The sequence below is a fragment of the Falco cherrug genome, chromosome 1, assembly GCF_023634085.1.
Source record: "Falco cherrug isolate bFalChe1 chromosome 1, bFalChe1.pri, whole genome shotgun sequence".
Taxonomy (NCBI): domain Eukaryota; kingdom Metazoa; phylum Chordata; class Aves; order Falconiformes; family Falconidae; genus Falco; species Falco cherrug.
This window is the reverse complement of record NC_073697.1, coordinates 13,222,332-13,783,017: the sequence shown is the minus strand read 5'-3', so window position 1 is coordinate 13,783,017 and position 560,686 is coordinate 13,222,332. Positions and strand designations below refer to the sequence as shown.

General features: G+C 39.2%; 2 protein-coding genes and 1 long non-coding RNA gene across 5 annotated transcripts; 2 read left to right on the top strand and 1 right to left on the bottom strand.

Moving 5' to 3' along the window:
* Positions 1-48,559: 48,559 nt before the first annotated feature.
* Positions 48,560-79,182, bottom strand: USP38 (ubiquitin specific peptidase 38). The gene is made up of 10 exons (XM_055701041.1): positions 78,257-79,182; positions 77,107-77,242; positions 71,171-71,300; positions 70,815-70,916; positions 67,865-68,023; positions 66,578-66,771; positions 65,931-66,024; positions 65,006-65,112; positions 62,502-63,852; positions 48,560-55,007 (listed from the first exon to the last, which is right to left on the bottom strand). The coding sequence occupies exons 1-10, from the start codon at positions 78,939-78,941 to the stop codon at positions 54,846-54,848; spliced, it is 3,120 nt and encodes a 1,039-aa protein (XP_055557016.1). The 5' UTR covers positions 78,942-79,182; the 3' UTR covers positions 48,560-54,845.
* A 67,368-nt stretch (positions 79,183-146,550) lies between these two features.
* LOC129734456 (uncharacterized) lies at positions 146,551-266,676 on the top strand. Of its 2 annotated transcripts, XR_008730051.1 has the most exons (4): positions 147,255-147,778; positions 166,691-166,754; positions 191,981-192,039; positions 266,598-266,676. It is a non-coding gene; the product is annotated as an uncharacterized LOC129734456 (long non-coding RNA). The 2 variants fall into 2 exon arrangements; XR_008730053.1 differs by lacking the exons at positions 147,255-147,778; positions 166,691-166,754 and adding an exon at positions 146,551-147,030.
* Positions 266,677-278,811: 12,135 nt separating this feature from the next.
* Positions 278,812-491,857, top strand: INPP4B (inositol polyphosphate-4-phosphatase type II B). 2 transcript variants are annotated; one of them, XM_014281287.3, is made up of 23 exons: positions 278,812-279,003; positions 280,695-280,739; positions 304,369-304,487; positions 306,358-306,474; positions 353,650-353,700; positions 356,715-356,794; positions 366,378-366,489; positions 370,077-370,149; positions 376,456-376,603; positions 389,134-389,264; positions 396,275-396,379; positions 402,599-402,707; positions 411,655-411,832; positions 417,249-417,461; positions 423,509-423,650; positions 434,721-434,893; positions 435,895-436,018; positions 437,075-437,192; positions 442,520-442,660; positions 445,764-445,861; positions 449,386-449,498; positions 456,382-456,536; positions 486,536-491,857. In XM_014281287.3, exons 1-23 carry the CDS (start codon positions 278,913-278,915, stop codon positions 486,666-486,668), a joined length of 2,769 nt encoding a protein of 922 aa, XP_014136762.3. In that variant the 5' UTR covers positions 278,812-278,912; the 3' UTR covers positions 486,669-491,857. The 2 variants fall into 2 exon arrangements, with proteins under 2 accessions (XP_014136762.3, XP_055584069.1); XM_055728094.1 differs by lacking the exon at positions 486,536-491,857 and adding an exon at positions 485,127-486,526.
* The last annotated feature ends 68,829 nt before the right edge of the window (positions 491,858-560,686 follow it).

Here is a 560,686-nt window from a genome sequence, read left to right as displayed (position 1 = left end):
CCGGGGCCCCCCCGCCGCCGTTCCCCGGGGCTGGACGCGGGGCCGGTGCCTTTGCTCCCCCCCCCCTTTCCCCATGTTCCCTCCTGGCTGAGGGCCGGGCGCTGAGCTCCGCGGCTGGGCTTGCTGCTCCGTCCGCGTACAGATAGATAAATACCCCCAAAAATAAACAAAACAAGAACGGCGACAGGGCCACCCTAAACACTATTCAATTAAAAGGGAAAGACCAAAGTCATGCAGCATCTCTGCTGCTGGTGCTTTCTGTCTCTTCCACTCTGCCAGAAAAGATCCCCATATATATATATAAATATATATATATATATATATACACACACACACATATACATATATACAGATTATTTAACTGCAGCCTTTTGGCATGGGACCGCTGTGGTGGTTGTTAGCCCTCTTGCTCTTCCACCGCAGCGAAATAGTCCCCCTAGTGTGCCGTTGAAGGGAGCACTGCGATGCTGCCGTTCCTCAAGGTGTGTGGCATTTAAAGAGTTACCAAGCAGCAGCCGTAGCGGTTGAACAGGGGCACTTGCAGAAAAAACAGGAAAAATAAAGGGGAAAGCCTAGACACATGGAAGTCAGGGCATCAATTTCACCATAAATCACAATAATGATGACAGGTGAAGCACTAAAGGATCATCAAAGAAGAACATATTTTGCCAAAAACACTTGAGAAAAGATAAATGGTGAATGTTGGCCTTTGTCAATATTAAAAGTGCACAAATCCAAGCCTCCAAACCATCCCCATGTACGTTTCTGCATGATATCCTCAAAGGTCCCTCAGTGGGGCTACTGGAAAGAGTGAAAACGCGATTTGATGCGTGCAGTTGCTGAGCATGAGCTCAAATAGTACTGCTAGGTTTAGAGTTCAAGCTGGGTTTCAGTAGAGCTTTTCTGTTTAAACCACTAATGCTGTTGTTTAAGAATCTCAACATTTGAGATTATCCATCTGTCAGATAAGACCACAGTATTTTCCATTTTCCTTTAGAAACCTGGAGACAACTCACTATCGTCAGAGCAAGAACATGTAGAATCAGTGTGAACTTACTGAAAATGCCATTGGCACTGTAGCATGATCCAATGGTTCATTTAAAACCCATTAATTAACCCCTGTCTTGAGCGCTAACCTAAGAAAGCCAGCGTCTTCTAGCTGAAGCAGACTTTTTGGAGGCAATGACCAAACAAGCTATCTGGTCCAAAGACACAGAACTGTCCCTGAGGTCAAATTTCAAAACATTACATTTGTATTTTAAAACATGCTGAAACCGGTGTTAGCCTGGAGTCCAGCATTAATTTTCATATACTTGTCATATATTCATTTCTCAATTCATTTTCTAGGAAATAGCTATCCAGAGACAAATTGTGTGTGTGGGTTTCATCGCTGCCACATAACAATAAATCATAGGTTAGGGGAAAGGAGTTAACGTCAAGGATAGTGCTAAATATAAAGAAATAAAAACTGCCTGTTAGACCATACGATGTTGTTGAGCCTAATCACAAGCCCCAATACTGGACATAAAAATGATTTATTGGATTGCTGAATTAAAGAAAATATAATACAGCCAAGAAACATTTCCAGATGACTGGTTAAGATTTGATGTCTGGTGGGCTGCTCCCTTTCTGGTCATGGCGGTGGATCTCCCCTGCTGTTCTCCACCATCTGAGCTACCCATTCACAGTTCCACTGGTCATGAAATGCATAAACAGCGCGATATTTAGGTCTGACCCTTAATGACTGCATATTTACAGCTGTGAAACTATCTGTGAAGAGAGGTTAGTGGGCACAAACAAAATCTCCATGTAGAAAAATCCTTACACTCAGCTAAACGAGGCTAGGGCATCATTTCCTGAAATGAGGAGGAGAGTCACTAAGACCCCTGTCAAGAACAAATGTTTCAACCAGCTCGCCTGCTAATGTTTGGTTCTGAAAGTTTTTAAACATCATTAAGCGTGCTCCATTTTGAAATTCTGCAATGTGGCTTGTGCTTGGAAGTGCCAAACACCCCCCAGGGGGTAGTCACTGCTTGCGGGATTGCTGTAACCCCGCATCAGGACATGGCCACCCTCTCCCCTCACTTTGTCCCGACAGGTTATTTCTGTACAAGCATGCTGTTACTCAGGAAGCCCGGAGGATAAAGGTCCTTTGAGCTCGATTAATTGCACTATGGAGGTCTTTTGTGTTTGTGTACAAGGCCAGTCCTGGAGGAAAGAGGATTTCCTTTGCCTTGCCAGTGTATCAGTGGTGGCCTGAAAAGCTGCAGAGGTCTCTTTGTGCCCGCTGGGATCAACCTTGCGCATTCGCTTTGCAAACAGTCCCTGTCCGTGAGGAATTGACACCTTATTTTTCAAACCAGGTTCTCTTGATTCAGACCCTCTTTGTTTCTTTACTAGCAGCAAGAAAACAATCAAAGACTCTCAGCTCTTTTGCAGTGGGTTGAGTTACTGAGGGGGTCGTGTGCCCCCCCTCATTTTTGAAAAGGAGCTTGCCATTGACAGCTGCCGGGGGCCAAGACGAGGATGTGCCCAGCGGAGCGGCTAGAGCAGGGAGCTCAGAAGGGATCCCCCCTCGTTGCCCGCAGCACCAAAACCCTGCAGACCCAGCTACCGCACCACTGCACGTGTTGCTATTTCCAAATCCCGCACAGCCATTGCCATTCAGAGCAGTACCAGTTTTGTGATCGGATACCGTGACCGGCTATGCAGTACACAAAACACTGCCTAAAATGCACTTTGACCAGCGAGGTGACGCCATGCCCTGATATGTGACGACTACAGGCACGGTCACGGTCCTTGTGCCACCTTCCAGCTTTCTGCGCCGGAGTTCAGGCTCCTGTGACGGTTGGTTGGTCTCAGCTACTACCTCCCTTCCACCAGCACGTGCAAGACACCTTAATTCCTCCATTGACTTTCTGTTCTTTTGCAGGTGTGTTCCAGAGTGTTCTAAATGGGTTCTCCAAAATTTTGGAGGAGACTGTTTATGTATCTCACCAGATAAAGTAGGTCATGTGGAAATCCATTTGCCTCTGGTTTGTTTGCCAAGCCACCTCGACAAAGGGAACAGGAGCTGATAGAAGAGGAGATTAGATTCATATGGGTTTGTTTTTAAAAATACAAATGATGCTAATTTCTCATGCAAATAGCTTAGAAATCCTGGACTCACATAATAAGACGGTGCTCGCTACAGCTCCCAACTTTGTTTTATACTTCCAGTATGAAAACGTGTGCATTCCTCTGTAGTTTAACGTTGCAGACACAGCCAGTTGTAGTTCCTGATAGTGATCCCTAAACTATTCTATGCTCTTTGCTTACACTTGAAAACAAAATTTGTCCTTCATTATGGGACAAGAGACTTAGCACTCCAATAAAAAATTAATTTCATAATTTTGCATATCAAACTATATCCCAAAACATCTTTGGGTATTTATGCCACAAGGAATCAGTGCAAAAGGACAGATACTTTAAAGCTTGAAAAACCCTCCATTTAGACATTTGTTTTCATCTCAGATATTTCCCTCTTGATTTCAAAATTATTCCCAGGTAAATTTAATCTCCAGAGTTAATTTGGTCAGTTCATGGATGATGTTATCTACTGTTTCTTTCAGACTGTAGTTATTTAGATTATTTGGCAAAGAGACTGAGGAAGGTAATACAAACCAGACATAATTAAATGGGATGACTGTAGGTCCACACGCCTTAGGGTTGTTTACTGGTTGTTAAGCTACCTCTTGTCACTTCTCTATTATTCCTTTTAATATCGATGTAGACAAATAAAGGCAAGCATATACTACAGAACCCTTACAAAAAAAAGGACCAGTTTTCAGTTCTGCATTGGTGTAATACATTGAGCTTTTCTTTGTGATTTTTGTAGAAAACTCTCTGTCCCACCTCTGGAATGGAAATTCACTGGTAAATGTTTGTCCTCTGTGGTTTTTTGCCAGGGGATCAGTTGACTACCTGACTTCATGCAAGGGAATTTCCCTTCTCTTTCTAGACTCAGCAAGGAAGAAGGAGCAGGCTGGCTGGCTGGCCAGCCATGCAGAAACCTCGTCAGGTCTGTGCTGTTCAAAAATTAATCAGCAAGATTTTTCCCTCCGTAAGGACAATACCTTTGTACCTACCCTTGTGTACTGAAAATGTGTGGACTTTTTCTATCATAGGAAGCATTTTACAAGTTCAGCACAGTGGAAACTTAATAGCTCAGGCACGATCGGTTTGGTCTTGTAATAGAAATAAGAATTACTCTAGAGAAAATCATGTTTTCAGGAAAAAAAATTAATGCATGGTCATATAAGAGACCAATACTACAAGACTATGCATAGTCAAGAAAGCACCACTCAAGCTGTTTGGGTGAGCATGGTTTGTCCTCCAAAAAAGCAAAGTGGAAGGTGTATTAAAGATGTCCCAAAAGATAAATTTATTGCAGTGTAGAATACCAAGGAGCAAGGAAAGGCTAAGAGGCAGCAAATACGAGGACATTGCAGGCTGGTGGTTTCTGTTACAGTATAGAATAGCAAGCTCATGCCAGGGAATATTTTGGTTAGAGAACTTTTTCATACAATACAGCAATTTCAATAATTTACCTTACAATGTGAGTATAATAATAAGTTATGTTAACTAGATTTTCTGCTTTTTTCTTACTCTTCTGTGTTTGAATCTGCATTGCTTAAGCAATCCATTGCAACTGGCATTTGAAAATAAAGTAGGGAAATCAAAAGTTTACCTACAAATATCTGAAGAAAAAAGGAAAAAAGTCTGGATGCCAGGCAGGATTAAGATGTGTTTAGCTGAAGCTCCTGTCCCCCTAACAGATTAATCCAAGAACTATGCTGCAGTGCTCCCAAATTTAAATTATTAAAATAATTTATACAAAAAATTAAAGTCACCACATGTCTTGGAATATTTTTGATACCCAGTGGGAACATACAGTTAGAAGCAGGGAAATTAGGCAGTACAAAAAAAAAAAAAAAGTTGCTTTTGAGGAGAGGTCCGTCTAATGAATGCAGAAACATTGCAAAAAAAGAACCCACCATCACAAGACAGAGATGACAGCAAGACGGTGCCTTTCTAACATGCTTTCGGACTACAGGATGACACATTAGGGCCCAAACCCACATTGTTTAGGACATGGCACTTTGCAGAGAAATTGGCACCACTACAAATTGTCTTCTCTTCAGGACGCCTCCGTCAGAAACGCCTAGCCCTCATGCTTTTCTGACAGCTACATTTACTTATCTTTTATCTTACTGGAAGAATAAGGAATGCAAGCCTTTCACAACACCAATACTTTCTGCTGGAGTAAGGGCAGTTCCAGAGATAGTCCTGACACTTGCCTTCAGCCTCAGCCAAGGGGGGCTCCTACTTTGTTAAGCCAGCTAGCACTGCACATCATCCAGGCTGGGATCCATCTCACTGCGGTCACCTACGGTGGTGTGGTTTGCACATGCACTACTCATCCGCACCTTCTTAATAGTCAGTGGCGAGAGATACAGGCAACTAAGACACATTTAATTTCTCCCAAAGGCAGATGTCTGAACTGATTGGGTGAACTGTCTTCTTGAAGTGCTTGTTTATCTTCATTGACTTTAAAAAAAAGTCTAGACAACTAGCTCAGTAGTAGACAGCTGTGCGTGTGGCATGTGAAGTTAGGTAAGATGGAACCTTAGCATGTCAGGAAAGCAACCATGTTCTTGGATGTGAATGCCGTTCCTGAGTGGGGATCTCATTTATTTATTTCAGTTGAGTGTTTTTGAGAATTTTGAAAATCCTCAGCCTATATTGCTAGCAGGGATAGGAGCTCTAATGAATTTACAAATTGGATTAAAAGATCTGAGAGCCAAACACTTTGCACTCATCCAGGCCGAGCACACAAGAGGGACGTAGTCTTTCTGTAGTTATTTCTAAAACCTGTAGTGCGTTGGCTTGAGACTTCCAGAGCCTGAAGCTAAGGAGACATAAATGTGTTTCTACTATTATTTTATCAATCTCTACCATAATATCTGAGATCACTATAGCATTTTAAATCCCCCAAATACGAAAGAAGGTGTACTTTTCTGCCCTTCCAAACAGGGAAAAAGGGATTTTTTTTTTTTCTTTGCAAGATTTTAATTATTTTATTTTGTTTTATTTTAAGAGTTTTCACACTCAGCTCTGGCTCCACCAGAACAATCTTTTTCATAGATCTGAATTCTTTCATGCTCAACCTCATCTTTTCTGGCAAGAATTATTATCTTGTCAGGAGTGCACCGTAGTGGAGCAAAGCAGACTGTCTCACCTAAGCTAGTGGAACATACCATATTGCCTGAGCTTCAGTTACATCTTCCAAATGTTTCTGTACTCCCCAAATCAGAAATAAAAAATCACATTGGAGCCAGCAGGTTAGAGAATGCATGGTGTTACTGTCAGGGGAAGCAAAATGCCTGGCCCTGAGGTCACACGGCACCCATGACAACGCAGACACAGGTTAAGAGAAACAGGACAGTGGGAGGACAGAGGAGTCATGGCTGCTTTTTCAGGGTGTCTCAGGCCAAGTCCATAAAAAAGGGGAGGAAGGGACAATTACATGTAATTTTGCAAGTAGCATCAGTGATCAGGTTCACAATTTAGGAGGACTGTTGCTTTTCTCTCGCATTACTTGCAGTACTTCTGGAGGACAGTCAGAGCTGTCGGTAATACACAAGGAGTCGAATCTGAGGGATAACAGAGAGACAAGTTTTGAGACAGGTGTGGACTCATTCTTGCCAACACTGCAAAATTCAGATGAAATCTGAATAGCTCAATAAAAGTCACTAAGGCAAAAACTCCTTCCTTTTTCTCCTTGCCACAAAATGATGCCTCTTTGGCATTTTTCAGTGGAGCTGGAGTGTCAAGAGGCTTTGTCCCTTCTGCAGCTCCTCAGCCATGCTACAGAAATGCCACACTCCCTTTGCTTCTTCCAGGCACAAACAAATATTTTAATTTAAAAAAGATAAATCAAAGGATGGGAAAAATTATTTCTAAATTAGAGGTGAAGAGAATAGAATGTTCTACTTGTATCTAAAAGCAAACTTTTAAGTTTCCTAAAAATCACCATATATTCTCTCCAATCTCTATCCTTCCACTGCTACTGTCTCCTTGATGGTAACGATATCCCAGTTCACCGATTAGGCCATCACCTTGTCGGCCAGGTCATCCACGGTGGTAAGAAATAAAACTGTTACTTGATCAGACACACAACACCAATACTGATATGTGAATAGTCACCATGAACAGTTCACTAGCAAGCCACAGTCTGCAAGAAACACAAATTAAACTGTTCACAGGAAACTTACAATCAGGCAAAAGAGCTACATTTGACCCCCAAATAAATATTTTCTGCTAATTGATCTGTCTACCTCTACTGGAGACTTTTACATCATGTTTTAAAGGATTTAATGTCACCATTTTTTCCAGAGTGTAAGTCTTGTGCTCATCTGTAAGCTGTCCGTATTTCCTGTGGGCTGTCACAGACAGATAGCTCTTTGTGCGTTTTGAGATGTAAGCCTTTAGTAAAGGATTTGGTGTTTCAGGAACGAAAAAATTACATTAATATATTTTTACGACATCGCTATTATGGCATAATCTTGAATCGGTCACTTCATTTGCTGCGTGCTGAAATCTGTTCCAGAACGGTAGCTGTTGCAGGCAGGCACGAGGCACAGGCGTTCCTGCCGTTCAGCTTCCATCACACAAACACTGTAGGAAAAAGGCGCTCGGCTGGGGTTCATCCCAGGGACCTCGCTGTAGGCCTCAGGTGTCACTGAGGTCTTTCATCACATGCACCGAATATTTCACAAAGTGTTCCTCCAGTGGTTTTTTTCCTGAGGAAAAAAAGAAAACTTCTGGAGTTTGGGTGTTAAAAAAGCAATTGAAATCATGATTGTGTGAAGTAGCGATTAAAAGTGTTTTTTTAAAGGATAGCACCTACCAGAATTCTCTTTAAAAATGTTAATGGTAATTTTTTTAATGCTGCTACTTCTTCTTCTTCTTCCCAGTGTTTTTGGATTGCTGGAAAGCTTCCTCTGGGTATCCCTGTTCCTCTGGAAGCTGGATGTGTCGGCAGCGTTTCCTTTATATGTGGAAGAAGTCAGTGATCCAAACAAAATCCTCATGGAAAGCAACAAGAAGGATGCAAACAGGTCAACATGGGGTAAACTGTGGTTAACTCAGAATGTGGGAAGACGGAGGAAGACCTGGTCGAAACGGTGCAAACCAGCAGCTCAGGACTGGTCTGTCGCTAGCCAGTGTTTCAGCCAGACCCTCAGCAAGTCAACCCTTCCCGTGCCAGGTTCTGCACCGCTAGCAGAGACTGCCAGGAAATAAACAGCTAAGGTGGCCAGACATCACTGAGTTACTTCTTCAGTTTCCTCCAATGTGCCACTGCTCGACGCTTTAGGCAGGAGGAGGGAAGGAGGAAATAACTCTTTTCAACTCCTCAGAAAGGGAGAATCTTACCCATAAAGGACGATGGCTCACCCACAACCCCATATGCAGTATGTTGTGCTGAACTTTTTTTTTCTTAAAAAAAAGATTTCTTATATCTTTTTTAAAGATTTAAGACCAGCGTCACACTCTGCCCAGTGGGTAGCTTCACAGACAGTGCTGGCTTGGCGAAGCGCTGACTTTTTTTTCTTCAGAAAGTGCATTACTGAAGAAAACTCACTGTTATGTTTGCTGCTTATTATTCCTGACGTGTTAATTTTCTAATTTCCTTCTTAATATTTCTAATGTGTAGATTTTCTATATGGAGGCAGCACAAGACTTTGCAGTAATGTGGACAAACTGCAGTTTTGCCTTTCCACGGATAAGGACAAAAATGACTTAGGCTGCCTCCATCCTCGGCAGCGGCAGCAGCCTCCAGTTCAGCAGGAGAGGCAGACTGCGTGCCCAGAACAGGGATGGGTGGCTGGGAAGGCTCAGCGGGACGCTTCAGGAGGCTGGGAAACATTGCTGTGGGTGCGAAGGGGGCTCTGTCCCTCTCCCCTGGCAAAGACCTTTTCCCATCTCATTGACGGGACTGAAACCCAAAGCAGAGGCCAAGGGAAAGGAAACCCCAGTTCGCTGGTCAGGCTGTCACCTCGTCCACAAAGTCCAGGTCACCCAGCACGGTAAGAAGTGAAACTGTTGCTCACGTACTTGACCAGCCACACGATTCCAGCAGCAAGTGGAGAGGGCGTGTGACAGGGTGCTCACGACCCCGTCAAGAGCCCGTGCCTTGCCCGGGGTGCGAAATGAGTGCGGCACCTCAGCTCGCTCCCCTCCGGAGAGGAGGAGAGAGGTTTCCCTCCTTTGCTGTGAGAGAGGGGTGTTGTGAGCTGTGGGAGGACAGCGGGAGGGCGGAGGGGCTGGGCACATCGCAGGGTTGGCGTCAGGCGTGCAAAAGATGGAGGGCGATGACCCCTCTAGCACCATCCTCTTGTCCCAGTGAGCCTTCCCGTGAGAAGAACGGGGCTGTTGCTCCGTGTATGTAATGCCGCAGTCGTCAAGTACGTCATACCGCAGTCACATAGCAGGAAGATCTGAGTTTGCAACACTAAATTCTGTGCTAATCCTTGGCCTCCCACAGACAGCAAATTAGAAATAATCAAGTGTTGTGATCAAAGAGGTGAAAAGTCAGAGGCTGCTTTCTGCAGACAGCTTGGGTAGAGGGAGGGAACCGGTAACACAAAATAATCCCCCAAGTTTTCCAACTTTTGGACAGCTACAGACTTCAAGAGAACACAAAAATTCTCCTTGTTTTTTTTTCCTTCGTTTTTGGCAGCGAGCCCACAACTTTTGCTGCACAGTACCAAGACCCTTCCAGGAAACGAGCAGCTTTGGTGTGCCTTCCTCAACACTCGCAGCGTCCCTTCCTGGTGTCCTGCGGGGTGAAGGCATCTTGTCACATGCAGTGGTACCTTTTTTCTCTTCCTGGCCCAGCTGTTCGTGAGTTTATGGCAGTAAAAAATGAGGTGCTTAATCCCATTTGAGAAGTACTCAACACACCTAATTGAGCAAAGCCAGATAGAGCAATAGTGATAATAAAGTCTAATTGGTTACATGCATGTGCAGGCTTGATAAAGACCTATCTATGACCTAACTAAAGGTTAAAAGTTACTTGAAATCACTTCACCTGATAAGGTGAGGAGAAGTAGCACAACCCAGCTGTATGTAATGACCTTGATCACTTCTGGGTCTGTCAGGGATTACACATCTCCATCTGTGTGGAGGAATTGGGCTTTGTCCTGCAAAAGGGCAAAATTTGCACCACCACATTTTGTTCGGTTTTGTTCGCTTGCAAGAGGAGGTTATTCTGTTCTGGGTATACAGTTAATGTCTTTCAGTGTAACACAGTGTCTTGGTTCAAAATAGCACATTCTTCCCTTTGAAAATGATCTAGATTCTATGCTAAAATTTTCTGGCTGAAAATTGAAAAATGTACAAACTATGTATAGTTCGTATTTTCTTATGAATGTAGAATTACAGGCTCCCATAAAACAGGTTTCTGAAATGTGAGCTGTTCCTGCTAGTAATGTCAAAGTTGTTGCAATGGCTTATTTCCATTAGTTGCAACATCCTGTAATCTTAATAAGAACACAGTGACTTCAAAATCTAATAAAAACAGAGCATGAAAGCATGAAAGCAACTGCTTTAAGAGTCTATCGATATTAATGGGCAACAGCAATTTTGCTTTAATTTTATACTGTAGCAGTCTAGATACACCATTTGCAAAACCATATTGCATGCAAATAAGGAGGAGGACAAGTGGATGATGTTATTAGTCAAACAAAGGTAAAAGCCAAAAATGAAAAGTAAGGATGGGGAAAAATAAATAGAGCTGTAAGCTGAAGGTGAGTGCAGTGCCTGTATTGCCCTGGCATTTTTTTGTCCTAGATCATACTTTTTTTGAGGCAGGGAGTGTCTTCCTCTGTTGAGATCTAACTCCAAGATTTCCCAGGCGTTAAAGCCAGTTTCATTCCTCCCAGGGGGACGTCAGGGGCATAAGGATAAAGAGCCATGGGGCAGAAACCTGGGGGCTCACACTCACTACGCCTCCTGGCAGATGCAGGACTGCGGACCACGTCAGAGGCTCTTCTGCTTCAGCCCCTTTCTAGCTCCACCGCAGGAACTGAATACGACAGCAGTGCTCATTATGGTGTTACAGGGATGTGGTAGAAAGAAAATACGCTGTAAAACCATGTCTGTTCTGCATCCAGACCAGCCTCTTGCCATAAGCAACTGCCAAGTTTTCCCGTGCCTGCCTCACACTGCCTGTGTTTGTCCAGCTCAGCAGAGAGTCGGTCCTGGTTGCTACAGGCATGCAAACAATAATCAATAACGTGGCCACTGATTTTGAAATGCTTAGAATAGCAGTGTTTGGGGAAAAACCTCAGCCAACATGTAAAAATAAGACCTAGTGCTATAGGCTGGCTTTGCTGACTTTAAAGATGTTGAATCTCGTATTTGACCTTTCCAAACCTAACAAAACTTTTCCTCTAGCACATAGATACACACTGCTCCATCACTCTTCTCACGTAGGCAGACTTCAGTGAGCATAAGGTGAGCTGCTTTGGGGAAGCACGCTGTGCCTTGCAGGACCGGGGCACTGAACATGTGCAACAAGCAGCGTGCACATGGGCCTGGTTCTACCAGCGGCAGATGCCATCTTCTGCCAGCTTCATATTTGCAAAACCAACCAAAAGAGGTGTGCTTTCATACACATATTTATTCCACTGAACACACTGTGGAAGTAAAAACAGGAAAAAGTTCGTGTGCAACTATAAATCTGCTCTTACATGACCATGCAGCTGCACTGCTGTTTCTGCAAAGCCCCTGCCAAAATCTCAGCATAAAAAAAGAAATGCCCTGCAAGTTGCTGAAGCTAGTGGGAACTAAAGTAATTTTGCACTGTACTAAACTGAGGGAGGAAAGTGCATGACATTCTTCACAGCTGCATAAAAAGAACATGTAAATGTAAATAAGAGACCCTATCATGGTGCACAGTTCATATTTGGTCTCAAGAAGCTGTAACTCAGCATTTAAAAAGTGCACTTTCCTGAGCTTCTCTGAGGGAAAAGAGCAAAACGAGAAACATGCTGTGTTTGCTGTTTCCTAGTCAAAGTGCCTAGACAGCACCAGAGATGGGGAAGTGAAATTGCTTGGGGTAGATGGATCATACATTAAAAAAAATTACAGAACACGGTTAAAACGCCTTGGCTCGCAGTCATCCACTTGGACTCCTAGCTGTTGCGTGGTGTACCTGAGTCTATTTTGAGGATTTAGACAGACTGTGTGGTGGCACAGGCCTCATCCTAGTGCTTTTTATGGGGATGCATTTCATCCCAGTTGCATAACTGTCAACAGCTGCAGTCTGTAATAAATGTCGTATATGACAGTTGTTAAATGGACCTTTCTCGCTTGCTGCGACGTAACCGGCACGGAAAAGGTGGAAAGTGCAGTAACTGGGAAGCAGTGAGTTACCATTTAATGCTTCGGTCACTGCGTATATCTTTTCTATGTGAAGTGAGAATGTTTTTCACTTCAAGGCAGTATACATATGCTGACAGGAATTCAGTTTAAACAGGAGATGCCATTGGTAACAGGCCACAGACACAAACACAGGCTCGCACCACGTCGTGATCTAGCTTTTTGGAATTTGTGACCTTCAGCTCCAGAAACATGGGCTTGGTAAGATAAGAAGCGCAGCTCTCCTAGCTCACCCATAGACAGGGAACTGATAAACACCAAGTAGTCTGGCATGCCTTTCTGCAGAGTGCAGGGCTATGCACACATATGATACAATTACAGCGCGACTTCTTACGCTGGTAGTTTTCATAAACCATCACCAGCCAAGGCAGACGTCCCACAGCAGGAAAGCCTGAATGGCATGGGAATCAGCAACATAACTTTGGCAAAAGGACACAATTTAGAACGTCAGCAGCTTTCTAAGAGATCCACTAAAGTGAATATCACTTTGATTTACAAGTCATCGCAATGGTATGGAACACCAGCAAGGTACATGTGTGAGTATATCCATAACTGTATTCCTGTAATCTTCCAGAGCATTACAGAAGGAGCTTTGCCCTGCATGATCTCTTGGGTTTAAAAGCATTTTCAGTATCCGCAGATATAATGAGCTTAGAAGGCTGAAATAATCAATACTCTTTATTTATGTTTTTCTCATACGCTGAAACAATTAATAAAGGTTTGCAAAGCTTTTGTGGGCAGATTGTTACAGGCATCAAGACCTGCCACTGCTGATGCAACTTGTGGGGGTGGAGGTATATACCCCTGTATGACATTTCCTCGATGATGGGGAAGATACCATAGGGTAATCGAAATTTTAAGTGTGCATGGTACCAAACGCTCCTGAAACACTTAAATGCTAGTACTGTTGCAGCACGGCAGTACTGACAGTAGCAGCTTTATGCATTGCTCTGCATTGCTTTTTATCATTTATAGATCCTTCAGTACAGAAGTAAGGCAGTGGTAAAAACATAGCTTCCTTGCTCGGGCAGGGGGAATTGAGGTCATTCTGCTTTTGCACCCAAATGTCAGGACCCCTTCCTCTGTCCCACTGAACACCCTGCACCCTGGGGTCTACTGTGGCATACAGGACCTAGGGAGGACGTTGATGAAAGCAGAGGCTGGCCTGCAACACAGAGGCTGTGGGGAGCTGGAGGTGCTCTAGGGCGGGTTTGTGCCACTGCTTTCACCGTAAGGTGAAGATTCCCAGGATGGATCCATCAAACCCAGTGAGAACAAGAAGCAAAGGCAGACAGACCCTCACATGGCCTTTGAATCCCACCGATCCCATGCATCCTAGCTGTACCATGAGCCGTAACGATACCATAACAGCTTTTGATTTAGTATCATGACAGACTGTCATCACCAATCTTCCCAAAGAGTAAGCCAAGTCTGAAGTGCTGCTCCAGATGATATCATTAGCTATAATCTTTCTCTAAAGCTAGCAGTAAGCTGTGTCACATGCCATGTAAGAAGCCGTTCTACCACAGTATGTTATAGAGTGCTTACGGACTGAGGCTTGTACCAACTTCAAGTTGCACCAACTCTTCTTTTTCTTTCCAAGAAAGAATATCTTTGCTTTTGGAGGAATGAATTACATATTGGCAGAGTGGATGATAACACTCTCTAGCTCTCACCATATAAAAAATTAACACTGTATCAGACACAGTTTCACCAGCAGAAGGCTTAGAAATTAATACCCGTATAACCACTGATTGCAGAGCCTTCGGTGCGCACACTGGCAATGCATTTACACACAGTGCAAACCCTGGCTGGTGGAGAGCCTCACAAGCGAAGGCGCAAATTTGGGGAAAATGCCAGAGGAGAAACCTTTTTTTTTGAGGAATTAGACAGCTCTGGAGTGAACAAAACATGCTGGAAACCTGGGAACATCCAGTGGCCGAGATTTCTAGGGCAAAAGGAGGATTCGGTTGCACCTTCCGTCAGCTCTAGCTACTCTTTCCGCTTGCAATGCAGAAGGAGCAGGGCTAGGAACAGCCACCTGACCAAGCTTCCACTGAAGGAGCTAACTCCACTTGCAGGCAGAATTTTACCTTGTGTTACACTGATGCAGTGGCGCTGAGTCAATTTGGACTCGCTATCCAGACTCACTATTTAGACCACTGCGATTATCGTCATTTGAACTGCAGGCAGCTCAGTGATGCCCTAGTTAGGGATGTGACAAGGCTTCTAGGCACAGGAATAAAGTGAACTGCAATAACACCCGCTGGACTAAAGTAGCATTTGGTTCTTGCTGTGCAAATTACATGTATTTCATCTTTTAGCCCCACCACGTTTAGCAATACACAGTACATCAAGATCCAAGCTATGCTGGCCAGATGTGTCCTCTCTTGATATTTGTACCAGTCTTAACACTGGAACCGATGAAGCCTCAATAACAGACAGCAATATTATATACTATTATAGAATTGTGTATATGTGCATGTATATATTGTGTATATATAATGTAATAAAAAATACTATGTAATTGCATTTGCCTTGCTAACAGGTCGCCTGTGCATGCAGCAGTTTCCACCATTTGGCTCCTGTTGCGCAGCTTGATCTCATCCCAAATCTGTGTGAGGACCAGGCTGTGTTGTGCACTCAGGGCTGCACAGGAGCCTCGTCCCACGCTCCGACCAGTCCCCTGGCAGGGAGACCAGAGCGATGGGACATACCTGTCAGCGCACCTGCCCCGAACACAGATAAAGCACCAAGTGCTGTATCCATGAAATGGATGCATTGCTCTGTGCTAAGATGAATTGGCTCTTTTTTTCTCAGTCAAGTCGCTGGTTCTTTTATGTGAAAGAAATCAGGATTGGGCTTTTTGGAATTGACTTAAAATAGCAATAATCCAACCTAATACAAATTTTCCAATGATAATCACTTCACATCATTAATGAATAAGCACTTCTATACCATTTTGGAGAATTGCCACCATTAGGAAGTCTGCTTTCTTCAGAAGGCTATTCACTAGGAAAGGAAAGGTCAAAGGCAATTATTTTGTCTAAACGATCATGACTATTTCTTTTGACAAGCACTATAACAATTTCTGGCATGGTCCTTGAGCTGAATGAAAACCTAGCTTGAATAGCCTTATCATTGAGTGTTTGGAGTGCAATTTTCTATCCTGAGTTTTTATTTTAGGCCAGTATTGGAGATGAAGAAATAACGTAGTCTTGTTTCTTCCCAAAATGGACTAGCCAGTATCTCTGGGCTTCCCAGTTTCTTTCTTCTCCTACTGCTGCCTGGAGAAGCTTTGGAAGAGCTTATTTACTGGTAGGGGAGTCTTTCAGGCCCTTCTAACAAAGAAATTCCTGCTTAGTACAACAATGCAAAGTAATTAGCAAGTGTTCCTGATGGAAGATCATTTGGGACTATCTCAGACCATCTGTACTAGAGACCTTGCTAGCAGCAATACATTTGGGAATTTCATTAACTACATAAATTGAAGAAGCAGCAATCCCTTCTAAAGCCCTGCCTGACATTTCTGTTACTAACATCACCTGCTTCTCACTTCAAAAATTGCATAGTGGTAAGCTTTGCATAAGCTTTTTAGGTATATTCTCCCCATGAGAATTTACCAAATGGACTGTCTCCCCATGTAAGCCAGGGAAGAGGAGCAGATCAGCCTGCCTCCTACCCCAAGATCACCTGAAGCCCAGCTGCATTTATGCGGAGCAGCCCCAGGCCAGCCCCGTGCATTGCCACACTCTTGCATGTCCCAATGAGCAAAAAAGGGTGTTAGGAGATCCCAGAGGAACGCACTGTGTCAGGCTCTTGACTCTTTTGTGCACAAGAGTGATGGCAGCGACAAGTAGTATTGTTGCAAAGAAAATCTCAGCAGAAAATGCAATAATAATAATGATGATGATGATTATAATGATAATAATAGTTTTTTACAGTCAAACAACCTGAGATTCTGCAGAGTGATTGTAAAACTGTCAGCTGCAGTTTTCTTTTCCCAAAGTTTTTCCATTTCTCATGTCAGCTGTTCACACATGAATGCTTTGCTATAAGAAGCCATGGGAGGAAGGTAATGCTCAGTGACTTGTATATTAGAGGAAACTCAGAGCAGTAGCTCGCAACGGTGTGTCTCGTGAGACATCTCCTGTGGGGCACGATAAACTTTTTGACTCCTTTTTCTTGGGAAGAGGTGGGAAGAGGCAGTACAGATTCTGCTGTAGGAAGAGTTTGCAAAGCAGCCAACTGCTTTGCCATTTGCCTCCCACCCCCCTCCTTCTGCTCAGCATCCCCGATCCCTGTGAAGGTGTAGCTAACAACAATGTTAATAATAAAAACAACAATAAATAGAAACTCCTTCACACACAGCCCTGTGAAATTATATAAAGCAAGCCAAAGCTTTAGAGGACAGGAAAAAAACCAAGGATGGAATAAAAAGCAGATGGGAATGTGGTTAATGGAGAGGAATATGTTTTTGATATGGGAAGGCAGTCGTGCTAAATTTTTTATCAAACGTATCTGCACTTTCAAGAGAAACCCAAGTTAGGGTGTGAACACTAAGGCAGTGTGTTCATATGAAAACTTCCTTTGCTTAGGTAATTCCCAAAGGCTAAATATGCTGACCACTGATAATCCTTTGAAGTTGCTTCTGCACCACTAATGTTGTTGCCTGTAAGAAATGTTTGTAATAATGTATTTGATAGTTTTAATTTCCATTAAGGAAACAATAAATCATGTCATAGGTTTCTGAATTCACAGGCACAGAGAAGGAATGGCTTTTCCGGTACAGGATATTTGCTGTTTCTTTCCCTGCACATGCAAGTCTGGCCGGTTCCAGTAATGAGCGTGGAGCTGAAAAACAGCGTTTGTTGCCTAATCTCATACTTGTGCATTCTTACAGAGCCCGTGCTTACAGAGACACGTCAGCATGGGGACATCTGAGAGCCCCAGCTTCCACTCTTCTCTAAAAAGGCCTGAGATTTCCTGACTGCAGACAAAAGTTTGCAAAGATGAATGCTAAGTCCCATATGGATTTACAAGTTATCGTTCCATCAGTCTTGTGATTTGGGAATACTTCAGGTCAGCAAAACTGTTTTCCCACCTGTTTCTTTGCCTCCTTTTTCATAATAGGGAGGAAAGGAGGAAAGGGAGGAAGGCACAGGTTGAAATTTTATTTTACTTCTCTGCGAGCTGTGTGAGGGGAAAGGCTGGCAGCTTAGACTCCTTCCTCATTGCCCTCACATACATAAGGGCCAGGCTCAGCCTGGCTCCTAAGGCAGCACCAATCATGGTAAAAATTTGCTGAAAAACACGATGAAATAAGATCCTTAAAGCTGACAGTCCCTGGTGTTCGGAATTAATTAAAATATATTTTAGTTCATGCAATAGCATGAACTAGACCACTCTCCCTACCTCAAAAATACAAAAATAATAGGAGGCAGCTTCCCGTCAGCCGGAGCACAAGACACTTTATGCCTTTGGACCTCAGTTCCAGGCACCAGCATATTCCAGATTCTGCTGGGTTTTGGCCCACGTTACATGGACTCTTTATTGCTTGAGTTAATCTACTGGCTGGATCAAATTCTTGTTTTTAAATCTGAGAGCAAAATGGACAAGGAGAAATCCAAGAAGAAATTGAGCAAAACATGACAGGGAGGTGATATCTTGTTTTCCACATATAGGGCCAAATGTGAAGTCAGTGGAGTAACTTTGAATGTACAGTGGTGGAGCTGAAGGCAGGATTTGGCCCTTGAAGCCATGGATTACTAGGTTTGGAAGAGAACGCCGGTCGCTCCATTGCAGCTTGGCTCTGACAAAATATGACTCCTGGACATAGTCCCAACAAGACGGGAATTATTTCAAATAATAATTGTTTTGTTTGCATAGCATAGGATTTCACTCAGTTATAAATACATCTTTTAAATTAAATTTCCCTTGAAAAACAATGATCTAAGGAACACAGTTAAACTCAGGGTGTTCTCAGTGAAACCTGGAACCTGGGGTAGGGTCTATTGGAAGCCCAAACTGCCGCTTAGTTTTTGCCATGACCACAAGAATAGGATGTTCAATCTCAAGCAGAGAGTAAACTGGCCTCGTGGTTTCCTTCGCCTTTCCTGTAACAAGACAAAAAGTTCACAGGCAGCAATGGCACAGGTTCGTGTTTGTTTTTTTTCTCTCTCTCTCCCCGCGCAGTGAGGACAGGCAAACCATGGCTTTCAAAACACTTCATCTGTGGACCACACACAGCCTGAGGTTAACACTATTATTGCTCCTTTGTCAGGCCTTTTTAATCTGCTCTGCCAAACGAATTGCTTGTTTCTTTATTAAATAGGATTTGTTTCTAGTAGCTGTCTCCCTTAACCTCAAAATAATCCCCTTCCCTAGAAAAGCAAGATCAGCTGTGTCCTCTTGTCCTTTTGGTGGAATGGCAGAGGCGACATTTCACCAAGGGAAGTTATGGAGTGTTCCCTGAACCTTTTACAGAAAAGGCAAAGCAAACAAAAACTAAACACATTTTTGCCTCTCACTTTGGGGCCAAACAGTAAGTATATGGCACTCAGGTTGAACGCGGGTCACCCCAACTTCTTTAACTCATTTCAAAGACAACTGACGCTTCAGAAAGTAAAACACAACTTAAAAGGCTTTTTTTTTTTTTTAACAGAACATTAATTTCCTCTTAAATTAATAACTATCTATAAGATATAAGAAACTCTATCTGGAAAGCCTTTCTGCTTTCCGGGATTTTTCAAGGAATGAGCAAGATGGTTTTTGCCTATGTGTTCGTAGTAGCTATCGCTTCATGTATCTTTGGTCATTGTCACCATTTCAAAGGCTTCGGAAGGTTCCCTGAAATATCTACAGGACTATTATTATCTTCCCTTGTTCGCTTTTCAGTTCACTGCTCTTGTATTCATGTTGACTCTTCTCATTTTCCTAGGGCTATAAAAAGAAGTTCTGGATCCAGGGGTCCAACTTTCTCTTTTTATTCTCTTTACAGAAAATTTCCTTCTGGGGCAGTCTTTTTTTACCTTCCGCTTTGCCTTCCGCTTTTTTTCTCACCAGTTTTGCTTTCCTAATTGCGTATTAACCCCTCGCTTGTTCATCGCTTCGGGAGTGCTGTTTGCTCTCACGCCAGGCATGCTCCTGAACACTTGGAACAGTGCAGTGTGGCTCGGTGGGAGCCACGGGGCTAATGGACCCCAGGTATCACCCCCTCTTTGTCCCTATGCTTAGTAGCCCTGTCCAGAAGGACGGGGGCTAATAAATGCACAGTCGTGATCCAGTCAGATCAAGGTCTGATTTCTTCTCTTGTTGACTGGCAGGTGACAGTTAAATCTTTCCTTTCAGACTGAGACTGACTCAAGGATGTGGGAAATATTTTGCTTACATTCATCTGGGATTTGTACTATATGAAAAAGATAACTTCCTATTTTTCAGAGGGCATGCCAGCTGGAAGTGTGGTATATTTCCAAGAACGGCTATCTTTGCAGGGGTTTTTCCCCGGAAGGGACAACCAACATGCCAATTTTGGTTGGAAAGACTCCGATCTAGTCCAAACCAAGTCAATTTATTTACTTATTCTGGTTAATTATGCTGTGCTTTGAAGCCCGCTCTGTTCAGGGAAGAGAGGAAGCAAGGGCAGCTGTGAAGTGAACCTACTGGTTCTGCAGCCACAAGAAGGGCCACCCTCTTCTTACTCCTCTACCACTTGTGCTGTCTGTGTCCCTTGTGGAACGGGATTGTTTCTTGGCGGCACTGGCTTGGGGGGCAGAGAGAGACACTCAGCTCCTCGCTCCACGGGATGGAGATGGGCAATTTAGCACCTCTGCCCTTGCATCGGGGCGAAGACGGCTTCCTAGGCTGACCAGCGAGGGAATGGCAGGGGAATTTCACATCTCTGCTTCTCCTCTGGAGCAAGTAGACACACACGGGGCCTACAGAGACAGAGAAATGTTTCTTGGCACACCTTAAACTGAGGTCACTCAGCACCTTCTGCTAGAAACCCCATGAAACTAGCCAGAGAGACAGATCGCTGATACCTTTGAGTGACAGTCAGTATTTCAAACACAGACCATTTAAAGTATACATCGTTCCAGAAGAGATCTGAGTTTAAATAGTAAACCTCAGTACCGTGCATATGCAATAAAACTGTTAGAAACTGGCATCTGTGTTTTGTACTCTCTTCTTAAGTCAATTTTTCAGAGAAAAAATGAACAGGAAAATGTGGGTTTGTACTGTTAAAGTTTCCCAAGAGTGTGGTCAAATCAGCTGGCTATCACTTGGAGAGGATGAGAGTAGCCCAAGGAGCATCCAGCAGAAGAATGCCTAAAAGAATCGTCCCTTCTCTCCGTTGATGGAGTACACGCTGCTGAAGCAAAAGTGACTTACACAGTGGCATCCACAAAGTGAATTTTTCCCCCTTGAGACAAAAGAAACCAAAGCAAACTCCCAACAACAAAATGACCCGTGTGTGTCACTGGGTGCTACAGCTTCCACCCCCAGCCCCCACCCCCCACCCCACCCCCGCCCCCAGAAAGACAAATGCAGGGCAAATTATACGGTGGAAGGCTGTGCTGAGATGGTGGCTGAACCGAACGTGGGGAAGGAAAACGTAGTGACATCTGCACCGAAATATGGACTGTTCTGAACTTGTGCAAACAAATTATTATGCAATACGAAGTTTCTGTGTGAGGTAAGCTTATATTTATAGACGTTTTATGTATAGATGTAGAACAGAAGAGTTGTGTGGAATAGTGGGAGTTTCTTCTTTTCAATGATTAGATATGCAGAGGACCACCACAAGAACAACAGGAAGAAGAAGAAAAAAAGTTTGGTTTTATCACACCCAATTGAAAATCACGGCATATTTCTGATAAGAACCCAGAGGGTGTTAATATCCTATTGGTGATCTGGCAATACTGCAGGGATGTCATTTTGAGCACCCCAGCAGAACTGCTGGTCGGACAGGAGGTCAGAAGGGAAAGCACGTGTCCGGAGGCCAGGCACCTGTTCCTTGCAGGGGGAAGGCAGCCCAGGGACTGCGAGCCTGCCACGAGCGCTGCCTGATGCAAACCCCACGCTGCGGCTCACGTGGGTGGCACGTAGCTGCTCGGTCTCCATCAGAAGCACAGCTGGACCCAGCCCTGGGAGCCACCAAAGGGACAGGGGGAAGCGGTGTCTTCTGAAGAGGGAGCCTGGGAAAGCACCAGGCAGAGGGAGTATGCCAAAGCTTGTTGTGAAAAGCAATTGGCAAACAAAATATTGATGTCTCCTGGTCCTGCGTAGCTGGCTGTGTAGGTGTCTGGGAACTGGCTAACCGGCTGGATGAAAGGAGTCGCTCTCCCTGAGGAGACAGAAGCAGAGGTGTTGTAATAACTGTATGATTTCCCTGATACTGCACGCAAATAAATCCTGTTCAGCAGAGCCAGCTGCACCCAGCATATAGCGGAGTGAACAACAGAACCCAAACCAGCATGCCCAGGTACAACCGGGTGCCTGCTACCGAACCACAGACGTGTCACCCAACAGGGCAGGGAGCCCCTCCGAGGGGAGGCTGCCCTGACAGGTCCGAGGTAAGCTGTGCTCTGTACTGTCCATGGAAAACACGGGCAGGCACGACCCCCGCGTGTCTCGCTGAGCTCACCACAAGCCTCCACTCTCCGCAGCTGTCGAGGGGGCAAGTTCCAATGGCATGCTATCCTCTCTGCCAGTCACCGGCACAATGCAGCAAACACTTGAGTCAATAAAATCAGCAAGAAGCCATTAAGAACAAAATTCAAATGAGTTATTTTAAATAAAAGTGGAAGGCAAGCAAAAAGTCACTATGAATAGCAGATTCAGCTAGCTTGGAATCGTGTATGGCCAGCCAAGGAGGATGTTCCAAAAAAACTGGGGGAAAACTGAGAACAGCATGTTCAGCTAGCTTCCCTTAGAAAAATTAAAGTTAAAAAACCCCCATGACATCTCAACATCTCTGACAAAAGGCTCGCTTCTCCCACAGGGCCTCGTGAATGTGAATAACAAGAAGTTAATGTTGTTGAAAGGAAGAAAATGGGATAATCTGAAATGTGGTGCTAGCACATACCCTTGTGTGCCTTCTGGTTAGAAGAAAAGTACTAATGTTAGCAACACTGCCAGAAAAAGGCAGGGGCTCTTTCCAGACCTGAGCAGCCACAGACATATGCTTCAATTGCATCAGACATAGCAATGGAAATAACTATAAAAAGCTTATCATAGCAAGGTGGGAGGGGACAGCCAGTAGAGAATTTAAAGCAATTAATTTGATAAAGTTTATCAGAAATCTTTGTGCAGCTTGCATAGCAAAGTACTACAGAAAAAGCATAAAGAAGTTCTGAGGGATAGAAAAGGAAAATCAATCCCTTATGAAAAATATATTTGAATGGGGACGTAGAGAATACAATGAATTTCCAGTTATTAGAAAGGAAGACATTATATTATCACTATATTTTATCACCAAACTCATCTCAGGTTGACAAGTAAGCAAGGGTCATGCCGTAAAGAGAAGTACATCAGAGTAAGGGCTGTCAAATGTACATCAAGTGTGTTAAATTAATTTTTATAATTTTAGAAAGATTTATAAAAAAAATCCCCCCCCTCCCTCCTTCAGTAGCCAGTTAATCTAACAAAGTTTGCTTAAAGATATGTTAGCTTCCATTTATATGGATGGTCTTGGAAGATCTGAGGGATCAGCTTAGTAGTGTTTTGTATAGCAGTCGTTCTGCAGTCCATCTCTGCTGGCAATCTCAGAACGCATAGATCTGTGCAGGTGAACTGAATATAGGTAAGTGTATATTCTGAGTGGATAAAAGCTCGTGGCAACCATCAAGTACAGGAAAACTTACTGGGTCTAAAAATGGATGAGGCTAGCATTTTTCAATTTCCCACTTCTTAGAAAACTTTTCCAAAGGACTAAGTACATCTTTTCCAGGCAATGGAGTGCAGCTTAAAACGCACTGTTGCAATAAGTGTCTATCTAATCCAGGAAAACAGGTTATGTTTTTAGACATATTAGCAAAAACTGTATCAATTAATCCATTTTTAAATATCATTTAGCCTCCTGCAAGAATAACGGGAGGAACAAATTTAAAATATTAGGCCTATGAATAGCTAGCGTATTTTCTAAAGCCCTGACTGTAAGGGGAGCTGAATTTTGCCTTAATACACATTAAAGCAGGTGCTGATGCATTGAAAAATATTTTTCTTTCTGTCTCCGGATAAAGTCATCATAGCTGGCATTGTTCCATCAGTGCTGAATTACAATTCTTGTGACAGTACTGCGACACAAATCCTAAAATGTGGACATTTCTGTATCCTATGGATTTTTTAATCTGGAAGGCAAAACAGATAAGCCAGGATACAACGAAGGATTAGTTTGGAGAATTCCAAGTTTACTTGTGCTTCTCCCTCCTCCTTTTCTTTGGCTTGATGGTGGTCTGCAATCCTCTCAAGCACTACCTCCTACTGATGCTCATGCAGTGCTGATTGACTCCTCCTCTACTGGCAGGGAATTGACCTCAAAGGTCTTCCGGTTGCCACCTTGTCGAACTGGCTTTGTCACTGTGAAAAGATGAGTTTATTGGAAGGCGAAATCCCAAGTTAAATAAAAACTAATGCTTGTGATTAATAATTCTTGATACAGCTTTTGCAGTGCAGAAGTATAAGCAGTGTATCAACCACATCTGGAGTGTGCTTGGGTTTATTCAGGAGGAGACACTGGAATGTGAATGTGGATTAGGTTGGGCCGTTATGAACTTGAAGAATTTAGGTCAGGCACATTGCAAATCTGTTATCGCATATTTTTTTCCAGGATCGAGATGAGAACATTTAAAAAATAAAAGCCAAACAAATCCTTAGGGTCAATTATTGATCTTACACCATGGTTGAATTTGATTCAAAGATCGAAGTCCATCATTTACAGTAAACAATCTTTTATTTATGTAGTTAGGTGTTGATCTGTATTTCAGTTCTCATGTCTTTATCAGCAGTTTCTTATTTTCCTTAATCCTCTCCCTTCTGCGCTGCATATCACCAGAAGAAATTATCTTCTAAAAAACTCTGTTTTCTCTGAATGTAACAAAGGTTGGAAGATGGAGAAGTGGTGGGCAATCCTGACTGCTGATGCTGTGGCAGTGTCTAGAAATGGAGGCTCTTAGGTAGAAACTCATAATGGTATTTCTATAGATAACTGATGTTTTTCATGAGCGGCCTCGGTGATCCCTTGAGCAGGACCCTTCTCTCCGGCCCTTCCCGCAGGCAGGCACACTTTCAGCAGACGGGGAATAGAAGCTCTTTCTTTCCCAGGGCACAGATGGTGATTCTCCTCCCAGACCTCATCTCTGAAATTGTTAGGCAGGTGGGTAATGGACCATTTAGATAACTTTTGATAACTCTATCATTCTGTTTTCTGCTTTCAGTGGATATGCCAAGGAGTTAGGAAGCCAAAGTCCCCAACAGACTCGTGAGGCAGAGGGGTATCTCTCTGACCCTTCCACTCACAGTTCACGGTGCTGCTTCTCGGCTCTCTCATCCCAGCCCTGTCAGTGTTACCCCTTTCAGAGCAGAAGTCCTAAGGATGACAGGACTGTTCTTGTTCAGCATCTGAGTGGTGTGAGTGACAACAGCCACTGAGAGATGTCAGTTCTCCAGAACAATTATTTGCAGATTTGTGAGGCTGAAATCACCAGGGCATTGTGCAGATTCAAAGAACCGGTTTCTCCTAAAGCCCCAGCCACTAACACCGAGCCTTCTGAACTAAGATATTATGTACCCCCAAATTTCTGCAGGTTCCAGAATCACAGGAATTACAGGTGTGCAAGCCCGATTCCTCTGGTTCCCTGTCACAAGCTTGACTTTCTTGTGCAGAAATGGATAATGAGGTGTAGTTTTAGTTTAGGGAAAATCGTGTGTGCTGATAGCTTTTGTGCTGTATTTTTCCTTTTCCCCAGATGGTAAACATTGCAGTAATAATTACAGCAGTAGAGTGGATATTACTCTCGTCTGCAAAGTCTTTAAGTACTGAAAAATGTACCTGAGACATTAGGAAGTAAAAGAGGGTGTAGTCTATTTTAAAAGGCAGTTATCCAGTTCCAGGTGGTTGGAGGGCAAGATCAGAGCCTTCATTCATGATGTGGGTGGTCTGGACGGAAAGCTGAACTCTGTGCAAGGGAGTGGACTGCACAGTGGGAGAAAGAAAGGCTGAATTTATTACTTTTTTACTTTATTCTGTTAAGTAGAAGTTATCCATGGAATATCTGTAAAGGCAAAGTTGTTGGTAGAACTGGCAATACTTAGTTTTAATTTACTAAAGATATTTAAGAAGATTTTAGCAGAAAAAAAAAAAAGAAGAGGAAATTCATTTTCAAATTAAAAGTGGCTGTGGGGTAAGTGCTCAGCTCTAAAACATTCTGAATTTTGGAAAATCTGGATCCAAATCTATTGGGCCATGGCAAGCTCTATTTCTTGTTAAAAATCTTTATTTTATATCCCCAGGGGTCTCCCTGTGCTTGTGTCATTTATAGACCTTAAGGGCTTTTTTAGGAGGGGCAGGGTAGGTTTCTTCCCCTGGTGATGGCATAACAGGACCCACACCATAAAGGGAGGTTTGGAAGTGCTACAGTGGTATAAATTATCAAGATCAACTTTCTGGCCAACACATATGGATTCCAATCCATTACTCATAGGCAAAATACTCCATAATCATATTGCCAGTTTTACAAGCAAAGCTTTTTCAACCACATTTTAATCTGCTAAGTATTTTTCTGTCAAAGAAAGGAAATGCCAAAGAGAGGAAATGCCTTTTTTGTTTTAATTTAAAAAAAAAATAATTGTACTTCTGCACTCCATGGGACATTTACACCTGAGTTTGTGATACAATGAAGATGGGAGCAGGTGCATGACTTCTGCAGCACTGCTGGGAAACACTGGACCAAAGCCTCTGTCAAGATCACTGAAAAAAGACCTGTTACTAGTGGCACAAATCCCATGTATGACAGCACAGACTCTGGCCCAACATACTTTAAAGATCACTAAAGCAAGGTCACTAAAGACAGCAAATAGAGAAAATGGAGAAAAAATTATTCTAGAGCAGCTCAACTGGAGCAAGTGAATAAGGAAGCAGCTTTACCACTCATTCTGCATGTTATTTACCTTTTCAAAGTCAGCTATAACTGGTCTAAAAAGTTTAACATATTTGAAGCAAGTTTAAGGTTGGAATTTTGTTTAGAAAAATAGAAATTATTGTTTCCTAGATTTCTGGGAAAACACTATGTTCAACTGTGTTCGATTAGTTCTTGTTATGAGCTATTCCCAAACAAATTTGTGGTAGGACCAGAGAGGATATGGAATACCTGGAAACATCAAAACCCATGGGCATGGACCTGGGAAACCTGCCCTGATCCAGCTTGCTTTGAGCAGGGGGCTGGAGAAGACCAACTCCCGAGGTGACTGCCAGCCTTAGCGGTTCTGTGATCTTGGGACTGTATCCCACCCTGTTTTAAACATTATCTGGAGAACATTGCTTCCTGGGACTCGAGTTGTTTAGAATAGCACGCAGCCAGGACTTGAATTCTGTTATCCTTTTGTTGGGGTTAACCTCAGCAGGCAGCTGAGCCCCATGGCCCTCCTCCGGCGGGACAAGGTGGGGAGAATCGGAAGGGCGAAAGTGAGAAAACTCGTGGGTTGAGAGAAAGACAGTTTCATGGTAAAGCAAAAGCCGCACATGCAAGTGAAACAAAATAAGGAATTAGTTCACCACTTCCCATGGGCAGGCAGGTGCTCAGCCATCTCCAGGAAAGCAGGGCTTTCCTGTAACAGTGACCTGGGGAGACAAACACCTCATCCCCAGAGTCCACCCTCCCTCCTCCTTTCCCTCAGGTTTTATTGCTGGGCACAACATCATATGGCCCAGCTATGCCCCCTCCCAACTCCCAGTGTTCCCCCAGTCTACTATGCTGCTACTGGTGGGGCAGCATGAGAACTAAAAGCCCCAATGCTGTGCAAGCACTGCTCAGCAATAGCTAAAGCACAGGCATGTTATCGACACTGTTCTGGTCGCAAATGCAAAACACAGCATCACACAAGCTACCACAAAGAAAATTAACTCTATCCCAGCCAAAACCAGTATACCAGTTCTTTTTATTATCATTGTGCTTATTTTCCTCAACTGTCTCCTTTGGTCACTTTACATTCAGTAAGCAAACCCACTATTTTATAGTTGTTCCAGCATTTTCAGTTCATTTAAACAGCAGTTCCAACAAGCTAGCTCTGTAATTTGTTTTAAAAATAATGTATTTCAGTGCATTGGATGTATTCAGCAACTTTGCAGTTGTAAAAGTCTTTGCCAAAAGAAACCCCGTAGCGGACTGGCGTCAAATGTAACAGCTCAAGCAAGAGGAGCTCTTAGCTACTGGCTCATTTCCATTCTCCTTTGCAACCCTACAAATCCGGAATCAGTTATTTCAGATTCAAAGGGTGTAAGCAGGAACTGAAACTGGAATTAGATGTCCCTACTCTGCACTGGTATCACGCTTTTGTGCTGCAGACAGCCATGAGCTACCAGATGTCCTAAAGCCACGCTGCCTGCAGCTTTCTAAAGCTGTCATAGCTTACAAACTCACAGTGGTCACCTGGAGGGAAGAGAGCTGCATCGCACACATTTTTTACTCATTATGCTGACTAGAAGAGGATTTGATTACCAAAAAAAAAAAAAAAAAAAAAAAAAAGACACCTAGAAGACACTCAATGGAGAACAGAGAAAAGGCAATTGGGACAGACTCAACAGTGAACTGAAAGTGAAAAACAAACTAACACAAGGGACTATCCGCTATTGCATGTCACAGTGAAAGGCTCTTGGATGGCTGAAGGCAACCAGAATGCCCCAAAGCGAGCAATCTGGCGATTACCAGCCTCCTCCTGTGGTTTATTGCCTGGTGTATCATGTCCTGAATACATTAGATACTACAGCCTCATTCATCACAAATGCACTGTGCTGGAATCAAAGGTCAGGGGCAAAATTAATGCTGGGGAGAAGGAATGGCCTAAGTGTGTGTGGGAGGGGGGAGATGGTTATTTCTATTTTAGCTTAAGTTGAAAGATTGCTGTGTATTTTTGTATGCAAAGCTTTTCACTAACAGCCACTGAAAGGCCACAAAAACAAGCAAAGAGTACAGAATTGCTGGGCTTACGAGCATATGGATGATGGTTATTATAAAGGTCAATTAAAAAATCCTAGATATACCAGGTAAACATTAAAAGTTGGTTTCAAACTAACAAAAGCAAAACCTAAGGATGCTAAAAGGCACAGCCTATCCCTGTTGTGAGAATGCCGTAATCCTTAGTCACAAAAAAGGGTTCTTAAGCACACAATAGGAGCTTTATCGCAAGCTGTTTCATTTTGCTTTGCCAATTTAATTCAGGTTTCTAATGTACCTTTCTGAGAATCTTGAGAAAATTGTACGTAGAAGAGATAGCAAGAGACTCTCTTGCAATTGGGACTTTATGAGATGTCAGAGAAATAAATGTGGCAAAGACTTCAGAGTTCGCTAGGGTCTCCAGCTGAGTCACTGGAGAAACCATAAGCAAATACTATGGGAACCAGTGAGTCCCATTAGAGGCTGTATGCGCATTTCTAACTTGCTCTGCATGCAAAAGCAGCTCAGAAAAAAATTCCATATTTATGAAATCTGAATTCACTTCAGAATATTTTAATAACAATAATAGCTTGATTAAGATCTAAGTGAAACTATGAAGCTCTAAAATGAGTTATTTTAATAGTACATAATTTTCCCTTTTGAAGCTTTGCCTAGAAAGGAGTTAATCCTCATGGACTGGAGAACACAATACACATAGGAAAGACCTTTTGAATGGTTATTCATTTCTGTAATGTTAATGCCACACAAGCAATTGTGCAGGCCCCACCCACACAATTAAGATGGCAAAATTAAGCTCTCTTAAGCCCAGGTATTGCCAAAACTTAGATTGCCTATACAATTGCTGTTCAGCCCCCTTCCATGCGAGCTTTGCGATAACATCGCTAGTTTTATGGGTAAAAACTATTTTTTTACACCGCTGGAGTCTGCCTTTAAGTACAGAATTGACTGTTCAAAGAGCTCGATAGCTGTAAGCTATTTAGACTTCACAATTCAGCTACTGACCTCCTTATTACCCACCATCTGAAGCCTACACAGAATCTTTAATTCCTGCATGTGAAGCGAAGCTGCAGGAAAGATGATGATGAGAACATGCCACAGAAGAAGGTACCATAATGCACACAACACAAGAGGACTAAATTAGGGATGCTCATGACAACGTCAAGAGTTGTGTTTTCAAGTGCTTCAGCACTTGCTAAATACATTTTATCTAATGATCTGATTTCTTAATGTTATTTCCTGGAATTTATTTATGTCTGAAGATCCAGTAATAAACCACCATCAAGAACAGGGCTGAATTCTGATATGTACAGCTGTCATATAATTGAACAAGTATAATTAATAACAGAAGAGTTATGATAGGGGTTATTCATTCCCCAACATACATCCTGTGTCAAAGGGATGTAATAGAAGAAATTGCCAATGATACCCAGCCCAAATCACTCTACCCACGTCCCTCAGGAAGATGGGTATTGTTTAGGTCTGGCCTGGGAGCACAACTTCCCGAAAGGCTAAGCCGAAACAAAGACTCACAGCCACTGAACAGGAGAATTTGCTCTCCCCCCATCCACCATCCCTTCTCCTCCATCCTCCTGCCTGCATAATGCTACTTCTTTCCTTGCACTGGTTGTCCCACTTGCTGGATCTTCCCTGGAACCGAATCGGCTCGCTCACCGTTGGGCATGCTTGTAGCTGCAGTTTTCTGCCAAATCAGCAAACGCAGGCAAAGTGTGCACCAAAGTGCGATGGTGCGGTGTTGGCACAAACTGAACTGACAGAGGAGTACAGCTGGGAGCAGAAAGAAGGGGACAGGCAGCGGGAGACCTTCCTCTTTCTCAGCTGTGAGCCGTTTGGTCAGGTCATCCTCACTGTTTAACTGGGAGCCTCTGATTCTGCTACTTTGCCAAGGGCACGAGCGGCAAAATTTTGACTTCAAACCAGCACGTGCCTCAGCCGCAGCCCAGCAGAATGGTGTGAGGGGCCGACGAGACGCTCCTCTGGCTCCACAGTGCTCTCTCTGCCCCAGTGTCAGCAGCTTCCTGCACACAAAGGAAGAACTACAGCTTTCCCAGACACGTCAAAAGGCCTTTTCACGGTGGGAAGCATCTGGCAATCCAAATGCAGGGTTGCTCCCTGCTAGTCCTACAGTGACTTGCCCAAAGGGCCGTGTTTTGTTCAGCCCCCTACGGCACAAAGCTGAGCTTCGTGAAGCCTTAAGTGTTCCATTTCCACAAGTCTATGGCACCTAACTCAAGGGATGTGACACTGCGTTGACATCACAAACTCAGTCAACACTGCCTGGGACATCAGTGTACCATGTCACCTCAGGAAGTACTCTCTTCTAAAATAAAAAGTTGCAGCTCATTGTTTCCAGATTTCTACGTCCTCAACTCCGAGTGTGACAAGGATCAATAGGCTTTTCATTTCTATCACACAGGTGTCTCAACACCCAGCCTCTGATGGGCACCTCACAGTCAGAACAGGGCCTGGCGTAAAGCTGCGCTGGGTTCTGTTTTGGTTGTCCCCCCGACAGACACCGGCGGAAAATTATTTCACCTCCCTCTGCCTCATGTGCCAGTCTGCTGCTGAAGGTGGGGTCGCAAAGCGCTGTTCATTCCTATCTGTGATGGGACTTTGTATTTCTGTGCATCTACCTCTTTGGATTTCAGGCAATGACTTGTGCAAGACATGATATTATCTCATCGCTGGTGTCACATGAGCTCGTACTTATAGGGATTTATTTCTTGGCCATCTGAAAAGGAAATGATCTAATTACAGACTAACATCGTAGGATCATTATTATGTTAGCTGCCCAAGCCTTCAGACTGAGACCCCTTTTTGCATTGTCTGTAGTTTTGCAGTTTTAGCTCTTTGACCTGATTTCTTTCATCTCATGAGGCTTCCTCAGCCTCTTTTTTAAATAAAATTTTCTGCCATAAACCACACTAACTTCTAAGAACGCAGCTGAAAAGAGAGATGCTGTTTTCCTGATGCCAAATCTTCCATATGAAAACTCTAGCCTACATGTAGCTTTGAGCAGGGACTAGTAATTCAGGGTACAGGGGGTGTTTAGGGATTGTTGTTCGAAAAACCAATGAAATTTAGTGATGTAGCAAACGTCTGGAAAAACTGCAGTTTGCATATGTTCAGCAGAGATGTGCCAGAACTTCCTAATGTAACTCTTCAGAGATGCTGTCTGCAACGAGTACACTAGACTTCATGGGCTCTTCTGCAGCAGGAAGGTTTATAACCTAATACCACTGATAATTGCTCCTTCAGATAAAGTTGCAGGTCTGTGCAGCAGATTCAAGGTTTCTCGCCTGCTGATAAATCCTGTTATTGTCAGTACAATTAGACAGTTGATTTTTTCTTGTTTGCATCCTTCACAAGCTTAAGAAATCTGGCATAAACCCTCTCCTTTAAAAAAAACACAACACCAACAGTACAAAAACCATGCAAAGTGAGTATTATTATCCCCATTAAACAGATTTCCATCTGAGAAATGTGAAGTTTACAGCCAAATGTATCCATCGCTTTTTGGGTATCCAGCCAAGAAGTAAAATTTGCCGTTTTATTAGTATTATTATTATTTTGCTGAGTACATGGCTTGACACCTCTGTAGCTGTGTGTTCTTGGCCTCCTGCAGATCAGATTCAGGTCTCAGAGTTAGGCAGTGGAAAAATAGGGAATGCACAAGATAAAGACTACGTGCAAAAAACATGGGGGGGGAAGTGACCTCCCCTCCCCCCATATCTGAACTTGCATTACATGGTGGAGTACAGCTAAGATGGGAAAGGGACTTCCTGACTGAGGACTGACTGACAGTAATACCCCTTCAACACATTTCTGTGAAGTTACGCACCAATATTAAAGTTCGTTATTAAAGTTCGTATCATGTAAATAGGCATATACACTTCCCCAAAAGTATTTGGTCAGACCTATTTCACTGTCAGGTTAGTCTTTCTGTGGGTTTTCTCTCATTTGTTTATATGAACAAAAATAGCATGAATTTATTAGTACATTTTATTTAGAATAAGTATAACCACTGTTTGCACAATAATTATGGCAAATATTTGTATAGCAAAGATGTTACATAGATACAAAGATAATAATTATAATTATAAGATTAAACTTTTCATTGTGATGTATTATACAATTAATAACTTTTATTTCAGGAAAACTCAAGTCTAGCTATAGTAATCACTATTACACTGTGAACTCGGGCACGGGAAAAAGTTGATGACAACTAGATGTAATGTTAGTCACACAGTATTAAAAAACAAGTGGAGGAAATAAAATACATAATATTTTCTTTGAAACTGTTGAGCCATTCTAACAAACACACAGAACCACTTGTAATTAAGATAAACACAACATCCTCTTTGCACTGCTGTGCTTACAGCTCTTTCAAATAGCACATATGGTTTGTACTTTTATCGAGTGTGCTTAGACCCTTTTCTCCTAACGAACGATTGTATGTGTTGTAGTTGGGAAGCAAAACAAGAGTAAGTTAAATACACTCTGGCTGCCTTAACTCAGAATTTCCTTGCATTTATGGATTTATATTAAATCCCTGAGGTTATTTTAAAATTGTTTTCAGTGTTATTTTATCATTAATCTTATTACCATCCAAAAAAACTGGCTGAAAATGATTGCTTTGAGGATTGGCAAACACATTTGTACAGCTTGAAACAATTTATTGAAAACATGTTGCTTACATAAGAGAACATGCTGTCTTTAAATGCTGTTGGTAAGAAATGTTCATTTCTTGAATTTCCTTTCTATTTATGGGCTCTGAAGACAGGAGAAATACTATTTAAAGTGCATCTACAGGTTGCATACCTTTTACAATCACCTTATTTTAACTTCAAGAAAAGTGATCCCCATCGTCTAGCTGTGACTTTGCAGTGGGCTCCTTCAGCGGTGGCATACAGCAGCACACAAGCCCACGTAATATGCCTTTGAAAAATATTTGATCTTTTCTCCAAAGGAGAAACCTGTAACCAGTCATGCTGTAAACCAGTGAACATTGGTTTAATAATGATAAGGGTTTTAGTTTCAGTTCAACAAAACAATCATTTTTAGCCAAATATACTTCTGTGGGCACAGTAGGTACAAGAAAGTGATTTATGGTAATGCATTTCCTTAATTTTTTCCCCATGTATTTGCCATCTCTATAATACTTCAGCCATTTACACATTTACATAACTCCCTAAGATGAAATACAAATATCTTCACTATTTATACCTAGTGAAAATAAGGTACAGCCAGAGTTACACAGAGCATACCTAGAAGGGCAACAGTATGAACCTCCCCAATAGTGAGTCCCAGTTCAAACAAGACAAAATTTCCTCCGTCACGAGTGTGATGTTAGCTCTAGGGGCCAGGTCTAGTCACTGACAATATTAGCATGCAAGCCCCACACTTTCCCCCCACCCCAGCAAGCTGGTCACCCATCTCCCTTCTCTGGGGCACACGGTGGGTGCCCTGCCAGGGGAACGGTCTAGGACATTCCCCAATCGCCAGATAAGGCAGCAAAACAAACCACTCCATCCATTCCAGATTTTTAAAAAAATAAATATTCACCTTCCAGAAAACATATTATTTCAGATGCCACTTTTAACTGATACCTGATTCTTAAATATTTATATTGCCCTTTATTAAGATTTTGAGACAGTTATGTGATTTTCTTCTGCAGTTTTAAGTCCTGCTACTTCTGCTGTCTGTGTAAGCAGCAAGTACAGAGGATTTTTCCCTCTCTGCTTTCCTGGTCTTCCACTGATCAAGTACCTAGTCATCTGTTTTGCCTTAGAACACAGAAGCCCAGAGCTTTTCACCACAAATGGCTTCTTATGCTTTCATTAACTTGGGAAGGGGCTGAAAAAAATAAAAGGAAACTCTGAAGTCTGCAATATGTGCAAGTACCGTAAATCCCAAAGCTTTTAACAAAAGTTCAGCCCTCAGAGCATCTCCCAGGGGGACAAAAGAAGTCTATTAACTTTCAATGGCAAAATTTTGCTACCACACTTCTAGGTCAAGGTTTTAAAAAAATGTAATCTCAGTTTCTGAATTTCTGTAAATCCATCTATCTGGTTAGATACGAAGTTCTGCCTGTGTATCTGTCTGCACTTAAATTTCATACAGGAACAAATGCAAATCCTTTCTCTAGTCTGAAGAGAAGGAGAAAGAGCTGGCTCACTGAGGAACTCAGCTAGAATCTCGCATTTTTAGCTTTCTTCCCCATGCAATCACTTGTTTCAAGTTCACAAAGGCTGGACCGCAGTCCAGCAGTCCAACTTCACCCTCCTATATTAATTTACTCATTTTTTTTAATATCCAATTTTGAATGAGGAGATGACATATGTACTTAGGCATTCAGCACAGCTTCCTTTTAAAATTAAATATAGCTGTCTTTTAAAAAATTGAACTTTGGAAACATGCTAGATAGAAAGATTCCGCCAACCACAAGTATGCATAACTTATAATCACAGCTAGACTTCAAAGATCCTGCCTTTACACCCACACCAGTGTCTTTTTTACTGCAATTCTTTTCTAAATAACTAATTGCCTGCTAAGTGTTAAATAAGCAATTTACACTTTCCCCTTTATTGTTCATGGGGCAGTTGACATGACATTGAGAGCACAGCTACCAGCTTAACTGACAGCAACACAATTTTGGTTGAGCCACTCCATCCCAGTTTCCCAGGGGTATCAGGTGTGTGTAAGGACTGTTCTCCTTCATTGTGCTGGGAAAGTTAGTTAAGTAAGTTTTACCATGTTCTACTCGAGGTCTAATTCAGCATCTCCTGCCAAGTAACACTATTCCTTGCTTAGACCGATCACAGAGGGTTTAGTTTAGCTCTATTTTTTGGCTGTTCTCCGACTCCAGAAAGCTGAGATTTTGCATAGAAAGTGCACAGCCACCAGCAAACATTCTGCAGCTCGCCTTGCACATAGGCTGATGCGTCACTTCTGGTTCCCCAGTAAGACACAAGTTCCTGTATGTTTGTTTGCCCGAGTGCCTTAAAATGAAAGTCAGCTTTTTGGAGTTGTATTTGTACTCCGCTGGCGTCCCCTTGCCTCCCACCCCAAGCAGCACGTCTCTTTCCAGAGCTGCTGCCAAGAGAGGGGGCTGCGCCGTCCCAGCCACCTCCTGTCACCATGCTCTGAAACCATGCCAAGTTAAATGCTATGGGTGCCACAGCTCAGCGTACGGATTGATCCAGGCAGGTAAGAGATTTCTGAAAGACAACACTAGGTTTGTGTTTCTGGTGCTTCCCCCACCACACCTAGTCTCTTCTGTTGAGCTTCTCACTAAAAAAGAATCCAAAAAACTATAATGGAAACCTAAGAAAACCTTCAGCTATTTGCTAGTAAGTTCCTCGACTCCAAACAGTTAAGAGACAGATTATGATAATAAGATCCTAAAAAAGTGTCCTAAAAAAGTGAATGTTTACTGTCGCTGTCAGTAGATCACGCTTGTCTTGAGATAAGCCAAGAGATTTTCTCATATATTGAGAAACTTCTAAAGATCAGTAGTCAGGTTTTCACAAACTATAAGATACTATCAATGGGGATCAATGGGGATCAATGGCCTGCTTTTTATTTAGACACAATTTATTTTGCAGTTTATTTCTGTCTGGCAATGCACGGACTAGTCACACAAAACCAACTAATCTGAATTACTACCAAGTAAGTAGAATTTACTTTCTAATCACCTAGTTAGGTCAGCACTATTCACTGACATACAATTACATAAAAATAGTTCACCTATTTTCTTCTTTAAAGGTCAAGCCTGGACACTTACGGTAGCTGTTTCCGTTTCTATGAGCTTTAGATCTTCCCAGAAAGCCACCAACCTCTCCCTCCTTCCACAACCAGCTGTGTAGGAAGCCTGGGGAATCTGACCTTCTCTGTCCGTGGTCAGAATTAGGCTAACCGAGTACTTTTACTCTGTTCACATTCCCAATTTCTGTTTCATGGTTACGGTAACTTAAAGCTCCTGTACGAAGCCTACCTGTCCATATAAATGCTCAAAATAAGAAGGAGCAGAGCCAGTTATGTCCGGTTGACCAAAGGTTATTTTAATCTGCATTAAGCACTCGAAGTTATTTTAGAATGTGTTTTAAAACAAGCATATTTTGCAAGTTGTATAAATTTAGCTTGTTTTTGTAAGACATTACCATTTTGTTGTTTATTTTTAATTCTTCTTGACTTCCATTTGTATATCCAGGGGCACACAATTACCACAGGCAACTTTCCCAAAGTGTTATGCAAGGTGGTTTGGGATTCTGCTCCAAGAGCTTCATCCATGTATTTATCTTCCTTCTCAACAGTTAATTCCTTCCTTCCCTTATCTGATCCATGCCAAGTTCTTTCTCCTTTCCCTGGGAGCCTGTGTTAACTCACGCCCCACACCAACTTTGCAATATAAGGATCCACTGCTGTTAGCTACATTCCTCTCATGGTTATAGTTGCCTTGCTTTGATTTTATACTTTGTATACATTTTATGCATATAAATCTTATACATCATACTGAGAAGCTTATTCTCACCTTCTCCCACAGCAGTCCAACAAAAGGAAATGACAAATCCAGGTGAGATATCACACTCAGCACACTGTTTCTAGGAATGCTGTTAGGAGCTCGGATGAGGGCAAGGGTGCACGCCTAGAGTAAAAGCCCACCAGGCTGAAGGGTGCACCAGTCCTCCTAGTAGATCCTAGGGAGGGACTGAGCACCAAAACAAAATGGCTAGGCCTTCCTCGTCTGAACATAGTAAAGCATTTCAATCCAACCTCGAGCAAGCAGTCCAAGCATTTCCACCACCTAGACAGCTGACAGGCAGGCAGACTGAAGCATCCAAGGAAAAGAAACACCTTAAATAGACTGAAATGCTCAAGTATTTTTGCTGAATAACAAGTACTGCCTGGAGGACACTGTCCTTACCAGCAGCTCTCGCTTGGTTTTGGTTACCACATAAAGAATCCCCCAGGGCTCAGTATGGTTTCAGGAACTCGCATGTTATACAAATGTGCAGTCTTCTTCCCTGAAGCCACGTCACCAGGCACTAGAGATTAGCAGCCCAAAAATAATATTTTGAAAGAGCACTGCCAATCCACCCTTCATGTGAACCATTTTCTCACTGGCTCGCCTTGAGGTATTAAAAGTTATGATATGAAAGCCCTCCAGGCAATCTTTCCCTCCTGGTATTGTTAACTTGTAGTTTTACTAATTTTAGTCTGCTGTGACAACCTCTTATCACTTATCAGACAGAGTTTTGGTTTCAATTAGTGCATTTAGCCATCTTATTCCCAGGCTATGGCTTTTTCCTCCATCTGCGGTTTTCTTCTTGCACCCATTCAGAACAGGCTATTCTCTTTCTTCTACTCTCTTTTCTCTCCCCAAAATATATTGGGCAAATACATTTTGGCCAAAAAACTTTTCTTTTCCCCATGTCAATCATTTCTAACTGGGTGCTTTCTCTTCTTTTTGTTGTTTCCATACGGCATGGTCCAGAGAAGAAATGCTGCTTCCTGTTCGCAGAAAAAAAACAACCAAAAACCAGCAAGACCCAAAGCCACTGTCCCTCCTAGCCACCAGACCATGAGGCCATTTTCCATCTGTCTGCCAACAACCATGAAAAATGCCTCCGTGTGCATTTGGTAGTAGGCAGCACCCATGGCTCCTACTCCTGACGCAAACAAATCCTGCACCAGCTGTGGGGACCCTCCTGTAGCAGCTACTGCACACTCTTGGAGGAAAGCTGGGAGGCTGAGGGCACTAGTTGAGGTTGTATAGTAATTTGCAATGGAGAAGTAAAGCCATCATAATCTCTATGCTTTTAACAGAGCATGGCCTGAGAAACACATTACACGTTAGACCTGGCTAGGTAGGTAAGAGTACTTCAGATCAGAGTCGAAGATCAAGGCTGTGGCTCCAGGCAGGTGTACTGGAACAGGTATGTGGAGGAAATGTGTGTGTTATCTGTGAGTAGGTGAGCTAAAATAACCCTCAGCTCCACTGGTGGCGAGTGGGAAGAGGACTGCTGAACTCTGTACTGGGAAAAACATAACTGCTGGGACACCAAGTACAAAGCAAGACAACAGAGTAACTAATTAGACAGAAGTTTTCAAAATGGCAGAATTCCCTTATTCTGGTATCACCCAGAAAAACCTTAATCCACCACCATTTGGAACAGTAAGACCCAAGTGACCCAGGATGCCAACCTTTCCCAGAGCACCTCAGCCTGCCCACGTGCAGCCTATTAATAATGCTGTATGAGTATCACAAACTCATTCCCTTTCAAACTAATACTGCTGGCGGTACAAGTCTGGTATATCCTTCATCTTAAACAAAAATAATAACCAAAATACTGTAAGAGGAGGAGGGAGAAAGAGCCTTATTACACATGAACACAGATCAAACCAATTTTCTATGCCTATAGGGGTTTGAGAAAAAATACAACAAAACATAACTTTCAATGAGATGTAAATGATGGATGATTTATGGGCTATTTGTATAGAAGTACTAAGCATCATAAAGTCTCATCTTGATAAATCAGCTCAAATTCCACTAGTGCCATTAATAAATCAAGAGCAGGTCAGCTCCATTCTTAGTGTTATTATTATGGTGCCTTCTGTCTGCTAATGCAAGTTTTAACATCTCCACAGATGAGTATGAGACAAAGATATAATATCTCCTTAGTGAATGAATTAGATAGCAGGATTTTGCATCCTTCATTTAACAGGCAGGACATCTTTCCTCTTTCTTCCTTGCGCTCCTTTAGCTTTCTGAAGGGGACGTCTATAATACATGGAAGGACAAATATGTAACACTATGATAAAAACTGAGCCAAATTAACAAGCCGGCCCTTCTAGAAATAAGGCTGCTTGCCTCTTCCCTTCTGCAATACCCTCTTCCCAAACCATTCCCTTCACTCCCCAGCTGCGCAGGTCACCCCCCTCCCTTGTGCTGACACCAGCACTTGTCCTATTGCAAAGTAGGTTGATGCAATTTACTATCCCAGCAGAACTTAAGAAACCCCAACAACAACAAAACAACACCCCACGCCACACTGTTTTGAAAGCAAGCTAGAATATCTGTGGGAACACTCAGCAGGACAGAAAGGCATTTTAGTGCTTTAAAATGGATTTCAATGCAGTCACAAACACCAAAGCCAGTTCAAGGTAAGAGGAGAGGACAGAATGATCTCTCTCGCTTCTGGTAGCTGCCAGTTGCTTATTTGGCTCACCCACCCATGAAACTTTATCTTAGGACTGTAGGACACATTTGTGGGCTTAAGAGTCATTAAAACTATCAGTTAGTCTGACTTCTAATTAGAGTTAGTCTAATTAGTTCCTACACACAAGTAATTTTCCACATGTCTTCACTGCGCTGGTCAATGCCTATATACAGAAAGAGTAGGGCATTGTGTTGGTTACTGAAAGATTTAGTAACTAAAAGATTTAGTATCTCTTACGCATCCTAAAAACATTAGACTTCTACTTGTAATAGGAAGTATCTTTAAGATAACACAAGAATTTAATTTTCATAATGTGTGGACGAGCTTATGTCTTCTGAAACAGAAGTGGGTTCTGGTCGGCATGCAAACCCCACTCCTTACGGCTTACTCCTAAGGATATGTGACAGGAAGAGACTGAGTACAGATAAAGACTGAAGAGAAATAGCTTCTAAAGACTCAGAGATCATTTGGAAAAGAAGGGGGACTGACAAACATACCAGAAGACGCACTGTGGAATTTAAAAATCTTAACGCAAGTACTGGCATGCTAGTCTGAGTGGCTTTTTCTGCTTAAAAAAAAAAGCCAGCACAGTAGCTTCAACAAAAAAACCCCAACAATTTCTACAAAGCTATGAACTACTATTTAGTACTAATTTTGCCCATAACATGATTTTATGCACAGAAAATCAAGATCTAAAAAACTATGCATAAAGCTGTATTACCCAGACACTGCCATACACATGGGCCCTGCTCTGCCGAGTCTACAAAGAGCTCACTAGGCACTCCCCGCCCCCCCCAACCAAACAACTTTCCATGTAAGCTGCATATTTCGGCCTCAAATTTAAAAGTGCTTATTAAACTGCACGTTCACCAACTTCCTATCTCTGCATTAATCAAATATTAAGTAGACTCAGGAATGAGATGATGTAGTACGAAGCTTTATTCCTGTGTGTTTAATCTTCCCAGAGAATTCACAAATGGTTGAGGCATGACCAAGATCTGCAGGTGTTTATAGGCTTAGGTTCTCACTTGGCAGTCACCGCCACAGCCTCCGAGCACCTTGCAAAAGCTAAAAACAACACCATCAATCACCTCTCCTTCCTTCCTTCCAGTAGGTAGGCGTAAATTACCTGACTTGGATGACTGGGCTGGAGGGGAGGGAAACAGAAGCAGGGCAACCGAGGAAAGCTCACTGGAGGAGTTGGAACACTTCTTGCCAAACGTTCAGAGCCCGTGGTCATTCTTGTACCTCTTTTGACACAAAGCTCCAAGGCCAAGGTCCAACTCACAGAAATTCTGGCTCCCATATGCAAATTTTCTATACTTACTGTGGCCACAGTGAAACACAACTGCTGCAGAAAGCCGTAACGCAGAAGGACAACCATCTCGGACTGCTGGGGCTAACCCCGCAGAGGGCTCGGAACAGCAGGACAGTCAACGTATGGGAAGAGAGAACCTCGTCAGCATATGGGACATCAGTGTGCTGATCTTACACTGACCTGCATTGCTCAGCAGGCAATCTACAGCAGGTTTGGACCAGATGGGGCCTTTCTGGGTGTGATCTTGGTTCTTGCTAATGGAAATAATCACGCCTGGCTGTCTCAAGTGCATGGATCACTGTGGAGGATAGGATGAGACGCAAACTCCTAAGCAGAAGCAGATGGAAACTTTTATTATTGTGGCTCTTCTGCACTCATGGAGCAGTGGGGGTCTAAAGGGTCTGAATGCCAGAGGCTGACAAAATCCCTCTGCGGTGGGGAATGTCACAGAGCAGGCAACTTATCTCAAGCACACTCTTCTGCAAGAAATTGAGCTCAGCTTTTGTACACTGCTGTTGTATCACAAGATCCCAGTTAAACTGCAATAATTTTAAACAGTTTTTGTCAGATACTAGTCTTCCTTGGGAAGACACAAGAAAAAAGGGATATGATCTTACTCTTACTGCTTTATTTTCTTACTATCATCGCTCATAAAAGTTTGCTCTCTGTTTTGCAACACAACCCTGTACAGCTTAGTCTTTTGACTATATATTTATATATGAGCTGGGCATTTCAGTAATTATCTCTGGCAGCCTCCCTCCCTCATTTACTGCTCCTCCCCAAAAGCGATTCAAAACAGGAAAGATCTTATTTTATATCTGAACATGGGATAAAATGCTCACCAACTGTTTTCAGGACAGAACAAAGACAAAAATCACGAGATTACTTTATCATATAGGCTACACATTCTTCAGTGGCTGTGGAAATCACTTAACACTTCTTTAATCAATTATAAAGAGTGTTAATCTCTTTCACCCTTGCAAAGATTTCTGTTATTATTGAATGGAAGCTATCAGTAAAAACAATGCAATGGGAAAATACCAGGCTCAGTAGGAGTTGGCGAGCACCAGACATAACTGTGGGAGTGACTCCCACAGTGGGTTCTGGCAAAGATATGCCAGTTATGTGTTCTTATTTTATCTTCATTGTAAACTGGGTTTTTGACAAACACCCTCCCCCCCATACAAGGTTATTGAACTAATGAAGTGCACAAGGTGTTTTGCAACTAAAAAAAAAGACTGGCAAGGGAGGTTTTTCTTACTGTTCTTTCAAGTGAATCAGCAAGGGCTGATCTTATTTCATATCTTTAGACCAGTGCTTATCCTGGCAAATGGGATCTCAAGTGCTTTATACATATAAAGACACCCTCCCCCGCCACAGGTGCCTAGGTGGTGACCCCACTTCAGGGAGAGGTGATGAATTGGAGAAGAAAGAGCACCACATCAGTGGCTGAACTGGAAGCCCAGCACCGCCGCCTGGCCCCCACTCTCTTTTAGCTGTGCCTCCACTCACCCCCTCCTCAGCCACTAGCATAGCAGCCATGTTGGCCTGGTCAGCTTGCTGGCAACAGCAGAAGTCATAAATCCTTGTTTAGTTTATAGCTGCTTTTTAAAAATCCAGCACTATGTTTCTGACTCATCAGAAACTGTAATTGCTATAAAAAGCCCAAGTGAATAAAATCACACCTGAGACCGATCTGGCCTCACTTTTCACTTGCTATAGGAGAGATGGATTAAAACGAACAAGTTTAGCTCCCTAACATCTGCTCAACAAATGCTCACATAAATCAGGATGCAAAATATAGTATATTTGCCACACCCTGAATAGCAATAGTCATGCAAGATGAAGAGCAGAGTGAAATCCTGGACTTGCTGAAGTCCATGGCAAGACTCCCATTAATTTCAGGCAGACCAGTATTTTAATGCAGATTGTTACCAGATGGTAGATTTTAGGACCAATTGACAAATGCAATTAAAAGCAAAGAATTAACTGATGTGATAGCTGCATTAACTAACTGCATTCATATTATCAAAAGCCAATATGTAAAATTCATATATCTCCTAGTAACAACTACGACTGTCCTCTTTACTTTCAGAATACTCTGAAAGTATTCATTTTCACTTTGAAAAACCTGAAATTCTTCTAATAAACATTCTCCCCCAAGCAGATTTTCCATACCAATTAGACTGTTAAACTTAGAACAATGCTACTTCTTTTAAATCAGTCACATAGTGTATTTATATAAAATACACTATCTTACCCATGCTTAGATTTTTTCCCCATGTGTTGAATTGTATCTTTCCTATTAAAAGTCAAGTTGCAAGGATAAAAACTGGGAGTTGTTTCCAAGATAATACTGGGGTCTCCCAAACTGAATTATAATCAAACATCAGCTAATACAATAAGCCTAAAGGTAATTCTACAAGTTCATGCTCAGCTTCATAGTGTGGCTGTTGCTTTTTTTCTTTAAGTCCTTACAAATAATGTAATAAAGATATTGCCTCCAGACAGCTATTCTTAAATTCATCTGAGACTGAGATGAATTACTATAACTCATGCTTCTCTCACTGTGATTGTTTTAGATTGCCTGTATATTTAAGAAGATTAATTTACACTGTTCGCATTATTAAAATTCTTCTATAACCCTAAGGGAGAATTAAAACACCTTTTCTCCTACAGGCAGCACCTTCATGCTCCAGAAGTAAGGTTAACAGTTCACTGAGCTATTATGAGCAACCGCTGGGCAGCATGGCGAGAGGCGTTTTACCCAGTACACAAATTTGAAATACTCTCCCAAAGTTATTTTGAAACATTTTTATGGGTCTGTTTATATTTTCTCACAAAGTGAGTAAAGGGATTGTTATTTTTAAACTGCTGGCCACAAACTCCATTTGACGTCTCAAAGACAAGTTAGTCTTTCTCACTCAAGCTACATCATCCATGAGGACTCTAGAATTTCAGCTTCAGTAAACTCCCATATCCAGCTTAGCTGTCTTGGCTCTTAAGCAGAGGCAGACACTAGAAGACCATTAATGAAAATGCCTTTTTAGCCACTGCTGGTAAGATTTTGCCTACATGCAAAGAGGCAGGAACCACCGTGACTACACCATTGACTTCCCTGAGACCTTTAAGATACCTGTAGCACCGGCAGTCAGCCACTTATGCTGACAGTCATGGCACCAGCTGCTCAGAGATGATGATCAGCTTCCACATTAAAGGCCTTCATTTCGCTATTCAATGCAAAGGAGAGACTGGAGCATCGCTGCAGCTCCAAACTGTGGGTAAATGTTAGTTTAGCACTTCCTGTGGACTCCTGCTTCCCCCCTCAAGCTATTTATAGTAGTGCTTCAGCCATGCACCGATTTAGAGAGAAATCCCAGTCCCAATCCCAGCCCAGTGCTCCATAGCACAAAATTATAAAGCAACACTTAAACTAATAGGAATATCAATTTTAAGATAGCAGTGTCATTAGTGCTCTCTACTGGATAAACACATAATTACTCCCAAATTAATATAGGGACCTCAGTAACAAAGTGGTGTAAACCCACCTGTATTTAATTTATAGTACTTGGACTATATTTACAAAAACTTATGCTACTCAAAGCAAGTTAAAACTTTACATCAAGATGCAACAAGGATGTATTAGAAGTCCTTGAGAACAAAACACAGCTGAAGTTGCAACTCATCATGATATGTGAAGCTCATTTAAAAAAACAGGCAAGACTGTACAAGAATACTTGAGTCAGGGTCATTTTAATCAGAAATATGCCTCCACATTCTTCACACACTATATCTTACATGCACAGATTAACTTATAGCTAACAACCGCGAAATTCAATTTCAGAAATTCCTCTGCCCTCAAAAGTAATAATGCATTTGCAAGTCACACAATTTTCTTCACCGTTCTTCATACCTTGCAAGTACAGGGCAAGCTTCTACTCAGCGGTCAGACTTAAATGGTGTCACTTAGTTCACTGTGATTTCTAGGTGAAGAAAACGGAAATAACATTTCCCTAACACCCTCCCCCTGCCATCACCACCAATGCCTATAGCTCCACCTGAATGGGAAGAGCCGTAATTTACCATTTCCTCCAGCCAACACTGAATCACCAAGCCCTACCACCAGCAGAATGGTTGTACTGCCCTGTAGTTGAGCATTATCTTAAAGGTCTTTTCCAACCTACATGATTCTATGAGTATTCAAAGCCGAACAGAAAAAATGATTTGGCATTGAAGTGTTGATGGTTCAAGCACCTGCAGCCACAAGCCCTTGCACAAAAATGTGTAGTGATTGGCCTTTGTGAGAACCTCTTAATAACGCAATTCCCTACAAATACCTGAAGCACACCTACCACCACACTACTTCCTTCTGCCAGTTCTTAAAGTGTTGAAGAAACACAGAACTGTAACCGCAACTTGCCTAAATTTTTACATGCAAAACAGAGGCTTTACATAAAGTCACGTTAGGTTATGTAGATACAACAGTTCACTTAAACTTAATTCCTAAATGTATCAAACATGGGATAAAAAATTTATCACAGTAGCATTTAAAAGCTAACCAAGAAAGAAACGCTATGATGCACAGCCCTGTACCAACATGCATGCAGTGTAGAAGACACAGTCTGTGACCTGGAGAAGCAAGCAGGGTCCACAAGGCAGCTTGCAAGGGACATGAGGAGGGAAAACACCACAACACTGATGAAGCCACAGCAGGAAACTTTTCTTAAGTATCATGGTAATTTATTCCACCGACGTTGTTTAGGGGAGAATAAGATAAAAGAAAGAGTTGCCGGATGGACAAGGCAGAACTGGTAAACCCCACAACTAAACACAGAGCTGTTGGAAAAGCTGTCCAAATGACAATTTCCCCTGCTCAGCAATACCGTGGTTTCTCTTACCCAGGGAGTCTCTGGCTGTGTCCCCCTCAGTTCTTCAAGAAGGCACTTAAAGTAGGTGGGGAGTAAAGTGAATAATCTTGCTGGGTCCCAGTGAACTGAAGAACATCTATCCTAAAAAATCCTGGGTTGAGGAAGTCTTAGGGATGAGGCCATCTATAACCTAAAATAAGATACCTATCACATCAGATTGGACTAATTTTTATCATACGCACCCACCCAACCCTTTTCATATAATTGTTATATATCCTTTAAAGAAGTGGGGAGAGTATTCAAGTATAAGACTTACTTGGAAAAAATAACTATTTCCACAGGAGATTAAGTTAAAAAGACAAAAACGAAAATATTTACTTTTGTCCAAAAAAATTTTGCTTGAATACAATGCAGACAGATAGGAGGCTGGACATTAGTTTAGTTCAAATAATGAAAACACAAATAGGTCACAATACCTTGACCTAATGATTGCTATACTTTTTCCCTTTTTTTTTTTTTTAATGTATATATAACATGTGAAGTTAGTAAGGTTTTGCTTAAACATCTTCTCTTTGGTCTCAAAAGTGTAGGAAATCCACAGCTTTGCATACCCACACTCTGAAGCTCTTGCGCAAGTTTCTTTCCAGCTTCTCCCTCCCCTTTTTTAAAACCCTCTGATTGTTTTCCTTTTATCAAATCCTCTTCAAAGCTGAGCATTCGCACCTGTTCCCAAAAAATGAGCTAGGGAATGTCAAAGAGTTGCTGCTCTATAGTTCATCCTGTTTTCTCGCACTCATCACACCCTTAGCACAAAAGGGGACCAAGTAAGATGGAGATGCTTTGAGTTTAAAAGCAGCCTTGTCAAATAAGCAGTTGAAAACTTACTCATCACTTGAAGTTTCTCCCAACTTGTGGCACACACTACGCATTCACAATTGGAGAAGAAATACTGACCACAACGTACAAACTCCGTATTAGATTTGCTCCTGGAAAATGGGAAGTTTCAGAAAGAAACTCTGCTCCTCCACACCTGCGATGAAAAGAAATGTTCTTCATCTATGACTCCACTGAAGTCTGTGGTCTATGAACAGAGGGTGCATTTCAGGCCTAGTGTATTAACATGGCAGTCTTTCCATACGTGCCTTCCTATCTTAACACACCCCGTGAAAGCATTGCCGCAGAGGTACTCTTGTAGGCTACCATGCAAGATCACACTGACACTACCTAGAATCCCATTCCAGGCACTGATCCTTCTTCTGCAGAATGGTTAGTAACAGCTTTTAAGAAATCAGCTACTTGAGGCCTGTTTGCTTTCTATTCCAGATTCATACTGTGCATTATCCTCACACATGCCTTCATTCACATCAATCCCCAAATGCAAAATACAGCAGACAAATCCAAATGATGAAGTCATTCACCTAGATGCTTGTTTATACTGCAGCCAATTCTGTTCCCCAATGAATTCTGCATAGCTGCTGTTTTCATGGCCTCATCAGTAGGAAACACCCCTTGCAGTCCTGGGATTTTAAAGCACAGCAGAGAACTAGCAGCTCCTACTGGAACCAAAGCTTTTTTTTTTTTTAAAAAATTATTATTAGGTCCTTTATTATGTTAAAGCTTGATCTGTCCTGTATGTTGGCAGTTAGCAAGTTCAAGTTACTGAAAGCAAAATTCAAACAGCGCAGGTCAAGAAAGCAAAATTCAAACAGCTCAGGTCAAGAATAATTCTTCAATTAGCCTGAATAAGTCTTGGATGAAGGGGAGATACCCACGATTTTATCCTCACAGGCAGTGCCCAGCTTAATCCTGACACCACATAAAGGCAGCTGTTTCTAATGCCAGAGGGAGGTGTGGGCAGCCAGCTAGAGGAGACTCAACTTCAAACTACACATTCTAAGGGCAACCTAAACCTTTCCCTTCCCTCTCACACAATTCACCATCCAGGAATAATTTACAGATTATTAACTGGGCTGTTAATTGTTTGAGTTTCCTAGGTATGCTTGTAGTCCAGAAAACAACCAAACCTAAAAACCTCCCTCCTTTCAACTTGTAGTTTGGGGAAACTTAAGGAGAAATACACAGAAGTTGAAAACAACCTTCAAGAACCTTGTCTTTATTTACAGGAGGCCTGAATGTGTGTGTGCCATAGCTTCCAGGTTCATTGAGAACTGCTGCATTTTAACCAAAGATGATGTTCTTTATTAATTCAACAAGTGCAAGGTCATTTCATCTTCTTTGAAGATTTAAGTAGCACCAGTTGAGAAGACAACTCAAATGAAACACCACTGCAACTGAAATAACACAAGAAATCCAGCTACTGCCTATACTTGATTCTCCAGATCTAGTTGGCCCATTAAGTCAGAGCAGAGAAGTCCTATTTTCCATGGTTTTGTGTGAGATCCTTTTTCAAGCTCACTTCTACAACTCAAAAAAAAAAAACCAAACCCAAAAAACCAAAACAAGAAACAAACCTCCACCACTGTTATATTTTACTAGAACATCTGTCTTTCAACTTAAATCAAACACACAAAAGCTTCAGTACTTTCAAACACATTGTGAGGCATTTAAAAATAAAATTTTGACTTTATGCAGCCCAACACATGTACAGTAAAACATGCATTTGACCCATCCATTTTTAAAAACAGATATGAAATAATATTAAATACTTATGCCAGTTTACAAGATTTGAAGAACAGGCATACTGTCAAAAATATTTCATCTGTATTTCAGTAGAACAAACACCCTGAAAGTACAGCAAGAAAATGAAGTAAGTTTCTTTTCAGGAACTGAGCACTAAATACTGTAATTTTTTAGAGAAAACTTGAGAAAGGGCGAGTCAGCTGAAAAACGGTACTAACCTTTAAAGCCAAGTACTAACACATTCCTGTGTTTGGCAAGGGATATGCCCTCCCCTCAGAACTAGAATGGCTTTGCATCTCTGCAAACCACTTAAGGCTGACTTTTTTTTTTTTTGTTGTCATTTAATGAATTCTGTAGGAAAACAAATGGTGAAACAGTTCCCAGCCCTTGCATCACATTTTGTAAGATGTCAGAATAAACACAGATCCAAAACATGGTCATGCAGGATGAAGTAATGACAGTCTATTCACTGAGTAAAATAATTATTATGAACATGTCAGTTCTGATACCTGTTCCCATCAAGTTAAAACTCTTTTCAAGACTACAGCCCAGAGAAGTAGTCTCCGAAGTGAGACACATGCACCCCAAGGGGTGCGTAAAACAATCCATTTGGGTGCAAGAAGAAAGTATTTTTCATACCATTAATAATCAAAGTTTCAAATAATTTTAAAATACTGTTTATATCATGTTTCTTTCATACGTTTTCAATATCTACACTTGCATATGTACATAATATATTAGGACAGTAGTGCATATATAATTTAAGTGAATAAATATATATAGATTGGATGCACACAGTTTTTACTGATAGGGGGTGTGCAATCAACAAAGTTTGGAGACCACTGGCCTAGAGGATGCTGTATGATACTACAGCTGCTAGCCCAGTCACACATCCTGTTGCTGAATTGATTTTTTTAATGTCAATCTGAAATACTCTCCTCAGCAGCATATTTTCAATATACCTACTGAGGTCCCCGTGTCCCCCCCTCAAATTTCCCACACTAATATAATGGAAATTTTAGAAGCATTAGGCTTGGATAACAGGGCATTGTTGACAGTACCCTCTGAAGGAATACAGCAGATAACAGGTGAAATTATTGAAACACACGCAACTTCTAAATCAGATCAGCGCCATCCTTTCTTTTTTGCAGTCTGGTAGTCTCATTTTAGTCCTGCGCCAGCACTTCACCTCCCCCCTGCCCCTCCTTCCCACGCACTAACTCCAAGTGCAACCACCTGACCTCTTTGTGCTGCTTGCCACAGGGGCCAGTCTATCAGTGCTGCCAGGGGTCCCCGAGTTACCCACTGGGCTTGGAGATGTGGCTGAGTTAAGGACTGTGCCGCACTTGAGCTAGCACCTGCCCAGTGGGGCTGGCTGCTACACCTCAGACTCCTCTTGCGGCCCCCACTGCAGAGACACACACTGAGGCAGCACCCCAGGCTGGTTGCCTCTGGCCACCCACAGATGCAGAAGACAGTCAAGGTCCCAAATGGCCACCCAGGCAAGGCACAGTTCACAGGTGGCAGCTGTTGTTCCCAGTTAGTGTCTGGGGAAGCCAGCCAGCAAGTGTCCCAGCATTTCAGTGCATGTGGTAGCATGCTGTTTACCAAGGCAGCAGTGGCAGGTTGTGCATTTTGACATGCCTATTCCAGCACTTTTTCTTCCAGAATGGGTAATATTTTTAGGAATCAGTTGTAAAAGGAAGACGACTTGTATCCTGAATCCATGTACCTGCCTGGAATCCAGCAGACTTAAAAAAAAAAAATCCTTCTGTTTTAAATAAGAAAGCAGCATATTATTTAAAAACATTCATCTCTGCTTCACTGGCTAGTTTGTTTGTTTTCCCTTTGATCTGGATGCTTTCATTCAAGCAAAAGCAAGACTCACACTGAATGAGGGGATGCATGTGCATTTAAAAGAACCAGAAAGCATACGTGGTAAGCCAGTGCTGCACTACACATCACAGCTAGCATGCTGATCACAGCCAGAGCTCAACTCACAGGCCTAGTCTCTTTAACCGACTTGCTGAAACAGAGATACTCACTAGTTCTTAAGTCCATGCAGAACATAGTGCTGTACACAAGCCAGTGTCACGCAACTTTCAGTTCTCAACTGTTGTACTGGACGCAACACTTGGGTGATTTAAGAGCTTATTATTCATAGCGATGAATTCCGATTAAGGTAGATCTATGATGAGTGGCTGTAGGGAATATGGAAGTTTTTAAGATAGTCTGCTCTATCTCATTTAGACTATAGATCATTTGCTCACCCATTGAAGAAGTCCAATAATTTACATTTGATTACAGCCTACTGAGGATATCAGGTGCTACAACCCATTACACCCCATAGGCTATTAACAAGGGAATCGCCCTTCCGACAGAAAACAAGCACATTTCTTTGGATCACAAGTCTTCCTAGCTTCCACTTCACGTCACTTCGTAATTTTTATGCCTTACCCTCCTAAATCAGAAACCAACACCACCCAAAACTGAGCAGTCAACCTTTGTTGTTATGTCATAGTTTAGTATTCCCTTCATTTACACTTCAATCTTTGAGGCTTAAAAACAAAACTGGCAATGCACCAAGATGGGAAGCCCAACAGAACAGCAAAACTCTAGGGAGGGACTGGAAAGGACCTCTGGTTTATCAAGTCTAGTTGCCTACTATTCAGACATCACTTTGCATTTCATTTCTTTCATAGATATACTTGGCTCTTCCTTCAAAGCTGGTCTCTGCCTGGGAGGCTATTCTAGAATTAGTTCTAGTTAATTGGGAACCTTGTTTGTAATCTAAATCTTATTTACGGAAAGTTTATGCCCAGTTGCTTTTGTTCTAACATTCCTCTAGCTCACAGAGCTTCTGCCCTTTGCCTGTCATTTATACAAAAAAATAGTAGTATTCTGATTCCATAAACAACCTTACTGCTACAGATATTTTTTTTTAAAAAAAAAAAAGCTTACCCAGGAAATTAAACTTCCAGAGCATGCAGAAGATAAAACATTTAACTTTCCAGAGTACGGGACAAGGGGCGAGGGTGGGGAAGGAAGGAAAAAGACCCTAGCCAGAAGGTGTGATGGGTTTAGTTATCCAAAGAAGCCTTTTCTCTCCTTGTCCTAGATAAATGGGCTTGTAGACATTGGAATCACTTGTTACAGGGGTGACATTCACAGCAAGCCACGGTCATGCTCCACATGAGAAAAACATACAAAATAAGCTGTATGGAAGAAAGTTAATAGACCTCCACTAACTATTAAAACAAAGACCAAAACACAATCTGTCATGATAAAAAGAAATACAATTGTAGAAGATATATCATCCTTGAGTTTGGTACAATAGTGTATCCTCCATGAAAAGAAACAACAAAACCCCTAAGCTTCAGAAACAGTATTAACATATTTTGTATCTTTCCACTGATCCAAGTTAAAAAATCAAGAATGGAGCCAAAAAGGTCAATAAACAAACCATCCAACATTCATTCACAGGCTACAGAAATTGAAGTACCCTATGTACATTATTCGCTCATATTATGTCCAGAAGATAGAAGCATGCAACAACATTAGTGTAAACAATGATAAAATGTATACCATTTAGGGTATGAACTACTTCTCCACTTTCACTAGTTCTATTGAAACCTTCCAAGTTAGGTATCAATAGGCCTACGATGGTTGTCGGGTCAGCAGACTTGCAAATAGGTATTCTGAATGTTAAAGTCTATTTGTAAAACCCAAAATAACCGCATCAACAGAAGTCAACAAGGGGAAAGCAAGAAGGTTATTTTCAGTTTGAGGCGCACCATCATTTTATACTTAAGGAGATCCAATCCTACTGGCATTACTCTCATACAAAACTTCCATATTTAGCACAGGCAAAAAGCAGAAAGCCATCTAAGAGCTCATGAAATAAAGTACAATAGGTATACAAAACTCATACTGCACATTATTTTTAGGTAGGCTACATGATTTGGTTTTTTACTGTGAGAATGTAAAACCAAAACTGATCTTTACAAAATTATTATTTAATAGAGTAAAAACACTTGCCCCTGCTTCTACTTACTAGTGTTTTAAAATGAACAACAGATTGATAGAAAGACAAAATACTCCCATTGTAATGGAAACAGCAGACAGCTTTTTAGTGTGTCCTCATGATTTGGGAGACAAAAGCCAAATTTACCTGTCATACAAACCATTTTAAAACCAGAGCTAACTGGCAGAGAAGCCTGAAAGGAAATAAAAACCCCATTAGACTGAAAGTTACAGCATTTCAAGATGAAGCGAGCTTCCAGGAAAGCCTTGTCCAAGCACAACGAAATGAGAACTTTCCTCACACTAGTCTCATAACATTCCATATTTCCACAGCTGAACTCCTGGTTCAGAGACCTACAACTGAGATCGCAACGAAAAGCGTAGGTCAAAGCCAAGGTACTACAGTCAAAACAAAGCTTGGAAACTACTGGAAAATGAAAGTCTAGCTTTCTGGAGCAGTAGCGTACTAACCTATAGCAGAGCAAATAGCACAGTTTTAGTGATAATATAAAAATAGCTTGCAAGCTAAGTTACCTTTCAGACTAAACTCCATATATATGATATCATATGAACAAGGTTTAATTTTCTCAACTTACTTAAAAGTTTTGTAAAGGCATTTTTAACGAAATTTGTTTATTTTGTACAGTTAAGCTAACACCTGCCAGGTCTGCATGCTTTTTAAAGATGCACTTTGTCACCTAGTAGAATATAAAAACACACTAAAAGAGTGCAGAATTTTGTAAAAATACTTTAAATAGACTTACACTTCACTATAAGATTATTCAAGTTAAAAATCAATCATCAGATTCAACAGTGTAGCTCCTTTACTTCTGTTATCCTCATTGCACATCAAAAAAAAGTTGCTCTTTCTGCCAAGACTTAAAGAGTGGATCCCCAACCTCTGCTGGCCTAACAAGCAAGAAAACACCACTCCATAGACAGGATCATTTTGGTCTTCTGCAGACAGTTAAAACCTGAACTCACCAGAAATTTCTCTGTACAAATAAAATCAGAAGGCAAAATTTCAAGGGACTCTTAGAAGCATAGAACCTCAGCAAGAATCAACACAAGTAACCTCTCTGTGATTTCACACACATAGCTCAGTATTTATGACCAGATCTTCTTAGCAATGCAGGCCACAAGAGTCAGAGGACTAGGCATATTTTTTTTTTTAATCAAAAAATAACGGGCAACGCACTTACTGCGTTTCAAACCACCAGATTTTTACTTCTGGAAATCTAATAGCTGTCTATAAGTGTACTGATTTCTATTACTCACCAAAAAAAATAATTGACTGACACATTTTTCTCCTTTTCTGCAGCCTCGGAAAGTTTGTTTTAGGTTACAGTACTGCAAGGCACATACAGAATCTCTTCCTTTCCCATACACAGCAGATATATTCCCTGAAATAATTTTAAAATTCTCAAAACAATTAGAAATGCTACAAAGTTAACAATTCCTATTTAAAAACATTGTTCCTACAGAACATGCACTTTTTTGGAAAACAACTTAGCAAATATTTATAAATTATTTTTTCTTCTTTACATTTAGACTGGAAACATATTGAATATTTAACCTGGAAAGTACTGTATCATGTCACATTTAAGTTATTGCCTTCATTATAAATTGCATCATCTCTGGAAATACATAAAGGTACTGGATTTGAAAATAAGGTGAGTGAGAGACTATGTATGCAGTTTAGCCCATCTGAAAGGATTTCCACATAAAGGAATACTGCCAGAGTAAAAAAAGAACTTTCTTCGTTCAGTGGATGAGGACAATAGAAACTGATGTAAGTGCATTTGTTCAGTTGAATGCAGTGTCATTTGCATCTACTTAAAAAACTACTTCATTTTCTGTCTTTTGGGCAAGCACATCTTACTATAAAAGCAACTGAATTTTTAAGAGGTAGTTTTTTTTCCATTATGCGCTTATTTATTTCAAATAAAACATAGCCAAAAAAACCCCAACATTTGCTTTTGAACAAGGATCAAGTCTCAAAACTTGGTACAATATCTGACAAAGTTCAATATTTAGTTGTCCTCAGCAGTACCGGGCTGCTTTGGAACCAGTGTATTCCAGGTTGTCTTCATAGTCAAAAGACTAATCTACCAACAGTACTGAACCCACCCCCTCCTCCTCCACCTGTCGGTCCACAACTTCCCGGGGGGTCGTTGTCATCAAATCCATTGGGTCGGAAAGAGCAGGAGGCTGAGGCGGCTTGAAGTGCTTGTGTTCGAGCACTAAGCTCTTGCTCCTGAAATGGAAGAATAAAGACTATTAGAAAACCCAATGAAAAACTAAAACTAACCTAAAGTCCTTGAAGCAGCTTATTTCTAGTAAATTTTGAAACATCTTTTAAAGCAACATCACTAACTTCTGGGCTCGTAAGTCTGAATGGCTCTGCGGAACTTCAAAATGAACATCCACAGCCAATCCGAGATGTACAATTTCACTGTATGTCAGCAAGTATATGTGAATCATAATTAAAACCATTTAAGTTTATGCTAAAATCTTATTTTTTGGCAACATGGGATGTTACTAAAGAATTAGGCTGCTGACCAAAAGCTATCAAAACATTAGGTTTCGATAGATGTTTCACAAGACTTTTCATGCTAGTAATTTTAATATGCCCTTTGTTTTGGTTGCCAAATAGAAAGACCATTAAATCAATGTTAATTATTTAAAAGACACTTTTATTCCACTCAGTCAACTGCATAGAGTCACAACGTATTCAGATAAAAGGCAAAAAAAAAAGGACAACCTATTTAGTTTCCATTTAGCACAGCTTTTTAACTTCCAAGTGTTAACTGATGTTAAAACAGTTAGCATAGCAATAAGTCCCATGAACTCTCAAGCACTCCATAAAAATCAGAGTCAGCTGCTGGAAAAAGTACCTGCACAAGTAGCAGGAACAAGAAAGCATAGCCTCCTGCCAGCTGCTTTTTCAACTGAATGCCCCTGTGGCTTCAGACATCTAACAGGAAGAGCACTGGCTTTTCCCCCTCATTAGAGATATCATATGCTATTTTGTCTCTGGCCAACTAGTTTCATAAACCTCGCAGCGATTTCTTGTCTTTAGTATCCCTTCCTTCACATCTGTCAAGAGCTTCAGAAATTGAGGGTGGGAAGAACAGGTGTTGGGCTCTGGAAGAGCAGCAAGAAAAAAAGACAACAGAACTGCACAAGCTTTATTTCTCTAGGAAACAAAATGAAAGTATTCAGGTGTTAAGGCTCATACTGATAGCCTCCTTCACATGACACTTCATCACTACATACCTCCCTAAAGGCAACGGGAGGAAATTTTACCAGGGTTTTAGCAATTACATGGTTCACCTTGAATTGTTCCTTTTTTTCTGTCTCCTGGTGAAAGCAAGGAACAGAGCCGAGAACCTGGAAGACTGTTCGTATTATACTACCATGAAAGCACTAAACTTGGTCTTGTCCATGTACTTTCACAGGTGCTAATAATAGTACTTGTGGGTTTAAATTACTCTGCCCTCTTAGAAAAACAGAGCCTAAGTTTAAAACTATTTTATAGTACTAAGGACTGAAATGCATACTTGTTTTCAAAATGATATCAAAGATATTTGAAGAACACTGTCTACACAGATATGCTGCCCATATTCCTGAAAGACAGTGTTATCTCCAGCAGTATGTGGTCTCTTCTGTATCTGCTAACTATAAGACACATAAAACTAAGTAAATTTACTAAGAACAACAGGGGAATATGAAGAACTCACTTCTAGTACCAGAAATCAACATGGAAGTTTGATTAAAATAGCAGGCCTCGTATAAATAGTCTGTTTAGTTGAAAAACTACACTGCAGAACTGTTTAGCTTAGAACAGAATTTATTCTCAAAACTAAACTGTACCTCGGCTGGTTTTTTTTGTTTGGTTGGGTTTTTTTAAATTGCACTAAATGAAAATATGGAAGTTGTAGACAAAAAGTACACTAGAGTCTTGCAGCTAAGAATTTTGTCAGATTTAGCTAGAAACATGATTTATTTCAATTTCCCTTACTAAGTTACTGGATAGTATGGGGCCTCGGCATAGCTCTGCAGCTAAATTAAGTGTCTTCTATTAGGTACCTTTCACAACACCATTAGCAACTGGGCAATTGTTCTGCTGTCACTAGGCTTCCTTGCAGGGAGGGGACAAAGAGAAGCACTACTATGAACAGCAACAACATAGTATCTTGCACATGACTTGTGTGCAAGGGATGACTCCCAGGTCTGGAGCAATGCACCACATTCAGTACAGAGTGTAAATGAACTGCAAGCACAGCTTTTGTCAACCACTTGGAAATACTGTTCACAAGCAGCCACAGCGCAGTGAGAACAGGATAAACCTCAGCTATGATCTTAGCTTCACTGCTATTATGTACTTGTCTATAGTGAATGGAAGGTATCTATACATACACATGCATGAGAGATATGAAGCAGTGATCAAATTATCAGTTCTTAATGTTTCTTGACAGAGCACAAGTATTGAAAACACACATTGTCTTCAATGCTAAAAGTGAAATTATGTAGCACTTTAACATCATTCATGCTTTATGCCTGTTGAGTAGTTTCAGTAGTTTGTGCTAACTAAGCACATTTCTTTCTTCTCTCAAGGCATATATTGACTTGATTAATATGAACTTACATTAAGTTGTTCTAGTATAGCATACAGAGCTGGCATTTTTGAAATAAGTACTCCTGTTTCTAAAAAGATGTTCAATGGTTTCAGGCTGATTATGTTTACCCCAACAAATACTAAATCAGGTAAGTAAAACTTGATAGTCAATACAGTTCTCTGAACTAAGAATTATGCAGAGCTACCCCCTCTGCTTTCCACGTTCCCAAAACAGGATTTTTAATTTGTTTTAACTGGAGTGGAAACTACCCACATTGCTTTTGTTATTTAAAGCAAAAATATTTTAGTTGACCATGTGGTAAACCGGTATGCAATAGTAAAACAAAAGCAATAAGCAATAAGAGTGTTTCTTCTAAAAAGTAAAGGCTTTCTCAAGACAGAAAAGTATATCCTTAATTTAGCAGAAAAATAACTACTTTAGAACTCTGAACAATAATGAAATGAGACTTCTCAAAAATATGACTTAATTCAGTGAATTGCAATATTAGTGTTAATTTGAGAAAAACAGTAACTGAGTATTTCTACATTTAAACTGAGAAAAGGACATGATCTCAACAACTCTCAGATTAGCTGAGCACTACAAAGAAAGCCAATACTGAAGAATCCAAAACTGAAAGGTGGGTAAAAGATCCTGTATTTTAAAAAAACCCAAACAACTAAATCCCAAACAAAACCCATATACCTGGAAAAATCTTCTCAATTTTGAGAAGACCATTTTTATTTAATTATAAAGGAAAAAGTTTTCAAGGAACTACTAACTTTGCTTTCACTTGTAAAGCTAGAAAAGAAAAGGATTACTTTATGTAACTTCAGGTACAGGTTTTATAGAGAAAGCTTTAGTATGGAAGATTACCAAAAAGCAATTTTTGCATATATGCACTAAATGACTAACTTTTATAAAATCACATTGACTTTTCACTTGTTCTAGACATACAGAAGTATTCAAAAAGCTTAAAGTAATTAACTTCTCTGCATACTCCTGAAATTGCATCAAAATGATCTTGAAAATGTTAATTCACAGAAACATATTTAAGAATAACTTCATTATTTAACTTTTTTTTCCCCCAATATCCTAATACTGTTGCTTGTTCCATATGGCTAAAGCATCTCTTCAAATCTGAAAAAAGCCTCTGTTATACATACTCAGGTAATCACGTATCCACATGAAACGCGACTGCAAGCATTGGATTCAACAGGAAAATATGCAAATAATAACTACTAGGGTTTATATTCTATGTGGATGACACTGTTCCTCCTCTAAATGTTGGACTCTATAAAAAAAGGTTACATTACCACCGTAGTAGAAATAGTACTTTTCTTCAGGCTGTGTTCTTAAAATGGATTCTCCCTACCCCGATCCCCCTTACTCTGTCACCTAGATGCTGCTATAATTATAATCCTAAAATAAAAAATAATCTGTCTTAGAGTTTGAAATTTCACAACTAAAAGATCCACATATCAACGGAAGTCACAGCAATTCTGACTGAAAACGTGACATTATCTTAGAGGCAAGTCTATACTCAGGGTGGCAGAAAACACCCTCCTTGCCCACCACACCTTCCCAGTTGCTTGTGTATGGCCAGCACTGGGTTCTGGATGTGGGATTTCAGTCACTGGATGACGTACATGACCATCTGTCTACACCAGAGGTGCTGTCAAGGTCAGGAAGGCCTTGTCATGTCGTGACCAACTCCACATGGAAGAAAAGAGAGGCTATAGCTGTAGGTGACTCCTTTCTGAGGGAAGAGGGTCCCGTATGCTGGACAGACCCTCCCCTCAGAGAAGCCTGCTGCCTCCCGGGGGCCTGGGTTAAGGACCACCAGGAAGCTTCCAGCCTGGAACAGTCCTCAGACTATTTACCCATTGCTGCTCTTCCACGTGGGTGGCCATGAAGCTGCAGCGCATAGTCCAAGGGCAATCAGAAGAGACTTCAGGGCCCTGGGACGGTTGGTAAAGGAATCTGGAGCACAGATTATTTTCCCCTCTCTACTTCCAGTTGTGGGTGGTGACACTGGGAGTCGGATGGACCCAGTCTACTAATACATGGCTCCATAGCTCGTGTCACTGCCACTTTTGGATCCTTTAGTAACAGGATGGCCTACATGGCACCAGGCCTGCTGGTGTCAGGTGGGCCTCACCTTTCTCCAAGGGGGAAAGGGTCTTTGCTCACAAGCTAGCAGGGCTCACTGACAGAGCTTTAAACCAGACCTGAAGGGGGAGGGGGATAATATCAGGCTCACCCATGGACAAGCTGTGGGATGAGACACCAAGGTTAGAGGGGCAGGGTGCCAGTGAGGGCCCTCAGCCCGTTTCTGTGAGACATGCTGGCTACCCTGCAGCACACTTCAGGTCTTACCAAGATGAGCCAGGGGGTCCTGAGGTAACAGGAGACAAGGAGGCAACACCAATGAAATTCCTCAAAGGAGCTAAGAAGGTGACATGGCCAACAGCACAGGTGAAGTGCCCCTACACCAATGCACACAGTGTAGGCAACAGACAGGAGGAGCTGGAAGCCACTGTGCTGCTAGAAAGCTACCACCCAGCTGCCATTACAGAAACTCGGTGAGGTGAATCCCATGACTGGAGTGCAGCTATTGATGGCTACAGGCTGTTCCGAAGGGACAGGCGAGGAAGGTGGGGCAGAGGGGTATGTAAAGAAATGAAGGCTGTCTGAGGAACAGCCACGAGCAGGTTGAAAGCCTATGGTTAAGAATTAGAGACAGCGGCAACGAAGGGAACTTTGTGGTTGGTGTCTATTACAGGCCGCCCGATCAAGGGGAGCCTATTGATGAAGCCTCCTTACTCCAGCTACAGGAGGCATCGCGCTCGCAGGCTCGTCCTGCTGGGGACTTCAACCACGCCAACATCTGCTGGAAAAGTGGCATGGCGAGCTGTAGGCAATCCAGGAGACTCCTGGAATGCACTCAGGATAACTTCTTAAGCCGGGTAACAGAGACCCTACCAGAGGGAACATGATACCTGTTGTTCACCAACACAAGTGACCTAATCTGAGACACTAAGACTGGAGGCAGCCTGGGCTGCCGTGATCATGCACAGGTAGAAGAATTCACAGTCCTGAGAGACATGGGTCAGGCAAACAGTGAAGTCAGGACCTTGAATTTATGAAAGCAAAATTCCAGCTCTTCAAGGAGTTAATCAATAGGACCCCTATTTTTAGAACTTTGAGGGAAAATGCCCTCAGGGACAAGGGAGCAGAACAGAGCTGGTGGATCTGCTCTGAGGGAACTGGCTGATGTACTTGCCAAGCCACTCTCCATGACATTTGAAAAGTCACAGCAGTCAGGTGAAGTGCATGGTGACTGGAAAAAGGGAAACACTGTACCCATTTTTAAGCTCTAGAAGTAGGCCCATGTGAATCATATGAGGTTCAACAAGGCCAAGTGCAAGGTCCTACACATGGGTTAGGGCAAACCCCAGGTATCAATACAGGCTGGGGGATGAAGAGGTGGAGAGCAACCCTGCAGAAAAGGATTTGAGGGTATTGGTGGATGAAAAGCTGCACATGAGCCTGCAGTGTGCTCACAGCCCAGAAAGCCAACCGTATCCTGGGCTGCGCCAAAAGAAGCATGGCCAGCAGGTCAATGGCCCTGACTCTGCCCTCCACTCTGGTCAGACCTCACCTAGAGTCCTGTGTCCAGTTCTGGAAAGACAAGGACCTGTTAGAGCAGGTGCAGAGGAGAGCCACAAAAATAATCAGAGGAATGGAAAACCTCTCCTCTAAGGAAAAGCTGAGCGTTGGGGTTGTTCAGCCTGGAGAAGAGAAGGCTCTGGGGAGACTTCATTGCGGCCTTCTAGTACTTGAAGAGTACTTTTATAAGGAAGATGGGGACAAACTTTTTAGCAGCGCCTGTTGCGATAGGGCAAGGGGTAGCCGTTTTAAACTAAAAGAGAGTAGATTTAGACTACATGTAAGGAAAAAATTTTTTACAATGAGGGTGGAGAAACAGCAGAACAGGTTGCCCAGAGAGGTGGTAGATACTCCATCCCTGGAAATTTTCAAGGTCAGGCTGCGCAGGCCTTTGAGCAGTCTGATCTAGTTGAAGATGTCGCTCCTTACTGTAGGGGTTTTGGACTGGATAACTTTTACACATCCCTTCCAACCCAAATTATGATTCTATCATATGAGACTGTTGCTAAAGAACCTATGTTTTGTGCTACTCTGTCAAATCAAGAGGAGAGATGGCGTATGAACAGAGATGGTTAGGACACATGCTTTAACCTCACAGTCAGAAAATAGCTGCAGAGTTGCAATTTAAACTCTCAGTTCTCTTGTTTATGTTTGTAAAACACCTGCACCTATAACAACAGATTTTCCACAGTGAGATTTAGCTGACCTTTTCTAACTGAATTTACCTAGTTTTTCTAATTTAAGTCTGCCTAGAACTCTTTCAGGAACAGTTTAACACATCAAAGAGCACAGAGTAAAACACAGTTTTACTGTTACACCATTCAAACATCGCAGCAATGCTCAAAGCTAAACATACTGAAACATGGAGAACAGTGGCTTTTTTGTAACAGCAATTGAAGATGCTACTACAGCTAGGTGAGGTTGTTGGAGCACAGAGAAAGTGCAACTGGCAGTGCTGGTCCCACAGAAGGTGGCAGAAAAGGCAAGAAAAGGAAAGTGGAATCTAGTCACTAACATCTGGTCTCCATTTCAGTGGTACTAGCATTTGGGTAAGCACAGTTGTATAAATAAAACTGCACTCCAAATGAAAATGTGCTAGTAAGAACACTGCTAACAAGTTTTTAAGTATGCTTTAGCTACTCTTGTGATTTATTAAAGGCAATGAAAATTACAACTGTTGAAAAGACTCTCCTGCAAAGAATTACTAGTGGTTAAACAACTTATGCAAGCATGTCTTCTAAAAAAAAATTAAACTGCAATGAGTTTAAGCCATTTTCCTTGATGCTTTCCATCTAATGGTGACAACTTTACTATGAAACCTGTCCAGCAGTATCAATACGGAAGCAAGATTGGTGATTTATAAGGATAATAGAATATTTAAAAGCTAACTTTTTCTTTCTTTTAGACTGCCTCTTGTGAGTTTTAAGAAGATCACTCTTCATATACAATTTCCATCTTACCTGCAAGTACAGTTTGTTATCTTTCGTAATTGCATCCATGAGGTCTTTTTGTAGGGGAGGGTCTCCATTTACCCAGAGTCCATTTGCTGAATTGGTGTTGAAGCCACAGGTGCTATTTTGTTTTTTGTAAAACAGAACATAAGCAGTGTCCTTTGGAAATCTACTGGTAATTTTCTGGACTGACTGAAATGAGGTAAATGTCACTCTGCTGTCATTGAACAGAAACCATTCTTTTGGCATCTCAGCATCCAGCTCATTTTCTACAACAGTACAAGGACTCTCCTCTGTCAACAACTTATCCTGAGGAGAGACTAAAGAAAGAGCTGTAGACTGGTGGCAGAGTCCTGAAGGCCCTGACCCAGTAACATTTCTAGCATATGAGTAATAATGTCCACTTTCAGAGGATACACCAGAATGCACCACCACAGAGCTTAACGTGTAGGGCACCAGTTGTGGGCAGGTCACTTCATCAGCACCTGAGGGCTTCAGTTTTTTAGCAAGATTTTCTCCAATATCAGAAATCTCAACACCAACAGACCAACCTCCAGAAACTACAGCTAAAGCGGATGTTGCTCTTTTGACTGGCAGTTCTAAAACAAGTGGCAGAGACACATTGTCCAAGATTTTGCGCCTTATATGACACTTTGGATCATATGAAAATCTCAAAAGAGTGAGAATGAGGTATTCAGGTTCCTCAATGATTTGCATAGTTTTCTCAGCATTCTGTAGAGAGGCACACTTTTCACAATAATACTTATTGTCTCCACTGAGGATCTCAGGTGCCAGAAAATAATTCAGTAAGTCTGTAACTGACAAGGTGTTTTTACCTACTAGTGTCTGAGACATATCCCTATTATCTTGAACTTTGTTGAGTTCAGAATTTGTCGTATTCTCAGAGTTTGGCTCAGTAGAAAAATCTTTCATGGTTCCTTCATTTATTATTGTGTCACATCCACCATTTACTTCCAAATTATTGAGGGGTGTTTCTCCAGCAGGACTAGTTGCTAAAGTATTAGTTTGCACCATATAGTCGTCTTCCACTTCAGAATGTTCCATACATTTTGGGCCAACATTATCCAATGATGTTGGAGGACAGAAAGCCAGAGAGAGATCTGTGAAAGCTTCTTCCTTTTGAGACATACTTTTGCAGTTCAAACAGCATATAGTAGTCTTCAATTTTCCTCCAAACATTTTCTCTATCAGAGTTCTTTCCTCACTTCCCATACAAAGTGCTTCAGCAAATACCTGTGCTTTATGGACAGCTTCTTGTGTCTGGGACTCTTCATTCATTATACTTTCAGAAGTCTTTGCTGAAGACAATGCTTTCAAGGTTCTCTCTTCTTCATGCAGCCTGAAGACAAAGAAAAATAAATCCAAGTAGCTGTGCTATTTTCCAAATATCGCTGCACTATTACAGACTTTTTTCTCCAGTTATGCCAAAAAAATATAGTTAATACGGTTAAATATTATGTTTAATATATAGTACACATATAGTAAAATATGGTTAAGCGGCTAGAAGTGTCTTACATTTAAAAAGCTATTTGTTATTTTTTATATAAGCAAGCTGAACCATCCAACAGATCAGTACTATCCAAAACAGAGTATGAGAAAAACACAAATGCATTTAATGTGGGTTTCATTATATGTAACAGAACACAATGGATATACTGAGAGAACTGGAAAGTATTTAAAGAAAACAAACAACATTTTTGTTATTTACCATTACATTATCTTAATAAATCAGTTTACCAGTTGACTGGTTCTGTATGTCAGACTTTCTTAAGAGAACAAGTAGCTATTTATCTAGTGCCAGACTATTTCCAAAGAAAAGGTCAGGATTTTGTAGCCAAGAAAGTTAAGAAACTACAAGAAAAAACAAACCAAAAAAGAAACCCAAGATAGGGGAGGTAAAAAACACCACAACAACAGAAAAACCCCAACAGTACTTCACTATTGAGCTAATCTTCTCCCGAAATGAAATGTGTCATAAAGCAATACTGCTTAAGCCACATCTCATCAAGCCAAAATAAGAGGGCTACTAATAAACCTAGGTATTTTTATCCTGTTCCACAGTTAATTTGCTCGTTTATTAAACTGGTTATAAGTGCATGTACACCTCTCCATGACTTCTGACCTGTATGAAATATAGCTGTCTCCACCAACATGAAATTCCAGATGCACGACTAAACTGCTTTCAGCAACCACGTGGATTTTACAATGGGACCACGACTAACACCCAAGTTTAGATTTGTAAAAATGGAACACTACTATCACTATAACCTGCTTTAAATAACATGCATACAAGATGGTACCCAGATTTACCACAGATTAAATCCATGATGCAGAGTGTTTCATAGACGATATAGAAAACCAGAGACAGCCAGGAATGAGGCCCAAAATTCCTGGCCCTCACACATGCAGTGGAACTGTTAGATGGCCACTCCTAATAGTTCAATATTGTGATAAGGGTAGATTCATTCCCATTAACGGCACAATAACTGTACCTGTCTAGTAGGAATCTGAGATATTCTGAGCAATCCTGCTGGGATCGAGGAGTGAACCACGGTGGTCTGGAAGCCTCAAAGAAAATTCTAGGAGCATACGCCTCCCTCTGTGTAGGAGAGGGACAGACAAGAATTACTTAAAAAACTCTTTATATTACTGTGATATTGACCACTGAACTTTGGACTACATTATCCTAGAGGAACTCTATGAAACACATGGTGCACAAACTTTTAGAACAATTAATCATAGGACAAAAAATAATTTTGTAGTAATCACCTCTAGTACAAAGATAAAAGTAGCAGATCCTGCAAGCAAATACAAAAAGTGTAGTGAGTGTCAACCAGCTGTGTAATACCAGTTACTGATCTTGCTGGCAAGCTTAAAAAAAGCTTTCTTTCTTCAGAAAAACACCAGTATTTCCTAAGTACCAGTTTATTGTTGAAGGTGATTCAGCCTCATCCCCTTCACAAGTTTATTTTTATTTATCAAAGAGAACAGAAGTGTCTTATGGCTTTCTACCACTAACAAAATATTGTTAACAATAATGATCAGAATTTGACTTACAATAAAATTTAGTGTAAAAATCACTGCAGAAAACCACAGTTTATCACAGAAAGTTATGTTAAGTCAGCTTGTATAACAAGTAAATTCTTAGATTTTTTCATTTTGGCTTCTCAAAGAAAACATGTTACTATCCATTTATAGAAACAACACAATGCCAAGATGTTCCACTTATGAAATATACATTTCTTTAAGTCCATTCACACCATGTGAACATTTGGAGGCAGACTCATTCCCCTACAAATCTATCACACTTACATTTTTAATATACTCAAGAGGACTCCCATGACATCATGTTTGTTCCTAAATTTTGTTATATAGATCCAGGCTTAAAAAAAGAACAGATGAAATGAACTGACATACCTGGGTATGGGCCAAAAATGCAAAAAGATGCTGTAATTTTCTCATTAGTGAATTACACCCATTTAGATTCAGAGACAAAACATGTCTTCTGAAACTGAAAAAAAATAGATTACATTAGTTTCCTTGCTAGATGTCTAACAACAATACAGTTACCATTTCAGCTCAGAAAATTCTTCAATTTGAAAGAAAGCAAAGCATGTAACACTTCCCTTCAATACCTGGATTCTGCTCGAGCGGAGATGCCAAATTATTGTACAGTAGGAACGAACACTGCAAAAAGCCCATTTGTTTAAACATTTAAATGTTTAAGAATGGGCTAGAGACAGTAAAAAAAAATTTTAATAGCTTCCAGATTATAACAAAAGTACTACCGTAAACTCTTACAATACCAAAGGGATCAAGGACTGAGGAAAAAGGGACTTATCTTTTGAGATTAGACAGAAGGATCAGAATCTTTAACAACTAAAATTGCAGTTTCACAGAGCTGGACTTTCAACAAAGCAACCAGTAACCAAGTGCAAAGAAACCCACCCAGCTCTAGTAAACTGAGACACCCCAGGACACATCAATAATCTGCGAAAAGCAAGAATGCAACAATAGTTGCATTTGTTTATTTGCAATGAAAAGAGCTGTTGAAATGGACTTACTCCGTAGCCATAAAAAGTGCCTGAATAACACTGTTCATGTAGCAAGTGTTTCCTAGATTAATTAGGCCTGTCTTCCCAGTTTCAGATTTTCCAGAAAGTCTAGATAAACAAGATGGCAAAGAACTGGATTGAGAAGTCCAAGCACTCTGGCTGAGAATTAACTTAATCTTCTCTTCAGTGGGTTTGGGCATATCCTAAGAGAGAAACATTTAACACACTTAATAGGTTTTTGTAGTAGGTCCTTCCATTCAACATTCTTACATCTTTGCTCGTTCCCATATTCTCCTTCAGGGTCTTGCTAGCCTTGATAGCCTAGAAGATACACACCACACACACCACCCCATCCCCCTTCTTCAAAGCTTTCTTTATTCAGTTCTTAAATAGCAAGAATAAGGGGCTAGTGGTCACTTTTGACCTGTACATTCACAGAATCCTTTCTGCCACAAAAAACTACCTTTCATATTTCAAGCTTTAATAGAACCCTAACGCATCCTCTATTCTGCTAGAAATACATAACTGCTCTGTCAAATCAAAATGTAAGAATGGAAGAATAAACTCCAGAATACTTGGAATTAAGCTGACAAGGGCTTTTAAAGCATCAAAACATTTAACACTGCTATAAAATTAGGCAGTAATACCCAGTGACTTTTTGTGGTTTTTCTTTGGTTTTGTTTTATGTTTTCAACGTTTTTTTGGTTTAGGGTGTTGGCTGTTTTAAAATTTATTTTTAAGTGCATTATGCACTTAAGTATTTATCTACAGAAAGCTAAATTTTGCTTTGAAACAGCACTGGCCAGCACCCTTTACCCACACAGGCATGCAATACTGACCGCAGTATTAAGATGTTATGCTTAACAATGGTCTCCTGGAGCTAGCCAAAGATTAACACCATGCCAAGTACTCCTCAGAACCTACTGCTCTTCAATACTATTAGTGCTCTGAACTTTTATTTGAAGAGTTAGTTTCTAGCTTGGGCTGAAATGAAATGCCTTGAATAAACCTCACAAAAGTATATTAATAGGTATGTGAGGCTTAAGAAATCACATTTTACTTTTAACAAAGGATCTAACTTCAAGCTTTTCTTAAAGCCTGCTGTAATTTTATCATGGACAGCGAGGACAATTTCTCTAGCGTATTCCAAATGCAGTTAAGAGTTGACATTAAATTATGTGGCTACCTCCTTTCTCCTAGCAGAAGTTCTAAAGATTTTAGATCTATGGGGTTATAGCTTTCATATTGAAAGGAACGAAACAAAAACTTTCCACCCGCTTAATATTCCTAATATACCTTAACAGCTTCCAGAATGGGTTCATAGAGCTCTGGAAATCCTGAATAATGATACATCATGCAATGTATCAACTCAGTCAACTGCATCAGAAAGGCAGTACTGGAAGGTAAGCCATCTCTTTTGAAGGAATGAACCAAACCAACCACATGTGGGACAATCTGAATGGGAAAAAAACAAAAAAGGGTGTTAACTGCATTTTTCCAGTTGTTTTTGTTGTTCTACAAACAACTTTATTGTTTCAGACATGCCAAGTGACAGGGGACCTTTTGTTCTTAAACAACAAGTGGCTGAGAAACAAACATGCATTATCCTTTACCCATGACAATTTTGAAACAGACCAATTAATTATCCAATGCTCTTTAGCTCACATATCAAGTTTTGGAACTTCATGGATATAGAAAATGCACATTAAGATTTTAACCAGTCAAGCTACCAAAGTACTCACCTTATTAAGGATATTAACAGCAAACATTTTACTTTTTGCCACCACTAACAGTGCAGTATCCTGTTTAATTTTATAGATACAGTTTTTAAAACAAATCTCTCCATTTTCCTTAAGCAGAGTAAGATGCTTGCGATCTGAACGCAATGAATACAGCCGTGGTATTTCAGTTGACAAGATGGAAACTGGCTCACAGCTCCACCTAGCGAGGGAGCTAGGCTCAAGAAGCCAAGACAGTAATTTACTAATAAGCTAAAAAAAGCTTACCACAGATATGGTAATTTATGTGAGGATTAGTTCAGGTTCATTACCATTTGAAATTGGGTACAAATCTGAAGTGTTAACTCCACCTCCTTCCCCTTCTTCAGCGCAGCTCTGTGTGTATTTTTAAATTGATGAGACTTCTTTTAGTATTAGTCTTAAAACCTCAAGTAGAAAGTTACTTCAATGCAGTCCCGAAGAGTAGGGACTTCTCACTGTGAACGGAAGTATTTTAGATACTTCTGTCTGTTTCCAAGTTATCAAAATGGCTTAACTGTGAAAAAAGTGGATGGACTCATCATAAATTAGCTTACATATTGTTTGATAGTAAAGACAGGAAATGCAGAACAAAAATAATATAGCTATCATAATTTTAGTGAAGTATACCAATTACAGGAATTAATATACTTTAAAACACCAAAGTAAAAGGGGCCAGGTGCAAAATACTCATTTGCCAGCTCTTCAGATATCTGTTGTTCTCTAAGTATAAGGAATATTTTTACATCTCAGAGGAACAAACCCTACTCTTTCTGTAAGCAAGGTATCCACAGTTTAAAAATGAAAACACAGAGATTAAGTGTTCAATGTACTACCAAGTGAACAGCGAAAGTTGCAATGAAAAATTTCTTTCTTTCACTTTATAAATGTGGGTACACTGCAGTAAGAAACTATTGAGCTCCAAGAACTGAATTTATATAAAGTAGATCTAAGATACAATAATTTTGCACAGGCAAAGCACATGGGAAGAACAGAAAAAGTACAATTTCTCAACCTGCAAGCCAAGTTCTTACTTACTGCTGCATAATACTGAAAGTTACACTTTGAATACATACAGAAGTATTGCTTCTGGCTTGAGGCCAAATTAAAATTTTATGTATCAGCAGATTTTAAAATTCTGTAGTACACATCATGATAAACTCTGCACCTATACTATATAAGTGCAAGACAGTGTTCTATATATATATAAAAAGTAATTTATGCTAACTATGTTCAAGCATAGGGAAGGGGAACATAAGCTCAGGTGCATTGCAAAATAATGTGTATTTATCAAATGTGCATTTAAGCCTTCAGAACATTTATTATAAAAAAGTAAACAAGTAGTTTAAGTCCGGGAAAATATTATCGGATACTAAATGACAGCAGCAGCTGAAAAAATGATAGTGAAGAATGTTTAAAATGGAGGGAAAATGGACACGAAGTACTGCATGCAACCCATGGCAGGAATTTTCCATCCGAAAGCAAACAACTATTTCTAGAGTAAGACATCTCATACTTTACATTTTTTTCATGACAGTTTTGTCTCAGGAACAAAGGAGAACAGCAAGACAGTAAATATACAAAATATTTGTGTTTAAGCCTATTCAAAGCTACTTTGCTCTTTCAAACTAATTTCTACCCTAGGCCAATATTAAGGCAGCAAAGCGAGGAGAAACTTCAGACTTCTATCACTAAAAAACAGCGTAACAGCCATAAGGCAATTACTCTTGACACTAATCAAAGGGTTTGTGACCCTTTCAGGCCCAAGAACCCTGGGGAGAGCTTAGAGAAACAGTGTGCCAGGCTGTTACTTACTATGGTTCAGTCTGAAAGATGTGTATTTCACTTAAACTTGAAGCTGAACACAAAGTATGAGAACAGGGAGGGCGCAAGACTTCTTTCTGTACTAACATGGACTGTTTGTTTCTTTCTGTAGTAACATTGTCATACCCTAGCATCTACTGCTTTAACTGGAAAACTGCATTTTGAAGAGTGGCCATTAAAAATAGTGTCCTTCAGTTTGCCCACATGAACACTAAAATACAGATAGCATAGCTTTCTTGAACTGAAGTACTTCTTGGGCCTCATGCACCTATCCAGGGTGACTAGGTTATATATAGCAGATAACTGGTTATCTGTTTACCCCAAACAGTTGTTCTTGGAAGTCTACTTGCAGCCCAACTTTATCAGTGACTTCACATAACATAAAAATATTTCCAGAAGTACATGGTCAAAGACAGAATGCTGTGTCCAGATGCTACTGCCAGAAATATGTACATACTAGGGAGAACAATATTTGTTTCCAGTTAAAGTTGAACCTCGAAGTTAGAATGCCTAGTGCTCTGTGAACCACAGAAATCTGATGCTGGAAACCTGAAACAAATATGAAATCCAAGTGCCTCAATTCCGTTACTCTCTACACCCACTTTAGAAATCAGATGTGAATGACATTTCAAAGAACTCAAAAAAACATTTATTTAGTTACTTACCAAATGAAAAGCTTCTGGAGAATGCTGAAAACTGAGTAACATGTGGGAAAGGACAGCGAGGGCACCAGGCCTCACTAGAGGAAACCAAAGTCGATTAAAGACCTAAAAAACCCCAAACATTTATTTTAGTATATCTAAATAGTGAAGTTTCAGTAGAAATGTAAACAAATCTCTAAATTCACAACCATTTGAAAGAGACATAATCATTACATGCAATTGAAAGCGATAGATACATTTACATCATCTTTGCGGAATAGTAAGATACCTGTCGCAATACAAAAGATGTTATGCAATTACACGGCTGTTACAAATTCCTTTACTTCTCCTTCAATTTTGAATGTTCTTTTCACACATACCAATTCAATCTTAAGCAGAGTAACATCGATGAGGATTGTAAATTTCTGTACTGCAGCCAGTCCTTTCAGCAGTGCAATCACCCATGTTTCCACATGCTGAGCCAGAGGCCAGGACAACCAGTCAATCATTCTGAAAGATTAATGAAAAATAAAAAATAAAACAAAACAAAAAATCCAATGTAGCACTAATTTTAATCTCAACAAAAAGATTATATATAACCCAGATAAGTTACACACACAAACCAGAAGTAACGCAAGAAAGTTAGGCAAGTAATAAAATAATTTTGATTATATCTCAAGTCATTTGACTCTAACAATAATCTGTTTAACACATGACATAAAAATACGACCCCCTCCAATACATAAGCACAAAAAATCAAGTATTATGTACATTATTGTTGCTTGTTATTTAAGAGTATGAACTCTGGTTTTATAGACATTAAGCTAATATTTTCATTTTGTGGTAGAAACTTACTACTGAAGGTGAAAATGTGCCTGTATATGGGAACCTCCACTTCTACAGCTATTAAACCAAACCAGAACAAAACTGACTAATAAGCCTAAATTTGAAAAGGAAGAACTACCTTCCTGGAAGCCAACTCAAATATTCTCAATTAATAAGGTAAAATCTAGTAATTTTAAATACATGGCAGCAGGCACTACCAGGATCTTATAATAGCTATCACCAGCCTGGGATCTATACACACCCCAATAGGAAGAATTTCACTACAGCTAAAAAAATGATATAACAAAGAGACTTTATCTGCACCTAGAAAATATAGTGAAATATCAGCAATGGAAAATAGGGGTATTCTATCCTTCTAAATTAATAGACAATTTCCACCAACACTTAAAGCAGAAAGGCAGATTAGCTAAAGCAATTCTAAGACACAGATGATATTGTAAGGCAGTACCAGCTAAACCATGAGATTTAGGCTTCATTCTTCTGAGATTTTACTTAGCAATATATTGGATTTTCTTTAATTGTCCCCAAGATTCCCTTCTTCAAACCAGATGAGGCACCACTAATTAAGTAGAAGGAAAAACCTTTTACCATGAGAGTGGTCAGACATTGAAACAAGTTATACAGTAAGGCCAAAGCACCTCCATCCTTGCAGAAAGCTTTTAACTCAACTGGACAAGGCCCTGCACAGCACTGCCTGACTCTGAAGCTGCGCTGCTTCAAGCAGGGCTGAACCAGATGACTTCCAAAGTCTCCACTCAATCTGTGCAATGCTGTGATTCCATTCAATGATTCTATGAAAACAGGAAGCTAGAAGTGGATTTCTTTCCTTCTTTTCTGATAAAATCATTAATCTTTATGAGGAGATTTAAGACATTAAATTCTAGCACAGAACTGAACAGGTTACAAGTAACCAGTCTAATAAAGAGTCTACAAGTCAGCATAGTTTATGATCATCAATCTGAAGCAAGACTGTAAGGTCTTATATTCCCCCAGGAGATTAAGAGAGCTTCAAACAGACTGAAATCAGGGTTTCGGTCCTCAGATTCCAAACTCAAAATCACACCCTCTAGCAACACCAGACATGCAACTGGACACGCTGTATTGATAGAAGAATTATTTACTTAAAAAAAGAAAGAGAAAGAAAAGAAAAAAGAAATATGTCAGTATCTATACAGAAAAACAAGAAAGGATTTGAAAACAGAGGATGTTAGTTAAATCCTCACAAGCAGTTAACAAAACATGGCCTTGGGAGAAGGAACAGGCACCATAAATATGTAGTAACAAGATAAGCTCAAGGAGAAACAAATGGTTAATGAGACTAAACACAACATGACTTGAAATATCGCTGAACTATCCTAACTGGCATACTAAAAGATCCACCCTCGAGCAAAGAAACCCCCTACTAACAAAGACCCCTCCCCACAGAACATGTTGGTAAAAAAGAATGTACCTTTAAATGGAGACAAGGCTCATAAGAACCAAGGAAAATTAAGTGTGACTAAACATAATTGCAAACAATTGTTCAACATGAATACAATGTTTTACTCTGTGTTAAGAGGTGTGTTAGCTGTGTGGATTTACCACCCAGCTCTGCCCAGACATGCAATAAACATCTCCGCTGTGTGTGGATGGGCTCTTGCTCGCTGGGGCCAGAACCCAGATTTGGGATAACAGTATTACCATAAACAACCTAAATCTACGTAGTGTTTACAATTTGAATCTCAAAAATGTACAATAACACATTCTGAAATGTATATCTTAGGATCACATACTATCTGCAAATATAACGTTCAAAGGTTTGTCTAAAATAAGGAATCATTAGGACTGATCAAGCACAGATCTTACTTGGTTTGTTCCATGTTATTACAAAAAAAAAAAAAAAACCCATGACATCATAATCGATGCTCTGAACTTACACAAAGGTCTCATTTCCTCAAGATACTCGATTCAAACATGTTTATTCTGAGCACCCTTGCCACATACTTTCTAGAACACAGAATCAAACAAGTGGGCCAAAACTGCTTTTGCCTGCAAAGAATTAACCTCAACCTCAAGGCTCCGAACCTCATACTCCTATCACCTTCAAACCAATCCCCTCCCCAATTTGTAGGCTTCATATTTTTCAGCAGTGGCGCAAACACCTGCACAGTTAATTTAAGCCCAATAACAAAAATATTTGAGTTTCTTAATTAACTTTTTAGACAAGTAAAGAGTATTCTGTAGAGTCTGACATTAGAACCACTGTTGACTACTGTTTTGTAGACTATGCGCACTTTCACCAACGCTGAACTCCAAATGAAAAACTGCTTTTGGGTGGGAGCTGGACCCCCTCTGTTCCATCCCATTGCTCTGGTTATGTGATGGGCCATCCTGTGTCATCTTTAGTTAGCATAATTAAATGCTGAACTATTCAACATCGTTACTAATGGGACAACAGCTATCATTTCAGTATGATTAACCTTGTGAAGAGAAGCCTCATTCTCTGCATAACTGATACAGATAGAATTCCCGTTCTTCAAAGCTGTTCCTGCTCTTAAAAGCAGAGTCAATGCTCTTCAGAGCAGAAACAAAAGCCAGAAAAGGAAACAGAAGTAAACCTGCTGACATGCCTGAGACTGTCCCAAGAAGCATTAAATCTGAGATCTGGTAGGTGAAGATTAGATGTTTTGGTTACTAAATCCTCTCTGAACTGCATTTACTTGGCTCCTGCTCTGTTGCAAGCAATGACTGCACTTTTATAACAAAAGCTGATATTAATATGGGACATAATCATCATGAATAAAAATACAGAGGATTTTTTTTCCTGTTTGACGAGATTGAGAGAAACTTAAAGGCCTCAAGAGGACCTCCTGCCTCATATCACACTAACACAAGCATGCCTAATATCCATATGTACCTAACCAAGACAGTATTTCTGGTATCTCTGAATAGAAAAAAAAAAGTTATCTGTGCAACCTCAGACAGTAACTTCTATCACAAAAGTATCTTCTTAGCCACATCAAAGAATCTGGCAGCTCAGGTGCAAATCCCTCAGCTTAGAAAAACAACAAAACAACAACAACTGAAGATGCTCAGACTACCAGGCACCCCACAAAGAAACCGATTTTTTACAATATTTTACTTTTTAACCAACAGGGCAAAGGGCCCAGTCATGTCTGGAGTTTTCCTTGGCAACATTTTAATTTTCTCTAAACAAAGATACTTGGGTTAAAGCACAAACAAGCAATATACTTGTCAGGATACTGACTATAAGCAATGAATTTCCTCTAAGAACTCTGAAGTAGACCCTTGAAGTAGTCATACATCCCAGAAGAGACACAACAAATTTCTGCTTTCCCTCGCTGATGCTTCAGGTAAGGCTTCATGAGCCGGCTGAACCAACTAGCACCAGCTCAATGATGCCAAAAAGCAAGCACCCTTTCTCATATGAGCCTATGACTAATCTAACCCCACACACACACTGAAGAGATTCAGTTTATTAGTCTTCTAATTACAGATTATTTACTAATCTGTGTTCAACTTCAGACAGACTCCGCAGTATCATGGAAGTTATCCTTAGGAAGTACGCAACAAGGCCTCTATTTCGCAGTCACCAAAGCTCTGCTGACTCTCATCAGGAGACCTTCTTGTTCCTGGAATTCTGCTTCTCCTAGGAATGATGCAAGCCTAATGACAACATTGCCATTCGGTGCTCCAGACATTCCAGATGCATTATGCCCTTTGCAATTACTCCTCTAAGCCAGATGAGAGCAATTACTAGTTGCCAAAACTAGAAAAAGAAACTGGAACAGTATTGACATGAGAGTATCTACAAACAGAAATAACAAGAGGTACCAAAAAGTAAATCCCATGGAACAGAACCAAAGGTTCGACTCAGGTATTGCTTCAAAGAATGAACAAGGCAAATAAGATTGCACTGCCCTTTCAAAAACAAGAGGAAAAAACCCACCATGTGGCTAATATTAAGAAAGAGCACTTATTTGATAATAACTCCTATTATATTCAAAGCTCAGCTCTGCATTACTTCTCTAAACAGAGGGCACACAAAGAAGCCATTCTAAAGCTACAATTATACGATCACATCATGTTGAAGCAGGTAATACAACATTAATGTAAAAGTTACACTAACATGAAAATTAATCACCAGTACTGGCAAATTATTAGCATGCACAAATCCTTCTGAATTCCTCACCTTTGAATTTTAGACTGGGCACACAGCTTGCTTAAAATCTGCTCAGTCAAGAAGATTCTTTTAAAGTCCCTAAACAGTATGTCTTATCCCAAATGACAATATTAATGCTGCTTCTTCTTCTCATTAATTTTATGTTTTCAAATGAAATACAAATTCTCAATTTAATGTAAATATGAGGAACATTTTCAGTGTGATCAGGATTTTACTAAGATATGCAAGTGCTATACTACATGAACATTCAAGTATTACACTACACACGCATGGATATAGTTAAATAATATAGAAGACAAATTCTTTTAGTTGAAAAGACTTTTAGAAAGGTTTTTTTTATATAAAAAACTAGAACAAATTTCTAATGGCCTCCTGCTTAACTACTTTAGATATTATTCTGTTCTTCAGTGTACAATAGCAGCTTTTTCCTTGCGCCTTAAAAATTAATTGAAAGAACTCCAAGAAGGTCTTCATCTTTCTCCTACTGTCATCTTTCTGCATCACTATTATTCACATATCTGAAGACACTAACCAAGATTGCCATCTAAATCAGTTTAGAGTTCAGTGTTTACTCATGTTTAGATCAGTGATGAGTATAATATGCAACTGTTTTTACATCATTGCTACATTGCTAATATTCTGTTACTTAAAGAACTTTCCAAAACACCTCTGGAGGCCCGAGTGAAGATAGCAACAGAGGCTGTCCCCTGCAAATCCTACTAAAAAAATCATGAACGTATCTAAGCAGAAAACCCGCCTCAAAACTAAGCAGTAAAACTCGTTTATAACTGCCTCCTCCCTTCAGAAGAGGAGACTACAGGTAAGATAATGACATGAGAGCACCACACAGCCTGTTGGAAAAGCAGAAAGGTTGATCTTCTGAAAATAAGGCCTTGTTTGTCAGCTTGAGTAAACTCACAGAAGTTTCCCGTTTATGCTACCTCCCATACAGTGGAAGATCTAAACATAAGATGTCATCTAAAATGAACAGAGCTGGCTTCCTCTTAGTTTCTAATTAACCTTCTTCATGACCCTAGCAAAGCATAAGAAAGAAGCCACATTAGCAATGAAAGCAGCAGCCTTAACCTGAAACTATGGCAGGAACATCCACAGTATAATAAACATACATTACCTTAACATACTAAACAGCCTAACTTACAAAACCATTTTGAAACGTTGGTCTTTTAACGTTTTTTGTTTGTTTATATGGAACCCAAGTGACACCTTCAAAAAAAGACAAGACTAAGGTAAAGAGACTTTTCCCCCCTTTACAGTGGAATACAGTACCTGCACAGAGCTTGAGTCATACTTGCATCTTTCACATTTGGATCTGTAGTAAGGCTCCTGATGAGTACTGTAATCATCTGTAATGGTATGTGCTGCACAAGACTTGCCAGGGCAACAGAAGGTTCAAATGAAGAATCTGTAATAGTTGAACATGCCATAATATAAGTAACTAGAAAATCCCATAGGAAAAAATAGGCTTTATCTTCTATCCTACAACTTTCACTGTAGTTGTACAGTTTTGAGACAGTGAGTCTTTCCTACATCTAACATTCTATCATCACAAAACAAAACAAAGTTCAAATGAATTAAAGACAATTAATAGCCCTGAATTACAAACTCCTTTTGTCCACCTAAATATCCATGCAAGAAAGTGGCTGACAACTTCTTCCTCCACCCTCAGAGCTGAGAAGTGGGTTGGGGTTTTTTGGTGGTCTGTTTTTCTCCTAAAAAGTAGCAACATACAATTGTTTATCATAACTGACATTAAGCCTAAGGATCCAATGCAGCTGGTATTTCCCACATCCTATCTCAACAACAGCCTGCTAACCATGCCAGTTATGGCAAAATTGAACCTTAAGTCTCCTGAGTGTCTCAACAGCAAAGACACTTTCTAATGTCAGCTAATACAGCACTTCATAGATCTCTGAGGTCAAGAAGGACCTATTTACAGCAGCATCAACTCGGGCAGTGAATGCTTCCTACGATACCCAAGTATTACATGTTCCTTACATACAAGCCAGTTCTTGTAGGCTAAACAGTTCCAAGACCCAAGGTGTCTCTTTGGAGGGAACAAGAAGGATGAGGTGCTTTTGATACCAACCAATTTAGCTTTTCCCTAACGGGACACCCAAAACTCTGTTCCAGCATATCATCTAAAGCATTGCAACAGTAGTTTTTCCAAAACCAGCCACCATTTCCCCGCTAGCTTCATTCTGACGCGGGGATGGGGGAAGGCTTTGCTGTCTCGACGGCCACCACGATGATGCATTTCAGCATCTGGGCGAGGAAGCAACGGCTGCAAGGCAGCGCCTGCAGAGGGACCGATGCTGGCGGCGGGGAGAAGCCCCGCTTTGCCGGCAAAGGGCCCCCTCCCCCCCGCACGGCTCCCTCCCGCCTCCCCCGACCCCGCTCCCCGGCGGGCGGCGCTCACCGGCGGCGGAGATGACGGCGAAGAGCTCCTGCAGGGAGGGCAGCAGCGTGTCGGGCTCGGCCTTCCAGACGCTGCGCAGCAACCCGCTGACCTGCGTTACCTGCGAGACGTAGAGGCGCAGCTCGGCCTCCCGGCTGCCCTGGCTCTGGAAGTGGGCGATGCTGCGGACCAGCTGCTGGCAGAAAGCGAGCGAGAGCTTCCTGCCGCGGGGCAGGCACTGCGGGAAGTCGCCCAGCAGCTGGCAGAGGCGGGCGCAGAGCGGCGGCGCCGGCCGCTCGCACACCAGCCGCAGCGCCTCCACCTGCAGCAGCTCGAAGAGCTCCAGCACCGAGGGGCAGCTCATGATCAGGCGCAGCCCCGCCTGGATGTAGTCGAGGATGGCGGGGTCGCGGTTGCTCAGCTCGCCGTAGCCGCGCTGCAGGAGGCCGAGGACGAGCCCGCGGTTGAAGAAGGCCTCGAACTCGTCGCGGTGGTAGCGGCCGTAGGCCTCCAGCACCTGCCGCCCCACCTGCCGCTGGAAGGGGTCGGGGCCCTGCAGCACCAGCCGGGTGCTGAGAGCGAACATGGCACGGCACTGCGCCTGGCTCAGCGGCGTCTCCGCCGACTCCACCACCCGCCGCACGATCACACGCTTCAGCGGCAGCGGGTGCGACGAGCTCACCAGCCCCTCCAGGATCTTGTCCATGGCGGGCGCGCCGGGCGCATCGGCCGAGCGGCGGCGGCGGCGGGCCGGCCCAGGCCTCGGCAGAGGCCGCCGCCGCCGCCTCCCCGCGGCCCTCCCCCCGCCCCGCCGCGCTATGCCGGCCCAGCAGTAGCGGCGGCGGCCGCCGCTCCCGCGCCCCGCCCGCCCCTCGCACGGGCGGCGGCGGCCCCGCTCTCCCGCCCCCGGCTAAGGCAGCGCCGCGGCCCCAGCGGCCACCGCCGAGCGCTTCCCCCGCCGACCCGGAAGCGAAGCGGCGCAAACAGGAAGCCGGCACGCCGGGTCGGGCGGTCACCGCGCGCGCGCTAGCTGGTCGCCGCACGCCCGCCCCCTCGCTGCGGCGCCGGCCAATGAGGAGCGAGGGCGGGACGGGGTGGCCGCTCGACCCCTCCCCCCCTGCTCCGCGGCGGGTCGTGGTGGTGAGGGGCTGGGGCGTCGTAGTCGCCTGGTCAGCGTGAGGGGCTGCGAGGGGCCGAACGGTGTAAAGCTGGCGTGTGCCGCGCACCTTTTACAGTTTTTACAGCGTGTGCCGTGCAGCTTTTATAATCTCTTCTCCCGCGCACGTACGGCCCCGCCGGCCCCCCGGCCGCTCAGCCCGCAGGCGCGGGGATACCCCGGTGTGCTGAGGCTATTGAAGCTTGCTTATCCCTCGTTTTGACCCAGTTTAGCTCCAGTTCCCAACGTGCGAATTTTGTTAGTATACCTTGCATTTTCATACCAGAATACATTTCCAGCATAAGAAAATTGAGAGTTCTGCAGTTTCCAAGGACTGAGTGTTATCTCTGGAGGACTAGGTGACAAGAAAGGTCACAAAATGGAATTAAAAGCACCAGCAGCAGTAAGCAAACCAGGAACCAAACTCCACTTCCGTAATCAAATAAAATCCTTTAGGCCAGCTCACCGTCACATAAGCTGGGTGTGCTGGTAAAGCCCTCTCCTTGGTTCTCTGTTTCTCAATATAAATAATTTCATGCTATGTGGTTGACTAACGCCTGTAATTCGGCATCAGGAAAGTATGGAAGGTAAGCCTAATTAATCCCTGGTAATATTTCATGTGTAACAGATGCAGAATCTGAGCTGGAGTTTAGGTTGTCAACAGATAGTGGTAACTTAAGGGTAACAAAAAAGGTCCGCAGACCCTACAGGGACAGTTGTAAAACACTACAGCTGTCAAAAAGCAAAACACGAAGTCAAGTTCAGAGTTAACTTGAAAATCAAGTCCACTGTTTACAATTTCAGATGTTCAGTTAAACTGCTCAGATAACTAACTTTGCTCCTCCACGCTCCAGTTTTCTGTCGTCCTCGCAGATGTAAAGTCTAGTTCTAGAAATCACTGTACACTAAACCAATTGCAATTGCTGAGTCATCGCATTCCAGTATAAATTGTGTTGATCAAGGGCTTTTTCCTGAGAACTTTACAAAGGTCAGACAATGTTGCCACCAATATCTTCATTATCTAAATTATCTTTGTAAAGTGTACAGTATTGGAATGATGTCTAAATTGACTTTTTGTTTGTTTTAATCAAAAGAACTCTGTAGTTAATACCCATAAAAAAATTAACCTTAAAGAAAGTACTGGATTATATAGCTTGTATATCTATGGAGCTTAATGCTTTGCCTTTAGTAATCTGTACCACAAATTTTTTAACTTTCTTAGGTTCACTAGTACAAACTTTTTTTTTTCTTTTTTTTTTTTTTCCCTAGCACTATTCTTTTTTCTTCTGAAGGCAGAAGGGGAGAGGAATCCATTCAGGAGGCCAACCAGAACTCTGAAAGTAAGGGGAAGGACTGAAATCAAGATAACAGACACTCATACACTCATATATAGAAAGGGGTAAAGTGAGACCTTATCTGGAGACAGGATCATGTGGAGAATGGAAAGAGAAAGAAAGTTTAGAGGTGTCAGAAGCTGCTCAGATACATCAGGGTGTATGAGAAAGAGAATGAAGGAGGAGAAATGGAGGAAGACAGGTAGTATGGCAGCCTTATGGGGCATATGATGGAGTAGGAAAAACAAGGATGACAAGAGGGGCAGTTGCCATGAGTAGCAGGGAAGCGAATGTGAAAGAGCTGGAATAGTCGTCTGAAAAGTTGGAGACATACAGGTGGCTGGCAGGTACATGAAGATACAGGGAATGCAGAAAGCACAAGCATATGCATATTAGCAGGGTCAGGAGCTCCTGTGAGCTAGGGGATCAAAGGTCTGAGCAGGTTTTTAGAGCTTTGTCCTTTGTTTACATAGCCTTGTGGATGAGAGGGGAGGCAGTGTCTGCTGCTTGGGATGAGGGAACCGTCTTCCTGACAGCCCAGGAGCATTCTTCCTAGCAGCCCAGTCATAGCAGTTGCTGTGTAGATGAGGCAATTTCTCCAAAAAAGGCCACAGAAAGGTCTGAAAATCTACAGCCCCAAAAAAACCCTAAAATTGATAGTTGGAGCTGTGTAGTTGGAGAGAAGGTAAGGTACCTCTAGGTACCTAGGAGCTAGGAAATAGTATTCTTATTTGCATTCATATGAGCAAGTATGCATAACCCCCTATATTTAATGAACTTATTTCAAGTGCTAGAACTAGCAATGAAAACCAAGTGGTTAAGAGTTATGATGGTTGGTTGAGTCACTGAGTATGCTTATGACCTCAGAGCTAAGAATAACCTGAGCTGTGGGGATGATCCATGATAATTACAACTTGCTATTAGGTATGCAATTAGGAGTATATACTTATGAGCTAAATTTTGGAACACAGCCTGTTTCTCTGTTTTCAATGAAATCCAGCTCCTATGTAAAAAGGTATTACTGAGTTGTGACAAAATGAAAAATAAGGGAATTCTTCAGGGAATAAAACATATCTTAATTTTGTCTGAAAAAGTAAGAAAAAAAACCAGTCATGTTTCGTCAAAACCAAAGATTATTGACAAATCTGAATAATAATGACTCATTGTGAAAGAGCACAAATAGCAGTAGAACGTTAACCATGGTGGCATCTTCTAAATGACTCAAAAATCTTAAAGACAGTAAGGCAGAAAGGAAACTTTCTACTGAGAGCCTTGAATTAAAGATATCCTGTCAGCCTACAGACATTTTATACTTTACGCATGAGATGACTGCTTTCTCAACAAACATTTTGTAGGTAAGGGGACCATCCATCGTGGACATCCTAAGGGCTGCTGAGGTTCTAGATGTGACATCTGCCCATTCCTTATGCCACCCACATGAACAAGTCTAACACGCTGGACTTCCTGCTGATGTACAGATATTCACAGTGCATGTACAGTGAATTCAATCTCACTGAGAGGTAAGATCCCCCAAAATTTGCAGTAAGTTCAAGGCATCTGACATTGAACACCATGTGGCTTGGCTGTGTGGTCACGTGACTGCTAAATCTAGTGCAAGATGAGCAATGGGAGCCTGGGGAAGATGGTGAGCAGGCCTCCTTTTTCAGTCACAGCTTGCTGTTAAATCAGTTTCACTGTAACATGAAGCTGCACCATGTGTAAAGAGCCTCTGAGCGCTAATCATGGCTCTGATATCAGCTCCATTGGTGGCTGCAAGCACCTTATTTAACTGCAGGGTCGGTGTCTGTTAAGTATAAATAGGAGTAGCTTGGTACTTCAGAGCACTGTAAGGGTCAATTAGATAATGTTTACCAAGTATTAATTAATTATTTTAATTTTCTAAGTGTTGATTAAAAATGCCTGAATGTTGAGTCATCGTGTTCTAGTTGTACACTGTCACATCCCAAACATTTATTTGTCCAGTAAACAACAGGGCACAGGTTTATTTATCCAAAAATCAAGACAGCACAGCATGTAGCCTCAGTGTCTTACTGAAACCTGCTATCATGATGCAATTATTTATTTTGGAGGAGAAAAGCTTTGATTTGGAAGAGCTGTTTTGTCTCCTGTGGATACAATCTGTATGATTCTGTTTTGCATATATTATATATATATATATTTTTTTTTTTTTGCCATGTCAAGGAGCAACATGTGACTGAATGTGACTTTATTACCCATTCTGTATTGGTTTTCATCTGTTGTAACAGGATAGATGTTGCAGAAATTGTGTTTGCTATTCAGAAGACCTGTGTAGTAATGGACTTGAAAATGAGGGGCATCCATAGCTTCAGCCAAGTAACTGACTGTTAACAACTGTGATTAAAGGCTGCAGTCCAGCAGTGGTGGGAGATCTGGGTAGCTGCTCAGCATTCATGTGGTGATAATCTGGCTGGGTATTAGGCTGAGACACTAAAAAGTTTAAGGAGACTCAGGCCTCTGTTGGGATTAAAAGACATACAGTGCAGACTGCAGGGCCAGGAAGTTCATGTCTTAAAAGGCAGGCATATCCATATGAGATAAACTGATAGACTGTATCTGCCACTGGAAATTTCCAGGAATAAGAAGCATCTCTGTGCTTCAGCATGGCTCAGATTTAGTTTGGCTGAAATGCTGTGTTTAGACTCAGGCTTCTTTGCTAGATACATCTGCCTTCTTTACTAAGTACTCTGTCTCAGTAAGGGGTTCAGCTGGTCCACTGTGATGAGTGTATTTTGTCCTTTTACTCAAAAGCATAAATGGCAAACCTTCGTACGATATCTTTCTCTCAAATGTCCATTACATGAATAAACAAAATTGCTTGTTACCAAATATACTGTTTTCACTGATGTCTACCTCATTGCACATTGCACACTAAAGAAAATGAATCTACTATCCGTAGTGAAACAATGGTAGTTAGATTGATATTTGGACAATTGTAAACTTAGCTGTGCATTAGACTCTCCTTGGTTGTTCTTCACTTACGTCTCTGTGAAATTTAGAATGACATCAGTGAAGTCCTGCAGAGGTCAGGAAGGGTTAAGGTACCTAGACATTCACAACAACTACCCAGAGGCAATGTATATGCCAACAGCTTATGTTGCACAGGTAGCATGTGCATAAGTTTTCAAAGCCCTGACAGTCTAAAAAGTGAACTTTTGGGGGCTCCATCTCTCTTCCTTCTCTTGCACTGCACAAAATGTTCACAGTGAATGTCCCAGATTTTAAAGTTGACATAAACTGCATTATGTTTAGGATATGTAAGGCTAGATGTTTAAATATGGAGAATCAGGGTAAGTTATGCCAAAACCCCTTGAATTTGTGTAGTCCTTTATCTATTTTGCTTGTGCAAATGCCTGTTTTGCATGCATACATTTGCAATACAAATGCAACTCGAGTGTGTTCATATGAAAATGTGGCATTATGTAGGAATTTATATGCCATGATTTCAATGATTTCAGGAAAAAAAATTGTAATGGTGATCATCTCTTTCAAGTACAGACTGCTCTTAAAACAAGAAAAGCCATGCCTATATGAAGAGTTTCCTTTGATGAAATGATACATTTGATAAAATTCAGATACCTGCTGTGGAAATAGCCTGTTTATAGAAATAGAGTTATACATCAGCCCAGCTATCTGACAGAAAGTAATAAAAGTAGATTGCCTGCAAGGTCATCTGTGACTCAAATTAGACAGAATATGGACTGTGGAAGTCAGCTGCAAGGCTATGGCAGAGAACAATGGATACTTCATTGAATCTGCCCTAAAAGATGTATCAAATATCACACCTTTCTCTAGAAAGAAAAGATTCAGTAGGTGAAGAAAATAATAAGCATTGTACTTCACTGCATATTATGCACAAATGACTTGAAAGGTTTTTCACTATGTGATATTTCTACAATTTTAGTGAAAAGTTTGGTAGTTGCACATGCCTCCAAATAGATATATATTCTAATTTGTAAAAAATGTGATAGCATACTTCATTTGGAAAAGTAGCAGGTGTAGCTTAAGTTAGAATGCTGGTTTTTTATCAGTTTTTAATGAGATACTAGGCAGAACCTGTACTAAAATGCTTACAGCCATTGGCTGATACTTACAATGTCTGCTGCTTAATGAAGGAGTAAATTGTATCATAAATCTCTTATTTTTATTGCCATTTCTTCATATGAGGAGTGCAAATGACCTTTCAAACTTACAAATTTCTGCTGTCTCGTTCTTCAAATATTATGTGTATGTATTGTAAAGGAATATTGTAAAAAAATGTAGGTTGTCCAAGACCAAATATCAAAGATGTTGATGCTATCAGATCTGGATATATATTTTATGGATGACATTTGAAGGAATAACTGAGGACCAAATGCACATTATCATTAAAAAGTAATAAAAAATATGTGGTGAATCCGGGGGGGGGGGGGGGGGGGCGGGCGGGGAGGAGGGGGGGGAGAAAAAAAAGAAGAAAGTAGGCAGTTAAGTTTCACAGAACAGAAAGTTTACCCCCGAGAGATATGACCATGGCTTGATTGGTGTGTACCTTAAAATAAGTGCTTCACATTATTAGAGCCTGGGGATTTGCCAGTATTAAAAGAGGTATATATCCTGTGAGGAATCAAGCATCTCTGTGTACCTTTTCTTATTGTTACGTTATAACACTTTTTTCACTAACCCAGCATTTTGGCTTGTATGAAATCCTTTGCCCTGAGCTAACAAAACAAAATGTTTCGGTATATGCCTGATAATGTGGCACAAAAGAAGTTTCATTGTTTTCAGTGGTGCTACTGTAATGTTCAATTGGTCATCCTTGCCTGGGACTTTTCTGCTCTGCTGAGGTGTAGACTCCTCCTAAGTGAAGTAATCCAATGTGTCTTGCGCCTTGGTTTGTGCCTTGTTTTGCCTTGTGCTTGTTACAGCATGTAAGATCTATGCACCGTTTTTAAACTCTGAGGTCTTAGTGCTTTTCTTCTCCTAGTTTTTTCGAGGGTTTTGTTTGGTTTTTTTATAGCATACATGGAGTCTAAATTTTCTCTTACTTCCATAGTGCTGTCATTACCACTGGTCAGGCTTTATAGATTTCATGAACTGTATGACTTCCTTTTTTCTAATTATTTTGCCAAAGATTAAGCATTGGCTTTCCCAGGGTCTGAAAGTATTGCCCCAGGTCATAACCAGGATTTTTCTTTCTCCACTTAAGCCATCAAAAATCCAATATGGGTTTATGAGTTGTAAGTCAGTCACAGCCTTCTCTTAGCATCTATTTTTTTTGGGGGGGGGGGGGGTCTCTGTTTAAAAATACCTGGCTTGGACCTTAAGGCAGACTTCATATGTCTATAGTTTCACCATTAGCTCCCTTCTGATTCTTGACTCTTTCCTGGCAGCTACTTGCTTACAGTTGTGAAGCAAGTCATTGTTTGTTATTCATGTTTTATTTTTAAAAGAGTGTCAGTGCTGGTAAGTCCCAATTCAGTATTTCTTTGGTTATGCACACAATATTCTGAATTATTCAGTAAACACTGTGTCAGAAATATCTGACAGAGGTCCCTTTCATCCTCAGTCATCATTCTGACTGCATCTAACCTACATTGCATGGTGGAGATACCCAACTTAGTTCCAGCCTGAGCAGGTATGTCTGTGCCCTGCCTCAAGTAATAACTAATGCAATTTTTTCATTCACAGGGGCACAGCTGGGCTGCTCCTGCTTCTGACTTCTGACACTGGAGTTTGGTTGCCACTGGTTTAAGTATCTCTTTGTTGTGGGTTAGATAGGTCCTTCATTACCTGAAGAAAGTCTGTTTGATCAGGTCAAATTGGCTTTTAGAGCCCACCTGCAGTGTTGAAGCATTACATCGCTGAAATCTGTAACTCCTGTCAAATATAAGTGAAATTGAACCTTTTATTCTAATGCTTACCATGAGCAAGAGGAGGGCAGACACGCAGACGTGACCACATATGCCTTGTTTCCTTCTAACACTTAGCAAAGGTATCTGACTCCTGGCTCAAGGAACCCTGAAAACACTACAGAGATTGTACACATTGTGTACACTGAGTAAGTTCACCCAGCAATGAAGTACTGCGGAGCAGGAAACACAGTAGCTCTGGACAATAACAAGGGACAGAAGATGAAGAGTATTTTATGCAAACATGCAATCATGTTTAATGAAACAGAAGTCAGATGCAGACCCACTAGCATAGATCCTCCAAAATCAGGGACAACGTAAGAAGTACATTATGCTGGTCTTGTAAAGACATCCTTCAAGATTTCACACTTAAGTGAGCAGATTGCAAGGAGTAATTTAGCCCTAAGACACAGTGTCGTCACACTGGTAATCAGAATGTACAATTAGTTTCTATCTTCTGCCAGAAATATCAGTGCAGTTTAGTGATTTTTTGGAAGAGTTTGCACAGTTGCTCTTTCATTGACCTGTGAAGATTGTGGGGTTTTTTGCTTTTGTGAATTTAGTTCCAATATTCAAATCCCCCAAAGAAATCTTAGCAACAAAGTAATATATCTAATTCAGATTATCCTGGTTTGGAATCTGTGATAATCTTCCAAAGTCAGCCTGTCCATATTTTGTGCAGTGTTGCATGCACTAATTCAAATGGTTAACAACAAAAGGAATTGTAGCAGTTTTTTGGTTTGAATAGCTGAATTGCTTAGTAAAAATGTGGATTACTAAGACAATTTGCTGTACCTCTAGATTACTTAAGATCCATGGAAAAAAAAAAATCATGGAGTATGGAATAACAATGCAGGGTCAGATGTGTACTCAAATGTGAAACTGTGTAAATACATTTTTATTTGGATTCCATTTTAAATTTCAGCACAGATGGAGCCAGTGATAATTCAATAGTGGTGGTATTTTGTCTTCATCTTAAACCAGGATCTGACATGTTCTTTGCTTACAGTAGCTGCTGAGGGGAGCTTAGGTTAATGTGTAAAATAATTGGTTCTCTGAACAGTTGGGCACAGTCTTAATCAGTTCCAGTTTCAGTATCAGATTTCTTTTAATCAGGGGGAAGTACAGTCTTTTTCTGATGCTCTGTGTGCACTGAAATTGGTTGGAAAGAAAATGCTTTCAACAGTGCAGCGTAGAAGCAAATGTTCAATGTTATAAATAACATATGGATAAACAAATATACTAATCTTTTTAGAGCTTATTTATGTTGAATCATGTGTCAGGGTGTACTATGGACTTTTCTGCCCTGATTTCAGTGATCTCATTCTCCTGGGAGAAGACCTATTTAAAGTAAAAGTTCATTTCATGTAAAGCAGAAATATGTGTAGAAAAAGAATATTTTTTCTTTATCGAAGACAAAATTCTCCACTACCTATTATCTAGAATATAAGTAAATGAAAATTCATTATGGGTGGCCCAAAACATTTAAAAAAATGAGGCAGATCTAGCCTCATCTTTTAAAAAATTACATCGTGTATACTGACAGCTTGATCTAGAACTTATCCAAATAAAAAGATGACTGATACTTTTTATTTTATGTGGTTGTTACATGGGTTTGAGTATCTTCATTTTCCTAGAATGATTTAAAGGCAGTGAGAGAATCACAGAAGGTTTACAGTGTTATAAACTAATGTAGGAAAATTTGGATGACAGAGAGGAAAATTAGTATTTATTTAAGTGGCTATAAATTGCTTTTGGTTTGTTAATGCTCTTTTAGCTTAATGTAATTCAGACACCTGATAAATACATGGAGCATTCTTTCTGATAAAAAGAATTGCTGTTTCAGTTCTTCAACAAAGATCTGGCTTAGGTTGGTCCCCTGGGGAGGGCTTGAAGGTACTTGCTACCCTCATCATCCCCTTAGGCCAGTCACCTTACAGTCTGGCCGTTCACCATTCAGAACTTCATTCTGTTGTAAGGATTCTTGTTTTGTGTTGTTTCTTGCACTGCTTATTATCACTGTAAGGGTAACAGCTTCCTAGCTCATGCTCGCTTCCTGTGTTTGCTGCTAGTATTGACCTGCTGTGTAGCTGTATTTCTGCTAGTGCTGGAGAAGGATCTTCCTCTCAGAGTAGATGAAGGCAGGTTGGAAGGCATTGCCATAAAACCTCTGCCTCTGAGGGCACTGTCTGACTGCACAGAACATGCAAATTCTTGTTTCTTATTGGTATTAGGCAGGTTCCCATCAAAGCTAAACCGTGACCAATGAACATCCTCTTGCTCTGCAACCCACCATGGTAAGGGGATGGTTACAGCAGCTGACATACCTCGGTTCAAGCAGTGCTGCCAAACCAGACATCCCTGCCTGAATGTGCTCTGTTGGGTATTTGTGACTCCTGCTTTCTACCAATGCTGCACAAACACCAGTGCTTTTGAAGGTAAGAGGCCTTTAATGCTTGGTCATTTAAAGTTTGTCTTCCCTACTGTCTCATAGAACCCTTGCAAAAGATTAATTGTGGCCCACGATTTGCTTGTGAAATAGACATTGTTGTAGACAGTTTAAATGATTCACCAAAGGCCATGAAATTATTTTACCGCACCTGGGACTCTAAGAGAATTATGCTTGACAGTATCTTGTAAAGCAATTTGATTTTGTTTATATTGTAATTTATCTGTATTTTAAAAGTGGATCAGGAGGACAAGAAATTGCACCCCTCACTTTCAAAGTGCTTTATGAGTATTAAAACCCAATAGGGTACATGTTCTAAAATGACTTATGTGCTTTTGAAAATTCCTCTGTAAACACCTTAACATTTTTCCTGATGAAGATCCACCTCATGTACTTTCATAAATATCAGCAAAACTACTTCATTTTCTTTTTGTGACTCTCTGTCAAACTACCTTTTGATGCGATACCTACGGAAGAGCTCCAGTTTGCTTTCTGTGATCATTCCTTGTTTTACTGGCCTTGATTGTCTTGTTATTATCTCCATGCTCCATCTATTTGTTCTCTCTTCTCTCTTTGCCCATATTTACATTGGTAGTGTTCAAGAACTGGACTGCTCTTTCCATTTTGTGCTTCTACAGTGTCTACTAGGATGTAGCTTGCTTCACAGTGAACATTTCCAGCAATGAAAAAATAATAATGCACAAACTTTGCACGGCAGGGAATAAGTGAGTGAATATTACATGAACGTAGGCACGTCTGGCAACATCCCCACCCACAAAGGGACTGTTTGCCACTGCAGTGGTAGGAAGAGTTTCAGAATGGGGTAAAGATTACCAAATTCTTGTTCATAGTTTTGCCTTAGTATGCAGGCTTATGTCCTGACAGTAAGATTGCAGAGAGTACCCCATGAACAGATGTTTCATTAGGGTGGAATAGTGTAGCATTGGAAATAAGTAAAAATAGGGATGTTTAGATGAAAGGAGTTGGGATTCATCTGTAAAGAATGAAATTGAACTGATTTTTGCTTCATTTGGATAGTTAAAATAGGAAAAAGATAACCATTATAGTGCCAGTGACACACTTATTAGCACAATAGAAATAATCAGGATTCCAGTTTAATGAGATATTGTAGAATGTGAGAATATTTTGAAGTGCTAATGAAAAAGAAAGAAGTGTTATGAGAGGTTGAAAATGGTAATTGGTAGATAGTAATGCATTTAAGGAATAGTGACAGTTTCATATGAAGAAGCATTGTAAGAATGTTGATTAGCTTAATTGGGACAGGAAAGATTTACAGAAAGAAGGGATTCAAAAGAAGAGCAGCCTTACCCCTCCCCTTGCAAAGCATGGATTAGTATTATTTAAAACTGAGACAGGACAAAGCTTAGGGCACGCATAATAGCACAACTCCTTTTTTCTGCAACATAATTCCTTTCATGTCCATGCAGCCAAGAAATTATCCTCTGAATGGCATTGACCAACGCAGGTGAGTGGTAGGTGAGTGTAATATTGCAGAACATTTAGAAGAATTACTAATTGCAGAATGCTTTGCATTGTACCTAAGAGGTTGGAAACGTTCATATCCCAGCTGTTGGTTTGCATTGTCTTCTCTGTGTGGTAGGTGATGTGGGGCAGGAGCTCATTGCCCACAGGAAATGTGCATTCAGTTCTCATTTTGTGTAATCACTAGCATAATATTTAAGCCCTCTATACCTTAGTTTTTCACATGAAACAGAACTATATAATATGATGCTTCTGGCATGGTTTTTTGCATCTTATTTATCTAGACAATGAGACAGTCCTACTGGCAGGAGCTTTCAGTAACTAACACAACTGGATCCTAGTCTGGGCTGACTGAGTGTGACCCAGGTCTCAAACTGCCTGTTACAACCTGCCCTCTGCTCTGAGCAGCTGCTGTGCCTTTGCCCATTTCAGATGGATTAAATTAACGTGTTTCTTAAGTGAGCTCTACAATCCCACTTCTGGATCTGGAGCAATAGTGATAATCTGTTTTCTCAACAGGCCCTGAACAGGAATACCAATAACCATGAAACCATCTTTACCTTTTGGGGAAGACAGTAAGAATCCAGCCATCCTGGCTTTAGATGCAAACCAGGGAAACAGCAAGTGAGAACCTGAACTTCTTTCTGGGTGTATTTAGTGGGATCTTTCTTGTTCACAGGAATCACTGGCAAAATTCATACCATCTTCAGGAAGCAGAGTTAAATCCACTTTTTCCTTTAATGTCCACAGGCTTCTCTGTTAATGTGACAAATTTGTAATTCTGCAGATTCTGGGAATGCACCTTTACTATGAATTTTGTGCCCCTAATTGCTTTCCGCTAAGTAGGAATTCTATTTAATCTCACAATACTCTACAACCAATTCTGCCAACTTCACACAATGAAAACTTGTCCTTTTATTTGGCTTTTATTTTACCTTACTTACTTATGATACTGCAAACACTTTTAGAAATACCTTTAACATAAAAGGAAGATTTTCTTTTTAATTCAAAGCCATCTAATACCAGTGTCCAAATACCTTATGTTGCTTGTCATTAACATAATTAATTTCTTAAAATAGAAATAATTTACCAGATTCATCCTAATCATTATTCTCTGATTTGTCAGCTGGAGTTAGACCACATTTAATGGTAATGCTATGTAAAATCTGAAATACTGGGAATACATAACATATTTCTGAAGGGCATGATGATAATCAGATTTGTCTAGACATGTAAAACACATTTTTGATGCTGTAAATTCCTCCAATTAATTTCATGAGTTTTTGAGACTCATAATTTAACTCAGGTGTAGTGTGGGAATTAGAAATTTTAATAGTCACAAAGTTTTTAACAGAAAAGCCACTGCCCTCTTAAAATAATAAGGCCACATCACCACGTGTTGTAAATAATATTAGTGTATTCTTTCCAGTATTTAATGCATTCACTAAGCCTTTTACTTAATGCAGGTACTTGTCTGTCTGAGGAGGAATAAATTTAGACATTAGCCAATATAGTGTATCAACTTGTAACTTAATGGCATACTGTCTTCTCCTGATAGCCATGCAGCTGTGAGCTTTTTCAGTTCATTATGCTTCTCTCATTCTGATGCAGCACATGCTGGCTGCAGCAGGAACTGGTGCTTACATATAGTCCCTCTCCAATGTGGCTGTGGAGTAGCAGATGATTTTCCATCACAGGTCTGTTCGGTATGAAAATAATGTTGTCCAAACCAGCACTGATAAGCTGGTCATATGTTTTAAAGTTGCAAAGTCAGAGGTACCGCAATGCTAGTTTTTAAGCTGGGCAGTGGTGTGGCCAGTCCTGCGGTCAGATGTCTGCATGTTGCTGCCACTTCAGAGCCATGGAAAACCCGCTATTTTTCATAGCTGTCTCTTCAGTTCCCCTTGCTTTCCCCCAAAGTCTGGTGTACAAGCAGTTTGCAGAAGCACAGCTCTGCTGGTAAATATATTCGTCTGAAATGATGACATATCATCTGCCAGGTTGAGCCTTTTCCCATCCCAGTTTGAGTCTGGAGTGAGGATTCTCCATTCCTCGTTTCCCCAAGTGGAAAGAGAGGTTTGTCTTTCTCCCTCCAGCCCCTGCCCCCCGTGACTGTCCAAAGGCAATATAACGAAATGTGAGCTGGTGCAGGAGACCTGGGCGTGTTGAGCATAGCCATGGAGGGCTGAGAGCAGTCTATCTCCATTGTCTGCCTGTCTGTCTCCCTCAGTCAGCTTGTGTCTCCACTGTCAGCCTCCACAGAAGCAGAGGCCAACTGAGGAAGATGGGCTGTTTTGTGGAAAGGACAACCCCTGCCCCAGCAACACCCAAGCTAGGCTGGTCTCCAGTCCCACTCAGCTGCCCTGCTCTTGGCTGGGACAGTGGGATGGGGTCCTGGCTGCTAGACCCCCTGCAGGTAGCCCCCACAGCTCTCATTCCTAAGGGAGCAGCCAGCTCTTGCTGCACTTGAAAAGAGCCACCTAGAAAATAAAGGCTTGGAAATCACACTGACGTTTAAAAAACCAAATATCCATCACTGAAAAATATACTTATGTCTTTTTTTTTCCTCCCAGGAGAAACTTATAACAACCTGCTTATACAGCTTGACTGTATTAATGTAACTGCTCTTTACTGCTAATAGTAATTACAGGGAAAGATTACACAGAGAAAATAAATTTTATCTTCCTTTGAAAGGTGTGGTGTGAAGTTTTGGTGTGTGAAATCCAATTCAAGCTGGGAGCTGTCTGACTTCCCTGAGTAAAATAAGCCCATTGTGGAAGGGTGGTTAAAAATCAGAGCAAAAATTGTGACCTAGAAGCCATAGGGGAGACAACACAGAAATTAACTGGAAAAAGCTCCAAATGTTTTAATCTGCTGGAGGTGACCATAGGAAGGGTTTTCCAGGAGGCTTGTCTGCTTGGCAGGGTTATCACAAGGAGACCGCTGCAGGCATCTAAATGCCAGCCTGTCAAACCAGAGTGCGTGAGCAGGAAAGACAAGACAGGAGGTGAAGAAGTTCCCGCTGTCTTTTCCCAGTTAAAAAGTAAAGTGTACAAAGCAGGTAATTAATTTCTCACAGAAAGGTAAAATATCTCCATAGGATAAAGGAGAGAGTCTTTTAGGAAAGACTGGAATGATTGTTTCTCAAAGAATAGATGAAAATCCTAAAGAATGATAATCCAAAAAATCGATAAATCCAGAAAACATAATCCAAGGCTTTGACAGTCTGGGCTTGAGCACTTACGGTGCACTGTGGGATAAATGAGTCAACGAGGCTGTGTGGCTATCTGCAAGACAGTTTTTTCTCTGCAGGGATGGAGAAGGGAAGGAGTGTTCCCACTGCATCTGGTGCTTCTCAGCACAGGGTCTAGCTGTACCTCTGTTCAGGGAAGATGGTAGAAGAGCTAGCACACCCAAAGCTAAGGCACACAACATGTCTGCCTCTTCCACCCCTGTGTCCACGCATAGGTGTCAGTGTCACTGCACCTAGAGGAAAAAAAGCCTGACTGGAAACTTTCACTTGTCAGCGGCCTTCCTTCAGCAATACTTTGGTTTGTTCACCTATCTGGCGGCTTGCTAAAAATGGTAGTCCCATCTCCTCTGATGAATGTTTCAGCACAGAAGGTTTGAAGATACAGGCATTTTTATGGTGAAGTTAGCATCTGCCAGCTTGAACGTATGGTGCCAAAATAGCAGTTCCACACATCAGACACCATATGTGAGCGTTATTCTGAGAGAGAGGGTTAGAGGAAGGTGCAAATAGTTTTCCCTCAGCTGACAGGAAAACTTGAGGGTTTAAGGTAACTCCTCAGGGGAGCTGAATATCATTCCCTGGGAAATACTGGTGGACCTTAGCTTCGTCATCAAAATCATTAAAAGTTGTACCTCTTCTCTCGAGATTAGTCTAAAATGTAGGACTTAGTGGACAACTGAAAAAGTTTTCCTTGTTTCTGAGCTATGATATTTGTCATACTTGCTGGAAGCAGAATCAACTGCAGTACAAAAAGAAATTAAGTTCCTTTTCCTTCAATTGTATTGTTGTAACACCTTACTCTGGTCTTCATATTAGTAAGGGAAAGTACAATTATAAAATCTGTTGAGTTGGTGCACAAATAAAGACATCAAATAATAAGACAAACTGCTAATAAAATTTTACACAACTTAGGGAATATTACTGTAATAACACTGAATGAAGAGTAAGTTATACATAACCAAAATACAGTAATACAGTAAAAATAATATAATTACAGTTGAATGTTACTTAATTAATTTCCTTTCCCTTAATGTCATTTGATTATGCTCCCATTCCACTAGGGGTCAAATTCATCCCTAATGTGACTTTGAGAGGGTGCTAACAGGTGAATTTTTGCCTTTGATTAGGGCTACTCAGAAGTTTATGTCACACTACTTCTGAAGTCCCGAGCACTTTCTTTAGTCATCTGTGTATACCTAAGCTACAGTTTTTCAGGCTTCTTAACATCATGTCCCTGCATGTCCATACTCCTTGTGTCCTTGAATGCCTTCTGATGGTACCAGCATTCCAACAGAAATGGAAACAGAAATGTTCCCCTAAACCCAGGCAGCAAAGTCATCCTGTTACCTAGGGATAATTTGCATCAGTAAATGAACCTGTACCACACAGCAGGAGCTCATTTAGATACACTGGGTACATACACATTCGTACAAGCATTAGTATAGATCAGGGAAACGTATTTCAAGAAGATCTGCCCGTTGCCCCTGCACACTGTACTTTGGCCCACACCACAGAGCTGAGGGAAGAGCAGTCCTGTGGGATCCTGAAGGGACAGGACCTTTCTATTGGCAAAGCAGAGCACTACTTTAAGGAGCCACTAGCAAGAAAGACTGCTTGCTGAGTGTGCTAGAGACAGGAGTGATGAGAGGCTGATCAGAAATCAATAAACCATTCTTTGTTTAAATACCACCTTAGTCTCCCACTAAGCAGCTTGCTGACTATTTCATAACTATGAAATTGAGCATTTTCAGTGCTGCCCCAAGATGTATTAGTTACAGCCAGAGGTCTGTATGTGCAGATTACTTTTTTTCTTAGGTGTGTTTTCTGCTTTCTCACCAAAATCAACAAGCCATCACTTGTACTCATTGAATTAATTTTATTTTTGTTTTGGTTACTTGGTAATTTATTCTGTATGACTTCTGGTTTGAATGGAATAGCCTACAATGAGTAGGCTACCAGCTATCTGCCCTAGCTTGTAAATGTCTTGCTACCATTAAAACTTTATTTCTATCAGTTTTACTAGCCTCTTTCACAATTTTCAGTTTTGTTAGGCCATGCTGAAGTTTTCTTTTTTCATACAAGTGTATATCCAGCTCCACAGAAATTGCCTTATGGTGTTGAGACCTGATACTATTTTTATTGCTTTAGTAGCTCTCAAAAGGCATGGTGCCCCATACAGCAAGCAGTAGGACTTCCACATCCTGTACATCCTGTAAGCTCTCTTTTTTTATTCTGATCACACAGCAGAACATGCAGAAACATAGTATTTCATTTGCCTCCTTCTTTACTGCATGTATGTACTGGACAGATGGATGTTTCAATGATTCTTCCACTCTAACTGCAAAATCCTTTCCGTGTTCACTTTGCTGGATGATTGCTCCATTTAGCACATTCTTCAGCTTGATTCTTCACTTCTAGACTAATTATTTTACAAGGTGCAATGGCTAATATAAACTGTTATGTCAAACTGCCAATACCTAGAATGCATTTTTCCCTTACAGAAATAGCAAACAAAACATCCAATGGGAAAAAAAAAAAAAAAAGAATGTAGAGGACAACTCTTATTCACTTGTCATTCATATTGCTGTGTAAACCAGGTAGCAAAGATCAGAGGTAACACACTGCTTGTCACAAGTCTTTTTGAGTTTTCTTCGACCCTTTCGCTTAATTATCTAAGTGCTTCTTTGCCAAAGTAACATCTGAGAAGGTCTGTACTTAGCCATTTTAGCTATAATCTCAGTTATATGAAATACTGCTTCAGTGATGTTTTCTTTTAAAAACAGCCATTCCCTTTTGCTGCGATTCCATATTCTCCCTTGGGCTATACGAGCTCTATGCAGAAAATAACCTAGCATCTCCCGAACAGTGTTTTTTCTCTTTGTTTTCTGAGAGAGGCATTAAATTCTTTCAAGAACTTCTTTCCAGGGACGACAGACTGATTAAGATATCTTAATCTTCTCTTTGCTAAGACTAAATGATGTAGATCTCAGTATTAACGACGAAAACTCGTTTCTCTGCCAACCAGGTATGTGTCTTGCAGTAGGCTGATCAAAGATGCTAGTATGCAGTCATGAAGTCTATGTGTCAGCAAAGCCTCAGGTGACTTAAAGCCCTTAAGATTACACACTTGAAAAATATATTTTGGAAGAAATTCTGGGTGAAAATAGCAAGGACTATTGCAATGCTATGGTTGTCTAAAGCAACAAAAGTAGTCTGGTGTAGTACCCAGGTTTTGCCTCTATCACTGTTAAAGTGAGCCAAAAGAGTGTGTGGATTTAAGGAAGGCACAGCTTACAGCAAGGGATATTCCAGGTAGACTCTAGGAACAAAAATGTTGAGCAATCATTGAATAAGGCTTGCACAGGAAGGATGTGGAATCTCCACCCTCAGAGATATTCAGCACTGGACTGGACATGACCCTCAGTAACTTGGTCTAGTTTTGAAACTGGATCTGACTTTGAAGTTGGTGATGCTCAGTGCAGTGGACCAAATGACCTCCAGAGGTCCCTTCTAACCTACGTCATTCTGATCCTGTGGTTATAAAACATCTGATGAGTTGGGATGAGAAAGTAGAAATTGCGAGGGTGAAGGGCAAAAGACAGTGCTAGTTTTGCTGCCTACTGTAAACATTTTTCTTGTGTTATATTTTGTCTGGCGATTACAGAAAGTTTAAGAAAATGGTGCTAGATCCAGGTGACTTAGCTACGCGATGTTTACAGTACTACAATGGTAGCACATTTCAAAAAAGAATTTTTTGTTTAAGTATTTGTTCTTCTTAGCATGCGTTTTCTTGAATCTTGTTGAATCTAGCATCATTAAGAGCTAGATCTGTAGCAGTACAATCTTGAAATGTAGCAGGAATATGCATAAATACAAACCGTTTAGAATCTCTCTTCCAAAAAGAATTATCTGTAAAACAACATCAAATGTACTAATTACAATACCTGCTTTTGGCATGGTTGAATCTTTTTTGTGGAAACAAAACTAGATGGGATTTTCAGTATCTTTGATAGCTGGCTTATCCCTGATGACTTATATACATTCCTATTGATTTTTATATCCATGCATCTATCAGCTGTTTTGTAACTGAATCTGCAAATAGTTTCTGGCTTAAAAGTCTAAATTTTGAGGTGGACTAGTGCTTTAAACGGAAAGTTGCAGCTCAGAGCAGAAGAAGAAGTCAGAAAGCACTGCGGTGATTTTGCTGATTTCTCATGTTTGATTGTCTCGTTTGTTTATGAGTCTTTGAAAACAGTACTTAAAATCCTTGGGCAAGGATGGTAGGATGGTGGTCAGTGATCTAAAAATAGCAATGAGAACATGCGCACATTTAACGGTGACACTGGTGATTCATGATTTAGCTGATTCTTCCATTTCAAAAAATATTTTCTTGCATCTCTGCATGGCAACATCTTACATCTTCTCTCCAAGATCTGCTGCATTAAAAAATCAGTAGAGCATAAAGTAACAACTTTGTTGTTCCATTTGCAACATAATAGAAATTCAGGTTTTTCTGCGTTTCATGTTTCTAGGGACTCTGAATGAGATCTCTGGCTTATATTGCATATCTGCAACATTTCATTTTCCTTTCTAGGATGCTTTTCTGCTGAATTAAGAGAGGCTATGTGAAAAGACCTGTAGTAATAAAAATTGAAATTACATTCCAATTAGTACTTTTTCTCAGAAATGCTGTGCAAACATAGCAGTGCGTTACAGCTTTTCACATACACACAGACAGAGAATATATTGTCATTCAGTGATCAGTGTAAGGGAGAGTTGCTAAAGTGACATTTCAGTGTAAATTATGATTTATTAAAACATTTGAACTGCTCTGCTAAATCACTTTCTCCTTTCCTTTCCATTGCGCCTTCGCAATCTCATTCATGTATAATTCCTTTCCTCCTTATATGAAAACTCTCCGTGCTGTACAAACTGTGAAAGCATTACCATCAGTGCAGGTACTACTTCTCTGATCCTGAATGAGGGATGAAGGCACTGAAAGCAATGGGAAATGACTACTGAGAAGTAATCTTAATCTATTTAATTGAGCACAGCCAAACAACAGTTAGTAAAATGAAGCTCTGGTGTAGTATTTCCAGCAGATATTTATGTTTATGATTCTGTGTTTATAGTTTAGTGGTTAAACCAGTAAATACCACCATCTCTGTAGAGGCAGTGAAATTGAGCTACCTTTTTCACTCCTCAGGGTGATGCCCTATTTCCGTTACCAGCAGAAGAGTTTCTGAACAGAAGGTGTATGCTCATCGAGATTGTTGACCTTCCTGTGGGATGTAAAGGATCCTCCAGGACAATCCTCCCCAGCCAGTACTTCTAGTTGGGCTGGGCTGGGCTGGACACACGCTGAAGGAGAGGCTCTGAGTGTCGTGCAGAAACATTTATCTCCATGACTTTGTGCAGGAACTGAGGCTCTATTTTTGTTTGAGTAAGAGTATTGGTGGCCAACCCTTGGTGACTCAAAAGCAAGTCAAGACCAGTCCCGATTATTATGTTTTAACATTAAATGGTTGGCTTTCAGTCATCCTAGGACCGGATACTGAGATTTGCTGGAAAAACTTAACCCTGGTCCCATCAAAGACAGCGAGAGTTCTGCCAAGTATAGGAGGACTCAGATTTTACATGTAATGGCAAATATTTTCTCTCACCTGACTAATCAACTGACAGGAGAATAAAGAGGTTAGAACCTAGGAGCGGGAAGGTTGGCTGTAGCTCTGCAACTTCTTTCATCCTCCCCAAATTTGTTAATTAGTGGAATTCTGGAGGCTGTGAAGCTGTTAAATGAAGAGCTGCTACAGCTGCTGTCCCTCTGGAGTTCCATCGTGCTGAAGAGGGCTCCCTCCTCCCTCGTTGCTGAAGACAGTTTTAGGAAGGCCCTGCCATCCTCTACTGTATTTGTTAGCTTATTCAGTGAAGTTCTTGCATAGTTTTTTTAGAAGCTACTAAAATGCACACTTATATAGCCCTGGAGCCCTACGTCCCGTCTTTGCATTTACAGAGGTGGCTGTGTTGAATTAACAGCTATGACTGGCACAGAGAAAAATAATGCATAAAATCAGATGTAAATAAGAATACTTTCATCCTGAGTCTCTGTGGAGAAGTAGCCTTCATACCTCTCTAACAAAGTCTCTACTGCATACATCTTTGCTTGATAACAAATGACAGCCAGAGATGTAAAGGTGTCTGATGAGTGACACTCCTGCACTGCTGAGCAGCCTGCACTGCCACTGCCATGAACCGGGATTGCAGGGCTCTCAGCACCCTACAGGTACTACTCTTCAGTATTTTGTTTAACAATGTATCAGACCTTGGATTCCAGGGCATGTGCTCTTAGCTGTTACAGCTCTGGAGTCTCACATGAAGAAAATTTGCTTTTATCACTAAAATTCAGCAGATGTGACTCTGATCATGCTTCAGGAGTAGATTTGTTGCCAAAGTAGGAACTATTTTTGTAATAACATTTTCAGAGAACCAAGCTATAAATTATTTAACATTGGCAAAGTAGACATATTTTTATGGTGGGAAAGAGCTCATGTTTCTATGGTTCTTGGTGACAACAACCCAAAGATACTGTTTTTGTGTAGCTGATATACAAAATGGATTCTCTTTAGCATATCCATCCAAGTGAGTGCTGAATAAAATCACAAGGGAATATGTGCCTCTCTATAAATATGTGGATCAGTTAGTATTGTATCTTCCACTAAAAGGAAATAAGATCAAACGCTGCTTATGCCATCATATTTTTCTAAAAGTGCAAATGACATGTTATTTGAATCTCAATAGGAAAAGGTGCAATGCACCTGTTTCTCCCAGTTCAGTCAGCTTTCCATGAAATGCAGCTTGGCCTTCAAAGCCCGTATACTGGTCACGTGCAGAAGAAGAAGATAACCTAGCTAAAGTTTCATAATCCTGTCCAAAGGGTTGTAATTCGGGTGGCAGGAGAAAAAGGGAGGGTAGAGGAGGAGAAATATTTTTAATTTATAAACTGACACATCTGATACAAATCTTTTTAAGACAATAAGCGGAGTTCCTATTGAAATCAGCTGGATCTGCACATTTCAGAGGCTCTTGTGGATAATTGCAGTGTTGCACCTGTCTGGAGGGCCTCCTTTACGCTACATAGTAGCTAGGTGCTGATGTATTTAGCTTTCAGTGTGTCATTTCAAATGCTTCCTACTAACTTGGGCCCTGAGGTGGTGCTTTATGATAGCAGAATTCTAAGGTAACAGAACAGAAGATAAGAGTGGAAAGTTGTACAGAAACAAAATCCTTTTTTTTTTCTTTCTTATTTTTTTTTTTTTTTTTTAAACATAGGGTTCCGGGTTGTTTTTTTCTTTTCTTTAAAAAATAGTAAGTGAAGCCTGGTTATTTATCAAATCCAGATACAATGTACCTAATTTCAACTGGAAAATACTTAGCCCACAGTAATCTCTCCTTCAACAAGAAAATCCTGACCTATATCAGAAGCCTCCAAGGCACTACTTCCTGGCCCAGTGGCAAGGTTGTGGGCTAGAGGTGGGGACTACTTTTTGTTCTGTTGTAAACATCTAGCAGAGTTAAGTCATAATCCTGCAGCAGTTTGGTATAACCACATGATGTTGATAGAGTGCTTAGTGGCAAATAACATACAGATGGAACAAATAATTTGTGTGATGTGGTTAGGTTTTTGTATATGAAGGCTCATTTTTATGACCTTTTGTGTTTTTTTAATTTTGTGCCAACTTATTTTTTCCTTATCTTTCATGTGCAAACATTGTTTTAGCATTATATAAACATTTTAAATGATAGTAATTTGGATTATTTTATTACAAATTTTATGTGTAGCTTCCCTTGTTCTTTCTATTTATATGTCTGATGAACGTCTATAGTAGAAGAGTGATTTACTAAATGTGTCTGAGGATTATACGATGCTTATTAATCGATGTCTTGTGTTGCTGTTTTGCCAGCAAAATGTGAAGTACAGAAATTCAATATAAGGAAATATATTGAAATTTCCTTAAATCATATGGAACATAGCTATACTAATCATAATAGCTGATAGACGGATGAAATAAGCTAAGTTGATCTGCCAGCAGGTGCAAGTCAATTAATCAAGAGAATACATTTACCATATTTCTATTTCTGCTATCCAAAAGTGAAAACCCCAGAAGGAAAAAAGAACTTACATAATAAGTAAATTATTCTTTTTATAGGCATTTCATTTCCCCTTTTACAAATCTCTGTAATCCTCTTCAGTGGTGTGTGTAGGTGTTTACAAATACTCAGAAGGAGTATCTCCTGGAATAGCTTCTGGCAGCTGGGAATTGGCTGCAGTGCATGCAGCAATGTTATCGGTGCTGTAGGTTTAACTGCTGTACTTCATGCTTTCAGAGAGCAATATTCAAAGAACTTGTCAGGATAAACTTTGTATTATGCATTAGCTGTTAGAAAAGCTGGTACTGGAGTGAGAATGCAGTCTCCATACAAATATCCCTTTCTTCCTTTCCCAGCCTTTTCAGAAGGGTGGAGACAGAAATATTTGCACTTTCCCCTACAGATTCAAGCGGTGAGAGACTGCAGTGAAAACTCCGTTTTCTTCTTGTCCTTCTTACGTTTTTGAGCGTAGTGAAGACAGTGAGTCTAAAAATTAAAGTTTTATGAGATAGTTTGTAAACCTTTGAGTATTACTGGATCAAATTTATTTTTGGACTCTACCAGTAATTCTTTGTCCATGACCCATACAGTCCAGGTTATCTGCAGTTGCCTACAGTCACATATTCCTACTTCCAATTCAGACAACCAAAACCCTACTGAGTGCTTCCCTAGCAACCATCCTTCACATAACCAGCTGCTGCTGCTGTGACCACCTTTCTGTGACAACTGTAGGAGTACAGCACAGGCAGTGCAGACATGTGCCAACAGCTCCATCTTTTGGAGTTGTAGAGTGAGATAGATTTGTCAGTGTTCACTTGGGAAACATTAATGGATATACATAATCCTTGAATACAAAGAGTATCTCTGAAGACACAAGTCAAGTATGACTCATGAATACAGTGACCTTCTGAGGATGTGGAAAGGTGCCTTCAGGTGGTACCAGTTGTCCCTTTCATCGTAACTGGCTCCCTCTACTGTGTGAGAGGAAGGGCAGGAACAGATATGTGTAATATATTCCATCACGTGGGAGTGTGCAGGGAGAAGCACTTTGGAGATTCCATACAAGGCCCAGAATGACACAATTTTTGCTCTGGAAACACTTTAAGTACAACACAAAGATGTTCTCAGGCTTTGCTTGCAAGCTGCTGAGGCAGAATAGGTGGACTGAGGGCTGGTAATGGAAGAAATAGCTAGAATAATATGAAACCCTAAAGTATAGTAACAGGATGTATTTTCTAATGTAAAATTTTTATGGTGGCTGTTTTTTGGAGTAGGATGAAATCCCAACTGAATTGCAATTGGCAGTTTGTTATAGCAGCTCATCCTGAATTTCTCGTAAACTGAGACAGGGTTGTTTTGGTTGAGGGTAAATAGTTCCCCAAAGAGAAGAAGGTACTAATGTGCTCCTAGCTCTAAATCAGAAAGAATTGCCTGTTGTCCTTCTTTAACTGGGATTTTATTCTAATATCATTCGGTCCTTCTGACTTCCATCTTTTTTCTCCAGATAATTTTAAAGAAGCACGTGTACTCAAAGCTAATCAAAAAAGTTTTATTGAAACAGTTTATATAAAGAAACACATTTCTGTCTGGTAGTTCTTCTCCCCTCCCCATTATATCTTTTACTTTGAAGAAACTTTATTTTAAAGTGAGGAGAATTGTTTTGGAAAATATTTAAATATTTTGTTGAACAGCTGCAGAATGAAGTATCTTGGGTTTTGTTCTTATTTAAAATGTCTTTGCATAAACTAACAGAATGGAAATATTTATAATTTATTGACATGTTTTGGCTGTGAATTTGTGTTACAAAAATTTTGATTAATTGAAAAAAATCACAATGATTAGTCTTTTTCTCCCAGCTTGGAATTAAACAAGTTTCCAGTCACCACTATGTACTCTTACTTTAGAAAGAAGAAATATGGAAATGATAGGCATAACAGCTACTGAAATTCTCTGGGATGCCTCTTTAAATTTATTTCCTTTTCTATAGTTTCCATCAATTGTGGTTACATTTCTTTTTGTTGTGCTGTGCTTTGGGACCAAGGACATACTTGATCATAGCCATTTGCTATTTTACAACAGCAGCAAAATGTTGATTGTCACAAAATTAGACCAAAGCCCACAACATTAAGTGATAATAATCCCTGTATTTTTTGTCTGTCTGCTGCTCTGTGCTCTCTCACCAGCCTGGCCCTGGAAGATTATTATAATTTTGCCATCTTTCCAAATTCAGACTGCATGGGTTGCAGCTTACCACAGCAGGTTTACTACCAGGAGTTTTTTGGGGGGCTCCACACTCTTTCATGCTTGGCACTGCACAAACACACGGCGAGAGTTTGTGCCTGACCTAAAAATCTACCTCAAAGCTGTGCAGGCAAATACGTGAAGCTGGAGCTGAGACTAATTAATCTAGTGCAATGACTCCAAACATCAATTAGCTGGGAATAAATTTTAATTACTGCCTGAGCCAGGCAGGATTTCATTTGGTATCAAGAGGTGACAGGCTGTATCCTTCATTTGCCACACTTTGTGTTCTGGGAAGAAGCTTATTATATTAAGACCTAATCTTTTTGGATTTTGCACAGACCCAGTCACCTTGTTTCTGGGAATACAAGCAAAGCTGCCTGGGACAAAGGGTGCTCAATATTATTTCTTTGGTTTTGTTGGGTGCCACCCTTGTCAGTAGCACCAATCTGCATTCCAGTTTGTGTACTGGTTTGGGTGGTTGGTTTTCCATCGCTGGAGTGCACACTGCAGCCTCAGAAGCACAGTCAGAGAAAAGCATGGAGGCTGCCACAGCTCATCCTTAAAGGGCTGAATGCTGTTAGTCAAGGTAACAAATGTACAGCAATAAAATATATATTTACACAAATTTTGAAGTCATATGTTAATTCAATATGTAGGAAGCAAATTATTCTAGAAGCATCCCATTTGACTTCACCTCAGTCTGTGCAAGAGCCCTTACTGGCCCATCAGTCCTTGTTTCAATGCTGTCCAAATCACTTTTAGACTTCCTTTTCCTGCAGAACTGGTGAATAATAGTTACTGTGCAATTGAATGTAATGTCTTGGGTTGTGAAGGGCAGAAAAACATTAACCACAGTTGGCAGAACAGCTGGGACTTGAACAATTAGCCTCTAGACACATAGATAAAGCGCTCTTCTTCAGAGCTCTAAGACATTTTGAGGGGGATTAGTTCCTCATTCTCATTTTACTTTGCAAAAATTGTGTGAAAGTTGCAAGATTATATATAGTGACAAAACAGCCTATAGCAGTGACCAGAATTATGTTACCTGTGATTAATAAAAAATGACAACACTGCCTGTATGTGGCCTATTTCAATGTGAGGAATCCAAAAGTTGCAAACGCAGAGTCTAATCTCCATCCCACTGATCTCTATGGTGAAGGAGTCATCACTTTAGCTAGTGTAAGAACAGGCTGCTTGCAGAACTAGTGTACAAGCTATATGCTTGGCCCAATTACTCTTCCACTGTACTGTAACCACTACCTGTTTGAAACACTGTAAAATCCAACAGTTCACAGCCTTACTGCCTAACGGTGCAGAAGAGAGGGGAGGAGCATCTCAGCCACTTCAGTCTGCAGAGGCAACAGGACCACCAGCTACAGCCCCATCAGGTTACCTGTGCTAGGCTGCTTACACTTAAGAAAATCTCTGTAAAATAATGAGTAGTAGTTAGTTTGAGACTTTGGGACAGATGTTTTCTCTTCCTTTGGTTACTGTCTGACCCATCAAGGCCACAGGAGCCAGCTGGGAATACAATTTGTGGGGCATGGGCCCAAGCTAAGTGACCTGGAAGAGCTTCCGCCTTAGCACCTGCATGCCAAGGGAGTCACCAGGAGGTGGACTAGGGTAAAAGTAAAGCCCTTGCTCATGGCTCTGCAGGGTTTCTGAGGTGTACAGCAGTCTGCAGGGCATATGGGATGATCCTCTGGAAACTGGAGTACTTGATAATTTGCCCTCGTTTATGCTAAGTTTAATTTTTAACCTCCAAAATGGCCTAGAATCTGTAGGGCAAAAAATAAATGCAACAATTAGCTATACAAATTCCTGTATCTTTTGTTTTTCTGGGTCCTTTCCAGCAAGTACAGCATGGCATCATGCCTCTTTAGTTGCTTTCTTTTGAAATCAGGCACCTTCAGCAGCTCAATGCCCCTTTCTCACAGCACTGAGGAAGAGATTCACTACTGACTGGGAGAGCGGACACTGTGCGATTGGTATCTGTTTTGATTTCTCTGTGCTGTTTTATTTGCTTTTTTTCTAAATAACAAAAATGCCTGTGAAGTAGGGGTGGCGTCAGTTTTGTGATCAGAAGTAGCCTGCAGCAAAATAAACATGGAAATGGTAAGGAAGACCTTGTGTTTACTCTCTGAAGCTTTTTGTTCAGTATAAGATAAAGGTCATTCTGGAGAAACACGTCAAGAATTCTAGTGAGGCTTGTAGACATCTAACATAGCCAGAGTTTTAAAAAGGATTTAAAACAGTAAGGGGAAAAAATATTCTAAAAATATTTTTTGAAATCTGAGTTTCCTGTTTGAATGTAAGGACAATCCTCTGAGTCATGTCTTCTGAACTGGGCAGTACACACACTGTAGAAAGCTTCAAGTGTAGAATGATATTTCCGGTTGCTGTTTAGAGGTGCAGCGCCACGAACACACCCCTCTCCCCTCCCTTGTGTTTTCCAATTATGTTGGTAAAGTGAGATGATACTTAGCAGACACTTATATGCTAGACTGCAAAAACAAACAGCTGAAAGAACAAGCCTTAACAGATACAAGTGATAATACCAATTTCTGAATCACTTCCTGAAACCTCCTTTTCCTTTAAGGTGTCTCATTCCTGCTGAAATTGGAAGAACTGGAATGTAAGTTATTGCAGAGATCACTGTAATGAGGAAGTGTAAATTTAAAGAGAGCCCTTTAAACATTGACAGGAATGTGTAAAAAAGTGCTTTTCATTCCACCCCCCCACCACCCCGCCCCGAATCAGTATGACATTGATTTTCTTCTTCATTAATCAAGGTTTCAGAGTTTGTGTACTAACCAGTACACAAAGTGTGAGGGCTAGGGAAGCTCTGATTTTGAAGCTGTTGGCTTCTTACCTGGTAGGCAGATAGGCAGGATAAAAAGTCCTCTGGGTTTGGAAAGCTAAATGGATGGGGATTGGGGGTACAGCTTGTTTTTAATCTGATTGACAGAGAATCTAGTGAAAAGTTGGTCTTGGCAATCTGCCTAAATCAAATTACTAGCTTAAGAGTCTCTTTCCTGTTCCAGTTATACACAATAAGCACCACCATGACTGTTCCTAGTTGCTACTCTTTCTCACGGTGCATGGGTGAAGGGTAAAATGACAAAGTAGGGTGCCCTTTTGGGGGGCAGTGGCCTGGCTGGGAGCATTGGCTGAGTTGTTGCCGGCATTTACTTCTTTTTTAAATGCATAAGTAAGCGTGATCAGCCTCACCAGCTAGTGTAAAGGCCTTCCACAACCAAAGTGGATAAAGAACATGTAAGAATTTGGCTTCGCACTTCCAGAGGATGCCTCTGACATTTGGAACTGGATAATGCAGTTCAGAAAGAGTGTTTACAAGCTGGTCATAATACAGCTCATATCAGCTCGGGTCAGGCTTGCATTGCCCACCTTGTAGCAGTTTACCTATTTATAATCTGACAATTTTGAAAAACCTATAATGGTATGGAAGTATTGTGAGTAAGCAGATAATGACAAATTTAACTATTTCCTTTACTTCATTAATTTTTGACATGAGCTCCTAAAATCAAAGTTGCTTTTAGGGTCTGCTGGAAAAACAGAGGCTTATGTCAGACACTCATTTCCCAATGCAAAGGGTACTCTGCACCCTGACCACTGGGGTATGCTCTCCTTCCCCAAAGGCAGACTAAAATATTTCAAGTGTTAGTAATTTCTTACAGAAGAGCCAAAGCAACAGAGCCTCCCCAGCTAGGTGCTAGGTCAGCTTTGGGCCCTCTCTCCTCTGGTCACCGGGGCTGGGGTGCAGCACAGCAGCCCCCTGCTGCAGCAGTGCCACACATCTGCCACATGGGCACTTGTACCCGTGCCCTCACTTCGCGGCTCATCTGTGCTGGCTGATCCTGCCAATACTGTGAGGGTGGTGCTGCTTAACTTTTAAATTAGGGCAGGGGAGACAGGTGAGAGGGGTGACAAGGCCATCAGTGTAGGGTTCCTTTATTGAAATTAAGCTGTGAAATTATTATATTTGCATGCTGGATCCCACATCATGGGCAAAAGTGGTTGCAAGAGCTTTTTGTCTATATAGGAGATAACTTCTCCATGATGTAGCTTCACTGCTGCTTCTAGGACTCTAGAAGTGCAGCTGGGTGCAGGATGACACAGCTAAGATTATCAGGGCATGCCTGTCCTTGGACCTGGTGATGCTCTCAGTTGCAACTTGATGCTAGGATGGTCTTAAAACTGCTCTAAAAGATAGCTCCAAATGTGTGACATGGCTGGCCTAAGAAGAAAGAATAAACCAGTAGGAACCTACACATGCAGGCACTGAAAATTGGGACTGTAAGTGCCTGAATGTCTCAGTAGGCAATAGTACCAGCATGTATATATTTCCATGCTTTTTTTCTGTTTCAGATTGATGAACACTGTATTCAGTTATACACCAAAGTTAATAAAAGATGCTGGTAACAGGCTTTGAGACTGAATGCCTTTATTCACAGAAGATATTCAGCAGAGGCGGTGACAGTGTTCACTTTCCCTAGACAGTTCTTTCAAAGTGCCTTTATGCTCACCATCTCTGAGATGTTAAAGGGCAGTTCAGTCACAATGTTTATTGAATCCTTGCCCTTTCTACTTAAACTGCCTACAGGGAAGGCAACTAATTCTGGCTTCTTATGAAGTAAACAGTAAGGACTGTTTTCTGAGGACCCTTCTTCTTCCCTCCAAAAATTCTAGTTGTGATTTATAATAAAGTTTTTCATTTTACTTAAAACTTTCTCTACTAAAGTAATTTCCATATTATGCTGAAGTCTAGATTGTCATGACCAAACACTCTTCGCTATTTTACAGAGGTGTTTTTATTAGGAATAGCTCCTAAAAGGGCCATGGGACTGCCTCCTTTGCACAGAGGCAAGAAATGAGGAGCTTCTGCTTACTTGCAGCCTTGCACCCAGCATCCTCAAGCACAGAATGATGAAAAGTAAAGCTCCATCCCTCCAACGTGCTGACTCATTTACCTCTGCTCAGTTGGTACATAAGTCAATAGCATTTACCTCCTCTGGGAAGCATAAAAATCCTTCTTTTTAAATAGCTAACAGGCAATAATATTTCTCCTCCTGCAACTGGTCACATACCTAGAACATAATCACATTCTTAGCAGTTAATTTTAGGAAGGCGAATAAATAGTGGGCTGTCAAGATTATCTGTATATTTAGCATCTTGGTATACTTCAGGTTTGTTCTCAAGTGTTCATTATTTGGCAATGGTAGATAAATGTTTTTTTTTCCCTAGTAAGTAATAAGACTTTCATTTGAAGAGCTTATTGCTCTTAAGAAAGTGACTGTAGAGAAAAATTGCTTAGAAATGAGGGAGGGCTAGCCTGTTTCTGGCTAGATTTCACTTTCTGTGGTGGCCTTATATGTCTTATGCAGTTAATCTGGGCCCAAGCAGTCATTAAGCAGAAGGGATCTTCTCTTCTCTATATTAATTACTGAAATAGACTTGTGCAGAGCACATTGTAGGAGGAGATACGAGCGAAGTAGCAGGTTCCTATCCCACAAATTGTAGGATTTTACAGAACATGCAAAAATGAATACAAACACAGAATGTTGAGGGCTTGTATTAGCTGAAATATTATGTGGGATCTTAGGTAAATGGAGTCTGTTTCATTCAGAGTATTCTGTGTGGAGATAAAGTCAGGAAAGATACAGGTCACCATTGCTCAACAATTTTTATTAGTAGTGCAAAGTTCAGATTTAATAGCTTTTTGTATTTGCTCTGCGTCAGTTTAGCATTGCTGCAAACGTATGTAGTCCTTGTTTTCTGAAAGTGGCAGAGGCTGTGGCTTCTCTTTTGTCTGCTTCCTCTTTGGTGCTGCTTTCCTTTTATTTTTACAGCCGTAGTTCAATACAGGTTTGACTCCCCCTCAATGCTGAACCTAAGCCAGGCTAACCAAAAGGAAACACATTACTGCAATTAATATGAGGCAGAAATCATTGAGGGAAATTGACTGCTTCAGGAAACCCAGCAAACTAAAGAGAACACAGAGGCAGCAGTTCTGGCGGGATGGTGACCAGCACCTGCCATCACAAGGAACTCCGTTTTGTCCCATAGACCAGCCACCTAACCTGGGTCTGCCACGTTGGTGTGGATCTGTGGCTTCCAGGATGGAGCTAGCTGCACCCCATCAGCTGGAAATACATGTCGGCATGCAGGGACTGGCCCAAATGTGCATGGGGAGACTTACCCCAAATCATCCTTATTCTGTTATGGAGAGCTCCTCTAGGGCTCTGCATAAGAAAATGGCCTTCATTCCACACCAAACACCACACAGGACATCTGAAACCTCAGACTGTCCCGTTTTATGGCTGATCTGAGTCTTCATGTTGCTCCCTCTGATCATCAGGCAAGGATCCTACCCAGCTACTCTCCCTGAAGTCCCTCCAGTACTCCTGCAAGACTTCCCTTGAGGACCAGGCTTACCACCTACAGGAAGAGGGATGTAAGGCAGACTGCTCTTCACCTAAAGCTGTCCTGAAACATCCAGTGCTGGTCTGTTATGCCAGATAAACCTTTTCCATCTTTTTATTTACCTTGTAATATCACATGGATTTAAAAACAGGGGGGGAAAAGCTTTCTCTTGGTGCTTTGTGGCAATTTAATCTCCTCTTACATTTTCTGACACCAGTAGTTCCTGACCAAGGAGTTGAAACATCGTGTTTTGTTTTCAGTATTCTGTGAGCAAAGGAGCAAGTCTGACTGGTATTGAAATAGAGAGGAGTCTACTTTACAAGATCAAAATAGTATATCATCCTCTGCCCTTCGCAGTACGTTCCCAGCTTTTAGCTGTTCCCTTATTAGGGGCTGCTGTTTATATAACTGGTTCATTGTTTACAGGCAGAGATGTGACTGTCACAGTGGTTAAGGGGTTCTGGTCCTGTATCCATTTTTGACCTATTTTTACTACTGCTTTAAATTTCTTTTCTTAGATATTCAATTGCCAGTCCCATGTCTGCCCATAATGCACTGTCATTAGTTTCCCGTGTCTTTTACTTGATGCTGCTGTGAACTCACTCCAACAGTGATTTAGGAGCTTTTCTACCTACCCGAAGTTGTGTGGATGAAATTGAAGATACGTCCCCATCTGTAAGGCATTGGGATTGCCATGCCCTCTGTTGCATGAGAGAGAAGCAGGTTTTCACAAGCATCCAAAATACAAATTCCCCAGAAACTGCTAGAAGAGACCACAGTTAGACTATCAAATACTAAGAGAATAATATTTTTGGTGCCAGACAGGAGACCTGATAAGAGAGCTCAATGAGTTTTGACCTCTGACTTTCAGTCAAGACCTCCACAGAAGGGCATTTTTCCAGAACAAACTCATGGATAGGGAGAAAAGAGAGATTGTAGTGAAAAGAAAGAAGAAAGGATTAAGAGGTAAATAAATAGAGAGAATCTTTTCCCTTTGAACCTCCCACCAAATCCTTTGATCTGTTTCTGGAGTTGTGGTCTCTCTGCTAAGGAAGGTGAAGCAATGTCCCTTACAAATCTTTCCAGAGGTATCAGTTGTTTGGTTTGTTTATATCAGACAGCCAAATTATCTTTTTGCTCCATCAGTATACTAGACCTGGGGGAAAGGGGAAAGACTAGCAGTTGTTATGCTAATACAGCTTGATTATTGTGTGAAACCAAAACTTAAAATCGAGTGCATCCTATCATTTTGACAGTTGTCCCAGCTAGTATAATGAAATCCCTTTCCTGCTCTATGGTGCAATGCTAAAAAAATTTGTCAGTTGCTTAGATTTCAGCTCAGGATCACATTTTCATTCCTATGTATGTGATAGTTTATTACTATCTTATAGTTAAACAATATTACAAGATTTTACAGGGACCAAATTGTCCATACCAGTAGCCCCACTGAGCTGGATTTCAGCTCAGTAATACAGGGGTAAACACAGATTAGCTCCTTCAAAAGCAATGGAGTAAGTCCAGATCTATGGCAGTGTAAACAGGTCACTAACCTTGTTATGCCTGTTTCGGGGTGGGTGGTGGGTGGTGGGGAGAGTGGGGGGTTGAGGAGGGGTGGGGAAGACAAGCAGACATTTGCATAAACTCTCCTGAGAGAGTCTGGAAGAAATTGCATTGAAGTTATCAGCCATGGTGGTTCAGGAGGAAGACTAAACTGACTGTGAAGGTTTTGAAACAAAGTCATTACAAAGCAAAATTTCCAGAGACCCCAACAGGGAGTTTGGTGAAGAGTGAAGGATCTCAGTACTATACATAGGTCCGTTGTCAGAACAGTAACGGAGTAATTGCACAGGGGAACAGGGTGACTGCTGTGAGCAAATTCACAAATTGTTTAGGAGAAACAGTACACTTAATAGGTAGGAAATGCTGACTTTAAAGTACTGTTTTTTACTTTGCATTTTAGGTTAGCTTACAACCCAGCCTAGCATTTAGATCACAACACACTAGCCTGAGAAACTACTGCCTGGGAAGACAGCCAAAATCTAAGAAAATTAGTGAAGGGAGAAAACACATTCTGTAAATGTTGAGCTTCAAATCAGGTATGCTCTAGCCTGATATTTTTACAATTTTCTTGGGACTGATATTCATATCCTTAAAGCAGTATGCTTTTATGTGAACAACAGTTACTTGTTTTTGATGAGAAGTGAAAGGTTTTGCACCTCTGGGTCCCTTGGCTTTATTTCCTCCTGTGCTCACTTCTCCTCTCCCCATCCCAGGAACAGGTTATACCAACTGTTTTACAGTAGTCTAAGACAACTGAATTTGAGTTAAACGTGATGAGTCCTTCCTTCTCTCTTGTCACTGACAGTAACTTTAAAAAGGAAATGTCATCTGCAGTACTGTTTGTTACTAAGCTATTCCCTAATTGTAGAGAATACTGTACAATTCGCTTTATAGTCCACTAAATACTGTAAAATTTAAAAATTCTAGAGGGTTTTAGTTCTGCACCTTATTAGCCTGCCAAGATGAATTTATTAATGCATTTTTTAAATAACAACACGTGCCGCTATAAGAGTAGGGCTTGGACAGAAAAAATTCCCTTCAACTATATTGCATAAAAATGACTCAGAAAGGTGTAGTGTCCTCTGAATATGCAACGCTGAATTTCATGGAGCTTATGGGCATGGCTATAGAAGAATTCCACTTCGGATAGCAAAGACATTTTTAGGAACAGGGTTATAGAATAACTTGGGCTGCTAAGTGAGAATGTTTGTGTTGTTTAGTATCCTGTAATAAAATAGGGGAAGTAAACTGGAATAACATGGAGGATCTAATTTGAACTTACTTCTCAGAGCTGTTCGTAGATATTTACTGTAATGTAAATCAAATAATGTTATAAATCAAGCACTATAAAAGATGAATAGAAGGAGCCTAGGTCACACATCAGTGTTTTGTGAAGCGTGTGAGCTCCAAGTTGCTTCTTAACGAGAAACATCTGAAATATTACCTCAGATTAATTAACTGAAAGTCTCTCTAAAGCCGTGTAGCATTATATTTACTTTTACTTTCCTCAGGTGTGGCAGTTATGCATTAAGTTTAAGCACATCCCAAAAGTCTGGCCAACGATGCGGTCCCAGGGTATTAGGAAATTGGGATATTTTACAGCTAAAGGAAGGTGTATGCAAAATGCCTGAAACTTAAGAATGTAAAAAGAAAGGGATAGCTCCTGCAAACTTACCAGAACTGGCAAATTACCACTGGCACCGAAAGACTGTGCTAGCATGACTAGTGATGAGTAAAGCTTTTTTGAAATTGAAAATAATAAAACCTATTCCCATTCCTGCATGGGTCACAAGGAGCTGAATACATTAGATGCTTAAACACAGCAGAAAGTTGTCTTTTCTTAAATGATAAATTGCTTCACAGCAGAGAAACCTCAGACAAAATGATTTTATACTCCTATTTTCTATAAAATATGTGATTGGGTTTATGATCATTTTATTTTATTGCTTTCATATGGATTCTTGTAATAAATTTTCAGCATTATTTTTACCAGTAGAGTAGTAAAAAATAGCAAGTTATATTAGCTGCTAAAATGATTTATGTTTGCATATGTATATTTATATTATATTTTGCCATTTAAAATCATTATTAATGTATTATCTTAGATGGAAAGTGGCTGAAACAATAAATAGAAACCCTATTTAAATGGCTTTATCACTTTTTAAAAAGCCCTGAACACAACAATGACCAATCAAGGTCAAGAACCAATTTACACAAGAAACAAACCTTTTCTCCAGTAATATCAATTATTAAAATATAATAAAATAATACAATTTTAATAAAATAGTATTATTGTAAAAAATAACTGGAATAATTACATTTTTATACAATTACCAACAAGGACATCAGAAAATGAATCTAGAAAACTAGGCAGCACTGTTTTTTCTGACTGACCATCATTCTTTCTGTCCACAGGAGGCAGGACTAGTTTCAGGTGTAAAACAGAAACAGTTCTGCTTGTACTTAATGCCAGTGAGGTTCTCCTGGTGTGCAGCACAGCCCCATCCCATTTTTCCTTGCCTTTGATAGAGATATTGTGCTCTGGGTAAACTACAGTACCTTTATGCCTACTGAAGGCTGCCTGTGGTGAGATTCTTCTCTAGCAAGTTGGTCCATTTTTCAGTGTCTTTTCTTTGCAGGAGCCCAAAGGGGATGGAGCAGGCCAGAGTCTGGATTACAATTTTAGACACTTCAATAAGAAAGAGATGCATAAAACTCCTGCTATGTTACACAGCAGGGATCCCAGATTTAATTGGCCAGATGTTTTGACAGCTGTGATAGATTACAATTAAAGCCTGGTTCTTTTACGTGTGCAGAACTTCAGGAGTAGAGGCAAGGAATGCGCTTTCCCCATGTGTGAAACCTTACTGTGCAGGTAGGCAGACGCCTTCCCCAGGGCTTCTCTGCCGCCTGTGGCGGGGTCTGACCCTTCTGAGGAGCCGCCTGGTTTTGCAAGTGCTATTAGAAACAAAGTCCTGTACTGACCTCCCACCTAAGGTTTTCCTCTGTTCAGTTGTTGTAGGCAGGACATTGGTGGGAAAAAACCCAAGGCTGGAGTATGTAGGCTGGCTAGGTATGCCCAGTGGTGTCATTTTAGTGGACTAGTGGACACCGCTGTGGAGAAAGAGCCTCTGTACTCAGTTTCTCCCCCTTTCCTAGAAATCTCTGTGGCCAGCAGCCTTTGATCTACCCTTGATGCAAATGCTTTTAGGCTGTAGCACAATGTCTGCAAGAAAAAAGTGTTCCTATGAAAGGGATTTTCCATTACCTTATACAAGCTATCATTTTTCTTCTTTTTTATATTCCACAGTGGAAACCATCTACTATGAATTTATCAGAGAACTCAAAAACTTCTTGCTAACCAGAATCTTGGCTTACTGTGTAGGAATAAGAGCAGAGAGGGGGCTGTTGCAAACCACTGTCAGGAAAGGGGGTTCTATTTTCACTTTTTTTGGCCAACTTGCCATGCATATTTGACCTGTTATCAGTCACATTTGACATAACAATCTTCTTCAGATAATTCTTTCTTTCCTACAAAGGAGGGGTTTTGGTACCTTCAGACATTCAGGGATTTTTTCCTTTGCAGAAGACATTTAAGAATTCACAACTTCAAGTAATGGTGTGAGAGTTCTACAGTAAGGTTCTAGTAGATATTAAGTGCCCTTTGCCTTCAGCCACTTTTTTTACATTAAAATGAAAACTGGATTACTATTGTGTGGTCTTGTAATTTAATTTTTTTCTATATGCTGTGCATTTTCCAGTCTGTAATATTCATTGTGCCTTGCAGATCCCAGAAAATTAGCTGTTTTGTGCTCAGGTAATCACTTTTGTGGTAGAGGTGGATCTTAATAAAGACATATCTGAATCACAGAAACTTATACTCCCTTCTTCTTGCATACTGGTCAAATTTGATCACATTTAAACTTAGTTGCTGATGACTATTGTCAGAACAGGCAAAACAAACCCTGTGGCTCCTGACTTGCTAGAAAACAGCATTCAGCACTGCTGTGCTTCTGGAGGAGCTTCTGCTCCTTTACAGTAACTGAACTCCAGCGAGGGGAAAGCAACTCACCGTAGAGCAGTGTAGGGACGCTGCTGCAAGGTGGTCATCATCATTCGTTGGTCCTTTGCACCTCAAAAGCTCAAGCCTGAAAGTATCACATTTTTCTTTTCTCATAAACTGAGCCCAGTACAAGGAAAGCATCTGACTGTGTGGCAAGTATGCCAGCTGTGCAAGTATCTGGCACTAACATACATGCCAAAACTTGTTAAACAGTTTGCCTGCTTAATACATAAAGAAAATCCCCTAAGGAAAACATCTTAGTTTTTACCTGTGATTTGAACTACTATTGAGCTCAGTCCTATCATCTTTTCCTTCTTTGCTGAGGAGAAACTTATGTTTGATTCCCACTTAATTTGATGGGCATTTGATCTGTTCAATCAATCTGAATAACGAAGGCAGGGTTTGGTCCAGTGACTTTAAAAGATAAAATACTCCAATTGTCCTGGTTTCAGCTGGGATAGAGTTAATTTTCTTCTTAGTACTGGGTATGGTCCTGTGTTTTGGATTTGGTGTGAGAATAATGTTGGTAACTTACTGATGTTTTTAGTCCTTGCTATGTAATGTTTATACTAAGTCAGGGACTTTTCAGTTTCTCCAGCCCTGCCAGTGAGAAGGCTCGAGGGGACACAGCCAGGATAGCTGACCCAAACTAGCCAGAGGGATATTTTGTACCATAGAACATCGTGCTTGGTATATAAACTGGGGGGAGTTGGCTGGGAGTCACTGATCACTGTTGGGGACTGGCTGGGCATTGGTCAGTGGGTGGTGAGCAGTTGTATTGTGCATCACTTAGGGTTTTTTTCCCTCCCTCCCTTTGGATTTTATTCCTCTCTCCTTCTCCCTCCTTTTCATTACAGTTGTTATTATTATTTTAATTATTTTATTTCTTATTACTATTTATTCTATTTTATTTCAATTATTAAATTGTTCTTATCTCAACCCTTAAGTGTTAACTTTTTCCCAATTCTCCTCCCCACCCCTCTGTGGGGAGGGAGTGAGCGAGTAGCTGTGTGGTACTTAGTTGCCAGCTAGGGTTAAACCATGACACTGATTTTGGAAATCAGTTCTGTGTAGCGCTCAAGGTATACCAACAAGTATTACATTTTGTTTCATCTTTTGGATTCCAGTGGGTTTTCTTGCTTTGTGAAAGTAAGAGTTAGAGCCTCTGAAGTAAAATGGTGCAAAGAAGCAGTGCTGTTCTTCACAGCCCCAGTACAACTATTGCATTAGCAAACTTTCCAATTAACCTATGATCCACAGTTTGATGATGCAGTGATCACTCAAAGATGTTGCAGCGGTCCCAGAGGAATCTAAAGTGTCTAAAGTGCTAGATGCATTCATCACAGAGTCTACTTTCTACCATGCCAGATAGCGTTGGAAGTTCATTCCCCATCTGTATTAATGGCTGGTTTAACTAAAATGTATACTCAGGCTGAGTGGTCTCTAGAAATTCTGACAATAAGTGTAGACAGCCTCTATGATGTGGGGTGCAAAAGCACACATTGGAGCTGTTTTAGTTTAGAAATAGCTCAGGCAGAAATCAATATACAAGTGAGGCGAGGGTAGGTGTCAGACAAGATGAATAATTTTGTTCACCTGCCAGTACCCCAACCCAAAGCCGCTAACACACTTGTCTGGCAATCTTGCATCTGTTTTTAAAAGATTTTGATGCATCATTAAGCAATCCTCGTGTGTGAGCTACCAGCTTGTCAGCCTTTGTTTGAAGAAAAACAGGCTGTTCAGCTCCACTTAGGCATTTTTGTACTCCAGAAATTGCAGCAAACATGGGTAAAACGCTATATTTACATCTTTAATCCTAGGTTCCTCTTAAAGCAGGTACATAATGAATGATGTACAGTACAAGAAAATGGCATGTTCCTGTTTGGCACTTCTGGGACGGGTAGGGACAGAGACAGCCCTCAGTAGCCCTCTTCTATCTGGCACTGCTGTTGACAGCCAGCCAGCGTGATGGTAAGGTCCCCACCAGTGCCTCAGACAGCCGTGGAGCAGCGCAGTGTGCCCAGGGAGGAGTGCATGCACTGCTGCCTGTGCCCCACATCATTTCACATACACCACATGATGGCAGGGACAGGGTTACATCCAAAAGCAAGCAGTCCAGATTCTCAGTTTTAGCTGAGAAGCCACCTAGTGCCCTCAAGTGAAACAAATGAAACACTTCTAGATCCGGTAGCCTTTGACTTTGGATAACAGACAAGCAGTAAAATACATCTTAAAGAAATAAGATGATTTTTTTTCCCCCTAAAATCCTTACCAGTGTAATAGTATACCAGATCTGGGATGTTCTGTTCTCCTTAAATTTTTGTTTAATACTTACTTGCTGTCTAAAAAAAGAGAGAAAAATTTGAAATATTCAGGATTTCTTTTTTTTTTTGGTGGTGAAGCAGACACAAACAGCCATTACCATGTTAAAACCTGCAATCTTTGAATATCTGATCTGCCCAGGAAAATTCTTCCAGTATTTAAAATCTAACATTGCAAATGTATCAGGTCACAAAGATAACAGCCATCCTAACTGGAAATCACATTTTGTATTAATTTTTTTAGTAGGGATCAAATTATATCAGCTTCTTAATAAGAAATTTAAGGACTGTTAGTCTCAAACTCGTAAGTTACTTCTTGAGTAACATTCATAAGTAATTTTACATTGTTCCCATTTTGAAATGAAATTCGACTGTTCAGAAGTACCAGGCACATATTTTTTTAATAAGTCTAGCCTTTTGCAGTGTTTTTGGCTTTAAGAACCTAGAAGCTGTAGAATACTATGAGCCCAGTTATCCCTGATGCAATTCAACTGAAATAGTCAGAACTGCATTGGAGGTTAACTTGGAGCTAGTTTTCATATCATGTATTTCTGCAGCAAAAGGTAACCCATCCAGATATTTTTAAATTATTTAAGTTACTGCTGAGCTTCTGCTAAAGATTTTCTCTTTTTTTTTTGTCATTTTATTATTTTTACAAATTATTCAAATACTTCACATTTTCTATTATTTCTTATTATTACATGTTTTCTTAAGATCTTTAAGACAGAGCTTTAAAAAACGAATTTAGTTGAGGGCTTCTATGATACTAAAGACATGAGCTTTGAAGAATTAAAGCTGAAATAGCAACATGGTGATGCATTCTTAATTCTCACCTAAAAGACCAGCAAATTTAAATCACTTTTTGCTTGCTAAAAAATTAGCATCTTTTTGTCAAAGAAGCTGCCAGGAGAAACTAAGCAAGTGTCTTGGTATGTATTGAATAGTTTAAAGTCCATCGGGTTTTCTCCAGACATAATTATTTCCTTACTTCACTGGAATTTACAAGCAGCTAAGAGGTAAATCTTTTTAAGTTCAGTGTCAAAGCTCATAAGATACTACAAAGAATGGAGAGTCTTCTGTTAAAGAGTGAAAAAAATTAGTTTGCCTTTTCTGTTTTGAATATGACTACATAGTAGAAACGGCTATAAACCAAAAGTTGTGAGATTAACATGGGCATCATACGTGCATGGACTAGGTACTGAGACCATTGTAGTTCTGATCAGTGTCAGTTCCATTAATTCCCATCTATATTTTATAGTTTAGTTTTAAAGTAACTCTTTTGGCTAAACACCTAGATCTAACAACAGGACAAAGCTCATGAGCGAGCTAGTAGATTACATAAATGCAGAGCATACTTGTAGAGTATAACTGTCCTCCATTAAATAATGTCACTGTTCTTGACTGATAAGCTGTGTGCTGCTCTCTGGAAAACCTGTCAGCATGGAGGGAAGAGATGAAGTAGGAACCAAGGTGAGACCATGGCTTCTCTTAAGCACTGAAACTAATGAAGTCTGTTTTTCAATCATAATTGGTTGATTTTAGCATAGATTTTAGAAGGTGTAAATTTGATGGAATGTTTTCCCCATTGCACTATTATTCAAAAGTGTCTCTGTTTGTCTCCCTGTTCCCCATGTAGATTCTCCAGTGTCTAATAATGTGTGAGTGCCTGTTGTGGCCTTTCCCTCCATCCAGGCTCTGAGTAGGATTTCCTTTCTACTTAACTGTCTATATTAAGAAAACTTGTAGAACCCAAATTATGTTTAGAGATTCCTTATTCATATTAAATTAAATGTGGCCAGGTTATGAAAACAATATTGAAGGAATGCAATGGAAAAACACACACAAGTACATATACACAGCTTGATCTTGAAGGCCAGTTTCCACATAAGCCAATCTAACATACAAAAACCCTAAAGATAAGTTTCAGCCTACGGGTTGGGTACAAGGGAGGGTACAAGGAAGTGAGAAAGAGTCATGTCCCATAGTTCATGCACCATGGTGCGTCTGTGCAGACTGCAGCCAAAACCTGGTACCTGTGGCAGGACGTCGTGATACAAACCTCAGCTTTATCAAGACTGCGAGAAATAATGCACATTGAGAAATCCCAGTTGCTCAGGTGCTTAAACTAGGGATGTAGCTAAAGTATAACAGTTATAACAGTTCCTCCATTTGGCTCAGGTGCCTAAATTTCATTCCCCAAAACCCTGGACATGGCAAGGGATGTAGGGCTTAATGGAGCCAGGGCCCAGCAAAGAGGAATCAGGATGTGGTTGGGGCATGGGCAACTGTGGGAGGCACATCCAAGTCCTCACGTTAGACGTAGTGTAGCAGCATATTTTCCCTGCAAAAATGGAACAATCACAAAAGTAACAACTTACATTACAGTAGATTACAAAACCTGTTGCAGGTTTTTTTCATATTATGTAAAATGAAAGTGAAAGTTGAACTTTAGCTACTGTTGTTTTATTGAACATTCTCTTTGGTCTGACTTTGGAAGACACGTCCAACTTGCTTTTTTGTATTTTAAAGCAATACTTTTTTTTTTTTTTTTAGCTAGTTATTTTGGAGTCTGAGTTAGTGATGATTCATTCAGTTTGCATTTCTAGAGCATTTCATGCTGAAATTAACACCAAAGCAATTAAATGTTTGTTATCAGGCAATAATAAAACATAATAACCTCTAGCAATTATGAAGGCCTTAGAACCTGAGGCTGAGATCAGCTAGGAAAAGAAAAGGTTGAATTTAAAGAGTAACACATTTTCTTGAAACACATTCTTGCCTATATGCCCTATTTTAGTAATTACATTTTGGCTAAAACTTCTTTTTCATTATAGCAATATTGTCAGTATTTTTAGGTTGAGCTCCTTTACCGTAAATTTAATCTCTCATTTAATATTCCAGCTTCACTACATTTTGATTGTTTTATTGTATATTGTATTGCATGCTTTAGAGAAATTTCTGAGTCTGTTATAATAGATCTGCTTTGAAAGATCAACGATTCTTTTATGATTCTGCAGAAAACACATGTTCATGCTTTGCCAAATAATTCTATCAATTTAAATAATGAATTATCTTAACAAACAGTAAATACAAATAATTTCAAAGTATTATATTTACATAAAATTTAATTTTAAATAATTGTGTTATATATATAAGTAGTTATACATGTTATGTGTAGTATATACTATATTAAGTATATATAGTATACTATAGTATACTATAACATACCAGATCTATGTCATAGATACTCTGAACTATATATGGCATGTGTATATATGTATACTATATAACTATCTAAATAGTTAACAGAAGTATCTACAATTACAAGGCAGTATATATTTTAGTATGTATATTAATCTGAATTGCAATAGAATTTTTCTTGTTGAAGGGCACATAGGCAGGCAAACATGTTTTGTTAAGATGCTCCCAATTAGCAAATTTAATAAAATGGAATAAATTGAGAGTGTGTTGGGTGACCAGGTAATGTACTTCCTTCAGAGCAACCAAGTGCATTTCAGCAAAAGACTGGATACAATAAGGGATGATGCAATTATTTTGCTGGTCCCACCTGAAGACCAGCAAGTGCTGACAGTCTTGCTTCTGGTCTCCAGTGAAAAGGGGCATCTGCCCATGCGCTCAACCTGATTTAGTCCACTGCTGACTCATTTAGACTGTGCTGAAAGCTAAAAGGTCCATCTGTTGAACTGGGTCTCATCTGATGGGAATTTTTGGTATGTGCTGGATGCATATTTGACAAGGATGAGATCATGAACATCTTCCTGAACAACAGGATGGTTCTTCTGATGCTGGCAGTGGGAGGTGGTGGTGTATCTTGGCACCAGAGATACCTGTGGTGCCTCCGAGGAAAGTCCCTGAGCTTTATGTCCCTGTAGACTGCCCTGGCACCCTCCCGATGCAGGCTGCCACAGCAATCTGTTACGTGCTGTCTCGGTAGCTACCCAGCCCCACTGGTACAAACCTCCTCAATGGACTTTGTGTCACGGGCAGGGAGTTGAACCAGCTAATGTTGCAGTTCCTCATGGTAAAGGTACAGCTGTGACTGAAGTTGTTCTGGTTCATATCTGGTTGCAGTTTGACTCAGAAACTGATTCAGACTACTCCCATTTTGAGGCAAAAATAAAAGGCGGTCCAGAGCATTTTGAAGTTTGGGCTTCATTCAACTCCCTTATCAAAGACTGTCCAACAGTTTCTACTGTCTCAAATAGGGAATAAATCTGGTCCTGTTTCTCTGGCATTGTTATATCAACATCTGATCCTCTGCTGGGAAAATTTGAAGCCCGTGGAGCTATGACACTTTGCATTAGCAGGGATCTTCATTTTTCTCCTTCAACTACCAGGAAAGAGGTGGCAAACCCCTTGGGGAAAAAGGGAGAGTGAAGCAATTCATTTGCGGGACTTGGCAAATGCTTGGGAGAAAGGCTACTGGGGAGGCTAGGAAGGTGCTTATTTCAGGTGCCTTGCTCATCTCTCTATGGATGCCAGCAGCAAATGAAGGGGTACTTTGGACTAATCTGGACTACTGGTTTGTTGGTTTTTTTCCCTAGAAATGCATATTTTCTTTTGGTCAGGCGTCCTACCTTCCACAAGGGCCCTAGCTGCAGGAGACCTGCCTCTCAAACCGCCCTGCCTGCAGTGTACTCCAGCAGCAAGCCTCTGCCCCTGCCGCTGCCTGTGCAGATCGGCTGCTCCTTCCTGGCAGACCCAGCTCCTGGGGCCTGCGGCACAGCAATGCGAATGCTGGTGGATCCAGGAGAAGCCCCCCACGACAGCCCTTCTCAAGCATGAACTGCAACAACTTTTACTCTTGAAAGTCAGCGTGACTCCCATAATTTATTCATCCCAAGATGTATTCACCCATACATTATTTATTTGCATTTGTTTTACTACTATCATTACAATTTCATAAACAGTGACACAGAGAAAGAGATGGGAAGTTAAAGACAGAGGTAGCTGTTGGACAAATGCCCTGGGCTGACTTCTCCCTGGCTCTGACTGCCTCCAGGTTTTGTGTAAAAGCATAGCACAGAACAAGCAAAACTCTCTCCATTCCCTTCGCTAGGTTGGTGGAAATCCTTTTGTTCCACTTAAATTCCTCTCTGTAGTCATTTGTATTCTGTCAATGTGATGAGGACACTGGAGCATACCGAAGTGGTGGGGAGTGCTGCTGTGTGCAGAAGCTGAGAGGAAGGTCGGGGTGGATGGGGAAGCTGTGCCGGTGCTGCGTGTCAATGTCTCCCCTCCTCAGTGTGTTCTGGGGGTGCAGGTTTCTGTGAGCAGGAGGAATGAACTGGTTTAAGGTCTACTTGTACAACAAATAGATTTAGATTTACTGTTTCTGGCTGTGATCTGGTGTAGGGGTTACAAGGGAAACATGAGATTGTGTTAAAAGGAGTGGGAGGCAAATCCTGTGCAGAATGTCACCTCTCCAGCCACTTTCCTCCACAGGCTTGTCTGCCTGGGCTGTGGAGAGGTGATTCGCAGTGATGGGTTTCCCATGGCTTGGCCATGGCAGCTGACTGTCCCTATGTGCCCCTCACTAATCAACTGCAAGGTATTAAGTGTTGGCTTAAACCGCCTTCATGATTACAGTGTGGAGAGAGAAGTTCAAATATCAGGTACATTAAGGCATAAGATTGAAGGCCACAGGGTTTCCCATTAGGGAACTTGAGCCATTCCGTAGCACAGGGCTTTTTGCAATGTGTTATTGACTTTATAAAAGCCATAGTAGCTTTGTTTCTGAGTACTGCCCTCTAGACCTCCTTCTTTCAAACAATATACAGCTCTATTGTAAATCAATGTCCAAAACCACTGCAGCAATACTACTTTAATCTGGAGGGACCATTTTGTAGAAAGGGGATGTTTCTTTAAAAAAAAAGGTATACAGAATTACCTAAGGAATCATTTTGATCCTTTTCAGTTAGCCTGATTATTCACATCATAGTACAGAAACACAGTTTGTTATTTAAATTAAAAAAAAAAAAAAGAAAAAAGAAAAAAGAAAAAAAGAAAAGATTGCTACTTTATTCCTGTATAGAAGGAAAAATAAATTGCCTTGGAATTAGATGATGGCATATAAACCTTTTATGTAAATCAGGAGAATAGGTTAAGTAGTTGTAAAAGGTTTCAGATTATGTGTTCTGGATTTTAAAAGGACAAGTTATCTGTAGCTTTGTTTAAAACAGCTGGGAGTTTTGAAATACAGGAATCCAGCAAAATGAAATCAGGGTCTTAGAGATGAAAATTTAATCAGGAAAAAAAGCACCCTAAATAATACATGGAAATCTCACAGATATTTGAACATTTTGCACATATGAACATTTGCACAATGTATAGTGCATAGGGTTGTTGTTTATATTCTGGTTTTTTTTTCTGAGCATAACAGGTGAGAAAAACAGCTGTGAGATGGAGGAGTAGAAGTCAGCATCTCCTGTTCTCAATAACTGTAGAAAGTTTGTTTTGCTGGTTGTTCTTGCTAGGCATGAATGAGCACATAGGCTCTACATCCAGCAGATCTGTGCTGTGGTCTGTGTATTTAAGTGCGTAAGCAACCAAGAAAAGGAGTTTTGAGACACTGTTGTCTTGGGCATTCTTACCAATACCTTTTCTACTAGATTTTAAGTGGTCCTTGGCTAGCTCTGGCTGCAATAATCAGCTTATTTCCCCATTATGTAAAAAAAAAAAATAATACTAATAGTATTTCTTAAGTTGAGGTAAGAGCTATGGCCAAGGATGTACCATTGTATAGCAAGACTAGTAAGTGGCAACAGCTTCCTTAATTCTGTACTTGGAGGATGCAGAAGAAATGTACACTTTTGCCATTTGGTCTAGAAATGCTATCCCGAAATTATGTTCTCTCTCTTGGTATTATGCATGTATTGGAGCTATTCACTCAGATGTGCATCACGACACAGAATGTAGAGTCACTTAAAATATTTACAGTATTGTGCTGTATGATATCTTAATGCAATCCCTGCATTTGCATTTCATTTAGCTGTTATTCTGCCCTTAGGGAAATCTCTTTTGCCCAAGAATGCACGCTCTCTAAAACAAATAGGATCACACAGTCTAAAAAAAAATTGGACAGTACTAATGTTTATAGAAGGAGGAAGTATCTGTCAGTTCACCATCATCAAGAATATTGACCTAGAGAAACATTTTTTCACATGATTAAACCAGTTATTAAGCACTTGGGCTCTGCATACAGTAGCAAAACTTCTAAGGAAAAATGAACAGAGCATTTATTACATAGTGTGATCCATTGTTGAAACTTTCCATAAATTGAAGGTGTATGATGTGTCTGTAACAGTATCTCAAGGCACCTGATCCCCTGTGGCTTAGATCCATCCCCATTAAAAGTTCTCTGATCATCTCCTGTGTGGAAAGACTCAAGCAGTTAAAGGAATCTGGACCATTTTGTAATTCTTCACTAACCTCAGAAGGTGAGTGGCAGTTTCCAGTGGTCTAGGAAAAGTAAGCCAAAATAAACTCTAGGGAAATAAGTGTTTCTGATAGACTCACAGTTAAAAATGAGAGGAGCTTTGTCTAAAATTGAAGTTCAGCAGAAACTCTGAGAAACATGACTTGAAAACAAATCAAAGGTGGAAGAATAATCCTCTCATCAAGGCACTGGCCTGAGAGCAAGCACAGGCTCATGTCTTTGCTGCAGACTCCCTGCCGTTACCTGTGCTGTGCTTTGTTTTTTATGTACTTAGACTGACAGCATCTAAACTGCATGCTGCTTGGGATGGGGTTAACTTTGTCTTCTGCTAAATGTCTAGTTCAGTGAAGGCTTGACCCTGTCGTATCGTGGCACAATGGTAATGCTGCCCAGGTTGGCAGAAGCACATCTCAAGCAAAATATTTCTGAATTCAGCATGTCTGTGCAACAGTGAGCTATAGTTTCACTGCCCAATACAACTGCTCAAAAGTTTTTCAGACAAAGATTTTTCCATTGGAAAGAGCTGACTGAAGTAAATTAAAAAAAATCAGGAGAATATATCAACCTCATCACATTCTTTGAGGTGCTTTATCAAAACATTTTGCTGTGGAAAGGACAAAAGGATTTCCTTCAAATTTACATTTACTGTTTTGCACCCTTAAAAAGAAGTTGAGCCTTATCAGCTCTAAGTATTTTATAATATGTTGGTTCATAAAACGTTGAAGTGTTTTGACATTTTGCCTTGTGATTAAACTTGTGATTAAAACAAATGTAAAAAATCTTTGATTTTCCTCTCTAACATATGTTCTACTTTTCAGCCAGCGCTACTGCATGGTGTCCACTGAGATCACCATTTTAATAAAAATGCCTTCAAAGCATTAATTCCACTGTTATTAATTCAAAAAGCCTATCAGAAGTTCACTATTCATAAAAGAAAAATCTTCTTTGGCTCACCAATATATAAATGTAATCCTTCTAATACGGCAGCACTGCATAATAAGGAGCCAAAAGCTACAGATCTAATTACTGGGCATCACTGGCTCCGGAGTCATAAAAACCTTGACTCTGAACAAACAACCCAGACTTCTGTTATTAAAGTATAACAATTACTTCTTGTAGCAAACAAACCCTGTGTCTTCTTATGATAAAGAAATGCATCTTTATGAAAAGATTAAATCATCTGATTATGTAACAGCATATTTGTGGCCTAAAAATGTCCAACCAGAACCAGTCCTGCTATCACTAATCTTTACACTGAATTCTAATCAGGGTATGGTAATGAGAAAAGCAGGAGAGAGCTGTCCTTCAATGTGATTTGAGAGACAGGGCTTGCTGACTTTCCTCCAGGGAAAGGAAATTTCAGAAATGTTATGCCCATCTCCACCACTGTCTGTCTGAGAAAAAGATGTGCAGGGTGGCACTTTCAAAAGTGCCCATCAGCTGCCTGATTTCAGCAGACTCAGCTCTTTCAGTAGGAACTGGGCCAGGCCACTGACAAGAGCTTTCTGAAGTCCTTCCCTCTTCTGCTGTCTGTGGACCAAATCACTCCTTCTCATGGCAGAATGAGAAGTAACTATTACAGGAAGGAAATCTCTAGATCACTCCTTTGCATTGTTTTTTATTGTTTTCCATACATGTTACATGCAACAGGGCAACATGTTGAAGGCTCTGCATCACCTTGGGGATCCTTCTTCAAGTGCCTGGCTCCACAGCTGGCCTTGAGGCCCTCTAAAACAGGGGGTTTCTAGCCTCCAAGGAGCACCACAGGAAAGGTATTTGATCTTAGCAGCTTTCCTGGTCTTTTCTGCTTCTAGGCAGCTTCCTTTTTCCAAATGCAGTCCTGGACTTTCACAAGCCTACCAATGATTAATGAGAAGATGGCAAGATAATTGTGGGAATAGCTTGCCTTGAGGTGGTGCATTGAGCAACAGCCTTCCCTGTCTGCCCACTGTTACTCACATGTGTTTGAGGGGCATGAACAGATTCTATGTAAGTCCCCAGATTTCTGTCATGTGAATTCAAATGAATACCATTTACTTATTGCTCGAAGAGAAAGCTTGTGGATAACTGGCTAGCTGAAAAGGGTCACATAGACATAGTCCAGCTGGCTGGACAAAAATGCACATCGCTCTCAGCTTATCTGAAGTAAAGCAAAAATACACTGTCTTTGGCTGTCCTTGTTACACAATATCAGGAAGATTGCGGTGGGAAAAGAATGTTGCAGGTGGGAACAGATAACTACAGAAGAGAAACTAGGGGCGGACTTGATATTTAGGCAACTAACCAATAATGAGCTTAACTTTTGTAATATGTATGAGCTAATTATAACAAGGCATAAAAGGTGACTGTAAGGTACAATAAACAAAGTCTGCTGATCACTCATACTGAGTGACTGTGTCTTCCCTCCGTCGCAACAAAAGCTGATTTCCCAATTATGGAGATACCTGTCACAGAGAAATTAAAAACAAAAGAAATAAACCTGCTAAAGTTGAGAGTAGTCATTTCCAGGCTCTGTTTCGTTTGGGACTTCACAAACATGGGGTCTATGCAGGCACAGGAGAAATGCCAGTTGTATTACAAATAGAGGCACCCTGGAATCAGAAGACTGCAGATATCAGAAGAACAGAGAGTGGGGCTTGCAGCACATGCTGATTTAAGTGGTGGAGCAGAGAACAGTGGAATAGGCATAGATGTGGCAGGACTGGATTTCAAATGAATGAGGCTATGCATCAGGAGTACAGGAGATAAAACATCAGGAGCGAATAAATTAAGTACCTCTTAAATTAAGTCTGTTTTCCTTTCAGATCAAATGAATCCACCACTAGTTCCACAAAGCAGTAAAAATTATAATCTTGGAAAACCCATATAAAGAGCACTCAGCCTTTGTGATAATACAAAGCAAGAATTAATTTGGCCCTTATTATATCACATCAAGTGGCTAAGATCACCCTTACTTCAATGGTGCTGAATTCAGCCCAATGTGAACAACAGACAGCTGCTGTGATGGGATATCCAAAGTGCCCTAATCCTGTAGGCATGTCTGAATAACCTACCATTAAGCAGAGGAGACTTACAAAAGAAATAGGCAGTAAAAGACTAGTAATTTGAATAGAGCCATTACAATTTCATTGTATTTGTAATGGGAAAAATTAAAACCTTCCAGATTAGATTTGAGGAATGAGTGACTAGTGAGGAGCTAGAAGAGAAATGGTGGAGAAATATGCATCCTCCCTGATGAGGAGCTGAATCCTTCTTGTAAGGAGAAGCCACGTCTCACAAGCCTCTTGAAGTTATTGAAACATTTAGTTTAGGGTGATTGAGTTGATGTAGTCCACCTGGATTTCCAGAAGATTTTGGGTTGGGTATAAAGTCTCTTAATGAAACCTTGCAACAATGGCATAAAGGGAAAGATATTGCTTGGATAAATAATCATTAAATGACCGTTATCAGAGGGTAGGAGTAAGTGAATAATATGGCAGTGGAGAGAGTCAGTGGAGAGTTCTGCAGGATCAGTGCCAGGATCTATGCTGTGTCATAAACGATCTGAGAAAGGCGATGAGCGGTGAGATGAAAAACTGCTGATAACACTAACTGATGTGGAAGAATAAAAAAGTCCAGTTAAGAAGTACTGGGTAAAGACCCTATGATCTTAATAATAGCACAATGGCAATTGAAATTCAGTGTAACTCAAGTGTGAAAGGGAAAAAATTGTCTAAGTTTACAGGAAGTCTGCATTTATTAGTGACACTAGAGAATGAGATCTTGAGTTTGTAATAGACAATTTTATGAAATTTTCTGCTCAGTGCCCAATTGCAGTCAAAAAGGTTAACCTAGCATTAGAAATTGTGAGGAAAACAACAGAGAACACAACAGAGAACAATTTTCCATCTTTGAATACTGCACACTGTTCTGGTCCCTGTGTTTCAAAAGGTGTAGGAGAACTGGAAAGGTTCAGAAAATGGCAACAGGCTCATCAAAGTTCTTGGAACAAGTCCACTTGAAGGCAGGATTAAATAGACAGGAATCCTTCAGACTGAAGAAAGAGATGCTGAGGGATGTAAACCAATGAGTGACACGACAGAGTGGATAGTGATTGATTGTTCACAGCTTCTTCCACTACAAGAACAAAAAGACATCAGAGCTAACAGAAGCCAAATTAAAAATAAAAGACATGGTTTTCATGCAGTCAGTAACAGACCTGAGGAACACCTTGCCACAGATGTTTTCAACACTGATGATTTACAGGCATTTGGGTGAAGATGACATGAACTTATATATGGGAAATCTGTGGAGGGATGCTCAGTGCCCAGAAACCAAGCCTGGTTCAGAATCCCCTGAGCTGCAAAATGCTGAAGGGTGGGAGAGACTCAGGGGAGGACCACGTATATTCATCCTGTTCCTCAGGCATCTGCATTGACCATTGAAGGAAACAGAATACCAGATTAACTGGATCTTTCATCCAATCCTGTACAGTTTGCTTATGTTCTGTAATGTTATCAGTAACAGGGCAAAGCAATTTCTAGTTGCAGGCAGTGCTATGTTTGGAGGTTCAAGGCAAACCTATTCTAAGAACAATATCAATCTCAAAGTCTTTGTGAATCTCCTCTAGCTAAAATATATATCCGGAGCACTTCACTGGGAAATCTTTGTCTAGCAAACAAAGCAAATAAGCCCTGGCATCTCATCTTGTGCCCTGGAGAGTTGTCTGACAGACAGATACTGAATTAAAATGCTTAGACGCAATTTGCTAAACATACAAAGTTTCTGCATACTTTGATCCCACATAAGTATAATAGATACAGATAATACTGTAGAGACTGTGCTGTAATTTGTAAATCTTCCGATGTCTTGGCAACAGGTCCAAACATCCCAAGTTATAGATTTGTAACAGTACCGTGCCTGCCATAAAACTGTAACAGTTAACATTTAGGTCTGGATTGTTGGTTACTCTGAAGCTGCTTTATACATCACTGGCAGTATGACAGAGGAATTAAAGTGGGTGTAAGTTACCCTTTTACATCCATTTAAGTCTCTTTTATGCTACCAAAGCAATGTAAAATGGTCTTAGAGTAGTTAGCAGCAGGCTGTTCCAGTTCAAATCTGCCATTGTTCAAGAGAGGTGGTTGCTGCCCATTTTATTTCAGACAGGAAAAGAAGTATGAAGGAGATGGCAGGAGAATAAACTTGTCATTGATGTGGCCCATAAATGCATGCTGCAGAGCTACTTCCCTGATTTTAGGTGACAAAGAAGAACAAGTTGAAATAAATGACACAGAAAAATGTTCTTTAGATTTGAGCTGTTTCAACAATAATTTGTTGTCCATCAGACTCATGAGGCTTAACTAATGCTTTGTGAACTATATCAACTAGGATATCCTTTTTCTTCAAATATCTTTTCCAGTTCATTAGCCTGTAACTAAAATGTCTCTTGGGTAAGCTACAGATTCTAGAAGCCCTAATAAACTGACTAACCAGTAATCTGTTGCCATTGCCATGCTGCTTTCACTTTTGTAATTCGGGAGGGTTATTCCTGTCAGTATAATTTTTCTATAAAAAGAGTTGATTATTCCCCACCAGCTCTGTATTTGATCTCACCCTTCCTGATGTACATTTTAAAATTAGTGTGGTGCTACATTTATCAGCTGAATTCTGCATTTAAAGCCAGATCTCCCCTTTTAATGACTCCACTGGGCCAGCAACATAGAGGTAACTGGTAGGGCTGCTTTTTACAGATTTTTGGCTGGTTTTAATTTTTAAATATATGTTGTTAGATGATATCCATTAACCGAGAAATATAAAACATCTTTTTTACTATGACATAGCTGTGCGGTACCATTTTTTGTGGGCTTATGGGAAAGCAAATAACAAGAACTCACCTCTAACTGCAGTAGACTATCAACATAAAAATCAAGCCTTGCATTAGCAGCTCTTCATGCTAGCATGGTGTGCAACAATAGGCAAAGCTTTTAGCCTGCAGAGAATAAGGGGGAAGTAATTCTAATATATAAGACATGGGCACTTTCGTTATCATTAGCAAGCATGCTGGATTATTCATGAAAGCCCCATTTACAGATACAAGCAGGCATTTGCCATTTATTCCTTAGTGTAATTTAACTCAACACATCACTTTTTATGTTAACCTTGTGGAAGATATTTTGATCTTAATTGGGTTTTTTATTACACATTACTAAAGCTGTATCCATTTGCACCTACCCATATAGCACTGGGTTGCAGAGCCATCCATCAGGGACAATATATATGCCTATGTTATGGAAAATCTTGCAAGGATTACCTAAATGAGGAGTCTGGATTTAGCTGGAAGTGTGTCAGGAGGACAGGCTCTAATGGGGCCACCCCTCTTCAGCAGAGAGCAGTGAGACTGACACCCAGCTTGCAAACATTGCTCCAGACAAAAGAGCTGAACTGGCTGAAAAAGTATTTCATAGGAAAGGAAGTGTTACTGTCAGAAACTGTCCCTTCCCAGGCTCCTTCTTCCGCAGTGCTCCTCTTCCGATGGCAAAATTTGCTTGCCTGTGCTATGATCTCGTTCGTTTCCAAAGAAAAGGTTGAACAAACTGGTCTTTAGGCAGTCATGTATGGGGTTTGATTAAGCATGGTCAAGTTGCAACATATGGGTATGTGTTTAGCTGAAAAGCAAATAAAAGGAGTACTTCATAGCATACTTACCTTGTTTATTTGGATGGGACCAGGAAGAAACAGAGATGTTGTAGGAAAATGATTTGCCAGTTTTTATGCTAAAGAGGCAGAAACATATTTGCATATGGCTACCTCCTCAAATTACAATCAGTGAGGTAGTGGTAAAATGAAGTGTTGTTTATACTTGAAATTTGGTGTTTTGTGGTAAGGCAGGCAGATGTGGGTAATTTCTATTTTGCCAAATTAGAGGAATGCTCACTCCACTGACTTGCATTTTTCCTTGACTACACAACTGCATGTAGTTATGTGTCTGGTTTTTTCATATTCATAATATGTAACAGTAACTCAAATCAAATGAAATGCACTGAAAAGTTTGCACTGTTGAAGTGAAAATAATCAGCTAAGAATGATCTGCTTCACACTGGTCTGCTTAGCATCTTTAATGGGTATATAATTAAAGATGGTTGGCTGTATATTTTTTCAGGTTTATTTCTTTACTGAAAAATAACTTCATTTCTAAAGAAATTAAATAGAATACCTTCGAAGCCGCTCTAACAAAACATTTATTCCCACTAAAAAGTCATGTTATTTCTATGTGATTTTTGACTTGTATTATACATGACAATTCTCTATTAAACTGTACAATATGTATAAAAATAATACCCCAGGGAAGTTTTTAATAATTTATTATTCCATGGACCTTTTCCATAAAATGTTTTATTTTTTACACTTTCCTTTCACTTCTCCTCTTCTTGATTGTTCTGCCTACTCCCATATCTCTTTGCTATTCTAATAAATGACAGTCATATCAAAAAAGCCAGATAAATCAATGAAATCATTGTTCAGAGCAGAACGAAAAATGGTGCAGTAGAAATACCCCTCAACAAGAAGCAGTAAAGGTTTGACTAGATTGTTGAAAAGGGAGAAGCAGCTTCTTGGAGGCGCATTTTTGTTAACTACAATGATATCTATGTAACAGCCTTATTTCCTTCAATTCCTATTCTTCCTTGTCTTGGCTCCTACGCTGAAACTGTTATTGTGGCAATAACAGACTTTATGCTGTTTATGTTATCATCCAAATGTGTGACATGATTAGTGTGCTTGCAACATGACAATATTACAGTGCTGTTTATGGCAACTACTGGCTAGGAAAGCGTATAGAAGGGACACCCCACACTGAAGCTGAACAAGGTGCTGTGTTCCTCCTTCATGGGGAATAGATCAGTTCCTTTCTTTCTCAGCTTGTTTCTCTCTGAGCTTCTTTTTGGATTTTGTTTGAAAATCCAGTGAGAAGAAAATAAGAACAGTTGAAGTAGCATATATAATCATTGCATGTAATCTTAAAATGGTAAACTCTGCACGCTTGAAAGTGAAGCGATAAATATGCCCAGGCTGAACATTTTGATAGACCCACATTACACAGCAATGCAGGGAAACCAAGACAGGTTTCATGTTATTTCAGATTTTTGAAAGGAATTACAGATATTTCCTAGAGCCATTATGGTCTCATTTTACACAGGCCAAAATTGGGCCATCATCAAAGGTAGCATTTCTGCTCAGTTATGGGTATTTTAAATCCCTGCCAATATTTCTGAACATCCACTAATGTAATTAAAATACATACTTCAGTCCAGCCACCAGATGCAGGAGGTGACAATAATTTTTTTCCTAAATCACTGTCCACATTAATAATAATAATAAAATAAACCTTTCTTCAGAAGCTGGTCTTGCTTTTTAACACTGCATATCAGAGATTTCAGACTAATTTTTCTGGAGATGGTTTGTTTTTCTTTCATTTTTAGGAGTTTTGCTTGATCAGTAAATAACAGAACTTCAGGAATGTACTTCTTATTTTATTGAAATGTACACATAGAGATTTGATTGCCTGTATGTAGTGCACCACAGAATGCAATAAATATTTTTCATATACATACTACCTGAGTTCACTTACTGGCATAAACAAAATGTCAGGTGAGAAAAATGCTAGATTCTGTGTACCCAATCATCAACTACAGGTTTAATTTTAAAGAAACATTTTGACATATTTCCTGACATTTTAACCTTTTTATTATTACACTATTACCTTTGTAAACAGCACTATAGTGGCATGTGGATTTATCTGAGTACTGTTTCCAAACAGCAGACACATTTACCACTCTTCTATACACCATTTCTTCTGGAAATCCCAAAGTAAGGTGAATAAATGCCTCAGTGCTGATCAGAGTAGATTACATCTGTGCTGAAACGCATAAACTTGGTATCTAAATCAACACTACCCTGTTCTGATAATATTTCATGTTACGATAGCTTTTTGTGTTCTCTTTTCCAACAAACTTATTTGCAGAGATAGTACACAGATTTAAAGCATCCTATTACATTTTATACAAAGCACAACATCAGAGTAACTATCAGCCTGCAGTCAGAGGGGCGAATTCCTTGGTAAGACTATGGTCATTGTTTTAATCTTCCATCTCCTTTGTTTATAACAAGTTTTGTCACAAGGAAAGCATCATGCACCAGAATCTATCTGGCAAGAAAGTGAAGAAGCTATCCCTAATAGCTGTTGAGGTAATAAATGTCAACACTAAATGAAGGACTGCAACACAAGAGCATCAAATCGTATTGTGCTTCTCAGTTCTTGCTCAGATTTTGGCTGGATTATCTCTGCAGTCATAATTTCCCCAAATTTTTATATGATTGTCTTAATATCAGTTGTACAAATAGAAGTTTCAATGCTCAAGAAAAATAAACATCTGAACAGCAAATGGCAAGAAGCCCTGACATATTTGTACCTTCCTTCGTGAAACTTGTTGTCTTATACTTCAGTTCCCCTTGCTTTCTAAGATTTAATATGAAAATTAGTATGAAAAGAAATCTGTTTCTACAGGTGTAATCAAGAGAGATGGTATTCAGCAGTTTCTTCAGAAAGTAAAGAGCTAGTGAAAGCACTTGATAGGCTCACGTTCTTGGAGACTCATGAATAGTAGCAATTTCACAGAATTTTTTTCCTTGTACACTGCTGTCCTACCCTCACCTCTAATTGTGAAATGCTTGTTCATTCTCCATGTTTTAACTCCTGCCCTCATTAAAGAGAGGAAAATGAATGGCTGCCTTAGAAGTTATAGGTTTCCTCTGTAGCCAGTTTCATGTGCAAGTTAATTCTACACCTCAAGCCACAAGGGACTTATGTTCACCCTGTCTTTTGCAGGCCAGTTGGAGAGCTCACCTCTGAGCATGGCAGAGGTGAACCAGCTCTGACTCAAGGACTATTTAATCTCTACCCATTGTATCTTACATCTAATAAACGTTTGGAAAAACCTTCTCCTTCAGGGGGGATTATTTCCACCTAAAGGAGAATTTGTCTCCAAAACCACAATATACAAACCCAGGATTTCATACTTCCCACATAGCATTTTCTTTGTCATTGTTTCTTCCCTGTTTTTTTTTTTTTTTCTTTCCTCATTTAAGGTGAATTGCAAGCAACCTCCTCAAGCAGACCACTATTAGGACACAAAACACAGGGAAAGTAAAACACATGTACATCCTGGAATGAGATTTTCACAAAATCCTAAAAAATCCCCAGTATTTGCTACAATATACATTGCAGTAGGAATATAACATTTCCATAAGCATCTGAATTTCTTTCCACAGCGGAAGATAATAGTCCCCAGATTCCCTTGGCAAAGGTTGTTGGACAATAAACCTGTGGAACTCAGCATTTGCTTTACCTCTTCTACTCTCACCTTTCCTTGCCCACAAAATATTTTGAAGTTGATTTGAAGGATTATTGTCTCTCCACAAAACAGCCCCTGTGCCGTGTACAGCATAGGCTTTTCTCCTCCCTTGTCCCCAACATCCTAGCAACATCAAACCCCCTAACAGTGGCTGCTTACACAAACTCTGAGTAATGCTAGAGGAAAGACAAGGTAGCCACAACGCATGTTGTCACACTGGCCCGAGGGTGGAGAAGTGATGGAGTGCATCCGCAGTATTTGCCTCTGACTTGCTGTCCACCCCCATCCTTCCTTCTCAGCTCATCTCTCACTCCCTTCCCAGCCCACACCACAGTTAGGCTACTTGGTTCACGTTTCCTGAGGTTCTGCTGTATAATTTTAACAAGAAATGTTAAAGGTGCAAGGTAAAGCCTAGTTGTGATTGGTTGGCAGGCAGTTACAGATACATCTCTTATAGAGTGGGTGAATCCTGTGCTTAGTCAGATGCTGTAGTTTCAGAACAGTTCAGCTAGATCTAACAAAATTTCTCTGAATTTGTGGCAGGAAAAAAAAAAAGTAAACAGACTCTAACCCAATGTATGAAATGCAGATAATTTAATACTTCTATAAGAAGCTGTACTTTGTATTTCTTATCTAGTTTAACTTACAAGCAATATATGTGTACACCGTTTGATCTCACCTCCTTATGCCTAAAAATAACAGGGAGGAAGCGGTTAGAATTATTTTACCTAAACACCATCTACACTTGCTAAAATATTTTTCCAGGAGCACATGGTTTTTATACTCTAAAGTTAACATCTACTTAGCCACTAGTGTTAGTTAACTAGTTAAAGAGACAAAAAAATAAAGCGTGAATGCAAACACTATATTGTAATGGATTTATACTTTGAATGTGGAAGTAAGTGACCTTTTATTAAGTAATCTTTACAACAATAGTGGCAGTCACATAGGTTAATTAACCCTTGAATACCTGAAATATTATTTACTCCGAAGAAATTTATCTATAGGCAGTCAACCAAGCAAATTAACACACTCTGGAGTTACTGTTACACACCTACCAAATATTATTTTTTTGAGAATGAAGAAGAAAAAAATGTTTATCTCTAACTATATGTGCTATATCTATATAGCTATCTGCTCTGTGTGGTTCTGCTCCAGGACACAAAATCCTTTATTTTTCATGATAGCAGCAAGGTATTAGAACGTTTGCAGCACAGAGCTAAATATCCTTACTGTTGAGCTGCAGAAAGAGGTCCTAAAGCTTCATGAGAGTAAGTCTGTTAAATTCAGTGGAATATTGGCCTGTATCAAGTCGACCTAGATAAAAGTCAGGAAGGAGCAGGGACAGTTCTTGAAACCAATCTACTGCTAACCAGAGAAGCTGAGAGAGATTAATTCTTGATAAAAATGGGCTTGTCTTCTCATATGACATGACACATGACTTAAATTATTTTAAATATGTTCCTCTTAAAATGAATAATAATACCTCGCTCTTGTGTAGAGTCTGTTGGTTGAGTACCTTAGCTTGTGCTAAACGCTTCAGTTAATTAAAGGCCAGTCTGTCCTAGCCATGGAGAGGGAAGCAGCAATAGCCTGGGAAAGACTCAAACAAAATTTGGTTCTTAAGCTCTGTGACCCTTTATAGGCCAACAATTTCATATGATTCCACTTTCTCCCGAGCTCTTTGAGGCAATCTACTGCCCTATGGCACACAAAGGAAAGACTTTCCTCTGACACTTCTCCCAGATTAAGTAATTTTTCTTGGTCAAAATAGGGCACATAAGGCAAAATTCTTCTTTATACTCTGAATGGCACACAACTGCTGAAAGGCCAGTTATAGCCAGGGGCCAAATCTAACAGCACCTTACAAAGTCTGTGAGGGAGTTTATAGCTGTTTTACAAGTGGGTCAGAACCATACAAATTAAGTGAAACTCAAAATTATGCAACAGGTCAGTGACAAAGCTGGAACTAAACCCCACTGTCCTCACCATCAATCACCGCATACTATTTCCATTTACTTCATTTACTTAACAATGCAGAGCCGATACTCTTTCCAAACACAGTGGAAGAAACAGACCTTGCCCAGCAGAACGTACAGCTCACTTTAAGCAGTGAGCATCATTAGCTTTTAGCTAGTTGATTCATGTTACATACAAGTTTTGACAGGACAGACAGGGTCAAAACTGAAAATATATCAAAGATCAGGAGATTAGAAGTGAGGGACATAATCAGCAAGGCACATATCAAGCTCTCCAAAATATTCTTTGTATTACCGTTTTAAATTGCAGTACAGGGAAAAGAATACACCATTAAGTGGTGATTATTTTAGCTTAAGCATTTACCCTAAGACAGGCTGCAACAATATCATACACAGACAAGAGACTGCTATTTTTGAATGGCATCAAATTGTGAATTGAAGCACGGTGGGTAGGAAAATGCTTCAAAGGATTTCGAAAGTGATTGCTCATCTGTGTAGTAAAATATATCCTTTTTAAAGTCCTGCTGTGACCAATATAAAATGATCAGGGGTGAGAATCTGCATGTGGTATGCCGACATGTAGGAAACAGAAGGAAAATCATTGTCCAAGATAGGCCTGGGTACATTACAGGTACATGAAGAAGCCAATACAAAATGGTGATAGAAAGTTATCCTACATGTAAAACTTCTCTGAAATGAAGGTGGCTGCGATTTAAAGCGTTAGCTGATTATAACAGGAGCTAGCAAATTTTCAAACAAGGGGTGTCAGAACTGTATTTTTCTTTCTCAAATTAGAGGAAAAGCGTGATAGCAGGAGCTCAGCAGAACTCAGCAAGAGCAAGAAGAGGTTTCCCCTTCAAGAGACAAGATGTTGCCAATTAGCTGACTGGTGGTATCTTACCTCTGTGGCAAGCAGACAGGAGTTCCCTCCTTCTGCTATTTATAGGGAGCTGTGAGCCAGTCCCTTCTTCAGATGTCTCCCCTGAGGTGCTATACCTGCAACAGCCTGTTACCTGCTATTCAAACTGGTTCACTTGCTGACTTGAGCACTGGCTGTATCTTATGAGTCCTTGGTTTTGCCAGTCAGTATTTGATGTGGTTAATCTACTTTTATTGTCAATGACATTCCCTTTGATGCACGAAGAAAAATGTTGAGAGAAAAATGCATGCTGAAAACTTTACATTAGTTTATCTGAGCTCTCCAATGGTTACTCTGCAGGGATGTGGGAGTGTTGGAGTGTCATGGCACAAGGCACCAGGTTTGCTCCCAGCTCTAAGCTTTTGTTAGCATACATGTCAGAAATGCACCTAGGAGCTGTGAAATTTACCATCCCAGGCTTTACATGCATCATGCCCTTGGAAAAGTGTTTAGGTTTAAATTAAAGACAAAAATGGCTTCAGAAATCTGCTGCTCAACACAGTAATGGACTTGCACAAAGCACTCCCTCAGTTGTCAGCTCCACCAGTCACACAGGCCTGGAACCCTTTCCAATGCAAGAGGGAATGGCCAGTAAATGGAAGAAAATGCAACTTCTAAAGAGTATTTTTCTATTTGCATTCACACCTTATTTTTGAATATTCTTTTCAAGCTATAAAAACCTGCTTTCATAAGGAAAAGAATATAAGCTAAAGCTTCAGCTTAAATTATTTGCTTTAGTTTTCAAGTGTTTCGTTTTCTTCAGACAACTGGGGTATCTTGTTGGACTCTTTTTGCTATGAATTTGAAGGGTATGCATTAGAGGATATATGTATGCAGCTGTAAAAGGAAATACATATTAAATGAGAATGGAGTTCACATACTCATTTTATCAAGCTACCAATGATAAGGTATCCTATCATCTTGCTACTTCGATCTGGCAAGCATTTGTGAATTTTCAGTTTTTTAGATGTTGATCGTCTTCAACCAGCTGCCACAAATGGAGCCAAAATGTATTTCAAAGGAGGGTGTGAACTACTGTGCGAACTGCTCCACCAAAAGCACTGGAAAGCTCTAAGTTCTATTGCATCAAACCTTTCAATTTTCACCATACAAAGTTAAAAAAAAAAATGTTTGAGAGAAAGTTTTCTTCAATATAATTTGATACAAATAATTACACCAGTGGAAAGCAATACAAATGTGAACTCAGCTGCTTTCTGCCAGTCATCCCTTTGGAAAATGAGAAAATTGGGAACAGCTGGCCATTGGCAGGGACACTCTTTTTGTAGGCATTGCTATCCCAGCAGACTGTTTTGTCTCTGAATGGTGAAGTGAAAGGAACATGGGATTAAATGTAGGATAAAACCAGATTCTCTTGAGCTTTTGGCAGAGTTTTAAAGGAAGAAGATTGATAATACTCTTTTTGTAAGTAGGGAATGGTTACAGTTCTAACTTCTGAGAATGAAACTGCAAGTCTGCACTCTAATTTGTGGGGCAATAACGGGCAATAACAACTGCCATGAAGCTGCACTTAAAGCCATAGGAATGGGGTTGGGTTTTTGTTTTTGAGGGTGTTTTTTTCTGAGAAATTTTCTAGACAGCTAATATTTTTTTTTCTGATGGATATCAACATAATGCTTTTAAACAGGTCTGTTGTAGCATCGTACAAACTTTCCTTGAAATTCAGCCTATGTAGAGAATATGAAAAAAGCAATGGCAAAATCTTGTCAGCAAGGAGAGAGTCATGTATTGCTTCCATTTCAGCTTGTCCCATGACTTTATTGTTTTAGACAGTAAACTAACTGAAAGGCTTGGCCTTTCACCTTCTGTCCCAAGCAAATATTGCTGAAAGATGCTGAAGTATTCCTGCCTTCTGAGATAAAACAGAGTAGTGTGATTTTTTGGCAGAGGTTAAGCGTTCAACATCCTGTAACAGGGCGTTTGGCCTCAAAGACAATACCGGTAGACCTAATAAAAACTATGGCTTCTGCCCCGTGTGCAGGTCAGTTAAAAAGACCCCTAAAGTCTCCAGTCTGTACCAATGGAACTGGACCAATAATGTAATCGCTGACCTTGATTATTTAAAGCTTTGCATGCTGTATAGTTGTTTATGTTGGTGCAAAGTGAGCAGAAAATGAAATTAAAGTGCTCACGCTCTCTCTGGCTGCAGCCCCCACATCCGTGTTATTGTGCAAGTGGCCAGAGCACAGGATACAGTGGTTATACAAGCTTTAAGAGAAGCTACCTGACATAGAGGCTATTACAATAAAGTCACTCCGTTATCATGTTTTTGAACAGTAGAATAAGCTTATGCTGGTCAACATTTTGTGTCATAGGAATATGGTATTTCCAAGGTCACAGTAATGACAGAATCACATTGGCTGTCCTTTGGAATTCTGCTTGTTGTTCCTTGGTTTTATACAAAACTTTGCACAGCAATAGATGAGGAAACTTGGAGAAACTGCTATTGAAAAAGGGAAAAATAATCGTGCAATAGTGCTTTGTCTGGGATTTCAAAGACTGAGTTTTTCCCAACAGTAGGAGAAGAAGTGAAATTACTGTTCAGATGGGTGTTGATGATGAATATTTGCATGATATATCCAATGTACAGAAAGATGTTTGAGTTGGGTCAATTTGTTACAATCGTATAACAAGCACAATAAATATTGCCAAAGTGTAAAGGAAGCAAATCTGTTTTTCAGCAGGAGGTCAATCCACTTAGCACAAGACTTCATTATGGTTTGTGGTTGTTTATTATTTGCATTTCCACCCATCTCTCATTTGATACACAGGATGATACTATCTCTGCAGTCATTTTTTTCCAGCGGTTCTGTATTGTTTTTCCTCATTGTCTTTTGACAAAAAGTCTGCGATTATTTCAGATAACTGAGGAAGCATTTTCCTTTAACATTGCTTTTTTCAGTATTTGATAGTATGATATTTGTCTCAATTTCAGTTTTACCTCCATTATATTAGTTATGTAGCTCTTCTTCTGGTGGGTATCGATCCTGCAAGTTGTTTTATGTTGGCAGTGGCCTGCACAGGCCTCTCTGGAGTCACTAGCACAATCCATGGCCCATGCAAAACAACCTGTAAAGTCAAGACCTTGATTTGTTCAGGAACACATGGTTTTCAGTTCCCTTGCAGAACATAGTTCACCATCGTCTTGCTGCTTTTGCAATTGTTCTGCAGCTGCATGGCAATATGTATATTGGGTATAAATCACAATTAAATTAGCAGGGTAACTTTTTTAACACATTCATCATCAGCATAAGTAACTAGGTGTGAGGCACTGAGAGCCGAACTGTAGTTCACGGTCACCAATTCTGTTTGTTAAGAGCCTGACATAGTTCAGAGATTTCCATTTTGTGCAGTAATCTACAGTGACACTGTTACGCAGGGAGCTGTACCCGTCAAGTTCAGTCCTGCTTAGGATGTGTTTTTGCTGATTTTCCTTCGGTGTCTTAGGTTTTGGTTCAGTGCCGGAAGCATCCTTTGGTTTCAGGCAGGGTCATTAGCTCCACCATAAGGAGGACAGTAGTTTTAAAGGGGTGGGAGTGATCAGCTACTGGTACAGGAACAGTTTGTGCTTTCATTGGGATTTAATTTTTGATTCCTTAGTTCTTTGCAGTTGAAGAACAGGTATAAATTCAATATTATTTGCTGTGTTGTGGTTAATATGAAGATGCAATGCAATTATGCTATCCAGTTGTTCATACTAACTGTCTGGAGGAGGAGCAGCCTCGGATTTTTCCCCTAGCTGTATCTTCAAAGATGTTTCAGTGCTCAGGAATACAGAATGCTTCAGAACCTCTTCAGTCCGCCCTTTGATACTGAGCCCAAATTTAACTACTCTGGCTGACACAGCCCTGCTTCCTAACACGGTTAGCATGACAGACCCGATTTCCCTTGGTAAACTGTTACACTGAATGCTGATTGAAGGTAACGCAAAAAGAGCTGCTGTAAAACAAACTATTTCTACCCACCAAAATGTACTCCAAGCAAAGGCCGATAACAACAAAGATTTGCATTCCTCTTGCTCAGACCTTTGCCTTTCCTTGAAAGTTTGGTAGATTCCTATCAATCCTGTTATTTCCCCTTGTGCACTGGGAGACTCGGATTGCTCCTCCAGCAGAGAGGCCCTATGCCAGCTGTTACCAGGCCACTAAATCCTACTTCCTTTTCTCATCCTGAAGTTCTTTAATGATTTAGTGTTCTCTTTGAGCCCAGGCCTTGGCCTGAATATAGTAAACCTTGCTAGCCACATTGGATCTGGCTAGCAGAGCAGGTGTATATCCTGCGATAGCTCCACATGTTGTTCTCCTGTGAAGTCTTAAGTCTGTCACAGTTTCATTTCTTGTTTGCTCCCTCCCTTACCTCCTTATCCTCACCTTTTCCACTAAGAAAGAGACTCTTGATTTGACTTGACAGTCAGACAGAACAGTATCAGACCAGGAAGCTTAGATATAGTTAGTATTTATAAGGTTGAAAATAGGAGGTCATGCATAAGAGCTGGGGGAGTAGCAGACAGGGAAATTTTAAAGAAGCAAGCGTGTTGATTTGGAAAACGCTGGGAAACACCAGTAAGTAAGTAATAGAAAAAAACCTGCCCCGGTGTTTCATTTTAATTTTTCTCCTGCTACTGCAGTTGTCTGTTAAAGGCTGGGCTTCAGATGCTGCTTTCCATATACCAGAATGAGTTGAATTGTGCAGCCAAGTACTTTGTCAGGTTGGTGTCTCGTCTTCTAATGGCTCAAGTCTGCATTGCTTTTTTGAGAATGCTTTTATAGCTTGTCTGAAGCTTTCTGATACATTTATTATGTAGCACAGGTATATGTAGGCTAAAATTTTCAAGCCTGAGTGGATGCAGTTAGACACCCTAAATCCATATCTAGGCACTTAAGGAAATGTGATTTTCAGAGGTAGGGAGCATTGAAACACATTTGAAATCATTTTGAGCTCAGTACTTTTGAACATCAGATGACATTTTTTATGCTTAAGTGTAATCTCAAGCTCTGAAAATTTTGACTGTATGATGAAAGGGAGTTTTAGACTATATATCCATTTTAAAACATTTCAGAAGGGGGATACAACTCTGATTATCTTATCTTTTATTTTTATTTTTTTTTCCTGTATTGACATATGGCAGGTTTCTGAACAGGCATCTTCAAGTAACATCTTGCATCTTCATGTAAGAGCAATCTAAAAATCAGCCTTTTTCCTTCCTGTGGTCTGCAGCAAGACTGGCTGTACAACGAAGTGTTGCTCATGAAAAAGGATACTTCAAGACTACACTTTTGGTAACTAGTCCTTGTATGCTCAGTGCTATATGCATTTAAGGTTTCATTACTGAAATAAGTAACCAGCTGCTTTCATAGCAATTCCTTCCAAATCTATCAGGACATCAATTTTACAGACTTTTCCCTCAGTTCTGAATACATCTAAGAGCTTGTGATTGCTTTCTGTAGTAACTGCAGTAACTGAAAAGTAACTGCAGACTAAACATGAGTAGGATTCAGTTCTTAAGAGAGCACAGAGAATGAAACAGCCTAAGGTACTGAATTACATGTAGCTAAGTTTTAAAAGTTACCTGTTGACAAGCCAGATTTTCATTGGTGGCACTCTGAGTCTGCTGGTACCAATTCCTGTGCCAGCAGGATCTTTTCTATTTGTTATACTATGCAACATTAAAAACTGCACAAGAAGGAAGATTATGAAGACATTCCTGTTGTGAGAAACAAAAATACTGCTCATGAGAGATACTTGAAAGTCTTATCTCTGAATTTAAGAGGCAGTTTCGCTTTGTTACAATGGTTTGTTCAATATGAGCCTGATTCTGCAAACATTTATGCATGAGTATTTTTGTGTATTACTTCTTGTGCCAAAGTGTTTGCAAAGGGCCAGATCTCTCTCTTTTGTGCTTTCTTAGGGTCTTTCAATTTTTACATAACTTACAATGCAAGTGTTTGGTTAGGTCCCCTTCACTCCCAACATTGTCTCCCTGTTTAGCTTGGTTTTGACCTCAGGCTCTTGAAGCTAAATCAGTCTTGCTTTGCACAGATTGTTATCAGGCTTTCTCCTGGTATCTTGTAAGATGAATGCAGCTATGGAACATAGGAAACCCTAAAATCCAACCCTGTAACAAATGCTGTTGAGTGGGCTAAGGTAGCTATCTAATCTGTGTTAACTTCAGTTGTTTTGTGCATGACTGTAGGAGCTACGCAGCTCAAATCCCCGATGGTGTCCTGCCATAACACACAAGCAGCCTCAATAGGATTAACTGATGTTTAAAATACCAGAATTTATCTAACTACATGAGAAATGAAAAACTGGATTATGTGAAGATGATTATCAAGTGAGCAAGATGCTTTAGAAATTACTTTTCTTAATTCCTCCGTTGCCTTACACACAAAAGCGATTTTCAGCTGACATCCCAGAGATGGGCACATAATAGCAAGGTCTGTGTGGGCCGGAGGGTCAGCTCCGCCATCACGGCCGCTGGAGGTGGCTTTCGAGAGGAAGTCTACGCCAAGCCCAGCACAGCCTCCATACAAAGGCATTAATGTGCAAGGAGCAAAGCACAACAAGTCCTGTCCCCCATCTCCGCACCTCGCCCCCAGGCAGCCCGCCCCGGGCTGGAAGGAGGGGGCCGCGGCTCCCTGCGGATCACAGGCCGGGTTTATGGGGCCTTTCTCGCTTTCTGGGGCACCAGCCGGAGGCGAGGAGAAGCCTTCCCACCTCCCTCGCTGGCAGAAAGGGGCTTCCATCCTCGCGCACCCCCCACAAACTTCTGACGCTCAAAGGGAGCCAGCCCGGCGGCTCCGCGAAGCCGCTCGCCTGCCTCCTGGGGAGCCCCTATCGCAGCTGTGGGAGGGGGAGGCGGCTAGCGCGCCCCCCCGCTCCGGCTGCGCTCCCCGGAGGGGCCGTGCCCTAGGCTCCCCGGCCCGGGGGAGGCGCCACCGGGCAGCAGCTCGTCAGCCCGGGCCCAGCGCTGGCGCCAGCCTCCCGGGAGGGACCCCAGCCTCGGCCGACCGTCCCCTCGGGCCGGCCGGGCTCCTGCCGCCGGCCCTCAGCCCCGGCAGTCGGCAGAAGCGGCCGCGGAGGCCGGGCTCCCTCTGGGCGGCAGGAGGTGAATGGCAAGCGGCGGCTTCTCCCTCCCACACCCCAGAGTCGGTCTCGCCTCCTCCAGCAGCAGCAGTAGCGGGTCACCTCTGCGCGGCTGAACCGAGCCGCGCCGCGCTGCCTGCCGGCCGCAGGGCTGCCGGGGAGGCGGAGGCAGCTGGCGGCTCCCCTCGGCGCGGCGGGCTCGGGGGCGCTACCTGCGGGGCCGCCGCCGGGCTGCGGTGACATTGGGAGGAGACTCATCCGAGGGCGGCGCCGGCGGGCGGGAGCGCCTGTGCCCGCGGCGAGCGCCAGCCGCCACTCGCCCTCCCGGTGGCGGCGGGGAGCGGGGCGGCGGGCGGGCAGGCTCGGCTCCGGCTGCCCGGCGCGGCTGCCGGGGTGCTCAGCCCTTCGTTTCCTCTCGGCGTGGCGCTGCTGAAGGCTCCGGACTATAAATAGCAGGCTCGCCGGCCGCGCGCGCACGCACGCACCGGGGGAAAGTGCCGCGCCGGTCGCCCCGCCGGGCGGCCGCCCCGCTGCCGGGCAGGTAACCGCCGCTCGGGGGGCGCCGGGGCGGGCGGGGCGCGTTCCGCTGCCGGGGTTTTGTTTCCTCGTTTCCCCGCTGGCTCCGGCGCGTCGGGAGAGATTAAAAGCCGGGAATCCGTTCCGCCAAAGTCCCTCCCTTTTATTCCCTTATCAAGTTTCGTAAGGTTACAGCCCGCGAGGCGTGCGCAGCCCCGGCAGAAGGCGAAGGCGCGCTCGTCGGGGCCCGCCGCAGCCCGGCGATCCGACCGGGGGTGCGCTGAGGCCGGCCGCCGCTCTCCTGTCGCCGGGGCGGGCGTCGCGCCCCCTCAGCGCCGGGGCTGAGGGAAGGGAGGCGGCCCGGCCGCCCCAGGGCCCGCCGCCCGGCCCGCCGCCGCCCTCCGGGGGCGCGGGGGAAACCGAGGAGCCGGGGCAACTTCCAGCCGAGACCCGCCGGGGATTTCTGCTACTTTCTCCCGGCGGCGGCGGCGGCGCTGCCCGCCGAGGAGCCTCGGTGCTGCCGTGGCTGTGGCGCCGTGGCCGGCCGCGGCTGCTCCGAAGGGGCGTTGGGGGGGCTTGAGGGACCTGATCTGCAACGGTTCCCCGCCACGTTTCAAAGTTGGGGGTCCTCGGCTGGTGAGGCGGGTGGCAGGGCTCGGTGGGTGCCGCGAAGGGGTTAATTGGTGGAGTAATTGAGCTGTAGGTTCCCCATCTTGCACATAACAGCGCCCGCTGAAATGCGATGGAAACCACGGGAAAGGTATGGCGCGTAGGTAAGTTGGGCAGAGTTGTAACTTGAAATGGTATCAGGCAGAAAAGGCGGGGATGGGGGATGACGTTTAATTGCCGAACTGTGAGCAAGTGGAGCTCGATTTTCTTTTCCCCCAAATGACAAACGGATTTTGAAGCATGGGTGGCAGCTCTGGTGCTACCTGTTTGCCCGGTCCCCACAGCTAACCCGGTGCCTTATCTGAAATAACAGGAGTAGGATGAAGTCTCTGTAGAGCTATGTTTTCATCTGTTGGGCAATTATGTTTCCATTTCTCTTCCTTGCCAGAAGAAATTTCCTTGTTTATTTACCCATTAATGATGTGTTAAAATAGGTATACTAAAATCTGGCTATATATATGCCATTTAAATCTGGCTTTGGATCTCAAAAAATGAGATTAATTTTCAGTCTTCACTGGTTGGCAGACACCCTCTGTCTATGTTTAAAGGATGTCTGCGTAGCAAGAATGATGGGGGAAAATGTCTGTTTCTCGGTCTGTATCAAAGGGAGAGTTTACGTAAATAATTGGTTACTAACAAAACTTCTTACATTCAGATACATATTTACAAGTGTGCTAGCAATCCTTGAAAAGCCAATGTTGTGGTCAATTGATTTTTTTTCTTTTTTAAATGTTATTTTTATTTTACTGGATTAAATTGGTACTAGCTTTAAAGCCCCGTGGTATCTTAATTTTTTTGTCCTGTGAACCTGTGTATTTGGATGGGGTTTGTGTATGTAAGCCCTCACTACTGTAACTATCCGTGCAGGACTGAATGCTCTTTGCTTCACACGTTCTGATAATTCCACTAAAATTAAGGTGCAAGTCACAAGATTAATATGACCAGAAATTAGTCCTGTGAGATTTTTACAGCTCTGATGACGTTAGTGGAGCATGTGGCAGTGTTACTACTTCAGAGCCCTGGTTTTGCTTTTTTACCTCTGCTTTCTGATGGAGTTTCTACAGTGCTCAAGATAAGATGAAACCTTCCTTTAAAATACAGCTTTTCTTTTACTGGCTCTCTTGGACTACCTAAAGCTTCAAGTTCCAGTTCTCCATGGGTTCCTGAAACCTTGCAAGTGTTGCTGATAGCTCTTTCGCTCTGGTTTCTCTGGAGAGACTTACCTGTGAGGCTATGTTAGTTCTTTTTTATCGAAGGATTCTGTCTTCCTCAGGCTAAGGTGTATCAGTCTGAGCAGGTGTATCCAGGTGCCTCCTACAGATCCTCCTTTATGACCATCTCCTTATCTTCTGATCTGACTTGGAAGATTTCATAAAATTAGCGGAAGGTTTTGTGAGTCAAAATGCATGAGTAATACTGTGCTTAGTACCTGAAAGTCTACTGTGCTGCAAGAATAAATAACCCCCCCCAAACCACAACACCCCCTCCCAAAAAGCCCAGGAATAGCATCCAAGTCAGGTCTGTAGAGGACAGCACTGCTAGTTGACAGTAAGGAGTGGAGGTTGCAAGATAGTCTGCAGGTGAAGTAATTGTTTGAACAGGCCTAGGCCTAAATTCACTATGACTTTTGAGGAAAAGTAGCAGGATGGATATGTCTGCTGAATTATTTAGTTTGTTATGAATACGTATTTTTAGCATATGACTTCTGCAGAGAAGTATGAAAACAATACTTTTTGGATTTATGTAACAGATTTACAGGAGAGAGGTAGCTTGCTAAGAGAGACAAACTGAAAGGCAGTTACTCCCAACACTTAACGTTTCTTCAAATTTTATCACAATTTGAACTAGCATTCTGAAACACTTAGTTACAGTTAGAAACTGTAGTTAGCTATGTTTCTCTCCCTAATTTATGTTTTCGTAACCTTGCCTGTGTGCCAGATGCTCTGACTGATGGAAATTTTTGGAAAGGGCTAGTTTTGTTTGGCTTATTACATCTTTTGCATTATATTAATATTTTATTGTTACCATTGATGAATGGCAAATGTTATTTATGAGACTTTTGAAAAAGGATTCCTTCTTCCAAAGGAATCTGGAGTGATAGGAATCAAATTCTGTGAAGGACTTTTCCTTGGCTTCTTAAAACAACTTGGAAATCTAACTTCACATGTCAAAACGCAAGGTGGATGGAAGGATGAAACGTTATTTGGGGAGAGGTGGCAGTCCTGGCCTCACCAAGCCTTTGGTCTTGCCTACTACTTACCATGGGTTTAGGAAGCCTCTCCACACTTTCTGATTTTACCTACAAACCTGGCAGTCTTGCTACAATTTTGTCCCAGATTCTGCATCTCATTCTTTAGGAGCAGTCACAGTTGATACTGCTTTTGCAGCCCTTAAGTTTTTTTGTGTGGTGGTTGTTTGGGTTTTTCTTTTTTGTTTGTTTCCTAAAAGAAATGCCTAATTTTTCCTTAACTTGACAAGATAAGAATCTGGTCAGTTAGCTTATCAGGCTCTCCTGTGGTGGATAACTGATCTGTTACAGAAAACCAGAGACAAACCTTGAAAGGGTGGCTGCACTGTGCGAGATTTGAGTGCTGTGCTGGACTTCATCTCATAGATGTCTTCATGGTGATAGAGGATTTTAATTAGAGACTTGCTTGTCTTGATACAAAATCCAAGCTAGCAACTCTAAAAAGGAGTTGAGGTTTGTGAATTTCAGTTTCCTGGTGTTGGAAAACTATGTTAACTGCTTGCCAGCTGAATATTAATAAGAGAAAAAAAAATTGATAAATTAATGATTGAGGATTCTTTAGTTTATTTTCCCCATAATGTTCAAAGGTGAATTCAGTTAATTTGGCCAGGTCAGTAGCAGGTCATCTCAGGGAAGAGATTTGCTCCCATTTCTTCTGTCATCATAAGTTAACTAAACATGGGCAGGTTCCCAAACAGCAAATTTGATTCATACAATGTGTTATACTATAAAAATTGCTGTTAGACAGGATATGTTCTCTATCTTCGAAGTCCTGTGTACCTTTTTGGCAAGTTATACTGAGATAACATACTGAAAAGTGAAGTGGGCATCTTATGCTGTACATGCCATGTTTATTAATTTATCTTTTAGGAGTGAATAAAACAAATTGCATTTGCTTATTCTGCAGGGTTTTTTTCAGGTTTACAATGTTAAAGTGTGCTTACATGTTTCAGCAATGGGTTTTAAATTGCTTGATGTCAGGATCTGTAGTGGGACTATTTTAAAAATGTGGATTTACTTATGCTTCTAAGGGTTTTAGATCCAAGTTCTATAGAACATACCACCCTTCTGAATCCAGAAGAGACTGGGCAGGGCAGTTGTGTTTACAGTAGTTTCAGCTCTGTAGCTGTGACAGAGGTTTAATGTTGCTTTCCATAGGTTAGAGTGCTAATAGGCTCTTTGCCTCAGCCTGACAAACTAAGCTATCTTCTTCCTGTTTGTCAGTGATTAGATTGTTTGCAGTGTTGAAGAAGGCTCTGTTTAATGAAAATGCGGAAGACAACACAAGCTGAAGGTGCTGGCTTGACGTTGTATGGTGTCAAACGTTGCTGCTGTTCTTTTCTTTGGCAGGCTGACTTTGTTCTCTGTTACTATGTGCCATGGCGTTAAAAATCAAATCCATCTGTGTGGTTTTGGTGGATGTTTTTCATTTTGTTGTATATCCTGTTTCTATGAAATTTTACCCTATGCTGTGACCTCATTGAAAATTTATCCTGAGTACAGTAGTAAAGTCAGTCTGGGCTAAGTCTGTCAGGGGGGAGCATTTTCTCTTAAACTTACCATATATGTATGACTAAACCACTTTCACTTGTATTAATTTCTTTAATTTTGTTAGCTGTACACTTGTCAGTAAGAGTTTCTTGCTTGCTGCAAACCCACTGATTTGGCAAATAGAGTGAAATTTCTTAATACGAGGCACTAAAAAGACTCTGGTTTTTATTGTAAGAGGTGGATGTGTAATGGACAATTAGGAAGGAGAAAGTCTTGTGGGAAATAAGCTTTTATTGTATTTTAACAGTTTTTCATATACCATCAGGTTTTTGTATTGTTTGTTTATTTATAAACTATGATTTTAGCTTGTTATAGCAATGGTAGTAAGATGCACTGAACCAAGGGTGCATATTTCTGTTACAAAAATGACTCAAACATGAAAATGGTTATAAAATTCTAGGCGCTAAGTGTGACTTGGTATCTTGTGTATTTACTGCTGTGCATTTAAGCATTAAGTGGAGTGCATTAACACTGTGCTATTGTATGGTGTTTCTATTGCAACAGTAACATCACTGCTCTGCCTGGATTTTGTTTGCTTTGTGTATGCGTAAATGTATAAAGAAAACAGGTATCAGTAGAACTGAGTTTTGTGGGATGAAATTCCTTTCTCTGCTCTAGTGATGTAATTTTGGAATAAATTTCTTTAATGGGTTATTCCAGTTTATACTGTGAATGAGAACAGAATTTGGTATGTAGAGTAGGAGATACTGCATTTGACATTCAGAATAATGTCAGTCTGCTATTTTTATAGTTATAAAAATATACTTTCAATTGATGAGAAGATGTTTAGTTTTTCAAATCGGTTAGCTGGAAGTTGGAGTGTGTATGTAAAGTGCCTTTTTGCTTTAGCCAAGTAAGTGTGTGGGCTGGGTACGTTTCCCTGCATGCCCCCGCCTCCCAAAGGCAGCTATAAAGCTACACTATATCTGGAATTTCTGCGTTTCTGTCTGTCATGACACAGAATTCGTGTGGCTTTTGTAGAATGGCCACGTGGCATAGCCTCTCTGTGTTAGCTGGAAATGATAAAGATGGCAATGTTGCCCCTGTGGGGTAAGTTGATCATAAAGCAAACTTCCCTGCAGTCCTGCGTAACAGCTCTTTCCGAAGGCGCAGTGTGATCAGGCCCATCAGGTGGTGATCCAGTGATTAAGGCTTGGAATAAAGACAGATGATGTAAATGATGAAGAAGCACCTAGTTTAAAAAAAAAATAACCAACAAACATTGAAATAAGTGTTCTCAGTTTAGACCTGCTGTTTGAGAAATACTGTTTAATTTGATCTGTAGTTTCTATACAAGCACAGATGCTTAACCTTCACTAATTAAGTTTTCACTTGGTTAATCTACATTAAACGCTTTTCCAAATGAATCATATTTGATGACTGTTTAGCCACTGAGTTAAAAAATATATGTATATCATTCTTAATTTTATTTCTAGGATTATTAATTATTTTTTTTTTTTTGCTTTCCTAGTGTCGGTGTCAGATAGCTTTAAGTTCTAGTATTTTGTTTCAGCTGGCTGGCATAGTCATTTCCTTCTAGGAATTGATAGTTTCCAGGTAATATAAACAAAACCAGTGGTTGCTGTTTTTAGGGAAGCAGTCTTGGGTCTCGGTACCTCAGGTGCTGATAGTCGGAAGCTTGGCATGTGTGAATACAGCCTACACTAGATGGCAGTGTGAAATATGAAGAAGCCTTTAAGACATTTGGAATTCTTAACAAACCCAGTAGAAGCTGCCACACTTACGGCTCGGTTCAAAGAGAGGCATATTTTTACTGCATGTACTCCTGTTATATATGAGGTCACTTATTTTTCTATTGGTTTAAATTTGTCTTGAATTTATCTTGTTTGAGTAAGAGAATTTATGTTTGGGCAGCTACTATAAGGTAGCTGGCATACTGTAAATTCAGTCTACAGTTGAATCTTGGTTAGCTGGCTTATGTTTGTAGTTACTTATTGGTTAGGAAAACCATATGTATTTTTAAAAATGTTACTCAAGATGTGTATTTTAAAACTGTGGGACAAAAGCTATCAGCTGATAATGAGTGAGACTTAATATTTTATAGCTGTATTATGGCCATTTATAATTTACCTAGATGATCTGGTATGTGTATGTTGTTGGGTTTTGATTTTTTTTTTTTAATAAAAGAAATTAAATTGTACGTAATCTCCAGGGAAAATTGTGTGAAGTGATATATATAAAACCAGTTTGTGTGATGTTAGTCTTTTTAAAAATGGTACGATGTATAAGTCTCAAAAAGCCTAAATGCATTTCAACAGTATTCAAGTATTGCAAAGGGGCTTTACTGACAATAGGAGTTGTTTGTGAGCAAGTACATCCTTTGTTGGTATACCTTGGAGTGCTTTCAGAGATTTCCCTCAGTAGTGTCTGATTATACAAAAATTCTGATCAAGGTGGAGAAAATAACATCTACAAGAAACCTTTAAATCAGTTTCTGTACTATCAAGATGTGATAGCCTCAAGATAGATTTCCCTGCTAAAGCATAAAAAGTGAGTGGGATTAGAGGACCCAGCCTATAAAGGTTGTGTGCATTGTTGTTGAACTGCTTCATTATATATTTGCAAGTGAAATTAGAAAGCAGTTTGATGTAACACTGTGAAAGCTTTACGTTTTTATAAAATTGGATTTTCTTCCTCTGACAAAAATTAAAAGCCTGGTCACAATAGCTTCTTTGGAACTGCGTATTGGAAAAAGTAAAGCTATCTACATGCTGGGATTATGAAATGTACTCAGGCTGTCAAAAATGTACATGTAAATGTAGTACTTTGCACTAACATTGATCAGTAATCAATCTGGTGGTAAATTAAGAAGACTATACATGCTTGAGATACAAGTCATGACATGCTGAGTGTGTTTGAGAAAAAAACACCAGTTTCTGATAATGACTCCTTTTAAGTAGAAGATAGAAAAGTACTATAAAACAGGAGTGTTTAATGAGGAAAAAGCAGTTCTCTTTTCTTAGCTTTTCTGCCACTATAGTGCTTTTAACAGAAAAAAACCTGTTAGGTACCATTGATACTGTAACGTCAGTATTTTGAAAATCATCTGAAAGACTTAGCAGCAGAAAACATAGATGTTCCAGTAAATCTATGGTTTGAGACTTATTGCACAGTGTGTATGTGAGTCTGAGGGACGCAGTAAGTAGTGTTCCTCTACATTTATGTAGTCTTTTGAAAACTCAGCTTTAACTTTTTTCATTCATAGATTGCAGCATGGGAAACCTTGTGTAAATTCTCCTTGGCAGCTTGGAATCTTAGTTGTTTCTTGAACTCCAAGTGTAAATTGAGATACCACGCCTCAGTTAAGATCGTTTTTGTTTGGCATTCACAGATAAGTTTTTGTTTCTTTTGTTTTGATGGGTTGTCTTAATTGAATGGCAGACTGTGGTAACCTTGCACAAAAGAAAAAGCATGTTAAACATCAGTTTATTTCAAAAAAAGGTTGTGGATGCCCATATTGATGTGAATAGGAGTTGTCCTACAATTTGTAGCTGAAGACCGATCTAAAGATGCATAGGAACCTGAACAGTGACAAAAGCATACTGTGACAGTCACTGACTGACTCGGGGTGAAAGGAATACAGACACTGAAGTGAGATTAAATGGCAGTTTATTTTAGGCCTGTATGGAAAGTATTCCAGAAATAAACTCTGTGATTTGGTGTCCAGCGCTCTCACTTCCAACCACGATCAGGGGGAAACGGAAAAGTTCCTTCAGAACATGAGGGAGTATTTCTTCACTTTGAGGGTGGCAGAGCACTGGGGCAGGCTGCCCAGAGGGGCCGGGGGGTCTCCTTCTCTGGAGACACTCAGAACCTGCCTGGACGTGATCCCGTGCAGCCCGCTCTGGGTGACCCTGCTTTGGCAGGGGTTGGGCTGGGAGGTCTCCAGAGGTGCCACCCAACCCCAAACATTCTGTGGTTCTGTGAAATCCCTTTGTCTGGTTTGGTATTGCATTTCATAAAGGCTGAGGAGGCTTGATCTGTGCAGGTGTGATGGTGTCAGTCCTATTCTCCCCTCCCTCCTCAGCCTGGAGGTTTTTCACCCAGTTTACTGATATTTTTGTTCTGGGCTAGCACTTGGTTATTGTTTGAGGTTCTCTGACTTGTTCTTTAAAATATTACTCCTGAAAATAGGTCTTGTGGCTGTCTTAAGTGTTTGGGGTGCTACTGAGTGTATCATGCCCAAGGCATGCTGTGTGATGAAAGGTGCATTGGACTACCAAAGTAACCCTGTAAACTTACTGTTCTTGGTAGTATGGTATCGCATGAAAGGTAAAAAACTTTTTATTTATTCTAATTTTTTTTGCGTGTGTAGGAGAAAATTCCTGTTTCTGTAACCACTGATGGTTCAGCTGCCAGTTGCAGATACAGCTTTCTTGTCTGTTACGTGGGCATGGGTGCAAGTTGGAGGAATTATTGATGCTGATCTTGGCAACAAGGTGATGAGTCCCAGATTAAGGAACGCAAGCAGACCCTCTGAAGCTCCTGGAAACAAATCGCTTCTTACATAAGCAGTGGGGTCAAAGGGAAGGTGACCCATCTGGAGTCATCTGCTTATTCTTCTAGTACAGCCAAACCTTGCAGTCTTCTTCCAGGTGGTCACATTTGTTGGCTATCATTTTCAAATAAATCTGATGTTCCACTAAGAAACATGCTACAGTTGTTTCCATGTTACTGTGAGAAGATACATTTATAACAATTATTTAAAATACCTAATTCAGCACTTGCTCAACTTGTTGAACAGCTTGCTAATGAGGTGTCCTAGAGTTATCTATAAATATTTATTAAGATTTCTATCAACAAGAGAATATGGAAAAAATGTAATCTTTTTTCAAAAGAAAAATTGTGGTTATTCATTTTTTCTGTGCTGAAACTACCTTAACAGTCAATTTTGGTATGTTACTATAGAATGACAGGCTTGGGCATTTTGCCTGAAGCAGCAATCAGAGGTGTGTGGCTAGTCTTCTTGCAAATACAAAAACAATTAATAGCTTTGTTTTCATGAACTGTTCCAGTTCAGGGAAGAAACAAAAGCAGAACACCCCAAAACATAAGTGCCTCCTGCCTATCTTAGACAAAATACTGATGAAGATCTAGCCCACGTCTGTAGTCATTTGTATTCTTGTCAGATACTTCCTAAGTTCTGAAAAACATCAGCTTTGAGAATCTATTTTTGTGTTCTGAAAGAGCAGTGTCTCCCACTGTAGTTTGAAGGTTAAGGTAGAAATATTTTCATGAAAATTGAATTATGAAGTGCAAGAATACTGAAAACATAGCAAAAGATGTATTTTTAAGCAATTTTAAAAGATAGTACTGGCCCATCAGTTATAACCCTAGCTTTTCATTTCTGTATTTGGAGCAGTGTTGCAGCTTTACATCCACATGATTTGTTAGTTCTGCTGTAGTAAATAATTCAAAAGAGCCTTTGTTATATAGTCAGCAATGTCGCACATCTCTCGTCTCCCCAAAGTGATGGGAGCAGGTTCTGACCCCATTTGAACTGCTGTAGGTTTACTGAAGCTCAAGGAAGCACTCTGGAAGATCTTGGCTTTTGGTTTCTGTGTTCTAAAAAAAATTCCTTAGCTTAAATTACAAAGTAAATTTTAAAAAAATATTAGTAGTCTAGCCCTTCTTGTGTTGATTCTGGAAATGCACAGAAGGGACAGGATTGTCAGAGAGATGCAAAAGTGCTGGTTATCTTGAAAGTCAGTATAGGTCCCATCTTGAAAATGCTCATTGGGCTGAGGCTCAGACTCTCATTTCAGACAAATGTACTCATACCTTGAACAGGCAAGGTAAGATGTGCCTCTGTTAGAGTGGTGGTGAGAAACTGAAGGAGAACTAGTGTCTGCGGAGCAGGAACTTCTGGGGAGTCATATAAAAACATCAGGAATAGTAGAAATTACCTTATCAGATGAGATATGGAAGAATATGTCATGAACAGTCTCAGTGTTGCAGCTTTCCTGAATCTTTAACAATGATGTTAAGTCATTGTGTGCTTGGCTACTTTCCATCTTACTTTAGAGGTTGTGTTGTCCCTCTTTACGTTTCGAGAACATCTGTGTATATGAGGAGATGATGAGCCGGCTGCCTCCTTAATGTTCACATGTGAGACTGATTCCCTTTATGAGGCAGGAACGTGACGAGGTGCATTTGGGTCACAGAGAGCATCAGAATCTTTGGTGCCTTTAATTTGGATTTGTGAGCATCTTGGTGAAACATTTTTGGTTCTTTTTACTATTTGTATTAGCCATGATAGTGTGCTCTGTTCTTTGTCTTTTGTGTTGTTCATATAACGCAAAGCACAGAAATCAGACTTTTCTATTTCTTGGTTTCCTTTTTCTTTTGGCTGCCTGGTGTGATGTCCTGGCCTTGTGAGGTCACTAATACTTCCTTTCTAGGCATCTTGTGGTAAGTTTCAGATCTAGACGTCCTATAGTAAGCTTTTACCATCCAGAGGTACCTTGTCAAGCTTGAGAAAAGTGGGCCAATGTGAACCTCATGGACTTCAAAAGGACCAAGTGCGAGGTCCTGCACCCGAGTCAGGGCAGTCACCAACGTCAGTACGGACTGAGTGATGAACGGATTGAGAGCAGACCTGCTGAGAAGGACTTGGGGATACTGGTGGGTGAAAAATCAGAAATGAGCTGGGAATGTGTGCTTGCAGCCCAGACAGCAGATTGTATTCTGATCCGCATAAAAAGAAGCATGGCCAGCAGGGCAAGGGAGGTGATTCTCTCCCTCTACTCTACTCTACTCTTGTGAGACCCTACCTGGAGTACTGCATCCAGCTCTGGAGTCCTCAACACAGGAAAGATATGGGCCTGTTTGAGTAGGTCCAGAGAAGGGCCACAGAAATTATCAAGGGGCTGGAACATCTCTCCTCTAAAGAAAGGCTGAGATAGTTCAGCATAGAAGGCTCCAGGGAGACCTTACTGCAACCTTTCACCACGTGGAAGAAGGGGGCTTGTAACAAAGATGGAGAACAACTTTTTACTAGGGCCTGTAGTGACAGGACAAGGGGTAATGGTTTTAACCTGAAAGAGGGTGGATTTAGATTGGACATAAGGAAGACATTGTTTACAATGAGGGTGGTGAGACACTAGAACAGGTTGTCCAGGGAAGTTGTGTGCATGCCCTATCATTGGAAGTGTTTGAGGTCAGGTTGGACAGGACTTTGAGCAACCTGATCTAGTGAAAGATGTCCCTGCTCATGACAGGGGGTTTGGAACTAAATGATCTTTAAAGATCCCTTTCAACCCAAACCATTTGGTAATTCGATGATCAGGGTTTGCCTTTCAAACTGTCCCATAGCTTTAGTCTTAATAGTTATTCGGGAGGTAAAAAGATTTGCATTTGTTTTAATCTGTTCATAATATCAAGTTTAGTTTGTTTCAATCCTTAACAAATTTATATGCAGAACTACTGTTGGCCGTACTGACCTTGAGCTGAAGTAAATTCTATCCTCATATAATGTTAAGCACTCATTTTTTTGTTCTTTAATGAAAGATGCATATATTTTTTGGCACCTAATGAGAAGTGTTCAGTATGCCTGTGTTGATTAGTAAAGAAAACTTGTAAAGTCTCTCACATAGTACAGTTAATTTATCCTCTTAGTACAGTCAGCGATACTGGTTTTTGCTCTTTTCATATGTGGTTATCTTTGAGGTTGTTCTGTTTATGTCCAAATAGTGGTGTTCCCTTTCTAGTCCAGTGAAGGATATTCATAGCTTTCAGACCTAGTTCTTATCATACCCAGACTACTAACAGAATCAGACCGTGTAAGCCAGGACCCAGCACTAAGGTGAGGTGCATGTAACTTGCCATGCTCTTCTCAGTAGAATTTTCTGCATCTGACAGATGATGCAATCAAATGAGTAAACAAAATTTGGATCTTGTCATATCTGTAGGTAGCAGGTGTCTGTATAAGTCATGGACTGCAGTGGCTCAGGTAACTGAAAATAAATGAAATAATTTATACTCTAAATAAACACCGCCTTAGTCCATCACTTAAAAGTCATCCTATGTGAAAAAGGGTACACAAAGTGTATGTAAGTTTATGAGATTAAGCAGAGAAAGCCAGAAGGATAACTCTCGTTTGATATGCCACACACACAAAAAAGAAATGCTTTAAAAGAATTACCAGGCAAGGAGGAGATAATTAAACCATCAAACACAAGGAATTTCGCGGCCATTGCGGGTAAACAACTCTGGCTGCTCCAGGCAAGGGACCAACTTAATTAAAAAAAAAAATCATCTAATTTAGTTAACCCATTTATTAAAGAAATATGTTGGAAAACCATTAGTCTTTCTGCAGACATTAACACTTTGTAAGTGCAACATTTTAGAAAGGGAACTTTCTAAAATTTCTTTGGCATTACTTTAAAAACATACAGATGGTGTGGTGTGCAAAAGCTGTTTGGTTTTGTGTTTGAAGTATCAGGTAGTCAGGATTAAAACATTTCTTTCTTCTCATCATAAAATACATGCTTTTCCTTTTCTAAATAAGAGGAAAGCTGAGATCTGTAGAAGGAGTTGCATTTTATTCTGTTTATTGGAAGATCCTTAGGGCAGTGAGGAGGGTGCACAGCAAGCTTACTACCCTGGAGTTCAGGAGAACACACTTTGGCCTCTTCGGGGATATGCTTGGTAGAGCACCATGGGGTAGAGCCCTGGAGGGATGAAGGGCCCAAGAAAGTTGGTTAATATTCAAGGATGACCTCCTCCAAGAGAGGGAAGTCAGGCAAAAGTGCCAGGAGGCCTGCTGGATGAACTAGGAACTCCTGGACAAAGTCAAACACAAAAAAGAAGCCTACAGAGGGGGGAAGCAAGGATGGATAGCCTGTGAGAAATGCAAAGAAATTGTCCGAGTAGCCAGGGATCAGTTAGGAAAGCTAAAGCCCTGATAGAATTAAATCTGGCCAGGGACATCAAGGGCAACAAGAAAAGCCGCTATAGGTATTTCGGTGATAAAAGGAAGACCAGGGAAAACATGGGCCTTCTCTGGGAGGAAATGGAAGACTGGTTACCTGGGATATGGAGAAGGCTGAGGTACTTAATGACTCTGTCACCTCGGTCATCACCAGCAAGGGGTCAAGCCACACTGCCCAAGTTGTAGAAGGCAAAGGGAGGAACTGGGAGAACAAAGAACTGTCTGCTGAAGGAGAAGATCAGGTTTGAGATCCTATAAGGTGCACAAGCCTAGGGGACCTTCTGAGATGCATCCGCAAGTCCTGAGGGAACTGGCAGATGCAGTTGCTAAGCCACTTTCCATCATATTTGAGAAGTCACGGCAGTCACATGAAGTTCCCACTGACTGGAAAAGGGGAAACGTAACCCCCATTTTGAAATACCGAAATAAGGAAGACCTGGGGAGCTACAGGCCAGTCCGTCTCACCTCTGTGCCCAGCAAGATCAGGGAGCAGATTCTCCTGGAAACTATGCTAAGGCGCATGGAAAATGAGGTGGTGATTGGTGACAGCCAACATGGCTTCACTAAGGGCAAATTGTGCCTGACAAATTTGATGGCCTTCTATGAAAGGGTTACAGCAAGGGTGGATGAGGGAAGAGCAACTGAAGTCATGTACCTGGACTTGTGCCGAGTATTTGACACTGACCTGCACAACATCGTTGTCTCTAAACTGGAGAGACATGGATTTGATGGATGGACCACTTGGTGGATAAGGAATTGGCTGCATGGTTGCAGTCAAAGAGTTGTAGTCAATGGCTCGATGTCTAAGTGGATACCAGTGACAAGTGGTATTCCTCAGGGGTTTGTACTGGGACTGGTTCTCTTTAGCATCTTTGTTGGTGACATAGACATTGGGATTGAGTGCACGCTTAGCGAGTTTGCTGATGACACCAAGCTGTGCGGTGTGGTCAAGATGCTGGAGGAAAGGGTTGCCATCCAGGAGGGACCTTGAATGGCACAAATACAGGTGGGGCAGAGAATAGATTGAGAGCCACCCTGAGGAGAAGGACTTGCAGGTGTTGGTTGATGAGAAGCTCAACACAACCCAGCAATGTGTGTTTGCAGCCCAGAAAGCCAACTGTACCCAGGGCTGCATCAAAAGAAGTGTGGCCAGCGGGTCCAGGGAGGTGATTCTCGCCCTCTACTCTGCTTTCTTAAGACCCCACCTGGAGTCCCGTGTTCAGCTTTGCGGCCCCCAGCGTAAGAAGGACATGGTCATGTTGGAGTGAGTCCAGAGGAGGGCCATGGAGATGGGTCAGAGGGTTGGAGCACCTCTCCTGTGAAGACAGGCTGAGAAAGTTAGGGTCGTTCAGCCTGGAGAAGGGAAGGCTACAGGGACACCATATAGCAGCCTTCCAGTACCTAAAGGGGCCTACAGGAAAGCTGGGAAAGGGCTTTCTACAAGGGCATATATTGGTAGGACAAGGGGCAATGCCTTAAAACTGAAAGAGGGTAGATCTAGATTAGATATTAGGAAGAAATTCTTCACTATGAGGGTGGTGAGACACTGTCCCAGGCTGCCCAGAGCAGCTGTGGGTGCCCCATCCCTGGCAGTGCTCAAGGCCAGGCTGGATGGGGCTGGGAGCAGCCTGGGCTGGTGGGGGGTGGCCCTGCCCAAACCATTCTTTGATTCTATAAATACCTTATGACCTTTCTATTAGTGTTTACTGTGTACTCCACTGGTATAAAGCTACCTCATAATTGTCCTTGATGATACATTAGCTAATTAAAGTTTGTTTTTTCTCACTTCTACCAATGAGTCTGATAAGGCTTTTTCTTTGAGAAATAAGTATTTTCTCTCATTTATGGGTAATGGTAATTTTAATGCGATATTGACTATTAGAAAATATGCTCAGGTATTTAAAAATTAAAGGAAAAAACCAAACCCAACACAAACTCTTTAGTATTAATTTCTTTATCTAGTTATGACAGCCAGTGGAGATTTTTTGATTGTTTTTTAATGGGGCTAAGAAGGAATGAATAGTAAACCAGCCAACATACAGTCTGGAAAAGTATTTTTAAAAAAGCGTTGGTCCATAGTAAAGATACGAAGACCTTTACAATTGACAGAGTAAAGGCAAATAGACATTTGAGACTCACTAGGTTAACTTATACTAGCATGCTGGAGAAAAAATCCCAAATCACATGGACAATGTGCTGTTGTTCAAGAAGCATTATGTAAGCTACAGCACTGTGATGGAGTAAGGGATGAATTTATACAACTGTGAAGCTGAGAATTTTGTAGCTTGAAGAAGCCCTGGTTTGTATTGCATGTGATCTGGAATGAATAGCTAGGCAATATTGAACAATGTGAGAAGGAAAAGACCAATGTTTTTTTTGAAGGGGGGGAACGTAGAGAGTTTTTTTAATCTACAATACAAAAATCTGAGAATATCTTTTGCCACGTTTCCTCTTGGTTATTGTGTTTCACCAAAGGTGAAAGTATTACAAAATTAGTGGGAATCTGTTTTTTTCCTGCTAACTCCTGTAGTATCCAATCTTCTCACAACTCCACTGGGAATAGCTTTAATCAGCAGACAAATGAACCTGGAGAACATTACTATGATTTTTATTCTACCATTTATCCAGGGATTTGCCTAGAGGATTCAGTATGGCCAGTTAATTGTCTGTCATCCCTGTCCCTACCAGTCTGCATGTCATCACCGGATAAAATAATACTATATGTGGTTGGGGTATTAGTATCAAACCAGACATCCTCCTCCTGTAATTTACTATTCAAAATAAATAAGGCTGAGGAATAAGAAGTGAGTGGATAAGAGCATCAGTTGGGAAATTTGCTGCTCATATGTTTTTTTTAAGGGCAAGAAAGATGATCAGGGAGAAGAGGCAGATGAGATCTTGAAGCTCTGTATACAGAGGATAGTATCGGTAGGTATGATCCTAGGTCCAGGACTTCAGTGTTTTCAAAATACTCAAAGAAATTAATAGAAAAAATATTAATTTTTTTTTTTGTCTGCCCAATCATCACTCTTCTCCGAGTGAGCTGGAGCAGTACATCATTTGTACAATCAAGTGAGCACTATTTGCAGGTTATGCAGTTGACAGTGGTGTGGATGCTGTCTTGGCCTGCAAGCCTTGTCTTGTCTGTTATTGCACCGTTGTGGCTGCAACAACCATTACCAGCTGAACATACTCATTAGCACATGGGAAGTGTATGGAAACGGTAATGGCTGGGTTGCCCAGGGAAGCACTCAATTGCTGAAGTGTTTGTGTGAGCTTGAGGCTGGACTGTAACTAGAGCTGCCAAATCTAAAACTTTAAAATCACCGTTAACCTGAAAATTCAGAATGAATCAATGTAATGCTTTTAGCCTTCAGTTTGAAAGAACGTTTTTACTTGTACTTGGTTTCCTAAATCGTTACAGAATATGTGATGTGGTATTTGCAAATAGCAGCAATACTTCATAAATTACTGGCATTTTTACTGGTCTGTGTAGATTTATTGGTCACTGACTGTTTTACTGTAGTTGGGGAAGAAGCTAGAACTGAGTGCTTACGTTTGAATGAACATATGTAAAGGCCAGTGCCAGAAGAGCAGCAAGGGAGAAAACAGGTGTACCAGAGGTGCCTGTGAAACCAAAAGGAAGAAATCTGCATTCTCATAAGAAGCTTCTGCTCTTGTGCTTACAGTAATTTAACAGTATACAACAAGTTTTCTGTTGTATCTAGTTGTACTACTACCCTGTGCCTCTCTGACATAACATTGGAAGTGTTTTGGGTCGGAGCATGTGCATGTGTCTCTCTTCTAGCTCAGTGGGGCAGTGATTCTTGACAATGTCAACTAGATTCAACTTCAAATTCATATTATTCCAGGGCATAGTTATCTAACACATTTTTTTTTTCAAGTAATTTTCTGATCTTACTTTTAGTTGTAGATTTAATATTTAAAACGTGAGGATTCTTAATGTTAAGAGTAATATTAAGGAAAATTAATGTTTAATTCAGTGTCATAAGAAATAGCTTACAGTCATTTTTGCAGATGAGATGATAAGATCTCTCTCATAGTTCCTTTGGAATTTTGGTGCTTATTAATCACCCTTTGCTTAAGGGATAAGGCATAAAATCTTCCTTTGTATGTGTCTGCCAGAAGTTAGATTACATTGGATCTAAATAAACATCATGTTGGAATGAATAGAGAGGAAGATCCATATTTGTAGATTTATAAATTACCTTAATCCTGAAAACCAAAGCTGAAATTTCTCATCTGTGTCAGCACTACAGTAGACTCTGTGGATTGACATAGTTCATACTTCTGTGCTGGTCTGTCCCTGGCACTTGATATTTTACAGCTCTATTCTTCATTCACAGAAGTGTGTAAGTAGAAGTAGGACATAGTGGAAAAGTTGTCTCTTTAGATGTATGCTTGTAAGAAATTAACTCTGCAGGGCAGTTTGCTGGTCATAGTTGATGACTTAACTGGAACAGAAGGTTCAGATCAGACCAAGGAATTAACCTCAATTAGTCTTCTGTTTTAAATCTGCATCTGTATTCAAAACAGAATACATTGGTGGATTTATTAGAAGCCTTGCTGTGAGTTATGGTTTGAATATCTTTTTTTTTAAGATTTTTTTGCGAGATTTCTTCTGGTTCTCCTGTGCCTCCACCCCTGACACGCAGGGGCACTTTTGTTTGTGTGCCTAGCTGCTTACCAGCCCAGTTTCCTATTCTTTGGCTTAGTTGTAGTACACTATCATTAAGAATTATTTAATGATCTGATTAGAACTATATATTGCCATATGCTGAGATGATATGTTCAACATTTCTTCTCTTTGTGTCTTAAAAGTGATAGTGTTCTGTCTTAATCTAGAATGTAATGCTGTTCTTCACACTGAATGCAAGGAGGTGTAATTCTTTTCAATACAAAAGTATAGAGTGGCTGGCTAGAGGATGGTTTAGGATTTTTTTTTTTTTTTGTGGAATACATAAACTTATTTAAGAGTATTTTAGACTTGTAGAGAGTTTATACCTCTGGAAAAAAATACCATGTTTATCTGGGAAAGATTTGGAGAGAGAATTTTTTCTGGAGAAAGGTTCTGTTGGAAATGGTGGAAATCTAGCTTTGTGAGAAGAAAGATTAGGTAGTTCCTTTAATGAGAGCCAGGGATGATTGAGGCAGGGGGTAGTTATGAAGGATCAGGATGAGAATATTTTAGTAAGGATGAAAAGGACGGGCACTGGTAGTCTGAAGAGCTGGAGGTGAAGTGACAGTTCTTTTGTTCATTTTGCTGTCTCTGTTGGTTTCTTCCTCTTTTTTTGAGGCTGTTTTCCTGAAATCCTATTAATTCAGCGATGAGAGAAAGATGATGAGAATTTGAAGTGTGGTTGTGTGTTTTAGACTAAGGAAATCAAATCAAAAGTAACAAAGTTGATCTAAACTATCTCTTTATGTGTCTTGTCTCCTGGTTTTGGTGGTGAAAGCAGGCCAGCTGCTAATAAGTTGATTGCACAAGCTTTTTGACAGTTTGAGAAACTCTTAGACCAGAAAAATGACAGAAAAGCTGTGAGAACAAGGGAAAAAAAGACATTTCTATATTTACCCTACTTTTTGCCTTTGTTTTTCTTTGTAGAACTTAAGTGCTACTTCTTTGAGGCCATGACAAATAGCTGTTGTCTGTTTTTTAAAAGAAAAGCCCAAACAAAACCCTTTCTCAATTGCATGTCAAAAGTAGTCCTATGTAGACAGGGCGTTCAAATATTAAATGCTTTAAAATTTTTATATAGGTTATCAATAAGATGCAGTTTATTTTGGATAGTTACAAGTAAATTGCCTTGTTATTAACAAAAATCTTCTGCAAGCCATAATAAAAATTGTAATTAAAATAAATCGGGCACCCTTTTCAATTGAAGAGAATGGGGTAATTTTTTGATCCAACACAGGATTGAAATTAAGTAATATTTATTAAGCAACCTGAATCCGTAAAACTAAGACTTATTTCTTGTCCTACTGGGACAGGATGAGTGGTTGCAAGGCATTTGGATATTAGTAACGTTTAGTAGTATATAATTTGTTAGATGTAGAGAAAGCGTTAATCTAAGAACTGATGAAAATTTGATTGTTAGAGAATATCAGAAGACTTGGAAGTGTATGTTGTAGATAGTGACTACCATTAGATTATCTTTTATTTCATGCTTAACTTGTGCTTTTTTTGCTAAAGCTGGTATTTTCTTAAATGAAGGTGTGTTGCTTTCTTTTCCCCCAATCTAGGTGGACTGTACTAGAAGGCAGACCATACTGGATCCACCTAGTCTGGGGCCAGTGCCATGAGAAGGTGATAACAAGTTCTTGTTTGTAATAGTTGATCTTCTTTTGTCACTTCTTGCCACTGACAGAAAAAGAAAGGCAGAAGAGCATGCAAAGCCTTTCCAGGAAGTATTGAGTTCCACCATATGAAATAAAAGAGCAATAAGTGTGTTCTGTGATCAGTGGATTCAGGACAGCGGTGTATTTGTTCTCGAATGCTGTAACTAAAATGCATGATTTACTAACAAAAAAAAAATTGTATCAGGTGCAGTGCTGAGTTGGAATCTGTATGTATCTTCCAGCAACAGCTGATGAACTGGTGCTCTTCACTCCTTAAAGCACAGTTAGCAGATCCGATAAAGGAAGGGGGCAGAATTGGTACCATGGCATTGTGTGCTGTAATGACATAAAATGAGGCAAACTATACTTTTCTGGGCCAACGATCTAGGGGTCAAAACTTCCTGTTGTATTTTTTCTAACTGCTTCTTACTGTGGTTGTCTTCCTTTAATTCTAATATGCAAAGTACCAGTCAAATCTATTAATTGTTTTATCAGCATCCATGGAAATGAAAAATGAGAGACAATGCAGCTGTCAGTGGGAGCTGTGCTCATTTAATGACTGTAAAATTTGACCTCAAGCTAGGCTTCCTTTTATTTCCTTTCCTATGGATAAGGGATTTGAATGAAGCATTTTGGTATGATAGCATTTCAAAATTTTGACATATATTTAAATAGATATGGACTGTGTGTTTGAATCAGTACTTAGCCTTTCACTTAACCTGAAGACTTAGAAATGCAAACAAAATAAATGAACAAAGCATTCAGTAAAATCATCTTGAGTGATGCCTGCCATGTAATAAAAACAGCAAACTGACTGCCAGACAGTATTAGACCTAAAGGAGACAACCTCAGCTCTGGCCAGGTATGGCAAAAATTGTAGTAGAGCATGCTTGCTGCAAAGTAGGTATTAGAAGGTAAGGTATCCTTTCTGAATTTTAAATGCTCTGGTTTAGAGTAAATAGACTTCATAAATGCTGGTAATGTGTCTTAAGACAAATGAAGTGTCCTAGAACAGTGTCCCCCCCCTCTGATAAATGCTAGCTGGTGACACAGCTGTCTTCTGTGACAAGTCGGTTTGGCACTGCTGCAGGCAGAGCAGCGTTACTGAGAAACCTGGTGTGTTTTGTCTTCAGCGCTCTTTTTCTGTTAACTAAATAGATGTCCTAGCACTGATCATCATCTCCAGAGTGCAAGATCTGAAGTACGGTACTGGATTTTGGGACAGTAGAAGATTAAATTATTACATTTCTCTCTTCAGGCTTAATTGGGATTGTTCTAATTTATGTCAGTTTCGAGCTGATGCCTCACAGTCTCAGTGCTGTCAGATTAGTCCAGGCATAAGGTGCTTTGGGTAAATTGCTTCTCTCAGGCTCAGATTGGCTTCCAGCACCTCTCTCCCTGGGGTGAAGGGGGATATAGGACCATTTTGTTGCTGAGAAGATAAGGGTTTAGTTTACTACCAGCCACATTATGGCTTCTTTTAAGGATTAGCTCAGAACAGAGAAGTGAAATATTTAATTTAGCTACTATTCCTCTCCTTTCCCCTTCTCTTCAAAATGCTTCCAAGCACTGTGCAACCAGATATTTGAACTATACATTGGTAGATGTCAGTTTTTCTGTTGCTAGATTTTTATTACTTTATTTATCTTTACTATGTTGGGGTGAAAAGCAGCAGCCATTTAACAGAACTAAGTAGCCACCATTAAGGACAAAGGGAGGAAGAACAGTATCTGTCTGAAGCCACATGGGAAATTCTAGGCATTTGTCTTGGAGTTAGATTTTTTGCCCAGGATGCCATAATTAATGCCCTTAAAGAGAGGCAAGTCTTCATTTCTTAGCCTCTTAACACCAGCGGTCATGCATATGTTCATCCCAGCCTCAGAGGGTGCTGTGCCACTGTGAAACTAACAGTTTTTCACCTTTTCTTTTGAACTGTAGGTACCCAGAACCCTTTCTTTCTTGCCACAGTGATGAGTCCATGAAAGCTCTTAGACAGCTTACATTGTCTGTATGTATTTTTGATGTCCTTACTGCTAAGAATACATACTGCACAATTCAATACACTCACCAGATTCCGCTGCAGCAGTGGAAGGATACTTAACTCACAATTTTAGTTTTAATTATTTTTTCAATATAAGTGAAATTGTAGCTCACCTCAGTATGAATGTTCTATTGAGAACGTTAAATTAACTAAGAAATGTTCTAAAAATTAAACTTCCATTTTTTCTTTAGGTGGAATCTTTTAATAAAACTTGATTGAGTCTCCGGTGTGTTTTTGTGTTCTCTATCAATAATACTTAGATATAAGCTTTTTGTTTTCTGAAGAAAATTTGAGCAAGTTGATCAGTTGTTGCTTTCTGCTCCATTATCCATTCAGCTCAGTTTGATTTGTGTTGGTAGCAGCAATGAAATGTAAGGAGCAGGAAAATAAATTGCTGGTTCTGCATGTCTCCTGACCAGAAGCGTTTGTTAGTTAGCTATTCCGTTCTTATCCTTCCAGTCAGGGCAGTCTGTACAGAAATGAATTTCTTCATCAAAGTGAGAGAACATGGCACTTATAGTGCCATTTTCATTCTGGAAATGGAAAATTACTTTTCCTCTGGAAGGCACGAGCATTCAGACACATCTAATGTCTTTGCAGCTCTTTAGGAAAATGAATAAATCAGGCTGTCAGGCCTCTAATCTCTGTCCAAGACTTCTGTGGTTCTTCCAAGGCTCGACGTGTAGAACCAGAATTTTGTCCCTTTGAAATCAAAGTCCTGTGAGTAAGCAGAGGTCACCGTTTCACAATTCATGCAGTATGTCATCAACCTTTCTAATAAGTCTGAAACATTTGCTCCACAAATATACCATGTATTGGCTGATTAGGTTTTTTTCTTTCTTTTCCTAGTTAACTAAAATGTGTGTGGTGAACTGTGGTGTAAGAGAAGGAAAAGTGAACTGAAGTTGTACAGCCATTGATTAAGTGATCAGTCATTGAAAGGCAAAGCATTTGCAGGATCACAGCACTAACGTCCATCTAGCTGTGATTTCCAGTGTCTGTTTTATCTACCAAGGTCTTGAGGAGCTTGATATAGAGCTACCTTGTAAACACCTCTGCTGAGGAATCATTTGTTTTATTGCCAACAGGATGACACCAGTCTATAGTTAGTCATGTCTAGTCTGTAATCAGACTCAATGGGGCAGATTAGGTACTCTTGTGAAAGAGAACATGACTGGAGAAGATTGGCAGGAGAAAACACAGATGCTGAAGCAGCTGGACTTAAATAATCAGTACTCCAGGTGGTCAGAGAGATTTGTTTGTTTCTGAATGCTTTGCTTAAACTTTAGGCTAAGAAATAAAACTGTGCCATCCTCTAGACATAGCACTGAGTACTTTTATGTTTTAGGAAATTATTTATTTGCATACATTTATCTGCTTGATTATGTGATTTTTTTTTTTTTTATTTGCTTAATGGTGGTTGTCAGCTTTGCTATTACAAAGAATTAATCCCATCAGGTGTGGTCTTGCAAGTATGGAAAACCATAAACTTCAAGGATTATGATTCATCCATGTTTAAAAGGAACATTCAGGCATTAAAACCAAGTTTTATTATTGAACATCCTGAGATCCTGCCCTCTGGCTTAGCACAGGGGAATGGGAAATAAGAGTAGAAAGCAGATGATGAGCCCTGCTGTGTCTTGATGAAGGGGCTGAGGAAGTGACTGTCCTGGCTGATTTGTTGTGGTGTTAGTGCAAATGATGTTCTGGCTTTTCAGCTGTTGCTGGTCTCAGCCAGATGTTTGTGTTGATACCAGTGCTCATTTGTGTTAAATAGCAAATGCTGAGGATCAGCAAATCTTTATTTTTGTCCTCCTTGCTGTGGGGGTGGTACCTTCTGCAAGTATGGACGAGTGGTAACTAGGAGTACTACCATTTAACAATTACTGCTGAATTCAACAAAGCCTGTTTGAGAAGGAGAGAGTAAGCTTTGCAGAAAATAAAAGTTCAGGGAAGAGGGGGGCAAAAAGCAGAAACAATCAACACTAGTTTCTTGAAGTCAGTGTCTTGACACACTATGCTCAGGTAAGGTAGTTGAGTGTCATTGTTTTTTATTTAAAAGTAATTCTTGATTGCTATGTATAGTCACACTGCTCTCTTTCTTTCTATGCTCAGGCTGCTCCTGGCTTGTAAAGGGGAACCTTTGAGAGGTATCTAAAAGCTGTCTCACCTTACGGAACAATCATCACTGGAGTATAAACTTTGTTATGTACCAGCCCAAAGAGAACTGTGACAAATATGTGCTGTCTGTGATAACAGTGTGGTCTCCTATTGCATGAAAAAACTGCTGGTTTAGTTGAAGCTAGCTCTAAAAAGACTGCTAATAGTGTTAGTGTTAATTCTTCATCAATACAAATCCTTTGAAAGTAACTGTAGGTGTCCATTGCAGCGTCATACTAAATTTATTTGTTAGATGTTTCTGGTCACACAGTGCACAGTGCCTGGCAGCTTTGTGTTTCCTCTGTGCCTTTTTCTTTTCTTTTCTTTTTTTTACTCCACACAAAAAGCCCAACAACAATAAAACCCATGATATGATTTTGGTCCTATCTGCATCTACAGGGATCTGCTGTAAAGGAAATCTTGAGCTATCTATACCTTACTTGTTGATAAGTCTCATAGGAATGTACGGGTTTGTACTTAGTATATTTGTAAATAACTCCTCCATTATCTCCATTCTTTTATTTTTCCTAGGAGCTCTTTGGTTTTGTGTCCCTATGAGAGCACTGAATTAATATCTTTCCATATCTATTTTATTTTGGCGCTAGCTTGTCTTTTTCTTCTTCAACTGCAGAACTTGATGCTTTAGTGTTTCTTCTCCTCTGAGGATATACTATTTTCTTATTCTCTATAGGCTGTGGTAAAAATTGCTGTAATACATACAAAAACTGCTAAAGTGATTAGGAAGTCTTGAGGTTTTACCAGTAATCCTCATTAGTTTCCATTTAAGGATACACATCTAGACTTCACACTTTCTTCCTTTGGCACAAGGGCCATTTGCAGTTGAATAGGTTGTTCAGTGTTGGTTTGGGGTTTTTTGGGGGGTTTTTTTTGGTGTTTTTTTTTTTTTTTAATTTATAAAAGTCATAATAAACAAGTTTTACAATGGTACAAGTTCATTCCTATTGTGTCTGAAAAAAATGCAGATGCAATCAGGCTGAGAGTTACCTGCTGTCTAATCTCAGGCTTAATCCAGAATGATTTTTCAGTCATTCATCTAATATTACCCTATCAGTGAGTTGGTCTCTTAATCCCAGATGGATTAATTTAGGTATCACATGTCTTTATATATCCCCCTAATCCTTTATATGATCAATCCTACTTTAGGTTTTCAGTAAATCATTTTTCCTTTAACTCCATCAATTCATACTTGCAGCTTCTTTACTGGCTGTCATTTGACTGTGTTGTACCTGCCCCAGTGAACTAGATCTGAGTATGTAACGGTTCTGGTTAGAGAACTAGTAGCAGTTTAAGCAGAATGTCTGGGTGGAACTTCATTATTTTTATTGGTTTTGTGAAATACATACTGCCAAGTTTGTATTCTAATCTAGTTGCAACTTTGGGAAGACTTTGGGAAGAAAAAAAAGGTGATTGAATATTGAGGGGAAAAAAAATATGGAATTAATAGTAAAGAAAAGGTAGTCAAAGACAGACCAGAAGTTGGCTGAGCTGTACATTATGAACATAGCCAGTGTGTGGGACACTAAGCTGCATTTAAAATGATGCTTAAAATTACAAGAAGCAAGGTTGCTAGTACAAAGTTAAGTGTGTGTGTGTGTGATGTGGTAAGCCTAACCAAGCTCTGCCATGTGCTGAAAAATAATTTGGAAGCCAAATGTGAATTACTTACAGGAGAATTATTATTTTAGCTTCTAAAGAAGTCGAGTGTGTGTCAAAGCAGCATTTCTTGTTTTACTAGACTTGTCTGATTATATGTTACTGGCCAGTTATTCAGACTTCGGCAGGGTGAAGTACCTGTGGCTTATGTTGGGCCTGAAATTAAATACCGGCTAGAAAAGTGACGCTGAGTAGACAAGAAAAGGGGTTAGGTTAGTGTTTGCAGTAGGGCCAAACTTCCTTCAAGGAGGGAGTTGATGCCCAGGGAGAATTTCTGTTCTGCCCTTTCAGAAGCTGTGTTCCCTCTGGTGTTTGTAGCAGTTAATTCGTTTCTGTATTGCTGAGGAGTGAAGTGGTGACAGAGTTGCATTGCAAATTAATGAAGATGACTGGCTTTTGTTTTTCTTTTTGTAAAATAGGTGAGATTCTTTCTGTGAAGAAACTGATAGCTCTTAGATGCTATGGAGGTAATGGAAACTGTCATTTTTAGTACTTGAAAAGATGCAATTGTAACTTTGGTTTTAAGGTTTTAAGCTTCAGGGATACAGTCTGGATCCAGAGAGCAGGCTCAGTGTTTTAAATAACCTGGCTCAAAGCTTTTTGATAAAGGTATCTGCATACATTTGGCTTTCCAGCAGGAATATGGGGCTTTACCTGGGGGAATGCTCAAGTAACTGAGTGTCCCTAAACTTTGGATTCAGTACCCAAATAGATTTGGTATTGAATCCATACAGTGTTTTGGTAGTGTTCCTGTCTGTATCTTCTGTGTATATAAAGCCAAGTGCTGGCAAAACCAAACTTGTACTGTTATGGTTATATGCAACCTCTTCTTTACTGGCCCTCCCCCATTTTTTTTAAAAATCATATGGTAGTAGAAAGCAGTATACCAGCTACTCCACTGTCTGTTCTTCTATGGTGCTAATACATTAAGGAGTTTAAGGGAAAAGATTCCAAGGAATGATAGACTTTTTCTTTAAAAGTCATATAATGTTATTACAAACTGTGTTAACTGAGATTGAAGGCCATGTGAAATGAACAAAAATGTTAATATTTACTTCAGGTATGTTTGAATTATACTTGTTCTTGCTAATGAAAATATGAAGACCAAATATCTTCAGAAAATACCTGATTGAAAGGTTTCTGTTCTTTTGAAAGACGAAAGTAATATTTCATATATTACTTTCATAATTTCATATCTTTCAAAATTCAAAATTAGTTTTCCATCATAATTTTCTGGATTTTAAGCAAAGCAGCTTGTAAATAGTATAATAACAAAGAATTTTTAGTATTACATGGGCTGGTTAGAAATCTATTTTAAGGTTCCAGAACAGAGTTGTTGTATTAACTTTTTATTTCTATGCCATAAGAAACTGCAACTTCTTGTCTTTGCTGCTTATATTCTGTGCATTCTTTCATTTCACATTCTCTCTTAGCAACTAGAGCTTGTTTTTCTATCAATATCTTCTAGTGACAGAGATAGTTCTGTCTATTGTTTCTTATTCTAAATTGCGTCTGACTTTGTTTTTCATGTGGGGAGCATGGACGTACAGATTTGTGGCTGCTGTTTTCACGCTTTGTCATGATTTTCTTTATTGTTGCTTAAGAAAAGTGACAACCCACCATTTGAGATTCAGCACTTTCTTACTATGTACCTCTGTCCTTTGTAGATCTGTAAGTTAAAACTGCATTGTTTTGCTGTGAATATAAAACTAAACTCTCATATTTTTCAGTGACTGAAGCACATTTCCAGTTCGAAAGTTTTCTAGCTTCAGTTTCTAGTAGGATACTTAGTTTTTTGGTATCTAAAGGAGTATGTTTAGTGGCTTTTAAAAAGAAAGAGTATTCAGAAACAAACCTGCTCTGTATTTTCCTGTGAGACTTCCCCGCCCCCTTATTAATGGTTAGAAAATGAGTCACTGGAAGCTCCAGGTAACCCATGTGGATTACCATGTGGTAAAGGTAATAATCTGTTTTACTTTGAGGGGTGGGGGGTGGGAAGGGAAAGGAAGGTGAAAGAACTGTTAAGTTGCAATAAGCCTCTTTTCCAAGCCTGATAACCTGTTTTGTTTAATGTGCTGCTTCGTCATGAGTAGACCAAAAGCATACTGGCTGGAGGTCATGCAAGACTTTGACATATTGGAGGAATGGAAAGATGTTTACAGATGTGCTGGACAAAATGGTAAATCCAGTTCAATATAACATATCTATTCGGTATACCAGTGGAAGCTTGTGGCTCTAAAAATCAAGATAGAAGATAAATCTGACTAATGAAGGGTAATTAGAGATATATGTTTGTGACTATGCAGACAGTAGAAATATTGAAGGTCTCTTTTTGGAAGACTCCAGTGGGCTGGAGAAACCCCATGGCCACATGGAGGCTCACTTGGCACTGAACAGAATTCTGCCAGGCATTGGAAGAAAGAGATGCAGCAGGATAATAAAGTCATGGATTACTGAAGACCTGGTCCTACAGAAAGGATTTAGAAAATTTGGCCATTTAAAATTCATCTGCTGGAAGAGAGGTCTTTTTTAAAACACGAGCTCAAACTGTAATCCCCAGAGAAACAGCTTGCTGGCATCGAGAACTTGCCACTGCTGAAGAAGAACTTCAAACTGAGAAATGTGATAGATTTGCATAATGCCTATGATTTGTTTTTTCTTTAAAGTATACATGAAAAGAGGTAGGAAGCCCAGGATAGCACAGCAGATTAAGCAGAATAACTATACGGAACAGTGGAAAATTATTAGAATAGAAGTTAAGTGCAATCAACACTTCTGAGAACTGTAGTCAGATACTAGTGGTTATGACTATACCAGCTTTGAATGCAGTTAAGGTGGTATTACCTGAAGTGCAAACAAGGTTGAAACACTTCTGTGCAAATACCAGGAACCTGGGGTATAAAACAGAGTTATTTGAGTTGCAGAATATTAAACTGGGTATCACAGCCATATGATAGTAGCATAGCGGTCATGACAGAACATGAATATTGAAGGACCTTTTTGGGAAAGCTAGAAATAGGAGTCATTGAATAGGAGTATAATGCATGAGGTGTTGCTCTAATAGTTTAGAGACAATATAAGTGAAACAGAAGCCACTTAGATTGGTGTCATCTTAGAGAAAGGTGGTGAGAGACTCTACAGGGGTGTTGGTAGATTTCTGAAGTAGATGCAGGGCTGGATCTGGAAACAAGTAATTGCAATGGTATAAAGATTTAAATTACTGGACACATTGTGAGAGGCTACCTTCATGCATGGTAACTGGAGGACCAGTGTTTCTGATCATGGTAGGTGGGGCCAAGATGTCATGGTTGAGAGGTCTAACAATTATCAAATTTGAAAATAAATCATGGGGCCAGGAACAGGTGAAGTTGGTTTTGAGTACTGCACTTTTAATTCGGACTTTGTGTATCTTGAGTATTTCTATATTTCTGGTCCTGTATGTATTCCTGAGAGATGGATTCAAGGGAAGCATTACGAGGACTGGAAAGCGTTCCCTACGGGGGAAGTATTTAAAAATCCCGACGCAACAACAATGAAAACTTGGCTTGCTTTTAAGTTGACACTTCCAGTAAGGGAAAGACGAGAACATAAATGTAAGGTAAAGGTCAGTGATGGCATAATAATGTGGATAATTTGGACATGAAGACATGTAGTCTGGAAATTACGGAAGATTCTTGCCATTAGACCAGGCAGGTGCTGGAAAAACATTCCTTTGGGGATATGGAGACAAAGCTATCTAGCTGCATTTAGGTTTGAGCTCAATAATTTATGTTGTGAAAAAGATTTAGTAGTAGGCTCGGTAGCTCAGAGATCTCTTTCTGTTTGGTTTTTAATGTGGTTGGACTAATCCTGTGTGCCCAGTGTATGCTCTCTGGATTCCATTGACTCCTGTCTGTTAGAAACAGTAACTGGTTCTAGTGGGTTAGTTTGTCTCTTCGGATTATCTCTACAAGCTTTACAAGGAGTACCTTTTTGTTACAGTTTCTTTTGAGGATTAAATCCAATGAAGTTGAAATGGCACTGCAAAATTTAGGAGAAGAGTTGCTTTAGACCTTTCATTTCTGAGTCAAGAGAAATGTTTTATAGGACTTCAGGTCTTTAAAACAGATGATATTATAACTGACATGTTTCTGACCCTTGGTAATTTTTTTGGCTTGAAAGGCAATCATAGGAACAGTCATTCTCACACATTTCAAAAGCAGCAGTGCCCCCCCCACCCTCCGAACAAAACCCCAACCCCCAAACAAACACCACCCCACCCCCCAAGCCAAAAAACACACAAAACCCCCCAATAATAACAATAATATCCCTCCTTCAGCTACTTCCCCTCTAGACTTCACACCTTTTGTGTCCACCTGCAGAAAGAGTCTGGTGGTTTTGATGCTTGGGCTACTAGCAAGGGAGATGCCCAAGCATCTCCCTATATAGTTATTTTGTTATACTGTTTTGCTAGAGCAAATGTAGGTTGAATCTTTGTGTTTTGGTAGAGCAAGAGAAATTGGTTGATGTATCCATAGACTAATATCATTTGTTGAAGTGCTTTTTGGGGAAGCCAATAAACAGTAAATGGCTTAAGTCTTGTGGGTCTGTGTGGACTGCTTGGGCAGGGGACAAATAGTATTTTAAAACTGAAGATAAATGTTGGGCAGAAGTTGAAGCTTTGGTCATATTTACCTACAATGTACAAAGTGCTGACTTAGTGGCATTCCAAACAAAATACAAAATTTCAGTCTTCCTTTTTATTTATTTATTTAAAAAATCTATATGCTGGGAAGGGAAGCAGACAGTTAAGTCTAAGAAACAACCAGAGAAACTTCGCATACCACATATCCTCCAACTAACATACTCCTAATTGCCTGGCTGCCTTGAGGAAATTAAGGAAGAAATCAGCTTTTGTTTCCCTTGTAAGGAACTGATGCACCATAGTGAAGTGGTGTATGTGTGTGGCAGGGGGGAACCGCAACAACCCACGCTGGGTAAATTGAGTGGAACACTTCTGTAAAATACTGTTCCTGTGCGTGCACTTGCAATCTACAAATCTGAAGTTGTTCTCAGGCAAAGGCAATAGCTATTTACGAGCAGAATTTAAGTTTCTTAAACTTCTTTATCTGAACTCCCACACAAGTTGCTTTTCTGCCTTTGGAGCAAGGTGGATGAAAGACTTCAGACTAATGTCTGAGAATTCAAGAACAGGGGGGAAAAAAATCCTGAAGCCATTGATGTTCTACTTGAAATAACAGTTTTAAGGCTCTTATGCATCAGTTGCAGAAAGTACTCCCCTCCACCAGCTGCAGCATAGCTGTCAGTCCACGGAGCACCTGCCTTACCTGGGTTTGTTTAGAGTTGGAAGGAGCTGTGGATAGACCATAAAATTGACTCTCTTCTGGCCTTGACCCTGAGGCTTGAGTGTGTTGCTTTCTTTCTTCTCTGTTACCCTTTTAGGTGTGCCCGCAGCTCTCTTGCCTGTGTTCTTTCCTTCCTGTTCCTACCAAATCTAATTACTCTTCCCAGACCAGACCCAGTCACTATTTCAGCTCTAAACGTCGACCCTGACACTTCTCCTGCTTGTCACCTTTGAAGTGTGTTGGCATATTTGGTCCTTTTTTTCTTTCTCCAAACAGTCCTTCTCTTAGTGGTGTCATAGTCCATTTGTACTGTCAGGTGGCACTTTCCACAAAGTCTGCAGACAAGCAGACTCTGAGGAGTATGTTCTTGAACTATGTTTCTTAGAAAATGCTTTTGCCTTGCTTTCCTGAGAAACATTTTTGTTTCTTAAGTTACCTAATATTCCTGATTATTTAATACAAAAGAAAGCATTAATTCTGAAAAATCTGAATCTGAAGAGGTTCACATCTGTTAATGTATGCAAATGTAATTAAGATCAAAATAACTGCAAGTCTTCAGTGATGCAATGAAATTGTATTGGAATGATACAGTGAGGAGGAGGAAGGTAGTTCAGTATGGTATTATTCAAATTTATTTTTATGCTGAATTAATTGTACTGTTATATAGTCACTCTATCTATATAGGTATATTCTTCTTCACTATCTGGTTGTATGTCACTAGTAAGCATTAATTGTGAGTAAGTAGAGCATTAACTGCTCCAGCACTGACAGGGATTGAGTTTAGTCCAGCCACTATTTTTACTTGAACGGCATCTTCCTCAGGCTGTGCTTATGGTGTGAAGGCCCTCCCCATAGGCTGTGAGACCTAACCGCTGCATCACCGCTTGCTGCAAACACATCTCAACAGCTTACTATTACCGGGATTGGTGAGAGGAGCTTACTCAGAGCTCTGGCCAGGCTGTAGGTGTTCTGCTTTGCCTGTGTGTCAGGGTGACAGGAAAGGAAAGAACGCAGGTACAGCCTGTTTGTAACCACCACTGCAGAGCTTTGCAGGCTGAAGCTCTGAGGGACAGTCCTTTTTTTGATTTTTTTTTTTCTTTTTCTTCTTGGCCTTTTTAGAATCAGATTATTTTGGTGCTTTGGGTTTGCTGGTCCCCTTCTAAGGTCTGTTTCTCTGCTTCAGGCTGTTTTCCCCATTTATTCTTGCCCAGAGAGTCTTTCAGAAGCTGACAGTCCTTCAAAGTATGTAGGTCTGATTAAAATACAGGTGATAATCCTTCAGTTCAGTGTTGAGCAGCTTTTCCAGGCTTGGCAATCAGTTGAGATTTTACAAGGGGTGGAAAAGAGGTTGTTACCAACCATTCGTATCCAGAGGCAAGCTCTGTTTCTGTGTCAAGGGGCTTGGTGTGTACTGCTGTGCACCTTCGGTTTTTAGCACAGAAACATTCAGCCCTGGCCCACCTCTAGTGAAAACCATAGTTATTTTTCATGTTTAATACAAAGCCATTCGATTAATTTATGCATACCTGTTTTGTAATAATTGTATTGTACCATGGAAGTCATGGGTGCTTTACCCCAGTAATCCTGTACTTAGGAAGCATGAATATTTTATGAAACCACCTCTCGAAATTTGTATTTTGTGTTTAACTGTGACAGCCTTATTTTTCTTTAAGTTATCACTGTGAACTTTTTATCTTTGCTTGAGGTTTTTAATCTGAAAAACATGTATTTTTGGTAGGTTTTATGTAGCTGAGCTGTTTGCAAGTTCCAACTTGTTAGAGTAAGGTTGCTTGAAAAAATAGTTGCAAAGCATTTTCTTATGACCCCTTACAGCTGAAAAGAGTAGCGTGTCGTATGTTACAGAGTAGGTAACTGTATGCAGAAGTCCAGTTAAATATGTGGCTCTATTGCCCGATGAATAACGTATAAAATCACAAAAAAAAAATAATTCTGGGAAATAAATCTTACTTCCTCAATGTTTCCAGCTAGTGAAAAGTTGCATAGTAGCAAAAAGAGATAGCGTAATGATGGATATTCAAGAAAAGGAAATTTAAGTATACTTGAGTGAAGTTATGTTTCCTGAATTGCCTGTCTGTGAGGGAAGGTGTTAGTAGATTTTGACTTTCCACACGTGGTCTTTGTGTTTCTTACAGTTTGTAATAGCGACGAATTCTGCAGCCACAAAACCAGCAGTCACACAGGTCATTGTGGAGTAAGCCAAGGACGAGACGTTTTATACTTTGAAACGCGCAGGTTGAGCAGCGCTATTCTGGTAATACCTATAACTGATATAGGTATGTGGGGAGAGCTTGATCATCTTCTGTATCGCCCTTTGGCCTTGAATTCAAGTTGTGGTTCTAAAGTATCACCTCTTACTTTTTCCAAAGTGAGAAGAGACTGAAATTCAGGGAGATTTCAGCAGCAGCTTGCTTTAAAAAAAAATCATGAATCCTGTAAGTCTTCTTGAGATGTCTTATTTGTTCATTAAAATACATAAACTTTTTTCCTATCTGCTAATTGAGGATATGTCATTGATCTTAAGGCAAAAGGTCAATAAATGACCTGTTATAGCTGTAGCTGCCAGATCAGTTTAAAGCAGGAATGTCCTTAGTGATTTTCACGTTTTGTGAGTTTTGTTGCATTTCTTCCCCCTGTAAATTTTGCATCTATCCCTGAATAGCTTTTCCCCAGATGACATAATAGTTTCTGCTCAGCTGAGACTTTCACTGCATATAGAAATTAAGTCATTATTATTGAGACACAGTTAAAATGATTTATTGCTCTTCCTTAATGTAACAGCACTAAGTCACCATGTCCTAGATTTATTTTTTCAGCAATTACATTCTTAACAGTGGTACTACCTTTTTAATTAGAAAAGTTAACCAGATATTTGTGAACTTTCAGGAGCTGTATAGTAGGGAATGTACTTTATATAAAAAGATTTTTATTTTTTCTGGTACCTTGGTTGACCTTTAATTATTCAAGTGAAAAATCATCATCAAATACTAACACCCTTACTACTTTCATGCTTTCCTTCTGTCAGTTTAGAGGTAACTGAGGGAAACGCAGTAAGCTTTTTCCCTTGGAAGGTGTAGGAGCAAGGAGAGCTCATGGTCTCTCCCTAACTGTGGGACAGGTGTGCTAAAAGGGTTTCTGTAAGGAAAACCACTTGTTTTCTTGCAAGGCTGTGTGAGGAAAACACAGCCAAAGCAGAATTGACAGTGTTAAGAAAAGGAGGAGGTGTTCCTTCCTGTTAATACCAAAAGAAAAATGGTGTTGAATTCCAGAGCTGTCTGAAACTTCATGAAGGGATTTTGTTCCAAGTACTTTATATCTCTAATCTTAAAATATGTTATGTTTTGTTTTACTATGTGGGTGACTTGACTCCATTGTCTTCTAGCTAAAATCTTTTTGGAGCTCAAATGAACCTCAAATCTTTCAAATCTGCTGCTAGAATCTTTTTAGTATTTATAGCTTAGATAAACCCCAGATGTCACAAATCTGGGGGATGGGGAGTAGAAAGAAACTCTCATCGCTGTTTTCTCAGCAATGTGGTATTTTTTTTCCCCCGTCAGTATAGATGCTGAGACTGTTGAAGTTGTTTGGTTCTGAGATACTATGCAAAGCAAAACATGTTAAGAAATTCGTAGTTGGTTGGGGACTGCAATTTTTTAAGATTAAAAAGAATATTAATAAATACTGTGTCTTAAAAAGTACAAGCTGCAGTCTTAGTACAGTAATTTGTCTGTTACACTAAAAATGACTGATAGAATTGATGTCATAGCGATGTTGGGTTTAAAGTTTGCCTCTACCTTTTGCATCTTTATAGATATTGGAAGGGAGAGGAAATAAATCTTCTAGAGGCAAAGGTTCCAGTTATTGCCACTAAAATACTGTATTTTGCAGAATGGAGCATGCTGCCATTTTTAACATACTGCAATGTTTTTTTGGAAGTGGTTACTGTGTCCTCCCCTTGTCCTTTATTTATGGGATCAGTGGTCCCAGCACACTACCTCCTCCAGACTGGTTTGCCACCGTTATGCGTATGGGAGCTCCTAGTGAGTTGAGCTATACTATACCCAAGTAAATTGCTTCGGGGTTTTGTTTGAAATGGCAGGTTACAAAAGGGTTGTGTATTTACACTCCTGGAGACTAGAGAAGGGAATCTGCTGTGCAAATATATTTGTCACTCAGTAGTGAATGAAATGCTAATATTTAGCTGGAGACCACCTGCTCTGAAACCGCAGTGTCATAACAGTGGCTGAACTCATATTAACAGAGTCATTTGTGTGCAGCTGATGCCTTTGAAATGTTAATTGGTGTAGTCACCTTTGAATAGGGTTTTGGAAGACTGACATAATCTGCTGGTATTTGTTTTCAAGTGTTGGTTTTAAAGTGGATAACTTCCATATTCCAGCTTTCTTGATGGCTCCAGAGAAAGCTCTAGCTAGTGCGTTTGTGCTCTTCAGCAGTGGAAGGCAGGCAGTGTGGCTGGGCAGGCGTCACCTGAGCCGACGTGGCAGAAAGGAATTTAAGGCGGTGTTGCTCAAAAGTGTAGTTGGAGATTTGAGAAAAGCTCATGCATTAATTTGGATTTGCCAGAAATCTTATTGAGTAAGGACTATGTTTGAAGTCCCTTATACATTAACTTTTTCCTAAGGCTGCAGTTGTACCATCATATGAGGCTGACACACCTGTCATCACCCGCAGAAAGATTACCCGCGAGTACACGCTTTTGTCCTCTGTCTTGGGCCGGCACTGGCACTTCTGCAGTCAGGTAGCCAGTCTGCCCCGGGAACAGCTTGATTAGGTTGGTTTTCATCAAGATCTGTACCTTAAGCTGGCTGTGTGGCTACATCAGCACTAGTGCTGCCGTGGAAAAGGGGTCCCTTTCGCCAGGAGCCTGCACCTGTGTTGTCAGTGGCTGCTCAAGCACAGCCTGTGAGAAGGTGCAACGAGTCAGAGTAAGCAGCAGTCTCATTCTTGTTCAGTCCCCTGCCTTGCGTAGTACAGTTTGGTAGGCCACGAACCACATGGAGCAACTCCCACAACTGATAAATGCCTTCTTTTTCACAGAGATGGTTTTCACGTAGCTAGATGGACATTGTTTAGTGGGTGTGCCAGTTTATACCTGTTTGCAGTAACAGTTTACTTGTATTACCCTTTTTAGGGGAAGCAAAAGGCAAGAATATATTTTTTTAATTTTTTTCTTAATTATTTTTTTTCCCTGAAAGTTCACATCTGAACTCCGGGTAACTGCATGAATCATTTAGGAATTTGCTTGACTGGGGAGTCTTGTCAGCTGCAGGGAAGACAAAGCTGTACTGTGGCCTTGCTTTCTTTTTTTTTTTTTTTTTTTTCTTATTCAGCTGAAGGGAATACCTTCAAGCCAAGCCAGCATTTTATTTTTCATTATCTGCCTCCAAATAGAATAGCTCACCTCTTGCAGCTTTTTTTCAATGGATACTTTGCTTTTAAAGTCTTGTTAGTTTTAAGACTTTAAAAGGGATTTGCAGACAGTAGTGATACCGAGACAAGGGTGCTGGTTGCTTTATGTGATGCTGTATTATGCCACTGCAAGATCTGCAAGGTCATTGCCTCCCTTGGAAGAAGGCTGGCTCTGGTTAGGGACAGTCTTGCTGCCTGGAGCTCCCGGTTTTGGTTTTTTTGGTTTTTTTTTTTTTTAGGACACTGTAGGGTAAGGTTGATAGATCCAAGAAATCTGGAAGGGTAAAGGCGTAAGAGTTACTGCAATATAGTATGTGTGTGTTTCAGCATAAAATAAAACTGTACTGACCACTGATACTATTGGGGGAAAAAAAGACAACAGTTTAATGTTTGTTACCTTCCCTCTATATACACACACACACGAATAATTCAAAATTGTTTTTCTAGGTTGCTGTTTTGTGTGAACTAGGAGAGCTCAATAAAGAGTGTCCGTGCTGAGATCAGTAATAGAATCAGGGGGCATAATGTGTCTTATTTATATTTCATGGCCTAATAATTACTTTGTGGGTGAAATAGAGTCAGTATGTGGATTTAGCAATAACTCGTTGCTTAAGAAGAATACAATTCTTGAAGACAAAATTGTGGACTAATTTTGCACCTTTCCTTTTGAAGGCTGTTTCCCGCACTGTGTGTGTTCCAAAGATTAAAGAAGTTCTTAATACAAAATGATGTGCCCTAAAAATACTGTACTTTTTCAAAGGAAGAGAAGGGAAATTTAGAATGTATTTGGCAGAGTCTCTGAGGACATGCAGACATGAGTTCTGGTGTTTTTCTTTTGAAAATTGCTAAACTAGTGAATTTAGGCAGTCAATTTTATTGACTTTGTTTTAGAGATTTAGGAGACTGTGTCATTAGAAAGCCTGTGTTTTAGCACTTTACCAAAATATCTAGAATTAAATACAGTGCTACTGAAAGCTGCAAGGTGTTATGCGCTAATTTCTTTAATGTTGAGCCTGCACTTAAGATACATAAGAAAAACTGAAACCTGGAAGATAGTGCTGAAAGTGTTGTTTCAGGGTAGTGTACGCAGCCAGGAAGATGGTTACTCTTTCGTGTTGGCACGAGCGACCTCCTGCACTTACTGCTTTGAACAGCTACAGCTTGGTGGTTATCTGAAACTAGTAGAATACATCTTACTAGCTGTCCTGCAGGGTGCAAGAGTTGGAGGTCGATTGCAAATTGTTTCAATGTGTAGCTTTTTTCATGCTAGTGTTATGTGCTGAAGTCAATTTTGTGTAGGTTTTGCATAATAAAACTTCCTTGTAATTTAAGATTACTCAGACATGCAACTAATTTTGATTGACTCCTAACGTTTACGTATAGGCTAAAAGGTGAGTTTGCATCTCTGCAAGGGATCAAAAGTGTACGTTTCTCTTATTGTGATAATAAAATGTGCAACTCTATGGCTGCTACTTAACAGTTACAACACATCTCAGCTCTTTTTCTGTCTGTAAATCAAGTAGTTCTAATTGTTACATCTGTAGTTTCTGTGTTCATGAAAACTGTAATTGCAAATGCTGTGGGGACAGGGGACATCCAACAGAGACTTAAAAAATTTTGTGGTCCATGAACTGTCAAAACTGTCACCTGTTCTAAAATTACTGCTTCCAAGGATGCAGACTCCTCCACCTTTTTCTCTCTTGGCCACTCGCAGAAGTAATTGACCGGTCTGGTTTCCTTATGAATTATGGTTGTGCTGATCGTGTAGGGAAAAATGTTGAGAGGGATTTTAGATTCAGCAAGTCTCTCTCTCTCTCACCACAAGTATTAAATAATGCCTGTCTCTTGAACCACCAGTATTAAATAACTGAAGATAATATCTTTCCTATCTGAGTTTATGCTAGGAAAGAGATTAGCTAGGAGAAACATTTAAAGGCACTGTATGACTAAGTCGTTTCCTGGACTGACAGCTTTATTCTGAAATGGAGACAGAAGTGGATTATTGAGCTAAAAAGTCTTTCTGCTCCTTCAAGGAGACCCAGTGCTGCAGCTGAAGATAGATAAATTCTATCGTGGTTTTTTTTACCTTTAATTTTGTTGTTGTGTCAACACTAACTGGGAGTGCTTTTGGATGGTCGTCAAATTTCTAAAGTTAAACCCAAGTATGAATCCTGCAATCTCATATGCCTTTTAGGTCTGAATAATATTCAGACACTGTCAGATGAGTCGAGCTTCTCTGGCAAACTTCCAGAGAACAGGCACCTTGATTATCATCACTGTGGAACTCTGCTGGTCCAGCTGCCTTGCATTTCAAGGCTGATACAGAAGCATGCTGTCTCAAGGGTTTTAACTGCAGTGTGCCACTTGTACTGTCCCACATGATTTCCATGCTGTGGCTTATATGCAGAGCAAGTGATGCACAGATGTGATAAAAGGTATTTCTAGACCATTATCACTTTACTGGTAGATGAGTGCAAGAGATACACCATCTCCCTGGGGGAGAAAAATAACGAAATCAATATGCACACCTCCTCCTGCAGTTTTGTTATTCCTTTTAATAGCCTTTCCAGAAATCCAAAACATTCCATTTACCTGGCCCTGTTTTTCCCCTTTGCTGGAAAGGAAAATCTTTCTTAAATAGCAGTTGACAACTTCTGTGTTTTGCATTTCTTTGTGGAGTACAGGTGTCCATGCATTACAGTAATTGCTGCATTTAAGCATAACTAGAGTTTAGCCAGTAACCTTGGTTGCTTTGATAGCATAGGTATTATTCAGTTATTGGTGGTTTTCAATGACTCTTCTGTCTGGAACAGACTCATAGGGTCTGACTTCCTCCATCCTACTTAAAAGCATCAAAGCAATCTAAAGTCACTGTACGTAGCTGAGGATGCTGTTTAGAGTAGATTTAGAAGGTGTTTATAAAATGGACTGGAACTCATTTGTTCACAAACTAATAACCAAGTAGGTTGTAGTTGAATTTCTAGAATGTTGTTCTCTAAAACAAGAAGGCTACCAACAAGCTTTGTGAACAGTATGCAAGATATCTGCCTGAGAGGACCAGCTGATAACAAAACAGTGCACAGTCGGAGATAACAAAAATTATTTTCCTTGCCAAGTTTATTTTTCTTTAGCAAATAGGCTTATTGCACGCATTGCACAATGCAATGCGCACACACTGTGTTGTTAAAAATGCAGTCTGTGGCTGTAAAACAAACCTAACAATTATCCCACCCAGCATACAGAGCATATAGTAGGAATATACTTGTTGACAGTCCCAAAGTCCCTGTATGCCCCAGTAAGACTTTTGTAAGGGTCATCGTGGCTGGGTTTCATGTTTTGTGGACAGGCCAGTATCTTCCCCTTCCCTGGCCCTGACAGATTTGGTCTTCAGTGCTGAATATGCTGGTAGTATTAATTACAGTGTATAAGTGTCTGTTTTGTTAGTGCTGTATGACTTGTCTTTCCACAGCTGTAGTCTATCAATTTACAAAACATTGGTGGCCAGCTGCACCTGCATGGAGATTCCATCAGAGTCAGTAGCTCATTTTGGTCACAGCAGCATCCTTATTGCAGGTCAGGTTCTGTGATGACCATAAGATTATAATTTCAACAAGATTATGGAGTCAAAAGGCATGAAGATGGTCTTAAAAAATTGAAGTATAGCTGCTGATGCTAAAGGGAAAAAAACCAAGAAGGTGTGTATATGTGGGAATGAATGGACAAATTGAAACTGCAACCTTCTGCTTCATATGGGTTGGGACTACTCTCTTTCTTGCTTGCAAGGGTATTTGATAACAAAAGGGAAACTTAAAAGGCCTTTCAGCTTTATTTCAGTTCTCCACAGAGTTGTAGAACCTTCCTAGGAGGAAACAAATACTTGGAGATTTGTCTTATAAATTTATTTCATGGCACATATTCATGGCTTGGTCATGTTTCATATGTACAAAGTAAACAGTTAAGCTTGGTCTGCCATCACTGTTGTAGTACTATTGGAATTAGCTGTGGTCTGGTGACTGGAAATTAAAGGACACAGCAGCAGTCATTGACTGAGGGGTAAAGTTGAGCAAAGAAAGTGACTATAAAGGGAAAAGTAGGAATGAAAGGGCCCGCAGAAAGATTCAGTGCAGAAGGTGTAACTTGTCCTTCAGCTCAACAGCTGAGAGGAACTTGTTCAGGAATTGCTAAGAGTTGTAGCTCTCCACCAGGTCAAGGTGTCAGTGCTGTCCTCTGAGGAACAAAGGTCTGTAATTTAGAGACAGAAGCTGGCTTCTGAAGCCCATGTGCTGAAGACTGGGCTTTTTTTTTTTTTTTTTTAAATGCTTTATTTTAAATTGCTTTATTTTTAAAATGTATAGGAGTATTAAAAGCCATCTGACAAACTTATGTTACTTGATTGTATAAGGGTGATACCAAGAATTCTTTTTTGAGAGAGAGGCCTTTACAGAAGGGTGAATATTAAGACCACACAACTTATTTCCTGAAAACACAGAAGAAAATCTTCCAGAAGAACTGAAAACTTTTGGAGAATATACCATGAACAGAGCGGGAGCACTTAGTGTCCTAATCAGCGTCAGTGTAGCAAAACAGGAATACTTGAGTGTGTGGTGAACTTTTACAGCTAACACTTTGTATTTTATTATTGTTCCTGTGAAGGAGGTGGAGGTACAAGGCAATCTTTCCCCCCCTCTCCCTCTGCCCCATGCTTTCTGGTGGTTTATATGCCTGTAGCCAAAATACATTTTTAGCAGTACTGATGAACTGTGGAAATACTTCATAAAATTACAGCTTCTACATGGGGTTATAGAGATACTGGAAAGTAAAACTAAACTTTTCTTTCCTAAAAAGTGTGTGTGGAAAAGATGTCACCTGTGTAACTTTGGGTTTTTTCCCTATTCCTTATACTGCTCCCATAATATGGAAAGAAAGTGCAGTGTTCGGAGTATCGCAATACAGTGGAAATTGCAATAAACAGCAGCATCTTTTGTTTTCTTTTTGTTTTTAATATTTCAGTTGCTGCCTAGATTTTGCTCAGCTTCAACAAACTCACTAGTATCATCATTGCCCTCCATCTCTTACTCATCTTCATCCTCTTCCCTGGCAACCCCATGAGATTCAATGCTAAAGATCTGGCTTTGCTGGCCAGGCGACCATCAGGTTGTTTTGACAAAGAAGGAAAACTGAAGATTTCCAGAGTGGTCGGGGATGAAAAATTAATAGGTAAAAATGACTTGCACTGAAAACTGCCAGTAGTTGATACGCTTGTTCTCTGCAGCTGTCAGCTTACAGTTTCACTAGTCACACACACTTCAGACTTTTTGTTTTCCCTCATTACTGATGCTTGAGTGGTGCTAAATACCTTTCTAAAGAAAAAATTATAAAGCCAGCTCTTCAGTGTGCTCAGGTTTTCAAATTTCCTTTGTCGTGTACCTGAGAAACAGTATTCAGTCCTTAGTGTTATGTGGTGGGTTGACATTGGCTGGATGCCAGGTGCCCACCAAGCCGCTCTGTCACTCCCCTCCTCAGCAGAATGGGGGGGCAGGGGGAGAAAATAGGATGAAAAAACCATTGAGGCTCAAGATAAAGACAATTTAATGAAAGCAGTAGCAAAAGGTGTGTGTGAAAGCAAAGGACAACAAATGATGTTATTTTCTACTTCCCATCAGCAGGTGATGTTTGGCCACTTCCCAGGAAGCAGGGCTTCAATATGTGTAGCAGTTGCTCAGGAAGACATTGGAATTAAGGAATGCCCCCGCTACCTCCTTTCTCTTAGTTCTTTTTATCTAAGCACACTTCATACAGTATGGAACGCCCTGTTGGTTAGTTTGGATCAGCTGTCCTTGCTGTGTCCCCTCCCAAGATCTTGCCTGCCCCCAGCCTACTGGTGGTGGTGGTGGAAATGTTGGAGAGACAGTTCTGAAGCTGTGTGAGCACTACTCAGCAGTAGCTAACACACTGGTGTGTTACCGACACCTTTCTACTACCAATACAAAGCACAGCACTATGAGGGCTGCTATGGGGCTCAGCCAGACCCAGTACATAGCGTTATTATTATTGTTTTTTCCTGTAAAGAAAGATTTTTTATTTTTTTTTACTACTAGGGGTTGCTAGTCACCAGTCATTAGTTGCCATGGTTTAAAGTTTATATATCTAGTTCCTCAGGACTTGCCCCTCCCAAACCCCAAAACTGTGTTTTTATCGTAGTTTTTCCATGGCTCACTTGCCACTTCCTTTGCAGGTTTCTTCAGGCTTTTATGATCATATTTTAAATGTCTTTCAATTTCCAGTAAGCTTGCATAAATGTCTCTTCCCTCAGTAGCTGCTAGGAATTGGCTCCTGTTTGGCTGTAAAATCAGTCCTAATAAAATAATTTCAGTAACAGCGACTGTTTCATTTTCACTTGTACCAGTTGATTTTCATTTTGATGATATTTACTTTTGTTCTGTTAGAAAAAAATACAAACCACAAAACCATCACAGACTCAGTTATGATAAGGGGCTGAGAAAATTCAGTGCCACGCTTTCAGAATATTTTATACACTTTCTTAGAGGAAATAGCCAGTGTTTCCTGTGGAGGATGCAGCAAAATTCCTGGACAGAGTACCAGTGAGCGTCCACTTCTGGCTGCTTTGGGGTTTCTCAACAGGATTCTCTCCCTGTTCTCGTCATAGGCAGCCTACCAAGCCCTGTCCAGTAAATATCTGTTGTTTATGAGGATGTTTTAGATCTTTCTTGGCTTACAAATATGCTGAGTGCTAATAGTGCTGCTAGAAGGCTTAGGTTGACCACAGACAGGCCAAACGTTCATTTAACCCAGTATCGTGGGCCGTCTGTGCTATGGTCAGTGGTGGTAGATTCTAGGGAAGCATTTAAGAAACTATGCAATTATAGGATGTTTGTGTTGCTCAGTAAATCCTTCTAGCTCCCAGTAGTCAGATTATGACTCCTTGAGGCTTCAGGGTCATTTCTCTTTGAGGGATTTTGGTCACTGTATATGCTATCCACTGATAGATTTTCCATCATTAGTCTGACTGATCTTTGGACCTGCTTATTTTTCTCACTTATAAGGTAGTGACTTTCCCAATCCTACATAAAAATATCTTTTATTAGCAAAAGATGCAGTGCGAATGCAACATGATTCCTTACTTCTGATGCCTGCAGGGTTCTGGAGGATGGAATTTAGTTTTAGCAGAGTCCTGTACTTGTACTGTGAAATAACGTGCTCGGATCTGATAACTATGTTTACGTTCTTAGTTGGTAGATATGCATAAAATTATATTACCTTCTTTTCTGTATTGTTCTTGCACTTCAGTAGGTCTGGAAAGATCCAGGAACTTCAATTCATTTTCTAAAAAAAAAAAAATAATCCCAGGTTGTAGTTATTGTAAGTCCCAGTGCCTGTGGGTCTAAACCTTCCACTTTCTTCTGGGGGGGAGAAAGCTATTCTGATTTTCAAACATGGCCTATTGAAACATCTTAATTAAAATTATCAAGAAGAAAAGATAATTTTATTTATTTACTGTAACAAGACATCCCTCTGGTCTATATTATGTCTCTAGTCACAGCCAGCTTTGAGAGAAGTAAGAGCTGCACAGAGGCAGCTGTGGAACATGACCTCAGGATACAGCTGTTCTTCCAGTTTCTTAGCAATTTGAGGCTGGCTGCTGTCTGGTGACATGGGGTTTCATATGCCCTATCAAAAATAAAAAAAAAAGAGGAAGTCTTGCGTAAAAAACGTTCCTTCTATCTGAAGTGTTGTAGGGTTTGTCTGAAGAGTTCATGTTTGACTGTAAGATCTGGATGTGTAATGCCCATAATAGGTATATGTATCTGTACCTACAGATATATATACACAAGTGTTCTTCATAAAAGAAAAAAGATGCAATTTAAAAAATGGCTAGTTTGGGAAGGATAACTTTAAAGCTTTCTGACTCACTCACTGACCCTCAAGTTCTGAAATGTTCCCTGTTCTTAGAAGTTTGATTACATGTGTGTATAAACATAAATGTTGTTATTCTCATTGGTTAAGCACTTTTTAAATGTGTAGTAAAATAGTAATAGAAAAGTTACTGTAAATATTTAGGACTGATTTGCCTTTTTTTTTTTTTTTTCCCTGAAAATTGTAAATTTAGATTAGTGTGTTCTAATCTAAGGGGAATAATAAATGTTTTTGTGTCTTAGCAAGGGTTATATTTCATCTCTTGAAATAATGGAAGCAAAAGCTGTTCCATGCTAAAATGGCTGTTTCTGCTCCTATATGAGGAAAAGGGAGAAAAGCAGAGACAACACTGTTGAGTGTATGCCGCAGTCACCAATTCTCTCAGCTGCAGAGTAGAAGAAACCTTCTGGGAAGTTATGTGGCATTTAACAGCATGTTGTACATAGGCAGCTGCTGAGTGAAGCTGGCTTTTTTTTGGTTGTTAATGATTTTCTTTTCTGACCTTTATAACTAATGCATCTTCTTTAAGAAGCATTTAATGTGTGAAGACAAAAGGTTGTTTTTATTAATCTCTTACTTCTTTGCATACAGAACCGAGAGAGAGATGGTGCCGACTGAAAGGAAATCTGCTTTTTCTAATGAAAAATAAGGTAATTCATTTTCCTAGTGCTTTTCTTGATGTGTTAGTCTGATCTCTGAGAACTTGAGTAATCCTTTTTCTTGATAGCTATTGGCATTGTGCTTTTAGGTACAAAAAAATATATCACTATTATTAGAATAGTGGAGATGAAAAAAATATCCATTGTTTGCCTTCTATAACACTAGGTATTCTTCATGATATCAATATTCTTTAGCTGAATCGTAAATAGTCTATGGCCACATTCTGCTCATAACATACACAGGTCTAAATCCAGAATTACTCCACCAAATCCATTGGAATAACGAAAGCAAAATCTCACACCTAAATGAGGGATTGTGGGTAATGTTCAAGATGCAATTTCAAACCCCTACTATGAATTTTTAGAGTGGTACGTTTGTTTTTTTGGGGGGTTTTTTGTTTCTTTGTTTGTTTTTAAACCAAACTAGTTATGAAGACTGGTGGTATCTTCCCTTCCTTTGCTGTAAAAAGCAATTATATACCTAAAATGAAGGATATATTAATATGCATGTCTGACCCTGACATGCAATGGAAGTCTTGCAGGAGCTGCTGAGTGCCCTCATTTGCTGTTGGCTTTATTAGGAGTTGAGGCCACTCATCCTCTGGGAAGAGCAAGCACTAAGTGTGGAATTGCTCTTTTTCTTACCCTTTCTGTCTGGTACTATGAGCACTGCTTCTGTACTTGCCTGAAAATAGCACTGGATTGTAAAGAATTAAGGAGTAGTATGAAACTTGAGACGCTTACCTGTTAACAGTAAGTATTTTATAATTGGCTTCTAGGATATTTTTATACTGTATAGACCAGCATTTGGACAGAAACTATAGTACTGCTTGACAGATTCTATATTCCATTTGAAAGATTTTTTCAGTGTTTTATAGTGGTTTATTTTAATATAGTGAGGAATGAACACATATGGTATACTTTTAAAGCAGTATTTGCTTTTAAAGCACCGTTCGAGCGTATATGATAGATTTCTGTATGTATGCAAACAAAATGAGACGGTATGATGTAAAGGCTTTTCTGGCTCAAGTTTCATAAGGCCGCATTCCCCTGTGTGGTAAAAGGACCAAAAAGTTTTATGTAGGTGAAGACAAGCTCATGGCCACCCCTTTGTTGCACCCTCATACATTATCGTTCTGCTGTATGACTTGCAGAAAGTATTTTTAGTAAAGGGCTTTAAGTTTCAAATTACTTTCTTCTACTCCATGTTCTTCCAAGTGTCCTATTTTCATGGGAGCTTCTAGCATTTTGTAAAACAGGCTCAGGAAATATTTTGATCAACTTTGCAGCTGTGAAGAGGGGAGTAGGAGAGTTTTGCTAAAATCAAATGTAGCTATCAGTTTGGCTCTGAAAATTTACAGAATTAATGTTACTATAGGGGCGATGGTCTAGTGTGGATTGGTACTTAGGTTCATATGGTGTGTGATGGGCCACTTTTTTTTTGTTTTTTTCAAATGTGTAACTGTGGTGCAAATGGATGGAATGAGGCAATCTCAGTTGGAACAGTAAATCAATGAACCCACTAGGTCCAATCAGGCTGTTCTAATGCAGAGCTGTGTGTTTTGATGAACTTGGAGGATGAGGTGCAAATTAATGGCTTGTTACTGAAATGATTTAGGCTTGCAATAAATAAATAGGAATTCCTCTTGAAATGCTCTGGTTTGCCTGAATCAATTAAATAGTTGGGGGATTTTTATTTCTATTTCTAGGCCAGTGCTTGAAAACTGCATCTCATTCTGATTTCCTTGTTTAAAGAAGTTTTCAAAATTTGCAGAAGTTATGGAAGGAACCAGGAGATTTGACAAATTTAGCTTATTAAAAAGACTGATGACTTGGTTAATGGCTAGAGTATTTTCAAAAGGTGATTTTATTAGGTACTTCCTTTAATTAGGGAGGTCACAATAAGAGAAAAACTTTGAAATTGAAGTTAGACAAATGCAAATGAGAGCAGGATGATTGGCCACTGAAACCCTAGTGTGGTGAGATAGAGCGGGTGCTGAGTTTTAAAATGTCACAACTTACTAGGCTGAGTACCAAGACCACTGAGTGATTAAAGGGCAGCGTCTTACAATAGATCAAACTAAATGATGTAGCGCTTGCTAGTCAGCTTATATCCTAGGAATTTGTAAAACAGTCATTTTCAGAGGCTTCATCTGTTGGGTACTGTAAAGGATAGCTTCTTTGACAAAGACAGATCTCTTGAATCTCAAATCCCCGTTTCAAAGGATGCAATTTATAGGCATACTAAGTAAAACCAAAGCAATTTGTGTGCTGTGAGGACAGAAGGGAGTGTACCCTGTATTTCTTTTTTTCCTTTTCTCATTCTAGAAATGAACAGGCATCCCATCTGAAGCAGATTCTTGACACAGGAAATCATAGTTTGAATTTTGGGAGTGTAGTTTGCCAGTATAACCGAAAATCGTCTTGTCGTAAAAGTTGTTAAGCATCTTAATAAGCATAGTTGCCAATTTTCTGCTTTTTAATATCTTACTGAAACCTTTGCTAATTCAAGTCATGTAGTATATGAAAGATGTGCCCAGAACAGTGCTGATGAAGCCATGTTCCTATTTTTGTTGCTGGAACCTGGCATGGCTTATGGCTTGACACAGAAGGAAAGTAAGTCTCCTGTTTTAGAAACTCATCTGAATGCTGAACAGTTAACTCCAGAAGTCACTGTCATGAATTGAAGACTGATTTGCTGCTATTCATTAACTGCTGTCAGAGGCATGTGCATGTCTGCCTATACAAATTCTTATAGTTTAATGACAGACTCTCATTCTCGTTCAAATGTACATAAATTATGCTACTTGTGTAAGAAGAATCTTCTCTATCAAATTGCAAAGGATGCCTCCCCACTTATCTGTGCTGTAAATCTTAAGTAGTGTAGTAGTACATTTTCATTGTAGGGAAAAAATGTGGTTTATTCTTCTGCTTTGTCATGTTTTGGATGCAGCAGAATAACCTAGTGGGCATCTTAAGGACATTTATTTTCCCTGGTCTAGCAGTGGAGTTGATTATTTTGGACTTTAAGTGGCCTAAGAAGTAGACCTACTTGTAGGCCTGAGGCATGATCCAGCATCTGCTGGCGTTAGTGAAAATTTTACTTGGTAGACTTCAGTGTGGCATGGGTAGGTGGGTGGTTTTGATTGGGTAGGTGGGTGGCTTTGATTTTTTTTTTTTTTTTTTTTTTTTTTGTCAGTGGTGGGCATTTGCTTCCCCCAGATGGATTTCCTACCTTATTATATTCGTTGCAAGTGGCAGAGTTATGGTGGCAAGGGGTCTGCAGGAGTGATCTCTGTGAGAAAAGGTCACGGGCTCTGCAACAGACCTACCACGGGACACAGCTGTGACCAAGCAAGTGGTGCCGCTGGGAAAATGTATTTAAGAAAGGGCAAAATGCTGTACAGCAGTGAGGAACTGTGAAAAATAGCCCTGCAAACAGCAAGCTCAGAGAAGGAAAGGAAGGATCTGCTCCAGCTGCAGGAGCAGATATTCCCCTGCAGCCTGTGGAGGGGACCATACTGGAGCATGTGGATATGCCCTGAATCATCTGCAGCCCATGCTGGAGTGGATTCTACTGGAAGGAGCTGTAGCCCATGCAGAGAACTCGTGCTGCAGCAGGTCTTCAGTGCCTGCAGCCCATAGGAGGGACCCTATGTTGGAGCAGAGGACAAGAGTGAGGAGGAAAGAGTGGCAGAGAGGAACTGTTATGGACTGACTATAATCCCGTGGCCTCTGTGCTACTTGGAGGGTGGGGAGGAGGAGGTAGAGGAGTTGAGAACGAATGACTGAAGTTGAGCCTGGGGAAAAAGAGGTTGGGAGGAAGCTGCTGTAGTTCTTGTCTCTGTTTCTCCCTATCCAGGTCAGTTTTAATGGGCAATAAATTGATTTTTCCTGTGTTGAGTCTGTTTTGCCAGTGATGCTAATTGATAAGTGATCTCTTGGTCTACATCTTGACCCGCAAGCTTTTGAATTTTTTCTCCACCAGTCCTGTTAAGAAGGGAGAATAAGAGAGCAGCTGGGTAGGTGGCTGGCAGCCTGCCAAAGTCAACCAACCAGGTATGATCTCCTGTGGGAACTGTATGTTGTTCATGTGGGTAGGCTTTCTGTCCACTTCTCAGGAAGTGGCATGTGTGCCTTTCCATCCAATGAAATGCAGTCGGTATACAATGCTTTTAAGGCAGTAGTTCTGAAACTGTTCCCTAAAGCTGTGGTTAGCAGTGTGACTAGGCTGGGGAGCCTCGTGTGTGACAGGGCCTCCAAAGAAAAGTTTGGCATCATGCTAATCTTGGTGCAATTCTTATGGTTCCTAGTCCAAAATCTGTAAAAACAGTATTAATATATAGTGTTTTCAAAACAGTTAAGATCTGGAACTAGAAAGCATTATGTGCCTCACCTAAAGTATGTGGTATACGGGTTATTTACTTAGATTCTACCCAGTTCCAGCTAGGAGGTACTTTTTTTCCAGAACTCATGAGAGTGGGACATGGGGAAGAAGATTGCTGGGCAACAGTTGCTAATTTGTCTAATAAATATTGTAAACTTACGTGCCTTTTTTCATGGGCATAGGAGGGAGCTTTTGATTAGAAGTAGTTTTTTTTAAAGACCAGTGCGTATTTTTGTATCAAATGTCATGCTGTGTCATTTCCTTGCTATTTTCTCTTCATAGGTCCTTCAGAATAATTTTCTGGTGTCTGTCCCCACCCCATCCCCAAAGAAAGAAGTAAACAGATTAATCTTTCTCAATCTCTTTCAATCTTCATGCCAATTTGGGGCTGGATTTCTCCTCCTCCCTCTGCCACTTCACACCTGTGGTTGAAAATCCTAAACTGTTGTTTGCTCTATATGTGTGAATTTGGAGTGATTGCTACTGAAGTAAAGAAAGAACGTACCTAACCCATCTATGGTTCATTTTCCCATATACCAGTATTCCCAAATGGTAATGCTGATACTTAGCCCGTTTTGTAAACTACTTTGCAATCTACACATAAAAAGATACACTAAAAAGTACAATTATATTTTTGCATCTCAGTAATAGCTCCAGAGGGCCCTTTATGTTTTATTGAGTAAACATTTTGACATCCCTACTTATTTTTGAATATGTATTTAGGAATTTATTTTAAAATGGATTTTTGATCAATAGTCTGTAGTGGATTCTGTAGGAGAGTCATTAGCATCTGTTGTGTAAATCTTTATTGGTTTGTGGTTTAATGATCCTGTGGAGGTAACCATTCCAATTAGTTTGCCTATGGACTGGCTCAATAGACTCATGCTACTTCTGTGTGTGAAATGTTGCCTTTTATGATTTTTATGATGTATTGATTTTTTTAAAATTATCATGTAGAAGAAGTTTAGTTATACGGATGACTGTATTTAAAATAAAGGTTGTTACTAGGGTTGAAAGTATCTTAAATTAGCAGTCATACTTCACACACAAAATATAAACCTGTCTTTTATTTTTCTCTAATCTGAACAATAGTGTGATTGCAAACTTACACGGCACGTTTTTACTGTAGTTAATCTATACACTTGTTTCCCAGTCCTCTGAAAACAAGGGATTTGTATTGAAGAAATGACAGACTTAACTACACAGGTGTAAATGGGAGGGCTACAGTATACCTAATGCCCCAGAGAATAAAGTAAAAGGTGGTGAATATTTTGAAACTTCTTTTGTAATAAATTACCTTTCCTTAAACCAAATGCGTTGTTGGGCTTAGGATTTTGTAGACAAGATTAATGAGCAGATCTAAATGGCTGTGCTGTCAATAATCACAAGCTTTCTTGCAGTGTTTGTAAAAGCTTAATGTAAATTATGTTGTTACAGCATTTATCACAAGTGTAATGTATTATTAACAGTTGGCAAAAAAGCCTCAAAGTAAGATTTCAGATTGACTCATAAATCAATAACCAGAGAATGACATGCAAGGTAGAAATAATAGAATAATTACATACTTCTGAGGTTCTGATGTGAATTACATTGTAATGCAGCTGTGAAAATGTTATTAAGGTTTTCACGGCATAGTTGTATGTAAGTTCTGCCATAAAAATGTGAGAGTATATCAATGAATCTTTTCTGCAGTTAGGCAGGCATACACAATGTACTTTCAGCGTTTCAGCATAGCTGTAGAGCTTTTGTATTTTTCCTTCCAATTTGATATCTTAAATATTCTCACAGAGTGAGATTACTTTATATTGAAGCTGTGGAGCATTTTCTGGTCTGTTGGACTGTGTGTGTGGTTTAGCATTCTGTAAGTCAGTGATCTCTCCAGGGCATCTTGAAGTAAGTGCCTCTTCTGGCTAAGGATGTACTACTTATAAACCATTTTTCAGCAGTGATTTCAATTTTCTAGAGCATGCTCTGTATCAGTTTAAGTGTTAAGGTCTGAGCAGCCAGAGGAAGTTTTGCTGCACTGTGTAGCATTGCTTTGGGATTGAATGTCACTGCTGATGTGGGTTTTTTTGGCTAAATACTACATGTATGATACTGGTTGTGGCTGTGTTTTGCAATGACTGTAAGCTGAGGAACCAGTTAAGTGCATCTATGTCTGTAATACAATATCCCTTCAGTAAGTTTCAGTGAAATACGTTGTTGCTGTGTTATTAAGATTTTAATTTAAAGTAGGAAGGTGCTAAATAGAGAAGGAAGTGGAAACTGGCAAAACAGTGGCATAGGCAGATCTGGAAGCCCTATTGCCTCTTACATGGCTCAAAAGTCTTAGTGTGTTTCTGATCATTCTCAACCCCAGCCTTGTGTGTACTTCTGCCTGCACTCAACTGAGATGTGGGTTGTTGTCTTACTGCTGGAACAAGGTTTTTTATATGTATGTAACAATACACACATAAATGAAGTATCAGGCAGTGTTCAGAACTCAAATGAATTTGGTTGGATTAAGAGAAAGGATGTTGCCACGTGGGCTTTTTAACCTCCCTTAGTAAGATATTACGGCCTATTTGTGTAGTCGTGCATTTGAGTCTGTGAGAGATCTTGTGTATGTTTAAGGTCACTTACTTATGCTGGGCCTGTATTTAATAACCAGTTGTGTTGCCCCATCTGTTATACTGTAAAGGCATTTTATAATGTTTATTTTTTTGCATGCCTTAATTTAAATAGTAGATTTTTTCAAGATTTCTTGATGTTTTTAGCCATTTTGGTTTGGAAGAATGCTATGCAGAGAAATCTATGCTAGCTGAATGCTGTAAACTCTAGCTGTAGACCCCTACTAAGCATGAGGTACATACATCATGCCAGTGTGGTGGCAGGAGGAAGGAAGCTGGTGTCTTCGTGCTGCTCATGAAGAGATAATGTGGGGAGTGCAAAGTTGTCTGGAATAGCTGGGGCAGAACAGTAAGAAGGCAAACATAACCCTTGGTTTCCTTAGTAGCTGTTCCTCCAAAGCTGTTGTAGTGTTGACCCAGCCATGTATATTTGAGAAGTCCTGCAGACCACTGCAAGCCCAGCGACACCAGAATGCCATGGGGTAGCAGGGGCACGCTGCGCTTCTGTTACCGAGAGTCTGTGCAGTACCACTGAGGTATATGTGCTGACCATTGTTGCAGTCTACTTTCCAACAGTACCTGAAAATGCAATTTATGACCATCAAGTAATGAGAATAATTATTTGCTCGTATTTTTACTATGAACTGAAAGACTTTGTAGCTCGCTCTTTCCAGCTTGACAGGATCCTGGCAAGCCCTACTGCCTTTTTGCCATCTTTGATTCCCTTGCTTATCTTGCTGCTTCTCCTTCCTGCCTCCAGATGTTACTGACTTGCTCTGGAGATAATGAAGTCCTCCCTTCCCTTCTACTGCTGTCAGAGGCAGACTTTTTTTATAACCTGTGCTTGCTTTGGTAATTCCATTCTGTCTCCCGGTTTTCTTCTGTGTCTGCTTTCATCTCTTGCTTAACTTGTTCCATGATGTCTGCCTTTCCTGTAGATTTTTCATGGCATAAGCATACTTTAATCCTTCCTTTTTTTGTGTGTGCCTGTCCTTGACCTGCTGCTTCCCACTTGTGCCCATGACTGTCTTTGATACCTGAAGTCTATTACTACTCTGTTTACAGTGTCACCCATTGCATTTCCATCCCAGTATCCTCCCTGGTCCTGTTGTTATCCCTTGTGCTCTACGGAACAGGCTTTTACTAATGTCTTTTGAATAACCTCTTCCAAACAAGAGCTAAGAAGGATCTCTCTTGTTCATGCAACTGTCTGCCACTTCCAATGCTAGCTCACCCTCTGACTGTGTCTCCATTTTTTCCTGGTCATTCTTAACTTCTTCCTTCAACTTTATTCTTTTTGGGGTTTTGTAATGTGCTGTACCTAGAGTTGAAGCATATGTAAGAAAATTGTAACTTAAACCTGTGTATTCTTCAGTACAGAATTGCATATAGATCTGCCTCAATACCTGTTTGTCCAAACTACACTTTCATCTTGCCTTTCAGAGACCTCTTCCTGTGCATTTAGCCATAAATTCAATTTCAGCAGGAATCAAACAGCTGCTTAATCTTTCCTGTCAAGTTCTTCCTCCCATAGCTTTTGATGGCTGAAGCAAACATCACTTCTCTTCCTGCTACTCATACCATTTTTAGGATTGCTTTCAACAGGAATGTGTTTCAAAGTATTAATGTTCTGGCTGTGTCTGTTTTGCAGATCCGTTTTAAGATAGACCACTGTTTCTATCTCTCTATCACCTAAAACTCTGGACTGGGATAATCTTATTTTGCATTTTCATTTACTGAAATACCCTTCTCCTGATCTTGAGAAAGATGAAATTTGATTATATCCATGAGAGCTCTTGCAAAAATAACTTTCCTAGGGTTTTGTCATTTGTTTTTTGTGGTTTTTTTTTTTTTTTTTTTTTTTAATAGTGTTACTCTGTCCCTTGCATCTGACTGTTATGTCCTTCCTTTGGTAAGCTCTTTGTTTTCAGCTTGAAGATTTTCCCCAGGCTCCAATACCCTACCTGTTCTTGATTTAAAATTCTTCTGACTCTTGAGCTGTGTCTAGCACGCAGTGCCTGCTTTCACAGGTCTGTGAAACCAACAAGGAAGATGGTAAAAAGTGTAAACTAATCACCTTTGCAAATAATAAAAGTTCTGCCTTTACAAATCTTCTTTGCTATGATGTTTACAAGAAGTTCGCAATGATAATCCTATATTTTTGATGGTCATTGGCTTGTGTAGGCTGACATGGGCTAGCATGTCTGTGATGTATAAAGTCTCCAGCTTTCTTGTGGTTGAATGTCTATGTTCTGTATCTATACGGAGGATAATATTGTAGGGTCCTGTGGTGCTTGGTCTGCATTTATAAATGCTCTAGTGATGTATATAAACACTTAATCTGAGAGAGCCACTGAATTTGTGTTATCTAATGTAATTAGCTAGGTGGTGTGGGGTTTTTTTTATAGCTGTGTTCTCCACTATTCCTGCAGCAATTGGTGTGTTATAATTGCATAATATATGGAATTGTATATGTTAAAATTACATAATTGGCAGTAATCAAGCACCAGTCTTGTTCAGAATAGGTAATTGTATAGATAACAGCGTTGAACAAAATGTGGTTCTGTCTGGGTTCACTGGCTCTTGCTCTGTTTGGTGCTGCAGTGAGCCCTGTGGTGGCTCTCAAAGAGTGTGGGGTCTGGCAGATGTTTCTGTTGAGCAGCTTCACGCATGGCTGCAGAGAGTCCTGGGGCTGAGCAGACATTCACTATTTGAGGTAAGTTTTGCAAGATCAGGACTCTGTTAGCTTCCATAGCTATTTTGGGAGACTTGGGTAACAAATTTTGTGATACAAGCCACGGTTTTTATTGATGAATTGTACAGTTGTCTGGTTTTGGAGAAGACCTGATAGTTACATTGGAAACGAGAAAGGCTTTGCAACTGCGTACAGGTGCTAAGTGGACAATATGTAGCAGCGGTCTCTGGCTGAGCAGACTGCAATCACTTGGCAGCTGTCTCACTGGGTATCAGCTCTTAGTGTGTGAAAGAAACCTAGGGAGAGGGGAAGACTAATAACTAGTGGATTAATATGCTACAATGAGACAACTCCTGCTGCATTCTGTGAATCTGCGCTGAAGGGAATCATGGAAATGTTTTGGTTTGTGTTTTGAAGTCGATATCAACTATAGCTGGAAGAACTGCTGGGCCTATGAGACTGTTTCACTTCACAGCACGTTCCAGTGAAGAACCCCTTAGGAAGAGAAAAACTGTTTAAAATCAAGCACGGAGCTGACACTATTGATTATGTTAATTTGAGCTGAGATATTACTCCTAAAAGACAATGTGAAAGAAAGTTAAAAGGTTGATCTTTGAAGTAGTACACCTACATTTCTTTAGCGTTATGTGAGTAGTAGTTGAAAGAACCCCCCTCCTTTTATTTAAAAAACCAAACAAAAACCCCTTACTCCAGAAAACAATGGGTTGCATTATTGTCCTGTACGAGGCAGTAAATAATTTTGTCAGGATACTGCTGCTAAACTCTTCCTTCGCTGAGAGGGGTCTGTGCCTCATATGATGTATTATTCATGCTTCATTATCCTGTTGGATAGATAATGTCGCCTGGCTGCCAGTTTGTGCATGCTGGGCTTTTTTATTCAATCGGTTGGTCTCGTTTTAGAAATAACCTGTTAAAAGTCGCTTTATGTTTTGTTTGTAATGGAAGTTGTCGGTAGATGGCAGCAGCAATCTCTTCAGATAATAGTTTTAGGTTACCAGCCAAATGAACAACTTATGCTAACGTTAACTAATCCTAAGAAAAAATACTCTACTGAAATAATACACCGAGGGCAGAACTTGCTTTTATTTTTGGCCTGAAGTAGGTTTTTGAAGCCAGGTGCTGCTGTCTAACCTCGGTTTAGGCTTTTATGAGCAGTATGATAAGAGAAGAAGGGAAGCCAGAGGAGTGTACGTACAGCTAGAGTCATCTTGCAGCTGCAAAGTGATTTATGTCAGCCAGCCCAAGGAATTTGTAGGTAGAGCTCCCTGTACCATCGAAGAAGATTGTCTGGCTAGTCTGTGCTTGCCCCACCATATGCTCATTAGTGAAGGCTGTATTTCGCAGAAGGGAGGAGAGGAGCTGAGCGTGTGTATGCATACATCGGGGTGCTGCTCTTGAAATTGCATCCTATGTGATCCTAAATAGTGTGTTGGTTTGTCTTTTTTTTTTTTTTTTTTTTCCTTTTTCTTTCTTTTCCCCCCACCCTTAGTGCTTGCTACTACAGTGGGTCTCAAATTTGAGAGCAGCCTGATGTATGCTGTACTCTCTGCCCCTTTGGGAAGCAAAGCATCAAGGGTTGTTTTGTTCTGCACACGTCCTTTCTGCCCTTCTGAGCTGGGGTTGGCTTAGGAGGACGTGCCATGGCTACTGAGAAGCGCTTCAGGGAGGGAAGGTTTTCCTCCTCTTGAGGGCCTAACTGTAACCCAGGTGCCGTGAGTTGGCTGTGGTAGGGATGAGGGGTGACTTCTGTGTGCCCCCTTGTTACCAGTTTGGGAGTGAGCCCGGTGGGGACAAGGTCGCGGTCACACTGAGCCCAGAAGGTGTTTTTAGGACAGTGGTGGGAAGGGCTGGGAAGGAGGAGGTCAGCTAGATAGCAGTGAAGGGTGGCCATGCTTCCACAGGCTTCTGGCTGTGCCAAGGAGAAAAACGCTGGGTTTTTTATACCCATCTCTCACTCTGAGATTTAATGAGTTTCTTTTTCCCTAAATAAGTCGATTGCCTCTGATTTATAAGAAAGACTAGTGCTATTCTAGCCTTACATTTTGTTTGTCAGCAGCTACTAATGACTGTTAAGGACAAAATGGTACCTCCTCCTTCAGTATCTTCACTAAGCATTACAATTTACTATTCCTTTTTTTTTCCTGACTAACCCTGAGAACTGAGCTCAATTCTCTGAATTCTCCATAGTGCTGCCAGAACTTATTTGCTGAGTAATGATAGCTAATTTTAAGTCCAATGTTATAAAAGTGGCTATGTGTTTTGCTAAATGTGCACAGTTTGCACTTATCAGCATGGAATTTTATTTGATGTTTTATCACTTCGTTGGTGGGGGTATTGAAAGCCTATAGCTTTGCCTTCGGTTTTAGGTTTGAGTCTTTTGTCATTAGCAAGTGTTACCACCTCACTATACTCATCCTTGTTCCTGGGCATCTATTAATGCAAGACATTTGCCCTTTATGAATTTACAGTGTGATTCCTCCCTGCCCCCCCCCCCCCCCCCCCCCCCCCCAAGCAATGGGTGAAGGACCTCGTAAAACTTTTTCCCCCCCAAGTTAATGTATGCTATACCAATGCTTCTGGTAACTCTAAAATGTTTGTGACGTGTGACTTCTACAAAACCTGTCAACTATTTACCTTCCTATTACTAATATTTTATTTTTGTAACTTTCTCTTATTTTATTCTGTATCATCATTTCTACTGATTTGTTCATTGCAGAGGAGTTCTTCAATAGAAAGATTTGAAATCTAGTGTTATATACCTGCTTGTAGAAGATTGGTAATACTACTTACAGGCAAGGATTGGTCAGGATATTAACCTAACATTAGTTTTTTAGGGTAAGTGAAACACTTTTTTTAAACTGGAAATGTTACCTGGATCAATAAAAAAATTGCACTTGATACTTAAAGCTTTGTTGTAGCTACCTAAAAAAAGTTAGGAAGACGTGAAAGGTGGGGAAAACAGTCCGTAGCTGAAATACTACATACTCCATTTCCTTTCGTAGAAAGGAGGAAACAATAGCAGATCTAATACATTAAAAATACTTGTAGGTTTGGGAGAGTTTGGTTGTGTGGTGTTGTGGGTGGGTGGTGTTTTTTCTATTCTTAATTTTTTTTTGTTAGCTGGGATTTATATTGGGAGTTAACACCTTGGTGGTTTTTTTGGTGGTGTATTTTTGTGTGTTTTGTTTTGTGTTTTTAATCACGTGCACCTGGCCTTTAGTTTGCTCTAGGCTTACTCAATTTCTTAGACTTTGGCTCAACTTGGCTATTTGGAAAGTCTGCTTGATATTGAATGTATCTGTAGACTTTTGCCATTGACCTTTCCTTTAGAGCAATATTTATAAAGAATTGAACAAATGTGGAACACAAAAGCTTGTGAAACAAAAATGGTAATCTATGTACTGTTTCAGAAGGGTATAAAAGCTTTCCTAATTTAAGAACATTCGGAAATATTCCCATGAGAGAAGCTAAGCCTCAGCATTACCAATCATGTCTCCTTTTTATCACAGCCTAACATGGTAGTGTTAATGGATCAACTTTTGAGAGGATGACAATTAATTCTATTTCTGTTAAGTGCATTGCAGATACTACTGCAGCATGGTACCTGAGTGACAAGCTCCTATGCCCTACCAGTTCCAGGTGGTTTGATTTCATTAGAGTGGGGATTATAGGATGCAGCACTACTGCTTTGTTGAGCAGATTTACTAGCGATTACGAAGAATCTGCAGCTGTTCACTTGGTCTCCTTTTGTGTGGGAGTTATTTTGATGATGGTGGCTTGTTGATGTTCTACAAAGGTGAGGTGGAAGGAGAAAAGAATTAATTATTTCTTCTTTAAAAAGAAATACAGAAATCCACGTGCCCCATCCCCCCCTTCCCAAAATAGCCAGGAACACACCACCATTTCAAAATCAGTAGGTAGAACTGCTTTTATCTGACATAGTCTTTGATTTAATGGTTATCTCCTAGATACATAGAAAGGTTAAATAAACAGACCTAAACTCTAATGGGACATTTTGAGGATTAATGTCAATGTAGTCAGAGGGCTTCATGGGATTCAGTAAGAGGCCAACATGTTTTGCATTTTAGAATAGGTTCTAGAGAAATAAATACAGTGTGTGATCAGTTTTACTGATGAGATTCTCAGTGTTTGAGGAGCAACACTTTTTTTTTTTTTTTATCACTGGTCTGGTAAGTAATCAGTGTTACTTGGTCTGGGTTTTATCAAAACTTTGATAAATTCTGCTCCGCTCAATATTATTGTAATAGCCACGTATGGCCATCTTGAGCAACCTATAAGTTTATTATCAAGTTGATTAACTTTTAGGTATATACAGCAGTGAGGAAATGCAATTTTTTCTCTTTTTTTTTAAAGTGAGGAAAGCTGAAGAGACACAATAAAATGGGGAGGAAGAAGCATTAGGGTGGTATAGATTTTTCTGGATGTGTCCTTCCTCTTTTTATATGTATTGACCCTGTTGTTTTCTTCTTTTGGGAAATTTTATACAGACTTTAAGGAGTTAGGGCTTATGTCTGGAATGCATGACACATGGCAGCTACCAGAAGCCAAGTTATTGTTTAGAATATTTCTGACTTCCTCTGCATTTCTCTTTAATGAACATGGCAACTCTTGTCGGTTCATGGGAGGTACTTCCGTGTTTCCTGAGTTTCTTATTGTGTTGCCCTTTTTTTTGTTAATGCCAGTCATTCTTTTCTGATTCATGGTGTGGACATACATGGAGGTTAGTCTTCTAATCCATCCTGCAAATTTTATTGAACACTTTAAAGACCCATCTTACCTTTTAAAAATGGTTTTAAGGTGTTGGTGCTTGTTATGTTTTGTCTTGGAATCTTTCTTTTTGCAGTCACCAGTGATCACAATATGATTGTGTTAAAAAGGCAGAATCCAAGAATTTTCTCTGGTGCTGGTTGAAACAAGCTGTGCTGCACTTCCTTCTCACAGTTTCAGTTAACTTGAATATGGAAAAAAAAATCAACTCTGTTTTGTAAGTCACAATATTAATGTTTTGAAGTAATTTTAGTGTTGAGAACTGTGCCAAGAAACTAGGCCAGAAACAGAATTCCTGTGGTGAAAAAATAATTACTGCTTGAACAGCCCCTATTAAAACCTAGGTGTTTAGCCTGTTCAAAAAGATGTGAATTGAAGGAAGAAGAGTATGTTTTTATATGCACTAACACTAAAAAACTTTATCCAGCATTTCAAATAATTATTTAATCTAGAGTGGGGAGAATTGCAGGTGGGAACGAATAGGACAAGAGGAAATGGCCTCAAGTTGTACCAGGGGAGGCTTAGATTGGATATTAGGAAAAAATTATTCACCAGAGGGGTTATCAAGCATTGAATAGGCTGCTCAGGGAAGTGGTTGAGTCACCATCCCTGGAGGTATTTAAAAGGTGCGTAGATGTGGTATTTAGGGACGTGGTTTAGTGGTGGACTTGTTAATACTAGGTTGACAGTTGGACTTGATCTTGCAGGTCTATTCCAACCTAAATGATTCTATGTTTCTATGTGTCAAAAGCTTGAAAAAATGTGATACTTTATCCATGCTGCAATCCAAAGGTGTATACATTTGTCTTTTGTGAACATCATTATAGCTGACTGGCTTGACATGGTGGCAGCATAGCGGTAGCAGCCTGGTCTTCAGCTACCAGATGTTCACCCAGGGTCCTGGGCAAGCTTGTGGGCTCTTAGTGGGAATCCAGCTGAGCCCTCCATCTGCACGGCCGCATAGATGAGTTCTGTGTGGCACTGAGTGAATGCTGTGCAAGGCTGTTATATTACATGTTCAACCTTGAGAAAAGGCAGCGAAGTGGAGACCTTATCACCATGTTCCAGTATTTAAAGGACATCTACTATGAAGGTGGAGGCTCCTCTTTTTTACAAAGAGTCACGTGGAAAAGATGATGGGTAATGAGTACAAGTTACTCTTGGGGAGTTTCTGACTGGACACAAGAAGAAAATTTTTCATAATAAGAACGATCAGCCATTAAAATAATCTTCCCAGGGAAGTGGAGGATTCCCCAACATTGGAGACTTAGGATTCAGCTGGACAGGGTACTGGGTCATCTTGTCTAGACTGTGCTTTTGCCAAGAAGGGTTGGACCAGGTGGTCCTTGGGATCCCTTCCAACCTGTTATTCTATGTTTATAGAAAAGGCGCTGTGGGCTAGGTCATAGGCTATTAATAATAATCAGAGGGTCTAAATACCACTGCAGTTTGACCTTTATAACAAAGCTTGATAGCCTCTGCTAGAAAAGTTATGCGGTCTGTGGCCTAAAGAGAAGCAATCTTTAAGAATTTCTTTTGTTTTTATTTGACATGTTGCTTGGTTCTGAAATAGAAATGATTTTCGTTATACTCTTCTCTGCAGAGAAAGAAGGATTATTCTAAGGAAAGGCAAAAGAAATAAATATGCTAAGTTCTATCTGGCAGATTTTAAACCAGGAAGAAAATACAGTTTCTCCCCTTATTTCAGCTTCCTAATAAAGTGTAAAGCTTTTGCTTGTTTTTCAATTTTGGGTTTTTTTCAGGTTTATTTCTTTATCCACCCCACCCAAATAGTGGATATAGGATTTTGATTGGCAAAATCCTACTGATTTTAAAATTGATCATCTTGAAATGACAAGAAATACCCAAATAGTGTCCCAGGCTCAGAAATACAAGACCTGGAAGAGAAAGTTCAGAATTTCTCTTCCTTTGGTGGTATGGAACCCAGTCCTCTGCCCTCTCTACTCTAACACGAGTTATGTCAGTATAGGTTTCTATGACTTCTGGAAACGGAAGTTGGGGGAGGAGAGAAAAGCATCTGTGACAGATTTCTGTCTCTGGGAATCTGCAGAGATGCAGGGCTTTGCTGGTTTTGGTTTGTTTGGTTTTGGGGTTGTTTTTGTTTGTTTTGTTTGTTTTTTTGGGAGGGGCAGTCAGTGTTACTGTTTGTTTTTATTTACAACTTCTTTATTTTAGTGTTCATGGTGACAAGTGGTAGAGCAAAAATCTTCATGCATAGTTGTGCTCTAATTTGCTAGTTGTTTTTGGCAGGTTCCCTTCATGGCCTAGACTCCCATGGCTGCAGCCAGAGCTCATGGATTTACCTGGTAGTCTTTGATTCAGTCTGGGCAACAGTTTATTGCTGTTTCCTGATATAAAAGACTTCCCTTTGAGTTTCAGCCTGATGCTCATTCACACTTTGCACACTCATAAACTGCTTCACTGTATCTAATTCTACTTAAAATTAAAGTTGAGCTACTACTCTTCCGTTGTTTTAAAAAAACAATACTTATCCGTTGACTTTTTTTTTTTGCAAACTGTTCAGATAAATGTACTACCATTTTTACCACTAATATTTTATTTTCTAGAATAAAAGAAGAAAGATTTTTCAGTCCTAACAGAGAAAAACTGGGGGAAAAAACTCATTGAGACATTATTTGTGCATACTGTTAATAAAAGGAATGCATACCTGTTTTATTTATTCCAAAAACTTTAACAAAACCTATTGATTAACTAGCAGTGCCAGAAATGGCACAAGGAAACATCTAAAATCTGCTTTAGATTGAAACATGTGTTTCTCCAAGACAGACACAAAAGTTTTGTATTTCACCTGAAATAATTTCCCTTGATGTGATGATACAGGTAGCTACCAACCTGTTTGCTTGCTGTAGACTATTACATACATTGACAGAATGTTAAGCTTTAGAAAGCTTGCATGTAATACCTCTATAACATGTGCAGAGCTGGTTTTCCACAACGCATGTTTTATATGGTCTGGCTGCATTTGATCCATGCAGTTGAGTAAAGCTTTCTGGACATGGCAGTGAGCACCCAAACTGGGCGTTTATCCCATAAAGGTGCATTTTATTTGCACCTGTTGCCATTCTGGTCCACTGGTGTATTGTATTTCTTGCCATATTGGTAGTTTTATTCTTTAAGCAGCATGAGACCAGGAACAAAAGTGCCATGGACAGGAATGCTCTGTTTGCCTTTTAATTTTTATTTCGTTCATGGAACCTCTGAATTTGTCTGTGCTTCCCCACATGCCAAATCCATAGCATATATAAATATCTTCTGTCTAAATCTGCGAACCATCTATGCTTTTAGACTCCACGTCACTATTGTTGCATTTGAAAAATTAGTTCAGGCTGCTGATAAGAGAGAAATGTCTTCAGTTTCTTTCTGCTTGGTGTTGGAAATAAGTTGGATATGTGTCTGACCTGTTAATGCAATTTTGTCATCTTCCAAAACTCGAAATAATCTGGGAATATTCTTCAGAGTGGTTTCTTTAGCTGTCACTTAAAAAATAGGGAATCCAAATCTTCTTTGCATACATACAAGCTAATGTGAAAGTTTTCACCCCCATTCTACAGTAATTGTATACATACTTTTCTATTAAGTGGAGGAATATTCTTCTAATTCTTTTTCAATAGAGTTTTTGAGTACATGTTTTAATTAATACAAAGTAGATAGATTGAGGATGAGGTGAAACTGTAATTAATTTGTTACTTTTTTTTTTTTTTTAATTGCTTACTCTGTTTTTTGGTTATATGCCTTATTCACCATCTTCCTTTTGGAAGGTGCTTATTTTTGAGTGTAAGGCTCAAAGCGGAGAGAATCTTTATAGTGATCATTTCACTGTTCAGCTGTATTCCTAAACCAGACATTTGTAGTTGTACAGTAAAAAAAAAATCTTCCCTGCTCACTATGTAGAAAAAATATAACCAGAAAGTAAGGTCTTGCCTCTTGTGAAGAAAACAATATGATTTGTATATAAACATTACCAGGTACAGTAAGTTACCAACAGACGTGAGCTTATGTATTCTAGAAATTCTGATGAAGGAAAAGTGAACTGTGCTTCCGTGATCTTCTAGTAGATGCTTTCTGGTCTTCATTTCTCCCTGCTTACTATGAATCAGTATTGTTCCAGGTGATCCTGCTATAATGGGTTTATTGCCTCATGTGTCTCCTCCATTGTCTCCCTGCCTCACTTGAGTGGAAGAAGCCACTAAAGACAAGGCAGTTTTGCACTGAATTCTGCTTTTCACCCCTTTAAGGTTGTTTTTCCTGCCTGAGCCCTCCTTGCTTCTTGTCAGCAAGAAGTTCCCATACCTGAAAGAATGTTGTAAAGTTCTTTCCTGGTGCTAGACACTACCTAAATTGTGACTGCTGTCTTCTAGGGCAGTCCTGAAGACACACACTGAAACTTGCCAATAATAGCAAAATACCCTTTTGGTGGAATGATGGAATCTTGCTGATGGCAGCTTAATATCTCTAAATTTTTCTACGTCTATTCCCATTTTCATGGGAAAGCTAAAAAAAAAAATACACCATCCACTTTTAAGATATATTAAAACTATGCCTGTTGGAAGACAGGAACATATTCTGTTAAAGCTGGAAGCAAGGTTTAGAGCTTTGCAGCTAAGGAGGAAAAAAAAAAAAGGCTAGTATTGAGTCTTGTATGTGATCTTTGCTTATTGCTTAAAGTTTCCCTCAAGGGGAATCTCTAAGTATTTATGTTTTTCAAAAAAGCAGGTGGTTGGTTGGTTTGTTTGTGTGTTATTTGTTAGGTTTTTTGGTTTTTTTTTTTTGTCCTGAGAACAACCAGTGACATATGGAATAGTGTCAAATATCTCCTTGACGAAGTATTCTTCTAAAACACTTCTGGTTCCTTCTCTTTTCTTTCCAGTCATGCAGAAGTTCCAAACCTGTAAATATTAAAATGTTCTACTTGTGCAGGAATATATATTTTCCTATCCAAAGTGAATAGAAGGCTATTGAAGGAAGCCAGCTCTTGCCTATTAAGTAATATTATTGTGGCTTGTAAAACAGGGAAATGGAGTATCTGAAACTGCAGCTTTCATTTTGATGTATTGCTGGCTGTTATGCTTTTCAGAATTATAAAAGACATACTTAAGTATGAATTGGAGAATAATGTCAAGGGAAAAAATGTTACTTTTTGGCAGTGGTTTATAATATATTTAACTTTAGAAATGTTCAGAGTCAGATGTTCCGATTTTGATTCATTCCCTTGCATTAATATATCCCCAGTATTTTGTGTTGTGAATGACCTTTTCCATTTCAAATATAAAAAAAAGACTGAAATTAAGGAGGTAAGGTTTTTTCTTTTTTTTTTTTCTTTCTCCCATGCTGGAATGGGAACACTTTCTAGTCCAGTAAGTAAGCAAACATTTACAAATGGGGATGGAGTAGAATTTTAGAGTGAAGTAAACACAGAATTTTTTATTAACTGGTAACAGAAGAAAAAAAGTGCATAGTTTTTTTTCTTTTCTGGAAGGATTTCGGGGTGTGTGTAGGTGGTGTTTGTGGTGAGGGTGTGTGTGTTTTGCAGTTTGTGTTTTGTGGAGGTTTTTCTGCCTTGTGGGTTGTTTTTTTTTGTCTTCTCTGGGCAGCTTTTTCCACATTACTGCCTGCTTTTTGGACTGTGAGATCTGAATGCCATAGATACTGGTGGCCTTAAGCCAGGCCACCTTTCAAGACCCATGGAAGCCATGAACTGTAGCTAGAACTTACCAGACTGTCTTTATGAGGTATTTTGCTTTCCCCAGATCAGCAGGTTGTAACAAAGCCTTAATTGTGATTAGCTCTGCTAAGTGTAGCCTAACACGCTTGTACTTATAGAAAGACATGAAGGTGATCTGCTTTCTAACAATTCCCAACTGCCTCAACATGCCAGTGTAAAAAGTGAGCAGTGTGATGGCTGTTTCACTCTGTGTTTGTGTGCATCTAGGTACACACAAATGAGAGATTGGAAGGAAGGTTGAGACTGTTCTCTCAACAGTTCTACATGATTTCCCATTGTGGTGAGATCATTGGCATCTGGATTCTTCCATTTTATTATTTTTTAAAAAGAGGGTAAAAACAAAGGAAGTCTAAATGATGTCACCCAGGGCAAAGGGTGATGTTGATACTATATACAGCTGGCTTTGGTGGTGACAATTACTGAATTTTTGAGAAGAGCTTTGTGCATCAGATAAGTGGTTGCAGACCTGGTCATCTTTCATGTGGAAATGCTGTATGAATGCTGATGTCTTTAGAGTAACGAGCTGATCATAAGAGATTGCGATTTTTAATTTCACCTGAAGGACAGCAGTGCTCATTCTGCAATATTTTAGTACCTTAACTCTGCACTGATGCTGAATATCAGTTTGTAATTGTGCAAAGATGCACAGAGAAACGTAAAAAAAGAAAAGATGGATATAATGTATTAATTGTTTTAAAATATTACCACTAACTAATATTACTCATATTACTCTGTTATGACACAACCAGAATAGACTATCTCACTTGGAATGACCTGCAATGATCACCTAGTCCAACAGCCTGACCACTTCACGGCTGACCAAAAGTCACAGCATGTTATTAAGGGCTTTGTCCAAATGCCTCATAAACACTGACAGGCATGGGGCATCGACTGCCACTCTAGGAAGCCTGTTCCAGTGTTTGACCACCCTCTCTGTAAAGAAATGCTTCCTAACGTCCAGTTTAAACCTCCCCTGGTGCAGCTTTGAACCATTCCCGTGTGTTCTATCACTGTATATCAGGGAGAAGAGATCAACACCTCCCTCTCCATTTCTCCTCCTCAGAAAGCTGTAGAGAGCAAGTAGATCACCCTTCAGCCTCCTCTTCTCCAAACTACACAAACCCAAAGGCTGCTCCTCATAGGACATTCCTTCCAGCCCTTTCACCAGTTTTGTTGCCCTCTGGAATCATTCAGGCACGTTTACATTCTTCTTAAATTGTGGGTCCTAGAACTGCACACAGTACTCAAGGTGAGACTGTAGCAATGCTGAATATGGTGGGATAATCACCTTTTTTGACAGGCTGGTTATACTGGGTTTGATGCCCCCCAAGGATGTGGTTTGCCCTCTTGGCTGCCAGGGCACATTGGTGACTCATCCTGAGCCTGTTGTCAGCCAGCACCCCCCAGATCCATTTCTGCTTGCCAGCCACTCCTCTCCCAATTTATATTTGTGCCCTGCATTACTCTGTCCTTAGGTGCAGAATCTGTCATATAGGCTTGTTAAATTTCATCCCATTGATCATAGCGCAATGTTCCAATCTATCTAGAACTCTTCGCCCTCAGGAGAGTCAGCAGCACCTCCCAGCTTGGTTAGCATCAGCAGGCTCGCTCATGGTGCATTCAACTCCTGCATCCAGATCCTTGATAAATATATTGGACTGAACTGGCCGAAGAATCGAACCCTGAGGAACTCCACTGCTGATCAGTCACCAACCAGATGTAATCCCACTCACTTAAACCCCCTTGAGCTCTGCCCTTCAGCCAGTTCTTTACCTGGAGCACCATGAACCTGCTCATCCCACACTGGACAACTTGCCCAGAAAGATGATGTGAGGGACGGTATCAAAAGCCTTACTAAAATCGAAAAAACCGACATTCAATGCCTTCCCTCCATCCACTGGCTGGGTGCCCTTACCATTGAAAGATATCAGATTAGTTGAACAGGACTTTCTCTTTGTGAACCCATGTTGACTGTGCCTGGTAATTGCATTTTTCTTTTAAATACCTTTCAACAGTAAGTAGTCAGTATATTCTCCATAATTTTACCAGGAACTGAGGTTAGTCTGACAGGTCTAGTTAAGGGTGCCCCTTTACTTGTGACACTTCCCCCATGAAATGCCCCTCTAATTCAATTGTCCCCATGACATGCACTTCCAATTCAATAATCAGTATTTGAGATTTTTATTACTCTGTTGGTCAGGATGCCTCTAAAAGCTGGCTGAGAACAGGATTTTGAAACTTCTGTGTAATTGGTATAACCCTTAATCCTTAGATGCTGAAAGTAGGTGGAGTGAGATTCAAAAGTCCAGAGGTATAAATAAAAGGAATTTTTCTGTAGTAACTGAACGCTATTTCTAAAAGTATCCTTTGGTACACTTCACACGAGACTTACCTTTTTTTAAAAAAAGCATATGCTTTTTAAAATTCCTTATTTAAGGAATTAGCGTATATTTGGAATTCTGTAATACCGACTGTCTTGGTAGGCTGTATTATACAAAAGAGTGTATTATATTCTCATCTAAAGTTTAATGTAGGTTAAACAAACTTTGAATTTTCCAAGTTTAGTTCTGTTTAACTTTCCATTGAGCAAATGTTTGTGTTTCAGCAAAGTTCTCCAAAGGCATAATTAAGGCATCTTTATCTTGCAATCAGTGTCAATATACCTTTTTTCTTTGAAAATTTTAAAAGGAATAGTGCATGCTACTGTCATTCTTTCAGATTACAGAGCTGAATGATAACCAAGTTCAGCAAATGTAACCCATGAACTTTATTTGGAATAGTGCGTGGTGCCAAAAATAACATTCCTTCATGTTGTTAGAGATTACGTTCTTCAGACTGTCTAGTGTTCTTTCTGGTGACGTTAGAATTTGTGGTTGAGATGTATATTAATGTGCAGGCATGTTTGCTTGTAGTCTTACTTAAGATGAAGGTTTTGTATTACAGTCCCCCATGCTTTATTAGTTAAAATTCTATACCAAAGAAAATACGTTGTTTTTTCTTTAATAACTTGATGTCAGCAATATATCAGCTTACACTTTGTGTGTAATTTTGTGTTTTTCTGCTGGTAATAATAGAGGTTACAATAACTTAGAGGTGGATAAAAGTATAAGGCTCTCCAAACTGTTCCCATATGTTGTTCATTTTGATTTCACTGAGAGTACTGTGGGCTTGTGGTTTTTAGGGTTATGCCCTTAGTATATGAAACATTTGAGATGAGATCATTTAAATTTAAACTCAACATTGCTGTGTAAGTGTTACATTGATTTCTTAGATAAGTTGTGCACACACTTTATGCAAACTAATTATATTAAATATCCTCTCCAGTGAGAAAAATGTCCAAATAGTACAAAACGTATTAAAGCTACAGAATGAACTAGCTGGATGAAAGACAGTTTCACACATCATTAATACACTTGTTTTCAAATATCATAAAAATGATAAAATAATTGATTTTTTTTTGAGGGTTAAGACTAAATTATAATGCAGTGGAAAATGGAAAATAATGTATGTGCTGCATATATTTATAAAGATTAAAAACGTACTGAACAGAAGGATAAAATTTAGTGTGCTTTATTACATTAAGTGTATCAAGGATAAATGAGAAAGATGGCTAATCAAAATAAGCCAAGAAGAACATAAATATTGAAACTATTAAAAATACATTTATTTTTTTTTTTTGTGTCTGAAGCTAGGAATCTGGTAACTCTGGCTGGATAGATTAGTATCATCTCAAAGGACTATTCATGAAAATTCTCAGGACAGGTTTTTAGGCTTATTAATGATATTACCAGTAAATTCTGTGGTGTGTGGTTTGGGTTTTTTTTGTTTGTTTGGGTTTTGGGGTTTTTTTGGGAGGTGGTGGGTTTTTTTGGTGGGGAAAACATTTATAAAAGCACTGAAAATCCTACTTTATCTCACAAGTTTGAAAAAAGATCTTTCATTGCAGTCTGTCAATAGCAAGGTAGACAATCACCTTTCAGAAGGAACAAATGTAAAATAGATCATAGATACCTTAGAACTGCGTAATTGTGATGGTTACAACAATACTAACATAAGTAGTGTTTCAGATACTTGTTTCTGCACAGATACTGGTTGTGGGTTAAATAAGGATTGCCACAGGACAGGAATGTAATACTGTTCTGTAGCAGGTTTTGGTATGTGCTTTGCAGACCTCAGGAAGGTAGGAACTGGACTAAGCCTTTTCAAATCTTGAAATTGCTTTGTTCTTCTTGTTCTTCCTTCTTACTAATAGACTCAGCTGTGCTATGTGTACGTTGCTGTTGCAACTGACTGAAAACTAAATGACAGAATAGGTTTGTTTACCAGTAACCGAATGCTGATATTCATCCCTCTTCCATGTTTTTCATAGGATGGTACAGAGACAGTATCTGCCACAGTAGAAGCAATTGATGAGAAAGTGCTCCTTCAGTGGCTGATTCCCCAACGGGATAAATTACACTCCAACAGTCATGACTGTTGGGAATCTTAGAAAATATTTTGTTTTATGGGTAGGAACATGAATGGAATAATGTTGGTTAATGTAAGAGGATCAGTAAGGTGTTCAGTGAAGAAAGGCACCTAGAAAAACAGCAACTTTAAAGGTGATGAATATAAAAGAAAATATTTAAATCCTTTTATATGGATTCTTTCCTTGCTGATTAAGAATTTGAATATACATGGAATTATGTTTTAAGGGGTACTTCTTCAAAATGTACAGAATACGCTTTACCTTCTGTGGTTCTTTTTCCTCACTGGTAGCAGGGCAGCCTGCTGTCTCTTGTAATAGTGTTGCCCTCTGCATGCTGACTTTTCTCAGGAGAAGTGAGTGACCTTTTGTTCTTAAGGAACTGCAGAAATTGCTGTTGAATTGGGTCTGCTTCAGCAAATGGGTCACAGTCTCTGCAGCAGTTTGATACCGCTGCCCAGAATTTGATAATCGGATATTTAGAGCAACGGCTGCTGTACTGTTTCCTCATTGTAGCATTAATTTGTATTGCCTGTTCATTAAAAATATATATATTTTAAATTTCTGGCTGATATTTTATATTGTGTCTAAGGTGCTAAGCCTGAAGAGCTGCTAAGGGAGTGTGTGTTCAGTGTGGTAAGCACATGAAGCATGTGGCCATATATGCAGTGTTGGACTGATGTTTCTTTTTTTCACGTGCCAGGGTGGTTTGTTTCCTGAATGGTTCAAACTGGATTTTTCTATCCTGGAAGGGTAGGAGGCCCCTTTCTTCAGCTTCATTCTTGTCAAGTTGTTGCAGGGAAGTTACCTGTTTCAGCTGTTCTTTTAATCTAGTTGCCTCATCTGTGACTTGAAGTAGTTCAGTATAGTCAGCTCTGTTGCTTCCATTTTAATTCTTTTTATCTCTGGGTTGATTTTCTATCCCTGTTTCTTGAGAGAGGTTCTGTGTTCTTCCAGTTTTGTGTGAAATCCCCAGTTCTCCATCTGCCTCTGAGTTTTATTTTTTGCAATAGCTCTTTTTTGTCCTCCTGTTCTGACAAGTTTCTGTACTTTCACCCCAACATCCTTTTCTGTATTGGCTATCTTCTTTTTTCATTTTTTACTGATGTTTTTTCTTATTTTTCATGCAATCCATGTTTCAGATGCTACGTAACTTCAATGTTACTAGGCATATCAATATTGTGTTGCAATTTTTAAGAAGCCATTAGACTTGACATTACTTTATGACTGTTACTATCGTATGCTATAAAAATTATGCCTCGCTATTAATCAAGGTAGAAAGACTAGTAACTAATATAACAATCTAATTCTTTGCCACATTATCAAGGTAAATTATTTACTTTATGTGGGGAATATTTTAACTGTGTTAGGATGTTGTAAGGACAGAAAACATTAAAATGGTTCAGTTAATAAACTGATTGCTTTTTCCGTCTACTGAAGACTCATTGTTCAAGAGGTTGAATGACTTCAACACCCACTTATCATTCACCATGCAATAAGAGATACGGTGCCTCTTAAATCAAATTTTAACAATCTGCTCCCAATTTAACACCCGTTTAACCTTTTGAGCCTAATTATTTTTCAGTAAACCAGCTAAATCAGTAGCCTATCTTATAATGCCATCCAATTTTCACCTCTAAGTAGAGCATTTCTTAATATTTGGCATTGAAGATATATTGGGCTACAGCTGCAAGACTACTGCAGTTTTTCTTGCTGCTAAAAGAATGAGAATTTGTCGCATGTAATTCCATGTTTGTTGACAGTGACCTTACTGCTAAAACTTGCTGTGACTTGTGTTGAATTACTGACAGTAAGCTCTTGAGTTCCCTTCAGTTTAAATACAGGGTATGGAGTTAAATCTGTGTTCTCAATAATAACTGAAAAGCTGATGGACATTAAATTTAGTGGGCTCCTAAATTTAATTTTCAATGAAGGAAAATTGTTCAAAAATTTAAAGCTATTGCTATATCAAAACAAATCACAGCATTGTAACACAGCATGTATTAAAATTCTGCTCATATGTGCCACAAAATTCAAGGTGCTGAAGTCTTCTGCAGTATAAATGTAATTGCATTATATTTGTCCTCTGTTGTGCTAATTTGTTTTACTTGTGTGAAGGCTGGCTGAAAATCATAGAAGAAGGGTATGATTATGATTTGTTTATGAACAGAAGGCAAGGACTGCAGAGAGAAAATGTGGGATTTTTCCTTTCTTCCCCCCAACCCTTGCTGTCTCCGTGAACCAAAAATTTAAAGATGTATGTAGTACCAGACTTGCCCATCTTACTCAGTCCTGTAATTTACAGTGGGAGAAGTGTTACTTAAATGGTCTTTTTGAACGAAGGCTAAGCCAAACAGGCAATGCAGGAGTATCGTTTGGCTTTTGCTGTCTGGGAGAAAGGCAAACGTTTGCTTTGGGGTCATCCCGTGAATTGCGTTGTGCTCTGGTTGCCCGAGGCTCCCCTGGGCTGGGGCAGGGTTGAGTGTGTGTGGGGCAGGTGGGAGGCTGCCTTCAGCCCACCCCAGTGTTTCTGGAAGACCTGCCCTTGCCCGTCCTTGCTCTGGAGCCTGGTGCTGTTTCCCTAAAGCAGGAAGCTTATGGAATAGCAAACTTTTAGTTACGTGAAGGCTCCATGTTGCCCTTTTTTTCAAAGATTACCCTGAGACTAACTTCTTCCCTCCAGGGTTTATGCCTCTGCTGAAGCATGAGTTTTCTTGTCTTGATCAGTTCTCTTTTTCAGTACTCTTTGAAAGAAATACAGTAAATAAGTTTTTCTTTCCAGCTAAGCATTAGAAATATCATGATACAAATCAGCTGTCATGTAAATACCTGTCAAAATAATAAATTGGTTACAACCCCCCCTACAACTGCTTACGAAAACATGAATCAAAGTCATAAATTTGATCTGTTTTGGGAACTGGAAGATAGTATATAGCCAGGGATGGCTAGGAAGGTAACACGCTGCAACTTCACCAGATGAGCTAAATGTTGCAGAAGAAACTCCAGGAAAACCAAAACCATTTCCTCCACCAATTCTGTTATTAGGAATTGTGTACAAATTTAATGAATGAAGAAATGCTGTTGCCATCTGTTACCCAACTTCCCCTTCTGTTCATGAGTGGGGATTTTTTTGTTGTTTTTTGAAAGCCACTTTCTGTATTTTGTCTTTGATCCATCTAGGACAGAAGTATTAGTTGTTTGCAATACGGAAAGATTTGGCAACTGCTTTCAATAATAATTTCATAGCTTTAGGTCTCTTCAACTGTACTTGTTTTTGGTTTTGTCGTCTAATTTGATGTACAAAGTAATTTGGGAACCTTCTGTAGGAAGCCAGATTCTTACTTGGTGAATATGACCATGAATAATTAGGTTTGTTATACATAAATTTGTTACTGATAAATAAAACAAGCTTTATTAATTAGTATGTAGTTTATATACGTATGGATGTGAACGAATATGAAGATTGGGAGGAAAACCTAATAAACAAAACATGCTGCTGTTTATGAACACAGGGAAAGAAAAGATTTGGATGTAGCATATTCTATATAGAAAAATAATAGTGAAAGATTAAAGCAAAAGGTCGCCTCCTGCATTGCCAGCGGTGTTTTGTACAGTTGTATTGAAAAGCAGATTTTGCGCAAATACATTGATATGACAGCTAGGGTTTTTCTTGAAGGTCAGCTGCTATGCCAGCTGCAAATTGCTTGCTCAGGTGACACTTTTAGTAGTGATAGTATTTTTAATAAATGGATTTATTTCTTTTTCTATGGGTTCCAAAAAAATTTTCTAATATCTTGAGCTTCATTAGTTTAGGTTGGTTTTTTTTTTAGTTTTGCTATTTTGTACTCTTAGCAGTAATAGAATGATGCTCTCTGTCTTGTTTTAAGCACCATCATCCAAAAGGTTTAAATGCTCAGAAAGTGTCAGTGGACAAAAAAGCAGCTGAACCTTGACTGGTTTTAAATTAGTTCAGTTAGATTTCAGCCAGCAGATCTGCATCCGTTAATGCCACATGAGGCTCTGGCATAATAGGCAAGGGCCACTGATGTTGTAACTGTAATATGTAAAGTCTTCAGAGACTGACAGGAAAGTGCATCAGCTTTCTCTCTTAATCATTTCAGTTCCTACTCTGTTGACAATTTCCCCATCTCTCCTCTTTGAAATTTGTCATTTACACATGTTTCTAATTTGGGCAGTTGTACAAGAGAGGAGAAAGAACTTTAATTAGGCTTGTGGTGGTGGGGATAAGTGAGGTTGTTAATTTGTTTTCTTTGAGCACTTTTTGAGCTAATAGTCTCAAGGTTTGGTATACAGCTGTTTTGTGCAGCACAGAAGTGGGAATATAAAAAAAATAGCTTTTCTATTATAATTTTCATTACTTTTATTATCATTTGTGGTATCCTTAGTATCACGAGCAAGTCAAACCAACCTTACAATTTCACACAGTTTCTGTTCTGCTGTGTGTACCTTCTAATTTCATAACCCCAAAGAATTGCTCTAGGCCTACCCTGTCATTAGCCTGTGGTATTGTTCCCCTCTGCCCCATTGCACAGAGCTGTACATCTGCAAAGAAGCAGGATGTAGAGATTGAAAACATGGAAAATCTCTAGATATCTGATTAAGCCATGTCTTAGGTCTACAACTCATGCTTAATATAAATGAATCTCAAGTTTAATCTTCATGGTAACTATATTTTAGAAATGGAAAAATCAGTGTATAACATCCCCAAAATCTGCAAAAAGTAATTTGGACAGTCTTCTCAGAACTCGGTCATTTTGTTGTGAGAAATCTTTGTTTTATTTTGAAATGGTGATTTGGCTATATACGACTCTGGATGAGGTTTGTCGGTTCTGCTGCAACTACTGCAGTAAATTTGTGCTCTAAGCAGCACGCTGATTACATTAGAGAGAGAACCGTTATCTTTGCTCTAAGTGATCTGAGATTATTTTCCATAGATCAGCTAGCCGATGAGGTTCTGTAAGCATGCAGCAGTCTGCTTTCACTCTATGTGCTAAATAGTTGCCTGAGAAAATAAATGTGGCATCTCAATGTGTTGCTTTTTCAAGTTAGGTATTTGAATTTATGTGTGTATGCATGCAAGTGCATGCGTGTGTATACCAAAAAGGACATGATACGACGAAAGCAGTGGCAAACACTTGAGAATGCATCACAAGCCGCATGTTCAAACTTCCAAAATTATTGCTACAGGCGAGCAATATATGGTGCACAATGCATAGCGTGCAGTTGTTTCTGTTCTTCTCTTTAGATATGTGAGAAATGTCACAGAGTTCCCCACTTACTATTTTCTGTCTGAGTGACAGAACTGTGATCGAGCATGTAATCTTGCGGGAATGGTTGAAAAGCATGCTAGTCCCGCACGTGTTGAATCCTACGCCAGCCAGTATTTTACTATTTTCCAAACATATTCTATAAACTAATTTACTATTTCTTTTCTTCTTTACTCCAAGTTCATAAAAGGGCTTAATATAATCTGGCTAAGGTCAAGGATGTTAGTATGTGCTACAAGCTGTGAGCGTTTTTACATCCCAGTATGAAATTTTTAGTTTGTTGTTTGCATGTTCCTTCAGGTGCTGTGCAGATAAACCGCAGCCATCGCCCTTTTCAGGGCATTGTGAATAGGGGGTTCTGTGTTCTGCTGAGGCTTCTGAATGATGATGGCAAGTGCTGCTTAGAGACAGTTTTTTAAAAAAATCTGTCATTTGTAATTGACTGATTTTTTTGACAGTGATTTTTTTTTTTAAAGCATTTTTAGTTTGCCGTATTTCTTGGTGCACTCTCATAATTTACTGGCAAATTAATTTCTTTAACCCTAATAGTTATCCTGCCTCTTTCTCCTTAGTACTGACAGTTAACTGAAATTGTCAAATTTATGCTGCTAAGTGTACATTTTAACATCAATATTTCCCCCTCTAAACTATCTGATGTATTTATCGAAACAAAATATATAAATGCTTTGGGTTATGATGAATACCAGCGCTGAATGTGGTTAAAGTCATTATTCATTTCCTGAAATAATAGTCCTTACTTGATGCCCCAGAGGCTGCGCTGCCATCCAGCGAGAGCTGGGCAGGCTGGAGAGCTGGGCAGGAGGGACCTGATGGAGCCCAGCAGAGGCCGGTGCCAGGCCCTGCCCTGGGGGGGCACAGCCCCACGCACCAGCAGGGGCTGGGGGCTGCCTGCGGGGAGGCAGCTCTGCGGGGAAGGGCCGGGCAGTGCCGGGGCACAGCAGCTGCCCCTGGGCCGGCAGCCAGCCCCGGTGGCCCAGGAGGCCGGTGGCGCCCTGGGGGGCGTGAGGAGGAGCGTGGCCAGCAGGCGCAGGGAGGGGATCCTGCCCCTCGGCTCTGCCCTGGGGAGGCCGCCCCGGGAGTGCTGTGCCCAGCGCTGGGCTCCCCAGTTCCAGAGACAGGGAGCTGCTGGGGAGGGCCCGGCGGGGGCTGCGCAGGGGGTGAGGGGCCTGGGCACCTCCCGGGGGAGGGCAGGCTGGGACACCCGCGGCTGCTCAGCCTGGGGAAGGGAGGGCTGAGAGGGCTCTGATCGATGGCTGCAGACATCTTCAGGGCCAGCGGCAGGAGGACGGGGCCAGGCTCTTTCAGCGGTGCCCAGCGACAGGGCGAGGGGCAACGGGCACACGCTGAGGCACAGGCAGCTCCCTCTGAACGGGAGGAAGAACTTCTTCACCGTGAGGGTGGCAGAGCACTGGGGCAGGCTGCCCAGAGGGGCCGGGGGGTCTCCTTCTCTGGAGACACTCAGAACCCGCCTGGACGTGATCCCGTGCAGCCCGCTCTGGGTGACCCTGCTTTGGCAGGGGTTGGGCTGGGAGGTCTCCAGAGGTGCCACCCAACCCTGACCATTGTGGGATTGTCCTTTGCCTTCTGATCGAGGACATTTGGTTTCTAGCTGTATCACAGCAGCAGTGTTTCCCTTGCACTACAGAGAATTCTTCTGGCTATAAAGAAGTTCACTTCTCATAAAACAACCCGCTGTATCAGCCTTTCCTAGTCCAGGTAAATGAGGTGATATACTTGGGAGCGAAGGAGTGATTTATGTCGGGGTAGGGCTTTACTTGGGTATGTCTCCCACCAGCCCTCTGACCTGTTTTATATAGCAATGTTTAACTCTCTGTGGAGCTGCGTAGGCTCAGATCAAGAAGATGCTATCAGCTCTCTGCTATACAGAGCTGATGGATGGGAAGTATATTGTTCCTAGTGTTCCTCTATGCCCGAATACCTTCTGTGCTATACAGGTACGGTATCAAAGTAACTTCTATGACTTCAGTGAAGATAATGAGTTTTGTTTTAAAATGCAAGTATGTGATGATGGGGTTCTGTATTTTTTCAGAGTCATATCCTTTTCCTTACAGTAGAGTAGGTAAACAGAAGAGAAGAATATGTGTCGAGTGAAGAGTCGGCCTGTTTGTGAGCGCTGTAGGAAGAATTGAGGAGAGGTGGTTAAGGATTCTGCAAATACGTGTGTGTACGTGTATGTTTTCTGTAATGTTCACTGGACTGTAAAATGGAAAAGTATTAGCCAAGAATTTTATAGTAGTTTGGTTATTTTCAAGCCTTGTAAACTTTACCTTCAGACATTATTGTTTTCTTTCTTTTTTTTTGTTTCCCTTTCTTCTTCTGGAGGCAATCTCTTTTAGAATGAAAGGGAGATTGTAAAAATTACCAGATGGAAATGGAAAAAATTGCACAGGTAGCAGCATCCCAGGCACAGGTTGGGTATGCCAATCTGTTCTTGGGGGAATTATTCTCTAAACTTTCAGATAACACCAGAATATTAAAAGAGGGATGGTCTGCTTTCATTCATTATGGTGAAGTTCTCAATGTGCAAGCAGGCCTGTTTACTTCACGACATTTCAAAAGTTTTTTTTTGTATAATATATATAATTACCTCTGTGTGCTTTGCATGTGAAAAATGGATGGCTACATTATAAAAAAAAAAAAAAAAAAAGGGAGAGCAGTCCCAGTAGTTGCAGATTTAGCTAGGATGCATTAAGATATTTTTTCTTTGTAAAGGGATAATAGAAATAATATAGCTAGTGTTAGGAGTCGGCTCTCCACATGATTTGGCTGTCTGTGTTCATAAGAATATTGCTATGCTAATAAACCTACACTGTAGTGAGGAAAGATGGTTTCTAATGGCCTTGACAATAGCTGGGAGATCACCCCTGGAAATCTATATATACAAATCAAATAATACACTGGCACATAGAAATGAGTTGCTGATCCCAGGGCCATTTCTTTCAGATTTAATAATAAACCAGCAAAACCTGGTGCACTGAAAAGACTTCTGCCTGAATGTGCTGAATGTGTGCCCCAATGTAATAGCAGTCCTTTCCTCCCCACCCCCACCCCCCTCCCTGTGGCACTCGGCTAGCTGTGCCCCTCCTCTTCCTTTTGTGGATAAGTAAGACTAATAATTCTAAATGTAATGAAAATACGTGGTAGCCCTAATTTTTGTGATACATCCCAACCAAGTCACCAGTATATGCAGTAATTATGAATGATTTTGCTGTCTGCTATGTACTTGATGTTTTTAATTAAGTCCTCAAAAACCTGCAAATATCCCTTTCTTCTATTTCTCTAATTACGCCTCTGCTAAAGTGAGAGAATAAATAATTTGAATGGAATGAAAACTATATTCTAGTAGAAAAAATGCCATGTTTCAAAATTACTTGTTTATCAGTGGTATGAACTGCACTTTGTTGCAAGTTCAGGACAGAGAAGAATATAGGGGTTTCTCCTTTAAGATAGTGCAAACTTTTGTTTTATCTTAAATTACATCACAAGTTCTGCTTTCAAGGGCAAACTGCTGATCTGCCTTGCATTTGACAATCTTGCATTCATCAACTGAGAACTTTCTAAAATCCAAAACTGTAACTTTTGAAAATTTTTTTTCCTCAATTTTCCATGTAAACATAGTATGTGGGGCTGTGAGCTTTGAAAAAGACTTCGTCCAAGCTGGAAGATTGGGAAACAGCTGTCTGAGCAGATCTGGAGTTAGACTGAGCAGAGCAAGTGGGAGGAATCACATTCTGTTACCACACTGTCTGTCTTGGAGTCTGCAGCTGGAAGATGTCCTTAATTTTTGCTGTAAGATTACACACACTGGCCCATTCTGTAAGGTTCTTCCCTGGGTGGCTTTGTTTGTGTGTTGCTTGTTAGGTGGAGAACTTGGAGCTTCTCCTAATTAGTGTCAGTAATTTGCCCAGGGGTGCAGACTCCGCAGGCTGTCTTTAAATAGTGTATATTTATAATGTTCTCTTGTAGAATAATTTTCAAAATTCATATGGGACTTTTTTTATTGAGTGTTATCATTTAGGATAGGGTTGGTTCTTGGAGCTAGCAAATGGAAACTTTAATCAAATTGATCAAAGCAATTAGTTCAAAATTCAGGTTTATATATCTAAGAGCAACAATTTGAAGACAAGGGTGATGTTCTTTCAGCATATGCAGAGTTGGTACCTCATGAGCAAAGACTGTCTCCAGAAGAGGGAGGGGTGGGCATGGCTGGAAGACAGCCTGTTTCAGGAGAGTAGATGGAAGTGAGGTGTGTTTTGGGGTTTGGGGTTTTTTTTGTATTTTTTTTTCTATTTTCTCCTCTGTATAGAAGGGAAATTTAAAAGGTAGTTTTATTGCATTCAGCAGCACTGGGCCTGAAGGGGAGTCTGAGTGAAATAAATTAGCTTCAGTTTATTTTGTATAACTTCTGTGAATATGAAAATGCTTTTTCACTGTATGCAGTCCCAAAATAGTGTTTTCCCTCTTGTCTTTGGTAGGCTTCCCAAATGGGAACCATTACAGTAAGTCTATTTAATTTTTCTGACCTGGGCCAGAGAAGTGTTCTCACCTGTGCAATTCACAGTTCTTCACAAGAGATTTTCTTTCAGAAATGGTTAATTTCTTGCAGTTTAAGTGTGTGCTTCTATTTTAAAGAAAGGATTCCCTTTTTATAAAATACTGTGTTTTGACCTTTGTTAGTGGAGAGTTCAAAAAACTAACTCCAGAACAAAGAAGCTTTGATAGCTTCCTTGTTATCTTCAAAAGTTCTGATATATTTATCGTAGCGGTAAGTGGTGAAACTGTCCTGTTAACTTTGGATGGATGTCACTTTACATATGTATCCCACTGATCGTCTTAGGCTGAAAAGAACAAACTAGATGATGCTTTCAATGTTGTTCACAAAACCATGTTTAACATCAAGAGAAACAGAAGTAGAGGATTTCTAACTTACCTTGTTGAGCCCTGAAAAATAGTTTGGGACACTGAGGCTTCTCTCAAGAAGAAACTGTATTTAATTCATGTTTTAACTTTCTGATGTGTATCTACTGTGCATCTGAGTTAGAGACTTGAAACAGGTTGAGTCTTGAACAGTATATATGTGGCTTGCTGCTGGGGCCAGGAATCATTGAGACTTTTCTGATCATACTCAAGGGTCTCTAGTACGATTTAAACACCAGTGATGCATTAGATTGTTGTCACAGACTGGGGTCTTTTCATTGTAGTTATTATTTTAAATTGCGTTATTTGTTTTAAAATCAGTGTAGCACATGGTAATTTTCAAGTCAGTTAGTATATGGGGTTGCTTACTGAAAGTCTTTGTTTTCAACCTCTTGGCTAAATAAAAATGTAGTTGTCCAGTGTATCTTAAGTATTGCTTTTGGGAATGTATATGTGACTTCCTATGATCTAAACAGTATGTTGATGCCAGACAATGATATTGGCAATTTCAGCTTTTCTGTAACGCCATTTTGTGCAACACTTGAAAATTATAGTGGAAATGAAATAGCAGATGAAAATTAGAATTGCTATACAGAAGAGAGCAAAACATAAAGTACTCGATAATGTCAACTTTCCTGTTACTAAAAAACTATTAACCCCCCTCCCTGCCCCAAGCTCTTCAACACCACATGCCAAATGACTGAAATTTACTTAAGAACATTTCTGTAGTCTGTAGAGCTACTTTTATGTTACGGTTGTTATTTCCCAGATCAAAGTTACAAAATAGATGACTAGAAAGAAGAGCTTCAGCTGTCTGAGAGCTTTAAAAGACAGGCAGTCACTGCTTCTGAGAAATTTCATTCATTAAACACAGTAGGAATATGATATTCCAAAAGAGATAAGTAATTTAAATTATTTAATTGTGGAATGATGCCAAATTGCTTGTAGCTTTTTTGTATCATGAGTGGTTTTAGGGATGTTACTGGTTGAATGCATTTCAGGTTTCTGACTACAGTGAAACTACTATTTCAAGTCCTTTTGTTCTCCTGGGGCTCTAGTTTTGAAGATCAAACCCTTCAGTTAGAGTCTTAAAAAACTCTAAGCAAGGTTTCTGTTGGCAGAGGCAACTGTTGATTTAGCCCATCTGTGTGTCTGCTCCATTTTGTGCAAATCACCTGGCTTCAGTCGGTTGGGATTCCAAATAGACTGAAGTGTAGATTTAGAGGAAGCTCCAGAACAGAATGTGGCAGGGGAGAAAAAGCTTGACTGTGCTGCCACACGAATATGGAAAGTTTGAATTTTGGGGTGTCAGACATGTACTTGAATCCGTGCTCCACCAACAGTGTAGGTATAGCTAGTACAGTAATTTTCTTGGACTTACCAGAGATGGTGAGCTAATGCAAAGCAGAAGCTTGGCAAGAAATTGTGGCCATCGATTTAGACCAGGTCTTGCTCTGCTTTGCTCTGTCACCAGGCAGTTCCTAAGACAGACTTTGCATGAGCTAATCAAGTGTGAGATTAAATCATTAGAAGCAGTTGCAGAGGCTGTGAGAGAAATGAGTCTTTTCCGTTGCTACGTAACCTCAAGTTCACTGTGAAATGGTACACAGGGACCTTGCTGATTCACAAAAGGCAATACTGGTCAATAACCTGTTCATTTGGCAGTAACTAGCATTCTGCTTATCTGCCCTCAACTTCCACAAAGGCAGAAGCTGAATTATGTTGAGTGTGAATGAGTACCGTGATGGCTTTTGAAATGCAGTATGTATAGTATCAATGCATGCTTTGGAAATCGTTTTTCTGAAGCTGTTGATTCAGCTTTGATTGCAGATTCCTCTGCACTGTCGGCAACAGCCCACATTCAAGTAGTATGTCCTTTAAGCTGCATCAGTTTTAAAATATTTAAATGAAACAAATCCGCTTCTTGTTGTATTTATTTGCTTGGGTATTAAAATTGAAATGCTTAACTTGCAGTTCTTAATTTTGCTATTAACCCTTCATTAATGGGTTGTAGGTTTTTTGTTGACTGTAACATGATTAGTGAAGGTAAAATGACCATAGAATTTGCAACTGCATGAATTTAGAATTCTTGTAATGAGGTGAATGAAGTGGTTGTTGCCTCCGTGTGGCAGGGTTGGCCAGCTGTTTAGGAGCCAAGTTAAGCCATTCTTGTTGAAAAGTACTGAAATACTGTTGTATATGTGAATGAATGTGAGACATCTTTAAGGAGAAATTATTCAGAAAAACCAAAATAGTACGTCAGAGCTGCATTCGTTGATTTTATTAATAAAAATCCCCCAAAACACAAGTATTTGGACTGTGATGTAATGTAGGGTATTCTCATGCAAAACAGTGGGAATAGATTCCCAACATTAAATGAAAATAATGCCTACTAGAAAGCAGGCTGAGTTTCTTATTTCCCCTCTTTATCTTTTTGGAAAGCGTGACATAAAATTGTGTCAAAACAAGTGACATGCTGTAAGCTTCAAATTTTCAACACGTTTACCTGTATTTTTGTAATTTGGTGTCTTGGCTTCGTATACTATTGCACCTTTTGGGTTAAGAGTATGCAAACCCTACATATCTACATACAGCTTGGTGAACTGCATATCTGTTTTGTTGATAAAGTGGTAAGTCTACACTAAATGTAACATAGAGTTACTTCTTGGTCACCTTTCTCAACTCTGGGGAAGGTTTCAAAGCTAAGATGAATCTTTGGAATTTACAGACGTTTTGAATCGGCTAACGTTAGCAATTGCCTTCTGTGATTAATCTGATATACCACAGTTTACATCTGTGATACGTCTGATCTGCTGGTGACTGGTCATACTGGTGAAATATTAGTGGTTAGTGAAGGTTTTGGTGGTGCTGCTTGTAGTGACATAGAAGGATGAAAAGCTGGAGCTGTCCATGTGTGGATAATTTTTTGCCACCTACTATTTGACTTCATTGAGGCCTATGAAATGTCTTCTCTTCATTGCTGCTGTTTGCTTGGATGACAGAATTATTGCAAGGAATAAGTGTGTTTTATACTTTGTTGCTGCTCTGTGGTTTGGTTTTTGGTTGTTGGCTCTGGGAATGAAAAGCGGACCCCCGTGTGCCATTCAGAATTGGATACAGGAGATGAGACAGTATGGAGACTAAAAACTGCATGCATGAGGTAGGGTTGCTCTAATTCTTTTATCAGGATTTCAGCTTAGATTTCAGAAATGGAAACTTTCTTTTAAGGCAAGTCAATACAATAGCCTTTTAGATTTGGCTACAGTTTATAATGAGGCTTGAGGATTTCAGATCCATTTTAAGACTTCCAGTAAACAACCCCTACTGGAAAATTATGTATTAGTGCAAACCTGGTTTTGAAACCTTATGGTAGTGACTTAATTAAAATTTCTTTAAGAACAACAACCAACAACAGCCCCCGTCCCCCCAACAAAAAGCCTTCCCTGAAGCTTGTTGATTGCTCAGATTCATCTGTTCAACCAGTGGAAGTTGTTAGCTTTATTATGGTGCCAGCTTGTACTGCGCTGTATTGTCGCATTTCTGAAATGTTCTATTTAGATGTGAAGTCATAGCCAAAGGGAGCCTAAATTATGTAAATCTTGCCAGAACTGCTCTTCAGACCTCTAGAGGAATTATGGCTTGCCTCCTGTTCATGAATATGATTTAAAATGCAGGGCTTTATGAAGAACAGAGAGACTTCCTGTATAACAACCTTTCTTTGTGTGTGTGTGCTTTTTCTTCTAGAGTTAGTTGACATAGAGACAGAAATCTTATGTCAAGTCAACTTTTTCAACTGTTTTATTTCCTCTTTCTATCAGTTTTTGATAATTCTAAGAAACCACTTATTTTCCTGTTTTAATGTTGGAGATATTTTTTTTTAATGTGACTATGTGAGGAAAATGAAGGTATTCTGTATTTAATGGCTCTGTGTAAATTTAATTGGATAATGATTTTTTGTCTTGATGGGTAAAGCCAGACATCGCAACTTTCTCTAGGAAAAGGCAGCAGAGGGTCCGTGGGCCTGCTTTACACTGGCTGCTTGTGACCGTACAGGGACAAATCGGATACGGTATGTGGAAAACACAAAGCAGCAAAATGGCCTTCATTTGATACTGATACTGTCAAATTTGGTGGATTCATATTGGCTCCCTCACCATTACATAGCTGGAAAGATGGAAACATTGTGCTCGTGTCTTGCCAGACGGGGTGACAGTAACCCTGTAAGAAGGGATATATATTACAGGCATCTTAGTGAGGTGGAGTAGCTTTTTTTGATAAGTGGCATACATAGCCTTAAAAAACTTTACTGGCTTAGTTTTTAGCCCTTAGTGACTTTCACGCAAGTCTGCTAGAAAACTTTATTGGCAAGAAGGGGCTCTGTTAATACCTATGCTTTTATTTCAACTGAAGTTATAAAAGGAAGAAAATTGTTTTATGTATTGTGCAGTGTAGAATAGCTAATGGTATTATAAGATTATCTTGTCTTTCTATCTCCATTCTAGAAGAATTTTTATAACAAGATAGCAGCCTGTGTTGTAACAGTGATTCTACTGAATGTACAGATTGTAACTTATTCCAAAATGTGAACTCTGAAATTGAATTCACTCTTGCTGTAATTCCTGAGCCACTGAAGAATTGCAAGGGCTGTACTTGATCCACAGATGTTTGTATACAATATACTGGTCTGAAAAACCTGGCTAGGTTGAGGAAGGCATTTCTCAAGTATATCTTAAGGTTCTGTGCTCCTTAATGCACCCTCCTTGGATTTTTTATTTTTATTTTTAAAGAGTTTTTGAAGCTCAGTGTCAGTGTAAAATTAGGCCAAGTAGGCGCTCTTTATCATTTCATCATTGAGTTTATAAGCAATATAACTGTATAAATGCAACTTTTAATGCTCAAAAAAAGTAATTTATATTCTCAAGCAAATGTAGTCTAAATACATGTTTTGGAACAAATCATTACGGAAGTGTTGAAACTGATTTTCTTATTTTTAATTCCCTTTTTCTTGTCTCTCTGAATGCAGCCTTCATGAAAGTGATGAAAAATGAAGGTTTGATTTCCTATTTTTGTTAACTGCAGCAGAGTTGTGTGGGAGTCCAGCCAATGCATTTAAGTAGGGAAGCAGGCATGCAGCTTTTCCAGAGTTAGAGGCATCTGGGAAGAAGACTTGAAAGTTCAAAATGGTTATTTCTCTTTTTAGGCTTGTTTCTCAAAGTAGCTTTTGAAGCTTTTTAATGGGTATCATTTCAGTCTAGTGAAATCAAGACCTAGGGCCAGGAGCGAGATGTTGCCATCCTAAAAAAAGTGAAGAAGATTTCAAGGTGGCTCATTTATCTGCAGTCACACCTCTTTAGTATTTATAGATTTCAAAGGTTTTCTGCTTTGTTGTTGCTGTTGCAAAGCCGGCTCTTGTATTACAATCTGACAGCAGTGGCGTGGCGCTAGGAGTTCGAAGCTTTTTGGAACCGTATAGTGAACTGTACCTGCTGCTGGAACAATTCTTTTCATCAGTTAGTACTTCGCATGCAGATTATGATTTATTTATTTTTAACTAAGAGAGAATTAAAAAACTTGAGTCTTCCAGTCAAATATGTTCTTTCCCTTTTAGTTTCTTGTTCTTAATCATTGGATTCTTTTGTATGTGTGCCAAGCATGTTTTAGCACAAGTACTTTACCTTCCATTGGATTTTTTTCCAAAGTGTCGTGCTGTATATTTCAGTGGGTCTGATTATTTTCCACTTGTGAAGGGAAGGAGGGGAAGCCTGCTTACCTAGAACTTAGAGCTGATTTTTCAATTATGTCTTCAGAAAAGGAAAGGAAATTTGCTTGGTGTGGCGATAAATATTTAATAATACTCTGATGAATGTGGAGGCTCATATAGTCCAATGTCACTAAATTTTGAGTACTTATCACTTCTTTTGGTTTTTTTAAGATGAAAAGAGGATCTTTAAAGAGTAGCTTATATTTGTCATATAAGATGGAGAATATATTCTTAATATAACTTAAAAGACTATAAAAAAAGGCTGGAAAAACTAGTTAAATAGCTCAAGGATATTTTAGATGTACTTTTCAGATTTTTCTGTATGCTTTCTATAATAATTCAATGTAAAATACTTGACTATAATTACAAGACCAGATGGATTATTTTCCCTAAAGTAAATACCTGGTCGTAAAGTTCAAACACTTCAGAAAGATTGGAACTTCTCTTTCATATTGTTTGAATTTGGCTTTTCTGTCTGAAAAGACTTACATAGTTCTGTGAGTCAGTGGATAATCATCTACAGTTCACTCATGGATGTACTATTTACTTCTCCTTTATTGTTGTCTTCTTGAAAGTTGTGATGACTTTCAAGGTAATTCCCATCTGGGCTCTGATGAGCTGATGATCTTTTGAGAGAAAACATGTACCCCTTGAAGGAAAGAACAGTATATTTTGGACCAGGAGAAGAGAGAGATGAAGTGAAAAGATCCTGTTTAACAGTAGGAGGAGAGCAGTAAAATGAATAAACCTGAATATTTTATGAATGGTTAAAAATGTTTTCTCCAGGGCAGAGAACTGTTTTAAAGGGCAAGAAAGGAAACTTATACTGTTGTTAGAACCCCAAAGGGTGCTAAATGTCTCCCTTACCTGTCACAAATCATTCAGCTTAATTAAACAGTATGTTTAATACTTGTATTTGAATTTCTGTCATCATTCATGATCTTTAAGCAATAGTTCTTACCAAGTACACTCACATTTTGGGCACTTAACTTTCAGATGTGTTTTTCTACATGTGTTCAAGCTGGATTTAATTATATTTCTGGTATATGTATCTTATCCCTTAAATTTCCACTGAGCTTTGGTTCTCAGCCTTGTTCTTACAAGGGCAGTAGAGCTCCTGCTAGTATTCTGTATTAGCTTTCTTATGAGTATGAATGAAATAAGTATTTCTGTAAGTTCCATCAAACTTTCTTCACTTTGGGGCTGAAAGCTTTGCAAGTCCATTATTATCTTTGCATCCCAAGGTAAGCTTATCTGCAAAGATGAGATTTTTAACCTGAAATGATAAAGAAATTTACAAATCAGGTGTTGCTAATGGAGGAAAGTAAAGGGAGGCAGAGGTGTGATGCAGTAAAAATAGTGAAATGTGATGTCACTGTTAATACTGTGGACACAAAGCTGTTTTTCTTTATTAAGAGCAATGGTATTTTGGGGGACCAGAGTGGCAGAAAGGGCTGTTTGTGTGTGAGCACAATGTGTCATTCTTGGGAGTATTTTGTGTGTTACCTTTTCCAACTCTTTTTACAAATGGTGCCAACAGAATATTAACAGCTTCTAAGCCTGTATCTTCATATGCAAACAGCAGTCATCTGCTTAGCAAATCTGTGACCCAGCACTGCATGTATAACAGAGAATTTAGGCAAGACTTTACAAAGTAGCTGTAGCACTCATACAGCAACTTGGGTGGAATTGGATTGCCTGGGTTTCTGCCCTCTGTGCAAGGGAATAACCTTCCTGCCTCAGCCCAGGGGGACCGATAGCAGGCGGGGTTCCACTGAGGAGCAGAGCTCAGTAGAGCCTCCCCTGTAACCTACATTTCAGGTTGAAATTGCTTCTCTAAGTGGTATGATTCCTCGTGGCAAATCCCCAAATGTGATAATGGTGGTGGTGGTGCAGTTCTGAAATTTCTTTTGGTTGCAGAACTAAGGAAGGTGTCGTCTCCCTGCAGTATGTCCACAGTAGCAGAAAAACCTTAACTGCTTTAGTGGAGGGCAGTAGTAACATTCATCTTCTCAAACTATGTAGGAAGCTTGGTAGCCACAGTGTCATAGCAGGGTAGTGGCAGGATTAGTTTAAAGTTCACAGCGTTTGACTCTTCAGGGACTTCCTATCCACGGTATCCTGAACTTCCTTGGCTGATGGTGAAAAAATGACAATTTTTAGTAACAAAACACCACCATCTTAAGTTACTTAAGATTTTTCTTTCTTTGTTGGGTTTTTTAATTTGTTTTTAAGATGAGCAACAAGATAGTTTCACAGTTCACCTACTTCAGGTGGGCATCCACAGCCTGTTTCAGGAAAAAAGCCCTAGAACAGTACTTTTAATGTGTGTGTGTGTGTGTCACTTGTTTTCCTGTTCAAGTTGAATGTGAATTAATTGGGGGGGTGTGGTGTGTGCATTAATAGTTGCTTGCATAAGGAATTCGTGATTTTGATATGCTTTTAAGATGGATTTGCTAGCTATTTTGTTGGATTAAATCTTTAATATTTCATATGTTAATCCGTGACTGCGGTTCAGTATAGTCCTAGATCAGTACAGCGTCTCTGAATTGTCAGTCTATCTAGAGATTGCAAGTTTCTCAAAACTATTCTTTTGATGTCTGTTCTATTCATTGTCTCATTCTCCTGCAAGATGAGAAGGTTTGACTAGGTATCACAGAAAACTGTGTATTATGTTACATAAAACTAGTTTAACATTTCTTCTACAACCCTCCTCAAACCTAAAAAGTACTATTAGGGTCTTTCATGGTGTTTTGATTGAAAGGAGGATCTGGAAATATTTTACACCAGTAGATTAACAGTCTTTCGTACCAGTTTTTGCAGGCAGGAGAGCTATAGTGGATTTAAAGTTATGATGCCCAAGCAATGTAAACACCATTTTATCTGATGAAGCAGGCAGCAAAAGGAAAAATCTCAAGAGTTAAGGTAGTATTATGAGCTAACTAGATCTGTTACTGGTAAGACACAAAGCTAGCTTCTTTGTGTTGTAGATAAATGCATATACTTACCTATTCCTCTTTATTACAGTTAAAATTTGTTAATTGTTTGCGTCTTGACTACTTTTCATCAGTTATGTCTCTGAAGAGGAAAAACTCAAGTTCTGTCTTGGAAGGTGGAGTGTTGTAACATAAAACCATGAACAAAGTTGGCTAAACCTTCAGGAAGGACTAACAGGCAGAGCAGACCTAAGGACTGAGTGTCTGAAGGTTTCGGTTTTTACAGCCAGTTTGTTTTAGGATTGACTTCTTAATTTTGAATTGCAGAATGCGGCCACGTTTATTCTTTTTTTCCAAATTATCATGTTCAGCTGAGAAACTTCATGCTTCCTGGAAGATAGAAACCAGATTGGCTGGCTTCACATGTTTTGCTCAGGATTATAGGATATACTTTAGAGAAGCCTCTCAGTTGATACTGTACTGAGCACAAAAGTATCTTATTGAGTTGTTAAGCTGGGACATTGGGAAACATTAGATAATTATTAACAAAAGTAGGTCATAGTTACTTGTTTTTTCAGGCCCACTTTCAGTGGTGATTTGTTAGTAGTATTACCATCAGGTTCCATATGCTTCATGTAGGCTGAGGTCACACTGAAACTGGGAAAGGATTTTCTCTCTTTTTATTAGACGTGTAAGCTGTTTCTTTGCTATAATTCACACAGGTATCAGTTTCAGTAATTTGAAAGCCTGAGATCAGGTATAAGAAAGAAAAGCAGCAGTGTTGTTTGTTCTTTTTTCTCCCTGTTTGCTTATCACAAGTAAGGTGAACTGTCATGCACGTGCTTCTCATTCAGAACTAGAAGTGTCCATAGCTTTGCACAGTTTCCTGCCTGAGGAGGATGACAATATCCACAGTGAAGCTAAACAAAATTTGCAAATTAATGAGATGCCTGTGGTTCGTTCAGTTTTGCTTTCCTGTGCGCTTGTTGTGAGCTACCGTTGTCTTATCTTGTTCAAATATTCTGTATTTTGGAGTGCTCTTTTTATAGCTGTGCTCTATGAATTGTTTTGAACTGTGCATTATTTGCAAGTAATAATCATATTCTCAGCCTAAATGTCAGTAGATTATGTGGAAACCATAGTGGCTTGTAGAGATAGAAGAGACTTCCTCTTACGGGAAAAAGACAGCCCAGTTTGGGGGAGGATTAGGTCTTCTGGCTTTGGGTTGAATAGCCCTTGTGTCAGGAAACTGAGAAAAGTTTACTAATTTTTTGAAAGTACCAACTGGATTTGAAAAATAAATCTTACTTTTTGAATTCTAGAAAGAGGTTCTGTTTTTCTAAATATTGCTTTCAGCTGTGAGCTTGAGTTATACATGGAAATTTCCCCCACTTGTGAACCTATCAAAATAATAATTAAAAAGAACCAGATCTGGATTTCTGTAGTTGGATTTCTTTCTTTTTTTTGGTATATGGCATAGGTCTTTCTGAAGCTTATATCTTAGCCTCAGACTAAGTGACTTCATTCTGAATTTCTCACCTTTTATAAAAGCGTATTTAAAAAGGAAGTTAACAGCTGTCATTCTTTTTGATCTTTGACTCCTAAGTCTGAAAATGTGCCAGGCAATTCAGTATCTTTACATTACACATCATCAAGGGAATAGAGTATTATGTCTACTTAAAAAAGTTCACAATAGTCATATAGTAAAGTAATTGTATCACTTTTAAAAAAAGTAGAAGTGGAATAGTGGAAAGTAGTTAGTCATCAACATACATCAGGTGGTAGGACATACAGAGAAATTGGTAAGAAGACAAAACACTCGGTGATGCAGAGCTGATAAGGCTGCTGAGGATGTTAGCAGGAGGCAAAGCAGGCTTAGCTATTGTATCTGTTTTACTTGGAATAGTTACTTTGTGTTGTTCCTGTGACTTGTTTTTTTTTTTTAAGGACTAATCTGACAGAATTTAAAAATAGGGTTGAAGGATACATGCTCAATCTCAATTAATGAAGTAACGGAAAACAGCTTGTGAGACTGTGTGATTGGTCGTTGGGTTTTTTTGATGCTCTGATTTTTGAACAAGCAGAAGAACTTTTTTATTTATCTCATCCTTAGTTAACAGTGAAAGTATTTAATTTTGTTGATAAAGCTTTCTTAGGCAGAGGGGGAGGCAGGTGTTAGTCTAGATGGAAAAATTAATGAGGTTTTAGGGGATACTAAGGGAATGTAGACCTGTAATGTCTCTGAGCTAATTGGGTGAAAGATTGCTGGTAAGTCTGTATGGCTGAAACCTTAGCAGTCTCAGATTTGATGACTTTATGGAAGCTGATTTGTGGAAGATGAGAAGTGCTTGATGAGCTTGCAGCTGGTTGATACTACGCATTTGCTGCACTATAGCAGCATGCTTGTTAGGTGGGAGGTACCACATGAAAAAGAACTTAGTTGAAAATATTTAGAGATCTCTCTCTGTGTTTTCAGTCAGTGTCTAACACATAGCTGTGTTTTCACATCCAGTGAGTAGTTGTTTGAATGAGGTCTGAAACATCATTATAGCAGTTGCTGTGCTGAAATGCTGCTGTCACTTACCTACTTACCTAACCTGAACCGTGATGATTATATTGCTTGTAGTGATTGCTGTCTCAAGGGCTCAAGTTGTCAAGTATTTAAGAAAAAAACCTTTAGGTATTGTGCAAATTAGCCAGCATCTCTAACTGGTTATCTGGTAAAGCGGAGCCTTGCTGCTTAAATAATTCACTCGGAGCATCTGCTTAGCACCTTAGATTCTAGAAAAGGTTGTTCATAATCTCAATAACTGTCCTTATGAAATAATAGGATAACCTGAATTATTTCTGTATTGGTTTGGGTAAGGGCTCTGCAATTCTACTCTGTTAATCTGCCTCTTCTTTTTTGGACATCATCAGTTGCGTGGGCACAGTTCCTGAAGGCAATCTCTAAATTGTAATGAGGTTATAGTTACCAGTGCCTTCTTTCAGACTGAGCTTGGATTTGAGTGCTTGCTGTTGATTACACCATTCAAAGCATTGTAGATTTTTTTCATTTGAAGATACTGGTTTTATTCTGCTATCTAAAGATTAAATGAAATGTGTTGTGTTTGTTTTGGTTTTTTTTCCCTATAAAAATTAAAGAAATTTGGTTTCTATGTTTTGGGGAATTCCTAAACAGGAGTAAAACAGAGTTAGCCTTGCAGGATTTGGAGAATTGTCATTCTAAATATTGCATGGAAATTTATTTTTAAGTTATCATAAAAACCAGTTAAGTGCTTCACCACTGTAGGTAGCATTTGAATGTACTGTCTGGGTTTTAGTCCTACTACTAAGAATGCCCTGTGATCTTTATTTTTTAATCATACGTGTCTCTTTTCATGTCTCAATCAATGTCTTACCACTGCAATGTGGTGGAACCGTATAATTGTCAAGTTTAGCATTGGCATGTGTGTTCTCTTAAAGTTAATTGTTGTTTTATGCAAATGTTTTGGCAACTTGTAATGTTAATATGGTGATTTTTTCCTGAAGAAAAACAGGTGAAGCCAGAAGCAGATTGTAAGCTCACATTACCTTGCACCAAAATGAAACTGTATATCTGTTCAGCTAGCAGTGAGGCAGATGTTATTTGGATTTACGACGACATCTCACAGCCAGCAGGATTAAGAAGTACTTTTTTTTGCAGGGCCTCAAATGTCACTGAAACAGCTGTGACTGCATTGTGTATTCAGAAACTGCTGGCAGCTGTGGTGGAATACTGGTAGAGGTTATTCCAGCCAGGAGCACAAGGTGTTGGTCAAGGGTTTATGTCTGTTAACGGGCTTCTGGTTTGTTTATTTGTCTCTCTCTCTCTTTTTTATTTTTATCTTTATTTTTATTTTGAGAATTTTGTTTGCTCAGAAAAGTTTGCTCAAACTACTTCAAGGGCATTAGTTAATTGATAGTGATCTTTTAATGGGATATTTTGATCTTTACTGAACTTGAAATATGTAGTTTTAAAGCTTACCGTATCTAAGTAGAAAATACACATTTTACTGGAATGTCAATTTGAAATTTTATTGGGAAAGAAGCCAGAAAATTAAGAATTAAAGCTGTGATAGGGATTGAATGGAGAATCCTGTATGCTTTGTGTCTGTGCAGTCCTTTTCATTAAGGAATCCACTTCATGTTTCTTCTGTGCTGAAAAACCGTGTTCCTGAACTTGTGTGCTCATTTTAAAATAAAGACATTTCTAAGACACGTGATAAAACCATTAACATACCAATGGGGAATATAAGAATTTTTTTTTTCCCCTAACCCTATAGTAAGCTTGAAATAATACTCATTTGAGTTATCCTCAGGTCTTTTGAACTAGTGGCTTAAACCTGTGGGTGGAGCTGTGCAGTGTAGGTGAGTGGATCCACAACCTGTTGCTGTTAAAGGCGAGTCGTTATGGTCCTTGGATTCTCCCTTGGTCTTAGCGTATGTTTCTGTGCCCATCGCTGTGTTTTTTCTGGTGGTTCTTGAATTGATTCGGTTCACTAAGTGAGCAGAAAACTATTTGCATTGATGTCTGGCTGGATCAGTGATCTTCAGGCTAATACTTCATACTGCTTATGGAGAGCCTTATAGAGCACATACAGAACAATCACAAGGAGTGTGTGGCAGGGAAGATGGCAGTACAGGGGGAGGAGACTGCTATTTGGGAAGACAGAAAAACTACTGTGACACACCTGCATATGGATGGTAGACAGACTGGCCCAGCTACGTTGCTTCCTTCACCCTAAATACCTTGGATTTTGTGGCTGGCTGCTCCAAAATTCCTCATTCCAAATAGATCTTTGATTCCCCTAGTTCAAGAGCCTGTAGGTCATGCTAGGGCTTCTTTTAGACATTTAATAGTGGGATCTTTGAAGAAATGAAATGTGAAAATAGACCATGTAATACAGAATAGGTTGCATAATAACCAAACTTGCTGCTGGTAGTGTTAATTACAATTTAACTGTGTTTTTCTGTATTTGTATGTTGTGTGTATGTGTTGCTTTTTGGGCTGGGTGTGAGTTTTTGTGTGTGATGTGGGTTTTGTTTGTATGTAGGGGGGGCGGGATTGGTGTGGGGTTTTTTTGGTTTTGTTTTTTTTTTTTTTTTCTTTAAAATGGTCCTGGACTGCTCTGGATGCTGTCAGATAAAGCTAGGAGTTTTGGCACTCTTGCAGGTATAAGCCCCGGAAGAGTTATGTAGTGGGTGGTTTTGGTACTGTAGTAAAATAACTAATAAAAGAAAAGCAAAAATTACTTGGTAGAAAAATGAACAGCTTAGAAAATGAAGGCTTCAGGGGTTGTTACCGCTTTCAGAAAGTTGGCCAACAAGTGGAGAAACAAATCTGCATTATTGTGAAGAGTGTGTGTGTGCGCAAGTGTTTATGCTTCACAGAACTTTTATGTGCTGTAGCTCGAGTTCTGTTTTTTTGCATCTTACCTGTTTTAATAGAATATTTTTTCTGTAAGCATAACATACTAGATATTGTCCCTCTTGCTCTCTGTACCCAGTTTTGTGTAGTTCAGAGGGCTCTTGTGAAGACCGAAGCATTTTCCTCATTTGATGATCCATGTTCCATGTTGGAAGAAATGTTGGCCTTTAATGAAAAAAATAGTTCCCTGTGTAATAGTTTTCACTGAGAATAATTCAGTAGAAGCTAAACCAGCACAATTTGCTGCTTAGCTGCAGCAAAGCTGGTGGACTTTGTAATGTGTTTTTAAAGTCCCAGAAAAGCTCTTTCCTTTATCACCCCATCTTCTGTGTGTGGGAAGGAGGAGTGTATGAGTTGGAGGACTGTCTGTGCGCTAAGGCTATGTTTCTGATCCATGCAATTTGGGGATCAGGACCTCAGACTGTGTACTTGCTGCTAAGTCTGAAGTCAGCCTGACAGAGAAAACGATCTGTCCGGTATGAGCTTTTATGGAGGCATTTTCAAACTGGCCAGAGTTTAGGCTGGGCTGATCTGGGAAATTGCCTGAGTTTAACCTCCAGATCCTTGAGGGCTGTCGCTCCTGGATATGCGTTCAACTGTTACCGCACAACGGAAACATCTCCTACAGGTTGGATGTTGGCCTTTACAGCCTTTGCTTCCTGCTGCAGCCCATTTGGCAAACAGAAAGGGGCAGGAGTGGGAACAAGAGACTTATCCTAGAAATGTTCATCTGTCACCTTGCTGTATTGAAATGTAGCGTGGCTGATATTTTACTAATCTGAAAACTAGATGGAGCTTATTTGGTTTTACGTGTGAGATTCTCCCCTACCCCCCCCCCAAAAAAAAAAAAAAAAAAAAAGAAAGGTGTTCAGAGATTTGTATTTAATGAGGCCAGAACTGGGTCAAAATTAACACCTAGAATGGAGGGAGCCTAAATGAGTTTGTACCCAGTGATGCAGAAGCAGAGTGATCTCAATATGAAGGGCTTTATATTTGCCAAGTCGTATCAGGTTGTTTAACCCAGACTGGAAATACCAAAAGGGACCTTTTACTTAATCTTTTCACATTTTTTACATAGTTGGTCTTTGATAATTGCTTAACAGCAGAAATTTTATCATGCATCCTTGATTCAGATGTTTTTGTTCATAACAGCTTTTTATTGGTATATAAAATTTAAAGAAGGTGATAATACACAATTGTTTTCTTACCACTTTCTTGTACTATAGTGTTACCTATAATAAATAATTTTTCAGTGACACTATCTTTTTATTACTTTTGCAAACTAGCAAAACCATTTTAGTTCTAGTCATGACAGTGATGATAATTTTAGTAATTTAAGTCTTGTGTATTGGGCACAGTTTTTTTTTCTGTTCATGTACTGAAGAAAAGTAATTTCACAATTCACAATTACTCTGTAAAACACCAGTTTTTCCTGGCAAAATAAAAACATAATATGCCATGTATCAAGTAACTTAATTATGTCAAAATGTGGAGCTTATGTAGGTCAGCATAGCTTCAGTTAAAGGCTGAAATTCTGGTACACCCAACAAATTAGTAATGAATGACCTCTTGAAGTTTAAATAGTGTTTGGCACCGCTCTCAGGAGGGTTTATCAGCAATGGCATTTGTGCAGAGCCAAGGGAGCAGCTGGAAGGAGTCCAGCACAGCTGTCTGCAGTTGCTTGGGTGTGACAGCCTGTCTTCAGTCGTGGTGCAAAGTCCTGTCACTGCAATGAAAACCGGGGAAACTTAGAATACATAGGTTATTTAAACTGGGGAGGATTGCAGGTGTTTAGTGCTGGCATGCTGGCTAGTAGGTGTAATAGAAAACAACAACACATACACATTCTTGTTAGATTCAGCTGTCTGCAATGCTGCTGTGCTGCTCCAGAGCTTTGTGAAAAACGACCCCAACTTGGGGAAGGCACTGAGACAGTTTGTCCCATGGCGTGTTTTCTGCCCTCATCTGCCTGTAAGGGTGCGGCTCCATGTACTTTTTCCTCAGAAGTGGAGCTAGTAGCACAAAGTTATTGTGAGGTGCTGGAGGGAGTTTGTTCCTTCTCACGTAAGACTTCGGCTGAGGATTTGGAGCATGTGCACTTTCATTTGTGTTAGGACATGTCCATAAATGTGCATCTTCTGTGGGGCTGTTTGTACTTGGACTTCGCCATGCCCTATTACCAACTCACCCCTGGCTGTGCTCTGCCATCACTGCTCGGACGCTGCTGCTCGAGATGGTGCTGTCTGCTGAGCGTAGGCTGTGCAACCCGTGGCCGGCGATGCCTGGCAGGATGGTGCTGCTGCTACTCCCGCTGTCCTTGCAGAGGTGGAGGCAGGGTTTTCCTCTTGATGTTACACAGTTATGATGTTTTAGCACCACGCTGTGAACTTGCTGTGGCTTTTGTGGTTACTCTTGCAATTATATTGTGGTTGCCTGTCATGAGAGATTCTTCAGCTGTGTCCAAAGAGTCTGTTGCCTGCATTATTCATCAGTTCAAAACAAAAATCTCCGAAAGCAGCTCAGAGGTAAACCAGCTGTCTCCAGCCTTCACTCTCTTACACTTGCGTAAGAAATGTTTTCATTTAAAATTGAAAATGTGTGTGTGTGGGTGTTTTCATGATGAGCTGCGTGTGGAAATTGCATTCACAACATCCACTGAACTATCAGTTAAGGTAACTTTTCAAGTGATTTTGATGCCTTCACAAATGGCAAGATGGTAACATTTACATTCTGGGTTAGACACTTTACATCAAGGCCAGATGGGGCAAGTACTTAGGTAACTGTTATCTGTGGTTTAATGAAGGGACCCCACGTTAAATATTGTATGAATGAATGTGTGGGGTTTGGGGGCATTTTTCCAGCTCGGTGCTTTGGAAGTTTTTCAGGCTCAAATGAAGGTGGCTTTGATAGTAAGCTAGGCTGTTACTAAGTAGCAACAGGTAGTTGCCGGGGAATACATGAACCGTCGGGATTTCTGCTGCTTTCTGGTTACTGCAGGTCAGCCTGCATTTTGTAGCAGCCCAGGGAGAGGAGGACGCCACAACCTCTCTGCTTGTGGGAGGTGCTGGGAAGGACCGGCACAGAGCAAACTTGTTCTCTTATGTATTTCCTTTCCTGTGGCTTTTATTGCACCTCCTTCAGCAGATCATAGCAACTGAAACTGTGATAGGAGTTGTAAATATGTGGGAGAATTCTTGGTCCCTCCACTGTGCTTTATGTACTCCTGTGTCCATGCCGCCTTTGTGTTACCATACAGTCCCTAGTGTGCCAGTGCCGGGGGGGGGGGGGGGGGGGGGGGGGGGGGGGGGAGAGAACCCTTCCATATTTCTGTCTAATACAGTGTGCTTGCTGAGAAAACCAATTTGCTGATAATTACAGTTTCAATATATTCCCTCACTAATGTAGTATGCTTTTCAGAAGATGAAAATGCAAACAGGAAATTAAATAGAGCAAGACAGTGGAACCTTGAATCTAGTCCTTATATCTTCATAAACTAGTATATTACTGCATTAACATTACTTGATGTTAGTGATTTGTGTCTGTAGAAATAGTTATTTATAGCATTTGTTAGACTTTTCTGGCAACCTTGAGTTAAAGTGTGAGATAGGTAATCAGTTAATGTGAGAATGTGTGGCTGAAAGGTCCAGTCATGCAAAGAAAGCTGTTAACATCATTGTCATTCTGGACTCAAGTTGGCCTTTACCATTGTCTCTGACAGAGTTCAGCTGTTTTAAGGTCTAAAGACATGATGGATGGTAGTGCCTGAAGATAAACCAGCTATGTGAAGCTCTTTTGCAGGGTGCTACATTGTGATAGCAAAACCAAAATCCCCAAAAATCAAATATGTTGTTTTATTCATTCCCTTTAATTAAATAATAATAAAAAAATCAAAACCAAAATAAAAAAATCAGACCCACACCCCCCATATTAAAAAAGTGAGGTAGAATCAAAATACAGAGTTTAATTCAATCACAAGTTGTTGTAATTGCATCACAAACTGATGCAAGAAACTTGAAATTGGCACAAGAAACATAATTACCTCAAATTAATCCCAAGTTATTATTATTATGGCATACCCAGGGAGTACTAGCAAAACATACCTTAAACATATCTTAAACCAAATAATAAATATCTTAAACTAGCAACACATATCTAAAATTATTGTTTTGGAGAGCCCAATTAAAAAAAATTACAGTCCATTACATAAACATGACGATTGAAAAATTTATTTACATAGGCGATTATTAGTTGTGGAAAATGAGAGATGTCTTAATAGGAAAAGTTCTTGTCTGGCAGTAAACCCCCCCCCCAACAAAACACATTCAAGATATGTATGTTCCTTATAAACCACACATGGTTCTGGTGTTTTTTCTGGTTCTTTTTCAATGTTGGGATACCAACACTGTTCTTAATGGCAAAAGAACATAAAAGAGTCATCCTTGGAAGTTTAGTTTTATTTTTGTGTGTGTGTAAACTTATGATACTGCTGGTTACTATTCCTAGCCACTTGCCTGGATTAAACTCTAGCTGTGTTTAAGAAAATGCTTGATGTGTGTCAGTTTGAAAGCAGCAAAAGAGGTTAAATGTTAGCTGTAGTTCTCATCTTTAATATATTGTATGGAATAAGATGTTCTGGAAGGCTGTTTCTCCTTTACTTGATGACTTCTTGCATGTGTGAGAAACTTTTCTCAAGAGATGTTCTGTGGTAAAGAATTAACAAAGACTGATCATGCATATCCCTGGCAATAGTGAGGAAGATTAGGTAGAAAAAGCCTTATTTCATTTTTTTTTTTTTCTCAGAAATTACTGCAGTTATATTGGATCCTTAGAACAGAATAATTACAGCTACAGGCTTAAAAATGCTTATAGTCCTAAATCTGGTTTCTCTTCTTTGGTTTATTGATATTTTTAGAAAAATGAAACAAAAAAGCCCTTCAGAAGTGCTTAATTGTCTCTGGAAATGACACCCTAGAGCCAGATCTTTTAAGTAATCTGTATAATTTAGTTCTTCACATGGGATTCTTTTATTACTCTTAAGGTACATATTTAGTAGTCATTAATTCAGATTGTGAAAAGTAAAAGTGTAAGCAGTTAAAATGTTTCGTGATCCCATGTTGCTTGATAATTTTCCATTTTTATATATGTTTCATGTTTACTGGCTTGAAGGTTGTTTTTTTTTTTTTTTTGAAGTACACGGGCTGATGTGGGTAATGGTGAACAGGCATGTGCAGACACTCCTTCCCTCTCTCTGCCCCCGACTGCAAATACGATTGTCAGCCACAGCACCAGTGCTCAGCTCTTAAAATACTTTACTGAGCTTTCCCCTTAGTGCTTTTATGTCCATACCTTCCCCTCCTCCTGGTCTCTTCATGAACATCTATGCCCAGGATCATTGTCTGCGGGTCTTGTATGTTGAGGTTGTCAAAACTTAGTTTGGTTGCATGGTCATATCACCTTATTTTTCTGCAACACTGGTACGTTGACTTGTACTTGCTGTGTGTTTGACCAGAGCAGGACTCGTGTGATTATCAAGTCTTTTGCTTGTTACAGGTGATAAGTGCTAATAACAAGATGCATGCAGGAGGAAGACTGTCAGAGGTGAGAGCATCTGAACAGAATTAGTGTTATTTAGTAACACGAGATAACTCCTTTTTTATTTTTAGAAGTTTTTACTGAATGTCAAATATGGTTATCAAACTTCTGGAGGGTTTAGCTTGGATTCGAGTCCACAGCAATGTGACAAGGACAAGAATTAGCTTAGTCAAACTCGTTACTTCCTACAGAGTCCATTGAATTGAGGACTTCGTTGGCGAAGTCAGCGTTGCTCAGCCTTATCCACCCTTTTTCCCCAAATTCTGGAAAGGTGCAGGTGGCAGAGGGGCCAGGACCTGTGGCCTGGGAAGATTTATGGAAACGGAGCTCCAGAGCTAATGTGCTCAGTGAGTAAAGAGAGAGCTGGTAGTTGCCAGCTTCCCCCAAGACAGGAATTTGCAAGAGATCTGTAAGGTTTCAGCAAAGGGAGAAAATACACTATTTTTTTTTTTTTTAATTCCAAAAGAGAAGGATATAGATTGTATTCCCACTCAGAGTTCCAAGGAGGAATATCAGACCACAGTTGGGCATCATATTCCTTTGATCCCCAGACAGTACAGACATGAGAACATTAATCTCTGAGTCTTAGTTGGTGGGGATTCAGTGGTGTTTGACCGAGAGAACTGAAAACGCATGGGCAGTAACATAGCTGCTGTATTATTTTACCAGGCTGTCTGCGAGCTCATTATGCCCTGAAATGTACCTGGGGTGCACATGACAAAACAAAATGGTTTCTTTAATGATGTATATACTGTTTTATATGTTCAGCTGGTAAAATATGATTACAGTGTCTTAGTATGATAAACTTACATCTTCTGTAATACTTTGAAAAGTCACTGTTCGCTGCTTTGACATTTAAATTGGTAGTAATGTGATGGACATATTGTGTACTGAAGTCAATGTTGTAAATAGTTTTGCAGGGTTTCTGTGCAACTACGTATATTGTGCTAATTCTTTAATGTTCTGTTACTCTATTGTACCCGATGCTATGCCATTTTGATCAGTTTACTGAGGAATATCTAATACTTCACTGAGTGTTTAAGGCACAGCAGTTACAGTGAGATGGTATATGAAGTAATAAATGGCTTTTGAGGGTGGTTAAATGCCACCACAGTGATGAGGCTGTTAAATGAGAGAACCCTTTGTAAAAGTTTGTTTTTGGGAGGTTTTCTATTTTGGTCTAGATGAAAAGTAAAGCCAGTAAGTGGAAACATGGAAAACAACATTAAACTTATTTTACATTGAGAATGTGTCACTTTGCTGTTTGCTAAGTGTCTCTACTTTGCATGTGAACATGTGTAGTTGTAGTGTTTTGTGGACATACTTCCTTGTGTTTGCATGCATTTGAAAGCTATACATAGTTTGGAAGCAACTTTTTGAAATGGTATTACTGCTTATTTCAATGTAAGGAAAAAAGTGTTGTATTGTGGCTTTTGCAGGGTGCGTGGGCTTCTTTTTTGGGGGAGCACTGTGGCTGAAATTGCACTTAGGTATTTATAACATACAAGAAAGTTTTTGATTTGCTGTTTGAGGTAAGTGCTAAAACTGACATCTAGGCATTGTTTTTTTCTCCTTTTTCTGAGACCAGTAATTACAGCTTCAAGTCAGAATGAACTGACAGATGAAGGTCAGACTTGTGTCTGAAAAGTGTTTCTAGGCTGTTATGTTGCAGTAAACATTGACATTTCCAAAACACTGTACAGCTTTATCATCTTTAATCCAGTGCTTTCAGCTGCACCTTTCCTTTAATAACAGCAATGAATGCATTTTAATTTTGTTCTGAACATACTTTGGGGAAAGTTAATTACTGTTATCTGTAATTGAGTATTTGAAATAATTTTTTCTGAAACTTGAAACTGTCTTTTTATGACCAAAGAAGAAGGAAAATGCAGAAGGGCAAGATAAAGGTGGTTATACGCTATACTTGCTCAGTGAGCATGCAGTAAAATCACTGTTGGTTGCTAGTGAGCTTTTAGAATATTTTATGTAGAGACATGTAAGTGCAATGTGAACCAACAACTTTCAAAACTCCAACAAATATTACAATGTCAAAATAGTTGCTTTGTTTCTTTTTACCAAGAAACAAATGCATTCGTGATTAGTCTTGAAAACAATTCTCATTTGTGGTGAGGTAAGTTTAATCTGATTCTGCATAATATGTCATTGAATTTACAATGAGTATTTCTGTTTATATATAGTTTTGTAGAGCAAACTGTGGTCTCTTATTTGGACTATTCAAATGCACAGACTTCTGAGACTGTGTAACAGTATATTGCACATAAAGCTAAGTTTTCCTTGAGGATGATCTGCTATAAAGTCTGCTAGAATTTGTCTCTCCAAACGAGGTTGCAGAGCATTACTTAGCAAATGTGTGACAGGTTTAAAACTTTTACTACAAATTAGGATAGGGTTCTTGCAATAGTTCAGTTTGTGTTTTGTAGCCAGGTTCAAATTTTCAGATGTAAAAATGAAAGTAATTTCTGTAGTTTCTTTGTAGGAACGCTTTAGCCACCTATATTTGTCCTTTCACATGCATTAAATATATCAGTGTTGTATTCTTTGTGCATATTTACAAGCGTTTTCAACCACAGTTTTCCTGGGGACTTCATTTTTGTTTTCCTTGGTGGTTTTCATGGGGATACAGCAAGCTAGAATTGCTTTTGTAGAAGTTTATTTAAAATAAAATCAAAGGTAATGCCAGAAAGAAATTAAGGAAATTGTAGTAAAAAGTAAAAGTGAACATATTGACAGGTATAATATACTGAAGGAATCAACACAAATTTAATGAGACCTTCTAAAAAGTCACATCTGCTTCCAAAAAGCAAGCATTTCTTTGTCTTTTGAGTCTATGTGTTAGCTTTTACTTTCATGAATCCTTTCCTGTTTGGTTTTTTTTTCATATATTTTACTACGGAAGATCTTCCACCTCCATCAACTACGTTTTTTAAGAGTTTTCAGTAAAAATGGCCTTTAAACAGAGTGATGAAAACAGATTAGAGAGGAGACTGATGCTGTGTTTCCACTTACGTGCAGGACTGACTATTCTAAATTATTAATATTTGAAGTAAAAATGACCAGATTGATTGTCCAACATCTGCTTAGTGTACACAAGTATGAACATATATCTACTTTTTTCTTTTTTCTTCTTTTCTTTTCTGTAAAGTGTTTTTAAAATCGTCGTTATAAACTTTAAAGGAACCTTCTGAACATAAGAAATGACACTTTCAGAATTCTAGCCTGGAATTTAAGTTGATAAATTTCTGTGTGAACATGTGGCCAACTCTGAGTTGAACTAGCTGATCTATTGGATTTTCTGGAGGATCTCTCTTTTTTTTTTTTTTACTATTTAAAATATTATTTTTTTCTAAATTTGGTTTACTTTCACTAAGTGGTGTGTGAGCTTTTTGTTTGGTTTTTTGCTGGGTGGGGTTTTTTGTTAGTGTGGTTGTGGTGGGTTTTTGTGTGGTGCTTTTTTTTTAAAAAAAATAAAAAATGCAGGTTTTCTTTTGTAGGAGTCACTATGATTTCCGGTAAAGCTAACTCTGCATGTAAGGTTAGTTTAGGAAATGCAATAGTACTTTGCAACTTGAAACTTAACTCTGTTTGTGTCACTATAAATGTACTACTAGATAACTTTCTGTTCAAACTGCTTCACAACCTTGTAATGAAATCATTTATAACACCACAAACTTAAGTGTGTCTGTTGGAAGTAAAAGCACTAATCGTTTAGCCGTTTTTTCCCGATGACTATAAAAACCTGAATTACTTTAATTAGTACGTCATTTTGAACAAAGCCTCCATGTTTAAATCAGAATGCTTTAAGAAGATGGAAGTGGTAATTTAGTTTAAGTTTATGAATACCTGTGTGTTGAATCAGTGGTTTGAATATTTTTATTATGATTCTGTGAAGGCTATTTCTTTTCAGGCATGTTAGAGCTTGTCACATACCATTAATTTTACCAATCGTATGCTTGCTATTTATAACCAGCACGTGGTATATTGTAGACCCCAGTTTCTTTGCTATATTGAGGCACATAAAATGTATTGAAATAGTATTTAGATATAATTAAAGAAATATTTAGGAGGGCTGTTGATGTGGTAATCAACAGAGGGTTTCTGGATAATTGCATTTGAATAAACTAACCTTATAATGCCTCTATTAATTTTTTGCTTCTAGTTTGAGTGTACTTAAATATTTGAGAATCTGGAAGAGTAATAGCAGTTTCTGCAGGTGGACTATTTTGTTCTTCATGCTTTTGACTTCAAATAGTGATTGCATAGCTGGAGTTCGCTGTTGTGGGCAGGAGCTGAATTTTGTGGCTTTCTTTTTAAATATACTTTGATTTTTTGTAAAGTGTAGAAAGAAAAGATTGTATTTGCAGAGAGAACGTGGATAGGTCTAAGTACAGATAAAAGTTTGCTTTAATGTAATGAGTAATCATCACTTAAAGAAAAGAAAAGAAATTCCGGTAAATAGGTTAGCAACCCCAGTGCTACTCTTTGATAGGTATCTTTGAAAACTTTATTTGCACTGTATGTCGTCACTGAATTTAGATTGAATTTAAAAACGCTATGGTGTGCCTGCTCAAACAAGTAGTTACCCTTCTTCCTCACATGTACTTGCTTATTGATCTTTCTTTCCTAACTGTTAAAAATACCTTTCCTAAAACTTCTTTCTGTGGGCTCGTTACTCCCATTTTCTTTTTGTGCATGTTACCTTGAAGAATGGTAGTGGTGGTGTATCAGTGATGGTGCGAGAACACAATCAAGATCAGCACTTGCAGTCTCTGGAGTTTATTAGATGAAGTGGCACAGCTGAGAAGTGACAAGCTCTTGATCACAAATGCCTTTGTTAAGGTCTGAAATCAAAACATTGGTATTCAAAGCTAAACTGAAGATGGAGATCAGTGCTCAGAGTTCAGTTAAATACTGAAGATGGAGATCAATTTTACCATCTCAGAATGGAAATGTAGCTCCTGGGAGGGGAGGCGGGAGTAAAATAGACAGGGTGTTCTTGCTGGAAGGAAGAGATGAGAAAGCAGTTCCCTCCTGAGGGGCAGAGACAGACAGTTTATAGCTGGTGGAATGCGAGGAGTTGGCTGTGGAGGGAGAGATCATACTGAGCCCATAATTTTTATTTTATGGCCCGTTAGATGTATTTGGTATCTAGCAGAGTTATGAGTTCTAGCTGGTATGCCAGTTGAGTTGCCTGCAAAACTGCACCCTCTGTTCCAAAGCTCATATTTGAGAAGCGGTGTGTAGGTTTCCATTGAGGATGGCCTGAGAGATTAAAGATGAAGCAGCTGTTTTATGAGAAGTGTCCTTCTGCAGTTGCCTGCATGAATGTCCTTCTTTGTAAAAGTTTCTTCACGCTTAGTTAATGTTCTTACACATATTCTAAAATAGGAATACATGATATTCTAGTAAAGCAAGAAACAGTTGTGGGGTTTTTTTGAGGTATTTGGTTTTTTGAGATCAACATACAAAATTTGCTTTTCGAGAATAAAGTGGGACAAACTTAATATTTGTGAGAGGCCACCATTGCCTTTGGTATTTAGCTGGCTAAAAATTATTCTTGCAGCTTACAATGTTTGTCTTCTAATTCCCAAGCATCTAACTTCTAGAATTTGTCACATGAATACTTTACTGGGTCCTGTTTACTGAGAGAGTTCCTGAGATGTAAGCCTGAAGATCAGAAAGTCAGTACCATGTCTGAAATCATGTGGTCAGTCAGCAGGGAAGGGAGGTGTTTTTCTTTCTTTAAACTAAAATTGATGAGGTTTAGTAGGTATTGCTCATTTCAGAGTATGAGGTAAGCTTTATAAACTGAGAGCTTATAACCTAGGTGACTTTCTCTAGGCACCCACACATGAATTGCTCACCCTGTCTTTCATATCTGATTTATTGGTTGGAAGGGAATATGAGAAGAAAAGTTTTGCTGAGATGGAAAAAAACCCAACCAAGCCCTTATCTCTCTTTCCATGGCTGTAACAGGGCTGGGTTTTTATGTAGTTTGAGTGTTTCGCTTTTGTTTTGTTTTTCCTCAAACATACAGCAGACAAACATACAGAATACCAAGGGCCTAATTTTGCTGCCTTTACAAAGAACACAGACGTGCCCCATCCTGGCATGGATACCAGGGCAGGTTAAGGGCAGAGCCGTACTCTGGCATACCTTGTTACGCCCCTCTGATCCTGGGAGTGATCTGGAAGGCTGCCATTCCTTTAGCTGCAAAAAAGAGAGGAGAGGACTAACAAATGCTTGGAGGAGGAGTGAGGAAGTTTAAATGAATAAGCTTAAAAAGAATTAAAAGGCTTGCGTTACTTGGTTCTCGGTTCAGAGGTTGGAATTCTTGCAGTGAGGCGAGAATGTCTGATAATAACTTACTGAATGGTTAAGATGTGGGGGTCAAGTATGAGTAATTGTAGAATGACTGCAGATATTAAATCATTAGGTGATAGAGTGGCAGATAAAATTCAACATGGATAAATGTGAAATTACACATGTGAAGCAAAATAATAATCGTTTTCCATTGAAACAGTGGGCTTTGCACTTATTCCTCCCACGCACATACACACCTGTTCCCCTGAGTGAGGTCTGTAGAGAGTGACAGTTGCATGAAAAGATCATGTGGATTATCAGTTGTGGTTAAAAACTAAACTGAATGTTAGGAGTTGGGAAAAGGAGAGAACAAACAGAACTCTGTGAAGATCCACCATGGAGTTCAGTTCCCCTCATCTTACAGGATATAAAGGAGCTGGGAAAGTTTCAGAGAAAGGGCTGTTAAAGTCATCAGGACAAGAAATGAAGGTGGTAAAACTCTTCAGCCTGGAGAAGAGATGATGACTAAGGTGGTCTCTGATAGTAATCTGCAAAATCGGGATCAGCTTGAAGGAGCGGATAGGGATTAATGGTTCATTGCTGCTTCCAGTGTAACAACTCCGGATACTAAAATGAAGCCAGGAGGAACTGGATTACAAACGAACAAAAGAAGGTGTTTTTTCATGGAACAGGTAGTGGAAATACTGAGTTGCTTGCCATAAGATGCTGTAGATGCTAGAAGTAGGTATGTATTTGAAAAAATACTAGGTGCTCTCAAGAAGCAGGAGCCTCATTAAGAGTGAACGGAACAGGCATCTGAGGAAAAAAGCCTGATGTGAAAACAGCTGGGGGATCAGAGAGTACTGCATGTGGTTACCCTGCTTTTCCTTTTCTGTGGGCACTTATTTATGGCACTTGTAGGCAGAATAATGGGTCTTTGGTCTGATACAGGTGTTCTCTTGGAAATACTGCATATGTGGTTTAGGTCAAGTATGTGTGGGTCAGATGTACCAGAATTCACAGGATTACTGTGATCTGTCTGGGGGCAAATCTGTGGTCAGGTCATCTTGACACTGAAATCTAGAGGTGATGGGGTTTTGAGGGGTCTCTTAGTAGTTGGTAGCTCTGTTATAGTCAATATAGTAGTAAAGAGGTTGTTAACTCAGAGTACTGACTTAGCTGTTAAATGGTGATATCATACTATGCTGGTAAGAATACTGTTTTACTGCAATTCCAGTTTACTGTATTCTGAAATGTTAAGTGTCCTATCTTAAAAAAAAAAAAAAACCAAACCAAAGGAGGTAGAGAAACTATGTACAGCACTGCTGACAGGTCAATCATTTGCAGTACTGAAAGCTACTTCATAAAGTACACTACAATCATAATAGACATGAAATAATTTAAACTATGGAATAGTTACAATATAAGAAAAGTCCAGTTCTGGGCTTGATGTCCACTGCTGGGCTTCTCAATACAAGAGACGGGGACGTAGTGCATAGAGTCCAACAAAGGGCCACAAAGATTAAGGTTTTAGAGCATCCTTCACATGAGGAAAGGCTGAATGAGGTGGGACACTTCAGCCTGGAAAAGAGAAAGGCGCAGGAGGGATCTTAATGTGTATAAATACTTGAGGGGAGAGTGCAAAGGAGACCAACCCAGGCTCTTTCAGTGGTGCCTGGTGTCAGGACCAAAGGCAGGGCCTAAGCACTGGAACACAGCGAGTTCCCTCTGAATATCAGAAAACACTTTTTCACTGTATGGGTAATGGAGCCCTGGCACAGGTTGCCCAGAGAGGCTGTGGAGTCTCTCTCCTTGGAGATATTCAAAAGCTGTTTGGACATGGTCCTCAGCAGCTGGCTGTAGGTGGCCCTGCTTGAGCAGGGTGGTTGGACCAGGCGTCCTCCAGTGTTCCCTTCCAGCCTCAGTCATTCTGTGAAGAACTTCAGCCAAATGTGGAGCCAACTGTAACGGTTTATAAGCAAAGTATTAGGCTATATCCAATCGTTTTGATTGGGTGTTTGCAAATTGGCTTTCCGATGGGGAGAATCATTGTGGAAGAAAATGATAATCTTGTACTTGTCTTCAATAACAGAGATACAAAGCTGTTGATGATTGCTCTATTCAACACTGTGTTTCTGTGCATTGGTAATACGTTATCGAAAAGTACAGAGCATTCATCAGAGCTGCTCATAGCTTGAGCCACTTGTAATGTTATGTTGCCTTAAAGTTCTAGATAGCTAGATTGTTTTTTTCAGTTGATATATTTTGACCATCGGTCAGAGACCGGCAGAAGAAACAGTCTTGGTCTATATGTTGAAATGTGAATTATGCGGAAGTGTTCTTATTTAAGGTTCCTGTTACATAAGAGCAGTCAAGTAACACAGAGGTAAGAAAGTTTGGATGGAGTTCATTGCATGTCTACCATTCATGTGACCCAAATTAGAATAAAGAGCAGGTAGTAAAACCTCAAGGAACTGCTTTCTTTAGTTAATTAGGGAAATTAATTAAATTATGGCAATTGAAGGATGATTGCTTTACAATCCAGGGGTATAAGTTACCAAATGAAAATACTCCACATACATATTTCCCCTTCTCAGTTTCTTTTTTCTTCATTTTGTCTTTCCATTTGGATCATCTCTTGTTCAAACACTTTCTGACAAATAGGTACCTTGTTTTGGAATTCAATCAGAATTAAACATCTGAACTGCAATATGATTTCAAATCTGTGAGGAAAACAAACTAGCTTATTTAAAGGAAACTGTGATCTTCAGAACTCACGGTGTCCAAAATGTCCCTTTCATAAACTTGCATGGAGCATTGTGCAGGGTTTCCTTTAGCTGAAAATCATGTGTCCCAAGAGAGTGGAAAGGGATCATCGTGCCCTGCGATTTCTGAATTTCTTCGGGTCAGGATGTATTGGTCAGACACGTGGTGTGACTCTGTCCCCTCCCCGATAATGGTTTAGTAGCAAGCATCATGTAGGTTTTCAGTAAGCAGTTTCACAAACATGAAGACCTTATGCTACCTTAATTTACCTGGAACTGCTAGGCTGTTGAGGAAGTTGTTATAGTTGTAGACTAAACGTTTTGTACTCAGCTAAAGGTATTATACCCAGCGCGCACTGTTTTCGCTGCTCTCTTCCTTACTCATGAACCCTGTCACTCTTCCATGCCTGACATATTTTGGGAATTGCTAACAGCAACCGCTTCTGCTTGTAGGAGGGTGTTGTGGTTGGGTTTTTTTTGTTTTGTTTTTTTTTTTTTTTGGACACTGCTGTAGCTCGATTAATTGCAGCATGGATTTAATAACATGGGACTCAGTGCAACCCAGAAAATGTGTTTGTTTCTCACCTTTATTGCAGGGGCTGTGCAGCCCATGTTCAGATCCTGTGTCAGGGAACCGTTGTTTCCAGTTGTCTATTCAGCTCTTGGGGTTTTGTCCACTTCCTTCTTACTTGTACACTGAAATATACTCATATTTATGACAGCGGTCTTCCCTCCACCTCCCTTGCAAGCAGGACTTTCCCATTCCAGTGGTTCCCTGGTGCCCTCATTCTGGGAGTCCTCTGTTAAATTTGTTTTTATCAATACAAGGGGAATATCATAGCAATAGAGTGCAGTAATTTTCATACCCTGGTTCTGCAATCCTGTGACAATCAGAGCTGGTAAAATCTTGCTCAGCAGAGTTTGCCAGAGGAGTAACATTTATATGTGTCCCATTTCCATTGAGATCAATTTGGGCTTCGCTACTGATGCTTGAAATGCTTCTGGTTTTGTACTTTCTCGCCTGTTAAAGTTGAATAGCCAGAATTGTCCTAGCATTAAATATGATGTTCCTTTTAACTGGGTCTCACCAGCACAATATTGTTTGGACTGAAATTGGTACTGAATAGAAATGACCAAATAAAGCTAGTTAACCATTCAGGTGAGGCTTTTGTTCTCATGTGGGGAGTGTAATGAATACAGCCATTTATTTATTTATTTATTTTAATAGCTTACTCACAACTGGAAATACTTAAAAAGAAATCATAACATGGTGGCTACTAATAAACTTATTTTACACATCCTGAGTATCAAGAGAAACTCATCTGTTGTTAGTCAACTGTACCAAAACCAGTAAACCATTTCTTTTCTCAAACACAGCAGTGAAATCTCTTTTTCTACCTCTAGCAGAAAATAAAATTGCAATCTTCTGAAATCTTTCTGCAGTCTATATCCTACCCTGCAGAGGTACATTTACCTCCCTGCATCAATGAGGCACAATGAACTTGGCAGAGAATTTGTCCCCAAGGAGTGGCTGGTGGTCTTCCTATAATTCTCACTCCTTGGGCTTCCTGAAGGGAAAGGGGTAATTTATATGATCTGTTGTTTAATCTGAACCTTTTATTTATTTTTTTTTTTAAATGGGAGAGATGTAAGGTCTTGTGACTTAACTTCAGCAAGGAAATTTTGATTGTCTCACTTTCACAAGGGTGGTGTAGCCACCTCAAGATTTAAGAAGCTATGACCCTGAAAAATTAGGAGTCTGGCTTAAAAATCATGTGCATCTTTTAAAAAGCAACAGAAAGATCTTTGGAAAGGTGGTGATATCGTGATTCCAGGAACTGAGTCTTAGTAACTGTAGAACAGTAACTTAGTAACTTAGAACAGTAACTGAGACTTACGGAAACCTATGACAGATGTTCTGAGACTTGCAATAAATTGGTAAAACATTGGTAGAATTCTTACCAGCTGAAAGAAACATTCTTCATTGTCTACCATTAAACATCCAAAGACAATGCATTTTACAAACACGCAGCACTTGTAGAAGTAATATTTTTGTGTTCAGACTTCCTTACTTCCCTGGTACTGCTGAAACTGTTAAGAGTCATAATTAAGCTTGGCTTTCCAGAGGACAGACTTTGGGCCTGTTTAGGAGCCTGGCTGACAGAGTCCCTCGGGAAGCAGCTGTGAAGGGCGAAGGAGTCCAGGAAGGCTGGGCGCTCTTCCGGAAGGAAATCTTAAAGGCGCAGGAGCAGGCGGTCCCCATGTGCCAAAGGACAAGCCAGCCGTGAAGAGCAGCACCCTGGCCGAACAGAGAGCTTTGGCTGGAACTCAGGGAAAAAAGGAGAGTTAGTGACCTTTGGAAGAAGGGGCCGGCAACTCAGGATGACTATAAGGGTGTCATGAGGTTATGCAGGGAGAAAATTAGAAGGGCCAAAGTCCAATTACAATGCAATCTGGCTACTGCCATGAAAGACAATAAAAAATGTTTCTACAAATACATTAGCAACAACAGACGGGCTAAGGAGAATCTTCATCCTTTATTGGAGGGGGGGGGGAAGGGGGGGAAACATAGTGACAAAGGATAAGGAAAAGGCCAAGGTTTGTTAATGCCTTCTTAACTTCAGTCTTTAACAGTAAGACCAGTTGTTCCATGAGTACCCAGCCTCTTGAAGGGGAGACCAGGGCAGGGAGCAGAACGAAGCTCCCATAATCCAAGGGGAAAATGATCAGTGACCTGCTACACCCATTTAGACGCACATAAGTCTATGGGGCTGATGGGATCCACCTAAGGGTACTGGGGGAGCTGGCAGAAGTGCTCACCGAGGCACTTTCAATCACTTACCAGCAATCCTGGCTAACCGGGGAGGTCCCAGTTGACTGGAAGTTAGCAAGTGTGGTGGCCATCTACAAGAAAGGCTGGAAGGAGGATCCAGTGAGCTACAGGCCGGTCAGCCTGACCTTGGTGCTGGGGAAGGCTATGGAGCAGGTCATCCTGAGCGCCATCATATGCAGCATTTACAGGACTACTAGGTGATTTCCTCCTACGACAAGGTACCCCACTTAGTGGATAAGGGAAAGGCCGTGCATGTTGTTTACCAGGACTTTTGTAAAGCCTTTGTCACAATTTCCTGCAGCATTCTGGCAGTAAAAAGAGTGCTGGATAAAAATTTGTCTGGATGTCTGGGTCTGAAGAGCTGTGGTGAATGGACTTAAATCCAGGTGGTTGCTGGTCACAAGTGGTGTTCCCCAGGGCATTTTATTGGGGACAGTCCTGTTTAATATCTTTATCAATGAATTGGATGAGGAGATTGAGTGCATCCTCAGTAAGTTTGCATGTGACACTAAGCTGTGGAGGAGTGTTGATCTGCTTGAGGGCAGGAAGGCTCTGCAGAGGGGTCTGGACAGGCTGGATCCATCAGCCAGGGCCAATTGCATGAGGTTCAACAAGGCTCAGTGCACTTGAGTCCTGCGTGTGAGTCACAACAACCCTATGCAATGCTATGGGCTTGGGGCAGAGTGGCTGGGAAGCTGCTTCCTGGAAAAGGCCCTGGGGGTGCTGGTCAACAGCCGGCTGAACATGAGCCAGCACAGTGCCCAGGTGGCCAAGGAGGCCAATGACAACCTGGCTCATATCAAAAGCAGTGTGGCCAGCGGGACCAGGGCAGTGACCGTCCCTCTGTACTGGGCACTGGTGAGGCCGCCCCTGGAATCCTGTGTTCAGGTTTGGGCCCCTCGCTGCAGGAGGGACACGGAGGGGCTGGAGCGTGTCCAGAGACGGGCAGCGGGGCTGGGGAAGGGGCTGGGGCACAAGTGCTGTGAGGGGCGGCTGAGGGAGCTGGGGTGTTTAGCCTGGAGAAAAGGAGGCCGGGGGGGCTTATCGCTCTCTGCGACTGCCTGACAGGAGGCTGTAGGCGGGTGGGTGTCAGTCTCTCTCCCAAGTAACAAGCAACAGGACAAGAGGAAACAGCTTAAATTGTACCAGTGGAGGTTTAGACTGGATATTAAGGAAAAATGTCTTCCCTGACAGGGTTGTCAAACATTGGAACAGGCTGTCCAGGGAAGTGGTTGAGTCACCATCCCCGGAGGTGTTTAAAAGACAGGTAAATGTAGCAGTTGGGGGCAATGTGGTTTCATGGTGGACTTGGCAGTCCTGGGTTAACAGCTGGACTTGGTGATCTCAAAGGTCTTTTCCAATCTAAATGATCCTATAAGCTGTCATACCTAGTTTAAAAATACAGTTACCAATTCTTTTTCTAAGCTATTTTTGAGGTAAATAGGTAATATGTTTGGAACTGGGCCAGAGGTTAATAACACGTGTTTTAAATGACAGCCAAAAACTGTAGAACAAAAGGGGAGAATTTTTTTAAGAAAGCATATTTTCCAAGGTATGTGTGGTGATACAGCACTGGAGCCTTTCACCATAATATAACTTTGAAAAACTTAACTCATTCATATCTGAACTGTATATAATTAACTTTTTAGGCAGGAAGAGTTGTTTGAGATTGTTTCAAGCTATGTGTAGAATGTAGAAAGCATTTAATTTTCATTTTTTAATTATGCTGGTGGATAATAAACCAAGTGAATGTGGGGTGTGACTTAAGAGAATGTGTATTTATACATTATTATTATTACTACTAATGCATTCTGAAACTGAAAAGAAAATTACTATATATATAAATATATAATAATAGGAGGTATTCACATTTTTGAAGGGAACAGTCTATTAAAAGTATTTGTCTGTTCTGTAGGACTTGTTCGGTGACGTAAATCAACATTTTCCAGAGTGAATGCAGATTAGTGGTATTATATTGTCTGCTTGAAGTTGGTATCTGATAACACTGCATGATGGATTAATCACAGTGGGTAGAGCATTTTTTGAAAAGGATTATTTGAGTGTCTTTCAGTGAGCTGCCAGTTTGTAAAGGTGATTGCAATGAACTACCAGGTTACAGCCTGTCTTGAATAATTGAAGCACCTCATCAGGTGCCCAGGAAGCATATTTTTTCCTTATCACAGGGCTTGGGTTGTAGGCTTTGTGTTACTTAATAGACACAGTGTGGGAATATTAATATGGCAGAAGAATACATAATATTAAAGGAGGTTTTAGATTGTTGAATACTGCTTGCTAACATTTAAAGGGGCATTTTTAATTCTGCAAATTATATGCTTGCCTATGTTAACTAGTCATCTTTTAATACCTCTAAATTAGAACAGTGTATTTTGCTCTATTTAGTAATGGATGCATTGCTGTAGAAAAGTTAACATTCTTAGATTTATTTCAATGTATTTCTGCTTGTAAATGAAATTACCCTGACAAATTGTGGCAATTTTTTCCTGTTCACATATATATATAAAACTATGCTTTACCTGTGGAGTGATGAATCTTACCTGTGCTAACACTGAAATACCAAACATAGGTGGTAATGTTTCTAGTATAGTCAAAAGCACAACCTGAGCACATGCATACATGATTGAGCAAGTCTCAGTCTAAGTCATTTGCCAGTACTGGTGAAGTTGTAAAAAATCAGGATTATAGGCAAGTTGTACAGCTTGTGCCATGTTTAATGCTCACAGGACTTTGCTGCTGCTATTGGTGCCACAGCTAGCTCAGTTAACACAAGCCTGTTGTTAATGCCATTATGGGCTGCAGACCTTTGGTCGCACTGTAGGCATGCCAAGATAGTGGCCATATCATCATGCCTGTTCACTGCCTTCTGGTTCTCCTCCTGGAAAGCCAGCCTTCAGTAGGAGTCTGAGGACACTGAGGTTTTTCTGGGCCAGGTTTAAACAGTCAGGATGTAGGTATGTGGTGGAACTATGGAGGAGTCACTAATGAGGAGCAGGCACTTCACTTTGCTTTCCATTCTTGCAAGTTAGACTCTTAGCCTGTGTGTCACTGAAAGCAGCCTTGTAGGTGTGCAATACAATGGTCTTTTGGTTTTCCTCAGTCACCAACTTTTCCTCTAAGGTTTCTAAGGTATTAGATACATCTTCTGATAAGTGGTGGACAGTGCTAACTTTGCAATTTGGGGGTGAGATGATATGGGTTCAAAATAATGTGATAAACTTTACCTGCTGCTAGCAGTCCTTTCAGGCAAACTCCTCTATTGCGAGTATCTTTTTTTTTTAATAGCAAGCAAGAACCGAAACCAATATAATCATTTGCCTTTTGAAGTTATTTTAATATTTTTTGTTCCCTAGCATAGTCTTTTGTGTTACTTCTGTGTAACTATAATTTTGTCAGTTTTAGTTGTTTTGTTATTTTTGCATAAAATTTCTGTCTTCAACTTATTTTTATCATAGGATTACTTATAAATGCAGGCAGAAAATAACTGTTTTGAAAAGCATGGTAAGTAGATGGGTGTATGTAGCATCTCTACTCTATAAGGCTTTCAATTGAATTATTTTAAGTTTGTAAAAATAAGCTTTTAAAAAAATCAAACCGTGAAATTCACACATCCTCCACCACCTCACCCCTCACCCTCCCCCATGTCCCTCGTTGACTGTGGGCGCATTTTATGTGTTACTTGAAGAGTTCTTACTTTCTATAGGGGTTGGAGTGGTTTGGTTTTTTTGGTTGGGGTTTTTTTTCTTTCCCCTGCAATGCTATGGCTTTACTTTTCTACTTATTTTTTAACAACGAGGAATTGCTTGGAGTGTCACTTCTAATTTTAACTGTCAGTTTAGTCCTCAACTTGATACAGCTAACTAGTTACAAATTTACTAGTAAATTCCAGTTACAATGTAAGTTACAAATTTGGTGTAGATAGAAACAACTGAAAAATGCAGCAATGTAACTTCAAGTACTGTGTGCTTCCCACACTGCTGTAGAACGTGGTTTTGGTTTTTATGCTTTCTAACTGCAAAAATGTTATGTTTTACTCTATCAGAAAACTTCTCTATGCAATGTGTGCTTCAGATTGCTCATGAATCTGGAGCTAGTTACCTGAATGATGGTTGCCAGTTTAATATCATAGTGAACTCCTTTACATTAAAAGGAGTTGTGTATAGTTATGTAGGTATGAATATACGGTTAGAAAACACTTGCTCGTGTATTTTGGTATGCCTATCTCTTACTTCAGTTTTAGGCATGAACTCCACAGAAACAGGGTTGTCTTCACTACTTTCATTTGAAACTTGTGAGAGTTACAGTAGAGAGTCATGGATTTAGTAGTACAGTAGTACTTTGGATTTACAACGGCATACTGATGGCAAGGCTTGGCCAGTCATTTGACAAAGTGAAGTGAAAGGGATTCTGCTAGTTCTAGGTTTTGGGGACTCTACTACTTCAGCAGTTTTACTAGGATATTTAAGTTAGATTTATGAAGAATTTCATTTCCTCCTCAAATCAGCGTTTTGAAACAATTTCCTGATCTTGGGGGGTTGTGGGGTGCCTGTAGACTTTGTCAGTATTTCAAGAAAGGTGTAACAGTTCAAGGCCTAGTTGCTGCTTGGCATTTGGATTGATCCAGTAACTTTTTTATAAAACTTACCCAAAATTACCAGTGGTAGGAAGAAAAAAGCCAATATGTTGGACTGTAACACATTACTACAGATCTGATTTTGGTTGTATTTGCTGTGCATAAATACCAGATTATTAGAAGTTACCCTTTTATTAAAATCAAACCTATAAAAAGAAAATAATAGCTAGTCTAAATAAGCTCGTATTATGCACTTAGAAATTTTTGATCTCTATCATACGCATAATGGTTCCCTTGATTACAATTTTGTCATTTCATTTGTAAATAATTTTCTTGCTAGCTTTTTGTATGATAGAGTGCATAGCTATCTAAATGATGAAAAGTCTGCAGTAATAGTAATTCTGAAGGTCTTTTTCTTCACTTTTGTGTCAGGATATTTGAGATTTTGTGCAGCAACATGTACTTTCTTCTCCAGAAGCCTTATGGTCTTTCATCTTTTATTTGTATTTACCTTGTTCTCTCTCACATACAGAAAAAGTAAATGCCTACCCTCTGATCGCTGTACTTTATTGTGTGTTTGAAAACATGTTCAGATTCATTTGAAGTTGCAACACTCTTTCATTCCAGCTTCTGCTGGTATAGGGAGTAGAGTAACTTGTCTCTAAAGAGACTCTTGTGCTGCAGCATCTGCTGTCTTAGAATGCAGAAAGCTTGAAATACTCTGAGCTGTTCTCTCTTATGTTTGCAGTTACTGTTGTACATCAATTGCATTGTGAGACAAAACTTACTAATACAAATTCCTGTTAATTATTTGATAGTTATTCTTTTGCTAACCACTTGCTATCTGTGTTATACGTATGCCTTTCATGTAGAAATCCAAATATCAAGGCTTTAAAGTCTTGGCAACTGTAGCAAACTACATAGAAGCTGTGATTGTTCATTCCTGGCCTTTCCAAATACCTGGCTGGTTTGAAAGCCATGTTGCTTTTCTTCATATACTGACAGGCTTCCACTTACTGCAGATACATGTTTTGGAGGAAACGTTAATTCTAGGGAGTTGTCATGCTTGCATGTTTCGTCTATGGGGCATCACTATCATCAGAGGAACCGTTTTTTGTAGAGATGAAAAAGGGAAGAATTGTTAGAGATGATTGACTATTTTTTTGAACAGAGACTGGACAGGATTCTTTCATGTAGTCACAGCTGAGTGTTAAATTGTATCAGATCTTTGTTAACTTTTGAAATAAATGCCTTCTTTTGGTCATACTTTTTCTGAAAGATTGCCAGCTCTCGAAGGAGTTGGGCTGCATTATCCACTTTTCAAGTCAGGGTTATCTGGGAGACTATATGGTGTTGATGTCTTGCTTCAAAATCTAAAGAATCAAAATAGTTATCAGCATCATTGCAGTGCAGAGCTTTTCCTGATTAGTCTGTTATTTGGTTTTTTTGAACTGTTATTGCCAATTTTCCCAAGCTGACTTCAGCTATTGCTCGTAAAGACTTCTTGTATTTTACTTTCCCTTGTAGAACCTCAAAGAATGCCTCACTTGATAGCACCTGAGAATTGCCTCGGGGTTACTATGTATGCTTGACTTGCTGGATTCTATAAATAAAAAAGTTCCTAACGTAGCATTCGTATTTCTCCCCAAACCAATTGCACTATTTCACTACTTTCTTCCTTTTTGCCTTTTTTTTTTTTTTTTTTTTTTTAATACAATCAGCTGTTTTTCAGTCTACAGGACAATACATCCCTTTTAGCCCAGCCCAGCCTGAAAAATATTTCTAAGAATTCAATGTACAAGTAGTTTCTAGATAAATCTGATTGCTTTTTCTTTGTTCATCAAAACCCCTGTCTTGAATTCTGGCGTATTTCAATATAACATCATGTGCTTTTCACACACACACCCCCCCCCACCCCCCCCCACTCCTCTGTTTTATTTTAACTTTTTTCACCTTTAGATACTGACTTGTGCTTTGATAACTGGGTTTGGAGTGTTCATTTATTAAGTGGTAGAAGGTGAGAGGGAGGGAATAAATACAGGCTTTCTCAAGGAAATCACGGACTTTCTGGAATATTACCTGTTTGTTATTCACCAGTCTTACTGTATTAAATGTTCACTTTTTTTTGCTCATGAAAGACAATGGTATTACTGGGTAAGTAAAGGGTCTTTTTGAGAGAAAATGCAGGATCGAACTATTCATTTAAAAATGAATGTGAAACTCTTGGCAAGAAGTTTTGAGTTTGATTCTGGCAGGCCAAGTAATAGTATAAATGCAGAGAAAGAGTGGACAAAGAAGACTTGTGTATATTAATCAGGTGTTATGAATGTAAGCCATTTTATGAAGTAATTCATTAAGTATCAAATACGTGGAAGTAAAGTTCAGGCTTTTGGTAGAATTAGTCTACAATATGAAAAAATTTCATCTTTAAGGTCACTTGGTATAAAAAAAGTACCTGAGGAAGGAATGTTAAAATAAGATTTTACATTAATCCCTGCAGAATCTCACTCAAGTAGAGAACGAGCTCTGTGAGATTTATGTTGGGAACCTGCAATGAGGAAGTGTATGGGTGTGTGCTCTAAGGGTTATTCGTTACCAGATGTTAGGGATGAAAATCAGATAATAAAAGTATTAGGGGAAAAAAGATTAATTCTGAGGGAGTGATTGATAGTTTCACTCTTCTGAAAAATGAGTCACACTTACTAAACTGGGAGAGGAGTCTGCATCTTCTCTGCAGAGCATTCACAAAAAATGATAGCGCTAATTCTTATCATATTGCACTCTGCAATAGTGCATATCACTTAATGTCATTCAAATGGCATAGCCAGAGACAACATTCAGAGTTTCAAGTCATGATAAAGTAATCCCTTTTAAATAAAAATGGAAAAGAAATGCCTACTCTACAATTGCACGTTATTTTGTTCACTTGAAGGTATTCTACTCTTTGAATAGAATCTGACATTTGATTCAGCTATATTACTAGGTATGGAAGTTGAAATAAACTGGGCTTGCCTGATTTGCTTAAGAGTGAGGTGGCACCTAAACTTCTGGATATCTACAGTGTGGAGGAAATCCAGCTACCAAGTTCCTTTTTTTCGTAGTTTCCTGTGTGGTCTTTTCTAACAGTTTATTCCTATTATATAGCTCATTGACTTGAAGTAGGATGACACAGATCAGTAATTAAAGAATGCCTATATCCATCTGCCTAGTCACTGTTATGCTTTGTTGTCTTTATATCTACATGTTGTGCTGGCTGTGAACAGCCAAACAGAAGGACTTCCCAGTCAGGTTCCAAATCTTAATGTTTTGTCATCTTTATGTTTCACAGAATTCTGAAGCCTCTGAAGTGGTAATCCTGGAGCGCTGCTGGATTGTGGAGTTCAGGAGTAAAACAGATGTTTCCATAGTTCTCAGTAAGTAAGACATAGCTAATTATGTTCGGTGTGAATTTTTTATTTCTATCAACAAAAATTAAAACAAAAACGCCTAACCACTCAGACATTGGAACTTTTCTAAAAAATTAGCTAAAATATATCCTGTTATCTGTGAGGTGCATATATGTAAATATTGCTTTTCTCTGAATTCATGCCTAAAAAGAGAATCCTAAAAGCTATTGTTTTACTTTTTCTAAAATCAAGTGAAATTCATATATCATCTTCTTCCTCTGACAATAAATACAAGTTTGAGGTTCAGTTTTGTTAGGCATTATGTACAATGTGGGTTTTGTGTTGGTCCATAGCTAATTAATCTTTTTCTTGAATGATTATTTATTGCCAATCTCCATATTAAATGAGGGGGTTTATGTTGGTTTTTTTTCACCTCCTATCAACTTCTCATTAATAAAATTGGTAAAAAAAGTAGGAAAAAATCAGTTATTTCATAGCAATCAGAATCATTATTTTAGTGGAAATGTTTTACTTGGAGAAATTGCTGTCATAGTTTTCTCTGGAGGAACAGCTCAAAATAGCTGTTGTGTTAGAAATTTTTAATGAAATGGATTCTTTCTGATACCACTGCATGATTTTGAAGTACTTGGACCAATTTGCCATTTTCTGGTAACCATAATAGTCTAGTAGGCCCCTTTAGGTACTGGAAGGCTGCTATAAGGTCTTCCTGAAGTCTTCCTTTCTCCAGGCTGAACAACCCCAACTTTCTCAGCCTGTCTTTACAGGAGAGGTGTTCCAGCCCTCCGATCATCTTTGTGGCCCTCCTCTGCAATTGCTCCAACATGTCCACATCCTTCTTGTGTTGGGGGCTGCAAAGCTGAACACAGGACTCCAGGTGGTGTCTCATCAGAGTGGAGTAGAGGCGGAAAATCACCTCCCTGGACCCGCTGGCCATGCTTCTTTTGATGCAGCCCTGGGTACAGTTGGCTTTCTGGGCTGCAAACACACATTGCCGGTTCTGTTGAGTTTTTCATCCAACACCTGCAAGTCCTTCTCCTCAGGGTGGCTCTTAATCTTTTCTCCGCCCAGCCTGTATTTGTGCTTGGGATTGCTCCAACCCAGGTGCAGGACCTCGTACTTGGCCTTCTTGAACTTCATGAGGTTTGCGCGGGCCCAGCTCTCAAGCCTGCAAGGTCCCTCTGGGTGGCAGCCCTTCCCTCTGGTGTGTCGACTGCACCACACAGCTCAGTGTCGTCAGCAAATTCACTGAGTGTGCACTTGATCCTACTGCCCATGTCATTGACAAAGCTGTTAAACGGTGCCAGTCTCAGTACCAACCCCTGAGGAATGCTACTCATTACTGGTCTCCGCCTGGACATTTAGCTGTTGACCGCAACTCTTTGACTGCGACCATGCAGCCAATTCCTTATCCACCAAGTGGTCCATCCATCAAATCCATGTCTCTCCAGTTTAGAGACAACGATGTTGTGCAGGTCAGTGTCAAATACTCGGCACAAGTCCAGGTACATGACTTCAGTTGCTCTTCCCTCCTCCATCCATGCTGTAACCCTTTTGTAGAAGGCCATCAAATTTGTCAGGCACAATTTGCCCTTAATTGGTTGTCACCAATCACCACCTCATTTTCCATGCGCCTTAGCATAGTTTCCAGGAGAATCTGCTCCCTGATCTTGCTGGGCACAGAGGTGAGACGGACTGGCCTGTAGTTCCCCAGGTCTTCCTTATTTCGGTATTTCAAAATGGGGGTTACGTTTCCCCTTTTCCAGTCAGTGGGAACTTCATGTGACTGCCGTGACTTCTCAAATATGATGGACAGTGGCTTAGCAACTGCATCTGCCAGTTCCCTCAGGACTTGCAGATGCATCTCAGAAGGTCCCCTAGGCTTGTGCACCTTCAGGTGCATTAAATCTTATGTCTTGTGCCTGATGTTGAGGCACTGCATCAAAAAGGACTTCTTTCTGTATTTGGAAGCATTGCTTTGCATAACTATAACAGCTGAATGATTACCATTGAGTCTCAAATTGAGACTTTTCTAATTATGCCATTATTGAGTCCAATTAATTGATTGGAATCATGAGCTTTATGAGGTGGTGATGTTGCAATTCGAGTATAAATACAGTCATGTCAGTTCCCTTCTGGCATTTCTTTTACAATGCTTGAACATAATGCTACTGAACTGAACCAAGAATACAGTTGTAATTGCTCACAGGACTCTTTCAATTAGCTTTGAAGCCTGCAAACAGGACAGCTTCTGTGGCAGTGAGATTGGCAGGTTTTAACTCCAAAAGCTGGGGACGTAGACAATAATGAATACTGAGTAAGCGCTTCAGTCTGCCTGTGGAGAAAAAGAGGCTGTGAATATGTGTGGAGGAAGAAATATGCTTGCATAGTTAGGAACAGAAATTGCTAGCTGAGAGACAGACTTCTGAAAACAATGTTTTTGAAGGTCAGTAGTGTGGTTAGAGGTAAGGGTGGCATTCTGACTAGCCACCAAAAACATATTAAAGGAGAAAAGATGAAACAGTATAGAAAACTCCAGGTATGCAGAGCCAACAAATAATGATAAATGCCTGGAGGGTGACCAAGGGAATACAACAGAAGACAGAGGAAGAGACAGACAGGTAGAGGAGAAATGGATTTCAAACTTGGCAATTTTCCTTGCTGGAGAACAAGGACAACAGCCTGGCTGATGATTTGTTGGATGGGAAAAGAAAAAGCAAGCCAGGCTATTATGAGGTATTAGAACAAAACTGAAGATAAATGAAGATGATATACTGTGTACTGAATGAGGATAAAATACTAAAGTAAATGAAATAACAATCCATGTGCTGTAGGGGAGAAGAAAAAATTCAGAAGACAAAATGGGGGAAAAGCAAACCTCAGGAACTAAGAAGATAGCTTTGGCAATGGGGCTTCTATCATGAAGAACTAGCTGCATTGTCTCAAGAATATATCCAATGGCCACTGGCAGCCAAAAAAAGCTCTAAAATGTGCATCTGGGACTCTAAAGGACTCACATGGAAGCAGGATAGTAGGACATACCTGCTCACAATGTCCCATTTCTTGTGGAGCAGATGGAGGAGAGCTGTGCCAGAACACAGCAGAAGCTCCAAGGAAGGAGGCAGACTTGATCTGTGAGGTTTAACTTGTGGTGTGGCTGGGAAGGGGCATTTTCTTCATCTTGCAGCCTGCAAGATGAAGAAAATCAGCTGCGGGTTCAACTTGGAACCATGAGGGGAGGCTTTGGAGTAAGCTTTTCGCCAATTGTCTCTTCGTCTTCTGGGTGGTGGGCCAAAACCTAGGAGATGTAAGCAAGAGTGAGAAATGAAGACTAGCAGGGATATCTAAGAGGAGAACACAATGAGATGCAGGGAGTAAACATGGAGGGAAAAATAAGGACATTTTCATGCAACATCTAGTGATATTGTAGAGCTGATCATTGCCTCAGGGTCGTGTGGATACTGAAACATAAGGGGAGTACAGAAGAGGTCAGGCAGTCACAGCAGATAATCCTGTCAGTACTTCAAGTGCAGTGCTCCTAAAACACCCTTGTTCAAAAGATTTCTGAGCAGACCATGAAAGGAAACAGGATTTGTTAGGTGATCTACTATTCTGTATGTGGCGGGTTGCTTGCATGCCCTTGTCACATGAACTAGTAGCTATTAGTAAAACAGATCAGACACTGGTGTGAGATAGATCATAGAACGGTTTCAATTGGAAGGGACCTTAAAGATTATCTCGTTACACCCCCCACCACGGGCAGGGACACCCCCCACTAGCCCAGGTTGCTCCCAGCCCCGTCCAGCCTGGCCTTGAGCACTGCCAGGGATGGGGCACCCACAGCTGCTCTGGGCAACCTGGGACAGTGCCTCATCACCCTCACAGTAAAGAATTTCTTCCTAATATCTATTGTAAATCTACCCTCTTTCAGTTTCAAGCCTTGTCCCATCACTACATGCCCTTGTAAAAAGCCCCTCCTCTAGCTTTCTTGTAGGCCCCTTTAGGCACTGGAAGGCGGCTGTAAGGTTTCCCCAGAGTATTCTCCAGGCCGAACAACCCCAACTCTCTCAGCCTGTCTTCACAGGAGAGGTGCTCCAGCCCTCTGATCTGATTGAATGTGGCAGTTCACGCAGTGTGATTCATTCCTGAAATCCCAGAAGGTGAGATAAGGGGAGCATTCCAACCCTTTTGTCCTCAAAAGATCTTAAACCTGGAAACCATAGCTGTGCACTGAAGCGTCTGAGCAATGCAGTGTTAACTGCCTTGCCTTGGAGTCTCCTCAGGACTAACTGCTGTGTTCACGTCATCTACACTTGCACCTTGTACAACACAGGCGGGCATTGTAGCCTCCCCAGACAGAAATATATAATCATAGCTGTTTAGAGAATAGCCATGTCTCTGTTGGACCTTGGAAACCCTGTTAGAGGTGGTTACTCTGCGGGGTTTATGTGCCCAGGTGCTGTCAGAGGGGGCTGCAGGGTGGCACCTCTGTGAGGAGAGGCCCGGGCTGCCACAGCCTGTGCTGGACTGAACTGGTTCCAGCCGGCTCCTGGTGACCCACCACAGGGCACGGCTCAGCTCCTTAGCCCTGCTGGCAGCACCTGGGGTGAAACACTGCCCAGCTGTGAGGAGTGAGGGGGGGAAGGGCTGAGGAACAGCCCCGTGAGCACCAGAGGGCAGGTGGAGGGGAGGAGGTGCTCCAGGCACCCCAGCAGAGCTTCTGCAGAGACCCCAGCAGAGCAGGTATTCCCCTGCAGCTTGTGAAGAAACCATGCTGCAGCCAGGGGTAAAGTGTGAGGAGGCAGGAACAGCAGGGAGAAGCTGTTACGGACTGGCAATAACCGTCCCAGCCCTCAAACCTCCATGCCGCTCGGGGTGTGGGGAAGGTAGAGGAGCTGGGGGTGAAGCTGAGCTGGGGGGGAGTGAAGGGGGGTGGGGAGGGTAAAGGTCTTTGTCTCTAGTCAGTACTCTTTTTATTTGCAATAAATTATGTTATTTTTCCCAGAAGTCTGTTTTGCCCATGATGGTAACTGCTAAGTGGTCTCTGTCTTTATCTCGACCCATGGGCTGTTGCTTTTTTTTCTCCTCTCGCCTTGCTGAGGAGAGGGAGCCTGCAAGCAGCTGGCAGCTGGCTGGCCAAGGTCAACACACCATGGTTAATTTATGTCAGGCATTTTTCTTTGTTTTGTCCGCTTCCAGATGTGTCAGTGTTTGAGCAGAAGATGTAAAAAGTTAGGCAATCAGGAGGAAAAAGTTGTGTGAATGTTGGTAGGTTTTGGTCACGTAATGTTTCTCTGGAGTAGGGTAATTAGAACTGTGAGGCTAGATGTTCGAACCAGTCCCAGGAGCGATCTGAAGTTGACCACTGTTTTCCAGGATAAGATAGCCCTTTAAGACTGGTAATTGCATTACTCTGTGTGGTCCCTTAGTGAGAAGTAGGGAGGTAAGAGCTGTAACATCCCAGTAGGGCTGGTGAGGCATGAGGAGGAAGGGAGGGAACAGAGAAAACAGACAAAGCTTTTGTTGCAAGGTCACAGTCATCTAAAACATATTGCAGCGGATCGGGGGAAAAAAAGCTTGCATGTAGGAATACCCTTAAGATGGCAAACATTGCCTTTTGCCGTTTGTAGTATGTCAGCCACTTGGAGTATTTTGTTTCCTTCAATAGTAGTGGCTTGGGAAGGCAGGTCAGTATCACTCCCCATTTTAGAGGTGGAATAACCAAGGCATATGCAAAGGTTAGTTTTGCAGACCTAGGCAGAGAATCAGTATCTCTGAATCCTGCCTTTTTAAAGGTAGACAGATGATCCAGCCTGTGATGTGGTATATACTTCCTTTCAGCAAAAGCAGTCTACTGCTTCGCGAAGGCTGCACTTAGTACTTTTGTTGAATGCTTCAGTATTTCTGTTCAGTGATCTTGAGATACCATTGTGGTATTTAAATATTTGTGTGGTCTGCCTTGCTTCCAGCATAGGTGTGGTATTTATTTAATGAGAGGGAAGCAGCAACGTGGCATGTGTGAAACCCTGCAGGTATTAAAAGAAAGAAAGTATTATACTGCAGTAGGCAACCTGGGGTATCACACTGTATTAATTTCAAATACCTCAGGCTCTTTGTGAGCTTCTGTGGGGACTTAAATGGAGATTATAATGGAAACTTATATAAGTTTATTCCAGCATCGCAAAATAAAATAAAAAAAAACCAAACCCACAACACTGAAGATAAAATTTTTAATTAAATTCTTTATCTTTGAAAATTTAACTTCCAAAGGAAGATTAGCATAGCATCATGAGTAACCATGGGATGATTTCATCACTACTAATTTGAACATGAAATGCATCAGCATATAGAATTCAGTCAGCTTTGTGAATTAAAAGCCTCTGATGTCTGTATTAGAAATATCCTGCGGATATAATTTACGTATCAAAGCTTCCATTCTACTTTTGCTACAGCATATGGTGGTAAGCTGTGATGGTGCTTTATATTTTAGAGTGGCAGTGGCTCATTGATATTCACAACTGTTTTCCACTGCTGAGGTAGCAACTGAGAATTACTTTTTGCTAGCGCATGTAAAAAGAGAGAGAGAACCTTTAACCTTTTTGAACTCTTTTTCTTTGCATATTGGCATAGGAGGAAAAATAGTGATCCTCTAGAAAAGGGAGAGGCTGTAATTCTGGACATTGACCGTGTGCTTTGTACATGGTTTTTATTTAAATCCTGTCAGTAATTTCTTTTTTTTTTTTACTCTGTTCAACAAAATTCTATGCTTATAACTCATTAATGAAAATTAAGCAAGCCATAGATCATCAATCTTCCTGTAAATTTTACATATTTAGTAAAATAAAACAGTAAAGCCTTCTTAAGATAGAAATGAAGATCAATAACAAATAGAAAAGCTTTTAAATGGAAATGTGTTTGTTTTATTATTTTATATTCTAAAAGCCTTTTCATTAAACTGCAGTCTTGTGAAAGACAAGGGTCAACCCCAGTAACTGCCTACGCTTTTTGGTGACTATTATTTCTGACCTCATAGAAAGGCAGCTTTCTCTGCAAGAGATTTAGAGTACAGTTACAATGAAGTACAGTTTAAAAAATGAGGGATGTCATTAAGACATTTTTAATAAGAAATTTGTTTTCACTTTTAAAACAACTGAAATATGAAAGTGCTTGCCGAGAGAAGAGGCAAATACTATTGTTAAATTGAAAAACTTGGGAAATATAAGCAGCATTACAAAATAATGGGAAAAAAAAAAGTTATCTGAGGATGATGGAACGAACACCAAAATGCATTTCTGCCTTTAGTCAGTTGGGTTAGAGTAGAAAAGGCTTTCCACTGCCACTGGGGATATCTCAGCTTCTCTTTATGATATTTCCTTATTCGACAGCAGCCCTGTTTGAGCAGGGGAGGTTGAACTCTTTATTTGAGCTGCAGAAGTTCTGTAGGACTGTAACTTTCTATGCTGGCTTCTGTGGGAGAAAGTCTTGTTGAGATCATGCTTCAGTAAAAGAACTGTTGGCGAATAGGGTCCTGATCAGAAAAGGCTCTATGGATAGATATGTTTGCTTTCCACTACCTGCTTCCTCAGTTCTTGCTTCTAACTGGGTGTCTGCTATTGAAATAAGGAAAAGCAGCAAGGTGGGCAAGCTGCTGGAAGGGCCTCTAAGCACCTGCTAGTGAGGAATCTCCACTTAAGGTGTCTGAAACATGCTGGTATAGCCACTGGACCGCATTAGCTTTCCATAATGTTAATGTAAGTGATGTCTATTTCTGCCCACTTTGTATGTCAAGGGATGGAAAGTCAAGGGTTTGGACACAGTTATACATTGTAAAAGTGGGGCAGCTTCTAGACCACAAAACTTTCCTTCAGAATGTGTGTATAGCAACGCTACTGGCCAAGTGGGTGTGAGTTGATACAGTCCCAAGCGCTACATGCCCCTGCTCTAGAGCAACACAGCATGCTCTGCTACAGAACCTGTTCCCCCAGATTTCACCAGTGGTGCCTCCGTGTTGGCTTGCTTTTGCACCATTATCCAAGTGCCAGTTGCATTATCCAAATGTCAGTGCTAACATTTAGAGACCAATTTGTGCATTAAAATTATTAATATTTGCCCTCCCCACACCCCACTGATGCTAGTAGCTGTGGCCATTAATTTGTTATCAATTGAACATTCGTAACTGAACTAACAGTGTAGAGAAATGAGAAGAATCATTTTGATAGCAGGTTATTTATTGCAATTTCAGACTAGTGTTTAATGGCAAATATGAAGAGTATGTCTGATTTCGTAAGTTTTTAGATTTGCTTCTTGTAATAACTTAAATAGGCATTCCAGGGTTAACAGTTGGACTTTATCATCTTAAAGGTCTTTTCCAGTCTAAATGATTCTGTGATTCTAAGTAGTACAGTAGCAGTACTCCTGCTTTTAAGCACTCTGCTAGGTTCCAGGAAATAAACTAGTTATCTTAGGAAAAGCTGAGGACAAAGCTTTGTAAAATGTTGATTTAGATAGTGATTTTAATTGGATATCTACAAATCTACTGTCAGGACAAACACTATCAGGTAACTTTAGGTTACCTTAATATCCCAGTGCCTGATAACAGTCACAATCTTTCCCTTTCTGTTTTGGTGCGGTTTTTTGTGCGTGTTTATGCAAGCTATCGAAAGGTCCTATGTTGGTTCTTGTAGCTATGTAGACCTTCTTCAGTTCCAGAAGAGAAAGAGATAAAGATAGCACTATATACCATTTTGCTTTGAATTTAGAGCTAGTAAGTTGAATGTTTGTTTTGCAAAGAAAACCATTGTGTTCAACTGTGTGAATGTCTTCCCTGGGTTTATGCCACTGAACTCAAAACCCCACCAGGGATGTCCAGCACTAAGGTTTCTGTTCTGCTATTGCTTATTCCCATGTAGATAGAAAATTTTTTAGTGTTGTATGTTCTTAAATCTTACGTGTTCTCTTATTCAAAAAATACATCATAATGGTAAAACTAGGAGTGCATACCAGATAAAGAACTGCTCTTGTTGAAGTCAGTAGTAAATGTTCTCAAAAGGTAGGGATTTTTTTCCAAAAATAAATTGTGGTAACTCGTGTCAGCAAAAACTGCATAACAGAGGATGCTTGTGTACTTGTATTTTCTACACTAACTCCTTAACTGCAAAGTAAAAAGTGCTTTTGTCCACCCATGAAATACTCCTGTGTTCAGGATGTTTCAATACAAATCTAATTCTGCTGATATGTCCACCACTCATTTAAGGCCGTGGTTACATTTCTGGGTCTGGGAGTTTTATTTTCAGAAAAACTCATTTCAGCTAAGTTTTGTTTCCTTACTGAAACTTGGAATTCAGTGTCTGAGCTTGTTAGGGTTTACTGTATGCAGCTGATCTAAAATAAATAGCCTTGGAAGAGCAGAGATTATGATCTTTGTTACATGAATAAACCTATGTGCTTCTTTATGGCAACAGACATTTTAGCAATGTGCATTTTGGACATTGTTTGTGTTTCTTCTATTATCTAAACTTGTTGTACATAAATGTTACATGCATTGAAACAGTATGGGAAATACTTAACTTACTAACCATTGAATTTGCATAACAAAGCTTTCTACTTTTGCAGTGATGAATATTTTTCAGGTATCCTTGTATGACTCTCAGGATTTAACTTAGCTGTCAGTGTACTCCAAAGATCTAAATATAGCAGACTGTAGTGTTTTGAAGTGATAGGTCAGAATGAACTTCCAGATCTCAAAATTGGCACCTGTTAGATCAGAATACAGTGAATTATGCCCACTCCTGCTGCATTTCACTATACATTTTTGGTTCCATGCATTTAAGGGTGATTCAGTGTGCCTTTTGTGCATGCCAGTCTGATTTCCACAGCTAAGAGGTAAATATAAATAGCATGATTTCAATTGCAAGCCATTGATTTCCTCCCAAAGCAGATGTTTTTTCTCTAGCTAGCGGTAGGATATTTCAAGACGAGATTACTGTTCCTATTTAAAAATAAGGAGGAAGAAGAAAAGAACACTTTCATATATTTGTATTTTGGTGGTTAAGTATTGTCTTGTTTGTCTGACAGTCTTTCCTTAGCTATGGTATCTTGGATAGCCAAACTGCTGTTATTAAAATTATCTGTGGTTTTAAAGGCTGAATGGTATAAGCAGGTGTTTTGCATGCCTGTAAATATTTTTTTAAATTTTATTAGAATGAATGCTGGTCTTAATGCTGGTTTAATATGCACCTCTTCTTTTTTTTTTTATTTCTTTTTTTTTCCCCTTTCCTTTTTCCACTGGTAGCTCTAAAATACTACAAAATAAAACCAAACTTCTGAATATCTGAGATCAGTGACAGAGGGGAGTAGATCACTATGCTGTTTCAGACTTTACCAGAGTGGCAGAAAAGTTATCAGCTCTTCTAATTACCAGTCTTTTTGAAGGTTACTGCCCTCATGGCTCAGATGCAGTAGCAAATCACGTGAGAGCTTACAGGTGAACGAACAGTAAAGCTCAGCTCGTTCAGGTTTGGTCACTCAAGTACATATTTTGTGTGTAAAGAAGGATCTGATGAACATCTTCAGCTCCCTCCAGATTTTGGATATTCTTGTCTCAAGAACTGAACACCTTGTTTTCTGATTGAGCCAGGGCTAGAGGCAAGAGTTTGAATCCTTATTAGTACTTCTTAAATTGCCTGTGGAGCCAGAAAAACATTCCCCTACTTTCTGCTCTTCTTTCCAGTCTTTCCTCATGAATTCTCTAGTCCAACTGGTATGTGAAATCTTATCCAGCTTTCTTAGCAGCAGCTGCAGCCACACAGTTAGATTTCCATAGATCCACCCCCAGACAAAAAACCTGTCCCACCTCTACAGGGATTTGTGCCAGTACAGTTTTAAGAGGCTTCCAGACTTGAGGTTTGCATGTTTTGTCCCCCCCGCAACAATAAAAGCAGAGTTAATCGTAAGTGGCAGATGCTCAGTTTATGAAGTGCAAATGGGTTTAGAATAACATGTAAGTGCGTGCCCAAGGTTAGGTACTGAAGTTAGTAAAAGGGAATTTAAGTTCACCTTGTATTGAAAAACTTTTCTGTTGTTTGGGTTTTTCAAACTAAGGATGAAAACATTTAATTGTTCTGTTTTATCCAGGAGTATGATCTATGGCTTATTTAGGTCAAAACTATTTTGATGTCCAGCCAAATACTTCAGTCCTTACTAATACAATAGCACAGGTATATAGAGTTTTATGTTTCTAAATCAGTTGGTAACTTCTTTTAAAGAAGCATTGATTTTTCTTTCTTTCACAGTTTGTTGTTCTCAGTGTGTGTTGCACTAAACGTCACATTAAATTTGTGACTCTGTGAAGCCATCTATACTGCAGAATTTTAAATGCCTAAGATGTGGGTTTTTTTCTTCCTGTGCTAATCTGAATCAAATAGCTGAGCCTTGCTACTTAGCTGGATTCCTTGGGAGCTTCAGCTTTTTCTTTTCCTCCTTTTTTTTTTCCTTTTCTTTTGTTCTTAGAAAATGTGATCATTTAACAATTAGACTTCAGGCAGAACAGCAAATGACATGTGGATAGTAATGAGGTCAGAAGCTCCCTCATACAACCTGTTGAGTCTTCACAGAGGAGCTATGTCATGCTAAATTATCTGTATGTGTTGGTGAGCAGTATTCTGGCAAGGATGAATGAGAGGATGAGCATAAAGGAGAGCTCTAATAGAAGAAATTAGTGACACAGCCCTTCTGGTGAATCCCACAATCCATCAGAACCATGTCTGCTGCCCCTGCTAAATCAAATTCTTGTCCAAGTTAGCAGCTCTGATAGCTCCTGCTAGGCTGCAGAATGTGTGCTGAACAAGGATTTCCCATTTCAGTTTGATTCTGCCACCTAGTTTAGCAATATGTTAATTGCTTTTGGAACCACTCTGTGGATAGACTTTGTACTGACCTGAGTATGAAAGAACTGGGGTTTTGATTCAAGAGGTGGATGGGTTGCATGGTTTTGTGACCATGAAAAAAAAAATAAAATGTGAGAGTGGTGGTGTTAATTGTATGTGACATCAGTATTTTTGTAATGTCCCTTTTGAACCTGAGTTGCTAAAAACTGTGTTTGTGTTTTCTGAGCGCAGAGTTTCAGGGTGGAGAACCTTGAAGCTGCATCAAAGCCAGATTGTCAGTTTTGGGTTGTGGCACTGGGAGAAGCAAACTCTGAAGGTTTGCAGAATAAAATTCAGCAGCTCCGGAGGCTGATCATGGAAATCAGAGAGGAGAGATCATCAGATGAAGCACGGCAGTTTCTTCCTTCATCCCAAGTAGACAGTCTAGGAGAGCCACAGTTTACAAGTAAGTGCATATACTCATTTTGTTGGGGGATACAATAAAGATGGCCTACACTCTGTAGCAGTACAGATGGTGTCACAAACGGTACATAATGCTGTTTGCCTTGTTGCTTGAGAAAGGGCAGTTGTAAAGGAAGTAAACTGATTAAAATTGTCTTTAAATATCATTACCTGATACCTATTTTGATTTATACAGATAAACTTCAGGGGAACAAATGTGTGATTACTGTGTTTCTGACTTTTTGTCTCTGATATTTTCTTCATAAGACTTAGAAATCATATAGTTGGAAAAAATTATTTTCCTCTTTTATGTCCTATATAGACTACTGTTTAAAATATAGTTTAATAACTTTGATAAATGCATAAAGCTTAAGTGATACTTAAATTAGTATCACAAGTTTGTTCATTGTGATATAGAAGCACTCTGGGGATTTGAAAGCAACGCAGCTCTATGTTGAGTCATGTTTAGTGCGCTGGAGTTTGGGCACTGTATTTCAGGTGCCCAGTTACTTAATCCAGTCTGTATCCAGCATATACATAAAGGTGTTCCAGATCAATATGCCATCTCTGCTAGTGGCAGAATTCAACCTGGACATTTCTTATAACTTCACTAAAAAAACCCCACAACTTATTTACGTCTTACTGACCAAGGCCTTTCTGAGCCCTGCAGCTGTAATTTTCCTTGCACAGATTTGAATGGTTAGCTACAGTAATGAGAACAGTGTGAAACTAGACCTATTCAGCAACATCAGGTTTTTGTGGACCACAACAGCTATAAATTTTCATGGTTTATTATTATTATTATTAATTTAAAAAATCTTGCATTTCTGTTCATATACTAACTTGGTCCTTCCCATCTGACTAATTTCTTTAATCCTGGCAAATACTTAATACCATTCACTGAAAACAATGCGTAAATGTCTAAAAAAGACTGTCTAATTTCACTAAGGTTCATTGATACTGTAGTTGTGATGCAATTACTTTCTGCAAGTGAACAACTCAGTATTATTTAACTATCCTTCCTATGATTCTCTTGTTGCAGCTCTGTGGTTCACTCCTTTATCCTAGTACAATAAGAAAATACTGTCCTTTGCAGTAAAATATGCACTAGAACATAATTCCGTAATGGAAAGAATTAAAATGTTCTTATTGTCGTTGGTATATGAGAAAAGGAATTCATGGGCTATTTTCCAATAAAAAGAAGTTGGTTTGTCACATTACAATTTATATGTAGGTCAATGATATGGTGATATATTTTACTGTATTAACCTGATTTATGTAGTTTCATAGAACAGTTTTTTGTTTCTATTTTAATGTGATGACATACCTACTTAAAAATGTGTTATTAGATTTAATATTTTTCCAACAGATAATAGTTAGGTGTTGTGAAAATCTTATGAGTACTCATACATGAAAAATTGGGGTGGTTTTTTCCCCCCTTAGTTTCCTTCCCCAGCAACAGAATGTTTCTATTAACAAGAAAGAAGTCTTCTTCAAAAGTACTCTTTGTTTTCAGGCAAGAGTTTCATGCAAAGGTCTCTTTCACTATAGGTTTGTAACATAAAATGTTATTCCAGTGGCAATGGCAGGTAGCTAGAGGTATGAATTACCCCAGTGAAAGTTTTACTATGTATTGAAAATACATTTTTTTAGGATATTATTTCTAATATTTTTTCTTTTTCTTAACCTTAAAAGGTATTCAGAGAATTGCAAATGAGCCAAAGCTGGAGTTCAGTCTTGGTAAGATACAATTTTGACTTCTTGGCATTGCAATGGCTTGTTTGTGTGAAAAGTTTATATATATAGTGTCATACAATGTAACTGTTACCTGTTTAAAAGGATCAGAACAACCCTGGTTCCTTTAGATAGGAGAGGTAGCCACGCATGTCTTTGAAATGCTGACTTTAGATTCTTAAGTGGTTGAACTATCTAAAGATCTATTGAGTTCTCTAATGCTATGCTGCTCTACCAAGCTAAATATCTGCCCGCTAGCTTTGTGAATGTTGTTTATGAAGTATTACTTATTTGGGACAAGAAACTTAAGATGTAGTTTTTAAAAATGTATTTTATTTAGATAAAAGTCCTATCTGTTTAGAACAAACTTCTATTGAAATGTATTGATTATTATTTTGTAGGAAGGAGTCAATATAAATGTATACCTGATTTTCTCTTTTTATACTTAGTATACTAGTACATGAAAACTATATATTACCATAGCATACAATATGAGAGCTTTTTCAGGTGTTATATCAGCTCAAGCCTCCCTTTGTTCAGACCTGTACAGCATAATTAAGATTGCTCAGTAAGTCAAGCAAGCTAATTTATCGTGTACTTGTAATACAAGATAAAGGTGCACAATATTTACAACCCAAACTGTAGCATTTAGAAGGGGAAAGAAGGGGAAATTGTCAACTTTGTCATTGCTCATTCAGCACAAAATCTGTGATGCTTTTGAAATAGTAAATGAAATAATTATTTGCTGTAGAAGCACTAAATACAGTAATTCCATATCAGAAATCAGAGTAATAGCTACATTTAGTTGATTAATGGTTGGACTCTATGATCTTTAGGGTCTTTTCCAACCTAAATGGTTCTAATTATTCCCAGCTTCTGTATACAATAAAATAACACAGTTGCAAATAATGTGTCTTTGGAAATTTCTGATGCTCTATGCTGCGTACATTCTGAAATAACTAAAACTTGTTGAATTTGTTATGATTTTTGCATTTGTGTAGCCTGCTAATATGCATCTCATTGTATCTACACTGACAAACTTTACTCAGTGCCATTCAGTATCTGTTATATTTACTCTGATAGAAACACTTTAAAACATCCATTGCAAAAGCGTGTCCGTATGTGAGAGAGATGATGAGGGAGAGACATTTGTAAGCAGGGCATTATATAAAAAACAATCAGACTGCACTAGTTGGGGTATTTAAATTATCCATGAACAAATGTCCCTCAGAACGCCTCCCCCACCCCCCCCCACCCCCTGCCCCAAGCAAACAAGATGCTGTCAGTGACATGCATGCAGGTTCTTGTCCTGCTCATTCCATCACGGCAGCCTGTTTCCTGGCCTTGTCCTTTGAACTGGGTTACACTTGGCTTATGCACTGCTGTAACTGTGCTGACTTAAAAGCTGATACCCTAAAACTGTGTCCTTTGGGGCAGATGCAGTTCTGTCTGATACAATAATTTTTAGATTCCCTTAATTACATCTGGGTAGCTTTACTGTATGCCTTATAAAAACTAGACAATTATAGCATTACAAAAGCTTGTTTGAGTAGTGGAATTTTTTTTTTTTTTTCTGTAGGGACTGTTTCTACTGAAATTGTTAAATGTTGGCATGGAAGAAAGGCCTTGTTCTGTCTTGGGGAATTATCATACTATAATAATTGTGAAGAACCATTTTAACTTTTCTGTGCCTTTCTATATGCGTTTTATAGGTGATGTAACTGTAGTATTTGGGCATAGCTAGTAAATGCTATGCTCCAGCAGTAACAAACTCCCAGAATGACCCTGGTGTGGTGTAGGACGGGGAGAAAGGTGCTACAGGCAGTGACTGCAAATTAGATGAGCCATACTTCAGGAGAAGTTGCTTTCAGTGATAAATGTGCCCCAGCAGGTAGAAGCCTAAAAACAATGTAAAGCCATTCCCAGACTTCTTTAGGCTCATGCTGGATGGAGCTCTGTTCACTCACGGTGTCAGTATTTGCATTTTGCTTTTGGTTGTTTCTAGTTGGAATTTATGTTCTGTGGCTTGTTCTGCGGCATTATTGATTGAGTCATTGCAGCTCTGTGAATGATCTTATACATTGACTTCTGGTGCTCAGGTAACAAGACTAACAGTGTAAACCTCTTGTTTTTGACTGGTGTTCCTGCCCAGTTGTAAGTTAGGGATATTTGTCAGCACAGACAGCTATGTAAAGCTGATTCTTAGTGTCTGGATCCTAAAACACTACTAAATATTTAAGCATAAAACATTTGCATGAGGGAAATATACCTTCAGTGACTAAGTCATCCATGGAAGACTTCCATTTTATTATGACAGTTCTCCTTCTTACTGGAATATCAACATACACATGCCAATACTTCCTAGCTCCAGCAACCCCACTCACCACCACTGTGCTACTCATACATGTACAAGTGTACACACATGCAGCACACACCTCTTGCTGGTGAGTGAGATGAGAACGATTTATCTGGGAAGGCTGTGTGTGCTGCTTGGCCCAACCAACCGGTTAAAATACCTGTCACAAAGGCAGCCAGTCAAGATGCCTTTTGTGCTGTTCACCTAGTTATTCAGAGGGCTGGAAGGGACTCTCTCTGACAGGCTGGTCTGTGCATCTGGGAAACATGCACTGCCTTGCCAGGCCAGCTGAGCCAGATAGCTGCCCCTTGGCTGCTGGCAGGCCAAGGACGCTGGTTGGCTGATCTCACCTTTTGAAGGCTTGATTTATGTCAAATTAAAGACTTGGCATTAGCTTTAGCTAATCAGTGATTTTGAAGACCTTTCTGTGAGGTGAAACAAAGCATGGTAAGTAGGGATGAGTGAGAGATTTGCTGCAAGCAAGCGTACTGCTGTGATGTGTGCTTAACTTAGGTAACCAAATCTTAGGGCTCTGTAGAGTTGTTTCAGCTTGATTAGGCTGGTCTTTGGCATTTAGAATTTGGAAGGCAAATATAACAGTTAATAACCTATAAAACTGCTCTCTAGCCTTGAAAGAATGGCTTCTATCTGTGATATTATTAATATGCAATATAACAACAATATTATATTTGATAAGTAACATATATGTATGTAAATAGACATTTGCTTTTGTCAGTTGATATATATGTTTTAACTACTAAAAAACAGTCAGTTATCACGTAATTGTACTTTGTAACTCTTCTGTCACTAGTTGGTCAATAAATAACAGCCAGAAATTGAACTGTCCAGTAGCTAAACCATAATATAGCTTTTTGATAATTTTTGGGTGCTGCCTAATATATGAGGTGTTTTTAGGACAGTATATCTAAACATTGTTCTTCGATGTTTGAAGGTGTGATAAATACATTTTGGAATAATATTATTAAAAAGTGTTGCTAGGTGCTGGTATTCTTTTGTGATAGCTAACTTGCTGCATTCTATATCCAGAATACTCTTGAAAGCGTTCTCTTCATAAAATGTCAAAAACACTGCCTTCTTTTTATTTTATTTTAAAGTTCAGTGAAGTGTTTTGGGTTTGGTGGGGGTTTTCTTCCCCTTCCCTGCCTCCTGAAGTTACAGCAAATGATGAAATGTCTGTATTCTAGCTTTCCACTGCAATATACTCAGCATTTTTGGGAGCATACCTGATCTTTTAACATTCCTTATTTTGGAGTCAGAGCACCCATTAGACTAAGATGTTTGATTTTTATATTCCTGAGGACTCTTTGAGAATATGGCTGGGGTTTGAACACTGTAAGTGTTGGGAAGTTTTGCTTTTCAAACTTTATCTTGTTGTTTGGTGTTTCAAGTCATTCTGTTCTTCATGGTGTTTTATGAAGCATGAGGAGGTAGCACATGTCAGTCTGTGCAGAGTGAAGAGTAGAGAAGAGGAACAGAGGAAAAGGACTAAAAACAGACCCTGGGCCTAAAGAACAAACCAGTCTAACAAACAGTGAAGCTGATAAGAAACTTTCCTGTGACTTCAAAGCACACGGGGTTAACTCTTTCGTAGATGATTATTTTGGAGTTACTATTCTTGGGTTGCTGCTTTAAATATCCCAGCCCATGAGTCCCAGATGTAACTAATTATGGTGTAGGTGCCTGACTTCACATTGATTTCAGTGTAGTTTGTGATATGTGAACTTAGCTGAAGTATTACATAATAATTATAGGAAATAAATTTTATTATGCATATTGGTGAGCATTATTGTGAAGTTTTTAAGACCTTGCACCTCTAAAGGTATTTGCATTTAGTTGATGATGAACTGACAAAGCAACACAGGAAAACTCAATAGTCAGAAAAATGAGGGAGCAGGGCAGAAGGCACAGTTGGTAGTCAAGGTGCTTGAACATGAACTCCATAATAAACGTGAAGTTAATATGGAGAAATAGTCTAAAAGGAAAGTTTTTTACTCCCTCAATGACCAGTAGAATTCATTTTGACACATTTTGATGTTTTTTTGAATTTGTCTAATTGCTTAGAGTTGTGAAGGGAGAACAAAGGATACTGCAGTTGTGGGTGTAGTTTAATCATCTAGATAACTGTATAGAAAGGAATATCTCTGCACGTGTAGGCATATTCAAGTACTAATTTTAATGAAAGCACCTGTCAAGCATTTCCAAAAGCTTTCAGTTTCTTGAGAAATTATGTTAGGGCGGTGAAGTCTGCTGGACTGTCCTATCGGTGCATAACCTCTAGGTGCTTTTCAGGGTATAGAATAATGTAAATATCATGGTTATATCCTTCTACAAAATCTCATTAAATAGTGCATGATTCATAGAAAACTTCACCAAGTAGTTGAAAGAATTAAAAATGGAAGTTTTTAGGGTATTTATTTTTTCATTTTACCAAGTAGTGAGTTGATGCAAGAGCTATAAATGCAGAAGTTTTTATTCTTCACTGTCATCTTTTTCCCAGAGTAATACTGTGATGGCAACCCTTGGAAAAGCTCTTGAAGCAGATTTAACTCTGCATACTGAACCTAAATGGTATATTGATGCTGCTCAAAGACCATGACTGAATGATTTTTCCAATTCTAAAACATAATCTGGAGCTTTTTCAGCAGCAGCTGTTCCTAGAAGAGTGAGGAGCAGAATTCTCCCATGTAACTTGGTTATCCTTCTGATACATCATGTTACAAGGTGATGGATAACCGATACTTTGTTGTGTTAGCCAAATTAAAAAAACAAACAAAAAAAAGTCATCATCACACTTCTGTTAAATTTAAGAAGAGTGATCGTTTCTCCATGAATCAAATGGTGTGTTGCTTCATGCTGAAGGGCATTTATCCCTCAAAAAAATTTAAGCATTCGCCATGTTTAGGAACATTAGCAAAAATATACAAATGAAGGGTGGGTCTGTGCTTTCTTGATTTTATTTTACTTTTACATTTCACCCTTTCTTGTGGAAATACTTTGCTGATTTTTACATGAATTTGATCTGGTCCCACACAAATTCCATCTTCCACCGAGCTAGCTAGTCAGGTTTTTTCCTGGTTTTACTGATGTATATTAGATGCTGTTTCTGTCCAATGACAACAGAAAATAGATGTAAGACAAGTTAAATAGGACAGAATAAATTAAGGAAGTCAAAAAGGTATTGTGATTAGAAAGAATGCTCTTTTTTCTTCTGATATCTACTTGTCCTGGTTTCAGCTGGGATAGAGTTAATTTTCTTCTTAGTAGTTAGTACAGTGCTGTATTTTGGCTCTGATGTGAGATCAATGTTGATAGGACACTGATGGTTTTAGATGTTGCTGGGTGATGTTTATACTAAATCAAGGACTTTTCAGTTCCTTGGGCCCTGCCAGCCAGAGGGCTGGGGGGGCGCAGGAAATTGGGAGGGGACACAGCCAGGACAGCTGACCCAAGCTAGTCAAAGAGGTATTCCATACCATATGATGTCATGCTGAGTATACAAACTGAGGGAAGAAGAAGGAAGGTGGGGACATTTGGCATTATGGCGTGTGTCTTCCCAGGTAACCGTTATGTGTGACAGAGCCCTGCTGTCCTGGGGATGGCTGAGCACCTGCCTGCCCATGGGAAGCGGTGAATGAATTCCTTGCTTTGCTTTGCATGTGTGCGTGGCTTTTGCTTTACCTATTAAATTGTTCTTCTCTCAACCCCTGAGTTTTACATACCTTTCCGATTCTCCTCCCCATCCGTCTGGGTGTGGGGGAGTGAGCAAGCGGCTGCGTGGTACTTGGCTGCCGGCCGGGCTTAAACCACGACTTTATTTGGGTTCTGCCTGTTTTGAGACTTTTGCACAGCAGCATAAGATGCTGTAAATGCATTTTATTCTTAGCAACTTAATGTTGCTAGGGTGAAGGGGTTTTTTTGACAGAAAGGATCTTCCCAAAAAGGTAGCAATTTCAAGCCCAGTCTAACAGACCGTGTTGTCATGTTTTGAGTCGTTCTGACTTAGGACTTATGGTTTTGAACTAACTCCTAGAGGAGTTTCCTTTTTCCCTCACCTTATGCAGATAAACTTGAGCTAACTTCAGTTGGTTTCAGTGTGGTTAAGTCAAAAAGTGAAACTGTCTTCCAAAACTGTTCTAATAAAGTGAGTGCCCATCACCTTTCATGTCATGCTGTCATCTCTCTTTTTGACAGTGTTTGATGATGGAACAGGATAATGCACATCGAGCGAACTGATAAGTGGGATCACCTAGAGTTAAGTGATGTTGAATTTAGTGAGCCCTGAGGAGAGTAAGTTTTTGTTACCATGCTTCTGTATTCTGTGTTGTTCATAGTAAGCTTGCTTTATTATATGCAGGTGTCACGTGAACACTGCTGAAAAGTAATTTGAGGATGGATTTGCCAAGACTCCAAAAAGCTCAAGACCAGAGTCCTTTGAAAAACTCATATCCTTATTCAGTTTTTTTCCAGATATGCTGGTTTTGAGTCCTGGAGAAGTAGGCCGGATTTTCAAATCTGTATCTGTAGGCACTACTGTAATTTTAGAAATCTATCCTTCAATCCCTTTAGGGCAGGGATTGTCTTCATTTGCATTGCAGCTAGAGAAGCAGCATGCTGTCACGAACCTTAAATATTAATCTGTACTAATTGTATCGTTGAATATGCAAGGACTCAAAAAACCCCAGTAATGCAACTTCGGAAGATGTTCAGATAGTGTTCTGCTTTCTTCTTGCATCTTGAGAGAATCTGAAAATTTTTCTTTCTACTATAATATACTTTACAGAGAAAATACAGTTCTTTGTAGAATATCTATGTATCCATACATAGTTACATAGATATCTAGCCTATGTATGTAGTTCATATATATGAAAATTTGTTTAATTGCTGACAACACATTATATCTAGTATAGCGTTACTCATTTTTAATTGTGTGAGTTGTCTACTTAGTTTCTGTGTCAGTAAGAAGTAATTCTTGATGAAAGTAGTCACAGAAATATTTTCGACTTGTCGGCATCCATTGCTACATAATGATATTCATTAAACAGCTTTGACTTTTGTAAATTCCATTTCTGTGTAAGTTACAGAGATTAAAATTTTGCATTACGCTGCACTATGTAGCAGTGAGTTGCCATGGTGGGCTCATTAAATGCAGGGATGTTTATTTGCTCAGAAGTGAGTCAGAGCACATGATGAACCAGCATGAGGGAGTAAATCATTACTGATTGAGCATATTCCAGTATGATAGAGGAATCCACTGACATACTGATGTGAGTAGTTAGTAGCATGAGGATGTGTTGGGGTATCAACATTAGAAAACCCAGGTGCAAACTGGGTTTCAGTCAGTTTTCTTCCATTCTGTTCTATGAAATTTATGTATCTTCTGTTTCTGGAAGCTTTTGCTTTTAAGAAAAAAAATAATTGTGTTTGAACTACCAGGAGATAGTGGATGACAGCCTTGTAAATACAAGCGTGTATAATTCAGGGCTGTGACTAAGGGAATCTTTCAAATCTAATAGAATAAAGATTCTCACAGTGACTCTCGCATGTTTTGATATAAACGCTTATCTGGAGATAAATTTTGAATAGCTATGGCTAATGTGTTTAGAGAGGAGTTCGTAGATACCTGAATTTGAAAAGCTATTTAACAGTTGAAAGGGGTTTTTGGAATTTAACAGTTCTGAATAACATGGTTTTATCATCTTAGTTCTCAAGTGATGAAGCAGATAATAGGATTAATTCTGTCACAAATGTACAAATTCTGAAGTCTTGTCAGAGTTAGAAAACTGCTGCATTTACAAGACTACGGAAAAAGGAGGCACAGACTGGGAAGAACCTTTCTTCTGCAAATCTTCAATAAAATTGGTAGGCTTTTTAGTAAAATCGGTTTCTTCTTGATATTGAAAATGATACTTTTGTGTCTGCTTCACATTTATCTCAGACTCTGTAAATGTTGTCTCATGTTTGCAAAATTCCTTCTATGCAAAATCTCCAAGGGATATGGTTGTGTCTATGCTGAAAACTGTAATGTTTTCTGTGAGGTTTGGTGCTAGTTCAGTGCCCCCGTGAGGCTGGGTAATGGAAGCAAATTAATTTCAACAGCTGTTTTAGCATGGGTTCATCTACCTTATTCCTTACCAGTGAAGATACTCGTGCTACCCTGCCTGAACTAGTTCTAGTTTCTGACGTAAAATACTCAAAGCAGTCAGAGGCCTTTATGGTAACTTGTCTTACGGAAAGTTACATAGGAAAAGGGATCCAGAGTTACTCAAGAATTTATAGATGTAGGCAGAGATTTAATGCAATTCTGTCACAATTGGTATATCTTACTAATTTTTCTCACACAGATATTAAAAAACCCCAAACAACTCGGTATTTTTACAAGCATAATGCTTGGCTTCTAAAGAATTGGGTCTGCTGATGAATGTGACATAAACTTTTAAATTATTCTGATGAAGCTGAGAACTTGTTTCCAGGGTATTTTTAAGCTAGTTCATAGGAATGTAGGATTAAAGATCATTAAGTTAGAAAGAAGTTATTTTTGGCACATTCTGCTGCTTTTTTTTCCTCATTATTTTTCTCTTCCTGCTTTTCCCCCAAAACACACCTTCTACTGTGTACTGTGCATGCTTTCTCCGATGTGTCTTGCCAATGTATGTGCTCTTTCCAGTTTGGTTTTTGAACCTCATTCTCTCACATGATTCTCTTCGGGTTCCCTGGCATGCCTCCCATGTAGGTCTCACAGGTCTCTCAGATCTCATACTGTGAGACTTCATTGGAGGGGGAGAGCATGTGTGTGTGTATGTACACATGGTATAGAGCAAGCGGCAGAGGTATGTATGAGTTCAGTGGCTGAGCTGGGAAGGGGAGAACAATGGCTTACCGGGCAGTTCTCTGCTAGGGAAGGAGTTTTTATGGGCAGCATCTTCCTAAAGGAGACTGGCACTGAGCCCACTCTCCTGTTGCATTACCAGCATGTCCACAGGTACAGATCTTACATGACCTGATGGCTTTGTGCTTACCTGATAAATAATGAATCCGTAACTGATTCTTCTGTAGATCCAGGAAACTGGTCTGAATGAAGAGGACTATTTAGATCCTTATTGAGTGAGAGTAATTTCTGGTGCAGATATTTATACACAGAGAGCAAGAAGCCAAGTAAAGATGAGTTATTCCTTTGTTCTTACAGAAAGCTCTGTAAGAACTTCTCACCTACAGCAGAGATTTGGATGGCGGTCCTGGCACTGCTGCCTTCTTCCAACCTTTCCCTACCTCCCAGGAAGCTGACATTTTAACTGTTCAGGATGTAATTGGTTTTTTTATATTTTGTTTTTAATTCCTTAACCATGCTGTGTGCAGCTCAAGGAGGCATAGACGGCATACACTGTCTGCAGAATATTTTCAGCATAAACTACTTTTTCATAAATCTTTTAAAACTACACTGCTGCTCCTGGAAGAAGAGCTTTTTTTCACCAAACTGCAATGTCTGGTAGGATTAAAATTTTAAAATATTTCTACTTTAAAAAAGAAACTGTGTATGTCAATAAGTTGGTTTGCTTTAGAGACATTTTTACCATTCCTGGTTTCGTGCTTCAGGGGCTGAAATCTTAGTTTTCTCTGCTGCTGACCAATGCCCCTTACAGTTCTGGGATTTCTTCTAGGCAGGTATGAGAAATAGCTTGTATTCTGGAATTACTGGAATCGGCTGGGATGCCACAAGTCACATTTATGATTAAGAGACTGGAGATTATTAAGGAACTGGAGCATCCTTCATATGAGGAGAGGCTGAGAGAGCTTGGACTGCTTAGCCTGGAGAAGAGAAGGCTCAAGGGGGATCTTATCTGTGTGTCTAAATACCTGGAGGGAGAGGTTGAAGGTGGTGAGGGAGCCAGACTCTTCTCAGCTATGCTCAGTGACAAAGCAAGAGACTATGGACTGAAGTTAAACACACATGAAATTCACTCAGAACACAACCCTCACACAGAGACTTTTTTACTGCGAGGGTGGTCAAACGCTGACACAGGTGACCTAGGGAGGTTGTGAAGTGTCCATCATTTGAAACGGTTGAAACCCAGCTGGATGCAGTCCTGGGCAACCTGTTGTAGCTGACCCTGATTTAGTAGGGGGTTGGACCCGATAAGCTCAAGACTTAACTCTGTGATCTGTGGCACAGGGATCTGTCGTGTAACTTTCTGACAGATTTTTGAGGCTTCTTAGAGCTTGCTATTTGGTTTGCAACGGACTTCTGTCATGTTCTGTACCATATGTTGATAGTAAGATACCTGTTGCCTTGTTCTAGACATTCTTCAGGATCTCTAAATAAGCCCTCATATTTATTTGAAATTAGATTGTTTAAAATTGTTGCCATCTATGTGGACTCAAGATATTTTAGGGAATTTCCACTCTTGCATTATTATTAAATACTTTAGCGTGTTTAGTGCACCTCGCGCTAAACAGTGACCTGAATTGCCTTGCTTTTTGGGCAAATAATGGGTTAGGACTGGAGAGAGTTTAGCCAATGTGGAATTAGAATTTTGTTAATGTTCTTGGCCTGGAATAATATCTTATTGGTGCTCATTTTTATGGGGTTTTTTTTGTGTACATTTGCATGGAAAGTTTTGTTTAATTTTTTCTGTATATTCTCAAAGGGAAGACTTACTAGTGGGAATGATTGCAAAATGAAGTTTAAAGTGTAATGGCTATTGGATATATATTTGCAGCAGTGGTGTTGGCCAGGGATAAAATTGAAATGGATGCTTTTACACTGGATTGAAACTCTTCCCCCTTTCTCTACAAATAAAGAATTTGGGTCGAAGACAAAGCAAGCTGAGGATGACTAGTTATTAATGCCCTTTGTCTAGTGTGGTGGACCTGAGTTGTGGAATGACTGTGGACAGTGACCCATATTCAGCAACAATTTAATGTAAAATAATATATGTAAAATGTAGAAATTAGTTTTAAAATTACGTTTTGTTCCCTCTACACCTGCTGCCAGTAAATCTTCCTTTTTTTAAAAACAAGGTGGGACAGCTTCAAGAGGAAGACTTCAGTGTCTGCTTGTACGTGCTCTCTGGTGTAATAATTGGCAACTTTTTGTGATTTGTAGCTGCTATGTTAGAGGTGGGCAGAATGCTAAACCTGTGGATCTGCCCTGTATCTGACCTCTTTCTGGTACAGTGCTCTGTTGAATTAAAAGGGGCACTGGCCCCATTTCTCCTTCAGCCATCCTGCTGGGTCTGTTAGGAAGGAAATCAGCAGTGATGTTTTTGCAGAGCATGCACTAGCAGCTGTGCCCTGCCACTGCCTGCCAGCCTGCGACTGTCAAGATAGGTGTGTGGTTTGCAAACCCTGACAGGGCCAGATACGGGCTCAGAGCTGCTCAGCATTCTCAAGGCTGAGGCAACTGGGACGTGCCCAGAAGCCAACCTGCAGATACCTAGGGGCCTTTTAGAGTTGAAAGCTTAATTACCTGGAGACTTTAGATACCTCCAAAACTAGGTAGCAGGTGTGTGGAGGCTTAGAGTATTCTGTTGAAAACCCACTCATGGACATCTCTGTCTTTTTGTGAGTTTACGCTCGACTTTTTACTGTCACTTTCTGCAGTTGGTCTTTTCTAACCTTTAGCCCAGTCTGTAAAACACTTCAGGAAGAATTCTCTAGGGAGTTCCTAGCATCTCTTTCCTTGTGTGTCCTTCTCCTTGAAGATAGTCACCTTAAAATTCCCAAAGAGTAGATAATAGATAATATGGGGGACTAAAAGCAAGCAAATTATTTACAGGTTACAGTAGTAATGAAATTAGTTCATGCTTGTTGTGCGGAATGGTAATGACTAAACAGTCACGAAACAATTCATGTTTTGTAAGGCCAATAGTATAGTAATTGATACACTTTTAAGTAACTCAAAGCATGATAGCTCTTGACTTTTTTGACTGTAATGGTACTACACTGTGTTAACTGAACAGTTGTCTTTCAAATGGCAGTTGTTAAATACATCTCTAAATATGCCTATAGAAATAATTGCAGTAATACTTTCATGTTACAAAACATTTCCCCATGAACTTTTTTTTTTTTTTAATCCTCATATGTGGAAACAGACATTCCATAAAAAGCAAAACATTTAATTAGCAGAGAAGACTGAAGTCATCCTCCGCTTTTGAACACATTAGTTATAGATGTACTTATTTTTGGAACTTTTGAAATGGATGTCCTGCGGTGAGATTTGACTTGAAAATTAGGTTCGCCTGCAGGCCCTGAAAAAAAATGAAATTCTCCAAAAATGCAGTACCACAAAATCCCACAAGACACTGAATGCAGCATGACAAGCAGACTGACCTGAGGTGCTTATGACAGCTTTGCTGAAAACAAACAAAATGCTGAAGAATGCTTTTCTTCATTGTTTAACCCCTACCTCCTGTAGATAATAAATTTTCTAGTACAGTTACGGACACTTCAATTATTGTGTTTAACCATATTTTTTGTACCTTTTTTTGTGTTACGTGGTATATGAAATAAAAATTAAATAAATTGAACTAAATTTTTAAAATGCCTATCTTGTGAAATATAGTTGAAATGCTCAAAAGAAGTATAAGCTGACACTTTAATCTGAAATCCTTCTGCATTTAAGATTGATTTCCGAGGGATTGAGTGAATGCAGAATTTCATTATGATGAGTTAAGAAGAATCTGGGCTTAGCATTCTTTGAAGACCAGATTTTTTCACACCTGAGAAGCTGAGGATTGTTGGCTTGTAAATGATTGTAGGATTGTAAATGAACTGCTTTAAAAGGTAAAATGCACTAGCACTGTTTTCAACTGAGATCTGAACATGCTCCCGGTGAGATGAAGAGCAGCAATGCCCAGGTCATTCTGGATTTAAATCTAAAATCTGCCAGGGAGGCAAATGAAGGTTTGGTTTTGGTTGGGTTTTTTTTCCCCCTTTAATCCTTAAGTAATATTTCTTTGTATGAAGGAGTACAAATAATTGAAAATGATTTCTCTGGCAAGAAGTCAGCTATGTCTTTACATATGTGTCAACACATCAAAAACAAGGCGGTTTAAAACATAGTATTGTAACCTGTAAATAGCAGTCTTTGACCTTTGAAGAAATTCCTGCTGGAAATGACAGTCTGTTTGTAATACAAGAATTCAACTTTCTGGTTTAGCATGCAGTATGGTGGGCCCTACTGCTCTGTAGAGCTCATTAACATCTCCCCCTTTTTTAGATCTGTCTCAAAATACAAGCTGCAGACTTTCTGTAAATCTGTGAGTTAACAATTTAGAGTAATAATGTCAGGCCGGTATCCTAGAGAGATGAGCTCGCTCTTGATTTTGAAGAAACTGGAAATACAAATGTATATGCTGCCTTAAAAAAGTTACTTTGTGACATCTAAGTGTGGCACAACTACCATCAGTATGGTTATTTGTCACACTGTACTTTTTTAAAGGCTGTTTGTCTGTACCAACAGAGTGCTGATGGTTGAGATGTACGTTTTGGAGAAGTTTAGGAGTAAAGGTTATTTTTTTCAGGATGTGTGAGTAAACGAATCCAAAATGCTCATGGGAGATGGATTCCTTGAAACCTGTCCTCTGACACAACCCTTAATCTGTGAGCTTTTGTTATTTCTGGACTCTGTTGTTTATGTGAAAAGAAACATATATATACGCGTGCGCGCACACACACACACACATATATATATGTAATTCCTTATAAAGGGGTTATACTTTGTTATCTCATGCAGGTCCCATGCTATTAAAGTATTCTTTATTTGTCAGAATGGCTGTTTCAAAATCCCCTGAGGAGTAAAGCACTGTCTCTTACTTAGATCTCTAATTTAGGTATTAATCCAGAATTGCCACCTTTTCAGATAAGTTTTACCTAGATTAGAACATCTCCTTTTAACTATAGCTCACGCAGATTACTTGGTATTTATCATGCATTTCCTGACTAGGAAATTTAATCATTACAGGGCTAAAAGTGATTGTCCTAGATTGCACAAATCTATTTTCTCCTTTGATTAAAACTATGTTTTGCTGCTTTTTGCCTTGACTTTGAAGTACATTTTAGTCCGGTTTCCTTTTAGGCATGTGAATGAGCGTGGCTTTTGCCTTGCTAAAAGATGACCTCTGGCGTATTGGAGGAACAGTGCTTTGCTTTCTATTTTTTTGTAGAGAACCCTCTTTTTCGACAGGGACTCACAAGTAATTTTCAACATTTGACAAGCCCCTGTGCAATGAGAACCAATTGTGAATCAGACTATCATTTAGAGTACTGGGGAAGGGGATAATAAAGAAACAATGCAATCACACTGCTCGGTAGTACCCTGCCTGCCTTTTTTAAAGGCCACGTTCTGCCTCTTTTGAGCACTACACGTGGAGAGTACTACTGTGGTCAAACCTTTCTGCCTTTGTTTTTGGTTGTTTTTTTTATGAATCTGTGCAGTTGATCAAAACCACGTTGCTTCTTCACCCTTCGCTGAAGGCTCTGTGCTTGGCATATGTAAAGGGAGGAAACCAACTCTTCTCAGACAAATGAATCTTAAAGGCTGTTCAGTTATGCGGCTGAGCAATAGTTTTGCTTGCAAGTCTAACTATTAGTCTTTTCTTTTGTTAGTTCCTGTTGTTAATATAGCTGTCTACTGCGTCCTGTCCTGGCACCGTCATCATGATTGCCTTCATTATGTAATATTTTCAATTGAAGAAGAAATGAATAGTTTCATTCACTAGCAGTGTCTCATGGGCAACATGGCTATGGCCACATAATCAATTAGCTTATAATTAAAGAGCTGGCACCAGAGAAGTTTACGTGAAAGAGACATCCTTATTGCAGGTTCTAAAACTGCACTGTTGTTGAGATGTACGTGGGTCTGGATTAACATTAGCTAGCTTGGGTGGTAATAACAACATAGTTGTGGGGCCCTGGAGTCTTCTCCAGGCTGCACGACATGCTGAAGAAGCAGGATGGATCACTCCTTGCTGATGTCTGGGCTCCTGTAGCTGGACTTCCACCCAGACGCCAGAGTAGCTGCTCACAGCTGCTCAAAGCAGCTGTACTGCAGTGAAAGAAGCACCCTAAAGGATTTCAGGTTGTATAGAACCTTCAGGTTGTATCTGAACCTTGTTGTCTGCTGTAGTTGCTGGACTCTGTGTTGCTTGACTGCCTGCCTTAGTTCTGCAAGGGAAGCTTCTTTCCTCACCAAATCTGAAAGTATGTTGTAAAGATGTATATGATGACATGGATTTGGAGTAAGGCTGAGCAACAGATGCATTTTCTTTACATATTAGAGACAAAGACTGTCTCTACAGTGTTGTAAAGTAATACTGCACACGGAGGATCAAAACCACTTAATGCTTGACAACTGGTGTAGCAGTGTGTAAGTGCTTATGTCAAAGGAAGCAATGTGTGCTGTTAGAATAAAAGCAGATGTGGCAGACTGAAAACTTTGAGAGGGACTTGGCACTTTTGTTTCTTTTCATCTTTCTGTGGTATTGCTGATGCGGTTTTGTACATTTATTTTTGAAGAGGTGGGCAAAGTTAGGAACCAGCAGAATATATTTTATTTATAAAAATCTCAAATTGTTAGAGGTTCTAGATGTTTCCTGTGAGCTTATAGTGTAAAGAAACTCAGTCACGAGAAAAAGGAGGCCTGTATACCGTTTGCTAGTCTTTGAATTCTTCACCTGATACTTAAACCTGCAACCACTCTATTTTTGGGATAGTGAGAAGCCTTTGAAAGAAATTACAGTGTTTGCATCTTTATTAGATAATTGATATGACAATATTAGGAAGAGGTAAAGGAAGAAATGTTTTTTAGCTCTGTTTCCAGGAGATGTAAACCCTTTTGTGGTATTCTAAAATACTAACAATACCGAACTAAATTACAGCTTTGGAATCAAAATTCATTTTGATATGAATAAATTTTGGAGTATAGTGATGTACAGCAAGATTTTTTTAAGACTTTAAGCATTTATTTTCATTTTTTCTCTTCTTCTTTCTTCATTTCTCTCACCAGACAACTTAAGTCACCTTCAGGTCAGGGTATAAATACTATTAATAGGTGGTGCCATGAGCAGAATAGTTTTGGACAGAAGGTAAAGAGGATAACTGAGAATCTAGAGCAAGAGCAAGAGCTCTGTCTTGCTGTCACTAGACTACTGCAGCATCTCAGAAAGACAGAATTCTATGTGCTGTCAAGAGGCACGGTGTGCTCAGTGAGGAAATGCAGTCTGTTTTGGAAGAATTACATTTTTATGACTAAATATAGAAGTACATGGAAAAGATAGAAATTCTCAGATACAGTTTCACAGATTAAAGGAGTTTAAAAATATTGATCAAGAGAAGTTTGTAACTTAAGGAACCAGCTGTTCTGAGCAAAGCTAGAAACTCACTTCTGTGACCTTGTTGCCATTGTGTAGCTTAAGCCTAGAACACAGAGATGGTGAAAGTCAGTTATACACAATTGTAAATAAAACTGGAGGAGTGTGACTGTTAGCAGTGAATGTGCTGAAACAGATTGTCTGACTTTAGCAATGGATTAACTGTAAATGGATTAAATGTAAATACCACTGATGAGGTGGTTAACACATGTAACCGTGCATTCACTTCTGCAGTGGAAATACAATGCCTGTGAGCTGTTTGTTGATCCATTCAGCTCTTGCATCTATTGTACCTAAACTGTGTAAGTAACTGGGGTTGTCCAGGCTGAATAGCAAAGTTGCAATATGAAATAGGCCTGCTCTAACATGTCAGAGGAATTGAAACCCACACTCAGGAAATGGCTATTATTGCTGCTGGTAATGGCAATGCAAAGTTAAGTCTAAGCCTTTGCATTTATTTTACTTTCTTGGAGAAAGCAGAAGGGTATGCAGTTTGAAAGTGCTCTGCTTAATGCCCTAGTCCGGCATGAGGCTTTCAGTAAAACGCAAAAGACACAAATCTTAAAATTCCTTTAGTACTACAAAACCAAGGGGTGGGCAGAACTTACTCTGAAATAGATTACTTACGATTTTCACAGTGGTAATTCTAACCAGATTTATCACTTCATATGCAAATAGGATGATGAGTGCAGCTGGCATCTCAACTCCTGGGCATGATCACTTATCCCTACCCTCTATCAGCATAAAGCATTTTCCCCCAGCAGCACTTGTGTATCTTATTTCAATGACTCCTAGATAATCATGCTCTTTTAGCTGCAAATTAAGTGGCTAATGATTGAGGTTTTTCTGGACAGCATATTGATCTTTCTTACAGTAAATATTGCTAATATTGTTGGTATAGTGGGATTCCTGCCCCGGCCCCCCTCCCCCCCCCCCAACCTGTATTTGCAGAGATGTCGTAGAGATATATCTCTTTGTGCTTCATCTGATGACTGCCCTGTCATCTTTTTCTCCTTGGACTGTTGGTAGCAATTTTCTTCCCACTGTTAATTACAGTCATCCTCTGAAGGATACTAATTGTGTTATGCATGTGTATTTTCTTGAGATATAACTAGGTTACTTTAGCAACCAGCTGTACGTTCCAGAGAACAGAGATGTATTTTATTTTTATACAAGCCTGTCATCCCCAGAGACAGGAAGAGTGATCTTGGAGCTTCTCTTAGGTAAAAATCAGTGGATCTTTACTTACATGTGGTCCAAATGTTTTGGACCTCTAATCTGTAGAGATTCTTTCCATTGCAGTTTACCAGAGTCTGAGTATCTGTTTTAGTGACTACTGTTGATGAGTGTTCCTCCTAATACATACCTGTTTCATGACCATGTAACTATGCCCTCATTTTGCAATAACATGGATATTATAATTTCTGTGGCTGTGTCCTTCAATATTTAGTGTTGTAAGGTGAATTTTACTGGGAATCCACTCTGCAAATTTTTGCGGGAGTAACTTCTCTGTTCTTTTGGTCTCTGGGTAGAGGTGCTCTTTACCCACCAGTATACTGAAGCATTCCTGCTGACACATGAATGGGACAATCAATTAGTAGTATTCATGATAAACCAATTAGTAATATTTATTATGGAGCAGTAGCTGGAGGAGTACTCATTAACACCGTTCAGTGCTAATACCAGTCTTCAAATGTTTGTCTCATTTGCTTTCAGGCATGTTTTGCCATGCAGAGAACACATTGCTGTCCTGTTCTCATCCCTCTTACAGTTGAATTTACACTCCTAATTTAAAAGTACGACCAAAGCTTTCCTGTATGTTCTAAAGCTGGATTATTCCTAAGCCTTTATGTGTGCCTGACTGAAGGTATTGTTTTCAGCAAGCTTGATTAGCACTGTGTTCAGTGGAGGCAGAAGCAGCGGTGATGTGCACTTTCTTCTTCCTGCCCTCCTCAACATCTGCTCCAGGGTGGAGGAAAGAAAACTGCGTACTGTTTAGTGTTCTGCATGTAGCACAGGTCTGAATGTAGTGTTCTCTTATTTAATGTGTCCTTTTGCCCACTAAGGAATAGCTGCACCTCAGTTAATTAGTCTGTCTTGACAGACTGTACAATATTATTTATAAACTAGGTTGCTTTGGGATAATAATGCTGCTGCAATGCCAATGAAATGAAAAAGAAAAAAATTTTGAACATCATGTTCACACATACAGGTGTGTGAGACATGCAGGCTTCTCCCATGCCCCTTGTCTTTAGATGCTACTAATTTTCCGTTCTGTTTTGACAGCGTACAAAATAGTGTGCTCTGGAGACAATGGGGCTATGGTGGTTAATTCTTTTCCCTCGCCAGACCCCTGGAATCTCTTTTGGTTTGAAAATGGGAAGGAATGAAGCTGTGTTAAATGGTGTTTCTGTCACTGGTTAAAGAAAAAGCTACCTCGCAAATTGCCATGTAGGCCAATACATGCATCGTGTGAATCTGTGGTCTGGGAAGACATTCACTGATGTGCTCTAATTTCCCCCACTAACAAAAATAAATGTTGCCATTTGAATGCCATTTCCCAATTCTGGGGCTAGTGCTTGGTTTTCTTCCCAAACAGCTCTGTGAACTCTGAGCAAAGAATGTCTTTCAGTCCCTCTGCCCATGTCATTTGTTCCAGCTACTGGATCTTTTTCAGTTCTGGGGGATGCTGCATCTCCCTGTTTCTCTGCCAGATTAACTTCTGCTGGCTCCAGTTGGCTTAGTGCTTGGAGCCCTGCTGAATGCCTGGTCAGAATTGTTACAGTTTCAGGGAACGTAGATGATGAATTTCCAGACTATTTCTCTTTGTTGTTGTTGTTTGTTTTGTTTGTTTTCCCACTTTTTATTGTTATATAGTCATTGGGATTTTTTAATCTTTCTCTCAGTGCTCTATTCCTCCATACAGGTAATGTTTCACAAAATTCTCCCTGGTGCCATGAATTGGTCACTGAAATCATGAAGCAACATTCTGGCTGTGTTTACACTTTAGCCCAGTTTTGAGGAAACAGTAACCCGCCTTTCTCTTCAGCTGTCTTCACGTGTGTGTGTGTACACACCCAGAAGAAGAGCAGAGGCGGCACGCTAGTGCAGCATAGAGAACAGTGAAATACTGAATGTGGCAGGACTCTGGAGTCAAATATCTACTTATGCGCTTTGCATTTACAGCACACGTGATTTGTGTGCATTGTAGCAGTACTGACATGTACAGGGCAATATGTAGCATGACTGATAGAGAAGGAAGACTTGTTTACTGTGATTCATGTAAGAATAATACCATGGTTTTGATAGTAGAACAGTAATGGAAATGACATAATTAATATTCTTTTTGCTTTTATTCTTTAGAAAATAACTGTTGAAGGATAACATCATTTATTTCAAGGCATTTTAAATGGCAAGAGATCTACATGTAGACCACGTAGGTTTGCAAAATAAATGAGTATTTGTAACTACATTCTAAAGAAATTCTTATTCCTTGCAGCCGTTCATCTTGCTTTACACATAGTGATTACTTTGCTGTATTTCTTTCTTTAATATGTAGAGAAGTTGTTTCTTTCAGCCATCTTAACTTCTTTTTCTCTGATTTAAAAGCATAAATTATTCCTAATGTAGTTCTTCCTTAAACATTCATTGTACGCTGATAGGCTTAGCAGAGATGGGATTACCGGGGGAATGGATGACTCAGGCTTTTACACACTGAGTCAACAGTCACAATGAGTAGATTCATATACTTCTGGTGTGTAAGTACAAGCTGTCACTTCATTTCACTGAGTTTTGTTGATGAGTTTTTCCAGAATTAATTCAAGCATAGTGAAGTATTGAAAAGTTATGTGACCTATGTATATGGTCTGCTTGGGCATAGGTCATGATGGAAAGCATGTTGATGTTGTTACCTGCTTTCACTGTGTTACATTTGCAGCTAAGAAACCAGCCTTGGCACGCCTTTCATGTTTGCATTTTCATCAGTTTCTTTTTGAGGAGTATGTCAATAATGCCCAAGAGATGTGTCTAAATATGTAACTTATAGCTGGTATTCCACTTTCACAACCATGTCATGTTTCACATAGTCAAACATGGTTGACTGTTTGTTTGAGAAGACCCGATTTTCAAACATACTGCTAGTAAGATAGTTTAAAGGGCAGTAATGCAGTGTGGAGCTGTGGAACTTTCTAGGCTCTGAACAGGGTATAACAAACTTCTCCTGTTCTTTGTCATCAGCTTTAAAGTAATCCTTATGTATTCTTAAACATTTCAGTTGGGCTGTTTTTAAGGGAGGTGATGCACTGTGGCTCAAACTGACAAATTCTGTGTCACACCAAGTATTCAGTTGTCTGCTGGTGACAACCTTATTGAATATCCTTTCTGATTGAAATGGTAGTTGTGAACAGTAGTAGCCCAGTGTCCAGTAGAGACAAATAATTCTGTCATCGAAGTAGATGCAGGTTTCATTTATCCCTCTGCACTGGGATCTCCCAAAGAGTTCTAATACTTTGTGCTGATCCCTCCCCATTGGGGATATGCAGATGAATTATCTTAAATTTCATTGGGTAGAGCTGACATTAAGATCGTATTGCTAAGCTGTCTTTTTACAGGAAAATGATCTAATGACTGGCTATGACCACAAAAATTACCACATTGTCTCCTATGTTCAGATATCATCAAGGTGGTGACCACTTAGTGCAAATCTTCTTCCTATTGTTAAAGTTTTATCAATAGGAAAAAAGCCTATGCTTTTGGCTGCTAAAAGAATTAGTCACATCTAGTTCATGTATCTGAGACATGTCACAAGTAAATAAAAGCATTATTTATAGGGGATTTACCTCCATTCATCATGCACTAGTACTTTTTACAAGTTCAGCTGTAGGGTTCCTGCCATAGTCACTGGTGCGTTTATTTATTTATTTTTGTTTCTACTAGGTTTCTGTCTCTTTCTGTTTTTTTCCTTTTTGATGTATTCCTGTCATCTTTGGAGGTCTATTGAATTGTGAGCTGGCTAGCCTTCCTCTGTGGTGGATGTGAAAAATTCGACTACATCTGTCAATGTTCCAGCTTCTCATATTGAAAATTAGCTCTCTTGCCATTCCTCTGAAACTGTGCTTTACTGTGCTGTGTTCTAAAAACATGATTAGAGTGGAGCATTTGAAGATTGGGTGGTGGCATAAGATCAGGGTTTGTGGGGGAAAATGGCTCTATCTGGAAATTTCAATGGTCTGATTCTGCATTTGTGGTGAGCTTTAAAGAGGATATAGTTCAAACAGCTAGGTATCTGCCCAACCTGTTGTGCTTTGGTAACAGTTTTCCCATAAATCTGCTCATATTTATATTCAGGTCATATCAAGTAGTGCTAATATTTAGAGTAATTTCAATAATATGGTGAGCCTTAGTAGCAAGGAATTGCTATTCAACTCTGGTGCTGTTACATCACCTGTTTCATAAAGACTTAATAATGCAAAACCTTTTATTCTTATTGCACTTTTACCTGCAAATTATGATAGGGTCAGCTTGAGACTATCTACCAAAAGATTTCATTAGCAATTTGGGCTAAAGTAAAACTACAAAATATTCTTTGAAGGTTAGATGTAATTGTTTCCTTGTTCCTTTATAACTATGGGAGAGCAGTAAAAAAGCTTCAGCCAGTTTTCCTTTTATTTCCTCAAGCAGCAGGTCCAAGCCCAAAGGAAAAAAAAAAAGTATAAACCAAGCTGAGTTGGCCTTTTGTATGTATCAGAGCTTTCCTTTCCTTGGCTTCTCAACAAACCAGGTTTGCTTGCTGTGAGGATAATCTGACTCATCTTTTACAATGTTAAAGGTCAGCTGCACTTGATGAAGCCCCCGTTGGCAGTGACTCCTAGAAAATGTTCTTGGCTCTTTCTTGTCAATTAGCCTCTCTGAAACCAGAGGCTTTTCTTTTGTTCCATCGGGCTTCTAAGTTCCTAGTGTAGTTTGATGCACTGCAGAAAGCACTGGGTAGATCCTGTCACAGTATTCACGGTTGCATATTCCATATTGAAGAACGTAAGGTGGATGGGTTTTGCTTGGGAACCCGCGCATGCCCTGTTAGTGCACGTCCCTTCTGCAGAGCAGCTAATGGTGCATTTGTGTCTTTCCTCTGCCTCTTCTGTTTTCTTTGGTGCTTTTGTCCTTTTGGTTAGAGGGCATGAGGTGTGTTAGTCTAAAGAGTGAACTCCATCACCTACCTGCATGACTGTGACCCCAGGATAAAAATGAATTATGAAACAATAACTGAATTTCTATATTTTTATTAGGTAAAACGAGTTTTAATAATAATGTCACATAGCCAGAATACAATTATTTTTCTCATTTATATGCAAGTCACTGACAAAAGAATTGGTTATTTTGCTATCTGCTTTTAGTTATGTGGATTTTTATTCGATGAATTCTGCTCAAAAGTTCAAAATGTAGTATTAGGCTATATAAACTAACCTAATCACTGGTAGCATTTAACTGGTTCAGAATGTGTTTAAAATGGTCATGTACAGTGAAAACTGTCAAACAAGAGATGATCAAATTAAGCGGCTAAGAGAGATTTTGTGGCAGATTAAATGAGTGCTTATGTAAAATTACCTACTATTGCAGTGAGTGTAAATTCATATACTGGAGCTGATGAGCCTCTGGCAGGGAGCTTTGCAGAAGCTGCAAGTATTTTTAGTGGAAACAAAATCTCAGTTCAGTTATGCAGCATGTGACTTCCTATTTCTGTAAGTTACTTCCAAGGGACTTCCTCTGTTAAATCGGCTTGTCTCTAGAGATTTAATCTGGAGCCGGAGTGTAGTCTGCTTTGTCCTGTGCCTGTGACAGCATTTTCCCAGAGTTTTCTTTTGAGTATTTTATTTTTATTTTGTACTGTCTTCAGCATGCAAGGATCTAGTGGCTGCTACCCGTGATCGGAAGCTGAATACGTTTATACAAGTCTCAGTGGTACATCCAGCAGAGCACATTTTGACGAGGTATTCAAGCACTGAAATCGTGGAGGTGAGAGTCTTTCTTATTCAATTAACATGGTCATTAATGAATTGCTCATTTCTTCCTTAGTGAACGAGAAGTAAAACAAGTTTGTGCACAGTCTTAGGTAAGACAAGCACACTCTGCCAGTTAATAAAGCATACCTGAATGTGCTGTAGTTCTTGGCATTTAACCAGGATAAACGGTTAGAAATGAGCTTGGCTTTTCATGAAAGCTCTGTTGTTCCAAGTAGAGGCATAGGGAATACTCCAGTTCTCCAGACCATAGATCTAGAATGAAACAGGGAATAGCTGCTTTCATGAAAGGACAAGGCACTGCAAAGTAAAATTAGAGTACAGTGAGTAAGGTATTTGTAAAGTATTTTTAAATTACAGAAGAACATAGGTGTATTATATGGTCTGTTATATCCTATATATCCTATCTGTTTCTTGTTCTATTTTTTACATTGGAAAGTTGATGCTTTTGCAATTTGAAAAATATTAGCCTACTTTTATAATTAGGGAAAAGTGTGTGTGTGTACGTAATGTCTGTGACTTTATGTGAAATAATTAGTAACTTGCATCACATTACAGCAAAAGTTGTCTGAGGCTGCTTTGCGAGTCTTCACTTTGCCCTGTAAGCATCATGTCAGAAACAGCTAAAGTGGTTCACAGAGGAAAATTAAGTGTGGGCAGGCAATGTAGGTGTAACTTGCTTAATTTACTGTAGAGATTCATTAAGAATGGGGAAGTCTTATTGTAAACAGAGATGAATTTGCGAAAGGCTTGTTTTAACTGTTAAATACAATGAGAATATTTCATGAGCTCTTTGTGTGGTCAGTTTCAACTAACTACTAATTAAATTGTTATAGTTTCAGGCATCAACCATACTGAAACTTCTTAATTCAAACATCTTGTTTCTGATTGGGGTGTTTCATTGCAAACTGGAATGGTGTCATGCAGAAGATGGAATAGATTATTTATTTATTTATTTATTTATCTATTTATTGAATAGAAGTTGATGCATTTCCTGACACAATGTCCTAGATCTGAATAAATCCCTGAATTTGTTGTCAAGGCTCTCAGCTTCATGGTCAAGCTTTGGGGGAGGGGAAGGCAGGGGCACAGAAAAGTTATTTTCCTTAAGAGAAATTACACTTATCATGCAAAATCCTTTATTTTACTTAATAGAAAATTTAAGGATACTAGCCTAAGAATCTTTGGAAACTAAGTATAATTAAACATTGAGAAATTCTAGCCAACGTTTTACATGATTCATTGAATTGTTCATATATCTGAGGCTATGATAAGGTTACTTCTGTGTTCACCTTTTAGATATAATCATAGTGCTACAACATAAAGGAATATTATCTTATTCCTCTACTGCCTGAAGAGGGGTGTTGTAATCCCCTCCCTGCAAATCAGTATCCTTAATGTAATACAGGGAGTCTTTATAGCATTTCTGTAGACATTTTATTGTGACTTAATGAAGATCTCTCATTTTCTGTGTGTGTGTGAGTTGTGTCTTCAGTTCATTTAAATTATTATGAGATTTCAGAAAATATTCTGGGATAAAGATCAGGTTTGTTTATTACAGGTTTCATTGCACATACTAAGACCTGCTGGCTGAGCTGTTTAGGGGCATGTTGCTAGTTTTTGTTGCAGAAGCACTCAATATCTTTTCCAGTTAAAAAACTTTTCAGAAATCTTTTTGAAACTTTCCTAACAAAGTTTTGAAGTTCTCTGATTTTCTGACTGCTTGGGTAATACTTAGCTGTTCACATCTCTCCACAGTAAAAAGCTAATTTGTTATAAAGAGCCCACAGTTTCTGTACATCCATAATGGCTTACTACACATTGCACAGCTGTTACCTTACTGAATGTTTACTCATGTTACACAGGGTACAAGAGATCCACTGTTTTTGACTGGTGTGACATTCCCACCGGAATACCCCATCTATGAGGAAACCAAAATAAAACTAGCAGTCTATGATGTCAAAGATAAATCTCAAGACACGGTAAGTGCTTTGCTTCATTCTTGCATAAATCGTACTGAGGATTTAAGTTTGTCACTATATTGTTCTTTGGTTCTCTTTAGAAAGTTTTCCAATTGGGGAAATAGGTTTATGTACAATTGGTTTTGCTTATTTCTTATACCTTAAATGTACTGTATTTTTTGTTGTTGTATTAGAGAATAGAGAAAGAGAGCTATGCACTTAAGATAGACCCTTTGCTATTGTTTAATTGGTTACATGAATCAGCACGGGTATTCCTGGCAAATAAAAAATACTTTTCTGTGCTTTTTGATGGCAGAGAACTTATGAAATACACTGAGATAACACCACTGTGAATAATTTTCCAGAAATATGTTTCTGATATGATTCTGGTTTGGGCATATAATAATAATAGGGCCATGTAACCTGATGTTTGAGAGAGGTAACCACATTTTATTTTTGATCTCTTGCATACCCGCAGTTCTCTTGTGGCTGCTGCTATTATCTATTTGTAAGGGCCCAAGATCATCTGTGTCACTGCTAAAGGTCAATAATTTTGGGTTGCAGTGTGCATTTCTGGTTACACTGTCAGCTTTTTACTTGACAAACAGTTATTCACTTGAGATGATATATGGAGGTCAGTGGGGTGATCTGAGTGATTTAACTGCCAAACATAGACCATGAGTACCAGTTTATGTGCTCCAGGTGATCTAAGACAGACTTGCAGAGCTAGAAGATACCATAGGACCTATGGGAGATCTGCATTTGTCTTCTGTGGCAGCTGGAGTCCAGCTGATAGCTTTCTCTTGGGCATCAAGAATGGTCCTTGATGCCTGTATTTAATTAGCTGAAATGCTCTTTACACATCTGTAATTGGCCCCCATTACGATTAAAGACTGTGCAAGCTCATTCAATGACTTTATATGCGTTCATTACCCATAAGACGGAAATTAAAGGCATAACTTACAACTTCAGACTGTCTTTGCTTACAAAAGTATAGTTACAAAGTTACAGATTTAGAGGACTTGTAATTTTTTTTCAGGTAGAAAATAGTTTATGTGTTTGTTTATGTTCTGGACCTTTGTGAGCAAACACGTTGGATCTGTCTCCTTACTGTCCTCTTTAATGGGAATGTATGGAATATTTCAGACACTGAATCTGTACTACTTTCGGTTTATAGACTAAAGTATTTTTTCTGTTTAAGAATAACCAGGGAGGGGGCATATACACACATTTTCAGAATGTTTATGTTTTAATTTTTGCTTATGGTTTAGACTACAGGGGCTTAAAATGGGATCTGCTATTTATTCAATAGAATTGTCACCCTTGGACAGATACAGGAATTGAGTGAAAGCAGTTTGACTTTGTCCCTTCCCTTCCAGTTTCTGTTGTGACTGACAGATGATGGAAAATAATATCCTGTCTGTAAGCAAAAAGAGTGGACTTGATTCATAGAGCTATCCCTGTACTACTACTCTTCCAGTTGGAGGTCTTGATGCTGCCTCTTATACAGGACAAGATCTAGCCTCGAGAATCGATAAAATTTGATAATTTACAAACTTTTAGTAACTTTTTATAACTCTTCTTTAAAATTGTAGTACAGGATTAGAGTCTCTCCCAGAGAATCCCGTTAATGTAGCTCATAAGTCACAAGAGAGAACTACTACTTTTGTCATAGTAGTTATGTAGCTCCTATGTAAAACACCTAGATTATCATATCTTTTTGTAAGGGAAGACGTTAATCCCACCCCTGGTTTATATATATTTAGCTTTTTTTTTCCAGTATTAAGCCATTTTAAAACAGGATGTAGATAAGAAAAAATTAAATAAGCTTTAGAATTTGAGTTAAGGTAGACTACTGCAAGTGTCAACGACCCTGGGCCATCCAGGTTGTGACTTCATTTGTGGCAATATTTGGACTTCTGTTTATATCCTAGAATATCAGCAACAATAAATTTAATGGTTTGACTTTCTTTACTATAATTGGAAGCCATCGCACTTTTCTATTAATTCAGGTGACCTTTTTGTGTCTGGAGGTGTATATAGATTCATAAAAGTCAGGTTTAAATGAGCTATGTTTGTTACTATTACTAGCGTAGCTGCAGCTGCACAGACCTCAGTCTTTGCTTCATGATCCAAGAAGTGGGCAGTAAGCCTGTTCCAAGTGCTGTGGCTTCACAGTTCTATTATCCAGGCTACAACAAAGCTGACTTTCTTGTTTCTCAAAAAATGCTGCCACAGATTATAGCCACAACATGGAGCCCCACCATTTCTCCAGACAGGTAATCCACTTGGGGGTAGAGGTGAATCCAAGGGTGTTAGGTATGCTTCTGCTCTTCTAGGTCATGCTTCCAGAGCAGTCACCAGCTCGTACAGGGGAGCATTTATGGCAGAATCAACTTTGGATCTGACTGCAAAATAGTTTGGAGAAATTGAGCAAAGAGCTACAGTAATAAAATTCCCACAGCATCAGGGCTATACTACTACTGGTTACTTCAGTTAACCAATTCAAAATAGCTAATATCCCTCGTCCTAAATATGTACTTATTCTTTTGTTATTTCCCTTGTAATTAAAATGAAACTAAAGGAAGTGAATTCTATGCATTAATTAAACTCGGCAGGATTTTACTGCCGCAAATACAAGACTGTAGAGAAGGAGGGAAAAGGGCAGTGACTGCATCACAGGGTGAAGCATTTTTGTGTTTTTTTGCCTAAACCTGCCTCTTTCTGTACAAGAGAATTAGGTCTCTTTTTCAAACCCACTAGATTTTTACCATAATACAAAAACAATTATATACTGCTTGGTTTATGCACACCGGTCATAATGCTAAAGTGAAAGGGGATGCTCCCCAGTGTGACACAACCAGAATGTTTTTTGGCACTTGTGACATGCTACTTGGGCTGCTCTTTTTAAAAATTTCAAAATAACCCTGCAATTCTTGCATCCCTGTACCAGAAAGCGGATAGTTAACTTCACTCTTGCCTGTCATTTAACTTAGATTATATAAGGAGTGAAGTTTAATTATATTAAACTACTGTGCAGCTGGTATCACATTGACTGTGGTTGATACAGTGAATGTTCTAACTGCACTTTTCACTTTTTATGCATCTCTGTCTGATGTTGATTATAATTATATTTTGGCTGTGTCAAGCTTTCTGTAATTGAGGCTTTTTAATATAATGAAACAATTGGTTTTTTTGTTTTGCCTAGTCTTCTTAAATTAGGGTGATTGGTTACTGTAAATTTTCATGTAAATAGAAACTTTTAATAAAGACTATGCTATTCCTACTTTACTTTGATATAGTTGGAATAAAGAAGTTAATAGTGTGTTTATGAAATGTAATTTAAATATATCCAGTGAAGCCATGCATACAAAGCAGTAGGTAATGCATAGTCTGAAAAATGTACTGTGACATCTGTTTCTACATCACAAAAATTTTCATCTGATATTGCCGTGAGCAAATTTATGTTTCACTGGCTTGATTTGCACTGTCTTTAAGATTTTTAGATATTTGGGTTTTGTCATAATGCTGAGGCTGCACCTGTTTAAGTCATTGTCCAAAAAAATCAAAATTAGAGGCTCATATGCTGTTAAAGTATTACCTCTGTACCACTTCTGTACAGGCATGCTATTCTTATATTTCCTATAAGCATGCAGGTTTGCCCAGTTTGGTCTAGCAAATTTTAAAGCTAAAACTGGATTAATTATCTTTGAAAATACTGCTTTGCACAAATTAGGTACCACTGCCATGACAGACCTGGAGAAAATACAAAATACATGAATTTGTGTTACACTAAGAGGCGGGGATGCCTAGTGACTAATTTGGGAGGCAACAGTCTGTCTGTCCTGCGTTCGGAGTGTATACTACTTGCGTCCTGCAGCGAGCATTCTGAACTTCATTGTGTAGAGCACTATGGTTATATTTTTGGGCAAGTACATAACATTTAGCTATGGTGAGGCTTTTCTTTGCTTTTTTTCCAAGATCGATTCTTCTGTGGCCCAATCTTCATCTGATTTGTGTTTATTTCATGCAGTTACACCTACTGCTTAGATTCTTACTATACCGACTTTTCTATCTGTAAAGTGGGTTTGAAAGTGTTTGTATCTTGTGTGATGGGATTACTTTTGTTTTAATGCAACAAGATCTTGAGGTAAACACTGTTCTTGTATGACATGCAGTGAGTTGGGCCACCTCCTTTTGATCCACACATGAAGAAGTGTTGGAAGCAGAGGAAATTAGCAACTTTATCTGGTTACAACTTTCTGTATGTAGTCCCTGCATCACCCCTTCACAGATTCCCCTTATTTATAGGAGGAAATGGAAATTGGGAAGCCCGAGAAGAAGCTTCAAAAGCATAGATTTTGAATACCAACTAGGGTTAGATTATTTAACAGGTTTTTTTGCTGTTTATCTTAAACACCAGCAGGTAGATACAGTCTCCTTTAGATGGATGTAACTACTGGAATACACATGTGATATTGAAGATATAACCAACTGTGCTAAAGCTCCTGAGAACTAGGAGAAACCGGATGTATACAAGGCAGTTGGAATATTACAGGTTCTACTGTCTGGTCTTGCATTGCTTACTTCCCAAATTTTCTCTTAATCAGTGAGAATAAAGTCAGATTAACATGGTAATTTTAGGAGTGGTAGGCATGGAAACACAGTATTAGATACGGGAATTTGTTATAAAGTGACAATTTTAGATTATTTAGGCTTCAAATTACACCTTTTAGCTTTTGAGGTTTGAATTTTCTATTGAACGTACTCACCATAAATGAAAATTTGCAAAGGGTTTTTCTTTGTATGTTTCTTGATATTGCAAGTATCCCTATTAAAACTGAATCACACCAGGGGGAGTGGAAAATGAAGACTGTCTGTCATGAAAGAAGCATTTTGAGTTCAGTTGTGAAGCCAAACCTGAAGTGGCAGCAGCGTTTCATGTCCCCTTGTGGGCATTGATCTGTAACACAAAACCACCGTGCAGTTAAGTGGGGTTTGCCACCTCTGCTGAAGAGGCCCATGGCTTGACTATTAGGAACGCTGCAGAGCAGTATGTGAAATGCATTAGCAGAGATAAATGTAAAAGCTTGCACGTCACCTACTTGCACTCTGCCTGTAGCAGAGTGCTCTTAGTCCCTCACTCTTGTGAACACTAGAACTACTGAAGCTGTTTTACTTTAAAACTTGAAGCGATGTTGAAAATGCTCTATTTTGTTTAGAGAAAAAGCACTTCAAATTCTTCCTTTTAACAGTTCCATTCACTGTCATCTCTGCAGAATTTTTAGAGAAATATTGCTTTAAGTTAGAAACTCTTATTATCTCATTCTTCTGAACAGAGCAGTATTGTACGGTACCATGGTCCTACCCAAAGAAATATTTGCACTAAAGCTTTAGATATTCATGTTTCTTTTCAATATCATATGTTTTTTTCACAAATATATATTTGATGATAAATTTAGTTTTCCTTTTGCATCAAATTATATATTCTTACTAAAAGCCATTATTGGAAATATTGAGCAGAGGAATACTTTTTATTCTTCTGGGAACATGCATGTGGAATCCACTTAAAACATTATTGTCCATCTTTCTCAGTATTTTTTAGAAGTCTGGACACATAAAGGGAAATTCAAACTGCTAACTTTCATTTGGGTTTATACTGAAATACATTCTTTCTTTGAAGTGGCTGAGGGTGTAATAAGGTTTTCTATATCTTAGTGTATCTGCGAGAGAGTTGGGGATAAGTGTCAAGACCAGGAAAGTTACAGGTATAGACCTAAAGTCCATTTGTAGCCTTGCTGCTCTTTGTGCCTAGCCCTTGAAAATTCAGTGGGAGGATTTGACTTTGCAAAAATTTTCTCTCTTTGAAAGCATCCTACTTTTCCTCCTACCGTTTTATTATTTTTTTTACTAATTGAGGCAAATTCTTCCCTATTGCTGTCTTCAGGGAAAGTTGTAATTTACTGTTCATTAATTTTCCATTTTCTTTTCCTTTTCTACCTACTCTGTCAATCAAATGCTATTGCTGCCTCACATCAGTCAAAGGTTTGCTCCAAGAGCTGACTTTACGGAAAACTGCTGTAAAACTACGTAGTGATGAGACCAATTGTATTCTGTACAAATGTAAAGGGTTCTAAGGGAACCAAATAGTGAATAACAGAAACACAGAAAAGATAACATTTTCCTGTAGATTTTATTTTAACCAGCTAAGAATTTCAGTAACATAGGCATGGTTGTTCCAATCTCTGTAGCATGCTCCAAAAAGCTTGCAAATGTAGCGTTCTTCCATGAGTACTTTGTATGTATGTATTCATAGATATCTTTCATTGCTTCATCCCTAACTAGACCAGCACAGACCACATCAGAATAGTCAAACAAATCCAAGGTGGTTATTGCACTGCTGTATCATTTCTAATGATGACTTGCAGGGTTCAAGGGACACGTGCCTAGTACAGAAGGCAGGGTTGTTTTCCTCTGAAATATGCATGCTGCAGTGAATAGAGGAAGAAGAGCATGGCACAGTGTTTCTTTAGTCAGTGTGGAGCAACTGGACTGTGAGAACATGGCCTCAAGTTGAAGAATATGCCTCTGTCCTTTCAAAGGGTTGATCTGCTTTCCTTCCCAGTGCCTTTGACCCTGGCATCACCTGGACAAGGCACTGGGGGTGCAGCTTCTCAGGAGGGGTGGCTGGTGCCCTGGTAGGCTGGGTACTGCAGCCCTCCTGGGCAGCCCAGGCACTGCAAGCATGAAGGATTTTCTTGTACTAAACACAGCAACATGGGAATGTTGAATGGCTCAAAGGATAAGATTTGTCTGTTCTCATTGATGATTTCCCTTTTTTATCAGGTGAATGATCAGTTAGTCCCATCACACCAACACAAATTCTAAAAAGTACAAAGGGGAGCTGACATTCAAGAAAATAGTGATGTTTGCCTTTAGCTGTAGCTACTTAAAATTATACACACAACAGATGGCATGTTTACCTATAGTTGATGGGTAGTTTATAAATGAGAGGGGCTTCCTGCAGATGAAAAAAAAGCAGAAGACTTAAGATGTTTTTTCTAGTATGGAAAGCTGTAGTTTTGCCTGTTGAACTCATTTTTTGGTAGTTTCTTTACCTGGAAAATAATTCATCAAATCAATGCCTCTCTTGTTCATGTAGAAGCACTTCTAACTTTAAGTGGACACATTGAACTCCTTGAAAAATTGCAATTGTGAACTTCTGTTCAATGCTTCATGTTCTGTGGGTTTCTGTCAAATAAGACTTTAGAATAATCTATTACAAGTAATTGTATTTATACTGCAGGAAAAAATGTTCATGTGCCATCCTTTACTTGCAGCATTTATAATTTTACATTAACAGAAATGAATTAACTGTAGGAAATGTGTTAAATATTGAGGGGGGGAAAAAAAGAATAAGAAATGCTTATAGCGTAGCATCTGCCTCTTAATCTTCACTAAGGAACTTCCATTTTTCTCAAAGCCTGGTTCAGTACTAATGGAAATAGTTCAGTGACTTCCTGAAATTATTTTGATTTTTGCTTTATAATATTTGTTATCTTAATTTTTTAGTATCTTGAAAATCTGACATATCTGTTCTCACAGAGTCCAACCACAGAGTCATAGAATTGTTTAGGTTGGAAAAAGCCTTCAAGACCATCAAGTCCAACCATCAGCCTAGTACTTCAGGGTCCACCACTAAACAAGTCCCTAACTACACATCTTTTAAATACCTTCAGGGCTGATGACTCAACCACTTCCCTGGGCAGCCTGTTCCAATGCTAGACAACCCTTTCAGTGAAGACATTTTTCCTTAATATCCAGTCTAATACTCCTCTGGCAAAGCTTTAGGCCATTTCTTCTTGTCCTGTGACTTGTTTCTCGGGAGAAGAGTCTGATGCTCACTTCGCTACAACCTCCTGTCAGGTAGTTGTACAGAGCGGTAAGGTCTCCCCTGAGCCTCCTTTTTTTCAGGCTAAACACCCCAGTTCCCTCAGCCACTCCTCACAACACTTGTGCCCCAGCCCCTTCCCCAGCCCCGCTGCCCGTCTCTGGACACGCTCCAGCCCCTCAGTGTCCCTCCTGCAGCAAGGGGCCCAAACCTGAACACGGGATTTGAGTATTGAGTACTGGCCTCACCAGTGCCCAGTGCAGGGGGACGGTCACTGCCCTGGTCCCGCTGGCCACGCTGTTTCTGACACAAGCCAGGTGATGTTGGCCCTCTTGGCCACCTGGGCACTGTGCTGGCTCATGTTCAGCCAGCTGTCAACCAGCACCCCCAGGGCCTTTTCCTCCATGCAGCTTTCTAGTTGCTCTCTCTTCCCCCAGCCTGTAGTGTTGCATGATGTTGTTGTGACCCAAGTGTAGGACCCAACTGCACTGAGCCTTGCTGAACCTCATGCAATTGGCCTTGGCTGATGGATCCAGCCTGTCCAGACCCGTCTGTAGAGCCTTCCTGCCCTCAAGCAGATCAACACTCCCTCTCAGTTTGGTGTTGCCTGCAAGCTTACCGAGGATACACTCAATCCCTTTGTCAAGATTATTGATAAGGATATTAAACAGGACTGGCCCCAGTACTGAGCCCTGGGGAACACCACTTGTGACTGGCTGCCAACTGGATGTAGCTCCATTCACCACTATGCTTTGGGTTTTGCCATCCAGCTGTTTTTTTTACCCAGCGAAGAGTATACTTCTCCAAGCCATGAGCAGCCAGTTTCTCCAGGAGAATGCTGTGGAAAATGGTGTCAAAGGCTTTACAAAAGTTCAGGTAGACAACCCAGGACCTTCCTTTCGTCAACCCCTGCTGGCTGCACCCAATCCCCCAGTTGTCATGCACATGCTGCATGATGGTGCTCAGGATGATCTGCTCCGTAACCTTCCCCAGCACCAAGGTCAGGTTGACCGGCCTGTAGCTCACTGGATCCTCCTTCCAGCCTTTCTTGTAGATGGCCACCACACTTGCTAACTTCCAGTCAACTGGGACCTCCCCGGTTAGCCAGGATTGCTGGTAAGTGATTGAAAGTGCCTCGGTGAGCACTTCTGCCAGCTCCCCCAGTACCCTTAGGTGGATCCCATCAGCCCCATAGACTTATGTGCGTCTAAATGGGTGTAGCAGGTCACTGATCATTTTCCCCTTGGATTATGGGAGCTTCGTTCTGCTCCCTGCCCTGGTCTCCCCTTCAAGAGGCTGGGTACTCATGGAACAACTGGTCTTACTGTTAAAGACTGAAGTTAAGAAGGCATTAACAAACCTTGGCCTTTTCCTTATCCTTTGTCACTATGTTTCCCCCCCTTCCCCCCCCCCCCCCCCTCCAATAAAGGATGAAGATTCTCCTTAGCCCGTCTGTTGTTGCTAATGTATTTGTAGAAACATTTTTTTATTGTCTTTCATGGCAGTAGCCAGATTGCATTGTAATTGGACTTTGGCCCTTCTAATTTTCTCCCTGCATAACCTCATGACACCCTTATAGTCATCCTGAGTTGCCGGCCCCTTCTTCCAAAGGTCACTAACTCTCCTTTTTTCCCTGAGTTCCAGCCAAAGCTCTCTGTTCGGCCAGGGTGCTGCTCTTCCCGGCTGGCTTGTCCTTTGGCACATGGGGACCGCCTGCTCCTGCGCCTTTAAGATTTCCTTCCGGAAGAGCGCCCAGCCTTCCTGGACTCCTTCGCCCTTCACAGCTGCTTCCCGAGGGACTCTGTCAGCCAGGCTCCTAAACAGGCCACAATCTGCCCCATGGAAGTCCAAGGTAGCAGTTCCGCTACCTCCCCTCCTTACTTCTCTGAGAATCAATAACTCTGTCTATCATTTCGTGATCGCTATGCCCAAGGCGACCCCCAGCCACCACATCACCCACAAGTCCTTCTCTGTTCTTCTTCTGTGGTCCACCCTCCCTAGCTGGCTCCCTGACCAGCTGTGTCAGAAGTTAGCTCCCACACGCTGCAGGAACCTCCCAGGCCGTTTCCTCTCCACTTCTGTGGTGCAGTTGTTTTGCCAGCAGAAATCCGTTAAGTTCCAGTCTCCCATGAGAACAAGGGCTAGCAATTGTGACACTTCTCCCAGCTGCTTCTAGAATATTTCACCTGCCTCTTCATTTTGGTTGGGTGGTCTATAACTGACTCCCACCACGCTATCGGCCTTGTTGGCCTTCCCCCCGATTGGTACCCATAAGCACTCAACCCCGTCATCATCGTCATTCAGCTCTAGACAATCAAACCCTCCCTGACACACAGGGCTCCCCCACCGCCTCTCCTTCCTTGCCTCTGCCCTCCGAGGGGCTTATAGCCATCCATTGCGGCACTCCAGTTGTGCAAGTCATCCCACCGTGTTTCCGTGATGGCAACTACATCACAGTTTCCCCGCTGCACGGTGCCTTCCAGCCCCTCCCGCTTGCTGCCCGTGCCGCGTGCATTGGTGTGGGGGCACTTCAGCTGGGCGAGCGATCCCGCCTCCTTTCTGGGGGAGAAGCCCTGCTGCTTGCGCGACCGTTCTCAGGCACTTCCATGGTCTCTAACACGTCACTAACCCCTGCCTCTTTGCTGCCATATGGGTCTCCATCCCCTACCTCGGCTGAGAGAGCAGACCCAAGGACCTTTGTAGCACACTGTCCCTCAAACACTGGTGTACCACCCCCAGGCCTGTCTAGCGAGCCTGGTTTTAGCCCTTTCCCCCTTCAAATCCAATTTAAAGCTCTTATAATGAGCCCTGCTAACTCCTGTGCAAAGGCAAACTTTGCTAGCTAATTCCTCCATCTCCCTTCATAGAAAGGCACTTAAAAATACTGATGTGAAAAAGAAGGTACAGTACATTTTAAACCTATTTCTTCAATGCTAAAAATATTTCTGTGTAGTATTTCATATATTTAGATGAGATAAGGATTGAAAAAAATAGAAGAAACATATATGGTGCAGTGGTAAGTGCTCTTGCTTTTGTGTTATATGAAAGCGGGCAGTTAAAAAGAGTTTAGAAACATATTTTTGTTTTTAAGATTTTGGGGTGTTACGTCTTGGAAATTGAAAACAATAAATTCAGTTTATAGGAACAGATTTTTCTTCCTCTATTACAGATCTCACAAAAGTGTTCTTTACACGTATGGATATGCTTGTATCAATAAATGTTTGCATGTGAAATTTTGTACTTAAAGTAAAGCTGAGCAAATAATTCTATTTAAAAATCAAGTAAGAGTCATATCTGTTGGACATAATGTGAGATTTGATCTTCTTGAGTTCTTGTTAGAAGAGCAAAGTAAAGTGCTTTCAGAGTAAACTAGTTAAATGTTTTGTTTTATGCTGTATTTTAAATATTTGATGAATAAACATGAAAGGCTTGTGTAATCACTTAGGAATTCCAGTGCCGTTAGAAATGCACGTATCATTGAATTTTACAGTAATCAAAGCCTTTTTTTGTAATCATTATGCAGTATATTACAGAAGCAAATTCCCATTTGGTTGAAATTCTCCATGCTTTGCTTTCTTCATGCCAGAACTGAGGACTTTGTTTTGATCTGTTCTTAATTTTGTCTTGTTCACCATGGGTTGCATGATCAGGAAGGGAGAGGAAAAAAATCTATTTTCTAACATGCATTTTTTTAAGAAACTGTTTGCATTTTTTTAGTGACAGCTGGAAAGCCAGGAGAACAAAGGACAAATATGGTTTGTAGCATGGTCAAAATTTAGTGCATTTTGTTCTTTCAAAATCTCAATAGCATAAATGTGAACAAACATTATGAATACCAACAACTGAACTCAAGGTTTTGGTGTACAAAATGGTTATGTTATTGAACAGAGTATCATCTGCTTTGTAGTGTTATAGCACTTTGTGGTATACGAGAGACAATTCCTTTCACTGGGGAGTAAACTGACTTCCCTTACCTTAAATTTATTTCTTACTGAGATAATGGATCATTACCAAGCAATCACTCGCACAGTGACATTAGGTATGATTATAGTTGGTCTTTTTGGTGGGGTTTTTTCAGTATTTTGGGGTGTTGAGAATTTGGTGGATTTTGTTTCCCCCTGGAGTTCTTTTCTTCACAGTCACGGTATTTTTAAAGCAAGAATAGTTGAAGATTTTTATAGTAACATGCAGCTGTTGATGTTTATTCTCACAGTCTTATTACCCTTAAATCCTTTGTCATGTATGCAGTCTCACTAATGTGAAAGGAAAAAGCTGCAAGTCACAATTATATAAACCACTTTCATAAGATTTTTTTTCTTCTTTTTTTTTTTAATTCAAATTCAGAGTAGGAAGCACTATAGGTTTCTATTTTATTTATAGTTTCTTCCCCGAAGTTTTTTCTTCCCCATCTTTCTCTGCAGCCTTCAGCATATCTCAGTAAGGCACAGCATTTAAAATATAACAATTGTAATGGTTCATAGAGCTATCAAGGTAATTTAGTTTAGAGCAAAACCAAATATACCAATTTGAAAAGACTCTTCTATTAGTTTTGATTGTAAAACTTACACCTGAGTCATCTTCAAGTGAAACTCAGAGGGCTCTCACTGGAAAGTAATTAGAGAAATGCATTTTGTCTAGAAGTTGATAAGCAAGCATGTTGTTATACAGGCCAAGGAGTAATAGATTTGCACCAATTCCAGTCTCTGTGTTCTTGTGAGATAAAATGAAATTTTTTTGAGGATATGTGTATTACATTGGTCTGACTTGATTATGTTCAATTGTTTCTGGTGGAGGCTGAGGTTGTCTTACTTTGCGTGTCTCACTGTTACATATGGTTGTCTACATTGTTCAGGTTTTTGGCTCTACGGTAAGACTATGGGCATGTGTCACTAGTGTTAGGCAAAACAAACAAAATCACTGGATCTCTGTGGAGTAGAAGTAAGAACGGAGTATACTACCTTATCTTTCCTGGATCTATTAGCACAGAAGTATTCAGGTGGGAACAGGACTAGAGGCAGCACTGGACTGCAGCTCCCTGGCTTTATGTTCCCTACTTCACCCTTCAGAATTTTTACTGGGAGTGTCAGAAGTGGCCAATAGTACTAAACTCTTTTTCTACATGCATTGAGAGATAAAAGCTAATTCCTTTGATTGCAACAGCATCTGCACCACTAGCAGTTGTATGGATATGTTTTGTCTTAAAATACAGATTCATAAATTTGTGTTATGAGAAAACCATTTGTCTGTTGAGATTACTTCAGCCGAGATTGTCTGCTTCCTGACAGAAGTTTGTGTCATGTGGGACAAACATGATTTATTTCCTGTAGAAGGCAGGAGTCAGTGTGTCTTTGAGATGCTTAGAAGACTTGGATTTTGACACACAGCTGCCTTAGTGAAATCGAGCATGGAGGTCCTTGATTTGTTATAGCTATAGATTCTCACTGCCTCTATTCCTGGGGAATAACTTGGCAGCTTTTCAAAAAGAAGTAATTGCAAGGCTCTCGCTCAAGAAATTATCTCTGAATGTGGAAGCTCTGGACAGTTACTGCCCAATTATTGCTACCCTGATCTGAAATAACATCACCCCTGTGACAAGGAAGTTTCTGAATAATCAGCTGTGCCCAAATGGCTTTCAGGCTTGGGCATGACAGAAGAAAGACTGTCCTTGCAGTATAAATTAAAGTAAGGGTACATACACACTGTTCCATTGAGAGACTTCCTGAAAGACTTTTTCTGTGTATGTATAATACTGTGCAAGACTTGTGTCCAGAGTTTCATTGTCCATTAAGACAACCTTGCTGTATCAGTTAGCAATCCTCTTTTGGTGGGTAAATCTGTCTTGATTTAGAATTAACCCTAGTATGGAGTATTTTGTAGTAGTGCATTCCTTTCCCCTGCTCCTTGGAGTGTTCCTCAATTCCTCAAGTTGTAGCTCATTGGCCCCAAGAACAGGCTCCTGCAGGATAAACCAGAGGGCTTAAAGTTTTAATGTCTTTTTTTTTTTTTTTTTTTTTTTTTTTTTAAGACACATGAAACATCATGATCAGCAGTACATTTGGTATGAAGAAGATAAAAAGCCTGTTGACTGCTGTTGTATTAAACCCCACAGGAACAGGATACAGGCATTTTTAAGCATCTATCTTAACTATTGTCCCTCAAACTCCATGAGCTATCTATTGAAGGAGTTAGAGAGACAGTAACAAGAAGTGAAGGGACATCATATAGTTTGAAAAGGCAAACTATTATTTGCCTTGGTTTTGGTTTGTGTTCCCCCTGCCAGTTTACTGTTTTGCAGATTTGCAGTTTTGTTTTCTATTTAGTTTTCAGTTCGGTGTGCAGCCTGATTTGTATGCCTGAGAAGGACCATGCTGTTTTCTTAGTGGTTCTGAAACTCTTACGTGAAGCTGTTTCTAGAGTTACCTGATATTTTATTTTTTTTTTCACCTTTAGTTAGACATGCTGGACATATCAACTGAAATACTATTGAGTGTGACTAATCTGTCCTTTACCCAGGAAAAGCTGGAAATTCAGGTTATTTACACAAAGTAGTCCATGCCTCTTATGATTTGAACACTTTGCTGAAGCAGCATAAAATATTCTGGACTGTCAATCTCCTTTTTAAGAGAAATTGTCATGAAATTTGTTTTTACTATATTTGCATCTGTGATAAAATTGCAGTGAATCTTATGAGACTGTATAGCTTAGTCACTCCTCTTGATTAGGTTACAATTGTGGGTATGTTTGAATTACTACAAACAGAAGGGGCAATAAATTCTTTGCTTCTTCAGTGAGTGGCTGTCATTTAGAGCAGATTATTGACATGCTGCAAATTAACCAGCACAGCATTACACTTGACATTTGATTAAAATGGAAGTGGTTGGTTCTGACTTGGGAGTTCAGCACTCTAGGTCCTGGCTGTTTAAAGACCAGGTGTCTTGTATCCTGTCTGCTTGGCACTTCCCACAACTGAGATTGCACAATCTGAAATCAGATGCAATAGGTACTTTATATGACAATGGCAACAGGTTTAATATGAGTCTAGGGATTGGGAAAAAGTTACAGGTTTTAAACTAATTACAAAGTTTTATTGGAGATAAAAAGCAAAACTGTGTTTTATAAAGAAAAGCAAACATTTCCAGGTGGTTTTCACACTTACTATGATTCTAGTTTAGAGATGGTAAAACTAAACGTATGTGGTTTGGGGTGTGTATAGATGTTTTTCTCTACCATCTTCCCCACCAAGTGACCAGAGCTCAAGAATTTGCCCTGGAAATAAGAAACTTCATTTTGAAAGTGAGATTCTGAGGCAATCTCTGGACTGTGGGGCAGATATGCTTTGCAGTAACATCCTGTAGCCCTTCTCCACTGATATGGAAGTCTGGGAGGAGAGATGTGGTGAGTGTCTGGCAAGCATCCCAATACGAAGTGCATATTAGCAGGCAGATATTAGGAAGAATCTCGGGGTCTCGATTTTAGATGTGTTCTAGAGGACCAATCTAATAGTGCATAGCAAGGTAATCCTATCATTGCTGTCTTAGGTAACACACTGAAGTCATTTGTCTGTTTCATGGCTGCTGAAATTTGATTTGGGCACATGATGTGTGGGAGACAGCAAGTAGCTGGCCAAGCACAAAGATTAGTAGGAACATAAGGGGGCAGGTAGGGGCCAGGCTCAGATGCTCAGATGCAGAGAGATTGAAGTAGAAAGTGTTGCCAAACTTTGATATGTTAAGAACTTAAACAGCCCATCCCTTTCTATCCCAGGTTTACAGGCAGTTAGGGCTGGATTTGTTTGCATACAAATAGAGCCGGATCTCCTAAGCGGGCTTCAAGTCCTAATTCCTTTGCTATTAGCTGTTGGAAAATGGAGGGAGTTACTGGAGAAATAACTATCAATACCGTGGAGCCTCAAGATGGTACATCTTTGGTTTTGAGTTTGTAGCGCAAAGTAGAGAATTAGCTAAAATATGAATAATGCAAAGACTAAGAAGTTGTGCAGTAGAAGTACAAAGCTCAGGTAAAATGAAGAGAAGACCACATGCTTCCCTACAATTGCTTTGCTAATCCAAAGTTCATGTAATTATACAGTATACCTGCACAATCTTTATTTTCTGTGCCTAAGGCTTTCAGGTTAAGTGGTGGTAGTGTCATTTGCTTCCATAGTCACTATGTAGTAACACTTAATTTATTAAGTTGTAATGGGGTTTTTTTGTGTGCAATGTTGAGTGTGAAAGTTGGGGGAGGGGGAACAAATTCAAATTCAGCCTCTATAAACATGGAACTTAAAGCATTAGTAACTACAACAACTGTAAGTAAATTGCATGTTTTATTTTCCTTGAAAAATGGAGCCAATATATGCTGGTATTACTAGCAAGCACAGTATGCTGACTTTTGAAAGTGTATTTCTTACTATTTTTTTCTCAAATCATATTCACAGAATATTGAATTGTGTGTAGTTTGCTTACCTATACCAAAATAGAAAATTCAAGTAAATTTATCTAATTTTATTTATGGTTTCTGATTCATGTGATTTATTCATGGCTCATTCAGATTTAGTCCTACAAACCATGAGAAAAAGCTTATAATACTTTATTAAAGCCACTTAATTTTTCAATGGAATATTTAAGTTGCCTTTTTCAAAAACAGAATAATTTTAATTACTATTGTATTAATGTAATAATACTACATTATTAGTAGCGCTTATTTTAAGTGGATAAATAGTTTCTACCAAATTAGCCTACGCTGATGCTCTAAGACCATTCCCCTTCTGGAAGAATACAGTGGTTTTGGAGGGACATTTGGTCTCGCTCAAAATTCTAAAGTTAATTTATTTTCTTGACTTCCATGAAATGAAACCTGTTTTAAAAAGTGATATTAGACAAAACAGCCTTTAAGTGTTTGAAAAAAAGGTCCAAGAATATTCACCTTATATGTTAGACTTCTCTTGAGGTGGGTTTCGTTTGGTTTGGTTGGGAGGATGTTTTTAGGGGAAAAGTGACTATTTCTACTAAGGTCCTTGGTGTGATGGTATTTTAAACTTGTCTGGTCTAGCTGACTGGGTGAGTCAAAATTTCCACATCGCATAAATTCTGGAGCTTGAGCTGGCAGGGAGTCTGAGGGTGGGGTACTGCTTGCAGCCTGGAATATAGGTTAGTGTCTGAGCAATAATATGTCTGCAAGAGAGAAGGCTGAATTTCTGAAAGGTGAACTTATTTACAAGAAGTTTTAAAAATTCATTTTTAGAAGAAGGCCTTTTTATTCTTTTCCTCCTTCTCCCAGTTTTCACATCACTGAGAAGATTGTGTTTTAGTGGTTTATTTTATAAATTGGATGAAAAGTTTGGAGTTTGCCCCCCGTGGTCTAAAAGAGCAGTGTGTGCTGTTTAATGCTCTGACTTTTTTCTGTATGTTGCTTCTAGAGTCAATAGTAACAAAATCGCAAGGAAAATGAAAACAGTCTGTATGGAAATTCTAAATAACATTGAAGGTCTGCTGCATGTTAATGGAACAGTTCCAAGATATACAGAAGGAACTTTGTCATGGTTTAACCCCAGCTGGCAACCAAGCACTGCGCAGCCACTTGCTCACTCCCCCTCACCCATCAGGATGGGGAGAAGAATCGGAAAGGAATGTAAAACTCAAGAGTTGAGATAAGAACAATTTAATAGGTAAAGCAAAAGCTGCGCATGCAAACAAAGCAAAACAAGGAATTAATTTTCTACTTCCCATGGGCAGGCAGGTGCTCAGCCATCCCCAGGACAGCAGGGCTCCACCATGTGTAATGGTTACTCGGGAAGACACACGCCATAATGCCAAATGTCCCCACCTCCCTCCTCCTTCCCCCAGTTTATATACTGAGAATGATGTCCCATGGTATGGAACATCCCTTTCGCTAGTTTGGGTCAGCTGTCCTGGCTGTGCCCCCTCCCAATTTTCCGTGCCCCTCCAGCCCTCTGGCTGACAGGGCCTGAGACACTGAAAACTCCTTGACTTCATATAAACCTTACCCAGCAACAACCCAAACCATCAGTGTGCTGTCAACATTGTTCTCACACCAAATCTAAAGCACAGCACTGCCCAGCTACTGAGAAGAAAATTAACTCTCTCCCAGCTGAAACCAGGACAAACTTGTATACATGTATTTACAGTCACATAGTCTTTTAGAAAAGGTGCCACTTCTTGAGATATAATTTCTTCAGGATGTTTAAAGAAAAAAGCTGAAATGTAGGCTACCATATCAAGTATGTTTGTTTATTTATTTATTTGTGGGGTTTTTTTCTATCTCAATCTATATAGTCCTTGTAACCACTAATTAGGTTAACTGTCTTTCCTCTCTGGAAATTCTGGAAATGGAAAGATTAAGGAAAATTGAAGAAGTAGGGCTTATACTGTTATATTTGGTTAGCTTCAGATCCAGGGTTGGTATTTTACAGTTCTGTTAATCAATCCTTTTCTTTGTATCTGAAAGTGGAGGTGATGTGTGACTGCAGTATTTCTCTGATGGTATTAGTTCAAACACAGAAATGTTTGCAGCATGTACTGAATGCTCCCACTTGTCTTTTCTGGGGTTCTGTGAAAGTATTCCTTTGTTCAGAAAATTTTGATACTGAATATTAATTTGCAGCAATTTATTCACTGGGAAGTATTCGTGCAGGGAAGGACAGCAACTACCCTTTTAGTCTGAAGAAATCCGCATGCATATTCTCCTATTTTTCAGATAGAAGCCTCATGGCAGCAGGTAATTATTTTGATGTTGAAGGTATAACTGAATGAAAGTGATCTGTAATTGTGGTGGTTCTTATGATGTTGTATCTTGTGTGTAGCACCGTTGCAAAATTTTGCTAAGTGTGCAGGCTCTGTGCATGCCTCTTGATTGCAAGCTTTCTGTACTCCCTTTTGCATAAATCCTTATATAGAATGTGTAGACTGGAAGAGAATGACATGCCTTGAGATTAAGCCAGAGGATGCTGAACCTGTGATCTGCATGGCGCTTCAACTCCTGCCTGCATTGCTTCTAGCAGTCAAGCTCTAATTCAGGCTCAAAGTGTCAGTGCTACACAGAAATTACTCAGTGGGGCAGGGTACCTGAGGAAAAGGCCATAGTGCTTTTCCCTTCGTGCTTGATCTGTTCAGACAGATTTGGAGTACAGACAAGTGTGTCTGTGGGATAGGTTGGTGTGCTTACACTGTGGAAAGCAGGGGAGTCTGTTAGAATTTCTGTTGAAGAGACCCAGCCATGTCTGTATACATAGCAAGAAATGAGATTTTGGTGTAGTGCTTGTTATTTTTAGGAAAACTCTCAGAAGTATTTTGCAAACAGAGACATTGTCTTTGGTATGCTGTCAGACCTCCAGCAGACGGTGCATCTGCGTGACAGTATCGCGCCAGGGAAACAGACCCTCTTGTCATGTGTGAATGTAGTTTCTATACAGAAAGAGGGAGAGAGACACTTAAAATTAAGTTAAATGTACTCACCTCTGGAGTTAACAACTGTTTGACTTGAACAGATGGCAACACTACACACTGCCTGAAGGTAAGAGCTGAAGCCATAGCTTCTTGAAGGTACTGGGAGGCTTTTGACAGGCAGGTGTAGCTGTCTGAATCAAGAATGCAGATGGAACAAATGCAATCGGACTTCTGGTTTGGGAGTAAATCCTCACAATGAGCAAAGATGTACTGAAGTAAAATTCTTCTAGAATAAACAGTGACATTCTGTTTAACTGGATTCACCTGGCAATCTTAAAGATAGTATTATGCACAGTGGCCTTTATGATGGAACATGATGTTTGCAGTATGTTAGTACAAGCTACATTCCCTACCCCCCCACCCCCCAGGCTGTTAGTATTTTTATAGGATCTGAATTGAACTCTGGGTGCAATTTATTTCTTAATATTTCTTCTTAATGGAAATTTTCTGTATTGTAAATGTATATGAAAGTTTACCTAATTATGTCTCCAGAAATACTATTTGAATCCAGTGTTTTCAGAGATAACAGGATACTTAATCAGCAGTCTGTCCTTATTTGGAACTGAAAAGGAATTGGTTGAAAAAAGCAAAGAGAAAAAAGGAGGATGGGTGCCTCACTCATCTTCATGGGAATCATTAAATTCCCTATGAACTTTTGATACGTTCATGTTGCTTGGTGGTCGGGTTCCTATCTTTCAGTTCCAGGAACTTGGAGGGTTAGTTCAACAGTGAATCAAACCTGATTTTGCCATGGCCTCCTCAGCACTTTCTGGTGGTGTAGGGGCCCCATTTGGCTAGTGCAGCTTGCACTGGGGCAACCAGCACGGCGGGAAGCTGGTGGTACAGAAGCAGCAGCTCTAAAGGCTTGCCTAGAGGAATTAAAAAAGGGTTTTAGTCAGCTCTATTTGGTCTTCTGGAAAATGTCTAAGAATTCTGAAAAGTGCTTTAACAATAACAATTTCTTTTCGGTGGCTTTATAGTCTTTGAAAGCCTCTGTTTCATGCTCCTACCTTTTTAGGTAGTCTTTCAAAGCACAAGACATGTTACCCTTGAACAAAAGAGAACTTTTAGGCATGGATTTCATTGAATATTTTTTGTTAAGTTGGCAACTGCAAAGACAAGGAGAGTTGATTCTTAAATAATTTTTGTTCACCTTCAGATTTTCGTAATTCGTGATAGGCTCTGTTTCATGTTGCTTTGTTACTTTTTGTGTTTTAGCATAGATATACCACACTGGTAAAAAGAAAAAAAAGAAAAAAAAAAGACTAAAAAAGGCATTTCCTGATAGGACAAAATTACTCCCTTAACAGAGAGAGAATTCAACTGACCTATGTAGACTGTTGCTATGCATATGCTATAGTAGTCGTGGAGGAAATCATAGCTTATATGCTGGACTGGAAAGAAATAATTAAAAGGTCTGGAATGGTACTGGAATGTCTGAGGTGCTTTATAGGAATCAAGCATGCATTTTTCTTTTCTTTCTTTTTTTTTCCCCTCCATATTAGAACTTTTACTGTAGCTGAAGATTATGTTAAGGCTTATGGGTTGAATTTATAAAGATACTCAGACTGGAGATATTTATATATCTAAAGGTGCCAGTGGGATGCTGTATGGTTTCTAATCAAGTTAGGCATCCAATTTTTAGTTTTTTAGCTACTTGAGGTACTTTAAGTTTCCCTGTACCTACTTTAGGCACTTTCAAAGCAGCCTGAAGAAATCTGTCAGCGCCTTTTTCAGACTTTACATACATTTAAAAAATGTGACCCTAACTTCTCCAGTTTTGTGTCTACTTCTCCTGGTTTCAGCTGGGATAGAGTAAATTTTCTTCTTAGTAGCTGGTACAGTGCTGTGTTTTGGATTTAGCATGAGAATAATGTTGACATTCTGATGTTTTAGTTGTTGCTAAGTAGTGCTTACTTAAAGTCACGGATTTTTCAGCTTTCCATGCTCTGTCAACATGGAGGTGCACAAGAAGCTGGGAGAGAGCAGATCCAGGACAGTTGACCTGAAGGAACTAGCCAAAGGGATATTCCATACCATAGAATGTCATGCTCCGTGTATAAACTGGGAGGAGTTAGCCGGGAACCGCCAATTGCTACTCAGGGACTGGCTGGGCATGGGTCAGCAGGCAGCAAGCAATTGTATGATGCAGCACTTGCATACTTTGGTTGTATTTCTCTCTTTCTCCCTCTCCTCTTCATCACAATTATTATTGTTATTATTATTTATTATTATTTTTAATTTATTTCAATTATTAATCTGTTCTTATCTCAACCCATGTGTTTTACCTTTTTCCAGTTCTCCCCATCTCATAAGCGGCCGCATGGTACACAATGATATATGTTTTCAGGGAGTCTTTGGGTAGGCTGGGGGAGAGAGATGTCTCAGTGACCAATCCTTGCCTTGGTGGTTATTTTATAAAATCAAGGGAATAAATTCAGTCATATGGTTGTTAGGCCCTGGAAAAAAAAAAAGGGGAGGAACACAGGTTTCAATGCAGTTGCCCCAGGTGCATGTACAGTGAGACAAATACTGTGAGGATTGACGATCAGGTAGGAGCACCTTTGGGGTATAGAACCTGGATGTCTGGTAGGCTTTTAGACAGTCAGCAACATGGTGTCAAGAGAAATTATTTTCAGAAAAAAGTTGCTTTAAATGTAATGAAGTAGTAATTCAGAAGAGACTGTTTCCACTGAAACATTTTTGAATTAATTCCAAAATGTTACTAATGTGATATGCAGCTTCCCTCATATTTCTGTTGAGAAACGGAATGGATATCACTGTATCTAGTTTGTTTTCTAAAATTCTGTTTACTATTCTTTGTACTTGAATACACAGATGGTTACTATAACATAATTTTGTCTTACATGCCTAGAGACAAAAATATTGTTCAATTTAGTTTTAATTTCACAATTAGGTATTACATGTTATCTTCTGTATTTTGTAAATGGACATTCAAAAAACTTGTTTTTGTTTTTTTTACTATGTAAAAATTGTGTTTTCACACTGTGGTTTTGTGTTCTGGAGGGGATGAAGATTTATGTTGGTTAATTCAGTGGGTTGAAACCATTGTAAAATTGAAGTTGAACTGACCATTCAGAACAATGAGAACAGGTGCATTGAATCTGAATGATTTTTCAGTCTTGGAAAAAGAATTAAGATTTTTGTTTTGAAAGAGATAAAGCAACAGTAAATATGTGACAAAGTGGGATTTCAATAAATAAAAAAGTTAAAGGCAATTAAGAAATTTGGATTCAACCTTTGCCCTTGTTTTTTAATGAACAACTTAGCAGGCTAAAATTTTGAACTGAGATATAAATAATACTCATTACTCCTGTTCTTAGAGTCACAGGGAAGTCTGTGAAGGCTGTGATCCTTTGCTTCTAAATCTTTTTTATACAGGACCACTGGAAAGGAAATTAAGTGTATAATACAGCAGTGAGAATACATTTATGGAAGTTCAGCTCTGTCAGCATGTCCTTCCTAAATTCCTGTTCTCTGAGTTTTGCTGGGCATAAAAACTAGCTTCAGGCTATGAATATATAAAGATTTAAGGCTAAACTCTTACAATTATATGGGAATTTTGAGGCAGGAATCTCTTACTATGACAGTGTGAATATATGTCATGATGAATATTTTTCTGAATGAATTTTCAAGCAGGTAGTCTTTTTTTAGGTGCTCAGTTGTGATGGTTTGGTTTTGTGTGGGGATTCTTGGGGGGTTGTTTTGGGTTTTTGTTTTTTTTTTTTTTTAACTTTCCATTTAAAGTATTTAGAAAGGAAGAATATGCTGATAAGAAGAAACGAGGAAAATGGTGTATAGGATAGAATACCGATCCCGTACACATATGGATGTATGTAAATACAACAATAACTATTACAAGCAGGACAGTACTCGTACTCACTCATGCACTGCAGAACCAAACAGGAATTTGGATTTGTCTGAATCTGTCCCACTGAATGTGGATGTACACAGACTAGGTGGTTAAAAATGATGCAGGCTTCATAGCAGGGTATCTCTGCTCTGGCGCAGAATAGCAGTCATAGCCCTCAGCGCAATGCAAGCGTAATGGCAGTCAAGTGGTGCCCAAATGAATTCAAGAGGAGTAAAGCGCAAAGGAGATTTACAATTTTTCAATTACATTCAAAAATATGGCCTTTTGGAGAGGAGTGTTCAGTTAAGTTAAAAATTAATCTTTTTCTGAAAAAGAATTGTGCTGAGTCACAAGGTGATCTGTTGTTGAATGGTTTTGGTATTATCCAGTGTCCAGACAGTGACTTTTATCTATTTTATCAGTGTATGCTAAGAATGCCTTTTGTGTAAAATATAAGTGAGAACATGAAATTGGAAGGTCCATTGCCCTTCTCTATCTAATTTTCAATAGCCCTGGATTTAAAGTCTGGGGAATACTTCCTTGGTTTAAAAAGCTCATCTCCTTCCTTTGATTTTAATGCAGTTACATTAATTTAAAATAATCCTCCTTCCTTATACCTCTTGTTTTCTGATGCTAAATAGATTTGAATCATTTTAGTCTTACCTAAAATTGGTTCTCCATTCTTACCAGCATTCTTAATACTGTTTCTTGAATATGAATGGCAAGTGTACACAGTATTGCTGATAGATCAGGAAAGGTATTTCCATTTTATCTGAAAAGCCTATTTGCTTTTTTCAAAGTTTTTGATCCTCATACTCAGACTGCTTATTAATGATATGCTTAAGTCTTTCTGCCACTGTGTTTTCTGAACTAACGCGCTTCTAGTTTGTAAAGGAAGTGCTAGTTGTTACTAATTGAATGTATCGCCTTGTACTTAATATGGTTATGTTTCTGTTACTCAGATCTTCCATGTGTAATTCTTTCTGTATCCCATTGCGGGTTTTACTTCTTATAGATTCTGCTTTTTAAATTCATTATAAAGCTTCTACAATTTTTGCTTTAGTGTTCAATGAAAATCTGAAATAAATTAGCCCTGCCACTGAGTCTCGAGGAACTCTCATTACTGTTTTAACCCTACCATTTCCTGATTGGCCAGTCTGTTAATCTCTCTAATTTCTTTCCAATGGGCTAATAATTTTTGAAAAGATATTATATCAATTGCTTTATTGAAGTCTAGAAGATAAGAGCTACTGCATTTCCTTTGTCTAGGCAATCAGTTATCTTACTGAAGGAAAATAAATCAGTCTGCTTCATCTCCATTTAATGAACACGTGTTTTTTGAACAAGAATATATATGTATGCATAAATACTGTGGCAGCCATCGGAAGTACAGTCATTCTAGTCAGGGAATGTAAAACCATGACTAAATCTTAAATTACTGGAAAGGTCTAGAATAACTTGCAGTTTTTACTAAGATGCCAACTAGACTATCCACTACTGTTGTCAGCCTACTGATACTGGAGAAATCTAACTATGAAGAGCATGAAACATTGTGAACTGATGGGACTTAAGGGAAAAGAAGATGCAGAACTTCATTAACAAAGGTCTGAATCATAACTGATGAGGTTCTGGAGCGGTGGGTGTTTTTCTTTTCTCCTTTAGCATATTTGAGAGGCTTCACATCTGTGAGATCTTAAGTCTCACACAGGTTTAGCTTCCGATTTCATTATTTTATATTAATCGGTAGTTTATATTCCTAAATACTTTATAGGTCAAACATGTCACTCATTGTTTTGGTTTTCTTTTCACGTTGTGCAACATAGCTGTATTTCCTTTTAGTACTTACCACAGTTTATTTGCAAAGTGTTTCTGACAGCAACTTTAAATCTGTTTGGATCTCGGCATGTTAGTGGGTTCCAAATGGCAGCAGGTGGTTCTAGGTGGCTCACAGTTATCAAAAGCATGAGGTGATCTTAGATGCTGCTACATATCAGTGCTGTTCAGTCTTTAGCTTTTTTCTTCTCAGTTTTATGATTCTTCAGGCAGCTTTAGTGTTAACACTGAGCTAGAGTAACATGTCTTAAGGTAACGCATATTTCTTTAAAGCACAAAATTGCATTAATTTTGCTGGAAGTCTAGTCAAGTGATAGAAAATCTCCTTTGGACAGTCCTAACTTTAAGTTATCTTCATGAGTTAATGAAACTATTATGGTCAAATTTGGTTTATGTACATTTGAAACACTGTTCTCTCATGACAATTTTAAATGGGCAGCAGCAAACTTTTTAATAACCTCAGGATGTACCTCGATTACTGCAGAAAAGGCATTTTATGGGGTCTCAGTTTGTTGCATAATTTTGTTTAACAATTTTTTTCTGTGGAGAAAATAGAACTTTCAAGCTTTTGGTAGATTTCTGGTGTGAAGCATTTCTCCTTTGCAGTTTTGGAGTTCTCAAAGACAAAGCTTCTGCTCTTGTATCTAAAGGAAAGAATGGGTCGATTTTGCTCAGAGTTAAACCCATCTATTAAGAAAAGAGAATCCCAAATTTTCATCATGGGTCCTCAGAATATGTCCTCCCCTTTCCCTTCTAAGTTAGATTTTTTTTTTTCATGTAAGACACAGCATTGAAGTAACAAAACTCTTAAGATGAGGTTGAAAAAAAAGACCAACAATTCATTGTATTAATTTCTGTCGTGATTTCACATTGTACACTTAATGTGCAGTAGACGTACTGGATATTGCAATAAAATTCTATTCAATGTTTTCCCCAAATTTTTTTAAGCCATTTTAAGCCATGCAAATACCATTTTTTCTAGCTGTTAAAATAAAAATTTACTGTTGGGTTTAATTTTAATAAAGTTCCTTTTTTGCACTAGGTTCTCTTTTATAGAGCCGAAGCCCCTGGTTTTCTAGTGGTGTTACTTCAGTGACATGGATTTGCTTCTAATTTGCATTGACACAGCTAGGAGTGGCCCTTAATTATTTTGAGCAGTATCTGTTTTACAAGAAAGCATGAAGTATTTATATTAATGTTTGAAAATACCTGTTAAACAGCACATTTGTCATTACACTTATTGAGTCTTTCCCTATTAAGCACAATTTTTGTTCAGACTTGTATTTTCCTTACTAAATTGCTGCCATCTAGCACTTAGCTGAGTCCATTTTCCTTTGAGGTATCTTGGTGAAAGGGTTATTCCAATTAAATGTATCACAGTTAATTAAAATTATAGTGTAATTTTATTCTTTTTGTTATGGTCTACAAATTCAGAAGTTTCAATAGCAATTTCTTATCTCCTTTTATACTTTTCCCCTTGTTTTGCTGGCTTTGAAGAAAATAGCCATTAGCAGCTTAGACATTATTAGGGCAGACATTGTGCTGGTGTATTTGTGTTCCTAGAATGGAAACCATTGCAGAAACCGTGTGTGTTACCGTAGCAGTAAATAATTGCAGTTGCACAATTTGTTCCAATGACAGTGATGTTAATGCATTGTTTGGTGTTTAGTATTGAGTCTAGGGAAGTGGGAGGTGGAAGTGAAATTAAGAGTTAAGGTGCTCAGTTTAATGTGGATATGCCAAAATCAGGCATTATTATAAAAGAAGTATCAAAAAGAGCCTTGTTAGATACAAGAAATTAAGACATTTTTCACTTCTTGAAGTGTTGACATTGTATTTCCTGCTTCTTTTACTGAAGAAGAGAAATAAAGTATGTAGCTAGTGCATAAACTCTCATTGACACCAATCGGCATGGGACCCAGCTTTCAGATCTCAAAATTTTGAACTGTGAGTGAAAAATAGTGCTTTTATCTGCCTTGAATTTTTTTCTGTTGTACAACCTGAATGAAAAAGGTTTGAAAAAGTAATGTACAAAGTAACAATTTCTTTCACTGAAGCTAACTTCAGTGCTTCTGGTTTCCAAAATAATTTAAAATTTGCTATTAAAAAAATGTAGACTACAGGTTTAGTAGTAAAACCAGTTAAGTAACTGGTTTCAGTGTGTTAACAAGATCTGAGGTTATAAAGGAAAGGTGGTTAAGCAAGCATGGCTCTTTAAATAATTTCATATGTAGTCTATCTTCTCTTCTGAGTCGGCACCCAAATTCTTCAGAACAAGAAGGTGCTCGTAGCTCTGAGGGGCCCACTATGTTTTGCTAACCATATTTCTAAATCCTCTGAGGAGATAAATCACTTGAATAGCATGCTGGATGAGAGAATGAGAGTTACACATCAGAAGTCTCTGAATAGCCAGGCTCTTAATGTAGCTCTGCCCAGCTGGATTATGTGACTGCTTCTTGGGGATGGTTTCAATTAGGTTTTGGGCTTTGAAGAGGTATTAAAATAGTACAGTGGGTGGAATACAGGAATGTGTTCGTTAGGGGGATACCCCCAGCTGTGAAGAGAGGAAGGAAGCTGAGTAATCCTGTGGTATAAGGAATGGGAGACAAGAGCCTATGTTCTTCATCTTGCTCCAGGCTTACTGTGTTATCATAGGCAAGTCACAAATGTTTTATTTCTGTTCAGCAAAGGCTTTTATTTTTATGAAATTACCCCCAGTGTGTGAGATGAAGTAAGTCTGTGTACATTGCTAGGATCAGTGTGTTGGGTTACCACGGTTAATGTCTGAAGATGCTAAGCACCAACATAGTGGCTAGGTAAAGAGGAGCTATAAACAGGGGAGAAATACCAAGGTGTTTTACAAAGAAATGCACGGGATGTTATATAGTTCACTTTCGTTTTTAACAGAAGATACTGTAAAGAATGCCAAGCTTCTTCCACCCATGTATCCATTTTTATTTTCTAACCATGCCTGGTTACATGGAAGCTCTCTTGCCTAATAAAATTCTGTCATTTTTATTGTCATCAATCATTTTAAACAGAGGAATGCTGAAAAGCTTAGAACTGTTTGGAGTTTTTAGTACGCTACTGCTCGTCTTGTTTGGTTGTTCCTACATGCAGCTGTTGCATGAAGTCAGAGATGTTTCAAAAGCTTCAGCTTGAGTCCTTTGTTCTTGGTTAAAGGATATCCCTGCTTTTAGATAACGCTGGTAGCTACTCTGATATTAAAGTTCTGTATTCTAACCGAGTGGAAAAATTAAGTGTTCTTTCTTCCTCAGGATGCCAGTGGGCTGGCTACCAGTGGCATCAGTATTGAGCTGTCGTCCTGGTGCGACAACTTGCTTGCACATGGCTGGGCATACTTTTTTCACCTCTTCTTAAATGCAATATGCATACTGCTGCCAAAAGGTGGCTTTCTGACTGCGTTGACTAGCGAGTTTTGAAATGGCACTGTTCATGTTCCTTGTAAAAGTATCAGTGACAGAAAGGAATAGGTTTTTAGTTTGCTGTAGCTAAATTCCCCGTAAGTAGCTCATTGTATCTCTGGCAGTCTTGGGTTGTATGGAGAAGGGAAAGTTACTGATTTTCACCCACCTCTTTGATGTGCAGAGTGCTGGCCGGGATGGAGTAAGAGTTCTCAACAGCTAAACCAAGTAACAGGACTGTAACATTTTCTTCCTCAAAGGTTTAAAGCTCATAGTAATAAAGATAGTAGAAGCAGAATTTTTCCATTAATGGTTTGATGGCTAGAGTTCATTTGTCTGCCTGAAATGAACTGGGATCTATCTGTCACAGAGAATTGGTACCCAAAGTGTTGCTGTAGCTTCTGGGTTTATTAACCCTTTGTTGCAGGAAGTGGGATATGTTGGAGTGGGAGCTCCACAGATTATTGCTGTGGATGAGGAAGAAGAATGCGATTTGAGCTGGCATTTAATTTAGTTACCTCGTTCAGCTACCTTTAATTTAAATTGTTACTGTGCTGTAGCTTCTGGGTTTATTAACCCTTTGTTGCAGGAAGGGCTATGTTGAGGTGATAGTTCCACAAATTATTACTGTGGATGAAGAAGAGAAATGTGATTTGAGCTGGCATTTAATTTAGTTACCTCACTGGGCTACCTTTAATTTAAATGTTACTGTGCTATAACCTGTACTGAAATATTTTGTGTTGTCCTACTTTGTAGCCAGTTAGCCCCTGGGGACTTCACTTTACTTATTGGCTACAGCTTGTTTTCACTTTTTTTGAGTGTCATGTTGTTGCTCATTTAATATGCAAACATATGGAGATGATTTATTTATTTATTTATTTAAACTTGAGATGTGGGTGTTAGACTCCTCTGATCTATTGTACAGGAATTCCTGTAATTTGCAGGAGCACAAAGCCATTTGTGAGAAAATTTTTTTCACACATGGAGAGAACAGATCTTATTCTCTGTAAGTAAAAAGCAGGAAAGTCAGGACTAGATTACAGAACAATCACTTAATTCAAACGTGTGTGTGTGTGTTTTCATGGAAAATTACTTATATAGTACAAGTACAGCAATTATATGTTCATATAACAAATAATTTCTATGGAACCCTATTATAAACGCTGGAATATAACACCCAGGTATATGTTTGGCCCCATGCTGCGGTGAGCATAAAGGAGTAGAGCTCTTTTCTGAGAAGAGGTTCAGTGTAACCATGCTGACTCCTAGTGTCTCAAGAGCAAGTATTTGTGCTACATTGGCCCTGTGCCACAGGGCAACCTTTAGCTTTGCCCTCCACAGAAGAGGAATTATTTTGCCAGATGATTCATGGGTTGCCAGCGGAGCAGGATTTATAAAGAATGTCTTGGGACTGTTTGTTATCAGTGGAGGATGTGGGAAAGTTAGGGGAGAAAAAAGTGAGAGGAAAAAATATTGCTGTTAATACAATTGAACTGCGTAATTGGAAGTGGCTTTTGTTGTTGCTCTTCTATATGGAGGCACTGCTGGAAATAAACTGAGTATGTGCTCAGGAAGTGTGGTTTTCTTAAATGGTATTCATTAGGTACTGGTGCTTTGCAGAGGAATATTTTCAAGACAAAGTGATGGTCAGTCTGCAGATTTTCTTTCTTGGAATGAATAGTTTACTGAGATGACACTATTTTTTTAGATGAAATGAAACAGGAATAGTAGCTCTGCTCTTGAGAGATCTTTAGCATCTATAACACAGTAGATTAACAAAAGATTAGAACCGTGAATAATTTTATCTACCATACTTGACTTCTTGAACAGTTTTTTTCTTAAGTTTATTTTATTTGGCTGTTGATGGTAGCTGTAGTACTGGCAGGAGATCTCTTGAGTGTTGGCATTTGTCAAATGAAGTGCACGATTATAAAATGATCTTCAATCCACAGAGGAACACAGAAAGATTAATGGAAGATCTTTGGCGAGAGAACTAATGATGCTAATAGTGATGTTGACACTTCCAACTGCTGCTTCCTAACATTGTCTTTGGAAGAACAAAGTTTGTTTGAATGTAAATTATGGAGTACTAGTATTTTTAACTAGAAGCCTGAAGTTAGAAGTAAAATAGGCTCTGTTCATTTGGGTAATCCATGGAAGTTACAAAATGATGTCTGCTTTTGGATCCACTTCAGTGGCAGTGAGGCTTTTTCAAAGGCTTCTACCAGCTGTGTTTACAAATAAAGCTACAAAAAGGGAAATGGTAATTTTTTTTTTCATGAAGGGACTTCTTTGCATTGTTTCCTCCTTATACCTATAATATAAAAAAGGGGAAAATGTTTAACTTCTGTTTTACACCTCAGTTGTAAAACTTCATAATAAATTATATGAAAAGAAAACCTCTACAGCAAACTTCAGTGTTCAATTCTTGGTAGCAAAGAATGTAAAAGAGCAGAAGTTTGGCATATGAGCTCAGGAAACTTTCTGTTCAGGGGCAGTGCATATATCCTGGAAAATTACTTCTGGTATGGATCCTTGCTAGTACTGTCAATGCTGAGATGTAAAAATCAGCTTTTCTCTGCAGGGGCTCACGGCTCTCTGCATTTGTCTCACTGAGGGAAAGAAAATCATTCTCTTTTTCTAGGAGAAAAAGACCCCAGGAAGTAGACACGCTGCAGTTGGTATATGAGCCTTGAAGAAAAGCAGGGTCTGGGTGTTTTCTGGGTATTGTGGAATCTGAATCGATTCTCTCAGACAGAGGCTGAAAATAGCATTCCTTGTGTCTTGTGAGCGATGGCAAGATGTTAAGCGAGGTGCTGTTTCAGGAACTGCATGTTTCACTGTGGCAGCATTTCTTGTACACAGCTGTCATGAGAAGAAATGGATACATGCTAAGAAGAAAGATGCTATATAGGAAAGGAAATTAACAGCTGAATTAAATTGTGATGGTGGAAACAAAAATTACCATGACAGCAATGAAAGGGCATGGGGAGCAGAGTGTTGATGACCAGAACTTACAGTATGGACTCCAGTAGCCTAGGTGTTCTGTAGGGCAAAGTTATTTAGTTTTATATAGATGTTCAGTGCCTTTCCAGATATGAATGTAGATCAGAAAATAATTTCCATGAGGTCACAGATAAAAGGCTTCTAGGTTTTAAGTACTTGCTGTTTTGCATGATGAGTAGGCTTCCCTTCTCCCTGCAGAGGGCTGGAATTCTGTAGCTTTTGTGTTTTTTCATTAAATTCTTCATGAATTTCATTTGAAGGGCCTTTGGTTTCTTCTCTTGTATACAAGACAGAAGGCCAGTATTGTTAACTCAGAGCAACCCTGAGATTTCTTGGGATTCTAGGGGACCTTCATATGCCCTTAAACTGTCCCTCTTGAGATATATGCAATTGCAGATTGCTCACAGGTTTGTGGAGGGATGATGGTGTAGAGAGCAGTGCATAATTCACTGCCTTTCAGTGCCATGATCTCTGTGTAGGAGGATGAGAATTTTAAGCTGCAGTGTTTAAATCAGACGTGTCATGCACATTTTGTTAATCCAAATATTATCTTGAGCTGAAGCCTCACATGCAACTTGAATCAGTGCTGGGCTCTCCTTTTAAAAGAGTCTTCAGCTATTATTTTTAAATGTGGAGTTTCAAATAAGTCCAAGTATGTCTTAGTTTTTGCAGGGAGTGGTGTACTGAAGATCATTAATGCTTGTTTTATTCTACTCTGATCTTTTCAAAACCAAGAGATACAGAATTTAATAAGGTGCTTTTTATTAAATATGATTATGCTTGCAACATACGTTCTTGCAACAGTATTAAAATAGGTACTATTTCAAGATCTTTAGTGCTTAAAACTGAGCAGAGTTACTTCATGAAATCACAGAATGCAACAGAAAGAAATCAATGTTAGACTGTGTCCACTGAAGGTGTACAAAGAAAAGAATTTGTATACTTTGGTTTAACCTCTCATTTTCATTCTTGTACCTCTGAGTGAAGACGATTTCTTATGATGCTTACATTTATGTGCAAATAGCAGAAATTACAGTAAATTTTACAAATATATATGGGAATATTTCTTTTGATTTTGCTGATTTTTTTATTTTGCAATTAAATTGTTCACCTATTAGATTTTTAAAATATTTTCCATTTAATAAACTTTTTTTAGACAAAATACTGAAAAGCATTTTGACCCCTTTTATTCCTTCTTTTGAGAAATTAACTGTGTATAAATTACTAAATCTTGGCATGCTTTATGGGAGATTTTAAGATAGGGAGAACTGTTTCAGTATTCATTTCAAAAAAAATCTGATGATACTACTGCTGTGCAAAATAAACACCAAGTTGGGAAACACATGTGAAGGTGGGATTTTTTTGGTCTTCAGAAAGATGTAATAATCTGTTATATAGGCAGTTTCAAGTCATGTTTATAAAACTTATTTACCTCCTTAAGTTATACTCTCTCTGCACTATATTATGTATAGTCTTAAAAAGTATTATCATCAAGTTTTTTTATTCAGATTAATCCATTGCCTGTAGAACTGAAAAATTCCTTTTTTATTATCTTTGTTTTAAGTACTCCTTTGCTTTCATTTGGGGTAGCAACAGTATGTAGGGAGCTGCTGAAATGATACCTCAAAATGGAATGCTTTTTTGAATCAGTACCTTTCCCTCGGTTCCTTATCCCACTTCTCATGTTCCTCAACTTCAGTTTGCAATATAAATAACTTTTTGTAGCATATTTTTCTGGTTAATTTTATCTATCCTGTATCCAGGTTTCTTTGTGGTCTTCAGTTAAAAAATTGTATTGGGAATTCTTGTTGAAAAGCCACCAACTAAGAAAATACTTAACACAACCCATATTACAGTGCAGCAAATGATTTGTTCTTGCATTTTATTAGTAATTTAAGATGATCTGACATGAAAGCAATAAATGAAATAGTATTACTCAAAAATACCATATCACTTGGTGAGACTGACTAAATTTATAGTATCAAAAAATAAGCTGATCTCATGCATACATGTGCATTTTGAGTAGTTAATGCTAGAAGAGTATAACACACAGGTCTTATAACTAGTCTAACATGACTGATTCTGAATTAAATTTTCTATGTATCCACTTTCTTGTCAGCTGTTTTATTGTCATTAATTCCACTCACAGGTGGAACGAATTACAGATGTTAAGCAGAGTTTGTCCCAATACCTCCAGTATTAATTGCCCTTGTTATATTTTCATATTCTTTTTTTGTCATGTGTAAATGTGGCTGTTACTGTTCTAGATAAGCATCCCGACTGCTTGCTTACCTGTAGCAGAAGAAATAAAAGTCATAGATGTGGGGGTGTGGTGTTCACACTTGGTTTTGGTTTGGCCTTTTTGGGTTTTATTTTTTGGGTTTGCTTCTGAATGGAATTGTACAGTTCAGCTGCTGGATGTGGATTTTTTAACATTGGAAATTGCATGGATTTTATTAGAAAACTAGGCACATGTGCCTTGACATTCATGCTAAATTAGTTCACATCTTGAAATGCTTGCTAGAATTGGTTAGATAAAGATACATGCATTTTATCCAGTGGGGTTTTGTCTTGCTTCTGATTTTTGTTTAAAAGGGTCAATCTGCAAGATGGCTGAGTTCGGGCAACTACTGTAATAATCACATTGGATGCAGAGGGACTGTAATAACTTAAACAGAATTTATTGTATGAGTTGTAAGATGCTGAATGAATACAACGTTATTTCACATATAAGCTATTCTTTGTTGCATATATCTTTTTCACTTTTAGATATGAATTGTAGAAGGGAAAACCTCTAAACATTAATTTTCTAGAACTGTCACCATCCTGTCAGGACATGGGATGCTGTGCAATTCAGGGCGCTGTATCACAACCTGTCCTCAAGCTGAAGAGATTACCATATTTTTACATGTATAACTACCATTCATATAACACATCTTGTATTAAAATGCTTTTCTTTTATAAAGAATTATTCCCTGTGTGGGGAAAAAATTCTACTGAGTGTTGGGGCAAGCAGTGAGGAGAAATTGTAGGCTGCTCTGTACTTGAAGTGAAAATGAACACCACTTCACTGTATTAAGGCATGTATTTGCTAGGCTTTACTGTATTACTTGTGCTTCAGTGCAACTAGTGCTGTTCCTGTGAAACTGATGAATTAAATTATTTTGGTATGTAAGGGTACTAACACATTTTTGGAAGTACAGCCTTTGTGCTGTACATAAAATCTACTTGTTTTCCAAAATGCCTTCTCAAGATGTTGCAGTATCTGTAGTCAGCCATTAAAAGTTATGCAAATTTACATCATCTATTGCAAGACATATCTGTTCATTTGATTTATTTAGACAGAAATCAAATCTGTGTCATCTAATCTACATGACATAAAATCATACCTGCTAAAATGTGCATGCGCTTTTTTTATCCCCTGCTCTTGTTGTATTCTTACTTTGTATTGCTAACATTAATTTTGATCCTTCTGAGAACTGTTAATTGTCTAAAATGCAGGTATCTTCTGTAAACTAGTTTACCTAGACCTGAACCCAAATTAAACAGAATCTCAAACACCTTCCCAAACCCACTTGACTTTGAGTTGACTGTTTTTGGGAGAATATTAGCTAAGGTTATTTATTGACAGAGTATTTTTTAAAATTGGAGTTTCTGTTCAGTGGCATTGAAATACATGCCTTTTTGAAATTTCCAATTCCCATTCCTGGTGTCAGTTGGTATGTATCCTGAGATATGATACAGGCTTTAAATCTCTGCATCCTACAATATTTCATGTCATCTGCTGAAGAAGCAAAGGGTGAGTCAGCAAGCGCTGTCATCTTGGCAGAGCACTTCTGGAAGCAACAAAGGATGTGATAGTGAAAAATTATTCTGTGCATCAGAAGTGAAAGAGCAGTGTGTAAAATATGAAAGGGGGGAAAGCTGTCACCAGAATTTGTGCTATAACTTTCCTGGCTGTGGCACCTTCATTTAATGAGCTGTAGTGTTGTGGCTGGCATTTGAATATCTCACAGAAAATATGTCTAGTGGGCTAGAATGGAGATGACTTACTTGGCTTCGAAACTTCAGAACAGATGACAGCGTGTCTGTTTTCTTACATACTTATGGCAATTTGGGGGTGGTCTGAGGGTCCACAGGTGTAGGCAGACTTTTGCTAGACAAGCAGATGTGATGGAGGAAACAAGTTTTCTGGAGCACAAGCTTTCTTGAGTTTCTGAACGAGACTTCATATGCCAAAAAAAAAGTTATCCCTTTCTTTCAATCTAGTATCAGCCTGTCTAATAACAGATACTATCTTGCCCAGAAAACATTATCTTGCTGAATTTCCAAATAAGAAGTTGGAAGATAAAAGCAAGACAGAGTCTATAACTGACTTCTAGAAATAGAAGCCTGGTCAAATTTCAGACCTAAACATCTTTTCTAAGAATACTGTTCCTAATTTTTTCTTGTTATTTGCTGATAAACCATGATTGAAACAATCCTGGAAAATTAGTGCTTTTCAGTTTCAGAAAAAGTTAATCTATTCTATATCGTGGAAATGAAAAGTAAAAAAATAGTTCAGATATTTAACTGTATTTGGTGTTTACTCTGAACCTTAGGATCTTTTTGCATCATCAGTATATAAATTCTGAAAGAAAAAATTACTTTATTTGCCTAATGTCCTTATTCACACTTTGTGACTCGTAAGAATCAGAATTTAATTACGTACCAAAGACAGCCATGACTATCAACTTTCCTGACTCTACTTATCAGTCTGAAAGTAGGGTGCTCATAGCTTATTCAGTTTTAACTTAAGATCTCCGCAAAAGCTTGATCATGCTTATAGAAAAGGATTACCACGTCTTGCAGATTACAGTTATGCTTTAAAAGAAAATAAAATTGACAAAGTAGTGGGGGAAAAAAGGGTTTATCTTAGTATGGCAATTAAGCACATTGGCACATACTGAGGTGAGGAAAACTAGTCTTTCTGTAAAATGGTTTTGAGATCAACATCATGTGCATTTCATATAGAAGTGACTATGAATGTAGTTTCACTGATAAAACCGTGAAGTACTCTTAATATGAACTTGTCTCTGTTACAACTTTGTATTGAGAAGTGGAGGAAGTCTGTGATACCTGCCTTTTGCCTTGTCTTGTAGGTACAAAGCTATGTTTAGGTTGCTGCAGAGTAAAATAGGCCCGTGTTGATACCTGCTTCCAGTGATACCTACCTCTTGCCTTTAAAGCAGAAACTAATTTAGATTGTGAGAAAGATGAGATGCTTATCTTGAAATCGCTTCTGAAGCCAGCAGTGAATTTAATAAATAAATAAATAAATGTATAAAACCCCTTTCAGTTTCTCATCTCAGAAGAGAGGGAGGTTCTGCAAAGGTCAGAGCACTATCGGAGATTGTCTGCTTGTTTAAAGATGGGTGACCAGTAGGTTATTTGCTTGAGTATTTATATACTTAGAAATTTAATTCCAGTTATGCAGGTTTAGCTGTTCCAGTCCAAGAACAAAATGCTTTCTCAAACCAAAAAATGAATTTGTACCTCTTTTCTTTGTAGATAGTTTTGGAAATGTTTATATTTGGATAGCTGGGAATGTTTGTGTTTGGATAGTTGAGAATGTTTATTTTCCCAGGAACTTCCAGAGGTTCCTGTGAGAAAAATTCCTTGTTCTCCTCATGCAGGGTTTGTCAGCAATGAGGACTAAGCATGTGCGAGCCCTAGACACAATTGTAATTCTCATGACAGTACTGCAGTTCTACAGGTTGGAAGGGACGTTATCTATGGAAGTACAGCTATAAGCTTGCTAAAATGGACATTTATTAACAGATGGATCCTGTCTACTAAAATAAAGAAAGTAGTGCTTGTAGCAAGCCCCCGTTATGTTCTCCCTCTTATCTGTCTAATCTATATTTATGCCTTCTACCACAGTAAAACTGATAAGCAATTTTACCCAGAGTTTCCCAAACCAGAAGGGAATTACCTTCCATTAGGTAGTACTGCCATCAGACCTTAGACTCCCTTATTTTTTAAACATAATCACAAAGTGTTATAAGAACAAAAAAAAAAAAAAATCCTTATTGATAAATCTTATTTTCCCTGCTTTTCTGGAAATATATGTGAGAGTCCTTCAAGCTTCCACTTGTTAGAGAAAAAAGCTCCTGATCTGCTAAAGGAAAAAGGGATTGCAGGCTGGGACAATTCTTTTACCCACAGATCTGTTTCAAGACACTCAGTATGGAATAATAGAAATGGGATGAAAAACAGTGGTCTCGAAGTACATGACCCTATATTTTCTACTAATGTGAACTTTTTGAATGAACTAAGACTTAATGCAGTGTAAACAAGTTAAGTGAAGGTAAATTAGTTGATCAAAGTGTGACTGAGCACCAGGTCTAAGGCAGCTGAGGGAGGCAAATGATTACCAGATGAATCCGGGGAACTATGTTCAATATATATAAGGTAGGCCTTTTCTGGAAAGCTGTCAATAATGTGATCCTTCACGTTGAAGGAAGATGAATTAGGATCAGACAGAGTGATCTGGGAAATGGGGAGCCTATTGTATGACATTGTATTGTAAAAGCTTGCCTTATTGTCCTAACAAAATGAAGTATGAGAGGGCATATGATCCCTTTCTTACGAGTACATCAGGAGACCAGTATGAGGAACACAAAATAATTACTTAGCTAAAAGACCATGTTGGCAGAAGAGCAAATGAGTGTAAACTCTATGAATAATGCTGGCCTGCAAATCAGAAAATTACTCTGAACTATCATAGCAATCATTTTTTTAAATGACCTTCCAGTCATGTAGGAGAAGAAATTCAAATAATTTCAAGGTGTAATTCAAAAATGTGTGAAGGTGTTTTTATTACATGGTGTCTGTGACAGTAAAGTATTGAAACAAATGATCTGGAGGTTCTTACAGCTCTGTGTTGTTAATACTTCTTTTTATTAAATTACCAGGCTCTTGACTGCTTTTCAAACTTTTACAACCACTTTTGAGGGTAGTGGGGTTGGTCAGAAAATACGTACTCTACACATAGTCTTTCGTACAGTAGAGCTGAAGCACCTTTCTCTGCTTCTCTCAACATCTCCTACAGATGTCAGAAATACTGACGAATGGGCGCTGCTTGTAAACATGGCACAGGCTTCAGGGAAATGATGTTATTTATCTTAAGTGTTCACAGAATTTCTTTCTGGTTGTGCTACTGCTGCAGCTGCATGCAGCAGTAACTGCAGGGAAAATCCTCTGCTGTATTCCCTGAGGGAGACACCCAGTGGGAAATGAAGGTCGAGACTGACTGGCTGAGCAGAATTGCTTTAAAATGTTCACTTTAAAATTTAAAAACGCATGTGAAGAAATTACCTTAAAACAAGGAGGAGAGGAGAAAATCTTTAACTTTCTTTTTGGGTAATCTTAGGACAATTTTCTGCTTCTGTGGGAGCTTACAGTTGGTTAGTTCTGTACCTCACATAAAAATTACTCATTCAAAATACTGAATGTAAGGCCCCCGACAGGCAAAGCATTCAGGTGTTGGCAGAGGGGTGATACCAGCTTCTAGAGGGAACTTAGGTGGAGAGTGTGTACTGGGGATGTGACTGCTCCAGCTGTGGAGTGTTTTAAAGTCTGAGCTCTCGTTTTCAGATGTTCCCTTAAGTCAGAATACTGAGGGATATTTTGTATACAGTATTGAAAAGTCTGGACTTATTTAAGGCAGCAGCATTTATTTTTTTCTATGTCTAATATGTGAAAAACCTTCTGCCATTTGAGTAAATGTTGCTATCTGTTGAGGAATTCCCAGTTCCAGTGTTGGAATTACTTATACTAGACACAAATACAAACTTTATTTCATGTAAGTAACTGGCTCATCAGTGTAAATGGTGTCAATTTTAATCTACAGTAAGGTTTCTGAAGAACTTAATGCAAATTTTTTTTATGGCATTAGATAACAGATTATGAAATGCAGATTTTGGCATACTCAGTAAACTTTATTCGGTAAAGAAAAAAAGGGACTTTCAATTCATTTTTCAAGATAGAGTCATAGTGCAATTTTTACACAAGTTTTGATGCAGAAGATTGTGTTCTGGTAATTTTATATTGCCATTGAGCTCATAATCTGGTTGGTCCAGCAATTTTTGTCTTAATTTATGTCGTGCATCATGTACTGATGCAAGGCTGTGTTGACTGGCTGTTCATCAGACAACTATAGGTGCTTTTGACCCTCTGCTTGTATCCTCTCAAGTGTCCTCTGAAGTAAGTGTTTCAAGTACAAGTTCTTTCCTTGGCTTCTCTAGCATGGTTTTTTTGGCACAGGTTCTCTGGTACTCATATGGAAATGAGATTCTTTTAATTATTTTTTTTTTTTCCCCTATCCAACTGCCTCAGGCACTGTGAGCACTGCTGAATACTTCCATTCTAGGAAGGCATTTTCCCCTGAAACTACAGCTTGCATGCTTGGGTTATAGTCTGCTGCTTCAGGGGAGCAAGATGCACAGACAGACAAACTGAGAGATTGCCAAATCCGTAAATCCGTCATGTTTTGCTCAAGCGATATGCACAATTAAATGGAGAGGGGAGGGGAAGAAAAAGCGTGAGGGAAAAACCAATACAGGTATTTCTATAGCCTATTTTCTTAATCATTCTGGGGTGAGTATTCTTTGGGTTATAATTTGTCAGAACATCTGGGTTTCTCCGGCTGCAGTTAACTGCTGGTTTTTTTTGATTCTGGAGTCTCAGTGATCTTTAGATAGTGGGATTGTAATAACCAGCCTGAGGTATTCAGACTTGAGCAACATCTCCCTGTTGGCTGGCCTGTCTAGCTGAATAGCCAAAAAAGCTTAGGAATGCTCCATCAGTAGCTTGCTGACAGAAGCTGGAATTTGGCTTCTGTGACTTGTATTTCACAGTCAAAGCAAGCAGTGAAGAGCAGGTGTCACAAGCCCTTTGAAGGGGGTTTTTACTCTTGAGATTTTGCAGGTTGTTCCCAGTATGCAACAGACTTTAAAGGGGTGATTCCTGGAAATTATGATGGGAAGGGAAAAGAGCAACCAGCATACTGGCTGATTGTAAAGATAAAGAACTTCAAACACAATGTTATATTATATTATATAAAAATTATAACTGGGGAAATGCCGAGAATATTTAGTACCTCTATAACACTACAGAAGATCTCTTCACATGATTGGGCTTTGTTCAAAATAACTGTGAGGTGGAGGAAAAAACCCTGTATTTCATTATTTCACTACCAGTGGTCATTATAATGACTGCAAAAACCTGACCTTTTAAAGCAAAAGGTTGACTAATAAGCAACGAACCAAACTGCAATGCAATGCTGTCTCTGTCAGTGAGCACTTACCACTGCGGGGGACTCTGAGCAGGTGAGTGCTGTATTGGTTCCCTGTCACGGCCACTGCAGTGCGTGGATGGTGTTATGGTGTTTCAGACCCCTGCAATGCTTGAACCATCACTTGTAGGGGTTTCTTAATGGGTGCAAACCCTGTGCACAGAAGACACAGTGCACAGGTTACCTTTTGCTAGCAGCTGGTCACAAGGGGAGTGACAACAATCTCATCATGCAAAACAAGAATGCTTTGCAGCATAGGTCTGCATTAATTCTTAACTGAGAGTTAACGGAGTGCAGCAATACATGGCTTTTTCTTCTCCCTGAAAAGCAGTGTACTGCAGCAAATGGTACTGGCGGAGTATCTGTACCCCAAGATTCAATAAAGAGCAAATTAAGTATTAGTAGCAGAAGAGCATCTATTTTTAATGATGCTAGGGTTTAAATGTTAATTATCTCTAATTTATAAAGTCTGGTTTCCTTTGTCACTTTTAATCTCACGCATAACCTTACAGTTGACAGATCTTTCTGAGTGGAATTGAAAAAAAAGCTGTCTCAAATAGGTTAAAAAAATTGATTCTTGTGCTCATGCTGTGTACTACATTAACAAGGTAAATAAACAATTTCTTCCTTTCATTTTTTGATTGCATACGCTGAAAACATATTGAAGGTTATTTAGATTTATATGGACAGATTTGATAGCTTCTTCATATTTACGTTGACTCCAAGAGATAAATCAAACTTGGGACTTTGCCCTCAGGGACTAGTTATTTATCTTATGAATAGCTGTGGAAGAGAATAGACCCAGACCTAGGGAGGTTGTTTAAAATGTGTGGTTTTCACCTGTGTATTTCAGCTTTGGAACATATTGCGGAAGCAGCAGTGTATGTGATCTTAATGCTTTGTGGAGGAAAGACCATTAACAGGAGCTGCCTTTTTCCCTCCTAGCACAGCTTCTGCACAGTCCTTATATCAGTGTTTGGTAATTTGCAGACTTGAGTGTCAGCAGCTGAAGCTTTGAGCCATGCTGACTTGGGCCCTGTACCCACACTGTAACTTCCTCCTGGCACATGAGCTATAGTGGGACGCTGTATGGATACAGTCAGTATCGTTTTGCATGGAGGCGCAGTGCAAGGTAGTTCAGCTCGGGTATGGCTGGCAATTATGCCGAGTTAATAAGCCTTGCTGGATGTGATCTGACTCTCTGTAGCATGTCCCGAAGCACTCATAATATATAGATTTTTCTGACACTTGGGCTATTCCAGCTTCCATTTGGAAGTTGCAAAGGTTTTTTGTGATGCACTCAATACAGAGAGAGTTCCAATGTAATCTTATTTCTGAATGGTGGTTTTCAGTTTTTTGAAGGCAGTTATGCTCATATGCACAAGCTGTAAAAAATAAACAAAACTGTATTTGTAATCAAATACTCAAGGCTTAGGTGGTTTTCTGCTTGTTATTCATACACCTAGTTATGTACCTACATAAGCTGTTAAATTCTTCTAACCTCAGACTTTGCTCAGGGGGATCTCCTCATGTTTGTTTTGTGCCATGTGTCTGTACTCTTCTCTAGAAAGCGTACCAAGATGCAGCCTATGCAGAGAAGAGAAAGATACTTGTAGAGAAGATGGCAAGCAAAGCAGGTTTATGATGATTCTTAGAGACGGAGGAGTTCGTCTTTTCCATTGTCCTCATATTAGTTCTTGAAAAGTGTGCCTGGAGGTAGTACATAGTCTCAGTGCTGCACAGATGAATGATTCTGACTCCACACTCCACGAGTCACAATCAAGCACTGCCTATAAAAAGTATCCAGCCGTATGCAGATACGCCTGCCCTTCTATTGACCCTTTCAGATAAACAGCTGAAACTGTCACTTGGTATACAGCAAATAATAAGGACATACATATAGCAGGGAAATAGATACATATTCTTTTATAAATTTTATTTTCTCTTTTATTATTTTATAATCAACATTAGATATATTATACTGCTGCAAAAGCATTGCTGTGGAGTCGATATAGCTTATGTTCCCTTTACTTTTCATCTTTAATTTAATTTTAACATTTGCTCATGTCTCCACATAGCAACTTTTCCACTGGAACTGTAAACCATGCAATACCACATATATGCCTATTGGAAAAAGATTTTATTTTCTGCTTTATATGGACTCTTAGAAATAATTATGCACTGCAGGCTGGAAAATTACTCCGCTGGCATTGTTGTCCATCCACTAAGCAGGTATCCAACAAAATATTGATGGAAGTGTTTTACTTTGCTGACTATGCTACGTTGATTGAACTATTTAGCAAACTGTTAATCTATATGATGAAAATAAATAGCTGGTAAATGTGCAGTGTCTCATCAATATCTTCTAAAAATGAATTTGCTGCATGCACCGGAATGGGATCTATTCTATAAAAGCTGATCAATGTTGTTGCAGAACCTAGTAACAATTTCAGTGTTCTTGGCTCATCCAGCACATACACATGAAGCTACAACTTCTCTGACTGAGAATCTACGATAAATATAGTTACTCCCCAACTCTGATGAGTGGTGCCCCATGGCTGGCAGGCAGAAGGTGGTGGTGAGGATGGGGACCATCCATAGCAGTCATCTGTGGAGCTGTGGTGGCTGTGTTAGCAGAGTTCAGTGCTTGCTTTCTGTGCAAAAGGGCCTGTGGGGGAGAGGAAAAGTGCAGATGGTCACTGTCCCAGAGCGCTTCCAGGTAACATAAAGGTAAAGTCGCCTCCACACGTTGCATTCCTATACAACTGCCAGAGTTATACTGAGGGAGTGAAATTGTGAATACTTTCCTGGAAGGTGCATATGAAAAGAGTGTAAGTCAATTTTCAGTGACTCAGTAGTCTCTCTTACCCTGTGCTTTGCCTGATGTGGTGTGTACCTAGTTCTTGTTAGATGCTGGGAGCATATAACAGTGGTGACAGAATAGTGCATTTGAGCAGCCAACAGCAGTAAGGTAAGTACTGGGCAGTCCCTGGAAGCCACTAGTGATCTGATGAGGTAAATCTAGAATAAGTGATAAAAGGATCTAGCATTATTTCTTTGCAAAATTGAAGTGCCTTCTGAATGTGGCCTTTGAGCATAAACTGAAATGCAAATGCTTTAAGGGCAGGCACAAAAGTTTCAGTAGTGATTCAGTCTTCTGAACTTTGACAGCCTGTGTAGAAGTGGCTTAGACTACCATGAATGACTGAAAAAAATGTTCTTTTTAATCATATAAAGCTGCCTTATAGAAAGGACAGTTAATTAAAGCTGAATTTAACATTTAGGCCTGGTGAAATTTGACACTTAGGTAGGTCTGTGATAAATACGCTAGAAGTGTAAGGATAGCTACTCATTTTATATTCTTCTACATGAGATTTAAAGAAAATGAAATGTATCATGAATATCCACTCTAGTGCATGAGAGTTCTTCCTGGTACGACAGACTGTTGTATACAAGGTAACCGTATTGTTCTACAAGCTAAATCACTGGAATGAATATTTGTCAAAAATATTTTGCGTTTGACCTAGGTCACAAGCTGTCTTTCTTGCTTTCGTTTTTGATCTCTTCATACATCTCTTGTCTGGGAAGATAGGGCTGTAACGTGTGTTGTTTCAGGGAAGTTCAGTCTTACCCCAGTTCTGAATAAACTCACAGTTCAGAGGTTTGCATTTAGCTCAGGAAAATTTAGAGCAAATAATGAGAAAACTGAAATTCTATCAGAATAACAGATGCTTGAGATTAAAATCTGACTTTTTGTTTGTATATAAGTTTTGTAGTTGTTTTAGAATACTGTTGGGGCCATTAGGAAAAAGTTGGTTTATGGCAGACTTTTAAAAAGTACAGTAGTTTGTTTAATCAGGTAATGCACTAGGAGAATATTTACTCCTTCAAATCCCTGTATTTCTGTTTTTCTTCCTCTTTCATTTTGTTGATCGGGACCTGAGTTGAGCTGTTTCTTATGTTTTTTATTTGGTGCCAAACTGTCTTTGTGCGTGTGCAGTGATGCTTACTTGGGCATATGTGGGCATCTCATAATGGGACTCTGATAACTGCAGTATTCTGAGAGTTAAAGTATGTTTGGAAACTCAAATCAACAGACAACATGGAACAGACCAGGCTATAACTCCCATATATGTATGTACATACACATGTACGACTTCTCTTTTTAATGAGTATTTTAAACCTGTTTCTAAATAAAATATATTTACACACACATGGATTAAAAATTCCAGTTTGCTTTCAAAAGAAGCATATTTCAGGGAGAAGAGAGGCACAGTGTAATGCCAGTCCCACTAAATGTAGTATTTCTGTACGTTTGGCTATATGACTACTGATTATAAAGTGGTTAAAACCAAATGAAAATAAACAAACAACCATGTAACTGAACTGAAAAGTGTTTTAGAAATGAAAACTGAAGCTTGTGGATACTTTTTTTACTCTTCTCATTGTGACACTAATGAAATTGAGCTTGGAACTTCAAACAGGCAACAGAATTTCTTTCCATATTTAACTCCATTTGGAATTATGAAATAAGTTTTTTTTATATGGAAGGCTTATACTGTAGGTTTTTCAGGTGTTGCCATCCTTTTCCACTTCTCTGCTGGGTCAGAAAAACAAAAATAAGTTCTCCTGAACTGAGACTTTATTCAGCAAAAGAATGAATGAATGAAAGAATGAATTTTCTATAGTTCTAAATGTATGTGTATTCCATTGATTCCAATAAGCATAAAAGATACTTGGACTTCCTCTTGCTTTAAAGCACGCCTTAGGATCATGCAAAAACAATTACACATGTTTTAAAATACTTACTGAACTACTACTGCCTTACAAACGCATCTTATAAACAGTGATGATAATTTAAGAATGAATCTTCCTCATTTGTTCATGTTTCTGGAATAAATATCCATAATAACTAGAAAATGGAAATACCACACTTCCATGTTGGGCTGTATGTTACCTATTTGAGGCTAGCGTATAGAACAGCTTTTTAGCATCTTAAAATGATGTAGAATTTGTGGAGTGGCGTTGATACTCCTTCTGTTTTTTTAAGAAACACATTTGCTGTAAGTTATTTCCCCAATTTCCCCAGTCCCCAAAAGGGCAAGTCAAGTATCACCAACAAGGAAATATCAGTAATTGTATTTTCATTCGTGCCCTAAGGTATTTTAAAAAAGTTTGTGCTAGTGTTCTGTAGCCAAATATTGGAGTTGCTAATGTTATACTAGTGGAAAAAAATCTAAATGTAAAATTACATCCAAATGAGGACTCCCACAAATTTCTAAAATATGCTGATCCTCATTAAATTGATTATAGCATTTCTTTACTATCTTCAGGCTTTTGGGGGGGAAAACTATATTTCTCACTGTAGAGAATCAAGGAATAAGAACTGACTGAGAAAAGCTATGGTTCTCTTTGGTCATGTCTCTGTGGTAGATTTTTGCTTAGCTGTTTCTAACAATATGTTGTATTTAGGATAACAAAGAGACAAAATTATCTTTGTTTTGAGGGAGGGTTTTCTTTTTTGTGTGGTAAGTTGCAGCTAGAATAAAATTATTGAGGGACACGTTTGAGGGCATGGGACAAAACAAGTCTTTCGCTGAAAGATTTGCAAAATGAGTTTGAGTTTTGTTTTGAAATCAAGCCAAAAATTTGTCCTTAGGTGGCCGTGCTGTAAATGAATATCTGTTATTTAGGCTAGGTAATCAAACAGATGTGAATGCTCAGTACATGCCTCCCTTGTGTGTTGCTGAAGCTGGCATCCTTTTTACCAGCAAGCTAATGCAACGGGCTGTTTTGGCTCAGGCAGGCCACATCAGGGGGTGTTACAGAGGTTGCCTTGTACTTTTTCTGTCGCAATTTTACTGTTTAATCAGTTCTCTGTTCTCATTCAACAACTCAAAATTCAACAGTAAAATCATGTAGACACTAAACCTACCCCCCTGAAAACCTGTACTGTATTTTGGGAAATATTTTTTATGTACTTTGTTCTTTCATTTGTGGTTGAAAATTTTGGTTCGAGATAACAACTCTAGATGAAAGACTCTGGCATTCAAGTTAGAGCCAAAGAGTCTTATTTTAGGAAAGGAACAACTGAGCACAACTTTTCTCCCTTTAGAGAATCAAGAAAGTTCAGAATGATAAATGGGTAGTGGTGAGAGACTTTCTCCACAGGAACTGGAAGAATATTGTGCTTAAATTATTAATTAATTGGGTTTTGATTATATATACCTCCCTTTAAATTTACCTCCAAAATGCAGAAGGTATGAGGAGGAAAAAGGTGCATGAGCACTTATCTCGTTCTTATTGGAAAGTAACAACAAAAGAGTAATGTTTCTTTTGCCTTTTTTTTCCTCTCCCCCTCTCAGGTCCGCACCAGTGTCCTACCTGATCACAAGGAGCCACGAGCTGATGTTGGAGTAAGCAAATTTTTTTCATTAATTGACCTTTTTAACCTCATCAGTAGATACAGACACCCAATGAAGTGAAATGGTGTTCTGCCTAACTGCTAAACAGGAGTTGGCTAGCTTTTTTAATAGCAGAAGCTGGGTAAAATGAATAAAAAAATTGAGGCAGAAGAAATAGTCTCAGTGATTGATGTAATCCCATTCACGTATTTCTTCAAAATCTTTTTCAATGGAAATTATCCTGTGGCGAGCATCACTATCTAGACTTCCTGCTACTGCCATACAAGCAGTCTGGATAAGATTGAGCTTGGAATCACTTTGCCTCAATGAGGCTGGCCTTATGGTTTTCATGTGCAGAGTATAAAAAGTTCTGCTGTGGGGGTTGGCTTTGGGTTTGCCTTAAGAAATTACACTGGTGACGTACGGAGAGCAAATTTTTCAGTGTAGGTCTGTAGAAATTCTGGCAAAGGTATTGGGTTGTCATTTCTGGGTTTGAGAAGGCTAGAACTTCCTAGGGTGGGAAATGTTGGTCCTGCTAGAGCTGAATAAAAGAACAAACACCATCTGGTGCAGGTGTCAAGACGTGTGTCTGCAAACATTTAAAATAACTGGAATTTAACATTTTTAGCCTAAGGTGTTAACTTTCCTGCATTACCAGGGCTTCCTTGGCATATTTTCCTGGACTTCAGCTAGTGTTTGAAAAATCTATAGCTTGGCAGCAAGTTCAATCTAAGTGAAATAATCACTGTGTTTCAACTTCTCATATCGCTATTGTAGAGACTTTTCTCCTTGGCTGACTGAGATTATTCATCAAACTACTCAAGGCACATATTTTAAGATGTATAATTTTAAGTACCCCACTAGCAAAATTAAAGAGGAGCATTACTCTGTAATTAGTATTACGGCACCAGTTCTGTTTAAAGCCTACTTTTGAAGCCTCTCCAAGTCACCTGTGCAAAGTTAGATTGGTTTGTAGGCTGCCAGTTCAGGCCCCAGGGTAGACTATTTGTATCTATATCGGTATGGAAAAAGTATTCTCCAGCATTGTTTGAAATTAGACCCCTTGAACATTAGCATAACTCTCTTCATTTGGGTCATGGGATCATTCATGATTTTATTTAATTTTGCAAATAACTCCTAATCAGTTTCATTCCAAATATTCCTCTCCCTCTTTCCAAATGGTAAGGTTGCAAATACAAGCAATCACGTGCCACGAAATGCCAGAATAAAGGCTGCTTTACAGATGTTGTGCTGTAGGAAGGGTTCTTATTAGACTAAGGATATACTTTTCTAAGGAGATAACTAATCTGAGCTAAATGTGCCACCATAAAGTTTTAGTGAAAAAACAGTCATGTTGACTGATCTAAAGGAAAACAGAATACCTGTATGTTCACTTTAGCAAGGCTGTGCATCATCATGTGTCACACCTGACATATTTCTTGTAAAAATACTTGTTTCATTTTGGCAGTGAAAACTAACCATGATCTTTGCTTGTACAGCTGCAGTATTTTTCTCTATGTATTTCCTATACGGTTTTTTCCCCCTGTTACTTCCTGTTCAGCACTTCCCAAGTCCACTGTTTTCCCAGCTTTCCCTAAACTCTCCACTTCATTTTTTTTCCTTTGCTGCTTAAGTGCCAACCAAAGCGCACAGGAAATTTAAGCCTGTGTCATTGATAGGAATGGGCCATAACAGGTCACTTAGTTTACCAAACTGGAGACCAGTGTTGATGCTTACCTAAAATAAGAACTGTCATTTGAACTGTACATTTTATATGCAAGAAAACCTATCTTATTGTAAAGCTTTATTGTTAGCATTCAAACACTCATTATCTATCAAGCAGGCTGCAGGGCTTTTTCTCCAGAGTAAGTTACGCTTCTCAGTAGCAACAAATTCTCTTTTTCCCTGAAGGGGATAGTTGCTTTCTGCATGCAGCCTGTGTTGACTCAGAGCAACTTGATTCTTCTTTAAATTGTATATCCAAGAACATATATGGTTTAGCCTGGAATTTTGCTTTGCCAGTCCAACAGTAGAGTAAAATTAGTGTAATGTAATAAAACCAGTCTTCGGGTACTTCTTATCGTATTCTTGCAAAAATTCAATGTAGTTTTATGACCTCATTATTATTTGTTCAGAGCTAGTGATATTGAGTTGTATATTTGAAAGATAAATGGATAGAAGTTGGCTGTGCACCAGTTTTCTTTCCTGTTGTTCCCAGGGCAAGAATACTACTGTTGGCCATGTTGACCAAATGAGATTTTAGCAATGTGCAGTGGGATGTGAACAGGGGTTAAAAAATAGCAAAAACGGAAAAGAAGATGCATTTGTTTTCGTCTTTGCATTGTTTTCTTGGTAATGTGTGAAGGTGATTTTGATAGAAGGAGAAGATACAGTGGTGTAGCTTAATTAAACTGTAGACATTCTAATTTCACTAGCACATTTCTCTGCACTTGTACTGCAATGAATAGGTCCACCTTACAATGGAAATAAAGGAAAAAGGCACTGCTGTAAACTAGAGGAATGTAATATTTCTATTAATAAACTTGTGCTGAACTCAGTGTAAAAATACCTTCTTAGTAAATACATTCATCTTTGGAATACATAGATGGTAGTGCCTAAGGCTTGAGGAAAAACCATAGCAAGAACAACTTTGGTAACACGCTGAAAATTTAGCATTTCTTGTAACCTAGAGAAATACAGAAAGAAGATGCAGAATGCAAGTGCACTGAATAGTTTTCCTGTGACTATACATTTTACAACCTGTTATTTTGTCAGGTTGTCAGACTGTGCTTAATGAAAAAGAGAGAGGTTCCTGTCCATAAAACCAGAGTTTAACAATTTGCTGATAATCATGCTACAGGTGCATAAAAAATTTCTGCTGAGTAGTGTGTCAAACTAGTATATTGGAATGTAATATTTTTCTGTGTACCAAAGAAAGATTTCAAAGTGTGAGACCAAATAAGAAAACAATTAAAACTTCAAAAACTAATGGAGTTGTTATCTTTTCTTTCTGCTTTGTTTTGTAGAGAAGCTTCCTGGGCTGTACAACTTTTAGAGTAGGAGACTTGGTAAAGTCAAAGGAGCAACAGTTGACCCTTACCCTCAGGTAAATGTTTTTCCTCTGTTGTAAACTGTGTTGAATTAATAACCCATGGCATTTTGCATCTAAAGAAGAGCCAAAAAGCAAAAAAGGTGAAGGGTCTAGAGAACAATTGATATGGGCAGTGGCTGAGGGAATTGGAGTTGTCCTGGAGAAAAGGAGGCTCATGGGGGAACTTATTGCTTTACACAGCTACCTGAAAGGAGGTTGTAGCAAGGTGGGTGGCAGTCTCGTCTCCCAGGTAAGAAGAGGTAGGATAAGAGGAAATTATCTCATTTTGCACTGGAGGAGGTTTAGATTGGATATTAGGAAAAAAATATTTGTTGAAAGGGTTATCAAGCATTGGCACAGGCTGCCCGGGGAAGTGGTTGGGTCACCATCCCTAGAGGTATTTAAAAGACATGTAGATGTAGCACTTGGGGACATGGTTTAGTGGTGGACTTGACAATGCGAGGTTAACAGTTGGACTTGGTAATCTTAAACCTCTTTTCCAACCTAAGTGATTCCATGATTCTGTGATTGCTGCTTAACTGTGTTTGAAACTTGGTATTACTTCAGGTACATTAGATGTCAGCTTGAAGTGCCTGTATTTATACCATGTGCAAAGTCAAAATGAAATACCAGTTCTTTAGGCTGGAGCTTGCCATGTGTCAGATTAGAAAAGGTTACAAGAATTGCAGAGAACTTGAAGTAGGGGGATGTTCTTTCAGAGTTTCCTTTAGAAAGGAGAATAGGTTCTCACTTTCATTTGATGCGTGTGATTTAAAGAATTAACATTGTACAGTTTGCTGGCTTGATGACTAAGCATATTTAAAGATGGTGGACTTAATGACTCAAGGCTTCTTTCATGTGGAATTGGTTGCAGTATCCTAAACTCATTCTTATATGCAGCCAAACTCAAAGAGCAGAGGGAGTGGATGTGCAATTCCAGTTAGTGACACAGAGCTACAGGAGAGTCAGAGCCAGTACTCAAAAACTAGGGCTGGGCTAATATTTCTTAAAGCTGTGCACCGAAGAAGAAAGTCCTGGTTTCACCCCTGATGCTGATATGCGCGGCTTAAGATGAATCAAGACACAAATCAAAACTTTTTGAAGGTTAGGGGAAACCGTTTAGGTGGTGATTTTCAGAATGAATTAATTGGGCTTTATACAGTGCAGGGATTTTGGTGAGCTCATTTTTGCAACCACAGTGGAGGCTTATTTGGGATTACTGGGTAGGCACAGGTAAGCTTCACAGAGCAACTGCCTAAACTCACCCTGTTTCTACATAGGCAAAATTTTGGGAGGAAAGAAGCTGTGACTAGGAAAAATGAGATATTGGGATGTGTTCTGCCAGGGGTATTGTACTTATGCTCTGTAGAAAAGTTGTGTTATGTTCTTTATCCTGTGCACACAAAGCCAGCCTTGATTTCACTGAAAGCCCAATTTACAGTCCATTCAGTGATGTTGTAGTACTGTCGCTATGTCAAGGACACTGCATTTTTCTGGAAACAGAAACTTCTTGAAGTATTTTGGTTTAGTACTGCACCTGTCTCCCTATCATAACAATAGTGTTTGCGTGTGTGTGCAGTTTACAGGGCAAAGTTAACAAAATGCCTTGATTTTAATTTCTCCCAAACACAGAAAATGCCCTGCCTAAAAAGCAGATACCTTTGTTTTCTAACAAACAAACCCGATGGGATAAAATGTGAATTGACTAGTCTCTGTGGAAATGTATGGCTAGGAAAACAAACAATAACTTAGTGTTCTTATAGAATTTCGAGTTGTCTCAAGTTCTTTAGGACAGACTTTGCCTCTCTCATTGACAGATTGAAAACCTGATGTGAAAGAATGCCTCTGACAGATGTCATAATAATTGACAGAATGTAAAATTTCAGGAAAGTTTCAGAATAAGTATTTTGTATCTCACTCATCTAATTTGTAAACAAGAAGTTCGGATAGATAACTTATAAGCAATAGATGACAGATTGCCAGGTTAATTTCAGCTGAACTTCTAAGCCTTTTCAGATTTGCTTTTAATTAATATTTTTAGTACTGTATGTCCTCTTCGTGCAGCTAACACTAGAAGACAAATATTGTGCCAACTCAAATTAATTTGCAGACACATTATGTTGCAGGTTTTATTTGGTTACATTTTTTTTAAAGAAAAAAATCCTAACGTTTTAAATGTGGGATTGTTTCCTGATCATGGATATTCAGCAGCACAAAATCAGTAGAAATGATCCACGTTTCTTCAATGGCAGTTTAACCAGAGCAGTCTACTAACCTAAACTTGCTTTTTTCTAATTGTCCTATTATGTTAGTACACTTCAGGAGGACAGAGAATATACCAAAGGCCTTGAGATCCTCCTTTGTTAGATCTGAAGTAGAGATTTAAGGATCTGGAAATAGCTCTGTGGTGTGCCCTGTAAATATTGGCTCAATTATAGAATCTGATTACTTTTTCACTTTTTTTTTTTCCCCAGTTGATATTATCTTGCCATTGTCTTTCTGAGGCACAATGTAACAATATAAAAGTGTTTGTAAAGGAATATTCTTGCATTTTTCTCAGTTATTTTCTGGGGGGCTGGCATATATGTACAATTCCTTTACAAACTGTAGTCTATGTTTTCCCTTTCCCCACCATTGTACCTTAATAGTGCTTAGGGACACAAGTTACAAAACCACTGCAAAAGAAGTTTTTATTTTGATTGTCATTTCTTCTCTATAAAGGTGCCCTAAACTGATGGCTGAGTGTTTACTTTAGATGTGTGCACCTATATCTAATCATCAAAACCTGAACAAGTCAATTTGTAGGATTGCTCCGATGTTCACAATGTACACAACCGTTGTTGGCAGAGGAATTTAGTTACTAGAGACATGGGATTGCAGTTTCCAGTATGAAATTTATAAAAACAGAAATCAGAAATACATTCTATAGGCCTAAATGTTTCATTTTATAACGGTAATGCAATGCCATTTGTTTCGAGCTTTCTCAAAGGATTATGATGGAGAACAGGATGAAATGGGCTATTCAGTAAAACAAAAGCCATATTCAGTAGCAGAATTTTTCTTGACTATATGTTGCAGTGTATCCAATTACAAAAAAAAAGCTATCATACATCCTTTTTTCTTGTAAATGAGAGTTAGGTATACTGATTGCTAATTTAGTAATTAGAATCATAAAGTCATAGAGTGGGTTGGGTTGGAAGGAACCTTAAAGATTGTCTAGTTCCAGCCCCCTGCCACGGGCAGGGACACCCCCCACCAGCCCAGGTTGCTCCCAGCCCCATCCAGCCTGGCCGTGAGCACTGCCAGGGATGGGGCACCCACAGCTGCTCTGGGCAACCTGGGACAGTGCCTCACCACCCTCACAGTGAAGAACTTCTTTCTAATATCTAATCTAGATCTACCCTCTTTCAGTTTCAAGCTATTCCCCCTTGTCCTATCCCTTCATGCCCTTGTAAAAAGGCCTTCTCCAGTTTTATGTTTGGGATTTTTTTATAGTTGCTTTGTATTTTAAGTTCAGGTTAGAGAATCTTTTTGCCATAACTTTCTTTTAAGAACAGTATAATGTGTTTTTGGCTTGGTTGAGGTCTATGGCCTTTTGTAAAGGGCTAGCAGTTAGAACTTCCATTAGCTGCTTCCCCTGTGGTGGTAGTTTGCCATGTTTCCAGGAAAGGTCCCTTTTAGCTTGGCTGATTTTGGTATGATTTCCAGTAAGTTACATGTAAGAAGCAGCAAAGAAAAAAGATAATAGTGCTCTTTTGTGCTTTCTGTAAAAATAAAGTCCATCGGTCTGAGATATCTGAGATACTCCTCTTAGACAGTTCAAAAGTGTAAATAGGCTACTTCAATATGAAACAAGGGTAATATCAATACCACTTGCCTCTCTTGGCCCCTGTAAGCAGGAACTTTATAGCAATGGAGCTAACTATACAAAAACAAGAACTAGGATGAAGTGCATGAATTATACAGATTATTTAAGATAGTGTGCCTGTGGGTGTCTGTCAATTGTGTACAATACAGACTTTCTTTAAACACGTGGCTCTACTTGACCTCTTGGACAATATCTGTCAATCTGATTAATTTTTTTTGCTGTCTTATTTTCATTAATCTAGGGAAAGACCAAACCTATTTACCTTTAAATAAAGGAGATAAACCATAGCTATTTTTGAAAAGTTAAAAAGAAACCCTCCAAGACTCCATTAAAGAAAGTCCCCCCAATTTCCCTCCCTCCTAAGACTGTTGTCCAAGTACCTTGTAGTTCAGCGGGCCAGAAGATGTGTAGCTGCACTTCAGTAGTAGTTACATTCACAGTGTTTAACTAGAGAGAATTTGAGAGCAGCACACTAAATTTTGCAGTCGTTTATGTACATATAACTTCCTTAGCAAATGATGACTATAAAATACTATATATTTAGCTGCTTTTCCCTATTAAAATTCAGTGCAAGTCTGCCTACAACTAGTTTTACTTGGTCTCCGTGCTGAAATTGTTTCTTGGCTACTTCATGTCATATCATCCACCCACCGCAGGAAGCAAGTAAAAAATGGCTTGGCTTTATAAGCCAGGCAAATCTCCTGTACAGTTTTGGTGAAACTTGTTTTGACATGAAGCTTAATCAACCATACATTGAGATAATGAGAACTGAGTGGAGTTGAACAGCGCAAAACTTTATTTACCTTTGAATGCAACAGTATGTTATTTACCGGTGGACTTGTTCAAGAACAGTATTGATTGCAATAGGCTCCACTGTCGTTTCATGGAATAAACTTTTCTATGCAAGTATAGTAGTTTTGTGCTTGAATATTTCAGAATCAGTGGAGAAATTAATTTTATGACAATCTGTATGCTAGTCTGTACTAATCACATTTATTGTGTATTATGCATTGGAGAAAGGGGCTGCCTGGTAGGCTGAAAGCATGCAGTTTGCTTTTCAGGCAGTCACTCACCTTGTCATTTATAATTAACGTCGCTATGGAAGTACACAGTCTGCTTTATTTTTCTTTGTGTTCTCGAGCCTTTTTTGAGTTTTTGTTTTTGGAAGAAAGGTATGGCCATGGGAACCAATTAGCAGGCGTAAATTTGCATATTCAATGTGCAGCAATGAGATTTGATGAGAACATCATTGGAGGCAAATGACTGCTACTCTCAGTCCATATAACTCACTTGCTTTTCCGCTCTTTCTCTCTTGATGCCTGGGTTGAGCTTTTATCAACAAAAGTATTAAGGTGGGCACATATTCCTGCTGCTCATGATAGTGCTGGCTAGCTCCTTCCCTCACATTTGAGGGAACTGATACTGACCTGGTGATCCTTTAAGGACTTGAGGTGGTAAGGAAAGCCATGTGTATAATAAACTTTAATATTAGAGTCATTAGTAAGTAATTACAGTTGTAAACCTAAGCAGATTTCAATGATAGCTTCAAAAGTCTCTGGGTTTGGCTCAGTGAGTAGAGCAACTATGCTGTTTTTAACACTGATAGAAGTATTTTATTTTTTTTTAAGTTCAAAATATACTGTTTCACTCAGAAACACCTCTGCAAGGTGCATCAGAAGATGAATCCTTGGTGACTCCAGCTTAGGTAAAAGTGGACTGTCACAGGAATATGGCTGTGGTAGGTGGAGTGAGCACCGCAGGATGCAGACGTGTTGGACTGAAGGGTTAGGGATAGACTGAAACATTGCCAGCTTTGCTGCCGAAGTCTGCATCCGATGACACTGGATTCTAAATCTGGTTTAGAAATCACTGTTCTAACACTTTGTGTTCTTTTCTTTAGCCATATTCCAAATGCAGATGCACTGTGGAAAGGTATGAGGTGATTGTTGCTCCTTGTGCCAAGCTGCTAAAAAAATGAGTAATTTTCCAGCTCCGTAAACCAGCTAGAATTTGCCCCATGTATGGCCTTCTGCACAGTGACACTTCTTTTTGAATCTTACTGCCATATTCCCCATTGCCACTGTCCCATACTATGCAGGTTTGTCAAGGTGCAGTCCTTTGTCCTGCGGGTCTATAGTGGCTCATGACTGTAAGCAATTTGATGTAGGGACAGGCTGCACTGCACCATGTGAGTGCAGAGTGTGCTTTTCAGCTTTATTAAACCACAACAAATAAGATGATTCTATCCTAATGCATTATGAAGTATCCTAAAACTAATTAATGATTCTCCTGATGCTCGGTTGAACGGTGTGTATGTGTGAGATTGTCTCTTCGTGTTTGTCCAGGCAAATGGCGTGAAGTGTATACATACACACGCTTGTGTGTGTGCAGTACTGTTTCTGCTAGTGCAAAGTAAAATACAGATGTTCACCTTATTGAAGTATGATTGCTAGGCTTTTTTATTATTATTATTATTTTTCCCACTGCATCACTTAGGTTTCTCACTTTTAATTTTCTTTCAAGTGAAATTTTAATCTTGAGGTGTTGCTTGCAAGTTTTAAATGCATGGCATGTCAGTTGTTTGAAGACTGTCATGCACCAGTGGTGTTTTAAATTCACAGCATCTGACACAGCTAATGGCGGTTTCTCCCTGGGCATTTATAGAGCTCTTTGTTGATTTATGTGCCTGTAACAATTCAAAAGAAACTCCGGGTTTTTTTGTTTTTAATCTGTGGTTTCATACTTCCATGTGCAAAAATAAGAGAAATGGAGGAGGGAGTACAACTACAATGCAACAGTCCCACTGTTTATTCTGTTGCATTACCTTCTCTTGCAGATACTGCATGTTTCAGATTGTAATATTATGTATGTATTAGACCAGAACAGGAGTGATTTTGAGAAAAAAATGATTGAAAAAAAAATCCATAAAGTTAAATTAGATCAATCACATTTTTCTAAATGTGTATGGAGAAAGCTTCCAAATACGTATTGCTACTCGTGCAGGCAAGCAGTACAGTGCTCACTGCTGTACTGAGGCCAAGCCTCTAATAACAGCAATGACTGGGAATATTTAATCTTCTAAAGAAAGGGAGACAAGGACTGAGAAAACATAGTTGGCATTTCCATTTTTGTTTTGTTTTACTCAAGCAACATGCCTTGTTGGCTTGTATCAGCTCATTTTTAAATTCAGCTGTTTTGCTCAACATTTGTTTATAATCTTAACTTACCCTGATGTAATTTTAAATCAGATCTGTTTTATGTAGGTCAGTCTCAGACTTTCAGGTCTCTTTGGCCTTATAAAAATGTCTTTCCTAAAAAAAGGATGGGTAGGGTTTTGCTTCTGGGTGTCAGATGTATGCAATGTTTTCGTTTCAGACCAGGGTAACAGCACAATGCTGTTGCGTACTGAAGTCAGCCTAGCAATGAGGTCACCCACCTGACACTTTGATCAGGACACGTTAAGCTGTTGAAAAAAATTCAGTCTTATCACCACACATCTACTCTGACTTTTAAAGGTGTATGTGACTGGCTAACATCTGTTGTATTCCCTTTCTCCTTGGAAATGTGGTAGTCCATTTTTTGAGGTAGCCTAGTTTGCGTGCTGGTTTGACATATGAAAGAGAAAACGAAGTCAAATAACTAAGTATTAGCAACTCAGAGGAATGTTCTTCCTTCAGAAGAAGCTTAAGTTGTTCTCATGTATTTCAAAATTATTACGTCTTTTTGCTCATAAACACCCTTTGGACATTGAACCCTTCTTCCTCATTACTTTTCTTTTGTACATTTTGCTAATTCATGTGGCTCCTTTGGTTGCAAGGCTATCTGGAATTGGTTTATTTTTAATTATTCCTTTATTCTAGTCTCGGTAATAAATTTGGCTTATAGCAAATAAAGTAGTGAAACATGTAAAATATGAAGAATTGTGTATTTTGCAAGGTTTTATATAAGAATGTATTTAATTTGTGTAGTTGCAAGATGAGTGTATTCTACTGAGTTGCACACTCAAGCATAATGATTTGCAACCAAAATAATTATTTTAATTTGAAGCTTGGGGGTAGCTATATTTTGAGACTCTACTGTAAAAAATGAAAATTTTGATTTAGCATGATAAATAAGTAGCCATGCCTGAAAAGCCTAACCTATGCACTTAACTTTAGTCAGTGTAAAGAGCCGGCATACTTTGACTTAATTAAGGCCTTATACTGCATGCAGAAATACAGATTGTGTAAAATTGGGGGACTTCAGTGCAGAGACAGGGTCCTGGGGCATGAGCAAGTACCCTGGGAAAGCCTGCGCATGGCAGAAGTCAGCGTGGCAAAGCTGAGCTGAACCTGCCCTGCCTGAGAGCGGGGGACGATGGTGGGCGCCAGCATGGTGCTGCTGGGGGGCTCCCAGCAGGACCTGGTGCATGGAGCCATCCTGCACCAGCAGAACTGGGGGGGGCACCTCCATGCAGCATTGCGCTGTGCGTCGGGGTGTCTGGCAGCCGCTGCTCGGGCTGCAGTCTGTCTCCCGGCTGGTGAAATGGGGAGGAGGGTGGTTGGGGAATATTTCCTTCTTGTACTAATATAACGTGAGGACTATTCTTTGAAGCTCTGGAAAGGTGTCTGAGTTGGAGGGGTTTTAATGCTTTCCTGCCAGCGAGGATTGCCCTACGTATGTGGCAGATTTTAATGGAAACACTTTTTTTCTAGTATTACTGCTTGTGAAGGTAATTTTTTCTTTTTTATTGGCAGCCCTCTAGTCTCTTTTCTATGTATTCCTTCGTCTTGCTTCATCACTTCTCATCTTCGCTTCTGAGATTATACACAGTATTGCCCCAAACTCATTTTTCATTTTTCTTCCTCTCCGTGCTTTTGCAATTCTGCTAAACTTACTCTCATCATTTCCTTTTGATGATTTTTGCTTGGTGACTGTTGTCATACTTTCCTCATTATTATTAAATGATCTGTTACCCTTCTTTCCTTCCTTTCAAAAATTCCAGCTGTTCAAAAAAGCCAGGGGAGATAGACTGTGCCATTAATCTTGATGTTTAGCTGCCAGTGAAATCTGTTTGGAGTTTAAACCCTTGTTTCTTCTAAAAGATAGTGAGAAGTGCTTTTGTTTGGAAATCTGAATTGCTACTTATTTTTGCTTAATTGAACCATTTGTGGAGGTAATAATAAAGGAATTCACCTGGAACTATATTATTTTCTGCTATATAGTTAAAGACATGGGACTGATGCTGAATAATTACTCTGTGGAGGGACTAGAAAAGGAAAAGTGATATTGAGATTAGTTTCATTATTTTGGTTTAGCAGGAGGTTTATTAATATACTAAGCACGTCCTTCCTTTGCAGATTATGTTGGGAAACAAAGCAGTGTACTGTGCAGTGAGATTGCAGTTCATGAGTGGCATACGGGTACAGCGTTACAGTCCTTTCTCTGATGGTCCACAGACAGAGTAATGGCTGGAATGAAAACTGGCAATGTTCGTGGATTCTTCCACCATTTATAGCACTTGCCCATCCTCAGTTCCGTGATGAAAACTTTCATTGCTATAAGGAACTTGGAGAAAATATAACATGCCTTATTGTTAGCATTTGTTTTTTTGACTGTCAATAATAAGTTCAATACAGGTGACTGCAGCTATACAGAATGGAGAGGGGACTAAGTGTTTACTGACAATATTTTTACTGAAGGAATAAAGTACTGCAAATGACCCAATGTCATGGGTTGTTTTTTTTCTAGGACTTCTGATGGTGGAAGGACAGTTGGTACCATTGAAGTCAATCTTGTGAAGATGGGTGAGCTAGAAGATGGGGAAACGGACCACGTCACAACAGATGCCCAGGATCAAAAGGTAGAAACTCAGTTCGTTGCACAAAGTTAATTAGAATGATCAGCTGTACCAAATGCCTACATTACTAATTCCAAATTGGGTTAAGAATTTAAACAAAAAATTCCCTGATCTTCCTAAACTAAAAATAGTTTTTCATGAAAATGTACACAGTAATATTCTATCCTCAGTTTCCTAGTCCCTCCCCTTCTTTAGGAAGAAAAGAGCTTGCTTTGACCTCAACTGATCATATTTAATCAATCCTGATCAAAAAACTGTCCATCCAGAGATGACATAAATCTGACTTATTTTTCCCTTGGACAGTTGCTCTGTTTTCTGCCCTTGAAGTCCTGTTCATGTGGATTTTTACGTGCAACCTCTGCCCACAATACTGAAAACCTGGAAAGAATGACAGACAGGCAAGCCAAAGAAGAGGTGAATCCCCTTCCAAAGGGGCAGGTTCTGCTGCATTTCATGGGAGCACACAGTGGTGGGGAAAATCAGTGGGAAGGGTGGCGCAGCAATGGTGCCTCAGTGTGCTAGCATAAGACAGAATTGACTGGAGGGTGTATGTAGGGATTCTGAGTTGGGGTGCTCATGGTTCAGGACAAGAGAAGGACAGAAGGGCTCAAAAAGAGCAAAAATGCTCTTAAATAGGCAAGCTGTTGCAGGCAAAAGCAGTGGAGGCTGGAGCTGGAGAAGGTATGGAGGGAGTGGATTTGAGAGGAATGGAGAACCAAAGGAGGGAGGGTGAAACAGGTGGGCGGTCTCTATGATGGCAAGAGATTTGGGCTTGGGAGAGATTCAGAAATGACTGCTCAGAATGAGGACATCAGGGTTTGAATGATTTGCAGTTAATAAAAAGGTCTCTTTAACTGCATCCCTGACTGATGGCAACTGACATACCTGTACAGAGTTGCTTCCTCCTGGTGTCTGCCTCTGCAGCCCTGTTCTTACTGACAGAATTTTTGCAGCTCTAATAATATGGTGTACTGCTATACACTATGGTGTATTCTGCTTTTCATGGAAAAAAAAAAAAAAAAAAGATATTTTACATAATGCTACAGGGAATGTAAAATTAAGGACTGCAATTTTTTTTGTATGGAAGTAACATATAAGAATGTATTTTTGGAGAAAAGGGCATTGTTCTGAATATCTTTTCTACTCAGCCAAAACAGTCTCCTTTTTTGGGCCAAACTCTGAGGATAGTTTTTACACTTTTTTTCACCGTTCTTCTCAGAGTACTTCAATGCCCTTTTAAAACAAGGGACCAGTGGGACCAGTTCCAAAGAAGCCAACAATCACTATGAAATCTTTCTGGTTTTATGCTATAAAACTTCCACAAGATATGTGTGGTGGGTTGACCCTGGCTGGAGGCCAGGTGCCCCCTGAAGCAGCTCCATCACTGCCCTCCTCAGCTGGACAGGGGAGCGAAAATATAACTAAAAGCTCATGAGCTGAAATAAGGACAGGGAGAGATCACTCACCAGTTACTGTCACAGGCAAACCAAACTTGACATGAGGAAATTTGTTTTATTTATTACCAATCAAATCAGAGTAGGATAATGAGAAATAAAACCAAAACTTAAAACCACCTTCCCCGTACACCTCCCCTCTTCCCAGGCTAAACTTCACTCCTGATTTCTCTACCCTCTCCCCTCCAGTGGTGCAGGGGCATGGGGAACAGGGGTTACGGTCAGTTCATCACACGTTGTCTCTGCCACTTCTTCCTCCTCCTCACACTCTACCTCTGCTCCAGCGTGGGGTCCCTCCCACAGGAGACAGTCCTCCATGGACTTCTCCAACGTGAGTCCTTCCCATGGGCTGCAGTTCTTCACAAACTGCTCCAGTGTGGGTCCCTCCCATGTATCACAGCCTCCTTCGGGCACCCCCTGTTCTGGTTTGGGGTCCCAGGGGCTGCTGGGGGGGGATCTGCCCCTCGTGGGCTGAGAGGCACAGCCTGCCCCACCAGGCACTGCCAGGGAATCGCTGCTTTAGTGCCTGGAGCCCCCACGGCCTCCTCCTGCCCCAGCTGGGGGGCTGCAGAGTTGTTGTTCTCACATAGTCTCACTCTTCTCTCTGGCCGCTGTGGCACAGTAACTTCTTCCTCTTCTTAAATACATTATCTACCACCCTCACTGACGGGCTCAGCCTTGGCCAACAGCAGGTCCCTCTTGGAGCCATCTGTCATTGGCTCCATCAGACATGGGGGAAGCTTCTAGCACCTTCTCACAGAAGCCACCCCTGTAGCCCCCCTGCTACCAAAACCTTGCCACACAAACCCACTACAATATGCAGCATGAACTGTTTTTTCAGCCTTCTCTTTCATTTCCCTGTTCTTCGATTTCAAAATGTAGAATGGGACTATTCACAGTTATTTGAGATGTGATTAATGAGCTGTGTCTAGCTTGGGGAGCAAGAAGGCTTTAATAGTGTCTTTCTAGGGGTTTCTAATACTTGTCAGGAAAGACCAACCTTGTGACAGCTCTATTTTCTGTGATCTTTAAAGGAATCTTTAGTTTTATGGAGTCTTGGTTTATATGTTCGTAGTGAGGATGAGATTGTGAGAGTGTAGAGTTCATGAATTATTTCTAAGAAATAAGTTCTGAATTAGCTTTGCTAACTCATTAGATAAACTATATGCAGGGAATTACTCCTGGAAGAGTAAGGTGATAGTTAAATTCAATCTCAGATATCAACTGCCACCAGGGGAGGATTAAATTGGATATTAGGAAAAATTTCCTCACCAGAAGGGTTTTCCAGCATCAGAACAGGCTGCCCAGGGAAGTTGTTGACTCACCATCCCTGAAGGTGTTTAATAGACGCGTAGGTGTAGCATTTAGGGATATAGTTTAGTGATGGGCTTGGCAATGTGAGGTTAACGGTTGGACTCGATGATCTCAAAGGTCTTTTCCAACTTAAATGATTATGTGATCCTACATCTTGTTCTCTGCTTCAAGCTCTGCAACAGAACATCCAGAAACTGGGGAAGCCCTGGGAACAGAGCTCCCTATCATCTTTAGAAGCTATCTGGTGTCTTTTCTGAGTGGGGGGAGGTGGAGCATTAAAAATACACTTCCTAGTACATTTAACATAGGATTGCACCAGTTGATTTTCCCATAAACTTGTTATACTTTTATTTTATACACTAATCTCATAAAAGAAATCTTCCAATTCACTTCTATAACAAATTACTTTAATCACAAACTGCAAGCACATTTTAAAGACTTTTTGTGGTTTCTGCTTTGCCCTTGTTTAAAAATTCATGGAGTGCTTACTGACACTGTGCATGTGCAAACTGCCTTGTCTAAAGACAACTCTGAAAGCACAGAACCTGTAAGAAATTATTTTAACCTCTGCCATTGCATTGGTAGGAAACCTTTCTGGTTTATTATGGAATAGCTGATCTTGCCATTTTCTCTGCTTTAATTCTCATTATGTTGAAGTATATTGGGAAAGAAATATAAGGAGAAAAATGTAAATTATAATTAAGGGTTGAGAAGTTATAATATCAGTGATAGTGATATTTTTCAGTCTGCCATTTATAAACTGTTCTGAATTTCCTTGTAACAACTGAATGTGTTACATGTGTGGTTGCATTTCTTTTGTAGTGTGCATTGGTTCGTGAATGTACAGCCAGTGAGGGCATAAGTGGTAAAGACAACTTGCCTTCGTTAAATGCAGGTAAGTATAACGTTTGTAAAAGATGACTGTTGCAATGTGATGTCACATTCTGAAGAAATCACAAAGTTTTGGGGCAGGGCTCTAAAAATACTCTTCAAATAATACACTTTTCAAAAAAAAATTTACAAAGTTTAATTTTTTAATGTTTTATACATATTTAACAATATTATTTTACTGAGAATTGTGAGGAAAACTTCTGGAAACGTATGTCAATTATGCTTTCTGAAACACTGCTAAAATCTCCCACTCCTACATCTTTACTGTTTAATGATTTTCGAGACTGTCAGTGACTTCAGTGGGCATGGCATTAACCTCATAATTTTTTGTCATGTCATTGTGTGACATTCTGTTAAAGTAATTATACATTATTGGTAACTGAATACCCTGGAGAATTAATCTCTGTTATAGCTGATGAAGTAGCAATTTCAGTTTGATCTGGAAGGTATATGTCCTAAAATGAAGGAAGCTGTTGGCAAGGTATTCTCAATTCTAGGTCAACTCTGTGCTTGAGTGTATGGTGTTGAACTAGATCTATTTCTCTTTCATCATACTGAGAAATATTACATGCTGATATGCTGGACCATAAAAGTTTTATTAGCCCAAGTTTCTGAATCTCCATTACTCTGCAGTAACAATGTCACAAATAAGTTATATGGGTCATCTGAAACCACAGCGCTGTCAAGAATTCTGTGTATTTGTTGCATACAGTTGAGGAGAAATGTTACTGAAGTTTTAAAACCTTTAGAGAAACTTTTTCATATGGCCTCACTGATAGGACAGCATTATTAGATGAATTTTGTAGTCTGAAGGAAGCACTAGAAACCTCCAAAAAATAGGGTTTTCCATGTATGTATGAATGCTGTAATTTTTCTCCGTGATTTGTTGAGACTAGATTAGAAGTAGTGAAAAATTTCTTCTTCAGAACTGCCGTTTCTTTTCATCGGTTCAGTGTGAGGCTAGATATGTTTGTGGAAAAGTTATTCATTGAGGATTACTAAATGCACAGGAACTACATCTGGCTCCGGAAATTCCTGAACTGAAAATAGCTGGAGGCAGGGAGAGTGTCTTGCATCTCTAGGTATCTATTTATGGCTCTTCTTGGAGAAAAGATACAGAGCCAGTTGAATGGTTTGGTCTAATTCAGTGCAGTCGTTCTTTGATTCTGATCCTGTATGTCATCCAGATAAGTGGGTCTTAAAGAAATGACATTTCTGTTCAGAGAAAATGTTAGATTCACGACTGATTATTTTTTTTTCTTCAGTTTGCTGCCTCTGTTTGGGTGAGTTTGTCTCAGGATTTCTATTGAGGTTTTTTGAATGGGGAAGTGCTGTAGTTTGGGAAATGTATTTTGTCAGAACTGTTTGAACTTCCAAAGTAGATGTCAGTTTTATGGATAATGAAGTCTAGATCACTTCGTCAAAAGTATTTGCACATGATTCTACAGTATATCAAGACAGTGCTTAACATTTCTATGTTTAATGTTCTCATATACAAACACACAATATAAAAACCAAAACCTCCACCCCACCCAACATTGGTAGGGCTTATAAAGTCAAACAACCCCTGAAGGTTTTTGCCATTTTTTGTTTTTTAAAAAAGCAGAGGGGAGAGAGCAGAACTGCACATGCATATGCAAGAAGTGACAGCACGCAGGATATTGGAAAGAGTTTGCAGTCACAGGAAGTTTGTTCTAATAAATACTTATTCTCCAGTCTGTTTCCTGTACTTGTGACTTCCTCTTCTCACCCCAGCGTTGCCTCCACTTCCCTGCTGACACCTGGCACTAGTTCCAGGTTTTGTCGGTCCCACTGTTTTTATTGAATTCCCAATTCCTTTTCTCAGAAAATTTTAGCTCTCCTCAGCCTTTTCCCAGACTTTGTTAGACTTCTGACTTTTTCATACTTCTTCCCCAACATGCCTCCATGACTGGGCTTCATGTGCATCAAGCTGTCTGTGTTTCTTGAAGACTGACTTTCTCATTTGAGTACCAGCACTGCCCTTAAGCATATTGTACCACATGCTAGCTCTGCCCAAAAATGTATTCATCCACTCTGTACCATGACATGTGCACAGTTTTGTTGGTGTTAGAAGCTGGGAAGCATGCAATAACTTTCAATAAAGGTAGATCGTTGGTGCATGTATGAGGTGTTAAGTTCAAGTTTTAAGTTTTTCACATCCTGAGATTTCTTTCCCAAGGCTTATGTTGTTCTCAGGTCTGGGTGGATTGCCATGGTATTATAGAAAAATGCATATATCTGTTAAAGATTTACTGTCAGTATTCAAGTTTATGAAGCACAGACCTTTCTTTGCAGGTTTCTGGCCTCATTTGGTGCAGCTGGACCATCTTAACTGAAAATTTTTAAAAATAATCAGTTTAAGCCAAATTTCAGTGTGGCAAAATTAAAGGCAATCAAAAACTAGGACTGAAGGGAAAAGAATAAGATCAGTCATGTGCTAGAAGTATGTTACAGGCAACCTGATAACATCAATATTGCCTACACTACTTTCCCTGCTGTGTACATACAGAACTATCTACAGTACAGTATGTATTCCATATACATATGTATTTAGTACATGTGTATACTGTTGTATTTCTGGTTCTTTCTGTTTCATGTTGTTTATCAGGCCTTCAAAACTATGAAACTGAAAAAATACCCCTGTGTGAATCTTTAAGCCTGTAGGCATAGATGCACATTGGCATTCTTCTGAAATTTAAATCTTAATACAAGGAACTCGCAGCCCTCAAGTGAGTTATGAGGCACTTATTGAGTGAGTGGGAATGAGTACCGTATTTCACAGAGGCTTCTCTCTGTTCCATTTATACCCCAAGAGATTATATTTATGTGTCTCAAAATTCAGTTATTTATTTATAACACTGGAGAGTTTGCCAATTGTTTGCATGTAAACAAATTGCACTTTACAATTAAAAAAAAGAATAAGGTAATTGAAATTAAGCAAAGATTAAGTAAGTTGAAATTTATCTTCATGAAATGATATTCATAATACACCTGTGCTACAAAGGAAGATATAAATAGAAACACTGCTAATAAATTAGTATATGGTGGTGGTATACTTTGATCTATGCTTGATAGGGAACAAAAATGAAAACAGAGTATTCAATCTTTTATTAATTTTTGATTTTACTTGCGGGGAAGCAGTATAAAAGATATTGCATGGAATAAAAAGCACAGAGGTCTTTAAATTTAAAAATGGGAATGTCAAAAAATATGGATGGTTAAATATATGGCATTGGCTTTTAGGTTTCATGCTACAGAGAAAGGCTTTTAAAATAGTTTTTTCTCTTTTTAACCACTGCAGTTCATCTGGATTTTTTTTTTCCCCCCAGTGCCTTTCATGGTCGCTGTCTAAATACAGGAAGGATTACCTTTATGAAACTTTCACTCATTTTAATAACTATCTTTTATAAAAACAAGATCTAGTCTTGCCATCCTTACTCTTTGGGTGGTTTTACATGACTTCTGGATTTCTTTTTTAGACAATTTTAATTATTTTATGTTTTAGACTATTCTAGACAATTATAATTAGAAAGCAGTTCTGTTGTAATTTGAAAGCAAAACACATCTGAGATTTTTACGGACTCACATGACTTCAGTAGTTTGGTATATAAGAAAAACATACTGTGCTACTCTCATCGACAATCTCAAGCTTTACCAATACTGCAAATGGGAATTATTTGGATTCCTTGCGAAAACAAAATTCCCAGGCTTTTTTTCTGACTTTGTAAATGCAATTTTCTTTATAAACCCATGGAGAAATGTTTTGGCCATTTTTTAAAACTTGCAACACACTTGAAATTATCCTCATCAGAAAATTCAGGCTCGGAGGTAATACCTGAAAAGTAGTTTAATAATTCTGACAATAAGAAAAGTCACAACTTTGGATCCACATTTTCAAAGTGATTCCTAGTCTCCCTGGCTATTATCCTGCAGTCCTGTCAGGTGTTTGTTTTTTTTTTTTTGTCTGGTTTTGTTTTTTTCCCATGATGGTGGTGGTAATAGTGAGGAGATGGGAGGGAAGAGATTGTGGAGCTGAACATGTGCATTATGTTCTCACAGACAAATGTCAATTTTTTAATGTAATAGTTTCTGAGTGCAAATTTAAGGGCTGTTCTTGGAATAACATCCTTTAATATCTTCTTAGGAAGTAGATATAAAAAGGTAGAATAGAGAAAAGAGCCTTTTGTGTCCTGGTAAAATGTCCTGGTGAAATGTCCTGGTAAAAACGGTCAGCCTGCTTCTTAGCAAACAGGTGGCACAACAACAACAACAAAAAACTAACTCAAAATTATCATCTGTTTTGGCAGGTTTCTTTTTAAGGGCAGACCTGAATAAGCCCTTAGTTTCTTGAGCTCTTCCTGATTGTCATTCCCTATTTTGTTAATGGAAGATTTTCAGTGCCATTTATCTACTTTGCGGATTGACAGAAGCTTTCAATATTATTGACAAAACTGATTTTGTTAATTAGAAGAATCTCAGCAAAAGAGGAGGAAAATAAGGAAAGCATTACAGCAGATGTTAATTAAGTAATATAATAAAGGCCAGGCACTGGGTATAAGTTGATCATAGGTACAGGACTTGGAGATGCTTTTTTTTTAGTAGGGGATGATAGTTAGTCTGTGTGGTGAGGATTCTGAAGCCATAACATGTGTGTAAAGATGCTTGAGCATTGAGGTATTTTGGTTGTTAGTAGTAACGAAAAATTGCTGGGTTTTATATGCTGTAGCTATAAGGATCTATTAGGCTTATTTTATCACCCTAAGTCAGAATTTCGGTTTTGTAAGTAAAATCACTAATAAAGGCAAAACTACTCTAAAAAGGCTTCTAATTTCTCATCAGACCAGTGATTAAAGAGATCTCAGTAGGGTGGTGAGAACAGAATTCATCTATAATGACTTAAACATTATTTACAACATTCCTTTCTTTATGAACAATAAATGTTATCGCAGGTATCCTTGAATCTGAGGTCTTGTTTTAGGCCTTTCCTAAAGGACTTCTGTTAAAAAGCAGTTTGATTAGATAGGGAAGACAGTTTGTATATCTTCAGTAACTTGGTCTATGTTTTTCATTCCCTATAAATCATCGTACATAAGCAGTAACGGTGACAGTGAGTTGTGAAGCTGAAATTCCTATTAGTAGATGTCGTTTTGACAGTAGCAGTTTCCTCGCAACACACATGGGAAATGCATTCCTTTGAGTTATAGGCCATTCAGTGGCAGATCAATGGGAGCCTGCTCTATGGCAGCTTTTTCCAGAAGGCTGATAGAAGGGTACTCTTGGAGAATTTGGATGGCTGTCCAAAGGCATTCTGAGTTAGGAAGCAGTGGATGCATGTGCTAAATGACAGTCATTTGTCTCCAAGTAAGCTTGTCAAATAGTTAAACAAAACTTTTCTTTCTCAGCTTTTCCCCCATTTGCACTTTCTGAAAAATTAATTAAGAAGGGGGAGGGTTGGGGGTGTGTGTGTGGAGGGAACAGAAGGAAAGGAAAGAGTAGAAATTTCCCACGTTTATTATAAAGCATCATTGTAAGATCGGAATGGAAACATAGCCAATATGTGAGAGTTTAAGATAAAATACATGGTGGGTTTTAAGCATAACCTTCCAAGACATCAAGTAACATGATTTTCCTACATCAAGTTACAATAGTGATCTGAGAGCAGTGTGTGTGATGTATTTACAGGATTGTTATATTTATTTTTGTGTAGTGGCAGACCATGTCAATGTTCAAGTTGACTTTATAATGGTGTCCTTTTGACCATGTCAGTAGTCAAGTTTCCTTTAATGTAGATGCACACCATCTCTTTGTATTAATGACTTTGTGTGCATATCATGGAGAAGATGCATCAGATACAGCTAAACTCTGAGGCATGCTTCACTTGTCCCATGTAATTTATTAGCAACGTGAGTGATTCTAGCAGATGGTAAGTGATGGTATTGACTGTATGTGAATTCATTGTTTGTGCATTCTGTTTTTCCTAACTGTGCCTGAAGTGTAAGAATAGAGAGCATAATTTACATTCTCACTATACTGAAATGCTAAATTCACAGGATACCTACTGTGCGGGTAAAATGTGATTTATACTGTAATAGTAATACTTTGTCCTCCACATGCTGCTATAATAAATTAAATAAAAAATTAATGTTTTTAATAGAATTTTAATGGTTCTAAAATTAATTCTGGAAGCAAGGGGGGAAATAATGTATTATTTTTGGATGAAATTGTTGTCATAAATTTTCAGAGTCATATAACCACAGTAAAGCAATGATATAATTTTTCCTCTCTGCAGTGTTAAAAAACCCAATCAGTAAGTTATACAGATTCCCTACTTCTGACAACAAGTGGATGCGGATCCGAGAACAGATGGCTGAGACCACCCTCTCTTTCCATGTTCCTAAAGAACTGATCAATCTGCACATAAAGGAGGATATGAGAAGGTAAGGAAGAAGAAGTAGCAATAGTAAATACTAAATTTTATTTTTCTGAGTTGGAATAGTTTAAGTGATGAGCTAAAATATCAGTTTGTGGTATGAAATAGGTAAAAGTGTTCTTTTGGGCTGCTAAGAATTTACAGCTGTAACTGAACAACAGAATTGATGCCTCAGAATTTTTAGGACTCCAGTGACTTCATGAGTTCTGAGCAATGAACTGTGCTACAGAGTGGTCTTTAAATGTGTAAGCATCAACATTTGGTTACCATTATGAATACTCTGAAAAGTTAACATTTTATAAAGAAACAACATGACAAGGGTGTGAACTATATTGTAGTGTGTTTGGCTTTGTGACTGGGCAGTGCTAATGTCACATACAGACATCATGCAAACAATGGAAAATGACATGTTTGTAGTTAATAGATGAGCAATGAGAATATAAATCACATTCCTTTAACTAATGTAAATCGATCTGCATAAGAAAAGGATACCAAGTAACGTAAGTTTGAAAACTTTGCTGGATTGGCCTTGTAACCAGCAGGGATATCTGAGGATCACTATAATATGTATGGCCTAGGAAAAAAGAGGATAGTGAGCACAGGTGTCCCAAAATCCTTTTTATGTCTGAATTCCCACTCTAACGACTGAAATGGCAGCCTGTCCTTGAATGCTTGTAAGCTGTGCTGATACAACTGTGGGAAAAAAATACTTTAGGCAGTCCAGGGCTTCCTTAAAAGCATATGTTCTTTTTCCAATGACACTGGATGAGGTAGGAGATAATGCCTATTACCCCATGCAAGCTGCCTCACACATGGGTGGGCATCTGGCCTCACGTATAAGAGTAACACTGTGAGCTACTGCTGCATCCCAAAGCCATCCTGTGTACTTTCAGGCAGCTCCCTCCATCAGAGGGGGTTGCCTGTGGCTGTTTACAGTGGTGGTTTGTCCTGCAAAAGGAGCTTCTTTTCTTTTCCATTTACCCCATCTGCTGCTTCTGTATGATCTTTTTATGCCAATAGAACAGCATGTGGGAGACCAGAATCTTGCTTTTAATGAAGTCAACGGGCTGATACATACTTATGTATGGTGATGACGGCTTATAAAAATCATATGAATTGTTATAATACTTCATTTTATTAATTTAATACTGTGTTTAGGCATTTATGGCATGATCTTGTTTGAGAATACTAATGTGTGAGGATTTTTTAGTAAGTAGTAAAAATAGATTATGGTGACTTGCACAGTTCATCCACTTCCCAGATTTTAATTTGCCCCCTGGGTAAATGCCTTTTAAATGTTAGAGGATTACTTTAACCACTTTTACTACTACTGCGTTATTCTCTCCAAAGGCATAATGCAAGTAGTAGTGCTTGCTGTTATTTCATATTATAGCATTCACCTCCTTGGATGAAGGCATAGTAAAGAATCACCGTGGTTTGTTTTTTTAATGATTATTCAATACTCACCAAAATAAAGAAAAGCTTTGAGAAAGAAACAGAATGAAAGTTGCTCTAAGTTTGAGGCAAGTGGTTCTGATTTTCCTGACTGCCATTGTCGTTAGCTGTTCAAGCCTAGTAGAAAGTGCGGGCGTGAGAGGGAGAGAGACAAAGTGATTGTATCAATCTGAGTGATAAGGTAAGACCAGCCAAGAGGAGCAACAACTTGTGGTAGAGTATTAGCGAATGGCGAGAATACAGGCATCTGTGTCACCAATCATTGTGTAAGGGTGTAGGTTTGAGCTTCAGCTTTGTATGGGCTTTGCCTTTTGAAATAATCACAAAGATGCGTGTTCTTGTGGACTTCTTACATTTGTAAACTAGAAAAACAATGTTAGCAGGATATTGTTATGTTAGTTCTTGAACTTGTATAAAACCTACACTTACCTTGAGGCTGTTCTCTTTTGAAGTATTGTTCTCTGCATCTTTTTTCGCCAGTTAGTATAAAAGAACAAATATTTTTGTCTCAGAGGCCACTTCTTATCAGCCTGTTTCATTTTATTCCTATTGTGGCTTCAGTGAAGTCAGGTCTGAAACAATTACCTAGAAAAAATATCCAAGCGAAGTGTTAATGCCATTCAGTATTGTATTTTAAATTATCATTTAAATTCCCTTTTCTCATAGCTCTTAAGATCGTTCATCTCTTGATACAACTGCAGTGTTCATTCTTAACCAAACTTTTTCATTTACTGACATGATACTCTGAAATATGTAACCTCTATGATTTTTTGACTTTTTATTTCAGCATGGAAAAATGTTTTTAAAGATATGCAGGCATTAAAGATTTTATCCTTCAAACCTCCCTGGAAGAAGTTTTAATAGGAGCTATATGATCAGTCATTTTTATTGTTTTAGTAAGAGTCATGTAGCCCTCTTTGATGTTTTTTTATGAAGAAATTATTTCTGTTTCCTCTTCAAGGTTTTCCAGTGAGTCCTTTCCTCTGTTTTTAATATTTCTTCACACAAATCTTGTCCAGATATTTTGCATCTATCATGCCAGATTAGCCCAGTAGTTCTTCAAACCTAACGATTATAAAAAAAACTTAGTAGTTTACAGTAAATGTTCAGAAAGTTAGTTGACCCATATAATCTAAGCTTGGAGTTGCAGGTATAACTTGTGTTGCACTCGATCAGCACAGCAAGAGAATTAGGAGGCTGTAGTAGAAGCTGCAGTACACGTGTCTCTGATTTGCCACTAAAGCTCTTTTGAGTCCCTTGGAACCAAACTCACCTTGGGCTGGAAGGCAATTCCACCTACTTACAGCTCAATTTAGCCCATGGCATTTGTGGTCACAACCCATAAACAAATTTCAGGGATAAATTGCTGAACTTTCCTTGAACCCTCTCTCTGGAGTATAAAGCACACTCAGGCTTTCCTCCTGCATCAGGGATGGCTGTCCTGTCCCAACTCCAGCAGCCTTTTCTTGTGCAAATCTATGTTGTTTGTCTGTTTTCTGATTTCTTTCACGTAACGTTACAGAATGAGGACAAAGTTCAGACTGTCCGAGAGATGGATGTTTTTTCTACTACCTTTTAATATGCGACTTCTATAGAGAAATGGAGCCCCAGGCAGAAATGCTACATGTTGGGAGCAGGCATTGAATTTTCCAGACGTTTGTGTGTTATTTTTTACATTACTTATTTTTGAGCAATTGCACTGCAAAAACATTGTATTGATAAGAGGTAATAGCATAACAGAAGTTATTCTGAGTAAACTGACCATGACTTCTGAAGCTGAATCAACCACATTTTGACGGGCACTGTTAACATTCTATCCACTTAATGACTTGTAAAACCTTACTTCAAATAACTACCTAGCACAAATGTTCAAAGAAGTAATTTTTTTTAACACTTAAAAGTGTGTCAGTAAAATGTAGTTCAAATACAGGCAGATGCAGTATTTACCCCATTGTGCATCAAAAAGTATGTAAAAACTTTATTTTCTTATTCTCCATCAGTTACTCCATAGAGGAATACAAGTGTATGAATGTAAGTGTAACCTGAACTTTTGTGAGTGGTGTTTAGACAATTTGAGCCCTCCTCAAACATGATCAGTTTAAAATACATTAATTTATAAACTAAAGGATAGAATATATTGTCATGTATGAACACTATTTAATTCTCTGTCCTCTTGATCTTGCTGTTCATAACTAATTTTGGAAAAGATGGTCTCCGTGAAAGTCTAAGAGGAGTTTTCGTATTAAACTAAATGAAGTAAAATTTGCTGGGCTTTACTTTGTTACTGGATATTTAAAGTGGTAGTGCATTGGAAAGGAGTAACATTACCTGGTTTGTTTTGTGATAGTTACCTCTGCACAACATTACCTATTATTCAGCAGTGCTGAAAGCTACAAAATGTTAACTTACATTCTGACTGTCCCGTCAGGGAGGGGTTTCTGTTGTTTTCTGCAAAATCCACCCAGGTTTTAAGAGTCCAGAAAATCATTCTGTACCAGTCAGCAATGCTTCTCAGAGACTGGCTGCTAAAATTTCCAGATGTTATATTTGTGCACAGCATGCTCTGGTCTTAAAGAAGTCCATATTGAGCAAATGATATAACATGTAAGTGTTATTAGAGCCTCCCACTTCATGGTGAAGGACAATACAAAACCAAAGGAAAAAATAATCTTGTTCTCAAGATTATAATTATTTTAACACACTCAGATTCTGTCATCACAAAAAGCATTTGAATTACTATGTTGTTAACTAGGGATTTTGCACTTACCAGTACTTATCTGTGGTTCTCATAGCACTAAGTTGAGTGTAATTTTGTCAGTTCATGTCAGTGGGGGTGCAGAGAATATAAATTAGAGGCATTAAAGTGATTTAAAAAGCTTTGTATGGTTTTATTATGTTGCTCATGTCATAAAGATCCTCACTGTTTATTTTGAATGATGTACTCTGATTAATAAATTGGGGAAAAAAGAAAACAGAAACTTACAAAACTGTTTAAATACTTGAGTAATCATGCAATTAATAATGTGATTAATCTTGCCACATAGATCATTGCAAGCTGAAAGAAAGAAATGAAGTTATAAACTAGGAGAGTAAAATGTTTTTCTTATACCATAGGGCTCATGCAACATTGTTGTAAGCGGATTCCACTGTTTCCTGATGAACAGTAAAATTTAAAAACAACAACAAAAAAACCCAACCCTAAACCAATTCTATACACCATTGCTAGTTACTAAAATATAATTTAAGATTCAAGTGTAAATTCCACAGATGCCATTCTGAGTATTACTGAATTTGATACTCTCTGCAATTGTGTAATGCAGGAGAATTATCTTCTGCTATTAAATGCAAATCATAGAATTAACCTCAAATGATCATGCTGTTTGAAAATCTTGAGTCTTTCAGAGATATACCCAGTAAGAAACTATTGAAGGAAGGGAAAGTTTTAAGGCAGGAAGGAAGAAATGGGATATATAGCTTATATATTGTCTACGCTTTTGGGTAATAAAAAGGAGATGGTGGTGGATAGAAATGCAAAAAGAACTTAAAAACTCGGCTCTCAGGAACAATATAAAATATTCTCAAACCTTGGCAAATCTCAGTCCATTTTCCACATACACATAGAAGAAACAGGGTTTTAAATATTTTTGATGTGTTTCGTGGCTTGGCTTTTTGGGATGATTTGTTTAGTTGATTTCGTTTGATTGGTTTGGGTTTTGTTTTTTTTTTTAAACAAATGTTTAAGGCATGCAAAAGGTAGGCACAAGCTACAATTGAGTTTTTAGTAACCTGTCAGATCAGACTTAGCAGAATCTGAAATAGCTTTGGGAAGCTCTGTAAGAAAAGAAAAAATGCCAACTGTTTTTAAGAGGTTCTAAATTAAAACTATTAGGAAAGAAAGGAAAATATCCATTTATTTGTCTTTGTGGTAGCTTCCCCAGAAGGGATTAAATCCTCCTTAGTAATTATTTGTCTGTTTTAGAAACTATAGAGTAAAAAGACTATGATTCTTTTATTTCTGGAGAGAATGTTAAGTTGTTTTGATGGGTTAATGCCTGTATATCACAGGACCATAACTTGTGGTAAAGAAAAATCAGAGTAACTTTATCTGCTTCTATTCTACAAAAAAAAGATTATATGCCTATCCATAAACATGTAGAGTTTAAAGTAAAATTTGTTAGGAAAAATAATTTCTGTGCGCTCTCCTTAAAAGGAAGCTTCTAAGCTTCCTTTACTTATGAGTGATTGAGTCATGGCCCAAAGCTTATGGTGTATATTTGCTCCAAGGCTCCTGTTTGATAAATATTCAGAACTTTATCACCTTTAGAATATTATAAAACTTTTACAAATATTATCTCAGAAATGTCTCATCTTGTTTTGAATCCTCCTAAGCACTTTGCTTCTGATGTTTTGTGAAAGTCGATTTCAGAAGCTAATTTTGCTTGGCAGAGGTAAAAATCACTTCCTTTTTACAGTTTTGAATTTGTCATGTTTGCTTTGCTGGGAATTGCAGTACTGGATTTTTGAAGCTGAATGAATCAAAAATCACTACTTCGTCTTCATTTTGTGGTTTATGTGCTTTTATCGTATGTCCTCATAATGTTCTCTTCTTCATATAATTGCACTGATTTTTTCAGCTTCATCTTAGAGGTTGTAAAGGTTTGTGCTGTGTCCTTAATGATGCAAATGGCTATTCCTGCTGTTCCCTTGTCTAAGACAGAGTAATCAGATCCAGAAAAGTTCGTTGAGAAAATGCCCCCTTCTGACTCATCTTGCTCATCTTAATAACTTGCCACTGGTTTTGCTTGATTTTGATTTTATTGTCACTGACCACAGCTTTCCAGTGTGCTTTCCACAGTGGTGTCTGTACTGTTGAAGGTAGCATTAGTTATGCAAAAACAAGTTTATTTGGAACATGGTTTCAGTATTAGGACTTTCTTAACATACTTTTTGGACATGGTGCATGCCATTAATTCAAAGTACTCCCTATAGAATTCAGTATTTTGCATTTTCAGCATTGAATAAGTTTCCTTCAGTCTTCTAAGCTGTTCCTATATCCTTATATCCAGTGATGAGAAAGAGTCTGTTTGGTTTATGATTATTACAGCACGTGGCACAAAGCAGAAACTGTTTAAGTAGAAATTATCAACATTAATAATACAGGAAATTATTTGTGCCTCTTGCAAGTACTTTCAGTAGTTTGCTATAATCATGCAGCTAAGGTGTTCCTAAAAATAAAAAAACCTAAACGCATGAGTTGATAAATTAGAAGGCAGAATATTAATCTGAGCCTTAGGTGCTCAGCCGTCATTTGGTAATGGGCTTCATTGAGTGTTTTCTTAGAACAAAAAAATTGCATGTAGTTTTACTTCAATAGCAGCAGTATTTAACTGCTAGTAATGTCAGAAATTTATCCAGTCACATAGTGTTTACGGATCCCTAGTTGCTTTGATGTGTTGTTCATAAAGAAAAGCACAGATATTTCAATCCAGGCACAGATCTATCTAAACCATCCGGCATATCAGTGTAACAGCTTGTACAATGACTGTGCTTTCCATCAGGAGAGGAAGGCTGGGTAAAACTCAATCCCCTAAAGGGCCGAGTCCCCACAAATTGTAGCTATGTAAATTAGTATATCATTCCAAGAAAAATAAGTTGTTGGCTTTTAAGTAGGAGCCTGAAATGAAGGTTCATGACATTTCTAGTTGTTCTGTGGGATCCTGAGAAGTCTCATAACTTGTTCTTAGAATTTTTCATCTCTTTGAAATTGTGTTGTGTTAACACCAATGATAATTAATCTTTAACAATCAGTGTGTTATATAGTGCCTTCAGTAGATCAGGATCCAATATTGGATTTTTCTGCCATAATAGCAGAAAAGAGTTTTGAAGAAAGGCTAACAGGTAGATTTTAGATTTTTTTTAGTGGGGAACTGCTTTCAACTGTAATGAGACGTGTTTAGTGAAAGCTGGCATAATTAGTCTACTAAAGGGAAGAATGGATGTGAAAAACAGAAAGTACCTGAGAAAGGCTTAAAAATAATTGAACTAGCTAACATTTGAAGTGGAGGAAGAGGGATGGGACAGATCGTTTACATCCACATTGTGGTTAGATACAAGCGTGGCAAGATGGTCAAGGCCATCAAGGAAGCCAGTGAAGTAAATTGAGGCAGGAGACAATGAAAGTTGAGATGTGCTCCTGGGTGGGAGTTTCTGTTGTGCATTGACAGAAAAGGCTATCCAGGAGACAGTCTGAAGAGCTGAACAGCAAGATGTAGACAAAGCTTGGATTTGATTCTGTAAGAAGAGTTGAAACTGATGCTGAGCACAGGACCTGTCATGGTGATGGGTGCAATTACCTGGAAAAGACTCGGAAAAGTCTTTAAGAGGGGATTTGGGGTGAGAGCAGATGATAAATAGCTCTGTTCTAACACTAGTGAGTTTGCTCAGAGCTTACTGCTCTGTTGACAACCTATTCAAAATTCCATGGCTACACTGAAAAGGTGCATAAATAACTGATTTGTCCACTGTAGAACCAATATTTATTATAATTATTAATTTTCTTGTATAGTGCAATTGTTGTTTGACACAGTTACCGGTCAAAGTGCGTTTTTAGAGGTATACGGTTATGGCACAAGTATTATAGTATTATTAAAACAAAGGAGTTTTTTAAGATTGTTGTTGTGGGTGTTGGTACAAACTATAAACTTTCAAATTTCAAAAATATTATGTTACTTCAATCTGTTTGTTTACTTTTGGGAGGAGCCCTTCACAATAATGATAATAAAGCTTGATACTACAGAATAGTCTTGATGGAGCTTAGATACAGAAAAGATAATTCTTTTTTCAGCCATAACTCAGAGTTATACCAAGTAAACAACAACAGTGACAATTAGTAAGAAATCACGAGACACAAATACTATCTAAATCCGATGCCTTATATATTTGCACTTGGAAAAAAAGGTGGAAAGTGTGCAAGAAGGCTGGTTTTGGAGTAACAGTGCCTATGCCATGTAATCCTGTTATACTGTATTTTTAAATTGAAATAAATTTAGAAAATGTGCTATTTAAAGTTTCTATGATATATATGCTGTAGGTTACTATAAAACTGCGTGCTTGCTTTATTAAAAAAATGCAGATAAGATGTGTCTTTTTATGACATACTAGTGGCTGTATTTAGACTTCAGTGACGGCATATGTGTTTCTGAGATGAAAGCCTTGTCGACAATAAGAGCAGGATTTCACATTCCTTGAAAACATGTTAAAGTTAAAATGGTGGGATTTGGGCTTTCCCTTCCCGTTGCTGTTGGCATCAATGGAGTTCACTCATAGCTGGTTAAACCAGTTTTGGGTTTTGGTTGCGTATTTTAATCTGAGATAAGGGGTTTCTACTCCTGCTGTTGCTTGAGTTGAGTACAGGACCAACAGCTCCAGGAGTGGGCTTAGAGGCAGGAGAGCAGAGGCCCAGCAGTGGGTTTTCCATGGGATAGAGGGCTCTGAATGTTGTGCTTTGATGTGCCCACCTCTCGCTGTGTAGTATTTCTGCAGTCTTTGCAGAATATTTCTGTATAGGAGGAACAGTAAAGTTTAGGAGCTCAGCCAGGTCCAAACATTGTTGCTGAAACTATTAAATAAAAAAACCTAAATATTAAGGGCCAAGATATCTTCACTGCTAATAAATAAAATTGTATACCCTGACAAATCTTATGAGCTTTTCATAGGAGGAAGCCCTGAGATTTTCATTTAATGGGATGTCTTATTTTAAGCTCCTACAAATTTTGAAGTAAAGGGTGGTTGAAAATGATGATTTTGTCCTGTTACTGCTGCTGATTGACATGTCACAGCATTGCCAGTTTGTATTGATGGAAGAAAGTTGATTTGATTCATCTACTTCTGTTCTTCAGGTTGAATGAAATGGAAAAAAGTAACTGTACATCATTAGTAAACCCAAGTTAATGTGTTGTAATCTTTGTTTCTATTTTGTTACTTTTAAGGACATGTATGAACAAAACATCTTAATTCTGCTTCCAGTGCAATCGTATGATTTCGGTTGTCATATTAACAAGGAGCAGAATTATGCCTATATAGCTTATTCAAAAAACTATATAGGGCTTCTTCAAGTACATCAGTAGGAAAAGGATGACTAGAGAAAATGTGATCCCACTGCTGAATGAGATGGGTGTCCTGGTGACAAAGGACACAGAGAAGGTGGACTATTGAATGCCTTCTTTGCTTCAGTCTTCACTGCCAAGGCTGGCCCTCCAGTTTCCCAGACCCTGGAGGCAAGAGAGAAAGTCTGAAGAAAAGACAACTTCCCTTTGGTAGAGGAAAATCATGTTAGAGATCACTTAAGCTAACTTGACAGATCCATGGGTCCAAATGGGATGCATCCCTGAGTGCTGAAGGAGCTGGCAGATGTTATTGCCAAGTCACTCTCCATCATCTTTGAAAGGTCATGGAGAACAGGAGAGGTGGCTGAGGACTGCAGGAAAGCCAGTGTCACTCCAAGTCTCCCAAAAGCCCAAGAAGGACCCAGGAAACTACAGGCCAGTCACCCTCACCTCTGTCCCTGGAAAGGTGATGGAACGGCTCATCCTGGAGGTCATCTTGAAGCATGTGGAGGAATAGAAGGTTATCAGGACAATCAACATGGATTCACCAAGGAGAAATAAAGAAATCATGCCTGACCAACCTGATAGCCTGGATGGATGGAATGACTGGCTGGGTAGATGAGGGGAGAGTTGTACATGTTGTCTACCTTGACCTCAGCAAGGCTTTTGATACCGTCTCCCATAACATAATCATACATAAATTTGGGAAGTGTGGGCTAAATGAGCGTACAGTGAGGTAGATTGGGAACTGGCTGAACGGCAGAGCTGAGAGGGCTGCGACCAGCAGCGCAGAGCCCAGCTGGAGGCCTGTGGCCAGCGGTGCTGCCCAGGGCTCAGCGCCGGGCCCAGTCCCGTTCAGCTGATTCACCGGTGACCTGGGCGAAGGCACAGAGCGTCCCCTCAGCAGGCTGGTGGCTGGTACAAAGGCGGGAGGAGCGGCTGATGCCCCAGAGGCTGCGCTGCCATCCAGCGAGAGCTGGGCAGGCTGGAGAGCTGGGCAGGAGGGACCTGATGGAGCCCAGCAGAGGCCGGTGCCAGGCCCTGCCCTGGGGGGGCACAGCCCCACGCACCAGCAGGGGCTGGGGGCTGCCTGCGGGGAGGCAGCTCTGCGGGGAAGGGCCGGGCAGTGCCGGGGCACAGCAGCTGCCCCTGGGCCGGCAGCCAGCCCCGGTGGCCCAGGAGGCCGGTGGCGCCCTGGGGGGCGTGAGGAGGAGCGTGGCCAGCAGGCGCAGGGAGGGGATCCTGCCCCTCGGCTCTGCCCTGGGGAGGCCGCCCCGGGAGTGCTGTGCCCAGCGCTGGGCTCCCCAGTTCCAGAGACAGGGAGCTGCTGGGGAGGGCCCGGCGGGGGCTGCGCAGGGGGTGAGGGGCCTGGGCACCTCCCGGGGGAGGGCAGGCTGGGACACCCGCGGCTGCTCAGCCTGGGGAAGGGAGGGCTGAGAGGGCTCTGATCGATGGCTGCAGACATCTTCAGGGCCAGCGGCAGGAGGACGGGGCCAGGCTCTTTCAGCGGTGCCCAGCGACAGGGCGAGGGGCAACGGGCACACGCTGAGGCACAGGCAGCTCCCTCTGAACGTGAGGAAGAACTTCTTCACCGTGAGGGTGGCAGAGCACTGGGGCAGGCTGCCCAGAGGGGCCGGGGGGTCTCCTTCTCTGGAGACACTCAGAACCTGCCTGGACGTGATCCTGTGCAGCCCGCTCTGGGTGACCCTGCTTTGGCAGGGGTTGGGCTGGGTGATGGTCAGAGGTCACTTCCAAACCCTGACCATTCTGTGGTGCTCTGATTTTAATACTGTTCACTCTAATGCAAAGCTAATAATGATGGGGAAGACTTCAGTGTATCAATGTGGGGGTTTTCTGTTTAGCAAATAATTTTAAGACTTTTTGGCTGGTGGTCAGAGCTGTTTTGGTAAGTGTAGCTCTATGTTCCTGTGCTGCAGACTTGTTGGTCTTTTTGTCCCACTTTCTGCCCCCTCTCCTCCTGTTTTTCCTTTTACTTGAGTAATTTTTCCTATATGTAAGAGCTGTCCTCTGCAAGTCTTTTGGGGGTCTTCCAAGAATTGCAGTGAAACAGTCTGCTTGCTGCTTTGAAGAAATTGAGAAAAACTAGTTGATTGTGTTGCACAAGTTTTCTCCTGAACAATTCCAGTTCTTTAAAAGCAAGTCCTCCAAGTGGCTTTGAGGTAGATACAGGATGAACTTAATTTGCAAGTGAAGAAAACTAACAGAAAGCCCAGTGTGCTGTTAACTATGCTTGTTTGTGTAGGAAATTAGAGTGATCTCTATTTCACCCAGGTCAGCTCTCAAGGGTGTACAGGAAAACTGATAATTTGTTAAAGGATTTCCTTTTGGATTTTCAGTGACATGTTTGGTTACCATAATACTGCTGTTTTGACCTGAGTTCTAGGGGACTGATGGGGGGGGTGGGGGGGTGTTGCTTTGTTTGGGGTTTTTTTTGAACACAAAAGAAATGTGGTGAGGGCTGGTGTGTTGGTTAAACAGACCATTGTAGAAATGCTGCTAGAACTGTGTTTATGATGTGTAGGAAAGTATCCAGAGAGCAGAGCAGAGTTTATCATAACACCTATGTTGCAGGTGTTGGAAAAGGAGCAAGCTTTGTATTCTTTACAACTGTGTTTAATATTTCCTCGCAAAAAGTTACTTGCTGTGAACATAGCTCTCTCGAACCTGAAAGCATTCTTACCCCCAGGGAAGAAATAATATTTCAGTTCGCAGGCTATTGCATTTGTACCAGATGAGTTTTGAACACAAATTACTGTATTATTCACTGATTTGGCATTCTTTATTGTGTAGGCGAAATCAACAGATTTTACAAGCACCCTGAAAACAGATTTTATTTCAATTAGGAAGTGATTTTGTGGTGTGGGTTTTTTTAACAAACTGATTTTGGGTTAATTTGAATGGATGTTAATAGATTAATGACTTTATTAGCACCTTCTCTTTTTGTCTTTTGATACAGGAATCAGGAACTTAAAGACTTGGGAGAACTTGCTCCTCACTGGGACAATATGCGCAAAAGTGTTATTGCTCATTGTGATCAGATGCTGAGCATGTACCAGGATACTCTTGCAGAGCTTGGAAAGCATACAGGTATGAACCTATGCTTCTATGAAAGTAGCCTCTCCTCTTCTGGAGCAGGTAAGAATTAACTAGATTGATTGTTATTAAATACTGGCATATTCAGCCACATAAAAATGAAATATGAAATATTTGTAATTGTATTTCTGAGGTACTCACAGCTGCCCTGTTTCCTTATCTAAATAATTTCCATGCGTTCCAGCAGTTTTTCACAGTTAACATGGTACATAACATTACACAGCAGCCAAAAAAGTTGGAGAAATGGGGGTGGAGGGTGGGGGTGGGTAGGTGTTTTAGTTGCATGTTCCCTTGAATACACTGCTCTTCTAGTATTGAATACCATCTGGCACTTGAAACCAACCTTAGAGGTAGTTTCGTCAATTTTTCTTGAAACTTCAGTTACATTTAACACTCTGCAGGGTAACATAACACCTAGCTATGCTTTGCATATCCTCAGCACAATAGTTGTCATTGCCCACATTGTGCCAGGTAAACACAGAATTAATATGGGATAAGCAGTCTGTCCTCAGCCTAGAAACAGCAGTACGTGCTGCCTTGCTTTTTCCTGTGGGGACAGAGGTCTTATATTCTGATGTGCACTGGGTGTTTGTTCTGCTAATATCTGCCATAGGCCTGTGGTCAGGGTCTATAATGTATCATAGTGTCTGCATGCCAGTGGAGTAAGACATCATCAGTGACAAATGTTCAGAAAAGACAGCAAGTCTTTTCCTCCTGTAGTAATTCTTACTCATAAAAAGAAAAAGACTGCAGAAGAAATTATTTCTCCCTTTGAATTTCTTTTGTTTTGATCACAAATCATTCAAGAAACTTACTGTAATTCTTTTCTATGTTGTGAGACTACTGGAATTATTTCCTGAATAACAGCTGTATTTTGAGAAAACAAAGATTTCTGTCTTTTTATAGGATGCCTTTCTTCCTCTCCCCTTGTTTTAGAGGTGTTTTGGAAGGAAATGGGCACATTTGTTCTGTATTCCTACAGAGGCCTTATTGCTTCTTTGCTGCTGGTGTCAGATTTGTAACTCCAGTCCTCAGAGTCACCATCTCAAATACGCGTTTTCGATGACCATGCTTGCCACTGTTGCTTGCATATGCTCTTTCACTCTATATTTTCACTATTAGATGTTCTCACTGTGGCCTTACTCCTATAAGTGTGTGTGTGTAGGCATAGCAGTGCATGTCAGAGGTAAATACTGGGCATTATGTTACATATATGTAGGTTTGCAACCTAGAATATTTCTGGAAAAAAAAGAGATATGTTTTGGTCATGAATGGTTGTAAAAATAGAGGTATAAAGAATGATAACAGCTTTTGAAATATCTGGTATATATATTTATGGAGAATTTGCAGTATTTTCTTAATTAATTCTAGCTTTCTACATAGTCCAAACAAAACTTTGTGTGTACCAAGAAATGGAGCAATTTGGGTTTAGTTCAATATATAACTAAAGTGCATAGCAGAATAATTTCTTCTTATAGAGAATTGGGTACATTTACTTTTATTATAATCTGCTGCATTTAGTAGGTGAGGCACAAATCTTTCTTTTCCAAAACAAGTATTAAATCTATACTTTTATCCTATAGCCACCATCTTCTAATACAGGACTAAGCATGGTATTTCTCATTCGAGATCGCTCTGGGATAGCTTTCTTGGTCACAGGAAAAGAGAAATTGTGTTTCAGTGTATGAACTAAAAACAGCCTCTAACTGAAACACTAAGCATTTTGGGAGCAGTTGATCACCTGCTTAAATTTATGGGGAAAAAAATCTCATCTGTTACACTAAATGTTATCTGATAATTTGCATTTTGGTTGCAAAAGTGGAATTTCTTTTATTTATATTTGTTTACCATCATCAGAATATTCCAGTTCCGATTTTGGCAGTCTGATCCAGTATGACACTTCTTATGTTCCTCTGCTTTAACAAATATATATATATATCTTTCATACTTTGCTGATTACACTTTGAAGGCACTCTAAAGTATCATGTATAAGGCAATACATACAGATTATCAAGGCATCAATGTAATAATAATAATTTGCAGGGAAATCTTGAAATTAACTTTTGAGATAAAAAAAAAAAAAGACAATGTAATCTATTAAGCCCAAATCCTTCAAGACCCGTATTGTGCCAAGTGAATTTAAAAAGAGTTGGTGATTTTTAAATGACCTGTCTGTGCTGTGATTTGAAAGAACAGCAGTGGACCAGGGAACTTGAGATTGTTGAGGAAGACAGTACCAGCACATATACAAAAGAGTACGAACATTTCTCGAAAAACAAACCAGAGCAGAAAACCAAATCAACCTGGTAATTGTAGTGAGGATGAGAAATAATGAAGAGGTGTTAATTTGGAGGTGAACAGTCAGGTACATACCTAAAGCTCATTTTTTCAACAACCCTTTTTCCCCCCCTTACTAATGTAGTGCTGGTAAAATACTTGGTTTATACTTGGAAAACCCCGATTGTGCATCTTGTGTGTAAAGTTACTTTAACATTTGAAAACTTATTTTATTGTGATCAGCATGATATGTATGTGTACATTCTAAAGCCAAATAATAGCCCAGTCCTTCTAATGAAGACAGTATTTAGTTTTAACCCTGCACTATATTTGCATAAAAATGCACTATGATTTTTAATTATAAATATAAAGGGGGGGTGTCTGTTGTGTATATGTATGTAGAGCTAGACTAAAACCTCAAATCTGCATTTTGATCCTATAGGCAATGTAGGATTGGCTGCCCAAAAGTAAAACAAAATCTAGAAGAGATTCTTATATGCTTCTGCTGTCCATTACTTGTCTTTAACCAGATTTTTTTTCTGCCTAGATCATTTGCCACAAGTAATTGCAGTTCTGTGTAGAACAGAGACAGAGATTAATCTCCCTGCATACAATTTTCAGAAACTTGTCCCTACTTCTTTTTTTTTCAAAAGGAATGGAGGGGATATGGATAAAATTCATTGCATGTTTTAGGATGCAGTGTCCCGGTTCCTCTCCCATTCCCATTTGGGATTTTTTTTCTCTATAAACAGTACACATTATACTTTTAAAAGCAAGATTATAGTGTTTGATAAGAAAAGCAAGACAGACATATATTTGACTTCATTCTGTAGTTGCTAAAAAAATAATGTTGACAGAACATTGTAAAGACAGGAAATTTAAGTACAAGATAGCAGATGCTAAGAGGAGAGATGTGAGTATAACTTCAATTCAGACTTTTCAGGTCAGTGTATCAATGGTGTTTACTTTGCCATTGTCAAAGATTCATGCCAAAAAATATTTTGCTTTACAGTTCAGCCTGTACCACTAAGCTTCTCTACTTTATCATAGTTAGCACGTTACCCGAGTTTGTGTTGAAGCAGTTCTCTCCATTCTGAAACAGCTTGAAAATTTCAGTGCTCTGGAGTACCTGTGCATCTGCACTGGAGATCCAGATCTGCTCAGAAACAAGCAGCCATCCTAGTAGGGGTAGTTGCAATCAGCAGTACTTCTACTTAAGAACTCGGTAAGGTTGATTTCTAAACTAGACCAGGCTTTTGTTACCTGGCCTCAGATGCAAAATTCCTGAGTCAGGTTGCTATTTCAGGAAGCCTCATTTTAAGACAATGCCAACTGGCTACATTCTTCTAGGAAAGCCAAGGAGTGCTTTTGCCGCTGCCTTTGCTTCACTGCCGTGTTGGCAGCCAGAGATATGTGGAAGCACAAACTCATTGACATTGTTCTCCTTCCTTGGTGCATCAAAAGCAGGGTTAATGTTAACATGTTTAGCATTTTTGCTCTGCTACTCACTGAAAAATTGCTTTCCTTTAACAAGCAGTATTTTACACGTATCTTGTCAAACAATTCTGAAGGACCAACTCCATGTAAGTCGTCTAGGTACACATATCTCCGATCTGCTTTTGTATCAGTGCTAGGAAAGATACTGTTCACTCATAAGTAAGCAGAGTATAGAAGGGGAGATAGCATCTGCAGCTAAAATTTTTCCAAACCGTTCCCAAATTGTGTTTTCCAAGAGATACCTACTTTCACGCTCAACTGAGCTATTTGTGGAATTTAATGGAGAAAACTGTTGTTAGTAGAACAATTAATTACTTTCATTCCAATCTCTCAATTTTTAAAAGAATCAGGTGACTGCATTAGTATTAGCAATTTTGGTTTAGCAGCATATTTACTTAAAATTGAGGTTTAAGCAAATTAAGACTATTTCTAATTTAAGTTGTTTTGACAAACACTTTTATCCTCAGAAATGGGTAGAATTATAGAGAATGCTAAGTATTTTTATTTCAAGGAAACATAACAGGAGTCTGAAAGGGTTAGGTAACATCAAAACAAATAATTTCAGGTTAATCTAAAACATGGATTTGTGGTTTTGGAAGGGAGTAGAACTTTGAAATTGTTTTGTTTTAGTTTGACCTGAAATAGTTTACACACACAGAGAGTATTTTTTTTTTTTTCACTTCAGTCATCAAACTGAATTTTTTTCATTCATCCAGCCCTAGAAGGAGAAGAAAAGACAATTGAGGTTAAGGCAATTTAATATTGCTGTGGAGAATTGGACACTATCCCTGCCTCTGTCACAAAGTTCCTATGTGACACTAGGCAAGTCAGACTTCAGAAGTGGTTAGGGTATGGTGTTCCTTTTTGGAAGCCTAGAAATAGAAGCAAGATGTTTTGCAGGAGTATTCAGTACTTATGGATGTAATTCAGCTCGGTGGGAGCTGTGCTTCCAAAATGGAATGTGATGTTGCTTTATAATGCATGCTCTGTAGAATGAGATCCCCTGTATCTCATAATGATGCATTGTTTCCTAAATGCTTTGACCTTAGTTATTCTCTGCCATTAGAATGGATAAAATTATATCCCTTTTATTCAGTCAGTTAAAATTATTCTATAAATATTTGTAAAGCCATTAGAAACTGTGTTATGCATGTGGTAGACAGGTTTGAGGAAATTAATAATCCTGGTTTTGTTGGATCCTTGAGCAATATATGTGAATCCAGATAGCAAAGTAAAAGTTGGAAAGAAAATATGAAACACTTCTTCTAAAGTGAGCAGCAAAGACCCTAAGCATTCAATGAGCTGCAAAAAACTAGTATGTGATATGTCATTGAAGGCTGTATCACAGCACCTCTTCGGGTGGATGTCAAATGAAGGTTGCATCTATATTCTGGTATTTCCTAACTCTGAAGAGTTTAATCTTGCAACAATAACAACAACTATTTTAATAGAAGGAATCTATTTTTCTTGGTCCTTCAGTACAACTTACCAGGTTATATGAAAACAAACTATACTGAAAATTAGTTTTATAATATGCAGATTGAGATATTAATTCCACTGCATGGATCTCTCATACCTGGGTAAACAGAATAACCAATAGCAGTGGGTGGTTATTATCCCATATGTTTCTGGCACTCACTGGATGGGGACTAACTCTTGTTTCACAGATCTTTTCTGAAAAGAAGAATAACAAGACTCAGCAATGCTGCATGTGTTCTACTCCAGTTCAGGATAGATGTGTACTCCAGGGAGAGCAGACCTCCTCCCTCCTACTCTTCTTTTGCCTGTCCCTTTTAATCTGCTGTCATTTTATTCTCTTAGTCTGCCAGTGCTTCCTTGTTTCAGACCCAGTTATCATTCCTTAAGCTTTGACCTTGATCTCAGCTAAATTCTCATAAATAATCTGCCCCTGTTCTGTTTTCTTTCCTAATTATTTACAGTCTTCTCACCTGCACTATTCCCATTTCGTTTTTGATATAGTTCGAGTTCCTTTCACTGCTCCCATAATTTTGCTTTTCTGCACTGTCCAAGTACAGGTTTCCCACTGCTGTTCGTCATCATCAGTGACTCCTGGTTCCTGCCTGTATCCCCAGGTTTCCTATCAAATCTGAATCTTTGACTCCTGTCAATTGCTTTTTTTGCTACCTCTGCTCTTAATCTTGTTCATGTATTGCTTTCAGTTACTAAACTTAGGTGGCAGCCTAAGCAGGGTTGACTGGTCTGGAGCATCACTGGTTCTCTTTGGCAATGTGATTTGCATTGGGAGACTCAATGTTAGTCCTGTTGGAATCTTTGGCCGTTTCAACAGATAACCTCTAGCAAGTCTTCACTGAGCAAGTCAAAAAGAATTTGTCTTTTTGTTGTTGTTGTTGTTTGCAAGAAAAGGTTGAACCTTTCCAAAGATATTTTATTTTTAATCCTATCTGAATCAGAGGAATTTTAGTCCAAATGATTAATGCTTGGCAAAATGATAGGGTGCTGAAAAAATGGTCTAAGTATGGGCTGACTGAGTGAGAGGATAGGACCACTTCTCTTTCCTAACCTGCACCCTTTCTTTTTATATATATGCTGTATCAAATATCTCCAGGTAAATTACTTTTTCATACTGTCAGGCTTTAATTATATTCCTATATACCACCATAGGGTATATAATATAATAATCTCATACTTTTGAAGTATGCAACCGGATGATTTTTTCTTTTCCATAGTGCTGTGCTGCTTGTGATTCTGGCTTTTTAGAAAGAAAACTAATTTACAATTTTTCTTAAGCTAGTTTGTTTCTTTATTTGAATTAATAGGAAGAATGCATAGCCTAGTGAATGTAATACTTCAATACTTTAGTTTGAATAAAAAAATGTTACTTGGTGAAAATGCATTACCATCATAGCTCTGTACCCATGTGTCCTTAGCACAGAATAAACATAATGCACATTAACTGTGACATTGCTTCAGCAGGCTATAGACCGATTTCATACAGAGGGAAAAAACGTCTACCACCTAGAATTAAAAAAATCACATTGTTCTGTGAATTAAAAGCTGTGTTGTTGCTTTCAATATGGATACATGCTGAGACTCAAGTTAGTGAACCATTCTTCTCCTAATATACAGTCGCACATTAAAAGTAAATTAAAGACGACTCCTAACATACAAACATTGTCCTCACATTGAAAAGAAGACAAAACATCTGCTGGGTGCTTAAGATAATGATTCTTTAAACTTTTGTTTTTCAGGTTCTTCCTTCAAATCAAGCTGTAGCAAAGGAGAAAAAACATTAGAATTCATCCCAATTAATCTTCATCTGCAAAGAATGCACGTGCATAGTCCTCGATTGAAAGGTAAAGTATATTCTGCAGAGAAATTCCCCAAGTATGACAAAGTATGCATTGAAATACAATTAAAGTTGCAGCTGAGAGGTATGGTTTCCATTTTAGCCCTTGTAAAGATGTAAATATCTTGATTTACATATCCAGTTTCAAGGATGAACATTAGGTGGACATGCTTTCACGTGAAATTTAAAACCGCGATAGAACTGAAAGGTATGCTGTTTAGAGAGCTGAATCTTGGTATTTTTGAGTTTTTCACTTAATAGTAGGATATTGGTAACAGTCTTATTAAACTTTGTAGGTAGGACATAAAGGTGCTGCAGATAAAAAAACACAGAAAGTAATAGTATTGAATTGATTTTATATTTTAGTAAATTCATGTGCAATTTGGGCTTACGTGGATTTGGAAGAAGGTTGAGGAGAAAAGAATATCAAAAAGTACACTTGACTTTTAAAGAAAATTCTAAGATTCATTTCATGTTGAATGTGTTTTGCCAATCAGTGAAATTAGCTTGTTCACAAGATTCATGCAGTATGGCTTGATACAGAAGGTTTCTTGTATGACTAGATTGTGGCGCTTTTTTTTTGTTTGTTTGGTGGTTGTCTTATTTTTTTAATAAAATCAAAATCAAGCTTCCAGATTCTTTATTTAAGAATGCATACTGCTGCACAGGCTTAAAGTGTTTAATTTTTCATTTTGATGGGTTCAAGAAACTTACTGTGTGGTTATTTCCTGCCTTTGTTTTGTGTACTTATCGGGAACCTGCCTGTCTTCCTGAAGGATTTGATTTTATTCTCTCAGGCCTGTGTACTTGCTTCTAAAACCTAAGCTTTCTGTTTTGGATGTTCTTTGGAATATTTCTAGAGCAACTGTGTGTGTACTGTCCATGGAGGACCACACTGAAGTAAATCATGAGATCAAAGAAGTGACCAGCTTGCCCATCCTCCACTTTTCTCTACAAGTTCTGTAACCTGCCCCCGGACATAGTGCCGCTGAGATTGATCAGAAGTCCTGAGTCTGTGCTGAAACTTAGGCGTCAGGTCCAAAGTTAAAGCTGTGCAAGGGATTTCTCTGCCTCACCTTTTGACACCACAGGTTTTGGTTACTGACTGCAGCTCTTGGAAAACTGTGAAGTGGTTATCTAAATTTCTTTTGAGTTCTTTTTTTAAAATAAGTATCAGGAGTGTTGTGCTCATTTTGTTTCTGTGATACCTCAAACAAATAATTAAATGCAGAATATATGTTGACTGAAATGTATTGGTAACCTGTGTGTGGTTAAAAGTATTCTGTTATGGCAATGCAGAACTAATACTGCCATAATTCATACTGACACACTGCACAATGTTTAGTAAGAGTCACGTTGTTCTAGGGCATTGGCTTAATTTTTCATTGTGATCCATAGTGTCAGTGTAGTCTAAAAGCCAGGCTTACCTGTCTTGTTTCTAAGGTGGTGTGGGTATTTTTTCCCCACTGTGCCACCAGAGATGGTGATAGAGCACAATGCATTTCCTCCCAGAGATTGCGGGGATGCACTCGCCAGCCTGTGATGCGAGTTGCGTGGACATTAAGGACAGTGCTACTTTTGAACTTAGTGTGTCCTATTTCTTAGGAAGCCTTAATGAGCTCAGTGCTGCTTGTGCCTAAGTCAACTTATTCAGTGCTACCCTGTGCCACGTAAGCATTTGCTTAGTGTTAAGTGGAAACATCTCACTGATAACACTGAAAATACTTTGAACTTCTAATACTGTCGGGAAGGGTGATAATTTTTTGTAATGTTTGTGATTCTGTTTAATGCAGAATTCTGTTGCTGCTGCTTGCATATAATTTTAGCAGCGTCATTTACAGATAAAAGATTGTAATGATACAAAAACATATAAGCAAATCATAGTATGGTGAATAATTTGATGATAATTTGAGATCTATTAAATTTGCTGTCACTAGAAACAGGGAAATTACACTCTGTAAGGTTTTTGCCTTATAAATACACTGCATCTAAGCAGATTGTAAAACAGTAAGTACAAGCAGTGATTATAGGAGTATTATACTGATGTTCATCCACTTCCAAGTTGGAACACAGGGACTTCTGATTGTCTGTTAGATACTATATTGGTTCAATATTTTGTTACTTCTTTTAATGAACAACAGTGCCTCCAAACATTTTAACAAGATGGGGATTTATAGTAATAGAATATGACAGCACTGTTTTAGTTTAGCTAATGTTTTGAAGTTAATTGATTGTTCAAAAGCATTTTTAGATTTCTAATGACGACAGGTGGTCAGAACCTTAATTTTACGTCTTTTCAAGAAAACCTCTCTGGGAAGAGGGCATTGTATGTTTATTTCCTAAATAAAAAACTGGAATGAAATATTCCATTTAATCACCCATGACTTTTACACTACCTGAGTTTTGTTTTGTTTTTAATGAGTTTTCTCCTTTGTCCTCCAAAACCACTTTGCTTGTGATGTATGGTTAATTAGTGCATAATTTCAAAGGGTACAAAAAGAGATAAATGTTAGAATCATCTTCTGAATTTAGAACTTTGTTTAAATTACAAAACTCTCCCTTTTTTTCTTTTGCTGTTGTTTACTGACCTGAGAATTAGATAACATGGTTTTTGTTATGCTCAATTTTAGAGATTTTGAAATATTAATAATAAAGAGAACTTGTGTTAAAATCAGGGAATTTCTGCTTACACATATTCTTGGAAGACTGACACCTTAGTTACGGGGAGCTCTTTTCATGTCTTTGTATACAAAATGGGTTCCTCAATATGCTTAGGATATTTTGGTAGCACTATAGGATAAATATAAGAAAAAGTAATTGATAATTGTTATTATGTTCACCTTTAGTTGGATAAATGATTTCTGTATCTATTACATAGCCACCGTCCAATCTATTTAGTCTACAGAAATAAGTCTCATTTTATGAGCACTAAAGAGCTGTGTCTTGTATTAGATATATACGGTTTGAACAGGTTTTGTAGTTGCTAATCATTCTGGAGTAAGCAGCACTGACATCAAGTTGGTCTTTCTCATCTCATGCTTTGCTTGGCCTATATCAAAGGGCACCTGGAATATAACCTGGAGACTGCTGGGGGCGGGGAGAAAAGATAAAAAGAAAGCATGTGAACATTCACAGAGGCGGTCATTAAACAAACTGATGAGCCGTAAAGCTGTCATTAACCCTTACGCTGTCGAATGTCTTGATTTTGGAATGCAAGATAGGTTTTAATCCCATCCCATCTGTCGTGTGTATGCTTTTTTTGTTCAACATGTTCAGTAACAGGTTTACTTTTACTGAACTTTGATTTGGGTTGGTACTGGGTACTGACATGGAATAGAAAATACCTGTGTGTTTAAACTTCTAGTAGGAACACTTTGAGAAAAATATTATTTCATTATAGGATAACTATCCCTCTCCATTTGGCGAACACTACATTTTGCTTTGTTCATCATCCTACAGAAGTTAAATTTATGTATTGCCATAGCTTTGCTTTTGTCCCTGTTTATACATTAAGTGTGGTTGTTTTAAATAAATTCAGGGGACTGAAGATATTTTTATTTTGCTTCTGACCAGTGTGAGACACTCACTGCCTGCTGTGAAGGCAAGAATGTTGCTTCAAATTTGAGACTGAGCTGTGCTTGACATAAAAATCCCTTAGCTCTTTAAATTGATCTGACAAAGCTTAGGTTTATGGAACTTCTACCGTGTCACTGTGGCTGCCACCGTGTTGCAAAAGCTCTATGCTTTATTCTGAAGAAGTGATGAGCAGTTAGTTTATATTTCTGCATGGTGAAGGAATTGTTGGGTTTTGGCAAGTGTGTAACAGGTGTTAGTGTTTCACTTGTATAAGTAGGAGGTGAGTGTATCTCTGGGTCACAATTAGCATGAAATGATGGTTGATTTAGAGTTCAGTTTCCTTGCACTGTTTGCATTTTCTTTCTTCAAATTCTGAAGTAAGTATTTGAGGAAGGATTGAGGGTTTTTTTAACATCTACTAATTAATCATTTGGGGGGAGCACACTGATAATATGATGCAGCTCCTATGACTGCTGCATTTTAAGCTTTACCTCAACTGTAAACAGTTGTCAGCAGTAGTCTGTTCGTGAAGTGGGTGATGGTTGTGAGTTCCTGAAACATTCCTGTACCAGTGCATTCATGCTGCATGTCCTTCACAGGGACCTGCATTGATGTGTAAGTGGAGTATGTCACAAGGCATTCCTCCCGAGTCTTGCAGCACTTTCCAGTGTACTGTGCTCTGGAGAGTGGGAATGAGGCTGCCCCATGCCCATCAGCAGGGTTGTAGACATTTTCTTCTTCGCCATCCTCACTCTCCCATGTTCACTTGCATGGGGTAGGTGCTCAGCTGTTCTGGGTGTGTCTGTGTCTCAAACAGCTGCCCCTTGACCATGCTGAGAAGAGGCCACAGGCTGAATGAAAGCTTCCTTCTAGGTAAATACAGCCACCACCACCGCCCCCAGAGTAGCTGTAAGCAGGGTCACTATTTATTTTTAAAACAGAGTCATAAAAAGCACTAGGGTTTAGTCTTTCAAATGTGTTCCTTTAGTTTCATAAGTTATCTGTAAATATATTCAGAAGCCATTATTCAGTTAACCTGATGGGTTCATCTCTTATTTTTGTTTCAAGACAACGCTGTTTTAAGCAATAGAACTACTTATTGTCAAGTACCGGTGGAGCTCCAATAGCCCAAGATTATTTATGATGGATACATTTCTATGAAGAGCTGAAAGAATAGGCTATTTAAGAATCTTGAAGCTCACCTTAGGCTAATGAAATTATGTCACTTCTCCTTTTAAGTGGAAATTGAAGAGTCACCATTTCATTGGAGTTCAAATTAATTTGAGCAAATATGCTTTGAGATTCAGCTCTAGAAGTAAAACATAGTTCATTAACTGTGAATCATTTGTACAGTGTTCTTGCTTCTAGGGATATTTATCATCAGAATGCAAGAAAATTTCTATTTTAGGAGAGGATTAGATTTTAATTTACATGGAAAGCTTCCTTGCTGAATAAAATAGTTCACTAAAAAAAAATATATCCTCTAATATTTCCTATAGAAATACATTTCAAGAATGAGACATTCTGACCTGTATTTTTATACCTTCAGTAAGCTTGGGCACAAAACAATTACTGCTTAGGACAAACGTAAATTCTGAAAATGTAAATTTAAACTTTGAAGGGGTAGTTATTGTGGTTTGGGATGTAGCTGAATCTTCATCTCTGCACTGGCAATCAATCACAGGCAAAAAATGAGATATTGTTTTTGAAAAAGATGTTCCGTCTCTCCAGTTCTGTAAGCATACATCCACAGAAAAAGTTCATCCCATATAAATATATATATCAATCAGGTACATACATATATATATATATATATCAGGTACATACAGAGAGTAAGAACAGTTTGTTGTATCAGCAAGAATTTCAATAGTATAGTTTATTTCTGGTAGCTTTTTGGCTGAAAACAACTGACTTGTTTCTAAACATATATAAAGACTAAGTATATGTCATAGAACAGGGCGCTTCAGTTTAGCATTAAACAGGTAGTTATATCTGGAAGTGGAAGCTAAACAAATTGAAACTAGAAAAGAAGTGGAGATTTTTACTAGTCTGATTAACCATTGGAGCAACTTCTCTGGGAATGCAATGAATTCATTGTCATTTGAAATCTTTAAATCAAGATTAAATGTAGTCTTTTTTTTTTTTTTTTTTTTTTTTTGGGAGAAAAATAAATGGCTTCACTCAACCAGAAGATACAAGCTTGATGCAGAAATCATTAGCTGTAATTCTGTAAGCCTGTATTATTCAGGCAGGCAGACTATTCCATCATAGTGGTCTCTTTTGACTCTAAAATGCATGAATCCGTGCATCTTAACATGACTACAAGTTAAATAATGAAAGGGGTAGTAAAGTGAAATATATGAAGGGCCAATTTACTTGGCAGCTTTGTAAACTGCAGAGCTAGAATGTTGTTCTACACTGTGGCATATAATTTAGGTGTAGCAATAAATCAGATAAAATTTCTTAGGTGTGCAGGTGGCTGTATGGAAAGATTGATTAGCTCTTGGGCCTCCTTGAGACACAGATTCTCTGTTATTCCTTGGAAATAATACAGACTTGTTCTCACGTCTTGTAAGGTAGGTATCATAGTGTTGCCATACCTTGGACATAGACGCATGCAAATCTCTGTGCTTGTCTGTTCCCCTTCCAGATGCTCTGTATGATGTCATCACTGTGGGAGCCCCAGCAGCGCATTTCCAAGGATTTAAGAATGGTGGTCTCCGAAAACTGCTGAGTAAATTTGAGGCAGAAAGACGGAAGTAAGTATTTTCTAAGTAGCTAGGAAAATACTAAAGTTGCATTACAATGTTATGAACTCACTGAGTAACAAAACAGTTTACCCTGCTGAATACGTGGAATACTAGGTTAAAATCTACTAGAACTGGACAAGCATGCATTCATGAAATTTTTCCTTTATCTTCCCTCCTTTGCTGGACAGTAAAATTGTAGCACAGTTTACTTTCAGTGTCAAGACTTGTTTTAAACACATACTAAAAACTGTGAAATTGTCTTTCCATACTATAAGAAGCTGGAGGAATATCAGTGCTTGAAAACACATGGTTCAGAATGAGATATGTCTTTGGTAATTCTTGTGCTAAGTGCAAAATAGCTATACACAATTTTTCAATAAAGAAACAGCAGCTTAATATAGCATCTTCTTTTCTGACAGCCGTTGGCATATGTGGACAAAAATCTTTTTAGCGTGCCTGTGAAATAAATAAAAAACTACTCTTATTCTTCAGAAAGCCAAAATAAGACTAGGCAAAGAGACAGGCCTTAACTGGAGTTTCAGTTTATTGCTGTACTCAAATGCTTTGGTAACCACTGAACACATACAGAAGTGTTAGTTGTATGTTTTTCTATCTCAGTATTGAGCATATTTGTGTTTGTTGCTATGGCTGTTAAGAAGTTTCAAGCAGCCACAGCTGACACTGGCAGCACCCACAGCTGTGACTGCTCAACACTTGGACTAACTGTGCCAACCCCATGCAGTCAGTGACACAGCATTCGAAAAGGAATGCAGGAAGTACTGTATGTATACTGATCTAAATCATCACGACACTCCATAGGAAATGAATCCCATTATAGTTAATGCTTTAAAAAGTTTCACAGGTACATTATCATAAAGAATAAAAGAAGAAATTATAAAAATCTACTGTTGATTTCTCCGTTAACTAGAAGTTGGCATTAATGCTAAAACCAAATAAAACCCAGCAGATACATTTCCTTTGAAAACTTTTTTTTCCCCCTGTTGGTACTGCATGGCATAAAACCCCTATTAAATCTTCTAAAATCTTTCATTTCCCTGGTCACCTCTGGTGATGAAACCTGCTAATGAAGCACGAATATCATTGATTGTTAGACCTACAAATGGACTTTGTGTTAACCACAAGTACCTATTCTGCTGTCAGCAGACTGGTATAGGCAGCCTTATCCCCATGATATGGAGGCCTATGAAGTACGTGTTTCTTGATTGAAAAAATGTCTAAAGACATTTCATAAATTATCTGCAACTTAACTATCTGATTAGTATAGTTGTGATAGTATTTAGTGGGGGTTTATTACATTTTGTAAGAAATTGAAGTCATAAGTGATAAAAAGTCCTTTGCAGTTCCAGTCCTCACAGTGTTCATCTTTCAGAAAATGAACAGTTTCTCATTTGCACAGTTCTGCAGCATATCCGCATTGGCTCAACGTGGTTTCCCAAAGTGGAGGATAGCTGTGAGGCAAACTTGAAATTATTATCTGTGATTTCTGCTCATTGGAGAAAAAAAGGGGAAATGCCTTATAGGGAAGAGACAGTCTGTCTTGAGGTCTTCCTGGGAGAACATGTATTGCAGTATCTCATAGGAATGAATGGATAATACCCTTGTTTCTTAGTTGCCCATAACAGGGGAGAGGAGGAGATGATAGGCCAGACTGTTCTTTGGATCCTGCACAATGTCACCTGTCAGAAGGCTAAGATGGCAAAGGATACTCAGTGCAGCAGAGCCTCTTCTCATTTTCATTCATTCCTATTTCACTGACTCAACCATGTAGACCTCAGGGTTGATAGAGGATTGTGTTCAGGAGCACTGGGTAAACCTTTGTGCAGGTTTTACTAAGGCATTTGAACCTATTTCACAGTGCATACACATCACCTTATACATCACCTTATATCTTCCCTGCTGCGTAGACTTTTCTGCATCCCTTTGAAGCACCTGTATTTTGGTGACTTTGGAGGACAAGATGCTGGACCTTTACTCTGACAGTGCAGTTTTCTTTGTGTTTTTTTGTTCCCCTGGAAGAGCACAAGTCTGTCTTTAGGATGATACAGCCAGAATAACGACATTTACTGTCACGTCAGACTCTTCCTAAAAAAAGATCCTTAGTCAGGCTAACAAACTAAAGTTTAAGCACTGAAAACAGGGGACTGCAATTTTTCGCTAATTGCTTGCCAGACCTGAAGAAAGTGGTCACTTAATGTATGAATTCCCATGAATTAGAAAGGAGGAAACCTCCAAAATTCATCTTCTCTTTATCTTTGAGGGCAGCTCAGAGAAAAGTCCACATGATGTTTTTTTATTTCCTCAACGAGAAGAACTTTTGTGAGTCAAAAGGCTGGAGCAAGCAAGCTCTGAATGTGATCTCACTTATTTGAATATTCAAAGTGAGTCTACCTTAAATAGATACATAAAAGGACCATTCTCATTCTTACCACGGAGAAACTTCTTTCACTGTGGCAATGACAACTTTATATTGTATGCACCTGTTTGTTTAGCTGCATGAGGATGCTTTGAGGACACATAGCATTTCCAGGGGCAGCTTTTACAATTTAAATTTTCTGTTGTAGAATGGGAACAGCTTTTCTGTAGGTTTGGTTGAAGGAAGAAGTGACACCTTGAGATATCAGTCAGAATACAAAATGAACAGAAAAAAATGCAGATTTAGCAGCTGTTGCCTTTAGGCTAACTGAGCTGAAGACCTAGAGGAAGATGTGGGAAGAGATTGTTTCTCAAGCCAGTCCTGGTAGCTTTCAAAACATTGTCAGTGCACATGACAGAATGCCTTGAATGCCTTTGACCTTCAGGCTGATTATTAGAACAGTTTATTGAAATATTCAACGGTGTCAGCATATCATAAAATAGTCCATGCTCAAACCTATACTTAAGCAATTAACAAAAAAAAAAGGAACTGTTAACTGGTAGCAAGGTTATACTCCATCTTGCAAGAGCATAATTGCATTTGCAATTGCCAAACCAAAACATGATTGAAACATAGGTTTCATGAAAGCTTATCAGACAGAAGAATGTGGAAAATGTATCTGAAGATAGCTCTGGCATATTTTCTATTACACAGAATATACATTTCTATGCAGATGAAAGAAGGGAAGGTGGTGTATAATGTTTATTAAAAATGCAATATTTTTCCAATTCTTCTCTCATTTGTTACCACCAAAAAAGTCACATTAAAAGGGAAAAAAAAGTTATTTTTTGAAAATATGATCTCAGATAAGGAGGAGAAAAGTTCTTCTTTCAGGTGAAAGCAAGGCTTGATGGTATGTGATCTGAAGCCAGGTCCGTTGCTTTATAACGCATTCACAATCTGTACTATTCTTTATCTGCAACAAAGGGACAGATAAAGGGCTTTACCACTACAAACATCAGGCATGTCTATAAGGCATGACTTTAGTATGTCCCTTTAGTAACTAGTAGTGAACTTCATAAGACCAGTAAGAACAATGAATGCTATTTTTAAATCTTGTTTAGGCATGATAGTATTTAAATTGAGCTAAATGAAGTATGACGAATAAAGGATGCTAAATCATTGCTGAATAGTAATTACCTGTGTTTACCTGTGTATGATATACATTTATTTTAGAATTTTTTTCATAATGCTGCATTAGTTTGTTCTTTTTATTTTTTTCCTTCCTTATTTCTAGCTAAAAGAGAAAGTCAGTCAGTTGTTCAGATTCAGTCTTCTGTTGGCCTGCACACAAGCATGGATTACTTCTCCTTCCAGCAAATGGAAGGGCTTGTCTTCTCATCAGTCTAGATGGCACACCAAATTATTACTTTTAGAGTTCAGTTGTGCAGGAACATTTAAGGCAGATATTCTTTAAGTTATACCCATACAATGACTCACTGATTGAAGTGTTCATAAATCACTTTCGGTGTACATCAAAGAATATTTTCTGATTTAAAATCTAATTTGATGATCTCTGCTTCAGCCAAAACACATAGACTTATGATTACAAGATTTTTAATGCCCCAGTACTAACCATCAAGAAAAACAGAGGTGTCCCACAAGCTATATTAGGTGCTGTGATTTGTTATGGTTTTGTACACCATTTCTGGCAAGTTCTTCAGAAATTATCCTACTTTCAATTAGCACAAACTTAAAGCTGGAATAGTACTGAAAAGGATTTTCTATTGATCTTTTTTTTTTTTTTTTTAAAGCCATACTAATTTGGGTTTGAACTGTCTAGAAGGACCCTTTTTTGTTTGACAAGGCCTAGATTTTTGGTCAAGGTGTGCTCCTTTGCTAACGTGCTTGTTACTAGAGATTTTATTAATGCCGAGATCTTCAGGGTTCCTGTTTCCAGAGTTTCATAGCCTTCAACCCATTTCCATTCTCTGAGGAACCTGAAATGGTACTATTTCACAGAAAGTCACAGAGAAGTTGAAATAGTAATGATTTGTGTTGATCTAATTGCAACCTTTATTCTGAAAGGGAAACCACAGCCTGTCAAGCACAGCATTTCTCACAGAGACATTATTCTTTGCTCACTTCCCATTTTTTGTGTCTCTGTGTATATCTATGTGCGTGTGAGAAGGAAAATTAGACTTTATGAATATGAACAACTTTTCACTGACCATAAAATCAATGTATTAAGGTCGTTGGAAGTTTTGTTGAGAAACTGCCGAAGTTTGTGCTATTCATTGAGAGAGAAAAATCTCATCACAGTACTTTCCAGCCGCTAGGCTCTCTGGACAGAATTGCCTGAAGTATTTCCTTAAGCATACACAAAAGAAAGGGGACTGGGGCTGGACAAAGAAGAGAAGGAGGAGTTGGGGGAGATTTGCATGCAAAGGTTGGCAAGGATTGCAAGTTTTGGAGAGCAAGAAACTGTTCCATCTACACAGACTCTAGGAGTGGCAGGAGGAGAGTGGATCCTGGCTTTGCCATTGTTTCTTTTAACACATTTCAGCTGGTGGCCAGGAAGAGGCTGCACTGAAAGGCACTGTTTAGCCTCAGGCTTATGGTGGGGCACAGTACCTTTTTCCTTCTATAAGAACTGTGCTCAGTTACCAGGCATGAAATTCTCCCCTATTTTAAAGGCTGTTTGCATCTTTCCACCTATGTAAGACACTCTAAAACTGATTTGAAGAACTGTGGAAGGCTTTCCCTAGGCATTCAGCCTTCCTGTAGGGAGTCTTCCTAGAAAGACTTGCTGTGAGATTAATGTATCCACTGTGGCATCTGTCCTACCTGGGTCTCTAGAAAGCTGATGATGGGCATGTTGACCTTTCTTTTCACTGAAGCTCATGTCCTATTGCCAGCTGAAGGCATTGATGCAGAGTTATTCCAAGGGTCAGTTAGGAGTGAAGAGGAAACAGAAGAGCAGCAATAGAAGGTCTGTGCATACAACCTTAGCCATTTCTTCAAGATAAGGATTTGTGGAGATTTGGGCTTCACAAGTAAATATAGATTAGACAGAAGTAATAACATAATTTCATTTTCCTCAGTATTCAAAATTAGAATTTCTAAGTTTGCAAGGGAATCTTAGGGAAAAAAATAAATTCAAACTTCTGATCTCTCAGGCTTGTTTTCCAAACTTCAGTACTGATCATATGGTTTATTTTTGTTTCGTGAGGCAGTGAAAACTCTGAGGTTTGGGTTGGTTTTTTTTTTTTTTATGTAGCAATTTATTTTTAATCATAACTTCCCACTTTAGACAGAATACATGTGATGCATAAATAAGCCACCAAATTGGTATCTTCAGTAATGTCATAAGCTCGAGGTTATCTGGGGCTAGATGTTCATGCTGTGTATGCTTTAACTGTGTTCTTGATGTTAACGTCTGCAGTTTTGACCATGAAAAATGTGAGGTCAAATGTTCATTGTTCAAAGATTTTAACCCAGTCCCAGATGGTGACAATTTAACTCAGTCACAGAAATTACTCAGTTAACAGCAGGAGTGGAGTTACATGGAGTGTCATTAAAAATTAGACATTTAGCGTATTGCAGTATTTATTCTCAGGCAAAAACTTTGTTAATTTAGAGTTAAAATCACAGATGTAGTCAATGTCATCTTTATTAAAATTACATGACTATGTCATTAAAGCAATTTTAAAACTGAAATGACCACTGGCAGTCCTGTGTACATAGTTAATGATGGTGCCAATATATGGAAACGATTAAGTGTGGGTTTATATGCTTAGTAGAAGCTTTGAAACTTAACCCAGAAGACATTATTATAGAGTTTTTCAAAAGGTGCATGACTAATAACATATTTTACATATCAAAGGTAGGTTTTCATAGTGCTGCTGATTTCCTGCACTGGACCTACCCATGTGGCCTTTGTCCTAATGCAAAAGTTTCTTCTTTCTTGTAATTCCCTTCATCTAGTTTCTGCATTAGGACACCTGTGAAACATTTCTCCATATATTTTATCACCACCTACTTCTTTTAAGTAATACTACTTATATATCATAGCTACGTGTATCAGCAAGCTCTAAAAATTATTATTTATAAGGAAACTAATTTAATTGAATTGGAAGTTAGTAATGTCTTTTCACAAATGTGAAGGCCACAGAAAATCTCAGGGTAGTCAGCCTTAACAGTGTTGAGACACAACAATTAGAAATTTCAGGTACTCCCAAACCTGTTCTTTTTGAAAAATAATTGTGCATTTTCTTGGGGAGAGGGGGAAGCTGCCCTCAAATTCTGAAAGAAACTGAATATTTGGAGTTGTCTCATGCTTTCTGAGGCTCAGGAAATGTTAATATTAGCTAAATAATGAGGTCTGGTAGAACATTCTGAAGAAAGAGTCCTTCTCTTCACTATGTCTTTCAGTTAAAAGCTGTGATTGGCTCTATTAAAATGAGAACTACCCACAGGTTTAGAATCTTTCCTCTTTTCTTACAGAATTGGCTGTAGCTTTTCTGCTGCAATATTCAGTGAAGCTTAGAGCTGTGGGAGATCAGTGAAAATTATCTGGGAATTAAAGGTTGAGGGGAATCCCAGAAAGGAGTATGTGCATGGTGAACTTGGTAACAGTGTAAGCCAGATCCAGCCTGCAAAAAGGCTCTTTAATAGAGGGAGAGAGAAGCCTGATGGGGAATTGGAGAAAATTCTTCCATGCTGCCAAGTATCAAGACTTTTAAGACTGTGTCTTTGCTACAATTAACATAGACTGTTACTCTTCATCCCTGCCCTGTCTAGGGAGTCTGACAGCTTGAGGGTTGCAGTGAATGTAGAGATAGATGTAACTTTGGAAGGGAATTTCACTAACAGTGTTGCCACCTTGAAGCCAGAGCTGTGTCCATTTCCTCATTTCTCAGAGGGACGGTGATTTTTTTTTTTTTTTTTTTTTGCTCAATTTATTAGGACAGACAGTTTATACAATTAATTTTGTTGAAATATTCATGATTCTGACCACTGCACTCATCAGTCTAGCAACTCATATAATGGATTGTGTGTTGGAGACATAGTGATTTTAATGTGGCTGGTAGCATGACTGATCATGGCAAAGCTTTGCTGATTCAGATGCCATTCATTCTGACTGCCTCTACAAGGAATTGTATCTAAAAACGGAGGCACTGGTGAAAGACAGAAAAACAGGATGGAGTATTGTGGAACTTGGGACTGTAACTCGGCCAAGTATCTAAGCAAGAGGCTTAGTTTTAAGATGGCGTGAATCTGTCTGTTTTTGCCAAAAGTTAAGCCTTTTAAGTTTTATGGAGGTGACTTCATTTGGACTTCTGAATGTGTATTGCATATGTCCTTTATTGAATTAAATTTAATTTCTAAATTGTAGAAAACCATTGAGGAGAAACTGGAAGGGACACTAGAGGACACAAAGGGGAAATGGGGGAGTGAAGAGGTCTGGAAAAAGACAAATGAAAAGCAATACGTGAAGTTCAAAGGATTGGATGAGTGTCAAAATTCAGGTCTTGATATATGAAATTAAGAAAAACTGAAGTCATTGGGGAAAGGGTGGAAGAGGCTGAAAGATGTATGACAAATAGACACAAGGAAAGAAAAGAGATACAGAACCAACTGGGGAGTAGTATCTACATTACTTTGGCATTGGTAATGTTCCAGAAGTTTCACAGTTGCATTTTTTTCCTGCATTATGGGTTGATCTGAAACTGCAAAAGATTTTTGTTAGTTTCTCTGAAAGACTGAAGCAGGGCTTTATAAAGAGAAGGATTATGGACAAGAGTTTTAGGTGGGGAAATGTATATTACAGCAAAGAACCAGTAGGTGTATGCATGCTGTCTAAAATGGAATTTTGGAATAAAGGTATAAAAGGATACCGCATAGTTAGTAAGTGTTGGGGGGAAAAAACAAGGGAAACAAAAGAAGTTGTGCAAAAGAATTCCTGTAGTTTCTGAACAGTTAAAAGGGAAGTAGGAAGTTTTCAGTGTGCACTTGTGTGGTTTTGTAGTAATTAACTCTCACACGCCATTTCTGTGTCTTTTCTTGCAAACTAAACACGGGGTTTTTTTATTGCAGATAACTGGTTATCTGGTTATTGAAACATAGTGTGGCCATTGATCAATTAAACATTAATGGCTCATTTTGAAAGACCTAGTGAGGTAATTAATAATGTGATGGGCAATTCACTGGAAAAACAAAGAGCCTTATGCTCTTTGTGATTATTACCTGACTTGGTGAAACCTGTTTCTCTAGAATTACATTTTTGAAAATAAATAAATAAAACCCCATTTTTCTTATGTTAATATTAATTGCTGATTACGTGATTAGGTTGAACAGTACTACTTGGAGTGTTTGATGGTGGGCAGTCTGTTACCCTTTACTGTTCAAGCAAGGATTTGGTTTTACCATTAAAGGAAAGAGGGTTTCAATGAAATCAGTGAAGTTCAGGTATCTGTAATTTTTTTGCAAAACTAGGACTAAGATTTTTAGCACATTAAGCATTGTTATTAATAGCAGAAATTATTTTGACATTATGTGACTCTCTCTCTGTTATTACAGTACTGGATACCAGTGTATTTACTATTCACCTGAAAACACAGCCAAGGCAAAAGAAGTTCTCAGCAACATCAATCATCTACAACCTCTCATATCAAGCCATGCAGACCTGCTGCTTAATTCTGCAAGCCAGCGTTCTCCAGACAGCTTGAAGAATTCTTTAAAGATGCTTTCAGAAAAAGTAAGATTCAAATCTTCGCTGCAATGGAAAATGGAATAACCAAGTCTCTAACTGCTGAGTTTTTTTCTGCATAAATTGACTTTCACAGCATCAGGAAATGTTAAATAAGCTCTGCTAAAATGAACTTCAAAACGTTGCTATTAGAAAAAGAATGTTATTTAGCATTTCTGTAGGCTTTTTGCATAGAAAAATTAAGGAAATCTATAAAGATTGTCTTTATTTGAAAGTATAATTAATTTAATTTCATGTGTCATTGTTATCCTCTAGTGTTCACATACTGGGGTTTATAGAAAATAGATTATTGTAATTAATTTTGTGTTATGATAAAAGTTTATTTTGTTTCTCTTTCTGTGATACATCAAACTGCTACTTGTGGGATGTAGTTCAAGCCAGGTTTGTGCATAAGCTTTAGAACAATACAGCATTATCAAAAATGGTGATATAGTCTGGAAGGAGAAGCTAGGAAGTTGGCACCAGGAGGTCTCAAATTTTAATTCTTTTTCTCCTATTATATTCCTCTGTAGCTGTAGGCTCTTCCTCATCTTAGTTTCTTTAGCTCTAAATTAAGGAAGATAGTATTTTCCACTTGTCTCACAGAGTGATATGAGAGATTAGCTGAAGTCTAAAGTACTTCTAAGCATATGTTAGCCTATAAAAATATTAGGCACTATAGCTATGACCAGAGGGCTTGAAAAAAGTTTCCCATTGCTTCATGGGCCGTACCTTCTGTAATGTGATCTCAATATGACTTAATAACACTATCAATAACCATTTCAATATATCTTCAGCTATTGGGAAGTGGCAACCCCTGTGGTCTGTTGAGCACTATTATCCCAGCAGTACATTGTTCAATGGGAGAGTTTCAAACCTGAATATTGAGCTCAGCTGCATACTGTGAAGGCATTGCATTGGAGCCACGGGGGAGATAAACGTTGCTCTCAGTTACAGATGTTAAATCCAAAGTAACTCTGAGAACACTGAAGTCACTGTGAATTACAGGAATGATATAAGAAAGTAGAATCCAGCCTGGAAAAGAAAGGGAGGAATTTAGGAGGGGGTTGTGGCAATTATAGTGTACCTTCCCATGTAGTACTGGAGGCCGTTCTTTATTGTGCATAGAATAGGTGGAGCTGCTCTATTAGTGGTTAGTTCAAAGAAATATGCATGCACAAGTAAAACAAATCGAAGAAGTGTTTGTTCTGAAGATTCAAGACCTGGTTTGCTGGGGAATTCATATATTAGCTATAGCCGTTTGCTTTGCTCTTCCCATCTTTGCCTGTCTGAGCAGGAGGAGCGGATGATTTCAGAGCGGCTGCAAGGAGCTATGATACTAACCTGCCATTTGAACCGTGGCCTATTGGAGAGCCTGACTACAGAAAAGGGCCAACAAAGACAATCAATTCAGTTTGGAAAAGTCACAGATCTTTTAAATTTATAGCTGGTGATTTAGTTGTAAATGTTCATATCAACTTTTCAGGGCCAGGATTAAATTGCTGGTTAGTACATGAGCACAGCTTCCCAGATGTGGAAGCAGGAGTCTCACCTGATGTAGTCCACCTGACAGCCCATGCTATCTATCCAGCCTCCACCTTTTGATTGGAAGAGATGAATGCAGTTGTCTGGACAGCTGCTGAATGAACAGTTGAGTATCTGCTTCCCTGTCTATTCCCAAATGCACTCTGAGGAGAAGGCAGATAATTGAGAAAGAAGGTGGAACAGCTGCTCAAGAAACTAGTGTGGAGGGATATCTGCTTGTAAAGAAGGGAAGAGAGTTGGGGAGGAAAGGAAAGGCCGAGAAGCAACTTTAGAGAAGGGCACTATTAAGTTTCAAAAACCCAAATTGTGTGAACCCACATAGTTCTGCAATTAGATCCCTCATATATAAAACAAAGCATCATCTTGATATCCTAAGATAACCTGTCTATATAGGTTATCTGTATAGGTATACTCTCTGGTTCAGTGTGGGAGAATCAAGACCAACAGAGTGTTCCTGGTTATATTTAAGATAGGTTGGCATGCTCTTCTGACTAGAATTACATGATGCTTACCTGTATGCTTGAGGCATATGAGGTGCTTCTGCTCTTGCACCTTTTGTATACTTTCTATTTAAAAAAAAAATGTTCTCATAGTTTTAACTTGATAGAAATTTAGAAATTAAACCAGTGTTTGAAGAAATCATAAAAATGATTTGCCTGGTGATTAAATCCCTCAAGTTTATTAAAAAGCATATCACTTTTTATTTAAAAATAATGTTAAGCTTGATATATAGAATAATTCTTTCTAAAAACATTAGGTAGCAGCGAGTACATCTGAGATATATATATATATATATATAATAAATCTTTCTAAAAACATTAGGTAGCAGCGAGTACATCTGAGCTATCAATAATGTCAATTACAGTTAAGGATTTACTTTAGAAATGGAAGGACTGGCTCCATGTATTGAAAGTGGAAAATTAAATCAAGTAATTCCACTGCTGCTTCATAAATTGAGCTTATTCTCTCATATTAAGCATGGTTTTACTGCTCCATAGATGATTTGCAGTGTACTGTAGTGTTTTCCTGAGACTAACCTTTTATCAACACTTTCTGTTAATTGATTAAGGAAGCCTTTAGCTGTCGACAAGTATATCAGCATTTGCAGCTTGCAGAAGGCTTGATAAATTCATTTTCCAGCTATGCCTATCTTTGTTTGCAGAAATATTCTTTAGTCAAGTATCTAAAAGAATTTGCAAAGTTTTCATTTCTTTGTATAGACTCATTTCGTGATTTCAATATGATTTTATAAATAGTGATGTTCTGCAAATTTAGCTGTACTGAGCTGTAAGAAAATGCAGTTAAAATGTAGTTTGTTGTTAAACCAATGGAATCCCTGAATGGAATTTAATTAGAGAAGCACTTTAGTTTTTATATGAAAAAAAGGAGGTTCACTTCCATGCCAGTTTGCTTTTTAAAATTATTTTTCCCTATAAAATATTGATATTAGATTAAATTACTTAAACAGCTAGTTACCTAATATGCATTACAGCCATAGTGGGCATTCCTTACTTCAAGGTGTCCAATACTTAATTTTTTTCTGAAATTTAAAGCTTTTTTGAGTCTACCATGCCTGGTGCAGAGACCTGAAATGATCTCAAGCAGACTTTGAGGGGGGGAGGTACAGACCCTCAGCAAAACCGCGACGAACTGTAGAACCATCTTGAAGAGAAGCTCTGTTGTTACCATGCAAGAAAAGTCAACTCCACAAGTCTCACTTTGCCTCTGCTTTATAGAAGTTTGATAAGGTTTTATAGCAGTACTCCCCAAAGAGTACCTATTATCTAAGCACACAACATGTGAAGGCTAGAAATGTAGAAAAGTGAAATTGTCCTATGATGCGTTTCAGGGCAACCATGAGGCAGACCTGCAGGGCTATGTATAAGAAAACTGCAGCTGTTTAAGCACCCATTCCCTCAGGCACCAAGTTAGCAAGGAGGACACAGAATAGGTCTGGTGAAATTGCCGGGGAGATGAATAGTGTCACCAAGCCTAATCACTAAAGAATCCCAGCTGAACTCTGAAGGAAGTCCTGATGTTGGTTTAAAAAAACCATAACTTTGCTTAGATATCCCTGAGATTCTTACTTTTAAGACTTTGGAGTTTTATTTGCAGCAAATTTTCAGCCTTTCTATGTGCAACCATGTCCTAAACATCATGAAAACAGGAAGAAGGAGAAACTTCTCAGGCATGTGCCTAACCCAGCAGCTGGAGCTTTAAGACACCAGTTATTTAGAGCATTGTGGTCTAAATGTCAGTAAACTTCTGAGGGCATATTGAGGTAGGAAAGCCAGAAAAATAAATTGGCATAGGAGTAGAGGTGCCCAAAAGGGGAGTAAGTACTAGTAAAAAGGGATGGGCTAAGAACAGAAGTAAGAAGTGCAGAAAAACTTTGAGAAAGATTTACAGGGAGATAGATGCTGACACTTGAAACTTGTTTGGTTTGGGGTTTTTTTTGCTACTTCTCCTCCAGGTTTTGCATAAGAAGCATGAAAGGGCTGAATGAAGCTTGGCTGGGCAACCTTTATTTCTATAATTTCCTAGCTTTGTGTGACTGCTTGTTCAGGCTGGTTGCTCTGACTCTTAGCTACATATGTTTCCGCATGCCCATTTAATTAAGATTGTGTGCATAAAGGCAGTTCAGCATCTGAATCTGCACATGACAATCCACTATGTTTTGGGTAAATAGGAAGGCAGCTAAATCCCACTACTCTGCAATAAATAAATTCAGGTAATTGGGCTGTGAGAGAAATGTGAAACTGTTTCATCATCATCTGTGAACCAGGGCCTCTGACTGAGGAGAGGAGCTCTGGCAGCCTGGGTCAGGTGTGGTAGATGTGGTATAGTGTCAGGGTGCATGCTCCCCCTGCTTGGACAGATGAACCCTGTCAAATGTTCAAAAATGTGACTCGCCCCAGCTGTCTGTCACTGTGGCTTTGCTACTGATTGCCACCCTGAAGTGAAAGGAAACATCTTTGCGCTCACCCTCTCCTGTTCAGTAAGTCGTGCCAGCCAACTCCGAAGTAAGAGGCATGGTGGAGACAGGGCCACGTGTTGTGTGACTGCCCCAGATGGGCGTGCATGGCAGAATGGCGGCAACTGCAAGTGCTGTTGCATAGATACAGTACAGAGATGCTAAAGACCATATGCAGAAAGCATTTTCCTTTTCCTGTTGGGGTGGAAGGGAGAAAAATCATGCAGGGGAGGTTGGAGGTTTTTAAAAATACAGTAAACTTCCTGCTGTCACAGTCAACCAGAAGGATTTAGAAAAATGATACAGTGATTGAATAACATCTTCAGAGAGCCCGGAAAAACTACTTCAAGGTTTCCTTTCTTTAAAAATGAGTAAAATAAATGTAGAAATTGGTTGTCATCACCTGCCTTGATTTCTGGGTTGATACCTACAGGTACGAACATTTATCTCTGGAAACCCTGCATTTGCCGCTACTGCAATCTCAGCAGTGTAGAATGGTCTGGTTTTAAGAAGATCCTTAAATTTGTTAATCACATTTTATCTGACACTTACTTGGAAATTATTGAGCAGTGGTTGGTTAGTCTTGGAACTTGTTCTTGTAGAGGCTCATCTCTGCAGGCAAAATTTGGAACTCAAATAGAATAGGATTGTGTGAAAAAATTGATGATATCTATGACAGATACTGTACTTTTGTGTTAATCCTTCAAACTCTGGCTTTGTAGAATGTGATGATGTCCCTGAAACTTTTGAATTGTTCCTCATTGTTTGTTGGTCTGCTTTGTTTTCTGCCTCTCAGGCCAGCCTGAAACAAATAACCGCTCTGCCTAAGGGCAGTTCGGTGTTATAGCTGTGTTGCAGTATTGCATTCTTTGGTCTAACCTTTTCATTCATTGGGTTTTTTTCTAGACAGAGTTATTTGTGCATGCATTTAAGGATCAGCTGGTCAGAAGTGCCCTTTTAGCACTATACACAGCCCGGCCTGGCTGTGTCCTCAAGAAACCAGCTGTGCCTAGAAACAGTGCAGAAGAGGAGGGTGATTCGCAGCATCAGGGTCATCCTTCTCAGATTAAAAGACAGGACTCTATACCCCATCATTCCGAGTATGACGAGGAGGAGTGGGTAAGTAGTCAGACACTCTTGGTTGGTATTCAATCCTTAACCTTACAAATCAGCATAAACAAATAAAAGCCTTAAATGTCCCGGTCATTTCTTATGGGGGGTGGGGCGGGGGTGGCAGGGAGTGGGGAGGGGGTGTGGCAAGAGGGGAGCAAAACCGTGAAATAATATTTTTCAGATGCATTATATGTTTTGAAATGAACTTGAAAGGATTTTTGTAAGTACGGTGTGCTTCTGAGTGGCTGCTTGGTTGTACATGTAGCAGTGAGGATGAGGAGTATTTCTTGCCCAGAGAGGAAAATAGCCTTTCTTTGCTCTTTAGTTCCTTTTGCAAGTTAGGCAGATTTAAGAATACTGGAACAACATGTGCTATTAGGAAGGAAAATTCTTTCCCCCCACCCCCCAAGGCTGAACATAAATGGTTTAAAATACACATGAATTAGCCCTTAGCAAAACAGAGCTCTTTTCCCTTAAGACTGTTCTTAGAGGATGTCTGAGACTGTGTAAAAGAATTAAACATGGCTTTTAGATTCGTAGCATATCTTTCAAAGATTTATATTATGTATATGGCTGAAATTTTGTAAATTATTTTGATGGATGTGTTTGATGGATCTGCTTCTTTTTTACATACACCCTGAACTTAAGCTATTTTTACTTGGTTCAGGCTCATACTTTCAGTTCATCACTGCATTCTCATAAATGTAAAGAATGCAAGCATATGAATCTCTTTTCTATATAATTAATTACTTGTGCACTACAGTACTTACACCTGAACTGTAATTTCTATCCATACCACAAATAATGGAAGATAAATATATTTCTTCTAGAGAAAAGAGAAATATTTCCAACCCCCCATGCATTAAGTAGTCATTAGATTTAAACAATAACTAACTCATTCTTTTATGTCATCTGGTTTTAGAGGCTTGAATTCACTTTTTCGTGTTTTCTCAACAACCTGAGGGGCTAGAATGGTTCATCTTTCCTTGAAATCAAAGCCAAAATGTTTGTTTCCAGCTGTTGAAACAGTCAGAAAAATAAATACCACCATAGATTTAATAAAAGGGAGAAATTTTGCATTGGAAAAATGGCATTTTTGTGCAAGTTGTATTTTAATTTAGTACTTTAATTGAGCTTTTCTGCAGAGAAACTAACTTCACTGTGTTTCATTATCAATTTTTTTAAAAAAAAATATTTCTGCCAGGTACTTGGTCCTCATCTATTAAAACATATAAGCATATTAGTTTAAAGTGTAAATATTTTTTCTGCTGAATTAATAAGATTACCTGCTTGATCAAAGTTAAGTGTATCTAAGTATTTTCTGAGTTAAACTGAGTCAGAGTCACTGTCAAACTTGAGACAGTATAAATCTTAGAGAAAATTTGTTTTTTTCTCATATGAAAGATCACGCTTCCATTATTTTTCAGTTCTTTCTGTCAATGGTGGTAATGAATAATATGAGTTTTAATGATCAAATTGTCATTAGCATGATGAAAAGAGAAAGAATAAATGAGTTTAAAATTTGAAAAAATGCTTAATCTACTCTGAAAGTTAACTATAAGGAAAAAAACTTTGAGATACATTGCTTTGTATGCACAGTACTATATCCTCCTCTGTTGTTTTCCACACACACTATTATCAAGCACTAGAGTTGCAGTTTGCAATTGGAATTTCAATTTTAATTTTGCCTGAAATCTAATCAGTGACATCAAGAACTCTTTAAGCTGACCCTGTTCCATCCACTTCCAATGACTGCATTACCTTACAACCATCATGAAAACGAATACAAGGCAGCGTTCAAAAACTAGGTGAGATCCACTCACTTCTCTGGCATCCAAAGTTGTATCTAAGGAATAATTCCCATTTGCTTAACTGTGCAGGGTGCCCTTTCACTGAGTGACGAGTGTTTTCCAAAAAGCCGATTTCTTCATAGCAATACTTTGTTGTACCTCTCCTTGATACCAAGTACAAATACTCATCCCAGGGTAACTGACAGCAGTATGGTTTCAGCTGTTTACATCAGTACAAAGCATTGCTGTTGAAGGAAAAACAACTTGAGAGTTTTAGATTGCCTCTGGGTAGATAGTCTCTTCCTTAGCCAGCTGATTCCACTATCCTAGAACCTCCCTGCAGGAGGGAACAAAGCATGTTGTCCTGTATAGCACAAGAAAAGGTAGGCACGTTGCCATGTGGAGCTATTTCTGCTCTCATTTCTGACTGGCTGCTCGCCATGGTTGGAGCTACAAAGAACAGGCAAAATGGCATTTCCAACAAGTAATGTACAAATACTGACGTGGTACTCAGACAGGCATCTTGAATACCGACCTGTGTGCAATACATTCTACTCCAAAGCACTGTCACATCAAAAAAGGGTGTTAGTCATGCACATTAGTTAAGATATTTGCTTTATTTATAAGCATACCTCAAAAAGACCTTAAGGCAATATGGGGCTATCAACCCATATGAAGGAGGCAGGACACGGTATCTTCATAGCACTGGGGAATGCAGTTGCTCTCTCATACTTGGCACAACTAAAGCATGCAACTGCAGTGGTGTATGTAGAGGGAAAAGAGATGTCTAAGGAGCTCTGTAGTGAATTTAGAAAGCCTGAGAATCCTTTAAAAACAGAAAAACAGCCTCTGGGACTCCACTGACCCGCAGTGCTTAGGAGGAAGACATCCAGTCAGGTGCAATGACAGGAAAACAGTTTCTACTCCTGTTCGGTGAAATGAGGGAGTTGAATTGCCCTTGAACAATACTTACAGAGCAAATGGAAATTAATTACTTTTTTTTTTAATTGGGTGGATGAAATAGAATTCTTTTGCAGAATGTCCTAAGAAAAGTGTCCATCCTTCTGTGATGGCAAGGCCTAGCTCTTCACGGAGATCACTATAAGTATGCATGCACGTGTGCCAGTGCTACAGCAGAGGTGGCAAGAGAAGAGCAACTATGGCCATTTCTAACTAGTAACACCTAGCCACATGTGCTGGGACTTCTTAACATCCTAAATGGCTCCTGAAAGTTGGAAGAAGTAGATGATGTCAATATGTTGTTGCCTTGTCCCAAGAGGGTCAAGCCCTGTTACAGATTTCCACATTCCCTGTCATGTGTTTGACTTTTGAGCTTAAAGAAGCAGTAACGAGAGGGAGCCAGAGACCTTGTTTCTCTTGTTCTTTCACACCACAGTCGTAAACTTACCATCCAGTTAGCTCCAAAGCAACTGGTGGGAAAACTGGTGTCAGGGGAGAAGCATCCTGCTTGGGAATCTAAGGTCTTAGTACTTCAGCATACCAAGAAATAAGACATTTTCTTCTGATCCCTCAGCTCACACAGAGGCCTTATAGGACTGCTTACTTGAGAGGCTGTGGTTGATTTTGTCCTTTAACCTGGCACATGCAGCAAAATGAACATTTGTGAGGTAGTTCTTAAGCAAATTGGAAATAGACCACTTGGGAAGGTGAAAGGCGCGTGGAAAGTGTGCTAGGCTACAGGAAAACGTTATGGGAGTAGTAAGGATGGCAAAGAGTGTGAACTGGATGGATATTTTATCACAGAGAATAATATGGAGTCACTTGATTTTCGTTGATTGGAAACTGCTTTTTTACTCAAGAATCATTCTTAACAAACTGCAGAATTTCAGCAGCTCTCTTGGAAAAATGTGGGCATCTTTGGTTCAGACAGAATAAAGTCACAATTAACGATAGACACGTCTACTTTTTCTGTCCTCCTATGATGGCTTCTAATCCCAGGAACCTTCTATGTGGAGAAAAAGAGCTGGCTCCCTCTCACTTGCCCATATGTAAAAAAGCCAGCTATATGATAATAAGAGTGAGCTTTCTGGCAACAGATGTTTATGAATTTGCTTCTAAACCCTCGGGGAATGTTTGTGTGAATATTGTATAGACATCATCTCAATGCTGGGTTAATAGTTGGTTTGAAGAGAGAAAAGTGTTCTTTCCAAAATGAAACAAAGACTCGTATTTGTGTTGCTTGTGCAATAACTCCAGATGCTCATTAAGAGCTTAACACTCTTTGTGTTGGGATTAAACTCCCCCAGCAGAGGGAGGCAAGGGAAATTACGTTGCTGAAGCCACGCTAAGCAACTTGAGTTCATATACCTCAGCAACTTCAGTGACTAGAAAACCTGAAGTTCCCTGCTACTCTCTAGTAAAACTTGCAGCTACCTGGGGCCAGAATTTCTGCTGTTTGCAGTATTTCATTGCTCTTCATAGAATCCTTCCCAAAATAGTACTTGTGGGTGGTGGAAATCAATCATTTCACCCACATTCTAGATGTTTTTCAGGAATGCTTGAGGTACATACAGGATGAAACTTTTAAAGGCATCTATATCTCTCCTCTGTCTTTGGCTTTAAATTGTATTTATGCATGTGAATGATAGTCATGCGTCTAATGGTTTGTTTTGTGCATACCCGTGCAGATATTTCCACTTGTTACATTGTACATGCAGTACTTAAACAATCTGTGAATGAAATGCAGTTCTTCATGAGAGTGACCAGCTTCTTGCCTCTTTTAAATCAATACCTTTTTCATAGTGTGGGGAAGTCATGGGTTTATGAAGGGACAGGATCAAACCATAGTTTCTACATCCAGCTACAACACTAGATGCTCACTTGTCCTTAAGGCAGCCCTACAAGAACTTTCCAGGAATCAAGTTTGGGGAGCTGGAGGAGAGGATCTGTGTTGCTGTACAGATTCTGCAAGTACACGCTTCTGTCTGCAGGCCTGTGTCATGTCCCTCAGGGCAGGATGCCTGCTTGTCTCAGGGTGTGCTCTCAAGTGGAGGGAACGGGGAAAGATCAGATCCCTTAGTCAGGATAATGGCCTAAGAAGTGTGGCATGTGATTAAAGATAAACCTTAGATTAAATGTTTGCCTTGAGAGTAGTTCTGACTTTGCCTTCACCCAACTCCCAGGTGTTACCATTTCTATGGAGCAGTGGTATTTCTCTGAGTTTTCAGTTTTCTTTAACCTTCTCTCTTGTTGTCTTTTGCAACTCCATTCTTAAACCTCGAGGCCTGATGTTTACATAATGCTTCTGGCTATTATGTCATAAAGTAGGAAGAAAAGCAGTGATATTATCTTCCCATGTTTAATGCTCAAGCGAACTGGTTGCTCTGCATCAGTTTCAGAATGACTCAACATTGAAACATACACATGGGGGGGCGGGTGTTGTGCCTTTGTTGTGTTTTGGGTTTAGTCTGGTTGCTAGCCTTTTGCACAGCTTCATTTCTTGTACAGCTTGGGTTTTTTTGCTTTTTCTTACTCAGCCCCACAAAAGTAGGTGCAAGACCTTCAATTTCTGCAGCATCCAGCACCTGAAGGACTTTTTCTGTATCTGTGTTCCATAACAGCTCGCTCTTTCACTCCACATTATCTCTTTTGTCCTGGGCTTGTGCAGAATTTCTTCTGTCAATCTATTGTAATTCTCATATTTATTATAAACTCAGTTAAGTGTGATGGTTGTAGTTTGTGTGAAAGGTGAAGAACGAAACAAGAGATTACCTAGTAAACATGTCATGACAGCAAGTTTCTAATTCCAGTCTGATTTTTACATTTGCCTGATCAGAATAACTGATGTGATAAAATAGAGGGTATGTTAAATTATCAAAAATAGATTGTCAAGTACTATGGCAAAACTGGCAGTTGCACACAAGATTTGATTTGGCAAGGCTTTGAAGATCTACATTTTTGCTGTATTATTTCAAATAGACTAACTGCTCAGTTTCTTGTGATTGTATCTGAAACTTTGCATGCATTTTCATGTAGAATTTGAATCATATGTGTTGTCCAGTGTCTAAAAAACCCCAAACGGTTTCAGTTCACTCATTTACACTGCAAGAAAAAACTCTATGAAAAAGGCTTATGTTGGTAGCAGGTGAAGAATGAGAAAAATAGTAATATGCTGACGCTTAATATTTCTAGTAATTTGCATGCCTCTGTCTCCACTTTATGGTAAGGTGTTTAATAAGGAGTTAGTATTGTCTCTTTTTTTTCTTATTCAGTAATGTGCAGTGATAATGATGCTCTTTTCAGGACAGGGTTTGGGCCAATGTGGGAAAGAGTTTAAACTGCGTTATTGCCATGGTGGACAGACTCCTCGAAAAAGACATCAGCAACGTTAAAGAGGGTGAAAATGACCCTTCAGCAGCAGATTGCAAGGTGTTACATGCAGGTGGTAAGCAATCCTTTTTTTATTATTATTTTTAAATCATTGACTAGACTAAAAATTGAAAAGTTACACAAAAACAATACAGAGAAGCATCAATAGCATCTTTGATGAGGGTTCTGATAGCAAGGTTTTGCACAGCTGTAGCCTTGTATGATGGAAGGCTATTTATCAAATTACAGCTCCATTGTCTGCTCAAACTGCTTGCAGTGCTCAGTTTTTTGTGCTACAATGAAAACCTTTTGAAACCACAGTGTTTTTCTTTGAAAGCTGATGTAGTTTAATTTATTTTAGATTTTACTAGAATATATCATTTTAAGGGAAAAAAAATAATGGAGTGTATCTTACCCCATAGGAAACTTGTAAGAAAAGGTGAACATTCTGTTTCAGTGTCATTCTTCTGTAAACCCTTCCACTTTTCTGAAGTGGTACACTGATTTTTGTCTTCTGACTTGCTAAAATTCATTCTTCCCTGAATACAGTTGTCAGTCTGTGTTAATACTGACAGCTAAGCAGAGCGATTCCATGAGATGATGTGAGTAGGACTTTGTCCACAGCAGGTCCTTATCACCAAATCTTCTGATTTCCTATGGCTGCATTCCTTGTTGCTTTCTCTAAGCTTAGATTAGATCTGCTTCGTAAGTCTGAGAAGACTTTCTGATGGGCAAGTGTGTTGCAATAAATGAAACAGCTCCCTAGTGATAATGGCAGCAGTCCAAATACAAGGAAATCAGAACCAGCCCTTGTGCCACTCTTCAGTTAAAACAACCAACCAAAAAACCCATAAAACCTACAAAAAATGCCACAACCACTTTATTTTATGGAGCTTTGTATAATTTTGGCTTTTTTTTTAAAAATTGTGTATTTTATCCTATATTTTCCTTTATATGTTCTTTCCCCACCCCCCTCAGATGTAATATCAAGGACTGTAAAGTTATTAAAACTAATTTCTAATTTCTTTCTTACATAACAAGAATTAATACTATTTTTTAATCTGTATATCATCTGTGTAGTTGAAACTGTAGAAACTGATGAGCTTCGTGCAACAGATTTTGGTTGTAGTACTGATTTTTAATGCAGCTGCAAGGTCAATATTTTTACCAGCATGAGAGATTTTTGCTGCCATCCTGGAATTCTTGCTTTCAGTGCCAAACATGTTGGACTTGGTTTTGTATGAATAGTCCAGAGACCACAGTATTTCTCATCTGTTTGCTTCTCTGAATTTCTGTCTACCAGGCCAGTATTCCTGCAATGTTAGATAGATGATACCATCTTCGTTCTCTAGTGAAGGCTTGCAGGTGCTAAGTATCAACACAGTTAGCTTTCTACATTTTTCTGACCTTTTTCAGATAAGAAGGTACAAATACTCAACAGTGGGGTAGGTTTAGTTGTCAACTTGAAAGAACCTCTGGAAAGTGAACTGATTTGATTAAAAGAACAGAATTGAATATTTATTCTTGTGTCTAACTCCCTTCCCTTCTCCTGGTGCTAACAAGCTTTTCTGCTATTGTTAGCAGAAAGCGAGTATGTCTATTAGAAATGTTTTGCAGCTAAAGCAGTAGTACACTTTCACCCAGACTTCCCTGAAGTTACTGCAGTGCATTTGTGTGTGTGTATATATAGCTATGCATGTACTGGGGTTTATCTGTATTCCATAGTTATGGAAAAAAACTTCAGATTTCCACCTCCCTCCCCAGTCTTAAAAAACCTCATGATTTAGGATAATTCTTTTTGGATGCTTTCTGACATGCTTAGCGACATGAATGTTTACAGATTTTTCCTTCACTCTCTTCAGCCCCCTGACCATGTCCTCTGTTGGTCTGTTTAAGCTGTGAAATATGTTTAACCAGTCCATTTGAGTCTTTCATTTTAGTTATAAAAAGGTGTGCTCTTAGCTTTGATTCAGGCTCACACCCTACACAGGCAAATGAAATATTGGTTAGAGCTTTGAGCTCACAAAGCCAAAAAACCTTAGAAGTTACTTCCTTTTGTGTGCTATAATAGTCATCAAAGAGAATGAAAAGTACCTCTTGCTAAGCAATAATAGTAATTGTAATGGTTATAAAATTATAGATGTGATTTATTCAGCTGAGGAGTTGTCTTTTGGAGCTGACAGGCCAAGGACAAAAAAATACCAAGAAGTTATGGCACTGGAATAAATTCTTTTCTTTTTCCCCTCATTTCATGGCCTTCTCTATTTCTCTTGAACCAGTACAAGTGCCCTTCTGTGAGAGCAGAATCAGTGCTTCTGCTGAGTTGTGCTGGGTGTTTGGTAACACCCCATCACATGGACACTGCAGGAGATTTGTGGGGCAGATCACTTTGTTTTCATGTTCTGCTTTTTGACGAAGACGTCTTTCCTAATGATGTTTTCATGAGGGTGTTGTGCAGTGCCTTTGACAGCTTATAGGACTATCAAGGTCATGTAGAAATGGAGATGTTTTAAAATAAGTTTTATTTATAGGACTAGATTACAAGATGGAACTTTCTGAAGAACCATCCAGGTGTGTGCCAAAGTTGGTTGCCTAATGGTTTTCAAAACTATTGTCTTTGGGGCTGGAATTTTTCATGCTTGACTTCTCTATGAGAGTGTGGGTTTATATGTTTGTTTTTCTCTGCATCTCCCTCTCTGAAGTTTGGCATGAAGCCCCGAGGACTCATGGTGAAACATTTACATAGGGGCTGAGATTCTAAGTTTAGGGTTATAATTCTGCCTTAATTCTACTCCATTTTATATTTAAAGCTCGTCTGTGTGAGTTCATAACTCTTTCCTAAAGAAATTTCTAAAATTACATAATTTTATGCTACATACATTTCACAAGCGTTATGTACGTGAAAATTTTGCCTTACCTTGCGATTATATATTATACCATAATTTGAGCATAATGTATTTCATTAACACTGCAAATGTATGGGCACAGATGGATTTCTGAGTCTGAAACTGCCTCAAGTGCTGGAGTTGACCCTAAGGAAAGTTGTGCTGCTGTTTGTAAGAAAAATGGGGAATACCCAGGGTTTTGACCTAAACATTGAAAAGTATGCTGTAAAGTATGGGATGAAACGTATGCTTATATTAGTAAACCTGACGGGTTTAATACTAATCTTTTTTTCTAGAATATAACAATGAAAAAGATGTCAATGCATGCATGCATGCTCATTTTAAATGACAGAAAATGTTATGACAATAATTTGATGCAATAGCATATCCCTGTAACTATAGATGTTGCCATAACATATATTCAGACATTCCTAAGATAGGTTTATATTTGCAATCTGTGTTGATATCATGTGATCTTATTCTTCTTTTCCCAACATGGTTATATTTATTGTTACAGAATCTTTGTAATCAGAAATATCAGTAGCACTTTTTTCTTGTACTTACCTTTCAACATGAATTATACCCTCCGTAGCCTAACTTTTCAGGCAGTCTGACCTTTGAGTGTATTCTTAAGACTGAATTTGAGTTATCAGTTACCAAGGTAACATGCTATGGTTTCATCAGTTGCAGGATTATGACTTCTGTGCAGGATAAATCAGGAAGAGTAGATGGATTTGAAAAGGGTGTGTGTGTATTCTTGTAACTCTAGGCCAATTTGCCTTGAAGAACTACTTAACAACATTAAATTCTTATTTTACCTTTTCATTTTCCGTGGGAGTCAGAATGTGAAAGCCTGTCCTGCAGCATTGGAGGTGCCAATGAAACACAGTAGTTTGCTCTTATGTTTACACAGCCCCTGACAGATCTCCATCTTTAGCTGTGCTGCTAAAAGAGGCAGTTGTTCCCATCTGCTCCTTGTACCACAACATCAGAACTATCACCCAGCCATTCCTCTGCTGGCTCTGTGTGAGTACTCCCTAATTTGCTACATGCAAAATCCACCACATTATCTCAAACAATTTAAGTTGGCAGTGTGGTTGTGCCTGGATTCTGCCTTAAGTAAATGATGGAATCATAAACTATGTTTATGGGCAGATGAATTGGCCAAAGGTAACCTTCAGCACAGGTAGCAAAGAGCACCTGGTGCCATATTTCCTAGCTAGAATGAAGGAGAACGTCTGTTCATATCCACATTGCTATAGGCATATATGGGTTAATTTTTCTTGAGGAATCTGATACCTGACGGGGCATCATAAGTCTAGATTAAACTGCTCTGTTTTTCAGTGCCCTAGGGATTGGCACTACATCCTTTCAGTGCATCCCTCCCAACGCAATGCTGGTATAAATGAGAAATAAAACTGTATTCTGCTTTTGTTTGCATTATCAGAAGAAGAGCTTTTACTGTGAGTGATCATTTAGTCAGGAAGATGAAAAATTCTCCCTTGGTCTGTGTTTGCTTGAGTGGCAAGCATTATCCTTTTAAGGAAACAAAATGCTTCTAAAAAACTTTCTCTTCCCTTCCTTTTCCTGACATTTTTTCTCCCATTCTCTTAAGTGTGTCTTCACATCAACTCTATTTCTGCACTTTTTTTTTTTCCCCCCCTTTCACTTTTGTTTTATCCTTCTTTTTTTGATAGGGTTCTTAACTGGGCTATATGTAGCTCAGCATGTGAAACAACCCCTTCAGCAGTACTTTCTCCAAGTAGTTTAGTTATTGATGGAAGCTTAAAAATGTGTAAGGGAAGGAAAGACTATTTAACTGAATCAACAAACTTTTTTAAACAAGATATCAGATTATTTAGTTGCACAACACTTCTAGAGTGAGGTTTATGCAATACTGCTATGTTTGGAGTATATTAGATTTCTGCAGGCTTATGTCTGTTATTGCCATCACCTTCTTTTTTAGTTTTTGTTGTGACTAAAGCTGCTGAGACACTTTATATATGTATGATTAGATGGTTTCCATTTTCACTATTAATCTATATGACAGTGTAGAAAATCTCAGATGATTACAATGGAATAATAAACCTTGATGAATTCAAAATTGTTCTCCTGGACACCCAAACTGCGCAAAGTAAACTGCTGTTACGTGAACTGCAGAAATACCAGGGAGACTTACGCAGGTTTTTTGGTGTTCCTGTGAGAAATGCTGCAGAATTATGAGCATACAACCTCATTCTTTCTCAAAGAGCTTAGCCCTCATACCAGAGTTAAACTGAGCTCCTAGAGCTGAGTAGCAAGGGGAAGAAGTACAAGGCTGACCTTTTTACGGTGTACAGTTGAATACACGAACTCTATGAAGTCTGTTTTTAACTTTTCTTAAAAAACAAACAAACAAATTCAGAAGAATATTCCTATCCTAGGTAAATAAATTCAGACTCTGTGGGTTAATTATTTCATGCTGGTTTTGAGGGGTTTACTGCTCTTTTGTGTTGCTTGGTTTGTTTTGCTTGCCTTTTCTTTGTAAGAGAGAGTTTGTCTAATGTTAGATTTGTGATATCAAGACAACTCATTTACGTTGTTTGAGTTTTATTATTTTGATCGTATCATGAATTGCCTGTGTGTTCAGGTATAAGGGAATAAGTGGTTAGCTGCAGTGAAAAGTTAAGTCGTGGGTAGCTGCTGTTACATTTATCACTGACCGTCTGCAGGGCCTTCTGTTCCTTTAAGAGTATGACATTATGCTTTCTTCTGCTTTTAATTCCATGTTTACTTTTTAACTTAATACCATGTATTTATTGAGATGACTTGAACCTATCAATGCTTTCCACTGATTTTTAGGTGATGCAGACAGCAGTGACAGAATTGACATTTTTCTCTGTTACCAGGGCAAAAGGAGATAGGAGTGCTATTCCAAAGCTTTAGAGCTTCTGTTTGATTACCAGCACATTCTAATAAGCACTTCAATGGGCCTGACTTTGAAAAGAGCAGGAGCTTGCTTTTGTGCCAAACTTTATCAAATTTAACATGCAGTTTGACATATTGAAACTTGAATATTAGCATGTAGAAATGACTAGTTAGGTGCGAAGCAGGTCATTTGCCTGTGCAGGCATGTTGATGAAGAGAACATAGGACTGAAGAGCTTTTTCCAGCAGCCAAAGGGCAAATCCCATCATTAAATGAACTTCCACAACTCTCTGTCAACAATGGAAGTGAGGTTATTTACTCAGTGCTTTGCTGCACATACTCCTGTTTTAATCTTATACTAACTACATAGTGATGATACTACTACCTTTAATTTCATCCTTCCATTTTCCATGTTAATATGTTTGGCTTTTATGCCTTGTTTTAGTTTCCTTTCCAACAGCTGATTAGCACATTTTTTTAATTGAGTTTCCTTGCTTCATCTGTAGGCTTTCACTCTTGCTTGAATGCTAAATATTCCAAACAGGACAGGCTGCCTTTATAATTGTAGTGACCTGACAGACATGCTGTAGTCTCCTTGTTGCTTCTTTTCTTGCTCCTAATGTCTTTTTTGATATGTTTACTCATTCATTTAATTCTTCAGTATTTTCCAAAGTATTTCCACTGTGCTGAGGATGCAAATCTTGCAATTTTAACTTCAATTTGACACCTCAAGTGTCAACATGTGTCTAAGTCCTTGAATGTGTTAAACACACAAGCAATAATTTGTACTATTCCCTTCTCTACAAAGGGAGTTGTAGGGACTCTACGAAGATTCTACAAAGCTGTCGTCAGTCTCTGTGGGAGTAGAGATCCTGAGCTGTGGTTGGCCCCCCGCATCTTGTTTACAACTGATTCTGAGCTGGCTGCCAGGTTTCTCATGAAGGGGGACTTGTAGGGCATCTTGCACCTCTCTCCACTCTTTTAGACATGTAAGCATTGACTTGTAACCAAGCAGTATCCTCACATATCAACAATGTTGTGGCGAGTTTGATCAGGATAATGTCAACCTGAATTTAGACCAGTATTTTAAAGGTCCTTTTACAAATAATATCTCCTTATGAATTTTATTAATATTCCATATTTAGCCCTTGCATACAAGACAATTTTATTTTCCAAATTCTACTGAATTTACTTGCAAGCTTCAACATACAATGCTTTTTTTATGTTTCATAAGCTTCAGTTTCACAGTGCTTCTCAGTTTCAAGGAGCAACTTAAAAGCTGCAGTATTTGCTATAAGTAGGTGCTTCTGAGGGATATCTGGAGCTTTGTGCATTGTTGATGAATGACTACGATTTATATTCTTGCTGGAGTATTTGCAACAGGATATCCTGCATAATAGGTAACGTGGCAATTTTAACAGACCAAAGATTGAGCATCTGTATAGATTTTTTTCTAGAGTTGTCTTTACTGAGACCTCAGTCTGTGATACACCTCTTATTTTGATCTTCACACACAAAACTTGCCTTATAATAAAAGGTTAAGCGTGAGACTATACCGGTCCATTCATAAATACTCTGCTCTCAAGAAACAAGTCAATCCCTGTCTTAGATTTGCTATCTAGCTCCACCTTCTGGGGACTGGACATCCTTACTAATTGGGAACAAGAATTTTCAGGCTGAGCAAGTAGTAGATGATTGTTATGGATGACTTAGGGTGTGGCTTTATCTTCTTTCCTTTGAGCGAGTACAATTCTATTTATATTCTATAATAAAATAATTTATCCTTTCTCAGTCATTAGAGTAAGGTTTCCTACAAACTTACATTTTTTATTGTTTTCTACAAAGCAAAATGCATATGTAGGTAAAGCTCTGGATTCTTTGGGACATTAAATACTCAGTAGGATTTATTTTTAATATATTTAGCATGAATATCCTTTAATGAAAAAATGGCCATAAGAATTTCAAATCTTTGAATTCTGTCTTAATACAACTATTACTGTAAAAACTTACTTATGTTAGTTAGTATTCCAAACATGTAGTGTCCCCCCAAAAATCCTTGTGAGAAAACGATCTTGAAACTACTACAAATTATGTGCACAATAATTTGGAATATCATAATAGAAAGTAGTTATCAGTTGTTTACTGCCAACCTGGAAGGCTGCATGAAGTAGAATCGACTTAGATTTGTTCTGGGTCCAGTATTATTAAATATTTTCATTACTGACTTGGCTTATGAAATATGGATGATGCTTATAAAAATTGCAGATGCTTAAAGCTGGGAGAGGCTTTAAGCACCATGGGAGCGGGATTAGAATGGATCTTGATGAAATGGAGCACTGAAATATTAGGATGCGGTACAGTAAGAACAAGTACAAAGTTATGTTCCTAAAGAAGCAGAAATATACAGTGCAGATTGACCAGTAAAGAGGCAGCTTGGTAGAAACAGATCTAAGTGTTATGTGACTTGTGGCCAGTATGTGACCCCTTCTTTTATGAAAAAGAGTGTCAGTGAAGCTCTTTAGCCCTATCCCCATACCCTGAAATTGTAAGAGCAGGTTCACAAAGTGTGTTGATTCTAGAAATTCTGCTTTTTCTGCCTTGCCCTGGCTGTCAGTGTACTTGCAAGATCCTTGTCTGTGTCTGTATCCAGCTCTGCTTTCCCATGAAAATGGAACAGATGTCTATTAGCTGTGCCTTCAGGTCTACTTTAAAGTGGCCAAGTATGACCTTTTTCATTATTTGCTCGAGTCAGAAGCAGACAACAAACTCTGTTCTTAACGCACACAGCCTTGTTCGCTGGTTCTGTATGCCTTGCATCTTTTGATCTCATTCTGCTGCGGTTGCCTGCCTTGACATTTATTTATTGATTAATTTAATAAATTGCTGTAACTTAAGATGCAAAAGGAGAGTTTAAATTGTCTGGTCTTTCTAGTCTGACTTCCAGTATGTCACACCTTGTGTTCTACCTTATTTCTAAATTTGACTGCGTCTCACAGAAGCCTCTGGCATTTGGTTGTTCTGCTTTTATTCCCTAGAATAAACAACCCTGTTAGTACTTATTATTTTCTCCTCATGAAGAGGGAAATTCCAGTTGCTGCTTGGCCTTTTTCATAGGCTTAAGGAGATTAAACTCTAAATCTTAGTAGCTCTCCCCTGCAAGCTCTCAGTTTTTTAGAGTGGTGTATTTAAAATGTGTATGCCAGACCTTGGCACGCGGTGTATCAGTACTCTCTTAGTCAATGGCATGTATAAAATCACCTCTTTTTGCTGGAACATGAAATTGGGGGTGGCTTATGTTCTGTTTTGTTCACGATGGCTCTAACTTCGTAACTGCTGTTTTCCAGGGAACAGTTCTTCGGTCTGTATTACTCACACTTAAATATGTATGACTATTAAAACACACCTTGTCTGACTGCAAAGACATTATTTGCAAAGAAACCCAGGTTGTTCTCTGTGACTGCTTTGTCCTTGTTCCTGTTTCTTCTCCTGTGCCTTATTTTTTTCCATTTTCTCCTGGCTTTCAGAGCTCTCTCCAGTCTTCCGGGCTACAGTTTTCTTCATTTACACATTTTTCTGGAGCATAACCAAACTGACTTTGTAACAGACAGCTATGTTTTCCTGACTGAAGAACTTCTTCAATACTAATGAGTCTTTCATTGGCCTGACTAAGAATGTTACCTGAAAGAATGTGCTGCTATCTTCCACCTAATTACAACTTAAATGGAATAGATTTTAATTATCATTGATTCTTAATTACACTAATCTACAGAAATATGAGTCGGTGATGGACTGTATTAAGTCAGTTATATTCCCTGGTTTTATATAGATTCTTCTGGAGTGTTGATTTCTCTTTCATTTTAAACTATAACAACAAAACTGAGATGCAGATTCTGAAGGAGGGTGATTTTTTTATTATTAATATTTGCTCAACTTAGGTAAAACCATATGCAACTACAATGCAGGTTTGATTTTCTTAAATCTGGAAAAATTCAGGAACAACTTGGTTAATTGGGCAAGTCTGAGTAAGCTCTTCTGATTTTCTTCCATTCCTTGTTACCACTTTTTTTATTTATAATGTATTAGAGTGCCATTTTTCAAGCATTTCATTAGCTTTTTTTTCTGATATTCCTAGCATATATTTTAACACAGCAAAACATATTACAAAATAGTTCTAAATCTCTCTGCTCGAAGTAGCTAAAAAAATAATGAGTTCAATATCTCTAAATATTTAAAGAGAACAATATAGAAAGAAGCTAAAAAGAAAAAGGAGTGTGACCTGAAGGTTAGTGTTTTTCCAGCCTAATCATGAAACAGATAATATCCTTTGAGATATCTGTTTGTTCTTCTGTTTTGCCTTCCGGCACCCACTTTTTCTTAAATATAGGCTCTCCACACCTTTTTTTATGTCAGTGTTATGGTTTGACACCGGCCAGCGGCTGAGCATCACACAGCTGCTCACTCGCTTCCCCTGCAGTGGGGGATGGGTCAGAGGATCAGAAGGGTAGAAGTGAGAAAACTCATGGGTTGAGATCAAGACAGTTTAATAGGTAAAGCAAAAGCCGCTCACTCAAGGAAAGTAAACTGAGGAATTCCTTCACCGCTTCGCATCAGCAGGCAGGTGTTCAGCTGTCTCCAGGAAAGCAGGGCTCCAGCACATGTAATGGTTACTTAGGAAGACAAACGCCATACCACCGAGAGAGAGAGAGAGAGAGAGAGTGTGTGTGTGTCTCTGTGTGTCTCTGTGTGTGTCCCTCTTCTTCTCATACTCAGCATGACATCCCATGGTATGGGATATCCCTTTGACTAGTTTGGGTCAGCTGTGCTGCCTCCCAATTCCTTGTGCCCCTCCAAAAGTCCTTGACTAAGTATAAACTTTACCCAGCAAAGATGTGCTGTCAACGTTGTTCTCACACCAAATCCAAAAGACATCACTGCACCAGCTACTAAGACAAAAATTAACTCTATCCCACAGGTAGTGTTTCATATGTTTAGACAGCAAGTTTTCAGTGCAGGAAAGAACAGGACATCTTCATCTTGACTGTATTAATCTTGTGCTAAACGAGTTTTCACATGTATCGCTGTGTGCTCTGTTTATGACACTTTAATGCAAGTTTTACAGAGAAGTTAGGACTGTTTAGAAGTTACTGTTTCAGGGCATAGTTGGTTTGAGGCCAAGGATTTAGCCCCAGCCTTGCTGGTAAGCTGGAGTCCTACCTCTAAGCATATTCTCCAGTGACATTTGCTGTACCACTGTGGTGAGGATAGAGCTGCAAGGTTGTTGTAAAGTGTAGGGTGCTCTATGCAGCCACTGCAGCTGTCTTTCCATTCTGAAAAGGATTTCTCTCTTGTTTTAGGTGACTGGTATGAACAGCTTTATCCCCTGGTGATTACCCTGAAGGACTGCATGGGAGAGGTGGTGACCAGGGCGAAGCAATCGATGGCATTTGTTCTGCTCCAGGAGCTTGCCTGTGGCTTGCCACAGTGTTTGATGCTGACTCTAAGAAGAGACATCGTCTTTAGTCAAGCAGTAGGTTGTCTTGTGTCATTTATCTTCTACTGTTGCTGTAATTAACCATACTATTCATGCCAGTGTTTGTGGTTTTCCTTTTTGTTTTTTTTTTTTTTCTTTTTGCAATTTAACACAAGTTTTTAATGTGTTTTCCATTACATCCATTTAAATATTTTGTAATTTGATAGGGAAAATTATAGTAAATGGAAGTCCACAGTAACGGTATCACTGAGTCAGAGAAGTAGGTCTGCAATGGACTGGAAAATGTTACCTAAACTCCTTTTTGCACAAAGTATGAACCACAAAGCTATTTTTAGTCTTCCCAGATTATATGCCAGTTTCCTCACCTGCAGGTGATGTTCTCACCTAGCCTTGAGTTTTCCTTGCTTCTGTTCAAACTAGCTAAGGTCACCTTGGAAATGAAGAACATTTGGAAGGGGTTTTTTCAGTTTGTACCAGCATTTTATGTGTTTGAAGACTATTAGCATGTCTTTTCTCAGACTTGGCTTGTCTTGGTAAATAACTGCAGGTCTTTTGATCTTCTCCTGTACATCATGTTTTCCAGATAGATTTTTCTATAAATGATCTAATTTCTCCCTGAAGTTATATGGTTTTCCTAACATAAGTAAGGAGTTCAGGTGCAACTGCTGAAGAGATTCAGTTGCATTAGGTACCGAACTGCTTTCAAATCCATCATAATTCACAGCCTTATGTGTTTATAGCCTGCCAACAAAGGTTCTGCTTTCACTTATGTTAGTGTAAGTAACACACAACACCACGAAACAAATGAAGCTTATCTAATGTAAAATAAGGGAATATTTCACTGCTTTTTACACCCCAAAAATGCTTCACTAATATATTAATATGAAATTATACAAGTAGTCACTAAACAGAAATATCTGTGCTGTTTTCTCAATATCTAAATATAAATTCTGTTGTGTATAATGATAGCAAGCCTCATTTTAACTATGTTATAACAGTACCTCAGTTAATTTCACATTTTTTCTTTGTCTTTATAGCTTGCTGGATTGGTCTGTGGGTTTATAATCAAATTGCACACAAGTTTACATGATCAAGGATTTTTACAACAGCTTCATACTGTTGGATTGCTTGTGCAATATGAAGGACTACTTAGTACATACAGTAAGTATTGTTCTTGGGTAATTACGTTCCTTATGCATCCAGACCAGAAGTTTACTCAGAAGGTTCTTATTTTAACCTCTGTTCTGCTTCCAGCAATTTGGCTTATTGAATCAATAAATACTATCCTTAGTTGGCTTCCAAATAATAGCACATGTGACGTCATTGATACTGCATTGTCAATTCTGCATTAAAAATTACTCATTTATTTTATTCTCCGTTCCTCTTAGAACAGTAGTTGCTAATGATTCCATGCAGAATGCTGAACTACATTGTCTTAAATGCAGGAGACTCCTTCCTCAGTACAGCTAGTGGAACTTTTGGTTTTAATAAAAACTGTCTCCATTTATATAGGTATATTCCCTGACCCAAAATAGCAGGTTTATAAAGCGAACCCAAACAGCAGACTTAGTGTTACTGACTGTATCAGCCTCTGCACTGACCACACCAGTACTTGTCATGTGAAGATGGCTTGAAAACTGTTTAATTCCTAGCTTGTTACAGATGCCATTATTTGACAGGTATTAAAAAGGACATTTGGAGGGGAAAACTGCTGTATGTTTCAAAATGCTTTGAACTAGATGTATTGGAATCCTTCCTCAAATTAGAGATTTTGACCAAAGTGGAAGGATTTAGCATTTGTGAAGCTCTTTAATGCACAGGCAATTGCAGATCCTCGCTTGGAGATTGCTGTCAGGCTCCCTTTTGCATGATGCTCATTGTTGTTATTCTCAAAACCTTTGTCCTCCATCAGCAGGACAGTCTTTAAAAACACTATCAGAGTAGACAAAAATGGCTTTTCTGAGGTTATTCTATGCACATATAGAGCAGGCTGATTTTCAGAGGTGCTTAATACTCATAGTTGTCATTTAGGCACAGAGAATTGTCAGCAGTTCTAAAAATCAGTCTGCTTTTATGTAGGTTACTTGAATGTGGATTTAGGGCTGTGATTTTTAGATGCACAGACTGGAAAATATAATCCCTGTATTGCTTTACTATAACCTATTCAGTGACTGATCTGTCTACTCTCTTAATAGCCTCTGTAATCTTTCCATATAGGTGAAGAAGCAGGGATGCTAGAAGACATGGCTGTGGGAATTTCAGATTTGCAGAAAGTAATGTTTAAAGTAATTGAAGCCAAATCAGAAGATTTTTTGCCTATTATAACTGGAAGGCGGTAAGAACTTTGTTTCCTGGAGCCCATGGCATGTAGTTGTAATCTGTAGCACACGAAAACCCAGGTAATGGTTTTCCTGTTGCTGAATTATATTATATGGAAAGGGCAGTAGCTTTGCTTTTCTTGAGGTGAATGGAGGTGTAATGAGGTAGTAGGGTTTAGTAAAGCTAGTAGTAATATTGGCTCTGGGTTACTTTCCTGATGAAAAACTAAAAGTTCCAATTATTAATACAAATTAATCAAATGTGGGTTCTGCAGAGTTTCTGCTGCATTTTTCATGTATAGATACGGAATCAAAGAGAAGTGACAAGGTTAATATTTACAAAAGCGGCCTCTAACTGAAGAAACCTTAATTCTGAGGTGTCCAGATCTTGTATTTCAGTATGACAAATGAAATTGCATTTCTAAGAGTTAGGCCTTGATTGTCTTAAGATGGAAGCTGAAACACTCAGATGCCAAAACTTAGTGGTCACTGAAAAATTATGCCTCTCTTAGTTGCTGAAGATTACAAAGGACATACGCAACCTCAGAAATCCTTGGACAAAGCCACTACACTAATACATTGTGCATTTCACATAAGCACTGCTGAATATCAGGACATAAACTGAAATATTTCATTAATTGTGGCTGTAAGAGTGCTAACAAGATTGTTACAGAGGAGGAATGGGTTTTTCATCTTCATTATTATTCTAGTCTGAAGCTACAAATGTTTTTACTTTTGCAGAAATCCCTTCCTTAATAGTATCATTAGTCTTAAGATGGCTGTAAATTAAATTCAGCTAAAAGCAGCAACTTTTAGAAAAGATGTTTTCTCTGAAGGGGGCTTTCACCAGTGATTTACTTAATTATTCTGGATGATTCACTCTCATCCTATGGGCCTTCCGAGAAAGGATTGAAATAAATAGCAGGAAGGCCGAAGTATGATAGGCAACACGTCAGGAATAATTAAGAATAATTGTGGTGTGTAGATAAAACAGAAGAAATACATCTTTTGAAAATCACAGCAGTCAAAAGTCTTGAAAAATCCAGCAGCTACATTTACTGGCTTGCTGCCATTACTGCGGTACACTGAACTGTCATGCTAGGAGGTCCTGGCTTTGAAGGAGACTTGAGCTTTAAGCTGCTGCAGGCATTCTGGATCGATGTAGTAGTCCGTCTTCAGAAAGAAGAGTTACTGCCTGTGATTGCTGTACTGTACTTACTGGCAGGTATTCACTGGATAGAATTGGTATCAGAGAAAAAAAATCTTTAAGGCTTATGTGGGGGAGCCCCTTTCCTGTTGGAGCTGTGATTAGACAGCTCCTATCAGACAACATTGTTAGTCAACCATAAAAGGAGAAGACAGTGGAAAAACTAGTTATTTTCTAATTAATATTTAAGAACCCCACAATTTTTAGATTACTTCGGTTGTAACATAGTGTGGCTCGATCAAATGAAGCTAAAAGGCTGTAGAAATGCAAGACAGAAAAATAAGCTACAAATTTCTATCTTGCAGAGTCAGAGTATTCACTTGTAATTGTTTTCCTAGGGAAGTGCTTGAAACTGAGATTCTAGGCACACAAACAGATCAACCCAAAGAGCATGGCATTGACTAGCATTGTGCTGACCTGCTGATGTGGGTGGCTGACCCCAGCCATCCAAGTGAAATAAAATTGTGTTCGGGCACTCAGGTTCTTTTATTATAGGCAAAGGTATTTAATACTTAATTTTATAAAATTCTTTGATAAAGTGTATTTGATTGTGCAGATGAACTTTGAGGCATCACGGGGTTTGGTACCATCAGACTGTCACTTAGAGCCATGTTGAAGCGATCTAAAAAGTTTTCACTTCAGCTGAAAGAAGAGCTGGGTAAAGCATCTCCCAGCTGAGACGTAGTGGCTGACCACGTGTGCGTTTTCTTTGTGTTACAAACCAAAGCAAAAGTGCATGCTACAGGCTGGGGGAAGAGCGGCTGGAAAGCTGCATGGAGGAAAAGGCCCTGGGGGTGCTGGTCCACAGCCAGCTGAACATGAGCCAGCACAGTGCCCAAGTAGGCCAACACCATCCTTGCTTGTGTCAGAAGCAGCGTGGCCAGCGGGACCAGGGCAGTGACCGTCCCCCTGCACGGGGCACTGGTGAGGCCGCCCCTGGAATCCTGTGTTCAGGTTTGGGCCCCTCGCTGCAGGAGGGACACGGAGGGGCTGGAGCGTGTCCAGAGACGGGCAGCGGGGCTGGGGAAGGGGCTGGGGCACAAGTGCTGTGAGGGGCGGCTGAGGGAGCCGGGGTGTTTAGCCTGGAGAAAAGGAGCCTGGGGGGGCTTATCGCTCTCTGCGACTGCCTGACAGGAGGCTGTAGGCGGGTGGGGGGTGTCAGTCTCCTGAGTAACAAGCAACAGAATGAGAAGAAACAGTCTAAAGTTGTGCCAGGGAAGGTTTAGACTGGGTATTGGGAAAAATTTCTTCACTGAGAGGGTGGTCAAGCATTGGCCCAAGTTGCCCAGGGAGGTGATGGTATCACCTTCCCTGTAGGTCTTTAAAAAACAGGTAGGTGCGGTGCTTAGGGACATGGTTTAGTGGTGGACTTGGAAGTCCTGGGTTAAAGGTTGGACTTGATCTCAAAGGTCTTTTCCAGCCTAAATGATTCTGTGATTCTATGCATGTAAATTACTTGTTCTGTTTGTTGTAATGAAACAAGAGTGTGCGATTTCAGCCAACTGCTAGTGGCTGCAGGATCTATGACCCACAGCTGCATGGGGGTAATTTTTAGAAGCCTTCTGACAGGACTGCAAGTGTTTGTCTGTCTTCATACATGATGATGACAAATATTAAGAGAATAAGGCAAATAAAGTAAAAGAAAGAGATATTCTTAACCAGTCTGGTTTTAGTGAAATCATATACATTTAAATATTTAAATTTACACCATTTGTTTTGGAAGAGATGATGATTTATTATTTACTCTCTTAAGAACACTGGACTTCTCCACCCTGTTTTCCTGAGAGATCATTAAATGTTAAAAATGATGTACTGATTTTTCCTTCTCATTGGAGAATGTAGTAGCTGCATTATGCATCTCATGCTAGGATCAGCTCTTATCTCTGCACTGACTCTAGCCATTAAAGAGAGAAACCACATGGTGATAAAATTTACTGCTGTATAACTGTTTCTTGTTGAAGTAGAAGCATAGGACCTTTAAGATTTTTTGTAAATTGATGTCAAACAAGTCCTCTAGATTTCAGTACTCCAAATTCTTTTTTTCTTTTCCCCACCCAACTTCAGTACCATTCCTGGACTTTATAGACAGCTCTCTGTCACAGCTTAATAGTCTTTTCTTTACGTGATCAGAAATGGGTTGTTTTCATTGTGCAGTTGGTTATAGATTTTTAAGTTACCAGGGATTATCTCTGAGATTATAAAAAAAAATATTTTAAAAAATAAAACACAAAAAATTACAAGGGGACTCTTTCAGATGGTACTGATGTTTGTTTATCATGCCTAAAGATCGGCATTTCCCAGTGTTCTTTCACACACTGAAAGTTGTAGTTTTGAGGGTGTGAAGTGTAGCAATGCAGTGATTTGGTGGCATTTTGGTTCAGTAGTGTATGCTCTTTGAATTAGACTAAACCAACTTTTCTTCTCAACCTCATGAAAGCACTCCATCACAGATAAATGTTCTGGTACCACTTGACATCAGCTCAGAACGATCACATCCAGGTAGAGAATGATTGCTGCTATGCACAAATCATGTGAACGGAGTCCTTTACTGTCATACTTACTAAGTCTATTTCCTTCATATGGGTGATTTAATTAAAACACAAACCAAATAGACTTATCTGGGGAGTAGAACTATTTTTTTCCCCCCTTTTTTTTTTCTTTTCTCTCTGAGACATGTATCCTCCATTCAAAATGGATAACCCCTTCAGTAGGAGCATCTGGCATTTACTCAAAGATTACACACTAGTTCTAGCCCATACCAAGGCATATGCTGTTGCCCTAGCTGGACATAATCACATTCCAGTCACAAGTCTGTACTGGGTCCATTTTCTTTTTTTCTCAGATATGTGGGCAGTATAGAGGTTCAGACACAGCCACTAGCTCTTCTAAGCTGAAGCTGTTTATCCAGGCACCTGCTCTGAGATAGTGCCACTCATCCCTCCAGCTTACCAAGGGTGTCATAGCTACTGCAGAAGCTGCCCTTTTTCTTCAAGGTTTTCTGCTTTTTCTCACCCAAATTCTACACATGGGTAATCCAGATTGTATTTTAATTCTTCAGCAGTAACCTGATTGATTAAGATAAGGGTTGGAAGGGCTTCATGATAGATTATTTTAATAGGTGCAAACAGTTTTCCATCTTAAGTTTAGACACAAAAGTTGTGTGACTTCCTAGGCCTGGTTTCTGTAGGTAGGATAAAGATCCTCCTTCTCTCCTGTTGCTGTAATATTCTTCCTTCTTGGTGGTATACCAAATAAGCTTTACAGAAGAGAAAATTTCAGTCTTCATTATCAGTTGGCCCTCTGAATGATTAAAATGCCTAGTCCTGGAGACAAATGGACTTGCTTCTAGTCTATTCTTTTTTATTAGACTGATAGTTCTAATAACAGAAAAAAAGCTAACAAAAGCTAAGTTAACAGCATCCCATTGTTTCTGTTGCGAGGTCAGGCATCAATCCTCAAAGACAATTCAACTTGAGGGTTCCACACGATCGGAATTTGGACTGACAGCCACAATAACATGTTTTTCAAAAAGTCAGACTAAACACAAACATAAAACCAGTACTTCTATATATCATATCCTTTCTCCTAAGGTAGGATTCATGTTTGTGTAATGAGCCTTCAATTATTATCTTCACAAAGCCAATGTTGTTATTGGTGATGCTTTCTATCCCCAGGGAGAAATACCAGCCACTGAAGAAAATGGGAATTTTGCATTGGGCTTTTGTGAAAGGATTTTGCTCATATTACATTTAGAGTGGATACAGAATTAAGTTATGACTTCTGAAAGGAAGTTGTTTCTGAAACCCTGCAAAGATGCATTTTGAGAGTTGAGGTGTTCTCATTGATATTTTGGTAGCAGAAGACTTTTTTACTGCTTTCATCTTTAGTCCTATTTTCACTTCAGTAAACAAGTCAGTATCAAGAGTGTAGAATTACATATACCTGCCTTTTTTCCTATAGCTTGGTTATGCTTTTAAAACAAGCAAATTGAATCATCACACTTTGTGGTTCAATATAATTAAGGGGAAAAAGGGGGAACTGATTTATGAGTCTACATGTTCTCTATAATTTAGGAGGGTTATAATTTTAAGCAAATAAATCAATATTACCATCCTTATTCCTTTTTATTTTTCCTAGTGAACATTACATTATAGAGGTCCAGCTTCCAGCAAAGATGTTTGAATTGCTGCCACAAGAGATTAAAGAAGGAAAGCTGATTCGCATGTATCCAGTACTCTTTAATGTTGGAATCAATGAACAGCAAACACTTGCAGAGAGGTAAGGAAAAAATAAGTTTCATTTTCTGTCCAAATAAGCCATGCTAGTTACACGCTGTCTCTCAGGATTAAAAATAAATCTTCTATTGTTTGCTCTTGGACCATCTCATGTTGACTCAGTGTGTATTTTAAAAAGTGTTAAAGGAAATAAGCACAAGCTATGAAGCCGTGCAAAATAATGAAATAGTCCAAGTGAAGATATGACCATATGCAAGACTTTATTTCACACAATCAACACAAAGTTTCCTTTGGATACAGTTATAAAATGGGTTTCTATTTCACGGATGTAGAAATTTGTATACAGTACTTTGGTCTTCTGAAACATGAGTTTGAAATTTTGGAATTTTTATTAACTTAAAGGTGAGGTTGAAGATGCTGGACAAGTCATAATCTAGAAAGAGATTGTATTTCTCAGCTTTTTAGGGCTTTTTTCCAGGGCTGAGGGAGTGGTACTTAATAATAGGGAATGTGTTAGTAATGTGTTTGTTGGAACATGAAGGCTGATGTTAAAGTTCTGACGTGTTAATATTGCTCCTCTGAAAAGATTGCTGGAAACTAATTAATTAGTACAATAACAGTCAAAGATTCATCAACCTATTAATTTTCTCTTTCAAGAGAAGGGTATCTGTCAGTCATGTTAAATTACCAAGTTTGTGCAATACTAAAACTGCAAGGTAGACATCAACGAGACAGCTACTTTTTTTTTTCTTTTTTAACTGGTTCTATTAACAGAGCATACAAGAGACATAATACCTATCTTTAGATTCCATTCATTACAAACTGAAAACCAAAAGCAAAATTATAGCTGGTGAAATAGAGGGAGACAGAGAAAAAGTGTTAACTGGGCAATAGGCAAGAAGTTAAGCACAACAGGAGTTTCACCTCCCGTTCTTTGTAGACAGCAGAGTGAAAGCAGTCTTTTAAGGAAGACTTCTAAGGGGTGCCATCAGGTGGCTTCGCGGATGTTTATGGGAGTTCTGAGTGGTGATGTGTGAGAAAATGTAGGTAGAAAATTTAAATGGGAGACAGGCTGAATCAGAACACGGTAAAAACTGGCATTTTACTGGTGAAAGGGTTGAGTAGTTGGTTTGAGAACTTGAAACATTCTTGAAAATGAAAATAGCTTATTCTTGATGCCATAAAGAAGGGAAAAGTAATGCTATGAGAGGAGTGACATGGCCAAAGTGGTAGCATAGAAAACCAACAAAATCAGTCATGACAATTGTGGCTAGGACGCATCATGTTTCTCCAGAATCAGAGCAAAGGAATATGCAGTAACCAGGAACAAAGTTTGTGAGTGCTTACATGGGTGGGATAAACAGGAAGGACTAAATATTACAGATGCCTTGAAGAAAGTTTTGACAAGATTTAGAAATGGCCTGGATATACGGGGACTTGCAGGGCAGTCATTGTGAAAAGGTGTCTGGCTTGCAGATGAGTGGCAGAAGAATGGTTGCATTGTGCCCAAAGAAAGCCATGAATGAAAAGTTAGTATCTGTATATCTATAAATGTAGATATATATTAATAACTATATCTGTCAAGCAAATCAGGTTGGATTATTCCATGTAGAAACAGCTTTTCTGCATGCACTTACAGGTGTAAACATTAGCCTTAATTCAAAATATTGCTTGACTCCTAAAGCTGCACACTTGTCTTTGAGATTGGAAATAGTGCACGTGCTTTTTGGTAAAAAAGGGGGGGGGTTTGTGGGAAAATGAACATAAGAGTAGAAATAAAGTTTTGTGTTAAATTTCTAGAAAATGTTACTTAATTAGATGAAAACATCTCTTCTCTCAGTAAAGCACAGTTCAGAATATATCTGATGTAAAAGAAATATTCTCATGTCACAGTGCAGCAATGGCTACTGAGGAATTAGCTGAGTCTTTTCTTTCTTTGGCCCATTTAGATATTTGATTTCATTCTGCATGAAGTAGCAGTACATTTGGTATCTTCTGATTTGTGTCCCCTGTTCTCTACCTGAATTTCTCACTTAACCTGTCCATGCCTCTCTTTCTATACTCTTCCATTTCCTTTTCTTCATTTCAAGATCAGTCGCAAAACTTGGTCCTAACTGTCTAAGGGACATTCCTGCCTTTACATTCATACCTCTCATAGCAGAGGTACCAGGAGGTTTTTTTATTTATTTATTTTTTTAGCCTATGTGAAACTTGGCTGTTGTAGACATTTTGGTCTCAGAAAGATACTTGTCTGTATAGCTATAGTCAGTTCATGGATAAGCGTAATGGCATCCTGATGTCTGGATTTTCTGTGAGGTGCAGGATAAAGAGGATTTGGACTACGTGTTCCCAGCAGATCTGACTGCTGCACGAAACACCAGGACATGCTCCTGAGCCAGCCGCAGCACTGCAGAGTGACTGCTGAGGTCTGTGTGCTGCAGCAAGCTTAAATGCAGATGACTGGTGCCAGCTAGCCCGTGGGTCATAACTCTGTGAAGCTTAATAGTGAAATCACTGCTCAATAGCAGAGAAACTGTTCTCTCATTATTTTCAGATACAAGAAACCAAGATAACTAACAGCTCAGGAGCAGCGTAGGGCAGAAAGGGCCCAGAGAAGTAATCAGTTTGGCTATTTATAGCAAATATTCTCAGACCGGAGCAGAAATTAGTTCTTCAGAAGGTTTTCTACACGACACTCGCATCTTTTCCATCTTGTGTGGCTTCAATATTGTCCAAGTCTGGTAGGAATTAATATACCTAAGCAACAGCAGCAGTAAGAGCTGTAGGAGTTGGTGTTCTCTGCCTGCGGTGCCATTTGAAATTCCCATAAAGAGCATTTATTTATTCAGGATCTGTGAAGAGAAAAAAGAATATGTGCCTTACTGAATGTTTGTCTGTTAATGGATTACTTTGTCCATAAGTTTTTGGAAGAATTATCCCTGATTGATGGCCTCATTCCCAAATATTAGTTTCAAAGCACATGAGAGATTAACGACTGTATGTTTGACAAAATCTAGTACATTTGATACTAGAAAAAAAAATCAAGTTATTTCTTTATGCAAAGAAATCAGTCTGAAGGATAATTTAGCTTTGTTTTGGGTTTGTTTGGGGTTTTTTTATCATCATTTTATTGTGGTTTTTTACAGGTTTGGAGATACCAGTTTGCAGGAAAACATTAACCAAGAAAACTTGGAACTTCTGAAAGAATATTACAAGCTGTTTACAGAAAAAATGCCTCGTGATTGTGAGTACAAAATAATGCAATATCCAAATGGCTTTGAAAAGATTTGATAGGTGAAATATAAGAAACTAATATTAGCACAATATTAGCATGCAGCTTTTAGATTTAGGCCTCGGTCCCATAACTTGTTCCGTAAGGTTACACACTTTGAGCCTGTACCCTGCTAAAGTCAATAGTGATTGCAGGCCCAAAGCCCCAGTAGAAACTACAGGGAGAGTGAAACAGAGTCATGATGAACTAAACAGCTATTTTAAATTATTATTATTATTATATGCTTTTTAATATTTCAAGTAGAGGACATTCTGTACATACTACATTTTTACAGAAATACTCGGTGGGAATTTTCATCAGTTTCAGTAATTCTCTCCATTCTTACTTTGAAAATGTATTAAGGGATGGCAAAACACTGAGAAATCTGCAGATGCAAATGCAAGCAATGAGCCACATCATAATGTCACTGATATGAATAACACTGTTCCATTAGAATAGGCCCATATTCCAATTTTATAGAAGTTCAGTATCATAAACATTACTATTCTGTTACACTGATTGTTGAAAGCAAACACTGAAAAGACCATTTGTATCAATCTAATGCTGTTAAAGTAGCCTTAATGCCTAAACTATGTTCCCAAATGCTGCAGAGTTTACAGCCTGATTTTAAATAGCTCAGATTTAGGTCTGTGCTCCTTCCCTTTGGGTAGAGGAGGGGTGAATCTTTTGAATCTGAATGTCTATCATCCTACAGGACATATGTGTAACTCCTCATGGTTGACTACTGCTGGTTAAAATACCATGCAAAGCTGCTGTTCTCTTGCAGAGCACCTTGTCTTGATTAGTTTTGCAAATTATCCATTACGTATATGTACTTGTAGTTATATCTGATGTGTCATTGTATATGTGTACATGTTGGTCTTTTATACCAGGATGATTTTCATTTGTTAATAATTTTGACAGAAATGAAAACTCTGTTCCTAAACGGTGTGCAGTATCTCCATCCATCCACCCACTACAAGAAGTTAGTAATTAATTTAGGGGAATCCTGCCAAGAAAGCATCCTGAAAAGCTAACCTCATCTGGGGTTAGGTCTCAGGTAGATCTGCTACCTCATAAATGGATCTGATTGTATAAAAGCAAGATTTGCATGCAGATAGTACTGGCTGCTTTTCATTAACAGAAACTAACTTTGTACTGCCTTCCTGCAAAAGGGCTATTAGTGGGCCATGTGATCTTCCTGGACTTCTTCCAGATTGTGCAGGCTTTTGAGAGCTATGTTTGTCTAATTCATCAGGTCTTTTCTGGTTATTATTACCTTCCTGCCTTTTGTCTACCTCTAAGATCTGAGTCTGTTCTGTGTCCAAATTTTTACAGAACACGAATCACCTTCTGGTTCCATTCCCCTTCCCAGTATCTCCCTGCCATTATATGGAATCACTCTTCTGGCTTGGAGGAATATGCCTTTTAAAGCAGCTCCCTGGAAAGAAGTTAAGCTTTTCAATTTGCCCAGCTGGGGGAGAACTTCAGTTCCTCCCCTGTTCCCCCACCTCTTGTGCTCAAGTTCCTAGGAAGATAAACCTCCATCCAAACTGGCAGCAGCCCTGGTGTTGTAGCCAGGTGAGAGCGATTCAGTATTGATGGCTCTGTGATGGTTTTGCCACACCTTTGCAGACAGTTTCCTAAACGACCGGAGCTGTGCCACAAAATTAATGCAGGACCCGGTTCACAAAGATGCTGGTTACACATAGTGCTCGTAAAGCCAGGCAGGATTGGAGGACTCACAGCCCTGTTAGCCAGGCTGGTGCATCAACCCTCTTTAGGCAGCCTCACTTGCTTGCTGCTTCCTTCATGTATTCCATTTCAAAGAATTCAATTTTCCACTCCTATAAAGGTGTTGCCACTTTTGCTGTCAGTTTTTTCTCTTATCTCTGTAATTCTGATTGCCAATAATATACTAGCTTTCTCTTTTATTCCCAATTATTAAAAGCCTTCAGCTGCATGTAACTGCCTACACCAAATGCTGACTTTCTATCTTCTTTTAGATCAATATGCCCTCTGTCACTCACCTGTTTCTTAATCTCTTTAATTCTCTAATAGGAAACTCTGAAAACAATAAATAACAATGTGCTCCCACAACAATACAGTGTTTCCCTAGTGATACATTCTCATAATCTGGAAGCATCTTTTTAGAGTACAAAGAAACAGATATGGGATAAGTATAATAGTCTAGTAGGCTGTGATGTATTTTTATATGCTCTGCATTATCTAATTGTATGATCAGGACTTGTAATACACAGATAAACCAATCCTCATTAAGATCATTACAAAACTAGTTCAAATGTGCTTTTTCTGCATTTTTTTTCTTTTTGGTAGCACAGTATGAGTAAGGCAACATAGACATTTTTAAAGTAGTTATTTTTCAGTATATTTAAATTACTTCTATGAATCATGCATAAGGGAAACTACACAATTCATTAGAGATAAAAGGTAAAAGCCTGATAATAAGAGGGATCATTCCAGCTGTGATCAGGTTAGGAGAATGGATATAAACCTGTGTTAATAGTTGCCTCATTTCTCCTCTTTGAACTGAATTTTAGGTTTTGGATTTGAGGCTGGGGTTGGAAATTTTTTTCCTGTTGAATGAAATATCCTACTTTTTCTTGTTGACAAAAGGTATTATTAATTTGGTTTAGTTTTGTTTCAACTGGTTCTGAGCCTTTCTTTGGTGATAACTGTGATTCAATTTCTTTCTACTTCACTACCATAAGAAGAAATAATTTCAAAAAACAGATTTTGGTTCTCTCTACTGATTTTTTTAAACTAATGAAGATAAAGGTAACATTAGAACAAAACCTTCATATATACACACACGCAAAACAGGCATAAATTAAATTGGCTCCTTTTGAATTGTCATCTATGATTAATAAAACTTCAGCTCATCTGCCATACTCAGGGAAAGCAGGTAAAATTCTGGATTTAAAGTAAACTTGGAATTATTTTTTATTTCAATATAAAAGTCCCATTTAATTTCAGACTGAGAAATATCCTTTGTTAGTTTTGGGGGAGATACTTAGTGCTATTTAACCCTCCTGTTATGTTATATTAGGAAATAATTGAGATGTTCTGTCTTGAAGACAGAAGTAAAACATTTTGACTCAAAACTAAAAAAAATCATCCTATCAAAGCAGGTTTTAATACACTCAGTTGTTTTTCTACTCAGTGCCACCGAATGTCTATAATAGTTGCTGAACAGAACTACAGCAGAGATTTGAATGTTTTCACCATCCATTTACAAGCTAGAAGTTGAAGACACTGTAATTTTCCATGGTGAAGGTCTTAGGGAGGAAAACCCAATACTTAGAAAGAAATAAGGTTTGCTTATTCCCTAAATATTAAGCTGGTGGTTTCCATCCTGTGTTCCCAAATAAGGCAATAAATAATAGACCTGTTCTCTGCTATGGGCATTCTTTAGTCAGCACAGCCGTATCATTGGCCTTATCATAACAAGCCACCTTATCATCCTTTTTTTCCAGGTCTACCACATTTTCAAGAACAAAATGATTTAAAGGGATTGCTAGAAAATCTCCATCAAAATATCCAGGCCAAAAAGAGAAAGAATGTAGAAATCATGTGGCTGGCTGCAACGGTAAGCTCTCTTATTTCAAATACGTTCACATGATAAACTAATTTTCACATGCCTGCTGATACTGTAAGTGCAATGAATTTTAAAGATATGATTGGAAAACTCAATTATTAAAGTGCAGAGATATGCTGAAATGGCTCTCTAACATTTCCATTCTGATTGTCTGTCATCCCACTCGTGACTATATCTCTTCTTCCTACACTTAAACCAGATACTTTCTTTTTTCCACTTTCTTTACTGGTAGAACTGCCTAGAATTAAAGTCCAGAGATGGTCTTGGTCACTTTGTTGTCCCCTATATGCTCCAAGCTCTTTTCTGCAGACCTCCTAGCCAGACCATCCGTGGCCTGTGCTTTTGCATGGGGTTGTTTTGTCCCAGAAACAGGATTTTTCGTTTATCTCAGTGAGTTGTGTAACAGGGTAAAAGAGGTTTGCTTTTTGTTTGGGGCATGCTTTTTTCTTGAACTAACTAAGTCTGGTTTTAGGCAGAGGAATCCCTTCACCCTCAGTATGGGCAGAATCAATTCCTTAGGTGATCACACATAGATGTAAATGTATCACCTCATATGAGAGAGACAATAGAGTATTCAGCTACAGTATCTAACATTTTTGTTTGTTTGTTTAAAATCATATCTATTCTTTGATAATATAGAATTTCGTTATTCAAAATATCTTCCTTTTATTTTAGTTTCCATAAACCTTGAGGTATGATGCAGGACATGATTACTTGCTCTGGCTTTTAATACTGCTGCACTCAACTTTTTATTTTCTGTAATTAAGGTACTTAGGTTTTATAAATAAGTGTTTAATTATATCAGTACAACTTCTAGTCAGTCATGTTTTATGGGGTTTCTTTAGCTAGTGTCACCATGACAGCCACTCCAAGGGCACTGATAAGCAACATGAAATAAGCTAGATATACAAAGGACAGACATTCAGACAGAAGGAGAACACAAATAAAAACGTTTATTGAATAATGAATCATACTTATGTCTTGGTTTAACCCCGGCTGGCAACTCAGCCACATGCCCCCTGGTTGGATGGGGGACAGGATCAGAAAGAGAGAAGTGAGAAAACTCAAGGTTTGAGCTAAAGACAGTTTAATAGGTAAAGCAAAAGCCACGCACACAAGCAAAGCAAAACAAGGAATTCATTCACCACTGCCCATGGGCAGGCAGGTGCTTAGCCATCTCCAGAAAAGCAGGGCTCTGTCACGCATAACAGTGACTTGGGATTACAAATGCCATCACTCCGAATGTTATCCCCTTCATTCTTCCCCCAGCTTCGTAAGCTGAGCATGACATCCCATGGTATGGGATATCCCTTTGGCTACTTTGGGTCAGTTGTCCTGGCTGTGTCACTTCCCAATTTCTTGTGCCTGTCCACCCTTCTCACTGGCAGGGCCTGAGAAACTGAACTATTTTCTGACTAGTACTTACATATGACTAGTATATACTGACTAGTATAAATATTACTTAGCACCAACTAAAAAATCAGTGTATTAACATTATTCTCACACCAAATCGAAGACATCACTGCACCAGCTACTAAGAAGAAAATGAAATCTATCCCAGCTGAAGCCAGGACAACTAACTTTGCTTTATTCATATAATTGCATTTTGTTTCCCAATTCTGTAGGTTTTGCACTTACATGTTAAAAAAATAAACAAACAAACAAACAAACAACACCACCACCCCCAAGCTTTACATGTTTATAAAGAGCTTAAGCTTTTCAGGAATGTGAAATTCAACCAAGTAGTCCTTCTAGATTACAAAAGTACCCTTGGTGTCTGCTCATGTATATAAGCAAAGACTGGAGTCTTTGGTATCCACTGAAATTGAAGCAAGACCTTGTGTTTTGAGGAACTTTCAAATGCATATACCCTTCAATGCAAATAAATATTTGATAAGAAAATATTAATAAAATTTTCCACCACTTTTCCTTAACAGCAGGAACAAGACAATATTAACTAAGTCTTTGTATTAATAATACTGCTGTAATTTTTTATATCGCTAAATAGCATTTTTCCTTGTGGTTGATAAGTATTATCACATGCTATTGCACTATAAATCTGTTGTGAATAAAAATATAAGCTTTTCTTGCAGTACCAGTTCTGCAATTACCATGAACGTTGTTTTTAAAGAAGTAAAAGATAAATCAGTACAGAATAATGTAAAATGAGCTACAAAGACTATGACAGAACTTACTTAATCTTTGGATATAGAAAGTTGTCTTCTACCATCTACTCTGGATTACCTGAAAATTATTTCATGAGTAAAAAGCATTCTTTGGACATACAAACTGTTTCAGATTTTTTCCTTCACTGTATTCTATTTCTCTTTATGCTACTCTACTTTAACCTTCTGAAATTAGTATTTCTGGACCCATTGATCTATATACTGTAATACAGTGCTATTTATTGGAAGGGATGTGAGGGTATCACCTTGTTATTGCAGTAGATGTATGAGATTCTACATGGATGTGCATATGTGTCTGCACCTGCATGTAATCCCTGTTGTAATGAGACTGTGAGAATACATCTGCATTTTGAAAGTCAGCTTTTGCATAACTGGTATCACAAGCATTTCTTATTCTAAATATAATGGGACAAAGATTTAAATGTTATATATTTTTATTTGCTAAGCTTCACCCTTCATCTTCTGTCTTATATCAAGAGAAATAAGGAGTATTGATTTATCCTTGGTTTAGTCCTCATGGTTTTATGTGCTCTTATCATCCTTGCTTTAAACTTAATCACAATCCTGATCATTTGAATTTGTGATCATAAGGGAGACTTTCTAAGGCTCTGATAAATATGAAGTCTATTCCTTCTCCTCCAATATCTTTAATATACTGCGGGAAGAAGTAAGCAAAATTGAGGATAAAATTCAGGCTGGACACTAATCGTAAGCTGTGTATTCTGGTAACACTACGTATTTGGTATTGCCCCTTATTAGATTTCTAGAGCACCAGATCATTGTTTGCCCATTTTAATGATTTACTTTGTTTAACTGCTGCTGCTTAGTGAACTGAGTTATTCAGAGGATGTATTTGGGCCAGCGTACCAGGTTAACCTACATTTTTCCTTATATCAGAGTCTAAGGTTTTTTAATCTGTTTATTTAAGTTAACAGATTGTTTTCTATTTAATCCACTTTAAAATGATTGAGACATCTGTACTGAATTTCAATGCAAAGTAAGCTTGTGGTTATGGTCATTTGCTTGTTGTGCCTAGAATGCTGCCGTCACTAGCCAGCGCTTTACATGTATGCTGTCAGCCCAGATCGGGAATTTCTCCCTTCCCTGCATCAGAGGCCATCACTCATCCGGAATTGTCTGGTTTTTCCTTATGACTCACTCCTCATGGAGCCCAGCAGAGGCCGGTGCCAGGCCCTGCCCCGGGGGGGCACAGCCCCACGCACCAGCAGGGGCTGGGGGCTGCCTGCGGGGAGGCAGCTCTGCGGGGAAGGGCCGGGCAGTGCCGGGGCACAGCAGCTGCCCCTGGGCCGGCAGCCAGCCCCGGTGGCCCAGGAGGCCGGTGGCGCCCTGGGGGGCGTGAGGAGGAGCGTGGCCAGCAGGCGCAGGGAGGGGATCCTGCCCCTCGGCTCGGCCCTGGGGAGGCCGCCCCGGGAGTGCTGTGCCCAGCGCTGGGCTCCCCAGTTCCAGAGACAGGGAGCTGCTGGGGAGGGCCCGGCGGGGGCTGCGCAGGGGGTGAGGGGCCTGGGCACCTCCCGGGGGAGGGCAGGCTGGGACACCCGCGGCTGCTCAGCCTGGGGAAGGGAGGGCTGAGAGGGCTCTGATCGATGGCTGCAGACATCTCCAGGGCCAGCGGCAGGAGGACGGGGCCAGGCTCTTTCAGCGGTGCCCAGCGACAGGGCGAGGGGCAACGGGCACACGCTGAGGCACAGGCAGCTCCCTCTGAACGGGAGGAAGAACTTCTTCACCGTGAGGGTGGCAGAGCACTGGGGCAGGCTGCCCAGAGGGGCCGGGGGGTCTCCTTCTCTGGAGACACTCAGAACCCGCCTGGACGTGATCCCGTGCAGCCCGCTCTGGGTGACCCTGCTTTGGCAGGGGTTGGGCTGGGAGGTCTCCAGAGGTGCCACCCAACCCCGAACGTTCTGTGATTCTGTGATTCACTTCAGATAGTCACAGTGACTCATGGACTTCAAAAGAGACTTCTTCAGCCAAGCAGTTAACTTCTATCACAGTGTTATTTTAAAAAAATTGTCTTGTAGTACTTTATTTAAATCCCGATGCAACTTTCCAAATTTTTAAACAGATTTAAATTTTAAGATTTGGAATTATAGGAGGGAAGAAACACTTACAGGTTCTCCCTTACTAGCCTGTACTTCTTTGGGTTCAAGTTAGGTTCAATTAATTCCCTGGATTCATCTTTTGACATCACTCTTACCACAATATTGCAGAGACCTTAAAGACTGTAAGTATTTTGGGGGGGCATTAATTTTAATAAAATTTCCAAGAATGCAATTAACAGATAAAGAAGTACTTATCTGCTGAAGTGAGATTATGAAGATCATGTTCCAGTTTCATCCTGCAAGATCCCAAGTAAACGTAGCCACGCTGGGAAGTTCCTGCTGTAATTTATTGCCTTGCCCTACCTACTCTTGTTTTCTTTTTTGATACTTTTATACCTATGAATGTCCAGGGACAGGAGCAAGCCAAGCATAGTACTACCTTTTCTTGGGACAAATTATATCAGGGGAAAGGTAGACTCATACTTGGGCACACCAGATCTCCTTCAAATTTTTCTTTTTCTAGTATAATGTTGGTTTAACTCAAAGTATAAACTAATGAGCTGGTACAACCACAGTATGATTCTAAAGGTGAGAAATTATCCTTAAAAATATATCATGTTTCCCTTAGAGTTTTGTCAAAATGTACAGTGAAGGTAGATAGTCCATGGCATTCATTGGTGTTAAGCTTTAATTTTTCTGGGTCAGGCATTGAACAGTTTACCTGTTGAAAATACAGACTATATTTACATTCAGATGTGTCTGAATCCATACCCTTGTGAGAAGTTAGTCGAGAAGCCAGTCCTCTGCGTTCACAACTGTGATTTAAGGCTTGTCGAAGTTTTTCTTCATTTTGTCAACATTTGCTAGGCGGTTAGACAGTTAAGCTTTAATTGAATAGGGTGGTTGTCATAGAAAGTGAGAAAAAAATGAAGCAACTTTTCCTTTTATAGTCTATGCTAACACGAATACTTTTTATTTCAAATTCAGGAAATTGGACGTAATGGTTTGGTAAGCTCTAGTACGATTATACATTTTAGTGACTTGCTTAAAATGTTTAGGACTAAGAATAATAGATATTTTATTTTTTTTTTAGTTGGGTCCACCGTCAATTTTTTGCCTCACTTGAAGGGGGGGTGTTGGGGTGGGCAGGAGAGAGACTTGATTGTGACTCTGCAGTACAAGGGTGTGTTCAGCTCTCAAAATCAATAAAGGCTCCTCTTTCCTCAGCGGGCAGATTATTTGTAGGCTTGTCCTGCTAATGAAAGCCCTGAAGGTCTGCTTTTAAAATGTGTAACTTGGACAAATAGGAAGTGGGCTATAGATCAGTAGCTATAACCTTTTGGTGCTATTTTTTGTAGACTTTTAATGCTGCAAATTTATAAACAAAAGAAAAATTTACAGTCCTTTTCAGCACAACATTTTCACCCTTTGTGGCACTGTGTCAGGCCAGCACAGGCATAATTCTTAGAATATAAAAATTCCCAAGGCAGCACTAATAACTGATGTGTCTGTGTAATATCTTTATCAATGATCTGGATGGGGGAATCCAGTGTACCCTCAGTAAGTTTGTAGATGACACCAGGCTAGGGCGGAGCGTTGATCTGCTGGAGGGCAGGAAGGCTCTGCAGAGGGGTCTGGGCAGGCTGATCCATCAGCCAAGGCCAATTGCATGAGGTTCAACAAGGCTGAGTGCCAGGTCCTGCACTTGGGTCACAGCAACCCCAGGCAACACTGCAGGCTGGGGGAAGGAGTGGCTGGAAAGCTGCCTGGAGGAAAAGGCCCTGGGGGTGCTGGTCAACAGCCAGCTGAACATGAGCCAGCACAGTGCCCAGGCCAAGCAGCATCCCGGCTTGTGTCAGCAACAGCGTGGCCAGCGGGACCAGGGCAGTGACCGTCCCCCTGCACGGGGCACTGGTGAGGCCGCCCCTGGAATCCTGTGTTCAGGTTTGGGCCCCTCGCTGCAGGAGGGACACTGAGGGGCTGGAGCGTGTCCAGAGACGGGCAGCGGGGCTGGGGAAGGGGCTGGGGCACAAGTGCTGTGAGGGGCGGCTGAGGGAGCCGGGGTGTTTAGCCTGGAGAAAAGGAGCCTGGGGGGGCTTATCGCTCTCTGCGACTGCCTGACAGGAGGCTGTAGGCGGGTGGGGGGTGTCAGTCTCCTGAGTAACAAGCAACAGAATGAGAAGAAACAGTCTAAAGTTGTGCCAGGGAAGGTTTAGACTGGGTATTGGGAAAAATTTCTTCACTGAGAGGGTGGTCAAGCATTGGCCCAAGTTGCCCAGGGAGGTGATGGTATCACCTTCCCTGTAGGTCTTTAAAAAACAGGTAGGTGCGGTGCTTAGGGACATGGTTTAGTGGTGGACTTGGAAGTCCTGGGTTAATGGTTGGACTTGATCTCAAAGGTCTTTTCCAGCCTAAATGATTCTATGATTCCATGACGCATATCAGTTGTATTATTCAGATTGGAGTTACTACCTTTCATGAGCTTTTTTGTTAGTTTTCTGGAGGAAAATACTGTGGCTCTGTGTATTCACTGTCCATAATTGCAAAACTGTGGGAGTTTCACAGTCTGCCTAGTGTGTAGAGAACACAAGGTGTGAAAAGGCAATCCTTTGATGTCTGCCTTTGTTTCAGATTTGCCGTAAGCTGAATGGAGTCCGTTTCACCTGTTGCAAAAGTGCCAAAGACCGGACATCCATGTCAGTGACGCTGGAGCAGTGCTCCATCTTGAGGGATGAACATCAGCTTCACAAAGACTTCTTTATTCGGGCACTGGATTGTATGAGAAGGTATGTGGAGATTTTTGCACATCCCTTGCATTTTGATCTAAGCCAGAAACAATGGTAGAGAACGGTCTAAAGTCGGTTGCAAATGTTTGATAAGCCCCAGTCGTGATTTAGCAGAGAATTGACCAGCAGCATGCCAGCTGGTAAGTCACTTTTGCATGCAAGGTCTTTAAAACTGTGTGTTTTGTCACCAATGAACAGTTTCTGAGATAGATATGTGAAACATTGTGTCACTTCACTGACTATAGAATTTGTCCAAGGTAAAAAAAAAAACCCACAGTTATTTTAACAATTTCTTTTTAAACCTAACAATTAGGCTTTCATAAGGCTTAAAATTTTAAAAACATTCTATAACAGTATAAAAAAAAAGTTATTTTCTGTTTTAAGAATATTTTTCAAATGTTTACACGCTCATTAAGTCATTCTATAAAATTTAGACAAATATTATGAAAGCAGAGGAAGCATTTTTTACAGATGGCAATTCTTATTAGCTCATGTTATTAAAAATAAAAGAAACAGGCAAGTAGGTTTGGACTAATGGTGGTTGCCACTAATATCTGATAAAATTCTTTACTGTTCTTAAAGGTTTTATTAAATGTTTTATTCTAAATTAAAGCTATGTAGAAATTGAGGCTGATGTTATCAGGAATGTGTAATTAAAAGTTGTAGATTTCTAATTACTTGAATCTTTGATTAATAAAAACTCATTGAGCAAACAAGTTTTCAGAAAATCAGTCCAGATGCTATATTCTCTAAAGAAACTTTCATCATTGGCTTTAATGAATACTGCATTTTATTTTCTATAAGAATTAAAAAAATGTATCCACAACATTCAAATAATATATAACAAAGGGCACTGCAAAACTAATAGAAAATATTCTGGTCAGCCTACAAAGGAGTAACTGAATCATATCTTGCACTTAGGTGATACACAAATTGTGCGTTGGATTTACAAAGTTCATACTAAGCAAACAATCATGTTTAAAGTCTGTAATTGATAATTCTTGACCTGACCATTTAGTATTGTCAGATTAGGTGTTTAATCTCTAGATTAATACTGTAGGTTTACACGTGCAGGGTCCTTTTGTTTTTTGGCAAAGGTAGATATTCTAAAGGAAAAAGGTAATGTTTATGAAGAGTAATTGAGCAGAGGACTGAGACGTCTTAGATGTAGAGTTGGTTTGCAAGGTGCTAGTGTGGTGTGATGTATTAAACTGATGTATATCATTATGTATGTATCATTAGCTTGCATAAATCTCTTAGTCTCTGCAGTATTTCAGTGAGTGAATGACTTGTGTGCAGTCTTTCATAACTACATGTTTTATCATTAATGAAAAATTTGAGTTTTCTGTGTTAAATTTCATTTGTGTTGGCATCTTCAGATATGTTTTTTTTTTTCTTTTATGTCTCCAATAAATAGAAACATGTATAACTTACAGAACGTTACCAGATTAGGGCAAACTAATTATATCAAATCATTATTATGTTAGAGTAGCATTGAGTAGTAGATGTAAAATTTTCACATTTATAAACCTGATTTAAAAAAAAATAAATAAAAAACCTGATATTTATTCAAACTAATTTGGTAGTTAAAAGTGTAGTAAGTTTTTGTGAACTAAAATGTAAGCAACTTTGAGTGGTTTTTATATCACATAACTGATCTGAAAGCTGAGAAGATTAACAAATCACTTATATTTGCAGGTAACAATAAATTGGAGTCACAAAAGAATGGTCCAAAGCCCAGAAAATCTAGATAAAACTTAAAAAAGAAATGAGCAGACGGGTATATGAGGTTGAAGCACTATCAGAAAAATGTTAATTCTGTGTTTCTGCTGTAGTTTTAAACAGAGAAAAGCTTTATCCTGCTAATATCCTGTAAATGAATTTCAAACAACCTTGAACTGAAGTAGATGCGATGTTGGATGGACGGTAATAGTTTTGACTTGGGTGGTAGGACTGGAATGTAAAGCAAGGGCCTTGCAAGTAGCGGCAGTAGCATGCAAAAGAACCTGCACCATCAGGATAATAAATAAATAGATCTTTCACCTGCGCTAGTTTCTATCTGTATAACACTGTTCACACAACTGGAGGTTAAAAAAAGCAATGAGCAGCCAACTTCCCCCCCCCCCCCCATGAGCTTGTGAGTGAAAGCCCAAATGTTCAAGAACAGAATAAAAATGTCAGCTGGAGACACATAGTTCTTAACTCTATGGTACTCCCCTTAGGAGTTGGTCATACAGTTTTAAGAGCTGGTTTTGGGTGCTTTTTTGGTTCTCTTTAGTGCTACAGACATTCAGCGGGGACTATTTCTCCCTCCCCACTGCCAGCCTGCTGCTGGAGGTGCCTATGGAGCAGTGCTGGAAGTGGTGCGAGCTTTCCTCCCTTTCGACCACTGACTAGGGAGTGTGGCAAGGACCTGCAGCTGGGCTGTCTTGTAGGCAGATGGAGAACAGTGAATTGCGGAGAAAGGCAATTTGAAAGAGCAAAGTGGGAGGGAAAAACAGCCAGGCAAAAGAGAGGGGGGAAAAAAGCCCTAATTTCCACAGGAAGATATATAATGGCATTTCAACTAAATCTCGTGTATTTTACTTGAGGGAAGTTTGGTACCTACATTTTTGAGGCTTGTGTGAAGGAGGTCAACAGACTTGGTTGGTAGTCATTGTAATGCTTGCCCTTTTATTCTTTCTTTTTATTTGATTACTATTGCAGATTGTTATTTGAAAGATTATGCTGTGCATTTCTAAGCTTTTCAGTAACTACTTGTAGAAGCTTTTAAAATGATTTTCACGTCTAAAAGAACCTATTCTGTTTTAAGAGCAGAGAAAAACTGTTTGCCATTTAATTTGTAACTTTAGCAGTTTTCTCACGATGAATCTCTAGATCACTTAGTTAAACTCTGTCAATCAAATCCCTTTATGCTGATTGCCAAAAATCGCTTTTAAGCCTTTCAAAAGAATGAGTAGACAAGAAAAATTCAATTTTAACATCCAGAATCCTAACAGACTGGATTGATCTTTGAAAGGCTTCTTTCAAGAGTTAACAGTAGGAGATAGAGAATACTGTGAAACAAAGTGAGTTGTAAAAGTAAATGGCAATTCAAAAGCAGCCTTTATTGGAAATGTCTTAATCTTGAGATATAAAAATTATAAAGGTGCCTGTGTAGCTGTAAAGCTTTTTCTTTTCCTGCCAGTGCTGACACAGCTTTGCTGGCTGTTGCAAAAGGGAAGGGTGTGCTTACGGGTTCGTGCTTTCTTGCCAGCAGAAGTTTGGAGATGCTGGACTTCTGTGTGCTGCTGCTTTTCAGCTTCTTGATGTCCCTAGAATTTTGAGCAAACTGAGGCAATTTCAGATGTTTCAGTGTGTTTGCTTCAATGTCCGTTGCATAACACTGTTTTGGAAAATACTGCCAGTAGCTGTTATTCATTGACTTAGTTTGTAAGTGAAATCAGTGTCTTGCAGTGATAAACTGTATGGTATATATCACTTCTTAAACAACAACGACAAAGAAGCTGTACAAAAATCCTTCCATTACATGTCCCTTTAGCTTATGAAAAATGCGGTGACATGATGATAGGAGTTCAAGCTTTATCACTTACAATATGTAATATATGGTTTTGTCTTCTGGGTGTAACTCTAGCCATTATGATGCTGCAATTGATGTGTATGTGAAGTGGCTGTTCAGGAAATAATTCTACATCTTATAGTTTCCTTGGTGTATATATATGTGACTTCCATTGATCTTAGTGACATGCATAGTGCAGAATGAGGAAAATCAATATATTATCCCCTCTGTATCGAGTGCTTGCAATTCACATCATATTAAAATCATATTTATTATGATGCTGCCAGTTTCAAATCATCACTTTTGCAATCATCAATATTCTTTCCTTATTTTTCCCTTCACTGATATGTGAATATTTCCTATCATTCAATGTTAACTATATTCCAAGAGACAGCGGAGAGACAAAGCTGATTTACCCAAGTTCGTTGCAGTATCTGTCACACAATTCTACTTTTATTCTTTTGAGCTGGCCACTGCTTAAGGGAGTTGGACCCTGGGTAGGCAACACAGTGTGAAGTAGTTCCGTAAAACTTTTCTTTTTTTTTTCTGATTTTTTTCTCTTTATTTTCTGAATCTATTTAATGTTTCAATGACTGGGCCCCTTTTGGGGGCCTTGGGTAGTGAGTAACCTCAGAATCTTCTGGGTTTTGAGCATGGTTGCAATAAAGCCTCAAAAGTAAAAACAAGTAAATGAAATGACAAATTCGTGGTTTATGGTGAAGCCTCCAGGCTTTTAGCCTTATCATCATCCTTAGCAGGGCACAATACCTGTCAGATATTTCAGACATTGAATACAAAATTTGACTCAATGTAGGACACGCTATTTTTACTTGAAACAGCAGTCAAGGATATTTCAGATTATTTTACATAAATTGCCTGTCAAAAATATGATTGAAGCACAAACACAAAGAACGAATGGTCTGGGCAACAACGTATGGACTTTTGATGGCCCAATTATGACACAAGTAGCTCCTTTTTAAAGAGCTGTTTGAGGGCATCTTTCTTAAAGATCATCTCAAAGATCTGTGTGTTGAGAAGGAGGGATAGCTATAACAGCTCTCTGTTCAGGGACTTTCAGATGTTCTGGGCGGAATCCACAGATTCGGGCCGAGATGGACCTTGGCCGTGGAAGGGCCTATGCCAAACACCACAGTGTTGTGGTTGCTACATGGACTGGGAAGCAGGAGTAAAGGGACTGGATGAGAGACTGGGATCCACATGCAGATCTTCCTCTGCTTATCTCCCAGGTTTCACCCTGCCCCTGCGAGCTTGTGGCAATAGATGCAGTGCGTGAGGGGTCACACGGAAGAGGAGGCACATGTTGTCTTCTAACCTTTGCTTTTTCCAACCCATCTGACCTTCTCCGTCATTTTTTTTTTTTCTGAGTGTGTTAGTGCAGTGTAAAGAGAAGGGAGAGCCTGGCTTCCAACATAGATTTTCCCATCATTCTGTGGTTCTTTAGAAACTTAGCATTTATGTTTTGAGGTACAGGCTTTAGATGGAAAGATTTACGTCACCTAATATATTGAAAGACGCCTGGCATTAAACAACAGGAAAGTCCAATTTTGGTGCCTTGAACTACCATCAATTTTGTTCTCTAAAACTAAATTACTACTTTTTAAAACAGCAAGAGTGCACAGAGGGAAGGAAAAAGTGGAGAGAGGTGTCACAAGGTGTAATAAGAATCAATGCTGTTGGCACCTTGTTGGAGTCTTTTGAGTAAAAGTCTATTTCTAAGCATCCTTCTGGGAAGAGCAGAATTTCAGACAACAATTGAGGACAAAATATCAAACAGTAGCTTGAAAAGGCTGTGTTAAATCTAAGGTTTTCTAATGTAAGTACTCAGTTTCACAGAATTAATCTTTTTAATGTGTCTTTAAAGCAGTTCTCTGTTTTTAAGGCTTTAAAAAAATTTTTACGAAGCCAAGAAAAAACCCACAGGAAACCCAAACACACTTCATTTGCACCATATCAGGCTTAGGAAGGTCACTGGTGAGATTCAGGCTTCTACATGGACAAATTAAGTAACATTGGTGGTTGTTTAGTAATATAGTCTCACACATTTTGTCTGTTTCACTGGGATCAGATGTTCAAGTCCATGTTTTGCAGGAGCATGTTTCCTAGCTGACTACAGAAGTTTAATTTCTGCTGTGCCTCATTTCTCCAACTTCCCAAATACTGATTTCGGGCTTCTTTCTGGTCAACGTCCCAGTCAGAGTCCTGAGAACTCTTTCGAGAGCTTTCTTGTCCCCTCTTTTTCACCAGAGCATTGCTTGAATATTTCCCTCTGATTGCTCCTTCCTCCTCTTCGATGTGTGTGGCTGCCTTTTGTCTGTCTTCTGCTCAGAGCTTGGGCACTGGCCTCAGTAACAATATAGAGAGAACAGCAGAGACAGTCCCCATGCCTCGTTGCTTTTGCTTCATATTGCAGCGGTCACCATCTGCCACGGAGAAGAACACCAAGGAAAAGTCTTGTCTAACCCCTTGACCTGGCAGACGTTCAGCATAGATTGAATCCTCAAAGAGTGTACCTGCTGAATTTTAACAAGTCTTTCTTACGAAGAGGTGATTTGAGATTATTGAAGGAGCAGGCTTTTACAATAGTTACATCTCTCATACCTTTATTACCTTGGTGTAAAAGATCAAATCCTGCTCTTCAGCATGGAGGTACTAGTAATCCTCTCAAAAAAAAAACCCAAAACAACAACTGTATTTTTTTTCTTCTTTAAATGACATTGTAAGTTTGAATTTGATCCATTCAAAATGAACTAACAATTGAAAGTAGAGTTGTAATGGAAAGCATTGTGTAACCTTCATTATAGTTGCCCTTCTGCTGGAACCTATACCCATATTCCTGGACTAATCACTGGGGAGGAAGGGAGTGTTCAAGGGAAAACAGTAAAAACCTTTGCCACTCTTTGCAAGGAATATTTAAAGATGTGACCCAGGCTGTGTTACTGAAACACTGAGCTTTTCAGCAGGCAGTAAACCAGAATTTCTGAAGTAAGTACTTAGTTTTCCTGACAGTCCATGGGGGGGAAGGTAGTACCGTAAGCAATCTGTATTGTCTGCAAATTTTGACACCAGCGTTAGGTGGGTGAGTCCTTGAAATGCACCTGCTTCTCCTCCAGTGGTGACACAGGCAAGGGGGCTGCTTCAGGAGAACTCAGAAGCTTACAGTAAATCTTAACTACCAAGTAGTAAAACATACTAATATATCAATTTCAGTGTATTACAGAAAATTATATGCTGCTTTTCCATTGAAAAAGAAAATGGTTGGCCATGTGTGGGTTTTAGCTCTCTGACAACAAGAAAGAAACCTTGATTCCCTGTGATCATTTCGCTGAAGAGAGAGTCCTTGCCCTTTGACTTCAGGATGTCTGTGACACAGTTCTCCAAAGAAAAGCCAGATTTAATGGAATTCCAATCAAAAACTCACCCTGCTCTGAGTTCTTCTGCTCTGAACTGTACTTTTTGTTTCTCAGAGATATCGAAAGGGTAAATGATCCGTTAACTAGCCAATATTAGTATTTGCCATATCTTGACCCATATGAGAGTACAGGGAATTGAGCTACGCCTTTCTTCTCAGTGAATGTTTTAATTATTCCACATAGGCAGTGACAAAGGTGTGTAATTAATTACCAGGTGCACACTATGATCACTTAGTTTTCAAGACCAGCCAAACAAAAAAACCTTATCCAATAAATTTGCTTTCTGATTCAGTACCACAGTCTGTGTTTGGATCCTTAATAGTGCAGCAGTGAATTTAAACACTGCATCCTGATTAATTAAAAAGAAAAGAAAAAGTGGTTACACTATTTCCACTCCTAAAAAAACTCTTCTAATGTAATGTCCCTGGGGTGTTTTTTTGTCATACATAAATTAAAGGACCTTCCTGGACTTCGCCTGCCATGGTTAGGCCAATCTAGTGTGCACGCAGTCAGATTATCTGAAAATATTGTTTAGTGTTCACTTTTGAGATTTTTCTAGTTGCCCATGGAAGACTTCATTAATTGCTTCATTCATGTGGTGCTTTAGTGCTTATGCTATTGCTTATTCAGAACTTCCATGAAAGACTGGGTCTTACGTGAAATCAGAAACCAGATGTGTTATACTCTCCAGGCTGAGTTGTACTAGGTTTCTTCCTATTATATTTTACCTCTATTAAGACTTTCTGGGAGAGTGTGTGGGAAAGTCCTGTATGCATATTTATTATCTGTTAAAACTCCACGTGCCACAGCTGAATTACCATGGCTTTCACCATGTACAGCTAAATCTCTCAGGAAAAGCAACACTGCCGAGTCTAAAATTTAGATAAGAAAGGAACAGGAAATGAGAATAAGCAGGTAGTAATAGCATACAATAGCTGGTTAAAATTATCATGGATCCAATCTCTACAAGAATTTATCTGCCCCTAAAACAGATGTAATTCTTCTCAGAATAATATAACATGGGCAGGGAGAGCTCATAACTTCCTTCCTGCAGTCGCAGCCATGAACAGACTGTGGGCAAGTTGGAAGGAACACAGAAAAGAGTAGCAACTAGCTGCTATTCTGGAAGCGTTGTTTTGTAATAGAAGATTTCGCATTCCTTCAGGAGAAAGGTGGTGCAGTGTCAGGCTACAGCTTCAGCTGGATTCTGTAGAAAGCAGGTAACAGACACGTCTAGGTCTATTTTTACTCTCATTTTAGGCTCCTATAATTCCCTCATCCAACTTAGTTTCTTTTGTAGGAATACTCCCTGCTCAGAAAATCATCACCTCTTCTCATCCACCCTGTTCCAGTTTTCTTCTATAAGGTCCATGCCTTTCCCCACCCTCACTTCAGTCTACTGCTCTCTTTCCTCTTTTCAGTGAGGGTTTCCCTGTTTCTTTCTCTGCTGCAGTATGCCCTTGGTGTATGATATTTTGAATAACTCCTTTGACAGTAGCCTTGCTCAGCTCAGTTCAGGAGTGAGTTTTAGTAGTGGTTTCTGGCTGTTACTTTCTGTGGCAGCTCTGATTTGGTGAGTGACATTTCATAAATGTGTCCTCATCATTACAGCAACCACTAGCGTAGCTAGCAGCAGCAAGCTGTTTCTCAGTGTTTCCTTGCAGTACAAGTCCTGGTTGCTGTGGAGTGACCAAAGGAGTTTCCATTTGGGCTACGATGTACTTATTATGGATTTCCTACTTCCATGATGTTATCTGTAATTGGCTGGAACTACCCCCAGTAACAGAGCCAGCAGCATTATATTGCTATCCTGTTCTCTGGATCATTCAGAGATAAATTTGGGAGATAATTTTGGGAACCTGCGTTCTTAATAGCCTAAGCCTCTACTATAATCTGCACGATAGGAAGTATGTGTTTATAAGGACATTAATGCAAAGCAAAGGTTGGAGTCCTCCCAAAAGACGCAGCCAAATCACAGCTGACTCCTACTGTTACAACAGTTTCTGCAGCCCTGGGACTTAACGGTGCTGTAGCTGTGTTGTGACTCTAAACATACCTAATGCTAAAATCACTGGGCACAGCCAAACGCTGTGCATCTGCAGTGCTGGTTTTGTGGACTGTGCTGTGGACTGACTTCCCTGCCAAACCTTGCTTCTCTCCCCAGCCTGGATGTTGCCATGTGTGTATTGTCTTCCAGCAGTGGCAAAAGCACCTGGCTTTTCGCCTCTGTTGGAAATGTTCCTAATGCTCCAGGAAGGTGCCGCAGCAGAGTTTCTACCTGTGCAGGCTCCTAGGATCCCAGGCAAAGCTTAGCTGTGGTTAAAGTCCCATGGACCAGGGAGGTCAGAGGTTGGGAAGGGAATCACTGTTCCTTGTAACTTCTGTCATGAAATATTTCGGGTATATGACCCAGCCTCCTGGTTAGATTGCCTGTTTATGAAGCAGGAGATACTTCTGCCTGTGGTACTCAGAAACTTCATTTACCCTTCTGTAAAAGATTTCATAGTATTGTGGCATTAGGCGGGTCATTGTTCTTTTTTTGAATCAGATAATTTGTAGCCTTTCTTTTTTTATTTCTTCAAGGAGTAAATAGCACTGTTGGGGAATAATTTGATAACTCTTGAAATATTCTGAACATCTGTAATTTTAATATAAATACTGTTATTGACAGGACTAAAGCTTACCATACTGATATAGTTAGCTCAGTGAAGGAGTACGAGGTCATATTTGTGTCTCTTTTTAGATTGATTAGAAGTTTTCTGTATCCTTCCACAGCTTATAGACTTCCTGGGGGAATGATTGCCTGAGGCCCAACTGAAGGTTTCCACAGTTGGGCATTTGTAAGAAATCTCTTTCTCTTTCTACTCCACTCATTCATCGTATGGGCTTCCTGATACATAAGCAGCTTCAGTTTCGTGCTACAGCCTCCCCCTTTGATCGTGTCTCGCTGCAGCTTGACTGTGTATATCCTTCCACTGGTGAGAATATAACTTTCTTTGAGGTTTCTTATCCCTCATTACAATTTAGCTGAACTTGGTCAATGTGCCCCCAAAGGCTGTGAGGATGCACAGATGAATCTTCCTTCCCCTTACACCAGGCACTCAAATTGTAACCTTTGCTTCTATAGGAAGACAGACTAAAAAGGTGGCAGCTAATTATTTTCAGCAGTAGATCAATGAGCTGCACATTGCTTTGAAAAAATACATATTTTCTCCTCACAGACTTATTCTAGTCAACAGTCAGCATTGTCTGAACTTATTTAGATTACTAAAAAGAGAAAGGATTAAGGAGCAATGTGATCACTTAGTCGCCTTACTTTAGGATCATCTGATTAATAGTTTGTGTCTTAGGTGAACTGGCAATTCTGATGAAAATGTATCGTTCCTGTCAAAATAATGTTGTTTGTTATATGCATTTTGCAAAAATTACTCCTTGCTGCTCCAAATTTGTTGGGTTGTTTTTTTTTTTTATTTATTTAAATTCATTTATAACTCATTCATAACTGTTGGCAGTGGAGAAGCTACAGAATACAAAATAATTAGCAACAGAAATGTTTGCTGATCAACTTCTGGCAAATTGCCTTGTGGTGCTGCGATAAGCAGAAGATGGGAGCATCCACAGTAGGTTGTGGTGGAATGCTTTTTGTAATACATTTCAGATAGGAAATAATAATCAACACCTTTAGTCTGGTTTGTTTGGGGATTTTGTTTGTTTTGGAGTTTTAGCTCACTTAGTTTAACCAAGACTGGCGTGATCTCTGTTCAGAGTTTATTTCAGCTAATAAAATAGCTGTTACATGGAATGCCTCAGGAAGGCTAATAAAAATGGCTAAATTGGCACTCTGTCAAAGGCGTTATCGGCTGGTTTTGAAATGATCAAAGTAGCATCAGGCAAAGGCAAGTAATTACTGTAATATCTCATTCTCAAAGGTCCACAAATTGATTCTGGAAGTCCAGAAGAGTCCTCTTTGATAATACCGGTTGTAACTGGTTAGAATATTTATTCATGAGTTTTTTAAAAGGTGTCTGACATGTTCAGTGTTTGCTGTTTCACCATTTGTTGTAATCAGTATGCACTTAGAAATACCTAGCAACATAAACTAGTAGCAGCATACCAGTAGGACAGAGCACATTCTAAGATCTCTTTTCTCTTATTTAAGATCTTTCTATAAAAAAGATGTAACAGGAGTTTGTTTCCTCAAGAAAATGAGAAGCTTTCTAATACCTTATTGCTTTTTATTTATATTGTATTCTTCACTTCCTGACCTGTGTAGCGACTGCTAATGTGGTAAGCTGCACATGTACTCTTTCATTTAATAATCACTACTTAAACATATTAGAATTAGGTCAAGAGCTGAGATTTGAGCAGATGTGCAAACACTTCTTAATGTCAAATGTTCTCGACTCAAAAAGCTTATAATTGAAAAGCAGAGGGTGATAAGGAAATGCACTTGTATGTTTTTCACTTTTCAATGGGAGAAAGATTGTATAGAGAAGTTAAGTCACTTAGTTGTACCCCCACAGTCCTCCTCTGGAAATTGAATTTGGATCTACTTTTTTCTTAAACAGAGACTCTTTTCATTGTCTGGCTTGTTTTAAATAACAGTTGTGCTGCTGTATTTGAATGTGCAATAGCAATGCTCATAAATAAGGTTTATTGCCTTACTGACATTCACTATTCTGCATGTTAATAATTCTCTTTTCCCTTTTTGCTACTTGGGTTCATGCTGACGTACCACAGGCAGCAGGGCTGGCTGCACAATTAAAGCCTCTTTCCCTCCTGGACACTGCTGAACTGGTGTGTGAAGTGCCAGAGTGTTGGTGGATAGTCCTCCCTCAACATCATACTGAATAAAGCTCTCTCCTGCTTTCTTCATCCGTTGCTGCCTGGGGCAGAAGGCTGCTCCCTGTGTCCTCTTTCACTGTAAAAATTTGCTGCTTACAATGGTATTATCAGCAGATTTGTAGACAATTGCTGGAGATAGAATTTGATGTTTCTGTTAACACAGATTAACATCATTTGCCATGTGAAGATGCTACTTTAATTCATTCTTAAAGTGAGCCAGTGCATGTCAGACCACTACTATGCTGTTTATTTTCCCTCTTGTGCAGTGGAACTGGCCCAAGAGGTGCTGCTAAGTAGAGGGGTATTCGGTTTACTTCTGTAGGATTGGTTTTGCCTGTTAATCTGCCTTCTGTAGGATACTGTCTTGTGTTCTCCCTGCAATTTACTTCCTTCTGCTCTTTCTGGAAGAGAAAATTATGTTGTTTCATGAAGCCCTTAAGGGCAGATATGGCCTTATGCTTCATGCTTACTTTGCTCTACAGAAGTATTAGGGTATTTTCTGTGACCAAGGTGGTTGTCGGTCGTGTAATTTGTATAATTTTAATCCAGTAGATTAAAAGCCTTTAAAGTATTTTTCTGACTAAAGAAGATTGAAATCACCTTTTGATGGTGCCTTGTTGACAAGGCAACATTGCACACAGCAAAGTTTTGCCTCCTAAGTATGTTGGTCTGTGTGGTATAGCACATTGGTAATTATAGTCCAGTAAAATGTAGAAATGTAGGAACAGATGCATTTCATTTTGTCGCATGTTGCTGTTTTATTATGGACTTAATGAAATGAATGTTTAAAAATGGCTTACAAACCATACAAATATTTTTCCAAGAAACCGTTTTTAGAGTACTTCTTTATCACTGTGATTTCTGATGGTTTTGCATGCTTTGACTGGCATTTAAAATTTGAGACCTTCATGTTTTGTGTTGCCCTGTAGGTTTAGTATCTTCAGGTGAAGACACTTGTTTGTAGATGAAGAATTTACTGAGGTAGAAGTGGTGGGGAAATTTGGTCACTTCATATAATGTGATGGAGCTATTGCTGCTTTCAGGGAGGATAATGAAACTGGAGTGTACTAGCATTTTTCAAATCAGACACTTTTTCTGACTTTCAGGCAATGGGTATTCAGTGGTAAGAGGGTGCTGAGCAAATACATAGCACGGTAGTCTAGAAAGTTATTTGTAGCCTTAGCAGATTTTTTTAAAAAAAATTATTTTGTGACAGAGGTATCTCAAATTCTGTTTTCAGTCCCAAAGGCAATCATTCTTCCAGCTGTCATGAAGAATTTTTCTCCATGCAGCACAACAGGGATAACAAAACTCATTTCAGTCTCCATTTAAGTTTAATTCCAAGTGAAAACTTGAAATGAGCTGGTAATGAACTTGAACTGCATGTTTAAACAAGTGCTCAAGATACAGTACAGGTATTTTCCAGACATGGTTCTGTTCTGAGAGTGTTTGTCTCTTGAGCGGATTAAAATCTGAAATTTTCTGCTTTGCAATTAATATAGTAAGAACATTTGGAATTCAGCTCTTAGGTTTGATTCAGACCTACCTAAATGCATACCCCCAAAAAGAAAAGATAATCATTGTGACTATCATGATGTGATAATTCTCGGAAATGATGAGTTACTAAGAGAAAGAGACTGATCCTTTGAAAAAGAGAATGTTAAAACCATTTGGAAAGCAAAACTCACAAACTTGTTTCACAATCTCAGCTGTGCAGCCTGGTAGTGTGGGTGCTGTGGTGATAACAGCCATCATCTCCCACAAATTCTTTGAATTTGGACATGTATGTCTTTTCTAAAACACTAATTTGTGCCCCATACAATACTCATTGATGAACAGCGTTTACCTAAAATAAAACTGGAATAGCTCTAGCAAAGCCAAAAAGAACTACACCAACAAACGTTGGCTAGAAATTTGCCATCAGAGGTCTCTGGTGAGCCCTGTCCCATCCCTTGCTCCAAGCAGCCACAGCAGCTGTATCGCAAGCACGGAAGGGAATGCAGATCTTTATGATGCTTTGATCGGTCCTTTCTAGCCAGTCAGTTCTCCAGTAACAGTCGACACAATTAGTGAAATTGAAAAGTGTCCCCTCCCCACGCATTTTACTCTTCTAGGCACAGGCAGGTAACAAACCTTCCCAAATGCGGCTTTCTGTAGCATGGACTTCACTGGTCTCTATGACAATATATCATCAGGCGGAATAACGAGCCTACACTGGGCTAGCAGAAGTCAAAAGACCTTTTCCCAGACAGGACCAACACCTGCTATTATGGTGGGCTGCTTTATGCAAATACTGCCATTTTGTTATTACTGCATTGCAAAATACATTAAGCATCCAATTTCCTTGGTAAATGAAGCAATGTATTACCTCAATAGCTACTTTTGAAGCTATCTGCAACTTCAAACACAGATGTTAAAACTAATGGAAGTAAATGAACCCCCTCTGAATTGTAATCCTTGAATAGAGAAGTGGTTTTAGTAGGGTTTTTTTTTTTAATTATAATGTTTATTAAATGAAATACGTATTACAACGGAGAGGGAAAAGTCAAATGATATTGCACGGCAAAACCCAAAAACTTTCAACTTGCTAACCATACTCCAATGGGTATGAAATGCCAAAAGAGAAATAAAAAGACATTTAATCTTGTTGCAAAGCTTAATGTTCTGTACCACATTGTATCATAGCCCAAAACAGACAATTACTTGCTCATAAATCTTTTTTTTTCTTTTATTCACATTACAGAGAAAAATCAAGATTGTCCTTTAAAAATAGCCTGTAGTCAAGTAAGCTTGAAACTTTATGTTGTTAGCCATCATGTTGGACCATATTTATGGTGCTGGAAAGAAAATCTGAGGCTTGTGTCGTTCATTTTCTAAGTGATGCAGTGGTACCACAAGAATTGGCTAGAGATCATAAAGCTCTGTAAAGATGGGGGGGGGGGGGGGGGGGGAGGGGGGAAACATCGGGCAATTAACCATTGGATAATTTTTTCCCAAAACCTATTGAATTCAGTGCAATGCTCATAATCAAGCTGTTCCTGTCATAAAACTTTAGATACATACTGTATCAATGTCTAGGTTAACAATTCACGCTCCCAGTGCACACCTTGAAGGATGGTTAACTACCTGATTTAGGGGCTCTGAATCATCCTGTGGATGTTCTGTAGACATATGGGAAGCCTGGCTGTTAAATTTGGCACCTAAAGAATTGCCACTCTGGGTTAGGGAGTATATGACTTGTTGCCTTTTGAAAGACTTGGATCAGATCTTGGAAGTGTATTTTGTAGTTATCCTAGCAAACAGCTGAAGGTAAAATAAAGGTAGGAGGGGAAAACTGAGCATGAGGGAGATTTTGCTGGCATGAGCACACTACCTGTTGTGTTTTAAACATGAACTTGTCAGTAGACACCAATGTATTTATTCACATGGGGTCAGGGAAGTCAAAAAAGAAACAGAACTTAAAAGTGCACTGTTAAATTGCTGTTTAATCTTCAGCTGCTACAACATTTGGGCAGCTTCCTTTGTTGATCTGCTTAGTTTGTATGAAAAAATAACTAGTGCATGCTTTGGTATTTTGGGGGTAAAAGTCCGCTGTTGTTAGTTTCCTTGTTTATATAAAGAGTACCAGCTATTAAGAAAAGTACTTAAAGTGCCATTATCCTAAACTGCTGTTTACATATATTTTTATATATAAAGTTTTTAATTTGATAGCTCTTCTGGACATAAAGTTTTGTTAGCTTGCATAATTTTAGGAACACTATGAATTCTGCAAATATTTAGCTATTTTAAGTAGATTGATATGTAGAAGTTGGGGTGTTTTTCGAAACGTTCTTGAGTGTTTCAGTAAATGCTGTTTTAATTGTTCTGCCAGTGTGATTTGAGGCATTTATTTTTGAAAAAACTTATTTATAGCTAGTATTCTTTAGTAAAAATATGCAGCTAATAATTTGAATGAACGGGAGGGAGAAGCAGCTTTCTAAATAAAGTATCTGCTCTTTAGGGAAGCAGATGTTTGGTAGAAAACTCTTACCTTGCCCTCAGGTTGTCTATTACTTCTTCAGTTGTTAATTATTCTGAACTAAAGAGAATATTATTGGGCCAATGTAAAACTAATTTCTCCACTGAAATTTTCATTAGCTGTAATTCCCACATAGGATGGATGGATTATTGTGGTTTACATTTTCTATGGTGTTCTGCATGTATTTTATTACTAGATACCATACCTGTGAAAAGGTCATTTATTATTTCATGCACCAAAATAGCCTGTCTGCATTGATGTACGTACTCATCTGGCAAGTGCAAGCACACACATGCCTTTAGCTTTGTTTGAATCTTGTATCAACCATCATTGAGGATTAATGCAAAGAACAATACTGAAAAAAATATTTTAGAGCATTTCTGCTACTTGTTTGCTTTAACCATGTTGTAAGAGAGTAGGAAGGATATTATTAACCTAGTGGTACATAAACGGTTCACAAGCCAACTCTGCCCCCTGTGTATGTTAGTGAGATAAGAGACATCTGCAGCTTGGCAGTAATAACTTTTAAACATTACTTTTGCTGTTTGATTGCAGATTCTGTGTTTTATTGATTTTATTTAAGCTGTCAGCAGCAGTCCATTAATAGCATATTACAGAATTTATTTTCAACTAACACATAATTAAATACTAATAAAAGGAGACAAGCATGATTCCAGCATCCTTTCCGTGTGTAGGCTGGGCTCCAGTGAGATGTTGTGAGGCTGTTTTAGTTTCTAGTAAAGGTTAATTGAGAGTAAAACTATGATAATGGTTGAGATCTTTGAAAAAAAGAACATCGCATACCTGTCCATATATATTTGTGTCCATGGCAGAGGGTAATTTAAGCAGTTTAAAAGCACAACATCCTTGTCTCTTAACTGGAGACACATGGATTTGATGGATGAACAACTCTGTGGATAAGGAATTGGCTGGATGGTCACACTTAAAGAGTTGTGGTCAACAGCTCAATGTCCAAGGGGACAACAGTGACAAGTGGCGTTTCTCTGGGGCTCGGTACTGGGACCAGCACTATTTAACACCTTTGTTTGTGACATGGACAGTGGGAGTGAGCGCACCCACAGCAAGTTTGCTGATGACACTGAGCTGAGTGGTGCAGTCAACACTCCGGAGGGAAGGGATGCTGTCCAGAGGGACCTTGACAGGCTTGAGAGCTGGGCCCATGCGAACCTCATAAAGTTCAAGAAGGCCAAGTGCAAGGTCCTGCATGTGGGTCAGGGAAATCCCAAGCATAAAAACAGGCTGAGTGGAGAATGGATTAAGAGCCACCCTGAGGACTTGGGGGTATTGGTGGATGAGAAGTTCAACATGACCCAGCAGTATGCGTTTGCAGCCCAGAAAGCCACTGTACCCAGGGCTGCATCAAAAGAAGCGTGGCCAGCTGGTCAAGAGAGGTGATTCTCCCCCTCTGCTCCACTTTCATGAGACCCCACCTGGAGTCCCGTGTTCAGCTTTGCAGCCCCCAGCATAAGAAGGACATGGACGTATTGGAGTGAGTCCAGAGGAGGGCCACAAAGATGATCAGAGGGCTGGAACACCTCTCCTGTGAAGACAGGCTGGGAGGGCTGGGGTTGTTCAGCCTGGAGAAGAGAAGGTTCCAGGGAGACCTTATAGCAGCCTGCCAGTACCTGAAGGGGCCTACAAGAAAGCTGGAGAGGGACTTTTTACAAAGGCATGTAGGGATAGGACAAGGGGGAATGGCTTGAAACTGGAAGAGGGTAGATTTAGATTAGATATTAGGAAGAAATTCTGCATTATGAAGGTGGTGAGACACTAGCACGGGTTGCCCAGAGCATCTGTGGGTGCCCCATCCCTGGCAGTGCTCAAGGCCAGGCTGGACGGGGCTGGGAGCAACCTGGGCTGGTGGGGGGTGTCCCTGCCCATGGCAAAGGGGTGGAACTAGGTGAGCTTTAAGGTTGCTTCCAGCCCAAACCACTCTGTGATTGTATGAGTCTTGGTCTCTGCTCTGTTCTTACCAGTGCAGTAGATATATGCTAAAAAGGGAAATTGTTTAGTTACTAGAAGCCTGTAAGTGCTGTCCAACAGCCACAGCAATGCAGTATCAACCGAAAGCGAAGGAGAGCAGCAGCCCACTCAGACTAGAGTAGGTGGCTGCACTTTTTCATAGTTCATTGGCCATGAGCAAGTGCTAAGGGACAACTATGAATGCTGACACATCTCACTGGGCCTGGAAAGGCAATGTCATTCCCCGTGAGGTTAATGTGGGATGTGTTACAAGGTAATTGAAGGGCATTAGCATTTGTTAGAAATAAAATGGGTAGCAGAATTCCTTAAGGCCTGCCATTGTAATAGGCATTTGGAGAGGATAAATTAACAGCTTATCTGCTTTTTGGCTGCACTGTATATTTTTTCTGTTTGACCACCTGGCCTCTGGCTCACAGTTACTCAAGCCAAACACTTCAAGCATGTAAGTGTTACTGTTTTTCTTATTGATTAAAGAAAAACATGACCAGAAACATGAGCAATACCAAGATTAATGTCTCTCGGACTTGACTGGGTTGAGAACTGCATTCTTATAAAAAGTGTAAAACAGGAGATGCTGAAATTGCACAGTCTCATGCAGTGTTGTTTTCTAGGGACACAAGTTATTTCAAAAGATAGGGTTTTTCTGGAAAATTGGTGCAATGTTTATCTAAAGTGGGAGCACCATGAGATGATGTCTTACTGAAACATTTCTTAAACTGTTTTCCTTCCAGCATGCAAAATAACCAGTGTACATAATAGAGTAGAAGAAAGCACTGTAGACAGAGATAATTCTCCATCATCCAGTGCAGGAAGATTTATACTCTCCTGCCACCTTCCATGTGGCATCTTAGGGAAGAAAGGAAGGAAACAGTCAAAACATTGCTACTGGCTTGCTGCTTCAGAAAAAAATAATAATAATTATAGGTGGATGTTTCCAGTTTTGGATGTTTCCAATTTTATGTTACATGGTTTAGAATTTTCATAGTAAAACACCTTCTTTTCCCCAATTATAAGCATTTTAAAAATACTATACGTTCTGCCTACTTGTAAGTGATGGCAATTTCCACCATTAGCGGAAAGCCCCAGTGCTATAGTGCTTGGAATTCCCATATGCAACTTGCTGCAGGTATGCTTGGGGACATTAATTCCTAAAGTATCTCTATCCCAGAGACTCCAAAGTCACAGGAATTGGCAAATTTCTATAGCTTTTTGCAAGCTGCAGTTCCCAAGGCATTGCAGTGATATCTCTGGTGAAAATGTTTCCTCACTACTGAGTGTGCATTTGAGAGAATAGTCTGCAATACAGAAAAAAAAACCTGATATTTTTTATTTTTTTTTTTAAATAGTATGTATCTGATAGTTCAGTCCAGGTCAAGAAGTAAATGGGCAATATTTTTTTTTTTTTTCATCTGTCAGTGACTTACCTCATCATTAAGTGATACTGCCAGTGTAGTGAACTCTTCTTTTTCTGTTCAGGGAGTCCTGAACATGGTTCATAGAGCATATCCTGAGAGCTGTATCTTTGATCTTTGGCAAACTCTGAATTACCGTGACTGTGCTAAACCAAACCATGTCTTTTTTTCTTTATAACAGTAAGGGAAATACAGCATTACTATAAGAAGAAGATATTTCTCCCTGTGTTATAATTTGTTTATTTTCCCCTTGCTGCTAGCAAAGGCTTAGAGATGCAGGAGGTAAATACACTGCTTATCAAATCTTTAGTCTGCAGTGATCTCAAATCAAATCAAAAAGAAGGTAATTTTGTTCAGGAAATTGTAGGAGCGAAACCGTATGGGGTTTCATCTTTCCACTCTCCCCATCAATGCAGTGCTATTTTTGCTTAAAAAGTGATGGTCTGTGCTAATATTCACTTTCTGAGATATGATGAAGGGAGCTGGAAGAGTGTGTCTGAAACTTACTGAGAAACCTGCAGTCGCATTCAACATAAACATTTCCTTACAAATGTTTAGTGACAACAAACAAAGAGAAAAAGCTTGTAAAATACGCAAATATGTTGTTTAAAAGATTCCAGCTTTGGTCCTCATCCTTGGTATTTGGGCAAGAAAAGTACTTCCTTCTGAGGTCATGCTCCAAAAAACTTTGGCTGTCTTGTAAACAGATGCTAAAACAAGTAAAAAGAAAACAGTCATACCCACTCTCTTGATTTCCCATAGAAAGGGATTGTTCTTCAAATTCTCTACATACTACCTATTACTAGAGAGGACAACAAAATCTTTTAAGGCACTTCATGAGAATTTCAACCCAGCCTTGTCATTTGCTCTGAAGGAAGTGGATGGAAAACATAGTGTATCTGGGATTCCAATAGGATGTTGCTTGCATTTTCTAAAACTCTCTTACTTCTGACTAAAATCAACCTGCTAAAGAAAAGGGAAGGTGGTTTACTGGTAGGACTGTCATGGTGCAATCTCCAGATTGCTACAGCATGCATACCAGCCTATAAGTTTTTGGGTAGGTCATTTTGGTTAGCCACCTACCTAGCCTGAGTAGGGGAGCTTTCTTTGCTGCATTTAGTGTTCCTGGTAGCAGCAGTCGTGCACCAGCTAAAATCAGGTTTAGGTGCATTTTTCGTGTTTGGGCAATCTACATGTGCGCTAACTCCCCTTGCATAAATACACCCATGTACTGTGTGTGATACTAGTGCTCAAAGAATGGCTGGGATGAGAACAGATCAGATCTCAAACTGTTGATGTGTTTTAAAAAAAACTGTCAGTATGTTTATTGAAAGTAATTAATGAACTGGCATTATAGACTTGAAATGGGAAAATAATTTCCCGTGATTTATGCTATGACTCACGCATTGGTTAATCCCATGAAGAGATTATGTGAATTGGTGTCATTAATCAGAAGCGGTCACATTTCTCCTTTTGTGTATCTCAAACTGAAGTTGCAGATATAAAACAGTAAGTTACAATATTGAAATTTATACTTATTGCTGTTCAATACCCTCTTCACTTAAAATGACCCGAATTACAAATGCAAGAAAACAGTTCTCTCTGACCTTAATTTTGTCACCTTACCCATAGATTTGAACATCTGGAAATTAATGTCAGATTTTAAGCATCATTCTTCATGCATGACTGTTTAGCTGTACAGCAAGCCTCTTCTGCCTCTTAAATCAGCTTTGCCACTTGCCCTTAACCATGGGGGGAAAAAAAGCTAAAAAAAAATCTATGTCGAAAGAAAAGGAATGATTCATGAAGATTTTTCATGGTCAACAGAAAGTATTTAAAACCTGATTAGACATATGAAAGAGGGAATTTATCATGGGTTTATGTTTCACTGTGCTATGTGAGCTAAATGTATAATCACATCCTTAGTAAAACTTCCTTACTATGACAGAAACAGACTGGAAGTAAGTGTGACTCACTAGCCAATTATATTAGTGCCATACCCTTATGGAAGGGAAATACTTTGTGTATTCAGAACTTACTTGAAGAATGTAGTCATCATCACTTCACACATACTCAGGTCACTAAGAAGCCTGAGATTTGGTTGTGATTTTTTGTTTGGTTGTTTTCTTGCACAAAGAGATAGATCACATCTGCTTTAATATTGGTTGCACATTGGATTGAATTTCAAACCTTGCAAGAGAAGTTTGTCAGGAAAAGTTTTGCAATTTTGTCCCGAGAATTTCCAATATATATGTAATCCTAATACTTTACAGAAAAGTGTCTGTGAAGATTATTAGAACCATATTTTTTGATAAAAAGAGAAAACTTTGTAGAATCGATGTGTAATACTGCACAGCAGTATTGGTAACTAGCAGAATGAAAGAGCAAATCCTTTGCTTGGAGTATAATAGAGGTGAAAATCGTGTTTCAAAAACCACTCAGCTGTCTTGACAGGTAAAGAAGAATCTCTCCTACAAACCCATCTCTTTCCAGTTCTGAAGCTAATCTCACACAGTTACCAGAATGACTTTGCAGGACTTGAAGCCTCTGCCTGTATTTGTAAATTAAAACCACTGGGGAATGTTTCTAGGACATGATCTCAGTGATTTTATATAGTGAAATTATTAAATGTTTCCTGGTATTATTTTGGCAGATTTTAGCACTCTCCTGGGTGGCTCCCAGGCAGCTGGGGAGCTGGCATGACCAAGGGACTGTTCCTGTGTGGCAGCCTCTGGTCGGCAATCTCTTTTGGCAGACAAGGGGACATAGGCACAGAACGTCAACTTGGTTTTGCTGTTCAGCTGCAGCAGTGGGGAACTGCTGAGTGTGGATTTAAACTGCTAGCGTAGGTGTCTTGAAAGCAGCAGTGAGGAAAATGGTTTGTGATTCTAACTGGAATCTTTTGTTTATTTTTGTTATGTTTCACTGTATCAATTTTGTCAATGTTACTATTTTACCACATAGTTACTCTTTAATGTTGCGAGAGAAAAACATTCTTGCAGGTGTTCTTTATCAGTCACAAATAAAAATATTCACTCTTCTGCAATCAGCAGAGATTTCTGAAGTTCTGGGATTAACACTGATGGAGATGTATATTATCAAATAGCATATGTTTTGTGCATATTAGATATAAAGCTTGAAGCTGCCCTTTCATCTATTCTTCAGAGTTATTCTTCTGCTATGTTAAAAGTAAACATGGACAAACAGTAGGGGGTTTGCTCTGTGGTGAGCCAAAAATGCTGAGACAGAATGAACCAATTTGGAAATTTTTGTTTTTCACATCTGTCTGAAATGCTATCTAGACAAACTAAAACTGTGTAACCTAGCATTTAATATTTCAGCATTTTCTCTCTGACTTTCTCTAGTGTAGGAAAATATTGAAACAAAAATTGCTTTCATAAACAAGAAGTCAAAATATTTCTCTTAAACTTTCCTCCTTCTTGGGCTGAAACTGCCAGGTGTGGTCTGATGTTATGAATAGGTCCTGGTTAACCTGTGCTGTATTTTCAGGAAATGTATTGTTTGCCAAACAACAGTCAAGCTCTAGCTAAATTCGCAAGTTTTGGCAAATAACAGAATATCTAACTTGGGAACAATTCTTGTTATTATGAAATTGTAATCGTGTGAACAAACAAATGATGCTGTGATGTTTTATCATTGCACGCTAGTAAACAATAGATGAGCACATGCTTTTATGCCTTTTTTTTTTTTTAAAGTATGGATATGTTTCTAAATTTTGTCTCAGAGTTAACTAAATGTCCTTATCTTAATCTAGAGAGGACACACGATCAGATAACAAATTGTGAATACCCGGTTCAATCTGTAAGACTCCGCATCTTTCAGAAAAGATGCCGCAGAGCAGGATTGCAGGGAGATGTTTCCATAGCCCAAAGCAGGAGTGAGCTGTACTGGTTTATTGCCTGCAGGTGCAGGGTGTGCCTCTCTTGCACTTGCCCCTGGAAATTCAAGAATAGCTAAGCTGATGAAATTGGTCGGAACTTTGGACATTTAAAGTTAGTTTGACTGCAATGAGAACACATACTTAACAGAGGGAAAGAGAGCAACTGTTTAAATTTAATTTTGTCTTCACCATTTCTTCCAAAGAATCTGTGTCTATCAGTGTGATAGCATAAAATAACAGGATTTTCCTGGATGTTGTTGTGGGAGTGTAAGACCAAGTGTCTGCTTGCCTCCTATTAAGTTCTTCTGCAAGATAGTGTGTTGAATAATCTGTTGCTCTTTACTGAACCATTGTGCTGTTTAAATCTGTACCGTGACCATCGCTGAGCCTCCAGTACCCTGCTGTTTCTGACCAGCTCCTCAAAATGGAATCTTTTTCTCTGGACAGACTGAGAACCAACCCATATACAGTGCTATAGTTTTGAGCACAAAAAACTGAATTACTGCGTATCAACTGTTTTTCAAGATCTAGGTGGCTAAATCATGAATCTACTGCTTGGTCAAACTCAGTGGACAAGCTTCATGTTATATGATGTGCTCTCTTTTTTATTTCCTAAACAATGGCATTAGAAAAGTAATGTGTTTTAACTAAACAAGGGAGAGAAGAAAGGAATAGGGACATAGAGGGTGCTGGCAAAAGCAAAAAGAATAAGGAAAAAAAGTTGCAGTACAAAAGGAAAAACAAAAAGAGAGGCATTAGTATGACAATCTGATAAACAGATTGTTTGTATTGTTGGTATGTGTTTAAACATCAGCTGTCTCCAAATCACTGACTGAATTCATCAGTATTCTTAGATCTGAGACTGCTTGACAATTTCAGTAATGCCAGTTGTTTGTTTTGGACCAGATTAGAGATTATAGGAACACATAAGCAGCAAAAATTGATTTCTAGCATCTTTGACTTTATTTAATGCCATCTAGATTTGAGGAACAAATTGTTTGTTAGTGACAACAATATGCATCAGAAAAAGAATTATTGTAAAGATCATTGATACAGAAGAATTTCTCTGATGGTTCCCTTCCTATGTTTTCCATTTTGAAACAATGCAGAAACATTTTTATATTTTTTTTTACAAATTGTTGGAGGTTTCATTGTATCAACTTGATCTTTCAACATAAAAGGTTGTTACACAATATTCCTTTATATATTTTATCTGAGTTCTGCTCTGATTCAGCAATCCTCCAGGACTAGGCTGAGATCTATTTATGTCCTTCTGAGTCATGTTTTACTCTTCTAGATCTGATAGTACAGCATCTTTATAACGGCCAGGAGATGTTCACAAGAATCTCATCTTTCCCCTTTGAAAAAGTCAAGGCGACCATCTAGAACTGTAGTGCTGCATGTTGAAACAGTTGATTTTTCTTTGAAGCATTTTGGTGAATCACAGTAATGTGTTAACGTAGAAATAAAGCTGCTTTCTCTCCAAGACAGTATTCTGCTTAAAATCTTTGAGAGGGCTGAAAACACTCTTTAGAGAAGCTGCTTCTTAGAAGTTCTGGATTGTGATAGTCTTGAATAAAAAAACAGGTAAGTAAGCAAAATTGTGTAACATAGAGAACTGTTAGCAATCCCTTCTATTTGCAGAAACATCTGTGCTGCTATTGTTGGAAGGGATTAAAAAGAAGCATCTCACTTTTGCCATTTTTCTGTGTCAGCACTGGAGTTTGACAAGAAAAACCCAGTAGGCCCAGAAACTGCTTGCTTGAGTCTGTCTGCAAAAAAAAGGAAAATTCCCCCAAAGTACGCGTGCTGTAAGACGTGAATTCAGACTGAAGTCACTGCTAGCACACGGGATCCTTGCATTGATAGAAAGCTGCCTATCTATTCTACGTGAAGCACTGCTTTAGGACAACATAGCATTTCCAGTATCATTAATAGCTGGAGCTGGAAAAGTTCTAACAAGAGAAGCATATATCCAAAGTGTTAAAATACATCTGCAAAAACCTTGCACGGGGATGTCAGTGTGACTTATAATCAAAAGCCAGACTGTGCCCTCGGATGTGTGCTTGACTTTATAAGGGCTCTTGAGAGGCTTCTTCCTTACACCATTTCATTGTCTCTGCTCCACTGCTTAGAGGTTCGAACGATCTGTCATCTGAATTTAAAAACAACAGAAAATACCTGCTGTTTTGCCTTTGTCTCATTTGATAGGCATGCAGCATTATCCCAATAGGAGTTTAAGATGATAAAACAGCAAGTGGGGTAGAAGACAGACTGAAATGGTTATATCGTCATTAAACTTACAGCACCCTTGGCTCTTAAGATGTATTCTGCTGTGTTGTAAGCCTCAAATGAACAACTTGAAAGTAAATGAATAAAAATATTACTATAGGTTAGAGGGGTGTTCGTGACCCCAGATGTTATGGATTTAGAAGCTTTCGCTATTCCCCTTAAAATTGCGTGTGTGAACTAAAAACTTGCTGGGTATTTTGGGATTCATCTTCCTTTCCTTTGGTGTGAGTTCAGAGCCGTTAGTTTGTGATGGAGAGAACATCCAAAACGATGGCTGTACCTTCACGCTATAATAGGGTCAGCCGTCATTCTGTTCTGGTTGTGATGAGTGTCAGTCAGAAACCAAATAAATCCAGCTGACATGGCAGCAGCTGCATTCATGCTGTTTGCAGTAATACTTGTACAGGTTTTGATGAGCCAGGGGAAGCAGTGTTGTCATGCCGCTGACAGGAGGGTGTAGGGCCTCGCTTTGTTTAACTAGATACATTAGTCACTGCGGAGAACACTTTAAGATGTGTTAGAAGACATTGTCACTGCAGTGCATTGAAAAGCATTAGCAGAGCTTAGCAAGGCATCTGACCGTGATCAAATATTCCTCTTAAATTAAAAGCGTGTTTAGGTATTCTGCTCAGCCTGTTCTTAGGTAGCTAATAATGGACTTAGATCCTCTTGCTCTATTTTGAGGATGTCTTATTGAATCATGCATAGAGTGATGTGACTAATTTGTGGAACAGAAGTCCCTGTGCATCAGCTGTTCACTGTGGTTTTCCTGGCAGGAAGATAGGACTTCTTATGTTGAAAGACACTGATCATTCTTTTCAGCATATCAAAGAATAAGTGTACTGTAGGCTTTTCTATTGAAAAAAAAAAAAAAAGAAAGAAAGAACAAATGGCTTTTATCTCTTATTTCCATCACTGCATCTGCATAAATCTCACCGATGCTAATGGGACTTGTAGCAACAGATAAAAGACAGTCAGTCTGTCAATGAGACGTGGAGCAAAATAGAACAAGGCACACCACAGAAATAGGAGGGTTCATCCCTGTTGGGGCAACCTGCAAGTAACTCAGCCTGCTTAGAATAAACCATTGGCGTGCAAAGCTAAGGCTCTCCAGAATGAAGTACTGAACAGTGGCTAATGTGGTGGCCGTGCGTGGGGCTCTGAGCGATGAGCTAGAGCTCTCAGTTGTGGGCGTAATGGGGGTAAGCTGAAACCAGCAGGCTTACCTGGAAGAGTAGAAGAGGGCTGAGGGGATGGCGCAAAAATATGAAAGAGGCAGACTTGTGGGGTCCTGTAGAGATTAAGAAAAGGAAAAACAGCAAGCAGCGTGTTTCAAAAGTTGAAATACACAATAAAGGAGAAAATTATCAGAGTAATACAGTTAGTCCTCGCAACTGATCACGAAGGGTAACGTTATCACTGTGAGCAGAAGAGGAAGAAATGTCTGGGGGTGGACCCTTGGGCAAAGGCATTAACTGGAGTGGTCTTGATACGGAATACAGAATTATTTCTTTCAGCGTAAGCCACAGTGTTGACAAAGTCAGCATACCAGACAGATTCATTCCTTGACAGTTTCTGAGATGATTTTGTCTAAAATGCTGTTTGAGGTCTGTCCAAGTTCTATCCATGGACACTTGAAAACTGTAAACCAAAAGCAGCAGACGCACTGACACCAATTTTTTTTTTGACCTAGATTCAAGTGTTAGGGATTTTATTTTTTATCTTTGTTTTGCTATTTAAAATAGTATGGGTTGTCCTCTATTATTAGTGTGACATACAGATTGAATATTCAAAGCAAAGAAAGACATTAAAAACAACCTATGGAAGGCTTTTTTAAAAGGAAAATCATGCAAGGAATGTTTTTTTTGCAGCCCTGTTCCTAGGATCCCACCTTTAAATGCAGTTCTTGCACCTCTCTTGCTATCCAAGCTCAAGAAGCTCAACGTTGTCTTTTAACGCGCGAGTCAGAAAGGCAGGCTTTCTGTAGATGAAGTGACTGCTGCTGTCTTTGATGTACTCTTCTCATTTTACCTGGGGATGTGTGATACTGCCTTTACTGTCCTACAGCCTCTTTATGGCCTGCCAGCTTTTTCGTTCTTGAAAAAACAGCATATCTGGGACATGTGCTTCTGAAAAAGCGCTATGCTGTAATCTGATATATTTGTATATTCTTAAATCCACAGAGAAAAACAGTGAGTTATCTTTTCATCCCAGAATATTCATAGTAAATAGAAAAATAAAAATATTAGTCCTTACTGCCTAAAGGAAGTCCACAAACAGGTCTCCTGAGTGTATGCAAATAAAATTAAGTTCAAAGGGATTTAAGACATATAGTTGAAATATGCATAATTCTAATTGTAGAGAAGCTACCAAGACTACAATAGGAAAGATTGGCAGTGATATTTAAATATCCCTGCTGCTCTGGTAGAAAAGTGACCACGCAGCTTACAGTGGTTCAGTAGCACTTTGCTGTTAGCAGATTAGTGCCTAGCTGAGTTGACTGAACAAGATACAGGTAATTTTCTTACAGGAGTGTAGGTGTGAGCCTTTAAAGAAAACAAACTGATGTTGACTTCAAAACTGAGTCACTAGCACTGATGAATTTTTGAAGGAGTCAATTTACCGTTATTTAAAACTATTTTAGAATAGTTGTTAATTCCAAAAAGAGTATGTGCCCTTTCTATTTCTGCCTATATATTTCCTAATAGATAGTGAAGCAGGACTGAAAAGCCTGTGAACACCATGGAGACACTATTTTGTCAGTGTTGCATTGTGACATATTTGTGATCTTTTTTCTTTGCTTCCTTAATTTATTTTTTTTTTTAACTTAATTTCATTTCTGTTCGGTGTGCGTGTTCATTTTAGTGATAGTATAGTTCATCTCATAAGTTATTTAACATTAACTTATGAACACTGCTCTGAGACACCTAGAAAGCTTAACAGCAGCCACCTAGTCATCGTGCTTCTCGTGTCAGCTGTAGAACACAATAAAGATATTGGAAGTACTTAGCATATATCTATTTCATCGAAATTACTATATAGTTTCACTTTGTCAAAATACCTACGTGTTGGCTTTCTTTGCTGTTTAAATGCTCTTCTATTTGTTCCTAACTTCCCCTGTTTAACAGCAGACAAACCCAGGGAGCACTGAATGAATCGGATGATCCCGAAACAGGCTGTCTAACTGATAACAAGCCAACTTCTCGACACTTCTATCCTGTCGCCTTGCTGCTTGTCAGCTCACACTTGCTGGTTGTGTGGCTTATTTTAAGTCTTGCTTTGCTATTAGCCAAATATCAATAAACTTCACTTGTGTTCCTTTCTTTTCTACAAACAGCAACAAATTAACTTTAGAAAAAGGAATTATGCTGTAATATTTCTACAATCTCAGACCCCAAGGATTCATCCTTAAGATACAAATGTCTGAAATGTACTATGTTTTGATCATTTTTTTCTGAACTCTAAGAAGTATACTATGCATTGAGTGAATTGATTTGCTCTTTCTGTTCATGGTAAAGTTTTCCCACTGTAATTAGCTCAAAGAAAGCCCACTTACAATGCTGTCACTGTATACAAGAAGATGTGGAATCCTGAATGCTTGAACCCCTCTTTCCAGAGTAATTAGTCTGACAAATAAAAAAAAAAAAAAAAAAAATTGCACAGAGCGAACTAACCCCTAGATAAATATTACGGGGTTGTGGTTTGTGAGACTTAACTTCCATTGTGTTATTTTCATTGTTACTAGCTGATGGGATCTTTTTTTGTTTAACTAATGATTATTTCTTTGCTACAACTAACCCTCTTTGGTCAAGTAACTAAATGGAATAGAGTAAGTTCTGTTTTGTAATGAAATTAACCTGTTTGTAATTGTTGCTTTAGTTTCTTTTGCTTTCAAGACACTTTTATATTCTTTTTAACAAAGTCCTGTTTATGTCTTGATGCACCACTTTGGCACTTGTGACTTTTGTACTGTATGTGAACAAACATCCTTCCTTTATAAAGCAGAGAGTTGGATTGGGCTGTTTGAAAAGCCATTCTCTCTTTTTTTTCATTGCAAAGCTGAACATATGGGAAATGAAGCAGAGATGAAACTTTCATTCGCAGATCTCTAGGGCCAGACTTAATAAAATGCCTTATTCCTAGAATACGCATTTTTAGGGCAAAGTGTACTCTCACGTATATAGCAAACAATTTGGAAAAAAAGTATGAGAAGGTTTAAAAGGCAAATATATTTCTGGAATTAGAACAAAATGTATCATTAAAGTATTTAATTTTTTTAAACTAAACTTTAAACCTCAAGGACAAATATATTAGGGGGGAAAAAATCTTATCACCTATTTCTGAGGGCAATAACTGTACTGGGCCTGGCCTTGGATTTAATTTTGTAAGATGTATCATCACTTGTGGAGAACAAAAATGTAGAGTTGAATCTTTGTTATTTTTACTTCAACTGTTGCTGAAACTCTGCAATGAACAAATAAAGCATATTTATTTATTCTGTGTTTCATGAAGTTGTACTTTTTCCCCCTTTCACTAGAGAAGGATGCCGCATAGAGAATGTACTGAAGAATGTCAAATGCAGAAAGTATGCATTCAACATGATACAGCTGATGGCTTTCCCAAAGTACTACAGACCTCCAGAAGGGACATATGGAAAAGCTGACACCTAAGTTTAACAAAAGTGTAATCAGGAACATACATCACGCTAATTAGTGAATATAAAACTCACTGTTTATGACTTATTAATTGGGAATGTGTAACCAGATGAGGTATTATTTTTATCAGGTTTTATCGTTTTACATTAAAATAAGTCCGGTTAGTTTTTATGGAATAAAATATCATGAAAAAGCAATGGACTGGATAATCTCAAAACCAAATATATTCAACTGTTCTTTGTGAAGTTGAAGCTTAGTGACTCATAAGCCAGCTGGAATTAGTTATCTGGGTTGTTTGATCAAAGATTAAGAAGGGAGATGTCGTTTGCTGTAGGAACTGAGGTTAGCCATCTGGAAGGTGGCATTCAGACTCCAAACCAAAACCTGAGATTTGATATAAGGGGTCTCTTACTGCTGGAAATAGTTTTTTCTGGTGCCAGCATAGCGCTGAGGTCTTGATCACTAACAATTAAATCCTTCACAGAAGTGTTTATGAAAGATGCTCATGTTAATACCTGGGCTAAATATGATTTTGGTAGTTGTATTTAGCTTCTTTACATAAGAATGGTAACTTCATAATATGTTTTTAGTAATTACAGCCTGTAATTTCAGTAATTCCATTCTGATTCTTTGCAGTTCATTTGGATGTGTCATTCTTGGCTTTCTGTACCACAGTCAAATACCCCTTATTTCACTTCACTTTCACATAAATCACGTTGAAATCAGGGGAATTAATTCTTCAAGTAAGGTGACCTGAACCTGACCTGTCATACTCCCATCTTTTGTAAACCCTTAGAACTAAATTTTCTTTAGTGGTAGGGAAAATAAGTTGTATATAGAGGACTTAAAGTATCTTTAGGCTATAAAAACATGTATGTTATTACAGAGCCTAAGATAAATATTACGAGTAACCTACTGTATTAGGGCTAGTTAGCCACTGCAGCTGATTTATATCAAATTTGTAATGCTGTGTGTAGACACTCTACGATGAAGAACTATCAGCTTTAAAAATGAATGTTAATGCTTCTGCCAGCTTGTGTTAGTCCTGAAATTTGTCTTGTAAAGAACATTTGTGTTTTCTAATTGTATCTATTTATTGCCGCCTTCTGCCTCCCAGTGAGTAATACAGTTTAAAAACCTCAAGTATTCACTGGTTACTGACCTTTATGTAATGCATTCATTTTGAGAAAAAAATATCTAGAGCAGAAGTGTGAGAATTTTATCCTAATGAAACTGCACTAGGAATTTGAGCATCTGTAATTGCCATGGATAAAGAAGTTAATGTTTGCTTACTCCTATGAAAGTCAAAGAAACCTTGATGCACCATGAGTTACAATTTGTTCTTTTTAATCCATAAGCCCATGACTTGGTATAAATCTGTAACTATACTAATGAAAATACATATTTAAGAGCCTGATTCTGAAAACTCTAATTGGGTGATTGCATGGAAATGATCTATTGTGTGAATAAAATTAAACCCATCTTGTGTACTTGCAAGATCAGGCTTTGGGCCTTAGAGAAATCCTCATTCCCAATGATCATGTACTTCAGTGAAGCCAGGAATTCACCTATACAACATATTTATCTAACTAATTCAAACTTTTTTTGAAAGTAAAGTAGGTAATTTAAATAGTGTTTTGGTGCATTTGTTGTTTATTTCAGTTATGTGCTATCATGAATGACTTATTTGTCCTTCTGGTATGTATTACTTCAGCAATAGATGTCAGAAGAGTTAGCATTGCATCACAGATGAGCTCAGGTAGATGAGAATATAATGCCTTGATTTTTTCCTGGTGTGTACCAGTAGAAGTGGGTATTACTCATTGGGTGGGTTGAATGCTTGCATAAATTTGTGTTTGAGTCTTTAACTGTAACAGAGCTGTTCTGTACAAAACTTTTTTGTGGATTTATAGAACATAAATCTGCCTAGGAAAGTGATGTTTTGTTCTGTCAGACTGCCGCACTAGCCCTCGGTATCTGCCACGTTTATCATTAGCTTAAAAAACCCCTACATGTACAGTTTAGAAATAGTGATAAACTCCTCATGCACCTCTGAACTAATCCCACAGAAGTATGACAGAGAATGCTGCCCTTCCTACAGTTATTCTGAAACAATCTGTAAAAGTCTACGTGGGGATGGTATTCACTGGTGGTACTATAGGTTCCTATAATTCCTTATCTTAGTCCCGTGGACATTCTTTCAAGTTCAAAATATGAAATTCTATAGACTTTCTTATCAGGCAAATAGTCTTCCAAGATCTCCTCTCAGCATTTTAATCCTACTTGGGTTCTAAATTGCCACTGTCACTATCACGTTACTTTTATATTGAAAATGTTTTCCATGTCAAAGCCACTTTTTTGATGAAGGCAAAATAGGCATTGGATTACTATACTTTTTGTTTTAGCAGCCAATCCCAGTATGATTTTGTAAAATTAAATAATCTGTTATTTGTTAAAGATAATTGAGAAGAAAAACCAAAACCCACATCAGTGTGCTGCAGTGAAACTTCATTGAGCTTGGGCCATTACAGAAGAGTAGGCTGAGTTTTGTGCTCAATAAGGCTGAACTTTTTCAAGCTAGTTTTTTGATTGGAACATCTTTTTGTAGGATACAAGACCATTGTAAAACCCGGTGGTGTGGTTGCAAGCCTGCTTGAAGAGCTGTGTTGCTTCAGTACTGAAACAGGCTCAAATGATTCCTTGTTTGGTCATTGCCTTCAGTGGGCTACTGTACCGGCAAAGGCTGCATCATCAAAGCTGATGTGTCAGCTAAGCATGGACTCAAAACTAGTGTTTTTTCTGGTTTGCCTTTTATGAAGAAACAAAGAGGGTTTTGCTGCAGGTTGATAGTTACATTACTTGGAGTACATTTACTCTTTGTAGAAGCTGCTTCAAACCCTGTGCATTGTTTGAATACCTAACAGAGGAGTTAAATTATCCCAAAGGTCTTGCACATATCCTTGTAGTTCACTGTGAATATCAAAGGAGCAAAATTAAGCAAATGAATTTTTATGAGCAAGCTACACAATTTGTTTTGCAAAGGGTTATGGGAAGCATAATGATTTTGATGGCGGATGCACAGAAAAATGTTCTATATCTTCTCTCTTAAAACTTTTGTAAGGCATAAAATAAGCTGCTTTGAGGGGAGGGCAGTTCTCAAGGGCTAGAAGATGAACATTCAGAAATATACCTGGCATCTAAAGCCAATTCCTGTCTTACAGAGGACATTATTTGTAGAAATAAGGTCGTCAGGATCTGCATCAAGGAATCCTGAAATAAGGGCTTCTAGCTTTGACTATTTGTACAATACATTATGTGCTTATATGGGGGTTTTGTACCACAGACCAGTGTCTAAGTAGAGAGCTGGTATAAAATACCTAAAAAAAAATAAGGAACAGAAGGTTAAAGTAATTTTTTTCTCAGAGATTAATACTGTTATAATACATAACATGCATAGGCCTGACATTATTAAGGAGGCAAGTCTTTTTTTTCTGAAGTCTTCTTTTGGGGAATTTGAAATACATTCTTGTTAATGTTTGTACTTTGGCTTTTATGGAGCAACTAGGAAACGGGAATTTTTAATTATGTTATCTGATTTTTGTGTATGTGAAGCTGTGTATTTTGATGGAGTACTAGCAATGTATGTGTCATAAAGAACAAATAATGTAGGAGGACAGCTGAAACAAAATATGAACCGAGAAAGAGCCTTAATGAAGTCCTTTGCAATGTTGATTTTTGTACTGTCTGAATTTTGGCATTACGTAAGTGAAATAAGGAAATTAACAAACACTTTCTGTGTCTAAATCATTCAGTCCTGATGAAAATGCACTTATTTGCAGTGAAATGCATTGTAATGATATTATAAATCATCATGAGTAATTTAGGTATAAAGAAGTGCACCATATCATTTTGAAGCCCACTGTATAATATGCCTATAAAGAGCTTCAGAAAATAAGCTAATTTTTATTTCTAGTTTAAACACATTTTCCAGGAAATCCTATGGTCCACTTAAAAAAAGCAGAAAATGTGCTGAACATCAACAAGTGTAATAAATAAATTGCATTTAAAACTATGCAGAAAAATTACTTGCATGAAATAATGTATCTAATCAGTTAACAGTCTTTAATGTATATTTTTTCAGTTGGCTATGTTGTAAACTTGAAAGCACTGATATCTATATTTATGGGGGTTTTGTATTGTAAAGAAGTGTGCTGTACAGGTGATGCCATGAGACATGAATTTGCATCTTGCTTTTCACTTATTTGAAGCTTAAAAACAAATGTTCACAATCAGAGAGCTTTGAAATAATTTACTGTTCTTCAAAACACAAAACTACCTTGTAAATTGCATGTTTAAAAAAAAACCACACACACAAATGTTTTTGTAAAGCAAAAAGGAAAAAAAAATCCCAGACTTCAGTCTTTAGAACATTTTTCCTTAGTAACACATCAACTGTTGTGTTGCCAAAGCATTCAGCTTACACTCTGCAGCACTCAAACATTTATTTGCTCTTTTTCTCATAGCGTCTGCTGAATAATATAACATAACAACAATGAATTTCAGCATGATACTCATGATCCAAGATTAAAAACTTGCATTTGCTCAAATAAGCATGAAGCTTAATACATCAGAATAAATAAAATGGAGAACACTTGTGAACCAATGTATCCATATTTCAAAGAGCTGAAACATAAAGTATGGGGTTTGCGTGCTGACAGGGAGAAAGAGTTATGGTGGAAACCTGACTGTGATAATAGAGCGCCCTGGATCTGTGGAGTCTGGAGTGGTGAGATTTGGACCATGCTGCTCTTAACTTAGATCTGTAACTATTGGCAGTGGTGTTTTGTACTCGTTCCGTGCATGCAAAGTACTTCAAAAGTTTTCAGCACTTCTGTTTTGCTTATGAACAGTCCGACTTTACAATTTCTAAAATCCCAAATTACTTTGGTACTTGTTCTCATTTCGTGTAGCTGTTCCTTGTAATGTTCCTGTCTCACACTCTGGAGCACATGAGGCTATGTATAAGTAACATTACAGGACTTCATAGTATGTGATTGTTCAGAGAAACGAAGCACAACTATAGCAATTCAACTCTTTTTTCTATTTCAGGATTTAGCATTTTTATTTCATTGCTGTCTGTAAGCCATGTCCATTGTACACTGTGTGTATATTTTTATTTAAATAAATGTGATGTTTATTTTTTATGTTTCTGACTTTTTTGTTTGTTATTCATTTTTCATTTTCATTATGGTGGTGTTGCCCAGAGGGCAGATTGTACACGATGCTGAGAGTGGGTTCCCTCCTAAAGGATCCAGTTTGGATGAAGCCCATCCACAGGTCTCATCGCTGCTAGGAGCAAGTATTTAAGAAAAGCTGTGATACAAGAGTAAAAAGCCTGCAATGGCCATAAGTTAATTTGTTCCTATTGTTCCTAGTCTTACTACAACTTCCATCTCGGAACCAGGTGGGTCCCAAATTTTCTAACTAAAAAGAAACAAAACATTCACATACCTATAAGGAAACCCCATTCACATAACTATTGATCTGTAGAGAGTTATTCAAGGTAACAGAGGTGGAATCAACATCTTTCATAATAAATACTATTAGAAAGGTGAGGTGGCACGCTTTGGCTAGTATTTTGTCTTCATCATCTTAATGCTGGAGGCTAGACCTTGGGAAATAAGTAAGGATTGCTTCTGTTCTGGTTTTTTGAGCTGCTGTTTATAACTAGATTTATTATATAATCTGTCATTACAATGAAAGGTAAGTTCTCTGTGGTTGGCTGAAATGTAGCAAATAGACCTTCTTTTGGGGTATATGATAAAATGTGGCTTGCCTTCTCTGTTATTAGTGCTATGATTAAAGCTTGTTGCATAATTTACCTTCTCTGTTTTTCTGTTAGTATGTTTAGTTGTGTTACTGTGATATATTCAGTGACATGTTAATTACCTGCAAGGTTCTTGATAACCTTTAGAAAGCACTAGGAACTAATGGTTATTATGGATATAAGTTAAAAAGCTGTTAGCATTCAGCCTAGGAATTTTGTCTCTTACTAATAAAAGTGACAGTCTTTAATAAATACTTTGTCTCACTTTACATGCTTACAGAATTTTATCTTCCATGTCAACTTGGAATCACTTTTTTCTCATGACAGCGTAAGAGAGAAAAGGAGAAAGAACGTACAATTGTAATGAGGTGATAGAATAGTATGATAGTAAAAATATATTTTCACCAGTTCCCCTTCCAATGTTATTCTGGGACATGTTTGAGTAGAACTATGACCTGATGTTTCTGAACCATAGGCTGCAGTGGTCTGCGCTAGGCTGTCCATTGCTGGCACTGAGAATGTGTGTTCACAAATGCTGCTTCTGCTGGGCAAGTCAGCGAGAGCTCTCCTGTGCACTTTGTGTTGAATCTTGTACGGATCACAGCCTTTAGTGGTTCTGTGGCAGCTGTTGTTAATGGAATTAAGGGCAGTAGGGTTCTAGATGCAAACTGGCCTGCATGCTGCTTGTTCTGCCCATATAAGCAGACCCTCTGCATTTCTGTGTAGGCTGTTCGTGCAGTCCTAGCCCAGTACATAAATGAGAAGTATCGCTGCTCTGCAGCAGGGAAGATTTCTGGCATTGTTAGTGAAGGTGATGTAAACTGCTTCTAAATAAACTGGGATAAGAAGTTGAATGGAAAAAGTAGCTGAGATTTTTTTCATATGTGTGTATATATATATATGTATACACATGCATATTATATACACATGTGCATATTATTTATATATGGTAGGATGGGAAAAGACAGTTAAATAAGATCAGTTAAAAATTGAACTCGTTATGTTTCTAGCAGTTGAATACAGTTTTTGCTGTTGGAAGTGTTGCATAGAAGATAGGTTCACAGGAATAAAGCTTTAGCAGAGTCTGTAGTATGCCTGATGGCATACATTGACTCTAATGGTTAAAGTTATTTCTGGGAAAAAAATGGAGAGAGAAAGAAAAGGGAAAAGGAAGATGTTTCCCAGTGGCTCTCACTGGGGGGTGTTTCCCAGACTGTCACCATTCCTGCCAGGAGCCCTAAGACCTCAAATTTTGGCAGGTTGTTCCTGCTTGTAACGCTGTTGGCACTGACCAAAGTGGGCCGGGATGAGGGCAGTTCTGTCTGCTGACAGGTCGTGAGGCTTTGTGCTTGTGTGTCTTTGAGTCTGCAATGAACACCGAAGACTGCAACTGAAGGGCAGGAAGAGGGGGAAGGGGTGAATTCTGTGCCAGTGGCAATCAGTTCTTCTAAGCACCCGCCCTAACAGTACCGGGCTGCAGATGCAAGGCTGTGAGAACAACAGCATAAGAACAAGGGGAAAATCCTGCTGTTTTCTTTTTATCTTTCCCTAGCAAAGTCCATGTGGATATCCATTTTTCATGCAAGAATAATTTGTGATTGCTGTAATTTACAGGACAAAGCAGTTCAAACTGCTGACTTGAACAGAATTAGAACAACTGTCATACATAAGCACTGATTGCCACAGCAGAATTTGCCCCTTGGGTAATATCACTCCTTAGAGAATTTCTTTCAGTGTAAAGCTTAACATATTTTGAAACACAGAAAAGTTTAAGGTCTGATCCAGAAGTTATTATTCACAAGCAAAGGATCAGAAATGGGGCACTTCAGGTGAGAAACTCCAAGGGCAAGATTTTGAGAAAGGATGCAGAAGCATTCACATTCCTGGACTTTGGTTCAGAACTGTGAATGACAAAAACATTTTGTTTTTACGAGGCTCCACACAAGAAGATTCTTGGTCGTGGACATGTGAATACTTTTAGTACACATAAAAGTTGATGGCAGTTTCCTGTAAATTATTATATTAAATAGCTTGCTCTCTAATGAACTTGCACACAGAAGCAAACACATGCCTTTAACACGGTCTCTTTAGAAGGGATATGTGCAGTAAAACAAAAGCATCTGAATGGGATCTGGTTTTGATACTGAGACAGATTTCCAACTTGTTTGGGCATTTATCAAAGGAAGAAATACATTGTGTAAGTAAGAGCTTAATTCTGTTTTCCCTGGTGCTACTTAAATCCAGGTAGATTCTCAACACTTTCTATCTGAATTTAGTTTCTGGTATGGCAGGTACTAAGGGAAAGGTTTGAGAAGCCCAGGTTAATGAAATGTTATAGTCTGGCTCTTAGTATTTTTCAAACAAGACCAGAATACCAGGAAATAGTGACAAGGATGTGTCAGAAGAATGTTCATAAATTGCATCATCTGACTTGGTTCAGTTTCCAGGTGAAGACTTAAGAGTTTCTGTGACAAAGATAAGACTGATGCTACTGTGTGGCGTGCACAGGGATGATTTCTAGCAGCTGAATTCTGCTGTCTGCTCTGCAATACAGCAGCTGTCAATCAGGTTCAACTGGAGCTCAGTAATCCCAAAAGAAACTTCTCAATAAACCCACCCTTCTTGCCACTCGTTGCCATGCGTAACATTTCAGTGTTGGGGAGCAACGGGCAAGCACAACCCCCCCCTGCCCCAATACTGTCTCATGGTACCTGGATTCTCATTAGGTATAGCAGCTGTATGGCTAGATGGTTAAGTGATAGAACTTGGAGTTAAATTTATGGGATGTATATCAAACACCCATCAGATAAACAGATGTAATAAAAGCAAGGAGCAAAGACATCTCCAACTAGGCAGGGACAGATAAGGAAGGCCATGTCTTAGCCTGAGCTCTGCATTTTAGACTGCATTCAACTTTTATCTTTACCTCAAATATTCTTGGAGTTGGAACACTTTGTTGCTTCGTGATGGTGGTGGGAGCTACAGTGGAAATAGACTACTGGTTTATCACCATAAATATGAAAAATGTCCTTGAATAAATGACAGGATTGTTTAAGAGCCGTGGCTGCTCGGCCAAGCAGGTATCATGCACATACATTTTCACACAGGCAAAACGATTTTGCAGAAAATGGTCATACCGCTTCAAAGAGTCTCGCAAAAGCAAGGAACCAAGACAGTGTTTAACTGAGAAGGTAAGAAATGAGTGCAAGAATGCATCAAGGCAATCCTTTTATGATTGAGATGCATTGTGTCTCTGGATTTCACATCAAAAGATTAAAAGACCATTCAGAGACTCATTACAAGACCTAATAGAAACAGAAAGTACTTCCTTGTTTAAATATTAACACTGTTCCAGAGGAATGTTTGATCCAAACCAAGCTAATTTTCACCCTGAAAAAAACCCAAACCCCAAAACTCACAAAACACCATTAAGTAATATTAAACAGTACTTTCACCAGCTACCTTTACCTTCTTTTGGCAGACCACCTCCCCACATTGTTGAAACAGAGGGTGATTTAAAATAAAAATAAAAATAAGAGCTTTTACTTTTTTAATATTAATATGGGGAAAAAAGTGAGCATTTCATATGAGTGGAAAGTAGCACTGTTAACATGTTTTTTGTGTGAAGCCAGTTAGTGTGCCTATCTATAAAATGCTGATAAGTTAGTTTAAAAAAAAAATAAACACCCAGTTTATATTTATATATTCATGGGCATAGTTAACAGCCATCAGCAGGGAAGATGTGCTCCCTCACTTTTTAAAAATCAACAGGAAAGTAGTGCACACAATGCAATTCCCTTTTGCATTAAACTTATTAAGTCAAATCAATTTTTATGAGCATATAGGCCAGGGCTCTGGCACTTAATTCCTTTTGATCTTCCGCCTGCTAAATTCTGTTTCCCACTGTGCTACCATGCAGTTTATTTTTAACAGATAATTTGTTCGGACATCATTAAAAAGAAAATACTACAACAGCTAGCAGTACTAAGGCACTAAAATGCCTCTCAGGTTGTTAACTGTCCGTATACGCACACACAGAAATAGCCATTCACACAAAGGCAAATATTAGAGTTAAGAAAAATGTCCAGAAAGCAGACTGATACTGACTTAGGGAAAGTCAGCATCTCAGGTAACTCACTAATTTCTATGCTCAAAGTGCCTCTTCCAGTTACCATGGTTGTTCAATGCCTGGAGAAAGAGACTGCTATGAAGTGACAGGTTTTGAAGGGAAGCTTTTGTGACTGAGTCAATGGATTTGTCTTGAAATTACAGTGACACTAACTCAAAACTATCCTTTACTACAAGTAGTGCCCTGAAAGGCACATTTCCTAACTATGGCTTCTTTTTCCAGCCAACTACTACTTAGAATCATAGAACCATTTAGGTTGGAAAAGACCTTTAAGATCATCAAGTCCAACCATTAACCCAGGACTGCCAAGTCCATATAGAGTGTTTTGTACATAAATAATGCATTTCTTTGGGACTAGGGTTTTCATGCTGCTTACATGTTTCTATGATGATAATCATAACATGTTTAAAATATTTCAATTATTCATCATGCTGTGATTATACTTCAGTAGATTTTTTTTTATTTTTTTTTTTAGTTAGAAAACTAGTAGTCCAGTGCTATTTAGTGAGGACCCTATGAACAGATCTTTGTTCTCATTGGTGTGCTCCACTTGCAGCAGCCAGACCCCTGTTTGGATCCTTGCATCAGTTTGAGCACCGAGGGTTTAAATACCTGCAAAAGCAGATGGATTGCATAAGGCCCTTGAGCCACTGATGTCATGGAGCCTCAGTAATGGCAGTAAACAAGACTATGGGCTTGAACACAGGTTAACTAATTGCTCTGCATGCCCTGCTCAGGTCTGGGAGAAGGGTGGTGGCATATTAACTGGGCCTGGAACTGTGTGGATCCAGTAATCTTTGAATATTTCCACAGTTCGTGATTGCACCTCCTGGGATTGTAAAAGCTGTCATAACCCTGTGGTCTGCTAAATATCCTGACCTTTTTGTCTTGTTCTGCCTTCTCTTGGCTTATTTTTAATTAATGATTTACTCAAGCAGTATGAGTTCATGTTCTCAGAAAAGATGGTATTACTTCTCAGGTATCTGGTTATCTTTTGTACCTTTTTTGAATAGATACTCTGGTGAGTCTGAATCTGAATCATCCATCTTTCAGTAAAACCTAAACACTGTCAGCAATACAGGGATATGATGCGACTTGTATCTTCTTGTACCTAGTTTTCCTCTATGGAATATTTTATAATCTAGCTTCCTGCTTTTGTTTCTTATTCATGTAATAACTTGGGGACCTAGATGGAGAACCAGGTTAGGAGAACTGTTGTACAAGCTTTGCCCTTTGAGCCCTTGCAGAACTGCTCAAGAGAGTGCTCTTTAAAAATTCAGTAAATGTGGGCTCAGTGAATATTATGTACAAGTCATGCTACTAGGTGACACCTCCAAAGCAGAGATAAAATTCACCAACAGAAAATTCTGCATGACCGCTTTGCTTTTGATATACCTAGCCAACTGCAAATATAGGAGGCTTTGGTAAAATGTAGGCATAATATGGTTATTATTTAAAAATAAAAGATTAGCCTTTTCAGATGTAGACTATGTTAAGTAGAACACCTGCTTCTCCAAGGCCTGAAAAAATTGTTTTAAAATGAGTTTTCACAAAACTTTGTTAAGAAGGCAAGGTTATGATGTGGATTCCAGTGAGAGAACCAAAGCCTGGAACCCGTAACAAAATTACTCTAAATTGGAGCCAGAAAGATCAGAAACTATTCACATAATCTTCTGCAGGATAATCAAATGCAGTTCAGGAAATGTCAGGTAAAATTGCCACTTACCTTCTTCAAAATGCGAATTTGTTTTATCTATCAGGTACAGAGCACATTTTGTTCTGACTTTTGTTCCACTTTTTTAACTCAGGCTTGCATCTTGCATCCAAGGCAGGATGAACATAGATAAATTTCATGTTTGTGGGAGCACACTTCATTTACCCTTTAGTAGAGAATTACTGGGTCCTCCAGTAAAATTTTGAAGTAACATATGCTGTAAGAATAAAGTGTGTAACCACAAATATGAAATTAATCTATGCTTATGGTACACAAATAGTACAATAAATATGACAACAGGAAAAAAAAAAGCTCTTTGTAAACAGCATTCTTACAATATTATTTGTAACACAACCCAACCCAGGATTTTGGTGAAGTCTTTATGTAAATTTTGGAACACAAGGTACGTCACTTTTCAGTATTCTATTTTTGTCCTAAATTTCATTTTGGAAGTTATTGTTTTGGTTTGGGTTTTGTTGGGGGTGGTGGGGTGGTGGTGGTGTTACAGGTGGGGGACAACTGTTACAGTTTTTCTGGTAGACTTCCCATTTTCAATTTGTGATAGAGCTGCAAGTCAGTGGAGAATTTATACCTAATGTACTTCTTACTTGGGAAAAAAAACCTTTCACTTCTCATTCCATCTGAAATCAGATATTAAACAAATGAAAAAAAAAAAAAGTTAGGAAAATTAGCCAAATCTATCAGGAAAACTTTGAGTATCCTGGGTGTTGGCATTTTTGATCAGCACACTCAAAATTTGAAAACTAGAATAGCAAACTCAGCCCTCTTGCAGGGTAGTAAAGACTTTTTTTTCCACTTCAACAGTTTCCTCAATCATTTTCTCTCAGTGCACTGCTTAGTACATGACTATGTTTGACAAGGAAATGTGTCATAATATCTGCTATTAGTGTAATGTATTATTGAAACACCAAAATGAAGATGAATAGCAATTAAGGCAACTTAAATTCTAGTTCAGCACACAAGGTAGATAGAAGTGTGTTATATCTATTGCTATTTTAAGCAGTTGGGTATTTGTACTTACACAACTTTGATTTCCTAAAGCAATCCATGTCACAGGAGCTTGACCTTGGAATGGTGGTGGTATGTTAAACTCTTCTATTACTTTGTCTGGTATTTGGTAGTTTTTATTGGCTGATAATTTTCATCCTCTTCCACTGTCTAGAAAAGGACATAAAGAAAAAGGACAAAAAGTATAAGGGGATCAGTGTAGTGCACAGTAATATATTTTTTTCCTTCGTAATTATGTATATAAATATATATATTCTGTACACCAGTGGGAATACAGAGACACCACACATTTTTCTCTGTGCTTTATTCTACAGCAAATTACCATCATTGTGATGATATATTCTTGAGGTTGAGATATAGACTTCAGCAGTGAAAATACTACTGATCACAGTTTTCCAAGTTGCTAACTGTACTGAGAATTTGCAAATGATGCAAGATCTAATATATTGCCATCGCAGTTCTGAGACTGCAATATAAATCTAATGTTACTTCATTTTGTTTGATCAGCTGAAGGAAATGTGAATTCCACACATCAATATAAGTTTTCCAAAAGAAAATTAGATGTTCGCATTTCTTTCAATGATAAATTAGGTATCATTAAGACTATCAAATTTTTAAATGACATGGTTTGTTTAAGATGGATCTTTTCTTTATTATACTTCCTTATTTTATTAGTTATGTTTGTAGGTAGTTGATAACTCATTCACTCTTTCTTTTCCCTGAAGAGAGTTTTATAACAGGTTATTTATATCTGAACTAATCACAACAAAGAGAACAAGTCAAAAGATAGTTCAAATAGATATGGGGAAAAAAATTGTGAACTTCTTCTATGTCCTGTTGGATGCTATCACAACTGATAGAAGAACATAAATTAAAAGCAAAGGATTTAATTTTACATGTGTATCCAGCTACCTTAAGCAAAACTGACAAGTTTTCCATTATGTCCATAAGTGGGGAAGGTCAAAGTAAATGCTTATAATCCAACCATACCTGTCTGGAAGGAGCTGGTTGTTACAAAGCAATGGTAAAATCAAGAAAGCATATTTGTGAAGGTATTCTACTGTTATAATTACTCTAGACTGAAAACAATACCATGATCAAACCCCTTTTACAGTAACTTGTTGCTGGATTGAAGTTAAATCATAAAAATAATTGAATGATTGAATTAATCATAGTCTCCGTAACTGCTGAAGAATCCGGTTATCCAAGTACAAAACCCCACTCAAGAAAATCAGCTTTATTTTATAGAGTTTCCTGGGGCTTGAAGCCAGAAGACATTATTAACTCCTCCATGCTTTATATTATAAGGTGTACTTCTACTTTAAACCAAAATACTTTACTTAGGCTAAAGGATTTTACTCTTCAGAAACATAAAATTAACTGTTTGTAACACTCAGCATTTATCTTAAGTGCCTTGGGCCCTTGATGTAGTATGTCATAGATCAGGTAAAATATGTCCAGATAATGCCATATAGTAGAGAGCAAGAAAAATCTGAAGGCCGTTGCCAGGGAAATTCCCATCTGATCATGAATGAGTCCCCATGCGTGAGTGAAGGCTCATTAGTGGAGTATGTTAAGAAGCACCTGTGAGCATTCTCAGAGCATAGGTCCCATATACTGTTCTTTACCAGCCATGGTTATTTTATTCAGTGTTGACTACTGAATCCAAACTATTTATCATAAGAAACAGGACCTGAAGCTTGACCATCTTTGGATAAAGGAAGGAGCACTGGGCAGTATAGCTCAGATCAGGTTCATGTGAGGTAACCCTTAGTTTTGGGATAGGTAATTCAAAACCAACAAATTGAAATACATCATCAAGGGGTTTATGTTAAAGTGGAGACTGAGACATGGGTTTATGTCACCTAACTTTTATCTAATTTTAGTCTAGTTGTCATTTACATTCCCAGGAGAGAAATGGCCACAGCAAACACACTAAATCAGACTCTCTGAGGAATGTGTGAACTGTCCTCTAAAGATGCTGATCTCTCCCTAGTTAGGAGGGGACTAGATGGAGAGTTCTGAAAAATTGTTTAGATTAGACACCTGCAGTCGAAGTTAGGGTGTCTGAATCCTAGCCATGGCAACTGCCAGCTGTCAGTGTTGTTCAGCTGTGGGGAGGAAAAAAAAAAAAAGAAAATCTGTCATTAAAAAAGCAAGGAGGAGCCTAAAATGTATTAGAATAGGTATTTTCAAGAGTCCTGAAGGTATGGAAAAGCAAGATAAACACTGTTTTAAGGAAGTGAACATGGGGTTGTCTGGATAAGTCTGCATTCTATTGCTAGTCTGCAAAAATTCAGTACCAAAAATCCCTTTTTAATAATCAGGAAGCACTTCTTGCATTTAGCCAGCAACAACATTCACTCTGGAGTGACATTAATAATAAGTAATTTATGACTGTAGCCCTTAATCCGTTTGCAGACAAGACATTGAAAGTTGGGTATTGGTCAAACTGCTTATCTACTTTAATTTTTACTCAGTGAAAGGCAGTTTCCAAATGAAAGGTAAATAAACTAATACATGCTTTTCAGTTTCATGTAGGGACTCTATTGGCTCCTTCTCTGTGTGCTAATTCAACAGCAAAGCATGTGCCGAGCTGTAATGCCGAGCTTTTTAACCTGTAAAGGTTAAAAATTGTTGTTATTGAAAGTTATGTGGACAGCACAGCAGGTATGGTGATCAGACAGACGCCTCCAGTGCCACGACCCTGAGAGGCAGTGGGAGGGAATGCACCACCGCCATTTTAAGAGAAAGAGCAAGCAGCCACACTGCTTTAAATGTCTGGATTGTGAGATTAAACCAGCAAATAAAGCAGCTGCATGAATACCACTTACTGAATTCCTTTCCTTGGGGACCTATTTTTCTGAGTCTCCAGGAAGAGTAAGAAGCTGGCTAGACTTGCACTGAAATTATAGGATATTTACAGCAGTGCCAACAAGAAATTTGTTGGCAGTTTTCATATCTGCACAGCCATAAAAATCGGTGGCATTCAAATATATGGCAACAGGTTGGCTGCCCGAAATCTCCCCTGGCCTGTGCCCTGCCAAAATGGCTTCCTTTCGTGTTGAAGGAAGAAAGATAAATGAGGAGATTCACTTTTTGGAGGTTGCTGCCTGTCGGTGAAATAGTGAATATTCAGCAGTTCTGAGAAACCTCTTTTAATGACCTCTACTTCTTAGTTGTTTAAATGCTAAGAACTGGAACAGCAGTGGAATAGCTATTGAAACAGGGGGTTTTAGCGAGAATCCCAAACAAAATCAATTCCCCCTAGGAATATTAAACGTCTTGGGATTGAACACAGAAAGGTTGTTTTTTTGTTAGGGTAGGGGCTGTTTTTGTTTCTTAGCTCTCCCAGATATATTTCAATTGTAATCACTAATGAAAGCAGCCTTGGGTTTAATCCCCGCAAGGGCCACCGGAGCACAGCATGGTGGGTCCAGTGCCAGAGGCAGTGGCACAGCGGAGGAAAAATGCCGATCCAGGCAGGCGCTTTCCTCAGTGCCTCATGGAGAGCCGCCTCGCCATAGACAGTGAGACCAGGCAGGCACGTCGTTAATTTCTAGAGAGCTGGTGTCTTTCGGATATACCTTGGTAAATTAATTTGTAGCTTGAGAGGTCATCAGATACATGGAAAGAAAAAGCTCCTAGCCGACATTTCACCCTCCTCCGCACCACCCCACCCCAGCACATAGCGGCCGTCGCGTGGGGAGCTCTGTGACCCACCTTTCTCAAAGACAGGCACTGTGCGTTAGGGACCGGCTGAGAGGGATTTCCAAAGCTCAGCCTTACTCTTCGCTGAGGGGTGCACCCTGCAGGTGGGCACGCCTAGCTGTCACCCTCTTGCCAAAGCTCCTCAGGGCTGTTTCACTGCAGGGGCAGGAGAACCTTCTGGAAGGCGGGGGGAGGTGGGAGGAACCTTCGGGAAGCTCTGCAGTGTGTGTGTGCGTGTGCGTGAGGTAGCTCCTCCACACGAGCTCTGAGACTTGGGGCAGGGGGCTGCAGGAGGCCTGGAGCCTCTGAGGCTGTGACAGGAACAAGGCTTCTCCCTGGAGGGGCCGGGAGGGCAGTGAGGCATTCCCGCCCAGGAAATGGCCATCCATCAGTGAGGTATGATCACTGAGGGAAAGGGTCCATCTTGTCAGGACCAACTGGGCAGGAAGGGGAGATCTTTTTTCAATGTTGTTTCTTCCTTTGGCTTTAAAAATCAGAGCTTTAAGTACTCTATTTAAAAAAAAAACAAAACAAACAAACAAACAAAAAAAAAACAAACCAAAAACCAAAAACACCCCAGCTTTTTCTAGTGAAACTTGTGGCACAAGGTCTTTCTGCTGCTGCTGTGGTGTTTGTTTTGAGGGGAGGCGCAGGCCGCCGGCCCCCCTTCAGAGCCATGACAGGGTCGGGGGGCTGGCTATGGTGGGGGGGTGCAGAGCTGCTCTCCCTGGGGGGTCTGTGCCTTCCCTGTGGGGTCAGAAGGTGGGCATTTTAGCAGGGAGTTAGCATTCCCAAGGGAATCTGCATCAAGCCTGCTTGTGCAGCTCGGTCGTGGATGGCAACGCTGCAAGGAAAACTAACTGACTTGCTTCACAACTTCAGAGTCCTTCATTTTGTAACTTAATGGCATGCAAAAGTGAGTACCTTTACATATCTTTCCTTCTTTAAAACCCTCTTACAGAATGAAAAAGAACAATCAAGAACAACCTGCCTATAGGAGAGTCAAAGAAATATATATAGGTGGGTAGTAGTTTTGGCTACAAAGCCAGCAGCATTTAAGTTTCTTGAACTACTGGAATACCACCCTTGCAGGGTTACAGACTTTGCTGGCTTTTGCAGCAAAACCTGGCAGCTTCTCCTGCCATGGTCCATGGGCTCTTTTCCAACAAATATGCTACATCAGGAAGTATAAACTGAAAATGTTGCATCCTTGACATTGTTTGCACCCTGGTTTTCAAATATTTGCTTTACCCAACAAATATGAGATACAAGATGGCAAAGGAAACTATTGTTAAGGATTGAGTGCTTAAAAATCTCTAGATCTGTAACTTTTTCTCCACCCTGATTTCATGCTCCGGAGTTTCTAGTGTTCACAGGAGCACTTATTGTGTTACCTGGATGAATCAGTTTTTCCTTGAGTGTCATGGTGAAGGTTCACTTAGCATTTACATATCAAGGCAAGGAAAAGTTTACACTGGGCAAAGTCTTTTCCGGATCAGACTATTGTGTACTTGCTTTGTGTTTGAAACCACTTGGTCTGTAGCTTAACAGCAGGGCATCATGTTTCAGCAAGCACTGTAGAGGAAAATGTTATCTTATTGCCACTTTCCTGATACTGCATTGTCAGGAACCAAATCAGGGTCCTTTGGCATGTGGGATTTAAATAGCCCTATCTGTCTCTTCAGGCAGTGGTGGTCCTCAGTTTTAGTTCCTTGTAAGCCTGGTTACAGAATAATTGTTGCCTGACAAGGTATGTGGATTTTAAACACTGTTATGCTGTTTTTTCACATTTCCTGGACATATTGCCTCAGGTGAACACACATGTGACATATCAAATGTAAAACTTATGTAAAATGTTTGTTCAGGCACTAGAATTTAGTGAACATTTCTGTATAGTGGTGCCTTTTCTTTTGCATATACAGTCTATTAAATCACTGTATGACATACAAACTGTAATGACCTTAAATATATGGAATCTAGAACAAATATTTAAGGCTTAATTTTTGCTTTCTTGAAATTAGATTAACTTTTTCCAGGGCTGGAAGCCAGAGTTTGTATTCTAGTGCAAAACAGAGCAATGCATTGAAAGTTTCTTACACTGACTACTGATTCTTATCATGCACAGGCTGTCATAATTGCATAAGAGCAAATAAGTCACTGTAGTTAGACAGCAGTTACCATACAAGTTAGGCACCCTCACAAGTTAAGATTCTTGTGTTTGAAAACATTGCTGGGCTATGTGATAAAAATGCAAAGTGATGGTATATTAAACACAATGGTGCTATCTATCCTTTTGTTCTCCCTTGAAATGGTTGTAAACCCTTGCTGATCTGGAAGCAATCTTGTCCTTATTTTGTTCAGAGGACTCTGATGTAATGAAGACTTCTGGTACCCCTTTCTGGCAGCAGCTCAGGAATTTGAGGTCACAGAAAAGAAGTGCTTGAGAATCTCCTGTTCTGCTGTTATCTATGATCAATTGCTGTGTGACGCTACTTTTAGGCCAAGATTCTGGAATGGCTTTTAGTCACGTGGACTACCAGAGCTCTGGCAATGTCACCAGAGTTCACCAGTGAATGAAAGGATTCCTCAGGTGCCCTGGGTCTGAGGACTCTGTATAACCCCATGACTATTCATGGGAATGAAATAGTCTTTATAATGCCACCAGGTTTACAAAGTTAAGGCATTTTAGAGTTAGCATTTATCAATGGTTATTTTCCTTTCAGCCATGCTGTGACATGCTTAGCTAACATATCTGATAAAACAATTTTATTACACATGTGCAGTGAACACAGTATGTGCTAAAAACGTGCCTGTACTAGACATGCAGGTCTTTAAAGTGTGTAAAGTTCTTGATGCTGTGACCCACGTTAATAGGCAAATGTACAACTATAGCACTGGTACTGTAGCATCACGATTTTTGATTAAGGATAGAGCAGTCTCAGGTCCAGAGATGCAAACCAAGCACAGAAATTTGCAATGGACAGTATTTTCAAGTGGAAGTACAGACATGCTGGGAAAAGGGGAAGTGCACATTAACATCTGTGCACAGAATTCCAGAAGTAGCCTCTGTAGCGTGGCTTCTACAACATTAATTGTATGGTTTTGTGCAGCCTTGGTTTTGTGCACCCTCCATGCCCCATGCACAGCATAGCTTGAGACTACACAGCTAGAAATTCATGAAGCCTGTGCAGAGGTCTGTTAAAATATCCTATTGAGTCTAGCAGTTCAAGAGTATTTTCTGAAGCTGCAATGTGTCCTGAGGGGCCACTTTAACTGTTTTTCTCATCGCCTTTAGAAATCTTTTCTGCTTTTCTCAGAAGAGTTCTTGGTTCTACTTAACTGTACAAACAAAGGAAAATTGATTCTCATTTAATTCAATTATCGATCAATGTGTGTTGCTGTATTTAACAGACAATGGAGATGCTTGTTTCAATTATCACGTATAAGTAATGAAGAATTTGCCGTTAGCTGTGGAGGAGAGAGAAATGAGAAAGCAGTCACCCGAGCTATGAAATTTAACTATTACTTTGTATGAAAGGCAGTGAAAACCAGGGGAAAATGTGTTGTGACATAGACAGGTCTGTTTGCTGAAGGAAACAACTGGCAAAAATTTGTTTGCAACCCTTTAAAAGGTGTATGTAGTGAGACATACAGGACAATTAAGCAGATAATTGACAATTGATAGTTTAGTTTGGTATTGACCATTCCTCCTTAGAGTGAGCTACTATTAAGGCAGCAATTTCTCTGCCTTCAGTTTCACATATAGAGATGGATATGTCATTAGCAGTTACGATCATTGTATTTTTTACTCCCACTAGCTTGAAGTTTTCTATCACCTGGTGCTATGGAGCTTTTATCCTTGATCACTGCATATGAGAGACAATTGACTTTGTCCAGAACTTTTACTTTCTCCTTTGTTCCATGGCTACAGTCTAGCAGCTAATTTCACACCAAGGACCTAATTACTTTACCTTTCCTGGCATTTCTCCTCTGTTTAAAGCATTCATAACGACTGCATAACTGTTTCTGAAGTTCTCATTAGAGAAAAAATTGCCTGGTGAGGAAATAATTTAAGAATTAAATGTGAATGCATTTGTATTTTAAATGCTATTGAGGTCTTTAGCCTAGTGAAATTGTATAGTGCTATTTCAAAAGAGAAAATCTGTTGCCAGTGCTCTGTCACACACTTCTCTAGTGCTGAAGCAGAAGTGAGCATTAATTCAACAATATTAATTTTTATTTTAAAAATTTATCATATTCTTAAATAATTTAATAAATTAAATATTTTACTTGAAATATTAATTTCATTATTAATAATAATTCATTATCTATCAATATTTATTTAATAAATATATTTTATTTATTATTTTATTATTAATAATATGTATAGTAAGCATATTTTATATATTTTAAGATACAAATACTTGTTAATTATTTATAATAAATTATTATTATAAATTATCATTTATTGTAATTAATTGATATTGATTGAATAAATTAAGTATTTAAATTTTAAAGATAAAATCAACAACAATTAATTCAACAATCAATTATTAACAACAGACCAATAGTGAGCTCCACAGTACAGTTTCTCTCTCAGCTGAGATCTCTATATTGGAAAAAAAAAATCGATCAAGATGTAGGGGGGTTTAAGGTATTTTTATATTTTATATATTCCAATGTCTTTACAACTGTTTCAACCAATAACAAAGTCTGGAGTCTCCTAAAGCCTGAATTTGGCATCCGTAACTCCTGTAGAGCCAGGATTTTCACATCAGTTGCCTGCTTCACACACCTCTCTCCCCCCCATGTCAGTGAATATTCCAGTGTTGTATAAACTAAGCAAATTTCTTCTAGGTAACCAGTGGAGTGTGGCAGCATTGATATCCTGCCACTACACAAATTACTGCAGCTTTAAATTTCTAAGTTATACGCAATGACACTTGCAGCCAATGCTACCAGGATATCCATTTCTTGACCCTGCTTTTCACTGCCTGTCTCTTCTCTGCCTCTTCCTTGACCACTTCCTTCTCAGAGGAGGGCAATGCTGCTTGTGTGTCTTCTCGGCTTCAGCAGAGGGCTTGTGATGGGGCTTCTGGTTGGTTGTGCTCCATCTTTGCTCTGCCATCTGGAAGCACACCCCACTCTTTCCACTAAGTGCTGGAGCAGAGCAGAGGTGCAGAGTGGTCTTCATGTTGCAGAGAAGAAGTGGGTGGGGGAAAGATTGTTCCTGTGACTGATTCCCATAGGACCTTAGGCTGCTGTCTCCAGTAGGGGAAGTTTTAAGGGGACAACTCCAGCCTTCCAGTAAGATCAAAACTTCTGGGGAATAGACAGTAATGGGAGGAGACAGAGATAAACTTCCTCTTGCTTTTCCTGACCAGCTGGCTGAAATGACACCGAACCCTTGTCCAGTGTCTTAATAACAGCAAAATACTTTTTAGTTATTATTATTATTTGATATTTTAATACATTGGGAGGTATCACCATTGTGGAAGATGCAAATGGAACTGCTCAGCACAAGATTGCAAATGAGAATTCAGGTATAATACAAACACAGTAGTTTACTTGAAGTGTTAAAATGTGTTAAAACTTCCAAAGGATGGAAGAGAAACTGTTCCTGTGTCACTTTTCCCCCTTTCTCTTACTCGTATTCATATCTCAGCAAGTGTGATAGAGTCAAACTCTTCCATCTTTCAGTTCAAAATGATTCCACATCGAAAGGTAAATAAGAATCTGCTTCAAGTAAACCCACATTCTAAAACATGTCAAAATAGATCACTTCTTCACGTATTTATAATTCTGAAGTTGAAATTCTGAAAAAATTGCAATGCTGCTTTATAGATTTTGCAGATAGACTGGCTAGACTATAGAGTTTCCTTCTCTGTCTCTTAGAATTGCATGTAATTTGACCAAAAATAAGGCTTTTCTCTCAGAATTTAGTTGCATTCACTCTCTTGAAACAAAGTTGCAGTTACCAATCTGACAGTGGCATATTTCCATATTTCTTCCTCTGACATAAAAGCAAGACAGGAGTGTGAAAGGAAATCAGAATGTCTTCAACAAGAGATGTCTATTAATGCCAAAATACACTGTCAGTGAATTTTCAGAACAGTTTCAGCCACACTCACTCACTTGCCGTGAGTAGGAACCTAGCTAGGTGATTTTGTTTTGGCATTGAAGTGATGAGTTCTGAATAAGTCAAAATTCAGCGCTGAATGCTGAGTTGATGTAATCTGATACACAGTTAATTTGGAATGTCAGGTGCTTTCTGATGAGGAAAGATTTTACCTGAAACCATGATATAATCTGTCTCCCAAACGTGATAAAGTTAAGATCCAGCAAGTTTGACTCTCCCTCAAAATAGATGCTGCAAACCCACATACATTATTTATTTAGCTTTAGGTTATCAACTTTAGGTTGCTAATGATAAACACACAATTTAAGTATACTCATGATTCAGGTACTTGCAGTTAGACTATGTTGCCTTGTATGTGGGGGGTGTGTGTGTGTCTTTTTTTAAAAAAAATTCAGCTTGTGGGTATGCAGGGTATACTGGACCTATGATTTTGTTTAAAATTCTCTTTTTTCCCTTGGAATCAAATAGATTGTAGATTTCTTTGTCCTAACGTCAGCACTGGAATATTTGGAACCTGCTGTCATGCTAACTGATTGCTAATAAGTCTTTATTAAAAGCTGTAACAGTGAGATAATTAAGTTTGTTCTTCACTTGTACTTAGTGATAGAATTAGTTCTGTACTCCCCAATATATTTCCTTTAAGTGAAGGGTATGACTTTAAAGAAGGTTATTTTGCACTGGTTTTCTGCATTCTGGGGTACGTTAAATTAATCAGCAGGTTTTATAGGCAAAGTAGGGGCTGAAATATAAAAGGAATTATTGCTTAATTCTTTCAGCTGTATAAATAAACCAGCACAGATTTTGTATCCTTGTCAGGACAGAGCCCTCATAGTCCACTGGAATCACTAAGCTTGGGACAGAGTTTACGGATCACAGAATCACAGAATGGTCAGGGATGGAAGGCACCTGTGGAGATCCACAGTCCAACCACCTGCTAAAGCAGGTTCTCCCAGAGCAGGTTGCACAGAAAGCCAACTTCTTGCTTTCACACTGTATTGACCTCATGCAGATTTCCCGTTCCTGTGTACTTTGAGCATTATAATGACATCCACATTATAAAGACAAAAATCCAGCCAGAATGCACGGTCTCCAGTTCTAGATGTGAATTTCGCCATTTTGACTGTTGCATTAAGTTGCTCAGACTGAAGGCAATGGGGGACCCCTAGGTAGTAGCCCAGTTTAACCACCCATCTTCAGCCTCTTTGTCCAAAAATGTTCAGATGTTCTGCTTGGCACTGCCTTGGAGCCCACCAGTGTGAGTGCACAACATAGTATTTGTCAAAACTGTTATGGAGGATGCATTCTTGAAAAATATTTAATCATACAGGTTGTGTTTTCTTGCATCTAAGTTACTATTTCGTGCACTTAGGGGGGAAGGTTGCAGAAGCACTATAATAAAATTGCTGCCTCTGTTAGATCAGCTTTCCCTTGGAGGGAAGTGAGGCCAGTTAAGACATGGCTGTACTTAAATTTTTGCCCAAATAGGTGATTTAAGGGCTTCCCCACATAGAGGAGATCTGTCTAACATTTTTCCTGACACACAATTCCCCTATGAAGAGATTACGTAGCACATTAGGGAATGCATTGCTTGTATTCCTGGAAAGGTGAGAGAGAATCCAGTAGTTGTGAAGGTGTATTTAAAGCCTCTGCCAACAAGATAATGTAAAAATCTTAAAAATGATGTAGATTTACTTGGCCATTTTGCATCCAGCATTTCTGACTTTCCTAAGCAAGAGGTTGATAATAAAGTAATTGAGGAATGGGTTTATGCCTGCAGGCAAATGCCCGTGGTGCAGAAATAAGAACAAAGTGTAGCAAAACTGCTTCAGCTGCGTGCTAGAGTCTCTGCAAAGACAAGTTCCAGCATCCTGGCAAGAAGGCTGCTCACAGCTAAAAGGCTGAGTCTGGAGCATAGATTTTCCTCAAGTGGACAGTAGTGACGTGTCTCAGCAAGAGCCCACGAACTCGGAGGGGGTGGTGAGGGCACTGCATCCAGCTGTCTGCCCTGTCTGTGGCCTGAGCTCCCTGCCACAGGGCTCTTAATTGTGCGTGATGCAGCTGAACCTCTGCAGGTTGTAGCTCAGTGTATTACAGGTAAAATTGCGCTGATATTAGGCTACTTCAGCATGCTTAATTAAACTTGTTCATACCGTAGACACATTAGCCTCAGCAGAAAAAGAAAAAAAAAAAAAAGACAGTGCAGAGAATGGGGTGTGGCAGGCTATAATGCTCCTTTACTTGAGAGGCAACATTTCTCACATCAGCGTTTTAGATTTCCTGGCGGGTGTAAAGTACCTTTTAATTTCAACAGAGATCAGATGTTTTTTTAGTTCTTCATCTTCTTAATTCTGAGTTGCCAACAGCCCTTGTAGAAATAAAAAATTCTGTCTGGTTCTGCAGATGAATGCCTGACTTTTAATTAACCCAGTGAATGCATATAGATCAGATTTGCTGTATCCATTCATCTGTACTTGAATTAAGAAAAGGGATGTGTTCAGTGCTGTAACATAGTAAAGTTTATTTTTAATTAACCTGATTTGCACTTGTAAGTTAAAGCTGATTAGTACAGCTCATTCATCGTTTTTATCTAGGGCCACTGGGAACATTTTGATTTTCTACCCAATTGGTTCTGGGCCATAAAAATATGTCCTTTACCTGCAAGTTTTGGGTTTTTCATTGAACTGATACTAGTATTTGTAGGACTTAATATCATACAACAAAAATTTTCTTACAGCTGGGTCCCTGAAACCAGGTTTCTGCATCTCTGTCCACTTTAGCTTTTGCAGTATGTAAATGATGGATCTGAGTTTTGCAGATTGGTCCTATTTTTATCCTTGCTAAGCAGCTGCGAATCTTCCTTGAATAACTTCTCATTTGGATGGGAGAACATATTGAATCATAGAAAATCGGGGCTTACAGAGCCCATCTCCCTCCCGGTTTCACCCCTCAGTGATGTTTAACTCACTGTCATATCATTGTGATTCCAGAAGGAAGAAAATCCAAAAAACTAACGCAGCCTCCCTCCTCACATCCTGCACCACACACACACCCAAAATAAAACCGCCAAAAAAAAAATCCCGGCAAATTTATCCCAGTGCCTTCCTATCTTTAATCTTGGAAAGATTTTCCTAATGTCCACCTGAATCTTCCTGGAACAAATGAGCTGCAGCAGAAATGGCCTGGGAAGGATGTTTGGAGGGAAAATGTAGCACAGGAGGTCATATTCTCTATTGCTACTCAGCTGCCACAAGCTAAAACAAAGAGGTTGCAAGAAAGTTCACTCTAGTTTCAAGGGTGTTAAAAGGAGAGAAGACTAGGATAGGATGCATTCTGAGCTTACCGGTTCCCTTAGAGGAATAAATAATGGCAACAAAAATATCCCTGGTATTCTATAGCTGCTGTCAACTGGAGCTGGTTAAAAGATATTTGCTAATGGTGTATATAGTTAAGTATTTTCTCTCTTGGCAGCTTTTCCTGAATAAACAATTTAAGTTGGATTTCCTTGCACTAACTAAACTGCTCTAAATGTAGTCCAACATTTTTCTATATATACTTTTTATTATCCCTCAGTGCATAAGCCCTAATAACCAGCTAATGGTAATGTTTCCTTGTAAAATGCAAATACACCTTTTTGTGTGGGAGCACCTGATTCCTTCTCCTTGCTAGCCTGCACTAAGGGAGATTGATGCACAAACTTCCTAGCATGGCACAAAGCAGCTGAGTCATTTTTAGTACCCAAGTATGTCAGAGAGAAGAATCAGATTCCAATATAGGACAAAACAGGAGTGTACCAGATAGAGAGCGGTGAGCTGCTGGTGGAACTGAACCTCCTTCCCGAGTTATGTTGTTCTTCTCAGTGTGGGTTTAAACACATTCCCAGATGGAAGCAAGCAGGTTCCTGATGCGGCTGAAATTGTGTAGCCAGTACATTCTTTTCCTCAGGTGCTACCTTCACTTTCAGGTAGGATGTTTCCTTAATAGGCTACAGGCCCTCCTGCACAGATTGTTACTCAGCATGAGCTGTGTTTTAACCGATACAGATAAGCCTTCATGGAAGGCTATGTGTACTCTCATTTTAAGCCAGCCTTATTGTGGTTTCAGATCAGTAAGTAAAACCAGTTAGGGCCACAATTTTAATAGTTTTCAATGAAGTGGGAGTTTTTATACAGTGATTACTCTGTTTTATTTAATTGATTTTGGATTTTTTCTTCTACACATAAGTATATGTGTCTTTCTTGAATAAAGTCTGAATAAAAAATTACCAAGGGCATCAGGTTTTTACCTTTTAAAGCTTAAATGTAAATTTATCATGGCTTTTAAATGAGTTACCTTGTGAGTAAGGATATAAAGATTTGACCAGCAGAAACAGAACCACACAATAAGCTAAGCTGTTAAACATTATTTTTAGTTAAGAACAAACACTATCTTTGAAGGTTGTCTATGCTGTGACAATCAAGAGTTTTAATGGTCTGTATGAGACGAACAGCAAAGACTTTGTGGAGAACTGTAAGCAAACAGCCTTTTAGAATGGGAATACATTACACTGTTTGACAAACTAGAACCATTATATACTTTTGTTGAAGTGCTGCCATTATTGGGACAAAGAGAGACTTTCTTTTATGTAAATATTCTCCAAGGGTAAAAAAGAAAGGTAAGAACACATGCAACTGGTATGTTATCTATCTCAACTGTTTTATTCCCACCTCCACACCCCCCTGATGTTTTAGCAGAGTCCTAGTAAAAGGGAAGGGAGACCAAAGGAAAAAAAGGAGATTGGAAAAGAAAGCTGTCCTTACGAGATGCTAACATGTTCTTCAGGAAGTCACCTGTCAACAGAGAAAGTTATTCACTTTAGCAACTACTGTCTTTGTGCAGTGAAGCTGCCGAGTTTTGACAGTTTGTAATGTCAGTGCTATCTTTGGGTCATTTTACTCCACTTTGTTTCCCAGAGTCTCTAGTATGCTGTATCAACTGCTGCTTCCCTTCAGGGTAGCATTTTCTGATAGTCTATTCTTAACTGTAAAACCTGGCTCTTCCTTTCCCATATATAATATTCTATTTAATTTATTTTTCTGGGACTAGGGTTTTTATTTACAGTATGGTATAATTTCACAGGAGTCAGATATGTAAATTCAGAATTACCAGAACCTGTGGGCATAGAGGTTCCACTAATATAAGCTATAGCTGTGTAAAACCTGTAGAGCTGTGTGGATGTTAAACTGGCTACTGACAGCCAGCAAAGTCTGATATAAGTGTCTGTTGTATCCACCCACATAAATGGACTATAAAAAAATGTAGCCATGTCTGAGCAGTATCCAGTTGAAAATTCTTTGGTTCTGACTTTCAGATGTGCCAGCATTAAATAAAACTTAACTAAATCATCAAGTAAACTCCAGAGGAATATGCCACCATTTTCCCCCCAAGATAATTCAGCTGCTTTTATTTGTAGTGTGGTAACTCCTACTGACCCTGCTCAGAAATTAAGACCATTCTTTTCCTACCACTTTATACTTTATATATAATAAAGAGAGAGTCCTTGTACCAAAAAGCCTGCAGAAATGGTGCTAAAACAAACTGGATTGTGAGGCCAGGTTCTAACTGACTTGACTGGTCACGGTGTCCAACACTGGGATGAAGTTTTTCTCTTGTTCAGTCTATGTTGATGTTTTGTGATAGAAGGAAATACTGTAATTCTTTTGTAAATTTTTGTTTTCAAAGTATTTGTTTTGAAACATACATAACAATTTTAATCTCTAAAAACTACTTCCCCAGTTCTGAGTTGTTGAAGGTGTTGGGTTTTTATAATGATACACTTGATAATGAACAATACATAAACCCATCACCCTGCCTGTGTATGATTTCCTGTTTAGCCACAAACCAAACTAAGTGGCACTGGTTTGACAGGCACTCTTTTGGTGTTATAGTCCTCTCCACTTCTTTTTTAAGCATTTGTAGGATGGATTTCCATGGTGAAGAGACTGACCAGATGTAGTAACTCCCAGACGGAGTGTAATTAAATCAAATAAATAAGATTGCTGTATTCTCTCTCTCCCCATGGCCTCACCAACCACCGCCTCCCCCTCAAGCTGAAAGGAGCATCTTATGTAGAAGTGGTGTGACACCAGTACCAAATTCAGGACTCCTTTCATCAAAGCGCTATGACTTTTCTGTTCCTCGCAGGGAAGCATGTTTGTAGGATGATTTGAGACTTTCTCCATCAAAGAGCATGAAACTGCATAGAACAGATACAGTCTGTCAGCAGTTGGGCATGGTTCCGCTAATTTGGCATTCCTTCTTTATTTAAGGTGGCTTTTTTTTTTTTTTTTTTTTTTTTAATAAAGACCAAGGATAATGAGTTCTTGCAATTTAGCATGAGTTGTGTTGTAGTTAGTGCATTTCTGTCAAGTTCTGGTTTACTAATTTCTCAACATTCATGAAAGTAAGTTTGTATTCACTTTCTCTCCAATTGTATTGTAATAGTAGAAAGGAATCACTGCATGCCATAAAATAGAGTGAATATGAAGTTTCAGTACAGGGCATTCAAAGGTTACATAGAAGAACTAACATGGAAAATATGTTGTGCTAAAATTGATATACTCATTTAAAAGTTAGGGGAACAAAGGGTGAAGAATGCATATAGCTGTCAGCTTTAAAAAATGTCTTGTAGTGTTGTCCAGGAGCTTGTATGAGAATTTACGGTTTCCATATGGAACATTGATTAATAAATATACATTGTGCTGAATTTGAAAAACTTGGAGTACCTTTCCAGTACTTGAATGTAAGGGGGGATGGGTTGGTATTTGAATTTTATGGATAGGGAGTTTTTTTCACAAGTCCTGAATTTCAACAGGAAGGGAAGAGAGTAAACTGTAAATCTCATGAAATGGATCGGTCGGTGTCTTACGACCTTTGATTTCATAAAACCATTTTCTCACTTCATTACTTGGCCATGTGTCATAACCAGGTTAGTACTGTGTCTAGTGGTGGACGGCAGGAAATGAGACTGCATTCCCCTAGTCCTCTGCCAGTAAATCCATAGCTGTTAGATGTAACTTGCACCGACTGTAATGCCCAGACTGAGAGGTTAATTACAAATTAACCCTGTATTTAATAGTTTCCCTGGTACTAATATATGTTGGAGAGTCTAGAAAAGCATCCTAGAATTTAATTGTTGTTAGTAGCATGCTGGTTTATGTTCTAACATAAACCAAATTTGTATCGTGTACTCCCAATAGTATATGGATTTACTATTATTGTATTATTTGTTTATTATGGTATTCTCTGGACCTTTGAGATGGAGACTTAATAAAAATAATTAAATAGTGCTGTCCATAACAGCAAGAATAATAATAAAAAATCAGGCTAATCCACAAACAGAAACTCTGCATACTGAAAAGGAACATTATCTAAGGAGTAATCGCAATGTTAATAATACCAAGTTAATCCTCTTGGAATAATAAGCTTACTCATACCCCAGCACTGGCATGAAAACTCAGTGCCTGAGTGCAGCTTGAGACCTTTCTTGAGATCTGAGGAGCACGTGCAGGGGTTACAGGCTTTTGGGAGTGTCAGAGGGCAGATTTCGTGGGGCTGGACATTGCCCCATGTCTAGCTGACAGTAAGAGGTAAAAGCTGGCTTACACTTGAGCAGCACTGCCCTTCCATGGAGGGTATGAAATAACGATTGCTTTTCATCTGCATGAATGATGCCAGAGGAATAGACTCGGTGGTTTATCAAAATATCATGCTTAACTTCCAGCTCAGGATATTTCTGCATTTGAAATAAGTTCACAGGTGAATGTGCATTTAAGAATCTTATAAAACAGCTGAATGCTTGCATAGGACTTCTTAATTAACCCCTCTTAATTGCTCTGTGGAGTCCGTTGTACTTTAAAAGGTAGGAGGACTAAGAAACCTTGCCAAAGAATCACTTGCAAGCCATAATGTATGAGGGACACAGAAGTGAATGCATCCATGGGTCTTTTATTATTAACTGGTGTAAAGCAGCAGCTGTTTCTCTGATGTCTGCTATTTGGAACTGCTGAGCAACTTGAGTCTACCTCTGCTTTCATAGACTAAGTATTTTCTGAGAAGAAAGAAGTCATACCTCTGACACTGGACAAGGAAAATCTTGTGCTTCAGAATGATAATACTGGGGCTGGATCTGTCCCAAATTTGCATTAAACTATTTGGAATTTTCCCCTTACTTTGTCTGCTTAATTCCCCCACTGGAAGCTGCTCCATAGTGCATAACTCTACTATTTCAACTCTTGCTGTTGTGCCATTTAAAAAATACATTTCAGAAAGCTGATTGGGTAAGTGAAGATTCCTGGGATGATGTGTTCCGTCTTCTTGGATAAAGTGAGACTGGCAATAGGTCAGTTGCTGTAAGCAGCGGCATTTTTTACCCAGTCATGGAGTTGTACAAACAGCAGTCTTATCTTTGCAGCACTGGAAAAAGCAACAGTCTATCTTCTTTCCAGCAGTGGGAATTATTTTTCTAATGAGTTAAATGGGCAGAAGACTTTCAAGGGCCTGCTCTGTACCTCAGTAACTCCTCAGTACAGTAATCTCTGTTTGATGTTCTGCCTCTTAACAAGAGCTAGCTGAGAAGCTGTCTTCTTGAAAATCTGCGTAACTACCTTGAAAGCCCATTAGTGAAACTCCTTATGTAGTTTTCTCCATCTTTACTCAGCCTATCTAAACTGAAAGGGAAGCAGAGTTTCCAGGAGTAAGGATAGAAAAGTGGATTTTTCCTTATGAGAAATCTAGCTCTTTGGACTTCCTGGCTGGCACTTCTGCTTAAAATAACAGGCCAAGTCTAATATTATGAGCAAGTGTTTCCTCCAAATGAAATACCTGGAGACATTCAGTGTTGGTCAGGCTGTGTTTAAGTCTAGACATTTTATATTCCTTTTGACTTTGACATTGTCATTCCCTCAGGCAAACTGATTTTGTTGGCAGTATCCACTCAGCAGCTTATCCTTTTTACAGCTGGTAGTTGGTTCGTAGGAAAGCTCTTGTTCTTTGTTGGACCCTTATGATGAGAAACCACATAACAGTGGGCACAATTATTTCTGGTTTCCTTCTCTTGGTTTGTTGAAAAGTCTGTGGAGAGTGGTAGGGAAGGCGGCTGGAACCTCTGAGAAGCAGTTGTCTGTTGCAGGTAATTAATGCATGGAGCTGGCATACCCAAGAGTGTTATAAGGGATCTGACACATGTCAGGATACAGCTGACTGCTTTCCCTGAAGCTCCTTTTCTGTCAAGCACACTTACCTTTTGACGTATCTGTAACTACTGTTGGGTAGAGAGGTCTCAAAGTACAAGTCAGGTAACTCTTTGCTTGATTTATGGTGAGAGGGATGAGAAAGCATGTAATGCTCTTCAGGTGAACAGTTTGCCTTTTCCTCCCATTTATGCCTGAGCATGGTTTGATCCAAATGATGCCCCCAAAATGAGTAGGAATTTTTCAGGTTTCTGTCACTGTTAAATTTCTTACAGAATTCACAACAGATTAATCAGGACATTTGTTTGCAAGTTTTTCTGGAGGTGTTGCTGGAGAAAGCAATAATGTTTGTGCTTGTAGTAGACCTTCTGCACAGCAAGTCTTGAACAAGCTCTTATGCTATTTTTCTGGTTGGTATAACACTTCTGTGCCTTAGATGTAAGACAGGAAATCCCTTACCAATTCTGCATATTGAAGTATCTTCAAAGTAGCTAATAAGTGCATTTTTCGGTGTTCTGAGGTTCAAGATCAGTATTTTTCCAAGGTTTTTGGAATGCCAATCCTTCCATTCCACGGTGCATCACCTAAAATTTCTCTTCTCAGGAGCTTCCTATATCACTGACATACTTATCTTAGTTGCTTAATGTTTGAAACTGTATTTTGAATTAGGAACTTCACAAATTCTACAGATTACTCTACCAGATTGTTTTCAGGGCCTGTCTACCAGATCAAATGAACACTGGAGGCGAAAACAGTCTTTCTCAGTGCAGGCTGGAGAACTTGGGCATGCATTGTCTTTTTTTTTTTTTTTTGTCTTTTTCTTTTTTTTTTGTCTTTTTTTTTTCTGATCCTGCTGCTTTATCACCCGTTTTTCCAAGTAACCTGCTATCTAATTGTTTAATATAGGATCATCTTTCTCAGTGATTGCCTGTCAATTTACAACTGTTTCATATAGTAGGCTACAGTTTTTAATCTTAGAAATCTACCCTGAAATATGACCAGCCACTAAAATAACTTCTGAGATTACTGGAAGTTTGGAATTCCTCAAGTTGGCCAATTAACAACTAGCTCTGGTTTTCCAGTCTGCAGCATAAACACATGCAGCCAGGAATGACAGGATCTATTTTGTATTTGCTATTTTGCATGCTACTTCTGCCTACTAAGTTTTTGCTCACAAACGATCAACTTTTTTCAAGAACTGTGTGAGAACATTTGGCTCCTTAGCATTATGAAACAAAATTCTGGTGCATTTGACCTCATTTTCAGGGTTTTGTTTGCTTTGAGAAACAGATGTTCAATGAATAGCTTCATACTTTTAAGACAAATTCTTTTCTTTCTTTTTTTCTTTTTAACATTGTAGTTTTTAATTAAATGAAGCAATTGCCTAGTAAATACCTTTCAATTTTAAAAATGACAAGCTAATTACTTTTCCATTTTGCATTACAGAGAGACAAAACTTTTGCTGTTAAATGGAATTACAATTTGTGGTATAAACTGTATTTGATGCTTTCAGTTAGAAGCAATTGTACTGACGGCATGTATTCTGCAAAGGTCAAAATGACTTTAAAAACCTTCCTTTTCCGATTAGCTTTTGAGGTTTATTTCGTCTCTGGGGATGTGAGGTACTCAGAATGCCCTAACTCACCACCTCCCTGTCTCTTTTAGAGGATGGCGTACTAAGAGATCTGTCTCTACCTCCTTCCTGGGACCTTGCTGACATGTGCAGTGGTGCTGATAGGGAGTGTTGTACTGGAAGATTCAACAGCTGAGGGTAATTGTCCCACAGTTGCTTCAACTGTACACAATTTAACGATGCCATTCAGTCTCCCTAGTGTAATCCAGTATAGCTGGAAAGCACCATGGCTTGTCAGAGCAAGCAGACAGCTAGCAGCCAGGGAGTTCCAAATTCTCATTCTGCTTCCACTATCCACTGTGTGTAGGGCCTGTCTCAACCCCTTCCAGCTTTCTTTCAACACCTGCCCTGCCTCCCTGTGCAATGAGGGGTAATGCCTGTTTAACCACCAGCATCATGCAGCCATTTTGAGTACTAACTTGCCAAAGCCTCACTCATTGCCCTCAATACATGTATTGTTATAAAAACATGCAGTCTAACACATAACGTAGCAGAGGAAGCAGTTGGGGTAGAAAGCACACAAATAATAAGCAAAGAGCGTTCCTGAGGAAGTGAAAATTCCTCAAACATCGTACAAAGCTGCAAAGAAAAAAGTTTGGTCCACCAAAGCTGATGCTAGGAAGGTGATGCTCAACAGACTAGAGGAGACAGGAAAGAAATCAAGGTCTTAAAACATACAAAAAGTTAGACTGTATTCAAACATTTGTTAGTAATGCAAATGGTTAAGGAAGAAAGACTTCTGATGAATACTAAAGGAGTCACTATTTTGACAAAAAGCAAGATTTTTCTGTGAGGTGAAGGCGAATTACTGCTGTGCAGCTAGATGAACAGAGCAGCCTGGCACAGAGCAGCTGCCAATACTGTTCCACTATCAGAAAAAAGAACAGAAAGAGCAAGGGAGAAGTTAAAAACAGGGTAAAACCACAATAGCTGAATTCTTAAAAGCTAGTTAGATAAACATTAGCAAAGCATTGAATCATATGTACTTGCTTGTGTATCTGTTTTCAATCCTTCTCAAAACACACTGCCTCCTGTGATGAAACCAGAAGCCCACATTCTCTCTGTGTGATGGAAGATGATGAATCGTCTAATGCAGGCATGGAACACCTTTCTAAACAAAGTATAAAGAATTCAGGCAATAAAAAAGATGAAGATCAGGAAGTAGTGGTGGATGGCTAGAAAAAAGCAACATTTGTGCTAACTGTGTGGGTAGTGTTTCTGCTGATGCAAATAATACAGGTGTCTATCTTTATAGTTCAGTATTAATATTTTTTAAAATTTATGAAAGTCATTATCAAGGAGTTATAGTAAAATAGTCTTTTATAGAGAGGGGCAGGTGTAAAGAAAATGCAGCATCATGATTTGAATAGGATTAAAAGTGAGAATGAAGATTAAGGTGTTTGCGATCTTGTTTCTCTGGATGCACTTCAGGTGGGGTGTGCTATAGAAATAATAAAGCAATAGGATGTCTTCTGAGTAAGATCACTACTGGTACAAAAAACTATAAGAAATAACTGCAGGGCCAGTAGAACCACAAGGCAAAAATCAACAGCTGAAAAGTTTGGTGTGATACGATTGATCTGATGTGATATTAGATTTTCTGTTATTATTAGATTAGATTTCTGAAAATCCAGAAAACTGGATTTTCTCTGTACTCTGCAAGTATATAGAAAGAAATGTGGGCAGGTTAGAGAATGTGGTGTTGGATGAGCTGGTAGAGAAACCTTAAACTCAGATTGCATAGATACTCTTTTCACTGGCAACAGCAGCAGCAGGTGTTTCTTCTAGTTATTGGACATGTGTACCCCCTCATTTTCTAAAACAAAATATATAACTCTGTATTGTACCACATTCTCACCTCCTCACTACATAAAATCCCTCCACCAGCTAGGAACTCAGCCTATGCTCTCCTCTCTTTCTAGTCTTCTATTCCAGTTATCAAAGCTGGACCAATCCCCAAGTATAAGTTAAAGACACATTTAATTCTTTGTGATAATTCTTAGAAAACCGGATTCGATTTAGATAGTAAATCATGTAGTTGGATTACTGTACTTACTATAAGCATCAAGAAGATCAAGTGGTTGCAACTAGGAAAAAATATAGGATATTGAAATGCCTCAGCCAAAAAATAGCAGAATAAGACTGACCCATGGGGGCATCCAGGGGGCTTGGTAAGCTCTGATGCTTCAGCCAACAGAGATGAGAAAAAGATACCTCTTAACTGTTAAGTGCTGCAGAAACTGACAAAATCACAGTATAATAAAGCATTGCATTTGATATCAAAGAAGCTTTATCCAGACAGTGCACTAATAGTATTACTCTCTGGAGTGGAAGGTGATGAATCAAGTAAAACAGACACGAGAAGGCTGTAGGCAGGGCAGGTGAGAATTCTTCAAAAGATGGCAAGTGTCAAGTGGAAAATTTTAATATCAAATGTGGGTGATGGAAAAGGACTAAGCTCTGAAATCATGGGACAGGAATAGCTACAGAGAGATTAAGAACAGGCCTAGAAAAAATTAAGAGCAGGCCAACAACAGAGTAATCCCTGACAGGAGGGCAGAAGGCTGTATGGGAAACATGCCCACGATGCTGTGAACAGGCAGTAAGCCCTAGCCAAGCACACATTGATACACTGTACTGACACACTGAGACAAAAAAGTTTAGAGATCATCACAGTATGCTTCCCAAGTGACAACCCTCATAGCAGCAGACAACTGAGTGCAAGAAGGCATTCCTGTGCCCTTGAGTCCATTAACCTCTGCTTGACGAGTTGTGACAGTGACTCTGACTACTCACCTGGCTCAGATCTCTGTTTGATAGGAGGCAGGTGAAAGAAGATGATTTTCATGTTCTCCAAAATATATGGCTTCAGATATGATAAGTTTATACAAAGGTTATGAATACTCATTATAACTATTCCATTTATACCACAGCACTTGTCATTGAATAGTATGCTGTCAAACTGAGATGTCACAAAAGATATACAACAAATACTTTGGTATAAAACTGAATTTGCATCAATTACATCTGACAAAGAATGGAATGAGCAATGTATTTTTGGCAGGCAAGTAATTAGTTGGAAGTGCTTTTGACAAAAGGACTGTTTTACAGCTCAGACAATTAAACTATTCAGTGTTGCTCTAACTGAGTTGAAAGGAACCATCTTTTCCCATTTCTTGCCTCCAAAGCTATAAGTAATCTGCAGCAGAACAGTATTACCCTCCATAAACAATGCCTCAGCTCACACGCCTGGGGTGCTGCCATACAGACTGTGCTTTGATTTTCTTGTTTTCTTGTCTCTGTTACTACGTTCTGCTACTGTGGCCCCATGTCCTGGTTTCAGCTGGGATAGAGTTAATTTTCTTCTTAGTAGCTAGTACAGTGCTGTATTTTGGCTCTGATGTGAGAACAGTGTTGATAGGACGCTGATGTTTTTTGTTGTTACTGGGTAATGTTTATACTGTCAGGGACTTTTCAGTTCCTTGGGCCCTGCCAGCCAGAGGGCTGGAGGGGTGAAGGAAACTGGGAGAGGACACAGCCAGGACAGGTGAGCCAAGCTAGTCAAAGAGGTATTCCATACCATATGACGTCGTGCTGAGTGTATGAACTGGGGGAAGGAGGAGGGAGGTGGGGACATTTGGCATTATGGCGTGTGTCTTCCCGGGTAACCATTATGCGTGATGGAGCCCTGCTGTCCTGGGGATGGCTGAGCACCTGCCTGCCCGTGGGAAGTAGCAAATCCGTGTTTTGCTTTGCTTGCATGTGTGGCTTTTGCTTTACCTATTAAATTGTTCTTATCTCAACCCTTGAGTTTTACATTCCTTTCTGATCCTCCTCCCCATCCCTCTGGGTGTGGGGGAGTGAGCAAGCGGCTGCGTTGTGCTTGGTTCCCGGCCGGGGTTAAACCACGACACCTCACTTTGTGTGTTAGTGTCGTGATTTATCCCCAGCCAGCAACTAAGTACCACAAAGCTGCTCGCTTACTACCCTGCTGCCCCGGTGGAATGGGGAGCAGAACTGGAAAAAGGTGAAACCTGTGGGTTGCGATAAGAGCAGTTTAATAATTGAAATAAAGTATTAATAATAACAACAACAATAATAATTGTAATGAAGAGGAGAGGGAGAAAGAGGAATAAAACCCAAGGGAAAAAACCCAAACAAGTGATGCACAGTACAGCTGCTAACCACCCCCTGACCGATCCCAGCTAGTTACCAAGCAGCGATCAGCAGCTCCTGGCCAACTCACCCAGTTTACATACTCAGCATGACATTCTGTGGTATGGAATATCCCTTTTGCTACTTTGTGTCAGCTGTCCTGGCTCTGCTCCCTTGCAGCTTATTGTGCACCTGTCCTCCAGCAGAGCATGGGAAATTTGAAGTCCTTGATTTAGAGTAAGCACTACTTCACCACAATTAAAACATCAGTGTGTTATAAACATTATCCTCATACTAAACCCAAAACACAGCACTGTACCAGCTACCAAGAAAAAAATTAACTCCATCCCAGACAAAACCAAGACAGTTAGGTTCAAAATTTTTTGTTCCTATTTGCAAGCTTATGCCAGGTAGCCTTTTCTGTGCCAATATTCCCACTGGCATGACTCTTCTGTTACTCTCACAGGGATTTTAAGATGAAAGCTCTTGGGGTGGGGGAACTCTCACATGCTGACTTAATGAAGTATGTAAGCAGTTGAGATAGATTCCATACCAAAGGAACGCAAGCTAAGAAAATACTACAAATTTTGGAGTGTAAAGATGAAATGTTTAACACATTTTCCCCTTTCACCTCTAATGCCAACAGAAAGTTCTTTAACTTTTTTTTCCATTCATTTCATTTTGATACATTGTCTTCTTGAAAGCACCCATCCTAGAAACAGACTGATTTCAGTATAACACATAGCAGAAGAAAGTTCAGATTCTCAAATGCAGTGGAACTTTGACTCTGATAAGTGCTGTAAAGATGATGGTATTCCATAATTGAAAATCAGGTATGTTGACTTGGAGGGGCACCTGGTGACAATTGACGTTGGCAGGCATGCTTTGTGCAGGTTTGAATCTTGCTTCAGTTTATTTGTTCATCTTGACTTGTATTGTTCTGAAGTCATGGACTTGAGAAGGGCTTGGCTGAACAAGATTGTGTGCTGCATGAATTACTTGAATCAGCTTATAAACCTGCAGTGTTGGAACTGTGCAAAAGGGTATGTGGAAACATTTGGTTTGGGTTTGGGTTTTGCTTTGTTTTTTTCTTTAAGTCGTTGTAGGTAATCACCTCAACATTTGCTTTCAGTGCAATGCTCTGGGAAAAGATCTGTTGCCATCCTGGAATGAACACATGAGAAATTTTTAGGTAGAAACAATGGAAGTGCCTTGTCTGTGTGAACAGCATAAACTAAAAATGCAGGGCTCTGTTCTGGGCTAACAGATTAGGCAGAAGAAGAGCTATGTGAATCTTACAGAATTCAGTGTGCTTTATTTCTCATCTATCAATAAGGCTGGATAGAGTTTTATTATATGTAGATGTCTTTGACTACAGAGTTAAGAGATACGTTATAGCAGGTCAAGGGAGAAGGATGGGCTTTTTGATCTCAACAGGAGCCTAGCAATATCTTGGGGCTGCAGAGTAATGTAATGATCTTGCCGGCTATTGGAATCTCTTAGACAAGTTTATTCCTCCTGTTGGAGAGAGGCTAAGATGGTTCTACTTGCTTTGCTATGTATGGAGGATTTGAGTAGCTGCGCTCATTCCCCTTCTTCACAGGTCTTGACCATGGATGAAACTCTTCTGTCTCCACATTGAAATAATGACTGCAATTAATTGTCATGTGTCAGGACTTCAGTCAGGTGCCTGAAGTAATCCTCCTTCCTGTCATGCTTAACTTGGCTTCTGTATTTTTGTTTTTCTTCCTCTGAAATATCCAAGATAACTTAGAGTTGCAGATAGCATACTGAATAGGGCAAGCAAGCTGGGAGATGGGACAGAGGCCTCTCTCAAATGCCTTGGCTGTATGCCCTACTAATATGTTCAGTGACCTTGAATGCCTGAGCTAGGGTTTTTTCCACAGGTCAGACTGCCAGGCACCTTTTAAAATGTTTTTGTCTACTTCCCTAAGAAAAAAAGGTTTCTGTAGTCAGGGCAGGTTTTTGCCTCCAATAAGTTTAGGAGTTACTGGCTAATTTTAGTGAAATGACAGGAAAATCGTAGTATCAGAGACATTAAGTTTCTATGGATTTTGGACAACTGGGTTAATCATAGAATCATTTAGGTTTGAAAAGACCTTTGAGATCAGGTTCAACTGTTAACCCAGGACTTCCAAGTCCATCACTAAACCATGTCCCTAAGCACCACATCTACAAGCCTTTCAAATACCTCCAGGGATGGTGATTCCACCACCTCCCTGGGCAGCCTGTTCCAATGCTTGACAACCCTTTTGGTGAAGAATTTTTTTGAAATATCCAATCTAAACTTGCCCTGGCATAGCTTGAGGCTGTTTCCTCTTGTCCTGTCACTAGCTATCTGGGAGAAGAGACCTACCCCCACCTGCCAACCTCCTTTCAGGTAGCTGCAGAGAGCAATACGGTCCTCCATGAATCTTCTCCTCTTCAGACTAAACAATCCTAGTTCCCTCAGTCACTCCTCACAAACAGTTCTCACTTGGTGTCATCTGCAAACTTACTGAGGGTGCACTCAAACCCCTCATCCAGATCATCGATAAAGATATTAAAAGGACTGTCCCCAGTGCTGAGCCCTGGAGAATACCACTCGTAACCAGTCACCAGCTGGACCTAACTCCGTTCACTAGAACTCTTTAGGTTCACCCATCAACCAGCTTTTAACTCAGAGTAGCATACACCCGTCCAATCCACAAGCAGGAGGATGCTGTGGGGAATGGTGTCAAAGGCTTTACTAAGGTCCAGGTAGACAACATCCACGGCCTTTCCCTTATCCACTGGGCAAGTCACCTTGTCATAGAAGGAGATTAGTGTAGTTAAGTAGGACCTGCCTTTCATAAACCCCTGCTGGCTGGGCCTGATCCCCCAGTTGTCCTGCATGGTCTATGTGATGGTGCTTGAGATGATCTGCTCTGTAAGCTTCCCCAGCACCAAGGTCAGGCTGACAGGCCTGTAGTTCCTCAGATCCTCCTTCCTGCCCTTCCTGTAGATGGCTGTCACATCGGCTAACTACCAGTTTTCTGGGACCCCCACGGTTAGCCAGGACTGTCTATAAATGATGGAAAGCAGCTTGGCAAAGCTCTTCTGCTGGCTCCCTTGGGTGGATCCTACCCGGCCCCACAGACTTGTGCATGTCTAAGTGGAGCAGCAGCTCACTAACTGTTTCTTCCTGGGCTATGGGGACTTCATTCTGCTCCTTCTCATCCATGCCTTCAAGCTCAGGGGGCTGAGTACCCTGAAGGTAGCTAACTGGTCTTACTATTAAAGACTGAGGAAAAGAAAACATTAAGTACCTCAGCCTTTTCCTCATCCCTTATGGCAATGTTCCTCATGGCATCCAATAAAGGATGCAGATTATCCTTGGCCCTCCTTTAGTTTCTAATGTATTGTAAAAACATTTTTTGTTATCTTTTACAGCAGTGGCCAGCTTGAGTTCTAGCTGGCCTTTCATCTCTCCAGTCTTCACCCTGTATAACCTTACAACTTCCTTATAGTCCTCCCAAGTTGCCTGCCCCTTCTTCTGATGGTCATAAACTCCTTTTTTTCCCTGAGTTCCAGCCAGAGCTCTCAGTTCATCCAGGCCAGCGGTCTTCCCTGCTGGCTCATCTTTTGGCACATGAGGATGGCCTTCTCCTGTGCTTTTAAGACTATCTTCTTGAAGAGTGTCCAGCTTTCCTGGACCCCTTTGCCCTTTGGAACTGTCTCCCAAGGGACTCAGTTGACCAAGCTCTTAAACAGGCAAACTCAGCCCTCTGAAAGTCCAAGGTAATGGTTCTGCTGCCCTTCCTCCTTGCTTCTCTGAGAACTGAAAACACTCTATGCCCAAGACATCCTCCAACCCCCATCACCCACAAGTCCTTCCCTGTTTGTAAACAACAGGTCCAGCAGGGCATCTCCTGTGGTTGGCTCGCTGACCATCTGTGTCAGGAAGTTATCCTCCACACACTCCAGGAACCTCCTAGACTATTTCCTCTCTGCTGTGTTATATTTCCAGTGGACAACATGGAGTGCTGAAGAATGCAGTGGCAGAAGTTGCTTTCACCAGTGAGAGCTTTCTCTGTGGCAACCATTGTGGCAGGCACCAAGGAATCCATCCAAAGATACATGTCTCTCAAAATCTTTAGAGCCATGATCCACAGAGGTACTCAGTTGCCTTTGGCTTTTTATATAGTATTTTTTTCTGGGATTATCTTGGTATATTTCAAGTAAATTCCTAATCTTGCAAGGCTTTCAGGTCTCATCTTTCCTGTTGTCTACCAACAGCGTGGCCACTCTTTCTTTTTAAGGACTAACATTCTTGCTATAACTGGAAGATTTAGATAAGTTACGGGTCATTTCCATAATAGGTAATTGACTGGCATGTGAAGAGGTCAGGTCTGATGATCTGGCACTGCCCTCAGGCTTTATTTAATTGGAAGCCAAAGCTCTCCTATGCAGTTTACCCTGGCCCTACACCATTGGTTATGCAATAGAACTTTCTTGTGTAGTTAAAAAAACCTGTTAATAGAGTAATATCCATCTTGTGATCATGAACTACAAGAAACATAAAAATCTATTTTCCCAATAGAAAAGGAGATCTGGATCTATCAGATCTACATTTTTCAAACAGATATTTCTCTATGGTGTCTCAAAGGTTGTGCACTTAAAAGAAGAACGTGCTATATTCTAGAAAGGTTTGGATCTATCACAGCAAATTCCTAATGTTAGCTAAAACCATCACTTAGTACCATGCCTACCATGAGGGGACAAAATAACTGTGAAAATCATACAAGGTGCTGCTTTTGATCATAAAATGAAAATTAATCAACTGAGGAGCTATGATCCTCATGTGGAAAACTAATGTAAAAAGAAACAGCTTCATATAAAATCTTTGTCCTGTTCGCCAACTGTGAGTGTTTCATAGCATTTCAATACAGTTTTCAAGTTTACTCCCTGGCCCTATTTTTTTTAAATCACATTAATTTTACTCCATCTTTTTTCTGCAGCAAACTCTATGATGGTAATTTTGATTATTTGAATGGGTATTTAAAAATATATATATTATGTTAATTATTCTGTGAATGCTACCATTTATCTTTCAGATGAAATGAATCCATTTGGTTATTATGGCTTACTAGATTTATGTCTTTTTAATCTCATGGCCATAACATCTGTTTTCACAAAACATGCCAAGCTGATACAGAACATCCAATTGTCACTGCTTAGAAAATATTTTCTTTTTAGAAAAGAATATGAGCAAGAAAATGTCAGTAACTGTGTTCCATCATCACCTAATGTGTTGCATCAATCCTTCTCTGGATCCTAGTAAGGCTAGTAAGTCGTCCAACCTTGGTTCACTGACAAAGCAAATCATTGCCCATTCATTTACACATTGATTTCAAAATCAGTGCAATGCAATGTCATACCAAAGCTACAATATGAGTTCTCAGGAGAAAATCAATATAACACATGGGCTACAAAAACTCCTCATGTAATAGAAAAAACAGCATGTGATCCTATTGATACAGAATCTTGGTGACAGTTTTTACTGAAAATTATCTGAACAATGCTGTATTTCTCCTTATTAATTAATAAGGAGTCAGAGTAGAGTAACATTCAGAAACAAGTGTTTTCATCTTTTCTCTGCTTGCTAGCCCTGGGACTCCATTTTGATGTTCAATCTGTGCAACTAAACCTTTGCGTTTCTCCAGCACCCACTGGTTTTAGAAAGGATTCCATGAAGATGATGTAAAAATCCATCTTCATTTACCTATGGTAAATACATAAAATATTTTTATTTTGTGGGTAGTTTCTTTTCCCTGCATGATTTCACCAAAGATTTCCAAGAGTAGGTACGATTGACCAGTGCACAAAAATTTCTGCTGGTGGCCTCTCAGAGTAAAACAAGAACTGTCTAAACTGGATTAATAGATAAATTAGGCAATCGATAGAAGAATTATAAAGAAAACATTTTTCTTTCAATTTGTAATATATGTTTCAGGGTTTAGTGTGGGTTTTTGGGGTTTGATTTTCAGTTTCATGTAATATTTTCATATAGAAACTAGTATTACAGAGGAAAGTAATAATTCAGTACAAATACCTTGTTGAATGTACCAATAAATAGCTTTGGATTTTCTCCAAGTCCGATGAATATTCTAAAAAGAAATACACATTCTTGAAAAGCATTAAAGCAAAGGGGGCTGCCCATATCCCACACAAACGTACAGCCTGTGCTTCCCTATATAAGCTACTGCCTCTGACACATGAGAAGCTGACAACCGGAAAAGGCGTGTCACACAAATAACTTCACCTGAAGAGATTAGCTTGCACTAGCATTCCTTTCAAGTTGTGTGCCTGTCGAAAAGTGAAAAGAAAAGGTTCACTGAAGATTCATTTTAGTTTTTTGTAACTGTCAGCAGCGGTCTGCTCTTCTCTATGACCCTAAGCACACCTGATTCTGAAAAGGGATGGCTGAATGAGGGCTTACCCTATATATTCTTTTTCTGTGTAGGTACCAGCAAGTCATCAAACAGGGATTTTCAGTTAAGGTAAGCAAAGGCAAATAATAATTCACCACAGAAATTGTTCCCAGTTCTGCATGATGTGTGCGCCTTTGCTTCTGCAAAACACTAACTCCATGTGAAGTGGTAACACCAATTCCTTTACAAGAACTGACACAGGTATGTCAAAGCATTCAGCTGTGCCCTTGTGCTGGCTCTGCAGGTTTTCTATGTAGGTCATCTTCTAATGTTTTACTGGCTCCGCGGACCACTTCATGTCAGAAAATGACAATGACTGCTCCTGTTACAATTTTAAATGGGAAGTTAGGAGTTGAGACCACCCAAAAGAGAAGAGACTTGCCACAAATGATAGGAAAACTGTAGGTGATAAAGTTTTCTTAGGGTTGGCCAATAGTATGAGAAAGGATGTTGTCAGGTGGCATGTTGCAGCTCCATTTGTGTCTGCTTAATTTGTAAATGAAGAGTGGAAAAAAACTCCACAAAGCTTGGTCTATTCTGGAAGCCTAACGCAACCAGCTGTGATATAAATTAATCAACAGGTGATCCTTACTGAGGTTTATTTTTGTAATGAAAAAGAGTCACAGTGCCAGTATCCCTTTTATATGAATGGGGCTTTTGATATATGACAGATTGTTAACTTTTTTATTCCTAGATTCCTCTGCTATCTAGAGGCAGGAAAACAATCCTGCAGTGTTTCCAGCAGGGCCTTCAGGGGACTTGAATTACAGCTCATAGCACTGTAATTAAGACTTCGAGTTGGGAGTTTGCCTTTTACTTAATTCTGCCTTTAGCTGGGAAGATAAAGCTGTTGTTAAATTTCTTGCCTAGGTTTTAGAGCTCAGAAGAATTTTCTTCAAGTACAATGAAGGGAGCTCTGGTGCAGGTTCAGACTTACCCAGCTTCCCGGTGTTGGCCACCCAACTGCTGAGACTGTGAGGCATTTTGAAAAAAAAAAAAACACTGCTTGGGGACAAGGAGGAACAGATACCAGGTATCTTTTAGAAAGACTCCTCCTTGCCTTCTGAATTGTCAAGGACTAAGTGGAAATACTTTCTTCCAAGAACAGCCTGCAGAGGTGTTTCCAGGTCCTCCTCCTGCATAGAATATGGGCAGCTATCTTTGCTTCAATGGTCTTCTTTTTAAAATCTTGGTCAGACCTGGGGACTGCCCCACAAAAGCAGCAGAAAACAGATTGTTTTCATTTCTTGTTGTGTGTTACCAGCTCTATTTTATGTTAGGTCGAGCAGATTGGGGAACAGCCAGGTAAGTGAAACAACCCCAAGCTGAGGGAGTGGTAGGGAAGCAGGAAGTAAGTATTTTTGAAATATTTTCCCTTTGCAATCCCAGCTGAGTATTTTGGAGATTGGGTGACTGATCACCCAATTTTTGGAGATTGGCTGTGTGGGTCACAGTATTGACACAGCTTCTAGCAGCTGAGCATGACAAGGACAAAACATATGAAGCCAAAGTTCTTCTTCTTGTTTCCTGTCTAGAATAACCATAGCTTAGGATAGAAAAGCCATTATTGCACTTGGAACAATACATGAAAGAAAAAGAGGGGGAAAAAAACCAACCCAGGATTCCTTCAAGAGGTGTAGCATCACTTCCTTCTAGTATGAGAAAAAAAATCTCACACTAGAGATCAAAACCAAATCGATCAACATAATAATTACTCTATTTGTCAGAGAATCATATAATAGTTTAGGTTGGAAAAGACCTTTAAGATCATAGAGTCCAACCTTTAACATACCACTGTCAAGTCCACCACTAAACCATGTTCTTAAGCACCACATCTACACATCTTTTAAACACCTCCGGGGATGGTGACTCAACCACTTCCCTGGGCAGCCTGTTCCAATGCTCGACCACCCTTTCAGTGAAGACTTTCCTCCTAATATCCAGTCTAAAACTCCCCTGGCACAACTTGAGGCCATTTCCTTTCATCCTGTCACTTGTTACTCGGGAGAAGAGACCAACCCCCACCTGCCTACAGCCTCCTGTCAGGGAGTTGCAGGGAGCGATAAGGTCCCCCCTGAGCCTCCTTTTCTCCACGCTAAACAACCCCAGTTCCCTCAGCTACTTCTCATCAGACTTGTGCTCCAGACTCTTCACCAGCTTCATTGCCCATCTCTGGATACGCTCCAGGACCTCAATGTCTGTCTTGCAGCGAGGGGCCTGAAACTGAACACAAGATTCGAGGTGCAGCCTCACCAGTGCTGAGTACAGGGGGACGATCACTCCCTAGTCCTGCTGGCCACATCGTTTCTGATACAAGCCCAGATGCTGTTGGCCTTCTTGGAAACCTGGGCACACTGCTGGCTCATCAAGTTCAGCTGGCTGTCGACCAGCACCCCCAGGTCCTTTTCCTCCAGGCAGCTTTCCAGTTACTCCTTCCCCAGCCTGTAGTGTTGCCTGGGGTTGTTGTGACCTAAGTGCAGGACCCAGCACTTCTTGTTGAACTTCATACAACCAACTCGGTTTCACATAGGAGATTTGTGAATTGCATGTTAAATTCTAAAAGAAAAACAACTTTGGATTACATTTACAATACCTACATGGTTCTTCTGTTAGGAAGGGATCTGGCTGGTATAGATTATAACTGAGCTCCTTTAAAGAATGACTTGAAGCAGGGCTTATGCCATTCTGCTTGAGGGCTTCTGGGAGTGAAACTCCCAGAGTTTTCATGTGTTCAGGCTATCATGATTTTTACTTTTCTGAAACATAAAGGGAATGATAATTTGGAAAGCATTAAATCAGGTTTCTGAAGGGCAATTCCAGTACATTATCTGTCTTGCTGAGATCTATATACTTGTTATCCTGATTCTATTAATTAAGCTCTGATAATATGCCTATCTATTTGAAGCAAATGCTGTGACACGACATTTTGTGAAAAAATGGATATTGTAGAAGATAAAACACAGCAGGACTCTGAAACTCACAGGAGGGAGTACTTCTGAGAAGAGGGAATGGAGAGGGAAGTGTAAGAATCTCAAGAACTGCATTAAGATGGTAAAAATTAAGATCATTAAGACCATTCTGGAGTGTAATACAATGCCCTTTTAACTTCCTTTTTTAAAGACCCCCTTCACTTTCATGCCAATAGTCTTTTTTTCCACAAGAAAGCTTAAACTTTCATCATTAAGTGACTTTTCTATCATATACTACAGTAATACAGTTCCATGCTAATAACATCGGAAAGCATTACATCTATGTGTAAAACAGAAATTAAGAGAAACTGGTGTTATTCAAGAAATGTTCCCTATTTCCCTCAGTTACCATAATTGATGTGTATTAATTTTTAGAAGATGGCTCTGGGAGAACACTTTTCTTAAAAAGAAAATTGATGCATAAACTTGTGACCCTTGCCTTTACTACTGTCTGAAATTATCTGAGGTTGTCACCAGATGGAACAGGTACTTTGCTATTACCACGAACTCAGTTGAACAAAGAAAAAAAACCACATGCCCCCCAAAATCTCTTCATAGGAAAATATGTTAAGCAGTGAAATAGCAAAGAAAATCATAGATAATTTAAACTGACAGTGTTTTCCAGCTAGAATAAAGTGAACTTTTTAGACAAGATGTTGGCCTAGATCCTTAGAGGATGTAAATAAGCATAAGCATTTTCTTCTTTATGAGATAAAGTCAATAATTTTATTTTTAAAGGCAGTTAAAAGAGACAGGGCCTCAGATTCTCTGAAGAACAAAAAATCAATCTAAGCAGGATAGTGTCTGAGGCTGGATAAGTCTCCTATTATCTTAATCTTGGAAAGCTGCAAAGGATAAAATTAGCCTGCAAATAGTTCAGATCACATTGATTATTCTAAGGCCTCTGGTTTCTATAAGGGCTTTTGTCATTCATTCAGGGACCATGGAAGTATGTTATTTCCAGAATGTCATCACTTTTCAACTTGAAAGGTAGCACAGAATCAGCACAGTAATCCCTAGAAGTGGGGAATATATTTACAGATTTATTTTATGACCTGTAAAAGTCTGCTATACAACATCAGACTTCTCTGCAATGTGAAATGCTTTCCAGCCTCTGGACAAGGAAGAGTCAAAGGATTCACTGAATTTGAGAACCTTAACCCAGAACACATTGTGATTTTCAAGACAGAGCATAACGAACAGCACTTTCTGGGAGCAAAATGGGGAGTCCTCTAGACCCTGTATTCTGCTTTCTCCTTACCCAGACAGAACAGAGATTTCATACATGAATATTGTAAGAGTAAGATATTTGGATGAATATTAGCCATCTGCCTGAATTTCCTGCTGTGGGGGTAAGAAAGTAAGAGACTGATTTGCTGGAAACTTTCTTGATCCTCTCTGGTGCAGACTTTATATAGCTGGCAGCGGGCTTCAAAGGATTGCCTTTCTTCAAGTGATTTAATGTAGTCTGTGTAAACTGCTTTCTCTGAATACAGACTTGACTGAGCTGACTATATTGCTTCTGTAGAGTACATTCAGGAAAACATGCCGTCCTTGAAAACATAGCTAAGGCAACACACATTCATAAAGCAGTAGTACTGTTTATAGAGTGTCATTTGCCAAGATGTCTGAGCTTGTATCAGTACGATACTGTGTGTGAACTTACATTTCTAGCACCCCTCTGCCAGTGCTCAGGTGCAAAATGATGTGCTAACCTCTCTGGCTGATAAAGGGAGTTATGATCTCATTGTCCCTTATAGTGGGAGGGCAGTTTTAACTGCCCCTCTATGGAGAGTTGCTGCTTTTCCTCTCAGATTTGATACGTGACTACAAATAGGGCTGGACTTACCATTCACTCACCTCTCAGATGCAGCTGCAAAACTTACGTTTTAGCAGGCATCCAGTGAATGAACTTGACTAAGATCCCAGTTAGAGAGGCATGTAGACCCAAAGTCTGTGGAAACGTCAGAGATCAGATAGCCTGTTTCCAGCATCATTTCACAATAGCTCAGAAAATTACTGTATCATAAAGTTACTGTATCATAAAAGAAAGCAAGATTAAACAATATGCTTTTTTACTAATGTATTAGTATGCTCTTTCTCGTTTCCTTAGGGATGGAAGGCTTCTTCTTACTACTTGTTTTATTTCAACAAAAATAAGAGGAAATACAGGATTAGTGTAGTTTACAGCTCACTTTTTCAGACTACAGATATCTTGATACACAGTTGCAGCCAGTTAAGTACTATTATCACAAGAGAAACTACCAGTTCAAGGATAATGGGAGCTAATTCAGCACCTTCCTCCTCATGTTGATGGGGGTGGGGTGGGTGAGTTGTGTTTTTTCTTAAACAGGGCATCAGTGAATGTCGAATTTGTTCTACAAGCAGAGGAATTTGAGTAATACAAAACTGTTAGAAAAAAAAAAGTTCAAATTTTGATTATAAAAAATTGCGAGTTGTCTCCATATCATATATTCCAAAGAAGGTACTCTGCTGGTCCTTCAGCTTTATTCAAAGGACTGCTTTTCCCCTTAGAATACTTTTCCTCTTTCCACAGGGCATGGGTTAAAAGGGCCTTGACATATACTGCTGAGTAAAAAAATACCCATTTCCCTCCAATATGAGCTTTCTCACTTTCATAACTAGGTCCACCCCACATGGATATTTTTTTGCTTCTGTTTTGCCTCTCCCTTTTAGGGGTAGGACTCCAAGCAAAGCAAAAGTAAATTATGGTCCAGAAGAAGCTGCCAGGCTAAATTCAGAACTGATCTGACATAGGCTGTCTAGTTAGGTGTGGATGTGGCTCCAAAAGACTTTTTTGATAAGGTTAAGGATGCTATTAGGATTGAGACTAGTGTTGATGCTAGTAGCTACTGGTAAACACTGAGACAGAGGGAGGCTGGAAGAATCAGCAGCTTCTGGCTAAACCTGGTGTTATGATACACTTTTCCAACTCTGATAAAACCTTCTGGACAGACAGGGTTATGATTAAAGTTAGGCCCTGCAAGGGTCAGTGAGCTAAATTTATGGTAATGAGAAATATTTTTTTGTTAGATTAAGTGGGTTAAGGGTTACTAAGAATAGCTCTTCCACATTGGTTCAGCAACTTAAGCTTTCTAAAAATAATAGTGAACAGCTAACTAAGCTTTCCTTGAGCACACCATTAATTTTTTTAATTCCATCTTTTAGTATTCTAGGTATGTTCTTGGGTCTTTATGATATTTTTTGGAACATTTGAAGAAATAGGAGTCATAATCCACTGAGTATTATAGTTTTTATGTGTTCCTGCTGTGCAACCCACATGCAGGTTTTTTCGCCTATGTCAGACTTTTGTCTGTGATTTATCTTTTTGAGGAAACTTTCAGGCTTAATGCCCAATAAGGAGAGAGAGAGAAGTTGTGGGGTTTCCCTTATATTTCAGTTCAAAATATTTTGGTTTGTTTTCCTTCAAAACATGACCGCATTGAAAATCATGGTAGCTTTTTGCTTCAGGTAAGAACAATCCATATCAGATTAGTATAAAATTTTTGTTTTGGTAATTTGATTTTTGCTTTTGACTATAACTTTTTTGCAGGTTTTTGCCAAGAAATCTTAGGTTAAACTTAAGTTAAACCATCCCTTAATTTTCTCACACGTTTCTTTTTCAAAAGGGATAAAATAAAGAATTTTTTGTTGGATTTGACACAGCTGTGTTTGGTGACATGAATGAGGGCAGAGGCTAAGCCTGACTGTGAAATTGGGACCTTCTGAAGAATTCAGCTGTGGGCACATGAAAAGCAAAGCAATGCAGTTTATTCACAGCCTCATTGCTCTTTTTAATTTGATGTCTTTGATATGATGATGATTTGATATTAGTAAGATAGTCAAACGTATTTTAAAATAAAGAAAGCAATTGAGATTGAGAGACAAAACAGTACAAATTGTGAAATTTCCATCTTTCACTTGTTTCACAAAATGCATAGTGCCATAGTAGGGATATTGTAACTATTATACTTAAATGATGACTAAGCTGTCTGTAGGTAACAGAAGCAGCTAAATCAGAGGAAGAGAACCTTATTCCTCAGTAAAGAATCAGACCATCTGAGATAAATTTAATTTTCTATAGATGTTGTTTGATTTAATAGAGAATGATGATATTGTTAGAAACTTCTGTTTTTAGAAGTCTGAAGGTTATTACTTTCTTTAGGTTTCTAGAGGAACTATTGCATTGATGTGGTCACTATTCAGCTCAAGATGTGAGAAGAGGAATAACAGAGCAGGAGGATATAATCACTGACAGAAAACTCCTCAGAGAGTAAGTTTGTAATTAAGTCATTACAGATGTTGACTTAGGAACTGAGGGAAATCAGTGTTTCGGATTTGTACAGTGTTTAAGAAGATACCAGCAGCTTCAGTGGTAAGGAGTGAAAAGCAACAGAAATCATGTGTGCATTGGATTTATTCCTGCTGGGCTCACTAATGTCAGTGGCAAAGTTCCCACCGACCATAAGGTCGTGTGCTCAGGCCCAGCTGCTCACGTTGTTGTTTGCTTTTTATTTATGAGGAAAACAATGAGGTATGTAATGAGCAATAAAAGGTTTCATTGGTGTAACTGTGATCTTCAAGAAGTCTAACAACATTGTGGTCCGTCTGCAGCTGCAGTATTGGCTGTTTTCCTTTACACATGAGGCACTGATCAAACTTCCTGTACAAAAAATATGTGACCTTCCTCTATTTGTATTTCAAACAAAACATGGCATTTTTTGTACTAGCAGTGCTGTTTATAATACTAGAGGTGACAGAAAAGGGATAGAAAACTTTTTTACAGATGTAAGCGGGTTGATGAGACTAGCAATGTTCTCTTTAGGACAGAGATGTTTGAAATGAGCTATTAACTTTTTCATGTTGGCCTTCTAGTCTGCTGAAAAATGAAAGCATGAAATGTAACTGATGATGTTAAACAAGTTATTTTAAGCACATCTCCCAGTTACTCACCCCTGAATAGAAGCTGGAAGATAACAGTAACTGTTCTGTATGAGAAACAGCATTTTTTGTGATAGGTGTTGACTGGGGCTTGAAGTTTAGGAATTGCTGGATCACCAAAAATTCTCTCCTTTGCATTAGTGATTTGAAGTATTTCTTCATCAACTGAAATAAGTTAGATGAGATATACTGTCATCCTGTTTCAATAAATCCAGAAAGAGAATCATAGTATTCAATATCAATTACTCTAATCTTGGCTGTAATCTCTTCAGGGCAGTCACTGTCTACTGTGGTGCATTTGCATAACACGTAGCATAATGTACCTCTATCCTTGGTTGCCTTCCCAGTGCTAGCTCAATACAAAATAAGTAACATCATTATGATTCCATCATATTTCCTTCTTGTAACCAGTTTTGGCACAATTCACAAAATTACATCACTAAGGCTCAGAATTATCACTGCGTTAGCCATAATATGAGAACTGACAGCAACAAGAAGCACTGTTCTTCCGTCTGAAAAGGAGTCCCCTGCTAAAAGTAAAATTTAAGACCTTTGAAAGGTCGTTTGCTATTTATAATTTATGTGGCTCTGTGGCAGGTAGTGCAGTCCTAAAATAGAGGAGAGTAATCTCTAACATTTGTGTCACTTAGGTGAGTAAAATGGGTCATGGGCATTAGCAGACCAGGTAATGAACCATGAGTTCTACTGATGCTGAAGTCTAGAAGGTTATTGTGGAAGCCTGGACACAAATACATTTGAAGTAAGCCTATTGGCTCAAAATATCATCACTATAAATTGTGAATTCTAAATTCATGAACATGCTTTGCATAATTATAGCAGTAATAGCATCAATACTGACAATAAATAATATGTAATCATTATTAAATGGGAGTACATTTCCCTATACAAGCAGTCTTATTGGTACTCTGGTGAGCAAGTTCATAGGAGACCGAGATGAAATCAAGACTCAGACCATGATTTGTAGACATTCAGAATTTGAGTCCCAAGTTTTAAGACTGGTCTGCAAACAACATTTCCATTACTTGTTCTGCTGGTGATTTTTTTAGTCAATCTCATAAATAAATAAAGTATCTAGCATTTTAAATATTCAAAGTACTGTAGAGGCATTACTGTTAATTATATCTCTTTCATTCTCCCACAAAAAGAATAATTTCTTACTTCTTGCTGTCTTTTTTTGCCCTTCAGTGAACTGTTACATTCAGTGCTGAATATTGAGAATTTTCAGGGTGTCCCAAGTTAGATGCCTGATTAAATCCTGCTTCAGATGTGATGAGCTTTTTCTCTGCCTGTCCTGAAACTGTGCTTGGACAGAGTGGAGAATGGCATGTTATGAAGCAGAGCTGTAAGTGCTGAAGACAAGAGGGCAAGACTCACATCTGAACACATGGGAAACAAGGTCTGAGAGAAATAAAAGCATAAGTGGTAAACCTACACATCCTCCTGAAACCAACTTTCCTAACTTCTCTGTTAATTGTCTTGCTATGCTGCAGTAATCTTTATCCTAACTAAATAGCAAACCAAAGAAAACTGAAATAGCTCTAACAGGAATCATGCTTTCTTCATATTCCAGGAAGTGCTTTAGCAGCCACAACACAGTATTTTTAAAATACTAAGAAAGAAGTTTGATATTGTTCAGTGTTTGGGAGTGAGAGAGGAAAATATCCAAACTTAGCTTTGGAAAGCCTGTTCAGCGCAATACAGAAACACCCCTGCTGAAGTGAACCATGTAGCTCCATCTTTCAGTCACTAGAGAAAAACAAAATGCAGTGATACAATTTTCAGGGAAGCAACTTGATAGTGATGTTGAGGCAACTCTTCCACTGTCACGTAGACTTGTGCCTCAGGTCACAGCTTCTGTGCCATGTCTGCTGTTTGCATGTTAGCCCCTTCTCTAGCTCATTTGGGGTGAAAGCTGATTCCCTAGGTAGGAATGTTTAGGAACAGGGCAAAAACTGACTCAGAGGTTGGATTCACCTGGAGCTCTTTGCAACTCAGACTTCAGTCTCAGACACACACCCAGCTATCAAAGGAAATAGCCCGGAAAATCCAGGGCAGAGATCCTCAATAGCTGTCAAAGCAAAGTGAGTAACACATATTGAACTTCAAGTCTTAAGAATCTGTGTTTGTCAAGGACACTTACCATGACCATATACAATTGTCTGCAATTGTTAATGGGTTTTGATGTCTATTATTTATTTCTGATGAAGCAAGTATGACATCTGTCAGTATATGTCTTAGGTGACCTCTCCATGGTAACATACTCCCTTAATAATAACCACACTTGTATGCGTGCTTGCCTTCAAGGCCTGAAATGTGATACAGTTGCTATCAAATTTCCATGCACTACTACTTTTCAACAGTCACCCTCTCCCAAGATAAAATGAGAAAATTTAACACTATTTCAGGATGAAAACAACATCTTGTATATACAAATAGTTTTCCCAAGCAAGGTTTTATCATAATTTTCTACAATGTGAGTCCGTAGGATGCTGCAAACTGTGTTTAGCTTGTGGCTGAGGCAGCAGAGACGGACTGCTATAATCTGAACAATCCATCCTTACCCCATCTGCAGCTGCTTAGAGAGGGTCACCTTATGTGAGGATGAGGAAGAGAACGGCAGCCCATGTAAGCAGCCCCAGTCCAAAGTAGACATTGTCTCTGTCACTACATCTGCTTCAGATCTGCTAAGAAAGGGTCAGAAAACTTCACTCTCTGGGATCTCCGGATCCTTTGGGTTCTGCTTCTGGTCCTATCTTGTCTTCAACCCATATTATCAAGAGTCTGTCTTTGCCCTTCCTTTGTTAGGGAAGCTGCTGGAAAGGAAAACTAGTTTATCTGAGGTAGGGAATGGGAGGTGGATGTTAGGAAGATGCCTTTTGAGTTGGGGAGGGTGGAGTTCTGTGTCTTGGATGGGTTGGGGGGTATGGCATGAGGTGGAGTGGAAAAAGAACATGCCAGAAGGGGAGTAGGCTGAAGAAGAGGGGGGGAAAAACCCTGTCCCTCTCTGCATCTTTCGAAGTGTCCATCAGACGTAAGACCTAAGCCTCCATTTTTACATATAGTCTTTCCCCATATCTGACTGCTTGCTCCCAGGGCTACTCAGTTAAATCTAAGTACCTTCTTAATACTCTTCTGACTTGTCCCAGCCTTTTCTGTCCCCCCATCTCTTCCACCCCTTAAAAATACAATCCTTTTTCTGCCTCAGGACAGCAATATTCAATTTTACTTTCATAGCTATGCAGCTTTGAGTCTTCTCTGCTGTAAGGTAATCCAAGAGTTTAAGTGGGGAATCATAATGTTAATACGTATGGTACTTAAAACACTCTGCTAACTTCTTTCCTACTATAAGAAATATTCTGATAGGAGACAAGGAGTTACAGGCTGACTTCAGGCTAGAAAATAGGGATCCTGAAAAAATACTTTTAAGAGCTGCTTATTCCTTCAACATTCTTTAAATCAGACTTCAGGGAAATAGAGTGCTAGCAAAGGGTAAAGGCATTTCTTGTTTGCTCAGTAAGTGTTTGCTGAACAGTAAATACTTTTTTTTTTTTTATTTGGGTGTGACTGGAAAGTTATCTTATGATGAAATGTGTTCAAGTTTTCTCAAGTACAGCTTGCTCAAAGGAAAGTACATGGAAAAAGTGAGCAGTTTTAAGTGTGATCCCAAAGGAAGCTCTTCCCAGTGTCTAGCTAGAGGAACTTATGCCAAGGTGGAATATTCCATTATCAGATATAAAGTATCAACTGTTTGTTGGTTACATTCTAGTAATGAACCGTCTTGAAATTATAGATCATTCTGTCTTTGATTCCTACACTGTGTTTTAATGCACAGTGAGCTATTTTCTCTGTACTATTCCATTTTGCTTAATATTGTTGTTTATTTACTTCCATATTGCTGTTAAGTACCTAACAAAGTCAAGGGGTTTTGACTGAATCTGGAAAGACTATGCTAAGCTATTAAATGGTGAATTTCCGATCTACCCTTACATTTAAAATGTTGCAGTTCTCTATCAAAATATTAATCCAGGTGTGACCATTAAAATCTGAAATTCTTTATACCGGGTTTTATTGACCATCAAGCAGATGTGCAGCCTAGTTAAAATGCATAGAATATGATATGAAAAAATTAGTTTTCTTAAAACCTGTTCCTTAAAATTGAGAGCACGTATCACACACATACTACTGTATCCACAGTCATAGCAATGTTGGCATACTGTTCTTAGGCTAAGCTAAATGACCAGAGTGTGTCAGAATGCTGTTTCCAGGATTCTGTAGGAATCAGGACAAATTTCACACAAAGTATAACTATTTGTTTTCCTGTCCTGCATGAAAAGAATAATTTCTCGGTGATCACCACAGAACTAAACCAGGACACTATCCACTAGCAGCTCTAGTTCTTTCTTAGCTACAGTTGAACTAACCTGATACTCAAAAGGTAACTGTGCATGGTTATGGCCAACCTCCTCTAGATGCCTCTGCTTGAGCAGCAGTGTTGGACCAGGTGGCTTCTAGAGGTCCCTTCAGTCTCAACCATTCTGTGATTCCTAAAACAGAGTTTATGAAGATGAAGCCTTTACCTAAATGGAATTGAAAGACAAATGTTTGTTATGCTTGAAGGCTAACAGACAAATGTTTCATGGCATTTTCAAACTCTGAAGATGTAAATTTCTCTGTCCAGTCCTGTGATAGTTACCTGCTTCCTTTGCATGCTTTATTAGATAGACAATACATTTATATGCTTCTCTACAGACAATAAAAAAGTCTCAGCTCTGGGGCTTGCTTACACCTGCAGAGCTATAAGGCTTGCATGTTGCTATTGCATGCCCAATACAACTAAAAAAAAATTGTATTTTTATTAACTTTAATTAAAATTTGCTAAAAAAAAAAATTATAAAGTTCTTTATTACCTTAAATGAGTTTTCATGAGAACTTTGATCCGGCAGAAATTCAGTCTAGTAATGAAAATTCTTACTGAGTAATGAAACTTCTACTAAGTACAGCACTGCACACACCTTTGGGAATTCGTCACCTATCACAGAGCAGCTGAAGCATATGCTAAAAATGGAATAGTAGGAAAAGATGAAGTGTGTGAGGACTGAAACACAAGCGTTATTTTCAGTCTTTGACTTACAACTGTAAGTTTAAGGAGAATTTTGATCCCTTTGTTGAAATCCAAAACAAAAACTAAGACAGCTTGCTCATCAGGCACAGATTCTGTTGGAAGATCAAGACAAAGTTCTACTTCAGAAAGTGCCAATTCTTGTTTGGGGTCCCTGTCCTAGGTCTAGATGTTGTTGGAAAAAGTTTAGTCTGATAAGCTTCAAGGAAGATGTTTTTGAGATAACCATATTAAAGAAAATGTGACCTTGTGCTGGAAACACTGATTTTCTTTTCCTAATTGAATTATTGCTCTATGTATGTAAAATGGGTTTTCAAGTGTATGTAATTATGGAACTGCCAGTGCCATCTCTGGAATAAGAGAGACCTGTTGGTGATGAATGTGCCATTAAATTTCCCCACTTCTCTTTTCAGAAATTTCTTCAGAGACATACATATCTTACTTGTGGTATTGCGATTTGCAGAATATCTGCATCATTAGGAAGTCAAACTGTGCTCTGAAAAATATACTATGAGGATCACTTCATTATCAAAATCCCTTGCTCTAGAATTATTCATGGGCTTCTGTAGTAAGCCTATAGCCAAGTGCAACAGAGAAGGTATGTAGCGTACTTCTGAACAGAGGACTTGGTAATAAACAGGACTATGGTTATAAATCATATAAGTGTCACGAAGCAGCAAAGCAGAGAATTTAAAAGAAAAATGGCTATTACTGCTGACTGATAATTTATCTTTTAATCTAATTTTCTGTGATGAAAGATATACCAAAACCTCTGAAAATGGCTTACCACAATATTTGGTGCTTACTGCTGTGTCATAACTTCTAAGTATTACTTCAGCACTGTCATTATATCCCCCAAAATCTCTTAGAAGGTAATCAGGTGGTAGCTACTTCTCTTCTACAGACCTATTTTGTATATTTAAAGCAACTGGGGGGTTGGTGAGGGGCAGTGGTTTTCCTTTGGTGACTGCTGATTTCTCTTTGGTCTCTTTTCCTGGAAGAGAAGTCTAAATTCCTCTGTTTAGCTTGGCCTTAGAGCATGACATTATCCTAAAAACATGGGTTGTGAGCCCTTTCATCTCTGTCCTGTGATCTGGTAAAAATGTCTGTCTTCTCTGACAGATCATCTTAAACTCTCCCTTTCAATGAAATCTTTGACATAACATGGGTGCAGTGTTTGCTGGTAATACTATTTTTTCTAGTTTGCTACACACCCATGACAGACAAGCAAGTGGTGAGGTCTTGCAATCTTGAACTACCCTAGATTTAAAAATTTATTTCAGGCGGGTCATTTGTGAAAAGACACTAAGCATATTGGATAAAAATAATGTCTCTTCCAGCTATTTTTCATCATGCATTACAATACATCTAACATTAAACATTTTTTTTTCATAGGTACTAGCATTGATTTTAAGTTGTAAATGAATTTTCATATAATATTATATTCAACATAAAATGGGCCTTTATACTTGACTGGTAAGTCACTGAGCTGAAATTTGGTCTTGGCTGTGTTGGTGTAAATGCCTGTCAATGACACACTAATGCAGAATTTGACCTTTTTTGCACAGAAGAGAGGACTCAGTAGATCTGCACGTGAAGAGTTCTTGTTATAAAATACAATATTCCAGGGAAGTATTAGTCACTGTTTACAACTGAGCAGTTTTCTGGCTGATATTGCCTCTGTTATATATGTGGTTGAAACTGATTCCTAATCCTAATCCTGTTAGGATTATTCCAACATAGCCTGTTGGGTTTTTTAACTGTTCTACGAAATTATTAAACTCTAATGTGCAACTTCTTAAGCCTCAAGTGCTGTTGAGAGCTAGAACAGACTAATCTTTCAGAGTTGGTTTTCTTTTGATAGTCAGAGGATACTCACAGTCATAAATCATTTGTGTTTTCTTCTGTGATAGTGTGATGGCTCTGTAGGGAGGAAAGGACTGCACACATTTGTTCATTAACCCTGATTCTTTGGCTACAGAAAGATGCCCTCTTTGGGACTGCATGCACATAGAAACAGGAGCACAGGGGGAAATCCATATTCAGTTTGTTAACCTAGTAGTAGAGCCTAGGAATTACTTCTGGCCATGTAGTTTGGACAGCTGCTTGAAGGCATGCTTTGTCTGTGTGGAACTACAGCATTGCTTAATTAGTATTTTCCCCCTTGGTTACTCGGTTGAAAAGTTCAGTTTGTCACAGCTAATCTTTAATCCACAGCAACTCCCAAATGTATTTAGTGCACTGAATATATTGATTGGTACATGTCGAGGATGGAATAATAAATTAAAAGGTCATTTGTGTGCAGTGAAGTATGATTAGGGATCTCTGTAATTTGCATGCCTCTGAGCTCAGATACCTACTGGCAACAGTTCTATATTGAAAGTGCATAGCACGGGTACAGTGGGGTAACCTCAGCTAAGGGCTGAACTCCCCCCATCTTCTCATTTACTCCCCCTCCTTAGCAGGGCAGGAACAGAAAATAGGATGGGAAAGCTTATGGGCCAAGATAAAGACAGGCAAGTTGCTTACCAATTACTATAGAGGGCAATACAGACTCAAATTGGGGAAAACTAATCTAATTTATTGCCAATTAAAATAGATCTCAGTGTTAGAACCAAATACAAACTTTAAAACACCTTTCCTCCCCGCTTTACCATAATCAACTTGATTCCATCACTCTGGACTCCTTTACACCCACCCATGAGTAGCAGCCGGCAAGGTGCCTGGGGGTAGGATTGTCAGTGCATAGTGGGTTCTCTCTGCTGTTCCTTCCCTCTCACACTGTTCCCCTGCTCTGGCATGGACTCTTCCCGTGGGCTACAGTCCTTCAGGAAAAACATGCTTCAGTGTGGACGCTGCATGGGCCACAGTTCCTTCAGGAAACATCCAGCAGCTCCATTGTAGGGCCCTCCATGAGCTGCAGGGGATACTTGTGCCACAGAGCACCTCCTCCTCCTTCTTTGACCTTGGTGTTCCCTCTGCTGTGTCTCATGCTTTCTGTTCCTACCTCCCTTCTCCCTGTCTTTCCCTCCCTCCTCTTTCTTAAATATGTTTTCAAAGAGGTGCCACACACTTGGATGATGGGTTCAGCCTGTGGTGGGTCTGTTGCAGAGGTAGAGAAAACGTCTATGCATTGAGTGCTTGTGCTGCTGATGTTACCAAAGTTGTGTGAAATTTGCGTACCTCGTTTGCCTTGCCATTTTGTAGAGGCATGGGAGGGGACAGCAAAGGGAGGCAGCCCTTTAGCTGGCCAGACAGCAGCTGCCATGGGCACACAACCCACTTGTGCTCATCACGTGATCTGCAGAGAGAGTATCTGTGGAGAGAGAGCAGAGAAGTTGCCAGGGCAGGAAGGAATGAGATTAAGTTTAGGTGCAGTTTCATGGGGATTTCCCATGCCCTCCCAAGATACAAGTTTTATCTGGACAGCTGTGTCCTGCCTGAGAACCATACAGATGGGCTCAGAAAGGATCCTTAGAAGATGGTCTGCAGGTTATCCACTCAGTTTCTACCATGGAAGTAGTCCCCTCTATGATGAGACTTTTGATCCAGAAGCAAGTCCTAAGCTTAAAAAAGGGGGAAGTTCTTCCAACCACTAATTGAAATTTCCATCTGTAGCACTGCTGGGTCAGAAATGCCAGGTTTTAAATTTGGTGCTAGTATAAAACTGGTTTTAGTGCCCTATTTTTGTAACTAAACAATGTATCTGAATTTAAGTTAAAAAACTGTTTACCTGAAATATAGGTTCTTATCTAGCTAGACGGATGGAGAGCTAGCTAGGTTTTTTTAATAGCAAGGGATTAAAGATGCTTAGTGGTTCTTTGTTAATTGGTTACAGCTAGTATACAGCTGGCAAGAACTTCTAGTATTTGATTTATCTGTTGTCTGTCCTTTAATATTGACTCTCATGTATGTTTACATGAATCTCCGAGAAAGAATTTACACATATATCAATTCTGTATTGCAAAGAATGGCTATTAGAATAAGTAGGGAAGTGATGTACATATATCATTAGAGATACACAGATGATGACTAATTTTGACCTTTATAAATATCTTTGAGGTTAAATAGCAAAGAAAAAATAATTATTTTAATTAATGGAAATACTAGTTGTCCCTTCTTTTGATGCTAGGATGAAGAGTCTGGCCACAAGTGAGTTTCCCGGTTTTTTGTAGTTGGGAACATCCTTTTAACTGAGAGTTGTATCTCAGTCTGAAATTGTAGCCTTACAGCATAAGAGTTGCTAACACTGCCTCATTTCGGTTACTCTGTCTCATAATCTTTTCTTCTTACTTTCATAAAGTTCTTTCAAATTCCTGAAAAGAAGGGACTGAAACAATGTATCAACTTATCAAACTTTCTACTTTAAGCTGTCCACAGCAGTTGAAGGCTGTTGATGACAGCAGAAGAGCAGAGATGATGCACAGCCTTCTGTAAATTCTGCTTTTCAACCCAAGGAATTTTCACCTCACTGCTTTACATCTTCCTTGTTATGCTAAGCAGGATCTTGGCATTCTCTACAACCCCAACTGAAGTCTGTGTCCTGGAGACAGTCTAACCCTGAAGGTGTAACCATCCATTTTAAGAGTTCTCTTCAAAAGCCTAATCCATAACTGAAAGAAATGGAGGGGGAGTATAAAGGAGGTGATAGACATAAAAGTAATGTACAAAATGCAAGATAATAGAATTAAATTATAGTCATCTGACTCACGTTCAAATTGAGATATGTTTAATATACTTTGCTTATAAATTATTTTTTAAACATTTTCTTTTCATTCTTTACTTAACCCTCTACCCTCACCCAGGATGTTGTAGGGTTTCTTCCCAGAAATGTATTTAATTGCTAACAGTTGGGATGCTTACAGTGAAATTACAGAAATTTTGACCTAAGTTTTATAGTAACATTCCCTGTTAGAATATATTCTGAGAAAGTTTTGACTATTTTTAGGTGGGATAAAAACGGGGTTAAAAACTCACTCCATTCTAAGATCACTGGTACATATATGGACTCAACTCTCTGACTTTAATAAGTAAAAGACACTTTCACTTCTTTCATCAAGGAAAAATATAGGCAGTCTCAAGCATAAGGTGAGTTTCACCATTATATTTGCAAAACAAGAATGAGTTTATAGAAGTAGGTCCAAAGGTACATATCAGTATTTGAGCAATCTTGAAAAAAACCCACACAGAAACAGTGTCTTGTATTTAAAAGAGTTTGTAGTTTTAACTTTACACAAATAATGTATTTTAGGAAATTCTTAATCACTTTAGATATTGCCAAGATTTTTACTGTTGAGCTGATCTTACTGGATTAATTGAGAGCCATTTCAGACTAACTAAGTTGGCATTTTTTTTAGATAGTGAAGGTTGAAAATTTCAGAAATTCTTTCTGGAATACAGAATAAAAAACATTGTAAATTTCCCTGAAGTCCTGAGAAAGTTTAAGAGTGTAATCTATATACTCTCTATAAGTGCTAGTATTGCACACAGTATTATCCTATGGCATGAGAAAAATGCAAACTACTTCAATACAGTTTTTGAAATACACTTGTTATCCTCTTCTCACAGGGATGTCAGTAGTCTTACAATAAAGCTGTAATTCAAGAAGTTGCTTAAAATACTCTTTCTGAAGACTTAATAAGTTTCTCTGTTAGACAATATTTTCAAGTAAAAAAATAATTTGTAACTCTGCTTACAACCAGAAAACAGACCATAAAAATCTTTAGCATGAATAGATTTCTGAGGTCTCTTGATATGCTTTTGTTGCAGAAACAGCTGTGGGTGAATATTATTTAAAGTAAACATCTTTTCCTTGCAGAAATGTTGTCCAGCTGCACTGTTCAAGTTACAACATATGTCCCAGTGTCCTAACTATTGTGAAAACCTGGCCTGGAATACTTTCTGGCAGCGTCTAAAGAGTTAAAACAAGTTTTTGGCTGAGCATAGTTTCACCTTTTTGGGCAATAAAAGACATTTGTAAGGCTTTTTGCTTTGTTTGACTAATTCCAAGATCCGTTTGCTATAACTGTAGTTATAACTGATCTGATACCCTGTAGTTTATTAACAGAAAATTTTGATACAGAGTTAGAGTTGGCTGGAGACATAATCATGCCCTTCTGGAATCGCTTGTTCAACAAAACTCACTCTGATGACCAGGAATGCACAGACGACCTTAAGCACTACAGATCTCATAGCCAAAGGAGATTTGCCTGCACTGAAGCTGTATTCACTGTCTTAGGCGTAGCTGTTGTGATATTGGAGGGCTTAATTTAAAGCAGTTGGTCAGTGAGGGAATGGTGCAGTCTGGAAGGACTTCACTGTGATGGAATTGAGTGAAACTTTTTTCTTGCATGGGAATGCAAGAAGAAAGGAGTGGATATGCATCTCAAGGGATTTAATATGTCTCTTGCTCGGTACTGCTTCAGCAGCGGAACCAAATGCGGCCTTGCTGTTGACAGCAATTAGGTTGGAAATGAGTGTAGCTTAAGTGTTTAATGAGAGAGGGAAGAAAAGTCTAACACCCTTAAGGAGAAGAGGGCTGTAAAATGAAGCACATATAACATTTTATACCATGAAGCAAGCAAGTGTTTTAGTGTGGGAAGGGAAAGGCAGATCTTGTTTGATATTGTTCATAAACAAAGGTATTCATGGTATGGGCTGCTGTTGAAAACAGTGTCTGAATGCATATGCTACTTAATTCTTACTTTCTGCTTCCCAGAACCTTGAGATTTGCCAGTCTCAGCATTCACAGATATGATATTCAGCTAAGGAAATAACTGTGCATTATTCTTTTATCTCTCAATTTCCCAGGGTTTTGTTGATTGTTAGGTTACAGAATACCTTTAGGTGTTAGAGATCATTGTTAGCAAGATGGTTTGCACTTGAAATGCTCCTTGTAGCTGGCCAGGAAGAAAGGAGGCTTTGGTATCAACATACCGTACACCTTGAGTTGGTCGTGATTTGCAGTCTTGGAGAGTGTAGCCAACAGCTTAGTGAGAGGAGTCACAAATACCAGCGTGTCTAAGTTCCAAATCTTGTCAGCTTTAATATTTAGTGGTTACAATAACTTGAAAGACCAGAGGAAGAAAAAAATTACTTTCTACACCTTCACCCCTTCCTTGTGACTCCTTATGGCATAGTTGTCAGTGGTACTATCATTTTTGTGCTGTTTCTTTATGTCACTGCAGCTTAAAAATATTCCTTGCTTTCTGGCACTAGACGCAGATTCATTCATTCATGTGGTCACCCTCAAATAAGTTGTGCTGTGCCAGTTGGCCCTGGGGCCAAGGAATAATTCCTTACGCATTCTTTTTGTTTGTATAGGCACAGAGGCCTTTGATAAAGTCAGGAAAGCAGGACTTTGGAATTGTTATTTTAACACAGCTTGCCTAGAGGAAAAGAACCTGCATAAGCCCCATGTTCTATGGTAGTGATAGCTATCACCACCATCCTACTCACTTGCTAATGAGACTTCTAGAAGCTTCACAGCACAGTCAGAAATTCTGACTTCCAAAGAACTGTTTCAGGAGCCATTGGCTGTTGGTAATTGTGTCCTTTTCCCATGCATTGAGGAGGACAAGGCATCATTTCCATAGCTTGGTATTACTGTCAGTCACCAGAAAACAGAGATCCTGTACAAGCACATATCTGGAAAAGCTTATGTGCCACCTGCTGACACAATTGATGCCTGCTTTGTGGAAGTTTATCTGCTTGAGTTTGTAAACTATCCAGTTATCAGAGCTTTCAGAAGACCACGAGGGAAAAAAGGGGGACACTAAACTGGCAAAAAAACCCCTTTATGTTGTTAAGCCAATAGTTAATATCTGCACCTTATATGTCATAGCTGGGGAACGTAAAACTTATGAACAATTTCAGAAATGCAACGGATTCTAAGTTGTCCCAGGTATACCTTCGTAACTTATTAGTGACATAAAGTAGTAGAGGATGAGGTCCTAAGAAGAAATTATGTCAAGTGATAAAAATACAGTACAGCCAAGGGATTTTGGATGTTACCTTATCCAAATGCCTGATATCTACTGCTAGGAAGATCATCTAGAGTATAATGAAGCCCAGTCACTGTCCTGCAGTAGGCAGTGTAAGAGAGAGAAATGTTCTCTGAAGACATCCAGTAAAAATTTAAAATGGCTAATGATGCATGAAAGCAGAAAGCTTGTTAGAGCAAAAAGTTGCAGAAATTATTCATAATGATCTGATTTTCTTTGAATTAGTTGTAGCAAGCTTGCCAAAGGGATGACCAAAAGAAATACAGTCATCTATCATTTGTTATCTTGTGACTAACAAGAAAAATAAGATTCTTGCAAAAAGTGATGTAAAAAGTCACGATTAAGGTTAATAAGGAGAAGAAATTCCTAGCTGTCATAATTGATGATGATGAACACCTGCTGCTCAGTATTGCTGCCACACTAGTAACTGGATAGATAATAAGTGACTTGAACGCTTTGAGATTGACCAAAAGCATGGTTTGACTTCTCAGTACCCCATTCAAAAAGAGTAGACTCTATCAATTATAAGAAAAAAATGGATTTTTTTTTTTTTCCAGTGGGAGAGAAAATTTAGGCTCATTGGGAAACTGATGGCTCGAAAGATCCCAAGCTGGGATTCCTAATATGTTCTGTATTATTGCAAGACTATAGATTTCAAGCTAATTGAAGGAAGTGTATGAGTCTTAGAAGATCTGGGAAAGGCAACTTTTAAATAGAATGGTTTCTCAGTTTTACCTATGGCACAGATAGCACACCGCTACAATAAAATATAATCAGTGTTAGTGCCTATTAGAAATGTTCTAACAACATAAGTATATTTTACATTTCCCTTAAATCCTCTTTTGTCACTTTAACGAGATCTGTCATTTATGGTAGAGCTGCCATTAAGGTTGTATAATGATTACTGACATGCAATATTTCATTTTGAAAAGCTCAGTACAGTTGCTTCCTGAAAGGCATTGAATAAACAAAGGTGCGAGCTGATGGCTTCAGTTCATCTCACAACAGGAAAATACTGTATTTGGGTCTAATGCAGGTTCCTTCAGCAATACTGTCACTGTATTTTAATATTTGATTTTGAGAAAGCAACTTGCCATATAAAAAGTTAGTTGCAGTTTTTTGTTTTCCTCAACTACAACTTGTGAAAAAAGTGTGTTAGAAACCATTCTCAGAGTACTTACAATGTTTTTATTTTTACTGGAGGCAGTCCTTAGAGTATGATTTTTTTCATGCTTTGTTATTCTGATGACCATTTGACATTTTCTGGTGGACAGTAGGATTGGTTTTTTCCATAACATTTCGCTTGGGTGCTCTGTGGACTGGACCATGAGCTGAAAAATCTCTTGATTAGTGCATATGGTAGTCAACCCAGTACACACACTTACATAAACACACTCACACACATAAAACAAGCAGTAGTATATGAGTAAGTTCACCTGTTTGATGTGGGAAGGTGGATAAGCTCTAAGCTGTTCTAGTTAGAAGTAGATACATTCTGGTTACTCCTGAAGACTCCAATGCATGTAACAAAAATAATGCCCCTGCCTTAAAGTGATTGGAATGCCAGATATGAGTAGGTAAATACAGCAAATATATGAGATAGAAATAGGTGTATTTGAGCCTGTAGATGTTTACTGGTAAATCTGCATGTTCTAGAAGTCTAGAACACTCAGTGTAAATAATTTGCAATGGTTTGAAAACAAAACCATGTTTTTATTTTACTTGTTTAACTTTTTATAGTCAGTCCTTGATCCAAATAGCAATACCTGATACTTTCGTGAAATGTAGATATAAATTAAAATGTTTTTCTGCTACAAGTGTAGATAGAGTATTTTACCTTGTTTGTATCACAAAAATGGTAACATTTGGATTTTTTATGTGGCTAGTGCTCATACTATGTACCTGCCAACATAGACACAACGTGCAGTGCAAACCACAAAAAAAATCACATTGGTTGAATAAGCAGAATTTTATTGACAATAAATAGTATGGGAATGAACTCATAAAGGAATGTGAATATATTATATTAAAGCAACATTACTTTATTATTAGATTATATTATGTGCCATAAACAATGGTGTTAAGTATTATTATATTATTATTGTTGGTGTTTTTGATTATTACATTCTAACATAACCACAGTTCTCATCATTTAATATGTTCTGGCATAGAGCATATCTCATACTAGAGTTTGACCAGTGTCAAAAGCAACACTGTTATTGTATCATCATATAAAATAGCTGTGCATATTTGTTCATAAATATAACTTAGATAACATTAAAAAAAAATATCTTTTTACTTGAAAAAAGAAATCAGTTCTGGTTAGATAATGGTGTATTTACCATCTTGATAGAGCAAAGAAAACACCAGAAAATAAAGATTCATAGGAAGACTGAATAATCAAACCATAAAATAAAGCATATATATATATATGCTTTTTAATATATATATAAATATATAAATATGCTATTTGTTGACCCCCTGAGCATCAGATAAATGCGCATAACATATATTATGCCCATTTATTTAATCCGAAAGGCACACTCACTTACAGAAAGAGATAGAAAGTTTTGGCACTGAATAAACTTTGGGTAATTCTCAGCTCTATTTCTTCAGGTTTAAAGAAAGCAGTATTTTGTATAAAACTACAATCACAAAGTAAGAAATCAGAATTACTGAACTTTTTATGCTGAAGAAGCCAACGGCACAGGGAGAAGTGATGTAAGGCAGAAGAGTTTCAGTCAGCTTCAAACTTTGTTAAAGCCTGTAACTTTGACAAATACTGTTCTGCTCAACAGAAAGTGCAGATAATCCTTTTTATGCTCCAGAAGTGGTTGATGTGAGACATGTGAAAGCGAGGTTGTTGGTGGATATATTAAGGCACATAGCAGGCTGGTTTATCTGGATGACTACAGAGTTTCTGTAATTGTATATGTAGATTGAACTCTGACCTGTATATATTGAAGTGGAGGAGTACTGAGTCTCACTAGGAGAAGAAACAAAGGGGCAAAATTTGTGTGGTTCAGGACTTTGTGGAATTACAGCCTAGGGTAAAACCATGCTGCTGGTTTTTCTTGCCTAGGGAATTTGAATATGATGAGAGACTAGCTGTATTACCAGATAAATCTTAAGTAAATACTTGGGTTTAGAAATCTGAGGGAACTGTGGACACATCCCATTGGAATATAAACCCATTTATGTTCCCTAGGGAGACTGGATTTTGAAGAATAGGATGAAAGTTTCAATTCTTTTCCTGGGTGACATAGCATTAGAGTCACAGTTGATAGGAACTCTGTCATGATCCATTTATGTTGGACATATGTTTTCACAAATGGCTTCTATTAAAACAGTTGAGGATGAAGGTATTTGCATCAAATAATTTCTTATGTCCATGAATACATGTTCTAAGGATTATGCCTCACACCTTAGGTAACTGCTGATGTTTCTTCAACTGCTTCCCTCCCCATTCACCATCGGGCTGAGACTTTAAAGCTTTTACCCAATAGTTAGTCACCATCCATCTCTGAAAAATCTGATTCAGACTCAGAAAGAAGAGAACCAGGATAAGATATTCATTTATATGCTGAAGTTAAAATAAGCTTCTTTAGCCTTAGGTATTTCTCAAGAAATTTCGCAGAAATCCCCCTGATTTCTGTTTATATTCTAACTTAATTCCTTTTTCCCCTATACATTTTTCACTTTCAGAGGCAGTGATATGCCTATGCCAAGGTACAGATAAATCGGTCATTTAAACAGATGTTTCATTCTTTCTCGTATTTGACTATCTTCTCCCCCATTTTTACAAATCCAATTGATTCCCTACCAGTTTGACTTACCAAGAAAATACCACCTCTAATAAACATTCAGAGGAGGGTGAAGTTTTGGAATATTTTTATTTCTTTACATCTTTATTTAAAGTGTTGATTAGTGGCCTAAATAAGCCTTTTGATAAGGAGATAAGAATTCTCCAATATTTCCAGGTTTTGGGGGAAAATAGTTGGAAGGAAACAGTGTAGAGATGCTGATTTTATCTTATTATTGCAAAATACATAATCTACTCATTTGCAGCTTTCTTTTCCTCCTTAAGTGCATGTGAGTAATAGTCCATAGAGAACACAGTAGCAAAGTTTAATTGTTTCTTCTCTGCCTCTAGAAAAGGTATAGCTCTTTAGGCACTACAGAATAGTCCCCTTTTAAGTATGGCTTAGTGTCACATTAATCAGTCTCATGAAGCTGTACAGAAATTCTGGTATGCAGTGCTGATTTGATTGCTAGTAAGGTGTGCCTTCATATGGATAAGCTGCAAGTGAAGGCCACTTTGGATAAAAAATAATTTTCTATTCTCAAGAACACTAATACTGGCTTAAGGATACAACTAAGTTTGTATCTTCTGCTTTGGCTTCATCAAGTTGTTCTGAGCAGCTAGTTCATTCTCATATTCTTAATCCTCCTGCCAAGACATCCCACCATGACATTGACTCAAGGACTCAGGATGGGAATTTCAAAAGTCTTTCAAAAGCCCCCTCTGGTGCCTGTTAGGGGGAAGACACAAATGATTTGACTGTAGTTATGGGAAGTACTCTTTGAAATTTACTGTTTAACTTTGAAATTGCAGGCATATCCTTATTTCCATCCATCTCCTTGCCAAATGCTGCTACTCAGAAAGAACTGATGCAGTAGACTTACAGTGAGTTGGAACAATTTTGATTTCACTGTTATCATGTAAGGTGGTGTTCATTTCTCCCTTCTGTTTTCTTTCATTCCTATAGTGGATGTTTCATTTTTCCTGTCCTTCTGGTTGTCGTGGTTTAACCCTGGCTGGCAACCAAGCCCCACGCAGCCACTCACTCACTCCCCCAACAGTGGGATGGGGGAGAGGATTAGAAGGGTGAAAGTGAGAAAACTCATAGGTTGAGATAAAGACAGTTTAATAGGTAAAGCATAAGCTGCGCATGCAAGCAGAGCAAAACAAGGAATTGATTCACTACTTCCCATGGGCAATCAGGTGTTCAGCCACCTCCAGGAAAGCAGGGTTCCATCATGTGTAATGGTTACTTGGGAGGACACACACCGTAATGCCAGATGTCACCTCTTCCTTCTTCTTTCCCCAGCTTTACATACTCGGTATGACATCCCATGGTATGGAACATCCCTTTGGCTAGTTCAGGTCAGCTGTCCTGGCTGTGCCTCCTCCCAGTTTCCCATGCCCCTCCAGCCTTCTGACTTAGTATAAACATTGACTTAGTATAAACATTACCCAGCAACAACCCAAACCATCAGTGTGCTGTCAACGTTGTTCTCACACCAAATCTAAAACAAGCACTGCACCAGCTACTGAGAAGAAAACTAACTCTGTCCCAGCTGAAACCAGGGCACTGGTACTACAAGGAAGAGGTTGGCAGCTCAGTCACCTTTGACTATAACTGAGAAAAGCAAATCTTATGGTACTGGAGTCATAATTGCAACTAGGCTAATCTTAGATGACTTTATTACAATATTGTTCTTATATTTTCTCCACATTCTTCCTGTGAGAAATGCAACAAAACATTAATAGCTCCATCCTGTTGTAGTGTTTCCCATATTAAACTTGGAAAGGATGGCAGGCAGAGAAAGATTCACAAGGAGGGTTTAGTGGACAGTAGAACTACAGTATCTGTGGTGCAGCTGTCTAGACGAATGAGTTGACTAACAGTTGTACATGTAATTTACTTGGACTGGGTAGTGATGTGATTATCTAGTGCTATGTGTTGTAGGAGAGCTAATCTGCAACACGCCTCTGTCCCAGCCAGCTTACCTGGAGGCCATAACCTACTGGCCAGTAATTTTCTGTGTGAATGGAAATGTCCTTTACCTTGCTTTACAAAATAGATGATTCTTCTGGAAACGTTGACTGATCCTGTGGTGTGATAGGAGGTTAATGTTGTTGCTCCAGTGTAGCCACTTGAAACCCTACAATCTGTAATCACTGTACAGTGGGCTGAATGACTCAAATGTTCATTGTCTCTCTGAGCTTTTGCCGCATGGAGCTGGAATGGATCCTAACGAATCTTTCTAACTACTGTTTTCCTTATATAGCTATATGAACAAGATGGCTACTCTGAAACTGCTGCTGAGCTCCCAGCTACCTCACTGGAGGCAAAGAATTCCCTTTTTCATATTTTCCCCCAAACATCGAAGCTCCCACAAGAGAGGTCGCTGCAGTTCAGAGTTTGCCTTTTTCCACGGCCATTAATTATTCTGGCTTTCACAGAGTTCTCATTTCCAAATGAAGTAGCATCAGTGAACACTTACATCTATCACTTGAAAGGGGATCTGAATGGAGAAAAAGATGAAGCTGTTCACACTATCACTCAATTCAAATGAGGAGTCACCTCCTTCTGCCTGGTCAAAAGAGACCATCAGCTATAGACCTGTGTACTCTATTGGCCTGCCCTTTGCCTGCTCTTAAGGTTCCCATGGCCGCTAGCTTCTCACTGAAGGCATCTTGCCCATTAGAATAGCATCTCCTTGGTTAAAGAACAGACAAACGGACCACTGCCTCTGGGCAGTGATTAATTATTACAGACTTGTGCATCCACATGGGTAAACGTCTAAGAAGTGCACTGAGAATGTAAAAGCTTACTTGGGTATCAGAGCAGAATACTCCTTCAGAGTATGCAACAGTGATAATGTTATATTACTGGCTTAATTAAATCCTGTATAACCTTAGTCAGAACTCGAACTGACTTAAAAAATTGAGGTGAAACTGTCAGATGCTATGTTTAGGAACCAAAAGTATACTAGGGAAATGAAATTCATAATCCATACTGTGCTCTGTAATTGTAAAAGACAGTTGGACATTTGCAGAAACTGAAATCTGTTGATTGTGCAGCGTAGATGGACTGTTTAAAAGAAAATCTGGACTGCAAAAGTTATTGGCTAAATTCTCTTGTGTGTTTTAAGAGGAAGTATTATAGGTAATAGTCCTTGTATAAATATACTGATGCTGATCCAGAACTGACTTTAAACTGTAAGGACTTTCAAACATCTCCTGTGACATTATCTGCACAGTGCCTGATCAACAGGTGCTCAAATATTCAGAGCCACCGAGGCAACGTTCTATTGATAAGTAACCAATATTTATCTTCAGGGGCTAGTAAAACAACAAGAAGGCAGAGGATGTCAGATATCATCTGCATGAGTGCTACCTGCATTATCCAGTTAAAATATTGACAGAAATATGGACACTGAATACAAGGAAAGGAGAGGAGAGGAGAGGAAAAATAGATTTTAAATTATTGCAAAGTCAGGAACAGAACTGTGTAGTGCAAAACTTCTGTGTAAGAACGTTCTTCTTCTCTTCTGGTGTCAAAAAGCAGAGTTATTTTTCTTTCTGAACATAGAAACTCTCTGTTATGAGTCACCTTAGTCCCAAACTGAGTTGGATTAATTAGAGAAAATGCAGTATTGATCTTTTTCTTAACATTTACCAAGAGTAGTTGTAAAAGATTAGGTAGTAAATGCCACACAAATGAGTTGATCTTGTGTGGAAGAAATACCTTCCTCAACCTAGCAATGTCTAGTTCAAAAGTAGGCACCCTGAATTAGTTTTTACTGTTCTGTCTGCAGTACTAACAAGACAAATGAGATTCATGCATGTCTTAGTCATACTGAATCTTTTCCTCCAGGACATGTATGAATCCCCTCACTACAAAAAAATACCAACCTGACCTTAATTTAGCCCATCCTTTAAAAATTGATCAGATCATGTCTTGTAACCATAGGATTGACAATGTAGTAAAGATTTCAATTGGCAGCTTTGGTCCCAGGAAAGGGAAAACCCCAGGAGAAATACTGGAGAACTAGATTAACAAATGGCCTTTTATGGTTCTAGAATGTGCATCTGGAACAGGTGGAGGTAAAATGAAATTAAAGTGATATTGCCAATGTCCAACAGAAAGTGGCTACAGGGTGGCAAGATGAGCAGTCACAGACTTAGCAATATTCTTTCAGAAAGGCAAATTCCCAGCAATTAACATACTTGCCACTGGTAAATGATTTAATGAAAAACAGAATAAAATTAATCAGGTAACCCATTTTCATAATGGCCAAGATAAAGAAAACTGTCTGAGCAAAGGAGTTATTAGTTTCTCCCATCATGAATACGGCTGGACTGTGTCTCAAGCTCCCTCAAAGCTAGAAATAAGGAAAATCCCTTTATCTCTTTGATTAAAGACTACAGTTGTAATTTGGTATTATTTTGCCTATGCATGTGACATCAGGTAAGAGAAAATCATATTCAATGCATACCACTGTTTTAAGGAAAAAATTAAAATATAGGACTAGTTTTCTTTATCCAAACTATGTAATAAAACACTTCTTTCATTGCTATTTTGCAGTGGCAAATAATCTGTTTATTTCTTCTGTGATACCTCTGCTGTTGTTTAATCCCATTCTCAATATACTTATGAATTTACTGATCGGTTACTCTATAAGTCACCTGATGATGACACCCACTGTGCTCACATTCATGTTCCTTCTCTTGTAGTTTACTGGAGATTCAGCTCCTCAGTGCTGAAGACTGAGTGTTGGGAGTAACCCAAAAATAAGGGAGTACCAGGCAGTGTATTTGTTGCCACAATGAGATTGAGACTTCCTTCCTGCTAAGTGAACAGCTGAATAACTCAGCCATTTATCAAATGAAGATGGAAAAATGGAGGTGTCTGGAGGAAAGAATTACTTATTATAGATAGCAGTTGGTATGACATGGTTATGAATCACTAAGAAAGCAGTTACTTTAGAAAAAGCTGAAAGAACACTATGCAACATTTCAGAACTACCAGGGGACAGGTGATGGCACTGAGTCTCAGAAATATGGTTACCATGATTTCCAATAACCGGTCAAAAGTGATTCCTGCCTTTGAATTTCTTACCTGAAAAGGA

Bases quoted from the DNA above. Each gene is read 5' to 3' on its own strand.
- USP38 (XM_055701041.1), bottom strand. From the start codon at position 78,941: ATGGACAAGATCCTGGAGGGGCTGGTGAGCTCGTCGCACCCGCTGCCG. The intron at 71,301-77,106 runs GTACTGTATTCC...TTAATCTTTCAG, and splicing joins ATGACTCAAGCTCTGTGCAG to AATGATTGACTGGTTGTCCT. The intron at 55,008-62,501 runs GTAAGATGGAAA...CTTCCATTTCAG, and splicing joins ATAACAAACTGTACTTGCAG to GAGCAAGAGCTTAGTGCTCG.
- INPP4B (XM_055728094.1), top strand. From the start codon at position 278,913: ATGGAAATCAGAGAGGAGAGATCATCAGATGAAGCACGGCAGTTTCTT. The intron at 370,150-376,455 runs GTAAGTATAACG...TCCTCTCTGCAG, and splicing joins CTTGCCTTCGTTAAATGCAG to TGTTAAAAAACCCAATCAGT. The intron at 411,833-417,248 runs GTAAGATTCAAA...GTTTTTTTCTAG, and splicing joins TAAAGATGCTTTCAGAAAAA to ACAGAGTTATTTGTGCATGC.